Source organism: Morchella importuna (genome assembly GCF_003444635.1).
Source record: "Morchella importuna strain M04M26 chromosome Unknown Morimp01GS019, whole genome shotgun sequence".
NCBI classification, from domain to species: Eukaryota; Fungi; Ascomycota; class Pezizomycetes; order Pezizales; family Morchellaceae; genus Morchella; species Morchella importuna.
Window position 1 is genome coordinate 11,813 of NW_025763416.1, and position 418,008 is coordinate 429,820.

The 418,008-nt window shown below is 47.4% G+C and overlaps 92 protein-coding genes across 92 annotated transcripts; 48 read left to right on the forward strand and 44 right to left on the reverse strand.

The window, feature by feature from the left end:
- Positions 1-17,434: 17,434 nt before the first annotated feature.
- On the forward strand, positions 17,435-18,584 carry LAJ45_06403 (uncharacterized protein; the record flags this gene model as incomplete). Its single annotated transcript, XM_046115967.1, has 2 exons — positions 17,435-17,444; positions 17,737-18,584. The coding sequence occupies 2 exons, from the start codon at positions 17,435-17,437 to the stop codon at positions 18,582-18,584; spliced, it is 858 nt and encodes a 285-aa protein (XP_045970628.1).
- A 1,451-nt stretch (positions 18,585-20,035) lies between these two features.
- On the forward strand, positions 20,036-20,638 carry LAJ45_06404 (uncharacterized protein; the record flags this gene model as incomplete). The annotated part of the gene is made up of 1 exon (XM_046115968.1): positions 20,036-20,638. One exon carries the CDS (start codon positions 20,036-20,038, stop codon positions 20,636-20,638), a length of 603 nt encoding a protein of 200 aa, XP_045970629.1.
- A 57-nt stretch (positions 20,639-20,695) lies between these two features.
- On the forward strand, positions 20,696-21,469 carry LAJ45_06405 (uncharacterized protein; the record flags this gene model as incomplete). Its single annotated transcript, XM_046115969.1, has 1 exon — positions 20,696-21,469. The coding sequence occupies one exon, from the start codon at positions 20,696-20,698 to the stop codon at positions 21,467-21,469; it is 774 nt and encodes a 257-aa protein (XP_045970630.1).
- Positions 21,470-22,408: 939 nt separating this feature from the next.
- On the reverse strand, positions 22,409-22,695 carry LAJ45_06406 (uncharacterized protein; the record flags this gene model as incomplete). Its single annotated transcript, XM_046115970.1, has 2 exons — positions 22,409-22,555; positions 22,621-22,695. 2 exons carry the CDS (start codon positions 22,693-22,695, stop codon positions 22,409-22,411), a joined length of 222 nt encoding a protein of 73 aa, XP_045970631.1.
- A 520-nt stretch (positions 22,696-23,215) lies between these two features.
- On the forward strand, positions 23,216-23,527 carry LAJ45_06407 (uncharacterized protein; the record flags this gene model as incomplete). The annotated part of the gene is made up of 1 exon (XM_046115971.1): positions 23,216-23,527. One exon carries the CDS (start codon positions 23,216-23,218, stop codon positions 23,525-23,527), a length of 312 nt encoding a protein of 103 aa, XP_045970632.1.
- A 15,410-nt stretch (positions 23,528-38,937) lies between these two features.
- LAJ45_06408 (uncharacterized protein) lies at positions 38,938-40,407 on the reverse strand (the record flags this gene model as incomplete). Its single annotated transcript, XM_046115972.1, has 3 exons — positions 38,938-39,437; positions 39,508-40,180; positions 40,237-40,407. The coding sequence occupies 3 exons, from the start codon at positions 40,405-40,407 to the stop codon at positions 38,938-38,940; spliced, it is 1,344 nt and encodes a 447-aa protein (XP_045970633.1).
- A 724-nt stretch (positions 40,408-41,131) lies between these two features.
- On the forward strand, positions 41,132-43,839 carry LAJ45_06409 (uncharacterized protein; the record flags this gene model as incomplete). The annotated part of the gene is made up of 13 exons (XM_046115973.1): positions 41,132-41,212; positions 41,274-41,313; positions 41,389-41,429; positions 41,482-41,532; positions 41,630-41,962; positions 42,031-42,177; positions 42,235-42,279; positions 42,426-42,565; positions 42,621-42,903; positions 42,978-43,099; positions 43,161-43,347; positions 43,414-43,558; positions 43,616-43,839. The coding sequence occupies 13 exons, from the start codon at positions 41,132-41,134 to the stop codon at positions 43,837-43,839; spliced, it is 1,839 nt and encodes a 612-aa protein (XP_045970634.1).
- A 4,996-nt stretch (positions 43,840-48,835) lies between these two features.
- LAJ45_06410 (uncharacterized protein) lies at positions 48,836-50,589 on the forward strand (the record flags this gene model as incomplete). Its single annotated transcript, XM_046115974.1, has 3 exons — positions 48,836-48,857; positions 49,177-49,196; positions 49,258-50,589. 3 exons carry the CDS (start codon positions 48,836-48,838, stop codon positions 50,587-50,589), a joined length of 1,374 nt encoding a protein of 457 aa, XP_045970635.1.
- A 664-nt stretch (positions 50,590-51,253) lies between these two features.
- LAJ45_06411 (uncharacterized protein) lies at positions 51,254-52,702 on the reverse strand (the record flags this gene model as incomplete). The annotated part of the gene is made up of 5 exons (XM_046115975.1): positions 51,254-51,304; positions 51,365-51,395; positions 51,450-52,115; positions 52,223-52,319; positions 52,405-52,702. 5 exons carry the CDS (start codon positions 52,700-52,702, stop codon positions 51,254-51,256), a joined length of 1,143 nt encoding a protein of 380 aa, XP_045970636.1.
- A 343-nt stretch (positions 52,703-53,045) lies between these two features.
- LAJ45_06412 (uncharacterized protein) lies at positions 53,046-55,313 on the reverse strand (the record flags this gene model as incomplete). The annotated part of the gene is made up of 6 exons (XM_046115976.1): positions 53,046-53,466; positions 53,517-54,144; positions 54,199-54,256; positions 54,343-54,500; positions 54,594-54,903; positions 55,014-55,313. The coding sequence occupies 6 exons, from the start codon at positions 55,311-55,313 to the stop codon at positions 53,046-53,048; spliced, it is 1,875 nt and encodes a 624-aa protein (XP_045970637.1).
- Positions 55,314-56,176: 863 nt separating this feature from the next.
- Positions 56,177-59,950, reverse strand: LAJ45_06413 (uncharacterized protein; the record flags this gene model as incomplete). The annotated part of the gene is made up of 12 exons (XM_046115977.1): positions 56,177-57,388; positions 57,456-57,518; positions 57,585-57,641; positions 57,711-58,034; positions 58,092-58,264; positions 58,320-58,334; positions 58,418-58,529; positions 58,589-58,745; positions 58,810-58,871; positions 58,942-58,995; positions 59,066-59,352; positions 59,416-59,950. 12 exons carry the CDS (start codon positions 59,948-59,950, stop codon positions 56,177-56,179), a joined length of 3,051 nt encoding a protein of 1,016 aa, XP_045970638.1.
- Positions 59,951-62,802: 2,852 nt separating this feature from the next.
- Positions 62,803-63,700, reverse strand: LAJ45_06414 (uncharacterized protein; the record flags this gene model as incomplete). Its single annotated transcript, XM_046115978.1, has 3 exons — positions 62,803-62,862; positions 62,919-63,286; positions 63,340-63,700. 3 exons carry the CDS (start codon positions 63,698-63,700, stop codon positions 62,803-62,805), a joined length of 789 nt encoding a protein of 262 aa, XP_045970639.1.
- Positions 63,701-64,786: 1,086 nt separating this feature from the next.
- LAJ45_06415 (uncharacterized protein) lies at positions 64,787-67,162 on the reverse strand (the record flags this gene model as incomplete). The annotated part of the gene is made up of 5 exons (XM_046115979.1): positions 64,787-64,858; positions 64,909-65,252; positions 65,312-66,128; positions 66,180-66,344; positions 66,404-67,162. 5 exons carry the CDS (start codon positions 67,160-67,162, stop codon positions 64,787-64,789), a joined length of 2,157 nt encoding a protein of 718 aa, XP_045970640.1.
- Positions 67,163-69,695: 2,533 nt separating this feature from the next.
- LAJ45_06416 (uncharacterized protein) lies at positions 69,696-71,093 on the forward strand (the record flags this gene model as incomplete). The annotated part of the gene is made up of 7 exons (XM_046115980.1): positions 69,696-69,767; positions 69,827-70,021; positions 70,088-70,218; positions 70,273-70,329; positions 70,378-70,788; positions 70,848-70,976; positions 71,051-71,093. 7 exons carry the CDS (start codon positions 69,696-69,698, stop codon positions 71,091-71,093), a joined length of 1,038 nt encoding a protein of 345 aa, XP_045970641.1.
- A 353-nt stretch (positions 71,094-71,446) lies between these two features.
- LAJ45_06417 (uncharacterized protein) lies at positions 71,447-72,330 on the reverse strand (the record flags this gene model as incomplete). The annotated part of the gene is made up of 4 exons (XM_046115981.1): positions 71,447-71,798; positions 71,855-71,900; positions 71,959-72,117; positions 72,186-72,330. 4 exons carry the CDS (start codon positions 72,328-72,330, stop codon positions 71,447-71,449), a joined length of 702 nt encoding a protein of 233 aa, XP_045970642.1.
- Positions 72,331-72,868: 538 nt separating this feature from the next.
- On the reverse strand, positions 72,869-74,217 carry LAJ45_06418 (uncharacterized protein; the record flags this gene model as incomplete). Its single annotated transcript, XM_046115982.1, has 4 exons — positions 72,869-73,297; positions 73,351-73,437; positions 73,496-73,818; positions 73,875-74,217. 4 exons carry the CDS (start codon positions 74,215-74,217, stop codon positions 72,869-72,871), a joined length of 1,182 nt encoding a protein of 393 aa, XP_045970643.1.
- A 2,787-nt stretch (positions 74,218-77,004) lies between these two features.
- On the reverse strand, positions 77,005-77,748 carry LAJ45_06419 (uncharacterized protein; the record flags this gene model as incomplete). Its single annotated transcript, XM_046115983.1, has 1 exon — positions 77,005-77,748. One exon carries the CDS (start codon positions 77,746-77,748, stop codon positions 77,005-77,007), a length of 744 nt encoding a protein of 247 aa, XP_045970644.1.
- A 376-nt stretch (positions 77,749-78,124) lies between these two features.
- On the reverse strand, positions 78,125-79,445 carry LAJ45_06420 (uncharacterized protein; the record flags this gene model as incomplete). The annotated part of the gene is made up of 3 exons (XM_046115984.1): positions 78,125-78,245; positions 78,355-78,418; positions 78,494-79,445. 3 exons carry the CDS (start codon positions 79,443-79,445, stop codon positions 78,125-78,127), a joined length of 1,137 nt encoding a protein of 378 aa, XP_045970645.1.
- Positions 79,446-80,556: 1,111 nt separating this feature from the next.
- On the reverse strand, positions 80,557-81,589 carry LAJ45_06421 (uncharacterized protein; the record flags this gene model as incomplete). The annotated part of the gene is made up of 3 exons (XM_046115985.1): positions 80,557-81,224; positions 81,278-81,505; positions 81,568-81,589. The coding sequence occupies 3 exons, from the start codon at positions 81,587-81,589 to the stop codon at positions 80,557-80,559; spliced, it is 918 nt and encodes a 305-aa protein (XP_045970646.1).
- A 2,906-nt stretch (positions 81,590-84,495) lies between these two features.
- On the forward strand, positions 84,496-85,697 carry LAJ45_06422 (uncharacterized protein; the record flags this gene model as incomplete). The annotated part of the gene is made up of 8 exons (XM_046115986.1): positions 84,496-84,498; positions 84,544-84,613; positions 84,669-84,699; positions 84,943-84,970; positions 85,064-85,145; positions 85,253-85,489; positions 85,571-85,575; positions 85,638-85,697. The coding sequence occupies 8 exons, from the start codon at positions 84,496-84,498 to the stop codon at positions 85,695-85,697; spliced, it is 516 nt and encodes a 171-aa protein (XP_045970647.1).
- A 9-nt stretch (positions 85,698-85,706) lies between these two features.
- On the forward strand, positions 85,707-86,131 carry LAJ45_06423 (uncharacterized protein; the record flags this gene model as incomplete). The annotated part of the gene is made up of 4 exons (XM_046115987.1): positions 85,707-85,777; positions 85,865-85,939; positions 85,995-86,070; positions 86,126-86,131. 4 exons carry the CDS (start codon positions 85,707-85,709, stop codon positions 86,129-86,131), a joined length of 228 nt encoding a protein of 75 aa, XP_045970648.1.
- Positions 86,132-88,846: 2,715 nt separating this feature from the next.
- LAJ45_06424 (uncharacterized protein) lies at positions 88,847-89,286 on the forward strand (the record flags this gene model as incomplete). Its single annotated transcript, XM_046115988.1, has 2 exons — positions 88,847-88,892; positions 89,018-89,286. The coding sequence occupies 2 exons, from the start codon at positions 88,847-88,849 to the stop codon at positions 89,284-89,286; spliced, it is 315 nt and encodes a 104-aa protein (XP_045970649.1).
- Positions 89,287-92,409: 3,123 nt separating this feature from the next.
- LAJ45_06425 (uncharacterized protein) lies at positions 92,410-92,805 on the forward strand (the record flags this gene model as incomplete). The annotated part of the gene is made up of 2 exons (XM_046115989.1): positions 92,410-92,434; positions 92,567-92,805. The coding sequence occupies 2 exons, from the start codon at positions 92,410-92,412 to the stop codon at positions 92,803-92,805; spliced, it is 264 nt and encodes an 87-aa protein (XP_045970650.1).
- Positions 92,806-94,605: 1,800 nt separating this feature from the next.
- Positions 94,606-95,978, forward strand: LAJ45_06426 (uncharacterized protein; the record flags this gene model as incomplete). The annotated part of the gene is made up of 3 exons (XM_046115990.1): positions 94,606-94,612; positions 94,668-95,118; positions 95,180-95,978. 3 exons carry the CDS (start codon positions 94,606-94,608, stop codon positions 95,976-95,978), a joined length of 1,257 nt encoding a protein of 418 aa, XP_045970651.1.
- A 1,143-nt stretch (positions 95,979-97,121) lies between these two features.
- LAJ45_06427 (uncharacterized protein) lies at positions 97,122-98,724 on the reverse strand (the record flags this gene model as incomplete). Its single annotated transcript, XM_046115991.1, has 2 exons — positions 97,122-97,765; positions 97,824-98,724. 2 exons carry the CDS (start codon positions 98,722-98,724, stop codon positions 97,122-97,124), a joined length of 1,545 nt encoding a protein of 514 aa, XP_045970652.1.
- Positions 98,725-99,960: 1,236 nt separating this feature from the next.
- Positions 99,961-101,440, forward strand: LAJ45_06428 (uncharacterized protein; the record flags this gene model as incomplete). Its single annotated transcript, XM_046115992.1, has 2 exons — positions 99,961-100,041; positions 100,136-101,440. 2 exons carry the CDS (start codon positions 99,961-99,963, stop codon positions 101,438-101,440), a joined length of 1,386 nt encoding a protein of 461 aa, XP_045970653.1.
- A 223-nt stretch (positions 101,441-101,663) lies between these two features.
- On the reverse strand, positions 101,664-102,128 carry LAJ45_06429 (uncharacterized protein; the record flags this gene model as incomplete). The annotated part of the gene is made up of 2 exons (XM_046115993.1): positions 101,664-101,972; positions 102,030-102,128. 2 exons carry the CDS (start codon positions 102,126-102,128, stop codon positions 101,664-101,666), a joined length of 408 nt encoding a protein of 135 aa, XP_045970654.1.
- Positions 102,129-105,233: 3,105 nt separating this feature from the next.
- On the reverse strand, positions 105,234-106,544 carry LAJ45_06430 (uncharacterized protein; the record flags this gene model as incomplete). The annotated part of the gene is made up of 3 exons (XM_046115994.1): positions 105,234-105,482; positions 105,537-106,048; positions 106,106-106,544. 3 exons carry the CDS (start codon positions 106,542-106,544, stop codon positions 105,234-105,236), a joined length of 1,200 nt encoding a protein of 399 aa, XP_045970655.1.
- A 4,605-nt stretch (positions 106,545-111,149) lies between these two features.
- On the forward strand, positions 111,150-113,093 carry LAJ45_06431 (uncharacterized protein; the record flags this gene model as incomplete). The annotated part of the gene is made up of 1 exon (XM_046115995.1): positions 111,150-113,093. One exon carries the CDS (start codon positions 111,150-111,152, stop codon positions 113,091-113,093), a length of 1,944 nt encoding a protein of 647 aa, XP_045970656.1.
- Positions 113,094-114,150: 1,057 nt separating this feature from the next.
- On the reverse strand, positions 114,151-117,129 carry LAJ45_06432 (uncharacterized protein; the record flags this gene model as incomplete). Its single annotated transcript, XM_046115996.1, has 3 exons — positions 114,151-116,566; positions 116,702-116,871; positions 116,941-117,129. 3 exons carry the CDS (start codon positions 117,127-117,129, stop codon positions 114,151-114,153), a joined length of 2,775 nt encoding a protein of 924 aa, XP_045970657.1.
- Positions 117,130-117,443: 314 nt separating this feature from the next.
- On the forward strand, positions 117,444-118,799 carry LAJ45_06433 (uncharacterized protein; the record flags this gene model as incomplete). The annotated part of the gene is made up of 4 exons (XM_046115997.1): positions 117,444-117,564; positions 117,652-117,779; positions 117,843-118,517; positions 118,575-118,799. 4 exons carry the CDS (start codon positions 117,444-117,446, stop codon positions 118,797-118,799), a joined length of 1,149 nt encoding a protein of 382 aa, XP_045970658.1.
- A 1,662-nt stretch (positions 118,800-120,461) lies between these two features.
- LAJ45_06434 (uncharacterized protein) lies at positions 120,462-122,471 on the reverse strand (the record flags this gene model as incomplete). Its single annotated transcript, XM_046115998.1, has 1 exon — positions 120,462-122,471. One exon carries the CDS (start codon positions 122,469-122,471, stop codon positions 120,462-120,464), a length of 2,010 nt encoding a protein of 669 aa, XP_045970659.1.
- Positions 122,472-123,147: 676 nt separating this feature from the next.
- Positions 123,148-124,837, forward strand: LAJ45_06435 (uncharacterized protein; the record flags this gene model as incomplete). The annotated part of the gene is made up of 2 exons (XM_046115999.1): positions 123,148-124,424; positions 124,477-124,837. The coding sequence occupies 2 exons, from the start codon at positions 123,148-123,150 to the stop codon at positions 124,835-124,837; spliced, it is 1,638 nt and encodes a 545-aa protein (XP_045970660.1).
- A 9,900-nt stretch (positions 124,838-134,737) lies between these two features.
- LAJ45_06436 (uncharacterized protein) lies at positions 134,738-136,854 on the forward strand (the record flags this gene model as incomplete). The annotated part of the gene is made up of 2 exons (XM_046116000.1): positions 134,738-135,259; positions 135,568-136,854. 2 exons carry the CDS (start codon positions 134,738-134,740, stop codon positions 136,852-136,854), a joined length of 1,809 nt encoding a protein of 602 aa, XP_045970661.1.
- Positions 136,855-139,300: 2,446 nt separating this feature from the next.
- On the forward strand, positions 139,301-141,276 carry LAJ45_06437 (uncharacterized protein; the record flags this gene model as incomplete). The annotated part of the gene is made up of 8 exons (XM_046116001.1): positions 139,301-139,470; positions 139,525-139,577; positions 139,644-139,741; positions 139,873-139,998; positions 140,055-140,473; positions 140,530-141,007; positions 141,080-141,176; positions 141,227-141,276. 8 exons carry the CDS (start codon positions 139,301-139,303, stop codon positions 141,274-141,276), a joined length of 1,491 nt encoding a protein of 496 aa, XP_045970662.1.
- A 7,030-nt stretch (positions 141,277-148,306) lies between these two features.
- Positions 148,307-149,065, forward strand: LAJ45_06438 (uncharacterized protein; the record flags this gene model as incomplete). Its single annotated transcript, XM_046116002.1, has 2 exons — positions 148,307-148,402; positions 148,523-149,065. The coding sequence occupies 2 exons, from the start codon at positions 148,307-148,309 to the stop codon at positions 149,063-149,065; spliced, it is 639 nt and encodes a 212-aa protein (XP_045970663.1).
- Positions 149,066-153,781: 4,716 nt separating this feature from the next.
- LAJ45_06439 (uncharacterized protein) lies at positions 153,782-157,711 on the forward strand (the record flags this gene model as incomplete). The annotated part of the gene is made up of 8 exons (XM_046116003.1): positions 153,782-153,802; positions 154,307-154,912; positions 155,014-155,367; positions 155,430-155,663; positions 155,720-155,971; positions 156,026-156,209; positions 156,279-156,765; positions 156,826-157,711. 8 exons carry the CDS (start codon positions 153,782-153,784, stop codon positions 157,709-157,711), a joined length of 3,024 nt encoding a protein of 1,007 aa, XP_045970664.1.
- Positions 157,712-159,783: 2,072 nt separating this feature from the next.
- LAJ45_06440 (uncharacterized protein) lies at positions 159,784-161,538 on the forward strand (the record flags this gene model as incomplete). The annotated part of the gene is made up of 8 exons (XM_046116004.1): positions 159,784-159,802; positions 159,868-159,958; positions 160,027-160,626; positions 160,697-160,755; positions 160,804-161,087; positions 161,153-161,176; positions 161,238-161,470; positions 161,520-161,538. 8 exons carry the CDS (start codon positions 159,784-159,786, stop codon positions 161,536-161,538), a joined length of 1,329 nt encoding a protein of 442 aa, XP_045970665.1.
- A 1,524-nt stretch (positions 161,539-163,062) lies between these two features.
- LAJ45_06441 (uncharacterized protein) lies at positions 163,063-164,662 on the forward strand (the record flags this gene model as incomplete). Its single annotated transcript, XM_046116005.1, has 3 exons — positions 163,063-163,183; positions 163,252-163,483; positions 163,546-164,662. 3 exons carry the CDS (start codon positions 163,063-163,065, stop codon positions 164,660-164,662), a joined length of 1,470 nt encoding a protein of 489 aa, XP_045970666.1.
- Positions 164,663-167,029: 2,367 nt separating this feature from the next.
- On the reverse strand, positions 167,030-169,934 carry LAJ45_06442 (uncharacterized protein; the record flags this gene model as incomplete). Its single annotated transcript, XM_046116006.1, has 2 exons — positions 167,030-169,263; positions 169,649-169,934. 2 exons carry the CDS (start codon positions 169,932-169,934, stop codon positions 167,030-167,032), a joined length of 2,520 nt encoding a protein of 839 aa, XP_045970667.1.
- A 1,749-nt stretch (positions 169,935-171,683) lies between these two features.
- On the forward strand, positions 171,684-172,129 carry LAJ45_06443 (uncharacterized protein; the record flags this gene model as incomplete). Its single annotated transcript, XM_046116007.1, has 3 exons — positions 171,684-171,886; positions 171,949-171,962; positions 172,029-172,129. The coding sequence occupies 3 exons, from the start codon at positions 171,684-171,686 to the stop codon at positions 172,127-172,129; spliced, it is 318 nt and encodes a 105-aa protein (XP_045970668.1).
- A 989-nt stretch (positions 172,130-173,118) lies between these two features.
- On the reverse strand, positions 173,119-173,968 carry LAJ45_06444 (uncharacterized protein; the record flags this gene model as incomplete). The annotated part of the gene is made up of 4 exons (XM_046116008.1): positions 173,119-173,292; positions 173,355-173,737; positions 173,790-173,847; positions 173,915-173,968. The coding sequence occupies 4 exons, from the start codon at positions 173,966-173,968 to the stop codon at positions 173,119-173,121; spliced, it is 669 nt and encodes a 222-aa protein (XP_045970669.1).
- A 4,004-nt stretch (positions 173,969-177,972) lies between these two features.
- Positions 177,973-179,058, forward strand: LAJ45_06445 (uncharacterized protein; the record flags this gene model as incomplete). Its single annotated transcript, XM_046116009.1, has 2 exons — positions 177,973-178,963; positions 179,021-179,058. 2 exons carry the CDS (start codon positions 177,973-177,975, stop codon positions 179,056-179,058), a joined length of 1,029 nt encoding a protein of 342 aa, XP_045970670.1.
- Positions 179,059-181,190: 2,132 nt separating this feature from the next.
- LAJ45_06446 (uncharacterized protein) lies at positions 181,191-182,557 on the forward strand (the record flags this gene model as incomplete). Its single annotated transcript, XM_046116010.1, has 2 exons — positions 181,191-181,592; positions 181,649-182,557. The coding sequence occupies 2 exons, from the start codon at positions 181,191-181,193 to the stop codon at positions 182,555-182,557; spliced, it is 1,311 nt and encodes a 436-aa protein (XP_045970671.1).
- Positions 182,558-184,813: 2,256 nt separating this feature from the next.
- On the forward strand, positions 184,814-186,210 carry LAJ45_06447 (uncharacterized protein; the record flags this gene model as incomplete). Its single annotated transcript, XM_046116011.1, has 2 exons — positions 184,814-184,934; positions 184,997-186,210. 2 exons carry the CDS (start codon positions 184,814-184,816, stop codon positions 186,208-186,210), a joined length of 1,335 nt encoding a protein of 444 aa, XP_045970672.1.
- A 919-nt stretch (positions 186,211-187,129) lies between these two features.
- Positions 187,130-188,166, reverse strand: LAJ45_06448 (uncharacterized protein; the record flags this gene model as incomplete). Its single annotated transcript, XM_046116012.1, has 2 exons — positions 187,130-187,698; positions 187,794-188,166. The coding sequence occupies 2 exons, from the start codon at positions 188,164-188,166 to the stop codon at positions 187,130-187,132; spliced, it is 942 nt and encodes a 313-aa protein (XP_045970673.1).
- A 707-nt stretch (positions 188,167-188,873) lies between these two features.
- On the reverse strand, positions 188,874-191,861 carry LAJ45_06449 (uncharacterized protein; the record flags this gene model as incomplete). The annotated part of the gene is made up of 5 exons (XM_046116013.1): positions 188,874-189,752; positions 189,943-190,873; positions 190,945-191,277; positions 191,329-191,775; positions 191,845-191,861. 5 exons carry the CDS (start codon positions 191,859-191,861, stop codon positions 188,874-188,876), a joined length of 2,607 nt encoding a protein of 868 aa, XP_045970674.1.
- A 352-nt stretch (positions 191,862-192,213) lies between these two features.
- Positions 192,214-193,073, reverse strand: LAJ45_06450 (uncharacterized protein; the record flags this gene model as incomplete). Its single annotated transcript, XM_046116014.1, has 3 exons — positions 192,214-192,499; positions 192,560-192,727; positions 192,934-193,073. 3 exons carry the CDS (start codon positions 193,071-193,073, stop codon positions 192,214-192,216), a joined length of 594 nt encoding a protein of 197 aa, XP_045970675.1.
- A 1,935-nt stretch (positions 193,074-195,008) lies between these two features.
- On the forward strand, positions 195,009-196,547 carry LAJ45_06451 (uncharacterized protein; the record flags this gene model as incomplete). The annotated part of the gene is made up of 3 exons (XM_046116015.1): positions 195,009-195,619; positions 195,682-195,785; positions 195,853-196,547. The coding sequence occupies 3 exons, from the start codon at positions 195,009-195,011 to the stop codon at positions 196,545-196,547; spliced, it is 1,410 nt and encodes a 469-aa protein (XP_045970676.1).
- Positions 196,548-201,846: 5,299 nt separating this feature from the next.
- Positions 201,847-204,888, forward strand: LAJ45_06452 (uncharacterized protein; the record flags this gene model as incomplete). The annotated part of the gene is made up of 1 exon (XM_046116016.1): positions 201,847-204,888. One exon carries the CDS (start codon positions 201,847-201,849, stop codon positions 204,886-204,888), a length of 3,042 nt encoding a protein of 1,013 aa, XP_045970677.1.
- Positions 204,889-211,698: 6,810 nt separating this feature from the next.
- Positions 211,699-213,135, forward strand: LAJ45_06453 (uncharacterized protein; the record flags this gene model as incomplete). Its single annotated transcript, XM_046116017.1, has 6 exons — positions 211,699-211,821; positions 211,983-212,248; positions 212,316-212,368; positions 212,455-212,603; positions 212,675-212,961; positions 213,030-213,135. The coding sequence occupies 6 exons, from the start codon at positions 211,699-211,701 to the stop codon at positions 213,133-213,135; spliced, it is 984 nt and encodes a 327-aa protein (XP_045970678.1).
- A 6,172-nt stretch (positions 213,136-219,307) lies between these two features.
- On the reverse strand, positions 219,308-221,414 carry LAJ45_06454 (uncharacterized protein; the record flags this gene model as incomplete). The annotated part of the gene is made up of 5 exons (XM_046116018.1): positions 219,308-220,023; positions 220,083-220,559; positions 220,617-220,997; positions 221,058-221,119; positions 221,206-221,414. The coding sequence occupies 5 exons, from the start codon at positions 221,412-221,414 to the stop codon at positions 219,308-219,310; spliced, it is 1,845 nt and encodes a 614-aa protein (XP_045970679.1).
- A 6,014-nt stretch (positions 221,415-227,428) lies between these two features.
- Positions 227,429-230,406, forward strand: LAJ45_06455 (uncharacterized protein; the record flags this gene model as incomplete). Its single annotated transcript, XM_046116019.1, has 8 exons — positions 227,429-227,572; positions 227,840-227,921; positions 228,036-228,160; positions 228,208-228,616; positions 228,679-228,801; positions 228,859-229,846; positions 229,906-230,136; positions 230,193-230,406. The coding sequence occupies 8 exons, from the start codon at positions 227,429-227,431 to the stop codon at positions 230,404-230,406; spliced, it is 2,316 nt and encodes a 771-aa protein (XP_045970680.1).
- Positions 230,407-231,920: 1,514 nt separating this feature from the next.
- Positions 231,921-236,067, forward strand: LAJ45_06456 (uncharacterized protein; the record flags this gene model as incomplete). Its single annotated transcript, XM_046116020.1, has 6 exons — positions 231,921-233,225; positions 233,423-233,522; positions 233,620-234,173; positions 234,264-234,434; positions 234,491-235,445; positions 235,823-236,067. The coding sequence occupies 6 exons, from the start codon at positions 231,921-231,923 to the stop codon at positions 236,065-236,067; spliced, it is 3,330 nt and encodes a 1,109-aa protein (XP_045970681.1).
- Positions 236,068-239,484: 3,417 nt separating this feature from the next.
- Positions 239,485-242,487, forward strand: LAJ45_06457 (uncharacterized protein; the record flags this gene model as incomplete). Its single annotated transcript, XM_046116021.1, has 3 exons — positions 239,485-239,589; positions 239,716-239,831; positions 239,907-242,487. 3 exons carry the CDS (start codon positions 239,485-239,487, stop codon positions 242,485-242,487), a joined length of 2,802 nt encoding a protein of 933 aa, XP_045970682.1.
- A 2,211-nt stretch (positions 242,488-244,698) lies between these two features.
- Positions 244,699-245,214, forward strand: LAJ45_06458 (uncharacterized protein; the record flags this gene model as incomplete). Its single annotated transcript, XM_046116022.1, has 1 exon — positions 244,699-245,214. One exon carries the CDS (start codon positions 244,699-244,701, stop codon positions 245,212-245,214), a length of 516 nt encoding a protein of 171 aa, XP_045970683.1.
- Positions 245,215-245,625: 411 nt separating this feature from the next.
- LAJ45_06459 (uncharacterized protein) lies at positions 245,626-246,510 on the reverse strand (the record flags this gene model as incomplete). The annotated part of the gene is made up of 1 exon (XM_046116023.1): positions 245,626-246,510. One exon carries the CDS (start codon positions 246,508-246,510, stop codon positions 245,626-245,628), a length of 885 nt encoding a protein of 294 aa, XP_045970684.1.
- Positions 246,511-246,851: 341 nt separating this feature from the next.
- Positions 246,852-248,191, forward strand: LAJ45_06460 (uncharacterized protein; the record flags this gene model as incomplete). The annotated part of the gene is made up of 4 exons (XM_046116024.1): positions 246,852-247,126; positions 247,264-247,288; positions 247,581-247,850; positions 247,955-248,191. 4 exons carry the CDS (start codon positions 246,852-246,854, stop codon positions 248,189-248,191), a joined length of 807 nt encoding a protein of 268 aa, XP_045970685.1.
- A 2,319-nt stretch (positions 248,192-250,510) lies between these two features.
- Positions 250,511-251,476, reverse strand: LAJ45_06461 (uncharacterized protein; the record flags this gene model as incomplete). The annotated part of the gene is made up of 3 exons (XM_046116025.1): positions 250,511-250,730; positions 250,803-250,880; positions 250,968-251,476. 3 exons carry the CDS (start codon positions 251,474-251,476, stop codon positions 250,511-250,513), a joined length of 807 nt encoding a protein of 268 aa, XP_045970686.1.
- A 538-nt stretch (positions 251,477-252,014) lies between these two features.
- Positions 252,015-254,051, reverse strand: LAJ45_06462 (uncharacterized protein; the record flags this gene model as incomplete). The annotated part of the gene is made up of 6 exons (XM_046116026.1): positions 252,015-252,062; positions 252,124-252,260; positions 252,328-252,775; positions 252,832-253,180; positions 253,241-253,580; positions 253,712-254,051. The coding sequence occupies 6 exons, from the start codon at positions 254,049-254,051 to the stop codon at positions 252,015-252,017; spliced, it is 1,662 nt and encodes a 553-aa protein (XP_045970687.1).
- Positions 254,052-256,389: 2,338 nt separating this feature from the next.
- LAJ45_06463 (uncharacterized protein) lies at positions 256,390-257,632 on the reverse strand (the record flags this gene model as incomplete). The annotated part of the gene is made up of 4 exons (XM_046116027.1): positions 256,390-256,720; positions 256,776-257,089; positions 257,154-257,209; positions 257,314-257,632. The coding sequence occupies 4 exons, from the start codon at positions 257,630-257,632 to the stop codon at positions 256,390-256,392; spliced, it is 1,020 nt and encodes a 339-aa protein (XP_045970688.1).
- Positions 257,633-260,171: 2,539 nt separating this feature from the next.
- On the reverse strand, positions 260,172-261,122 carry LAJ45_06464 (uncharacterized protein; the record flags this gene model as incomplete). Its single annotated transcript, XM_046116028.1, has 4 exons — positions 260,172-260,438; positions 260,491-260,754; positions 260,811-260,982; positions 261,046-261,122. The coding sequence occupies 4 exons, from the start codon at positions 261,120-261,122 to the stop codon at positions 260,172-260,174; spliced, it is 780 nt and encodes a 259-aa protein (XP_045970689.1).
- Positions 261,123-265,972: 4,850 nt separating this feature from the next.
- LAJ45_06465 (uncharacterized protein) lies at positions 265,973-269,089 on the reverse strand (the record flags this gene model as incomplete). Its single annotated transcript, XM_046116029.1, has 7 exons — positions 265,973-266,948; positions 267,007-267,134; positions 267,187-267,321; positions 267,379-268,351; positions 268,418-268,519; positions 268,583-268,608; positions 268,670-269,089. The coding sequence occupies 7 exons, from the start codon at positions 269,087-269,089 to the stop codon at positions 265,973-265,975; spliced, it is 2,760 nt and encodes a 919-aa protein (XP_045970690.1).
- A 10,532-nt stretch (positions 269,090-279,621) lies between these two features.
- On the reverse strand, positions 279,622-280,691 carry LAJ45_06466 (uncharacterized protein; the record flags this gene model as incomplete). The annotated part of the gene is made up of 4 exons (XM_046116030.1): positions 279,622-279,707; positions 279,768-279,949; positions 280,100-280,304; positions 280,517-280,691. 4 exons carry the CDS (start codon positions 280,689-280,691, stop codon positions 279,622-279,624), a joined length of 648 nt encoding a protein of 215 aa, XP_045970691.1.
- Positions 280,692-281,418: 727 nt separating this feature from the next.
- On the reverse strand, positions 281,419-282,232 carry LAJ45_06467 (uncharacterized protein; the record flags this gene model as incomplete). Its single annotated transcript, XM_046116031.1, has 2 exons — positions 281,419-281,741; positions 281,794-282,232. 2 exons carry the CDS (start codon positions 282,230-282,232, stop codon positions 281,419-281,421), a joined length of 762 nt encoding a protein of 253 aa, XP_045970692.1.
- Positions 282,233-285,368: 3,136 nt separating this feature from the next.
- Positions 285,369-288,267, forward strand: LAJ45_06468 (uncharacterized protein; the record flags this gene model as incomplete). Its single annotated transcript, XM_046116032.1, has 7 exons — positions 285,369-285,750; positions 285,928-286,005; positions 286,077-286,221; positions 286,302-286,754; positions 286,818-287,006; positions 287,270-287,533; positions 287,745-288,267. 7 exons carry the CDS (start codon positions 285,369-285,371, stop codon positions 288,265-288,267), a joined length of 2,034 nt encoding a protein of 677 aa, XP_045970693.1.
- Positions 288,268-290,816: 2,549 nt separating this feature from the next.
- LAJ45_06469 (uncharacterized protein) lies at positions 290,817-293,107 on the forward strand (the record flags this gene model as incomplete). The annotated part of the gene is made up of 4 exons (XM_046116033.1): positions 290,817-290,842; positions 291,184-291,313; positions 291,610-292,948; positions 293,019-293,107. The coding sequence occupies 4 exons, from the start codon at positions 290,817-290,819 to the stop codon at positions 293,105-293,107; spliced, it is 1,584 nt and encodes a 527-aa protein (XP_045970694.1).
- Positions 293,108-295,122: 2,015 nt separating this feature from the next.
- LAJ45_06470 (uncharacterized protein) lies at positions 295,123-299,439 on the forward strand (the record flags this gene model as incomplete). The annotated part of the gene is made up of 8 exons (XM_046116034.1): positions 295,123-295,785; positions 295,844-295,970; positions 296,044-296,640; positions 296,718-296,863; positions 296,924-297,219; positions 297,281-298,434; positions 298,497-298,579; positions 298,633-299,439. 8 exons carry the CDS (start codon positions 295,123-295,125, stop codon positions 299,437-299,439), a joined length of 3,873 nt encoding a protein of 1,290 aa, XP_045970695.1.
- Positions 299,440-300,378: 939 nt separating this feature from the next.
- On the reverse strand, positions 300,379-301,197 carry LAJ45_06471 (uncharacterized protein; the record flags this gene model as incomplete). The annotated part of the gene is made up of 1 exon (XM_046116035.1): positions 300,379-301,197. The coding sequence occupies one exon, from the start codon at positions 301,195-301,197 to the stop codon at positions 300,379-300,381; it is 819 nt and encodes a 272-aa protein (XP_045970696.1).
- Positions 301,198-301,228: 31 nt separating this feature from the next.
- On the reverse strand, positions 301,229-303,291 carry LAJ45_06472 (uncharacterized protein; the record flags this gene model as incomplete). Its single annotated transcript, XM_046116036.1, has 2 exons — positions 301,229-301,234; positions 301,294-303,291. 2 exons carry the CDS (start codon positions 303,289-303,291, stop codon positions 301,229-301,231), a joined length of 2,004 nt encoding a protein of 667 aa, XP_045970697.1.
- A 602-nt stretch (positions 303,292-303,893) lies between these two features.
- Positions 303,894-306,925, forward strand: LAJ45_06473 (uncharacterized protein; the record flags this gene model as incomplete). Its single annotated transcript, XM_046116037.1, has 6 exons — positions 303,894-303,904; positions 304,317-304,435; positions 304,487-304,671; positions 304,788-305,419; positions 305,476-305,561; positions 305,832-306,925. The coding sequence occupies 6 exons, from the start codon at positions 303,894-303,896 to the stop codon at positions 306,923-306,925; spliced, it is 2,127 nt and encodes a 708-aa protein (XP_045970698.1).
- Positions 306,926-310,445: 3,520 nt separating this feature from the next.
- Positions 310,446-311,874, forward strand: LAJ45_06474 (uncharacterized protein; the record flags this gene model as incomplete). Its single annotated transcript, XM_046116038.1, has 5 exons — positions 310,446-310,679; positions 310,739-310,919; positions 310,980-311,318; positions 311,389-311,649; positions 311,708-311,874. 5 exons carry the CDS (start codon positions 310,446-310,448, stop codon positions 311,872-311,874), a joined length of 1,182 nt encoding a protein of 393 aa, XP_045970699.1.
- A 1,497-nt stretch (positions 311,875-313,371) lies between these two features.
- LAJ45_06475 (uncharacterized protein) lies at positions 313,372-313,884 on the forward strand (the record flags this gene model as incomplete). Its single annotated transcript, XM_046116039.1, has 3 exons — positions 313,372-313,385; positions 313,578-313,662; positions 313,714-313,884. 3 exons carry the CDS (start codon positions 313,372-313,374, stop codon positions 313,882-313,884), a joined length of 270 nt encoding a protein of 89 aa, XP_045970700.1.
- Positions 313,885-320,463: 6,579 nt separating this feature from the next.
- Positions 320,464-322,419, reverse strand: LAJ45_06476 (uncharacterized protein; the record flags this gene model as incomplete). Its single annotated transcript, XM_046116040.1, has 5 exons — positions 320,464-320,668; positions 320,725-321,180; positions 321,247-321,651; positions 321,718-321,978; positions 322,046-322,419. The coding sequence occupies 5 exons, from the start codon at positions 322,417-322,419 to the stop codon at positions 320,464-320,466; spliced, it is 1,701 nt and encodes a 566-aa protein (XP_045970701.1).
- A 2,434-nt stretch (positions 322,420-324,853) lies between these two features.
- Positions 324,854-326,767, reverse strand: LAJ45_06477 (uncharacterized protein; the record flags this gene model as incomplete). Its single annotated transcript, XM_046116041.1, has 5 exons — positions 324,854-325,317; positions 325,377-325,920; positions 325,969-326,371; positions 326,422-326,524; positions 326,584-326,767. 5 exons carry the CDS (start codon positions 326,765-326,767, stop codon positions 324,854-324,856), a joined length of 1,698 nt encoding a protein of 565 aa, XP_045970702.1.
- Positions 326,768-331,115: 4,348 nt separating this feature from the next.
- On the forward strand, positions 331,116-334,823 carry LAJ45_06478 (uncharacterized protein; the record flags this gene model as incomplete). Its single annotated transcript, XM_046116042.1, has 6 exons — positions 331,116-331,475; positions 332,397-332,497; positions 332,672-332,701; positions 332,972-332,982; positions 333,065-333,090; positions 333,162-333,230. The coding sequence occupies 6 exons, from the start codon at positions 331,116-331,118 to the stop codon at positions 333,228-333,230; spliced, it is 597 nt and encodes a 198-aa protein (XP_045970703.1).
- Positions 334,824-335,574: 751 nt separating this feature from the next.
- On the reverse strand, positions 335,575-336,256 carry LAJ45_06479 (uncharacterized protein; the record flags this gene model as incomplete). The annotated part of the gene is made up of 2 exons (XM_046116043.1): positions 335,575-336,161; positions 336,220-336,256. 2 exons carry the CDS (start codon positions 336,254-336,256, stop codon positions 335,575-335,577), a joined length of 624 nt encoding a protein of 207 aa, XP_045970704.1.
- Positions 336,257-338,860: 2,604 nt separating this feature from the next.
- On the reverse strand, positions 338,861-340,205 carry LAJ45_06480 (uncharacterized protein; the record flags this gene model as incomplete). Its single annotated transcript, XM_046116044.1, has 4 exons — positions 338,861-338,921; positions 338,978-339,049; positions 339,252-340,039; positions 340,092-340,205. 4 exons carry the CDS (start codon positions 340,203-340,205, stop codon positions 338,861-338,863), a joined length of 1,035 nt encoding a protein of 344 aa, XP_045970705.1.
- Positions 340,206-347,912: 7,707 nt separating this feature from the next.
- On the forward strand, positions 347,913-348,992 carry LAJ45_06481 (uncharacterized protein; the record flags this gene model as incomplete). Its single annotated transcript, XM_046116045.1, has 1 exon — positions 347,913-348,992. One exon carries the CDS (start codon positions 347,913-347,915, stop codon positions 348,990-348,992), a length of 1,080 nt encoding a protein of 359 aa, XP_045970706.1.
- Positions 348,993-349,766: 774 nt separating this feature from the next.
- Positions 349,767-350,277, reverse strand: LAJ45_06482 (uncharacterized protein; the record flags this gene model as incomplete). The annotated part of the gene is made up of 2 exons (XM_046116046.1): positions 349,767-350,130; positions 350,195-350,277. The coding sequence occupies 2 exons, from the start codon at positions 350,275-350,277 to the stop codon at positions 349,767-349,769; spliced, it is 447 nt and encodes a 148-aa protein (XP_045970707.1).
- A 463-nt stretch (positions 350,278-350,740) lies between these two features.
- Positions 350,741-355,029, forward strand: LAJ45_06483 (uncharacterized protein; the record flags this gene model as incomplete). Its single annotated transcript, XM_046116047.1, has 2 exons — positions 350,741-351,584; positions 351,640-351,713. The coding sequence occupies 2 exons, from the start codon at positions 350,741-350,743 to the stop codon at positions 351,711-351,713; spliced, it is 918 nt and encodes a 305-aa protein (XP_045970708.1).
- A 4,316-nt stretch (positions 355,030-359,345) lies between these two features.
- Positions 359,346-361,112, reverse strand: LAJ45_06484 (uncharacterized protein; the record flags this gene model as incomplete). Its single annotated transcript, XM_046116048.1, has 5 exons — positions 359,346-359,615; positions 359,673-359,760; positions 359,823-360,372; positions 360,431-360,816; positions 360,895-361,112. 5 exons carry the CDS (start codon positions 361,110-361,112, stop codon positions 359,346-359,348), a joined length of 1,512 nt encoding a protein of 503 aa, XP_045970709.1.
- A 1,578-nt stretch (positions 361,113-362,690) lies between these two features.
- On the reverse strand, positions 362,691-365,654 carry LAJ45_06485 (uncharacterized protein; the record flags this gene model as incomplete). Its single annotated transcript, XM_046116049.1, has 10 exons — positions 362,691-362,911; positions 362,967-363,079; positions 363,136-363,443; positions 363,510-364,548; positions 364,631-364,991; positions 365,071-365,106; positions 365,294-365,322; positions 365,389-365,406; positions 365,472-365,520; positions 365,591-365,654. 10 exons carry the CDS (start codon positions 365,652-365,654, stop codon positions 362,691-362,693), a joined length of 2,238 nt encoding a protein of 745 aa, XP_045970710.1.
- Positions 365,655-366,122: 468 nt separating this feature from the next.
- On the forward strand, positions 366,123-366,478 carry LAJ45_06486 (uncharacterized protein; the record flags this gene model as incomplete). Its single annotated transcript, XM_046116050.1, has 2 exons — positions 366,123-366,266; positions 366,320-366,478. The coding sequence occupies 2 exons, from the start codon at positions 366,123-366,125 to the stop codon at positions 366,476-366,478; spliced, it is 303 nt and encodes a 100-aa protein (XP_045970711.1).
- Positions 366,479-367,889: 1,411 nt separating this feature from the next.
- Positions 367,890-368,979, forward strand: LAJ45_06487 (uncharacterized protein; the record flags this gene model as incomplete). The annotated part of the gene is made up of 3 exons (XM_046116051.1): positions 367,890-367,971; positions 368,032-368,116; positions 368,169-368,979. 3 exons carry the CDS (start codon positions 367,890-367,892, stop codon positions 368,977-368,979), a joined length of 978 nt encoding a protein of 325 aa, XP_045970712.1.
- Positions 368,980-369,368: 389 nt separating this feature from the next.
- LAJ45_06488 (uncharacterized protein) lies at positions 369,369-370,219 on the forward strand (the record flags this gene model as incomplete). Its single annotated transcript, XM_046116052.1, has 3 exons — positions 369,369-369,371; positions 369,423-369,618; positions 369,696-370,219. 3 exons carry the CDS (start codon positions 369,369-369,371, stop codon positions 370,217-370,219), a joined length of 723 nt encoding a protein of 240 aa, XP_045970713.1.
- A 1,158-nt stretch (positions 370,220-371,377) lies between these two features.
- On the reverse strand, positions 371,378-372,658 carry LAJ45_06489 (uncharacterized protein; the record flags this gene model as incomplete). The annotated part of the gene is made up of 4 exons (XM_046116053.1): positions 371,378-371,454; positions 371,513-372,121; positions 372,186-372,210; positions 372,650-372,658. 4 exons carry the CDS (start codon positions 372,656-372,658, stop codon positions 371,378-371,380), a joined length of 720 nt encoding a protein of 239 aa, XP_045970714.1.
- A 1,504-nt stretch (positions 372,659-374,162) lies between these two features.
- Positions 374,163-377,333, reverse strand: LAJ45_06490 (uncharacterized protein; the record flags this gene model as incomplete). Its single annotated transcript, XM_046116054.1, has 5 exons — positions 374,163-374,250; positions 374,307-374,418; positions 374,479-375,144; positions 375,205-376,799; positions 377,260-377,333. 5 exons carry the CDS (start codon positions 377,331-377,333, stop codon positions 374,163-374,165), a joined length of 2,535 nt encoding a protein of 844 aa, XP_045970715.1.
- Positions 377,334-400,989: 23,656 nt separating this feature from the next.
- LAJ45_06491 (uncharacterized protein) lies at positions 400,990-403,042 on the forward strand (the record flags this gene model as incomplete). Its single annotated transcript, XM_046116055.1, has 2 exons — positions 400,990-401,216; positions 401,275-403,042. The coding sequence occupies 2 exons, from the start codon at positions 400,990-400,992 to the stop codon at positions 403,040-403,042; spliced, it is 1,995 nt and encodes a 664-aa protein (XP_045970716.1).
- Positions 403,043-404,632: 1,590 nt separating this feature from the next.
- On the forward strand, positions 404,633-406,903 carry LAJ45_06492 (uncharacterized protein; the record flags this gene model as incomplete). The annotated part of the gene is made up of 3 exons (XM_046116056.1): positions 404,633-404,653; positions 404,709-406,334; positions 406,463-406,903. 3 exons carry the CDS (start codon positions 404,633-404,635, stop codon positions 406,901-406,903), a joined length of 2,088 nt encoding a protein of 695 aa, XP_045970717.1.
- A 2,902-nt stretch (positions 406,904-409,805) lies between these two features.
- On the reverse strand, positions 409,806-411,955 carry LAJ45_06493 (uncharacterized protein; the record flags this gene model as incomplete). Its single annotated transcript, XM_046116057.1, has 5 exons — positions 409,806-410,445; positions 410,507-410,987; positions 411,050-411,535; positions 411,596-411,884; positions 411,935-411,955. 5 exons carry the CDS (start codon positions 411,953-411,955, stop codon positions 409,806-409,808), a joined length of 1,917 nt encoding a protein of 638 aa, XP_045970718.1.
- A 2,152-nt stretch (positions 411,956-414,107) lies between these two features.
- On the reverse strand, positions 414,108-415,116 carry LAJ45_06494 (uncharacterized protein; the record flags this gene model as incomplete). Its single annotated transcript, XM_046116058.1, has 4 exons — positions 414,108-414,498; positions 414,576-414,615; positions 414,670-415,017; positions 415,092-415,116. The coding sequence occupies 4 exons, from the start codon at positions 415,114-415,116 to the stop codon at positions 414,108-414,110; spliced, it is 804 nt and encodes a 267-aa protein (XP_045970719.1).
- Between the last annotated feature and the right edge of the window lie 2,892 nt (positions 415,117-418,008).

Here is a 418,008-nt window from a genome sequence, read left to right on the forward strand (position 1 = left end):
GGTGTAAGGAATTCAACACCAACCGAAAACTCCAATTCCAATTCAACCACGAACTGGAACCACCACAACCATACACCTCCGGGCTGCCCCAAGGGTCCCCCCTATCCCCAGTATTATTCATGATATACGCCGGGGTAATAACAGACCCCACCAACTCCCCCAAAGAAATAAACACCACCTACATCGACGACGACGCCTCGTCCAACTAGCAAAGTCCCCTCTCTTTATTACCAAAAGACTCAACGAAAGAATGAACGAAAGAGTCAGGAAACGGCACCCCTTAACATCAAATACGAACCCCAAAAATCCGACTTAGTCTTTTTCAAACCCACAACGTCGAACGCCCAAACCCCAAAACTCGGTAACAATCGCAGAAGAAGAAATCCACCCCAAAGACAGACTCAAATATGTAGGAGTCTGGCTGGACTCCAACCTCTCCTTTCGACCACACATCGAAGAAACTATCGCCAAGGGCCTCAGAGCCCTAGGCAGCATCAGAAACATCGCCTACCTCCCCGGATCAACAGTCAAATCCATTCACCACCTCACCGTCCAAGGCTTCCTCCCCACTATCCTATGGGGATCGGAGGCGTGGTGGACGGGAGCCGACCACATCCTCCGATCACTATCCCCACTCTATAACGAAGCCGCCAGGATAATAACAGGCCTACCCCGCTGGACAAAAACAGAAAGACTACTAAAAGAGGCAGCACTCCCCCCACTTGAACTCCTCCTCAACTATAAATCACGAAAATACGGAACGCGCATCCTCTGCCACCCCGCAGACCACCCACTCAACGAAGAATTATACAGCTCCTCCCTACCAGAATAAAAAATACCAAAGGCACAGGCCTACATCGGATTGCATCACTCATGCTACCCTTCCAGGAACCAGGCAATCGCAGAGAACGATGGATCCAAAACGATACTCTCACCAAACGAATGCTGGAAGAATGGAACTCCATCCCATGCATCAACTACCACGAACCAGGAACCCTCAAAATCCAACCAAGCGAGCAAAACTCCCCCGATCCAAAGCAAACTCATACACCGCATACGATGTCAAGCTACTAGGATAGACAGACACGCAGCATTCACGGAACCCGAACCCTGCCAATGTGGCTCGGAACAATCTTCCAAACACACCATGATCGACTGCCCGCGATGGGCGCAAATACGAAGGCCACTTATGGATAAAATCCCAGGACCGCCCACGTGGGAAAACTGGCTATTTACCAACCTCAACGTAGACATGATTCTACAATTCGCAGCAAAAACCAACCTACTCGACTGGTACGAAATGGACGAGGAGGACCCGGAGGAATGATATTTCTTTCTATCTTTTCTTTTCCTTTTCTGTTCCGCCTTATGATTCTTCACGTTGTCTTTCCTTTCCTTTCCTTTCGCTTTTCCGTTTCTTTTCCTTTTGTCCTTTCTTATGTTTTGGCGGAGGCGTCGGCGTGCGATAAGTCATGTACTTCAAAGCAATATAAAACTATCTATCTATCTTCTGTACTCCTCGCAACACCAAAACTTTCGAACAACAATAACTTTTGGCCTGCATTCCCGATAAAACTTTTACTCGAACACGATCCTGTATGTCAATAGACCGCGTAATCTATTGGTACTTATCGCACATCTGTTCGTACGCGAAGTTATTCACGCTCTAGTCCCTGAGTTGTGATCTCCTCACCCCTCAACCCTCGCTTAAGCCTCGCGACCGTAGCGAAAAACAACAACCTGGCCTCACCAAACCCACCAACCCACCAAACATTGCGGGCAGAAAGAGGACTCTATCAGAAGTCTTTCCTAACCCAATCCGATTCGGAACATCAGTGATGTCCCAGCAAGCCTCGTTGAGCTCCTGGTTCGCAGGGGCCTCCCTCCAGGAACCCCGGCACCCCCCCGCTTCCCGACACCCAATCGACCAACAAACACAATCCACACAGTAGAACAGACCCAATTCGATAACGAACCTTTCTCCATCTTCGCCGAACATACTCAATACAACGAACCATACGCCCCAAAATACGACTACATCCACCCCAGCATTGTTCCCGAAGAAACCCACGCCAGAATGGACTTGAACTACATTCCTGGGTGGTTAGAAACGCACTCACCGTAGCACTCGAACCCCTCAACCAAACGACCGAACAAATTAACAGGGACCTAAAAGCCACCATTGAAGTCCTATCCACCCAAAACGATTCCCTCAAACACACCGTCACGTCCTGGTAAACAAATGTTTGAAATGACAAAAAACCAGGACAAAACATCGGAAAAACTCCACCGACTCCAACAACAGCTCACCAACCTCTCTGTCAACAGGCCAGCACCAAGCAATCATGAAGGAAGAACCTCCGCAATTGCCGCCGTCGCTGCCGCCACCACCACCGCCCCTACCACACCCGCCAACAACGCCAACAACCCCAATCACCCCAACCATGCCCAACAGCCAAAAGGGAAAGCTAAGGAAACGCTGGCTCCAGTGGCACCAAAATCCTACGCGTCCTCTGCGGCAGGAAACACAATCCCCGAATTCACGACTGTCACGAACAAGAGGAAAACCAAACCCAAAGCAGACCCCCTGTTCAAACCGGAAATCACCAAACTCAACCGGGAAATCGTGATCGAAACCAACAAGGAACCCTAGTCACCCCATCGGACATCAGAGCCAAGATCAATGCAAAAATCCAGGACCCCGATTGCCAACTAATCGCCGCCCGGAAAACAACCAAGAATAACATAATCCTGGAATCAAAATTCGCAACCCCAGCAACAAAGGTCCTTGAATACAAAAAGGAAATCGAAACTGCCTTGAACGAACTAAAGGTACCCTTCGTCGACATCCGAATTAACTCCAGATGGTCAAAATTCATCCTCCATGGCATCCCCACCTCCATAGGCGAAGCCTTCGACGCAGGACAATGTCTAGCATCGGAAATTAGAAACAACTACGGCAATACTTTTGAACTGGCACAAATCCCGAGATGGCTATCAAAACCAGAAGCCCGAATCGGAAAGTCACACTCTTCCATGATCATTGCCCTCCCTGGACAATTCACCAAAGAAAACCTCGGCCTCCGATACCTTACCCTCTTCGACAGGAACTGCAAAATCGACAGTTACCTCCCAGCAAACCCAGGACCCAGTGCGCCAAATGCCTTGAATACGGCCATAGACAGGAACGCTGCTCTAACAGCGGAAGATGTGGACACTGTGCCGAGGAACACAAACCAAAGACCACCCATGCACAGAATGCGCCGGAGGTCTCAGATGCTCACACACACCTATCCGATGCTATCACTGCAAGGCCCCCCACAAAGCAACAGACGCCAACTGCCCAGAACGAACCAAAGTCCGAATCACAAACAGACTCGGACCAGACACAAACCCAAGCCCGCTACCAATCCCCGTAGTTATCCCGGCACAAGACCCCCAACAAGAAGATGCAGCCATGGATAACACCCAATGAGTCACATCAAAAGAACTACGGCTATCGCACAGCAACTGAACTGTGCGAAAAACGAGCTCACAACAAAGTCAGTAGTGGAGGAAGCAGAATAGGACCACAACATACTTTTTCTTTTGTTACAGGAACCATGGAACAATAAGGACGGCCACCCACCGGAATCCCCCCTTTTCTATCTATTCACAGCCAGCAACAAGGGCACTAAAGCCGCCACATACATCAGAAAACACGCCAACCTAAAACCAAAACACCACTACACGCTGAACAACTTCATCGTCTCCGTCACGGTGGAAATCCAGAACCAAAAAACACAAATCCTCAACATTTACTCACCAGGGCGAAGCGGACCCTTCACAGAAATCTCCCGCCAGATAATCACCATCCAAAACTGACTCGTCATGGGGACCTTAACAGCCACCATCAACTCTGATACGGACACAGATCCCACGACTACACCAACACAATCAGAGCAGACAAACCCGGATCCAAGAAGCTCAAAAAATGGATCGACAAAAGCTATCCCTACCCAACGAACCGGGCGAATTCACACACTTTCCCAGAAACAACAACAGACCAACCATCATCGACCTGACCCTGATCAAAGGACCTATCCTGGACCATGATGTCCGCTGGAACATCGACCGCCACGGCGCAGGCTCCGATCACGGAAAAACCATAGTTCAACTACGGATAGAAAAACCCCCCCACATACCCAGAAGACTATGGCACCGGACGAACTGGGAAAAACTGGAAGAAAACATCTCAGGCCTCCAACTCCCCCCCAAGGCATGGGAATCCCAGGGTCATACAAAGCAATCAGTCGACTTTATACTTGAACATATAAACAATCTAACAGATCAAGTCACCCCATGGAGCCAAGGACACATCAAATCAAAAAAATGGTGGACCCCGGAGTTGAAGAAGCTCAAAACAACCCTCAACGCAGCGGAAAGGAAAGCCAAGAAAACCCAAAAAAACGAGGACAGAGAAATATTCAGGAAAACGAGCAGGAAATGGACATCACTGATCCGAAAAGCCAAAGCAGAACAAAGGGAGAAGGAACTTTTGGAGGCTAAAGGAAGCACCATCTGGAAACTAGTCAATGCAGGGAAAAGAAGGGATGTTACAATCCCAACCATACAAGGTGAAGAAACGTTTGCGGGGAAGTGCCAAGCTCTAAGAGCTCATCTCTTCCCCACAAATTGTACGTCCCCCAACAACCACCCACTCCAAATTAGACCCCCATTCTTTGATCTTAGTGACACCTTCCAGGAAGTTACATCAGAAGAAATTATATCCGCAATCAAATCATGCCCAACGCACTCGGTCACCGGCCCCGACGGCATCCCATACCCATTCATCCAGGCCACGATCAAAGCAAACATCCAACTATTTCAAGACATGTTCTCAGCCATGCTCCGCCACGGAGTCCAACCAGACCGATGGAAAGTGGCAAAATGTGTACCAATCCCAAAACCAGGCAAACCAGACTATTCATCGGCCAAAGCCTATCGACCGATTTCCCTACTGCAATGCTTCAGCAAGGTATTGGAAAAAATAGTGGCAAAAAGACTATGCACAGCCGGATCTATATTGGAAACACTTACCAAAGACCAATTCGGAGGCAGGCCAACAATCTCAGCGATCGATGCCCTACTCCGCACCCTCACACCCATCCAACAAAACCTCCTAATTAAACGAACCACAGGGACTGCTACCCCAGACAGACCAGCCCTTCTCACAAACGATATACAAGGAGCCTTCAACTGCGTGGACCACCTCCTACTCACAGAAATCATGACCCAGCAAAAATTCCCGACCTACCTAACCAACTGGTGCAAGTAATTCAACACCAACCGAACTCTCCAATTCCAGTTCAATCATGAACTAGAAACCCCCCAACCATACAACTCAGGACTGCCTCAAGGTTCCTCCTTATCCCCGGTCCTATTTGTGATATACGCAGGAGTCATAACAGACCCCAGCAACTCCAACAAAGAACTCAACACCACATACATCGATGACGAGGCGCTCGTTCAGATCGCAAAGACACCCCTCTACGCTACCAAAAGGCTAAACGAAAGGATGGCCGAAAGGGTAAAAAAGGCAACACCCCTCAATATCAAATACGAACCACAGAAATCCGACCTCATCTTCTTCAAACCCACAACATCGAAAATCCCCACACCAAAACTACCAGTCATAATCGCAAACGAGGAAATCTACCCTAAGGACAGTCTCAAATATGTTGGAATATGGCTAGACTCAAACCTCTCCTTCCGACCACACATCGAAGAAACCATTGCCAAAGGCCTCCGAGTACTAGGGCAAATCAGGAACATAGCACACCTCCCTGGATCAACAGTCAAAACCATACACCACCTTGTCGTCCAAGGCCTCCTCCCTACAATCCTATGGGGATCAGAAGCATGGTGGACAGGAGCAGACCACGCCCTAAGATCACTCCACCCACTATACAACCAAGCAGCCAGGGTCATAACAGGCCTCCCCCGATGGACAAAAACTGCAAAACTACTTAAAGAAGCAGCACTCCCACCACTGGAACAACTCCTCACGCATAAAACGCGAAAATATAGTACACGGATCCTTTGCTATCCGGCTGACCACCCCCTCAACGAAGAACTCATCCAACTACTCCCCAGCAAAATAAAGAACACCAAAGGCACGGGACTCCACCGAATCGCAACACTTATGCTTCCCTTCCAGGAACCAGGAAACCGCAGGGAAAGATGGATACAGAACGACCTCATCACCAAGCGCATGTTGGAGGAATGGAATTCCACCCCAATCACCAACTATCATGAACCAGGAGCCCTCAAAGTAAACCCCAGACGAGCAAAACTCCCAATCTCCAAAGCTAAATTGATACACCGCATACGATGTCAGGTCACCAGACTAGACAGACATGCAGCATACTCAGAACCTGAACCCTGCCAATGCGGCTCAGAACAGTCCTCCAAACACACCATAATCGAATGCCCCTGATGGACACAAATCCGGAGGCCATTGATGGATAAGATCCCGGGACCACCCACCTGGGAGAACTGGCTCTTCACGAACCTGAACGTAGACCTTATACTACAATTTGCAGCAAAAACAAACCTACTGGATTGGTACGAGATGGACGAAGAGGAGGAGGACCCGGAGGATTAAAGGCTTTCCTACTTTCCTGAACTCGTTTTTCCGTATCTCCTTACTTGATTTTCCTTTCCTTTGTCTTTCTTTTCTTTCTTTCTTTCTTTTCTTTCTTTGTTTCCTTTGTCCTCGGCGGTGTTTGATGGCGTGCGATAAGTCTTGTACTTCAAAGCAATATAAAAAATATCTATCTATCTTCTGTATCAATCTGCTATACACTTGTTCGTACCTGGCATACCCTACCAGGTAGAATCACTTCTATATCTACGCTGAATACCAATATACACGCTGTTACTTCTCTTCTCCACGAAGACCACTGCACCTCGCTTGACCTCGCTTGACTAACTCGACAGCTTCTACTGTTGCATATCGTACCCTGCGGAATACTCGCTATCAACGCCCCTTGAGATTACGTTGCGTCATCATCCGCACCGTACGCCATGTTCGCCGCCGACCCACCTGCATGGGTCCCTCCCAATAATGTGGAGGAGTTCAAACAGCAGTTCGAACAAGACCCCGCCGCCCTATTCGCCCACCTCGCCGAAAACTCCCAGCTCCGCATCGCTCAGCGAAACGAAGCTCGCCAACAACTCGCCGCCGCCAACGAAGTCATCGATAACCTGGAAGAGCAAATAAACCAGCTCAACCTGAACCTCAACATCGCCCGTGCTGCCGCCGCTGCCCCCGCCCCCATCGCCGTCGCCCCCCAAAATGCCGCCCCACAGTCCAATGCCGCCCCCGCCTTCAGGTCCGAAAAGTTCCCGGACCCTGAGAAATTCGATGGTACCCGTTCCAAGCTCCCTGGGTTTATCACCCAACTCCGGATGAAACTCGAGGTCAACGACGACAGGTTCCGCAACGAAGCAGCAAAGGTCATATATGCTGTTTGCCGAATGGAAGGAAGGGCCCTAGACCAGGTCGTTCCTCTTGTCAACGCCAACCCCGCCGCACCCTTCTCCTCCATCGCCGCCTTCGTCGCCCACCTAGAAGCTTCGTTCGGAGATCCAGACCCCCGGGGAACCGCCCGCCGCCAACTCGTCGCACTCAGACAAGGCAAAGGAGACTTTGCTACGTACTATTCCCAGTTTCTCCGCATCATGGCATACCTAGACTATAACGAGTGGGCAAAAATAGACGCTTTGGCCGAAGGATTATCCGAGGACCTTAAGGACGCTATGAGTTACAGGACGGACAGGCCAAACACCGTGGAAACCTATGCGACGACCCTCATGGCCATCGACAACCAAATCCGGGGCCGGAAGGCCGAACAAAAGGCCATCCGTAACACGATGGGCCAATTTACCGCTCCCTCCGCCGCTGCACATCCGTCCCACACCGCTGGAGGCCTCGCCCCCATGGACCTCTCCGCCCTGCAGGCTCGCCCCACCCAACGACCAGCCCCCGAACAACGCTACACCTTCATCAATGGCCAACGAAAAACCTCCATTGCTGAGAATCAATGGAGGCGAGACAACAATCTTTGCATGTACTGCGCCAACCCCGGTCACGTCTTCGCCAACTGCCACTCCGCCAACCGACCCCATGGCAACCAACCGGCTATGAGGGGTGCCCTCCTCGCACCTGTCCGCACCCCCGATGACCCCGCCCCCCCGCCGATCGCTAGCTCCGCCTCCTCCGAGTCGGGTTTTCACTAGTCCCGGGCTTGATCAATGGCCCCTGCCCGGGACCACCTAATGTTTTTCCTTTGTCTGCGTTCTCTATCTCTGGCTTCTCCGTATCGTCTGTGGTGGATAAATTGGATGGTGATCATTTTGTTGCTTCTTGTAAAATTGTAAACAATAAAACTCCCATTCAAACCTACGCATTGATTGATACTGGTGGCTCCGGGTTCGCATTCATTGATGAGACATTCGCGCGCCATAACAACTTCCCCCTACTCCCACTCAAATCACCTCGCACTCTCGAAGTCATAGACGGCCGACCCATATCTTCTGGTCAAATCACCCACCTATGCTACCTGCCTATGTCCATCGAAGACCACCGTGAAACCGTCCCCTTCTTCGTCACCAAACTCGGCTCCTACCCCCTCGTACTAGGAATCCCCTGGCTCCAGCTGCATGACGCCACTCTGCGGTTTAAGGAAAAAACCATACAGTTTGAGTCAGAATACTGCAAGCGCAAGTGTAACGCCTCCAAGAAAGCCGCGCCCGTCAAAGCAATCGCCCCGCCACCCCGCTTCCACCTCGTCAGCTCCGCCGCCCTCTGCCGCTTCGCCCGAAGGGATAAACTTCAGATCTTTAGCGTAACCATGAAGGAAATCGATCAAGCTATTGACAAAACCCCGAAGGACGACTGGAGAATCAAGATACCAACGAAATACCAAAAGTTCTACTGTATGTTTGACGAAGACCTCGCTAATGAAATGCCACCACGCCGGCCATATGACCACAAAATACCGCTCAAGGAAGGGAAGGAACCACCGTTTGGCCCGCTATATGGCATGTCCCGCGACGAATTGATCGTTCTCAAGAAGTACATACAGGATAACTTAAAAAAGGGTTCCATACGAGCCAGCTCCTCCCCGCCGGTGCCCCTGTTCTATTTGTTAAGAAGGCTGATGGAACTCTGCGTCTTTGCGTGGACTACCGCGGCCTAAACGAGCTAACCATCAAGAACCGGTACCCCCTACCACTCATCCGGGAAACACTCGACCGACTATCCAAAGCAAAATGGTACACCAAGCTAGATCTCCGCCAGGGATACAACCAGATTCGAATGGCCGAAGGCGAAGAATGGAAGACAGCTTTCCGCACCCGATATGGTCACTTTGAATATACGGTCATGCCCTTCGTACTGACCAATGCGCCGGCCACGTTTCAACACTTTATCAATGACTGCGTCCGCGAATACCTCGATATGTTCTGCACAGCCTACCTTGACGACATCCTGATCTATAGTGATACCTTCGAGGAACATCAAGCCCACGTTGAGAAAGTCCTCGAAGCCTTGAAAGCCAATGGGATACTGCTGAAACCGGAGAAATGCGAGTTCCACACACAGAGTACCACCTACCTCGGCCTCATCATCGAACCTAACGGCATCCGGATGGACCCCAAGAAAGTAGATACAGTTCAGAACTGGACAGTCCCTAAGACAGTCAAGGATGTACAAGCATTCCTCGGATTCGCTAACTTCTACCGCCGGTTCATATACGGATTCTCCAAGCTTGCTGCACCGCTAAGTGGACTGACGAGGAAGGACAGAACATGGGCATGGACAAGCGAAGCTCAAGCCGCATTCAACACCCTCAAAGAAGCTTTCACTACCGCCCCTGTTCTCGCCCACTTTGATCCCGAGAAGGAAATCACTGTAGAAACCGACGCTTCGGACTACGTCTCCGCCGGCATACTCTCACAATACGATGACAATAATACCCTCCGACCTGTGGCTTACTTCTCCAAGAAGCACTCCCCTGCCGAGTGTAACTACGAAATTTACGACAAGGAATTACTGGCAATCATACGATCTTTCGAAGAATGGCGCCCGGAACTCGAAGGAGCCGCACACCCAATCGCGGTCATATCGGACCACAAGAACCTCGAGTACTTCATGAGTACCAAACAACTCAATCGGAGACAAGCACGATGGGCAGAATACCTCTCAAGATTCAACTTCGTCATCAAGTACAGGCCGGGGAAACAAGGTGGGAAACCGGACGCATTGACAAGGAGATCAGGAGATCTCCCTGGAGAGGGGGATGAAAGACATTTACATCAGAGTCAGACCGTGTTGAAGAGGGAGAATTTGGAAACTAAGCTAAGTTTGTTAGTGGGCTCTTTATCAAATGAACCCGCTGAAAAGAACGCCTCACTGAACAAATTATTTGACGAAGGATACAAAGCTGACCCATTCCCACAAAGGATACTAGACATGCGAAGCAGAGGCAAACAACAGTCGAAGGAAATATCAATGGCCGAATGCAGTGAGAACGAAGGACGACTACTTTACCGCGGTAACCTCTACGTGCCTGAATACTACCCCCTGAAACTCCAAATTCTCAAGCTTTACCACGACGCTCCCTCTGCTGGACACCCCGGACGCGAAAAGACATTCGAACTCATCAGTAGGGACTACTACTGGCCTCGCATGCGGAAATATATTGGCCGCTATGTCCGGAATTGTCATACCTGTCGACGAAGCAAACCAAGCACCCACGGGAAACTCGGCGTACTCCGACCCCTACCAATACCTGAACAACCCTGGCAGGAAGTATCAATGGATTTCGTTACTGGACTACCAGAGAGTGAGGGTTATGATGCAATCATGGTAATCGTGGACCGACTAACAAAGATGCGACACCTTCTACCCTGCAATACAACCGTTAACGCCGAAGATGTCGCTCAACTATACCTGCGAAACGTCTGGAAACTCCATGGTCTCCCTACACATATCACCTCGGACCGTGGCACACAGTTTACCGCCAAGTTCTGGAAAGAGTTGTGTAAACATCTCGGTATCGAAGCAAGAATGTCCACCGCCTTCCACCCTGAAACCGACGGCGAAACCGAAAGGCTCAACGCTGTAATGGAGCAATATCTACGAGGCTACGTGTCCTATCAACAGGATGATTGGGTCAAATGGCTCGCTATGCCCGAATTCTCTGCTAACAACCAGGTCTCCGCCTCGACAAAGGCCACACCCTTCTTCGCAAACTTCGGCTTCCACCCCCGGTTCACAGTGACGCTCAAACCTTCCGACAAGACGCCACCCAGCCTTGATGCCAAAGACTTCGCTGGAAAGATGATGGAGCTCCATGAATACCTACGCACCAACATCCGAACGGCACAAGACCAGCAAGAGCAGGCCACCAACGCAAAGCGAATCCCCATGCCCCAATACAATGTCGGCGACATGGTCTTTGTATCAGCCAAAAACATCCGTACCACCCGCAACCCGAGGAAGCTCGACTGGAAGAAGCTTGGACCATTCCCCATCAAGGCAGTTATCTCCCCATATGCCTATCGAGTCGACCTCCCCCGGAGTATGAAGATGCACCCTGTCTTCCATGTGTCGCTATTGGACCCCGCCGCATAGGACCCCGTACCGGGTCAGGTACAACCACCCCCGCCGCCTGTTATCGTCGAACAGGAGGAAGAATATGAGGTTGAGGAGATTCTGGACTCGCGGAAAACAAGGAATAATGGCCTGCAGTACTTCGTCAAGTGGACAGGATACACCGACCCCACCTGGGAACCCGCCGCATACCATAACGACACCGCCGCAGTCGACACCTTCCATGCACAATACTCTGGGAAACCGGGGCCACTCGAGATGAAGGTCAGGACTCAGGCTCGCAGGAGCTCGCGCTTGAAGGGGGGGGCTACTTTCATGTATCGGTTGGTGGAGTCGTTAGGTTACGCTGAGTTGGATTAGTCAGGAGGTTTCCATCGCGTTCTATGGATTTCTGTTCGGTTGCGTGGTGTGAGTCATTTTGGATTAGTCATCGTAGGATTTCCTTGTGTATATTAGAGGGCTCTCCCTCGCCTCGTACCTGTTTTCCCTTTCTCTTCTTCCTTCCTTACGCAACGTCTTCTGTACTCCTCGCAACACCAAAACTTTCGAACAACAATAACTTTTAGCCTGCCTTCCCGATAAAACTTTTCCTCGAACACGATCCTGTATATCAACAGACCGCGTAATCTATTGGTATCTTATCGCACATCTGTTCGTACGCGAAGTCATTCACGCTCTAGTCCCTGAGTTGTGATCTCCTCACCCCTCAACCCTCGCTTAAGTCTCGCGACCGTAGCGGAAAACAACAACAACCTGGCCTCACCAAACCCACCTAACCCACCAAACATTGCGGGCCGAAAGAGGACTCTATCAGAAGTCTTTCCTAACCCAATCCGATCCGGAACATCAGTGATGTCCCAGCAAGCCTCGCTGAGCTCCTGGTTCGCAGGGGCCCCCCCTCCAGGAACCCCAGCACCCCCCCGCTTTCCCGACACTCAATCGACCCAACAAATACAATCCACCACGATTGAACAAACCCAACTCGGTAACGAACCTTTCTCCATCTTCGCCGAACATACTCAATACAACGAACCATATGCCCCAAAATACGATTACATCCACCCCAGCATCGTTCCTGAGGAAACCCACGCCAGAATGGACTTGAACTACATCTCTTGGGCGGTTAGAAACGCCCTCACCGTAGCACTCGAACCCCTCAACCAAACGACCGAACAAACCAACAGGGACCTAAAAGCCATCATTGAAGTCCTATCTACCCAAAATGACTCCCTCAAACACACCGTCGACGTCCTGGCCAAACAAATGTTTGAAATGACAAAGAACCAGGACAAAACATCCGAAAAACTCCACCGCCTCCAACAACAGCTCACCAACCTCTCTGTCAACAGGCCCAGCAACCAAGCAATCACTGAAGGAAGAACCTCCGCAATTGCCGCCGTCGCTGCCGCCACCACCACCGCCCCCACCACACCCGCCAACAACCCCAATCACCCCAACCATGCCCAACAGCCAAAAGGAAAAGCTAAAGAAGTACTGGCTCCACCGGCACCAAAATCCTACGCGTCCGCCGCGGCAGGAAACACAAACCCCGAATTCACGACGGTCACGAACAAGAAGAAAACCAAACCCAAAGCAGACCCTCTGTTCAAACCGGAAATACCAAACTTAACCGGGAAATCGTGATCGAAACCAATAAGGAACTCCTAATCACCCCATCAGATATCAGAGCCAAGATCAATGCAAAAATCCAGGACCCCGATTGCCAACTAATCGCCGCCAGGAAAACAACCAAGAATAACATAATCCTGGAATCAAAGTTTGCAACCCCAGCGACAAAGGTCCTTGAATATAAAAAGGAAATCGAAACTGCCTTAAACGAACTAAAGATACCCTTCGTCGACATCCGAATTAACTCCAGATGGTCAAAATTCATCCTCCATGGCATCCCCACCTCCATAGGCGAAGCTTTCGACGCAGGACAATGTCTAGCATCGAAAATTAGAAACAACTACGGCAACACGTTTGAACTGGCACAAATCCCGAGATGGCTATCAAAACCAGAAGCCAGGATCGGAAAGTCACACTCCTCCATGATCATTGCCCTTCCTGGACAATTCACTAAAGAAAACCTCGGCCTCCGATACCTCACCCTCTTCGACAGGAACTGCAAAATCGACAGTTACCTCCCAGCAAACCCAGAGACCCAGTGCGCCAAATGCCTTGAATACGGCCATAGACAGGAACGTTGCTCCAACAGCGGAAGATGCGGACACTGTGCCGAGGAACACCAAACCAAAGACCACCCATGTACAGAATGCGCCGGAGGCCTCAGATGCTCACACACACCTATCCGATGCTATCACTGCAAAGCCCCCCACAAAGCAACAGACGCCAACTGCCCGGAACGAACCAAAGTCCGAATCACAAACAGACTCGGACCAGACACAAACCCAAGCCCGCTACCAATTCCCGTAGTTATCCCGGCCCAAGAACCCCCACAAGAAGACGCAGCCATGGACAACACCCAATGAGTCACATCAAAAGAACCACGGCTATCGCACAGCAACTGAACTGCGCGAAAAACGAGCTAACAACAAAGTCAGTAGTGGAGGAAGTAGAACAGGACCACAACATACTTTTTCTTTTGTTACAGGAACCATGGAACAACAAGGACGGCCACCCACCGGAATCTCCTCTTTTTTATCTATTTACAGCCAGCAACAAGGGCACCAAAGCCGCCACATACATCAGAAAACATGCCAACCTAAAACCAAAACACCATTACACGCACAACAACTTCATCGTCTCCGTCACGGTGGAAATTCAGAACCAAAAAACACAAATACTCAACATATACTCACCAGGGCGAAGCGGACCTTTCGCAGAAATCTCCCACCAAACAATCACCATCCAAAACTGCCTCGTAATGGGAGACTTTAATAGCCACCACCAACTCTGGTATGGACACAGATCCCACGACTACACCAACACGATTAGAGCAGACAAATCGGGATCCAAGAAGCTTAAAAGATGGATAGACCGACAAAAGTTATCCCTACTCAACGAACCAGGCGAATTTACACATTTCCCTAGGAACAACAATAGACCGACCATCATCGATCTGACACTCGTAAAAGGACCAGTACTGGACCATGACGTCCGCTGGAACATCGACCGATATGGAGCAGGTTCTGATCATGGGAAAACGATCCTGCAACTACGAATAGAGAAACCCCCCCATATCCCCAGAAGACTATGGCACCGAACGAACTGGGAGAAACTGGAAGAAAACATCTCAGGCCTCCACCTCCCCCCCGAAGCATGGGAAAGCCAGAACCACACAAAGCAATCGGTCGACTTCATACTCGATCATATAGACAACCTGATAGACCAAGTAACCCCATGGAGCCAAGGACACCTTAAATCCAAAAAATTGTGGACCCCAGAGCTGAAGGAAATTAAAACAACCCTCAACACACTAGAAAGGAAAGCCAGGAACACCCAAAAGGACGAAGATAGGGAATCTTTCAGAAAGACCAGCAGGAAATGGACGGCAGCAATCCGAAAAGCCAAGACAGAACAAAGGGAAAAAGAACTCATGGAAGCCAAGGGAAGCACCATTTGGAAACTAGTCAACACGGGGAAAAGAAGGGACTCTACAATCCCAACTATACAAGGTGAAGAAACGTTTGCGGGGAAGTGCCAAGCTCTAAGAGCCCAACTCTTCCCCACAAATTGGACGTCCCCCAGCAACCCTCCACTCCAAATCAGACCCCCCTCTTTTGACCTTAGTGACGATTTTCAGGAAGTAACCACAGAAGAAATTACATCCGCAATCAGATCATGCCCGACACACTCGGGCACCGGACCCGATAACATCCCATACCCGTTTATACAGGCAACAATCAAGGCAAACACCCAACTCTTCCAAGACATGTTCTCGGCCATGCTCCGACATGGAGTCCAGCCGGATCGATGGAAAGCGGCAAAATGCATACCGATCCCGAAACCAGGAAAATCCGACTACTCGTCAGCCAAAGCCTACCGACCCATCTCCCTATTACAATGCTTCAGCAAAGTACTGGAAAAGATAGTGGCAACAAGACTATGCACCGCCGGATCCATCCTGGAGACCCTCAGCAAAGACCAGTTTGGAGGAAGACCAACAATCTCAGCGATTGATGCCCTACTACGGACTCTTACGCCCATACAACAAAACCTCCTAATCAAACGAACCACAGGAACCACCCCAGACAGACCAGCCCTCCTCACAAATGATATACAGGGAGCCTTCAACTGCGTCAACCACCTCCTACTCGCAGAAATCATGACCCAACAAAAATTCCCAACATACCTAACCAACTGGTGCAAGGAATTCAACACCAACCGAACACTCCAATTCCAATTCAACCACGAACTGGAACCACCTCAACCATATGCCTCAGGACTACCCCAAGGCTCCCCCCTCTCCCCAGTATTATTCATGATATATGCCGGGGTGATAACAGACCCCACCAACTCCCCCAAAGAAACTAACACCACCTATATCGACGATGATGCACTGGTACAACTCGCAAAGTCCCCCCTCTTCATTACCAAAAGACTCAATGAAAGAATGGCAGAGAGGGTCAAGAAAGCAGCACCCCTCAATATAAAATACGAACCTCAGAAATCCGACCTGATCTTCTTCAAACCCACATCATCGAACATTCCAACTCCCAGAAATTCGGTAACAATCGCAAAAGAAGAAATCCAACCTAAAGATAGACTCAAATACGTTGGAGTATGGCTGGACTCAAACCTCTCCTTCCGACCCCACATCGAAGAAATCACCGCCAAAGGCCTGAAAGCCCCAAGCAGAATCAGAAACATCGCACACCTTCCTGGGACAACGGTGAAATCCATCCACCACCTCATCGTCCAAGGCTTCCTCCCCACCATCCTATGGGGATCAGAGGCATGGTGGACGGGAGCCGACCACATCCTCCGATCACTATCCCCACTCTATAACGAAGCTGCCAGAATAATAACAGGCCTACCCCGCTGGACAAAAACCGAAAGACTGCTGAAAGAGGCAGCACTCCCCCCACTCGAACACCTCCTCAACCACAAATCACGAAAATACGGGACGCGTATCCTTTGCCACCCTGCCGACCACCCACTCAACGAAGGACTTATACAGCTCCTCCCCACCAAGATAAAAAACATAAAAGGCACAGGCCTACACCGAATAGCATCACTCATGCTACCCTTCCAAGAACCAGGCAACCGTAGAGAGCGATGGATCCAAAACGACACCCTCACCAAACGCATGCTGGAAGAATGGAACTCCATCCCATGCACCAACTACCATGAGCCAGGAACCCTTAAAATTCACCCCAAACGAGCAAAACTCCCCCGATCCAAAGCAAAACTCATACACCGCATACGATGCCAAGCCACCAGATTAGACAGACACGCAGCATACACGGAACCTGAACCCTGCCAATGTGGCTCGGAACAATCCTCCAAACACACCATGATCGACTGCCCGCGATGGACCCAAATACGAAGGCCACTTATGGATAAAATCCCAGGACCGCACACCTGGGAAAACTGGTTATTTACCAACCTCAATGTAGAACTGATTCTACAATTCGCATCAAAAACCAACCTACTCGACTGGTACGAAATGGACGAGGAGGACCCGGAGGAATGACGATAGGTTTCTTTGATTTCTCTTTCCTTTTCTGTACCTTCTCGTGATCTTCATTGCTTTCCGTTTTTTCTTTTCCTTTGCTTTCTTCGGTTTTCTTTGTTTTTCCTATGTTTATGGCGGAGGGTCCGGCGTGCGATAAGTCCTGTACTTCAAAGCAAGATAAAAATCTATCTATCTATCTTCTGTATCAATCTGCTATACACTTGTTCGTACCTGGCATACCCTACCAGGTAGAATCACTTCTATATCTACGCTGAATACCAATATACACGCTGTTACTTCTCTTCTCCACGAAGACCTCTGCACCTCGCTTGACCTCGCTTGACTAACTCGACAGCTTCTACTGTTGCATATCGTACCCTGCGGAATACTCGCTATCAACGCCCCTTGAGAGTCACCCGTCATGGGGGCACAGCCCACGTCACCAACGCCCCCGGCGCCCACACGGCCACACGACTCTTACGGACGAGAAGGGTAGGAGCCAAACTCAAGATCGGACAACTACACCACCCCGGCGACTGCGAACCCTTTGAAGTACCAATACGGCTATCTCGGAACAAGGACGCGCTCCAGGCGCTGGTGGACACTGGAGCCACCGGATATGGGTTCATTGACGCTTCCTTCGCAAAGGCCCGCGGATATCCCCTCGAAGAACTCGCGACCCCAAGACATTTGCAAGTGATCGATGGACGAGCCATCGCCTCCGGAGCCATCACCCACTGTTGCAAACTCCGCCTCGAGATGGATGATCATGTGGAAGGGGCCTCCTTGTTTGTCACCAAGCTCGGCGACGTGAAAGTGGTCCTCGGACTCCCCTGGCTACAACACCACGCTGCCGAAATACGGTTCGCCGACCGATCCATCTCCTTCCACGCCGAACGCTGCCAACAGCACACTGCAACTCGCTGGACCTCCTCCCTCACCTGTCCCCCCTTGACCGCCTCCGCCGCCACCCTGCCGCCCCCGCCAATACCCCCGAGAGCAAGCACCGCCATCCCCTCGCGCCCGCCGCCGATACCCCCAAGGCCAGCCACCCCCGCCGCACGATTACCTTGTCCGCCGCCCGATTCCGCAGAGAAGCACAACAACCGGACAACCAGCTTTTCCTCCTCGCAGCCCGAGCCCCAAGCCCAAACTCATCGCCGTCCCAATCAACCGATGAACTGGTCCCTGCCGCTTACCACCAATACCTCCACCTGTTCCAGGAATCCGAGGCCCAAGCGCTCCCAACCCACCGGTACATCGATCACGAAATCCCGTTGATGGAAGGCAAGCAACCACCCTTTGGCCCCCTGTACGGCATGTCCTCGGAGTAATTAAAAACCTTGCGGGAATACCTGGATGACCAGCTAGCCCGAGGGTACATCCGTTCATCTTCGTCCACTGCAGGAGCTCCAGTCCTGTTCATCAAAAAGAAGGACGGATCCTCAAGGCTATGTGTGGATTACCGCGCCCTCAACGCAGTCACCATCAAGAACCGCTACCCACTGCCGTTGATCAAAGACACCTTGGACCGATTAAAAGACGCCAAGATATACACCAAGTTGGATCTCCGCCAGGGCTACAACCAAATCCGAATCAAGGAAGGGGAAGAATGGAAAACAGCCTTCCGAACCCGGTACGGGCTGTTCGAATACCTGGTCATGCCATTCGGACTCACCAACGCCCCCGCTACCTTCCAGGCCTTCATGAACGATACCCTCCGAACCCACTTGGACGACTTCTGCACGGCGTACCTCGATGATATCCTGATCTACTCCAACACGCCCGAAGAACACCAGCAGCATGTCCGCATTGTCCTGGACAAACTACAAGCCGCGGGCCTCCACTGCAAGCCAGAGAAGTGTGAGTTCCATGTAGATCGTACCGAGTACCTGGGGTACATCATATCCGGCGAAGGGGTCACCATGGCAACCGACAAAACAAAGGCGATCCAGGAGTGTAAGATACCCACCTCGGTCCACGACGTACAGGTCTTTTTGGGGTTCGCCAACTTCTACCGAAGATTCATCCGCGATTACTCCAACGTAGTATCCCCCATGACGAATCTGTTGAAGAAGGACGCCCCGTTCATATGGACAACCGCGGCGGAACACGCTTTCGCCCAACTAAAGGAAGCTTTCACCACCGCCCCGGTACTAAGGCACTATGACCCCGAACGAGCGTGCATAGTGGAAACAGACGCCTCTGACTTTGTCGCGGCAGCGGTACTCTCCCAGAAGGACGACCAGGGAATCCTACACCCTGTGGCGTTCTACTCCCACAAGATGACGCCAGCCGAGTGCAACTACGACATTTATGACAAAGAACTGCTAGCGATCGTACGCGCGTTTGAAGAATGGCGGAAGTACTTGGAACCCAACAACCAAGAAACCACGGTGTACTGCGATCATAAGAACCTGGAGCACTTCATGTCCACAAAGATCCTTAACCGTCGTCAAGCCCGCTGGTCCTTAACGCTGTCCTCCTTCAACTTTGTAGTCACCTACCGCCCGGGTACGAAGAATGGGAAACCTGATGCCCTCACACGTCGATCTGGAGATCTCCCTAAGGAAGGGGATGAAAGATTGACCCAGCAGCACCAGGTTGTACTAAAACCAAAGAACCTTCGTCTGGCAGCCGCACTACAGACCCCCACACCCTCCAAAGTGGCACCATCCCGCCAAAGGCAACTAGAGGCCGCACTGGCCAAGGACCCTCTATCCAAACAACTCATGAAGGATATCGCGGCCGAGAAGAAACACTCCCGCTTCTTACCCATAGGTGAATGCACAGTTAAGGAAGGATTACTGTACTATCAAGGCCTACTATACATCCCTAACGACGCCGCTATCAAGTTGGAGATCCTCCGCACCCACCATGACGCACCTTCGGCAGGACACCCAGGACGGGCACGCACGCTGGAACTACTATCCCGGAACTTCTACTGGCCCCAAATGCGGAAGTCCGTTGCCCGTTATGTGGACCACTGCGATACCTGCTCCCGAATTAAGCCGGCCCGACATGCCCCGTATGGCCTCCTCAAACCATTGGCTCCCCCAGTCAAACCTTGGTTTTCGTTATCCATGGACCATGTTACAGGCCTACCCGAGTCCCAAGGATCTAACGCCATCTTAGTGGTGGTCGACCGGCTAACCAAAATGGCCCACTACATCCCCACGAGAGACACCGTCGACGCCCCGGAACTGGCCCGACTATTCCTACAACACGTCTGGAAAGCACACGGGCTGCCGAAAGACATAGTATCAGATAGAGGCACAACCTTTACCTCGCAGTTTTGGAAGTCACTCTGCGGCCAACTGGACATCAAACCCTGATTCAGCACAGCCTTCCACCCACAAACAGACGGACAGACCGAAAGGGTAAACGCCATCATGGAGCAATACTTACGGGGCTACGTCAACTACCAACAGGATAACTGGGCAGAGTTCCTTCCCCTGGCAGAATTCGCGCATAACAATGCCTCTACGGAACCGTTGGGAGTCAGCCCGTTCTTTGCCAACTATGGGTATAATCCCCAACTAGACGTCCTCCCTGCTGAAGAAACGCGCAAAGTCACACCGAAGGAGGTACTGGAATTTACGAACTCAATCTCCACCTTACAGGCTGCCCTGCGATCAGAGATCCTGTATGCACAAGCCGCCGCCGCCGATAGTGCAAACACCGCCCGACTTCCAGAGCCCCGACTCGAAGTAGGAGATATGGTATGGCTATCGAGAAAACACATACGCACCACTAGGCCATCGGATAAACTAGATCACAAACGGCTAGGGAAGTTCAAAATACTCGAACGCATCGGATCACATGCCTACCGCTTGGAACTCCCCGCCTCGATGAAGTCCCACCCAGTATTCCACGTTTCATTGCTAGAACCTGCTCGGACCCAACCTTTGCCAGGCCACATACAACCACCACCGCCCCCGGTAATCGTTGAAGGGGAGGAAGAGTTTGGAGTACAGGAAGTACTGGACTCCCGAATACGGCATCGGCAACTACAATACCTAGTCAAATGGACCGGCTACGAACAACCCACCTGGGAACCGGCTCGGAATCTCGATGCGGAATTAGGGGCACTGCAACGCTTCCGCTCCCTATATCCTGACAAACCCGCGGCAATCCTTAAGAGGACCTTGCGTAGGAAAGTATAGTTTGTTACGGTTTCTTTCGCAAATGAAACCGCTCTATGTTACGTTCCCTGATGTTTCGCCTACAACCATTTGCTGACTTGCTATGTACTTACGTTTGCCTCGCCTACCTGCTCGCAGGAGCTCGCTCTTCGAGAGGAGGGGCTAAACTGTTACGAACCACTACCGCGACACGGAGGAAGCCTGAGTCATCGGAAAGCGCCGGAAGTTTCTGCGAAGGATTAGTAATCGGCTTGTTTCTCTTTCTTATATATAGGGGTGTTTGCCCCCTCACTGTCTACTTCTTTCCTTACGCAACATCTTGTATTTTACTTTGAGTTATTACTTTGGGGGATTTACTTCGCTTCAATACACTTCTTTACTCTCAGTCCCCGTTACGTCTGCTGCCCATCATGCTCTCCGCATCCACCGTTATGTTCCTCGTCGTCGCCCTCGTGGCCCTCTGCTCGCTTACCCCGCTGTTCCCCTCGGTCCCCTCGCCGACCGCTGTCTCCTCCGTCCTAGTACGGACCATTGTCCCTGCCCACGGGCACACCGCTGACTCCACCCTCGTCATCGTGCGAGCCTACTTTCTCCTTCCCAAGAGCCCCCTAGTGTTCTTTGACCCCATTACCAAGCCTTTGCACACGGTCCCTTACAAAATTCATACGCTGAGTTGCAGTTTCACGCGCTTCCCTTTCAATAACGGAAGGTAACTTTTGCACTTCAAGGTTGCGCTCCAAATCATTTTCATTCTCAATCCACCAAACACATTGTTAAAACTATTTTCTGAACTGAAATAGGTTAAGGTACCTGATCAATTGCTTGCGTCAATTCAGTCTCCTCCTGAACGGTCCCTGATTCCCTCTCCTGCTTCTTCAAGGTTGCCCTCCTCGCACCCACCAGACCTCTCACTGTTCCTTGTGGATCACGTAACCTCACTGGCAAGCCTCCTCCTTCAAGCTACAGCAGCATCTCGCTAATCATGCTCCAGAACGCAGTCTTCTTTCCTGCCTTGTGCTCCGCTTGATACTCGACACATAACTTCATCAAATTGGTTTTGTCCACATCTGTCAGGTATGCGCGCTTTTGCCTAACACTACCCATATCCTGAAGATCGTTAACTTGAACACCATCCGCAGTATCACATCTTGTTCAAAAACACTTACAATTACCACTGGAGCATCTCCCTGAACCCCGGCAGTCTCGGCGCTTTCTGGAACACGGATACCTGTGTTCTGTTGAGACATTTTGTTGTTGCGCGCGACTTCATTGATAAAGAGAAAACCTGATCGCGCACCCATTAATCAAAGTCTCGGCAGTCTCGGCACAATAGCAATCCCTAGGTTGCAGAAACTCATTTGTCAACTGTCCGCTTGTTGCACTACAGGGAACTTCACTACCCGGGTCACTGATAGCTAACGGAAGTTGCAGAATCCCTCTAATACAGACTTTGCGCTGGATGCATCTATTCTCCCTGTCGCCAAGAAGTCAGGATGGAGATCCGGATGTGGGGCTTCACTTTGCGCTAGATGTCATCAATCGCCGATCACTTCCAATCACGAACTATCAGGTTTCCCCTTCAGTACGCTGTCAAGTAAAGGATGTTACTAACTTCTACTGTCCACTACAGTTCTCATCACTGTCTGCTACAGTTCCTCATCACTGTCCGCTACAGTTCCCCATCATCACCATCAGGCCCGACTACCTAGCTAGTATCAGGCCCCGCTACCTAGTATCAGGGCCTGCCATCACGGCCAACTATCTGCTATGAGGGCCTACGATACCCAGAGTCTCTGTTACCCTCCTAGAGCACCTGCTACGCCCAAGGGGTGCCCGCTACACTCAGGAGGTGCCCGCTACACCGAGGGGGTTTCCACTACGCTCACAAAGGCACCGCTACGCCCAGGAGGTGCCCGCTACGCCCACAAAAGCACCGCTACGCTCACGAGGTGTCCGCTACGCTCACAAAAGCACCGCTATGCTCAGGAGGTGTCTGCTATGCTCACAAAGGCACCGCTACAACCAGGGAGTTCCCGATACGTTCAGGAAGTCTCCACTACACCGCAGAATGATATATGAATGGATTTCAGCAATATTCTGAATAGCGAAGGTGGTTTAGGGAATGCGGAGCGGCCACTGGTTTCATAGTCACAAGAGAGTATTGTGAGAAAAAGAGGAGGATCATGGCTCCCTTGGGAGGACCGACTTTTAGCTAAAGGGGTATTGGCTCGAGACCCGATAACAAACAGGGAAGGCAGAAAGGAGGATAGATGGAAGGAGATAGCGAAGAATCTAGAATGATTGAATATGCAATGGTTTTGGGCTTCTTGTAAAGACCGAATAAGTAAATTGATTGAGTATCATAGAGTGAGTACTATCTATAACCAATGATCTACAGATTCATCTGACGGGTTTCTAGCAGAAACAGACAAAAGCAAGGCAAGCAACAGGTACCAATGAGGAGGTTACGGATTTCATTTCCATTATGGATAATTTTATTCTACTTGCCGACTCTGTTTCAGTTGACCGAGAGATTCGTAAAAAGGCAAAAGCAAAACTGCAACTGAAAAAGGAACAAGGAAATGTAGTAAGAGTAGGATCTCTAGGTGGACTGGTTAAAAAGAGAGATATACAATCAGCTCAGGTAAACGATACTACCTCGGGCTCTCCCAGTCAAACCCAACCTGCAACAAAAAGGACGAAGAACTTTGAATCCGTTGAAATGGAGAATATTTTGAAGGATTTGGATGCGGGTACTGAGAAATTTCAAGAGGAATTGCGAGAAAGGGAGAAAAGGGAAAAGGACACATTAGAGGAAAGAGAAAGAAGAGAAGAAGAGAGACATGAGGGTATCTGCAGTAAGTTGGATGATTTGGTTGAGGCAATTCAGAGGGACAATGAACAGAGGCGGGAACAGAATCAAATTATGCAAAATCTTTTGGGGAATGTAATTCAAAACCGTTACAGGGGAAATCCGGGGAACAGTTCTCAGTCTTGATTCCTATTCAATATATAAAAATATTCTTCCAATGATGGGGGTTGAGCAAGCGCTGGCATATCCTGTTGGGAAAAATCTTCGGGTATATCATCAACAGTAAAGTAATGTTGTATTTGAGGTTGATGCAAGCAAACATGTGAATTGTGTAGAAGTACGGATACAATGTACTGTAAATCAAAGGGAGAGAGTAAATGTAATGGCAATATCGTATTTCGGCTAAGGCGATAGATTGGATTATGAAGAGGAGGTATTGCGCGGTTGAACTATGATTTGTAATGGGGTTTCTGTTATGTTCTTTCGGTTTCCATTACGCGGGGTATTAGTCATCAACGGACTAAGAGTTGGATATATAAGGGGGTGTTGTCTCGTGCCTTTTCATGTTTTCGTTCCTTTCCTCTTCTCTTCACGGAACCTCTTGTATCTACTCACGCCCGACCGCGCGGGTGACAGGACCCCCTCCCGTTTCGACATCCTGATTCTCGAATTGCTTCAGGCCCTGAGCGAGACGTCCCCTTATCTACCGAGTTGAAGCCTTTTACTAGGAGCCGTCCTTCTTCTTACCCCTCCTCAAACCCGTCGGCGCCCCCGATCGCGACACCCAAACGACCAGCCCTTCGAGGCTACCCCTGCCTACGTCGTATTGGCACTCTGTCAATAGTCTGGAGGTCAGCGCAGACCCATTGCCAAAGCCTACGATAGCTCACGGTGTTAGCGACCTTACGGCTGCGAAACACTCGATCCTTACCTTACGCGAGGTCCCTTCGTTGGGCCTTACTTCGCTTTACGGCCCTAGCCAGGCAACCCATTTTAACCGAGTCGGCTTCCCCGCTCACCCAACCCGATCGGCCCGATACTACAACCGAGGCCACCCCATCAAGACACGGTCGGCACCCACGATTGCGACCACCCCATATACTACGGAAATCGAGTTCGAAGGTCACCACTGTAAAGACCACCAACAGGTAGCGGCTCACGCTCACCCCATCTACACTTGGCCTCTGTGCCATTCCTACCTTAACTCCCTGCTGCCTGACGAGCAGACTCTCAGGGACCCCATCGACACCCCCTCCCTATGCTTTCGCACCTGATGCTTCGGCGGTCTCTCGCCTCGCCTTCGTGCAGTACTTCCTATTAGGCATTGGTAATGATCCTGGTTTATGGTGAACGGGTATATAGACGATTGACTTTATGTTGTTTGACGGAGAAGCTTTTGGGATTTCATTTCTACCGTAGTGATGTTACTTTGTTCGTCGCTTAGTCTCTGTTCATCTACACCATGTCGCGCGGTATTTTGTACGTACTTTTCTTTTGTCTTTGGCGGTAGTGTAGGCGTGCGATAAGCCATGTGCTTCTATGCAATATAAAAAATATCTATCTATCTTGTATGTACTCCACAAATACTATTTTGTTCTACGCCTCATCATAGGGTTCAACCAGTTAGTCATACTAAGTAGAGCCACTCCATAGCCCATAGTCTCGAATACCTATTGCTACGTCTTCGCCTCGGTTGTATTCCTTGGCATCATAGTCCCTACGACCATAGACCCCCGTTACACCAAGTTGCGTCCTTTATCGCCAACCAATACAACATTATAGCCTACAATGTCGGAACACGTTCCTATCGATTACCAACAACTAAGCGATACCCTTCAAACCTTCTTCCAAGAACATCCACAGGTCGATAACACTGTCGGGATAGAAGCTTACACACTTCTCCAAAGGGCTCAACATGGTCTCGCTCAGTATGCAACGGACTTACAAGAGGTGGAGAGGGAGGCTGGAAACGCAAGGGAAATGTTCGAACGAGACCATGCTGCTGCTCGAACCCAGCGGGTTGCTGTTGAAGTAGTTGCCCCTGATGAAGAACCGATTGGTGGTGATGATGCTCCACCCGCGCCTCCAATACCGCCCGTTGTGGCTACTACCCAGGGGTTGGAAAAGCTCCCAGATCCTGAGGTGTTTAGGGGAGATCGCGACCGAGAAAGATTACACCTATTCAAACAACAGATGAGGATTAAACTATTGGGAAATGCCGACCGCTTTCCCACACTACAGTCCAAGTTATCCCACGCATTCAGCCTATTGGAGGGTGTTGCCGCTAATCAGTTCTTACAATATGTCGGAGAAGAAGGCATCGCTTTGCCTTCCATGTTGCGGTTTTATGAAATCTTAGATACTGCGTTCGGGGACCCTGATCGAATGCGCACAGCTAGAAGGAATCTCAGGAACATCCGTCAGCGAAATCGAACCTTTGCTGACTATTTCGCCGAATTTCAATGGTACGCTGCCGAATCAGGAATGGATGAAGTTCCTCGGATTGAGGCTTTGATGGAGGGTATTAATGTGGAACTCGATGAATCGATGATACACCATGAAACTCCTGCGACAGTAGACGCCTGCGCGACACTTTTGCAACGGTTAGATAATCGACGATGAGCGGCGGAGGCTAAGCGAGGAAGCAAAAAGCCTTGGAGTGCTACTGCCGCTCCGACCCCTCGCCCCCCACCAGCGAATCCTGCCACTACTCCTCGTGCTGCCGCCCCAGCTGTCAATGCACCTACTCCTGAGAACCACCCCTCGTTCCACCCGGGAGGTGATGTACCCATGGACTTGTCCGGGGGACGTCGTCGCCCCACCCCTACTGAAAGAAATGCCCGCTTAGCTGAGGGCCGATGTTTCTATTGCGGAGGAGTCGGACATATGGTTAGAGATTGCCCCCAAGCAAGGGCAACTGGAAATCAACCAAGAAGACCGGTGATAAGAGGAGCGGCATTGAGGGTAGAGGAAAATGATGGAAGCGATAACGAGTCGGCAAAAGATTTGTCCCTGCACTAAGTGGCTTAGCCCAGGGACCATTTAAGAATTTTTCTAGGATTCATATTTCTGGTTTTTCTGTATCAGAGGAGGAAATGGATGGGAACCAATTTGTAGTAACGTGTTCAATTTCACAGAATAAAAATACTTTCGTACCCTCCTACGCCCTTATTGATACCGGAGCATCAGGATATGCTTTCATCGATGAATCTTTTGCACGCAACAACAATCTCACCATGACCTCACTCAAAACACCCCGACATGTAGACGTTATAGACGGCAGACCTATCAAGTCAGGAAAGATTACCCATATTGTTGATGTCTCGCTAGACATTCATGGCCATCGAGAGACTGCATCATGTTTTGTGACCAAGTTGGGACATTATCCGATCGTGATGGGGATACCTTGGATGCGACGTCATGATGTTACAATTCGACCAAAGCAAAATTTGCTTATTTTCGACTCTCAAAGCTGCTGTCAATATTGTTCGCTCAGTGGAACCGCAATTACAGTGCATGGCATATCGACTCCCTTACCGGAAACTCATACCGTTACCGTTTCACCAGTTGAAAAACCGACTATCGATATTGAACAGTTAATACCAAGGGAGTTCCATCGCTATATCCATATGTTTGAGGAATATGATGCTTCAATATTTCCACCACATCGACCGTTCCATGATATGAAAATAGTACTAGAGGAAGGCACACAACCACCATGGGGACCAATATACGCTCTATCCCAAATTGAGTTGAAAGCACTCTGGGATTATCTTCAGGAAAATCTACCCAAGGGAATTATCCGCCATAGTGAATCACCAGCGGGAGCACCTATACTATTCGTCAAGAAAGCTGATAGAACTCTTCTTTTATGTGTCGACTATCGGGGCCTCAATGCAATTACGATTAAAAATCGTTATCCATTACCGTTATTGAAGGAAACTTTGGCCAAATTGTCAAGAGCAAAATATTACACCAAGTTAGATTTACGTTAGGGGTATAATCAAATCAGAATAGCGGAAGGAGATGAATGGAAAACGGCATTCCGGACTCGATACGGACATTTTGAATATACGGTGATGCCCTTTGGATTAGCGAATGCTCCTGCTACGTTCGAACATTGGATCAATGATATCCTACGTCCTTATCTTGATCAATTTATAACAGCTTATTTGGATGACATCCTTATTTATTCTGAGTCTCTTATAGAACATAAGGATCATATTCGAGAAGTCCTAAAAGTACTTGATGAAAATGATGTTCATCTCAAACCCGAAAAATGCGAATTCATGGTTCAAGAAACAAAATACCTGGGTCTGATCCTCACTCCGAATGGTAATCGAATGGATCCGAAGAAAGTTATTGATGTTTTAGAATGGTCCACACCGACGAATCTCCATGATGTTCAGATATTTTTGGGATTTGCAAACTTTTATCGACGGTTCATTTTAGGATATTCAAAAATTGTTGCCCCACTTACAGCCCTAACAAAGAAAAACGTTAAATTCGAATGGACGGATGAAAGGGAGGAAGCATTTCAAACCTTAAAAAAGATGTTCACAACAGCACCTATACTAGTTCATTTCGACCCGGACCGAAAGATTGTAGTGGAAACCGATGAATCTGATTATGTTTCAGCAGGAATCCTTTCACAACGTGATGATGAAGGAGTTTTACATCCAGTCGTTTTCTTTTACAAGAAACATTCCCCTACGGAATGTAACTATGAAATCTATGATAAACAACTTCTAGCGATTGTTCGATGCTTTGAAGAATGGCGACATCATCTAGAAGGAGCACAATTCCCCATTGAGGTTTTCAGCAATCATCGAAATCTGGAATATTTCATGACGACAAAATTATTAAATCGTCGACAAGCCTGTTGGTCTGAATTTCTTTCACGTTTTGATTTTATTATACAATTTCGACCAGGAAAACAAGGAGCAAAACCCGATGCATTAACTAGAAGGTCAGGTGACCTACCTAAAGAGGGGGATGAAAGGTTGATGCATCAGAGTCAAGTGGTTCTGAAGCGAAAAAATTTGGATACAAAGCTAAGTTTGTTCGCGGGTTCTTTATCAAATGAATCCGCTGAAGGAATGTCTACTGTGGAGGAGTTGTTTTCAAAAGCTTACCAAGTTGATACTTTCCCAAACGAGATTCTTGTTATGCTCCGGAGCGACGTTCGACATTCAAATAAAATTTCACTTGCCAAATGTACGGAGGACAACAACGGTCGGCTACTTTATCGAGGTGCACTCTACGTACCAAATGACAGTGACCTCCGGCTGAGACTCCTAAAAGAACATCAAGATAAACCATCAGTAGGCCATCCGGAAGAGCAAAGACATTGGAACTCTTAAGTCGGGAGTATTATTGGCCTCAAATGCGAAAGTACGTCGATCGATATGTCAGGAATTGTAATGTGTGTGCCCGTAGCAAGGCACCACGCAATGCGCCCTATGGAGTACTTCGCCCAATGCCAATACCCGATGGACCATGGACAGATATCTCGATGGATTTTGTTACCGACCTCCCTGCGAATGATGGTTATAATGCGATCCTAGTTGTTGTTGATAGACTAACCAAAATGCGACAACTAATACCAATAACTAAAGAGGTGGACTCGAAGGAAGTAGCAAGGCTTTATATCGATAACGTTTGGAAGCTACATGGACTGCCGGATATGGTTGTGTCCGATAGAGGAACACAATTTGTTGCGGAATTTTGGAAGTCACTTTGTAAACGCCTGGAAATATCGCCACGATTCTCCACCGCATTTCACCCCCAGACTGATGGACAAACTGAAAGGATCAATGCCATAATGGAACAATATCTCCGAAGTTATGTCTCCTACCAGCAAGATGATTGGGCCCGGCTGCTGGCAATGGCCGAGTTCGCAACAAATAACCATATTTCGGAAACAACAAAAGTCCCTCCTTTCTATGCCAACTCGGGAAGAAATTCTAGGATGACTTTTGGTCCCTTGGAACATGGTAAAACGACAGCGGAAGATCAGGCCAACAGCATTGCCAAAGAAATGAAGGACATGGTGGAGTTCCTGAAGAGCGAAATATTTCGGGCGCAAAGGATACAAGAGGAGTCGGCTAACCTAAATCGTTCTCCTGCCCCTCGTTACCATATAGGAGATAAAGTTTTCTTGTCGACCCGCCAGGTTATAACAAAGCGACCCTCCAAGAAGTTTGATTGGAAACGGATTGGTCCCTATAGCATCAAACGAATCGTCAACCCCTATGCTTATGAGCTAGAACTTCCCCGCTCCATGAAGATCCATCCAGTATTCCACGTTGCATTGTTGTCACCTGAAGCGGGTAACCCATTACCTGTACAACAACAGTCACCACCAACTCCAGTTAAGATCGAGGGAGAAAAAGAATGGGAAGTCGAGGATATTGTGGACTCTAGAAAACGAAGGGGTGGCTTTGAGTACCTGGTACGATATATTGGATATGATGATGCATCTTGGCAACCGCTATCGGACCTTGAGCATTCACCTGATATTGTTCGATGGTTCCATGAACGCTATCCACGGAAACCTAAGCCTACCAGGAGGTAGGCCTTAGAGGGGGGCGTAATCTGTAATCGTATTTCGGCTAAGACGATAGATTGGATTGTGAAGAGGAGGTATTGCGCGGTTGAACTATGATTTGTAATGGGGTTTCTGTTATGTTCTTTCGGTTTCCATTACCCGGAGTATTAGTCATCAACGGACTAGGAGTTGGATATATAAGTGGGTGTTGTCTCGTGCCTTTTCATGTTTTCCTTCCTTTCCTATTCTCTTCACGGAACCTCCTGTATCTACCCCTCGCAAAACCAAAACTTTCGAACAACAATAACTTTTAGCCTGCATTCTCGATAAAACTTTTACTCGAACACGATCCTGTATGTCAATAGACTCCGTAATCTATTGGTATCTCATCGCACATCTGTTTGTACGCGAAGTTATTCACGCTCTAGTCCCTGAGCTGTGAACCTTTTTACCCCTCAGCCCTGGCTTACGCCTCGCGACCGTTGCGAAATCAACAACCTGGCCTCACCAACCCCACCAAACCCACCAAACCTCGCAGGAAGAAAGAAAACTCTATCAGAAGTCTTTCCCAACCCAACCCGAACTGGAACATCAGTGATGTCCCAACAAGCCTCTTTGAGCTCCTGGTTCGCGGGAGCCCCCCCACCAGGAACACCGGCACCCCCTCGCTTCCCCGACACCCAATCAACCCAACAAACTCAGTCCACCACCATCGAACAAACCCAGCTCGGTAACGAACCTTTCTCCATATTCGCTGAACACACCCAATACAACGAGCAATACGCACCAAAGTACGATTATATCCACCCCAGCATCGTTCCCCAAGAAACCCACGCCAGAATGGACCTAAACTACGTCTCATGGGTAATTAGAAATGCCCTCACTGTAGCACTTGAACCCCTCAACCAATCAACCGACGAATCAACAAGGATTTGAAAGCTACCATTGAAGTCCTATCCACCCAAAACGAAACCCTTAAACACACCGTCGACGTCCTGGCCAAACAAATGTTTGAGATGACAAAGAACCAAGACAAAACTTCCGAAAAACTCCACCGCCTCCAACAACAGCTCACCAACCTCTCCGTCAACAGACCTAGCAACCAAGCAATCAACGAAGGAAGAGCATCCGCAACTGCCTCCATCGCCGCTGCCACCATCGCTCCTATCACCACACCCGCCAACAACATGAACCACGCCAACAACCCGAACCATGTCCAACAATCAAAAGGAAAAGGCAAAGTGATTCTAACCCCACCAGCACCAAAATCCTATTCATCCATCGCAGCAGGAAACGCCAACCCCGAATACACCACCGTCACGAACAAGAGGAAACCCAAGCCTAAAGCAGATCCCCTATTCAAACCGGAAGTCACCAAAATCAACAGAGAGATTGTCATCGAAACGAATAAGGAATCACCAGTCACCCCCTCTGACATCAGGACAAGAATCAACTCCAAAATCGAAAACCCGGACTGCCAATTCATCGCCGCCAGGAAAACTTCAAAAAGCAACATAGTCCTAGAAACCAAATTCGCCACACCCGCCTCGAAAGTCTTTGAATACAAACAAGAAATCGAAGCAGCCCTGAAAGAACTCAAGGTCCCCTTTGTTGACATCAGAGTTCATTCCAGATGGTCTAAATTTATCATACACGGAATCCCCACAACAATCGGAGACGGCTATGAAGCAGGACAGGTAATGGCCTCAGAAGTCAGAAGCAACTACGGGAGCACATTTGAAATGGCACAAATCCCCAGATGGCTCAGCAGACCTGAAGCCAGGGCGGGGAAAACACACTCATCAATGATCATCGCACTCCCAGGACAATACACAAAGGATAACCTCGGACTAAGATACCTCACCCTATTCGACCGACAATGCAAAATCGACAACTACCTCCCAGCCAACCCAGAAACACAATGCTCTAAATGCTTAGAATATGGTCACCGACATGAGAGATGCTCCCACCAAACTGGGAGATGTGGACATTGCGCAGAAAACCACCAAACAAAGGAACACCCATGCTCCGAATGCTCAGGAGGCATCAGATGCATCCATACACCCATCCTATGCTACCACTGCAAGGCCCCTCACAAAGCAACAGACGCCAACTGCCCAGAACGCACTAAAATCCGCATTACAAACAAACTGGGACCAGACACAAACCCAAGCCCGCTACCAATACCCATTGTCATCCCGGCCCAAGATCCCACACAAGAAGACGCCGCCATGGATAACACCCAATGAGTTACACCAAAAGGACCACGGCTATCGCACAGCAACTGAACTGCGCGAAAAATGAGCTTACAACAAAGTCAGTAGTGGAGGAAGCAGAACAGGACCACAACATACTCTTTCTTTTGTTACAAGAACCATGGAATAACAAGGACGGCCACCCACCGGAATCCCCCCTCTTCTATCTATTCACGGCCAGCAACAAGGGCACCAAAGCCGCCACATACATCAGAAAACACGCCAACCTAAAACTAAAACACCATTACACACACAATAACTTCATCGTCTCCGTCACGGTGGAAATCCAAAGCCAAAAAACACAAATCCTCAACATATACTCACCGGGGCGAAGCGGACCCTTCGCAGAAATCTCCTGACAAATAACCACCATCCAAAATAGCCTCATCATGGGAGACTTCAACTGCTACCACCAACTCTGGTATGGACATAGATCCCACGACTACACCAACACGATTAGAACAGACAAACCCGGATCCAAGAAACTGAAAAAGTGGATCGATCAACAAAAGTTATCCCTACTTAACGAACCAGGCGAATTCACACATTTCCCCAGGAACAACAACAGACCGACTATTATTGACCTGACATTAGTCAAAGGACCAATACTGGACCACGATACCCGCTGGAACATCGACCGACATGGAGCAGGTTCCGATCATCGGAAAACCATCCTACAACTACGAATAGAGAAACCTCCCCACACACCTATAAGGCTATCGCATCGAACGAAATGGGGAAAACTGGAGGAAAACATCTCAGGACTCCAGTTCCCCCCCGAAGCATGGGAAAGCCAGAATCACACAAAGCAATCAGTCGACTTCATCCTCGAACACATAGATAACCTAATAGACCAAGTCACCCCGTGGAGCCAAGGACATCTCAAATCTAAGAAATGGTGGACCCCAGAACTGAAGAAACTCAAATCAAACCTCAACACACTGGAAAGGAAAGCCAAAAACACCCAAAAAGACGAAGACAGAGAAGCCTTCAGGAAAATCAGCAGGAAATGGACCGCAGAAATCCGCAAAACCAAGGCGGAACAAAGGGAGAAAGAAATCACGGAGGCCAGGGGAAGCACCATCTGGAAACTAGTCAACAAAGGGAAAAGAAGGGACATTACAGTCCCAACTATTCAAGGTGAAGAAACGTTTGCGGGGAAGTGCCAAGCTCTAAGAGCCCAACTCTTCCCCACAAATTGGACGTCCCCCAACAACCCCCCTCTCCAAATAAGACCCCCCACATTTGACCTTAGTGACGATTTGCAGGAAGTAACAACAGAAGAAATTACATCCGCAATCAAATCATGCCCAACACACTCAGCCACTGGCCCTGATAAAATCCCATACCCATTCATACAAGCAACAATCAAGGCAAACACCCAGCTCTTCCAAAATATGTTCTCAGCCATGCTCCGACATGGAGTCCAACCGGATCGATGGAAAGTGGCGAAATGTATACCAATCCCGAAACCAGGAAAATCCGACTACTCATCGGCCAAAGCCTACCGACCCATCTCTCTATTACAATGCTTTAGCAAAGTACTGGAGAAGATAGTGGCAACAAGACTATGCACCGCCGGAACTATCCTGGAAACCCTCAGTAAAGACCAATTCCGAGGCAGACCAACAATTTCAACGATCGATGCTCTACTCCGCACGCTCACGCCCATCCAACAGAACCTCCTGATCAAGCGAACTACAGGAACTACCCCAGACAGACCAGCACTCCTCACAAATGATATACAAGGAGCCTTGAACTGTGTCGACCACTTCCTACTCGCCGAGATCATGACCCAACAAACATTCCCAACATACCTGATGACCTGGTGCAGGGAATTCAACACCAATCGAACACTTCAATTTCAATTCAACCACGAACTGGAACCACCACGACCATATACCTCAGGACTACCCCAAGGATCCCCCCTATCCCCAGTATTATTTATGATATACGCTGGGGTAATAACAGACCCCACCAACTCCCCCAAAGAAATCAACACCACCTACATCGACGACGACGCACTCATCCAACTCGCGAAGTCCCCTCTCTTCATCACCAAAAGACTTAACGAAAGGATGGAGGAAAGAATTAAGAAAGCAGAACCCCTCAACATCAAATACGAACCCCAAAAATCCGACCTAGTCTTCTTCAAACCCACAACATCAAGCACCCTGAACCTCAAAAACTCGGTAACGATCGCAAAAGAAGAAATCCACCCCAAGGATAGACTCAAACACGTAGGAGTCTGGCTGGACTCAACGCTCTCCTTCCGACCACACATCGAAGAAACCATCGCCAAAGGCCTCAAAGCCCTAGGAAGAATCAGAAACATCGCCTACCTACCAGGATCAACAGTAAAATCCATCCACCACCTCATCGTCCAAGGCTTCCTCCCCACCATCCTATGGGGATCAGAGGCATGGTGGACAGGAGCCGACCACATCCTCCAATCACTATCCCCCCTCTACAACGAAGCCGCCAGAATAATAACAGGCCTACCCCGCTGGACAAAAACCGAAAAGCTACTGAAAGAGGCAGCACTCCCCCCACTCGAACACCTCCTCAACCACAAATCACAGAAGTATGGGACGCGCATCCTCTGCCACCCTGCGGACCACCCACTTAACGAAGGACTCATACAGCTCCTCCCCACCAGAACAAAAAATATCAAAGGCACAGGCCTACATCGGATCGCATCACTCATGCTACCCTTTCAGGAACCAGGGAACCACAGAGAGCGATGGATACAGAATGATACACTCACCAAACGCATGCTGGAAGAGTGGAACACTATCCCACTCATCAACTACCACGAACCAGGAAGCCTAAAGATCCAACCAAAGCGAGCAAAACTTCCCCGATCCAAAGCAAAACTCATACACCGCATACGATGTCAAGTCACAAGGATGGACAGACATGCAGCATTCACGGAACCCGAACCCTGCCAATGTGGCTCGGAACAATCCTCCAAACACACCATAACCGACTGCCCACGATGGACACAACTACGAAGACCACTTCTGGATAAAATCCCAGGGCCGCCCACTTGGGAAAACTGGCTATTCACCAATCTCAACATAGACCTGATTCTACAATTTGCGGCAAAAACCAACCTACTCGACTGGTACGAAATGGACGAGGAGGACCCGGAGGAATGATGACCGGTTTCTTTGGTTTACTTTCTCTTTTTCTGTACCTTCTCATGATTGCTTACGTTGCTTTTCCTTTCCTTTTCTGTTTTTCCTATGTTTTGGCGAGGATCCGGCGTGCGATAAGTCCTGTACTTCAAAGCAATATAAAACTATCTATCTATCTTGTATGTACTCCACGAATACTATCTTGTATGTACTCCACGAATACTATTTTGTTCTACGCCTCGTCATAGGGTTCAACCAGTTAGTCATACTAGGTAGAGCCACTCCATAGCCCATAGTCTCGAATACCTATTGCTACGTCTTCGCCTCGGTTGTATTCCTTGGCACAATAGTCCCTACGTCCATAGACCCCCGTTACAGTAAAGTCTTTTGACTCTTGAAATAATCCACAAATGCGAACTGTTGAATTACTTCTTTGAATGCCCATTCCACAACTATTCTCACTCAAGACATAGCTTTATTCCAATCTTTCTCATCCTGTGTCACTCTGGCGCCTTGGAATGGTGATATTAGAAAGCCCTTGATGCCATATGCTGGGTCACCATAAATTTGAACGGGTGTGCCATCTGGTTTGTATCCGTGAGCTTCGAGCATTGGAAGGATTTCACTTTGTACCATAATAGTAGAATCGTGTAACCGTTCTTCTACTGGGCCATAAAGATGAATGATTAGCCCATCGGGAGCCACAATAGCCTGATATTTGAGATAATGACCCCTTTTCCAACCATTATATACCGACTCCTGTCCGTAAATTGGTTTTGCTATTCGACGAATAGTACCGTCTATAAACCCCCAACAGGTTTCCAAAGGTGCGTCTTTTTCCCGAATTGCGATTGTGTAAGATGCCAATCGTTCGTGTGAGAGAAGATGCTCATCGAAAAATAATAAATATTTCCATTTATCGTATATGTACTTGAGGAGTGTGTTGCAAATACGTGAGGTTCTTTCTGGTTTCCATCCAAATTGAAGATGCAAATCGCTTATGCGTGAAGGGTATGCCAACCGGGCCAGCAACATGCAAAGTGCTTGCAATTTTTCTTCTTTTATTCTATTGTCACCGTGGATGTATTCAGGTAGCTGGAGGGCTTCCGATAGGCGTACTACTTCTTCCTGGGTAAATCTGAAGTAGGTTTTCCAGGTATCCGGGTGCAAAGTGTTCAAATCCAACACCCCGTCTTCTCTTTCCTGCCCTCGCCATCTCGTATTGGTCCTTTTCACCTTCGATGATAAAAGACGAACTTTAGCGATATCTCGCTGGCGCTTGTGCAGGATAGCATAGGCTGTGTACATTCTGCGCGAGGATGGCTTTCTAAATCTTCAAGAATTTTCAAGAACGGAGCAAAACTGAAATAGTTGTGAGCATTTGAAGTGGCGGACGTCAAATACGAAGATTTGACCTACAGACTGGATCTAAACTTTCTGCTGGATGCAACGATGCAAGCCAAGCCAATGATCAACACCCGCCGAGCCACTAAAAAAGACTCCGGACCTCCCAGCGCAAAGTCTGTAATAGGCGAGAGGTAATACCGCCAAAACTCGAAAAATTGGCTATCTCCGGCCAGGGATTATCACTCGAGTGATTGTTTGAATGACATCGATCTACATCAGAGGTTTCCCATACAAGTAATTCTAATCTCTGGAAGCTAGCCAATTTTTCGAGTTATGGCGGTATTTCGGACGCGTACTAGTCCTGATATACCCAAAGATTGCAAATCCAAAGTGACTCATACCCTTGCAACAAACAGAACGCCATAGAAACCGATAGAACTCTTCTGACTAATCCAACTCCTTATAACCCAGCGTATTAACCAACCGGTCCATGAAACTTCCTAGCGCTCAGAATGTAGTTACTCTGACAGCTGATAACTAACCACACTGCCGGCACTTGCATGTCACTGTGCAATTCGAACAATAACTCTCGGCATGTAACCGGGCCCTGTGTGTACAGCTTGCGGTAGAAATATGGGAGGAGTCCTATTGGCTTGCCCAGCCACAGAAAGCCTGTTTTTAGACCCCTGTTTCTACAATAATTTTACCTCTCTCTGTACTCATACACCAAACAGTTGGAATGCCAGTGGCTCCATTACAACCATCACCATTACTATCACCATCACTCTCGGTATATCATGATATATGGAGGCAGGTATGGGCGTGGTATAGGTCACCCATGCCGCTTTCGCCAGACTCATGTGCATATTACTCTTTTCTAACTGTTACAGGCCCATCACTAGAGGAGATTATCTGAGGATGCTGGTTGATAGATTTGTGATTAATTCAGTGGGGAGGAGAAACCTCACCATGAAATTCAATATCATGATCTGACTCTATCCATACATAATTTCGAATATAAACAGCATTGAGCTATACCACGTTGGGTCACAAATAACCCTCATATGGCTGTAACTTATCTTTTGCGTCCCAAAGAGGAAATTCGGACTATTTTTTATCCTCCCCAGGAGGGATAGCTTATCCGGTTTACACCAAAACAGTTGTACCATAAGGGCTGAGAGGTTTATATGAATATCTTGCCGGTTTTGCATTTTTTCTGGCTTTTTTTTCTGGCTTTTTTTTCTGGGCAGTGTTTCAAAGCATAGAAAAATTAAGTAATCCCCTGATACATTGAATCAATATCATAAACTTCCCGTCGACCAGTTCAGACACTACATACTTCAACACAAATATATGTAGGATACGGGCCACCTCTCCATGGCCATCTACCTAACCACGTCACCCCGTTTCTGAGAGCTCTTAACCGTTACCATCGCTCTACGAATTGTCACCGGCTCTTTAATAAACGTGCCTGTTTCATCTAGATCCCTTCTCTGTACTGGCGGGAACGATACCGTCTGAACCGTAAAATGGTGAGAATGTTTTCCGGTCGACTCCTCATCCTCATCGACCGTGTCGGACGTGTCTTCCATGATACTAGCCAAGTATACCGAACCTGGCTGGATTTGAGGCAGTAAGAATTCCGACACTTGTCGCGAGGTTTCGAATCCGAGATGGGCCGCCTTCTCCAGGATTGAGAACAACCCCAGTTCGCATTTATCATCGCATCCTGCTTTCAGAAGGCTACTAAATAGCGGGTAAATTTGGCTTGTCCGACGGAGAATTTGGGTGCGTAAAGCCTCCTTGAACTTTGGATTGCTCATGAGCATTTTTATCATCTGAGCTTGTAGCTCTTGTCTTTCCCGGTCTAAGTACGCACCTCGCACTGGCGGTTAGATGTTGCTTTCGCTTTGTTCCTAGACCAATAATGCACCATTGATCGAGCGTTCACATACCAATTCCCCAAAAATCTTCTAGCATGCTAGACGGGCGCCTATTGCCAAGAATTCTAAATGCCAACTGCGGCCAGCAAAAAGCCCAATTAAGAATCAACTCGGTGACCGACGCTTCGATATCTTTTACCACAACTGTTCTATCCGGCACCGGGAAGTAATCACTGATAGTAGCTGCCATTGCCTCCTGCAATTTCGGTGGAAGGCTTCTGTGGTTTACCTCTGGTCCGTTGCGGAAATATCTGAAGGCCCATTGACGAATAGCGCCGGCTAAGCCCGAAAACTCTCCGTCGAAATAGGCATCGTCTCTTGTGACTGTATTGACGCTAGGTATGGATTTTGATATTGCTTCGGTTAGTTCGGCGATGTTCTGCTGCTTTACTGCCAACGTTTCTTCAAGCTTCTTCATCTCATCCACCACCTCCCGGAGGGCGGTGATTTCACGATCCTGCCTGGTGATAAATTTCTTGAGATCATCTACCTCAAACGTCATCTTTTTGTTTTTCTGAGAGAGAGATCCAATCTCAGTCTCCTTGTTTTTGAGTGACCTCCTTGCTGCAGCATGTCTCTTCTCGAGTTCTTCCTTCTTCTCCTTATATCGCTCGGCACGCCTCTTATAATAATCCCGCTCTTTCTGAAGAACCTCTCGCTCTTCTGCATGCTTGCCCTGTGCAGCCTATGTTTTCTTATTAACGGACGTGATGATAGGAATATATTGGAAGAATTACGTACTAGACGCGCAGAGGGCAGAGGTTCCATGATCCCGGCACCAGATTCCACCTCGGTGGGTTGGGTGCGGTCCAAAGAAATGCTGCTTCGGGGGCCACCTTCACGGTTATGGGAAGCCCCGTTCTCTGCTGGGCTTTCAATGTGTTTGGTGGCCGTGATAGCGGCTTTGATCATATTGTAAACTTGCATTGGTTTTAAACGGTATAAGACCTCGAGAATTCGTACGAAGTGCCGTTCTGTAGTGCTTTAAGCTTTTCAATATGGAAATGTTGGACTGATTGGAAGTGCTGGCGGGATCCAGGCGTTACGAGATATGGCTGCCTGATATTAACATGACCTATGCCCTAGATGGCTATGGGTTTCTAAAGTGCCTACATAGATTTGATAGCTTCGGCCAATAAAGGTTGTACCCCGCAAACGGCTATTTTGGGCAGATCATTGGCAGAGCCAGTCTATCCATGTGAAAAGCTGCGATCAAGCCCCCATCTAACAATCAGCACACTGTGTCTATATATTTCAAGTATACATACATACACCTATAAAGTATAGTATCTACACACCACTTTTCCCTTCGCGCATAGCAGGTATACCTATATTGGAAATCAACTTGGTTTCGACTCTACCTTACATTGAATAGACCTCTCCCCTTACGGGAATACAGCTGCAGTAGTTAGCTCCAAAAACGAAGAAACTATTCTTCATACCGCCTGTTAGTCAATCTTAATCAAAAATTTGGGCGAGGGGTTGTTCGAGTGGCTAGGGCTGAAGGCGTCCATTCAGATGTGCTAGACCTTTAGAGTATGAAAACTGTAAAGTAGTAGCACATGTATGGATGTATAAGCTGCCGCGGGCTAGCACAAGGACCGTGTCCAGATATAGATTGCAACCAAGGGTCGCGATGAAAACCTGTTTACCAATAATATTAAGGCATCCAATATATAGGCAATCTTTTGAGATAAGGACGCCGGACAATATATTAGTACTAGTGCTCCTTACCTCCACAGCATTACGAGCAGAATCTTGACTAACTACTCGTTCAGCCCTCTACTCTTCTGGAAGCTCGACGATACACTAGCACCTGTGGAAACATACCTCGCTCTCCAAACTCCCTGCCAGCTGATAATCAATAGAAAATGGCCGCTCATTGCCTCAAAGTGGGGATAGACTTTGGAACGACGTTCTCTGGAGTCGCATATGTAAGCTGCCAAGCAACGCGCAACTTCTTAAACTCGCTAATGATTTCTTTAGATTGATACTGCGAAACCAGACGATGTTATCTCAATAATGAATTGGCCCGGTGTAAATGAACCTCTCATCTGATCATCATCGTTATAACCACATCTATGATCCGGAAATGATCTTGTGCTGAACTGACGGTTCCTGTTTCACACAATAGGAGCCGAGGAATTTTGAGAAAGTACCTAGTGAGATTTCATATAACGCTGCTGGAGAAGTACACAAGTGGGGCTATGAGATCAACGAAAAGGATGAAAAACTGGCTTGGTTCAAGCTTCTTCTGGACCCAACCCAGTATGCCAGCAAAAACTCCTCAACTCTTTCCAGAACGCTTGACCAGTTTCCAGAAGGCCCACAATCGAAAGAACCAGTCCATGTGGTTTCGGATTACCTTTCGTGCCTAAGAAAGCATACGCTTGCAACCTTAGAACGATCCTACGGAAAGGTTTTCATGAACGCAATACCAATAAAATACACATTAACAGTTCCTGCGGTACGCAATATGAACAAAAGAGCCCCCCCTTTATCGTTGTTTTGACATGACTGATATTTTCTTGCCAGATGTGGACCGATACCGCAAAGGCGCTAACTCTGGACGCCGCTGTTGGCGCAGGTTTGGGGAGCAGGGATGAGATTGAGTTGATGTCTGAGCCAGACGCTGCTGCAGCATGGACTCTCTTGAAGGATCTCCAGTCTACGCATCTTAAGGTCAGGCTTCGGCACCCTTCCCATGACATTAATTCCCTATGCTAAGACGTGAAAAAGCGAGGTGACGTCTTTGTTGTGGTTGATTGCGGCGGTGGGACCGTTGTAAGTTATTCTCTACATTGATATTTCCCCGTATATCGTCAAACCCAGTCTGCAATTGTTGTCTCTCATTTTTCACATACCATGCCACGAACTACCATGAGGTGGTAGGATGAGCTCCCTCTGCATTGACTGACATTAACTCATAGGACCTAATATCATACGAGATCCTGTCACTCAGCCCAAATATCTCGGTGAAAGAGTGTGCCGGTGGTAAAGGAGAATTATGCGGCTCTACATTTCTCAACCAAAGATTTGAGGACTTGGTGATATCACGCGCGGGGAAACAGTAACTATTGCTAGCCACCTCATGGTAGAGAGATATCCATGCTAACTCGTATCAGAAACTTTGATAAGATGAAGACTAGGTCACTAAATAGGATGCTTAGGGAGTTTGACCAATCCCTAAAACGAAACTTTACAAATGCAGAAGACGATGATGAATTTGTTTGCGCTGCTGGTGGATTGCCAGATAAGCCCGAAGCAGGGATCGAATGTGGCGAGTTTACTTTTACACGGGAGGACATGCTTGGTATATTTGATCCTATCATTGATCGAATAGTTCCTCTTGTCCAAAACCAAATCGATGTGGTTGACGCTCAGCATGCGGGAGTGTCGCCAGTTTCGGTACGTTTGCTGTTCTGGTCGCGGTGAGGTGTGCGCACCGCCAGATCTTTCCTTCTCTAACCAACAACATATAGGCTGTCCTCTTGGTTGGGGGCTTTGGCTCTTCCCAATATCTATATCAGCGCTTGCAGAACGAATTGAAGAAGGGGAAAGGAATCCACAGATCGTCGCCGGAGATTCTTCAACCTGTACACGCGTAATATACATACCTATCGAAAGATTTAACCTTGGATTAGAAAACTGACATCCAAATATAGTTGGAGTGCTGTTGCGCGCGGTGCTGCGCACGGCATTCACATCAGCAGTCGAAAGGCACGAAGACATTACGGCACCAAAATTCTCGCCGCATTCATCCATGGCAAACACCCAATTGAAAATATGGAAATATGTAGATACTCTGGTAGGCAGAGGTGCGAAAATGTCATGGACTGGTTCATCAACTATGTACGGATATCCGAAATGAGCAAAGGAAAACTAGCGTCGAACATCTACTGATAACAGATGAATTAGGGCGACCAAGTTTCGGAAAACGCCCCAATCTCAATCACCTACTATAGAAATGTAGGACTGAGTGATAGCTTGATATTCTATGATGACCTCTATGAATATGCGGGAACAAGCGCGCCAGAATACTCGAATCGACCTCACAACGGAAGTAAGTTATATATAGTGGTCCCTTGTACTCATCGAAGCAACTGCTTACCGCTATCAGCACTTCGAACGCTCTGCAAAGTCACCTCTGACCTCAGCAATGTCTCAAAAAGTCGTTTTCGGCTCTCGCGAGGCATAAATGGACAGCCCTTCTACGAGGTTTTCTTCAACTTGGTGATCACAATAAAGTCAGCTGCTATTGTTTTCCATTTGGAGCTCGATGGTGTCAAGTATGGAACTGCTAAAGCAACTTACATACACGACTTCAATGCCATGAGAGCCTGAGGCAGACTGGGGCTGGAGGACCACTATCCGAAGCTGAGAAAGGAGGCTTAGAATCACTGTAAAATATGTGTATTTCTTTAAATATTGATGACCTTTTTTTTCGGTTGTGGGTGTCAGAGGCAAGACTAGAGTTGATATCTCGATCTATCAACCTAGTATAAACCGAGCTGGTGTCTCATATTGAATCAGTAATTGCTTTTGAGACTTTGACTTTCAAATTGCGATCTTTGTAAACAAATGGCCATATTGCAACTACTTGAACACATCCGAATCTTCATCCGCTTTCGTTCTGCACGAAATAGCTGTGTGCGCCGCCGGTAGGAGCCTCCGCAGAAGTCTGAGAGTCATCTCCTCCGATTTCTTTCCTTAACCATATATTTTCCTTTGAATCCTGTATTCCCAACCTTCGATCTCGGCCCATATACAGGCTCACTACCAGACATGTAAATGCATCTTTTAATGCATCTTTTTTTCGGTGGGGCAATGCATCTTTTTTTTATATGGGTAAACTCGTCCGAAAGTCGTACTTTAAATGTGTTACTTTTAATATGCGTGGAAATGCATCAATAATGGATCAAACAATGAATCTTTTAATGCATTAAAAGTAGGCATTTACCTATTACCCATAGCGGTAATAAAAACAAAATGTGAGCGCTGGGGGATTTGAACTAGAGCCAATCCTTCAACTACTCAATACCATATCTACTACACCATGGTTGAGGATGGTATCTTAGCATTTGTAGAATTAATGAATGGAGGATGATGAGGAAAGTACATTGTAAAGTCGTTGATTGGTCGTCTGAAATGGATACAAAAGTCGTATGTGATCCAAAAGTGTAAAATAAGAACCCATAAGTCGTCCATTAATCGTTTTAAAATCGTTTCCTGAGCACCTTCCGAGTAAAAGCATCAAACAATGCATCAAATAATGCATCAGGTGATGCATTTACAAATAACGTCCCGAGTTAATGCATCATTTGTGCCCTTTCCTCGTCGATTTCGTATGGGCAATGTGCAAATTGATGCATTAACATGTCTGGTAGAGGCTGGCATGATGCATAGGTTTATTAAACCCAGGTACATGGTGTCAACATGTTGGAATTAGCTCTAACCTCAAACCATGCAATTGGGCAACTAGTTTCAATTATATTACCAGAGCTCCTAGTGACTGAGTCTTGGATCTATCAGGCAGCTCGAATAATCAATTCTGCTTACGGTATCCCCTTTCTCATACAATATAACCCCAACAACGACGCATATTATACGCAGTTTGATAATCCGTAATGACACTAAATCGACCAATATCAGCCCTCACTATAAGGTTTCAACCTCAACTACTAGCACCAGTGAATACGGCCCAACTATCGAACCACCGATCAAATCATATTGCATCACTCGACTCCGTCATAGAATATCACTCAAGGCTCAAGGAATCTTTCTCCGTCACTCGTATATTCCTGCGTCATACCATATTCGGTTAGTGTAGCAAAGGACAGACCCCAGGCAACGAATCCAACGAGGCATTTTACCCCATGAACCAAACCTAATCCCTATCTGTGTGTTTTGAAACGCGTCAGGGCACTCTAGCACGCTTTATGGAAACTGTGTCCCCATCGCACGAGAGGTCTTGAAGCCTTGTTCTCAACAGTTCAATTAAACGTAATATATTTCCTGTTGAGACCGATTCAAATCTCCTAGTCAAGATATACCAATGTCATAAGTGTTAGTAAAATTAATAGCTTTAATTAGGCCTCCCCCGAGCGTCTACCAAATGACTTCCGGGAACCACCGTAAATTTCAAACATTTGCTCGCGTTTATCAAGTATATATCCTTTGAGCAACTAGATCAGGAAGCAGGTAACATGAACAGCAGGATCACGGAAGACACAGATACACTTTAATTTATACAAACCTTTTAAATTTTGTTGGGGTCTTGGCTTACAACTGCTCACCCGGTTTTCGCGTGCCTATCTCGGGAGTACAGGCACAACAAAATACGAGACCAGTACTAGGCCTTATCTCTCATTATATCTCGAGCCATGTGGTGGAGAGCCCTGGGTTTAAACCGAATAAGCCTGTAAAGGCTTTGATTATGACTCATAAAAAGGAGAATGGAAGAATCACGTGTTACATGAGTATGCATATATCTCCACCTGGTACCCAGGAGATTTATATAGATGACAAAGGATCAGCCCTGATATTCGCCAGGTATCATATTGTAGGTTAGAGAGTTGCACGCAACCAAAGAACTAAAAAAAAGGAGAGGAAGAAAAAATATTGTGGGTTAGGGCTAGGGTTATTCTCCAACTAACGTTATCTTCACCTACAAACAAGGGATGCCCCTTCTTCAGAGGCACGTTGACCATTATAATATTGCCCCAGAGCTCCCTTTTGCAGAGGACAAGGTAGCGCAGGCGCAAGTCGGCTGGAGCCTCTAGTATACGTAGAAAACAGCATTTTATACTGAGTCGTGCTCTAGGACTATATGGTGTTGAGTTTCTAAGGTCATGGTAGTTAGCTACATATGTATTTACATTTCAATATCTCCTACGGATAATGTATAAACTACATACTGTACGTTTTCGTTCAATATCCGTCAGTACACATAAGTAATACAATCAGAGCGTGACAGCGAGTACTTTGTATGCCCTCAGTATACCAAACACAAGTTCTAGTATTAATTCCGGGCAGGTTATTTAAAACCGCGCAAAATCGCAATTATTATACCACAACAGAGTCTAACAGGTCCAAGCCACTTCATCCGCAGCTGTGTTCACAACTCCAGCCTTGGCGCCCCTCCACCGGGCCGAAGACAACCCTACCACCACCACAACCCGCGCCGGCCAGGTCAGCGACAACCGACACATCCCAACCCGACCCGTGCCCCACCAACCAAACCCGACCCGGGTCACTGTGACCACATTCCAGCACCCCAGGGCACTGCACGTGCCTTGCCGTTACCGGATGCTTGTGGGTGCGTCCGGCCCAGCTGTAGAGTAGAGTATGTTACGCCGGGCGCACATGGTCGCAGCCGGTGCGTTCTCGGCGTAGGGTAGAGTACCTACACTGGGGTGGGAGTAGCCCTGGGGGCGCATACTTGGGAAGGCTGCAGCGGGGTGGGATGCTGTCGGTGGAGTAGACTACATACATAACTTGGCTGGAGTAATATGTTGGGAATATGTTGAAGCTGGCGTGCTCATGGCGAGATAGACTAGAGTACAGGAAGCTCATGAGCCCTGGGGACAGCTTCAATAGTTGATATCCTACGACGTGATTACAGTGTCGATACCATGGGGTTATCAGAGCTCTACACAGACTAAATATAATCCTCCATCCCCTTCTACAAGAAGCGCCAACATGCGAAAATAGAGTAGAGTCTCAACCCCCCTATATACGTGCTATATACGGCATCTGCTTGATTGTTACCACGAATATCTCTACCCTTATCTCTATCAACGGGAAACAGAGAGTCAGGCACGCCGCGCGCGCTCCTATATATAACATCACTAGACCCGGAATCGGAATATAATACCTACTTGCATCTCGCTACCTACATACCTAGCTAGATGTGACGGCTCGCGATCGATGTTCTGCTGTAAATATCAACACGCGAAATTAAACCCAAGACGATATTGTCCATCTATCCATGCAAGTAAACATCGAAAAAGGGGGTAAAGAACTATATATAGCAAAGCGCAAACCGTAGCAAACCAAAGACCCGGAATACCTACATACCCACCTGCCTCCCTCGCTAAGTAGAGTAGATCATCTCGCGATCAAAGTATCAACAAGTCTCAAATCCCCCTCATCTCCATCGACAGCGCACGAGCACCACGTGTGAGGGATTGTCGGTGCGGGGGGGGGGGGGGGAGGGGTGTCTTCTATTTTTGGTGTGAGTGTGTGTGTGTGTCTCGCATCGACCCGGCTGTCTGGATGGATTCATGTCTCAGTGTCTGGACTCGCAAGGATGGCGCAAGGCGCCAAGACACAGCCATGACGGACATCAAGAACAGAGAAGAGCACTCAATCAATATGCAATTTTTGTGAATCCTTATCTTTACCCGAGCGGGCGAGCACGTTATTGTCTGCGGGGAAAAAGACGTGATGGATGGGAAGGTGATGGGGATATCTCGCGTGGCTTGAGCCTCTCTTGTATGCTGTGGATTGTTGTCTCTCTCTCTCCTCCCCTCGCGTATCTATTTTTACCACGGGCGCTTGTTCGACCGGGCTCACAAAAGACACGCCGGGTAGGATGATAATAGCAACAGACACTTCTCTCTCTCTCCCTCCCTCTGCTCTACAACCCCCCCCCCCCCCCACATTCCGGTATTCTTAGAAGCGGTGGTGTATCTATAGTAATTAAATCCATTGAGCCACGCCCAGAATATCATTCTTTTGCTGAGATCGCTACCTCTCCTGCCTTGTCTGTAGCTAGGAAAGAAGGAAAAAGAAGATGCTCTTCAAAGCTCTATTTTGCGAGGTATTGTCGCTGTTGCGTTGGCACCACGTAGCTGTCAGTCTTTCCCCTCCCACACTGCACTGCACTGCACCATCACTCACTCTCTATCCGCAAATAACTCTGAGTGAGGACTGCACTTCTTCTTGTCCATCCCTCGAATATCAAGAATAGTAGCTTCCGAGAGTAGACATCTACTAAAGATATTAATATCTGAATCACTACTCGCTAGCTAGCTCCTCTCCTCTCCCCTTCCCCCTAATGTGTAGACCCTGGCGACGATCGCTTTAGCACACCTCTCCCACAGCCCGTGCCCACCCCTGACCTCAAACCCGTGCACAGGCCCCAGGGAAGGTCACAGCCTGCATCATCCCATGCCATAGAGTATGTAGAGTATGTAGAGTACCTGCCTACATGCCACTACCAGTGAGTGCCCTATAGTCCTTGCATCAGACAAACAAACCCACCACAAACAATGGCTGGCCCCCATCACCCTACCCACCATCCCTCCCCCATTCGCCTCTCCGGCCACCCCAACCCATGCACCTGTACCGCATTGCCGGTAAGCCCCAAGTCCGGTACCGTCTGTGGAACATTCTGTGTCCTTTCCGCTTTGGGCGGTGACGATGGCCGAAGGAGACCGAGCACCAAGCATGGGCAAGGCAGGCAGGCAGGCAAGCAGGTAAGGAAGGTGGTGGTGGGAATGCGCGATACATAAAGAGTGCGTCTTGTCTGTCTGTCTGTGCTTCTTGTTCTGGCTATTCAGTGTTGTTGTTTGTTATTATATATATATCTTCATTGCGGTACGTGTTTTTTTTATTTTAAAAGGACTTTAGATATACAGACACGGATATATACAGATCATACACATATACACACAGACAAAGAACAGACTGAAAAGGTATATACACATAACCCCATCCTGTCATATATCTGTCTTTACGACTAACCTCCCATCACAGACTCTCCCTTCTTCTTCTTCTTCTTCTTCTCCATCATCATCTTCATCACCATCCATCATCCGTCCATCTGAGCACCACGACAATATAATATCCCCCCCCCCCACAATGTCGCTCACAACCCTCCCCACTGAGCTTCTCTACATGCTCACCGACTCTCTCCCGCTGGCGGACATCAGCTCCCTTGCCCGCACCTCCGTCCAGCTCTACCTCACCCTCTCCCCCCTCATCCGCACCACCGCCCTGCACCCCCGCCACTCCCTCGGCGCCCTCTTCTGTGCGGCCGCCAACCACAACGCCCCCATGGCGCGCTACCTCCTCGCAAACAGCCCCGAACTCACCGTCGCCGGCTCAACCCCCACAGAAGTGATCCCCACAGACCCCGAGGAGCTCCTAGCCCACGTGCTGTCTAAGGGCGCAAACCTCATCCTGCACAAGAACGACGGCTCCGGCCACGCCATCCCCGCCCTGCATTGGGCCATCCACAACTCGCGCCGCGCTATGATCCGCCTACTGCTCGACATGGGCGCCGACCTCGACGCCCGCTACAGCATGCACATTGTCTCTGGCCCCACCGCGCTGCACGAGGCTGCCCGCCGCCGCGACGGCGACACCATGCGGCTGCTTCTCAAGCGCGGGGTCTCGCCCAACGTCCGCAGCCACCGCAGCCTCACGCCGCTTCACATCGCCGCGACCAAGGACCACGTCGCGGGCGTGCGCCTGCTGCTCCAGTACGGCGGCGAAACCGGCATTGTGGACGCGTACGGCTTCACGCCCATGCTGGAGGCAGAGCGACACGGCGCCAAGAATGTTGCGCGGCTACTGCTGGAGGCCGAGGACCCGCGCTCCTACCAGGACCAGTATGGCCGCAATGTGCTACATCTGGCGGCCATCTATGGGCATGTGGAGCTTGTGCGCTCTCTGCTAGAGCAGGAGGACATTGACGTGAACTCGCGCGATGGGGCGGGAAGGGCTGCCATCCACTATGCGGCGAGAGAGGGGGATGCAAAGATTGTGGATATGCTGGTCAAGAGGGGGGCGAGCGTCAGTGTGAGGGACTACTCGAGATCCACGGCGCTGCACTATGCCGCCAGGAGGGACATGATCGCCGTTACGCAGCTGCTGCTCGAGGCCGGCGCCGACGTCGAGGCAAAGGACAAGTACGGGAAGACTCCGCTGCATCTGGCGGCCAGTCAGGGTGCGAGAGTCGTGTCAAACTTCCTGCTCAAGCAGGGCGCAAAGATCATGGAGCAGGATGCCTCTGGCAAGTCTGCCCTCCACATGGTGGGGCAGTACTACCTCAAGCTTGTCTCGGAGAAGACTGCCTGCCGATAAATGGCCAAACACCATGGCATTCGTCGTATATCTTTATCCAAAGGCCCTCTAGGACCTCCTTCCTGGACCATATCATCATCATCAATCACTACAACATATAGCTGGCAGAGAATAGCATAATAACTCCCATCAGTATATATCAATCTTGCCATTCCCGGGAAAACACCCCCACCAAAGGTGGCTTTAGGATCTGACGGTCGCCATCTAGCGGCCAGACCAGCTGCCGGTCAAGCAGACAGACCCCGACGTACTACCAGCTGGACGAAGTGCTCGACAGCGAATCAAAGTAGTCGTTTAGGAGACTCTGGCTTTGTACCAAAAACATTTGTGGAGGCTGCGTCTTACAGCCTCAGTAGAGGAACAACACACCTTTTTTTCTTTTCTCTGTGAATAACTTTTTTTTGCACATTTTTCTTTCATTTGTTGACATTGCATTACATTTGGAGTCTGGTTTGGGCTTTTGGCGTGGGGGTGGGGTATCAAAAAGGGATAGATTTGCTTGCAGCTTTGTAACGAAGAAACGTACGGGAAAAAAGATTCTTAGAATAGCTTAGATAGGGAAAAAAAATAACATTTTACCCATTCTACCAAACAAGGAAACAAAATAAGACCTCTCTTGCTCCTGCAGCTAACCGCTTAATGATGTATCTCGCTATTCTCTAGATTATGGCGCCCTCACAGGTTGATGGGCCTGGATTTCATATTCCGGTGGTGCCTTGTATTTAGAATCCCGTGAGTTAGCTTCGAAACCCGCCATGTCTGCATCTTCACTTACCTCCGCTTCATCGCTCTCAACAACCGGCGATCTATCTATTCAGTTTCCATTGCCTAATTTGCAGTTTGGAACTCTCGATACTCACATCAACATCCACGTCTTATGCCTATTCCCCCTCGTAAACTTCCTATCCCTACACAGCACCTCCACCCCACCACTCACCACCGCCACTCCCTTCTCCAGCAGACACCCCGTCTTATGGTGTATCAGCTTCCAATTCATCGTGCAGCCCGGATCAATCTCCAGCTTCCACGTATGGGCCGCGATATCGTCCTCCGTCAGGTCCCAGTCATTCGCCGACACACTACACTGCCCGCCAATGAACGGATACCTGTCGGCATACACGCACCCCAGATACCCGCCGGTGAGGCGGTTACGCACGCACCACGTGTTGGCCCCCGTGGTGATCTTGAAGTCCGGGAACAGGTAGCTCGTGTGCGCAAGGACCCACTGGTCTGTCCAGCTCTCGCGGGACTGCGGCTGCGGTGGCGGGATGGCGGCCGAGGGTTTGAGCAGCACGGGCGGGCCCGAGAGATACGACTGGCTGAGGAGGTCGAGGGTCTCGCAGTTCTGAATGCGGCACCAGCCGGGCGGGAAGGCGACGATGGGCACGATGAGTTCCCAGGTCTTGATGGGCGTGGCTTCGGCCTTGCCGATGTTGCAGCGGGGCCCGGATTCGCCGGCTTCGGCGCCTGAGCGGGCGATGGAGAGGAGCTCGTTGTTCCAGACGTTGACGATGCGGTAGTAGGGCCTAGGCAGCACAGGTTAGCAGTGGTGCTTGGCGTGGATATGTTCCTGTATAGTGGCTAGCTAGGTAGCTGGTTGGCTGCCTGGTGGGATAGATAGATAGAAACCTACTCGTCCTTATCATCCGACACATTCTCAATCCTCCATTTCTGCCATGGCGCTCCGCTGTTCTGGTAGGCCACAAGCCGCCATTCACCCTTCGTAACTTCTATTATACGTACACAATTAGCAACAGTTACCCATATGATCTCTATAGCTCATAAGCTCCCCCGGGGTGCACTTCTCAAACGCACCATGTCTCGGCATGAAATAAGCATTCGCACCCCCCAGATTCGCATCCAGGCACCTCCCCGTCGCGCAGTTCGTGATGGAATATGTCACAGCCTCTCCATCATCGTCACCGCTGGTTGGGATGGGCTCGATCCACCAGACCTGCTGCTCGGGATACCTGGACTCGTTCTGCTCGCAGGCTACAACGCTCCATTTCTTGTTCAGCGAGGCATTGGTGGTGTTGGGGTTGTCGACGTGGATGACTGTGGAGGTTTGCCTGTTGCGGATGACATATGAGCCTGTTGGGATTTGGTCCTTCATGGTTGATATTATGATGTCTACTCTCTGCTCTATTGTAGACCTAGCTAGAGCTTCATGGTTGCTAATTCAAGGAAAGTTGTGGGGCGGCAGTGCCAAGACCTGTGTCCTGTGTAACGCTGCGGCCTGAAGTACTCACACAAAGGTTAACTACTACTACTATTGGCAAGTGAATGGTCTCCTAGAATTCTTATAAACACGGTAAACACAGGATGGTATTCATATATACAGTTAAGGTCGGCAAACTAAAGCTCTGAAAGAAATAAAAGAAAAGAAGAAAAAACACTCTCTCTAATTGACGCACTATCTATGGGTGCTCCAGTGAACATGATGGCTGTATCTCAGCTTACATCCTCTCAACCGGCGACAACCCCAGCAGCTTCATGCCGTTATTGAGTACTTGTCTGGCACTCTCGTAGAGGGCAAGCCTGGCCGCAGCCTTCTTCGGGTCCTCTCCGATAACCCTGAGAACATCATAGCTGGAACTCAAAAGATGAGTCATCTTGAATAACCAGGTGACAACTGTGGTGGGCTCCAAGGTCCTGAGGGTGTTCTGCAATACATCTGGGTATTGTGCGAGGCAACGGAGAAGGTTGGTGGCGTGAGTCTCGGTCAGCAGGGATAGGTCGGCGTTCAGGATATCTTCCTCGGGAATCGCAGCCTTGCGGGAGATCGAGCAGAGACGGGAGTGGGCGTATTGTAGGTATGGGCCAGTGTCACCCTCGAAAGAGGTCATACGGTCCAGATCAAAGTTGTAATTGTTGATCCTAATAATGTCAATTATAAGAACGGCGACTTATTTGGACACCCTACGAACCTCTTTCCGGACATATCTTGAATCATGACACCGGTTCTACCGACAGTATCGGCGATAGCATCAGGGTTCTCAACCTGCTTGTACTTCTCCTCGTTCTTCTTCATCACCTCATGCATTCGATCCTTCGCCTCGGCGAGAATGTCGTCCAAAAACACTACTGTTCCCTTCCTGGTGCTCATTCCCAAGACCATCCCAAAGTTGATGTGCTGAACCCTGTCCGCCCAATCAAATTCCAATAAGCTCAAGATTTTGAATAGCTGCTGCAGATGCAAGTCCTGCTGTGAAGCAACAACATAGATCATCTTGTCAAACTTGTACTGTTCATAACGCTCCATGGCCGCACCGATATCCCTAGTAAGATATAGAGTCGTGCCATCTTTCTTCTGGACAATGGCCTTTCCGAGCTTCTTGCTGTGTTTTGTGAGATCTACAATAACAGCTCCCTCGGACTCCTCGGAGATGTTCTTCTCCTTGAGCATTTGAGAGACCTTTTGCATGGTTTCTTTCGAAACTTGGGATTCGCCAGAGTAGACGTCGTATTGGATGTTGAGACGGGCATATGTGGCGATGTATTTCTCGATGCTGAGCTCCCTGAACCTCTTCCATAGAGCAACAGCCTCCTCGTCACCTGTAGGTTATCAGTCCCAAGACTCTAAATTGTATCAAAGCTCCCGGGAAATACCGTTCTCCATCCTGACGAAAAAGTTCTTGGCTTCCTCATCGGTAGGCCCATTGTGTGTCTATGAAGTCGGAAAATCAGCACCTCCACCGGACGGGGCATCTCCGAATCCCTAGGTATTCTGGTTGTGGGGAATCAAAGACTTACCTGCTTCACCCCAGCGGCCTCGGCAGCCTTTTTCTCGACCTCCTTCTCCTCCTCAATTATTCTGTTGATCTGGACATAGACCTCAAACAAGTGGTGAATTGGATCAGCCAAGAGCTTCTCCTCTGATCCAAAGCGCTTGAATCCAACACCAAGAATACCTGAAGGAAAGCATAGTCAGATAGAGACCACCTAAAAGGTACATAAATCGCCCCTCCAAGTGATAGTTGCGGCGGAACTAGAAGGGGACATACCGAATTGTTTTCCCCAATCTCCCAGATAGTTCATTCTAACAACGTCCCATCCGCAGCTCTCGTGGAGGTTAGACAAGAAACCACCGATGATGGTACTTCTGAGATGGCCAGCATGGAAAGGCTTCGCAATATTAGGACTCGAAAATTCCACAATGACACGCTTGCCCTTGCCGGTGTTGACGGGGCCATATGCCGACTTCCTCTTGAGGATTGTTGGAATAACGAGCTGTTTCAAGATCTCGGTCTTGAAGAAAAACTGGAGAAATGTTCCAGCGGCCTTGATAGGTTCTGTGTACGGGTTCTCCGGAAACTGTAGAGGACCAAAAGTTATTACTGCGCGCTAGAAAGAAACCTTTCTGATGTTCCGGCTACTCCGGGAAGAATCGGTTTTTTTTCTTTCAAGAAAGGTAAGGTGCCCACCTTCTCAGCCCACTCTTTTGCAATGACGTCTGGCTTTTGCCCCTTGAGCCTCAGCCTTGGGATTGCAAGAATTAGGTCTCCTTTCTCAAAGCTTTGAGTCCATTCCAGCGCATCGTAAATCAATTTCGAGTCAACGCCGGAAATGCCTGCCAGAGTCTCGGAAATGTAGCATCTGAAGATATCGACGGGGTTTGTGGTAGGGTTGGAATATGGGAACACTGGGAGGGAATCAGAGACTCCTAGCGAGCTTAGCTGCTCCTGGAGCGACTCGATGGACGGGGGGGTAGGGAAACCGTTCATTTTTTCGAAAGTGTTTGCAGCTGGTATCGATTCTCCGGCTTTTGTAGTTGCTTGCTGGTGGTTGTAGCGGGGTAGAAGGTGGGACTGGAGCGGGGCAACTTTGAGATCACGGATGGGTTGGAAACGGTTGGGGAGGAATGAAGGGTTTTGACGGTAGATGTGAGTCACTGGTCCAGTAGCTGAAACAGAAGTTAAAGGAAGTCGACACACTCGCTTAAACATCCAACAGTCTGTCGCTATTTAAGATACTTTTGATGAGTCGATGAGCTGTTCTATCAGGCACAATTACAATAGAGATGAATATCTTTTCGAATTTCTTCCATGGTGGGGGAGTCGAGATGTGGGGACGGAATTTTCCGCGTGGGGCAAGCCGGGTAATAGCAGCATGTCTTATCACTCGATAGCTGCACGGAACACCTAGCTCCATGTAGCCAAGCTATTCCACCCAGGCCCATCTTAAAACAAGGCTGCCAGCACCCTACGACACAAACAACTTACTATAAACCTGGTTTTTAATTCGATTGCGGCCATTACGCAGTAACATCAGGCGCGAACATCCTAAGCTGGCGCTTTCGGCGTTGTAATTAATGAAACAAATATGGTATGCTCGAACTTGCGAACGTACTTAGATAAACTTCACCATGGTACTCATAAAACTAACTGCATGATGCCACACTTGGAGTTATTTGTATATATTACAGGTATAAATTTTTTTTACCGGCTCTCTCCAACTCTTTTGCTCCTGAGACCCAGCAAATATCGTATGTGAAGTACCTACGGTTTATAAATATGAAAGCACGAATCCTAACTGTTTCCAATTATCGCTTCCTTACTACAACAAGCTAAGGAAGAAAAAGCGGGCATCACTCGGGGATAATAAGAGTTTGTCTCTCCCCTCTCTCAGGATCAACCTCTTGCCCTCGGTTCCTACTCATTGTGCGACCAAGATTTCCCAAGTGCGGCAATTCCCATGAGTTATTCGATGTTAAGGCGGACATCATTGGTAAAGTTGGTGATGTGGCTGATTCTGGTGATACAGGTGGAAGAGTGTATGAACCTTGCTCTGGATCTGATGTTGATTGTGGTGGTCGCTCTGACAGCGCCGGACTGATAAGACCCGATCGAATACTCATGTTGTCAGACACATCTCCACTCGAAAACACTATTTCAACAGGCCCTGATCTTTTTATACCGCCAAAGGTGGTTCCTGATCCACTAAAAACGCTTGTTCTTAGACCAATATCCTTCTCATGCTTCACAATATCTTTGAGGAGTAGGTCCATTGAGCTATGCGCATATTCTCCATTCCCCGAATAATCCACGGGTATCGACTTGTTTTGTATTTGATTCTCAGGTTGTCGATATTTACCAATGCCACGGGTTGGTATTTCTTTCAAAATGGCGATGGGATCCCACAACCGTTGCTTCCATTGCGGTCTGATATTTTCGTCTAAATCGATATCCCCTTTAATCGTGCCCTGTCTCGGACTCATCGGTTTTGCGGGGGTGGGCATGAAACCTCTAGATGAGCAATCCCACCCAACAAGTGTTTTGGAAAAAATCAGCAACAGGAAATAATCGGCAATGATAGTTAGAAAGTGTAGTGGTAGCAATGCAATCCTTAATGGGATTATTGCGATAGCCCAAAGCGGCTCGGAACGGTTTTGGGGATTAGACTGAGAGTTGGCTGTCATTTTGACATATCCAGTGTTCACGAGGCACCTCAAGCCACCAATCTTATAGAGTTCGGTCGCGGGGAGGAGGAATAAAATCCACACCATGCAATACCATGTGTACCAAAGCTCAGCGGGAACACGTTTTCCTCTCCTTACAAGATTCTCCGCCTCATCCGTATCTTGTAAAAGCTTTCCTTTTTCTGCCCAGGAGTCTCCGACCACGAGCATTGACGACTGTAGGTACGTGCCGAATCTCTGCGATTTATTCGCAAATATCAAGATGATACTTCCGAGGTTGAGTCCCAGGATCAAAGTAGTCATGATGACTAGCCCCATCGTTACTCCAAAGGCGCTGAGAGTCTGATATGTTTCGGGCATAAACGGCATGCTATATAATGCCTAGAACGAGCATCATACATGCGTTAGATTAGGATCCCGCAGACAGTCGTTGAGCATAGATACATACGATCACGACAGTAAGCGGAAGAAATATAATCATCAATACTGTGAGCGTGTGCATGCTTTCAGCCTGAAATGTGTGGATTAGTCAAGTGGTTACTATACAACTAGCGGCCAAACCTAGATATATATATACCTGAGAAACCGCTGCCCGTGATTCTAGCACACCAGAAGCGCTGACCAATGCGTCTCTCTGAAGGTATAAAGGTTAGTTCTTTTGATCTTTAGTTTTCTTCTTGTATGTTTCAACCTTGTTACTCACCATGTCTTTGATCTCGGAATATTTTGCCTCGATCTTTGCCCTAAGCTTCCTTGCCCTCTCAACCTTCCTTTCGAACACCTTTTCAGAACTGAGTTCAGCTTTCGCCATTCTCACTCTGGACCGTATTCTATGTGCTTGCGCGTTTCTGCGTAGATTGGGGAGAGATATCTTCTCGAACTCTTCAATGGCCGTAACAAATTCATTGATACCGTCGGACATCTTCTTAAGCCATTGTAGAGCCCAGTGGTACCTCTTTGTCCTCGAAAATTGGTGATCGTCAAAGAGAAGTTTCTCGTTCTCCTCTGTAAAAAATAGTGCGTCGGCCTATACAAGATAAAAGGTTGTAAGTCTAATGTTCATGTTCAGAATAGATATAGTTACCCGATCTCCTAGTTCCCTCTCAAGTTGGTCCAAGACCTTCCACATCCCATCATCAACAGCCCAATCAATCACTCTCGCCAACTTATCCAGAAACACTTCCTCCGGTGCTGTGTATTTCTCCACATCCTTCACATTACGAGGCTTTTCGAAGGCCTTGTCATCAGAATACTCGCCTATCGATGTCACTGTCCAGTTCGTCCCGGTTTCCGTGGCCATGGAATCAAATACAAGGGAAAGCGTTGTCTGGCGGATATTCTTAGGCTTGGAATGCCGATTTATGTTTTTGGGCGCAAAGACGCCCTCCCATTTAGATCCAAACTTCTTACCTCCGTACGAGTTAGGAGCGAAAACCGTGGCTTTGCGTTGATTAGGGTTTGCTTCGTCGAAAAGTTCGAAAAATACGGCGTTGAATGCGAAGGTATCATGGTTCATATATCCCTGAAACTCATCTTAGTAAATTGCTCCTTAGCCACGAGGGACCACTTGGGGCGTCATACCACAAAGTCTTGAAGCGAATGTGGCTCTGGAGAAAGGGCAATTGTCATTGCAGTTAGAAGAGAATCCAGAGGCTCTACATACTCCAACCTCAAACCACTATAGGCGCAGGAAATTAATAGAGCAATTGCGACGTTCGGAGTGAGCTGTCGGACTACTCTACACGACCAAAGGTTAATAAGTGAACCAGTTCAGATATATATATCTTCAGGGAGATACAAACATTTCACGTCCATATGTGAGATTATTCTCTCCATCTTCATTTATTGCCTCATAAGCAGAAATCTTTGTCATGGTTAGCGTATGTCTATACTGATAGGTTAATGCAGATCTAAAGAGAAGTACATATACGTACTTTATCCCAGCCATGACGTATCCTGGTATTTTTGATCTTCATCCCCAGTTTTCTCTGCCGGCAAAGTAGTACTTGGATAAGCATTTGGACTAATCCCGGATATAGAAACCAGGACATGTCTTACTGGTCTGGCAAGAGCCTGCCATAAACCTTCAAATTCCGTGGCTTCATAGTACAACACTTTCTCACAGGACCTATCCGTAAAATCCCGTAAGTGTACACCGACCGGTTGATGGCCGCCGCCAACAAGACTCAGGAATTCGGGGAGCCGTAAGTCATCCGGTTTCTCCTCCTCTTCATACCCTTCCTTTGGAACCCAAGAGAAATTGAATCCTGCCCGTCTTAGTTCGTCACTGGCAGCTTTAGGATCGGGAATCGGTGTATTGGTGAATCTCTCCTCGAGCATTTTCACTAATTGAGGTTAGTTGAACTTAAATTTCTGGTCAGTAGTCAAGGATGTTGATTACTACATACTATTTGATTTCAAGGCATCTTCATCAATCCCGCTTAATTCTGCCCATATACTGATATCTTGGTCAAAGGTTTGTAGAGTACTGCTAACATTTCCTAAGTAAGGCGCTGCTTTACTGACCGTTTTGCCGCGAGCAAGAGTCTGAGAATTTTGCGGTTGCTGTGCAGATTTAAGTGCTTTCCTCTGAACTTGGAGATACTGTGAGCTTGCTGAGCTTTTCCGGCCCATAATGGCCCCTGTATTAGGGCCGATATTCGTATTGAACATTGTACTGGCAGGCGAGCCGGTATCTTTGTTGGGACCGGTATCAGTGCTGGTATTGGCTTTGACATTAGTGCTGATATTGGTGTCAATATTCGCAGCAGAGGTATTGATTTTTTTATCACCAACATGCGATGCGAAAGCTGCAAGTGCTTGGGTTTGTTCTAACTGGCTCTTCTGAAAGGCCTGGAGTAGCTGTTCAAATCCTAAAACCTTTTCTTGGAGTCTTTTGACCTCCTCTACTTCGGGGCCGGCGTTTAGCTTTTGTTCGCTCATCGTATTCTGCGTTTGAGTTGTATTGGAGATATATATTTTCTAGTTAAGGGCACAAGGGGATTACCCACTATATCACCAACGTCGACTCTATGCCTAGGCAACCTACCTAACCCGGGAATACACGCTTTGGTACATCCCAAATCATATCTGCTTCAATAACAATCACTGTATGCCGATCATATACTATTCGGGTTAGTAATACAGTGAATACCTATCCCTGTTCAAGCTATCGGGCATTGGCAGCGTGGGCAGCAGATTGGCTAATTCTTGATATCGCGGTTAATTCACGAATGGGGAATAGCCTGTGGATATTTTCAGTTTCTTTGAAAATGTTTCATGATGCACCTCTCACCGGAGGTGACTCAGGAGGTTGAAGATCGAGAATTAAAATTGCCCATGCCTATAAGGAACTCGCCCGCCTTTTGATAATTACACGCACATATGATTAAAGTCTTTCAGATCGATTCGAATTGCGCAGGAATCGAGCATCCAGTGCCAACAATGGAACCGAACCCTTCGAGACAACATCACGAAGACAGATATGTGCTAGTGGATAGCTAGTCATGGTTCTATATTTAACTATTTTTAAGAAGAGCTGAGATGCGAGGACTTTAGCCAACGGTGTCTTTGTTTGATTGCCGAGTACCGATTGTGTGACTCCGGGCCTAGAAGCGCGAGTTCAAAAGAAAAAGCAATTTGTTAGGTAACTAGTCTACATAAAAAAGTGCTCACGTATGTACTTCCAACTCAAACCCCACTTGCAAGCCGAAGTTCTTAATCTTCTACTCGAGGATCATATGGTCAACGATTCACAACGCGCGCAGCTTAAGTAGCTAATCGATCTCAAAAAGACCAGGCAATAAGTTAAGTTTATTACCTCATTCCTAGATTTCATTTACCATATACAGATTCGCCCACTGCATGCATACTCACTAGTGTTAGATATCCGCAGATAAACTTAAGCTTGATCGAGATATTTCTCACCAGGGTCTATGCTACCGACGGCTACCATGCATAGCGTAATCTATTACATCGTCAGCTTACTCTGCGTTAACGAAGAAAGCTTAAATCAACTTTATGTCGTGCAAGGTTCATATCCTCAACGTGGGAGTTACCTGGACTTGTTTGGTCCTAATCATAAAAACCAAGGGAATACAGTCGCACCTCGCTATTCCGGATGACTAAGATTCACCAAATCCTGTACGGGAGGGTAAATATTCCCAAGAAATCTGGGATAGGAAATTGATTTTGCGGTAGAAAAATTTAATTCTCAAGGAATTTTATACGGGACAGCAAGGGATCCGGCATATTGAGTTCCGCCATAGCGAGGTGCAACTGTAGCTACACGGGGTGAGCCATCATCACCTCCGCAATATCTCTATGATAGACTTAATTTACAGAGTGTTTCGAAAACGAATGAGATATCAAAACTCCGGTGCCACAGGCCCAACAGGTAAATACTTAATATAGGTTGAATTCAATAAGTAACCACGTATAACGACCTCTTCGAGCTTCGGGGTGTTCTCGGGCTCGTCTCGTGGGAATTCTTAAGGACCGGAGACCCCGGCATGATCTACAGCCACTCGTCAAAAGTGTTCGTGATACAGTTTTAATGTCAGTGCGCAGTGTGGCGCACCCGTAATACTGATGTTATTAAAGTTGAGATTTAAAACAACGAAAAGTATATAATATAGTTCGTGACTATATATAAAAAGAAGATAGGTCATTGGTCTTATTCTTCATTAATTTGGGTGCCATTGGTCACTGGGAAAGTCTTCTCTTGGGGTGTTCTTGATGGTCCGCCGCGGTTACATATGGAGAAATGTCTCACTCTGAAATCGGAATCACGAACACTTTTGCAGAGTGGCTGTACATAGCAAGGCGTATTGTACTAGTATATGTAGATAATGCCTTTAAGCCTTGGCACTTTGTCTATAATTAGAAGCGGGGGTTCGGGCCATGGGTTGTATGTTGCAGAACGTATACTCTATATACTTTAGAGTAGCATAGCGTACATGCTGAGCATGAGATTTGTAAAGAAAGGTCCCCTTGGATTTCCGCAGAGTTTTTATCACATCTCATACTAAGGCAAAGACTTGGGAAATACTAATCTATAGCTTATTCTCTATTCATGTATCACTTCTACATCGGTTTACCCCTATTCCTCCTTCACCGGGCCCAACCTCCACCAGTTTACGTTCACAATGAAGGAGGCGAAAACTTACCAAATAAAGCGTGCAATATCATCCATAAATACTTTTAAAGAACATGAGGGCTCATATATTTACAGAGAGTACGAGACACGTCATGTCATCAATCCCACCGCATCGTCAATGATTGGTGTGCTGCCTAATGAGACTTGGCACCTACATGTCTTGGTCTACTACCGTCTAAATGTGGTTACGTAATATTACAATCCTACAGTTACTTTAGACTCAAATCTGTACCGTTCAATTAGTTACGGCGCGCTCAAAAGGAAGCAATCTTTGTTTCCCGATCAGCGAAATTTTGAAACGCTGCCGCACAGCCGGCTTGAGAAGTATGATAGGTAAATTTGTATACTAACTGATATCTGTTTTTGCTACTCGATTTCACCAAATTCCTAATCAACAAATTTACGGGACTATATATTGGTACTACCGTAGGAAGGTAATTAATTTGGAAGATTCTGGCCCACAATCATCGCTCAATTTACATTCCTACATACTGAAACCTAAAGTTTTCACTTCAAGCCAGGAATGCACGAAAAATCTAAAATTATTCAACCTAGCTTCTAACCAGAACGAGGGGTGAAAAGGGCACACCGAACAAATTATCTTCAATATTGACTACTAACAATAAATACACGTTGTCTAAACAACGTAATAAATGTCCATCTCCATCTTCTGTACATGATTCGCCCAACCCGGATACTAACACAATCAGCACTTTGGAGCAAGATTCTAGAATCTGGTTGATGAATACCTACCATAGCTCTCGCCACAACCGATACTCTGTCTCCCGCCTTCATGCTCCTGACGAAATCACCTCCATATCCCGAACCACCCGCAAGCTGTGACCCGGGGCGATCATTCCAACTCCACACAACTTTATGCATCTTCGTTTCGGAGCTAGCCCGAACGTTACATTGAATATGGCATCTCTCGCATGTTTCTTCTGTATTTCCCTTAGATATAGGAACAGTTTTCCACCCAAGTTCGGATTGACGCGCGGACAATACGTCCCTGTCCTTGATGTTGATGGAGTTTGTCAGTGGCGTTGCTCCCCTAGCTGCTGAAATAGTGACTGGACGCTCCACAAACGCCTCGAACCAGGTAAAGGATGCTTCGTAGATGTCTAAAATACTATCAGCAGATAACCGGAAGACTGAGCTACCGATAAAACCCTACCCCTAGAATTATTGGGACTCGAGCTCCATCCTTGATCATGGCTCAAAATCCTGAAAACCACCTTCCTCGCCGGTGTGAGAGTCCTCACACAAACACCACCAATATCTACCCCTTCTGTCTCGCCCTCTGGAATAAATCTTCCCGGCAGTGGCTGGCTCTGTAAACACAGTTCCTCCCCGTTATTTCGGGCTATAATCCCCTCCGCAAGCTCGATGGTATTGTGGGGCCAATACTCGGCATAACTGATGATCTGGTCGACTAGTTCAATTGGGACCACTTTGAGAAAACATTTTTTGACTGATAGGACATCTTGCGGGGTGGGTTGGTAATTATTAGCGCTATTGCTAGTATTTGAGGCCATTTTATTTCTGGATTTGATGACTGGGTTGAGGAAACGAGCGATGGAGGCCAACATAAAGCTAAACAGCGGTTGAAGATATGTATGAAGTAGGATGGGGGGGGATAAGTCAGTATTATGGCTTCAGTCCTACTTAACATGCAGCCACGTTTACCAACCACATGCTGGCTGAGCTGCTTATATAATGGTATGGTTCGACAATCTTCAGCCGCATCCATGCAGTATAGAGGCTTGGCGCTCTAGAGATCTATGTACCAAATTCCCTTAAATTGATACAAAGACTTTCTCGGGAAAAGAAGTTATTCCGTATATAATAATTCTAGTACCTACGAGTATGCACCAGGTATCACTCGGGCTTGGCGCACCTATGCGCTAACAGACTGTTCACAGCCTCTCACTCGCGCATTGGTACATGCTGGTTTAGGCCTATCACTGTTCTCCGTGTTGAAAGTTGGTCATAAATTATAATAGAAATTTCTAACATTCTGATACGATACCAACAGTTATACGGGTATATAATAACCCCCTATTGTGTTCTAGTCAAGCAAATAGCCAAGCCTCGTAGACTCTGTACCTACACATAGCCACGTGCACATGTACAAGTAAAACATGTTTTATATTATTGATCTTATGTATACAAGCTGACGGCTATGGAGCACACACAAAATGAAATAAATCATATAAATCAACAAATCATTCAAAGAAAGTATACTATAATTATTGCACGCCGTGAAACCTCTTTCACGACGTTAAACGAGGGAAATCTTCTCATCATAGTATTAAGTTATCTTAGGCCTGACGGGAATTGGCGGCTGCTGAAAATTCCTCAGACTCAACAATAAATACCGAAGCCCTCATATTAATTGGGGAGGGCTAGGATTGCGTTGGAGAGGAAGGAAAAACGGGTGCCCTGACCTTCATTTTGCTTATTCGACCATGACCTCAAGAGGCGCTAATCCGACTTAATATCGTAGAATCTTCAAAAACCGAGTAGCGAATTATTGCAAGGATCACACTACTTCTCTCACGCGGAGAGACACTGGTTCTCCTCAACTAATAGGGCCAGAGCGGTATTTCTACTATAGCGTCTCATCTCGCACTTTTGACCCGATGCAGAGTGAAATGAGTGACATCTTGAATTGGCACCGGTGTAATAGGATCCTATAGTCACATTAGCCAGTTGCTTCAGTATTCTGATCGGTGTATATTACCATTCCATATGCCACCGCATTCAAATATACTCTATCAGCTTCACCTATACTTGAGCCAATGAAAAATCCGTCCAAATAGCTCTCATCTATAGTACGCCAAGCTAATCTGTTTCCCTGCCACACAAAGTCTCCGCTAGGATTTTTATTAGGAGTGGTCTCCCATGTCAATTCCAGTGCTCCAGTCAAAAGAGGGCTATCTCTTTCAACTATATGAAGATATAACCTACTGTCATCGGAGACAGTGACAGCTAGGTGCCTTCTTGCGATATCACTGTTGGTTGTTTGACAAATTTGAAATTCGCCACAAGAGCTTTCTGGTCCCAGCTGGAGGAATCCGTTCGGAACTATATTTCCCGTTCGTAAGCAGATTGCAGTGAAAAACAGAAGTGCAAAATATACATACCTGGCGCCTGAATAAATTCCCTGTATGGCCTTCGTGGCTCCTCCATAGAGGCTCTCAGTTTGAAAAACATCAATTTATCACCCATAAGTGGTAGACTTGACAGATTATGGATGTACTGAGAGCATTTCTGCCTAATATTTGTCTGGTACCACCACGCATAAAGGCACAGTAATACCAGCACGCCCAAACTGCACCCGCCAGTTAACATCCACACGCTACGTGCCATCTTCCGGTCCAGTTCTGTATCGGTCGCTAACTGGACTGTGTAGTTTCCATTGGGATTTATAAAGCTTCTCACTCCAGCTTTGCATATACAGTTCCGGAAAACTCCGGTAAGCTGCATGACCGTTCCACCAACACCGGAAAGAAAAGCTAACATGAATGCGAAACCTCGAAGAATATTTATCAATTTTTTCGCCCACTTGGGCCAGCCGGGCCTTTTTCCTATTGTCTGCCTAATAACGAAAATCCCAATCAACTCAACTTGGGAGACCCAATATAAAAAGAACATAAAACTCCTGCAACCAAGGCCAATTTCTGGAGTCTCGAATGAAACCAGAAATGCAAGCCAGCAAGGAGCCGACATAAGGATTGCTGCAGAGAGACCTGTAAGATATATCGATGTGTTGGTCCCTAAGTATCCCTCCAACCCATTGGCTTTGGCCCATTTGTAGGTACTTACACCACGATCCCAGATGGATACGGGCTTGTACCTCGAAAGAAACACTTCGCTTGCACTATCCCCACGGTTTTTTGGCGGAGCGATTTTTGAGACTATGCCTTCGAGGGCAGCGGGATTATTGCAACCTAGTAGGCACTTTATATAAAGTTAGCCGATGGTGAAAATGGGAGCTGGGACTTGGCTTACTCCACAAACAATTGCTACTATCACAAAAACTGAGTACCAAATACCGAGTGCAATGGCGTGGGAGGTATCATTGTCTCCAAGATTCTTCAGCGCATCGATTAGCGCATAAATGAATGATCCCACATAAAAAATTACCGGCGATCCAACAATAGCTCCGAAGGATCCCTAGAGATAATTGCACTTAGCATAGTCATTTCTCCAAGGGACAAGGTGAGACTTCATACCTGGGATTCAAGTAACGAGTGTAACCTTGCCTTTGCCTGTATCTCTGATGCGTTCACAATAAATTGCTCCGCACCCTCCTTTGGTTTTCCTTCTTTGATATTCAAATTTCCCAACAACAAAGCCACCAGTATCCTCCTCCTCCGAAGCTCCCTATCCACCCTGGTACTAGCACCTTCGGGCTCTTGTAATAGTGCCAATTCCCGTAAGAGTCTATGGTCTAAAAGCATTTCATAAAGCCCTCCCACTAGTATTGGTCCTGCACAGACAAAGACAACCGTAATCCATCTGAGTGTCTCCACCATCACAATAACCATTGCGAGAATAAGATTCATGGATCCCCGCGCTGTAAACCAATCCTCTTTGAAAAGCCTCTCGGGAATTCTTAGCTGCCAGCCCCTGGGAATAGAAATACTAAACACCAAGGCCGGGATAAGGAATCCGACCAGTGGGCTCAATATTTCATTCAAATGGTTCTTCGACACACGAGACGGTTGGAATCCTCCGCATTCTGCACGACACCAGGTCAGGCTGACATATATGGGTAGGGCGGCGTCTTTCCCATCATCGAAGCTGGCACCACAGGTGTACGTGTTATTATTTTGGGAGTTGCCAGTGTCATAGAACTGATCTCGGGCCTTTTTACAGCACTTATGAAAGTCTGCGTATTGAATATCTGCACTCGCAAGTGGAAGGTAGACGAGGAGGACGAATAATAAAAGAGGCCAGATATACGCAGAGTTTGAGAATGTACGCGTCATGGTGTCGAGCGGGCTTAATTGCTCTCTTCTAGAGTTCTCTGTATATGTATTTAGCCTAGATTGCCAAAGTAACAAGCTGGTAAGGAGTAACAAGCTTGGGATAGAGTCTAGAAATATGTGTAGTCTTTCTTGCTCATTATATATATTGTTATATAGAGTGAGGCTCCATTTTATCCGATCCTCAAGAATATCTGATATGGGTCATACTGATAAGTGGCATTTCAACATTGGTATGTATAGATATATTAGGACAACCAATTTATCAAAATTCCAGTCATCTAGTCACAAAACAAACACACAGGTATCATTTGATCAACTGAAATAAAGCCAGTGTACGCGTACAATCGTCTCCCCGGACACTCTCCCTAAGGTCCTGGTGGGACAATATGTATATCAGGAGTCAACTCCACCAAGTATCAGGTCGCACATAGTAGGCTATGGTAGTACATTACCTATACCAAGTAGCAGCCTCTTATCATCTGAGTCGGAATGTTACACCAGTTCTCGTCCTATGTCATACAGTAACACAAAGCACCTGGGTTCGCTGAAGCAGATAACTAATCAAACAAGGCTGTGAATGGACTCAAATAAAGCATGATGTTTTGAAGCCTTCACTAGGAAGTAAGGGATGCTTGCCCTATATTCATAAAGTATAAAATGAGGCGAAGTTAGGGCTGTGGCCAATCAACACCGGCGACTAGAGCTATAGGGTCATGAACGGTCACAAGTGCACATGGTGTATACTTCGTGATTTTGGTGAGAATAAGCGAGAAGTAGGCACAACATGTAGACCAAACCTTGCTTGGTCTGGGCGTTTGGTTGATTTATTGCCTTGAGTTGCATAATAGCAGATGGCATATGTGTTTATAACCTACTTAGTCTCTCGAGGACGGGGTATGAACGTGTTATACATACATATTATGCCCCGGGCCCTAGGAAATATCTATCATGTGAAACTCCCGGCCCCAGGTCCTGATTTTAGTAATACAGATAAATATATAGTGAACAAGAGTTATTTGGTCACTGCCACGAATCTGCCTTGAAGAATGTGGCGTTTCCGAGTTCTTGCGTTCTTTAGCTTCAGCTGAGTACTCGAGTGACTAGTGAGTCTAGCTATGTGCAGATGATCAGAGGGAGTGCTTATCCTCAGCTTTGATAGTCATATAAGAATTAACAGTAGGCAAAATTAACCTTAATTCGCTTAGGCAGCACTCCATGTGCATACATCTATTTCGCACGCACATTGATTTCAAACTGCGGATATAATTCATCCGAACCATGGTTGGTATGAGTAAAGGGTTATTCCTCCAGGCTCAATGTCAATCAGTGGGGGCCAGGAGTGCTGGCACGATCCTCTAAGGAGGAAATCGCTCCATATATACATAAATCTACAGTTGAGTGTGTTCGGGGATAAGATCATTGACTCCATGGCTTTAAGCTTAACCGCGCGCGCATCGATGATACATGTATTCTCAGAAGTTCTGTCACTGACGTCACGCACTTTGTATACTTGTATGCATCCAAGCAATTAAGGATGTGGCCGTCTCATATGATATATGAGATGCAAGTCACTACCTAAAACAGCTAGAATTTTTGTCCAACCTGTCCTACTTTCTATTAAACTAGCGCAGCTCTAAAACTAATAAGAATTTAAGTACTCCCTTGTACCTCTCTTTACGTGTTTTCTGCCCTTTCACAAATACAGACTTGCACCAGTGGTAACATGTTATTGGTCGTTGACTGAGCGGGTAAGCGTGGTGCAGCCGCCTTGCAGTAACAATAATCAACTTCTGGACAAGCGTGTCGAGAATGTAACGTAATGATACTCCCATCAAAGCGGTGCTTACTATATGTAACCCAATTATATACATATATTGTGGTCACCCATAACCGAGTGAGGGCCTATGAGTCCACGATCTGTCACCTCCAAACAGTACATCTACATATATGTAGCTGCGATCAGGGATCAACTGGTTGTCTAGATTCGGGGTAAAGAATTTCCGTGCTACGAAGATTGCCAAAGACATGCATGTAGCCCGGATACCATCAAAAAGGGATAAACAATGATATGGAAGTCCTTTGCTCGCGCTCGTAGATTTAACATGGCGCGCATGGAATCCCGAAATCCTTCAATATCGATATTCATTTATAAACTCCACAGTATGCAATGTGTACATCAACTTCGGTCGCCAAGGTTTAATCGATTATTTACATACATTTCGCACGGGCCGTGCGTACGGAATTCCGAAACTCTTCGACACCGCATGTATCCGTAAAACACAGCTAAACTCCAGCATTCTAGCCCCGTTAACTCCGCGACAACGACTATCCCATATTAGATGACGTCATCAGCGGAAATCGAATTGCATCTTCTAGAGTAGTTTCTACGGATTGGTTGTACAACCCCCAAATCTCCGAAGCTCGACCCTTATATATATCGACATGAACTCATGTCAGTTCTCAGTTCCAATCGTAATAGCAATCAAATCAACACTTCGGATTGAACAATATACCAGCTGAATTTACAAAAATCATGACATTACTACCCACTCGCCCACTTGGAAGAAATGGTCCGCAGGTCACTGCCCTCGGCCTTGGTCTCATGGTACGTACACAACACCACTTTTTTCGTTCGCTCTGCAATATTGTGCTGACATTTACTAGGGATTGAGTGCCTTCTACGGAAAGGTGGACTCGGATGAGGAGCGCTTTAAATTTCTCGACCGCGCTCATGAGCTTGGCGAGAGATTCTGGGATACTTCTGACTTTTATGGAGATAACGAGGAGCTTATTGGAAAATGGTTTAAGAAGACTGGAAAAAGAAAGGATATCTTTATCGCCAGCAAATTTGCGGCAACGGTAAACTAATTCCTGCTTGCTTATTTGTTGTGTGAAAGAGTGTTGCTGACGCAGGGGGGTGTTAAGACGGATACAAGAGGGGAAAGTGAGGGCGCGAGGTACGGCGTGAGGGGCGACAAAGAATATGTGCATGAGGCATATCAAAATTCAAGCGCCAAGCTAGGAGTAGACTATATCGACCTTTACTATATTCATAGGTACGGTTCCTTAACAATGCTGGCATGAGTGGCACTGACAACGTGGGTGAACAGAATAGACAGAAATGTTCCCATCGAAGAAACAATGGAAGCCCTGGCCGAGCTCGTAAAGTAAGCTCTTCATTCGTCCCTCCACTGCTATCTGCTAATAATCTTTAGAGCTGGCAAGATTGGACACATTGGTATCTCAGAATGTAGCGCTGCAACTCTTCGCCGTGCACACGCTGTCCATCCTATTGCTGCCTTACAAGTCGAATATTCCCCCTTCACCCTCGAAATTGAGGGTCCTCCCATCAACCTCCTAAGCACCGCCCGCGAGCTTGGTATCACAACAGTTGCGTACAGCCCGCTTGGTCGTGGAATGTTGACAGGAGCTTACAAGAGTCCCGACGATTTCGAAGAAGGTGACCTCAGAAAGTATCTGCCGAGATACTCTAAGGAGAACTTCCCAAAGAACTTGGAGTTGGTGGAAAAGTTCAGACAGATAGCCGACAGAAAGAAGTGCACTCCCGGACAATTGGCATTGGCATGGTTGATGGCCCAAGGGGAAGATATTATTCCGATTCCGGGGTATGTATTCTTAGTCTCTGGAGTAAAGAAATGATTCTAACATTTTTGTTAATGTTTAGAACTAAAAAAACCAAATACCTGGAAGAGAATGTTGGCGCATTGAATGTTGAGTTGACTACGGAGGAAGTTAAGGAAATTCGTGAAGCCACCGAAGCTGCCGAGCCAGCTGGCGAGCGAGTTCCAGCCGGGTCAGTGCCCGCCCACTCTCTAGCACCACATATAATATAGTGATTTTAGAATGCTGACAGTTAATGAATAACAGGTTTGCCCACGGTTTATACGGAGATACCCCGGAGAGGAGGTAGAGAGGGATTTTTTTATCGCGTACAGTGCGTACTATCACTGAAATCGAAACGGACATAAGTCCTCTAAGACCCATATCTGGCAACCATATTGTATGTAGATATTTGAAGAATCGGAGGAATATATAGTTGAATACATAAAATGCACGGCTCAGTATCTCCGTATTTCACTCTGAGAAATTCAAATAATACTAGCCTGTGCCATGTTCTACTGAGACATGATATCGATAAATCTACTGAGTAGACTCCAGGACCAAGGACTGGGGTTTCGGAATGGTATGAGTCAATAAATTTGTCTCTAATAGCGTCTCTAAAAACTCTACCCCGTTCTATTACTCTACGAACCTCTATAAGATCTATTTCTTCTCTAGCACCGTCTGTTCCCTAACCAGGTTCATGATCTCGTCCATAATCCCCGGCATAGGAACTTTAGCTGGACTCCCCCTCTGGTCGACGAAGAAATCCCTATACATCTTCTTATCCTCAAACGGCGGCTTCCACTCCCAATTCGAACATCCCAACCTCTTGGGCTTATACCTCAGCTCGCTTAAGATCACTTTACTGAGTTGCGGGCGACCTAGAGTACGGATGGTGCCGAGCGAGATCTCGGCACTAGGTGGAAGCTTCTTGACGTAACGGGCGACCATCTCGCGAGAAACTCGGGCCCATGGAGGGAGGTGGAGGTAAGCGTGCGTCACATATGGGGGACTACACATGAGGAGTGAGTTGAAGGCTCCATGGGAAGATGAGAGGAGAGTATGTACCTGGTGTATTGCATGAATGCTATGGGAATGATGCCAGCAATTATAACTACAATTACAATGGTTATTCTCGTTACTCAAGCCTCTAAATCATAAAGACCACTTACTTCCCACAGGAGCCCAGTAGCCATACTCAGTCTCGATACCTACCGACGGGGCAGCAATGAAGGTGCAGAACCCCGCGACAAAGAGTGTCGCCAACTTCAGTGTCGCCACAAATACAATCCTCTGGCCGGCATAGTATATCAAAATCTTGTCGCCCAGACCTGAGATCACAATCAGCCTTCCATATTTCCCTCAATACCTCGGGGGATCCGGAGGATGTCCTAATTACCTTTCGCGGTAATTACAGCGTCATTCTCTTTCATCCCCTTACGGCCCCAAAAGTTCAAATTGCGGCATTGGATTCGGCTGGTGAGTGAGGTGGGCTTTGCTTGGAGCCGGATTGCCCGTAGCAATGGTGTAGGTCTGAAAATCATGTTTCGGAGATGTATGAGCTCATCCTGGAAATTAGTGGGGGTTTCAGGGTTGTTGGGCGGAAGAATGCCTTTGTTTAAGGGAGTGAGTGATTTCCGATGAATGCAGAGATGCTGATATTGCCGATCCGGCCAATTGAAGTTTGAAACCCGTACCCATCCAATTGAATAGTAGAGGGACTGGTAAACCATGATTTACGGATTTTTGTAATAAATAACCCTAACCCTTGTGTGAATATGAGCATGCTACTCGACTCCCTGCTGATTGATTGATTGGTGTTTATTGTAGGCAGCCCATAGGCTATGACATTTGTCCCTCCCTAGCAGCAGTAAAATATGGTCTGAAAATACCAAGAACATACAAATAAAGCCAATCCCGGATGACCTCAACTATAGTAAAGGAGCACAAGACACTTTATATAGGTATTTGAACTTGCTGAAAAATCCAGAAGGTACTCTCTATCAATATCATTCGCATTTAAATACAATTAAACTCGGGCATGCTCTATTATTTTCGATGACATACATGTATCCACAAAGATCAGCTCTTTAGAGTAAACCCACATGCGCCCGCTACCGCCCTTGCCACCGAGAAAGGGATCGTGGACGCGTCCATCATTCCCGACGCAAACATATCGTCCAAAAAGAACGGCAAGCTCCAATACAGCCACATTGTCGTCCACAGAAACCCTACGACCTTGTGCCACACCCGCACCTCTGCAAGACCTCCCGTAGCGCGAACATACCATGAAACCACTGCTTCCTCAAATAAAATTGCGATAGACTGAGAAGCAAAGAAGAATATGGTACCAAGAGGGAGGCCATGATGGTCTGGACCTAGCATCACTCGCAATGGGAGTGCATGGAAGATTCCGGAGAGGGTGAAAGTGAGGATAAGGTGTACAATTGCACCGGTTTCGTCGGTGAGCCGAAGTGTTCGGACCGCAAATTTGGCATAGGAGCTGAGAGTCTGGGTTGTGTCAGTCCTTGAGACTCCTAATACAAAGTCCAGAGGAACCCTACCCTACGGATGAGTTTGTGCCAGAAGCAACCCCATACACGTCTCACAGTGAAAGCGTCCCAAATATTCCCATACAATGGTGGCCAGTCCTGTGATAAAGACTTGTCAGTGACACGAAAATAATAAGCTGATATGGATTCAACTCACCTCCGGGCGACTTAGACCCAGACCCACAAATGTGATGGAGGTCAATAAGTGATTCAACTGAATTCCACAGAACATGACATATGCCGCTGCCGCTGTAGTCGCGAAACTCCAGATGAAAGGGTGATCACTGAGGGGGGTATAATCCCCACCAATCGAGCCAACATGTCGGTGTTGGGAAACCAGGAAACTATGAAGGATATCATATCCTAGACAGAGTTGAACGAACTGGATAACGTGGCTCTTGACAAAGGCTTTCTTTGAGCGGTATTCTCGCTTTCCCTCGGTGCGTGCGATGCCTTTCACTTGGTAGTTCCAATGTATCCCTTTAATTCACCCATTAGAGACATTCCAAGAGAAAGAGAGTGCAGGTCTCACTTACCACGTGGATTAAAGATTTGGGCAGCACCCCACTTCAACTTCTTCCACCCAAACATCCCATATTCCAATGCCTCCCCCGGCTTCTCACCAACCCTCCAGAACGCCGCCTCCGGAACACTAAACAACAACCGATCTATAGTGGCCAAATACGATGACCACGCCATCCCCAGACCATAGGTAATCTGCGGGTCATCGCTGACCTTTTCGGAGTGAAGAATCACCGCACAAGCGACGATGGCAGAGACAAACACAATGGAGCGCCCTGGGAACGGAGGCGACCATAATGAGAGTATTTGGAGGCCGGGGAGGATTAGGAAGGCGGTGATAGGAGATATTAACGTCATCTTTCCGGGCGGCGGGCGCGTGGTGTTTGGAAGGGGCGTCACGTCTGTCAGGGGTTAACGCGATTCCTCGTGGGTCTGGGGGACCATCACGCCAGAATGCCTGTGTTGATTAGAATTAGAGTAGGTAGAGTGTGTATGTTGTACTTTGTGTGAGTTTTGATTCTCGGCACGGTGCGTCATTGGTCCCTGCATTTTATGGCCAGCTATGTTCCTTCGGGCTCCAGAACTGACATCCCTGCCAGCGGGATCCCGAACATTGGCTTCAACCGCCGAAGTGCCGGTATCCCGTCGTTCAACATACTCCTAAATCATGTATAGCAATCGCTCAAAACCATCGTAAAAGTTTAACCAAAAGCCATAAACTAATCTCTTATATCCTTCTAGTTCACAGACAGCAGAACAAATCTGCCGTTCACCTTTTATAGGGTGATTAGTTGGAATCGGACGCCAACACGGCCTAAGTTCTTTCTTTCAGCACTTTTATGGCCTTGGGTTTACCTCCACAGATTCTTTGTAACATAACAAGGCTGGCAAAAAAAAAAGAAAAGAAAGAAAAAGAGGTTTGAGCATCACATGCCTTTCAGGGCACATGCTTTTCAGGGCACATGCTTTGCTCTCATGAACGAATGGTTCCAGAGGGGGTCGAACCCTCGACCTTGGCGTTAACATTCAATCCTTGTGAGGTATGATATTAGCACCACGCGCTAACCAACTGAGCCATGGAACCGTGACATTTGTACAAATTTTGTGTTTTCTCAATCATTGACATACTACTCAACTACATGTATCGTTGATAGGCGATACTTGAGTGTGTCGAGTGTTTTACCCTGTAGCTTTCTACCACTTGAGCTGCACGTTGAAACACTCATCACCCACTGTCGAGAATCCAGGGGTATATATGCTGGATAGCCGCATAAATGCCCAGAGTGAATCACTTTATCCGTGCTGGCGCTGGTTGTACCTACACCTGTCGAGATCTTGTTAGATGTCAAAGGAAATTTCTGAGTTCGCATAGAGTAGTAAAGAATAATTGGCGTTGCTGGGGTATCTCTTGTAAAATCCCACTCATATAAATCAACAGGTCTTAACTATCCTCTCCGCAATATATCAAGAGATAATTAATTTTTATCATCGCCAGGCCTGTATGTTTCTACGAGGGTATATTTCTACACGCCCCGCACCCTAAAATATGACACTCCGAGATGCATTGGTTCCCGTCCTCAAAGCTAAATAGAACAATCAACTACTTTTCAATATTAGGCCGGATTCACCGCCTACAACATACGAATAGAATTTAGCTTACTCAGCTATGGGGATCACTGCTACCATCAAATCGTTCATTCATCAACCCGTACACTTTTCACACCTCCAGCTCAAACTGGCGAGTTGAGATGGCTTCAATCGGCTTGGTGGTTTATACCTAATATCAATTCCTATTACACCCAAGTTAGAACCTGTACTCATTGCGTTTAGAGGAGAGACCCGTAATTGGAGACAACCAATTTTTCCATAGGTACTAGCTGAGTAGTCCCCTTTGGTTGAGTAATCCTTAAGCTTTGCTTTCGTAGCGACTGCAAGAGTTCGTCAAAGATCAACCTCTCTTGCATCCAACGGCAGCCGGGAACTTTTGTAGATATTGTAGATATCAAAGACGTGTTGAGCAATGAAGCAGCAAGGGCTGTTCATAGATGGATTTCTTTATGCTGAGGATAGGGTAAGGCTGGCGAAGGCGCAAGGCTTTCGACGCCGATTGGTGAAAGCTATAGGGTTATATGTAAATATCAAGTATACACGACGTTAATTTAACGCGACAGAAAGTCTCCAAACCGCTGTGAGCCAAGGCAACTACGCGCAGAGCTTGGTGTATGATGTAGGCACAGGTATATTAGAGTGTTCTGTTCTAAGTCCAATCCACTGAGTGTAGGGCCTGTTGTGTCTACAACATGCGAGCAACTTATGCAGGCCCGCGTACGTGGCTTTTACAAACGTTCGGTTCGTTCACCCTCCAGCTTCATGAGCCCATTCTTATCATCGGTCTCTTTTTTGGCATCTCTGCCGAATAGTGAATTAAACACCGAAAGGAATCACTAAATCTCACTCGGCATATAATAGGAGAAGGAATTCAATCTTTCTCACTCCGAACCCCACCTCGCGGATACTACAATCTAAGGACTACCGTCGTCTCTGCACATATCACCTCGGCTTGCTGTAGATCGTGTTGACCTTTACATTAATCCTTATCCTCGGGGGGTGAGGTGTTTTGGTCCGATGGCAGGCTGGGCTCGCAATAGTAATTACATGTAACAGGCCTTACAAGCTCGGTAATCACGACTTCATCTTGGCCGCTGTATATAGGGGCCACCACGTACTAGTGATCTCTTGATCCTATATAAATCCTAACCCTTAGTCCTTCTGGGCTTTGATTCATTTATAATGGTTCGCCGCAGTTGAGAGACAGCGGTCGAGTGATTACTTATGACTCAATTAATTGGTTGGGTGATGCTATCGATATACCTTCAGCTTTCTTACACCTCCGGCTCCGCTTATTCAATTTATAGTTCCATTGTATTCTTCATACAAGAACACGATGCCCCTTTGATAGGAGTACAACTTAATAACTAACCTTTTGCTCTTACTCTTAAATATATCGCGATCGTACATAGACAATGTCGGCTAACTAACATTATTCCCCAACACCATCTATTACCATTTTAAACACTTCATACAAATTTTAGATTTTATAAACCAACCCATGAAACAAGCCAACATGAAAGCACTGCTTGTTTTCTATTTCCCTTTCTTCTCCTTGGCCGCCATCTCCCTCCCCACCCTCGCCGCCTCCTCTTCAAACCTCTTCGCGCATCTCCACCCCTCAAAGGCACACGTTATCAGCCACTTCATCCATGGCCCGGTGTACTTCCACCCAGGCAGCTTATCAACCTGGTGTTTCCTGAGCTTATCATTCATGTTCATGACATCTCTACTCTTCTTGACTAGTATCGCGGCATGCACCAACACCGCGGCATTGAACTTCCACTCGGGCTCAAACAGTATCTTCAGCACCTCTGGCGCATACTTGATTTGCATAAATATCAGCACAGTCAATGCTACAAACTGTAATATCGACAGCCATCCCATGTAATGATCTGGTAGGAGGTAGCGAGTGACAACAATATCGCTGCGTCCTTCATTGCGACGGGTGGCCTCTTCCTCCATCTCGCGGATGCGCGCGGCGCAGATGGTCTCCCATTCGTATTGCGCCTCCTCGGAGGCAGAGTCTGAGGGAATCGGGGGCAACGGAGGGGTGAAGGCAATGGTGGCGGTACGTGGGAGGGGATTAGCCCAAGGTTCGCGGAGGGGCTGCGAGTAGGTGACGGTCATAGACTTGGGAGTGATTCTTGTCACGATAGCATTGAGAGGTTGAAAGGCGCCATCGTGGAATGTGAGGAGGGAAGAGAGATAGGCTTGAGGCAGCTGGAGAACGATGTTGCGTACGGGGATGGGGTGCTGGATGAGCGTTGTGGGGTCCATCGTTGCGATATGTATGACCGTAGTACTAGCTGCAGTTGATGCAAGGGACGGATATTTATGCAAAGAACTGACAGAGCAGTGGTAGGAGAGCAGGGGAGCAGGAGAGCAGGAGAGCAGGAGAGCAGGAGAGCAGGAGAGCAGGAGAGCAGAAGAACAGAAGAACAGAAGAACAGAACAGATCTCAAGAAGGAAAAAAATATATATCTTCGCTAACTCTTGGTAACAGCTTTATCGCCAAGTCTTTTCCAAGACCACACGTGGGGCCTGGCGGAGACAGCGATTGGCAACCCCTAACTACAACTTAATTCCTGTACTACTGTCACCGGTAGTTAAATTTCTACTGTGATACAAGCATACAACAACAATTTTTTTCTTTTTACAGTAGTGGACCAGTCTCCCACGCTTCTCGCTCAAGCTTCATAAGCGCCGCTTGCTTGTGCGGGAAGGCAAATTCTTTTTCTTTGTAGAAACCCGCTTCGGTTAGGTATTTGATGAACCTGTGGTTGATGTTTAGCCCTGCAGCTTGAAACAGAGTGGTCGCGCGACCCATTTCCCTCATGGGATAATAGTAATCAACAATTCGTAGAGATAAGGGAAGAGACTCACTTTTCATTATCAACCCTTGGTTCCAGCATCACAGTCTGCGTCCTTGGATCATCCAGAAACATATCTACCACCAGAATCAATTAGTATCAACCCTCACCACCACCATGCATGCCAATCATCACAGCCAAACGTCACTCACAATGCACCAAGCTCGAAATCCAGACGCCCACCCTATGGGGCCCCCTAAATTTCTGCTCCCCCACCAAACAATGTACACCCCTCTCCCAGGGCCCACAGCCTGTCGCAAATTTGCCCAAGTTATCTTCCTTCACCCAATACACCTCAAAATACCCAAACGGCTCGTCATTCCAGCACCCAATCACGGGGTAACAATGACTACTTTCCAGTCCCTTCTTGAGGAATTCCCGTGTCTTTTCAACATCCCCACCGTCCTCGCCCCAGAACTCGGCGACCCGCGGATCGTTCATCCACCGGTGAACCAGTTCCGCATCAGTCTCTGCAGAGGCCAGGCGAAAGCTAATGAATTCCTTCAAGGAAGGAACCCACCGCTTGTAGAGTGTGCCTTGTTGCGGACGTGGGCGAAGAGGATGGCGGATTCCGTTGGTGATGATGTATTCGAGAGGCTTAGGATAGTAGAGGCGTTCGTGAACAGCCTCCCAAGGAATTTGCCAGAACGACGAACGGGCAGCATATACATGGACCTCCGCAGTCGGGGATGGGGAAGTGTATGAGAGTAGTCCTATTGCAGCTCCAAGTCCCACGTTTACTGGATCAGAGAAGAGCCCGGTGGTGGTATTGATATTGACAACCCAGGGCTTTCTCGGGTCCTTTTTTGCGGCAGGTTTAGGCGCGGGGTGGCAGAAATACCAGTAGAGGGCTAACCACAGTCTGTAGACCGCTGGAGACGACTCAGGGTCGTGGCAGAAGAGGGTAATTTTGTCAGAGGTGGCAGATGGGAAGTCGGTTGGCGAGCCGTGGGTTACTTCTATGGAGCCTGCTGGCCATGGGTACTCGATTGATGAGCCGGTTGCCTCGACGGAGAAGTTTAGATGTGAAGACGCGTCTTTAAGGATAACGAGTGTTTGGCCATTGGGGAGGCGGAGGTTTGAACCTGCGGTTGGGGAGGACATTGCGTTTGTTTTCGACATTGCAGTCGTGCGTGGCTCACTGGATGACAGGCATATGGTAAGTAAGTAAGTCTATAATATATAAACATTATTAAGTCATTCATTCTCGTAGCACAGGAAACTTACAGGCACTGGCAGTGACAGTATCTCGTCCTTCCTCAGTTTAAAAACTCAATTGCAAGCTTCCAATGTCCACACTCCCCATATTAATACCCCGCCCTTCTACCATTATCCGATCGCGTAATAGCGCCAGGGATTCCCTACCAACTAACCGGGTTGGAAAAGAAAGAAGGGGGGAAACAAAGGGCCTCTTTCTCAGGAACCGGCGATGGTATCATTACCACTAACTAGTTTTATCAGATCGTACGATAATCAATAAAATGCCTCATTCAAAGGAAGAAAATTTGATCTGATAATGATAACTAGGTTTCGTCTTGAGAAGTGTCTCACCCCCACGTTAGTCTAACTGATAAGAGGCGAACGCCACTTTTGTGGGTAAACCATTTGTCATTGGTAACAGGGCTTGGGCAGGATAGGAATGGTGGCACTGGTTGCCTGCAACGTGCAGACTCAAACTACGAGTAAGGGGGCAAAGGTCATAAGGTGCGATTCATAATCCAATCGTTCGTACACAGGACCCTACCGAGCACATATCGATAAGAACAGATCACAAAATAATCTTGGGTGCGCTCTCAATGTCACATCTAGCATCCACAAAGAATTTGCTACAAAGTTCATATTCGAAAAATTTTGAGTGCTCTTCTTGAAGCTCTTTAATCCGCTATAAACATCTACGAAAAAAAGAAAGAAACAGCCCAAACACCAAGCCAAAAGAAAGATACTACTATTTATGAAACATGAAAAAACTTTGCCATCATCAAACCCATTCAACACACTTATCTCATTACAACCCCAAGTGTAGAGTCGATTCTTTCTGAATGTTGTAGCCGCTCAAAGTACGCCCATCCTCGAGCTGCTTACCAGCAAAGATAAGGTGCTGCTGGTCTGGAGGAATTCCTTCGTTGTCCTGAATTTTGCTCTTCACGTTGTCGATTGTGTCTGAACTCTCAACTTCCAAGGTAACGGCCTTTCCAGTCAATATCTTGACAAAGATCTACATACCACCACGGAGACGGAGGACCAAATGAAGGGTAGATTCCTTTTGAATGTTGTAATCGGAGAGGGTTCGTCCATCTTCAAGCTGCTTACCGGCAAAGATCAAGCGCTGCTGGTCTGGCGGAATTCCCTCTTTGTCCTGGATCTTCGACTTCACATTATCGATGGTATCAGAGGACTCGACCTCTAATGTGATAGTCTTGCCAGTAAGTGTTTTAACAAAAATCTGCATACCACCACGAAGGCGAAGGACGAGATGTAAGGTGGATTCTTTCTGGATGTTGTAATCGGAGAGGGTTCGTCCATCTTCAAGCTGCTTACCAGCGAAAATGAGACGCTGTTGGTCCGGTGGGATGCCCTCTTTATCTTGGATCTTGCTCTTGACATTATCGATCGTGTCCGATGATTCGACTTCCAAGGTAATGGTCTTCCCAGTGAGAGTCTTGACAAAGATCTGCATACCACCACGGAGGCGGAGAACAAGGTGGAGGGTTGATTCTTTCTGAATATTGTAATCCGAAAGAGTGCGGCCGTCCTCAAGCTGCTTACCGGCAAAGATAAGACGTTGTTGATCTGGGGGAATGCCCTCTTTGTCTTGGATTTTGCTCTTGACGTTATCGATCGTATCCGAAGACTCAACCTCAAGAGTAATAGTCTTTCCGGTCACTGTGAACTGTTAGTGATGGCAAGTTAGAAGCAGGAATTTCATGGGAACCTACAAGTTTTGACAAAAATCTGCATTCCTCCACGCAGGCGAAGAACCAAGTGAAGGGTGGACTCCTTCTGGATATTGTAATCGGATAATGTCCGACCATCTTCGAGTTGTTTGCCTGCAAAGATGAGACGCTGCTGGTCTGGGGGAATTCCCTCCTTGTCCTGGATCTTGCTCTTAACGTTGTCGATAGTGTCTGATGACTCGACTTCAAGGGTAATGGTCTTGCCGGTGACTACAAGTCGTCAGTATTCAATATTCGCCACCAGCCCTTTGGCACGAAGGGGAGAAACTCACGGGTTTTAACAAAGATCTGCATGGTAGTGGTTGTAGAAGGAACTTTTCGAAATGAGGAGCTGATGATGGTTGTAATGAGATAGATCTTTGAGGAGGGGGTGGAGAGGTTGATGTATGAGGGATGTAGGGATGTAGGAAGGAAAGAAGAAAGAGAGGGAATGGGACGGTTTTAAGAGTTGGGTGGCTGGCTATGGGCTCAGACCCATTCTACGATAGACTCCCAGGTTTTTGGCTGAATAAGCTACACATGAATCATAGAATAATCGCGAACGATCGAGAGGCAACTCATTCCGCCCCTGCACTGCCACCTTTAGGCGGCAAACCCAACAATTAAACTTATTTTCTAATCTACTATTGAACCCGCCCATTGACAAATTATACAACTGGCTGATTGCGCCCTCTCAAAATGCTGAAATGTAGCTTCTCCGAGCTTCCCCAAGCTTCCCCAGTAGCCAGGGCAGCGTGATGAGTGCCCAAGGTTAAAGAAACAAGACACTATTGCGATAGCTACATGTATGTGTCATACGCACTAGGACTGCAGGGGCGGTACAATATGTAAACTTGTTCGCCGCTCACTATGGTTGACCGCCTTATCTTCCCCGCCTCAGCCACACCATTAACCTTATATGCGGTGGAGCCTTGGAGGTTCCACCTTCCCAATCTGCGGCTAACACCCTCAAGCCTTTCTTCCTGCACAGAGACGTCATTTCTATGCCCATGGCCTTGGAACCTTCCCCCCAGAAAACACTGAGGGTTTCGGGTATCAGATGACGCTTAAAATTATCGATATGCTTGACCTCGCACTTTTGTTTCTGTTATCGACAAACAAGCAAATATTGACGCAGATCCAAAGAGCGGGGCCCCCGAATCAAACTAAGTATCAGAGAGGTTGATATCCCGGATTCTCGGCCCGTACTAGATGCAGAAGGGGAAGAAAAAAGGTACAGAAAACTATCGTGGAATATGCCTTTGTGGGAACCCGAAAACCAATGACCTTAAAGAAGGTGCACCGTCATAGATACAGTAGTACATCCCACTTGTACACGACAAGCCTTCGAACACTTGGTCAATACCAACATGAACAAATCATCTGAAGCCAAATCATGGTTGACCGCGTATAGAGACCTCATTCGCCTTTAATTCCTATGGGTGACATCGGTCGGGCGACGACCTACCAAATATTGATCAAAGTATCTGCGTTCTGAAAATTCTATATGCCCCAAGAAATTCCCCACAATCTTACTCTATCAATGTCAGGATAAAAATTTCATCTCTCCAGCTGAGATCAAAGGTGAAAATGTGACTTTTTTTTCCATGCCTCCACGTGCACCTCTTTTATCTTTTTTTATTTTTTTTTAGATCAAGTGTTGAAACTAATACCAGCAGAGACACTTCAGGATCACCAAAAATTCGGCAGATAAAGATACACATTTCAGGCCAAACCTACAAGTTAAGTCAATAGGTAAAGCGAAATACTATATGTGGTTAAACACCTTTGAACCGGCGAAAGATCGTCGATTTGGGGCAGATATGAAGAGGAAACTTTCAAGCGGGGTAGCTGGACACCACGGCTCTTAAAACGGCTCCTGACTACCCTAGATTTACGACGACTCGAAAAGTACAGTGATGTCTGCTTTTTTGTTGTCGGGAGAATTTTTTTTTTTTATCTTTTGAGAGGTCTGCGTAGGTCCTTTGACTCGATGGCAAGACATTTGTTTCCGAGCTCTTTAGATATCTCAAACCTTGATCATTCGGCATGGGTCCAACATTTTCATATTTCTGTGGATAACATATGCATGAGGCCTATTTTCACTCAGGTAAGTTTTGTACCATGGCCCGGTTCTTCATATCTCACATTTGGTGGTAACTACTGAGAACTTATCACGAATATGCAAAACATAGGGATCTACGTTTGAACCAGGGACGATTTGATGACATCCATAACAGACAGAAAACATTGAGTTATATACACCAAATATTTGATAGGTAACAGCCCACTTCTTCCCGAAATTATCGCCCTCACTGATGTATGGTACTGTAGCTAGTAGTGAAAAAAGAAGAACGCTTTTAGAAGTTGGGACAATGATTTATTGCATCCCCGATCCTCACAATCCAAGGACTAAATCGATCGATGAGCCAATTTACAACTTCTGCCGTTCAACTTTCTATCTCGAAACCCAGTCACTGGTTATACATTGTCTCGGCATACTTGGTCTCGGTATGGATTCTGCATGTTTCCTTTTCATGTGCCGAGCGTCAAAAATTCCTTTTTTTGTACGAGGAAAAATTGTCCACTCGTACGGGGAACGGCGTTGATCCCGGTTGGCTGGCGGCTCGTTATTCAACCAATTTTAGACGCATTCGATCTTTTGATTCGTCCTGATGCCTTTTATCAAGCGCTTGTTGAACTGTGTTGGAAAATTATACGAGATAAACGCCGGCACGTGACTTAGTTTCATGCGGGGTGCTGTGCTGATCATGCCGGCAACTGGTCCGAGAAATAGGTGAGAGCGCTGATAGGATTTACAACAGTTTTTATATGCTTGTGTGTCCACGGCATAACCACCTCCGTTTCCCGCACTTGAAGCCAAAATATACAGACCCCGACTCAACAAAGAATTATCCAGCAAAAGCCAAGGGTCCTACTTTTCGGCATGAAAAGGTCCTCTTATCGAAAACCTGAAGGAATAGCACCCAAGATTCTCTACAAGGATCGCGTACAGAGCACTTGTATCACCGAAAAGAAATATATTAACCTGATCTCGACAAAGACCAGATACTACAATTTCTATATATGATATCTATCGGGACTACGATCCCTATGGGGCACGGCATGCGGCCATTCATGGCAATTCGATAAAATACAGGCTTGGAAGAGCTACGGGAGCTAGTATTTACTAGGTCGCCACAAGCCATATGGAGTACAACATGGTTTTCAATGCTATGGGATTCTAAAAGGATCTCTATGATCTTTAGGCCACTCTTTTAGCCATTCTCCACATTCCTTTGTCTCCTACTCCCTGGAACCTTCTTCAGTGCACGAACGGTACTTCCAAGATCTCCACTGTTCGATTTCATGGTCTAAATTATTATCTTGGCAGTGTTGTATTTAGAGATGTCCGAGGAATACACGTTTGTGGGACACCCCCTTCCGTAAAGGTCGGCGACGTATATTTTCGCTCCAGAAAGATAAGGTTATTTTATTTTATTATCTTTGGGTTTATTCCATCCCTATTAGGTTGCGCTGGAAATGTGGCCTGTCACAACAATACTTACTAGTGTTTGTTGGGCACCACAGCATAAATCATCTGCGCTCTCCGGTCTAGAGTATCGATCCAATTAGCTTGAAAGGGCTAATGGTGAAAGTTGGTACAGATTTTGTGGGCCTTGTCCCGAGGCAAAGGTGCCGCTTTCACTCTGTTATATGTGCCATGGAGGACCTGTGAGGAATATAAGGGAGAGGACAAGACCACTGACTGCAGAGCTTCTAATCCAGGGTATAAATCAGAAGATTTCGGGACGACTTTTTTCTGGGATATCATTTAGGAGTTCGTTCAGGACTAAGGCGAGTACGGCTAGTATACACCTCTGAAAAATGAGGGAGTTCAACAGAGACGTCTACCCGTGGTCGTTTTCGAGATTCGTCGACGCTGCTGTTGGATGATTAACTTAAAGTATAATTTAGGATCATCTAGCCATAGCTACGGAGACATTAAGTCCTCAACATGTGCTCGTCACGCCATTCAATGTTTCGTGACGCTTGAGAAGACTAGCAAAGGTAAAGCCTGGAGAATTGCCCTCTTCTCCCCGCGAGAAAGTACCAAGGTGTCGCGGTTGATAATTTCTCAAGATACATGCTCGTTTTACCAGCCTTCAAAGATTAATTTCAGCTTTGAGCATGACTCAGAAAGATCGTCACTAGGTAATGTTTGTAAAAAAAAACCCCAATTTTTTGTACCGGTGATATAAGTACTGTAGAACTTCTTGTACATCAGCTGAGAAGGAAATGTAGGTGTTGTATATGCATATAACCCCCCCTGTTATTGCAATTAATCATTTTAAGTGCCTAGGGAATCGAACTTACCACGCACAGTCGAGCCGAATGGAACTGTCTGGATATGGCAACATAGGTATGAAAAATGGTAGAGGGCAGTGACTCAAGAGTCAAAACGGTGACAAAAGAATGGGCCGAGAAGACAGCAAATGTTATGTCTGGACTCCATCGCACATGCTTCTGCCACTATATATCCAGTGCTACATATGACCAAAATGCTGATATCAGAGTAATATAGTAAAGTATCATTCCTAGCTGCAACTATGATATCCTTTCTACAGCCGGTGATATTTCTTTCGCGACTCGGCGCACGATACGGTCCACATTATTAAGAGAAAAATGGTCATTCCAGACGATTGGAACTTAAATTTAGACCTAATATTGTATCTGGGTTTCAAAAAGTGAATTATCCGACTCTCAGTCTTTCTCCAGCGCGGTACATTATACTGGTAAGTTTTAGTATACCGGTACTATCTAAACAAGGTTAATAATCGAACCTCATAGAGCTAGAGTACCTATCGATCAATACCCGAAGAACATGTTCGTTCATACACATCTGTTTCTGATAACCAACAACTCTCCTCCCATATACGGCTTCCATTACGATACTAAACCACCCGCACGTATCGGTCATTTTCAAAATGATCACTTTCAGAATGATTTATGGATTGCAAATCATACGCCCTACACAAAAGTTTTGTCATATCAGCCATAGCCAACCGCTTCTACCGACAAATAACCGATATGCTGGAGACAATACCTTTGAAAGGAATGGGCGAACGGTACCGCAGAGCCTTTCCGAAAACTAAGATTGCATATGCTTCTAGCTAGTCGATGTTGTGCAGCAGAACAGGCCCATCAATTTCAATCCATCCCGATGTCTTGGAAGAGGGTTTTCGGAGGTTGCTAATTATTCCGACAGCACCACATCACGGTATCCCAGCCGAGATTCCACTGCTGTCGCCCATTGATTGGTTCACCGCTTATTGTGCATATTTTGAACAATTCCGACATCCTCTACATCGGAACTCGCGGAAAACCACAGCGACTAAATATACTTGGCCAAGAAAATCGTTGAAGTCCTATCAATGACAATCAACAAGTACCCAATTATCAAAACTTTGTGGATTTACTTTATCTTTACCAACAATATTCTCGTCATGGCAGTCGGCCGGTCCCGTCGGTTGCGCGATTCATAAGAGCATATACATGTATTTTCCGATATATTTATTTGATGCTACAAGAGCATTGGATCGGACCGAAAACCTACAAATGTATATCCCTGTCACATATTCTACGATAATCTACATCAACCTTTACCTCTCTCTCACGCACCGCGCTCAATCACTGCATTCTTTTACGTCACTGGTTGCATTAACGGCTACTTGCATGTGTTGGTCTAATGCTATAATCAGATTGCGTCACTATCGTGTTAACTCATATTCTTTGGAAAATGAGAAGACCACGAGATCACATACATACATGATTGAATTCTGTCTCCGATAATATCATTACCAGGTCCATTGAGGGAGGTCGATCCTTCCAGTTTCTATCATAGACCACTACAGATTTCCTGGAGGAAAACATCTCTATCAACTCTCAAAAATCTATCTGCAGCTAGCCATCCTTACCTCTGGCTAAGATAGTACGCATGCAAAGAATCACGAGTGAGACCGAATATACCGACAGATATACGTCTCACGTGCATATTCAATAACCCCACTCACTTTCACTAGTAAACGATGAATGGTGTTTGTCTATACAGATATCATCTTAAATCACTGATCCGATTAATTAATTCAGATTCACCACGACCAATCCCACTCGGATTTCGGATGTCGAATATAATGTTTGTTTTTTGTTTTTTTCATCCGCGGTGTTTATGGAACATTTCGACGCCGCATACAACCCTGAAGGCAGTGGTACGCAATGCTAGCATGTACCTAAGTAATTAATACCCTACCCGCAGGAATTAAGTGCGATATCGTGGCACAAAATAGCCATGATGGGTAATTAAGACGAGAGCATGCCGGCAACATTCATATTCGACAGCTTCCGGAACGTGTGCGCTTGGATATGCTTTTCTTTAATTTATTCTTATGCAGTTTGTATGTTGCACCAACCATTGGAGGAATACTAAGAAACGTGCATGGTGATAGAGTGCACATACTGAAGTAACTGATAGCCAGGGGATCAGACTTCCATCCGTTGCGATTTCAATCATAAAAAAACGGTGCTGTTAATAGATTGTAATCAAGCCTGAACTAATCTTGCATGCGTTTACATGGAAATATAGGCTAACCAAATTCAAATTCCGAATAGTAGAAATAATAGTACCTATTAACACAAATAACATAAGCTTCGGGGTCTTGAGCACCTACACAGTTTCCCAATCTTTAATAATTCTCACACGGCAGATCGCCCATTGAGTGCATCCAAGACAGGGGATCCAGGACACGTTTCGCCCTTCGATAAGCCCCCAGGCCTAGATATCATGAGAGCTCTGGTGCCAACATGTCCCTGACTCTGTTCATTTATACTGCATGATTGGTTATGTTTGAATGTGTGGTATCACTGAATATCAAGGCTTCTGCAGTTGCCTAGCGAAGAGCGGGGCGAGCCAAACTCAGACTTCGCCGCATGATTGCGGACCAGTTTCCTGGATATCTTGCCGACCTCTATTTGTTTATCGGAGTATTCACTGTCTAAATGCGTACCATTGTCTATTGGGGCGTCATACAGAACATAAGTTGGGGTTCTAGTTGTTGGACTCTGGACGTTTGACAAAGTAGATCATGTGAGGTACTGTCTGATACATTCCAGTCTTTGGTGATTTAAGGTTGGGAAGCTGTGTCCGAGCTTCTTCTCGATTTTGATAATTCAAGATTGATCTGTCTTGAGCCAAATATCAACAGTACAGCTAATCGTCGAGTAAAAGCCGAACTCAGACCTGCTTTGATCGCCGATCCATCTCGCTCCCTTCTCCCCCTCGCTCTCCCCGACACTAGTTCAACAGGCTTTTCTTGCGGGCGCAACTGCTGTAATTGTGAACGGCACAGAAGCAGAGGCATTTTCTTTCCAGTAGCCAGAAACAAGTGAAAGCCAAAAAGACTTTGAATCTCCCACATAAAAAAAGTCGTTCAACTAGTTTTTTTGCTTGTATTGCGGATATCAGAGCGGCAAGCCCACATAAACCTGGTGATATTTAGCAACATCAAGTACAGGATGGCGGTTTCACACACGAGAACATACTGGCAGTCACATCTGCAAGGTGGGTTCATCCTCAACGTACTAACTATTATCCGGGCGTTCTACCACATCCCCAAAGACACTTTTGTTTGATCTCCAGAATTTTCGTATTCTTTGAACTATGCTCACATGCTTGCGGTGCCACAGAGCTATGCACAACCAAATCCCTCCCGAATCCTACTTACGAAGTCTTTGAGCATAGCGGCGGGAGTATACCCATGGGCCGCAGCCCTAGTAGTGCAGATGCAGGAGGAAACGCGTCACCATCAGCAACGCACTTTGGTCAATCATGGTATTCTTGCGTTGTTAGCGTAGGAGAGACAGACTACGAGACCAGCTATGTGTACAAGGCCGAAGAGAACGCCAAAGAAAGGGCTGCGAAAAAAGCCTTCGAGGCCTTGAACAACAACACCTGAAGGTCGAACAGGAACTAGAGTCTCGTTTCCAACGTCCATCCATTCCGCTGACAGGGCTGAATTGTGGGGTAGGAGGGACAATCATGGCAACTTGCATGCGAGGGGTCTCTTCGCCGTGCATAACACGGGATATTGGAACGGATCTTAATGTGCGAGACCTGGTTTTCTTTTTCTATTACCTTTTTCCCTTGGGTTAATCGGCAGCATGCGTCTCGTGCCTGTTGCGAATATTTATACACTTCACTTACTGTTTCTCATTCCTTTTTTCTATCTCGTTTCCTTTTAGTGACGATTTTTATTTTACTCTTTCTTTAAATGCTTACTTAGTCGCCCCTTTTTCTTTCTTTGCGTACGTATACTCCAGTGTTTTTTTTGTTTTTTTTGGCGCTTCCAGAGTTAAAGAGAGGAGGGGGATAGGGAAGTAATTTACTTAGCAGCTTGTCATATTTCATTTTATCTTAAGACTTCGTGCATATATGAGATAGATCAGGAGGGCGACAAGAAAATTTAGGGCCAATTATTACAGTACTTAAACCAATTCCCCCAAGATGCATGATGTAATATCAGTTATTTTCTAGATACGCTCTCTATAGCTATCGTAGTACTAGCTCTGTAACTACATACTTTACACTCTATGTATTTCCTCCCGACTTCACCGATGCCCTTTGATAGAATAGGTAGATCGCTACTTATCTTCCGGCGCTATCCCAATAGCAGAAAACCATCCTCTCCCCGTCCTGCACTGCGCGTACTGGCACAGGTACGCGATCCAAAAGTACTTGCGACTATTTCTCCCACTTGCTACATACTCGACTATTCCATGGTAGATTATACGAGCCAATCCTGTATTTTTATTTTTTATTTTACACGTTTATAATCGACTTTCCTTAACAGGATATTCTTAGAAATATCGCAAAGATCACTTGTTGCCCCTAAAGGCACCACACACCGCACTATCATGCATCTATTCGTCAATTCTAGAGTGAGTGTGGACGAATTGCATTAGTACTCATACCCCTCCATGGATCCAGACGTCTAGCTTGCAGCACATCTTCCGTGCAGACGACGAATCATATGTACCCCAGGAACCCCCGGATTCCTCCAGACTTCAACGTTAGCTCCTGCTCTCCAGTATCCGTCGACAAGACACCCAAGATATCACAATCTCTCTTAGACCCAGTCCAGTTTGCAAACGAACACCTGTTCATCAGCCCTCCTGCATGCTCCAAGCGCAACGAATCTGGTACGTTCACGTATGCGAGTGATTCTGACATAGTCTCTGGACAGAATTTAGTGAAATGCCCCCATCTGGCCTCCGTTGTCGTTTCCGGACGGAAAAATGGCAAGGGTGGCGTTTGGCGTTCGACCCCTGGCTCTTTTCATCAGGTCAATGATGTGAAAAGCAATCTGGGTAAGACTCGATTTGCAAATCCCCGTTGTGCAAGCATTTTTCTAGGTTCTAGTGCAATGTTGACGACTTCGTCGATCATCTACACTGCCTGCGCGCTTCTTCCCCACGTAGAGTAGAGCCTTGTTGTACATCTCCTTTTCGTGCAGGCAACTAAGTATGGGAAGGAAAAAAAAACGAACGGTCATCCATCATGCCAGCGCATCAGTGCATCCATCATCATCGTCTATTAATTTGTTTCTGCCTATATTGTCAATTGGAAGCTTCCATCTCAGATTCGATAATCATCTTTCTTAGCTCTGCCACATGGAACACAGAAGGGCTTCGGTAAGGCAACCGGTGGGTCCAATATGTAAAACATTCAATTTCGTTTCCGAAAGCTTATGGATACGCTGGCTATCCTCTGTTCCTGTCAACCCTTTGGGGTCCTCAAGCCTCGTTCTCTAGAACAGAGACTTATCGAAATAACAACACGAACTACATCTACTCTAGGAAACCTTCGGCTATCCATGGGCCGTGGCATAGAGCACATGCAATATGCTTGGTTCAAGGCGAAGGTGAAGGTTGTTGTTGATGCTGATGCGGTTCATACGTGCAATGCGGCAAGCATCAATCGAACGAATCGATCACCACGCCAGTATATTTGAGTTTCCCGCTTCAACACATATCTCTCTGGGGTATCAATTGCGACACGTCCAACGGCTGGGCAAGAAGATAGTGATTTGTTAAGTCTACATCTGCAGTATAGACATGGGGGGAAGATGGATGCTCTTCTCTTCCTATCAGTTTCAGTTCTTCAGAATGTTTTTTTCGGAACAGCAAATTGCATATTGAGGTACTAGGAGCGACCTTGAGTAGCCGGCATGGCATGAGAAGGTTAGTAAGTCTCAATATCGCTATCTCACCCGAGCAGTTTCTGCGGTTTTCGTTTTGGTTTTGGTTACATACATACAAAAAAAAAAAAAAAAAAGATCCTAGAACCTCACCTTTTCTGAGACCTCCTCTCCCGCTTCCGCTGACGTAGAAAAGCAAAGCGAACGGGAAAGAAGCGTCACGAGAGAGATTTGCATGCTATCGATGATAGGAAATCACAGGCCAGGGTGGAATGGGGGGGTTTGTTGACACGATGGTGGCACACTTAGGTATCATTCGATCAGAGATACCTTACACGTTCAACGCATCAACATACTCGGCTCATCTCGCACTCCCATTCGTCTTTGAATTATTAATTTTTTTGCCTTCCCTTTTCCCATCATCCAGCTCCCCACTATGACTGAGCTGGATACGAGAGACTCTCCCCCGCACATACGAACAGTATAATACCGCTGCCGTATTCTCCCTGGATGAGGTAGAATGACCACCCATCCCCGTCATACTCTGCCCGGTCCCTCTAGAATCGATAAGAGTTATCTTTTCTAAGATCCCGCCTCTTTCAATACCCCGCCAGCTCTGTGCAGAATCGTTCCGGAGCCGAAAGGATCAATTCTCACACATCAAGCCCCCAAAGCATCGATTGGCAGAAAGAGGTCAAGAGGTTTCAGCCTTACCATCAATTGAGTTCATAAATCAATTTGAAGGGAGTGTCTGTGATTTGCAGTCTGCATCTCTTCTATTCAGGCACCTTCGATTCGATTCACTCCGAGCTCTACCACACATTGAGTCGGTTCAGAGAATCTCGCAAACAGCGCCGTTAAGCCCTTAGTTCTACAGCCGCAATGTACTACATCCTATATCTCTCAAGTAGGTTTATTGTATTCCTTAGAATTCGTCTTTCAAGGTCATCGGTGTCAAGCATGTTAGCTGCATAAAGCTTATTTATCCCCACCAATCTCCAGCCCCAAAGCCTTATATTGACGTTGTTTTCTCTCATAGGTCTTTGCCGACGTCGTCGCTGGTCGGACCCGCACTACGAGTCCTACCAGTACCCCACCGGGTTCACATGCACTGTGCGTGTCAATGGGCGAGAATACCAGTCGCAATCAGTCCTTGACACCGAGGTCCTTGCACGCGAAGCTGCCGCGATGCGCGCTTATTTGTTTTGTCGGAACTTTTCCCTCAATGAGGGCAAGCAGCCCGGTCCCAACAGGATGGCTGCCGGAACGCCAGCATGATCGACGGGAGCGAATCGTCAGTAATGGGAAACAGACACTGGACGGCCAAGGCTGAGCTCATCGGGAAATCCTTTTCCCAAAGACTGTTGCTGCGTGATTATATGTAACTTGATCTAAGCCATGGGGGCAGCCACTCACAGGCTGGGGTGCATGTTTCGTTGGGGGTGCTTTTTCCGTTTTTTCTTTCTTTTCTTTTTTTTCTTTTCATGACACTTATTACTTTGCTGCTTTTACGGTGTTGTGTACTTTTTCGGATGATTCTTTACCATGGGTTATGTATGCATGGTTTTGGGTTTGGTTTCTTTTCCTCTTTCTTGCAAATCAATTATTTTGTTTATGGCTCCGTGGTTGGTTGACGCATCATCTGTTGCCTTAACATCCTCATCTTATCGTCTTCTCCGTGCATCGTTCACTGAGTGATAAGATCCGAACAATTACCACGAAAAGGCCCCTTACAGCCTGTGATTGGAACAAGTGTACAAGGGGTTCACAACGTTTGTATCTGGTCACCCCTAACCCTACGATAGGAATGCAACCAACCCAAAAGAAAAATGAATGCGTCTTGGTGGTATTATCAGGCGGTCTGCAGGGATAGGAACACCTTAATTGAACGACGTCAAACGCACGGCCCAGGTGCTGTATTTAGAACATATTTAGTCACATGTTCCGAAACTACATGACCGATGTGTTGTAGGAAGAACTCGAGTGATGTTTAGTGATCCTAGACGGCAAGAGAGCATCATCTGCTACCACTGGCCAGAGAGCTCGTTTTCATCGTTTCAGCTTCTTACTTTTCGGCTTAAAATCATGAGTTGTATACCATATATATATAATGGACGCGCCAAATAACACACAGATACACACAACCAACGTCCCACTCATTCACGGATCGCGAGGATACGTATATTGAACACACTTGTTTATACACGTAGTACTGGTATGACTATGCAAAATTCAAGATACTATATGCGTGCATTATCGCGTTACAATTTCAATATGCGTGTGCGGTGATGCTACATGCACACAGTTCGGTATATAAACCAATTGCAAGCATGTTTTCCCTGTCAATTCGTACTTGTGAGGTTCCCGACCTAAATGTAAATGGGTAACTTCCACACACAAAACTGACCCAAAAGACCAGAGGTCCGCACAGCGAGCAGCGAGCTACCCGCAGGAATAGACAACATTTGCCTAGATTGAATGGGATTTCAGTCCTCTGATAAAAAATACTGGGTCCGGCTGGTGTTATTTCTAGTGCAGATCCAAGATAATTTTGTTATTGGTTACCTAGGTTCTAGTCAGATCTGGAATAATAAACGATTTTCAAACCGCTATTGTCGATTTCTTTTTTTGTCTCTCAATCCGAGTGATAGCTAATGAATAAACCAATACCCAGCCCTAACCTTGGAACTACAACATAGGGCAATGATCCACAACCAGGAAACACGCGCTGGAATCCAGTATCCTGATTATCGGCTTACTCCGTTTCGAGGCCTCGGCCACCGGTTTGGGCCTCGGCTCACACGTCCATGATCACGGGATCACGAGAGTTAAACATCTTCACATGCGTACAAGGACCTTGGCGAGCTGGCTTCAGCCCGTTGGCATCACATGCAAAATGACACTCCCAGACCAGCACTCGTTCTTATTTCAACTCACTCCTCCCCTCTTTCGGCCTTTCTCCTCCACTCTATCTCACATCCCTCTCCTGCTCAAAGATACACATACAAAGACCCCCCCCCCCCCGAAAGAACCTCCCGTAACAGCTCTCTCACGAAACCTTAGATTTATAATCCAACCATGTCAGGTATGTATCACATGTGCTTCTACCCAAGGTGCACTCCATAGCTAATACCAAGAAGCCACAGCTCGTCTAACCCAGATCACCAATCAGATTCTCCCAAGCACCGCCTCTCCCCGCGACCGCCTGGCAGAGAAGCACGCCGATGACGTTGTAATAACATGTGCGCTACGAACTGCCCTGTGCAAAGGAGGGAAAGGATCCTTCAAAGATACGCCAGCTCAAGACCTCCTTGCAGGAGTCCTCAAGGGCTTGATTGAACGCTCAGGAATCGATCCGAGCCTCGTCGAGGACATCCATGTTGGATCTGTTCTCGCACCTGGTGGTGGTGCGACTGAGTTTCGTGCTGCCAGCTTGGTGGCAGGGTTTCCCGTACAAACCGCAGTGTATGGATTAAACAGACAGTGTGCGAGTGGACTACAGGCGGTCGTGAATGTGGTTAACGCGATCAAGTCGGGGATGATTGAAGTTGGAGTTGGTGCAGGTGTTGAGTCTATGAGCACCCAATATGGGTATTTTCTCCCTGCTCTCTCATGTAGCTTTGTGGAACATTAACTGACAACCCTTTAATAGCCCTGGTGCTGTGACTGAGTTCTCGGAGCTCCTCGAATCCCACCCAGAAGCCAAGAACTGCAAGGTTCCTATGGGAGTTCTTTCTGAACAAATGGCTAAGGACCGTAAAATCCCACGCACAGCACAAGACGCATTTGCCGCCCAGTCTTTCCAGAAAGCCGAAGCTGCCCAAAAGGCCGGTCTCTTCGACGAGGAGATCTACCCTCTCGAAGTCAACTTCGAGGACCCCAAGACCAACGAAGTGAAGCGCATCACCGTCTCCCGCGATGACGGAATCCGCCCTGGTATGACCGCTGAAGGTCTTTCCAAGATCCGCCCCGCGTTCGCTAAGGATGGGTCCATCCATGCCGGGAACGCGTCGCAAATCACTGATGGCGCTGCTGCAGTCCTTCTGATGCGTAGGTCGACTGCCGAGAAGCTTGGACAGAAGATTATCGGAAAATTCGTTGCTGCTTCTATTGCTGGTGTTGAGCCACTGTTGATGGGAATTGGGCCATGGGCCGCCATCCCGAAGGTGTTTGCGAAAACAGGGATCACGAAGGAAGATGTCGATATCTTCGAGATTAACGAGGCGTTCGCGAGTCAGTGTTTGTGGTGCGCGAACGAGCTCGGTTTGGACCCGAAGAAGATTAACCCTAAGGGAGGTGCTATCGCTTTCGGACATCCGCTTGGGTGTACAGGTGCGAGACAGGTTAGCACCCTGTTAACGGAGTTAAAGAGAACAGGTGGAAAGATCGGAGTTACTAGTATGTGTATTGGGACAGGAATGGGAATGGCGAGTGTTATCGTCGCTGAATAGGTTTAAAGAAGCTGTCGTCTTTGTTTAACTGTATATAATATTATTGTAACTCTGGTCTGGTATAAGCTAGCGCGTGGATGCTCTTTTGTTTCGAATTCTTCTAGATCTACCGTAAACTTCATGTGAAATGCTGCTCATAATCTCACTTAGATTCGGTAATCAAACCTGATCGACCCTGTCCCCTAAGACGTCCCAATATTTTGCCATTCGAAAACAAATCTATTGAAAGTTGACGTGTAAACCTTCGAGACTGATACTCAGAAGTTTTTAAATTTGCTGTGAAAGGAATTCGGTAGTAAGTAGGAGATCTAGCTAAGCTTAGGTAAATTGTAGTTTTGTACATAGCTCTTCGCCTAAGCTAGTATGTCAAAAATCCCGGGCTGTCTGGACTAGTGCTGCAACCTTCGTCCCCGAATATAGATCCAGAGTGGTGAGGTCTGTTCAATCAGGTCAATAATTTAAGTATCCAGTGTATACTCTTAACATTAACACATGCTCATGGTATTTTCAGTTGAATCATGGATAATCACTCGGTTGGTCTTATCCTTGATTAGAATCGCGTTTCCCCCCCCCCACCTTCCTTTGTTTAATTCGGATTAGAATCGTATGACAAGCGAAGAATTCCCATTCAAAGTCAGGAAAGTGAAAATGAAACATTATGCGATTGCAGGCGGTTGTTCCGGTGTTGTGGTATAGGAGTCTATCTGGTTATAGCTGTTGCTGCGTGCGGCAACCTTGTAATCAAGGTAATATGCCCATATGTTTCGGTGTGTTCGTTTAGAGCCACCTTTTACTCCATCGAACAAGCCGGGAACATGAAATCGTATTCACATCTTGCCTCGAAGCTTCTACATCAGCCCATTCTATCAAGATCCATCACTCACGCAAAGCAAAAAAAACCGCATATCATCAAGGTAGAGTATCTATCTTCTTAGATCTCACACAGCTATGCAGCTAACACTAGTCTAGCAGAAAATTGAAAAGCTACAACATCCCTAAAGAAATCCCAATCCCCTGAAACATGTCGACTACTAAATGGCAGTATAGACAGAAAAGAAAAGAAAAAGAACAGAAAGAGCAGTAACTAAATGGACAAATGGCAGCACATAAGAAGAAAGTTTCCGTTACCGCCATCACCCAAATCTATTCCTCCATTTTTACATCCTCACCCTCATCCACAATTTCATGCTCGGCGTCAATCTCATACCCAGCATCAACCTCAACCTCATGCTCGGCACCCACCTCATTGCCGGAATCAACCTCGTTGCCGGTATTAATCTCATCCGCGGCATCAGTCTCGGTTTTGACCGCACGAACTCTAGGCTTGCGAACACGGTTGAGCAAATTCTCCAAGACACAAGATTCAAGCTCTTGGTCCTCGCCGCCCTCTTCACCCTCAAGACCGGTAATAGGGACCTCGACGATGACCTCCTTCATCATTCCAGTCCCAATCCAAACTTTCTTAGTGCGCATCTTAGGCTTGGTGACTTCAATCTCAGTGCTCTCAGTATCGGCGTTAATAACTTCAGGCTTGTTCTTTTTGGTACGCTTAACGGTGGGGTTGGCAGGGGTTTTGGCGGGGGCCTTCTCAGGGCCAGCCTTGCAGTGAGCACACATGCGGCCGTGGCGAATGAGAAGGTTATGCAGTGAGTATTTGAGGTTGTCTGGGATACGAGCATCGAGGTGATAGTAGGCCTCTTCGCGGCCAGCGCTATTGGGGATCCACCCAAGAAACTTGGAGATGCGCCAGACATGGGTATCGACGGGGAACTTTGATCTGCGTAAGCCTATACAAGGCATGTTAGAAATTGTTTTTTGGGGGCTACGAGGAAGGTGGACACATACAGAACAAACAAACGCAAGCCGCAGTCTTTACTCCAACTCCGTTGAAAGCCATGAGTGTATTCATGGCTTCATCATCACTACAGTCCTTCAAATGCTCGAGCGAGATGTTACCCTCGAGCTTTTCGTCTTCGCCGACTTCGATACCTTGAGCTTTGAGGTCAGCTCGGATCTTAACCAGACTAGCCGCATAGACATCGTCTAGAACATCCTTGATGTGCTTAGCCTTAATGTTTGCAAGACCTCCTTGCTTAATTGAATCCCTAAGATCCTCGAAGCTTGCCAGGCGGACTTTGTCCCAATCGACACTACCAACACCGATTTTCTTAGCCTTTGCAATTATCTGCTGGCCGGCTTCATGCTCGGATATTTGGGCATCTTCAGAAATCACGACGGGATCATCGGTCACCAACCCAAATCTATCAATGAGGCCCTTGAAAGCCCTCGAGGAATTGAGATTAGTGGTGTTGGCAGACAACAAAGTCCTGATGAGAGCGTCAAGAACGGACGGAACCTCGCCGCATCCCGAAACCTCGTTATCAGGCTCTGGGACCTCCTCTGGCTGGTTAGCCGGGCCATGAGCGGCAGTCAACAGAGCGGCCACATCGTAACATTCTTGGGGGGTAGGATTGATGAGATCGGGATAAGGAGTCTCGCCGGAGACAAACTTAAGAGACTTCGGCTTCCTTTGCAATTTCTTTGGAGATTTTTGTTTCAGAGTACTACCCTCAGTGCCATCGTGGTCATCATCTTTGACCTTTTTGGCTCTCTTTGTGGGCGTCTTCTTTTCCTTTGCCAGTTTAGCCTTTTTAGGAGGGGGAGCCTCTTTTCCGGAAGACGCGAGATCCTCAGTCTCGGAGGCTCCGGAGAGCTCAGGAGATATAAAATCATCAATGGATGCCATCGTGCGGTCCGGAGCAGTGGGAGAAGTGAGTTTATCGTCTCTCTATAATAACGAGCGGCGTTAGTGGTTATCATTGCGTACTGCTATAGTAAGATTTTTAATAGAAAATCCCTCATTGAGGAGGAGGAGGAGAGCTAGGAGAAAGAACTCCTCCGGTACTGAATCAGGAAGTGGGGTGGTTCCTCAATGAAAGGGATCCACAAGTAAAGGGATCCTATAAGGAAGGGACTCGGGAGGGGATTGATGGAGAAGATGTACTCCTAGAGATGAAACGATAGAGAAGTAGACTTGAACCATCAGGGGCAATTTCATCGGGGAAAAGCTCGTCAAGCGAAAGGCTTCATGGGGCAACAGAATTCATCGATAAAATAAAACTGGAGGGGCGAAAACCTACGGAGGAGAGCTGAACACTCCTTATTTGAGCAGCCAACAGACTTGAATTTCTCTGAAAAGCAGGGGGATATTTATAGGAGATGGGCGCCACTCTGGGGCGGAGTAGGCGAGAAGACATGTTCTATCAAATCAAGTCAGTCGGCATTCTTCTTTGACAAGCCGGAGAATCATTAGACAGAACTCACGATTGAACTTTGATTGAGCACGATAATTTTCCCGGTGAGAGGCAGCGGAATTGCGATGAGGGGGGGGGATTGAGAAGTGAGAGAACGTGGCAAAGTGGGGCAGAAGGGGAGAACGATTTCGGGACTGTTTAAATGGTAAGTTGTGCGCTCATATACGCTCTGCCGTCACACATATTGCAGCATGGTAGACCGGGGAACGTGGTCAAGCGGTACCCATCTGCATACGATTTTGCTAGAGCTGCTGAGGGTCAATGGTATTTAAGTGTACGCCTGTCTGCACACAAGGGTCAGTGCTCGGGTATCGTAGTATAATGTCTATTGTGCAATGAGGGCAGGTGTCTATAGAGATTGGTTTTTGTCATTCAAGCGGGCGTTGTAGGATCGAGTTGATACGGACAGAACACTCTCAGGAATTGTCACTCTAACGGTTTGAGAACGATGACGATGGCGTACGTATCTCACGACCGAGTGAGACACCGTGCCTGATTGAAGGCAAGGGTTAGGTTTTCTGATAAGATAAGCCCTGTCAGCCAGCCTAGTCCCTGTTTGTGCAAGCGCTGTCGGCGTGCATATTGGAAGAAAAAAGATTCCAGAGCCTCAAAACATCGACACCTCCCCACCACAGCTCTCCCCACCAAACCCACCACAATCTACAACAATGGCCGACAAATCCCGCTTCTACCTGGAGCAGTCCATCCCAGAACTGCAAGAGCTCGAAAAGAAGAAGATCTTCACAAAAGTACCTTCCTCTCTCCCTTCCCTCTTCTTCCCCCAATTGCACTCTTACCCTCACCAGCACAGACAGTCTCTAACTCCAACTCACCCACCACCAGGAAGAAATCTCCGCAATCACCAAAAAGCGCTCCGAGTTCGAGCACCGCATCAACTCGCCCGCCCCCAAGCCCACCGACTTCACCCGCTACGCCGAATACGAAATGAACCTCGACTCCCTCCGCCGCAAGCGGCAAACCCGCCTCGGCGTCAATTCGCGCTCCCACGCCGGGCAGCGCCGCATCTTCTTCCTGCTCGACCGCGCAACCCGGCGCTTCCCGGGCGACCTGGGGCTGTGGATGCAGTACATTGCGTACGCGCGCAAGGAGCGCAGCAGCAAGGTGCTGGCCAAGGTGTTTGCGAGCGTGCTGAAGCTGCATCCGGCGAAGCCGGAGCTGTGGATCTTTGCGGCGAGGCATGCCGTCGAGGTGAATGCGGACGTGACGGAGGCGAGGGGGCATATGCAGCGCGGGCTGAGGTTTTGTAAGGGCAGTCGCGAGCTGTGGTGGGAGTATGCGAAGCTGGAGTTGGTGTTTGTGGCGAAGGTGCTTGCGAGGCGGAGGATGCTGGGGATTGATGGTGCGCCGGCGCCATCTGACGAGGAGCAGAAGCAGGCGGAGGCAGAGGCAGAGGCGGCGATGGACTTGGACGACGACGAGATCAAGCTGCCGACTGTGAGCGCGGACGAGCTGAGCGGGAAGCCGCGGAAGGACCATCTTGTTGATGCGGCGGCGCTGGAGGACATTGCAACGAACCCGGCGCTCAATGGCGCGGTTGTCGGCGCGATCTTTGATGCTGCGGTGAAGGAGTTTCCCGGGGACATGGCGTTCGTGAGGGGCTTTTGGGACCTGGTGATGGGCTTCGAGACGCTGCATTGTCGTGGGGCGCTGCTGGAGCGCGTGGTGGTGCATGTGCTTGATGTTGCGCCGACAGATGCTGAGATGTTGATGCTGGGGGTGCAGCTACCGGTTGTGGGCGTGTCGGTTGCGAACCCGATCTTTCCGGCGCGACTAGGGACGGTGCTGGATAATATGCGGGAGGCGGCGGAGAAGGCCGTGCCCAGGGGGGTGCTGTATGAGAGGTTTGCGACGTTCATGGTGGGGCTGCTGAAGAGTGCGATGGAGGAGGAGGGCGCGGATGAGGGTGTGAAGACGGTCATGTTTGGGACGCTTGTGAAGTACTTTAAGGCGGCGGAGGCGGCGGATGAGGCCTCGGTGGAGCTGTATATGCGCTGGGTGGAGACTATGAAGATGAGGGGGAAGGCGGCGGCGGCGGTCGAGGTTGCGGAGAGGGCGCTGCTGAAGTACAAGGGGCACAAGGGGCTGCAGAAGGCGATCAAGAGGATACAGGCTCAGGAGGAACTGTAAGATATGCATAGTTAGAGAAGGCGTTAATTGTTCAAAAAAGTTCTTTCTTTCTCTATAGTCTTATTCGATAAAAATAAATCTACTCTTCCCCCCCCCCCTTTTTCTAATTCTTGTAATTACTACGCTTGGTTCAAGCGGGGAGGTCAATGATTAGCCCCCACTTTCTAAACACTATCTACTACTACTGCGGGCGGTGTCAATGACCGTATCTTCCCGCACCCATCTACTCCGCACCCTTCCCCCACTCCGTCCTCCCCAACACGCCCTCAACCCACTCGCCCAGGCCCTCCGGCGCATCCCCGAACGTGCTGATGTAGTCATTAATCACCCCGCCGTCAAATCGAAGCCCCACCAAGCCCTGCATGCACTCCAAGTCCGACTCCACCTTCTCCACCACACCTTTGTTCGCCGTGATGCTGAACCACACGCCCTCCGGCGGCTGCGGGGCGCCTTCGGGCACCTCTGAGGCCCCCTCTGGTGCCGGCACAGAGAACGTGAGCTGCGGGGTCTGGCCGTATGTCCATTGCGCTGACTATTATACAGTTAGCACAGCCTCGACCCACAGAACGAACAGAAGCTGCAAACAAACCTTCAGCTCCTCCGCGCCCTTCCTGATCTCGCTCACCGCCAGCGCCTCTTCCTCACTCACATAACACACGCCCACCTCCCCCGCCAGCTCCCCCTCCATTGCCCTCCTCACCAACCCCACCCCCCGCTCCCCAAAATACTCCCTCCCCATCTCCTCCACCACACCACGCACAAACGCCTCCCTCCCCACGCCCACATTCGCCACCGCACTCCTTACACTCCCCACCCCCTCCCACTCACCCACGCCCCCGCAACACCCCGCAACCACACACCCACCTCCCCCAGCGCCGCGCTCAGCAGCATCGTCCCGTGATGGTAGCTCCGCGCCCGCGTCAGCTTGTACGCACTACCACTCACCTTCCGCGTCCCCTCCGGCGCATCCCCGGCCAGCTTCTCACCCTCAACCCCGGCGCCAGCAGGAAGCAGCACAATGTCATGCCGCTTGTTGACAGCAGCCTCTGCGGCGCCCAGGCGCCGCAGCGCGCGCACTACCACAAGCGCGTGCCGGTCGCGGTCGAACACGGCTGTCGGCATGGTGACGGAGTAGTTTACGTTTCCGAGGTCATGGAAGACTGTTCCGCCGCCGGAGCGGCGTCGGAGTAGGGTTGGTGTTGTGGTGGAGGTGCCAAGGAGGGACAGGTTTGCTTCGAGCCATGGGTTCTGGTTGCGGCCGAGGATGATGGAGGGGGTGTTTGTGTAGAGGAGGAGGAGGGTTGTGGACGGGTGGGAGGCGGTGAGGAGGTGGTGTTCTAGGGAGAGGTTGGTGGCGGGGGTGGTGGAGGTGGAGAGGTAGATTTGGAGGCGGGTGGTGGTGGGGAGGAGGGTGCGGAGGGTGCTGAGCGGGCGGGAGTGGTGGGGGGTGCGGAGGTGGAGGTGGCGGTGGCGGAGGAGGGGGCCTCGTGAGGGGGACATTGCTGCTGGTTGGAATTGGGTGGAGGTAGAGGTTTGTGGGATCGGCACCTGTTGAGTATCGGGGGAGAGGACGGTAAGTATTATATCCCAGAATGAAGTCTCAGGCCTAATTAATATGACAGGCACAATATTACTCGGTGTCCCACCCCCCCAGCGTACTGAACTCCAGGTCAAACACCGACAGCGACACCAATTGAAACCAATTGAAACACCAACAACACCACAAATTATAAACCATCCAGCACCCAGTCTGCGCGCAGATCTGTCGTCCGCGCCTAAAACAGCCGCCATTTCCGGGTAACTATTGGCACCGAGTGATTGGGCATGATCTCACGGAATTGCAATTAATGGTGTGGTTGGTTGAAAGCATTAAAAAAAAAACTAGGTACGTTCCTGAAATTTGAGTAAATAACCGAGCTTTGATGTTTGTATTACTGGCTATACTGGTTTTGTGGGCCGGGACGGATGTCCGTATGGACTCAGATCTTGAGGTACTGTGATGCTGGAGATTCAGGGAGGGTCGGGCGCTGGCAATTTAGGAGTGGGTTGCATTATATACCAATCGGTCAACCAAACAAAAACAACGACGTTATAGTCGTAAGAGGAAAGGTAGATATCTAATGGAAATCATATCTTTCCTACACAGCAATACAGAAGTTTTAATTCGATAACCCCGACTCTAGTTACACCCCGCGCCCTCACTACTGCAGTCTGCCTACGAGACATATGAAATGTACACGGTGTGTCAGGGAGCCTACACAAACGCTCTAAAAGGTAGAGTGGTAATAAGTCGTGACCTACATACATAAAACGTAAAATATCTACATACTTGATTTTTGTCCATTTTGCTCCAACCGTGGGCCAACCTGATATCCACTCTGTAGCACCCGTCTTTACCAACACTGACCACCGGGGTATCCTCTGTATAATAGGCACTGAAAAATACAGTTTTCCTGTATCAGCTATAAATAAAAAAAGGCAAAAAAAAAAGAACAAAAAGTACTGCAGATTTCGCCGGACCGAAATCTACTACTCCCACCCCTGGATTGAACCGTGGACCTTCTATAGACGTTCAAAGGCCAGGCACAACCACACGGTGTTCCGGGGGGCGAGTGATAGCCATTAGACCACCCGCCCATGTGTGTTTTTGTCTGGCAATGTTACTTGGCACGACGCCAAGACCACCGCAGGTGCCAAGGATAACTGCTGGGGTCTAACCCGATTAGAGATTTGGTAATAACCAGAGCCAGGAATAAATCGCCTGGGTACTTAGTACTAAGTTCAAATGAGGATGTCTTTACGGGGGGTTGGTTTTAACAATTTTAGGATAAATATCTAGATCTCGGGAGTGGTGCCTGGCCGGTAAAAATCCCCATTCGTACCGTACTATTGGTCTGACACTGTGTCCGGTCAAAATTCATTTTGGAAAATGATATCTAATCCCGTTTAAAGCTAGCAAGTACAGTATTCGTTAGCTAGCTCCGGATTGACCAAATTTATGTTCCCATATGTCATTCACGGCATTCGCACCCCCCACAGGTCTGTAATGGAAGCTAAATATACGATCAATTACTTCACGTATCTCTCTAGGTTATGAGCCCGAGGTCGACCGGACCAAGTACATCACAAAGAAAGTTTATTACTCTAAACCACACACAACTATAGCTACCAAGTACACTTTATCACTTTTAAGCTTCCATTAAACATGTTTGTGTGGTTGTTAATCTACGTGCTCATATAAGAATTTGTAGTAGTTGATCGTGTTGGCTACATAAAGCTAAGGGGGATTTGACTCCGCATTTATACCAAAGAAAGGTGTGCAACAGATGTATAAACTAAATAGACATATGATAAATGCTATTACCGAGAAATAATGACCCATAGAACCCTTGATTCGATAATGATATCCTCTGCTACTAATGACAGATTAATTAGACCTTCAAGTTATACAGTATAGAGCCACCGGGAAGTGAACATTGTTCATATTCATATATTTTCTTATAATCACATGAACAAAGACCGGAATCCTCATATCACGTAAAGATCCAAACGAAAATAACCCAAGACCAAGGAAATACCCCGTGAGCCCAATGATTCATCCAACACGCATCCGATTTCCAAACGAAAAATGCAAATGAAAGCCCTTGCACCGCTACAAACACCGTAAAGCAAAGCAAACATATGTACGCCCCATCCTTACCAGCCAGAATTTTAATAAAGTCGTGTCCTCTCTTTTCGTCTCCCACAGCGCCTATACTCCCTGCCATACACGCATCACATAACCGATCTCCCATCAGCTCATGATTAAATCCCTCTTTTCGTCCCATTTTTCGCCGTACTGCTCTGCAATGTCTAATACCTCTTTACTCAGAATCCTACCCGCATCCACGAGCCTGGCCCATTGTTCTTGATTGAATCCGCGGCTTTCATATAACTTCCTTTGCCGGTTCTCGCTTGTGGTCGGTCCGAACATTCCAAAATATAGCCATGAAGCTACCGTCGTCCAAAGAGTAGCGAATATCACATTCGGAGCCACACTCCACTGTCCTGGCGTTAGCAATATCCCATAACCACACTTGAAACCAGGAAAACACACCAAGAAGCCACTGTTAAGCATAAGGGAATAAACGCCCACCAACCACCCCACCATCCCAACTATCGCCATATTCACTCTGTTTCTCAAAGCCTTATCGCACTGCTCTCGTAGCCTTCCCATAATCTCAATCTCCTTAGTCGTTTTTCTCAACTGATCCCGAGTGGTCTGACTGCGTTCCAGAAAAGAAGGGACAGAAATGACTATATCCTCCGCGTCTTCAATTTCTATTATAAACTCTTTCTCCCTCACTGCATCTTTTACGAAATTTCCAACCTCAATCGATGAGCCCCATCGGGTAGATCTATGCCTAACAGAACCAATACGACTGTATTCGGGTGCTTTGAATGTAACTCTTGGTGCCTTAGATGGGTCGGATGCGAGGGGTGGTAGCTCGGCTTGGATGAGTCTCGAAAGAGCCGATAAGGTATTCTTGGGGTTGACGAGTAGGACAACGTATTCATTATTGTGAACGGGGAGCTTCAGCGTGATGAGGGGTGCGGCAAGGAGTTCTCCTAAGATGACAGTTAGCAGAGAGCTGGGCGTGAGTAAGGACTCGAGGGTGAAAGTACCTTTGACATCCACACTTAGGGTCTTTTGAGGATATAGCGGCAACTGCTCTTTTTCAGGAGTTTCCACTAATATTGATGCTGATTTCTCTTCTTTCTTTTCATCTATTTTCACCACCTTCCCACTACCACCATCCACCCCATCTTTATCTTTAATCCTACATTCAACATCGTTCTTTTCTCCAGCTCTTTGTTTCGGTGCGCTTGGGTGATTTATTTTTCGTCTCGCCTTTGGTCCAGCAGCACTTGCAAATAAAAACGAGTTCTGAAACTGTACACTCGGACTAGTCCCTCCACGGCCGCCAGATCCACTTTGTAGTAATCGATGCACTAATGACTGCGATACTGAAGACCGGAATATTTGTCGAGCTGGCTGGGATGGATGAGCTCCAGTTGCTGATGAAGGATGCTGCGAAGAGCGGAGAAGTACTCGCGGGTTCATATTAACTGTTTATTTGGGCGTATGGATGAAGTTTTTTATCGTATGGATAGATGGCACTTTTTGAAGTGTGGGGAGTTTGGAACAGTGAATGATTCGAAACGAAAGACGATTTTGTTGGGGACGCCTTTTTTCTAGTTGGGTTTCAAACTCATACCGTGCAAAGCAAAAAGAACCAAGATTCCGCGGATAGATGGAGGAGGGGTTCTGTAGAAAAATAGTTCACTGGTCCTATCGAGTGGGAAAGTGGGGAAGTTTATCGAAATCACCTATCAGATCATATCGTACCGAAAAAGTTTGGTCCCAAACTGCCCTTGCCTTATCCCATCCCATCCCGGCACGTAGCTGCATGCAAAGAATGGACTTTCATGATCAACGGCCGGTGTAAAAAGGACGGAACGGAACGACGCTAGCTACATAGCAAGTTCAGAAAATTGGACGTGTCCGTCCCTCCATGGTGGTACGTGCAGTTGTAGTGGGGTGGTTGTTGCGGCTGGGCTGTCAGCATATCATTGGTCGAAGGGTGTGGGGTAGCTGGGCGGAATTAGCAACACCAAGTGTATGTAGAATAATAGTTTATCGCGAGCTTCAACACGCGTAAAAGAAAAATAAGAAGTCCCCGAATTAATAAAACATTCAGGAATGTTTTATCCGCCCACATTTGATAAACGCTCCAAAACGGTCAGCCGTTTTAAGAATCCGCCCAAGCACATGTAGGATCGACTGAAAAAGGAAATCTGATCAAGCATAGGATCGTCCGATAGGTAGCTCCAAGATGTTTTGCATATGGACTAAAAGAACTTCCAATGAGCTATGCTCGTTAAAAAGGGCGAAACAGCAGAAAGATCTTCGTACCGTACTTTATGTACCGTATCTCACTCAGTTTCACTAAGGGTCCTTCTTGTAGATTATGCACGAGTACATGTACTCTAAATATGTACGGTAGATCCTTCCAATGAGCGACCTCGAATGAGGTTTCGGTGAAGTACAAGAACACAACCTCGAATAGGGAGGCGGTGCTCTTTAACCGAAACAAATCCAAATTCTTTGCTCCAATTCGGCTGTTGAAAAATATGACGGTGCAAGACGGCACGCGGGGCCATAAGTTACGTACTAGTTGAAAGGAATACTTGCCAACTCAATATTTAATTAAGTGACTAGTTCAGATGATCCTCATGTTGTTTCAAAGCTTCTTATATTTTATGTTTCTAACCAGCTCATTCGAAAAGCCCTGGTTTTCGAGGATCTGGTCAACTGATCAGTCTTAAACAATCTTCGGAGACTTTTATCGATAACCTGATCAGCGGGAGTATATTGCGAGGTTGCTTAGACTATCAACCCAAATGATTCCGTTACAATATTATTCAAGGTATAATAAATCCACGTACCGGTAGGAGAGGAACATGGTAGGACCGGGTTTTCAAATAGTCGGGAACTTTCTGATTGACTAATGATGCTGAATATCATTATTTGCGCAAGTTGTGAGAGGTCTGTGTTTGCGGCAATTTGGACAAATCAGAGAAAAGGTATCCAAGCGAGTGACCAATATAGTTATCAGAAGTCCATCAGACAAAGAACCCAGAAATATCCATTCTACTCTTTATTAGAAACTTTAGGCCAAGCATCAATTTTGGTCAAAATTGATGGTTGCAGGGATTATTTGGCTGGGTGGCGAATAGCATTTTTCAAAATTGATCGTTGGCCTAAAGTTTCTATTATGAATCATGTCAGTACGTGGATCATGAAGCTATGATCAACTACCTCGCCTCTGCACATCATAATCTCATACCAGGCGTTGGTAATAAGAGATTTCTCGGGATCAGTGTACGTACCAACAGAGTAAAACATCTCCTCGTTCTCGAAGGATAGGGGCCAGTAGATGGATCCACGGGTGGAAAGGCAAGGGATCAAGTATTGAGATTCTCCCAACTCTCTATCACAATTGAAGCGAAGGAGCGGTCCTCGGACTCTCAACGAATTATTTTCAACGAGAATCAGTGTAGATCCTGATAGTTGTTTCAAGCTCTAGTGTATATGAGACTTTCATCAGCTAGTCAGCATTTCCTCCAAAGTTATCTCTTATCTATTAGAGGTTGCTCGACGTACCGAGACGATAATACCGTGTAGAGCGCTCTGTTCGGCTGTAGTTGATATGCATGCAGTTCTGCACATGCGTTTTTACCTCCTCTCGGGGAACGGTAGAGTAGTCCCGAAGAATGGTGAACCATGCAAGGGAGAAAGTACGGTGAATTTAAAGACAGTACACTGTCTTTAGCCGCCGCACGTGTTTTGCGGGATCTAAAGTTGAAACATACGCTGAGTAGGTGGTTCAAAGTTTAAGACACCTCATCCCTTGAGATGGTAACTTCGACGCCAGTGTAACGAATTTCTGGAAAAGGTTATTCCTGCTTGTGCATCCTAAAGATAGGGGATGTTTATGGTTTAGGGCTCTACAGTAAGCCAGGCTAGTGGCGTGTTAAAACTTTAAGGATATGCCGGATTTTACTACCAACAATTAACGAGTTATTTCTCATGATGCAACCCAAACAACAACATGCATCGACTCCTCAACTTCAACCTCTACGCCCACAGCCAAACCTCCATCTTAACATATATCAGCTTTGTATTCCAGAGCTTTCAACTCCATGCCTTGGTATCGCAGATCAACTAAAGTCTCCGCCTTTCTCACACTACTCGTAGAGTAGGTACTCTATTTTAACTTTTTGTTGATTAGTATTCAGCGGTCTTTCCCAGTTGATCATGATGTCGATCCTACACTTCATCTTCTATGACCAATCTCAGCTACTGCTACAGCGAGTACCTTGGTAATTCACAGGACACCACACTTCACCATCGCTTTCGCCAAAACTCTACTAGTAGAGTCTTAGTCCCGGGGATTTCACCGAATCCTGCTGGAGATGTTTCTCGCCTAAGCCCGAGATTTGTGAATATATCACGACAGGTTTACATACACTGCCTAATGGATCATCCCCGTGGTCATCCAGGAAAGAAGCTGAGCTTTAAGTTTACTTATTATTTTACCCAAAAGAGCAACATCCCCGGCCCAGTGGGATATGGATCCGGTTTCCAGAGAGTAGTATTTATTGAATCAGTGGATATCTTCGAGAGAAGTAAGACACATTCAAAGAGTTCAGTTCGTTGTTGTCAAGTAATATCAGTGCCCGCACCTCGAATTCTCGTTGTAACAGTCGTTAAAGATGTAGTACTAGCGTCAAGCACACTCGCAGTCTTCATTTTTGCCTTCTGCCGCTGGGAGATTAGAGGGTTCATGTATGCGGCTGCATACATACCCAGGATACCCCAATTCCCATGTCCCACATGCTGCTGCTGATGACCACGACGTCAATGGAGATGGCGGTAGTGGTGAGACGTCAACTTAGAGCTCGGCCTGCGGCTGGCAATTGCGGAGGGATGATGTAAGTGGCGCTATTGAACCAAACAATCGATGCTTAGCTCGAGAGCTTGTTTGTCACATCAACAACACAAAGAAATTTAGACAGCTTAAGCTTCATCTTGAGCTCTCGCATGCTGTAAGGACTCAAAATGCGAAAAGCGCTGCTAATCTATGCCGAACCTTTCCGGCACCGGGAATAGCGGGCCTATCTCTGCATCTATTCAGTGTGACACAGAGGCGATAATATTAAGAAGACTGCGGTTTAATTATGTCGAGTAATCATCACCGCAATAAAAGAAGTGCACACTTGAGACAAGACGAAGAAGGGCTTCTTCCTTCACTTTCTTTCTTCCACCTGCGCATCTATAATCAATAGAAACAGCCGTTCCCAAATACCCACCCCCAGTAGAAATTTAAAGTAGACCTTCCCTGCGCATCCGCCAGCATATATCCATCTATCGATAAGAAAAACAGAACTTTGCCGCATGTCCCTACCACAACCGGCACACCCGTCCTGCAGGCACCGCGCTTCTCCTCGAATTCTTCCAACTTCACCCGACAGAGAAGAAACAGCACCCACAACACCCACCTGAAGTAGAGCGTACCAGGCTGAGGTTCCAGTGGTCAGGGTGGTCCCCCGGGAACAGCAGCAATACGGACCACGAGGGCCAAAACGATGAGCTGGTAGGATGGAGTGAGTCCCAGCGAATAGCATTAGCCAGCGAGGCCTGAAAAGAAAAGAAAAAAACACAGAGAAAAGAAGGGTAAAGAATTGATCAGAAGGCGTCAATAAAAAGGAAAACCACACACCGACTACTCTCTCCCTCCTCGATCTAGAGTAGCAGCAGCAGCACCAGCACCAGCACCACTACCACTACGTATCGCCTCCTTCTTTCCCCTCCCCCCCCACTCTCGTTCCGCTGGGTAATTTTAATAGCAAATTGCCATTACCATTACAACTACCACCACTACCTACTTCACATACACACACATTTCCCCACAAGTCGGCATCCGCTCGGCAAGCAAGCAGGCAGGCAGGAAGAAAATCTCTTCTTTCGCACATTCTAAACACTTCTTACCCCGTCGTCATCACGCACTCTCTGTCTCTACTGGCACAGCTAGCTAGTTAGTTATCGCAGGATCGAAACAATAGTGATATAATAGCAACAACCCCCAACCACCAACGGCAGCCTATGTATTGGGTCAGTTCCGAATCCCAGCCGCCGCCGCCCCCGCCGCAGCCAACATACGTCGAGGAGCGCATCCCGATTCTCGCGCGTAGGCGCAGTAGCGGGGAGATTGAAGTCCTACGATGGTGCTCGCGGGCTAGACCTCGCATCAATACGAATACTACCTCGGATTCGAGGCCAGTGAATGCAAGCCCACTGAGCGCGGTAGCGAGCGACAGTAACAGCGAGAGCGGGAGCGTCATTACCACAAGTACCACCGCTGCGCGGAGGAATCTATCGCTCCCATGGACGAATCGACGCTTGTTACCCGAGTATACGGCGCCTGTGTCGCCGGCATGGAGCACAACGTCTAGTAGCGACGACGAGAGCTCTGATGGAGAAGAGGACGACGGTGGTAGCTATGGGACGTTTGGTCCTAATTACAATACCTTCAGCAGTAGCAGCACCTACTGCAATGATACTCCAGGTAGCAGCACTGGAGGCGACGAGGGGAACGACAGCATCTTTCTTGATAGCAACAATATGATGCATCCCTCCGATAATCAAATTCCCTGGCTGTCTCTGCCGCATAGGTCGCAGCTCCTAATATTGGCACTCTGTCAACTCTCAGAACAATTAGTACAGAGTTCTGTAATCTCATATCTCTACTACTACCTCTCCTCTATTTACACGCCGGACCGTCTCCCTCCCACCCCGGGAATGATCGCGGCGCAGGCTGGTATGCTCGCCTCAAATTTCTTGCTTTTCCAGGTCCCTGCTAGTACCTTCTGGAACCGCATGTCAGATCGTATCGGCCGCAAGCCATGTGTCCTCTTCGGCCTCGCCGGGATCACGATATCAACTCTCGGGTTCGGCTTTAGTGAGAGTATGGGGGCAGCGGTATTCTGGAGCATTCTCGCAGGCGCACTGAGTGGTAATGTGGGTGTGCTGAGGACTATGGTTACGGAGACTTTTGACGAGGACAGGTATCAGAGCCGCGCATTATTGATGTTTCCAATGTCCCAAAATGTGGGGATCGTTGCTGGAGCACTTATGGGCGGACTGTTTGCGGATCCGGCGGGGACGTGGCCAGGTGTTTGGGGTGGCATTGGATGGGCAACGAGGTGGAAGTTTGCCCTACCGAACATGATTAGTGCTGGGATTTTAGTAGTTAGTTGGATCCTAGTGTTTCTGTTCCTCAAGGAAACACAAAAGAAGAGGAATTCGAGAAAGGACTGGGGCATTGAGGTTAGAAGAACGGTCCAGAGACGGATCAGAAAGGTGTACGGGAGCTTCAAAGGTAAAGGAAAGCACCTTGCAACGTCCAATGACGATCTCAAGAGCGACTACACAACCCTCACCACCCCCATCCCGGACGACGAAGAGTCCGCCCTCCCCTCATCTTCCGCCTCCTCTTCGTCATTTACAAAACCTACCACTTCACCACCTTTCCACGCTACTCTTACCCTCATTGCCTTGACACTCCACACCTCAGCCTTCCCTCTCCTGCTCGTCGTGTTCCTCTCCACCCCGCGCCCAATAGGCCTTGACCTTCCCGCCTCCACTGTTGGCCTTGCAATAGCATACATGGGCCTCATCGCATTCGCCACTCAGATACTTCAGTACCCGCGCCTTAGTCCCCACTATACGTTCTGTCTTGTCCCGCTTGCGTACCTCCTCATGCCGGTACTACCGTACCTGTCCGCCAGTGGAGCTGTGGTGGCACTAGGGCTTCAGGCTGCTGGAGTCATGTTGGCAAGAAACGTAGAGGTTAGTGAGGCACTCTTATGTGCTCGTGGGGTTTCTGTGGCAAGGGTAGCCGGTCCAGTGTTTGGTGCCTGTGTCTATGCGCTGTGTGGTGGCGGGGTGTGGTGGGTGATGGCTGTGTTGACTGGAGCTGGAGCATGGAGTGCAATGTTTTCGAAGGAGTCTGGAGAGACGGGAGATGAAGAGGAAAATAGAAAGTAGAGAAAGATTAATAGGCTAAATATCATTTGGAAAACCTGGAGTTTTGGGGGGGCCATGGCTGGTAGGTGGAAAACGGAGGGAAAAGTTGATTTTGGGTGTTATTGTTTTTGTTTTTTGTGTGTGGAGTTGATTTCTTTCCCCCCTCTTGGTTTCTTATTTTTTACTGTTCTCTTTATTCATTTATTTACATTAATACCCCCCTCTCTTTTATCTTATCTTAAATCAGTGTTATCACTATCCCGTGTGGAGGACCATATTTCTATGAGGTGATCATGGTGTATCACTCGAGTTCCTGTTTGTTAGTAGGTGGTGTCCGTGAGCTTGTCGTTGAGATCGGCGATGGGTTAGTTTTTTAGTTAGCTAGATTGGCGGTGATGGATTCAAATTATCAGGTTTTACATTGCTATTTATTTTACTAGGAGTGCAAATATAGTGGAGGTCGTAATCATGATTTATCACTCGATCAAGAAAGTACTCGTATTTGGTAATCTCAGAGATCACGGCGTGGGGGGGTAGTATTGCGCTGAAATAGCCAGTGAAAACACTTCACCCCTTGGTCCACTATTGGGCTTCGAGAAGGCCGGGGAAGAAAGGGGGCCCAAGCAGTTATAGAAAGGAAAGCTGGTTCCACGAAAATTTCTAGCCCCATGTGGCTGGACGAGCACTGTGCATGAAAGTTGAGATCATGGAGAGTGCTGATGTAGCGTTGGAACAATGGGGGGGAATACTAGGCGCAGGCCTGCCCTGTATGCACAAGTGGTAGGCCTTAGGATTAAAAGCCCAAACACCACAGTGACTGATGGCCATGATAGTAAACGTTACGTAGGGCGGATATTTACCTCCTTGATCTTGGGTTGAACCGTTGAAGAGCAAGATCTTTACATTGTCCTTCTATATTACAGCAGATATCATACACACAGCTTTTAAACAATCAACAGCCTACAGAACGTAGTCTGAGGGAAATAAAAAACGCACATCTCAATTTGAAACATAGAATATCACTCGATATCCTCGCCACGCTAGCTAACTATCGTACAAAGCCCCCGCCCCCCGCCACCTACTCCAACTCCTTCACCACTGCCTCTAAGATCTCCTCCGAGTTCCTCCATCTCCTCCTCGGGTCTTTCGCCACCTTCTGCCACACCTCACCATGCCTTGGTTCGGTGATACTCAGCTTCGCTAACACATCGCCCTTCTTGTCATCCTCGCCATGCATGCTGAGGAACTTCCAGTACCACGCCCAGGTATCACCTCTATCGGGGTCAACCAGAATCGCCTTCTCAAACCAACTACCCGCCTTTGAGAGCTTCCGCTCCGCCCAGAAATTACGTGCTACAGCTACATACAGTGTTGCGTCATTCCCCACCTTCTCGATGGCCTCGACGAGACGCGGCCGCCTGTGTGTACGTGCCTCGAGGTGCCAGATGGACTCAGCCCAGAGGAGTCCGGAGTGTGCGCATTCTTGCAGCGCTTGCGACATGAGCTTCTTGGCCTGTGTGATGTTTCCGGCGCGGCGCTCGACACGGACAGACTCGCACCAGAGCTCGGGACACTTGGGTACCGCGAGGCGTGCCCTGTCGAGGACAGATCTAGCGCGGACCAGCACTCCCGCTTTTTCCTCGAGGCGGGAGAGAAGCAGCCATAGTGGTATTGACTTTGGACATGCCTTTGTACCGGCGTTGTAGGCCTCGCGCGCAGGGGGGATCTTGTTGAGCTCGTATTCGTAGATTTGGCCCTTCATCATCCAGAGTTTGTCCGCCTTGGGGTATAATTGGAGGGCTTCGCCTACTAGGGAGAGGGCGGCGTCCGTGTCGCCTTGTTGCCGCTCGAATGCTACTGATTTGATCCAGACTCGGTCTGTACCGGCCTCACGGCGGGCCGTGGCAAGGAGGTCACGTGCAGCGGCATTCTGCTCGTTCTCCGCTTCGAGTTTGACTGCAGCAAGCCAAATGTCTTCGTTGTTGGGGTTCTGCTTGAAGGCTTTTCCGAGCACGATACGTGCGCCGTCGATATCACCAGATTGCCATTTTTCCTTCGCTAGCATCATCCAGAGAACCTCACTCTTAGGACAGGCTTCGACGGCCTTCTCGAGGAGGCCCCAGAGCGCTTCTTTTGTGCCGTGGTTCTTCTCAAGATCGGCAGCAGACCGCCAGATTGATTTTTTGGTGTAGAAGACGCGGAGAGCATATGCGTAGATTGCGCGGGCAGTTTCGTACTTTCCGCGTGAGATGGAAGCGTCGGCGTCGTCCATCCAGATCTTTTTGCGGTCGTCGTCTTCCTCAAGTTGCCACCCGAGCGTTTCCCGGATAATGGCCTGGCAAGTTTCGACGGCGCCTTCTTCCTCACAACGTTCTGCCTCCTTAATCCAGTCCTCGCGGGAGGGCATCGCTTCTGCACGGGCGAGGGCTTGCACGGCACGCTTCATGACATTAATCTTTGCGGCATTACCTTGTTGCTCTTGAAGACGTGCTGCGGCAAGCCAAATCTCGTGGGATGTCGGGATGGCTTTACGGGCTTTGTTAAGTACAGCTTGCGCATTCTCAAAAGTCTCGAGACGGGCGAGGGCTAGCCAGAGCTCGACAGATAGGGGGACAAGCTCAACAGCTCGGGCGAGAAGAATCTTGGCGTCGTTGGGGTCCTCCTCTAGTTTAACGGCCTCTTTCCAGAGAACTACAGACTGTGGGATGATGTCGAGGGCTTTACGGACTACTCGTTTTTTGGCACGGAGATCTACTTCAAGCTCCATTGCTTCGACCCATAGTTTGACAGATTTTGGGTTATGGCGGACTGCTTCGGCGACGATTACCTTGGCATTCGGCGCGTCATTTAGTCGCATTGATTCTAGCCATACGTCTTCATTCTTGGGACAATGTTCACAGCCTCTGGCGATGAGATTACGGGCTTGGACAATCTTTCCAGCGACCTCCTCTAGACGGGCTGCAGCGATCCAACCGGGGCCATGCTTAGGGTTGGTCTTGATGACGGATTGGAGGAGCTCGCGAACTCGCTTGATGTCACCGACCTGTTCGGCGGTCTGAGTAGTGCTGCGATTGAGGGATGTCAGGTAGCCCTTGGGGTCAATGTTTGTCGCGCCGGTTGCAGAGTCGCCTCCGGAGCGATCAAGACGGGCTTCAAGGACCTTTGTCTTTGCGCGACCAATGTCGATGAAGTTCGTCATCGTGCCGTCGGCAGTGTCGGAAGAAGCGTTCGCACTACCATCATCCTGGACTGAAGTCTCAAATTGTCCGCTTCCGGCGGCGTTGGCGAGAACCGAGTCGGGGGTTGGGTAGAACTTCTGGCGCATCGCTTGTCGTGCTCGTCGGTTTCTTCCTGTTAGATCTCCGACTTCGGGGAGGTTCGCCCAGTCGTCATCTGTGAGTGTTTCGAGTCCTCGTTTTAGGTCCGCAAATTGGTGTTGGATCTTCGGGTTCTTGCGTTCGTATTCCTCACGCTCGGCCTTTTCGCGGGCTTCCCTATATGATGACGGAGAGGTCGGCAAAACTATCTCATATAAACCATGACGATAAACCATGTGTCCTAGAAATAAAGAAAGAAGAGAATATGATGGGCATAGTTTCAAGGAATAAGAAGACGGGGGGGTTATATACCTTCGTGTTTTTCGCCGCCTTTCCATCTTTTCGTCTACAGCTTGGTATATCCTATCTGCCTCATCATCGTCCTCATCATAGGCCCCGCCGGCAAACAGTCCAACTTCGTTCTCGGGGTCTTGATACCGGTCATCGTCGTCATCATCGTCGTCTTTCTTTTTATCTGCACCCTGTAGTATCGCGGTATTGTTAACCAGCTGATGGTGAGTAGCTAGGGGGGAGCAGAGGGAATAACTAACATAAGCTGTAGGAGCAGGCTGTCCTAGGGCCTCTGCTCTCCTGGCAAGGGCAGCCTTGATGGCCTCTTCTGAGGGACCTTCACGCGCTGGACCGATATCAGACCGTGTTGTGAACCCTGTAGCACCACGCCCAAGACCAGCGACGTAGTTCGCCGGGGCAGGCTCGTCCAAGAAATTTCGTTTGAGCATTGGCAGACAATCGTATGAGTGATGATCGGAGGGCTTCGAGGCGTGTAGTTATATATAATCTGTTGGACTGTTTAGTAAATATTAAAGGGCTGTCTGTGACTGTCCACCTCCCAGGCGAGGAGGACTCACCGTCGTATTTCCCTGACTGCGAGCTCCCCTGTTGCATTGGGTTACCCGGCATCTTGTATCGCGATAACGACATACGATTGACGCACTGCAATGCTTCCAACCTCTCCCGCCCCCACTTCACAACTGTCCATATAACTCGTCAGTCGTCAGTGGACTTATAAATACTCTTACAATAATCTTACAAGATGGAATCCATAGAGAAGGAGTATGAGAGGCTCCGCAAGAAATCCAACCTCTCAAAGAGCATTTCAGATGTCGACAAGTGCATCCAGCTCCTCCAGAACGCTAGACAAGCTATAGCTAATGGTAGGGCTTTTAACTTTCTTTCGGCTACTTTAGTTTTTTGAACAATCGCCGGAAAAACAATAATAAGCTCCATACTGATGCTCCTAGACCCATCCTCTGCAAGAGTGAGCATTGCGAAGCTCCAGCAAACTGTCCCCGCAGCTCTTGAAAAGATCAAAGATGACGAGAAGGAGATCTATTCTGGCCTCAGCCGCTACGGCCGTGCTCTCGACAAGGTTACTTCTTTATTCTCCCCCCCCCCCCCTCCCTTCTGTAGATACTTGTTAACCCCCCCACAGACCTTCAAAGCAACTACTACCTACTCCACCAACGACTATGACGCACTCTCCTCCCAGTCCGACCTCATCAAGCGCGCCATCGCCATGCACCTAATCCGCGAGGGCCAATTCGCCGCGGCTTCAACATTCCGTGAGGAAGCTGGCCCAATCGACATCCCCCCGCACCTCACCACCGAGTTTGTCGAAATGTACGAAATCCTCAATGCCATGCGCATCCACCGCAATCTCGGCCCCGCCATCGCCTGGGCGCGCTCCAAATCTACGGAACTAGACCACCGCGGCAGCAACCTTGAGTTTGATCTCTGTCGCTTGCAGTTCGTATGGCTCTTCTTGGAGCAAGACGGGCAAATGCGGGCGTTTCACTATGCGCGAAAGGAGCTTAAGCAGTTTCAGGAAAAGCACCTAGATGAGATCGAGAAGCTCCTGGGCGCGTTCGCGTTCCAGACGAGACTGAAAAGCAGTCCGTATGCGCCCCTGTTTGCAGACCCGGAGAAGTGCTTTAATGATGTAGCAAATGCATTTACGAAGGAGTTTTGCAGCCTGCTGGGCTTAAGCGCGGAGAGTCCCTTGTATATTGCGGCGACGGCTGGAGCGATTGCGCTTCCAACGTTAATGAAGATGGCGGCGATTATGAAGGATAAGAAGACGGGGTGGAGTACGGTTAATGAGCTTCCTGTACGTCTCCTATTCTTCCCTCCCGCTGTATGCTCCCCGCATTACTGACAAAGATAGGCCGAAATTGCACTGCCCCCCGGCTACCAATTCCATAGCATTTTTGTGTGTCCAGTATCAAAGGACCAGACAACAGAGTCAAACCCTCCCATGATGCTACCGTGTGGCCACGTCATTGCGCAGGAGAGCTTGCAGAGGTTGGCGAAGGGTAGCGCTGTGACAATAAAGTGTCCGTATTGTCCGAAAGAGAGCAGTTTGGCGCAGGCGATCAGGGTTGTTATTTAGGGTTACTGGGGGGGCATTGGTGTACTGGTTTGGGTTTTTATTTCTGTGTTTTTGTTTTTTCTCCTTACTTTCGCGCGAGGTTTGTTCTCTCGAGATTCCCTTCTTTGATACTGGATTTGTGTGACTTTCTCTTCTTCTTGGGGTGTAACTTGGAGTGATTACTTGTTTTCTTTTTTTTTTCTTTTTCTTTCCTTTTCCAACCGTTTTCTTTTTTTTTTTTTTTTTTTTTTGTATTTCACTCTCCCCCCTCCCTCTCAATCTTTTGGCAAGAAATTATCTCTCCGCTGAATATGAACATGATCAGGGATCGTGTAATCATGCGTTTTGATTTCGATTTTGTTTTGTTTTGTTTGTTTTGTCTGCTTTGGGTAAAGCGAACCCAAGCGTCCACATATCCAAGCGAGTGATAGCTCATGACGCAAGCGCCGAGATTGAAGGCAGCAGTTTTTTCTATATGATATGATATCCGCTCTACCTGCCCGTTGAAGTATACTAGCACATGAGCTTCTAGTGGGGGCGCGTGTGTGTAGCGTAAGTAACTTGGTGCTTTTTATCCCCTTCGGCGGTCAGTCCAAATCGAAATCGTGTGCTCAGTTGAGCGCAATTGCTATTCATTCTCCTCCCTGTCTCTAGTGGAACAGGTGGGGCTGTTTAGCATGTGGGGAGAAACTCATAAACAGGAGCTGAGTTTATCAGAGCATAACTACCATATCTGGTTCGGCCACGATTTCGATTTGGACCGACCGCTTAAGACCCCCCCCCCTGCTCACGAGGGGATATTCAACAGGCTAGCTATTAGCGGGGCCGCAACGCTGCCAAAAGAAGTAGAATCAGAAAGAACCCAGAGTAGGGGGGCAACAGACGTGACTTTCGCCACAAATAGTCTAGGGCTAGGGATAATACATTGAATCCAGGATTTGCAAGAAAATATATCTGCTAGACCGAGCCAAGTCCTCCACCTAGAGTACCAAGTGTCCGGCCCTGAGAATGTGCCAAGGGGTGCTCATGCTACATGTAGCGCCCACTTATCACCCTCCGTCTGCAGCACCCCGGCGTCGTGCCAAGTATCGTTTCCACGCAACAACACCCACGCCCATAGCTATAGGCAAGCGCGAGTATACTGAATCAATACCTCAACCTGGATATAGATAACGCTAGCAGCTCTCATTGATCCGAGCTACGTCAAGTCTCCGATGGATTCTCGATCGCATTAAATCTCTAGGCGCTGTTTCAGGGGCCTTTGAATGAGGCCTGCATGTTGTTTATACCCGTCCAGGACAGTTATATAGCGAGCGAGTGATAAGCTATGATGTGTCTGATCATGGGGTATCACTCGTGTGTTTCTTTCTGCTGGAGTGGATGGGTTGCTTTGCCGGGCTTTGTACATGCGGTGGATGCGACAAGGGCTTTCGAATACTTTTAATTGGCTTTGGGTGTGTGTTCTAGCTATACCATTGCTCGGGGCGGGGATTATCTCCAGGATCAGTAGGCCCTACATACAAGAAGAGCATTTAACTCATTAACAGCATGGGGCTAGCTATAAGAAAGTGAAGTAACTATTAAAAGATAACCATAAGATTAGGCGCTTAAAACACTTTCACAGCAATTAACAGAGCACCCCCCCAAACTCATAACAACTAGATATCAAACCCCTCCACCCCATCAACGCGTCTCCTCAAACTTCCTCGTCAACTCCCACCCAAACTTACTCGGCCGCCCCGGATTATCCAGCATAAACAGCCGATACAGCCCCTCCCACCCCACCGTCGCCTCCCCACCTCCAAACACCACATCCACCAAATGCAACGTGATACACCCCCTCGCCTTTGCCTCAAAGAACTCCCTCATCCCGCCCCTCCCCTCCCACCGCAGCGTCACATTAATCAGCCCCAGCCTCTTCAGCCTCGGAAACCCCAACGGACCCCCACCTCCATCCCCCGGCGCCCCCGCCGCGCTGCAAAAGTCGAGATCACCGCAAAAATAGACGAGCGGGCACTCGGGACTCACGCGCTGGCCGCGGAAGGAGGGGTCTGCGTCGGCCCTTTTGCGCGCGTCCTTGGGGTGGGGCGGGTGGAACTTTATGCAGAGCGTTTCGAGCCACGGGGCGAACTCGGCGATGAGGGTGTGGTAGGAGCGTTTTACGAAGCCGCGCTGCGCCCGCGTCGAGCCGGGTGTGGGGGAGGGGAGCATGATGTGCAGGTTGGTGATTGTGGAGCTCCAGTTTCCGATGCTGCCGTCGCGGCGGGGGGTGGAGCGGATGTACCAGAGTGCGAGTGGGGTGGAGAGGTCTAGCTGGAAGGAGAAGAGGCATGGGGGCTCTGAGAGGCGGCGGAGCTCGTCGAGGTCGACTGGTGGTGGTGGGGGGCCTTCTGGAAGTGGGACGTCAAGGTGGCTTAGGATCTGTTCCCGCTTTGAGGGTGACTCGGCGAGATCTATGAGAAACTCGAGTCTTTTTAAGATCTTCCTGCGTGGCTCCTGCCTTTTTAGCTTGTTAATTTGGTCTATTGACCTCTGCCATGCGGGCGTGAAGGGGTCGATATTCGCTACGCCTGTGGAAAGACGGATGATGTCCTCCTTGAGGATAGATTCAGAGATCTCCAGACATGATATTAATTGCTCCTTGGTGGATCTAGTTAATGCAGAAAGTTGCCTCTGAAATTCAGGCAATACACGTGGGAGGGACATGAGCCACTTCTGGAGCTGTGGCCGGCATACTCGTTGTTCCGCAGCAATCGAAACATCCCTAAACAATTGTGAGAACTCTTCAAGTTTGAGAGCATGCGCGAGGAATGCAATCTCCTCCAAATGAGCCTGCGGAAACTTGACAATCTCCGCATAGGGGCGATTTATAATGGTATCATGAATGAGCAGGTCCTCTTCAAGCTTGATACGCCGCTGAATGCGGTTCGTATGCGCCTCTTCAATCTGTGCCCGCAGGAAGATGAGCGCCTGACACACCAGCGTGAGACCCCAGTTGTCCTCGGGATCCGAGTCTTTAGCGGAGATTCCCTGGTCCCGGATCCACAGGCACGTCAGGTTAGGCATGCTCTCCAAGATCCTCCTGAAGAGACCGCTTTCGAAATGTTTGAACACTCCTGGTAGCATTGGAGTGCCATCTTGCGCTGATGTGTATCCTCCTGCGCGAATCTCCCCGGTCTTCCTGTCCCTAAACACGATTTTCTGCCCCAGCCTACATGGGATGATGAATGTGATTATCAACCGGTTAGTGATACTTTTGCCTAGCCGTCCAAGCGCGGCGAGCCTCCCGGGCGCAAAGAGACGATAGTCGTCGGTAAGGCGAATCCTAAAATTAATCTCGCGGAAGAAGCGGTACTCCTGAGTCTTAGTCCATGCACGAAAGATACGAGAGACGAGCCGCAGCGTGAGGAGTGTCCTGCTGTCTGCAAAACGAAGAATCAAGAGACGGGGGAGACGGTGTGCGGCTCTGGCCGTGGTGCGGGGATTGTAGGGACTAAACGTCATGAGGCGTTCGAAAGAATCCATTGCCATCTTGGCGGGCGAGTGATCTTTGGTGAACCAGTGTTGTGCTCGAGATGGGAGGGCTGACCAGATGTGATGTGTGGTGATGACTGTTGAGAGGTCAAGAGGATGGAGGTTACCGCGGGGATACTTGCGATGGTGAGCTCTCTGCCCGAGGGAGCACGCGCACATAGTTGCAATACGGGCACAACGGCCATACAATATGATATCAGCGGCAGATAACGGCGTGTGAGATACGTGTATGCAGCCATACCAGCACCCAGTACTCCATACCGTCAAGTTGAGAACAGATTACGAGCCCTTACAACTTCGACATGGTTAATTCGGGCTAGTGTGGTCAGCAGAGTCAAGTGCCTCTACTTGGTATGGTCGAGATAAGAACAGGCACCAACAGGCACTCGACCTTCCTACGCCCATCAGTGTGAACTATATCCACTCTCCTCAACGCAAACCCCAGCACAGCAGCATCATCCATCGCCCCTCCCCTCACCCTCCCCTCACCCTCCCCTCACCCCGCCCTCTCCAATCACCACCCTTCACCCAATCACCACCTCTCACTCACTCCTCCCGTGTAACGCTGTGACCTCACCTCGCCTCACCCCACAACCCTAACCCCACGCCCGCTACCCCGCCACCTCAACCACAATCTCAACCCACACACCAACACAAAGAAAGAGAAAAAAACACCACCACCACCACCACCAACAAACATCTACATAAGCCAGCCCAGGACACCGATACTCAATTGATGCCCCCGCCTCACATCCGCCGTCGCCCAAAAAAGGTCCTCTTCCCACGCTCCTCAACATCAACCACAAGAAGACGAACCACCCCCTCCACAACCACCATGGCCTCCTCCTCCTCCTCCCCCTCCTCCTCCACCAACCCCCCCACCCCCGTGGAGAACCTCAACACCATCCTCGACAACCTCCGCGTGCAGGAACTCTCCTCCTCCGACACCTCAGAGCCAGCATCATCCCCCGCCGCCGCAGAGAGCTACTACCCCTACAACCCCTCCAACCCCTACATCCCCCCCGCGCCGCCCGCGCCAGCGCTGTTCACGACCCTGCCGCTGCTGCGCGACGCCCTCACGACCCGCTCGTCGGTGGACCAGGATGCGACCGTCAACTCGTGCATCCGCTACCTCGGCTACCCCGAGGACCCGTTCCCGATCCTGGACCGCGAGAACCACATCGCGTTCCTCGAGAGCGGGCTCACGAGTAAGCTGCCGGACTACATGGTCGCCTACGACGCCTCGCGCGCCTGGCTGGTCTACTGGTGTCTCTCGGGGCTTGCGTCGCTCGGCGTCGACCTGGCAAAGTACCGCGCCCGCGTCATGGACACGCTGCGCCCGCTGCAGAACGCGGAGGGCGGCTTCGGCGGCGGGAATGGCCAGATGAGCCATATCACGGCCACGTACGCCGCCGTTCTCGCGCTGTGCCTTGTCTCTCCGCGCCCCACTGCCGCCACCACCCCCAACGACAACGACAGGGAGGAGGAAGAGGACAAGGAAGCAGAGGAAACCCCGCTGGACCTCATCGACCGCCGCGCAATGCTGAAATACCTCCACAGCGTCAAGGTCCCCGAAACCGGCGGCTTCCGCGTCGCCATCAACGGCGAGTCCGACGTGCGCGGCTGCTACTGCGCCCTCGTCATCATCACGCTCCTCGGCCTGCCCACCTCCAACGGCCTCGTGCGCGGGACCCGCGGCTACCTCTCGCGCTGCCAGACGTTCGAGGGCGGCTTCGGCGCCACGCCCGACGGAAACGAGGCCCACGGCGGATACGCCTTCTGTGCGCTGGCCGCGCTGTGCATGCTCGGTGAGCCGCGCGAGGTCATGACCTCCTCGCTGGACATGGGCCGGCTGATTGCGTGGCTGAGCGCGCGGCAGTATGCGCCCGAGGGGGGGCTGTCCGGGAGGACGAATAAGCTGGTGGATGGGTGCTATAGCACGTGGGTGGGCGGGTGCTGGCCGCTGGTCGAGGCGGCGTGTAATGGCCCGCAGAAGCCGGGGGAGCTGGTGGGCGGCGTGGTGGGGAGCTTGTGGAGTCGTGAGGGGCTCGCGAGGTATATCCTTGCGTGCTGCCAGAATATGAAGGGCGGGATGAGGGATAAGCCGAATAAGTAAGTATATACATTACATCCCCCGGGATCATCTTTCCCCTAACAGAAACAGAGCACCGGACTTTTACCACACCTGCTACGTCCTGCTCGGCCTCAGCAGTGCCCAGCACTACTCCTACTACACCCCCTCCCCCGAGACGCTCCCCGCCTCCGCGCCCCTCGCGGGCGAAGAGGGGGAGAACGAGGACCTCCCCCTCAGATCGGCCTTCACCTGGCGCGTCAGCGAGAAGATCCCGTCCGTCGTGAAGGGCGTGTATGAGCCCGTCGTCGAGGACATCCCGACGTGGCCCGACGACGTCGCGGAGGAGGGCGCGGTGGGCGATAGGTTGAAGCCGCATCATCCGATCTTTAATATCCCGTTGGAGTGTGTGGAGGCGGCGGAGAGGTGGGTTGCGGGGAGGGTCGGGTTTTGAGGTGGTGGTTTTGGGGGGAAGGTGGGGGGCAGGTAGCGGGAGGGGGGGGGGGGGGGAAGGGGGGAGGTTGTGCTGTATAATTATATCCCAATTTCTCCATTTTTTTTTCGTTTTTTTTTAATTATTTTTATCGGTTTGTGACAGGGTTGGTGGGTTGTAGGGTGACGGCGTTCTTTGTATTTTTTTGCCCCGCTTGGGCGGGTGGATGGGTGGATGCTGTGTTTGTTCTGCGGTGTAGGTGCAGTTGGCATATCCTTACCTTAAAGGCACTCACCTCACCTCACCCCACCTCGCCTGACTGAGCATGAGGGTGGTGGATGGTGGGTGGGCGGTGTTTCATCTGTGCTGCTGTACTTTTATGTAGTATTTACGCTATCAAGTACTTAGCCATGCTATGCATTCCCACCTGGCCTGGCGTCGGTCGGTCATGGTCTATCACTCGTGGCTCTTGGTGCATTGGTACTTGAGGCCTAGGTCAATAAGGACTTGGTGCACTGTGGGGGGGGGGGGGGGGGGGGGAGGTGTAATAGCGTGACATGCATGTAGCGAAAGCTTGCTATAACGGTACGCTCGGGACCGGAATTTATAGAGAGATTACCGTTATATAAGATGTGCTGGTGCTGAAATTTCAAGCCAGGCAAAAGGGACCGAGATCTAGAGGTGCTATCGTTATAGGGGGGATTACCCTTATAGAAGGTATGTACCGTTATAGCAAGCTTTCGCTGTATGTATGTATGTATGTATGTGGCTGCATGTTACTGTGCTGGGTGGGTGGGTGCATAGGATATTGATCATGAGTGCTTGGCTTAATGGATCTGTACGCCTACCTGTCTGTAGGCACCACACGTCTGCCTTCCTGGGTCGCGGGCTGGGGTGTATACTTATGTCTTTGAAGCCTGCTGTGGGGTGTGGGAGTGCAACTGGAGCTAGCGGCGGCGATATATACAGCAGTCTCGGATCTCGCTGTAAGGGTGCTTTTTTATTTATAAGGATATATATAGGCCCTATATATAAGCTTAAGGATATGGGTCGCCAGTCCCCGCCCCGTGCATTTTGTATGTAGTATCCTTACCAAAAGTGCAAGGTTTTGTATATATGCGTAGACCTTATAGAAAGTAGTATGTAGTTTTGACATCAAAATCTTCTTCAAATGCTAGATCAAATTAATCAGGGACAGCAAAATAGAAAAACACCGATGTTTACTAAAGGGTTGCAATTGGGAACCCTCAACGTACGGAAATCAACTGTATAGTGATAATTCGTTATAAGGATACACATTTCCGGTCCCAATCATATCCTTATAGCGACGGATCGCTGTACAACTTAGCGCCTCTCCTTATATGTCCCCCGGATATCAACACCCCCCACCACCCCCGGCCCAAAGCCGTGCGGGAGCCAGAGGGCCGGATTTTCTGACAATGTAATACATTGATAACAGAAGCGGAAACCCGGGAATGGAAACTAGTGAACTGAGACACATCCATCAACTCTAAACCGGCCGCCGCGGAGAGCTAGGGCTGGCCATTGCGCTGTTTCGCCCCCTCCCCGGGCCCGGGTAGGAGCGAGTGATTTCCTGTGATCCCGATATCGTTGCTACTGTAAATTTGCGCCGCAACTAAAACCTGTATTGGAATGCAACTTGAATATCGTCTTACACCACAAACATAGTAGGAATAAGACAGCAAACCTCGTTTCTGTAATCCTCTATAGGTGTATTGTCTACGATTTTGATACGGTCTCGAGGGTAGTGCTTTCAAAACTCGGTTATAGTTATAGACAATTTGCTTGGTTTCAAAGCTAATTCGGGTTATTTTTAACAACCCATAATATTACCTACATATATGTAGGCTACTGCCATTGATAGCAGTGTAGGCCCTCGGGATTGGGAAGAGGTGGGGAGGAGGCGAGTGGGTGAGTGGGTGGTTGAGGAGGTGTTTGAGTGTGTCAGTTCCACACAACTATCCGAGGAACCGGGAGATATATTATGTTGCATGTATAATAAGTGACCATAGCAGTGCCTGGGCCCCTGTGGCTTCGATTAAAAGGAAGAGTTGTTCCCTGGAGTCTCTTTGGATAGTAGGGTGTGGTTTATATTTAGTGACCGAAGATCCGGATGAATTCCTTTGCTGGCTACTGGAATGGCTGCCGGCCGCAGGAAGCCCGGGCTGCAAACAATTGATAATCGTCAGCCACCATATGAAGTACCCGTGGTATCTGCTTATCTCGCCGGCTCACGGATATGACCGAGTTAGTATTATAATTACACATGAAACGTGTTCTGGCGGGACCTCTCTAGAGCAAAGTGTATATCGCCTTGTGGGCTGAGACATGCTCAGAATCTGGTGCTTTGCATATTATACAAACCTGGTGCTTGCCTTGCCAGATAGGGGAATGATATAGTTAAGATTTAAACAAGAAACTCCCACAAGCAGTAAATTTTGGTCTAAATTTGCCAAGGCTGCAGAGCACCAGATTCTGAGCATGTTTCGGCCCACCAGGCAATAGTCACGCTGGTTTGGTTGCAATAGATATCACCGCTTTTGGAGACCTTCTTACCGTAATATCTGTTGCTTAAAAGCTCAATAGCTACATGTATTCAACAGAACCTAGCGGTATCTATGCAAATGTAGCCATAAAGTAAGCTGGGCAATCGTTAACCATCGAAAAGTTAGATTCTTGCGGACTGCAGACACTAGGCTCGTCTTGCGCGAAATCCTAACCTCATCTCATTGTTCTGAGTGGTGGGTAGAAGAACTTGGACATTTGAGGTATTTCAAAGTTTTAATTAGTTGTTGTGAGGCTATCATTCGGGGAAGACCTCCAAAAGTCTATAGCTTTGGGCCTCATTTATTCTAATATGTGTCAGCTGTGGTCTCGCGGTAAAGGCTCAAGATCGTTTACCTTAATTTTGCCAATATGTATGTGCGTGCTTGATACCGAAGCCCATGAGTTATCGCAGCTTGATGCCCCACTAGTTTGAGGTTGGCAATTCAAGGTACGGAGGCCTATAAGGTAATGACTTTGAAGAGTGCCTTCCTGATTAGTTCTACCTCGGGCTGCTCCAGAAGTATGACCTACAAGCATTAGGCGTCTTGAATTGAGTTATATGCGTCAAGGCGGTCTATGTTATACCCCCCCCCCCCCGGGGGGGCCCCCTTAAACTTACGAGGCTGGTACATCTCGAATCAACCGCGGCCGGAGGTTTTTCAGCGGTAAGGAAGTTACATGTGGTTATCGGCCCTTGGATGTTCAAGACATTTGCGAAATCTCTCTCCTGCATTAGCGTGGTCTATCCAGGAAGTGATTGACCCCAAATAAAGCAGTGTCGTGAGAAGTTTATGGCATATCAGCGTACTCTCAAGACTTGCAAGATCATATGATATTTATGCATGAGAGATTTCGCAAATGTCTTGAACATCCCAGATAAGCATACATGTATATTACCTCTTTTTGAACAGGGAGTTATCGGGCCATGTATAATAGGGATATATATAGAGATATTACTCCAAATTATTCCTAATATATGAAATATTCGGCCTGGCACCTTATGCTAGACACATAACTTAAGACACTCTGGGCTTGACCCTCCCCGCCTCTCGAGGAAGATACCATGCAGTCGATATGTTCTTCCCACCTAGTTGCCCCGAGCTGCCTCGCGAACCACACTAGAGCCTACCTGAGCAGCAGCTCAAGGTCTATACGTTCTTTTAATTAAATTGCCGTGGCGACACAAGTTATTTGGGCATTAGTACGAATCGAGAAGGAAGCGACTACACATGTTCTATGGTCAAAATATAGCATCTGTGCAAACTGATATATATTTAGAGTTCTGCTTAGAGAAAAAGTTCTTATGGTAAAGATATATACCTAGTTAAAATTGAAATTACTCTGTACGTACCGAGAACCCCAAGATATCACTCAATTTTGATCGAGTAGGGAAAGTTATACCCGCCATAAGAAGAAAGTGCCTGAAGGTCGCGGCCCCTGTTTGACTCAATTGATCAACAGGCCTTGTAGGCCACACCAAATTTAATTTTTATCACCACCACCACTAGTAGCGAAATTAATAATGAGCTTATGATCTTCGAGAATCAGATAGGAATATGATTATACAGAGGCCTAACATTTTATTCGGACGCAGTGGCCTATTCCGACCTATGTGATTGCGGTATTTTTTCGAAAACGATATAACTCCCGATAAGAGTGCTTCAAGTAGTTTACGGTTAGGACAGTTACGTTTAGGACCGTTGTCCTCCAAACTATAAGGTGGCTAGATTTAAAGTTTTGAGAGAACACATGTACTAGGGTGTAGCGAAAAGTGATCAGAATCTGATAAGACAAATACACCTATTCACCGTAACATTCACTTATCAGATTCTGATCACTTACCCTCAACACCCGGTACGTGGTACGTCGCAAGCGGGACACATTGGCAACAGAGGTGTGGCCACACATAGGTAAAGTCATGTTAGCTACACCAAAACTGGCAATTGAATACAGTATCCTTCTTTTCACCACCCCCCTCCTTGGTAGACATCGAGGCCCAATAGAGAAAGGAACCCTTATAACTGCAATATACGCACCGGTCGAATTGATGGATATTTAAAGAATCATCTGATTCACATTGACTCCTGTGGTCCAGTTCTCGAGTGATGGCTTGTGATTATTCGGTCGATCTGTCAGAAGACACAATGCATCGGTGCCACGGACAGAGGAGCATTCCGTCCCTCTCTGCAGTATGAAGCTAACTGCAGCGGCATCATACCTTAGAGCACTGCCGTCAGACAACTCCGTGAGCGTAAAATATATTTGTGCGAATTTCATGATCGGCATTCCGTCATAGTTACAGCCGGGCCTCTCTACTGGTGTAGCACCAGTTTCAATCAAAACCGTTACCTAAATCAATGGCTTACGGGGTGGGCTCCGCTGTAGGCGCCGGTCAACCCACGTGCTGTGCGTCGCACATGTGTTGGGAATGTTCCGCCTGAGGGTACAGCGACGTTTCAAAGAGCCTGGGTTAATCGATAGGTCATTGAGAATCACTAGCTCTGATTGGTATTCAATGATTGAGGTTTGAAATAAAGGCAGCTCGTTACGAGTGGAACTGCAGGACATACTGAGGCCCAAAATTAAGGCTTTCAAGTGCGATCAATAGTAGTGGTCTGAGAAGACAGACACCTCTATTCTATGGATGACAGAAACGCGGGAAACATAACCTTGAATAGGCATTTTTGAGTCAAAAAAACCCTGTGGAGAACACGTGCACATGGAGGGATACCTATGCGATACCAAACTTTTGTTTCAAAAGAAGAAACTTGAGTCTACGGGAAAAAAATTTTCTCGCTTCTATAAGTAAACGAAGCTTCTAAGAGTATAGAGATAGATACATATATTATAGTAAGTAAATTCCCAACATGTTGAGCTTCAGTACGCGAGTGATTGATCATGATTCTACTACTCATCACCCAAAATATAGAAACATACGACTCTATCCAGATGAAAAGAGACAAAGAAATCCAGGTAATACATATATCTTCTCCCCTCGGGTGGTAGATAGTTTCCTCGAGGCAGAAATGCCCATTGGGCTGTGTTTATACATGTATCTTATTACCACTATAAACTGTACCTACATGCATCTAGTTATAGACCTATATCAATCTATATGTGCCTCTTGGACACTTTCCGCCACCGCCACGCGGTAGTTTGATAGTGATGAAACTGAAGGTTTATAAAGTTTCTATCTAGGTTTATTTGAGACTAATATTTCATCCCGGATGTGCTAGGTTCCGTTGGTATTGCCCTGCCGCCTGTTTACTTTGAGTTACAGACCCTGTTTCCTGGGTTGCTAATATCTAGGTAGTTGTTTGACAGCTCTCACTCTCGGAGCAAATTGTCATACTTGGAAGTGGTGATATTGTTACACCTCCAGATGAAAGAAAGAAAAAAAAAAGAAAAAAAAAAAAAAAAAAGCTCAGGCCATCATCATCATATCATATCATATCATAGTAGATAGAGAAACTACCCCGTTAGTGCGTGCCTAAGCGAAGAATGATGGCTAATCTTCCCACCTTCTGACAGAGTCAAAAAGCACACGTATGTGGGTGCACCCATCGAAGACGCATACATACCATAATACATTCCCATCCCATCTCTATCCCCAAAACCACCCTGCATTAAGAATATCGATTTAGTAGTGGAAAGGGGGTAGTTATCTTTCTCCCTCCCCACCACAGTACCCCACCTACAATCCTTGCCCCACAAATCTTGTGTAGCCTGTATTATGCACCCCAGGTTGTATGCGAGAGATCATTTGACACCCATCTCGCATGTGAGGAGTGGCTTCGGGTAAACTAGACGAGCTTGTCCGTGGCAACGGGGGGCGGAAAAGGGTTTTCTGGTATCGCAAATTTGTGTACTAGGTATCTCATATCTGTCCCGTTTTTATTTCATTATGTGAGGTTGATCAAGCTTAGAAATATCTACAGTATGATTCCAATGATCTCAAGAAAAAAAAATGCGGCAATCTAGGTGTGGTCAAAGGGCGTGCTCTATGTAGTAGGTGCACGGTGAGGTAAGGTTTGGTGGCTGCTGAGACAGTGCATATGCTGTTTCGCTTTACGAAGTGAGTCCAAATACGGTGGAGAGTTTGATCTACCGCAGATCCTTAAGACGTTCTTTTACCTTTAGCACGGCCAGGCACTTCGCCGCTTTGTGCACTAGACACTTGCCTGGATAAAGGAGAAAATTGCGTGGTGAAGCCGGAAATATGAGAATTCTAGATCCCGGAGAACTTGCAGTTTTTGGATTAATAGGTGAATAATTCATATCTCCTATCTTCGCCGCTGAAAGTAACAGGAACACGAGGCACTCGATTCGTTCGCTATGTGGATGGGTATGTGCTCTGCATCATTACCCAATGATGGTTTCACAGAAGCCGAAGAATTTTTCTTTTCGCCATTCTTCAGCTGGTGGACAGACATACAATAAATTGCTTCGAGTCGAAGTTCATCCGATCTTTTGCTCAGGGGAAAGAGCTTTCGAGAGAGTAGAAGGGAACTACGTATATACTGTCCCCTACATGGTTAGAGCCTGCTAGTACGGGGGGGGGGGGGGGGGAGATCCCTCCTTCGGCAAATTAGGTTGTGGACTTGACCAATTGGAACAAAGGATAGTTCCTGGAATTTGGGAATACATGTATGTTGTACCTTCCGGGAAATACATGATATATGTTTTGGCACATATCATGATTATGATGATGATAGCCCATGATGATAACATTTGTGGGCTTGAATTCTTCTCTACGAAAAAAAGTGATTGGTAGAGAAGTGAAACATTTCTCACCAAATTTTAGCTCACCACAACCCCTCTTGTAGAGTAGGTACTCAGTGGGACCGGTCTGTTTGTGATTCGGATAAAACATAGGACGCGAGTTCTCCCGCCGATACATGTGTGCTACCAGATCGAAGTCCTGCATGCACCTTGTATAGGAACCTTCCTGCTCATGATAGAAAAGCAAATTCGAAATCCCAGATCTGAAAAGAATCTAATATCAAGAATTAATAAACAATAGGGCCTCGGCATCCTGCAATTAGAAAAACCAAGCCGGCAATCGAGCCGGCAAGACAGGCAATTATTCTGATTCCCCAGACACACTTGCTAGTTTAGTTACAATCGACGTCAAGGATCACGTCTGATGTGCTCAAAAACATAGAGTATCATACAGCCCGCTAGACACCCTTGTGGACGTTTTTGCGCCTTCCCCACACTAGGCAACAAACGAGAAGAAAGGAAAGGAGGGGAGTGGTGGGGCGTGGTCACTGGAGTCTCTGGCATGGTGCCAAGATACCTACCTATTTGCTCGCTCGGCGTATACAGCGTTGCATGGCAGGGGGAACGGATGGGAGAATAATTTTGATCAGGCCTGGAGTGCATTAATTGGAGTAACTCGACAACCGTCATAGACTAAGAACAAGAAGAAAAGAACGGACGATAGAGTATTCTAGTTAGTACTCAGGATCACGAAAATTGATTCGGTAAGAATTTAACCGCTCAGGAAGAAAACCAGAAAGACAGATCTAGAAAGAAAAGAAAAAGAAACACCACATGTCATAGATCGATGATATGGTGTTCCGACACTGTGGATACGAACCCATGACAGCTATCTGCCTGGCCAGTGTTCAATAAAGCCTTGAGGAACAGAAATCAAAGCAACGTGGGGGTCTGAAATGAGCCATGAGCCATGTTCGCCTGCTGTCAAGATTAAGAAGCAGAGTTTATGACACCGACTTGTCTAGGTAGAATAGAGACAAGATAGGGACGATCGAGAGAGTCCATGTGCAAGCAACTCAACTTCCCGCAAAAAACAAAATGTCGCGATGGATGCACCCAACCAAAGTTGCTCTCACCTGCACGCACGAACTCGGACGCGTTTTCTCGGGCTGTTTTTTCTTATGGCTTTGCTGACCTTGCGACACACACATGGAGTCTAAGGAAGAGAATCCTCGCTTGCCTGTTTGCTGCCTGTTTTTGCTTGGATCCTTGAATTCCTTCCCTTCCCCTGCAGGACGCGAACCCTTAGCTAAACCACTTTCTTTACACCGTCCACCCACACACACCCTGAATTGCGACACTCGTCCTCCCTTTATCAAGAGAACAACCCACGCAACACACAGGGGTCGCTTATGTGGGGTTTGTGGAGAAGTGCACACTGCAAGCTCAGAGAATAAGACCCACTCGCTGTACATACCGAAAAAGCTAATAAATAATTTGGTTGGGGAAAGAAGAGCATCGGCAATTCCTGTCCTCAGTGAGCTCACCAATAAATGGATTTCCCAACGTATGTCTGCCTGCTGCACAGAAGTAGGTGTGGGGATCAGAGAATGAATAAAACATTAACATAGGTAGTAGACTCCGAACTGCATAGTGTACCCAGAGAGCGGGCAAGAATCATTTCCATCCGTTCACCCATCTGTCCAGACCATGCAAAAAAAAGCAAAGAAAAAGTCTGGGGGGAAGGATCCAAGGAAAATAAAATAGAAGCGCTGGGGCAGCAAGCAACCCTTCCCTCCTGTATGTCACTACCGCTTCGCCGCACATCACTTGCATAAGTGTCGTTACATACCTATCGCTCCGTCAGCAAGCACCGATAAACGTTCTATCGATCTTATTACTCCCTTTTCCCTCTCCCTGCTTCCCTACATACCTTTGAAGAATTGTATTTCATTTTGTGCCTACTGTAGGGTTCTGGCAGCTAGTGGTCAGTTCTCTTCCTCGACAGGCCCTCATTCCCTCCCTTCTGGTTCGTTCGTCAAGTCACCACAACTACCACAAATCAATCCACCCTTAGTCCAGTCTGTTCCTAGCCTGGCCCGGGGCGATCAAACATTACAGCCCAGCCCCGTCGGTGACCACGTTCTCTTTCTCAGACCTATTTTCTTTTCTTTCTTTTCCTCCTCCCCCTTCCTTCCTTCTTGCATTGTCTCTCGTTGGCATTTACTTCCGTCCAATAAATTGCATTGGCATTAATTGGCCTGGCTTGTTTATTCACTTTATTAATAATCTACTCTACCAACTACTTTTTTTTCCCTTTTACTTAGTTTCTTTTTATTTTCTTCAATAGTGGTGGTGATGTTATTAGACTCGTAGTATCAGCCATCTCGATTGACTCGAGTGAGAAAAGGAAGCTTTTTCTGCTCTATTCTGATACAACTCAACCTAACCCTTGGGAGAACAGCATAAGGCTTCGAGGAAGGTCGAAGGTCGAGGAGGAAAGCCGAGTCGAGGTTATAAAGTTTTAGAATTGGGGCTAGGATAATATTTAAGTTACAACAATATCCTCAGAGAGGGGCTTATTTTCAACCACTATCTATATTTACAGCAAAAACACTACAAATCATCCATATGAAGCCCTCAACGCACCGGTATATCCTCGCTCCGACCCTTATTGGCATTCACGCCATCCTTCTCCTCCCGTTAATCTTCCCACCCAAAGTCCTCCGGCCACCACACTTCCCCGATGCCAGCGGCGACCCATGGCCGGCTTACGGAACAACACCACAGCAGCAGAGGTTTAGGCGGTTACATTTGAGGTATTCAGTACCGTTTGGTTTTGCGGGCATAGCTGGGGTCTGGATATCGAAGCAGCTGGCGGGGAATATACCACTGCCAAAAGACCCGCGGAGGAAGCTGCTGGCAATGTGGCTGGAAAGCAGTGTGCTGTTTGGGATTGGGGTACTGGAGGAAATATGGAGATATGGGTTAGTGAGGTTGTTGGTGGGGTATATGGGCGGCCATGGGGGGTATAGGGGGAGCACCGTAATGAGTAGAGATGAAGGGGATTTTGAAGGAGATTTTGAAGGGCCTCCGACGTTGTGGGAAGGGTTATATGTTATGGCGTGGGTGTGGAGTATTTTCGAATGTTTGGTATGTAGGAATTCTCATTTTGATTTTGGTCTTGATTTTGGTATACCACGATTGCTGTCCCCATTACTTCCACTTTACCTTTGCTAGCAGTTTCTCCCTCTCTCTCTCCCTCTCTCCCTCTCTCTCTCCTAGCTTTGATCTTTGCTATATCTCTACTAGTCGGAAGTATACTTCAATTCACCATCAATACTGCCTCCTTTTGAACCACTTAGTTCCTTATTATAATCATTTCTGGGTTTTCTATCCCCCCATCTTCTCTGACCTTCCATCTCTTCTGGACCTCATGATCATCTCTAACACTACCATAGTACTCATGGTACGGAGTACGCCCCAATCCCCACGATTGCGGAAAGCATCATACCCAGTCTTCCCCAATATCAGCATCAAAGAGAATTCAAGCCCATTTCCGCCGAAACTCTGAAGGCCTCACCCATGCATCACACTACCAGCGTCCTCCTCTCGGAAAAAGGACAATAAGTGACTCCATTATGGGAGGCGCCAGTGACGAAACAAGAGCAGTTTTCAACCCTTTCGGCCGCAAAAAACGGGATACGACCGCCGTGAAACCAAGAGAAATAGAAGACAGGTCCATTCACTGTGTGGATAACAATACAACGGCAGCTGAGAGCGAGAGCTCGCGTACAGCTTACGATGAGTCCATCAGGCCGACGAACAGCTCACTCTTGGTCAAAGGCAAGAATACTATGGATGGGGATTTAGAGACTGGGCTCTTATCACGCCTGAGGGAGATTAGGCGTGAACAGGCGGAAGAACAGGCCGATTCGGACAATGGCTACGGGGATGACGAGGAGTCTGTTTCATCGGGCTCCGAAGACAACGACTCTGCTCGGAGCTCTATCGATAGTGCGAGGTTTGAGTCTGTTACACCTCTGTTGAGCTCCTCGCTCCCATACGACCCCAGCCAACAGCATCCGCATCATGAGAGCCAGGCATTGTTGCAGAACCAACGACAACAGATCACCTATAACACCATGGCCACTGCTAACTCACTGCCTCTGGAACCAACAGATGACAACAACGAAGACGAAGTCGTCACCGTGCATGACTGCGACAACCACAACAGCAGCAATGAAAACCGATTTAGTGATCACGGCAGAGATTCAACCCCAAAGACGCAGAGAAGCCCTATTGATAGGGTCTACCCTTCGTACCCTCCATACTCTGCAGCCTGCAATCACGCCCATTTTTCAGCCACCACTTCCGCACCAGGTCCTTCTGCGGGCTATGGTACTGCCGCGGTGATCAACCGTTCTGTTCCACCGAAACGGAAATCGATAAACAACCCCCCCAAGGAACCGCGATGTAGCAGCAAGACAGTCTACGGAGCAAACGTCAATACACTCCCATTGCACCTCCCCGTACTTTGGAGGACTGCCGCCTTGCTACGGCATATTTCCCACGCCTTGATCTATGCATGGGCACCAGCATTGGTTTTCAATGGCCACTTTCAGTGGGCCTCGTTCCTTGTGTTGTTTCTACTGGCTGTAAAGAAAGGGTGGTCGACTATGGAATGGTTTGGCGGCGGAGCATCAAGGTTTGTGCACCAGCTCCTGATCCCCAAGCGAAATATTTGATTCGTTACATGCAAAAAAAAGACAAAAAAGATCCCGTAAAAAGAAAATGAACTAACAACCCGTTTTTTCTCCTTGCAGAACCGGGTTAACCAAGGCTTCAATAATTTCTTTTATTATAGCCGTTGTTCTATATTTCATAAGTTTGGTCCTTTGGGGGGTCGTACCTTAGATCGACTTTTTCTCCTTTCATCTTCCTTTTCCTTGACAAAAGCTTCGTCATTTTATTATACGAATAATCCTACTACCTCTACTACCACCACGTTACAGAGGCAACATAAAAAAAAAAAAAACAGACGAAAGATACGTGGCGACGATCGAAACGCACAACCCCAAAAGTTTTCCCCCTAACTCCCCATACAAAAATTCCGTTTTACTTTCTTCATTCTTTGGTTTTATTCTTTTGTCACCGTCGAATTGCTTTTTTACATCTCGTTCCTTTACCCGCGGCTTCCTACCTACATCCATAGTCATACCGACTGACCGGATCCCCAACCAAAAACTTGCATCTCTTTTGTCTCTTTCCTTTCCGGTTTTAAAAGTTATCGTGTATTTTCAGATGCCCTCCAGTTTCCCCTGCTACCTCACTTACCAGCAACAACACATGCCTGCTTGCTAGCTTGCTTCATTGCTTTTTTTTTTGCTTTTTGAAGCTTATTTTGTATGCACGGTTTTTTTTATTTTTATTTTTTGCTGCTGCTGCTGCTGCTTCCTTTTTTTAGAGGCCAGTGAGCACGGACACGTTTGGTACTTGAGGCTGCTGAATGGTGGGTTTTCTTCTCTTGAATAATTCGGCGTTTTTTGCTTCCTTTTGTCATCTGCAAAATACCTATCTGCTGTACTTGATCTACTCTACTTTAGCTTACCGGGTCCACATTTTCGGACGACGTATGTAGGGAATTTCTTTGTTGTATATTTTTAATTCCTTGGGTTTTCTTATTCTCTAATCCTTTTTCCTCTCTGCGACACCCCCGATGTTAATTTTCTATCCACCTCTACAATCTCACCTCCGCCTCTGCTTTCTGTTTTCTGCTTTTTCTCTCTTTTTCTGAATCATTCCAGGCGGGGGATCCAGCGAAGGAGACGAGAGAATGTATGTATGTACAGCTGGTACCTACATAGCTAGGTAGGCCTTGTATCGAGATACCTGCCGTATCCCCGTTACCAGAGAAGAAGGAAAGAAAGAACGAAAAAGTCAGGCAAGCACGTGAATTCGTGGCGGTCCATCCAGAGTCGCGAACCCACGTGTTCCCGCTTGCATGACATGAGGCACAAATCAGGTAGCGGGGGATGCATCGATGATGATGATGGGCGGACTGGAGTTCCGTGCTACGTGAGGCTAGCCAGGTAGAAGGAGTTTCAAGGGTGGGGGATGATGATGGGCTCAACGTCTTCGACAGCTGTGTTCAAGAGGCAGCATCTGGATGGATGAGGAATCAGTATGCATACATACATAGACAGACTCTATTGCTATAAACTCAGGTAAAACCCCATATCATAGAGTAGACTATGATATGGTCTCTCTCATGTTGAAGCGTAGGTATGTAGAGTACCGCCAAATCTCGAGTTATTCGGAGGGTTGCCAAGGCCACCTGCTAAACCACATTTAGTTTAGATCCTGCAGAAGAGGGCTGTTTTCCTGAAGATCGCTTCTCTTTAAGGTGAAGATCCTCAGCTTTTTCCCTTGGCAACCCTCCGAATAACTCGAGATTTGGCGGTATGTGCTTTGCGCCTAGTTACATGCCTCGTGCCCCGTCACTTTTCCAAAGTCGCTTGCCGTTTCATATGAAGTTCGTGTGATCCAATTGGCCTCCAATTTCTCTACCAATTATATCATTTTATCTGGCACATGTAGGTCGGCCGGAGGCACCCGAAGAGCCTTGGCAGGGGAGGGGCCGCTGCACGACTAATGCGCCACAGTTATCAATAGGTGTTGTTGAGATAGAGTCCTTGGCAGTTGAACCCTTGGATATCATCAGTTGGAGTTTAGTTAACGGAAAGCTAGCACTTCAATGTTTACTAAAGAGCTTTGAAGATGGTTAGTGTTTTCTCTGTTGGCCAATTAGCTAACTGTTTGAGCTGGGTTGAAAAGAACCATAAAACAACAACCTATATAGGAAGGAATCATCATTAACACACCTACCCAATTGGTGCTTTACGGAACACGAGCATCGTCTTTACCTATCTACTGGGCGGCGGCGAGGAGATCAACAGGGACAATCGCCTATCAATTCGCCTGATTCTTCCAGATACCGACAAAACCTATCTTCGCTTGTGAAAGGGTCTAATTGCGGTGGTTAGTTGAGTTGGTGGTATACGAGCGGTACATACAAATAGATAAAAAGCTGTTCCACCCTTTTAATTTTTTGTTTTTCTCTCTCCACCACCACTTGTCGTGTGCCTGAAGTTTTCTTCTTCGTTTTTTTTTAATCCCCACCACAAGCTTGCCATGAGATCACATATCATCTCTGGAGCACTGGCTCTCGCCGCCGGTCTCCAAGTCGTTAGTGGCGCGGGGGTGCACGTTGACACCCTCATCTCGAGACGATTGCAGAAGAGGTTTGTAGATGGTGACGGGAATTATAATATCTCACTCTATCATATCAATGATGTGCACGCGTAAGTTTTTCAAGATCCCGCTCATATACGGGTGTTGATTTGAGATGTTCCTAGCCATCTTGATCAGTTCCGATCTAGCGGAACGGACTGCACAGACCCTACTAAAGGTTAGAAATTGGAACTCTGTGATTTCCGTTGGATTTTGTTTCTAATTGTTTCGATTTGATTTGAAGGATGCTATGGAGGGTATGCACGAGTGAAAGAGGTTGTCGACAAAACAAGGCCGTCGCACAATGATTCCCTGTTTTTGAACGCGGGTGATGAGTTTCAGGTTCGTACCCATTATGCATTTCTACCGTTTATCTCATATCCGCGGGAGGGGGGTTATATGTTATTGTATTCAAATTGGGCATGGGCCGCATACCGCATACCTCTATAGCCAGAAGTTAATCTTCCACTTAGGGAACTCTGTTCTATAGCTTCTATGGCGGCGAAAAAATCGCGGATACGCTCAATCAGCTCGGCTTTGATGCCATGACAGTTGGGAACCATGAGTTCGACGCTGGAGACGATGTTCTGGCCGCATTTGTAAATTCTGCCGACTCAAATTAATCTCCGCTCCGGCATTTCTAACAGATTTCCAGGTCAAAAACTTAACCTTCCCTGTCACATCGTGCAACATCCAGACCGATAACAAGGCCCTCAATGAGACTCTGGTCCCCTATGTTCTCTTTCCTAAGCACAATCTCGCTGTCGTCTCTGTCACGACTGTCACCACACCGCATATCTCGAACCCCGGCGATGGGACAAAATTCGAGGACCCAGTGACAGCGATTCAAAGGACCGTCGATCTTGTCAAAGCTACTCAAAACGTTACAAGGATTGTGGCATTGACTCATATTGGCTATGAGGCCGATATTGAGATGGCCAAGAAAACGAAGGGGATTCATTTAATCATCGGCGCTCATTCGCACACGCTATTGGGTGATATGGAGGGTGCAGAGGGGAAGTATCCTACTATCGAAACCAACGAGGACGGAGACGAAGTCTTTATTGTTACCGCGTATGTACATTTTTAACCTATATACTAGAAGTCATCCTAATAGTATCGTGGAATAGATACCGATGGGGTGAATACCTGGGATATATCGATGTCGCCTATGACTCTGATGGCAAGATCGTTGCTTACACTGGTGCCCCCATTCATCTTACCAACGCCACTGCACAGGATGCCCAACTTCAAGCTCAGATCGAGGAATGGCGTGTCCCATTCGAAGCCTTTGCTGCTGAAGAAATTGGTGACAGCAAAGTCGTCCTTGAACAGGGCACTTGCCAGAAGGGTGAATGTACACTTGGTGACTTCATGGCCGATGCAATGGTTGATTACCGTATTGAGGGCAACCCTGATGTTGCGGGCGCTATCATCAATGCCGGCGGCATTAGAGCTACTATTGATGAAGGCCCAATCACCCGCGGCGAGGTCCTTACTTCTTTCCCATTCGGAAATGCCATTGTTGAAGTGTCCTTTACCGGAGAAGAGCTGTGGAAGGTGTTCGAGGGGATTGTTGGAGGTGTTAGCTTGTTTGATAACGAGAAGGTAACGAGCTTCGTCCAGGTCTCGAAAGAGATTAGGCTTACTTACAATCCGGCGAACAACAACGGGAGCAAGTTGATCTCGTTGGAGATTGGGGAGAGTCCCGTGGAGATGGACAAAGAGTACACCATTGTGACTTTGGACTTTTTGGCTGGAGGGGTGATAACTTTTGGTATGTTCATTTACTATTAGGCCCTAATAGCACGCTAATTTGATGTAAAGGCCTATCAAAACCGACTTTGCTACCCTCGACACCCAAGACGAGGTTCTGAGACAGTACATCACCAAGGAATCTCCCGTCGATATCAAGCTCGATGGACGTATCTCCACTACCAACGAAACCTCTGCAACGCCAACAAATAGCTCAACCTCCCCATCAGCGACTGGTATTGAAAGTGATACTAGCGCGGCGGTGATGGTCTCTGGTTCGTGGGGTGTGTTAGCTATTGCGGTCGTTGGTACTATGATGTGCCTTTTATAAGTGTTAAATAACCTGTACGATTATGTAGTGTATGTTTAGCAATGGGGGGTTGACTGCGTATTGTATTATGATGTGATGTAAACGATGTAATCTAAAGGGATTTAGTCAAAGCAGTTGAAATATCTGACTTTGAAAATCAATCCTACGCACATAATATTCATGAGTCATCACTCGAAAAGCTCAGTCATCCTTATCCACCCTATTTTTTTTTTTTTTTTTTTTGTTTAATTCATTAATTTTATCCACCCTATTGTGATCATACCCAGTCAAGTACTTGTAGTTGATTAATTGATTAGTTGTTTGATGCATCAAGTACCGGTCAGGTGGTTGCGTAAGAAGAAGGAGTTCCCAGATATTTGGTAGTAGATGAGGCTTAGTGCGCTTTGACTGAATATCTCCTATAATATAAAATGTCAGGACGAGTAAAATTTCGCAAATGCGGGTTGCTGATTGGTTTGGCTAGCTGGGTAGGAACAATGCTGAGTAGGAACAATGGTTAATTCGGCTTGGTGAGAACATATTGGATTGTTCGTATGGGTTTGTGACTATGGCCGACAATTGTGAACAAAGGCACTTCTGAAAGACGTAGTGCTAGCTGCAAAATTACTATCTTATATAGGGGGGGTGGTTCCGGTCCTATTTTGAAGTACCCGGTCATACCTCGAATATTATAATAAAAAAAACCCGCTCGACATCAATAATTTACAAAACAAAACAAAAAAGTTCACAACACTGCCTAGGCCTCGGTTGCTACGTCTTTTCTACGTCCGGAGGGGGGGTTGAACGCTCACAAGTTCGGTACAGAGTGTGAGCTCTATACCGCTGGGCCACGTCCAACCCCATGTTCACCTTCTTTCCTTTGCTGCTGTTACCTCCATGGGGGGCTCGTACTACATGATATGTCTATATAATGTAGCTAGCATGGCCTCTTACTCTAGTACACCCACTCTTATCCGGCCGTTGAGATGAGATGAGGTTCATCACTCATATCTTCACCGCCTTTACTATTACAGATAGTGTTTACGAAGCCGTCGGGACGATCGTAGGAGGCCGCTCAGCCTCATTCACCCCCCCCCCCCCCAAACCCCCCACGGACCCCGAAGTGCTGATATCTTAAGAAGAACGGCGGGTGCTTCTATTCAAATCAATAAACCGTTAAATAGCCGAGTTTATAGTCATAACGGATTAAAAAGAAACGCAATGTTTGTTGGCACCAAACAACCCCGAGATAGGGCCAACTAGTGGCCTCGATGAAGCAAAACCACAAACCCGCTCGCCCTCGTGGGCCACAGCACCTCCGCGGAACTTCGAGCAATTGTGAACAAATCTTTAGATGATTTTACATTTTGTGGGTTAGTGGGAGCGGTTCTTGCTATACCTATGTATCGCAATTATCTTCCATCACACGCATTTTGCGTCTTTGTATATGTGCTAATGATTAAAAGTAGTCTTCTTACGTTTGTCCATCTCTCACAGATCAAATACCTTCCCTCCACCGCGCCTCCTCTAATGCCTCGGCCAAAACATCCCCACAGCTTTTAGCCCAGAACATATTCTGGTATAAGTGCGGGGCAGTGAATTCACTCATCATCCGTCAAGGCATTGTGAAATGATATCTTTAAGTTGAACTTAATATACTCGTATAACAAAGATCTCCTCGAACCATCCTGGTACATATAGATCCTTTTACCAGTCAGTCTCGGGCTCCTGAGTCTGACGTAAATTTTGGTGTTCATAAAGATAACCACGATATTCTATATAATGATTCGTTCATTTATCTAATATTCTTTTATGGTACAATCAAAATACTAGACAGAGCCTTAAACACCCGAAAGCTCGGTATCTTGCTGGCCTGCAATGTAAGTATTATATGGATCCGGGCTCCACAACGAATCCCCCGGTCGGTGGTGAGAGATAATATGTTTTATAAACTCTTTACCTCTGTCAACATATGAGACGCTTTGGGGGTAGAATCCTGATAGGAGTCCTATATTATTATGCTACAATTATATAATATTTTTCCTCTACGACCAATGGGTTAAACAAAAACAGAAAACATTTTTACTTCGAAATAACTGCCAGATGAAGGCACGAGAGAGACGGATATAGCGATGGTGCGGAAGAGGAAAGAAGAGAGCTAGGATACGGGTGGGGGACTTTAAAAGATGCGAGGGACGAGGAGTAGTTCGGGCTGTCATATGATTTCCTATTTTCTTTTCATTTGTCTGGTTCTATGTGAGTGGCGAGAACGGGTAGTTTAGGGGACATTGCCATAACTGTAAGGTTGCATGCAATTAATGAATTAAACAAAAAAAAAAATTACTTCGAAATCACCAAATATCACTCGCTCTCATCACTGGAATAAGAATTGATTGGTTGATAACTCATTGATTACTCGAATAGAAAAACGTGCCGCTAGACTAGATGGTAATACGGAAGAAGGTGTGGTATCTATGCCAGTCCCGTTCATTGCGGATCACCCAAAATCACTCGTCTCGGTATCTTGGTTGGCTCGAAGGCAGGGCACATGAAATGATAGACAAGATGAGCTCATAGTTCTTTTTGATTCCCCTAGGGCAGTTCTCTCATAAGTAAATGCATCGTTGGTAATAATGGATGGTATGGAATATAATAAAAGTAGAGAGGACGCCTAACCTCGTTTTTCTTGGATCCATAGGACATAGGAAACCGAGTTGTAGTGAGAATTACATTCGGTAAAGGAATCAGTTGAGTTTTTCCAATCGCGATAGCTATAGCACATGTATTCGTGTAGCTATGGCGTAGATACCTTCGATGGAGAAGATTTTCAACACGAGATGCCGGATGTTACTTTAAGATTAGCTTTATTGCCTTATTGATATTAGACATTAGAGACCCGATACTAAACCGAGTACAGTTATTTGTGGTCAATCATTGACCGTTGTGGACAACTACATGTAACTTTAAGTTGTGTTGTTAGTTGCCAGCTTCCTACGTGTATACATAAGTTGTGGTTCTAGTTGTACTCTGCTGTCGTAGCTTCTGCTTTACACTATAAGATTAACTTGATTATTACTTCCCTCTTTCTTTAATCCAATTATTCAATGCAAAATACGTACATATCGGTTCTCTAGCTTCTTTTGAGATCATTCAGATCAACTGCAACACACATCAGATATTCATTACATGTTTCACCCAAATCTTAAACGATACTTTCCGAAATTTAACATAAGCTTCAGACCCCTCATCTGGCCTCCCCCTAAGCACAAGAAAGGGTACCGACACGAATCATCCTACCCCCATACTTTTATTTTCTTTTCCTATACATGAGCGTGGGGGCTGAGGCAGGAGTACGAATCCTACTAACCCGTTCGTTAGTCACGAGTGATACCTCATGATCATACCTAACACCACCACCCACTGCATAACCTCCCGGGTCTGGCCCTCTCTCTCACTACATACCATGCATCAACAGAGTTACCAGCTCACATACACACACTCCCGCTGATGCAGAGGTCCGCCGACACGACCATCTTGTTGCCTCAGGAGCACGTGGGCACGCACGCTGGAGACAATCCTCTGCCCTGGCCCACCGAGACCTAGCTGCCCTACCATCATTACGTTCCAAGAACGAAAAAATAACTTTATTTATTTTCTCTGCTCATGCATGAACTTGCGCGTGCATACATATACATATGTGTATCCCGGTAACCAAAGCAGATCAACAGCTGGCTGGCTAGCTTCGGTTGCAATTGGGCTGTGCTGGAGCACCGGCAAACCGAGAACCAACCGGTCAAACCTAAAGAAAATTTGGTTGGCCGGCGCAGAACCCCCGAAATAATTATGCAACGCGTGCAGACGCAGAGCCATCTCTCTGTGATGTCAAGTCCCTCGGTGGAACAAAGGCTGGGGAAGACCGGCGACTCGACGGAATTAACCCTAAAGCTCCTTATAATTTCCTTCGGGATGCATGATGCGATGCAATAGTAACGGCGGTTCGGAGGAGTAGGGGCACCTCCTCCTGGTAGTGGTGGCGGTGGGCGGATCCAGGTGGGATATATAGGTGCCTACATCTAGATAACTTACTAACCCGCGAATCAACCTGCATGTTCCCCGGTGGGAATAAGGCACCCTTCCATACACCACTCTACTTCATACTAATATTCACCTTTTGTCACCGGGTGATCCCGCACACCGCATGGCCGCTCGTATACCGTCGGAAGTATATACATATGGGATGAGTACAGCATATCCACGCAACCACTTGCATGCTAATTACTCTAGACTGGTTAGATTACTGGACATCAATGATCATTGGGTTAGTTTCACCCGCTGGTCCATGCGTGCGTTCTCCGTCGTGGTGTGCGCCGGGTGGTAGGTATTCCCCCTGAATCAAAAGATCACTCGCCGTGCATCTCCGGATGATCTCCGGGAGAGACGAACGTGTAGAGATATTATTATTTCCTTCTCAACTCAGTGCGCCTTCCGGCCGGCCGGTCGAAAAAATAACAGCAAAACCGTAGTTTGCAGGAATCAGAAATCAATTAATCATTCTCTCTGGTTTGGTTTCATGAGTGCGGGGGCATGTGCGGGGGTTTGTTTTCTTCTTTGGGGTATCGAAACTTTTGTAATTGTGTTTCGTCACGCTGGGTTTAAGGGATTTAAGATTCCCGAGTGCCGAATACTGTGTAAGTAAGTGATATGGCTGTCTACCGTGGCCGTGGCTTGTCGGCTTTGACTAATTGCAGAATCTCCGGTTTAGATAAAGTTATCAGTTCTATCACTTACCCCGAGTCAGAACTAACTAGAACGATACATAAATGATAAATCAAACCTCACAAACCCCCCACAATGGCCGGAGCACTTATGTGTGCCAGTTTGAAACCAATATATAGGTTTCAGTAAATATGGTCTGATCCCCCACATAAAGTATCCAGACATTCAGAGTCAACCCATATTACAATACTTACATAAGTACTGTCACTCCTAGTTACTAGTACATCATATGCAGTACCTCCTGGGCCCCCACGCCCAAATACTAAAGCCAGATCCATAATGTACACGGCAGTTCCCGCCAGTATCAGCCGGTCTTTTAGACAATAGGATCAACACTTGATGCCTGTTCGTGTTCGCTCATTTCATCGTAACCTTCCAATTCGCGAAGGCAGAAATAAACGCCTTAGCACTGTCGGCAGTTCATATAGGCCATCCTCCTTGCGATCCAGACAATATCTGTGGCTGCGTGCACTGCTCTATAGTGCACTCTTTCCATATCAAATCAAAGGATATATATGTACTGTCAATTTTCCCGCTTTTATATCATTTCCATTGTGGGCGCTGTTAATATTCTGATAAGACGTAGTTAGCCATGTTCTAGCCCATTAATCTACATATGTACTTTAGAGGAAATCTATGGACCAAACAAGTAATACAATCCTGTGTTGATCTACTACTGGTTAGACCTCATGTTATGCAGGTCCAGTCCAGTCCAGTCCGATCCCATAGATCTAGATGTACGCAGAACAAACCAAGTCCTGTACCGCATTACCCACCCTGCCTGCCCATTACATATGCACACCATCCCGTACATCCCGCGTGTGTTATGCAAACGAAGCCAGAAGCCATAGAGTGCTTAGGATGCAGGCTCTCCCGACCATATATCCTTGGGCGGTGGTACATGCGCAACCCCCCACCCTACCCGGCCCGGGCATGTGCATACATATATGCGCAGACAAGGGAATAACAATTAGTAGGGTAGGCATAGGCCTGCTTATAGGTCAAACAGGTAAAGTAGGCAGGAATAGTAGGAAACTCCCGTCTGCTGGCTGGCCCATGCACGCAACGAGAATTATATGCGCGGCCGGATGGGATGTTACGTTGGCAGTTTGGTATATATATAAATGTATATATGTGTGAAGATTGGGCTACTATTAGTAGATCATAAAGGTACATGCGGGACGTTCTTTTATGTATATGAGTATTGTGATTGCGGGACTGGGGTGGTGCTCTTATTATCGTAGTAGGTTGAATTTTGAATTTAAAAAGTATATGTATGTACGAGGAGTATTTGTAGGAAGGCCATTAATAATTATGCAGCAGAGATTTGCTAATATTTAGCCATATATGTAGCTATACGCATACGCTGGAGTACACGCTCTAAGATATTGTACGCACTTTATTGCAATAACTGACTGCAGTGTAGTAGGGCCAGTAGCAGCTGAATATAGAACACCCCGGAAGAACAGTGCGTCCTAGCTAGATCAAAATAGTAGATCAGCCTTCCTAACATAATTAATAACCACCCACATCAACTCTCACTGATTGGCCTTGTTCCAGCCCTTATTAGAACACGCGCAGGCCTACCTCCAATAATAACAATAACATGCAGCCACTGACTGAGCTTAAGCTTAGCTTGACAACCATAGCTAAAGCCGTGGTCATGGAGCTAGATGTGGATGTAGGTAGTAGGTACCGCCACATGCAATTAACAATCAATTAGGCAGATCTGCAGAGTACCACCAACAGTTACCAAAGCTCTTAGTACCACGGTTCACCCTTCTACCCCACCTGCAGCTGCCCGTACATAATGGCCGGCCAGGAAGGTATGTTGGTTAGGTTAGGTATGTGTGTAGAGTTAGACGCCAATGTAGGTAGGTAGGTTAGGTATGTAGTAGTAGAGCAGCAGGTGGGACATAGACATCCAAGCAAACGTCGCGCCTAAGTAATGAGGGGTAATAACCCATCTCTGTTATAAAGTGAGCGTGAGTAACCATTAACCATCAATATGCGGGGACCTCCAGGAGTTTAGACATATATCGGACATCACGGAAAATTTAAACACCATGGCGGAACCAGCTGCAGACGTGAAGAAGAATGCCGGGGGAGCTTTTATAAGGCCCTATAACGCGGAGACTGACTACGATGCGGTCGTGGAAATCGTATGCTACCCACCTACCTCTCTCCCTACCTACCTACCTGCCTTTTGAACTTTCCCTTAGCTATACCTATATGTGCTGCAATTAAAGTCACGCATATTCACAATAGCTAACCGTACCCAGTGCAAAGCCACAGCCGACCCCTCCTACGCCTCCGCCCTCGAACTTGTCCCCTACCTCTACGCCATCCCCTACCTCCTCCTCTCCCCCACTTATACCCACGTCCTCGACTCTGGCTCCGGCACCGTCGTCGGCTACATCATCGGCACGCCCAACACGCGCGCCTTTGTGCGCCGCTACCGCGACACCTACCTACCGCACACCACGTTGCCGCCGCCCACCACCAACCCGCCGAGCAAGCTGCGGCGCTCACTGGAAGAGAGCTATGCGCGGCCTGAGGGCATGATTCGCGAGGATGTGGTCGACGAGTTTCCCGCGCACCTGCATATTGATATTTTGGAGTCGCACCAGAGTCAGGGGTGGGGGACGGTGCTGATGGAGCGCTTTCTGGGGGGGTTGAGGAGCGCGGAGGAGGGGGTGAAGGGCGTGCATCTGGCGATGGGGAAGGATAATGTGAGGGCGGGGAGGTTCTATGGGAGGTGTGGGTTTGTTGCGAGGGGGGACTTGGGGGATGGGGCGACGTGGATGGTGAGGGGGATGGATTAGAGTTGTTTCAGGTGTGTGTGTGCGTGGTTTGGTAGTTAAATTAGAGTAGCTTGGTAGACTGAGGTAGGGTAGAGTACCTAGTGGATATAGCTTAGTAGAGGTGCAGTTATTAGTAGGAGCCGCCGAATGGGGGCTTGGGTATCAAAGATATCGATATCAAGAGATGTGAGGATATCAATTAATTACTTGAACGAAATCCATCCCATCTCTTCACCAAACCAACCACCCAATTGACTGACTGACCGACTGACCGACTGACCGACAGCCTGACCAGCCAGAAGGCGAATTCCCATTCCACGTCTTCTACTGGCTGGCCGCAGAGATAAAGTAGGCACAATCAAAGAAAGGAAAAAGTGTGCACAAGAAAAAAAACCATCCCATCTCTGCACCGTCTCATCTGATGAGATGACCAACACAAACCCTTCTACCACTAGGAACCCTTCTTATCGCAACCTCTGCCTCTACTCTGCCTAGCTACATAACCTCTAGCCCCCACTAGCGAAGGTAATTAATGGGGACCCTATCAAAATCATTCCACCAACATCATCAACCCGCCATGTGAAACACCTACTGCGAGCCAGAAACCCTCGCTTACCGTCGAGGGATGGGGGCGGCGGGCTGCGTGACATACTTGCCGCGCTCCCTAGCTAGCTAGCTGGTGCCCTACTACGTGACTGACTGATAATCCCTCGAGTCTATATTTTATTTTTTTTATCTTTTTTATTTTTTGACCATGAGCGAGGATGCACGTGCAGAGACCGGATAGGTATTCCAAGGGGCCGTTTCGAGATGTCAAAATCTCGGAGACGGAGAACCGTGTTCTTGGGTTAGGTTAGGTTTTTCCTACATGTTTTATTTTTGCTTCTCTTACCTATGACCTATGCAAGTACCTACATGTAGGTAGGGCCACTACTCACTCTACGGGTAGAGTGAATAGACATTGGCGCCTGTTGGGGAGGGGGATCGATGTCACTTTTTTTTCGAACACGGGAATCGAAAACACAACAAACGCAAACGCCCACGGGCCATATCTCAGCTGAAGATAGAGAGCTAGCTAGAGAAAAGACCCATGGGCCCTTAATTGCAGGCTGCAATTATACCTATGGAGATAGAGAGATAGGCCGGGCATGTAGGTACCCTACTGTACCCCGCAATTGCAACAACAACAAACGGGGGAGGATGAGGGCATCGTGATCAGACGTCATAGGGGGATTGGACAGTGTCGGCGCGGTAGAGACGGATGGATGATACAGTCGCTCACCTACTGACGGCGGATCCTGTCTGATGGTTCTGTTTGCAGTAATTTGCCCTTGGCGTCCAAAACCTAACTCTTTTATTGGCCTCAAATCCCTGACAGGATCCGCCTTCACCCCGTGAGTGACTGTACCTTCATTCCTGTCCTCCCTTTTTGCAACCGCGTACCAAGATGGTGGTACTGGACTGAGACCTTCTCCTTAAATAATGATAATCATGTCACAACAACTAACCACCTCCGCAAAAGAGACTACATATTATGAGGTCATCAGAAAAAAGAGAATTGCATCGGAAGCAAAAGGAAGAGGCGATTGGTGGCGCTGCAAGTGAGTGCGTGCGTGCGTAAAATTCCCGAGCCTACATTGCAGCAGCAGCAGAGAGGTTGGGTTGGTAGGTGGGCCATGGGCAAAAGTAAAGTTGGGATGTAGGTAATTGTCACCACCACGAAAGGGCTTAAGGAATGGAGAGAGATAAGCTAGTTACTCTACTTTAGATGATGGGCAAAAGAAATTATTTTGTTGTGGTTTTGTTTTTTGTTTTTTGCGCGAAACTATGGTTTATGATATGACAGACAACTTTACGCGGTTTGTAGAGAAGCTTATTGCCATATCTACACATGATTCCCGCTGCTGTATCAAGTGACCGGGACGTTCCAACCCGTGGCCGTGGGGTGGCATGAGTGGGCATGGGTGCAAAAGAAAAGAAAAAAACTATTTTCAACCAGGCAGAAAAAAGATAAATTCAAATAGAAACTTCCATAGGGAAGTTTGCTGGTCTTGTCACGGTAAATACCCGCGATGGTACCAGTGTTGTAGTAGTACCACCCGGTAGACTCGTTTGGGTGGTAAGAATATACCGATATGGGAATCCCTATTATTATAATGCCCTATTTGAGCCTCCTATCGCTCCACCCAATCACTAATACTGAATGGCTTACCCCATGCATGCCTCACTCAGTCAAATGTAGGGTCCCCTACCCTACAGCATGAGCCGCAGAAGCGCCGAAGCACTGTACCTACACCATTCTCTACTCTACAGTACCGTACCTACTAGACTTCCGAAATAGGTGGATGATGATGATGACCGACCGCCGGCCCTGCGTATGTGCGGCGGGTAGCTCAATCCCAGTAGCCGTCTGTTCGCCGATATATTGTTCTCTTCGGTGCATGGGAATAATTATAATATGCAACTAAGGCGGGCATATTATCGATGGTGGGAATTGCCTCTCACTCACGACGCTTTTGCATTGCATAATAACACGCACGGCGTTTCTTCTGCGTGTGGACTGTGGAGAAACGTTTCACTCTCCCATCCCACGCAGTTGACACCTACCTAGTCAAGTACCTAGCTAGGTGAGTAGAGTAGGTGCTGTGGAGTGGTTCCGTACCTAGATATGAACCCTACTTTAATTTTCCTCTGGATATGTGTAACCTATATCTCTGCGTAGTATTTGTCCAAATGAAGGGGGGCAGAGTTTTTCGCAAGTGAGGGGAGACAATACGGATAGATATTTAAAAAAAGAGGTTGGCAACGTCTTGCTCATGTAGGGACCAAGGAGACGAGTCGTTGCGATGGGCTAATGTGGGGCAGAGCTTATTCCCTCAAAAGCTGCCCGGAGAGCCGACTTTCGCGACCGTTTTTATGCGGAGGTTTTTTTATTTTGTTTCCATGCGGTGTTTACACACCAGATCGGGCGAGAGAGGACTTCCAGAAATGGGAATAAGGATGCCCCATCAAGGGACGACCCTTCGTAGATCTTCCCTTTCAAAGGGCAGCCTGCAGTTTTGCGTAGCCAAGCCATCATAACCATGCATCGCATAAATCGTGGTTGTGTGGAGCACAGAGCACAGGCCTTCGAGCTTGCTGCTCTGTCTTTTCCTTTTCCCTTAGAAAATAATAATAATAATAATAATAATAATAATAATAATAATAATAATAATAATAATAATAATAATAATAATTTTGGCGCAAGCTGTAGGATTCCTTTCACCCCGCTTTTGAATTTGATTGATTGACTGTAGCAGCTCACGATAACTCTGTAGCTTCTTTTTTGTTTGTTTTGTGGAGCTGTTCTTATAAAAACTTCATATTTTATATTTGCACGATCAGTGAGTGGTTGACTGGCGGAGACATCACCCTGAAGCCGTCGTTGTCACACTCGGCAACAGCTCGGCATTTCTCGACTTTTGCAAAAAAGGCGAAAGAAAACTACTTCCTTGCGGGCAGTGAGGGGAAGAGAATTCGAGCAGCAAGAGGCGAAACTCAAACAGTCTTTTTTTTCTTCTTTCTTTTCCTTCTTGTTCTCTATCTCGTCAAGTTGTCGTCCCCTGGCCGCGCTCAGACTGAGGGAAACATTAATCACTCACCGCACTGGCGAACCCAGCGTTCATCATCTGTTGATTCCAGCCCGTCGTTCTGTTCCAACCAAGCACAGCAGCAACGCGAGGCAGGGTTGCCGCCGGTCTGAAACCACAAGAAGGACCACAAAGCAACAGTGGGATCTTCCAAAGGGGCCAGGAGGGAAGCAACGAGCATCGTAGGATCGAGTACAGTACGTACGAGTCTAGGTAGCTAGCTACATATACATACATTGCATACATAGGACAGTCAGAGAAACACAGAAGTCAGAGGATTGTACAGACATACAGACAGACAGACAGCTTTGACCTTTTTGGGATCTCGGGGAGTGTACTCCTCGAAAACAGCCTGAGAGAAGGAAGGAAGGGTTGAATACAGTACAGGCAAGGAAGAGAAGGAAGGAAGGAGGTGCAACGAAGGGAAACAGCGACCACCAAAAAAAGAAGAGGAGATACATCATACATAAGATAGTAGGGACAGGCCAGGCCAACCATACAGACAACTAGACACCACCTTTCATTACCTACTACTACTACTGCTCCTGCTGCTGCTTCCAACCCATCCTATTTCTCGCCATCATCCCTCACACTCATCTCTCCACCCGCTCCCAGAAGAGGCACAATAAGAAGCTTAAGAGGAATAGGAAGAATTATACGAATAGAGCTACCAATACACCCCTACGGCAGCAGTCTTCTTTATTTTTTCCAGATTCATATTGTTGAAGTCACATCACCTGCTGCTGCAGCGCATCATTTACGATTATTTGCCCTGTAACTACATTCTATTCTTGACCAAACAGCACCATAGCTACTTAGATATCTTGGGAGGAGAAAAAAGAACCAGAAGAAGAAGAGGAGCAAATAGTTCGATTTATTGTCCACACAACTATCCAAGCGCCCGGACTCGACCAACTTCGCCTGTTCTTCCCCGCGCAACGGGCAACTTTGGATTACCCAGATTCCTCTCGTCAAATCAGATAATTCCCACCGACGCAGCCCAATTTAAGTCAGTGGCTTCGTCATATCCCCTCATCCATCAAACCATCAGCATCATCATATAACTTTGACCGAGTGTTAGGGCAGAAAGCTCACGTAAACTGAAAATATGTACGCCGATGCGGCGGTGGTGAGTTTCTCCTTGTTCTCTTTCTGGTTGGACCCCGTTCGTTGCAGGAGTCAAGCCCCCTACAGCACAAACCCCCCCAGACAACCACGCTGCTGCTGCTACCACCACGCATCCCCCCCACCTTCCCTCTCCCTCTAATATCGCACCTACTCTATCCCTAACACGGTTTCTTCTCGAACCTCTTCTTATCTCCTTTTTCTTCATCCCCCCATTTCCCTTACTCACCTACGTATCCATCCATCCATTATACATACAACCACACGCGCGCATACGCACACATATACCTACATTCCCGCGTCGCCTTGAAATCGATGCAAAAATAGCAAAACGCAAAGTGTACCCTCTGTACGGAATCAACAAGAATACCTACCCTACCCTACCCTACCCCCTCACCTATACCTCCCGCGCTGGAAACCCCCCTCCTCCTCCTCCCAAGAATCAAATTTCCACATAGCGTCCTACTAGCTTCAAATCGTCAAACTGACTTCTACTTCCACTCTCCAGTTCCCTTCTGCGAGGCTCAAGCCTGCCAGGACACGGTTAATGACCGTGGAAATCGACCAGAGTTCACTCCTCAGAGCTCAGACTGCCCCGGCCACAATGAACGGTGCTGTTCATGTTCCTATGGGAACACCATCAATTGTTTCGTCCTCTTCACTGTCGATTGCGAGCGCAGGTGGAGCTGGCACAACGTCTCCAACTATTAGCCTTTCCACACCAATCGGCAACGACTCGTTAATCAACAGGAAAGCGGACCCTTCTCAGGGGCTCTATCAAACATGTGTAGCTCTCCGGGAAAGATTGCTTCTAGTACCAGACTTTGAACGTTTCTTAGAGCCCGTTCCCGGGGCGGATACAAGGGAAGATCCAGTTAGCCAGCTGTGGAGGTGCTTCCGTATGGGTTCGAGTCTTTGCGTATTGTTCAATGCAGTCAGGCCGGTTCAATTCATCGATGAAGAACATTGCAGGCCCGACCTTGGGGCCGTATCTAAAATGAAGGCTGCAACTTACCATTTTATTCAAGGAATCAAGAAGGAGCTCGAGATTGGTGGAGATGACTCCTTTATGATTCACAACCTGTACACCGACGATACGAATGGTTTTGTCAAGGTGAGTCGATTTTTCCGTGGAGACACAGTAATCTGGGGGAATACTCTTTAGGTTCCGCGGTCAAATTTATTCGAACGAGGCTAAATATTCTTCGCGATAAGGTGACCAGAACTGTCAGCAAAATCCTGGATGTCTTAGCACAAAAAAATCTTCTTCTCCACAAGGGCCCCAGCGACAACCGGAGTTCGTCAGAACGAAAGCCGCTGGACAATCGCGCGCGTGTTGTCCAGGAGCTGGTGGACACGGAGCGCAAGTATGTGCAAGATTTGGAAACGCTACAAGAGTACATGAAGGAACTGGAAGCGGATGAGGTTCTTGGCAAGGATCAGATCCACATTTTGTTTGCGAACTTGAACGGGCTAGTGGATTTCCAGCGGAGATTTTTGATCAGAGTAGAAACGCAAAACGACCAGCCTTTTGAGAAGCAGCAATGGGGAATGCTTTTTGTGGAATACGTAAGTTTTCTAAGCCCTTCTTCAGGTATGAACTAGTCTCTGAAACATCTGTCAACCATTAGTGCCGCGAGCCTGAAGAGCGAGTCCAACGAAGCGGAGACCCAATCGGAGGACCGGCATACCAGGAAACGTTTGCGATTTATCAGCCTTATGCTTCAAACTTCAAGAATGCTCAGGACTTAGCTATGGAAGAAAAGGCTAAGCTCGAGAGGAAGGCGCATCCTGTATACCAGCAACTCAATGCATTCCTTATCAAGCCTATTCAAAGAGTAACGAAGTATCCGCTTCTTCTGAGAGTATGTTGACCAATCGGAGAGCGTTCGGGGGAGACAAATCTGACAATTCACCACAGGACTTGATCAAGCACACCGATCCAGCTGAAGCCGAGGACCAAAAACTCCAACTAGGTCTAGAAGCCATTGAGGAAATCAATCGTAAGATTAACGAGGCCATTAGAAAGGCCGAGAATATCGAGAGCGTAAAGGATCTCGAGGGTCGAGTTGAGGACTGGAAAGGGCATAAACTTGAGCATTTTGGCGAATTATTACTACATGGGCAATTTTCGGTGATCAAAGGCGACCAGAAGGGCGATGTAGAGAGAGAGGTTTGCTATCCAAATTCCTGTGGAATGAGAATCTGTTTTTGACTAATGTTGTAGTATTATATCTATCTTTTTGAGCGTATACTGTTGTGCTGTAAAGAAGTGGGGACAGGTAAGAAGCAAAAACAAGCCATGATGGCAAGGCCGAAACCAGGAAAGAAGAAGTCCATGTTGCAACTGAAGGGTCGAATATTTATGCAGAACGTGACTGATGTCATCTCCCTTTCGCGGGGTGGTACGTGTTTGTATACCTTTTTATTACACTATTCATTTTTATTGTTATCGGAATCAATGCTGAATTTATCCGTAGGGTCGTATACATTGCAGATTTTTTGGAAAGGCGATCCGGGGGTGGAGAACTTTATCATCAAACATACAAATGAGGAAAGGTTAGATCAGTGGTGTAAGGCTCTCGAGAAGCAACGAGAAGCTTTCGCCAGAGCTGGAACACCAAGCAGTCGAGGAACCAGGACGAGTGGAGGAGCACGATCAACAGCAGCTGTAGATTTCGCTTGGATGCTTAATGTTGATACTGGAGACCAAGGACAAACTGCAGAGCTTTCAGAGGATGACGACGATGAGTTGGAAGACCCTGCAGAACCGCAGATACAGGGTTTCAACCTGCCTCGAAATACCTCTAGCGCAAGCATTCGATCTAGGTCTGCCACAAATGAGAGTGTTCAACAGCAAGCAATGCAGCAGCAGATGCAGCATCAACTGCATCAACATCAACTGCATCAACAAACACCATCAGGTGCGCTTCCTGGCACATATGCAGCGCGGCCAAATCAACAAAGGTACCCGAGTTCAGCCACAATCCCAGGTCAACCGCCACTTACTTTGGTTACCGGTGTTAGTCCTATGCTTCCAGCTTCTCATGATGCTTCGTATTTCTCGCCCGTATCAGAAACACCAATGAGCACTCGTATAAGCTCCTCGTCCAACCAATTCCCATTCCCGAGAACCTCGACGCCAGGATATGCCGAAGATAACCGACGATACACGCCGCCGAGCGGATTCACTCCTCCGAATATGTCAAGATCGACGTCAAGGGAGGGCGCTGCGATTGCTGCCAGTCAAGCTCAGTTTGCACATCATCACCAGGTACAGCAAGCGAGTAGCCGCCTACAACGACCTTCACTGCCAGGGATGGCCCCTCCGCCAGCCGGCTCGCTCCAACAGAATAGGATGCGGTCTGCGAGTAGCCCTAACATTCACCATCTTCCCAGTCAAGCACAGCTTGCCCGATCGCCAGGCGCCGCAATCCCTCCCATACCATCAGTACCTTCAAACTATGTTGCGTATAGCGGTGGTCCTGCAGTGATAAACCGTAGCCAGAATAATTCACCCACATCACCCAACTTACCTATGCAAGGAGGGCCAGGAAGAAACTCGCCGGCGATCCAAGAGAACGGCCTGAAAACTAACGGTATAAATGGAATACAACCACAAGTCAAGCTGAAGGTCAACTATGGCGATGACAAGTTTATCATCATCGTACCATCCACCATTGCATACAACCAGCTGCTGGACCGAATCGAACATAAAGTCAAGATGTGCGGTGCTACTGGTGTAGAAGTACCTATAAACCCCATCAGGATAAGATATCAGGATGAAGATGGTGACTTCATCTCGATGAACTCGGACGACGACGTGCAGATGGCGTTTGATGTGTCGGGCGATCCTGGGAAGGATGGCAGCGCAGGGATAACCGGTGTTGTCACTCTTTACGTGTCGGCTTAAACCGATACGAAAATTTTCTTTTTTTACATATTCGGAAAGAATTTTTTTGCGGGGTTTTGCTTGTGCATTCTTGGCGATTGATGGGTGGGTGTGGCGTTACGAATCTTTCTTTTTTTTTCAAACCATTTTCCTTTGTTGTTATTCCCCATGTGCTCGAGTTTTCACTCACCTCTTTCTTTTAAATGTTTACATCTTTGGAAAAATATTGGGGGTTCAATTGTGAGTGTTGTATCATCTTTCGTTATTTGGCAAGATTTTGTCAACAACCAATATCAATGGGTTAGGATGATAGTGCAAAAAGTGATAGTTTTAAGGGGAAGCAGGAAGACGACAACATAACGAATTGACTCAGCGTGGATCTTGGTACAGTTGCATTTCTTCTGGTTTCTTCTCCCATACCTTCCTTTTTCTTTTCTTTTTTTTCTTCTCTCTCTCTTTTTTCTTTTTTTCTCAGCCAGGTTGAATTCAAAGGATTATTTTTCTCGATTCAGCGGAAGCAAGTTTGTTTAATTGAAAATTCTTTATTTTTTCTTTTTTTATCTGCGACTTTTACAGCTTTCTTTTGTTTTCTGTTTTCTTTTCTTATCTTTTACCTCTTTGTGTTAGAGTTGGGGTGGGGTCCGCGAGGACTTGTTTCGTGATTTTTGTAGGATTGATTTAAGTGCCAGAAGCGCCATGTCAGAGATCAAAAAATAGGAGTACATATCCCAGGATTCCCGAAGTAAAAAGTTCCCTATGAAGGGCTAGTATGTAGTGACTAAATTTTCGCCTGTCCAGTAGCCGTTTATATGAAAGCCACGTGCGCAAGAACGCTGAACCCTAAACAAATCCAAGCCTACGGAATATACCAGTACTCCTATAGAATGTCGTGAAGTTGAACAGCTCACAAACCTACTCTAATGTTTGCCTTAGTTTTTATATGTACTTCCCCTGAGATTTGCTTTTTGCTTACTTTTTTCTAGCGTGTAGGATTCTCAATGGATGGTGATCACGAAATGCAGGGGTTTGCTTTTGCTCTTTATTAGCATTAGGGCCTTTTTGTAGGTACTCTACATACTCTACTTTAGCCCGCAGCCATGTAATGCAGCCCAACCCGCTGACTGCAGATGTGGGGCGTTGTGGTTAATTGGTTGGTTAGTGGGGGCAAAGTACCTGGTGAAGATGAAAGGATTGAGGTGTAAGGGAGTAGGGAACAGGTTGATAATCATCCATTATCATTCACTCACATCCACCCATTCAACCACTCGTGACAATGTGTACCTGAAAATCAGGCCGGTGCTTCTTTGGTATGATAGGGCCAGTGTCAACCAATTGAGTACGGTACCGTCAAAGCATATTTCCAGGTATCATGCCCCTCCAATAAAGTACTTGCGGGCTGTACGCTCTGTTGGTTGATTGCGGGTGATTGACTTCTGCAGTTGGGTTTGGTATGTGTGTATGAGGGGATCCGCGGTGCTCAGGCATTATCAGTGCCATTGGGGTTTTGATCATGGGTGTTGGTGGTATGATGAGCGATTATGCACTCTCCTTGAATACTGTTTCTTGACATTCGCGTGGAATGAGAGGTGAAGCAAAGGCGTTTTCGCGCGTTATCCTATCAGATAAGGGTCTTCATGTCGGAGGATTCGCGATCTATCTTTGTCTATCATGTGAGTTGAAGAGTGTATTGTCCTCGAGTAGTTAAAAGTTCTTTCCTTATTGTGAGAGTGGGGATATATTCAGGGGGATTAATTAATTCGCGTCTTTGGTGGAGGCGTCAACAGTGGTTCCTCACATTTGTTTTTTGTGTGACGGGACAAGTTAGGTCAATGATTGAGTGGATGCCTGTCACTCTAAAAGAGGGGTTGGTGTGTTGTGCAGATATGCATTGCGTCATGATTCCCGTAATCCTCAAAACCAAGCTTTTGAGGCTCCCCATCGTAATAATGTGGGGTGCATAGTGTAGCAGACACATAAGAAACCGATTTCCCACTGGAAGCTTGGCCCCAAGAACTTACTTTCCTATCATTAGTAGTTACTTTGTCAATCACTCAAATATCGAATACTACTCCTGCATATATCTCTAACCTAAAATGTCTGCAATTGAAACTGGTATGGACGCATGCATACAAAGCCTACCTCTGACCAGAAGGAAATACACTCTAACCAAGAAACAGAGCGGCAGTCTACACCTCATCAGAGGTTCAGAGAGAGCCAAAAGGGCGCAGGACACAAGCATCCTGGATTAGACCCGAGTCGATCTTCTACGTAAGTTGCAGATCTCATGAGCTTAACCGACCCTGCTTAACCTATAAAAACGATTGACCAATTGATAGTGGTGTTGTTTGGACTACGGAGCGAGCTTACGAACACGGCTTCCTCGAAAATCCTCAGGAATGGAGTAACCTCGGCCAGGGAGCTCCCGAAGTTGAAGATGATATTCCACATGCGTTTCACAAGCCCACAAACATTGATATTTCAGTCTCTTCTCGTGAATATGGTCCCACCGCCGGGATTACTCCTCTCCGGGAGGCGGTAGCAAACCTTTACAACGCTCAATTCAGAGCTAATAAGCCTTCAAAGTATACATGGGAGAACGTGTGTATCGTTCCGGGAGGGCGTGCAGGACTACTGCGCATTTCTGCGGTATTGGGAAACGCTTATCTAAGCTTCTTCATCCCGGATTATACGGCGTATAATGAGATGCTTGGTCTATTCAAGAACTTTGCGGCTATTCCGTCGCCGCTAGATGAATCGGATGGGTATAGAATCCATCCGGAAAAAATTAGGGAAGAGGTGAAGCGAGGTGTTAGCGTGATTCTTACTAGTAATCCGAGGAACCCTACAGGCCATATGCTCAAGGGAGAAGAGTTGAAGGAAGTGTTGGATATTTGTAGAGAGAGATGCACATTGATCATGGACGAGTTTTATAGCGGGTATCTCTCCTTTCGAAATAGACATGAATTCATCTCTAGGTTATGAGGCTTACTAGATTTGATTCTGCAGATACAATTATGCCGATAATTGTGATGGTACCACTATCAGTTCTGCGTCCTATGTTGAAGGTCTGAACCACATCCGCTTTATGGCAACTTTTTTATTGATTATCATAGATGTGGATGATGATAACGTCCTCATTATCGACGGCATGACCAAGCGCTTTCGTCTTCCCGGATGGCGCATTGCTTGGGTCGTCGGTCCCAAGGAATTCATCAAAGCAGTTGGTTCCTGTGGTTCTTACCTTGATGGCGGTGCCAACGTGCCATTTCAACTTGCATCAATACCGATGTTAGAGCCGAACTTTGTTGTTAAGGAGATGGCAGCATTACAACAGCATTTCAAAGGTAAATTGGATTTTGTTATCCAGAGATTGACGTCGATGGGTTTCAAGTTCCCAGTAAGTGAACAATTAATACAACTGGAAAGATGAGGAACTTTTCTAATATCACTGTGGACAAGTAGAATTTACCAGACTCAACGTTCTATGCAAGCAAACCGCTCCTATAGATTAAATCGATAGATACTAATTTTCTTGTCGCAATCACAGATCTGGCTCGATCTCACTCATCTCCCAGAGAAAATCCGTACTGGCCTTGGCTTTTTTGAAGAATGTTTGAAAGAAAGGGTAATTGTGGTACCGGGCATTTTCTTTGACCTTAATCCAAGCAGCCGGAGGGATTTGTTTGACAGCCCATGCCATCACTTTGTCAGACTAAGTTATGGGCCAAAATGGGATCGTTTAATAATGGGTTTAGATGGGATCGAAAGAGTTCTAAGGAAGTAAGTTTCCCTTGGGCATCGGATCCGTTACTTCTCTAACAAAGTACAGACATGGCGCAATTGAATGATATATCTCCGAGCGGTTATGAAATCTTTATAGCAGAGCGCGGTCTGTATTCGTTCAATGGACCGATCTATATAAATCTAAGAGTCATTGACGCGAAACTCACCGTCTCTCACTCGAATGCTTACTGTGCCTGTGGTGTTACTGCAGAATACATAATTTGGCACACGATCTAATGTTCAAACAGTTAGACCCGGTATATACATGTATCTTCCCAAAACTCATTCGGTAGGATATGTCTAACAAAAAAAAATTGCTTCAACGCCTGATTGATCCAAGTAACGTGAAGATATGCTTTTCACTGGATCTTTCACAATACATGTATTCTGTATAAAGATTATTCATCGCATTTAATCCATCAGCATAGGCTTCAACAATAAGCAACAACCATATACTAAATGTAGTGATAATATCCCCAGCGCTCATGATAGTGGTTGATTGCCAGACATTAGATACCGCTGACCAGTCCACAGCTCTACATGTAAAGTAGATACTATCATATATATGCATAGCGACTGTGATTTCTTTACCGGAGGTGTAGAACTTAGATTACAAAGATTCCGTAGAATTGGAAGAAAGCACATTTCCACTGGGGATACAATCAACATCCCCAGGTTTTACGGTAAATAAAACTGCATGTATCCTCAGTGACCCTAATAGTGTGCCGAGCCTCGGAGGCTGTTGAATCAAGACAGTTTTTTTTTTTTTTTTTTTTTTTTTTTTGCACCTGGCACTAGGCACGCTAGCACGCGAGTCGCCGGCACATCACGCGTGAACCACTTAACGCGTCTAAACGCGTCTTCCTGATATCAGTAGTTTGGGGGGCTCACTTTTTCCCGAACATAAAACCCCACCATAACCCTCAAACATCCATCAAACATCCCCCGCTCATCAACAACATTAACCATCTGACGGCTTCATCAACTGAACTCTGAAACCCCTCAATCTGTAATTATGGCACCGAGTAGTTCAAATACAAAGGCCACGGCGCCCAGAAAATCCACCAAGATGAAGGACACTTTACCAACGTCTGTAAGAGTTACTAAGGTTTCAAAGATCCCAAAAAACAAAGCGAAGTCAACGGCAAGTGGACTTCCTCCGAGCATTACCCGAAAAACGACTCAAAAAGTGGTGAAATCATCAAAACTACTTCATGATGTAATCAACGGGAACGACCCCATTGATCGACTAACTGATGATTGTCTGGATGCTTTCTTCTCACTCACCCCAGTAGTAGACCTGATTAAGATGAGAAGTGTGAGTAGACTGTGGAGGGATTCCATAGACTGGCGTTTGGGCAATTTTTACTTTCAGAGGAAATATTTTCCTGAGTTTGCTGCAACTGAACCTGCTCGAAGAGCCACTATCCCTACTCTGTCTAATAGAGATGAATTATCAAGAATGTTTAGGAGAAATGGTTTGTCCACCAATCCATTACCTGCGTTTTTCTTTTTCTTTTTCTCTTTTTTTTTTTGTAGCGAGAAAAAATACTTACGACTGAAAACGTTCTCTAGTCTATCTCGACACGATGAGAACTAAGTCTATTGCAACTTCCGTCAGAAGGTTTACAAAGATTTTCTACCATAATATGTGGTATTATCGATCCTGGGCGATTTGCGGTGACTATTTTGTTTGGATGGGAGAAGACCGTATTGCTCCCCACTTCTTGTGTTTTCAAGCGTCGTCTTTCGGGAGTATCTTAGCTGAAAGTCAGTAGATCTTAATATCCAACGTATCTTCAATGTGGGGGACGATGATATACAACCTATACGAAGCTATCGATTACGAGAGAAATACTTCACTTCTTCGACTTCTTCGACTTCTTCGAATACACAAGAGGCAATACGGCCTGAAAGCTGCGGTATTGGGAGTGAAGGAGAGCCTCTTCTTGCATTAATGGTGTATCAAAGGTCCACTGATAATTACCCCGCATGGAAGCTAGGTGGAAAGTACGTACACATCCATGAAGAAGAATTAATGATCCTCCGCCCCTCTCTAACTATAACAACAGGGTAGTTGTCGTCAATGTGGTTACTGGGAAACGCTTGTGGTCTCACGAAACACCACGAGATGCATCACAGATTTATACTATTCCCACCCTGCGGCAGTACGTCTTGAATGCTAATATCTTCGTATGGTCATACAAAACACTGCACCCCGAGGTCTCATCGCTTGAGATAAGGGATATTCGGACTGGAGAAATATTACTGCAAGTTGATGGGCTTGCGCCAATAGTGCATAGAGGAGGCCCGGAAAACCGCACCTGCAATTCCCATGCTGGTATTTGGGCCCATCCGCGTCGAAATTTAATATTCTGCATACTTGGACAACAAACCCCAAAGCGTATGGGAATTATCTGTGCAGACACAGGCAATTGGGTAGCCATAGCTGAGCTGCCCGTGACACAATTGAGAGAATGCCCCACTTGTCATAGCCCCGCCAGCAGATTCAACACTAATATCCTTCCTCATGGGCCATTTCGAGTCAACTCATTATTCGGATGCGTGATGTTTGAGGAATCGGCTCCAAAAGATCCCGATGCTCTTGAAAACTTTTACATCCGCGAATATAATTTTGTGCCGTTTTGTAGCCGGTACCCTTGCCCAATACCGGAACATGCGCCAATTTATACTTTCAAACTTCCGTCTCAAGAAGAGCTTCAGACGAAGGATATTAAAGACATCTTGGGAGCCCCAAGTCTTTTACTTGAAAAAATTGAGGTTTTCAATATTGATCACTTCTTCCAAATCGAGCACGAAACAGAAATGAACGAGCTTATGCCATTTGGTTTCGGAAGAAGGCCTTATGTAACTATCAACCCAACAACCAAAGCGGTATGCAGAATAGCATTTGATCATGATAACGAAGTAAATCTTCTCCACGTTAACCTGAAGCTGGAGCCCGGAATGGACGTTTTGACTGAGCATAAATCAACGTTTTACTCGCCACAATCAACTACTATGAAAAAGCTTGTAACGAGGCCTCAAAGATATCTCCAATACGTGAAAGGGGAGAAATGGGTCAAGTGTAGGTTTGCGAATATGAAGGTCGAAGCATTGAACAACAAATACCACGTTTATTCAAGCAAAAAAGCTATTATCCTATTGATGTATGAGCCCAAATGGTAGTGGAACTCTATCCACCGCTCAATCTCAGTATTGGTCTTCTCATCACCCTCACCCACCACGTGTTTTTTTTTATAAATCACGTGTTTCACTCCTTTGTTACCTAAGAAACCCTCCCAGGCTCTGTATCAATTCTATACATATATCTATTATTCTCTCCTGCTCTCTTCCTTCCCTCTATTTTAATACCTCACGATCCCTAATCCCTCTTCTACCAATTTTCCAACCTCAACACCACATTTACTTACCACCGCCGTTGCCGTCATGAGCACACTAAAACCGATCACTCCGTCAGCCAGATTTGAAGAGTGGGCACTCATAGACCTCGAGGCCCAGAAATACTTCTCGAGAGGACCCATCAAACCAAAGTTTAAGGCGGAACAAGACGACGAAAAAATACTCAAGCCTCAAAGCCTCTTCATGTTGGTGCTAGAATATCTCAAGAAGGCGCTGCGCACAGTTTGAATGCTATCAGCTAGTAGTAGGGTTTGAAGGGAAGCACCTGCAAGACAAGCCCTTCTGTATTCTCACATATTCACGACAGAATACAGGGTGCGGATTTCAGACGCCGTTTATTTCCTATCTCATATTAGTTCTCCGTTGTGTAGTTTCATTTGCGCCTGTGTCGTTAACAATCTATTTTTCGCAATGCCTTTTTCTTCTTTTACTTTTTACTTTTTCCCTTTCTCACTTTAGATCGAAGGTGGTTGTGGAATGGGAAAAATAAAACTTTGCAAACTTGGGGAGTCGCTGGTACCATGGTGTTCTGTTGCAAGCTAGAAGTTACAGCGGGAGGTCAATAACTAGTGGCCTTGGCAAAATGTGCACCCGACCACCCCCGTGCGACGATATTCTAGATTCTCTTTATTCAGTTGTTTTTACAAAAGCCTCTAAATACTAAGCTCCTAGCTAAGTATGTATTGTGTAGTTTAACCACTAAAACTGGCCTAAGGATAAGAAATGCCCAGGCTTTTGGTTCCGTGGAATACTCGTTCTTTGTTCATCGTATTGGCTGACAGAACTACATATCGCATGTCTCACTTGTCAATAGAGTGCCTAATAGGAAAAAAAAGGCTTCAATGAGGCGGTTCGATCGGTCGATCGGGTATGGATACTATTCTTTGAGCGGTATGTAGTATGTTCATAGATTATCACTCAGATGGTATAGTATCTCCTATTGAGCATTCGGGGCATGGGTTTAAAGTAAAAGATACTAGATTCAATATAGAATATGGTGTCGTCTTACACAAGCTCATGTTAGTGTCATTAGCTAGCTACATAGCTGGAGTAGAGCTAAGGTAATGTGGGCTAGGTGTCGTGATGCCAAGAACTGCGGAAATGATTGACGTAGAAGACATCTGGCGCTAGAACCACATTTTTGCAAGAAGAGATTCGGGCCCTGTCATTGCATTGACTAGCTGCTGGACCTTGGGATAGTTAGGTCACCTGGCCGATGTTCACAGGATATCACTCGCCCCCTACTACGGTTTATGTAACCTCCCCGCCGCAATCACGCGTCACGAAAGACCTGCTTTAAAATAAACGCCAGGAAAGCGGTTCAAGAGAAGTAAATGTAGAGATGTAAACCGGATATATACATAGTGATACCGACCCGAAGCCGAAGGGAATTATATGAAAACAGCAAAAAACAGCAAATACAGCAAAACCGTAACCACAAACTGCAAACCGCAAACCGCGAGATATAAGGAAAATGAAAAAAAAAAAATTGAAAAAAACGCATGGTGATTTTCCATCACAAAGTATTACTATTCTTTCTTTCTTTCTTTCTTTCGCTCTTTTCTTTCTCTTTTTCTTTCTTTCCTCACCGTAGTACAACACAAGAAGAAGTCCGTAGCGTGATCTTCTGAATAATATAAACATCACAGCTCACACAGAAACAGCAACAACAGCCCTGGAAGCTCGTAATCAATGCATAGAAAGAAAAAACGGAACTGAAGAATAATAAAGGCAAGAGCTCCCCCTCCAATCCGTCCCCTTAAGCAAGGCAATTGATATCAAGCGACTGAACTGAACTGCACTGCGACTACCGCTATGAATATAAAAAATATGATATATAAAAAATAAAGAATAATTTTTAAGAAAAAACGACAGAAACGGAAACAGAAATAGAAGAGGAAAAGGAAAAAGAAAAAAGGACTCCATCACTCCACAACAAAATGACACCCACACGCACCATGCCCTGACTGACTACCCTACTACACAAGAAGTAGAAAGCAAAGAAAATAAAATCTGCCTCCCTCCCCCTCCCAATCCCCTACGCCATACCCGCCCAATTTGTATGTGTCCGGAGTTCTCTTGTTTATGGTATAATTCAAACACGAATATAACCATAACGCATGGCACAGCCGATTAACCGCCCTTGAAGAAGCGACTGGCCTCCATGACACTCTCTTCATCTGCTGCATAGTCCCAACCTATGATCTTGCTGTCCTGGCTACAGCAAATGATCCACCTAGCGTCAAACTGGAGTTTGAAGACCCTGTGGGTTCCCGAGTTCCCGCCATGACCCTGCGGAAGAGCAGCTTGCGGGGGCTGTATCGGCCGCGCCACCATAGTGTGGTGGTGGTGCGTCGGCAGCAGCTGTGAGGCGGCGACAGCACCGGCAAGACCTGCCTGGTCCCCAACCTGCTGGATCTGATGCATATGGACCACGGCGGGCTGTTGTTGCTGGTAGAGCGTGGCGATCTGAGCGGGCACGTTTGCGGGTGTTCCGGCGCCTGCGGCGGCAGCGGAGCGGAGAGCGGCGGGGCACTGGCTCTGGTGCAGGGTGGCACCGATAAACCAGCGGTCTTCTTGGTCTTTGTGCCAGATGCGGACGGTCTCGTCGTAGGAGCCGGAAACAATCCTGTTTCTTGTGGCTTGCACGGTGCGGACGAGGGCGCCGTGGCCATGGAGAGTGGCCATTTCGACTTGGGTGTCGCAGTCGAAGACGCGGATGGTTTGGTCGGATGAGCCGGAGACGATGGTGCGGCCGTCGAATTGGATGCATGCAATACCTTTGGTGTGACCAACAAAGGTCTTTTCACAGGCTCCAGTGCGGAGATTCCATAACTTGATAAGACGGTCTCCAGACGCTGATGCGATTTGGTCGCCATGTAGTTGGATCGCATTTACGGCGGCTGCGTGGCCCGAGAGATTTTGGATCACAGTGTATGGGTGGAGAGTTCTGGGGCCGCCTTTAGATGGCGCACGAGTGCTAGCGCCAAATGCGCGGTTGGGATCACTGCTGCTGTACGGGTTTTGGAGATTGAGCCCAGAACCCATGGAGGGCTCCTGGACAGTCCAAGTCGCCCAGGCTGCTTGCTGATTGTTGCCGATATTATCGGGGTGGTGCGGATGGCTCCGAACATCGACAGCGTTGCTGGTACCGGTGGCCCATAGGGCCTTTGATACCCATGGATAGTCCTTGTTTGTGGTTTCTAGCTGCTCTCGATTCCAGACCTTAACTAACTTGTCCTTGGAACATGTCACAAGCCATTTCTTTGAAAACTTCAAGTTAAGAACAGATTCCTGATGAGCTTTCTCAATAACTTTCAGTCTTTCGCCAGTGGGGAATTTCCAAATGATAACACTAGAATCTGACGATCCAGTGACCAAAACTTGCTCTTCTTCGTCAAACTGGAGACACAGTACACTCCCGGTATGACCCTTCAATGGCTCCCCCACTAACCTCCGGGTACGCATGTTCCAAATTCTAACTGTTCGGTCACGCGACCCAGATACGAGGAAATTGGGCGAGTATTGAATGGTGTAGATACATTCGGCATGACCTTCATGAGGGTAATTTGGATGGGGGATTTGGAATGTTGTGAATCGGTTGTGCAACCAATTGTCCTCAAGTCTTTTACGATTCTTGTAGAGAAACGCCCAATTCAGCCGGGGGTGGTTATAACCAGGCATTGTCAATGTGGGGTGGATCGGAAGTGATGGCTCCTCATATGCCTGTGATGTTATAGGCCGACTCATTCCGGTTGGATACATGTCATCATCATCCGACATTGCCGCACTCGGGCCACCAAAAACTCCCGCCATCGATGACTGGCGGATAGTTCTTAAAGAATCGGCCATATAAGGAAAGTATCCCGCATCCTGGTTCGGAGTGCCGTATGCACCAGAGCTTCCTTGGGTGGAACTATCCCCACTGATATCCATAGGGCCACCGGACGAGTCCGATGTAGAGCTCTCACCTTGGCTTCCGGGACCCGACCTAAATCGGTCTATGTTCCGCCTTGCTAGATCCCTAAGTTTCTTTTCCTCGTCTCTTTGCTCTTCGGCCTTCCGTTTGGCCGCTACCTGCTGCTGCATTTCGGTCTCGAACAGTCGCACTTCGGCGCTGTTTTCCTCCCATCCGGCGCCGTGATACAGGTCTCTCCAGAGCCTTGGCTCCATAGCGAATCGCCGCCATGTGCGCGAAGCCAGTGATGCATTGAGAAGCGAACGCACGGGTAGGTACGATAGGATCTGAAGCGATAGCTCGGAAGGAAGCAGTTGGATAAAGTCGAGATGGAGAATTGGGACCAATCTATCGACCAGCGATGCGATGTTGGATGTCGGTAGGGTGCGGACGAGTTTATAAGCGTATTCTAAAAGACCGATATTAGCGATCACGAACAGCTAATAGGTGATTCGAATCTAAAGAAGCATCGCTGAGTAAACCAAGTTCGTGAAAGATGATTATGAGCTGTCATTGCAGATGTGTGCCACAAGAGGGGAGGGGGACATGTCAGGCGACAGGCGACAGGCCGTCAAAGAGCCTTCTCTTTCCCCCCACTGAAACCACAACAACAAACCGTTACACACAGTGGTAACAACCCTTCAACCGGCGATAAGAGCCATCAAACCAAGATGGGAATTCATCGAGTATGTTGACGGATTGGAGGATAGTCTCGGTGGTATTGTAGGAAATAGTGCATGTAGTCTGTAGAAGAAGAAGAGAAAAGCATCGAGCAAGGAAGTGTTTTTACAAACCTTCTCTTAACGCATCATCAAGTCCTGTCACCCAAGCCGGAATCTTCAGCTCTGCACTCTCTCTAATCGATCGCAAGTCCTCTCTCTGGTTCGGATCCTCGTACACACTGGGCGTCTCCTCACCGCTATAACCTTCATCCACCCGGAAGCTCTGCGACGTTCTCAGGGGCTGTTGCGTCGCCGTCGCCGCCGTCTCTCCTGTCTGTGGTTGGCGCTGCGAAGCCACTCCCGCTGCTGCATTTTCGAGATCCTCCACGTTGAATATTGGTGGACTCGTGGAAGCCATGATTGGTGATGTTCACTTCCCTCTTTAGTTGTTGGGTATTGGAGCAAGATGGGTGATGGGGGGTGTGCGAAGTTGAGGTTGATCGTAAGGCTGGGTTTACCAAGAAGTGATATGGAGTTGTGCTGTCCCAGAAAAAGGAAGCAGATAGGGGATATCTACTTGCGGATACCCCGTGGGATGCTGTTGCAAAAAGTCGTGTCAATAAGGATATAAGATGGGGGCGATAAGGCGAAGGTTGTTATGGAGGGGGGGTGGGTGAGTGGGTTATGGAAGGAAAGAGAAAGTAGCTGAGACGATGTCGTGTGTGTTGTAGGAGTGGAAAGAAAGGTGGGAGGACCGGGGGGGGGGGGGGGGGGGGGGAGGGCGTTAAACACACTACTGCAAGTCTGCAACCCTCCCTCCTTCCTCCAAACTACCCGCCCACTCCACTAAACTACTTGTGCCGTCGCGCTATGTATTACCAGTGCGTCGCTGCTTTCCTGACAAACCATCCAAGCCCCAGGGTGAAAGGGAAAAAAAACCTCTGCACCTGTCAACTGGTAAAACAACAGACCTCTTTGAGATTCTGCTAGACTATCTGCTGCTACTGCACGCACCGGATTGTTGCCCCTAACCCCCGATGATGATCAGATAGCTTCTCCGATCGGCATTGTTCTATTCGTCTTCATCCACTCAGAACGAGGACGTGTGGCCCTGTGTTGAATCCTAGTGGCCAATCTAAGTTCTTTCTCTCTCTGTCTCCGACGAGTTCATAGTTAGTTTACTCCGCTCCCACTCCCCCTAAACTCCTATATTTCTGCATGGTATTAATTTGAGAGCTTCCCATAGTGTAGGTATACACCGGCTTCTAATACCTCTATTGTCCACTCTACATGCTCTCTACATCCAGCATATCAGAAAAGCAAATGCACAGACAGGCACACAGTTCAATGTGCCGACTGTCATCTACCTCTATGTATGACAAATCTACCGTCTCGTTCATTCCTTCACCATCCCCGCAGTCCCTCCCTCCCTCCCTCCCTCTTACCTAGCCCTATCTGCGCCGTGACATCTGACGTCTATGCGAACACAATACCTGCCCCTTGGCGCCCCAAAGAGGAAAACACTCGGCTCCTTTGAGTGCTAGCGCCACGCTCCTGCCACCCTCGACGGCGGGTGAAGTGGGGCTCTGAAGCTTCGTTGTCGGTCTTCTGTACTGTACCTGAGCCTCCTGAGCTCCTTCCTGAATACTACGCGACCTTCTTGCCCCACGATACGATACGATACGATACGATGGCGATACGATACGATGCGATTTCGCGACCGCGCGATCGCCAGCTAACTATATACATACCTAAGTACCAACTCTAACTGCCTAGCTACCAAGCCGCAACCGCGAGAGAAGGATTCTGTACCTACATGGAACCTGCTATAAACTCCGTGATATCAAATATCAAACTCTGGGCAGTAAGCACATAGAACGATGGGTAAACCCAGTAGCGCAGCACCTAGTAGTACAAACAGGAGCTGCAAAACACAAGGAGGCCCAAGACACAACCACCACCCCCCTCCCTCTCAATCCCTCCCTCCCGAGTGAAAATTTAAACAAAAATTTGCCCCCTACTAGAGTGTAAACGTAGCAGGAACCTCCCGCCGCAATCTATCGAGCCCAGCATACCGGTTCACCACCAGATCTAGAAATTTCCACTCTCTCTTTTCCGCCCTTCACTCCCTCACTCTTCCCCCCCTCTCTCTCTGCTCCTATTGTCAATGGAAAGCTATGACCGCTCTACTGGCCGAGGCCCGATACACCCGTCAAGCCGCACGTTTTCATTTCTTTCCTGCGCAACGGGGGAAGGTGATCGTATTTTTCGCAAATTGGCCCTATGTTGTGAACCCAACCCGATTTCCCACCCGCGGCGATCACCCACGCCCGTCTCGTCTCGTCTCGTCTCGCTTCTAAACAAAACCGGGTTTGGGGGGGCAAACACACGCAGCAGCAGTGACAGCCAGCAACCCCTAACCCTGCAGGTAGGCTAGGTATAGTAGGTATGTATTCATCCGGAGTGTAATCGTGACAGCGGCTGACGTAGCGGCTGGTCGCGATGCGAATAGATATCAGGAAGAAAACGAAGTTTCTGGTCGTCTCAGAGCGCGATCGGCGCGTGTGGGAGTTGGTTTGGTTTTGGGTGCCCCCCCCTGGCGTGCGTAGGTAGAGTAGAGTGCATAGGGGTACTTACCGGTCGGTCGGTGGTGGGGTGATGTGATGTGACGGGTGATGGGTGGTGATGGGTGCAGGTGGGCTCATGGGTGGTCACTCGGTTTGGAGTAGCGCGCGGTTGAAGCGCTTTACTTTTTAATTGATAGATCCAAAACTATCATACAGAAAATCGTAATACAAGACTTAGAGAGGCCTGAAATAGGCCAAGTACATACATAAACAACTTTGTTTTTCCATCTGAATACATCTAAGTAACTACAAGACATGTAGACATTGCAATCTTACGCGGATGGAATGTAAGTGGAGGCTGTATTTGTAAAACGTAACAGTTAAAAAAGAGTTGGACTAAGATCAATTCTTAAATTTCTCTGTCACCAGATCCTGTACCTACAATGGCCGGTAGAATTATTGCGAAAGTGGGTTCCCCGTGACCCGATAGTCCTATTGGCCCTTAAAGGAATTTTTGCAGCAAGCACGGACCAAGAAACCCACTTCTGACTTCCGTACTTCACAGCCCGGTCTCTGATAGATCTGAGGGTCAACAGAAATAAAACAATCCTTACCCTGAAGGATTAGCACCACCGGCCAAAAGAACCGACACCCGCAAAGCAAAAGAAAAGAATCTCGGATGAGATGGGTACTTTGTTCAAGCACGTCACCATCATCTTCAACATCTGATGGTTCCAGAGGGGGTCGAACCCTCGACCTTGGCGTTAACATTTAGACACTGTGAAGTGTCGAGATATTAGCACCACGCGCTAACCAACTGAGCCATGGAACCGTGATGGAGGAGGGCGGCCGCTAGATTTTGAGGGCTACAGCGGGCTTCAATAGTCGTAGTTTCAGTCCTTTTTTTTTTTTTTTTTAGGATTTGTCATCTGGTCGGGCTCAGCGAAGGAGTGAGTGATAACTCGTGATTCAATTTATTTTTAGTCTCACATGAAGTGGAAATCGGATTGGTATAAAACTAAGTTCTACCTCTGTCTACCCCCCGCGGTGCTTCTTGAACGCATCATAAATCTTCTTACCGCTGCGGACATCCTCCATGGCCTTTGCGTCTGCGGCTACCATCTTCGGGAGCATCCCTACTACTTGTACGAGGTGTGCGGCGGGGATGATGACTACCCCGTTCTTACTATCGGCGAAGACGATGTCACCCTACACGAGCATAATAAGAAATTAGTAAAGACCTCCGGACTGGGTCTATGGAGGGGACATACACTAGCAACATCCACCCCCTGCACCGTAATCACATCATCCACCGCAACCACCCTCGCCTCCGCCCCCGCCCCAACCGTACTAACCCCCTTCGAAAAGACCATCAGGTCATCCCGCTTCCCCAGCTCCTCCAGATCGCGCACCCGCCCGTCCACAATGATTGCGCGCGCCCCGAGCTGGTACATGCGTTCTGCGACGATGCCGCCGACGACGGCGCACCGCTGGTCGGGGGGCTGGGAGACGACTACCGTGCAGGAGGGAGTGATGAAGTCGGCAAAGTGGGTGTCAGCGGGGAGGGAGCACTTGGGCTCGGTGGTGTCTTTGGGCGCGAAGAGGACGGTGGTTGCGACGGAGATGTTGATGCCGGGGGTGGAGGTGCGGGGTACTAGCGGGTGTTAGTGGGGCAGTGTGGAGGGGCCGGGGGGGGGGGGGTTTACGGATGTCGACGAGGAAGCCGGCGTAGGGGACTTTGAGCTTGAGGAGGGCGTCGGATATCTGGTGGGTGTTAGGACTTCGGGTGTGTGTGTGTGTGTGTGGATGAGTGGAGAGCTAGCTAACGCACATCACAAGCGTTGTATTGCTTGAGAGCATCCATCAGAGCTTCCTTATCGCCCATTTTGTGGTAATTCCTGTGGTGGTGGTGGTCAGGTGTGAATATTGTCTCTGTATAAGGTAAGGTTCAATAGTAAGGTATATAATGTTGTGGATTCGACTGTAAGGTTATGAATTCAACTGTAAGGTTGAGGTTGTGGATTCGATGCCTGCCTGAGCTCTCACATGCTAAAGTACTGTAGCTACATCTGCTGTGAGGTGAATCCGGGGTTGCGGCTTAATGGCACATTTAGCCGAGCTTAACGGGCTGGGGCCGGCTATGTAGCTAGCGTGGTGCGTCACACGGAATCACTCAGGGCGCGAGCGAGTGAGCGAGAGGCAGGTGGTGATCCCTGTTGACAGCAACTGTGTTATAGATATCTGTAAACAAGCATGCATGTCAACTGGCCAATCATTTAGAACGCATCTAAACAGAAGCTTCATGCACGGCCATTGCCCTTTCTGGACACTTTGGCTTCTTTACCTCTCCGTTGATGTATTGTGATCTGATTCCATTATAAATGGGCAACTCACCCCCCCCCCCCCGATTCCCCACAAGTCCTCATATCGATCTTTCTTGATCGGAGCATCGTTTATACTAGTACCGAAAATGTCTCTCGGCCGCACCGTGCTTCCATCTTCCGATTAGGAACGGTAAATTGGGATATGGCCCTGGGTTCGTGATCGATTAAAGTGTCCTCATACTTGCTTCAAAAATCCATTGTATTTGGCGGTCGATAATGCTATAATCGGATCGGTAGGCTTGTATCGCTGTCCGTTAGGAGCCGGGCCATCGCTTGTTTGTTGCATTCCCCCTTCTCCCCATGAGTGTGTGAACGTTATCGGAACGATGTCGGTTTAGTTTCCTCAAGGAAAATATCTTCCTGCTTCCGGTAGGACGTTGGATTCTAATAATCTGACTAAGCTCTTCACGTAAGTCACTCAATTCTGGCCGACGATGTTTATCGTTGTTGACTGATGTTTTATTATAAAGGGAAAGGAACATGTAATTGCGCGGTTTGCAACCCGCTCGAGGACTAGAAAGACCTATATAACCTCTTCATCCTTGACAGTTATTGGTGCCACTTCCTTGGATGTGTCTGGCTGGAGCCAAACCAACCCCCAGAAATCTTGTGGAATAGTCCTGGGCTGCGCATGAGTCTCTGTAGTCTCCTCAGTTGGTATAGGGACACAGTCTGTTGATAGGGAGCATTCAACGGAGGGGTTGAAAGAGCAAACTGATTTTTAAAGAAGGAAACTGTTTCTAGACTCATTCTAGATGAATGAATTAAACCGTTTTCTTGTTTATTGCGATTGATTGAATTGACCTGGCCGCTATTTCACCCGGTGGATATAGCTAGCAGCTTAGAGTTTCGCTTGAGTGAACTCGTAGTGTTCGAATTAGTTAATCTCGGGAAATGGATATCTCTTCGACATATATCGGATCCGGCAATTATCACCTCATATCATGAGATGGGTCAAATCCAGGTTTCTCAGAAGATCTTATAGTAGATTGAAAGACCCTTCATGGCTATCGTGACCACATGACATACACTGTTTAAAGCATCCAAGCCTATGTGTTTCTTAAAATTATGGATAGAAAAGTCAACTCCGAGAAAATGTCCAACCCTCCTAATTAATGTTGAAAAAGGCCAATAACCCGCCAAATTTGCCACAGACAGCCTCTTTGGGTTAGATAATTGTCTATCAATCTTCCCAAAGTTTTATCTTACTCAAAACGGCCACAGGGAGACAATCTGGAATCGTCTGAATCAGGTATTAACGGTGTTGCAATACAAAACAAATTCTTATTACCGGACTTTGCATCTTTATAGATCCTTCTAGTTGCTGTTCACTAACTAAGTACATGTAGTAGTCGGGATCAAAGGAGTCGTCGACATCAAGAGCGGCAACCAAATTCAAATGATAGCCAAGATTCCCATGTCTCAATCGGCTTCCCCTATTTGGGCGATCAAACTCCATTTCGACGTTGACAAGTTTCCATTGGCCAACAGCAACCAGAATCAGTCGCCAATCTAGTCAGTGGTAGCCGGTGTCAGTACGCTTTCGTCCGACGGTTTATTCCGTACTGCGTGCCTGCATGCATGGGGAGGACAAGACGTCTCACCCAGCCCGTAGATGCTGCTCTAGAGATGGATGACAACTGACAACTCAAGCCCCAACACTCCAGGACTCGCGTTACCCTGGAAACGTCCAATGATAATAGTGTAATTAGCCATTGATAGGCCCGGGTGGGCTAGCCCGCAAGGCACCAAAGCTTCTTTTGACGTCGCTTGGTGGAGGGTTGTTGGTATAATACTGCGGAGTTATGCATATGTGGGGGGGGGGGGGGTAGGGGTTCATTGAGATCTCAGGGAGACAACACCGGATCTGGTATGTATTCTTTCCTCTTTTCTTGATTGCCCGGTCCGCCCCTGAGTGATAGTCATGGAATCCAATGAGAAAGAGAAAAAGAAGATGAAGGGGAGAGCGACGGATTGGAATCGGTAACGTTGGAGCCTCAGCACGGTATGTCGACGTCATAAGGAAGTGTTCATTGCTGTTATGCGTTCTTTTCTAATTCAATGGTACTCAACGGAACGGTCTGTGAAATTTCGATGTGCGCTCATGAAGATTGAGTGATATCATTATATCAAGCCTACTAAGGTTCTAGAGAGTACTCGTATTTCTCTGACGTTTGTGGACGCGACTGATGTTGCATGCCATACAAAAATACGCCAAGCTCATGATTTTGGGTGTATGCAATAATGGCCCAGTTCAAAAACGTCAGCGAAATACTTGTACCTAGAGTACGTATGATGTTGCAATAAAGACGGAGGTTGCGTTACCAGTTGGGCATGGCGGGTTGTGTGTGTGTGACAAACAGCTGCACGAGAGCAGGGATGAGATACTCACAGTGTAGTTGTCCTAATTGGGCGGGGGGACGGGTCGGGGGGACGATCTTATAGCTCTCTTATAGCTGCTTTCGTACAGAGACCAGTACTACAACGTCAACTGCATCCAGAGTAGACTCTGTCTAAGGTACAGTAGCTATCTGGAATTGTTTACACTCCATCTACTCTACGACGTAGAAACATTGCCCTGGGACCGGACAGCGCCCAAGAGCCTGGGCCAGGGCTCAGGTTTCGTCAATATCAAACAAACTAAACAATTCACCGAGAGACGAGACGGACGCCTCCTCTTGCCCTCGTCACCACCACAACCCCCCCCGCATTTGTTCGGGGTGAGATGTCTTGGTGGCTCGGACGGTCGGTCGGGAGATCTTCAGGAGGCCCGTATTCTTCTCTGGGCAATTGGTGTGAATTGTGAGGATAGATGTTGGGGGGGATTGGGGAGGTGAGTGTTATTTGCTAGGTGAATTGAATTGAGGATTGGAGCTTTACGTGGGCTACTAGTAACTGCAAAATAGGAATCATCTCAGGACTCGTGGAGTACTGTACGTATTCTTCTGCCCGTATGTCTCTACTCCCGGAACATAGAATACTTCTAGGCACATAGAGTACGTACTCTGAGATGTCCTACATATTCTGAGATGTTCTACATATTCGTTGGTTTTGCGCTACTTTTCCTACTTTGCTTGGCATCCGGCCACCCAGGCAAGGCAGTGAGTGAATGAGAAGCACCACGACTACCACCTCCAATCGCCGTCTGTAGCGCACAGAAGAATTTCATTGCGATGTGCAATACACACAACTTTATTTTCTTCTTCCACCACCACCACCACCTCCTCCTCCATCTCTCTCGGGGCCAATAGCTCAGTTTGGAAAAGTAGAACTGCACCCACACATCAGGCTAGAGGCGGGCCCCCAATTGCAAGTCCGGGCAAGCAAGAGACTTCACTGGGTGTATAAAGAAGCCCCCCAATCCCACCTCTTCTTCTAGCATCATCAGCAGCAGCATCACCATAGTCTTTCGACATTACCTCTCTTGCCCTACACAACATATTTACTTGTTTACGGGTTAATACTTTTTTTTTATTTTATAAAATACCTTAATACCTAATCCACAATGCATACCTCAGGCATGAAGCTCACCACCCTCTTCCTCTCCCTTATGCTCGCCAGCAGCGCCCTTGGTGCCCCCGTGCCTCCTGCCAGTAGTATTCCTGGCGTCGGCAACACGCCTACACTCGGTAGTCCTCCTGTTGACAAACTCGCACCTGGTACCACGGACAAGCTCAATGCCGGCTTGCAGGGGGATGTAGGGCAGCCAGAGGCAAAACCTGACCACCTTGCTGACGCAACCGATGCCGCAGCGGTGGGCGATGCTGGCCCGGCGAAGAAACTTCATCCCCGCCAAGGAGGTGGTCACACCTCTCCCTTAGGCGGCAGCGACCCCACCGGCGGCATCACTGGCAGCGACCCCACTGGCGGCATCACTGGCAGCGATCCCACTGGTCTCACTGGCAGTCTCACTGGCAGTCTCACCGGCAAGCGCTCCGCTGGTCCTCCGTCGCTTGATCACGCAGGCATAACTCATGAGATCAACCGTGCCGCTACACACTCTAGCGGAAATTCCAAGCGCTCGCCTGTGGAGCCTATTCCTGGCATCAATGTTGGGGAAAACGCCAACGTCCCTTCCGTGGATGGTGTCAAGAAGACTTTGGAGGGTGTTAATACGCCCACAAAACGCGAGGAGAAGAAGTGTGTGAAGGGCCTTGACGTGACGCACAACGCCGCCGGGTGCACCGACGAGATTACTGGAAAGGTCGACCTCAACAAGGTCAACGATGTTAACGGTGTCGCGAAGGGCGCCACTTCCGGCGAGACGGAGGCACCCAAGACGGAGGCACCCAAGGCTGGCACTGAAACGGTCACTGGCAGTGATTTGGGCTCTGAGTTTGTGCCTTCTGCGGATAGCGTGACTGCTTCTCCTACAGATGTCAAGTCTCCCGCAAAGGATGCGAAGGCCCCCACGACGGGCGATGTTACCGGCGCGGATGCTGTTTCTGGCTTGGCATCGGGTTTTGTCCCCCGTGATGAGACAGTTAAGAAACTTGGTGGGGCTGCCGCTGATCTCAAGAAAACCGCTGGTACTAGCGCTGATGTAGCCTCAGTTGACACCCCCCTCGGTGCCACGACGGTTCCCGTTTAGAGCTGCGGTTGTGGAATGGACGAGGATGTAATTGTTTATGATGGATGTATGATCATGTAGTATTTGGAAACTTGTGAACTGGGCAACAACGGGACGGACAACGGGACTGAGAGGGGGAGGGAGTGTACTTGTATGGAGTGGAAAAATAGTAATAGTAATAATAGTTATTGTTTTTCGCTGTAAAGAATTGGCTGATGAGTGCTAAACTGTGATTCGAATTCCTGGGGCCGGACTTCTAGGCTCTCTTTGACTGGTGAATGTGCTACAATAAGGTTTATCTTCCATTGGTCGAACGGTCACTGTCAAACTTGCAGTATTCTCACATCTGAATGTCTCCCATCGCAGTTCCGATCGCAGTTGTCGTAGTTTTCGCAGTTGTCACAGACATGTCGTCGCAGGACAAGGTTTACTAGCGTGCCACAACCCTAACTTGATGCGTCACAGCTAAAGTGTTTAGCCGTTAAATACTAATAAAACAGTGAATGTCATATGGCCCGGTTGGTCTAGTGGTATGATTGTCGCTTCGGGTTGCCCCCCGGGAATTCTATTTCTCAATTGTGACAGGTCTCCGGTTCGATCCCGGAATCGGGCCCTTTATTTTTGATTTTTTCCCCCCACTTTGTAGGGTATGGATTGGTATGAGGGATACGGGCGGGGATGAGGTGCAGGGGTGCAGTGGTGACTGGAGCGGGCGTTTTGGGAGAATTTGGGGGCGGGGAGCGGCGGACGCGGGAGGGGAGGAGTAGGAGTGAGGATGAGGAGCTCGGCTTACTAAGTGGATTGTTTGAGTTACTTTGGACCGGCTTTCGATAACGTTTTCGGGGCGGATTGTTACGATAAGTTTGGGCCCTATGACTGCAAGAGGGTTTACACAGACAGACGGCTCTTGGCCGCGTATATGAAAATGAAAATTACACTTCCCCTTAATTGCCGGATGGAGGAGGATAATAAAGTTTAAATACGTCTTCGTGGTCATTGATCACCAGCTGCGATCTGATAAGATAGTGGAATCCCGGAATGGTCCTTGGTGGAATAGACCATTCGGGCGCCGTATTGAGCGATACTTTACCCCAACCCCAATCACGATCTGATAAGATCATGGAACACGAATGGTCTCCGGTGGAATAGACCATTCGGGCGCCGTATTGGGCGATACTTTATTCCAACCCTAATCATATGAGCTTGAAATTGGGACATACCTACATGAAGGTCATCTAATCACCATGAGTACTTTAGGTATAAGTATACGTGTCTACTAAATCAATTGTTTAGAGTATGTAGGTACAATATTGTCCTCATCTAATCAGATAACACTGCCATTTAGATAAGCTTCCCCTATCTGAAACCTCCCTCCCCCACCACCCACCACCCCCCCGATATTACTCCACAGTAGCTACATAGCTAGGAGATTACAAACGGAGATAAGTAGCACGTCGACATTAATCTCCATGCCCTTATTTCCCTCTCTCTCTACTGCGCTGCCAAGCCGGATACGGCAAGCATCGATCAGATAAGACACAAGACACGCATGCATTGATTGGGGCCGGTCTTCGTTCGTCTGGTATTCGGCCGATACTTGCCTTGCGTGTGCGTATACGTATAGAGGAGATGTAGGCGGTGGATGTAGAGGGGGTGTAGTGTAGTATTATAAGGGGATTGTGAATGCTACATATGATGCTCAAGTAATACTGTGTGTACATGTAGGCTGTAGCAAGTCATAATACCTACATGTACATGTACTCTAGCCGCGTAAGCATCACTAATTGCGTTTTGGGGAGGTTGCCAAGGCGCTCAGGGGGGAAAGAGAGAGGAGGGAAAGGGGACTGGCCAGAGTGTACTTCTACTGAATGTACTTCTACTGAATGATAAACTCTGAACAGCCCGAGTCAGTCAGTCAGTCGGTCAGTCGTCAGTCACTCAGGCACCCCCAAGCACTCAACCTCCCAAGCATCAGACAAATAGAACCCACAACCGGGTAACGATCCCCCCCCCCCCCCCCCAGCCAAAAAGAAACACTCAAAAAGCTTGTCACCTCTCTTCGATATTCCCTCGTCATCCCCTAATCTTCAATCAGATAAAGCGATCCCCACGATCAGATAACGAAACAACCAACCCACACAGCAACAACCAAGATGCCCTTCGCCGGCCTTCTTCGCCGCGGAACCTCCTTCTTCAGCGCGGCCGCCACAAAGGTCGACACCAGCGCCGACGCCGGCAAGGTGACCAAGGACACGCTGTTCCCGCTCGTCACCTGCGAGCACGACAAGACCGACGCCGCAGAGGAGTGCGACCACGACTGCGCGGCGTGTCCACAGGTGGCGCCCGACGGGACAAGCGGCTATGGGAAGGCGTTTGACAAGATCGGCGTTGACCACGATGAGGAGCTGTGGGGGGGTGTCAAAAAGTACTCGAGGCATGTCATTGTGGCGACGGGAGAGACGGACTGGATCAGGGATGTGGACGAGATTCGGGGGAGCGTGATGGAGGCGCTGAAGGAGAGGGTGGAGAAGGGGGCGGTGGAGGATAGGGATGGGGTAAATTCTTCTATAATTTATTATTCTAGACGGATCAATGCTAATCAAATGAATAGAGGCTCATGGTCTCTGCATCCAACATGCCGCCCTCCGATCACCACCACCACACCGACGCCACAAAGCCCCAACCCACATCCGTGATCCTCCTCCCCTCCTGGACACTCATCGAGAACGTCACACCCGCCACCACCCCCGAGCTTGTCTCCCGCTTCATCAACCCCTCCCCCACCAACCTAGACCCCCTCGTCCCCACTCCCTCCACCCCCACGCCCCCCTCCCCCGCCGCGTCCACCCTCTCCCCACCCCTCGACGAACCCACCCGCCCCCGCTCCCCCCTAACCCTCCAGATCCCCACCACCACCAACCCCTCCCTCCCCGCCGGCTCCCCCACCCGCGCCCCCGGCAGCCCGCTCATGTCCCCGTCCACCCCCATCGACACGTCCACGCTGCAGAACCTCTCCCTCTCCGACGTGCCCTACTCGTGCGACAGCACCGTCACGGCGTCCCACTACCCGCACGACACGCTCATCCTCCTCTGCTCGCACAAGCGCCGCGACGCCCGCTGCGGCATCAGCGCGCCCATCCTGCGAAAGGAGTTTGAGCGCCACCTGCGCCCGCTGGGGCTCTGGCGCGATATGGCCGATATGAGGCCGGGCGGCGTGAAGGTGCTGTTTATTAACCATGTGGGCGGGCACAAGTTTTCCGCGAACGTGATTGTGTATCGGAAGGGCGGGGTGGAGATGGAGGGGTCTGGTGTTGGGGCGGGGATGGGGATGGGGGAGAAGGGGGTGGACGGGGAGGGCGGGAAGGGGAAGGGGGAGGTGGTGCAGGGGGTGTGGCTGGCGAAGGTGACGCCGAGGCATGTGGAGGGGATTGTGAGGTATACGGTGCTGGAGGGGAAGGTGTGTGATAGTGGGCTGATTCGGGCGGGCTTTGATAGGAGGACGGGGTTGAGTAGTTGGTAGTTTGTGGTTGGTAGTGGGGGTTGGCTCTCTTTCTTTTCTTGTTTCTTTTTTTGCAGTTTTTTTTTGTTGCGGGTCGTAGAGTTACAGACGTAGTGGGTAGATATGACTAGACGATACTAAGTAGTGGCAATATAACGAGCTGAATACCAAGTAGTACTATTGTATACATGTGGATTTGTGTGGTTTGTAGAATGGCTGCGAGGAGAAGTTTGTGGCCTTGAGAAATGGCGGTGGGGATTTGTGGCTATGATGAGTACAGTATGTAGATACATAAATTATTTGAGCACATAAACTACTCTTTTCATAGTTCAGTCGGGATAATTCAGCAGGAATTAATCTCTAAATATTCCTGTCTTTATTCGGTGTTTTGCGCCAGAAATGTTTTAACAGCCAGCACCCGCTCTCTGCTGGTACACGACCACACAACGCAACCCGGAACGGAACCGAGTGACACCCCATGTCAAGTAATTCGATGACTCAACCAGGTCAACGCCACAAGCACAAATCCTTGAAGTAAGACAAAAACGCACCGCATAACAATCCGTTGTGGTGTAATGGTTAGCATCAGTCGCTCTCACCGACTAGATCGGGGTTCAATTCCCCGCAACGGAAACAGGGTTGTTTCTTTTTTGCTTTTTTGCTTTTGAAGGTTGTTGATTTTGTGTTTGGCTTTATGCGCCCCTGTCGCAGCTTTGAGAGGGTTTCTTCACATGGAAATGGTCTTTTTTGCTTGAGAATTCTTTTCTCAGCAAGTTCTTGCCATCATTCAGCGTTCAGCAATCACACCTTAACTTTTAAATTTCAACAAACATAAACTCAGACCCTGCGCATAATCCGTTGTGGTGTAATGGTTAGCATCAGTCGCTCTCATCAAGAACCGACTAGATCGGGGTTCAATTCCCCGCAACGGAAGACTTCATTTTTTTTTTTTGAGTTGCTTGCCTTGTGGGGGTGGTGGGGCAAGGCGTGGGGGTGGACTTGGCTGTGATAGTGTTGTGGTATGGGTTAGGGTTGGATTTTGGGATGGGTTAGGGTTTAGGTTAATACTGTGGTTGAAGGGAGGGGGATAAGGCGGCTTGCTGTAGAAAGGAGTTATGAGTACCGGGTTACGAGTCGCTTTAGGTTGTTTGTCTGTTTGACTTGGGTAGCGGCGCTCTGCTGTGCACGTCTGTTGCTTCTGGCTTCCTCGAGCCCTGGATGCCTTAATCTTTGAGGAGAGCTCGTCGAGAAGGATTGTCCCGTGGGTATAGAGGCCGTCCGACACAGATACAACACCGGTTGATGCAGAATATACAAAGTCTGGTCCCATGACCTATACGACTGCACTATCAGAGATTGATTGTCAGATTGATCGATTGGATTGCACTCTTAGGGACCAGAAATATGCCAAGAAGGTAAGTAGCCTCGGCACACGTGAGTGGGCAAGTACTAATCTACTACAAAACCCAGTCATCAGCGCTCACTCGACACACGTGAAATATTCATTGGACAACATTACCACCGGTCTTATTAATCTATTAGTAGCCTTACGTGTGCATCTACTAACTTGGCCCCCCTGCTATTGATACTGCTTAGTTATTTAATATATATATATAGTGTATAGTTCGATCCGGATCTGCACAGTTAATATATATAGTATCAACTGCATGGATTAGGATGTCTCGGCCTTGCAAACACCAACCGTTGGGGTCCGTGATACCTGACGAGCTACACTCTTTCCATGAATCTAGCGGCTCCAGCAGAAACCAACTAATCGGCCGGGCCTGCCTGTGAACGTGTCTTCCCCTGGATCCGACTAATAATATACAATTTCCAAACCAGGACATTAGCAGTTACTTTCCTGTGGAGATAGACAATTCCACCTCGGACGATATTAGAGCGACTCGATACTATGTACGTAGGCATCGTCATCGCTCTCTCGCACATGTAGACGCACCACCGGAAAGGTACCGAATTAAGCATATCACCGTTGGTTTTGACCCTGGCCACCTTCTGTTTCCGGGTCTCCTGCCAGGGGTGGGGCAATATAATATAAAATGCTGATATAGTAATATTCTAGCCTTATATCAACACCAACACTTTACCCCCAATGCCCAATGATTGTATGCCTGTGCCATACAGATCTCAAGTCTTCGGGGTTCGGAGCGGTGCCGGAGGAAGGAGGTGGAGGTGCATCTAGGATCTTCAGGAACTGATATAAACCGCATGAGAAGCCCATGGACACAGCTCATCCCAACTAACTGCAAGCCAAGCAAGATGTTCCAGTCTCGATACCAATTCCTAGGCTCCAGCCTACTGCTGCTGAACTCGATCCTCGGTGCCAGCGCTACCACTGGCTCATTGAAGGTTCTTACCTACAATGTCGCTGGCCTACCCTGTAAGTCTCCACCACGCCCTTACTCACGAGAAAAAGGCCGCAATACTGATCATTACCCCTAGCCGCGCTCTCCTCCTCCGACCCCGAGGAAAACACGCCGTACATCTCCGCCCGCCTCTCCCCATATGCCATAATCAACGTGCAGGAAGACTTCAACTCCCACGCCGCGCTCTACGCCTCCGATAGCCACGCCTACCGCACGCCCACCTCCGGCGGCGTCCCCTTCGGCGACGGCCTCAACACCCTCTCCGACTTCCCCTACATCGACTTCACCCGCACCGCCTGGGACGACTGCAACCTCAACTCGGGCGACTGCCTCACGCCCAAAGGCTTCAGCGCCATGCGCGTCGAGATCGCCGGCGGCATCTGGATCGACGTCTACAACCTACACACCGACGCCGGCGGCGAAAGCGGCGACCTCTCCGCGCGCGCCGGAAACGTGGCCCAGGTAGTCGACTACATCAACACCTTCTCCGCGGGCATGCCCGTGGTGCTCATGGGCGACACAAACATGCGCTACACCACGACCGGCGACAACATCCGCGCTCTCATCTCTGGCGGCGGCTTCACGGACGCATGGGTGGCTGGTGTGCGCGGCGGGACCCCGCCGACGCTGGGCACGGATGCGTTGACGTGCGCGTTCCCGTTTGCGGACACGGTCACGGACCAGGCGACGATGCTGAGCTGCGAGGTCGTGGATAAGATTCTGTTCCGCAGCTCGCCGGTGCTGACGTTGGCGCTGGGGAGCATCACGAATGAGCATCGGAACTTCCTACATCCCACGGATGGCGGCCCGCTGAGTGATCACTACCCGCTCTCGGCGACGCTCTCGTATTCAACTACTGGCCTGCGGCTGTCAGAGGTTGTGGGGGGCCCGCATGGGGACTACTTTAACGACGCCACGGGGCTCACCAGTGCTGCGCCGACTATTACGACGCTGAAGCTGGCCGGCGGCGAGAGGGTCGATAGTGTCAGCACTACGTGGTCCACGGGGACGGTGCTGGCGCATGGAGGCAGCGGCGGGACGGCGAGTAGCATTACGCTGGCGAGCGGGGAGACGCTGGTGGAGGTCGAGGCGTGCCAGGGCGAGAAGGACGGGAACACGAGGGTGTTTTACCTTCGTGTTAAGACGAGCGCGGGGAGGGAGCTGTCGGTGGGCAAGACGACGAGCGCGTGTACGGTTATGAGCCCGCCCGAGACGGGGATGAGGGTTGTGGGCTTCTGGGGGAGGTCGGGCGATGAGGTTGATAGGCTCGGTGTGGTGTGGGGGAAGTAGAGTAGAGGGCAAGTAGAGTAGTTGGCAGGTGTATATACTTTTGGCATGGGCGGATGTGTATGTAGTTGTTGAGACCTTTTGTATATTTGATCCCTGTTTCCTGTGTTTGGCAGATGGAGTGGCCATGGTTGTGTTGTAGTTGATGGTTGAGAAGTTGAGCCAGAAATGAGGTTGAGTTGTGTCGAGTGAGCCCTCATGACGGAGAACGCAAATAACCGGTCGAGTTATCTCTCATGATGGAAGAGAATAATCCCTATTTTGAAACACCAAGGTTCCTCGAATACAACTGGTTAGAACTTCATAAAACACCCGAACTCAAGTGAACTATGGGTGGTGGTAGCTGATTGCAAAGCAAGCACTATTCTACGCCCACACCGATAGCCAACGACAGGCATCCGATCCGGGGTTTAGGATGATCATTGGCTGGCGAGACTCTGTTCTCGGTGTCGGTGCTGGTGGGTGGTTGGTAGGGTGTTGTAGGTTGGCTGTTTTGGTTAATTGATTGATGAGCGTCCACCTCTACGGGTAAGGAAGGTATTGGTTGGGCTTGTGGTAGGGGAAGAGTGGTTGGGATTGTATTGTGTTACCCAATGAGATTAGTACTCGTTGAGGGCATGCCCTTCATGGTGGGGCTATATGGACATAGTTTTTGGAGGGTTTATGGAGGTAAAATCATTACTTCCTACATGATGGATTGCTACAGAACCGTTTTTCTGATCCGTTTTCGAGTGTAGTGTTAGCAAAGCGGCCTCTTAAACTTAGCAATACCAGTGTTTTTTTTTCTTCGAATACTGATAGGCCAGGCCGGGCGGGAATCAGGTTAAGGAATCACGATCATTGGCACCAACGACATCTATCTACGAAACCTCCCCCCCCCCCCCCCCTTTTCCCTCAAAGCCCAACTACTCCATCCCCTCCCTCACCCACCTCTCACAGATCCTCCTCGCCCGCCCCTCCACCCACCTACTATTCCCCAGCACCCCCAGCCCGCCATAAACCTCATCCAATCCACCAGCGCCCACTCCCACTGCCCCACCAACACCTCCCACGTATACCCCCCCACCTCCACCCCTCTCCTCCCCAGCGCCGCCACCAACTCGTCATAATACCCCCTCAGCAGCGCATCCTCCCCGCCCCCCTCCAGCAACCGCACATCCACCGATGTCCCCAAGAAATACGCTAGATCCTGCACACCCAGGCCGACACCCACGTACTGGAAGTCGTACAGCGCACATCTCACCTCCCCATCACCCCCCGGGGGTGCAAAAACGATATTGGCACCCTTGCAGTCCCCGTGCATCAGCGTCGCGCCGAGATCACCGGGGCGCACCCTTAGCCGCTCCGCAACAGCCTGTACATGCGGCAGCAGGAACGCATAGCCGCCGTCGCCGTCATCGTCGAGGAGACACTGCATCTCCTCGGCGCGGGTATCCAAGTACCAGTACCCACCCCGCTGCCACACGCCCCTCGCCTCATCTGGCGCTGCAGCTTGGAGCGGCGGGGGGATCAGTTCCAGTTCCGCCGCCTCGCCCCAGCCCCAGTATGCAGCGTGGAAGTTTGCCAGCCAGCGGATGACGGCGGACGTGTGGGCGGGGGAGTAGCGGTGCGAGGGGGAGAGCGGGAATGTCTTCGTGAGGTCGTCGATGAGGAGGGCGGCGTCGGTGTAGGCTGCGGAGATGGGGTGCGGGGTTGCGATGGGGAGTGCGGGGTGAGGTGGTGGGAGAGGTGGGTGTAGAAGTGGCGCTCGGCGCGGTAGGAGAGGAGCTTGCGGATGTGGGATTCGGAGGCGGTGCGAGGGGTTGGTGGCGGTTGGATGAGCTTGAGGATGAGAGGGGGGTGAGAGGGGAAGGTGAGGCGGTAGATGTGGCCGTAGTTGGACCAGAGGGAGGTGATGTGCGTGTGTGAGGAGGGCTTGAGGGAGGATGGGAGAATCTCGGTGAAGTTGGGGGTGGGCATGGCGGTTGTGGGGTGGGGGTGTGGGTGTGGTTGTGGTGGAGAGAGATATTGTGTGGTTGCGGGGAAGGTTGGAACCTGCAGCTGGTCCCGTATCTCGCGTGGGGTGCAGGGGGGGTAGACCTCACAAAGTAATATAAGTCTTCAGTCTAATACCGCAAAATCTCAGGAATAACGAATCGAACTGGACTGGAATATTGTGCTTCGGATTGGTCAAATGCTTGTTGAGCCTCAATCCGACAGACCTAAAGCGTAACTTTTGGTCGTCTTGACTAATGGGTAAGTGGTATTCTAGCCCAGTTCGATTCGTTATCCCTGAGATTCTGCGGTAACCTGGTAAGAAGCAAACTACCGCAAAGGACAGAGTCTTCGTAGCCATTTAACTGATCGATATAAAGACAGATACCAATATCGTCTCACTACCGGGTGCCAAGTACCTGCTCCTTCAACTGACCGACTGCCATGTAGACACTGTTCACTTCAGGAATGCGCTCCAATTAATTCCGATCCAAATTTGTATTCTCTACGAACAGAGTGTAATGTAGCTACTTCATACAACCAATGAGTTATCAACCAAATCAATCATATGTAGCTACTTAGTACACCCAACCATCCGACGAGTGATGGACCGTGACCCCAATCCACTGACACCTTTTTTCTCCTCGACCTCTCTTGTCAGCACTTAGACACAGCTAGCTGGCTACTCGGCCCTAAAGCCTTTTCCAGCCAATGTTCTTGCCCTTCTTGCCCTTCTTGCCCTTGTTCTTGCCCTTGCCCTTATTCGCGTTGGCTCCTTGCTTTGGCGCCTCTGGCTGCTCCTGTTCCTGAACCACCGTCGCCGCCGCAGTGGCCACAGCAGCTTTCGCCTTCTCCTTCCCCACCTTGACATCCGGCTTCTTGCCCATTTCCTCCCCAAACTCAGAGTCGGATTCGGTCTGTTGGTCGTTCGGATGCTCGGGTTTCTCCATGATGAACTCGACTCCGTCCTCGATCACGGTGAATCGCCTGGCTCCTAAAGCTGTGTTCATACGGTTATCTATAGCATGTCCAGGTCTTGTATCTGACTGGGGTACGGCGAGGAAGTTGGCCTTAGGTATGGCGGGATAGTTTGACTTAGGTGCGGCGAGCTGATTGTTTGCCTTCGGCACGGCCAGATTGTTGGCCTTAGAGACAGTAAGATTGTTTTCCTTAGGTAGGGCGACGGTTGTCTTAGGTAGGGCGACGTTTGTCTTAGGTAGAGCAACGTTTGTCTTAGGCAGGGCGACGTTGTTTATCTTAGGTACGGCGACGGGTACGGCAACATTGTTTATCTTAGGTATGGCGACGGGTACGGCGACGTTCTTTATTTTAGGTACGGCGACACTGGTATCCTTAGGTACGGCGACATTGCTCTCCTTGGGCACAGCGAGATTGCTTGCCTTAGACTTTGCGACATTTCCCGCCTCAGTCTTCTTGATCATGACCGCCATTTTGCCCAGTGTGGCCTCACACCCACGATGGATGCCTCTTGCGGCAGCGAGGTCTTTTTTGACCCTCCTGGAGCACGCCCCGGACAGTTTCCATGGTTTCTGCATCTTCTTGAGTAGCTCCTACGTCAGATTAGCGATATGGAACGTCTCATTTACGTGCTGATAGGCTATCATAGTTATGCTGGTTCGGAGTGTTTCTGCTTCTGAAGAGTAGAAACCCGTCTTTGTGTCATAAATAACGGCCGATTTAAATCCGAATCTACGCACGCGCAGGAGCACATTAATTGAGTGGGGTAATGATTTTTCTTACCTCTACTGCACGGTCGTCACTAGACAGGGATGGGACTACGCCCTTAAGATTCTCAATATACGTAGACTTAGACATGTAAACCCTTTCGGCAGTACCTGTAAAGGCCTCCTCCACACAATTTTCGGCCAGTATTGACTCCTCATACCTACTTCTAGCCTTGACGAACTTTGTCCACTCAACATCACCGTCCGCTTTGATAGGCTCTACCTTTGGGTGGAGAGAAGCTTCTTGCATAGCGAAAATTTCCTGCTCGGCCAGTGAGTTTTCACAATACAACTCGATTAAGATATCGTCTGGTGGGGCTTGTCCCTGGGAGAGATTCATTCTCCGAATCTTTGAGTTGACCTTTTCCAAGACTGTTTCGCACTCGGAGTCTATGCATCCATAAAACAGCCCGCATGATGTCATGATCATTGATTCGGTGCTTAGCAATGTCTTCCATACCATCGCGTCTTGCAGCGGTCCGCGTTCCTTTAGTTGGTATTCGGCGATTCTGAAGAGTTGCTTGTCTTTGAACCCAAGATCTCCAAACATCCATACATCGACATGCGATACCCTGTCAATGCAGCTGACAGCCAGAATAATTCGCAGTGATTCCTTCTCATAGTAATCCAAGATTGTAAAACTATTACCAATGGGGAGAATCCTGTTTATACTGACAAGGCTGAGCGATGGCTGCTCGATGAACCAGATCAGAATATTTTTCATGAGATCATGGGCTTTGAGTTCAAACAGCTCAAGGGATGACTGATGAGAGTATAGCTCAGCGATGATGGAGACAAATCTTTGGTATCGCGCAGGATTAACAGAGGATTTAATTTGCTCCATGAGTAGAGTGCATCCTTCCCTCTCAGATATTTTTATCATCCTGTTGGTCTTCGGTTCTATCGGTCCACCCTTGGACTTGTTTTTGATATTGTCGGGTTTCTCACTAATAATGCCAGGCATTGTTAGTAAAGACATTACATCAATTAAGGTTAGGATTCGGTAGCTAAAACTCACCTAGCTGTGGATTCTCCTTTCTTCTCCCCGTCTTTCCCAAGACAATCATTTTCTTTTTCGTTTGTACGCTGAATTTCCTCAGGAAGAGGCTGAGATTCTTTATTAGAAGGTTGCAATTCTTTACTAGAAGACTGGGTTTGATCGGCAGAGGGCTGGGGTTTTGCAGCAGCGGAAAGCCGATCCTTCTCAAACTGAATCTTTTCAGCTAGTAACTGAGCCTTTTTATGGAACGGCGTGAGGTTCACAGCAGCAAGACGGGCTACATTTTCCGCAGAAAAGGCTGGGGGCGGATTGTCTTGATGATATATAGACCTAGTCTTAGCTTTAGGGATACTAGAAAGAAATATCAGCAGGCTGCATGCGGAAACATATCTAAGTTCTCACCTTGTCACTTTCGGAGCCATGGCAGGGATAGGTTCTTTAGAAGAGCTCGAGGCCGTCTGACTGGAAATATGTTGAGGTGGTTTGGAGTCTATAGGACCTGCCTTAGGACGTGTATCTGACATAAATTGAGTTTTTTGTTGAATAGTCCTCAAGTCCGCCGGAGAAAACAGCGGAGCCACGACAGGTAGATCGAAGATAAGAGCAGTAGGAGCCGAATCTGCACGAGGTGGAGGGGGAGAATGAGGAGGAGGAGATGAGTGAATGTCAATATGATCGCGATGGGGGCTGATAACACGCGGAGATGAACTAAATGAAAATGGCGAATTGAAGTTGAATATAGGTGCCGCTACTGATCGTATTGGCGATGATGTAGGAGGCCGTTGGGAGCCTTCGGCCAAGAGGCCTTGACGTGGGCTATCTGTAATACTAGAACTCGGTGACCTCGCACTATAGTCAACTTGTGTTAGTACTTGATTGAGGGAGGTGTAGTTCTCGATAAGTTTAGGGTTGTCTTACGGGAAAGCCCCTGGCATTTTTGTAGTTGTAGGAAGATCTAAATCAGGATACTTGATCTCTCGCTCTTTCACAATACCTCGATTTTTGGATCCAAAGAACGGAGAGCCCTTCCCTGAGAGAATACTGCCGGTCGTAACAGGAAACAAAGGGAATTGAATCTTGTAGCACTGGTAGGCTGAGCGGAGAAATGGAAAGTGTTCTCCATAGGACTATCAAGACTCGATTTCGAGCTGTTATCATGAGAGATAGGACTTTTAGATGGAGTAAGGTTAGGAACTGCTTTTGGAAAATTAGAAACCGTAGTTTGGCGATTACTGGTGCTAATATAAATGTTAGCATTGATAAATAAAAAACAAAACGCTCAATTAATTAGGGTCTCGAATACTTTGGGGTTTTGGGACGAAAAAAGCCATTTTGGTCTTTCTTTTCCACCGGGACCCAACTTTTATTTTGAGCAGGTATAAAGGGTGAAATTTTAGGTTTGAAGAATGGCTTGGATGGTTTTGGGATCGGATTTTGCTGAGCTTGTTGATTGTCTATTAGACTATGGCTGCCAGATTCTGAAGACGAAATAGAAGCATCTTCGTCGTCTTCGTCGTCTTCGTCGTCTTCGTCGTCTCCGTCATCTTTGTCGTCTTCGTCTTGGTAATTGGTACTAGCATGAGGTCAGAGTTTATTCTTGGAGGAGGATGCAAATGAATGAAGGTTTTCTCACTTAGACGGTGGAGAAAACCATTTGATGGGAGCTAGACTCTTTTGCGTAATCATTTCTGTCGGGCTCTTCTGAGTGCTGCTCTCCGTCGCCGGCCCATAATTTCCAAGTTGAGCAAATACAGTGGATGACTTGGCCTGATCAGGTATGTCTGCTTCGCTGTGGTGTTTACTAACAGAGGTCAGTACATCCACGGATTCCAATCATTGTGTTGGTCTCTTGGAGCTTTAGTTACGTTGAAACTGCTGGGAACCAGTTGCGAGAATTACGACCCCCATCGGACTTTATTTGTTCAACATTGATCACTGTCAGTAAAGGAGTATTATTAAGTAGGCGTAGACCTTGGAGGACAAATATGATGCGAAAAGATTACGTACACGGATGTTGAATCTAAACGGCCCTTCGAAGACGACTGATCGGTAGGTTGAGGAGGGGGACTCTCTGAAGCTTTCTTCTCCTCATCACTCCGCTTGCCCTTTTTTTTCGAATAGTACGCTGATTTAAGTGCTGAGAACATGGTAGGTTAGAAACCTTATATCCAGTTGCTGGAGACGGATTTGGGATATCTGTGCTGCGCAGTATTTGTTGTTATGTAGTTGTGGTTGCAGTTACGGTATAATGTAGTGATGGCGGCGGCGGTGGTGCGTAGGTACGAAATGGAGGCGGGTTCTCACAGTAACCCGGCGAACTATGTGAAAGCTAGTTTAATAGGTACCCATCCCCCACGGTTAATGTGATAAAGGTGGGATCTTTGCCTACATTTCAATGATCATTTATCAGTCTACTCAGGTACTAGGCTGATAAATTAGTTTAATCGGAAAGCATTCTCAAAGTTCTCTGTCAAACGCACAGAAACATCTCTATCTTGTTTCTCTCTGTCTATATTTCTTACAGACATTAAGCGGTGTAGGAATATCTTTATCCTGTCTTCTCTACGTCTGTATTTCTTACAGATCTTCCTACTTTCAGGCCCAACACCCGCCTACCTGACTTCCCCTCCTCGAGATAGATTACAGAGAAAAAGAATAAAAAAAACCATCTTCCTAAAGCCCGACCCCTACCTGAACTTTAACGGGCGTGGACTATGCATATATGATTCTGTCTGCCAACACTCTCTAAAATTTATTGATAACGAAGATAAGATTCTTCAATAGTATGATATGCAATGAGAAATATAAAAGATGGGAATTAGTAAGCGTATGTACTTCCTATCTTAGGGTTATATCGATAGAGGGCTCAAGATTTATTCACGAACAAAGTGCTTCAATATATATCATATACATCATGTATGATAGGCTAGACGCGCGCATTAATTACATGATGTAATAGTTTCATGACGTTCAATACATTGGGATAATGGGCATTGCATCCTATTGTGAGGGGCCAATCGGTCCTAACGCACATGTAGTAAGAGCAAAGGGTGCTGCCATTCTGTAGACTCTCGACAAAAAAGACACATTTAATGTAGCTGGTCTGATGTACGTACGTGTATGTCATGGGTGCCGATTCGATAGACGCCAAGCCTTTGACACAATGTGAGTGATATCCTGTGAAGATGAATGAATGATCCTTGATTCTCGGTGTAATATACATGTATCAACTATAATAATGAAGAATTTAAATATAAGAAAGGTTCCTAAACGACGGTTGCCTACATAACATTTAGTGTTGGTAGAGATATTGAAACAAGGCCGAGAACCTGCATGCGCGATCGATCTTGGTCTCTCCGGCTCTGGCATACAGCAGAACGGGCAGCGGCCAAACAAGAAGCCCTATAACGGTGAAGTTAATTTGTAGAGAGGTCGTGCTCGTTTACAAGGAAAAGTTTATCCCGTTAAAAATGTAGATCTCTGGGAAGAAGTTCCATATATGGGATAAAGCTAAGAAATAAAGAAATCTGTGAAAACAACGTCAACAAACGCGTGGACTTTCTACACATTGTGTACGTACGGGATCATGGAGAGGTTGTTGTATTTAGGTCTTGATGGAAACGGTTATAAAAGAAGGAGGAGAAGCTGGGTTGTTAGTTTTGTCTGTCATATATACGATATGGACTGTGTTCTTCATGGTCACCCAACGACGAAATGCCTCCCAAAAATATTGACAGTATTATGCATGACTACAAGCACTTCATGTATCTGTCTCGTGATGGCAATACCAGGTCCGATAATCATTATAGTAGATGATATACATATATCTAAGTGTTCGTGCCTTTTAATCAGAGTATATGTAACTTGGGGTAGTCTGCTAAGGTTGTTGTGGTTTGGGCTTCAGTCTTAAACCCCCCACCGCAATTCCTATCTCGTCTCCATCCCTTCAACTTCTCCTAACCATCATCTCTGTTACTCTTTCATCCCTATACGACTAAGCGCGACTTATCACATCCAACGCACCCCAAATCCGGATCTTTTCTCTCGGCTTTAGTCAAATTCGCAGGAAAGTTGTAACAAAGATGCCCACCATTAAAGGTATTCTCGACGTTAGCATAGAGACCTTAAACGGGCAAGTTCTCAAAGAGTATGGGATTACTCGCTCGAATAAGGGTCCACTTTCTACCTCCTTCGTCCTCTCTCAAACCGGTGCTTCGTTCCAAATTTGCTTTAGACCGATCCAATCTCTCTTCTCCCACTTGGATGACTACAGGACTGTTGGATATCACGACCCCTACTGGAATTTAGCGGCACATATTTATATCGACAAAAGCGAGAATACAGAAAGGGAAGTAATTATTAAGCTCCCGCAGAAAGGAGTCCGCCCCGCGAATACCATAGCACAAGGTCGCCCAGCCGTAGGTGAAGATGGTACCCCAATGGAACAGCCATGGATGTTTAGTGAAATACCGGTGGAATACCTAATGGCTGGCCTCTCAACCGGCGAGAAGCTAGAAAAAGCCTATGGAGGAGAATCTGTTGAAGGTCCTAATCACCAAACCGAAATGGGCCAAATCAAAATTATCCTACACCGTATTCTCCAACGCAGAGTCACAGACCAACAGACAGACAGCTATATGTCGAACACAGAAGACCCTGGATGCGTAGGCCATGATGTCTCGCACGTTGTAGGGTAAGCTAGATAAAAAATAAATGAGCTTCATTGAACTTTCAAAAAACTAATAATAAGTGTAGAGTCGGAGAGGCAAAGCCCTCAGAAGATATATACTGGGAGGTAGATTATCTTGATAGAATCGAAAATCCGTGGGCCTCCATGATTTTTATGTATCGTGGAAAGAGTAAGCTTAGAAGATGATCCTAAGACTCTGTTTCTTCAGTGGCCAAATACTAATATAACAATCATAGAGTCGCTCCAGAAAATAGGGTTAATTTCTCAGGACGATCCCGTTCTAGGAGTTTCGAGTCTCTCCAGTTTGAATCGACAATTGGGAAAAAGGGGCTATCAGAATGTAAATTTTATCGACACCCTGACGGCTAGAACCCCGGCTATGGAGCCCGTTTCCAAGAAGTTGAAACAAGATATCAGTGGCGGCGGTGGTCGTGCGGCGCCTGTGGGTTCTTTTCCCAAGATCGCATCCGCTACTGGAAACAAAGTATTCCGTGCAGGTTCGCTCCCAAAGCTTGATGGAAGGACCATTGCTTCTTTTAGGACCGCCTCCAGTCTCCGTACAAAGAATTCGAAGCAAAATGATAGTAGCGGAGGGGACGCCGAACTTCTACACTCCTTCTCCAAGGTTGCTATTCGAGCTAAGAAGAACCTCATCCGAAAGGGCATAAAGGATCATTCTAAGCAGCCAAATGACACTCAGTCTGGCAATAATACACGTGTTGATAGTAGCGCTAGCAATCCGATGTGGGTCAGGCAATACAGCACCAGGTCCAGCACCAGACTCCAACAGGCAAGTGAGTGGGCATTCCTTGAAGAGTTTGAAAAGGATGCACCGGTGGGCGATGTTCCCATGAACTCTGAAGAATTAAAGAACGGGGAAGAAGGAAAGGACGGTGTACTCGAGTTCGGAGCCGGGGGTACATCAGCATAATTCGGAGTAGCAAACCAGCCCGGAATACAGCTGGAACAGAAAAACGGCTAAGAATAGGTGGAAGCATTTTCAGAGAAGAGTACTTAGTTACACTGGTGGATCATGCGGTGATGGTTTGGAACAAAAAAATTAATAAATAAAAAAGAAAGGAAATAGACGAAATCAGGCATCTCACAAAATAGGTCCTGTACTCACGTCACGCAATGTTGTACGTTATATTTGTTTTGGAATGTGCAGAGAATAAAAGGATTTATCCATAATCTAATTCACTTAACCAAACGGCGCCTAGAGAATGTAAAAATACGAAATGTCAAAACCGACAAAACACCTCGAAAGCCCCATCAATTTGCTTGAACATGTGTTTTTGGGACTTGTAGAAAGCGGGCTTGGCGAGTGTTGGTAGTATTTCTATTCTTGAAAACTATCAGTAATTAGACTTTAATATTCCGAGCCCCTAATCTTCACTCATATTACTTGAAAGCAACTTCGACGTCTTATGTGGCCTATCGTCTACTTAAACTACAAAGATGGTTCATTTCTTTCTTTTTTCAGCCAGTTCAATAGGTAAAATACGGCTATAGGTTTCGATTCAGTCTCTGAACATTAGTATTGATTTTAATGATATACTTTCTATCATAAATGTCGATCTATTAGTAGGAAACCAAGTTTTATATTGAGCAATGGACGACATTGTGACCTCATAGCCCATCCGAACAAACTCACTCCACCAGACACAATAGATAAATCCTTTCAATCCCTCTATATTCGTTTTGTACAAACAGTGTATCTGAAACGTACCTACTTGGTCTCTTCTTTTTGAGGATATCATGATGGTAAGACTCAACACAACTTTCTAAATTCTAAGTTCACAGAAAGCCTGGCTCTGAGTGTCCTACTAGGATAGATACTCAGTAGTACGTATACGAACATGTATTATAGGCTTGTAATCAGAGTCAGCTACAGCGCCTATATAATCCTTGTGGTGCGGAGTGGTTGAATTTTATATAAAGGATCCTGGTAGCCTCGCAGAACCCTAAGAGAAGATCGTGGAACTGAATTAGCCATGCAAATAGATAATCTGGTATGTGCCAGTACCAGCCAATAAACAAATTAAGGTCATATGGGGTGAAGGAAAAATCAGCACAATTTGATGACCAGAAATACAGATTATTGCGAATATATCAGACTGGTACATGATATACGCAGCTGTGCTTGTACGATCATGGTTGGGGCTTAGGACTGTGAACGTAAAATCTGAGGGGTTGGATCAAGGCGTGTGTGCTCTCAAAATTCTTAGGTCTTCTTTGATCGACGGTCACTAGAATAAAACATTCCTAGATGAACCTGTCTGGTTTACTTTAGAAAAGAGCTTGGGATCACGAAAATTCGACTCAGAAATTCAACTCAGAAATTCAAGTTGATTTTAGAAGTTTCGTCTCTTCATGACTACATGCATGCTGCAATTGTAATTAGCGGGTTTTATTAGAAATTTCGGGTACTAAGTACATACGTACTCGTATTTTTTATTGAAGCAAGACATCAACAATCACCAGCCACCAATCGCAATCAGCTTTCATTATAATTATTGTTGCATACAGCGGCACTGCCCAGCCACTTTGATAGATGATAGGATGCCGAGTTTTTTTCATCAGTTTTTTTGCTCATGCACCACTTTATCCATCCAAGAACACGGCGCGCCGGCGTCCACGGAAGATAACTGCGGAAAAATCCTGGTAGTGCGTATGCCCGACCGAAGATCTGTTGACAAGCCAAGATAGTAATCTTTGTCAGGCAGAGTTTTACATGCATGTAGAACTCATTACAAGGTTATTCGGAGGTATGGCACTGGCAGATAGAGGTGCTCTGATGAATGCTGCTCATGCCGGCGTATCAGTTTACTGTGTGCTTTATCTAGTAGAGGACGTTTTCCCTCCTAGCGAGATATAAAGATAAGACTCTGTTGATTAATTTGTACTGTTAAGAGCGCTGAGGGCGTGCAGCTTTATCCTGGCTGCACACAGCTCCGGTTCTGCTTAAACTGCCTCATAAAAAAGACATCCACACAATCTATATGTATGTATATCTACATACTTATCTGCGTAATGGCTCAAACTCAGCCCCAGCACATTAAGCTACGACATCAAGCGCAGAATATGTCACGGTACCGTAATATCTACTGACAAATATCGTCAACAGCCTAATAAAAAACAGCCTGACAACAGCACTCACAAAACAAAGACTCTCATCGGTTTGCCTAGGTATCCCCGCAAATGGCCATTATCTTCACGCATGTGCTTCCCCTCGCCTGAGAAAGGTAATGATCAACACGACTGGATTCGTTCGTTGTGCTGGCTCTCCCGCCGCACAGCTGCAGCTCGGATGAAGGTCATGCGGTTGCATCGCATTCAATGTGCGTTTGTCGCTGGCATGTCGTACAAAATCGGAGAGCCTCAAAAGGCGGAGAGAGTACTCAAGTGGCATGTGTAATCCGCACCGTAAGGTACCCATGCCCAGGAGCCTCACCCTGAATCCGTTCATGCGGATCAGCTGGCTTTTTTTTTCTTTGCTTCTAGCCGAATTATCGGATAGCCGCGAGTAAGGACGGCTTCTCGCTTCAAAAAATTCACTGTTAATGTCAACTGTTATTTTCATTACACAGTCTACCGGGTATTTCCGTGTAAGCAGGCAATCCGCAGCCCAGGTTACAGGGTCGATGCGCCGTGCAGATCTTGAACCTTCACTTTCGACTGATTGGTCAGTGGATCTTTAGAGTGGTAAGTTTTATCGAGAATCAGCGATGGAGACGTTTCTTGGTCATCAAAATCGATCTCCACGCTCAATAATCTAGAATTGTGTAACCAGTCTGCATGTGTTCAGAATCGACAACACACTTTAAAGTTTGCCATTAAGGTTAGGTATCTGCTTGGGGATTCATGCATGCATGTGCCCACCAAGTCAATATCACTGAATAAATCTAAATTAATATAAGGGTTCAATTCGCTTGATTAACATAACCCACGGTATCCCTCGTTACTGGAACAAGGGGCGTAAACAATGATATTGAAGCCATGAACTGTGGACGAATCTGAAGACATGAAGTAGGTAGTGCAAAAGATGTGTATATATCCAGTGTTTTCTATATCATGGAGTAATATTCTACAAAGTACATATGTAATTAGCGATTTTTCAATGCTTCTACTAGAGAAATAAGAGACATGAGTGATACCTCGGCTGTAGGACTAGATGGTTTGTTGAATAAGCGTGAAATGTGTGATTCAGTGGCAGTTCTTCAATCTCGCTGAAATGATTTAACTTATCACGCATGCCGGCGTGATTGAGCCCGATAAAAGCCGCCAGTCCCACTGTCGTTGAGAGGTCAGGCTGAGATTGCAGTCAGTGTATAGTACGAGGCGGACGGGGGTGTTAGAAGGAAAGAAGGAAGAAGCGGTCATATCCGCTGAGCTAGTGTATATTGCAGTACCCTAGGCATACTTATAGGCTAGTGAGAACTCTAAATCGACTACATGTACCTACAGATGAGCGGCTACGTACCAAACAGAATTAACAGATTTAAATTCAATTCGATTAAACAACTACATGTATGTACATGGATTCCCAAGACCATGTCTGAGCAAGTAAACCTACATATATGGATGATATAGGGAAATTTTAGGGACAGACCATAACATTTGACGCATATACTGGATACCCTTGGGATAAACAATCCCAAAACATGTGAAACATATCAAACCAAACACACGCTGTTCAACCCCGTGTCTTTGAACTCCTCGCTGGCGCAATCTCTGAAAGTTGACCAGGTAAACACAGATAACTCGCCGCTCAGCTGCGTTTAATACCGGTGCCGGTAGTTAAACAAGATGTATGTATGCATGTCGCCATTGGCATGCCGCCTCTGGAATTTAAGCTACTGCGCAGTGCTCGTAGAGTGTTCTTCAGGGCCTGCTGTCATTAACCCAGCCAGTACCTTGCAGTCGATCTTCCAGACTAGTCGCTAAGAGGAATATATTCGGAAGCTATTGGAACGGAGTCGGAAGATATAACACCCGGCGGTCAATTTTTCTGTTTTCCCGAATTCTTCCCTCGGCAGCGATCCCCTGAACGTTCCCTGTTCTTTTGCTAGCTAGTATCCTCCAGCCCGAGCATGGTCTTTATTGACTAATAATTTAGGTAATAAATTTTTGGTACTAGGGCTCCATTTGCTGATAAGCTTTTGTGAATAACTACAAGTGGAATGGTACCCTCTCGGTTATTATAGGCTGCAGCTGTCGTCGGTCCGTAACCTCTAAGGTGCATGCCGTACCTATTTTGTTTATCCCCTTTTTCTTCTTGGCAAAATTGTTTCAGAGATTTCTTTTCATCTTTACATTCCTCCTACACCCATCGACGTTAGAGGTCACAAAATGTTTCGAAAAGGATCAGGGAAGAGATATTCGTGACTTATATATACTCCTAAACGCCCATACCTCCTCCGAGTGATACTCGATGACACGAGCCCCTCTGTGATTGGAGGCCCAAGCTTTGTAATAACCCTCATAACATTGATCTGTGTTAAATTAGTATCAGGTTATTTTTGTGGAGATGATCGGATCCCAAGGCGGTAGAAGCGAGCTAAGACATCGCCGAAGGAATCTCTATGGCGGGGATGTTGGTGTGCATTTGGGGGCGATGCTGGGAACGAATGTGATACAAAATACCGCGTATCATCATAGGCGCTCTCATGCTCATGAAGCAGGATTTTTTTTTCTTCTTCTCACATTCTTCAGAACTGCCGTTATCCATAGCCACCCCCCCAGCAGTTACCCATCAAGGGACCAAGTTTTTTCGTTGCATACCTAGATATCCGCGTTGTCGCCTGTAATTGTGAGAGTTTTACGTTCCTGAAGCTGCACTTAATCATAACTGGTTGCGATGATATGTGCCTCTTCCCCCATCGAGATAGTCGGCTTAAATGGCCTTGGGCGGGGACACAGATGACTTGTTTCCCGTGCACCTTGGCGATCACCGAAACAAATCAAACGGAAATAGCCAAAGACATTGGCCCACGTTGATGCACGGTCGCCCTAACCCTGGAGCCACGTCTTGTATGGTTTGGTGTCGTTGACGGGCAGCGTAAGGGCTGCCGTAAGGGCTGCAGCCAACAGCTTTCAGCTGCAGATGTCTGTGGCGCCGGGTCCGAGATACATATTGCTTTGGCTCCCCTCCTTCTCCCCTTTTTTCTTCCCTGGATTCGATCTGAGGAAGAGAAAGGGTGGGTGTGTGCCATACTTTTCTATTCAAGATGAATTCCCGCGATGAGTCTCTACCTATGTCACCCACGAAGACAAAGCAGTTCGTGACCATCTTTGGAGCAACAACACCTACTTCCCAGAACGACATGGTTCGATCTGATGATTTCCGAGATGATGGTGATTTGAGTGGAGATGAAGATGAAGATTATGAGGAAGGGGAAGAGGAGGAAGAGGAAGAAACGGATGAGGAAGAAGAAGAGGAAGGAGCTGTTTCTTGGCAGAAGAATAGCAATCCCGTAGGATCAACCTTGGGGGTTTTGGCAGCTATCAAAGAGGAGGATTCCAGCGACGAGAGATCACCGAAACCCAAACGTACAGAACGAGTTAATCTGGTCGAGAACGCTCCAGCGGAGAAGTTGACATATGGCTATTTCGATTACACGGCGTCGAAGAAACAAGCAGGAGCAGTAGCAACCCCTATTGAGGAAACGGCGGGCTCTGCCAGCACTGCTGCCGACATCACCGCCGAACCCTTAGGAAGACCACTGACTACACAGAGGGTAAAGACCCCCTTGCCCGAAAGGCAGGAGCAGAAACAGGATGAACCCTTTGTGAGGTCAACTTCGCCAGTTTGTATGGATTGCATCGTGAATGGAAAGGATCATCATCATGGAAGGGCTCCTGTCCAGTCTCCACCACCAGCAAGGGCTACCTTTCCTCAGCCTTCTTTAGAAGCTTCCCTGAAGAGGACTTCAAGCGAGTCGATAGGATCCAGTGATTCCGCCGCACCCTCGATAGATCCTAAGCCAGAAAATGCCATCTCAGGAACACCGAATAAATCGCTCGGTCATCCGAGTTTCTCGACACCCCAGAAACAGCCATTTGACGGTCAGGCTCCCCCGACTCCAGCTGCAACTCCGAATACTACTCCGGCGTTGAGGAGGAAAGGAAGTCTCCCCGTTAGAGAGCTTACGCCTTCACGGGATTTGCATTCACAGGGGAGTTTTTCGGACGTTACACCTCCACGGGATCAAGCGAGCTTGAAGCTAGCAATACCAACACCGCCAAAAGAATCACAGTCAACTCCTTCCCACGACCGGTCATCACCAACGAAAAAACTATTTAATCCAGGTACCCCTGCTAGACAACGGCTGCCAGCTATCCCACCGACTCCTCCAACTACACCAGCAAGGAGAAAAAGTTTACCCCACGAGTTTTCAAAATCGTATCTGAGCCTTCCAACTCCAGTGGAAGAGGAACCATCCTCAGCCATAGAACCCGCCCAAGCCCAAGATCAAGAGCAGGCCCAGACTCAAACCAAAACCCAGACTCAAACCCAACCCCAACCCCAGACCCAAGTCCAAACAGCGAGTGAGATTAGAAAGGGACGTGGTCATAGCCGAAGCCATAGTGAAAGTCATAGCCACAGTCACAGTCACAGTCACAGTCATAGCCATGGGGATGGAGATGACGATAACTGTCCATTTGTTAGCAGAGCCCGCATCTTCAGAGATATGCACCAAACCAAATCATATTCAAACAAACCTAATGTACCGGAATCATCACGGCGTTTGTCACACTCATACAGCGCATCAGACATCCATAGTCAACGACGTTCATCTAGTCTCCCCAGAAACCCCGACCCTTCGTATTTGGGGATGCCATATGGCTATAGCCGTTCCACGTCACCGGAGCTCTCGCGTCTATCACAGAGTTACATCCAGCGCCCTGGTTCTTCTGATGGTTATAGGCGGCCGGGTTCTTCAGATGGGTTTAGGCGTCCTGGCTCGTCTGACGGCTTCAGACGTCTCGGTTCATCTGATGAATTCCGACGCCCTGGTTCTTCAGATGGGTCCAGGCTGAACTACAGTTATTTGCAGAGTCGACCTACAACTCCAGACGTTGGCTATGGGGGTAACAGAGTCCCTTTTGTGGAAGGCTCCGAGTCGGGTTCATGGATGCCCCACCCGCCTCCACCGAGTATAGCATCTTCTGTTGGGACATCGGCCAATTCCTCTATGCTGCTAAACCCTCTAGCGCCAGCAATAAATTTCAGAAAAGAGATTCCTCAGCGACCTGTATCCCGGAGCATTTCCGAGAACGATCTGCATAACATAGGGCGGTTTTTCGACTCTGTGCTTACGAGACGGGCGGGCGAACCAATCGAACCAATCGAAGAACCCGATTCACCAATAGAGGAACTAACTTCAGAATCAAGGGTGGGGACAGTCGTACCAGATATCCCAAAAATAGAGATCACCGAGCAGAAAACTGGAGATCCAAAAACGAGCGAATTGGATACAAATATTCTTACAGTTATCAACAAGTATTACCTTCGAGGCCAAAACTACTACAACTTTGCTTTCTCCCTCTTAATCTTCTTTTTTGGGCTTGGATGCTGCATTGGGGTGGCTACAGGTTTTACATACTTCTTTGGAGATCGTGGTCTTGCGGCTGCTCTTTTTGGTCCAGGGAAGATTTTGGAAGATCTCAGTCCCTATATTGCGCTTTCGGTGTGGTTAGGACTTTTCATATGGATCACCGTCTTCTCCAACCGAGCATTCCATCCAGATGCGGAGAAGCTCAGGAAACAAGGCCTCCTCGCTGAAATCATTGGATCCCGACGGGCAACAACATTCAAGAGAAGACTCAACCATAAATGGATGAAGATGGTTATATTACTTTGTCTCATTTCCGCTGGGACGCGCGGTTTATACCTTGGTGGACAGATCGTCGTGCCCCCTTTAGTGGTGGGAATAAACAAGGGAGTTTCAGTAGGAATGGATTATTTCAACACCCTGCGTACCCCCACCATAGAGGTCGCGACTGGGACAGAGACCGAGGTGGACGCAGCGGCTCAGGATCCCTGGGCAGATATGGATTTCATGTACTTCCAATCTACTGAGGATATGGGAGCCAAGGAGGCTAGTAGCATGAAAGGGAGCCAAGGGTACTCACCGAGCGCGGATGGGGGTTACTTTGGAGATGAGAAGGAGATCAGTTGGGGAGAAGTACTGAAGATGGGGTTGGCTGTGTTTGCACCGCCTATGGGTGTGGGCGCGTTGGCCTGGAGAAGGGGGAGAAGCCAGTGAAGCGGACATTTCTTTTGTTTTTATGATGATTATAAATCGGCATGACATCGTTTGGAAGGTTTACAAAAACAACCTTTCAGTCATATGGAAGAGAGAAAGACTTTGGGAACATATTTTTATAAAATTGCTTTTGGGTTGTATTTTAGCGGTCGGATTCGGTTTCATTATCAATGTGCCTTTTGGGAGACGGTCGGCATCCGGAGTTTTTTATTTTTTATTTTTTATACCATTTTTTTTTATTATATCTCCTTTTTTATCCACAGGCTTTCAGTCGGTATCTGTTTATATGGATGGGCTGTCTAAATTGTTTTTATTTTCGGTTTGGCCTGTTTTTCCTTCTCTTTTTTCTCTTCTATTTCACGTTTCTCTCCTCCTTATGATTACGACCTGTCATGACGATTTTCTTTATCATCTTTTTACGACAATAACGATATGGCCTTTGTTTGGCTTTCATTATATATTATTAGAAAATATTAGGGGGTGTTAATAATACGGTGTACCGGAGTTGTGAAGGGAAGGCGGGGATGCGGGGAGACGTTGGGATTGGGTGTTCTGGGGTGGGGGGAAGGGGTCAATGGGGACGTTTTTAGATAGTAATGAGATACTATGTGTTGCAGAGCAGTTTTGCATTTCTGATTTGATATTTTTGTTTCAACATGTTTGTTTCTTTCTTGTTTCTACTGGTCTTGGATCTTTTTTCTTTTTTCCTTTCGGATGTCATGGAACCTCTCTTTTCTGTACCTACGCGTCTTCTGCTGACCGCACACATATCTAGGCCCTTCCCGCTCCCCATTCGTACGGTGTCGCCCGCGCGGCGCTGCTCACTACCTACTTATTTATCTCCGGGTGTACGGCGCGGCGGCTTGGCTTTCCTGCTCTATCCTGTCAATACCTACTCTCTTTTTTTCCCTACGACTCTGCGTACTCACGAACGAACTGCAAGGATATTGTTGGCAGCTCATCAAGATCCCATCGCTGTGGGTTATTGTTGTGGGGGTGATGCTATGGCTATGGTTCATTTGCCTGCCTGCCTGTGCTGCAGACATCGTGCAGTCTGGTTTAGGGCGGTTGTGTTGGGCATCGCGAGAGCTAATCAACCTTCATTCACATGCAAGTCTGGCTGTCTGCCGGTACCTCGAGAGTACTAGCTACTCTAGCCAGACCAGAACTCAACAAAATGCAGCTAATAGCTGGGACCCCCGGATAACAACAAACATCCTCTTTCATCAATATATTTCGTGGGTAAAACATAGGACGCCGCACCCCCGGCGGGCCCGCCAATCAGGCGTGCCGAGAAGATGCAATTATCGGTACCTGACTGTGTGACCAGGAGCGTAGGTAGCGTAGGTAGAGTAAGTATGGAGATAGAGTAGGTACACTAGAGTAGGTAGAGCAGGGCAGAGTAGGGTACAGACTATCTTGTTCGGAGCTGCAGTTGCAGAGTGCAGTAGAGACAGAGGAGGTGCCTTGCCCGACGTATGGGTATGGAAATACTTACTACGTGGGAGACGGGTTCGCGAGGCCCAACTATGGATGGCTTTTGACATGCAGCAGTGTCTACACAGCGATGTTCCCTCACCAACTACATGCAACCAACTAAAGTACCCATAGTAATCCCCCCCATTCTTACCTCAAACATCCTCCACGCCGCGGGGTTTGGCTGTCGTTGTTGTTGCAAACTAACTACCCAGCTCTAGTCAGGCAGAGCAGAACGCCTAGCTGACACGTAGAGTATGACACCCCACGACGACGACGTAGGTACAGTAGAGTAGAGTAGAATACCCCAGAATCCGGGCGGCAGACAAGACAACCCTGCATTGGACATGGGCTGGTTTTAGTTTCTCTCTTTGCTGCTCGCTCTCGCTCGCTCGCTCTAGAGCAGAGCGGTGTTAGAAAAAGCCACATGGATACGCGCCTTTTCTGGGGAAGGTGCCGGCGATATATATCAAGGCCGGTCGGTTGGTGCATCAGGTACAGGTACAGGTACAGACACCACCACGGCCTGCACAGTGACATGCGTGCGGTGTGTGTGTATGTGTGAGTGTGTGCGTAACTCAACTCAGGAACGGGGAGCTAGAGGGAGCAAGTGCCTACTCTACTCTAAGTGTCACTCTAGTGACGTCCCACCCGGCCATGGCCACGGGCCCCCATACTAAGCAAGTCATGTACATATGTACATATTCTGGTTCTCTGAGTCTCGCCCTATGAGAGCCCGCCTGAGTTGTGTGCCCGCTCCGCTCGGGTACCCATCATGTCAGGGGGCTATTTTGGGTACTTTTCGCCTCTGATCCCTAAGAATAGGGTAACTAGAAGTAGAGACATTTTTACGTCTCTTGAGATCTTACTCTACGTCTCTAGCTCTGGCTGGCCCTATGTGGACGTATGGTGATTTGCGGTTCCCGCCCCCGTATTTCTTACCTTTGAATCGGGTCTGTAGGGCAGGGCAGACAGCTACATATGTATCGCGGGCGAATTGGAATTTAGAGTATATATGGATTGTCCATAGTGGTCCGTGCACTGAACTGCGCTCTACCATCATCGCTGTGTTCTAAATATACCTGAGGGGGAAAAAAAAAAACATGTTTATCGTGCAAAAAGCTCAGGTGAAAGAATGAGTTATCGGGTGCATTGAAAAGGCCAACCAGTGAGCCAGTGAGAAAGAAGTAGTGGCTTGGCGCACGGAATGTCACTCGGGGGCTGGTCCTCATGTTCTGATCACCGAACGAGCGCTGATGATGAGGAGTCGAGAGAGCCTAAGGGCCAAATTCGGGTTAGATTCAATTTATCCGCGTTGATATATGTCAATTGGGGATATGTAGGATGTAGTTAGTGTCACACTGGATATGTATATTCATATTCTTAGAGAAGCCCCGTGATATTACAGCGCTGTATTACATGCATATAAAGCAACGATTTTCAGGTTAGGGAGGGAACCATAACTATGTGCGTGTATGTGACCTAACTATTACATAATTACATGTAATAACAGTTAGCTATGTGTTACCTAAATATAAACGTCGGGCCGTCACTTAATGTGTGTTAGTACCACCTGGAGTCGGTATTGACAATATGAATTAAAAACATATGAGGGTGTGGGTAGATAAATGTCAATTCAGACATGACAAAACTCCGCATGATATGCGTCGCGATGCGGATAATCATCCCGGAGCATCTGTGTTTTAATTTTGGATTTAGTTCCCATTGGACGTTTAATTGGTTTGGTAGGTATTGTCAACTTTGGAAAATCAATGATATTTTAGTCTATAGTACATGTACATGACCTACTATATATATCTCCGAAAATGAACATTGCAATCTATGGCTTCACTAGGATAATTACAGTACTGAAGTAGTCCATACTTAGTGAAACCATAGTACTAGTGAATCAGATCACGTTCCACAAAGTGAAATCATGTAGGCCATAAGGGAAAAATAATAATAAAGAAATGAAATAAAGAGTTTCTCTAAACGAATAAAGAATTTCCTGAAAGAAATAAGTTCTCACTTATGGGAATATTAGACTGATAAGTTAGCTTTTCGTTTTCCTGGAACCTTGTTATAGTAGCAGTTATTACACCCACCCTATAGTAGACCGGCTCGTTCCCAGCTAGCTCTCCTCTGCGCTGCTTACATCCTTCCAGCAGCTTAATTTCTGCCAAGTATATAGCGGATGGGGTATATACTGTGGAGAGGGGGGTGGAACTATGTGACAAGACTCTTGTATATTTTATGGTGGACGACCCTTACTCTACCCTCTACTTTGGCCTTCTATTTAATTTATAGTAGTGAAACTTTTCCTTCAGACTACTAGAGAGAGTTCCCCAAAGTGAAATTATGCTCATGCCCTTTAGTGAAATAAACGGAAAAGAAAAAGGAAAATAATTTTGATAAAGAAATAAAAAATTTCCTGAACGGGATAAAGAATGACTAAAAGAAATAAAGAATTTCCTAAACAATGGAATTTTTCATTTGTCGGGAAAACAGACTTGTTAGTCAGCTTCTTATCTTCCCGAACCCTGTTCCAGCAATATATATATGATATATGTGGGTCGACGTGGAGAGGCCGTAGTGGAGCTGCGGGCTGCGAGTACGGGGTCCGCGGCGGGCGTGCGGGGTGGGATCGGTGGAACCTCGAAAGAGGTTTGTGAGACACATGCACAATGCACCCATATCTGTTTCTTAGCCTTCCAGATCGCTCGCTTCTGAAGGTGCGGATTAATCCTATCATTCTCATCGGCAGAGAGGAACATGGGCGGTGGGGCGGCAGTCTGGTAGCTGACATTGCGGAACCTCGGGGTGGGTCGCGGTCGGCTCTAGAAGGTGGAGACACTGTGGTCTAGTATATATATATATAGTGTGGAAATGATAGTGATCGTGATAGTAGGTAGCGTATGTAGTGTAGTAATGGAAAGTGTTAATGGTAGTAATATAAGAAGTGGTATATAGTTAATGTTTACAGTAATAGTATGTGGTCAATCGGCCCGCAAATTATATGGTCGACATATGGGGCGAGGGTGAGGCCCTTTATATTAACCAGCCGTGATTGATCAGCCGTACCTCCTCAACTCTATCTCTGCCTCCATCTATCGTGGAATTCAGGCAGCAGCAGCAGAGATTTTAAGCAAACACACGGGCCGGGACGGGGAAGATGCAAAACCTCATGCCGGTATCCGCATCCCTGGCCCTTGTACAGATCCCGCAAAAAGCACTCCTCTCGAGTCTCGAGTAATCAGCGGAACGCAATGTGGACGTGGTGACTGGTCAAACTGGACGCTCGAGGCCACGCCTGTCGCGCTGAAGATATCCTCTGTAAATACTGTGGCGCATATACCCGCCGGGCATAGGTGTTCTCCGCCAGGTGCTAGTTGGCAGTAGGACGCGCACCGGCCACCTATGCCCGGTAAGGCATTATAAATGCATGTAGCCCCCACAATGCCCCTAAACGTATCGACTTCAGCTTCGTATAATAGTTACTGCGTATACGCATCTACGTAGCAATCCCCGTGGACCACACTAGGGCTTGAATAGCATCGATCTGCGTCAGAGGTCTCCTTCCCATCGATGAAATTTTGGCCCCACAGGAGCTACATAGGTAATTTCTCGAGTTTAGGCCTCTCGTTATAGTGATACTGCATATAGTGATATTCTCGTTATAAGGATGACACCCGCCGGTCCCAGCTTTTTAGTATGGGGTTTAGTGATTTTTTTATATAAGGATATCACTAGGTATTTAGTGAAGATTTGTATGGGTATCCTTATAACAAGAGTAAATTTGGGTGTGGCGAGCGACCCAGAAAGGGGGGAGGGCCAGCATTTTCAAGCATTTTACGTGACAAAAGCCTGGAAACAAGACTAAAATACGAACGAGACTGTGCATGTACTTAAACAGTCACACGTCTATACCCTAAGAATCACTGTCAATTTAGATTATTTTTCTTTCCAGCCTCGATCAAAAAAAAAACCTAACCCTCATTCTGTATAGTGATAACCTCGATATAAGGATACCATTTTTCGGTCCCGACCCTATCACTATAACGAGAGGCGGCTGTATACCTAATCTCCTAATCTAGCGTTTATACCCTCGGTGTCGGGTTCTCGCGTAAGTATCAGAAGCTCCCCCGGATTTATAATCACACTACATCACTCGACGTGGTGAGCCCTAACCCTTACATTCTTGGCATATTTATAAGTCGATAGGAGCCGACCCAGGAATATCGGATAAACCTCCACAAGGCCTATGTATCTTTCAAATCTCCAACTCCGTTTCCATCCGATCTAGGGGGAGGCGTTGTACCGGTAACAGTTGTGCATGGATACGGCTACTTTTTTTTCCTGCTGGGAAAAAAAAAAGGGTATATTCATGATATGATAAGAGCCCGGCGGAAGGGGTAAATTTATAAACTTATAGAACAGTATATATCTCTCCAGAAGAAAGGCGGCGTGTGTGGATATAACGTTGTCTTCAGCTGCACGGCGCTGTACCGCTGACTAGTATATTGCTAACCCTGCATCCTGAGAATTACGCAGGGAATCCCCGAAAATTACACGCAGGGCACCGCGGCAAGGCGGCACCGGTATCCATCTTATCGGATTACTAGGGCTACATTTGGATTTAATCTATTGATCTATGCAGCCCCGCAGCTTGGGGTGTGTGTATTATTAGTTGGGCTTTAGTGCTGGGGTGTTTGGTCGGTAAGTGTATCCTCTAGTATTGATGGTATTGATATTTAAAGGGAGATCTAGCTAAGCTAGCTAACGTGAAGTTTATCGCAGCCCTCCATTGCCTGATTGTCATCTCGAGAGCATTCTTCATAAGAAATCGGCTATCTAGTTATACGTCACGTCATCTCTATTAGCATTAAATTAAAATGTCAAAGTCTGTTTATCCCTGCTATTGGCTAATGATGTGATGAGCCCCAAAATATTTCGGTGAGATAGACCAAACACTTGACTAGTTAGCTAGCTAGCTAGCCCAACAGTGACCGTGCAGTACCCCTCCATGTTGAAGATCAAGATAGCGGATGGACGGCACGCGCTGCATGTCTCAACTCTACCGAGAAGCTCAGACGGCGTGCTATAAGACTCTGAAGTTTTGTTTTGTACTTTCTGTTCCCTTTTCGAGTAGCATCGTAGATCGAACCAGTATAATCTTTTCTTGTTTCCTTTTTGTTAGTTTTTTTGCCCCGGCGGCGTATCGTTCCTTTCTTCTGTCTTTACATTTTTTTATTCACACTCATTTGGCCTGATTTCTTTATTCACATTCATTTTATTGTATTTCTTTGTTTTATTCACCCTTTTTAGTTGTAGATCATGAAGATCCTCACGTTATCCCCACTCTCATTACTCCTCCTCCCGCATCTCGCGCACGCAGCATACGTCCTTCAAGACGACTACAATGCCCAAAACTTCCTCAGCAAATTCACCTACTTCACCGTAAGCACCCCTAAAACTCCGATACAACACTCGCGCATTAACCAAGTCTTGAGATCCCCCCGTTGCGGCCAAGAACTCTCAAGACTTAACCAACGCACGAGTAACCAAAAACCGAGAAAAAGATCATTGACCCAACTAACCTCTTTTTCCCCACCATCTAGGGCTCCGACCCGACCCACGGCTTCGTCAAATACGTCGACGAGCAGACCGCCAAGTCTAAACAATACGTGCGCCCCAACGGCGCCCAGATCCACGTCGGTGTCGACCATAAATCCAAAATCCCCTTCAACCCCGCCGATAAGACCGGCACGGGCACCGGCGGTCGCGAGAGCGTCCGCCTCGAGAGCAAGACCCTCTATACAAAGGGCCTCTTCATCCTCGATATCGAGCACATGCCTGGCGGGCCGTGCGGAACGTGGCCTGCTTTGTAAGTTTAAGCCCGCCCTCCTGCCCTTCCCATAGTCAAATAAATTGTTATTAATAAGCCAATGTAGCTGGACCGTCGGTGGAGGCTGGCCAAACAAGGGGGAAATCGATATCATCGAAGGTATGTAACCCAAACCCAACCCTAACCCTCCCCTTCTCATTTACACCAAAAACCCACAAACTGATCATTACCCCCCAACACACCAGGCGTGCACAGAAACTCGGTAAACATGATGGCGCTGCACACAGGCCCGCAGTGCTCCGTAAAAGGGCTAAAGCAAAAGGCGCTCGTCGAGGCGCCCAACTGCGACGTCAAGGCCCCCGGGCAGGCATCGAATCAGGGGTGCAGCATGAAAGTATGCCTCCTCCCTCTATCCCCGCTCCCCCTTGCCCAACCCCCCGGGCACGTGAACTAACACCACGGTAGGACAAAGGCACCGCCTCCTACGGCGACGCCTTCAACGCGGCCAAAGGCGGCGTCTTCGCCATGGAGTGGACCTCCACGCACATCAAGGTCTGGTTCTTCCCGCGCGGGTCCATCCCAAAGGACATCAACACGCCCAACCCGGCTAGCTGGGGCACGCCAAACGCAAACTTCGAGGGCGGCTGCGAGTTCGACAAGAAGTTCAAGGACCACAAGATCATCTTCAATACCACTTTCTGCGGCGACTGGGCGGGCGGCGTGTGGGGAACTGCGGCGGTGGATGGCGGGTGGTATGTATTGTCCTTGAGGGAAGGGGGCGGTAGCGTTGTGTTGTATAAGGTGGCTAACGATGTGATAGTGGGTCGAGAGCAAAGACGTGTGTAGAGTTTGTGGCCAACAATCCGCAGGAGTTTGAGAAGGCGTACTGGACCATCAACTACCTGAAGGTGTTTAAGCAGCAATAGTCACATCACTTGATATATAAACCGGAGTCTAGGTGGAGTTGAGGGGGGTCTTTTGTATTTTTTTGGGGGTGGGGGTGCTGGGTGGAGTTTGTGGCTGGGGGGTTATTTTGTTTATATTTTTTTGTTTATATTTTTTTTATATGCATATGGGGACGTTGCATATGGGATTGGGGATTGGATAAATTTAGAGGCGAGCTTGGATGTGGCCTAGACGGTGTTGGCCGGCTGTTGTGTTCACTCTCTGTTTCAATCGACAATTCGAGACGAAAATACGTAGAATGAATAAACTTCGATTAAGACAAAACGAGAGCAACAAGATGTGTGTATAATAGACAGGGAGATAGCGAGCTAGTTATACACCTTTCTTCCCGCTATTGTACCGAGTTTTTGAAATCTCCTCCAAGTTTTACGTTGCAACCACGTTACACAGGCAGAAAAGTCTTTAACTATTAGGCTTCACAGCCCAGAATACCCCCCCGCAGCCATGAGCACCAACCCTCCCCCCCCTTTGGCAGGCCACCCCCTCCCAGAATACCTCCAAGCAAAGGCAGCCTTCGCCGCCCCCCTGCTTCACCTAGTGGACAAGCATAAACTCCTCAGCAAAATGGGCCTAGAGGATAAGTCCTCTGCCACAGATGACCTCCTTCAACACATCGCTTCCGCCTTCCACGCTCTCAAGGGGCGACGATAGCGAGTATTCCGCAGGGTACGATATGCGACAGTAGAAGCTGTCGAATTAGTCAAGCGAGGTCAAGCGAGATGCAGAGGTCTTCGTGGAGAAGAGAAGTAACAGCGTGTATATTGCTAACCAGCATAGATATAGAAGTGGTCCTACCTGGTATGGTATGCCAGGTACGAACAAGTGTATAGTAGATTGATACAGAAGATAGATAGATAGTTTTATATTGCTTTGAAGTACAGGACTTATCGCACGCCGGATCCACCGCCATAGACATAGGAAAACAAAGGAGACAAAAGGAAAGAAGACGGAAAGCAACGAAGATCAAAGGAAGGTACAGAAAAGGAAAGAGAGTAAGCCAAAGAAACCTTTCGTCATTCCTCCGGGTCCTCCTCGTCCATTTCGTACCAGTCGAGTAGGTTGGTTTTTGATGCGAATTGTAGAATCAGGTCTACGTTGAGGTTGGTGAATAACCAGTTTTCCCAGGTGTGCGGTCCTGGGATTTTGTCCATAAGTGGCCTTCGTATTTGAGCCCATCGCGGGCAGTCGATCATAATATGTTTGGAGGATTGTTCCGAGCCACATTGGCAGGGTTCAGGTTCCGTGAATGCTGCGTGTCTGTCTATTCTGGTGACTTGGGATCGTATGCGGTGTATGAGTTTCGCTTTGGATCGGGGGAGTTTTGCTAGTTTGGGGTGAATTTTAAGGGTTCCTATCTCGTGGTAATTGGTGCATGGGATGGAATTCCATTCTTCCAGCATGCGTTTGGTGAGGGTGTCGTTTTGGATCCATCGCTCTCTGCGGTTGCCTGGTTCTTGGAAGGGTAGCATGAGTGATGCTATCCAGTGTAGGCCTGTGCCTTTTATGTTTTTTATTCTGGTGGGAAGGAGCTGGATAAGTCCTTCGTTGAGTGGGTGGTTGGCGGGGTGGCAAAGGATGCGCGTCCCGTATTTTCGTGATTTGTGGTTGAGGAGATGTTCAAGTGGGGGGAGTGCTGCCTCTTTCAGCAGTCTTTCGGTTTTTGTCCAGCGGGGTAGGCCTGTTACTATTCTGGCAGCTTCGTTATAAAGTGGGGATAGTGATCGGAGGATGTGGTCGGCTCCCGTCCACCATGCCTCTGAACCCCATAGAATGGTGGGGAGGAAGCCTTGGACGATGAGGTGGTGGATGGATTTTACTGTTGTCCCGGGGAGGTGTGCGATATTTCTGATTCTGCTTAGGGCTTTAAGGCCTTTGGCAATGGTTTCTTCGATGTGGGGTCGGAAGGAGAGGTTTGAGTCCAGCCAGACTCCGACGTATTTGAGTCTATCTTTGGGTTGGATTTCTTCTTTTGCGATTGTTACTGAGTTTCTGGGGGTTGGAGTGTTCGACGATGTGGGTTTGAAGAAGACCAGGTCGGATTTCTGAGGTTCGAATTTGATATTGAGGGGTGTTGCTTTCTTGACCCTTTCTGCCATTCTTTCGTTGAGTCTTTTAGTGATGAAGAGGGGGGACTTTGCGAGTTGTACGAGTGCATCATCGTCGATGTAGGTGGTATTGGTTTCTTTGGGGGAGTTGGTGGGGTCTGTTATCACCCCGGCGTATATCATAAATAATACTGGGGAGAGGGGGGAGCCTTGGGGTAGTCCTGAGGCATATGGTTGTGGCGGTTCCAGTTTGTGGTTGAATTGGAATTGGAGTTTTCGGTTGGTGTTGAATTCCTTACACCATGTCGTTAGGTATGTTGGGAATCTTTGTTGGGTCATGATCTCGGCGAGTAGGAGGTGGTCGACGCAGTTGAAGGCTCCTTGTATGTCGTTTGTGAGGAGCGCTGGTCTGTCTGGGATGGTGGTTCCTGTGGTCCGTTTGATCAGGAGGTTCTGTTGGATGGGCGTGAGGGTACGGAGTAAGGCATCGATTGCCGAGATTGTTGGTCTGCCTCCGAATTGGTCTTTGCTAAGGGTTTCCAGGATGGTTCCGGCGGTGCATAGTCTTGTTGCCACTATCTTTTCCAGTACTTTGCTAAAGCATTGCAACAGGGAGATGGGTCGGTAGGCTTTGGCCGAGGAGTAGTCGGGTTTTCCTCGTTTCGGGATTGGTATGCATTTCGCCACTTTCCATCGGTCCGGTTGGACTCCATGTCGGAGCATGGCCGAGAACATATCTTGGAAGAGTTGGGTGTTTGCCTTGATTGTTGCCTGTATGAATGGATATGGGATGCCGTCTGGTCCGGTGGCCGAGTGTGTTGGGCATGATCTGATTGCGGATGTAATTTCTTCTGTTGTTACTTCCTGAAAATCGTCACTAAGGTCAAAAGAGGGGGGTCTGATTTGGAGTGGAGGGTTGTCGGGGGACGTCCAATTTGTGGGGAAGAGTTGGGCTCTTAGAGCTTGGCACTTCCCCGCAAACGTTTCTTCACCTTGTATAGTTGGGATTGTAATATCCCTCTTTTCCCTTTTATTAACTAGTTTCCAGATGGCGCTTCCCTTAGCCTCTGTGAGTTCTTTCTCCCTTTGTTCTGCCTTGGCTTTGCGGATCGCTGCGGTCCATTTCCTGCTTGTTTTCCTGAAGTTTTCTCTGTCTTCGTTCTTTTGGGTGTTTCTGGCTTTCCTTTCTAGTGTGTTGAGGGAGGATTTGAGTTTTTTGAGCTCTGGGGTCCACTACTTCTTGGACTTGGGGTGTCCTTGGCTCCATTGGGGTGACTGATTCTATTAGGCCTAATTCTGCTACTAGTCGCCATACTAAAGATGGGATTCATGACAGTCGACCGAACTTGTTTTGTAGCTGTTTAGCAGGGCAGTTCGGCTTTCCCATGCTGTCGGAGCAGCCAACGTGGCGCCTGTCATGGGAAGCGCGTGCAGGCAAGTAAGGAGAAGCGCCTGTACCGATCGTCTCTCTCACTATTTGCACAATCTCACTGCACCATCTCCTCGTCTTCAGCGTGCCTCTCACAGAAATTAAAGACTTTCATAAAATTGGCCTGCTGCCATTGACTCCTGGGTGGTAGATGATGTGGTGGAACGAGGTTTACTCTTTATAATCTGCGTTAGCTCTGCACAGGAATTGGTTTCGCACGTCAATGACTAATTTTCATACTACTCCAGCGTAGGCCTGCTGAAACAGAGTGTTCGGCAATCCTACAGATTCTCTCCATTGTTCCAGGCTGGACACATTCGATCAGGTTCTCCGTAAACACTTCGGTCTGCTTCTTATAAGTGTCAGATTCGATGATGGTAGCGGGGCGTCCGAATCTGTTTGTTCGTCTCCTTCCTCGGGGAGAAATGATAGTGATATCTCGCTGCCTCGGACTTTTCGTTGAGTAGGGATAACTTTTGTCGGTCTATCCATCTTCTCTCACACAAGGCTTATATTTGGTATGCCACCAGTTTTGTGCTGACTCTAGCCCTACGGATTCGCTGTCTGTGCGCCGTTCGTAGCAGTTGTGTAGTGGGAGTCTGGTCCATGACCAAAAGATAAGGATCTGGGAGTTGACGCTGTTGAGTCTCCCATGACGAGTGACAATTTTGGATGGTAGTGAGATATTGTTCGAGTCGGTAATTGTATGTCGTGTCTGAAGTGTGTCTTAACAAGCCTGTTCGTCCTGGGCTCGGCTGAGATATAAATGTTCGCACGTTCGCAGTAATGTAATGTGTTTTTTGGTCATCTGGATTTCCACATATCAAGTCGCCTTGTCCTAGCAATAGAATACTTCTTTCAAGAGCAGGGAAGATGATGCTAAGACGGAGACGATGAAGTTGTTGTGATCAGTGTAATATTGTAGAGTTTTTTGTGAGTTTTTATGAGGTTTGGCTTTGGTGAGTTTTCTGGCAATGTATGAAGTTCATTAATTCTTGGCGGCTTTTAGTGCCCCTTGCCCATAGTTGCTGGTGGTTTTTGTAGGCCTCAGTCGATGCTCGAGTTGTGAATAGATAGAAAAGGGGTCTGAAAGGGACGGTTCCAGTGGGCTGGGGCCGTCCTTAGTTGTTCCAGGCAGTATCTGGTTCCTGTTAACAGACAAATGTAAACAATGAATAGGTTGTTAGGCGTACTTGTTAGAGGCTGTCTTGCCTACCAAATTTTGCTAACGTAGGACTTTGTTGTCGTACACATCACTACTTTTCCCAGCAGCAGTTTCAGTTGCTGTGGGCGCGATAGGCCGTTGTCTTCTTTTGTTGTAAACTGCATTGGGAGTTATCCCCATGCTGCATCTTCCTGTGGGTGGGTCTTGGGCCCGGGATTAACTATGGGTATTGGTAGCGGGCTTGGGTTTGTGTCTGGGTCCGAGTCTGTTTGTGATTCGGATCTTTGTTCGTTATGGGCAGTTGCTATTCTGTTGCTTTGTGGGTCTGCGTGCGCTAGGGACCTTGGCAACTAGTAGCATGCGGATGGGTGTGGGCTGTAGTAGACACGAATAGTAAAGAAAGACCTCCAGCGCAAATTTGATGTGCGCATGATTTTCCGATGTAGGAATAACCTTTTTGGCGAGGGGTGGTCCTTTGGTTGACTTTGGCTGTGATGTTTCATATTGTTGGTACACGCTTGCGCACAGTTGTACGTGTCAACAATCTTCCGTTGGTATAGGTGTACTTGGATCGCAGCTCCGCTTCTTTCTCATCACGGAAAGGCCCCGCACGCTTAACTTATGGTGCATAGTCGGCGTTTTTTCCCCCATGCCCAATCCAAGTGCAGCCATTTGGCGCATTGGGTTTCTGGGTTTGCGGGGAGGGTAGCGATGTTGAGATTTTGCAGTTCTGTCAAAGAGGCGTCGAGGGGTAACCGTTTTGTTTGCGAAAGTAAGACCGAAAAGAACTCCAGGTTGTTTCATTATGTGGTGAATTGAACCCGGGAGGAGGGGCGCATGATCATGGGAGGTAAAGTTCGTGTCGCGTACTCTTTCCATTTGGCTTTATGCTAAGTTTTTGAGTAACCCATAGTGTCGGCTATCGGAATATTTCGATGCTCAGTTTGAAGGTTTGGCAGAAAGGACGAGTAACGTGGTGACGTCAATATAGATTTATGATTTCTGTTCGAAGCTCAAAAGAATTATAGTTGAGTCACTGCTTTCAAATGCTCCCCTATGGAGAGTAAGGAAAGGGTCACGCATGATGTTGGCATGTCGGAGATATGAATTTTCGACACTCTGGAGTTAACGCACCGGATGATATCGGATGTGGAAGGGATAACTTGGTTTAGGTTCTATTAGGAAGCGGTATTCAATTTAGTTTGTCCCTCTGTTTGTATTCGATCGTTTTTATCTAACACTCTTTGTAATGCTGAGGGTGGATTGACGAATTATTTTGATTTCACAAAGGATTAACGCTGTTGTTTTCTAAAGAGTTTCTGTTTTCCTCGGGCGGCAAATGTAGTTGATCAGTCGGCGGCAACAGTCGGAGGGTTTGGTGACATTCGGATTTACTCTTGTCATTTTTCCTGGTCTTCTGGTAATGTCGAAACGGGGTAAGTGCAAGTGAAAGTTCGCTTGGTTTGTTTCGCATTACATTCAATTAAACTACTCTAGTCTACCCGGATTAGGAGGTCTGGCTGCGCTGTATTTGTAAATTGTGCATTGGACCCACGGATCGCGTGCTCCAGTTGTGCAGTAAGATTGTGACGGTAGAGAGCGTTTGCAGGTCTTTCTAAACTCCCTGATAATCCTTCCATGAGTAATGCAATAAAGTCCCCTTGTCCTAGCAATAAGAACTTCTTAAGAGCACGAAGATGATCAAATAATTTAAATTTAGTTGACATGAGTTCAATTAATCTGGCCATGGTGGTTTTGTAGGCCTCGTCGATGCTCATCTCTAAGCGGGCAGTATCTCCATACGTAAGCTCTTTAGAGGTAGATTTTGAGTAGCTCATCACCCACTCTGCGTCGCTACAGCCATGACGAATAAAGTTGAGTGATTTTCCGATGAGGAATACCTTTTTTGCGAAGGACTCTGTGATTATTGTTGGAACTTGCGATGAGTGTATAGTGTACTTATCCTCCCATACGGAAGAGGCACCAACTTTGGCACCGCCCATATCAGGGATACTCGGGTTTTGTTCAATAACAAAGAACTCCAGGTAAGGATCGGTAAGTTCGCCATCATAGATCCAGTGTCGGAGCATATCATAGAAAGGACGAGTAACGTGGCTCAACAAACGTTCAGCAAATGAATGCACAAAAGGGTCACCATGTGATGATGCAAATGTGTGAATGGTGGAAATAAGTTGTCCGCCCTTTTTATCTAATTAAAGTGACAATTCAATACCAAATTCTCCCAACAGCGAGGGTTTTGACACGTACCTTTCGTTTGTTCAACAATCAAGCTCATCAATCTCAGCCCCATAGTCGCCTCTCTTGTCCAGACAACACATCTTTTCAGAGTGACTCCGGCCGCTCTCACTCCTTTGTTGGTATCGGATGTTGCAACTGCCCTCCGGATCTCACTTTCTAGCCCGCCAATAAGGTTAATATATCCCCTAAGCTCTAAACCCATGGCAGACTTGAGAGATTGCCCAACTAGCCCTCCATGGACTTCACCCTCGAATGACGACTCCACAAACTCATTGAGTGACCTATATAATAGTGACGGTTCTGCTAATGTGTGTAGCAAGGATACTAGAGGTAACGGCAAGCTTGGCGGGATAGATATCACAAACTTCTGCATTGTGGTATCTTTCGCATTCGGTGGGATAGTTGCAGGGTTAAATGGCAGTGAGGTTGATGAAAGACCAAGAAGTGTAAACGGCAAGCATGAAAGAAGAGTCTGCTCACTCGGTTCTTCTAGACCTTAGATTTGACTCTCGCCCAAAAATCGCCAAGATTCAAGAAACTCACCAATTCCATCATCCCTCTCCGCTAATAGCTCCGCTTTGGTCCTCATTGCCCCCTCGTCAGCTCCAGTTCCTAAACTTCCCCATTGTCCTCCAAGATCCCCGCCCACTAAACCACCACCCCCAGGCCCTCGAGCCTTTTCACGTCCTGGTAATCTGTGTAACCCCATATAGCTGAAGGCTTCTGAAAACACTGCGTTCCCTGCGCTAGGAGCCATGACAAAGGTTTGATCACCTACGGGGGCGGCATATTGTGGCGAATCGGCAAGCTCATGGAGTAAGTAGAGAACAGCCCATTTTTGTGAGAGGACTCGTTGGTTTAGAAGTTTGGCGCACAGATGTGAAAATCGTAATGCTGGATCGGGCGATTTATGATCTCTAACGACTATACTCTTGTTCAGCTTTGGATTAATCCAATCGAAAGGTTGAGATGAGAGATCATTACGTTTATTTTTGATACAATCAACAATATGTTGTACATCCATCACGACACTCGGTTTTCCCTGGCTAGAGTCACTATCAGCCCTCCCATTTTATTCACGGGGCATCGCCAGCAAAACTCAATATATTCTTCGGTCTTAAGAGAGCTCAACCTATCGATAATCTGCTGTGCTCTGTCCAACGCAGCATCATGTCTCTCGTGGTAGGCCTCCTGGCCCTCATCTGGTCCAGCGCGCAAAAATGTTTCGATAAGCGAAGAGAGCGCGTGGTCGATGCGATGATTTCGTCCTTCGGCCATTGAATATCTTGGGGTCTGTTTGATGGCGCGGGGATGAAGTGCTTGGGTCTCATGTTTATCCATTGCACGCGTGAAGTGGGATACGCCAAGTCTTTCGTGGGTTAGGGTTTAATAGCAACCGGACAATCTTCATTTCTTTGATGCTTATATGTACGTACATAAATGTATCAACTATTGCTCAAAGCGCCTCTAAATCGTATCTCGCCTAATCTCTCCGCCGACTACATTCTAATGAACCTGAGCGACCGAGTGATATTTGGTGATACATCCCCGACGGTTCTTATTACAGCCTTCCAGAAGTGGTTATCTTAGGTGGCGATGCAAATCTCCTGTCGTCACGGATAATTTATCAGAAACAAGCACTCATGTCGACATCGAGGGTCTCTATAGCTCTCCCGCGGGATTAGAATATATCTTGAAGGCCCAGAATCTCGATCGTATGCATAGAGAGATTTGATCATGGCCTCAATTGCCTGTACAGTCTTGACGAATACTGCCAATTGACGAACAGGGGACTTTGGGCCAATAGAAATTAAAAGGACCGGAGATCTCGTTGCTTGACTGTTTCTTTCCATACTTGGAATCCCTGTTCGTCAAGTGGCAGTATTCGTAAAAGACTGTATGTAGTTGATGACCGGACTCAGAGTAGTATTATTCCTGCCTACATCTTAAATGAATCTCGTGGTACTCAATTAGAAAATTGTATCCGATTACATGGGGTTGGTATCTATTTTCCTGACGCTGATCGTCTTGGCACGTGAAATCCTTGCTCAAATTTCTTGATTGGCGTCACGTCAAAACGGTATAACGGTACATACATAGACTTACAGGATTGACAGCTAGATACCGCTCATCGAGGTATTGACGCCATTGGAAGCCAGTACAAACCTGGTGTGCGAGTACTAGTAAGAGTGTTCATATGCTATCACTCGCCCTCTTGCAAGCTTTATTAGTCGAATGGAGTGTATGTACTTTGGGTACACCCGTGTCTAGAAAATTCCCGGATCCCACTCCATAGCAACCAAACCGCGACCCATCGAATATCTAGACAACTACAGATTGAATAGACATGAAATTGAAATTGTGGCATAATTAGATAGTAAAGAAATGAAATATAAAAAAGCTACTATTTTGTGTGGCCCCCATTTGCCTGATTCGCCCTTGGCATACTATGAGCTCAAGGCGCATCAAAGGTCTCTTGGGGGGAAATATCCCCACTCCTCAATGGAAGCTCTCCATAACTCATCTATACTATGAGGCCTTCTCTACCTCTTATGCTACCTTTTCCACAACTTAGATTTAAGCAAACCCCATGGGTTTCGTGGTGGTGTTTGGTCGTGGTCTGGTTGCTTTGGTGCGGGATCCGGGAATTTTCTAGACACGGGTGTACACAGTCTGGTAGAATTATTGCGCAAAAATTCCTTTAAGGGCCAATAGGATTATCGGGTTATGGGGAACTCACTTTCGCAATGATTCTACTGGTCATTGTACTACTGAAAAGACACCTTCGCGCAGACTCCTGAGACAGGTGTCTTCTCACTTGTCTCCACCCCCGAAGTACGTATTATAGGCTTTTCTCTTTAGCAATCAGCTTAGCCCTCGAGGTTCCGCAAACATCTAGTTGAAGTTTCCTGCTGTGAACACATACCTGCCAGTAAAAGAACCAAGAAACACAAGTTCCCAAAGAGTCACTACTCCATTTAAATAAAGCTTTGCCTTAGCTGAGAGTTGTCGCTAAATGTGTACGGCAGTAGTTTATCAGCGCTGGAAAACGAAATAAATCTTTTTATCCTGTTATTCGATGTTTTTTTTTTAAATTATTTAGGCCGGATGCGTATGCGTGTTAACTACATAATACCCCGTTCGGCAAAACTGCGATATGAATATGGCGAGGTTGCAACCAAATATGTGATTTTTGGGATCTAGCATATTTGTGGTTACAATTGGTGTGTTCGGCTACAACACAAGTTTGGGTATACTTGGTGGGGTGAGCCGCTAGTTCTGGTGGTGCTATCTCAAATATTTAGGTTGGAGCAGAATATTTTTATCGTGATATTGGGTAGCTGATAGTAGGTTGAGAAAATTGACATTATGTGGTTGCCAGAACACTACCGCTAGAAAAAATATTGCATATTTTCTCAATATCACGATATTGGGCTGAATATCATGATACTGAGGTGTTGCCGAACGGAGTGTTATATATATCGACGCCAGGATATATACCTCGAATTGTAACTATGTAGCAATCCCAAGTCAAAAATATGTAGGGCCGTGTGTACCTACATGCATATGCATAACATTAAAGCGAAGGAGGGCGGGGGTCAAATGCGGACATGTACGATATCGTTTCATACCCTAATTGCTCGAGAGATTTGTAGTAAGAGAATCCTATTGCATGGGAGATATCGACTCTGCCAGGCGGCGAGCCTATATAACAAGACCCCAGCGGCGTGATTCTGTCGTATGGTATTTTATGTTATATCAGGTTTAAGGGATAACAATCTAATGCTGCTTTAAAATTTAATATTTATGCTGAGAATTAAATAGAATTGATGAGCCTACTTACAGTGCCTGTAGCTGTGTTACACTAGAACAAAGTTGTTTGAAGCTTATCATATATTGATATATATATCGGTAAAGAATGAAATGTTGAATTGGACTAACCGGCTAGACCATGTTCAAGCAGATCCACAATGACCTTGACATGTAGGGGGGTACCTATCCAAAGAGCAACCGGAGGTATTCCTTAGCTTGAGAAGAGCGGATGGTATATATTTACCTGACCTTTTCTTTTTCGTCCCTCACATCCCCACGTTAATGAGCAGGGATATGGTGGGGTTTGGCAGGGTTGATAAATATCGTGACCAGTGTTGTGGGTGTTTTTTGTTATTGCTTGTGTTGCTGAAATGACACATGAAGTTCCAACCATCAAACCGACACCGCTGCGGGGTAAGAATCCATCATGTAAGATGCATATGCTGTGGCCCCCGTACGTATTTTTTCTTTTTCTTATTGTAGTTATGTAGAGTACACACCTTGTGTTTATCATTTTAGACGGAGCAAAGCTACTAGCATTTACCACCAATAATTGAATAGGCGAATTTCTTTCCTGACGGGTGCCAAAGGTCGGTCAAGCCAACGAACAGAACGGCGAGTACCGATATTTCTGGGATATATGGCTCGAGAAGCTATGGTGGGTAGGTGTGTAAACTTCGGCGTTTGCAGCCAATCAATCTATAGGAATTGGGAGATCTACCCCCATAATGGTACTAGCGCCTAGCCTGACGGTGGAATTTTCTCTAATTCCCATACAAAAAAAGTTCCTCTGAAGTTGACACACCCACCCCCTATGCCTTCTCGCGCCATACGCCCATGGGCTTAAAGCAAAGTGGTGGGAGGAAAACTGGTGGTGTATGCATATTCCCGTGACTTAAGCCAATCAGCAAGCACTTTTCTACCAGTACTTTGCTTTAAGCCCATGGGCGTATATCCCAGAAATATCGGTACTCACTATGGAAATAATCTAAGGAGAAGTGACTTGTGATAAACTCATAGGTAGAGCTAGAGTACTTCCCTTAAAACTAGTACGTCTCATAGAAGCATTTCACTGGCACTCCTTTCCAGTGAACCTTTGCCTACAATCCATCCATAGAGAAGAGTGCTCCATATCAACGATGGGTGGAACTAGAGCTCTAAGCAGTTCTGGTTCGTGGGGATAGTTACTCTACATTCGCCGAAACTACCGGCATAATTAGGAGCACGAACCATGACTATGTCAGGTACGCTGTGGCGTACTGCACCATCAGACCTCCAATTGGTGTTTGTTGATTCCAATAACCCAATGAGTGCACAAGCCTTCAGATATTATCAACATACTCTAGTACAATAGTACACATAGCATAGAACCACGTCTAGCTTTACAATCATGATACGTTTAACAATAGAATTGTTAACACGAAGGGATAGTTGATGAGCTATCCCATAGTCAGTAAAATGCTGACCCCTCAGAAAAAGTAAATTTGGTGTGGCTTTACTCGTAGCTTTATAGCGTTTCCGAACACGACCAATATTGCATGACATACAAAAAGGTAGATTTGGCGCTTTTTCGTATGTCATGCAATATTGGTCGTGTTCGGAAACGCTATAAAGCTACGAGTACTAACAGATCTACTCACGCGTTTATTAAATAGTCAGAATTCTTAGTAAGGATTTAGTTGCAACGATATCCGACCATTTAATGAACGCCCGAGTACTCAAGGTACATTCGCCTTGAATAACAGTGTGTAGGTATTTATATACAGCCACTCAGCAAAAGTGTTCGTGATATGGTTTTAATGTCAGTGCGCAGTGTGGCGCACCCGTTATACTGATCTTATTAAAGTTGAGGTTCAAAACAACGAAAAATATATAATATAGTTTGTGACTATATATAAATAGAAGATAGGTCATTGATCTTATTCTTCATTAATTTGGGCGCCATTGGTCACTGGGAAAGTCTTCTCTTGGGGGGTTCTTGATGGTCCGCCGCGGTTACATATGGAGAAATGTCTCACTCCGAAATCGGAATCACGAACACTTTTGTAGAGTGGCTGTACATACATTTACCAAGTGAAAGCACCGCACAAATCGCCCTTCCCCGGCCCCGTAAAGACAAAGCAACTCAGAACAGCTAAGACCGAAATACGCCCAAAGGATATCAGCACCGGGTGATCACACAAAAGTACACGGGTCCTAGCCAGAGCAGGTGGAGAATCGCTAAACAAATCCAAAAGCGGGGTTTCGCCGGTACCCTCTGGGTTGTTTGGGAGATTCAGGTCGAATAGCGACAAACCACGTGACTGTCGGTCCCTCTCACGATCCAAACCTCCCGGCAGAAACAATCACGAGATCCTTGGAACAAGCCAGTCTATTCATGGGTCCTAGACTTCATATTGCGCGAACAAACATTCCCAAGGGGCTTGACCGTCCATCCCAGACAGTGGGTGATCTAACTGAAGGCAGGGTTTCAAATGAATTCCCCACAATATGTTAAACCGCATTGAGCCTTCGAGCGCCATCCAGATCCCAAGTTGCGAAGCATCGTGGGGGCGATCAATTTTAGGGGTGAAAGGCGATGAACGGGATGAGTATATCGGGGTGCTCACAGACACTGCTGGTCTTTGTGGAAACCATTGATAAAGATTGGAGGGAGGAAATGATCCATCGAAACTAAGTGTGCGTGGTTACGTTCCAAATGTTTGGTCAAGTAAAGCACAAGTATGTGGATATCGCGTGGGGAGAGGATGAAACTAAAATCTTGAGTGGGATGGATCCGATGATGTTGTGATCATGTTGCGGCTCCAAAATGTGGGGTGGAATGTGCCGTATCAAACTCTGTTCGTTTCTTTAAGTCGGAAAATTACCCGTTTCCCAGATTCAAGACAGGGGTTTGTGTAACGAAACTTTCGAGGACTGGTCTGCGCTTTGGAATAGAGTAGATGGGCAATTGTATTGAAAGGAGCTGGAAACGTCATGTAGACCCTGGGTAATCATTCCTTTTTAGCTTTCAATGTATCATGATAGCCGGTTCTTACAACGTCCAAAAACCTTATCGTGACATGCATGGCACCACCGGTTCTTCCGGATTGAAGCCTTTTTATTTTTTCCATGCATTTTATTTTTCATTTTTTCATATCCATATCATGCAGACAGTGGGTGCGTTGCGCAGGTTGCATTGCAGGTCTGCAGCCATCCCTGTTTTAGCCCTTCGTCATAGCTGTGCCGGGTTTCTTAGCTCCCTCCATCCCTCCCGAGTCCATATCACACCTGCCTTTGTTCCTTCTTGCCCACTCCGTAATCGTAACAGCAGAACTGAGGGGACCAGCATTAATTCTCCCCCTCCCCCTCCTTCTTCCTTTGCCGCTGAATTGTAAACCATTACAATCTTCCCAAAATCCATCTCTAAAATACACTATCTTCCAAATCTACCCAGTTAATCCTCCATCCCAATAACTGTCATAGCTATATTGTTCAAAGAATCCTAAGCAAACATCTTCTCAAAAACACACTCAGATTCGCGGAAACAACATCTACTCACCATGTCCACTGTATCCGGCAGCGGCACTGGGAAAGACTGGCCCAAGCATCATGATGATAATCATGACCCTTTCTCTGCCCCTCATATCTACTATGGGGAGCAGAACCTCAACGCCATAGGTGGTAGGCCAAGAACCTTGTCTGCGGTAAGTTGAAATGTTTTCCGTTTTCATTTATCAACCCATCAATTAAAAATGGGGGCAAGAAAGAGGCTTTGGCGGGAGAGGAAGAGAGGAGGAGAGGAAGACAAGAAGACCTTTCTGGAAAACTGTGGATTTCCGCATCTAGATCCCATCTAGCTTAGAGGTATCCTACTTGATGTTTTCTAGGAGTGATTCTGTAGCCTCGTGTTTTCGTCCCCTGAACTTCTATAACTCCATTTGCCTCATCAAGCGACTGACCTTCGGAAACAGACTTATGACAAGCACACACTAGCTCCTACATCTGGAGGTCTGGCACTACCACTATCAAAGCCAGTCCGGAGATCTTCAGCAGGTAGGTTTTGTGTCCTCCTTGATTTCACAACCCCTTTAGCTACCTCAGCAGGCTTTGGCATGCTACCGTGGGACCAACTGTCATGAGCCCGAGCTAACGGATGGAATTAACTAGATGATTATAACGCACATAATCCTAGAAAATTTTTAATCAATGTCGAATCTACTTACAGGAGCTTGCTTGCATCTGAAGACACGGACGGCAACTTTCAAATTACAATTGAGGATGGTGGGCCGAAGGTAAAGCTCTTCTTTCACCGAGTCGCGATTAAATCTAATGAAATCAGGTACTCTCATTAGGAACCGCAAACTCCAATGGCTATAATCACAGTCAAGTTCGTGGGACTTACATGCTATCAAACCTTCTACAAGAGCTTACATTGGCAATTGACTACGGACGCAAACACATCGTCCTTGACGAGGCCCGCTTAAATGAGAACCCAGTTGCTCGCCTCCGTCGGTTGATAAAACATAGCTTCTGGGACGGTCTGACTCGGAGAATTGATGCAAGTGTTATTGATATCGTTGCTAAAGACCCAAAGGCCGAGAGGATGAAGGATCCTAGGCCAAGAATTTACGTTCCTAGAGGGGCACCGGACCAGTTGAAATATTACCAACGGATAGCCAAGGAGCAACCTGAATTAGATCTCGACGTTGTGGAGCTTCCAGAGCAGATCACGGCAGAATACACAAAGAGTAAATAACTTCCAGCGGTTATCGGTCTTTATGAATTACGAGTTTTGACATTTTTTATTTAGGCATCAACGACAAGCCAGGACTACTCGCATTGGCCATGGAAAAGTATGTCGACGATGATGGCAAAGAGCAAATGAGAGGCTGGCCATTTGTGGTCCCCGGTGGTAGATTCAATGAGCTATACGGTATTTTTTCCCCGGCATTACCTTTTGAGTGTTAGATCTCTAATTATATCCAAACAGGCTGGGATAGTTACATGATCGCCTTGGGCCTTCTGATTGATGATCGTACCGACCTTGCTAAAGCTATGGTCGTCAACTTTTGCTTCGAAATTGAGCATTACGGCAAAATTTTGAACGCGAATCGCTCATATTATCTTTCGCGTTCGCAGCCACCATTCCTAACCGACATGACGCTCCGTGTATTCAAGAAGATCCAACACCTCGAAGGATCCACCGAGTTTCTTAAAACCTCAACCCTTGCAGCTATAAAGGAGTATTTTACTGTATGGGTTTCAGAACCTCGACTAGATCCGATTTCTGGATTGAGCAGGTATCGCCCTGATGGTCTTGGCGTTCCTCCTGAGACTGAACCTAGCCACTTTGACTCTCATCTGGGACCATATGCCAAGAAACACGGAATGTCAATCGAGGATTTTATCGTCGCCTACAATGATGGCGTCATCAAAGAGCCAGCTTTGGATGAATATTTCCTTCATGATCGTGCTGTTCGTGAATCTGGGCATGATACGAGCTATCGCCTGGAGGGTGTTTGCGCTAATTTGGCAACGATTGACCTTAATTCATTGCTTTATAAGTACGAGACAGACATCGCTAAGGTGATTGAAACATACTTCGGTGGACGCTTGGTTATTCCGCAGGAGTTTTCAGCCAAGGGGCACCCAGATCTTCAAACAGGGTCTGTCCATACATCTGGTGCTTGGGAACGTAGGGCCAAGAGGCGCAAGATGTTGATCGATAGGTACTTGTGGAACGAAGAAAAATGCATGTACTTTGATTACGATACGGTAGCGAAGAAACAGATCAAGTATGAATCTGCCACTACATTTTGGGCCATGTGGGCAGGAGTCAGCTCTCCAAAGCAAGCTACCAAAATGGTAGAAACTGCCATGAAACTGTTTGAGGAGCACGGAGGTTTAGTAAGTGGTACAGAGAAGAGTAGGGGTAGAATTGGTTTAGACAGGCCCAACCGGCAATGGGATTATCCTTAGTAAGTCCTATTATTTCTCCTGAGGGTGTTTTCTGAGCGGCTATTAATGTATATTGTAGCGGATGGGCTCCTCAGCAGATTCTTGCTTGGGTTGGTCTTGAGCGTTATGGCTACAAGGAAGAAGCAGAGCGTCTTGCTTACCGTTGGCTCTACATGATTACAAAAGCCTTCGTAGATTACAATGGTGTAGTCGTGGAGAAATATGACGTGACCCGCCCTATCGACCCGCACCGTGTTGACGCAGAGTATGGAAACCAAGGGCTGGATTTTAGAGGTGTTGCAAGAGAAGGGTATGTAGTCATTCGAAACCACGCTTATCGGCACTACTAACACCGTGTGTTTACAGGTTTGGTTGGGTGAATGCCTCCTACCAACTTGGACTTACCATTATCAACTCCCATATGAGGCGTGCCCTTGGCGCCTGTGTCGCTCCATCCGATTTCTTTTCCGCTACAGACTCCGAAAGGGAACTCCTACTCCTCAAATGGGGTGCTAGTCCTCCAGATACCCCCGAAGAGAGCCCCGCAGAACCCTTGTTCTTTGGTTCCCCTCCTAAATAAAATTGTTACCATGCTGAAAGGTTCTATACTTGATGGAAGTTGCGGGCTACAGACTTACCCATGATCACCCTTATCCATCGCTTTTCTTTTTTACTTTAAGGAGGCAAGGTTATATCTTGCTGAAAGTTTATGTCTCCATCGATTCAACTACTTCAACTGCTCTTGTTCCTTTTCGTTTCATTTGATGGCGTATACCTCATCTCTCATTTTAGTCACTTTCTGTTAAACTCCTGGGGTCTAGATATCTGTTTCGTGTAAGTAGAAGTATTCAATCAACGCTGAACTCGCATATCATTTTGTCGGCCTATATGCAGATTGTAGACCTTATTTTTGGAGTCGCAAGTTTAGGCGATAGGGTGGTCAATTTTAGCTCCTGGCGCCCTCTATATGTAATGTAATTGCGGATATAATACGAGCGAAACCACTACTACATCTGGGAGAGTGATATCAGATTACAGCTGTGGTATTCTACGTTTTTCTGGCCAGGATGTCTCTTATTTCTAGATGTACTTAGTACTACGATGTACTACATCCTTACTAGGTGTACTGCTCCTTGAGCTTGTAATAAATAATATTCATTTATATACATATATACAAACACCTATTCAAACATTCAAAAGGCCTTTCCAAACCACTTTATACTCATGTCGATATAATATGACTCGAATTGGAGGATTTGTTAGCTGTTGAAATTGTTGCAAAAATGGTCATTTCCCCTGCCAGTTCCGAAACCTGGTCCCAATAAGATGTTTATATAGGCAGAATTTTCGAATGATCCCTGAGTTCCTCCCAAGAAGAAAAAAAAGGAACCTCACGATTCTTTGTTAAGCCTTGTGCGACTATGGAATCTTGGTGTTCTCGTTCGAAGCTCCCGATCAGACCAAGAGCAAATACAAAAAGCTCGCTTACCCGGCGGTCAAAGTCAGGAGACAAGCTTTTAAGCTCCCATACCCCACAAACTGAAGCTCGGGGGGTTATTGATTTGACGCACTTGCTCGCCGGTCCGAGTACCGTATAACTCTCACCAATAATTGATAATCCTGACTTCTCTATCTTTAGAAGTGGGATCACGCTGATGAACAAGTTTGCGGTGACCCGGGCCTCTTCTGTCGACCCGTCAGGTCAGCGCGGCTAGGCCAGTCCAGTTTTGAGCTCTAGTTTTGAGCTCCAGTGTCTCGCCCGCACACGCGCAAAGGACTCGTAGCCAACTGTTCGGGCAAAGTTCGTTGAAGGTTTTGGTAAAACGTTAGTCCACTGACCACAAATAGACGGCGACGGGGACGCAAGCTTCATTCATTCGCTGCTATTATTGTTGCTCGCCCGCCTTAATTTCTTTTCCTTGGTCTTCCCCTCATCTCGTTTTTTCTCTTTCTGTTTTCTCTATCAACGTGAAAGTGGGTGGGACAGAGAGGGGAGCGAGTAAGTGAGATATAAACATATCTTCTAGAAAGAAAGAAGAATACATCACCATATCCCGTCCTTCATCGATAGAAGAAGCTTCCTTCAAAAAAAAAATGGTACTTCCTCGCCATACTCTTCCTCCGCCCCCACCGCCGCCGCCGCTCCCCCCACCAGTTTCCCAGAGCTCATTCCCACCCCTCTCACCCTCTCCTCCTACTCATAACAATTCTCCTCCTCCTCCTCCTCCTCCTCATCCTCAACTCTTATCAACACCAATGTCGTATGCTGCAACTCTCAAGGCAGCGCCCCCGGCCTTTCCCGCTACGGTGCAGCAGCAGCAACAGCAACAGCAACCACAAAAGCAACAGCAACTGCAGCAGCAGCAGCTACCTCCGCCCCCGCCGCAACATCCTGCTCATCAATCCCCAATTTTATTCCATCCTGGCCAACCATTTCGCCCAAACCCTTCACAGCCATCGTTCACTCCTGGAGGCCAGCAAGCCCCGAACCTTTCAACCCCAAAGCCATGGTATCCGGATGTTTATACTCTCCCGTTCATACCGCAGTACTTGCAAGTAATCAATACACTTCCTGCTGCAACAGTGACATCTCTTCCCCCGCCTTCGATTCAATTCCATGCTTTTATATCTTCTTTTTGTGGATCATCGTTTCTTCGATTACTCCCTCCTCCTCCAGCTATTCCACCAACACCAGCAAAACCAGCTCCCACTCCATCAACAGATCTCAACCCTTCCACCTACTTCGACTATTTCTTCAATCTTCTCTCCCATGAAGTATCGTCTCAGCACGAAAGGTTCCGGAAGTACGATATGTACAATGAACCACTTTACGTTCAAGACCTGTCACAGAGCTTGTATAGATTGATTGTTCCTGGGATCCGGGAAAACACGCCTTTGGTGCAACTTGGAGATGTTGTGAGGCTTAGACAGGTCCGAATCCACCCAGCTAGCTACATGGCGATGGGGGGAGGGTCCTTTAACGGATTCCAATACGATGCCTGTGTTTATGGCATGGACAAGACAGTTGGGTACATTGTTCTCAGGGTGGATCATTTGATGATGGAAAGTGGACGTTTTAACGTCTGCTTCTGCGTTCAAGAAAAGCGGTGGGCCGGTCCTGCCAGGGCTGTCGAAGACCTTGGAGGGGAGCTGAAGAATGTCGACGCGAAGGAGAGGCTCGTTATAACCAACGGAATAAATGGTTTAAATATAAATGGAATAAATGGAGTTAACAGCAACGGTATTAATGGATCTGTAAACCAAGATATACCTAGGGGAGGAGGGTTCGTGAGGAGAATGCTGTTTCCAGAAAAAGCAGACGGTGTTTTGCAAAGGAATTTGGGCAAAGGAGCTTTTAATCGAGGGTGGTTTGACGGAGAGCTGAACTATGAACAACAGGTAAGGCTAGCTCTTTTGGTGTGCTTGAGATATTCGTCATCCTGTATCATAACAAGGCGGCCTTTTGCTATTAAAAAACTGTTCCCTATTGGGCTTTGTGTCGGAAAGGTTTCTTTCGCGTCTTTGGGCATCAATTTCTTCTTTATCTCTATCTGGCGGGGTTTGGGTAATGGATGGTAAGCTAAGTGAACATACAGAAAGCAGTCGACGCAATTGTCCAGCAAAATTACGGGAATATCCCGTATCTCATCTCTGGGCCCCCAGGAACCGGCAAAACAAAAACGATAGTAGAAGCAGGTATGTAAGGAGGAAAATTTACCCCAGCCCCTTCAATCATTTCTATTGGACGAATGATAGATAACTAATTGGGGTTGTGTGGTTTTCTTCTATCCAGTATTACAACTGATCTTCACGCCGTCTAGTCCGAAACATCATATCCTTCTCTGTGCACCATCGCATGAAGCAGCAGATACATTGGCCAAACGTCTCATCCCGTACCTGAATCCGAAAGTACTATTCCGCTTACAGTCGAGCGCTCGAACATTTCCTGAAGTTCCAGGGGAATTATTGCCGTATTCTTACATAGCCAATGACATGTTTTCTCTTCCGGAATGGAAAACACTTATGGGCTTCAGAGTAATTGTCTGCTCCACTCGAGATGCCGAGATTCTGGTGGAAGCCAGGTGCACAAACAGGGATTTAGCTAGGTGGGAGAAAGGCGTCGTTGATTCGTTGAGAGGAATTGGGGACGAGAAGGATGACAACGGTAGGCATGGAGTGGTCGAGAAGGGCCAGAGTGTCAATGTTCATTGGACAGCTCTCCTCTTGGATGAAGCGGCACAAGGCATCGAACCAGAAGTTGCAGTTGCGCTTTCTGTTGTGGCACCACCGGAGGAGGCCAGTCTTGATAGGCCAATCTTTGTAATGGCAGGAGATCAAAAGCAATTGGTGGGTCTTCCACTTGACAGTTTCTTTTTGTTTTTTTCTTTTTCGTTTTTTTTTCTTTCTTTCCTTTTAAGTTGCTGACGGAAATCCTAGGGCCCGAGAACAACCAGTAAAATACCCCAACTGGATATGAGTCTTTTTGAAAGACTCTTTCTGAGGGAGATATATAGTCAGCATCCTCTGGCTAGGCACAGCTTTGGTGTCGAGCAAAACCCCACGGGCTGGAGTGCTGAGAGGATTCTCGAAAGGAAGAAGGCTTTACTGGTGGGATTATCATGTCCTCAAAAAAACGGGTTTATCATCTGCTGACTTGGATGTAGCCATATCTCCGACCACCGTTCACAAACTTGATTAGAAATTACCGTTCACATCCGGCGATTCTAGCGGTGCCAAGTGCACTTTTCTATAATGACACTTTGGTACCAGAAGCGAGAGGTACAGAGGGCATGGAATGCTGGGCTGGATGGAAAGGTCGCAAAGGAATACCAATTAAGTTTTGTTTGAATGGTGGGCAGGATGAATGGCATGAAGAGGGAGTGTCCTTCTACAACCTTCGAGAAATTCAGATTGCTTGCAATATTGCCAAAGACCTTGTGGCATCTGGGCTTATTGAGCCTTATGAAATAGCCATCATGGCCCAATTCAGAGAACAGATTAAACGTCTCAGAAAGGCCTTGCGTTCACCGTCTTATGGCCTTAGAAATGTCAATGTGGGGCCCATTGAGATCTACCAGGGAAGTGAACATAAGCTCGTTATCATCTGCACCACTAGATCCCGAGAGCGATTCCTTGAAGGTGATCTAGAGAGAGGATTAGGCGTGGTTTTTGAGAACAGGAGGGCATGCGTAGCATTGACCAGGGCAAAGCAGGGTTTGATTGTCATTGGAAACCCTTGGATTTTAGGGAAGGATCCAACCTGGAGAGCTTGGATGGGATTTGCCTGGCGCCACGATGCAGTCGAAAAGGATCCTTTTGAAGAAGCTGAAGAACCGAGAGCCCAAAAAACCGATGGGTCCCAGGCTCCCACAGCTAGCGGTAATGGAAAATTGCCTTCGACGGAGTTGAGAGTTAACTTTTGGCAACCACCGGAGGATGAGAGGGAAACACCACAATATATCAGTCGACTAGAGACCGCTCTGGTATATAAAACCAGGGCAATGAGTGGGGATATGTTGGGCGGAATCGGCGGTGGATTTGATGGAGATGATCCTATGTGGACTGCGGGAATCGTAGCAGAAGAAGCGGTGCGAGAGAATGAGAACAAAGTAAACGAGGGTATGTAGCAAAAATAATTCCCACGCACCTATTAGCATGATTATAATCACTTCCCTACATCTTCCTTAACAGAAGCAGCAACCTCATTGCTATTTTGAGACATATATTCCCCCTTTCATATTGGCGGCTTGAAATGAGGGGTACATGCATGTACGCTAGCTTGATTCAGCCCCTATATATTTTTCTCTGTTACCTCTGGTTAGCATTTAGACCACGTCACAGTTAACTATGAAACACCTAGTCCCTTGCCATCTGGTATTGGATGTTTTTGTTCTTTATCTAGTTCGCTTGAACTTCCCTTCCCTCGTTCGGGAATGTTGTTACATGAGAAACCTTATTTAAACTCTTCGCTAACCAAAGTTTTATCTGAAACATAGGCTTTTCACCAAATTATTGGGCACAGAAACATTTTCTTGATAACACGATCGCCGGTGATGGGAGCATCCCCCGCCTCATGGCCCTAGATGATCAAACGGAAATGTTCATGGACATGTCGAATACCGTCAATACTAGCCCTATGAGAAGTCCGCCAGAGATTGAGAGGAACAGGGGATTTGTTGAGGTCAAGAAGTCTGATACTAGTCAGACGGCACTTTTCCCGCCGGGGCCTTGGTGGCGCTAAGTTGAGGATTTCCTTTTGGCTTTTACTCTTACCCCCCTTTCCGTTTGTTCCCTGGTATAACATAACTCATTTCTATCTATTTGATCTTGTTCCTGATTTATGTTTCTCTATGGGAGGCCCATTTTATTCACCGCAGGGCAAGAAACTGCATTTTTCTCTATCACATTTGTGTCTTCTCTCCTTTTTCTCTCTTTACTCATAGTATCCATCTGAAATGTTCTTTTTACTGGTCTATGTGTCATTCAGCGTTTCTCTACTTATCTCGTACTTTTTTCTCCTTCTCTTGGCGTTTTTAGCCTAGATAATGACTGTAATGATTGGCTGATGGCAGCTTTGGCCATTTACATGGAAATTTTGCTAGATGAAGGCTTACCGATAAAATGAATGAATTGATCCTAAGACTCGATACAAGCCTTTCCTGTAACGGGTGTAACCGAACACGTATCCGTCTTTATAGTAATATATAAATACGCCAAATGGACTATGGATTAGAAAGACTAGATGATTGCTTGTTTTAGGTTGCTAAAATCAGAAAGTCAAATTTCTATTCACAACCCATCACTCGGTAAAACTAAGTGTTGGAAATGATCACAGGGGTCGAAAAGCGTGAGGTTGGACAAACCCCGCCCGCCCAAAACAACATTTACACAAAATAGACTCTCCCACAGCATCTGCAGAAACACACTGTAAACAATAGCACTAGTCTAGGTAATCTAACCAGGTATCACTTTACAGATTATTATCTCCTAACCACGCCCGCAGTACTCTAATCCTGTAGGTACATACCCAGAGCACAACCATGTCTAACACATCCTCCCGGCCCCGAAAGTAAAGAATTTCCGGGACTATCATTACCCCCGCCCCCTCACTCCGTGCGATGGGATTGGAAGACATGTATGTATGACATCATGGGAGGAAGGTAAGAGAGGACGGAGAAGCACACATCCTTGCAACAAAAAAAAAATCAGCACCCCGGAATCCTGGTGATTCCCTGCATCTCGGAACTTTTTTTACATGCCGTGATATATGTACGGCCTACTGTGTGAGCCTCATGTAGAGGATACGTAGGTACTCTGGAGTGGAGTATAGTAGGGCGCGTGTATCAAACCCTTAGATCTTGGACTGTGGTAGTCAGAGGAGGAGGCGGTGCGCGAGATGATCTGTGCCCCCAGCCCCTTCCTGGATTACGAAGCACGGTTCGACGCGTTTGAACCGCGTGTACAGCGATAGGAATGATCTATGGAAAAAACAGTTATATGGTGCACATATATTTCGCCATACAATTTCACCCCCCCCTGTTTTTCCATAGATCATTCCGGTCGCTGTACCCAGCGAGCGATATTAAATTTATTTTTTATTTTTTATTTTCTCTTTTGTTTGGAATGATGGTTTGTCAAGGCGGAATTAGAACTGCTGCATGATGATAACCCCCCCCCCCCCCTCAATATATATAGGGTCGGGTTGAAGATCCGGCATTGATCCGTAGTGGTTTCTTTTCCACCCCCTTGTGACAGTCAAGCGCGTGGGGAAAAAAGAAAGAAAGAAAGAAAGCAGGAAAATAAACAAATTTCCCAGCCTTTCTATTTATTTTTTCTCTCGTCTTCTTTCTTTTCCTTCGCGCGTTGAGGACCGCAATTGATCCATGGCCGTGGGAGACGTTAAATTATGGGTCCCATGTCTATCCATGTAGCACGAGTATCAGCAGCAGCACAAACCTGTCAATCAGTCAGTTGCAGGTTGCGCGGTGGCATTGTGCCACGAGCATGCCTTGGAAGGATCGCAGTTTGGCGCGTGTGTTCAAATAAATCATTTTTTTCCCTTCTTTTTTTGTTTTGTTCCCCCTTTTAAAAGAAAAGGTTCGTCTCATCAATCCAAACAGCTGCTGCATCCATTCATACAGCATGATGATACTCTGTCATGGAGATTTTTACCGGGTTCGAGCTGCAAAAATAGTAACACACCGCGCGGTGCGCCGCTAAAGTAATTTCCGAGATCAACATTGATTGATTGACGGGCTTGTATCGGATTGCGTGTTTTCCAGTCCAGTGTGGCGTTACACTTGCTTGCCACAGCGAGGGAGGGAGTGTTTGTTTGGTTTGATGTCTATGCCATGTCCAGCTGCAGTCGTTGTCGTTGTCGTCGTCGTCGAGGGCCGAGGTGTTGTTGTTTGTATTGTAGAGTACGTCGGTACTCGCAATGGTGGGCAGTGGGCTATGTTATTATATGTACCCTACATACTTTCTTATTGGAGTCTAATTTGATGGTGGAATTCACCATCTCCACTCGTTCAATTACTCCCTCGAATCACGAGGCTGAGTGGTTTGGGGGGGGGGGTGAGGAATGGACGAGACACCAAGAAGATGATGATGATGGGGGGTGGGGGAGTTGCGATAAGCGTAATTAATTGTGAGGGCATCTCCTCAGTAGATAGCAGTTGTTTACATTTCACCGTTTCGGGTTCCGTCCAGGGGTACCTACGTTTGCAGCCTCGCAGCGCCAGGCACATTTGCGGGGATGCAGTGGAGGGGTTCTTCCCTGCTGTTGGCCCTGGTTGTGGTTGGCTACGCGGGGTGGGTTCTGTTACCTCTAACTGCTACGGAGCCAAAGTAGAATTCGAACACTCACCCTCACTCCATCCCTCCCCCTAGCAATGATCGGTTGCCCGAGACAACATAACCCCAGCCTCCCTTGAATTCACAATAGAGTAATGTAGGTAAAGTAGCGCGCCACACTATTTCCCTCTCCCAACCGCTGTTCTGCTTGCTCTCTCTTTCCTCTGTAGTCTCTCTTTCTGTCTGCCTGTCTGTCTATGTAATGCTTCCGTTGCTACTGCTCCCTCTAGCAGCCAATTGTCGACGTCAACACTAGACAACCACCCACTCACTACATATCCTTCCTCTAACTATCGCACATACCCCCCCCCCCACACCTACCCTTTACATACATCCTTCTCGAGTCTTGCTCGATTCTACTCTTACCGCATTGATTGCCTTTCCCTTCTTTTTTCCCCTTCTTTACCACCTTCCTGCAGGAAGTCATCCGTCCAGACAGATCTTGCAGTAGAGACTAGGTATTACAACACTCTGCTGGTTGCTGCACGCCGTTTGTACTTGCTCTACGCTCCTAGTATACCCTTCTCGCTTTACTCTTTACTGCATCATTCCTCCGACCTTTTTTCTTTTATTTTTACCTTTTACATCTCGAGCCTTTTTTCAAGAAAAACTGGGATTCACTTAAATACGTCTTTTTACCCTCGCAACCCTCTTTTCCTCTACCTCCAACTTTGAACACACCCTTTCGAAGCTGTGTGTGGTTTTGAGTTTGGAAAAGAGACTTGCTGCCCGTGTTTGAGCAGCTTACCAAAGAAAGAAAGAAAACAAGAAAAGAAAAGAAAAAACAGAAGTATAGAAAACAAAGATGGTTCGGGCCGGGATAAAAGAAGCGCATCCCGCCGGAATTTGGTCTGATCTCTCAATAGATGGGCCGGTAATTGGTACACTCATTGTGGTTTTAGACAAAGCCGTAAGTACCCGGACCGTTATTCCAACCGCTGCCGTCGTCGTCGTGCTCCACCCCGTTTTTTGTCATTGGTTGGTGCCGCCTTGGGCCTTGGGTAACTCTGCTGACCTCGAGATTTTTTTGCGATAGAAAAACTTGCCAAACCGGAAGAAAATTGGGAAGCAGGATCCGTACGCTGTCGCACGTCTGGGGAAGGAGGGAAAGCGCACGGATACAGATGTTCGTGGCGGTCAAACACCGCGGTGGTGAGTTTTTGTGTCTCGCAACAGGACTTCACTCGGGCCCGTGTTTGTTTCTAACGGGTTTATCTGTGTTTGTAGGGATAAGGAACTCCGGTTCCCTGTGCGCAACTCACCGGATTATAGGAAGCTCAAGATCACCGTGTTTAACGACGATAAGAAGACCGACCTAATTGGCGAGTGCAGCATACGTCTCGACAAGATTCTAGTGACCGGCGGTGGAACCGACGATGGCTGGAGGGGGCTGAAGTGCAAGGACAAATACGCAGGAGAAATCTTGGTTGAATTGACGTTCTGGGACATGAGGCCAACGCCGGAAATGCAGAAGAGGAGTGACGAGACGTCGGTCGTGAAGCAGAGGGAAGTTGAAGAGAGGAGAAGGGATCCGATGCGGAAGCTTGGTGGTGCGCGAGACATGGGATCAAAGGAGAGGATACCGAAAAGGAGACCGCTACCGTCAGACCCAAGTCTCTCGAGAGAGGACTTGAGTTTGCCATCTCAACAGTCTCAAGAGCCTGCGCGTGTGACGAGGAGGTCAAGGCATCCCCACCACCCGCAGGTTCACCAAAGCCACCATTCGGACCCGCGAGCTCATCATAGAGAGATGAGGGGTTCAAGACCAATTAGTTTCCCGAACAACAGAGGAGGAATCGCCATGACTCCTGCTGCTGTGAACCCTGGGAATGAAATTTATGACCCATATGGTCAACATGATAGCTATATTCCGGGTATGGATATGTTGGGCCAATACGACGAACCAGATGTCCGAAACGGCCATCAGACACCCCCTCCTCCCCCACCGTTACACTCGAGAAGTTACCAGGGAGATGGCCGCCATCATTCGGCGACAAACATTGCTACTCAGCTTGTTCTTCCATCTCAGCAGCAAAGCCAGCAGGGAAATGCTTCGGGTCATCGAAGACAGAAGTCTCTTCTAAGACATTATCAAAGTGTGCCAGATTGGCAGTTCTACCAGCAGAATAACCCAATCGACTCGCCGGAAATGCAATTCGACCAATATGGCGGTTCTTACCCCGGGCCCCAGAACGAGTTCCCTCCCCAGCAAGGGTTTGAGGAGTACGACGATCGTCCCGCTCCTTCTCCAAACACGCACCATAATAGGCGCTCAAGACACCAAGAATACAACGGGATACGCCCCGAGGACGAGATTCCTGGTCTTTCGTTTGGATCTACATCTACCAGCTCACAGGCCAGTCTTAGGAATAATGATGACCCACCACCGCCGCCGCCGCCGCCACATGCCCGTAAGCCCGCCCCGACGCGTATGGAAGAGCCTGATTGGCAGGTCAAGCCACTACGTTCTTTCGCGGAGCAAAATATTGCTGCTTACGACGATGCACACGCGCAAATGGCTGCTTTTGGTCTTGAAGAAAGAGCACCGTCTCGGGGCAGGGATATCCCGCCTAGTAGGAACGGTGTGCCAATTCCGCCCAGTCTCGTCCCTGGATTTGTTCCGGAGGAAGAGACAGAGAGAGTTACGAGGGGGAGGGGATTGAGCTTCAATGAAGCCGCTTCTGCTGAGGTTGCTGCTCTGCTCCATCTCAATGCATCTACGCCACAAATGGGGGGGCAAATGCAGCACGTGCCCAGCAAGAACTACCATCGGCCTCAGGTAGAGGAAGTCCAGGATGTTGCGCTTTATCAGCCACAGCTCTTACCAGAGGACCAGGTTATTGAACGAACGAAGAAACAACGGCCAGCACCAATGGTCAAGCCGATGCCAATTCATGGCGAAAGAAATGTGGGGGCCATGGCTGAAGCGACTACTAGTATCAATAAGAGGAATTCGATGATGGTTGCCCCCGAGAGGAAGCCGGTACCACCTCCTTCGCCAAAGCCCTTAGAGGGACTTCCATTTTCACCTGACTCTTTCAATATTATCAACCCTGGCCCAGCTGTTGAAGCAGAGTCCAAGAAGCCCAAGAAGATGATTAGTCCTGGGACAAACCGTGTGCTTGATGGAACTGATATTCTCCCACCCGAGAGCTTTGCACCAGAACCAGAGCTCAAGAAGCGTAGCCCGCGTCCTCCTCCGCAAGTTCCTGCTAATCACAGGAAGGAGAGAGTTCTCCGTAGCTTGAGTCCTCTCCCGCCAAAGAAGGCTGAGAGATTGGCTCTACCTCCTCCACCTCCTTCTGTACCAAAAAGAGAATTTGTAAACCCCAACGACAGCGCAGTCGAGGCCCCCAGAGACAGGGAGCGGGAGAGAAAGAAGAAGCACAGGAACTCGCTGAGCATGGCGCTTGTGCCAAGTAACAGCTCGGGCTCGAGACAGGAGGGTACCAGCAGGAACCGTCATTCCATGGTTCCTGGAGCCATGGTAATGTACAACCCTCAGGGCGAGAGGGAACAGCGTCGTCAGGATAGGGACAGGAACAGAGACTCTCGGGCTCTTGTCCCTTCAAAGGGTTATGAAAATTACGGGTACGAAGAGCCAAGATATACTGGAATGGAGGTTGCCTCATATGCACCCACCTCCAGGGCATCGCGTGCCCCCACCTCAGGACCCCCAATCCCGGCGAAGATCCCAATCCCGGGCGGAAATGGCCAGCTGAGTAGGGAGGATTACTTGTTGAGCCAGGAGATGAGTATGATCAACATCGGGTCTACGAATCTGGGTAGAACCCGTAGGAGGTATTAATGCTGCGACGTTGCTATGGGTTTTTACTTTTGTTCTGAGTAATGATGGAAAATACGGGATGGGTCGGTGACCATGAATGCCGTGATAATTGAAGGGGGTCTTTTCTTACAATTTTTTCTTTTCTTTTTCGGGGACGGGTGATTTACTATCTCCATTTTCTTTCTCTTCTTCTTTTTCTTATTATTCTCTTCTCGGTTTTTGAATTTATTTTTTTAGCAAGAGTAGCGGGAATGTCGGTGCATGGGTCATACATGCATGGATACTAGCATGAAGGAGTTGTCTTTTCTGTTTCGAGTTGTTTCGGCCATTTTTTTTGGGGGGGGAGGGAGCAGAGGGGGTACTTTTGCATTGTACCAATATCCCATATCATTCATCATTCATCATTCATCATCATATTGTTACTGTTACTGTTCTGTTTTTCACTGTGGCGGGCATATATGGCAAGATACCTATCCGTTAAGTTACGTTAGTCCTTTTTTTTTTTTGTCGGCTGAGTCGATTCGATATATCTGTATCCTCTTTTTTTTTGTTCTTCGTTTCGATCTCCATTCTCCTCTTCCGTGCATGTCTGCTTGATCTTTTTTGCGTGTGCGAATTGAGTCCCTTCCCAATCCTTCCTTACGTTGTATATTATTATGTAACCCCCCCCCTCTTCTGGATATGAGGTATCATACAGGCAAGGAAAGAAAGCTTCAATTAAATCGCCAGAGATCTGTCGTAACAAAAAATCCAATAAAAAATCTTGTTTTTGGATCAAAATCGCCCTTGTCGTTGTGAAAAAAAAAATTCTTTCTTGGCAACCAAGCAAGCAGACAGGGGGAAAAGGAAAAAAAAAATTGATGCTTCCCCGGACAGGCTTGAACTGTCAACCTCTCGATTGCAGAAGAAACTGGTCCCCCTTGGTTGGAAGGGGGGGGGGGGCCCTCTGTAACAGTCGAACGCGCTAGCCAATTGCGCCACGGAGAACTGCGGGATTTGGGGGGGGGGGGGGGTCCTTGGCTGCCTCGTAAGCGCGAGCGCAGGCACTATCGGGAAAGGAGGGCGGGGGAGGGAGGGCGAGTGATGGGTGGTGAGAGCGATAAAATCAAGTGCGTTATAGGGGAATCTAGTGCACTCGCATCTTGGAATGGATATCAACAGAGACCCAACCAAGGCGTTGTTACCGTTCTGGTCTTCACCCCCCACCTTTCCCCCCCCTCTACCACACCATATTCACTACTACCCCGGCTCCCAGTCTACCACCTTCGTAGATGCTGTCTAGTTACTGAGGGTGCTTGAGATAGTGTGTAGATATCTCATCTAGGCTCCCCATGGCTCAAGTGGAAGAGGGATAAACCATACCGCTAGGATAGTCCATGATTGAGTTTTTTTCTTTTCCTCCTACAGGTACCAGGTGACTCTTCTTTGGCTATCGAGACTTCTTTTGAAGGCGAGATGCAAGTGCGGGGGGGGGGTAGTGAATTAGGTTCCTTGTTATGTTTTTCCCTGGGGGGTTGTGAAGAACAAGCTGGGAGGAAGTGGGCGGGGGAAGCACCTGGCGCGCAACTTTACTGGACCAAGCGAGTGATAGATCATGAGCACAGCAACCTTGCCACCTAGCCAAACACTGAACCCGAAGACCCCCCTACTCGTCGCCTCGCTAATACAACCAGGCACACCCATGTCAAGTCCAGGCCCTACCTGCAAAGATCAAAAAGAAATGCACAAGTATCGACATCGGCAGGATTTGAACCTACGCTCGCGAACGAAACAGATTTCTAATCTGTCGCCTTAACCACTCGGCCACGATGTCATGATTACTGACCACCGAGTCAGACGTTATGTTGCAGATGCCCGATTGGCTCTGAGCCGTGGCGCCGGAGGTGCTGCATCGGGAGTCACTCGATGACGTAGTGATGGCCGGTGCCGATAAGAGTCGGCTTCGGTAGCCGCCGAGACGCGGCGGGGGAAGAGAATTGGGCGGTGGCTTTAAATGGGGCTGTCTGGAACGATGATGCAGTCGGTCAGTGAATGAATTGGGTGGATTGGGGAGGGGGGGGGGGGAGAGAGAGAGAGTGTGTGTGAGAGAGTCTGTGTGTGGGAGTATCTATCACTATGCAGCCAGGCGGGTAGATTGTAGATTCCACCAGCACACCATCAAACACGGCCTGGGGGAGAGCAAGCATATAAACCCCTCCCCCCACCCCCACTGCATCTCCTCCGCCCCTCACCATGCCCCACTCCCCCGAACCCACAAACACGCCCCCTCCCGCACAACCCACCACCACCACCCCCTCACCCGCACAAACCACAGCATCGTCACGCCTCGCCTCCATCACCACACACATCATGAGCACCCCCACCCCCGCGCCCAAACCCGCCGTAACCTGCCACGTCCTCAACACCGCCACGGGCAAGCCCGCACCAGGCATCCCCTGCACGCTCTCACGCTTCCTGAAGCTCGACGACGGCACGCCCTCGTCGTCGTCGTTCGAGGTTGCGCGCGCGCTCACAAACGACGACGGCCGTGTGGCGCAGTGGGAGACGCGGCAGAAGGGCGCCGCGGGGAGACTAGTCGTTGAGGAGGGGTTTACGTACAAGATACGTTTTGAGACGTGGGAGTATTTTGGCGGCGAGACGTTTTTCCCGTATGTGGAGGTGGTGTTTACGGTGAAGGATGCGGCGCAGCATTATCATATTCCGTTGCTGCTGGCGCCGTATAGTTATACGACTTATCGGGGGTCGTAGGAGGGGATTGGATGGAGGGGAGTGGATGGAGAGAGGTAGATGGGAGAGGGTAGATGGAGGATGGGAGGATGGGAGAGGGGATTTCCTAGGCGGAGTTGAGGAGCTTTTGTAGCGTGGAGGTGTCAATGATTTTTTTTAAATTGTGTTTGCTTGTGGGATAATGTGCGGTCAATGATTAAATTGCGTTTGCTTGCCGGATATGTGCTGCCAATGATCGGTTGATTTTTGTTTTTATTTGTGAAATCAATCATCCGATATCAATGATCAACTCCATTCCTCTATTAAATACAAAGTACATAGTTCTAGTGATCTTTTATCCCATTACTATCTATCTATCTAAGCTCACCCAGTAGCATATCTATATACCCACCCACCCCTCATCCCCCCAACCACCCACAGCCTAGCCCAGCCCTAACTCCCGCCCTCCTTATTCTTCCTGAGCGAATTATAATGCTCCCCGAGCCCAAAACTATGCCTATAATACCCCAACCACACCTCGCCGCCCTCGGCCCCCTCATTCATCCTCTCCACGCCCCTCCCCTCCGCCTGCACCACATTCACCTGCACCCCATACGCCCTCGCCAGCGCCAACACCTCCGCCTGCCCCCCCCACTCAGCCGTCTCCCCCACCCGCCGCACATGCTCGCCGAAATCCCCCTCAATGAACGGCGCAAAGTCGTCCGGATGCCCCCCCATGAACTCTGCGCAGCGCCGCCGCGCGGTGCGGTAGTCACGCGCGGCATCCACCTGCTCGGCGAACGCGCTGTAGAGGCAGTGGCCGTCGGGCGCGATCTCGACCTCGGTGAGTGACAGTGACTGCAGCTGCGACGCCATCTGGGAGAGCTCGAGGCTGCGGAGGTCTGGCTGTGTGCTGGCGGAGGACGCGGCTTCGGAGGCGGCGGTGGCGAGGGCCGCGGCGCGGCGGGCGAGGGCGGCTTTGCGGCGGTGGGGCTTCTTGGTGGGTTGTGTGGATGGGGTCGGGGTGGGGTCTGTGGGGGTGGTGGGTTGTGGGTCTGACGCTTGCTCTGCAGCAGCTGGGGCTGCTACCTCGTCTTCTACCGTCGCAGGTGCCTCTACGTCTTCTTCTTCTTCGTCGTCGAGGTCCCCGGCACCACCACCGGGGTTCTCGAGCTCTGCCACCTCGCGCGCGTGGCGCTCCTTCAGCTCCCGCTCGAGGGCCTCGCACTCGGCGTTGACGCCCTTGCGCGTCTTTTTCGTCGCGGCCTTCTTCTTCTGCGTGGTGCGCGAAGTCAGGTCGCGGAGCTCCTTGCGGTGGCGGGCGAGTAGGTCGTCCATTGGTATCGGTATCGGCATCTCTCTCTCCTAATTGGCCGGTGTTTTGGGGTATTGTGGAGATGATATATCGCAGATGGACGGAAAGCTGTGGGTGGAGGTGTTGGATATCGAGATTCAGGAAACCCCCGCTGCACCCCACCGGACACAACCCTAACCCTGCTGCAACGCTCCGCGCACATGCAAGGGAACAAGCAAGCTCTCTCTGGGCCTCCGCTGCTCCGCTGCTCCATTGATATTCCTGCTGTATATGGAACAAATATAGCACTGCTATTCCACATTCCATACTGATATTCAGCCACTATAGCTAAAGAAACCCCCGTCATAGTACTACCCCAATTGCAATGGTGCTGTTCTACGACCTCTCCGCCAACCACAGCCACTCCACCGCAGCTCAGATCCTGCACGGCACCAGCAGCACTACCACCACCAATGCAATGACCCAGGAAAGGCTCAACAGGGAGCACCCGCTGTCGCGGCTGCTGGCGGCGTACCCGATTCTGGCGGGGATGGCCCAGTGGCTGGACCACACGGATCTCGAGAGCCTGAGCGGGGCGTGCTGGCAGTTCCGCGAGAACATGGGGCAGCACCGCAGTGGGCTGCTGCGGATGAGCTTGAGGTGCTCTAATTATAAGGACGGGGCGAGTGCGGTTGGGGACGGGGAGGAGGGTCGGGAGGGGCGATGCGGGGGCGGGGGCCGGAGTGGAGGGCGTTTAGGAGGAGTAGGTGTGTGAGGGATATGGTGGCCGGGTGTAGGAGGTGTGGGACGCCGTATTGTAGGGTGGGTTGCTTTTCTGATATCTTTATGCTGCTTTCTTTTGAGATTGCTCTCTGGCTATATACACACTCATCTGAGTATATATAATATCCATATATATACCACTCTCACCCCGCCCCCACCTCTCTATCTATACTTATTACCTGAGTATATATAAAACTCACAACCTCCCACAACCCTTCTCTCCCCCCTCCTCCCCCTCCTCCCCCTCCCCCCTCCCTCCCCCCGTTCCTCCTCACTCCACTCACCCATTCACAAACCACCCAATACCCACTAACCAACAACACCGATCCAGAACTGCATCCACAAGCCCTCAACGACAACACTAAACTGCCGCTCCGTGCCCCTCTGCGGCCCCTGCGGCTCCCTCCCGCCGCACCCCACCACCCCCGCGCGCTGCACCTGCGACAGCACAACATGGATCTGCAAGGACTGCATCACCTACACGTACGCCGGCGGCGGCAGCAGCCGCATCCCCTTCGACGTCAACTGGTACTTTGGCGGCCCCCTCTGCCTGCTGTGCCACGAGAAGCCCACGGAGAAGCTGTATCGGTTGCACCCGGTTGTGAGTTTCTTCTTCTTCTTCTTTTTTTTCTTTTCGTTTCGACCCTCACCTTTTTTTTTGGCGGGAGGTGTTAATGTAGAGTGTGTACTGTGTTTTTTTTATAGGAGAAATGGGTAAGGACGATATGTACGTGGTGCAACGGGATGGTGTGGAGCAAAAAGGACATCAAGGACATGGAAGACATGCCGACGGCGGCGGCGGCGCTGGGGGCCTCCTCCTCCTCCTCCTCTACGGCCGCCAGTACTGCTGTAGTGGCGACGCCGCCACCGCCGCCGCCCACGGGCGAAGAAGAAGAGGAGGATGGCAGATATACTTTTCACTCGTCCTCGTGTATGGGATAGTAGTAGGCAATATATTTTTTTCTTCTTTCTCAGTGACAGCGGGTGGGGAAGAGGGAAAAGGGTTATGAGGAAGGGCGAATAACAGGACATCGTGGCCGAGTGGTTAAGGCGACAGATTAGAAATCTGTTTCGTTCGCGAGCGTAGGTTCAAATCCTGCCGATGTCGTAGACAATTCAGGTCTCTCTTACTAGTACAGTCTATTGCGGGCTTGTGAGCGGGGGTCTGCTGTTGACTTTTGTTGAGTTTTGGTGGTAAATTTTAAATTTACGGCGCTGTAACGGGATTTGAGATTTGAGAGTCTTTTATTCATTCATTTTGAGTTAAATCTTATTGCTATTAAGATACATGCTTGAATCTTTATGGGGGCATTTGAGTGCGGGTTCGTGATGGTGGGTGGTTATACTAACGTCGGGGCTAGCACTAGCTCCCGCAGAACAAGACCAGGATAAAAACTCTTTAAGCTTTGTGTCCTTTTCAACGGCTGTGCTACGTGAATAACTTAGCTTCACACCCAATCTAAGAGGGAAAGCCCTTCGCAAAATAATAAAAAAAATAAAGCTATTCATGGGTGCTCACTCGGCAGCCGCATCATTTTCTATGATGCGGCGTGGGGGCTGGGAGATCAGATCGACTTACTCGGGGGGTGTGTTATTTCTCGTGATGCGATGATGTGGGGAGTGTTGGGGCGTGTGTTACTTTAGTAATTTCCGTGCAGGAATGAGAGATAGGCGGGAGGGACAGGAGGGAGGTTTTGGGGAGGGTGGGGGGGGAAGGTGTTTTGTGGGGATGGTTTGGGCCGTTCATGGGCGCTCACTCGGTGGTCGGGTCAGTTCCTGCGATGGGGCGTGGGGCGTGGGGGATACTTGGGTTAGTGGGTTTAGTTTCGGTTTTCAATCCGGTGGTGTGGGGCCCCCGGGGGGTTGGTTGGTTGGCTGGTGGCGGCCGGCCTTGTTTGATTGATTGATAAGAGTAGACTCGTTCATAGGCGCTCACTCGATACATACGTAACCGCATCACTTCCTATGATGCTTGATTGATTGATAGTTCATACTTCCTATAATGCGGCCCGAGTCTGTTTTATTGGAGAGCAGAGAGGCCTTCGTCGTGGAGATGGGCCTGCATGCTCATGGGCGCTCACTAGCTCGGCGGCCCGTGGCCGGTGTGTGTGGTTGATTAGTCTCAATCTAGGATTGATTGATTGATTTGATTGGTAATTCATTGATTGTATTTCAATCTAGGAGGTTATTGGGCTTGAATGGGCCATGGGCCCCATTCATGAGAACTCACTCGTCGGAAACCGTACCAATTAATCCCCCCCCCCCCCCCCATGACACTGTTTCTAGTAATAGCCCCTATAAGGTAATAGCCACAGAGTAGAGTGCGGAATCTCGTCGAGCCACAGAACGAATAGAGACTTCAAAAACTGCGGAATATATACCACCATTGGTTATACCAATCCCCCGAGTGCTGCTTGCGCCGGTTGCTCCTGGCCATAACCTCCTGGCCATCTCCTTTGTGCCAAGAGGTGTCAATGATGGCGAGGGAACAAATTACAAATAACTGGGAGGCCCCAAGCCCTTCTTGTGAGCAAGAAGACAGTGGGAATGGTATTATCGGCTAGCCCCCGGGTGGGGGAGGGGTTGCAAAGAACCCTGCCAGTGGCTGCGGTATGATATAGAAACTATCACTGGACCGGTCTACCAATTATTTCTCCAACGGGCTTCCCCCCTCGCAACCTACGATTCCCGGAGGAGGATCCCGCGCCTCTCCCGCGCTCGCCACGCACAATCAGCGAGCGAGCTGACAACAGCAACAACCGCACCCATCACCCGCCCACACCGCCCCACAACAAAAAACCACAACTCAATCATTACCACCCTCTCCACTGGGGAAAAAAGAAAAGTTTCAAATTATACAATCCAGCTACAAATCTCCAAGACATCGTGGCCGAGTGGTTAAGGCGACAGATTAGAAATCTGTTTCGTTCGCGAGCGTAGGTTCAAATCCTGCCGATGTCGTTATTATCATATCTAAATTTTTTCCTTCCTCCATCTTCTTCATACGATCCGATCCCGGTTGAGTCTTCAAGCTGTAGCGGACGGGACGGGACGGCTCGAGACAGTCAGTCCGCGGGAGGGAAATGATTTTTTGGTTGATAATTCTTTTGGATTTAAGGTTTGCACTAGTCTACTTTGGGTCATATATTGTCGATTTCAATTGTCCCTGCCCGCATGCGGCCGGGTGGCTACTGCTACTAATTGCTACAGAATAAAAAAAAACTACATGATATCATACACTCCTTCCCCCTCCCCTTCCAACTACAATTTCGGACTCACAACCCCACCACCATCAACCGTAATCGTCGCACCATTGACATATGCTCCCGCGCGACTGGCAAGGAAGAGGCAGCAGCCGGCCACGTCCTCGGGGGTGCCGATGCGGCCGAGCGGGATCGAGGCCTCGATGTGGCTGCGCATCTTTTTTAGGGTCGCCGCCATCATTTTGCTTTCGAAGGGGCCGCAGGCGAGGGTGTTGACGCTGGGAGAGGGGAGTTAGTTAGCGGGTTGGAATTGGAGGGAGGGGAAGGGAGGAGGGGGGGGGGGGGGGTACGTGATGTTTCGTTTTCCGAGGTGGTGTGCGAGGACCTCGGAGAGGTGGTGGAGGCCCGCTTTGCTGGCGGAGTATGCACTGTCCCTCACGTATTAGCACATTTCCTGCACTTCCTCCACCGCACACCGCACACCGGCACCCCCGGCCAACAAGCAGGAAACTCACAAAGTCTCCAACGCCGGCACCGCAATCCCATCCACACTCCCAATATTAATAATCCTCGCCGGATCCCCCACTCCCTCCCCCACCCCCTTCACCGCCCCGCGCTCCAGCAGCGGCGTACACATCTGCGTGACCGTAAACACCCTCTTCAGATTCAGCGTGAGCACGCGGTCCCACGCGGACTCGGGGTAGCTGTCATACCCCTCGCCCCAGTTGCTCCCCGAGTTGTTCACCAGCACGTGCAGGCGCTCCTCGCGCTTCTCCAGCTCCTTGACGAGCGCTTCGCAGTCGGACAGCTTGTACAGGTCTGCCGGGATGGCGTGCGCCGTGCCGGGTCCCATGGCGTTGAGCTCGTCGCAGGCGGTAGAGAGCGCAGTGGCGTCGCGCGAGGTGATGTACACTTTTGCGCCGTTGGCGATGAAGCCGCGCGAGATCATGAGGCCGATGCCTTTGCCGCCGCCGGTGATGAGAACGGTTTTGTTGCGGACGGAGAAGAGGGTGGGGATGTCCATTGTGGGGGAGGTTATCTGGGGATTGTGGGGGAATTGGGGGTTGTGGATAGAATTGAAGCTGTGGGGGGGGGGGGGGGGAATTGGGATTGTGAATGGAGTGAGATTGAATATAGCTGTGATTGGGGGTTGTGGATGTTATCTACTCGAGGTACTTACTCGGGAGCTGTGGTGCAGCCGAGTACCGAGGCTTGCAGGCACACACAGGCACACGCACACACCTAACCCTGGGTGCTGATCACCGGCTCTCACTCTGCAGCAAAGTGCAGGCGGTGTCACAAGAAGAGTCAGAACGACAGGCAGGGTCAGGCGTTAACACTCATCTACACTTCATGACATAGCATGCAATTATCATACAGAAAAGGTATTAAAAATGAAGAATAAATCGCTAACGAGGAGAGAAAAACCACAGAGTCGTAGATAATCATAAAAAGACTTTTTAGGCAACGCTATAACCAAACAATCCTTTCCCTCATGTACTCCCTCCATCTATTAATTAATCGAAAAAGGGAAACTATATATTCAGAACCCTCACTGACAATTAGTTGAGGTTGTACTTGTGTACCTCGGCCCTCCACTTGGGACCAAACTGTAGGAACGTGGTTGGTTAATTTTCTGCAATGGATGCGTGACTGAAATGGGAGACTTACCTTTCGCATGATCCACACAATACTCAGCGAGCACAGCCCCGCCAGCGACAGAATGGTGAACAACCACCCATTCCCAATGGCCGCAATAAGTGGCTCCGCAACCACACCTCCAATACACGCAAAAATGTTCCGAACAACTATGCAAATCATCAATCAGTACCAGCACCAATACACACCACCACCGGCAGAGGAAGTAAAACTCACAGTTATTCACCGCCACCGCCGAGCTCGACCGCCCCGGCACAAACTCCGTCAACATGGTCGTCGCCGACCCAAACACCAGCATGCTGCCGAACCCAAAGAACGTTGTCCCGACCATTGGCGCCAGCCAGTATAATCCCGCGTTTACCATCCACCCATAGTACAGAATTGCACATGGATACAGGATACCCGCGATCAGAACGTTGATGCCCATTCGGTCCTCGGGCCGGTATTCCAGAGGTGCGTCTTCGGGTACGCCGGATTCTAGGCTGGCTGCTGCGCGCCGTTTGTGGGCGGCACGCTTCATGATGGTGTCGGACCAGCGACCACCGATTTGGGAGCCGGCGACGTAGCCGAGTGAGGGGGGGATGTATAGAAGACCGACGATGATGACGTGGAAGTTGTAAGGTGATTTTGAGAAGGTGGTTTGAATGGATATGTTGAGGACGTACTGTTCAAATAACCAATTAGCAAAGTTTCTAACCCAGAAAGGATCGGGAGACATACTAAGACGGTAAAGGTCATACTGGCATAGAAAACAGTCAAAAGAACCGGCGGGAACTTCAGATATCTTAGAGCCTTGAGGGGATCAATGAAAATGTGTCTCGCAGTCACAGTCCACTCCTTGGCCTTCTTGATAGAAACTCTAGAAATGCTTCTTTCCAACGCATTATCGCCCTCCTTCTCCGAAGAAACCTTTGGTACTACTGGCTTCTTTCGGAGTGTCTCCGGGAGACCAAATAGCATCATGAACCATAGCACCACTCCGTAAATGGCTAGGAACCATTGGGTTGATCTCCATCCGAAACGTCCTGTCAAGGCACCACCGATAACGGGTGATAAAAGTGGACCGCATCTTTTAAATTCACAAATATTAGTAACAATTCTTGAAGGAAGTAGAGTAGATATCACACACAGAGGTCCCAGATAAAACCATCCCATAGCCTTCCCCCGCTCTTTCACATCCCAGATGTCGGCAATAGTACCAGCACCAACAGCTTGCACACTACTGGCCGATACCCCAGACATTACTCGGAATGCAATGAGCATCCCAATATTTACCGAAACAGCAGAACAGACTCCAAAAATCGTAAAGAGGGCAAAGGATATTATATAGACAGTCCTACGCCCGCTCCGCTCAGAGAGTGCAGACCACCAGAGAGGGCAAATGGCCATGGCAAGCATATAGAGAGCCACCGAGAGATTGGTGAGGGATTGAGTCGAATGAAGCTTCTCGGAAATTTCCGTCAAGGCAGCTACAATTTAATTGTTAGCTTGACCCAATTCAATTCCATGCAAATCAAAACTAGCTAGAACAAATAGAAATATCTAACTTTTGAGGAATTACAACAATTGGTAAGCTAGAAAAGAGATTATGTAAACTTACGAAACAGGATAGTACTAGCCATTGGGGCGGCGGCCCCTCCGGCAGCAACAAGGATGGTGATAAAGTTCTTAGTTCCTGTGCCATAGTCCTTTGGATTCTCAATCTCCGCCACCAGCCCAAACCTGCCGAGCATTCCTCTCCTTTCGTTCCTGGGAACGACAATCGAGGATTTTCCCGTGACTGTTCGAGCTACAGGAGCTTCTGTTTGCCCTCCCTCCTGCGCATGCGGTGTTGATTCGGAGATTGAGGATGAGGATATCACGGACTCGGTGTAGTCAGAAGCTGGTCTGGAGGTTGGGGGTGGCTTTTCGCCCATATCGTCTGAGTGGACAGGCGCCATTGTTTGGTTTCGCCGGTATAAAATCTGGGGTCGCTCTTGAGAGGGTCGTGAAGTATAATATCAATAAAGTATTATTATCGCTTTTCCATGAGAATAGAATAGTCTCAATTAGGCTGCTTAATGATAGTTGGTGATTAATCACAAAAATAAAAGACCAAGCACCAAGAACCAATTCTCCTTAATGATGGGCCACCCAAAAAAAAGAAGCAAGAGGAGAAGAAAAACAGCTCCATATAAGTAGTTTCCCGTAACCCCTTCATAGTCACATAACTCCTCCGTAACAAATTGGAAATCCTGAGGAAGAGACCGCCCCTAGTTGATAACCTCGAAAAAAATCCTTGGCCTTTCACAGTGCCGTCTTTTCCGAAGACCTCCCCCTAGTAGATAACCTGCGTAAACCGTACATTTCCGGTAATCTACGCCACAGGGTCATGGAGCTTGTGCATGAAGAGTGGATTTTTTTTTTTTTTTTGAGTGCGATTGTCGAGCTTGTGGGGGGTGATATGGAACCAGGTCCCATAGCTCAATCTTAAATGGTCGGTGATCTCGTGCTCAAACCTGTACTTCAGGTAGGTAGCATTGACAGGTACAGTCTCACCTAACTACAACTGTAGTATGCGGGTATGTACCTGATACCTACAGCTCGATGCCCCATTGGTAGTGGTTTGTTATCATTTCATGATAACAGCTCTCGAGATGTAGGATCTGCTTGTCTAACCAAGGTGACGTCGTTCAGATTATTTAACTCGGCTGTTCGGCTGATTTAAAAAAGACCGGTATATCCGAATTGCAAAAAAGGCATTCGGTTGAGAGTTGCCGCGAGGAAGGCGGCAAGCCGATTACCCCCCTTCCTCTTTGTGAGTAATAGCTTTCGTTCATGAAAGCACTTCTTTGTTCGACCAGCTGTGTTTTGTGTCACTCACTGTAAGGAGCACAAGCACAAGTAACATGGAACAAGAGAGTCGAGATGTATGGGCGACTCTGGCCCCAATTGTGTCACGGCACAGAGTAGATACAAATGTATGTACCCTCCAGGTACATGTCCTCCACAAGTTGTCACTCACTCACTTCCTGTCTTAGATCTGGAACGTCGGGAAGAAGCAACCCCAACCCCAAACGTCGATCTACCCGGCTTTACCGAACCGAACCGAGCCCTAAGACGTCTTGTCAACGGCCGCGTGAATTGCCGGAGTTGTCCAAACAACCCTTCAATCTGCTACTCCATTGGCCTAAGCTCTAGAATGGTTAGAATCTCGCGATTGATCAAAAGGAAGAAAAAAGCCGAGTGTTCCCCCCCCCCCCCCCCCCCCCCCCCCCCCGCGGCCGCCTGTCTCAGGCAGTGACCCGAAACTCAATTTCGAGTATCTACCCTCCGTGTGTGGAGGGAGCTTTCACAAACAGATCCGGTCGAATCCTTGGTTGATCGTGCCCAGATTGATCCACGGCCAGGGCGGGTGTTTGTGTGCGGAGGGCCTGGAATTGATGCCTAGGAAGATGATTCTCTGAAAGGGAGGCCGTCCCATGATCTGGACGTACATATGCGTATCAACTGAGCTGGTATGCGCTAGTTGGCTTTAAAGGTCCCATTAATATTAACATAATCATTGACAGTGCCAGTGTGGAATACATGTAGCGTAGATAATACATATAGTACATACATGCATCTACATGCCAGTGAATCCTGGCCCTTTGAAAGAGGGTGTGCATGTCTCAAGCTACTAATCGCTTGAGCAAAGATAACGTTTATTACATATAGACTGCGATCCTAGTATAATAAGCTACAAACCTCTTGATACTCAAGCTGGGCATGAAACTCATATTTTAGAACCCGTTTAATGTAGTTTCAATCATCTTTAAAAAAAAACGACAATTGGGCACTACACAATTTCTCGATCGAATTCAGGCTTTAATCTTTCGGCCAAATTGCTCAGAATGGACCAATCCACCTTCGATCGAAAATTCATTGCTGCCTGTCACGCACGCATCACGCATCACGCATCACGCTCGGAATTTCGGCACAGGCACTGTCATTTTCAAAAACGTGGAGTTTTCATTACCCCTCAAAAGAAAGAAAAAAACTTCCTTGAAGATTAGTCCGATACGGCTAGAATTACTTCCTTTACGAATTATCGAGCTTGCATCCTTCGTTCCCAAATTCCGGGTTATTTACATGGGCTAGGTATGAATGCCGGATGGATGAACTGAACTACAGATGTGCTATATTGGGATTACAGAAGCAAACACATGTATGACTCCTTCTATCTCGTACTGACGCCTTGGCTAGGTAGCACAATAACACAAAAACAGAAAAAATGACCGCCCAGACCCATTATTGCCCTTATTCTTCATCCACATCCTCTTCTGGGGGAATGAATGGCTCGACAAGCATCTTTGAGAAACTCCTCAGCTTGTCACTGCCACGCACTTCCTCAACCAGTAGAGGGCATTTAACAACGTTGAAATCCTCGTATAGCTCCTCGATCTGTTCCAGGTATTTTCTCTGCATCTTCCTTCGAGCATTGCACTGAGGGCAAGTTGAGCCCTTCTGTGGGAAAAGAAGCTGATTGACGACAATGCAGTGTGTGTCGATTTGGTAGTTGTTGAGTTCTTGAATCATGCGCTCGGTTTCGTAAAGTGAAAGGAACTCGGGAATGCACACGCAGATAAAGCTGTTGGTTTATCAGGTTAGTCACAGACAGTAACCCTTGGGAATACAAGACTCACGTTGTAAGATCGGGGTCTTTAAACTGCTTTGAGACCTCGCCGATAACTTCTCTCATACTCTCCATCTTCCCCATCATTTCCTCGACTCCGCCAGCTCCACCTGCCTGGGATCCTAGGATCCCGCTAAGCATTGGCCCGAATCGCCCACTCAGCTGGGAGATCTTTGAGAGAGCCTTCTCGAGAACGGTTGGGAATTGAAGGAAACGTAGTGTGTGACCTGTTGGGGCGGTATCGAAGATGATGGTAGAGTATGAGAGGGATTTGACTTGTTTTAAAACTTCGGCAAAGGACATTGCCTCATCCACACCAGGGATCTAGAAACAATTATATGTTTAGCTCGATTTCTTGCATATAAGTAGAGTTTGAAGAAATACATACACTAAAAGCCAAGTCTTGCATCATGCTCCCCAAAGGATTTGCTGCATTTCCTTCAGCTACACACCCCCGGCTTCGTTAGTAAAGGTCCCGAACCAGCTCTATCTTCATCTGCAGGCTCTGGAGGTTGCAGAAACTTATATGGCACAGCATTATATCGTACCATTCTCTATAAGCTCCTGAATGCTTCCATTGGGATCAATCTCCATCGCACTCAGATTGTCGAATCCATCGACCTTTCTCGCCTCTTTCCCAAACTTCTGGTTGAACGCATCACTCAAGTTGTGCGCGGGATCCGTCGAGATCAGCAGGACGCTTTCGCGCACCTGTGCAAGCTGGATGGCGAGCGAGCATGATGTTGTTGTCTTTCCAACACCTCCCTTGCCTCCAACAAAGATCCACCGTAGTGACTTTTGGTCAAGTATAGACTGGAGAGTGGGTTCGAGGGGGTCAAGATCTGCGTCGATGCTTGCAGCTGCCATGATTATCTATACCGGATATTCGATTGTTTAGGGGAGTTGTGTTTGGTGAAATGTTTTTGGTTTTATGCTAGGGTATATTGTTAGATAATTTAGCGGGAGGGTTGTCGTGGGGCAGCAGACGTGGCAGATCAGCGCGGGCTGTGACGTGACCTATTCAAGACTTGTGGCGGTTTGTGGCTCACCATTCGAGTGCCAGATTTCGGTACAGCTTATTAAGCAAAACTTGGTAGGAAATCGCTAAACTGAGTTAAAATGTTACAGCTAGGCGAGGTGAGTGCCTTGGTCTGCTCATTCGCCACTGACCCAGGTTCGTCACTGACCCCGAAAGTGCTGTATGTTTGACCCAGAGCTAGAATGTATGTGGTTAAGGTTGGGGTTCCTCATTTGTTCCAGTCAAGAAAAATGAGGATTCTCCAGACTCGGGCCAGTATGTTCTTCTCTCTGTTATAATATAGTAGAAAGAGTTATAGACGATACCAATCATGCTAACCTATACTAAACTTATATCACATCACTGTTTTCAATTACCTTCATACTTTATCACTCGCTGGATCTACATACGTACATATAATCTCCGGGAGTTAAGGTTTTTGCCTGGCTATGTAGCTTTGTTTTTGGGGCGAAATAAGGGCTAGTAGTTGCAAATTAAGGATGCCACACGCCCTAGTACCTAATTTTTCATTTCTAAGGTACAGACCCTTCGTGACCGTCACGATCCTACGTGTACTTTTCCTTTAACAGAGTCCACCAACAGGCTAGGAGGTATCAGATACATTTACAAAACTTCATCCTATTCGACACACCCGGGCGCCCTACATCTCATTAATCATAAATTCTCTCTCCTTAGACTATTTATTGGGTGTTGAGGCATGGAAACCAATCATAGAGTCAGCGCTGGATCCCACACCCTGTCAACCATGATTGACAGTCTTAGACCAAACATCGCGGTGATTTATATGTTTGTTCTTGTTCAGCTCTGTCAGTTGGGAAAAGAAATCTTCTGTGTCATCATCGGCATTCTCATAATTCAATCCTATACGTCAGATTACAATATTCTGCATAATATTAACCTCAATCTCGAAGTTTCAAATAACACCGCACCTGGAATTTACGTTGATGATCAAGATGATCATACGACTTTATACGCCTCTCTCGAAGCTATGTCTGGATTTCTTTTTTCCTGGTTATATCATTCGTTATGGAACTTGATTCTTTACTTCCTCTTTGGAATAGTAGCTCTAAGTTTATGGACAATATATAGGATGCATGGCTGCAAGCGTCCCTGCCGCATTATAATTAGGGACTTCGTTTCATTCACAGCATTCACTTTTTTCGCTACATCAATTCTTGCAATGGTTGCATGTGTCGTACCGGATGATAACGCTTTGAAGTTTTATGTTGGAGTACATCATGGTGAATGGCTGATTGAGGGCTTGGAGCAGAATTGGTTGGTGGTTTTTGGGAGATAGTTTTATCGGGTATAATATACGAGACCTTTAGCTCATCTGTTGTAAGGACATACCTACACTTATGCCGTGAATCTATTTCACAGAGATAATGGAGTTGGTACTAGGTTATGTATGTTTAAGTCAAAGGAGGCACTTGTTCTTAAAATGGCCGGTCAAGTTTAGTATAAATATTGTAAAGGAGTTTTGTACGCGTACGTAGTACCGATGAGATAATATTTCTTGTGGTACTCTCATTGCAAGCTGGGAAGGAAATCAAAAACCTATGTCTGTATGAGCAGTAAATTTGTCAGAGTCTGCTGCATTAATTCGAATAGGCGGCCGGTCACACAAAACATTGGGGTTGCCTTTTCAAGCCAGTATGAGGAGGCGTATTTAAGACAAATGACCAAATACGGGAATTTCAACGTCTTGTGTGACCGGCCGTCTATTCGAATTAATGCAGCATGGCACGGAACAACGGCATAGTCTTGTAACTCCGTTGGATTTAACACTATTCAGAATTCCCCAAGGATCTTCTAGTGCAGTGCTTATGGAAAGTTTAATACCGAGGAGCGTATAGAACATTAAAATCTACATACGTTGATTAGTATAAATGATTGACTCTGCAAGTTCGAACATAGTCTTTCTACATGTAACTATAGGTGTTCCCGTGTACCCAGGGGTGCCGGAAAGTGATGCAACGACTCAATTTACTACTCACGATTTCAACCACATGCAACCAAACTTTGACTTTAACGAAGCAGCGATATATAGTATATAAAGTAAAGAGAGTATGAAGAATTCATCAATCACATCAAAATGAAAGAAATTACATGTAAGGTGGTTGCGAATTCACTAAGACCTCACCCTATATTTCCAAGCCGTTGCATCACTTTTGGGTACCCCTGGGTACATGTAGCTATACTTCATATCTAAAATGTTTGGTATGTTTAAATAATCCTGATTGACCTGATTGTGATTTAAAAGTATTTAAACCACATCAACGAGCTCTTTGTACACACTAGGCTAAGCCAAAGATACACATAAGTAGCACCAAGTATTTACGGGGTATTAACCTTCAACCTCTAGAATTATTTTCTCCTCCAAACACTCACGTAGTCTGAACCTTGTCCAATCTTGTGAGTCCTCTCAGGCTTATAAAATAGGACTTTCTTGAAATTATCTCCCAAGAGTTCATCATAAATTTTGCTCGTTAGGCCCCATGGTGGGCCCCCAGTCTCTAGAGGCTTGTAGAGCGGGAACTCAAGACATATAAGCAATCCATGTTGCGGCGCGATGAGTTCTGCCATCCGCGCAGCCCACTTGGCACGAAGTGTTGGATGTAGAGCGCAAAGGAACTACACTGTAATCAGTAAACAAGCGTGCTACCAATCGCTAACATAGACTCACTGTATAATCATAGACAAGATCAAATCCTCCCTTTAGGTCAAAGTGCAATTTCTCGGCCCAATCATTTTTGAAAAAGTCACCCAAAACTATATGAGATTGTCCCCACATCTCGAATGAATGTTTCGACTGTGTGTTTTTCTCTTCCTCACTCTGCGAGGACACCCACTCACTGGCTGCCTTTACGGCGGTTTCGGAGATGTCGAGACCGAAGGCGTCGTAACCATATGTTGAGAGCAAGCTTGTATCATAACCACGACCACACCCCTAATTGACAAATGAACAGTCAGAAAAATAGTAGATCATGACCTGGTCAAACTTACGGGAACCAACGCCCTCCTTCTTGTCTTCAATGCATCTCGCGATCTAAAGAAATCGTGCTCCTCCCATTGTACGAGTAAATCGACTAGTGCCGGATTCGCTGCTCCCTTATCCCAGGGCAATTCGCCGTTATTCCAAAGCTCAGACCATTTGTCTCCGTGCTGTTCCAGCGGGCTAAGAGTCGAGGATAATCAGCAACATTGCGGGGTAAGATGGGCTCGGTAAGGGCTTAGATACATTGAAAAATGTTCTTTCAAACGCTGGCGCTCGTCTGTGGGTCTGTCTTGAACCGGGTCCTCTTGAATGGATGCCATTTCAGTGTCGGAGTGGTATTGTAACTCAAGATAGAGAAAGCTGTGATGTCACCTAGTACCTACTGGTGGTGCATGTAGGTACTGTGGCCCGAGTTCTTCAAAGTGAACCAAAGTGGAGGATGATTTTGTATCGAAAGGAGGATGATGATTATATTCAAGTGATCGCCCAATCTATCACTATATATACTAATGCCCTTCTGCCATGTTGTTCTCTATAGTTACATGTCTTCTTGTGTGTCCTCTGACCACGTGACTGACAGTACAGGCTCAGGAGATTTAGTAGCACCCTAACCCCGGGCGGCCTAGTGACATTCAGAAGTGAGACAGCATACAAGTCAGGCACGAAATAACTTGATCCCATGGGATTCCCCCTCTTCCTCGTTTCAGAATCTTCGAAACCATTGGACGACAGAGGTGGCATATGCAAAGTAACTATTTTGGGAAGGATGCACTACACTTCTTTCGGAGAACTTAGTAGATGGCGTACTTTGCACCTGTGAAAGTCTTCGACGTCTGTAAAGGCCTGGTTTGTAAGACATCTTTTGACAAGATCCTTTGGACTATGCGCGTCACTAATTAGTATTCCTCTTGTGTCAGAAGATGCCCCCAGACAGAACCTCTACTACAATGAGGTCAAAAAATAATATTAATTGTTTCAAAAGACATTCTGGTTTGAATTCGCTGAGGGCCTTGCGAAGTTTACGGCCGTCCGTACAAGGTTACCTATTGGAGGGCTTTGATGTTGCCCAGTATCCACTTCATGGATGATATGCAAGCTGAGTTTCAGCTCAGATGCCGCGAGTATTTTTTCTTTTTCCTTTTCATTTTAGAAAATCGTGGGGTTTCCAGATACTTTGACAAGAAAGTTCTTTATTTTTCCGATAGCATTTATCCAAACGTTTCGAGAAGAAGCCAGCAGTAATAATTTTGGCGTCAGTCCAGAGGAGGTGTGGTGAGGTCAAGCCCGAAGATCAGCAGTAGGGATGCTTTTGCGCGGATGAAGAAATATCTCCGATCAATTATATGAATACAATTTGTAGATCAGGTCTCCTTGGGCTGAATGTCTACCGGGCTTGTCTTTTCCCGAGCGGGTCGATGTCCGCGTTGTTCACATTCTTGGAATGCTGCCGGGTCTATTGCTCGAACAAAGAAGCCTGCCGAAAAACACCCTCGAGGTTATCTAGTCAAGAATGTGCACTCTACGTTGAGATTGTTACGCGGTTTGTCCAGCTGATCAATACGCCAAACATTGGAAAAACGTGGGGTCCATGAATCAACAGCTGTGTCTCCAACTTGGTTCTTAACTGAGACCAGGCCAAGTTTAAATAGCAAGGTCGGCGAAAAGACGGGCCGGAGTTAGCTAGGCGTGCAGTAAGGTACATGTCTATCCATAATTGATTTTTTTTTCCGGCCTGGAAGCGATGTACTTGATTGGTAAACCTCAGGATAAGAGATGTGAAATAATATTTATTTGTGCCGCAATTCTCAGGTCCCGCAAAATCTGCAGCTCGGGATCCGGGATCCATCCCTTCACAAAGCACAGCAGCACACACACAACGTCCTGGCAATGGATATATCAGATCAGCTACGAAAAATAACCCCAGTTAGGAGTCAAGAGGAGGCGAGAACTTAAGATCACTCGAATTATTTGTCTTCATCACGAGGCGCCCCCCCCCCCCCCCCCCAACCCCCCCCCCCAAAAAAAAAAAAAACATTAAATAAGTGCGGTGATAAGTATATTTGGGTTTGATATTTGTGCCAGAACACACGCAATGTCTTGCATGCCAGCCTTGCAATGCTGCACTAAACTGATCTGCAAATCTTGATTCTCGGGGCGGGTGCTCAATACTTTAAATTAGCGAACCTAAATACGGCAATGGTAACCATTGAGGTCCCCAACGGAACTCACCGTAAAACAAGTGGGGCTTGTTTCCCACACATATGTGTACATGTGAGTACACGCGTTAGCCCGCTCCACTCCTCCTCTTCGGCAACTTGCTTCCTCAAATCGGGACGTCAAACAGCAGTGCTTTTATATGCACCCCCTGGATCCTGCCGCTGGAGACATTCCGGATCCTTAACATTCCTGAGTGGGGGCACAACCTTCAAGCTACTTCAGGATAGATTGCCCTCTGTTTCTCTCTCGCTTAATTAAGGTGTTGCATCACCACATTGCATGCAGAAGAGTCCTGCAGATTGCGCAGTTGTTCATCAAAGTGGGGTGAAAGGAACAGTAGCCCTAGCCGCGGGTACGTGCGCATGTAGTCTTCCCAAATTGACTTATGATGAGTGGAGACACTACACAAGTATCTATGGTTGCCACCATACCCGAAGGAAGGGGTCAATAAAAGGAGGAGGTTGCCCCCCCTTCCGCCGAATTTTGACTTAATCCACCTTTGACGTCTGATCCTTTCACATACCGCAGCCAGCAACGTCCACCAAACTCCTAGCCGCACCCAGGCTGACATCGTGGATATCATTCTATATTGAAAGATATCTGGATTTCAGCATCGAGGATATGTGAAATCATGAACCTCGAATACAGCAGAACCTCCAAGAACGGATTCTCATTGTCGAGAGCAAAAACTAAAGGAGACTCGAATATTATAGGAGCGTACCAACTATTATCTGCCTTTCGAGAGCTCTCTTGAGGTCACATAAGAGGGATGTTTGAAACCCTATCATAATCCGTCAGCAACATTGTCTACTCGGCCTTTTATATCATAATAAATGGAAAGGTTTAGATAGCGGCCTTGGAACTTTGGGGATCTTTAGTATTGCGACACAATGCTCGATAATATCAGGAGTCTGATTCATTCCATAAAAAAACATCTGCGTTCTCTGATCACAACAATGAATGGTAGAGGCGATTGGTGCTTAGCGTCAGGTTTGAGAGATGTGGTTATTATCTTGCACCCTAACCCTATGGGTACATCATGACGTCTGAAGACCGCTCTGACCGCAGAATTATCTAATACTCAACTACATCAGTACACTTTCATGATGAAACACGAGAAACCTACCCTTACCGCAATTTTTCGAATCCATCTCCAGGCTGCCGACGGTAAATCTTCTTGTGCCTAAATTTTTTTGTGCCGACAAAAGTTACAGAGACGGAGCGATGAGGAAAGAAGCGGGGTCAGTTCCAAATATACGAGTGTTTAAAATTCGAGCATTAACAACACACCCGTTTATTAGGCCTATTATTGGATCCTCCTTTTAAGGACATACGTTGAATTTCATGTGGGTCAAATAACCACGCGGCAAATAACCTGGGGTTCATGCTGCTTAATATGCATCACAGCTCGTTAATCTTCGATAGAAATGAAGGCAAATGTATGCTCTCATTTTACGCATCATATTACACCGAGTTGTATATCAAGGCTTATTGCAGACTATCCCAAGGTCAAGGAATCCCAGCACTTCTTGATGCTTCTGTTGATCATGTAGCTGTGTTAGGCCGGCCTCAGATCCAGTTTGTATCTTAAGGAGGCGCATGGATTTCAATCAACCTTCGTTAATAGAGACAAGTCTCGGGGCAGGCCCTTATTACACTCCAGTACTTGGGTCTTTCGCTTACCAGGGACTCATTTCAGCAAGGAAACCACCCGGAGCAAGTTGGGCGTAATAGTCCATCTTTGGCGAAAAAAGGTTATCTTTACCACAATAAACATCGTCTTGTGCCGCGTGCAGTATGCATCACATCTGCTCCAATCAGGGACTACTACCAAGACCACCAGATCTTCACATCCATGTATGATCAAAAGATTTTTGACTGATTTCTTACCGCTGGAATCAGATAATTTTCGCTGAATGGTGGTTTTTCTCGCCCCATCGGAGCTTAGGCACTACCAAAAAGAATCATGGGAGAAATACACACTAGAGAGTAACCATCCAATACGCTAAATGAACGGGCCTAAGACATGAAATTCAAGCTGCCAAATCACTCTGGCATAGGACGACGGGTGCCAACACTTATATTATGATGTAAAACATTCTATTTACAAAGATGTGCCATCACACCACTTCATCAGCGCACGCCTCTAAACTAAGCGGTTGTAACTGGGAATCGAGTGGTGCTGCTGCATTGTCCGCCAGTTTTGAATAAGCTTCTGAGGCTGTAAGCTCTACACTGCATCGAAGAGATGAATCACATCCGGAGCCGCTGTTCCATTCCCTTGAAAATGCACAAACACTCGAGCTTACGTCCTTCATTCAAAACTAAACTTCGAGTTCCATTCTGCATTGTGCATAATGCATAATCCACACTTATGCGTCCGCTTTACCAAACTAACTCCCATGGCACTGGGGCGCAGGGAGCAGCATGGATCACAGAAGCTTGTAACCGCCTCCCCGCATGTATGCCTCTCAATAAATCCAATTTATCCAGCCAAGACTATGGTAGGATTGGATTTTAGGATGGATGCCGCTTTAAGGTTTAATCTCAAAAAATTTCATTTCTGAGAGCCGCCGGGGTACAATCTATTCCCGGCTTCCAATACATGCCTGGAAACTTCTCATTACTACTGAAAGTGAGAGAGTGAGTCAAAGGAAATGATCAATACCAACTTGGACAATTTAAAAAATATTGGCCAAGAAAAATAAACCAAAAAGATTAATTTCAATCTGTCAGATTTACTAGACTTCCAAAGAAAGCAAAATTTACAAAGCTAAACGAGAATAAACAACGACACTTCGCAAAAATGCACAAGTACCACCGGGGCCAAAAAGGCTAATAAACCAGCTACAAATAAACCCTCCCCAAATGCCGGAACACCAGGAGCCGCCGCCATTTTTACATAGGAAATATGTTATTACGGAGATTTGATTTGAATATCCCCAAATTCATATCACACACTCTTTCTTGGGGCATTTAGCCTCTTCAGCACTTCAACGCTCTCCTGTATCAGTCCCCACCTGATGCCCTCCATGCTGCCCTGGACAACCGTCAACAGGCCTGCCGTGCGCGTCTGCCCCCTCACGTGCACCAAATCTTCCCAATTATCGGTGTTCATCTGTCGCAGGTAATGGCTAATGTCTTGATGTGCATCCCAGATAACTTCATCTTCTGACGCTTGAACGCCCGGGCCAATAGCTGAGGACGAAAATTGGCCATATGCCCAACAAACCAATGTTGCGACATACATCGACCAGGGAACATGGAAATGTTCAAGATATAATTGAGGTCGACCAAGGGACCTTACTAGGATCTTAACTGCGTGCCATGTCGCAAGTTTGGCAGCAGCAGTATTTGCCCACTGCTGAATCTCAAACTTGGCCCCTTGATGTTCATCTCTCTCGGAAGTCCGTTTGAAGATTCTGCTGTCACCGGCGGTGGTGATGAGGTTGTGTATATTTGTGTGGAGGGAAATGTAGGCCGAGTGATACATGACCATATTTTGATCGCTGGTAATCTGGGAAAGATGTGGACTCACGTTAATGTTGTAGTAAGTCGCCCACTTCTCGTACGCCCGCAACAGTTGCGATTGCTTAGCTGCAGTTTCCTCTGGGCTTGGTCCTATAGGAGATGATCGTCTATGGAGGTCAAACCCGACAGATATCAACCCGTGCAATATAAACATGGAACTTAAGGGTGATAGAACGGGAAGCTGGCGCTTAGGGTCCAGGAAGATACGAAGAGTTTCCAGAAAGCTCAGAGTTTCCATTTGACCATCCAAATATCCCACCCACTCTTGAGATGTGTTGGCATTCCAAAGGAATTCTTCGCAAGGAAGATACACGCGGTGATCAAATGCGGTCTGGCACATCTCACGACCAAAAATCGTAGCTTGTTGTACATCCCAGTAAAAGAACAGCAGAGCAACCCTAGGACAGTTAAAAACAAGCACCATTACAACCAACGACAATATTTATCACGGCTTACCTTTTCCGCGACTCAAGATCTATCCAGTTTTGCCATTCATTGTCATAATTTAACTCCAGTCCTGATCTGTGATAACGCTTAATCTGCTCTAGAGGATCTGTTGTTGGAATTTCACTACGTCGTAGAAGCTATGATATAATCAGGAGAGATCGCAAATAATAAGAAGATAGGGGGCTCTACTTTCATCAGGATAACATCAAGCGGTGCACCATCAAATTGTGGCCTTGTGCACTTCATTTTTCCGAAAATATCGGTCAATAAAATAGTTTGCTGCAAGTAGGTACTGTTCGAATTGTGCGTTGAAAACTCATCAGACTGATACCTTGTCAGCTTGTAAACATTGCAAGTTATTAAATATGAGAACAACCATACATTGAGGATCAGCCCTTTTACTTTATCATACAACATCATCCCAAACTGGTGGTCTTCGTCGGATGCAAATGAGGCTCCTAGTGCAATTACAATCGCAACCAACATAACCAATTGCAGGCTTGGTACAAATGTGGGCCTGTGGAGTACCGGAAACAAAGGATGGAACTTCGTCCAATAGTTTCGGAGGTATTGTTGCATTGAAGACGCACTGGTACAATCGCTAGTATGCAAATTTGGTATGTTACCTAACAACATCAATACCTGAGACCGCACTCTGTCATCTATTTGATGGAAGCTGGGGTCGCAGTTCATGGCCACATTTTGATAGTGAGTCGTTTCTAATGGATTCAGGAATGGTAAACCCGTGTTCTGGGCGGAATTCATCTCAATAATTGATTGCTCTTGAGATGTACTGTCCTCAAATAACCAGGCATAATTCTCCCATGTTGGCATTGGCTTTGCGTACAAATGGTGATCCATAGATAAGGCTGGAGGCCGCTGCATTATTTCTGGGTGTGAAGTCTCAATAAAGTGCTCTGACTGTCTTTGTGGCTCGCTATGTTGCAGATGAAATGGAAGGTGAGCTCTTCGAAGTCCGGATGGAGAGTTTGCATCTGTAGTGGAATAATCTAATTGGGAGTCTCCAGAATTGGATATTGACATATTCGGCGAGAAGCCAGATGCATAATTTGTCATGGAATTCGAAGAATGGGGCGTCACCAAAGAGGATGCAGAAGGAGTAGATTGATGGGGCGAATGAGAAGTAAGAATCTGTGGAAGAGCGTTCATATCCGTATGGACTCGAGGCGTTGCATGAGGATTAGAGTCAAATACATGCGCATTTCCTCCATAATCACTTGTTGGTGCCGGACGAGTAGGCATGCCCGAAATTCCGTTTATACCGTATCGAGCGGCAAACCCAGTATTTCTAGCCAGTGCCAGTGTCTGAACTGCTTTCATGGCTTGCGTGGCGCTGAAGGAGGAAATAGGTTAGTTAACCTCCACCCTAACTGGCCTTGATCAAGTCTGCAATACTCACTGTCGTTCTGTATGGCGAGACAGGAGATCCTGCCGGACAAACGTCCGTTCGCACATTTCACATTTGTAAAGAACATCTGTATTATGGTTTAACTGATGGCGACTAAGTTCAAATTTTATTAGTACCACAAAATATACAAGACCTAGCTTTCCCGGAAGTCAATACCGTAAGTGTTCCGCCCTCGTGAATACCTATCGACGAAATATCAGTCCCGCAAACGACATTCAAATATAAATATTAACAATGGCAGACCTTATCGCAACTAGGATGATTGCATGCGTGTACCCGTTTACCTTTCTTTGCTCGACTTATTCTCTGAGTTGGCGTCGTCCCTTCTTTGATAGAGGGAGGTGATATGGTAGCCATGGCGGTCGAGGTATCTTTTGTGGAGGTGGCGGTATGTTTCTTCTTAGTTGTGGATCGCGCTGTTTTAGTGGTGGCCCCCAATGTTACCGGGGAAGAAACAGACGTCGCAGCAGGGACGGTGCCAGTAGAAGTAAAGGACGGACTTCTTGATGATGACAATACTTCCGATGCGGGCGATGACGATACAGATGGCCTGGGTTGATATAAATGAGGCGGGGGAGATTGCTTTACATGAATAGCGTCGTGAGTTCTCCCGTCACTCGAACCGGTAATTTGGCGGGACGGAGCGCTTTTGATATCTGCCATGACTTGACTGAGAGATGTGATATTATTATAGTTTGCAGTGGCCCTGCCTCTTTTTCTTCCTCATTCACTACCCCGTCGGCTCCTGGTTAGCTCAGCCCTGTGAGCCGGACTCTATTCTTCCCGTCGGCGGTTGTCTAACGGGGTGTAATGTCGAATACAAAGACTTAGTGGTGGGTGTAGGAGGGGAGGAGGGGAAAGCCGGGTGAGGTTGGAAGAGAAGATATTAGACCCTACCAAAAGACGTTGTTGATATTGTTGATATCACAGAAGGATGATCTCGAGCTTCCTGTGAAGTACAGTGGAGGGAAATCTAAATCTAGGTAGTAGGTACCTACAGTAGCTGTAGGTACTGTACGTACTGGGGCGAATAGCAACTAAAACGCCTCAGCAGCCACTACTGATCGATTGGTTTCCGGTAAGGTACTCTCTTTATTCCTCTTGTTCCTTTTTTTTCTGTCGAACTCCGATTTCGATTTCTGACCTCTCCCAGATCCGTTATCCTCCGTCACTCTCACTTCCACTCACACACTCTCTTTGGTCGATGCGTGAAATAGCGAATCTTAGAGAGCAGCGCGGCGATGGTCACGGAATGTAAGTGAGTACGCCGTCAGACTCGTCATGGGTATTTCGAACATCCAGAAAAGAGGTGCAGCATCAGCGCTGCGTGTTTCTGGTCGAAAATTCCCCGTCTTGATGTCCCACACATCTGTAATGCGGCTGAGCTATGGATCTTCTCTCGAACCTACTCGTGGGAAAGAACTGAACAGCCTCAACCTGCTTATCCCTACTAGCCCTCCCCTACTCCCTTACTTCCCCAACTCAACTCCCTCCAGGTGCACTCCCTTTCTTCCTCCCCCCCAGAAAATCGGCCATTTTGGAACATGGTTGAGGGGCAGGGGTCAATAGTGTGCAGGCGGTTTGCTGAACCTCGTTGGTACGGTGTGTGGCCAAGTCCTTTCCCCAACCCTGCGCAGTCGGTCGCGGGAGACACAAACGTACCGTCGGTCAGCTGGATACAGAAAATGGCCTAGATGCCAAGAAACTACACAGCTGCTTATCGGACAGACGATTGGCTTGCTAACCGGAGGTGAGCCTATGCATCGGTAAAACGGTTAAGACCAACGGCGGGAAATATTCCTTGGGAAGACATCTGGTAACCCATATGGTTGAATGGGGTACTGTAGAGTCAATAATCGTTGATACTGGGTTTTCCTACTTGGTAAACCTAAGACTTATTACCCTAGAAGTCTACTATTTTGCGGTGGTATTGCCTGAACGAGTAAGGACCAGAAATTCCCGTGGTAACAATGCTTCCATTTTGCTTCTGCAGCATTCTTTCGGGGAGATGGCTTTCCAACGAAGTAAAGTACGTATGTACAGTACTTGTGGTTTTGGTTGCACTGGATGCAGCTTGCCATAAGTGTAATACCTTTGTTGAACACGCCTTGATATCAATATCCCTGCTTATGGTGCTTGAATCACCAACCAAATACCAGACCAGTCACCCAAGAGTTCCAACAGAGAGGAATTGACGCCATGCAACTAGATAAAGCTACTTGAGGATATGTTCCCTCTGCATACTAGATCTACATCTGAATTTACCACTTATAATTTTGATTCCAGGGGAATTAACACCTTCAGCGGCCATACTATTCCCTTTATTTTGGAACCTGGTGCTTTCTAAAGATGTCGTGAGCGCAATATCAACCACTTGCCTTTTGATTGGAAAATACGCTACATACATCCTGGTTCCAGCCAGGAAAGGGAAGGCGGGACTAGAAAAAAGAAAAATAGCACATATCTTCAAAGCGCTTACACATTTACCCACGGAGCGGTCTTTGGAAAAGTGTACGATTCTCCTTACTCTATTATGCATATTTCTCGGGTCATGTATTGCCGCCTGTACAGCTGTTAGATGCAGTTTTGGGTTGATGCCCACAATAATAGCTTTACATTTGCCACAAAATCCATAATGGATTGAGTGCCCGTCTGCCTTTAGATGAGTTACTGATATTCAGGTCCCCCGGAAAGTTCGGAGAAAATGAGAGACAGCATGCAATCTTGATACACGACAAACCACGAAAATGATCCCACCACCAATCCGTACTCAGATATACCAATTTGCAAAAAAAAAAGCCATGGTTCATCGTACGATTGTTGATGATTTGCGGCATCAGCAAACCCTGTTAGACCCGCAGGGAATAGGGTTAGCCAACGAACCGGAGTCTCGGTAAGTGTTAGGTTTATGGGACAGGATCTCCCAGAGCGAAAACGTGTTATTGCGCCGCAAAAAAATTACAGGAACACTACGGAATTCGAGAGTATCCTGGCGAAACCTTTAATCTCGTATCCATCTAGTACCATTACACCGAAGCACTGGTATGAAGTACTGAAGGTATGTATTTACAATGAAATTCCTGGCCGATAGGCGTCGCTAACAAGAATCCGGTCTATCTGCTTTGGGGTAAGACAGCTGCGACCAATTGATTACTCGGCAGTTATTGTTTTGGCTAGATCCAATCTAAACAGACCACTAGGAATCCCCTTTTCGGCGGAGCTGCAATCTATGCTTGAGCACAACTTCCGGTCGACTACTTATTCGTATTTCACAAATGGGAATGGGAGTTCCCAAAAAAGAAAAGAGAAACAATTGGACCCTAGAAAATAGTCTCAAATCAAGATCTTTCGGGTAATTTAAATATTACGCGGTGGCTCAATGCCTACATCAAAAAGAGGATGGTTAGAATTTTTATTTGTCAAGTACATGCAGTACTTAGACCACTCAAGCTTTGATATCGTGGGAACCAGCAAGAAATTAGAGAACTCGCGTCAAATCAACGTGGTTTTCACTACCAATGCTTATCCGCTAGTTAGGTTTGTGCAGCACGGGCAAAGCTACTCTACTCTACTCTACTCTACACTGCCTCACCACGACCTGCCATATCGAAGGATTTCGGTCTCATGATTAGAGATTTATTACAAAAATACATTTGCAGCTATTAAGTTCCATGCTAACACCCTATCCCTTCTCAAGATATTTCTCATAAGGAAGTTCAATAAAGCCCTCAATATCCTAATCACATACATAAGTACCTGCTGATAGAACACATTAGTCCTTGCCAAGCATGCACAGCCTTAATAGATACATGTATTTGTGTTCAAGAATACTGATCATGATCATCAGTTAAGACGTCAATTTCGTTTAGAAATGTGGTGCTACACCGTTCCACAAAGACTTGCTCGATCTTAGGGGATGCAAAGATCGCATGTGGAACAGCGAATCTTGCTGGCTCTGCGGACGAACTTTAATTAAGGCAGTTTTCTCCAAATACTTCAGCAAAGATATCACCCCTGGTTTTTTTCTTTCTTCAATTATATGTGAGGGAGGTCACATTTCGATAGCTCTAATAGCTAATGAACTTCGGAGATGATGATTCTAGCACCTTGAACGTCCATCTTCCAGGGATAAAAAAATCAAACTAGATATCAAATTTTCAACAATGATAAATTCCAGCATATATTTCTAATACTCTGGAGATTCGATGGACTCGGGAGATATATCAAGCTACATGTAACTAACGTTATTTACCCCTACATAGACTATATAGCTGGCGCTGTATACATCCATTTCCCCCGCAGAAGATGCCGGGGTAATTAATATTCGTCAACTACCCGAGCCGTTTATGAGGTCGTAATGTGCCTACTCCCGAGATCAATACTCAGTATGCAGGGGCAAAGTTGAACATCACAATTGACCGGTTTCCTGCATGGTGGACGCATAAAATAACGTTAGCGGAAACAAGCCTAGATCTAAAGTTGTGGGGTGATGCAGCAGGTAAATACATGTAGAGTAAGTACTCTACTCTACCGTCGGCAAGATCTGCTGAAGAAAGAAAAAAAAAAAAGAAAAAAAAAATCCCCACTGGCAAAATGGTGATACAATAGAGCCGTTGATACAAACCAACCCATATGGACCTCAGCATCGGGTTGCCATGATATTTCGGCAGAGCACCCGGAGTGGCTGAAACAGAAAGCAACAGCATATGGTCTGTTTTAGATTTGGAGGGAATCCCCATGTGTTCACCGAGATCGATCCTGACGAAGTGCTGATGCTGTCTCTAATATTATATCCATTCGTTTATGGGAACCCACGGCTTACTTCTACAGTGAGACCTAGCGTTGGCGCGACTCTCAATTAAGGGCGGGTAAATCGCGAAGTCATGTGATCATGGAGCAGGGTAACACCTCAGATCCCAACTAACAACCATGTCACTCCCCACGATGCAGCTAGCCATAGTAGGTACCGGTGCAAAACGCCATCCCGGGACTAACACCACAAAACATTTCTGGGCATTTCTACTAAGCTGAAATCTCCAAGCAAAAATAAGCATTTTTTAGGAGGCAACCTACAGTATTGTATTTGTCACGAGCAGGTCCTAATAGGTTGAAATCCTCCCGATAATCGATCAACATCCATGGGATCGGACAAACAGCACTCACATGCCAGTAATATATATATATATATATATATATGCGTTTTGTAATCATGAGACTGAGTATTTACTTGTGTATGTATCTACAAACCAAAACCTGCGTGGTTTTAATATATCCGGATGAATGCTCATATATGGGGATCTTTCTTTTGTATGTGAGATGATGATTGATTCGTCAAAAGGTTTGAAACGTTACCAGAAAGCTCTACATAAAGCGGGGTAAACACCCGGACTCCAGATGGATGGATAGATAGATAGATTTGTGTGCGACCATAGCGGCTGGTCAATCATGAAGGAGATCCCTATGACCGTATCATATCACCAAACAAGATTTACCGGAACAGCATTTTACCAGGAGAAATCTCGGCGACCTAAAGGCAATGATCCTATTGGATCTAACGTACTCGTTACACAAGCTCCACAACGCCTTGGTTTTTTAAGCCAAAGAAACAAAGCTCAACCTTAGTTACGGGACAGGTACTTTTTTTTTTTTTGGTTTAATTCATTGATCGCATGCAGCCTTAAAGCTATGGCGATACGGGATAAGTACTACTAGCTAGAGCTAGGACTAAATTAGCAACAGGCATTCAGTTAGGCGTTTTCTCGGCCGAGTGTTGGGTTCTCTGCAAGTCCTGTATGAATATGTTAAAATGGTTCAGAGCTTTCTGTAGTATGGTTCGTTTCTTGACCGTGAGTTCCGCCCGAAATATCAAGTTCCTTATTCCTCATGCCAAAAATATCATTGGCCTTATATCACCATCACACAATCCCATCGCACAATCGGACACTCCCCGAGTATCGCGTCAAGCTCACTTAGTTCCGGATATCTCCATGAGTATAAAATGTGCAAATCCGCAGATATGCCGGCTAACCAAACGCCCAGGCATGACTCACGACGCGCGTCCAGAAGAATCATTAGAAAATGTGAGTTGAAATGTGGTTCTGACGGTGTCAAAACTATTCATCCCCGCCCCCTATAGCCCTACCTAGGGACGGCATGTACATATATACACGAGTGTACTCTAGAGAAGTACTCGTATTTCCCTGACGTTTGTGGACGCGACTGATATTGCATGCCATACAAAAATACGCCAAGCTCATGATTTTGGGTGTATGCAATAATGGCCCAGTTCAAAAACGTCAGAGTGTGTGAACAGGCACACACCAAATGCACGCATGCGCAACACAGACCGGGAGTGAGGGATCCTAGATGAAACTTGGCGTTCCAGAAGTTTTTGCATGCGCATTTGTTGATTAAATAACTCTTTGTACCTACATCTCTAGCCCGTGTTTGTCCCTATATTAGTATTTCTCACGTTTTAGATACATAGATATGCATAACACTGCACGCGGAGTAATCTCTTACTAACCACGAGTTTAAACCACTTCCAAATACTTAAGTGTCCTCTCTGAACGATGTACAAGCAAGCCACCTTGATGAAGCTAAACATATTAATGTGCAGGGCCAGGATCAGGGCGTGCTACCTACCAAGCTGAGTCGAAATCCCTACCAAAGGTATAGAGAACAGTAGACTATAAGCGAAGCACGTGGCAGACAAGGTGTGCCGTCATGTCGGGCCATATTCCCTACTCCATGTATGTACTAAGTATTGTAGGGGTACAACCTCTTCACCATTTACTTAGACAGGACGACTGTAAATTGACTTCCTAGCTGTGATTAATACAATTAATTAGTGGGACTGATCATGAATGAATTCAACTAGTTGGGTGTATAAATAGATCTTAGTGGTGATATGTAGGTGCAGGACCGGTGTTGTGGTGTGAATACATACATACAAGTATAGGTGTGAGTGACTTATCCGACTACCCCATGCCCTCCCCCCCGCCTATGCGGCCATGTCAGAGTGTCTCCGAAAACCCGGACCGGCCATGTCGGCTGCGCAGCTGCTGTCAAGTGCACGGTCATATGTATGGGCATTAACGAACTCTACCAATAATAATTTTGTGACCTGACTTCTTCACCTACTCTACTACCTACCTACTCCGCAGTAGCTCTCCATCTTTCACTCCAAAATACCTATCTGGGTGAACCTCTTCGGAATTCTCTATCCCATGATCCAGTCCCGACGTTCAATTTATTCTCTTGGCGACCGTCAACAGCAACTCGAGGCTCAACTCGAGGCTCAAAAGTGAAACAATAGTGCCTGGACGTTCGCTTACGGCTGGATGATCTGTGTAACGTGACCCGAGTTGGCTGTCCGTAAGCTGCCGACGTGAGTGACGATCAAAAAGAAATTTTAAACAAAGTGGGACGTGTTGCCCGGCCAAATGGAGGGAGGTACATGTAGGTTTGGTTGAAGATGATCATGTCAGTAGCTAGGCAGCTGGCACCTAACTAAGGCTCAACCAATGCACAAGGCTCAAATGCGGCGCGGAACCTCCCCAAATGAATACACCTACATACAGTCACAGTCAGCAGCTATACATTCTTTGAACTAAGCCCGAAATAATCCGCAAGATGAAATAATCAGTAGTTTGATACGTATGAGCATGCTCTCGGAAGTCTTGAACGACGCCTGTACAATCGTTGCATTGATCTTGTGACCGTATTCATGACAAAGTTTAATGATACCACCTTGGAATAACATTTCTCGGGGTTATATCAGTGACCGTTACATAGTTTGGTTGATTCCAATTAATCGATCTGGCCAAGCGGGCCGGAAGCTAGCTTCTGGAACTGGTGAGCCTGATCAAAGAGCTAAAGATAGTGTTTATAGGCTTAAATCCCCAAGCCATCTAATGGTGTAGTGATAACTTAGGCCCTTTAGAGTTGTCAGTTCTTAGGAAGTAAGAATCGTTCTCTAGGGTTTTGCTTCATAGGAGCTTAGGCCTTCGTTCATATTGCAAGTACACATAATACAGACTCTCAATCCCGAGCTTGGTGAAGTTTCTGTATCCCTTGCGATAATATATTGATGAATATATCAAATTCGAGTATAGATAATATGTGTGAGTAATAAAGGATGAAGCTCATAATGTCATAACGCCGACGCCGCGTACGTGGCCTGGGTACGATGCAGAACGTTCACTCTCTCCAGAAGTGCAATGCAATACGTCATTCCTCGCTCCAAAAGATACCCCGACCCCCAAAGACTCGTAAAATACACTTCGAGCTCCAAGATGTATTTTATTAGGCATCTCTTAAACTTCCATGCCAAGGAAAAAACAGTGCCGTAGACACACACCATACCTCTGTTTTGGCCTACTAAGAAGTTGCTCTCTACCTCTAGTAAACACGCACGAATGTTTGAGGGGGTAGTCTCAAAACTGTTTACTAACCCTAATCCATGAGTCAGATCGCAGTTTTATTCATGATTTATCACTCGATATATAATATTCGGCGGAGTCACGGGATTTATTTCCTTTAAGGTGTATCGTATACGAATGAGGTCTAGAGATCTACAAATGATTAGGTGGTTTGGATCGATACTAGATATGAGAGGGAACTACTGCCGCCACTGTACTTTAAAGATTACAGCTCTAAAGTCATGCACCTACACCTAAATCATCTAACTAGACGCAGATTTAAAATCTTTTACGTGCTGATTGCTAGTCATGAGTTATCACTCGGTCCAAGATCTATCAAGGTGGGTGCTAACTCATTAGTTACAAGTGGAATGCGGCCTACGGCCGCAAATTTATATATAGTTGGCGAATAGAAGCTTTCAGCGTCGTCATCTAGTCTGAGTACTTATTAAGAGCGACTGGGCGAAAAAATGTGTTTGTCTTTAGGTCTTTAGGGCATGCAGCGGCACGCCCAGTCCATGATCCACTCCTAGGTGAATAACAGAATCGAATCGGTCGGGTCCAGTCTAATCGTGTAAGCATTGTATTATGTGGGTAATTCTACAGTTATACCAATTCTTCCTTCTCAATGAGCTGGCTCGCGAACCCTCCTCGCTCGCACGAGCTCTACCTGCCAGTGTTTGCCCTTTCGATGCCAGCTCCCTTCCCAGTATCCCCGGGTCCTATTTCGGGAACAGTTCTTTGTCTGTACATATATATGTGCTTCTATATGTGGTATGCAGACCATACATTCTAACCAATAGAAATGCTTCGCGATGACAATGATGAAGCTTATACTGTTTAGATATGTACTAGAGATCTACGGTACTGTATTAAGTTGACGAAATAGGTACCAAGTTAGGAGTGAAACCCAATCCAACAAAACTTTAATCAATATACAATGTGGTTATAAGTAATGAATGAATTATCAACCAACTAACCAATCAATCAACGTGATGAGTTGATTTACCGGCGATTGTGCATCAAATACAATTTTTCGAGCTCGGGCCTCCCCGAAAGATTACGAAGGGGATAAGAAAAACAACGTAACAAGAGTGAACGTCTCACCTAGCTAGGCAAGTTTGGTGGCCTTTACCTCCGCAAGACCAATAGCTATCGTTACCATCCATCGATAAATTATTCAATCCGCAAAAGCAATGTCTCCTATCTACTCAAAAGCAAGTATAAATATACGAATTATTTCTATGGGACCGGTACAATTTTCTGATTTTGCTTTTCAAGTGCAGTTCTCTCATCGTTACACCCTTAAGCTTTGCAATGTTTCAGATGGTCATTCCCCCGCGGACAGCTACATATCCTTAAGATTGTATCAGTCATGACTGGTGGTGATAGATCTAACTAGAGGAATGGTTATTGAAGGAGAGTTGTTATATAAGCTAGTGATAGCCCGCATTATTCCGCGATAACTAGCTGTAGCACATACGAAAGTTAACAAGCCTTATTTACACGGAAGGCGACACAAACATCATTCATTGATAACGCAAATAAACGAAAAAACGAAAGAAAACTCACCCATCCATCAATCGCCAAGCTAAGCTCAAAAAGCAACTGCATTCAAGTACAGTTGCACCTCGCTATGGCGGAACTCAATATGCCGGATCCCTTGCTGTCCCGTATGAAATTTCTTGAGAATTCTATTTTTCTACTGCAAAATCAATTTGCTATCCCGAATTTCTTGGGAATATTTGCTATCCCGTACAAGATTTGGTGAATCTTGGCCATCCGGCATAGCGAGGTGCGACTGTAATGATTCCCACTCGTCCATTCCCCACTTCAGCCACAAAACTAACTCCAAAAATAATCCGCGGTAACGGCAAGGTATGTGGCAGGGTCTTCCGGGAGTAGAAGTTGTTAGGAAATTTATGCCGACAGTTAAGGATTTGTAAGTGAGGCTCATAAATCATGCTCAGACGATCGGCACTAACAATCCAGACCACAGTCAATGACAATGACTTCCGGCTTATCCCACATCAATTATCTTATCAGGGTGGGGTTTTGTTCTATCCCCGAACGGAGGGGGTAGTGAGGTATGCGCGAATATTAAAAAGAAGTAAATATAAATCCGGTAAGGCCCATTCCCTCCTTCTTGGCCCCTATTTATTACAAGTTCGATAGGACGAGCACCTTGCTAGCTGTGTTATGGTATCCGCTCCTCTTTATGCGCCTACAGCAGATCATCACGTTTCTCAAATTCGGATTTATTTAAAAAAAAAAAAAGAAAAGAAAAGAAAAAAACACAAGATAAAAATCATTTATTTCCTTCCTTGATGTGGGAACAATTTATCCTAGAAAATTTGTATCTTATCGACTTGAGGCGTCGGAATCGAAGAAAATGAAAGGATGGGGAAAAGAAGAGGGAGAAAGTTTACGAAATAAGACCAAAACCATAGATGCGCACTCCACTAGCTCCAGTAGAAGAGAAGGAAAAAAATAGATACCAAGCGACAAAAGGCCAACCACTCATTAACAAACAAGAACAACAAAAGGAAATAAAAAAGCAAATAGAAAGATAAACCGTGATGAACCGAGGGAAGAAGCAAGTAGAGGACAGGCTTCTCTTCCTCTGCGTCTTCGTCCCCTCATCATGATCAGGAGGAGTCTACGCCAATATCAATCGCCAGTGCCCACCACCTATAAGAAAAACATTGAAAGCACGTTCTAATCACTAATACCATATAGTCTGGTCACCATGGCCCGAGTCTTGACATGCATTTAGGATGCAATTGCCATCTCAGCCCGTAGTTTCCGCAGCTCTTCCTCGTCGTCCTCTTCTTCATGGATTGGTACTTTCCCTTTGACTAGTTTTAAGTTAGTTCTCCCCCAAAAGACATCTCGAAGATAAAGTACAGGGACCTTACCAGCACTGATATGGGGTGTTGATGTGATTGGTGCAGATGGGGCGCCAAGCATCTTGTCGTCCAGCACCTCTTGCTCCAATTCGGCGAGTTGTTCGTTGAGATCATCATCTTCAGCTGGATTCATGTTGATAATGGCATTGCCGATCTCGTCGGCAATTTGTTGTTGTTCTCGGATTTCTTCCCTACATGTATGATATTATATTAGTAATCTATTTCTTAAGGTGGAGAAGAAAAAAACGAATGAGGTCATAGCAGTAAGCAGAAACCAAACTAAACCCATGCTCTCTGCCAAAGCTAAGTTCCCCAAATATAAAAAGAGTTGTTTCACATACATTGTCTCGTCGACCTTATCCACATTCATACCACCATGTATGACTTTCATTGCATTGCTAGCACTCTTCATGACCTTGAGTGTCTCAACGTTCAGGTTTGCCGTCTCGACTGCGTGCATTTGCTGTTCCAAGGTTGCTATTTGTGATTGAGTAGAAGTCAAATGGTTCATGTGCATCTTTTTGCGTTTGAGCGCGGTCATCGCAGCTATCTCACTGTTAGCCCCATACCCGGAATCTCGAGATATGCACACCAAACTACCACCCCCGAACCTATATGCCCTGCATAGCCCCAGCGCAACGGTAGATAACATCTATATTAAAACACCCCAGCCCTTTCGTAAAGGCATCGGACACAAGGACCTCAGGCATGGTTCGGGAGGCTATGATGGTATAAGAGGGGGAGGGGAAATCGCGAACCTGTCTTATTGGTTTGCACATTTTTCCTCGCGATATTGTCCTGTTCTTCTATTTGCTGCTCAAGATGCTTCTCCTTCTTCTGGAGCATCTCCAGCTGTTGCCTGACATCGAGGATAGCCTTCTTCGGAATATCCTTCTTCTTTGCCGCCGAGGGACCAAATAGCATGTTCCACATTGTGGGTGACGTAACGAGTTGAAGGGACCTGAGCTGGCTTTTTTGTGGATATATACTGAGAGAGAGAGAGAGAGAAAGCGAATGATGGAGGTAGTCTAAGTCGTACTGCGAATGAAGACGAAGGTGGAGATGCTATGGGGTCGGGAGACGAGGTTGAAGTTACGGACCTGGGCTGACGAAGCTTGGTGTAGTCACAAGCCTGATGATAGAATGACTCAGCAGTTTCTGTACCACACGCCACAATCTTTATCTACAAGTCACAATCTTTATCTAGCAGCCACAATCGGATCTTAATAAGAGGAATAGAAAACAGATCAACGCAAAAGATCAACTTCCAAACTGGTAGTCGTGAGGCTCTTAGTAGTAGTTAGTACTAGTGATCAATTATACAGCGGTATCAACAGCAAAAACTACCAGTCCCGCGTTAGTTTCTCCTTTGACCCTAGACCGCTGATCTTTTTTGTTATTGCCAAAAACTCGGATAGCTTAAACTCTAATTACCGCATAGAAAATTTTTTTTATCAAGGGGGAAGAAAAAAAACATCCACATCTCGTTGAATCCAGAGATATCCACGAGGACATCTACAAGTTCCTTATCAAGCAGGCATCATGATAACGGCCAATAATTTCAAAGTGGCTGACTCATCACACTATGTAGCTTGATGTGATAACACGGTCTTAGTTCGAAAGCTGAAGCTCAAATAGAGATAACAAATCTGTGACCCTATTATTTTGCTCTTCGAACTACCAAATCGCTCCTCAGCACCCATTTCCCAACTCCACCATCCTCACTTACCAACCTACCCTCATGCAGCATACAATCCCTCCCATGCCTGTGTAATAGTGCCAGTCCCTTTTCTGGCTCCACAACAATCTCCTCACTTTTTAGCTTCTTCGTAGCTTCTGTGTAGAAAACTGTTTCCCCGCCGACTATACCATCAGCAGGGCCTGTGAGGTATATTAGTAGTGTCCATGTTGTCTCGCAGGGTAATCTCGAAGACCCAGAAGCGTTGGATGTGGGGAATGAGGGAAGGAGGTTGGAATCGTCATCTATGCTAGTAGTTAGAACCAAAAAGAAAAGAGATTATGCATGGATACAGACAATGTTTGTCAAAAAACTGCCCCTTCATATATCTATAGATCCTGATATTCGGATTTAACCCCACCACTTCTCCGCCCCACAGCCCCACCTGATCTTCCTCTCTTTCAACAATCTCCTTGAGTCCACTCTGCTCCCATAAAGTCTTCGCAAACACTTCGTCCATGGTTTGGAACCGATCATTAACGCGTACTGCTTCACCTTTCTTTGGCTTGCCGGGGGTTGTTGTAAGCGATACATTTTTCTGGAGGAATGAGAGGTATGTGTTGCATAGAGTTGATGTGAAGAAGTTTGGGACCGTAACGATTTGCTCTGGGAGGATTGACTGCAAGGAGAGTGAAGAGGCAGGGAGGAGAGGATGGAGACGTGGCCAAGAAAGAGTGGGTGAAGATACTGGCGATTCTTTCGGCGGGAGGTTTTTGGCAGATTTTTTGGGTGCCATTTTGCACGTTGATGATGGGTAACTTACTGGTACTGGTTGAGTCCGTGATGAGATGATGCTAGGATTCGTCGATAAGCAAGGCGCCAAGTACTCTGTTAACGTTGCATGATTCACTAAAAATTAGATAAGTACATGTGAATGATAGTACCGACAGGTTATTCATTCCCGGATTGAACAAGTTGGTCTCTTTTTTTTTTTTTTTTTTTAAATCATGTAGTTCTATTGTTTCTAGGTACAAAACTCTGCATGCAGTCATAGACTATGGCATAATTGAACAAGTTGGTCCTCTACTAGCATAATATAGCAGGCGTAACTACACGTATCATGATTCCGCCCGAGCACTGTATGCCGGTATAGCAGTAAAAACAACTCGACTCTGCGGATCGGTGTAGGTCGTTACGGTGGTGCTTATACTACACAGTGCACTACATTACATATTGTTAGTCAAGATATATGTGCACTCTAGTTCACCTAGGCTCGAAACGTCAAATGGTCTCTATTATTCCCGATCCCACCGGCCCACTGTCTCCACAATATAAAGTCGCAGCGACGTCTAAAGGCCAGTCCCATATCCTCTTCCTCCTTCGTCTCCAGGGTTCATATCTGTATACTTATGTACCTAGGTCTACTGTTATACAGTAGAGATCTTACATCTCGTGCATGGCTAATATCGATATCTGTAAATGTATGCTATGTAGTTAGTTATAAGTGCGTACGTATAAGTCGGCCTGGGATGGACAAGAGCTTAGAAGGGCCGGCCCGGCCCTAGGCCTGATATTAAGAGAGCAAAGACGATAACCACATATTTTTTGAAGAGTGAGAAGGGTAATTATTTTTGGTTAATCGAGGTCTTTTTTATATATGTACTACCAGTTCGACTAACTGAGACTATCGCTATTTCACTAGAATTGCTTGAGAACTGTTTTCATGCTCCGGTTCCTCTTAGCTTTAACCTATGAGGTTTATACGTATACGTATATGTATTTGAGCTATGTAGGCCGGCGCCGCCCATAGTTATATAGTTAAACTACACTGCGCTCCGTACGTTAAAGTTATCAACATAAACTCTACTCTACATCAGCCTCTAGTTATGAAGTGGATAGCCATCAAATGCTTCCTCTTTGATAAAGTGACGCTTACTTATATAGTAATATATAGAAACTTCCATTTATAGCCCATCAGGACAATTGGGTCCGATTAGATTTCAACACGTGCTTGGCAGACCAACCAGGTTATGTACATAGTCTATGTAGCTACACCTACTCTAGAGTTTTAATAAAACACACCAATGTTGTAGAGTACAAGCGCGGGTATCGAAACACCGCTATTCTCATCGCAGACTTGGCTACCCGGTGGGGGCAGAATCCTATTGGTCCCGGTCTCGTTTTAAACAAGCTGGGTGGTTTTGTTTTTTTGTGAAATGTGATGCGGTTGAATGTATGGGAGATGCTCATCAACTGGAGCAAGTAGGTACGTTGTTTACTACAGGTATGTTTGAGATGAGGCGATTTAGCCATCCATTGGATCTTGCGACCATCTAGAAGGCAGTCCAAAGGCTTATTTTGTATTGATGGATGGGTGGTGAATTGCGTCACACACACGATAAGGAAAAGGAATTATAGTGTGTACTATGCAGTGTTGCGTGACACTCGTTACTTAGTTGACGTCTCTTGTTTGCGATCTCGGTCATTGCATAGCTATATATAGCTGGCAGTTTCTGACAAGTATAATATACTGCTAGTGCGCCTCGAAAGGATCAATGGCAATTTCAAGGCTTTTAATATTTTGGTCAATGAATCAACGCAGCACAGTTTGCGGGTTCACATCTCCTCGGTGTTAACTATGTAGAATATATATCATATTATCTTGATCGCCGGGACAGACGAAAACTTATCACGACCCGACCACCCGTATACTTATTCCCTCGGATCATTTATATTTAGGTTTTCACCTCTGCACCCGCGTACGTGTGCAGATAACCAAATGCAGTTTCAATCACGACTTATTGTAATTAATAGTTTCAATTTTGCTAATTAATAGCACGGCAGAACGAGCACCGAGATGAAATTTGAAACTCGTGACATCTTGTACTCACTGCATGTACCGGTACATTTTTTTTTATTTTTTTATTCATGTAGTTTTATTGATTCTAGGTACAAAACTCTGCATGCAGTCTTAGGCATAAAAGCGCATGTACCGGTACATGATGGTGTGTTTAATACATCTATGCTGCTATGTACCTATATCAGCATTAGCTATATAATACTGTAGCATGCTTCTCCCACATTTAGACTAGGCTATGAGTAGAGTACGAAAATGGAACAGACGGGAGTAATTCCATGGACTTCGTCTTTACAGCTAGCTATGGGTATAATTATGGCCATGGTTACAATTATGGCCATGGTTACAATTATGGCCATGGTTACATGCAGCTATTGATGATAAGGTAAATAATAAAGTGCCTTATGTATGTACCTCTAGATTAACCCACCTCAGGATTTTTCCCAGGCAACTCCCGAACCCTGCTTACCATCACTCACCGACAATCCATCACCTTCTTTTTCTGCCCAACCCTCTTTTGTTTGTGTCACACCCTAGGCCAATGATCGACCAAGATCCCTGGGTCTTGGCAATAAACCCTACCTTTCTCGGTTCTATTGCCTTCCGTCATTGCGCATCACGACCTCCTCTTGCACATGTCTAGCTTTTGGAGGATCTTATTGCAATTTTTATCAATACAATACTGGCAATATACATTACAGCAGAAAAGTGCGTAGCTAGCCTATTATTCAATATTCTATTTGATATTGTGGGGTAATCCGGCAGAAAGGTAAACTCTGGGGGTAGGTGAGACTTTATTTGATCGATTGTTTCGTTTACTTTTAAATTTGTTTACATCTACTTGTTGAAACTTCTAACAACATCAGAGCTTCAGGTTGAATTGACTTCTACCTGTGATTGGTCTTAACTTATTCTTATAGGCGAGTACCACCAAATATTAAGCTTCACCATACGTTTCCTTCTAAATGCGCACGTGTTCTTACACATCTTGAGTAGCATCTAGTGTTGAAACCAAACATATTCTACCATCCCGAGGACGTCAATACCTACCTATAATAGCTAGGTGTGCTCCAAGATGCATCTCATACATCACATCCTACCCCTGATATGCCTCCTATTCCTCCAAGTACTCTCCCAAGATGAAGCTGTAGGAGACAAATACCTGCTCGGCGTTGGTCGCGCCGATGTCACTGGGCCCGTCGTTGAGATCGGAATGATGGGGTACGCCGACCTTGCACAGAAAGGATCAGGCCTTCGACAGCGAATACATTCTCGAGCGTTTATAGTTGCAGATGTGAACAGTCCGGGGGACAGGTTCGTGTATGTGAGTGTGGATGTGCAAAGTGGTGATACAGCGATAAGGGATGGTGTTCTAAAGGGGCTGGAAGCGGCGTTTCCTGGCGTTTATGGGCAGAACAATGTGGCTGTGGTGGGGACGCACAGTCATGCTGGGCCTGGTAAGTACCGATATCTCATCTTTGACACTCTGGAGTGATAGTTCATTTCTTGTTGTGGAACCTAAATTAGAATTAGAGGCTGTTGTTGGGTTGTTGGGAATCTGAAGTGGAATTGAGTTGCAGGAGGGGGTCAAAGTTTATTTTACTGTACCTGAGAGCTTATTCGGATCACTTTAGGTGCATGGCTCAATTATCTACTCCCCCAGATAACGACGCAGGGGTTTGATTCGCAGTCGTACACCGCTATCGTGGAGGGTATCGTTCTCTCTATTAAGCGGGCTCATTCATCGCTCACGCCGGGCTATCTATCCTTGCTAAGGGACTAGTAAGTGATGCAAACGTCAATCGTAGCCCTTATGCATATGAGGCAAACCCGGCGGAAGAGAGAGCAGAGTATGGAGATGTGGGTGGAGATGTAGATAAGGAGATGACGGTTCTTTCTTTTAAGAAAGAAGATGGCACGCCTCTTGGGTCTGTGTTCCCTGAGCATATCTTCCATTATAATGATCTATTACACAAGGACTTATCATTGACTCTAAAAAGCATTACAGGCTCCTCAATTGGTTCCCCGTTCATGGGACATCTCTCTATGGGAATAATACACTCATCGCTGGGGACAACAAAGGCTACGCCGCTCTTCAACTCGAAAAAGATCTCGGAAATGGCTTTGTAGCTGGATTTTCTCAAGCTAACGTCGGCGATACATCTCCAAACACTCTCGGACCAGTCTGCCAGGATACCGGACTAGAATGTAGATACGAGGACTCAACATGCAATGGGGTCTCTCAGCAATGTCGAGGTCGCGGTCCGGCGTTCCAAATCTCCGACACGGAATCGTGCCGCATTATCGGGCAGACACAGTACCTGGGAGCGAAGCGGATCTACAACAGCGGTAGTAGCGGCAGCGGTAGTGGTAGTAGCGATAGTAGCGCAGCGCAGACACCCGTGTCCGGCGACGGTGGGATCGTGCGCAGTCTACATACGTTTGTCGACTTTGGAGCAGGGTACGAGTTTAAGCTCTCTAATGGATCCATGTGGAAAACATGCAAAGCTGCGTTAGGGTTCAGCTTCGCAGCTGGAACCACGGATTGGCCGGGTTTCGCGGATTTCACACAGAACGATCCAGGCGCGCCTAGTAACCCGTTTTGGCTACTTGTTAGGGATTTGTTGAAGACTCCGACTAAGGAGCAAAAGGATTGTCATGCTCCGAAACCAATTCTGCTGAACGTAGGTGAAATGGATCAGCCCTATGCTTGGTATGTCATAGCTTTCTTTTTGGTTTCTTTCTTTTGTTTCTTTCCTTTTTTTGTCCACTTTCTCGATGAGTATCGGTGCCCCTGGAGGTTTGAGATTCTCATCGTGTCTATCGTGCTTCCTCTTCTCGATCACTACAAGATCAAATGACATAAAATCTTGGTGAGAAGGGAGTAAGAAGATATGATAAAATTCTATTATTCTTCCTCGCCCGAGCTTCCATGCAGAAGATCGGAAGCTAATGCTCTGGTAATGAATCCGTTAGGACACCGAATATCGTCGATATTCAAATGTTCCGCGTAGGGCAGCTCGCCATTATCGTAGCACCTGGAGAAGCCACGACGATGGCAGGACGTCGCTGGAAAGCAGCCGTAGCTGATGAACTCGACAAGTTGGGAATAATTAGTAAAGAATCCGGATGGACGGTTATCGGGGGGCCAGCCAATTCGTACACGCACTACATCGCGACTCCTGAAGAATATGCCATACAGAGATACGAAGGTGCCAGCACACTTTATGGGCAATTTACGTACGTGTCTGAAAATAATTCTCTTTTTTTCCCGGTACCTTTATTTTCACCTTTGAAACCCCCCCTACGAACTCAATTCGAAACTCGCCCGACTGTGTGGGTTGTATGTCTTGAATCTTTTTAGGATTCTTCGTCTTCTTCAATCTGTTCTTCTTGGCGCTTCCGGTTGCTAACTTTGGAGGGAGCATTTCTGCTTCGTTGAATGGAATAGCTTGGATGCATACATATCTCTTTACAAGACCTACGCACCGTACCTCGCCGCAAAAGTTCCGTCAACTCCCCTGCCCACGGGCACTAAACCGCCGATCAACACCAATAATTCGATCTCGCTTATCACTGGCGTGGTGCAAGATAGCCCGCCACTAGGAAAGAGCTTCGGGAGTGTCCTGACAGACGTTATGGGTCCGTACCAGATCGGCGCCATGGTAAAGGTCGTCTTTGTCGGGGCGAACCCGAGAAATAACCTGAGACTGGAAGGAACATTTGCGGCGGTTGAAAAAAATGAGTCGGGGACGTGGGCTAGGGTTAGAGATGATACCGATTGGAACTTGGTCTACGAGTGGAAGCGGACAGAGGAATTGACCGGACAGAGCAAGGTTACCATTACGTGGACGGTTGAATCGGGTACACCGGCTGGGCAATATAGAATTAGGTACTATGGCGACTCAAAGGCGCTTTTTGGAGGGAAAATCACGGCGTTTGAAGGCGTTTCGGGGGTGTTTAATGTAGTTTGAGGGCAGAGAGCATGGGGATACCGAATTTGGACCGGTCCATGTGTGTAAGTATAATTTTGGACGGGGAAGCAAGCCGATTGTTTTGATCCTGTCCATAGACAAATTTATTTGGGTTTGTGTACTATTATTTTTTTGGAAACCCATTCGAATTTCACATGTGGAAGGATAGACATGTATGTGGTAGGTTTTTAGTGGGTGTGTGGTGTAGAGGTGCGTGGGCGTAGAGATAAGGAGCGATTGGGTGGATGTGTGTGCTTTGCATATTGTTGAGCGCGCGTTTTGGATTGATAACGGCCTGAGTAAAAATGGATGATCTTTCGTAAGATGTTGATAGGTAAGTGAGAAACCATGGCACTCGGAAGCGTGCAAGAACAGGAGTTTCTGCAAGAGTATCGCAATATGGACCGTGAGCAGCAGCAGATAATATGTGGTAAGCTGTACATACATTGAGCAGGTAGCTGTGCACCTCTAGAGCTGTATTCTACATATCCTGTACTCGTACTTTCCTAACGTTTGTAAAAGGGACCACTATTGCATACCATACTAAAATTTGGACTTGGCGCGTATTTGTATGGTATGCAATAGCGGTTCCTTTTACAAACGTCAGGAAAATACGAGTACTTCTATGTACATATGTACATACTTACTCGGATGTAGTCTAGATAGCATTAGGGGTGGGGTCGGACAAGAGGACAGACGAGGAAGTGGGAGGAACGAACCGGGGCAGGTTTGGGGAAGGGGTGGTGGTGGGTGTGTGGAGGAAGGAGGTCTAGGGATACTACTCTATTCCCACCGCCGCAGCAGTGTCATCCATTCACACTCTCTTGCCTCACTTGCCTTCCTGCTTGCAACTTGTCTTCGGGCTATCTATGGCAATATTATTCCGTATGCAGCAGGCCTGGGCAGCGTAGGTTGGGTGCACAAATTGCTGAAAGCAATGACGTTTTATGCGACCTGTAGGTCCTTTTGGTGCGGTGCGCCTCATGCATGGCCCATGAGGGAGAGGTTTTTTTTTTTTAACAGACATTATCTTGGCAATTTGGCATTTTCAATTAAACTTGGCAGCAAGGTCTGGTGTGGACAAGGGTTGAGAGGTTGGCGTTACCGCAACGGGGAAACGTTCACGAAGTTTTCTGTGGCTGGGGTTTTTCTGGGAACGGAAAACGGAGAGGCAAGCCCGTTGGAAACATTTTTTTTTTCGTAATGCAGATAGAGCACTGCAGAGGATGCATATGTCTGTTGTTTATGGGGCCGCATTCTGTTTCTCTGACCGTTCTGAGAAGTTGCTCACGAACCGTGGCAAACAGATTGAGCGAATGAACGAATAATGTCGGGGTGACTGGGTACCTATCTCATCTCTCGCTAGCCATCTGGCCTGTGCCTGCCTTGCCTCTGCTGCTGGATGGACGGTGAATATGGATATGGATGTGAAATGTGGATGTGGATGTACCTCTCATGTATGGTGTTTGGATGATGCTGGATGCTTGCTGCTGCATCTGATTTAGAGTAGTTTATCCTGCGGTACGCCCTGTGCCTCACAAGCGACTCCAATAATCTCGTCACCTAAGCAACACCGTTCACGGCTGGCTGGTGCCAGGCAACATGAGTAGATACGGTCTACGGCATACGGTTACAGACTACGGCGGTCTACCGGCTTAGTTGCCTGCTTCTGCTTTTGCTTCTGCCTCACACAAGGGGAAGGACACTTATCGTTCGCCCGCCCAACTTTTTCCCTCTTAATTTCTTTTTTTTCCTATGCCCAGCCAAAGAGAAAGTACCTAGTAGCCCACCGCCGCCGACAGCCAACTTTTCTTCTTCCGCCTACTGCACATTTCTTTTTGCTGCATACTTCTTCGTCTTCCACCATTGAATTGAACTGAACTGATTTGATCCACCCAATTCAAATCACCTACCTACCCACTCCTGCTTCAAGTTACTTACTGCTTGCTCTATTGCTTGCACCATACCACCTACTGCACCATACATATCACCTACTGCGCACTACTATTGCCTACTGGATTAACTGACTTCCACTCTCCTGCTTTTGCTTTTGCCTCTCATACCTCTAAACCACTACTGCAATCAGTCCGCGACTACATACCACCTACCGTTCTGCACTGCACTGACCTGCACATCTTCCGCGGTATTTTTCTAAAAGAATTTTATCCTTTGTGAAAAGATTGGGTTGCATACGGAGGCAATTGAAGATTGGAATCGAATTTATTCACAGGTACGACCACCTTGATCCGCTGCTTTCTGCTCGTCCTCGTCCTCCTCTTGATACATTATCTATTCCTCTATCTATATCGCCCCTCTCCCACATCTTCCCTATCTATCTCACCACCTATCTATCTCTATCAACCACCTCTATATTCCTCTCCCTTCATCCTCCTTCTCCTCCTCATCACACCTCTCTATCTCTCTTAATACCACATATACTATCTTGAAGGGAATTACTCACAGTGCGCTTTTTTCTATAGATTCTACAAAACACTTTAATAAGTGACCCGAACACAGTCTTATCAAGCGGCCTATAATTACAAGCCAAAATGACTGGATACTTTACTTTCAAATGGTTTGTTCCTCATTCCTTGATTTTTCGAACATTCGTCTGGTTACTACCTCATCACCTACCTCATCACCGGTGGACGAATGTGGTGGTGGTGGTGGTGGTGGTGGTGGTGGTGGTGGTGTTTATTCCTTTTCGGTCGTTGCACTGTCATGCTCGCAGGCAACCACTAGGAACCAGTCATTTGTCGTCGTCGTCGCCTTTCCTTCCCGGGATCTCGGTGTTACGGCTCGATACTTGGTTGTTGCCTGCCTGCCTGCTTGCCTGCCTGCTTGGTTGCCTTGCTCGGCCCCCCGCAAAAAGTTTAGTAGGGAATATCGACTGATTGGTTACTGTTTGTAAAACAGGGCCTACCCAGCTGGTGAGGTTTACGTCACCGGTACTTTCGATGACTGGAAAAAGAGTACAAAGCTGGAGAAGGAGGGAGAAGCCTTTGTTGCGAAGGTAGAACTACCAGTTGAGAAGACATTATACAAGGTACGTTTTGTTTTATCGATTCTCTCTTTTTTTTGTTTACGATCTCTGTTGTTTCTGGCTCTTTGTGGTTGGGTTACTTCTGGGATACCCGTTTTCGTTCATTTTAAGCTCCGCATCTGGAATGCTGGCGTGATGTCGCGCGGATTTCGGATCCCGAGTGGGGTTTGATTAGACTCATCTATGCCTACCTCTTCTTGAGTGGGGCGGGGTTGGTCTTTTCAGCTCTTCAGTAGCATGATCATTTCCTAGCCACATATAACTAATGCAGTCTTGCTGATTCTTGTTACTCGCCATAGTTTGTTGTAGACGGCGACTGGGTCGTTGATCAAGCAGCACGCAGAGAATTCGAAAACGGAATCGAAAACAACCTTTTGATCCCCGAAGATATCGTCCCTGAGCAGTCAGAAGAGAGCAACATGTCAGCCGCTACTATCAACTCTGCTGCCCCCGAATCATCTACAGCTGCACTCGCAGCTGGAGTTCCTCTAGAGAACACCCCCGCTGTTTCTACTCCCGGCCCCACCGATGTCCCGGGCGGCTTCATCGAGACCCCAGCTGTTGAGAAGGAGGCACAGGAATTCTCTGTTAAGCCTCTTCCAGCTTCCGATACTGCAACAAACCCCTTTAACCTCGCTCCTGGTGAACCAATCCCAGCGAATGATGTCACCACTAAAGATATCAACAAGCACGTTAAGCTTGATGAGGAGTCATACGAGAAGGCAGACGCCTCGAACCTCGGTTTCGGTCTAAATGGAGCTCCTGTTCTCCCTGACGTTGTTACCCCTGCTGCCCAGCGGGAAGCTGAGGGCCGTGGTGTCCTTGATATTCCGGTTGTCACCGGCAACACCATCCCCGAAAGTTCTCTTCCGATCACCAGTACCGTTGCAGCTATGGCAGCTCCTGAAGTTCCTGAGATCGTGAAGGAGAGTCAGGAGAAGGCTGAGGTCGAACCCGAGGCTTCTGCTATCCCTGAAGTCGTTGAACAGAAGAAGGAAGTCGAGGAGGAGCTCAAGACCGAGACCTCCAAGGTCGATTCAAACACCACTGTCGGCGGAATAATGGCTGCTGCCGGTATTGCCAGTGCTTCTGGTGAATCCAACGAAGAGACTACCCCGGCTTTTGTTCCAGAAATTGTTCGGGACTCCCAGAAAGTGGCACAGGTCGCACCTGAAGCTAGCGCTGTCGAGGCTGCCGTTGAGGCAAAGAAGGAGGTTGAACAGGAGCTTCTCCATGATGCCCCTTCAGTTACCCTCAACGCCGTACCCACTCAGCACGCTGTTCCTGAAGCCGCCGGTGTTCCTGAAACCGTTGAGCTGAAGAAGGAATTCGAGCAGGAACTCAAGACTGAGGACCTGTCTAGCGAGCCGGTGATTGTCCATAAGCCTGAAACCGAATCCTCGATCCCAGTGGCCGTCCCTTCTAAGACTGAGAATGGGTTCGTGTCTAACGGAAACGCAACCGAGGTGAAGAGTGAGAAGGAGACTGAGGCCAATGGGAACGGCCTCAGGTCACCCAAGAAGAGCCTTGAGAATGGTGATAACCGAGAGTTGAAGACGAAGAGGAAGAGCTTCCTCGGAAGCTTAAAGGAGTTCCTTCATTTGGGCAGTGCAACCAAAGAAAAGGGCAAGGCGAAGGGTGAGACCAGTCCGTAAACGGGTAGTCTTCCTCAAGTAACGTACGTAGTTGATAAAGTTCGGAGTCGTAGGTGAAAATCACGAAGGGGGGTTAATGTTACGAAACGCGATGGTTTTCCTTGCCGTTACTGTTTCAGCTTTTTGGTACGTTCAAGGGTAATTATCATTAGTGAGGCGGTTGTTCGTGAAATGCGTGAGGCAAAAAGATATTAAGAACGGGCGGCTTATTGTTTGTGTCTGTCACCAGGTTGTTTCTAGCGCTACTAAATTCGATGGGGTGGGGGGTTGCCAGTACTGTTACTGTTTGAGTTTTCGGGCTTTCTGTTAATCTTTTCTTCCTTTTGCGATTACTTATGGTTACGGCTTTTTGTTTTTCTCTTCTTTTCGGTTTTCTCTTCGTTTTTGTTTTTACGTACTTTTAGTGGTCCTTTTCATTGACTCGTTTCTTACTGTTCTCTCTTTTTTTTTCATACGGGTCGATGGACGGTCGGACTTTTTCTTGCTTTGCATTTCTATTCTTGCTGGGCCGGATCTGGGTTCTTGTTTGTCGGTGAAACGGGGCAGTTTGGGGGGGGTTCCTTTTGTTTTTCTTCTTTAGGTACAAAAAATGGAGATTGGTTCATGACTTCTAATGGCAATATATATCCGTTATTATTACATTATGTCTATAAGGGCCTATCACTACTACATGTATTTTGTTACCTTTCGTCTCCTCTAGGGTCTTGTTTTTGTACTGGTTAGGTTTGGGGGGGGGGTGGATACAGGGTCGAAAGATATAGAACAAGGAGGGAATTCTGTTGACTTTTTATATTGCTGGTGGCTTATTTGTGTATTGTGATTAAGAATGATACTTCAGCCTGGTTAAAGGTTGTGATTGAGTTCTCTGGCGTAGGCAACCAATCATGGTACATCACTCGCTATCATTACTGGTACAGGAGTGATTGATTGATATACTGATTCACGTCGAGGGAAAGGCGCCGATTATTACGTTATTATGTACGGTGCAGGTGCTCTAATACCCAGAGCCGCCATTTTTAGTGAGATGACGATGAACATTCCGATGGATTTACTTAATATTACTCTGACTTAAATCTTACGGTAGCCTGGTATCTTTCTGGTCACTATCGGCAGGACTTTCGTATAGTGAACAACGGTGTCGTTTGTGTGAGTAGTACTTTATCTGTACTTCTGAAAATGGCAATGCAAGGATTCCTGTGTACAATATCCAGGGAGGTAACCCTGGATATCAGCAGTATGACTACAGTAGAGTAGGCTGTGAATTGGAGTATATTGTAGATTCATGATCATCAATGATTAGGGCTGAGGCTATTGTATTTATACTTTCGCGATAAATCTCTAAAATAACATAGCAATAGTATAGATAAAATGGTGTTTTTTTTAGTAGGATGGTCTGCGATCTCAAGGCATCAGTTAAGCGCGGGCGTCTTGTACCATGTTAACGAGCCCGCATGGCGGCTGCGGAAGTAACCATACTAACCAATATATGCGCATTGTTAGTAACGCTTGCATCTTCACAGCGGCATGGTGGCTTGTGGTTGGCGCTAGTGAGTCAGTTGCTGGAGATGAGGTTGGATGAGGCATGCGCTATATAGTTTTGGGATTAGTATGGAATTGACCAACAATAGATCAGGTGCGGAGAGCTGCAGTGGAGATGGCTTAAGTACGGTGCGCTGCCTGCTCAACAGGTGTTTTTGGCCTTTTGCACTAATATTTTGCTTTTTATATCTTTCTCCACTACTGCCTCTCGTATTTCTATCACGCCGGTACTTTGAGTGTTCTAGGTATTAATAATACTGTAGAGCTGCGCTAGCACTTCAGGTGACACTTAACTGCTTCTGCTGTTTTCTAATATCACTTGCTATTGCTTTCATATCTTAAATGGCGCCCCCACAGTTCACAAGCAATTTTTTCAGCAACCGCTTCAATCAACCATCCTCTCCGGAACCTCTCACGAATGACGAATTAATATTCGAACATATGAAAGATGGCGACTCTTTGCAAGCCAAACTTCACCAGCATGCTTCGACATTTCCACAATTGCAATCGAATCCCATAGCTAGAAAACCCAAGGAAATATTAAACAGCATTGTTGATATAAGTAGTGAAGAACCACCCCCAGGCTTTATCCATGGCGGTGATATAAATCTCTTCGGCATGGAGCTCCCTGGCAAAATCTACACGTTTGTAGGCGAGCTCGCTAAGGCTGGTAGCATTCGAGAGTTTGTCACTATCGGCGAAAAGGTACTTCTGAAAGACTTGTTAAAAGGTCTGAGTGGGACTGTATTCGGTGATGTGCCCTTGATGAAGCCAGAATTTATATATAAAGATGCAGACCCTAGCACCGGCAAGTTGGCGGGTATGCATTTTCAGGCCGAGATCCTATTCGAAGGCGCATTAGAGGGTGTACATGACACGCTCCAGAGAGTGTTTGGCGTGGAAAAGAAGGAGAAGGTGCCATTGAGTATTGGCGGATTCGTGAGCGCGACCCGGGAATGGACCAAACCATTATCACCAGAAGAAATGGAGCTGAAGGGCGTTTTAGCGGGAGTACAGGCAAAGCTGGGGGAACTTATAAAATTTACGAGTATTGGTGTGGAACTAACGGCGCTGAAGGGTACCGAGAAACTTGATGATTATTCGAGATATAGGTGTAGGTACGGCTTTTTTGGAATTGTTGATTTAGAGATTCCGGGTTCAGTTGTGCCATTAGGGATGGAGTATTCATTGCGGGAAGAGGTGGAAGGAGTTCACGTGTTGAGGCTGACGAGGAAGGAGGGGAGTGGGTGGATCAACGTGGGAGGCTTTAAGGGTCTAAACGTGGGTCATTCTTTTTATGTTGATGGATACTGTGCTGATTTTGGAGCCTGTGCTCTAGCTTTCCTCTGTACAATTAATAGCAAAATTTCCTGTAAAAGAGACTCTTAAAGAGTTATCTTTTGAGACGGAAGCAGTATTGCAATTTCCAGGAGCTGACTTGAAGTTGAAGGGGATATACTCACCTGGTAAGTTCCTCAGGACAGATATGAGCAGTCACGCCATAATACCAACGGATTATCAACTAACACATATATCCAGGCCAATTCTATCTTGAAGCCTCAGTCCCCAATATCTCCCTCACTACTATTCGTCAATTTTATTCAGATCTAACCGGCCGCACCCTTGAGCCTTTCAACCACGATGTTCAATTCAATGACCTCATATTCCGCATCTCCCCTGCCGCGATCGCTTTTACCGGGAAAACCACAATAGATGGACACACGTCCCTCTCTGCAGCTCTTACAATCCACCGTGATGGCATTTCAATTACCGGCAGTGTTCTTGATATAAATCTTGGCGAGATCACCATCGAGCAGGCAAACCTTGATATCTTTATCGGTCGCACTGAACTAAATACCACGAGTCGCGAGAGCGGTTTTGAAATTAACGGAAAGGTGAAAGTGAGAGATATCACTGTGTCTGTGGGCCTTTATACAGAGTTTGAGGAGGAACAGGAGGTGGTATGGAGCGTTTATGGAGAACTCGAGACAGAAAAGGATTTTAGCTTGGCGAGGCTGGCGCCAGAGGTGAAGGGATCATTTTTAGATCTGGGGTTAAAGAGAGTGGCGTTGGTTGCGTCGAATAGAGATGCTGTGAATGGGGAGTTTAATCTCTCGGGGTATCCGATCAGAAGAGGTTTGTCGAGAGTATTCAAATGTGATCTTAGTAAGTAATTTCTCTGGAGAATACTAATAGTGCTATGCCGTCTTCAGGTGTCCAGTTTTGTGCGGTTATTGACCGTCATATCGAGCAACTCAATAACGTCTCTGGAGGAAGAGTTGAGGGCTTGATACTGAGAGCAACTTATTCTTCAAACAGTGGTTTTAGTTTTGGGATTCTTATGCCGGCCCCAGTAACTGTAGGCACCTTACTATCAGTAATCTCTGTTAGAAATCAGCACTAATAGAAATATCACCAGTTCTCACTCGGACCAAGTGTAACATCCGGTCCGATATCGCTCGAGATCGTGGCATCAAAACTTCCACAGTTAATGTTTACTGCACCGTTGAATATTAAAGTGGCAGGACAGAAGCAGCCTTTAGTTTTTACCTTTGGGCTCAAGGCCGATGTGCTTTCTGCTTCAGGGTTTGGACAAATGTCAAATTATTGGATAAATCCCTTTGGGCTCTTCAATGAGAGAATAAAGATTGGCCCGGATCTTGCCCTCGAAATCGGAATAATATATGCCACTCTGGCTGCCACCGGAGCACCAAGGTAATTCCCATAATATTAATGTATTTTCAGGAATACATACTAATATGGATCTTTTTAATAGTAAAATAATGTTTTCTGGCGGTCTCGCAATCGGTACCACAGACCTCCAGCTCGCTATGGCAATAAACCAAAACCCGGCGGAGCAGCTGCTCAAAGCAACCCTCAGTACTTTCAGCCTTACTGATCTAGTCACATTTGCCTCCAAAATATCCCGTCAAGATATTCCACTTCCATCCCCAGACCTCCTTGCATTCCGTGATTTGTCATTTTATATATCGACAGGTATGAGCATTGGTAAAACACATTACCCCGCTGGCGCATCGATTACTGGTGAAATGGAAATATTCAGTAAGGTTACGACTGTTGAGTGTACCATCGGTACAACAACCAAGATCAGTGCCTTGTTCGATGAAGTGAAATTAGGGCCGCTACTCCTAGGTGGTGTAGGAGACGAAAGACCACAAATGACGATTGAGATTGGACTCGCGAAGCAACATATCTTGGTTGATGGGCGGTTGAAGATACTCGGCCTGAACACAAGTGTTCAGTCGGTGTTTGATATTTTGCCCAATCCTGATATGAGATTTGACATTACTTTTGCGTTTGCAGAGGCATTGAATGTAGAGATTAGTGCCAGAGTGCTAGGGGCCAGAGATATTGGTGGGTTGGCGGAGGCAGACTTTGTGGTGGATGTGGTTTTAGAGCAGGATGTGTTGAGATATGTCAATACTCATGCGAAAGCCCACTTCAGAGCGATTCACAAGGTATTGGAGGAGGGAACCGAGGCTGCTAGGAAGTTTTTCGAGGAAGAGAAGAAGAAGTTGGATATACAACTAGTCAGAGCCAAACAAACCCTCGAAGCAGCCAAAATAGCTTGGAAGGTAAAGGAGAAGCAAATTGAGGACGCATTGGAAGAAATTCTTGCCGAACTAGAGGAGGGGAGACTCGAGCTCCAAAAAGACCTGGAAAACGCACGTAAGGAGTTTGAGGCAGCTCTTTATGATGCATATCAGCAACTTGAACAGGCGAGGATTGATAGGGCCGCCTTTGTAGCTGGTGCAGCAATCGATTTAATGCACGCGAGAAAGGAGTTTAGAGATGCGATTAGAAGTATGTTGTTTGATGTTAGAGCTACGAAAGAGGAGACGAAGTCCAGATTTGGGGTTTTGTTGGATGATGTAGAGAATGCAGAGACAGAGGTAAAAAAAGCACAAGGTGAAACTCAGTAGCACCGAAAGTAATGAGTGATTCGAGCTAACAAAGTGTTTGAACTCCAGAGACGCTAGATGCAGCAGAGGTGGAACTTAAGGAGTCAATAAAAGAACTCGATGAGAGTCCGTTCTACAGCAGGATCAGACTTGTAAGTTGTTCATCCTTTCACTCATGCAAAGTTTCATTGTTGATATCTTGCAGAGTCTCGAGGTTGGCCACCGGAAAGCACACTTCTCAGACGCGCAAGAAACCCTTTTATACGCTACTCAAAAGTTAGAGAGAGCCCAGAAGGCCTTACAAGGCTCAGATTACCAATCTGCGATAGCTGTCAAGACTGAAAAGGTCAAGGAACTACAATCCGCGAAACAAGCCGAAGAAGTGACCCTTAAGAAGATTGAGACCAAAGCAGAGGCCAAGAGGAATGTTTATGACCAAAAGGTGGAGGTATCTGAGAAAGCTATCGCCGATAAAACAGTGGCCAAACAGCAAAAGGAAGTTATACGGAAAGCCGAAATGAAGCTGAAGAATTTTGAGGCAACAGCTCAAGCCAAGATTGAAGCTCTCAAGAGCAAACAGGAGGCACTACCAGAATCACCCGAACACAAGAGGTTTCAGTCAGCAGCAGAGAAGTTGAAGGTAGTTAAGAGTGTATCAGAAAAGCTGGAAGTTTCAAAACAAGCGATAATATTGATTGAGGAAGAGGACCACCAGAGCCTTGCGAGAACTATTGTGGGAAAACTCGACGAAATAATTAACATACGCCGAATTGAGCTTCATGGATCTTTGAAGGACCTGGTGGAAAAAGGGCAGCCATTGAAGGCACGTGTACAGGGAATTATTGCAGGACGGGAGGTGGATTTCACCATTGGTTATGGTATTGGGCAGACTTTAGAGTTCTTGAGGGCTTTGCTGAAAAAGTTGTGGGAAGAGATTAAGGAGGACCTTGCAAATGGATTCGGTTTTGGCGCCGGGATGGTGATTCAAGTGAGTGGAACGGATACGGTATAGTTATGGGGCTCTTAAGGGTTTTAAAGGTGGATCACAGGTGCTCGCTTTTGAATGGAGAGGCACTTAGTATGGATATAGGAGCTTAAGTAGGAAATAATTGTAATAGATCAACTAAAATGATGCCAAGCCGTCTTCAAATTTTATGTCGTTGAATCTGATGAACGTTCTGGGAATTAACACATACTTGCGCAAATCGTAATTGGCCGCGGAGGGAGTTCAAAACACGATGAAGTTAACGCCTGAAGAGAGTTATAGTCTTTATAAACATGTGATAAGCTGCAGTAGAATTCATGTTTCGCGCGCCTCTTCTATGTAATAATCACCATAAAGGGTACTCAAGTTCCTTGTCGCATAGTACTAGATGTAGATCTAGAGCACATCCTAAGCTACTGACTGTTGTGGTTGATGGCCAACCAAAGCTGCGCCAAGTCTAGCTAACAACTTAGGCAATAAACGTTTACCCTGTAGGCACATACATAGGCTGTTAAATACTAATAACCTACAGTCTTGGCATCAAGTAATAGGACTAGACTAGTAATACAGTTATTGGAGTCTAGAGCTCTTGGCACTAAGGTTTCAAGTTTTATCGCACTCCTGAAATTCCCTTGATAGTAGTTGCAGGCTTCTCGCCGAAAGAATTTCTCTAGTTAGTTGACTGTGTGGACTGAATTGAGATGCCCTATTTTCCCGAAGTTGAATAAATTATGGCCGTACCCCGGAGTTTAGAGATTCAACCATAGATTATCACTCGTACTCATGAATTATCACTCGATTAATCGCCACACAAGTTCAAAGGATAATTTTTAGATTACTAAAGCGAAACAATCCATATTCCAAGAGTACATAGGCACCGAAGATATCAAATAAGAAATAAACAAGAGATAAAGTTAAACAATTTTCCAATTTTCCCAGTTTTAAACACAAACATTGTTATGTTAGCTAGTCGAAGACCCTGGTACTTCCCTCCGCGACCTTTTCAGCTTCAGCTTCCATCTTTTTGACCTCCTCTGCGTCTAACTCACTCATAGCGCAGTTCCACGCCTTATCTGCCATCATTTCCCATTCCTCGCTATATTTCGCCAATAGTTTCCGTAACCAAACAACTACAACAACTGACACCCAGATCGTCTCTTTCCCATTTTTAGTCCAGTCACCCACTTCTTTAATCACATTTTCTGATACCCCGATGACGTCAAGTAAAGCTTGTGAAGATTCAAAGTGACCTGAAAATAGCTGCAAGCGTGATAGCCTCGTGATGATGCCGCTGGGTGTGTCGTCCGTGCTAGTAGATTCGATCGTGCTAGTATATGATGGGTTGCTACTTTTTCTTTTCTTCTTTAATGATGGGCTGCTACTGGCTGACACGGCTACCTCATTCGGTGATGTCCCAGTGAGTTTAGCAATTTGATAGGCAGAATACCGGCGAGATGCTCGTCGCTGTATCGGATATTCTCTCTGCAGGCATGCAAGAGCATCTTGGTGAGAAGGTGGGGGTGGAGGTGGGGGCGGGGGCGGGGGCGCGTAACTAGCATACGGCCCCGTATCACCAGAGAGCGACTGAAACGTTCGCCCCGCTGGGGGCTGTTGCTGCTGCTGCTGTTGCTGCTGTTGCTGCTGTTGCTGCTGCTGCTGTTGCTGCTGTTGCTGCTGTTGCTGCTGGAGACGTACCGATTCAAATGGAGGAGGGGGTTGAGGGGTTGCCCGGAGCATGTGGGTTGTCTGCTGCATCCCTGCAGACGATCCGCCTGCCCTTGCCATTGAGGCCCCAGCATGTATTGCCATAGGGCTATTATAGCTATGGAAATGTATTTTTAATTCAATGTCCTCATCATCTGAGCCCTGGGGTGTTAATACATTAGGTTCAATATCCATTTCGTCGTCCCCATCATCAGTCGCAACAGCCACAAAACTCGTCCATTTTGACGCCAGCCCAAACGTAACCCCCAGATCTGTGCCCTCGGCGTCTTTGTGCGGAGAGTGGGCAGGTAGATATCCGCAGCGGTCTTCTTCGAGATCCTGTAAAAGTTTGCGCCCCAGGAGCGAGTAAAGACCGAGGGCTGATGAGGATGAGGTAATAGTGGCAACAGGGATGTTGAGTGCGAGGGGGTGAATAGAGTTTGTATTGGGATCATGTGCTGTGCCGAGGAGGCGAATAACCTTCGGGGCCGTGCACTCTGTCAAGAGGAAGTAGACACTTGTTCGCGTGAAGGAATAAAGAGATGGGATGATTGATGGTGCTTGAAGAATTGGTGGGCGTGCAGGGAGAGAGGATTCTGTCGGTTTTGCCTCATCGGGATTGCTGGAAGTGTCATAAAGGGATATTGGGGCATGGGTGGTGGGCTCTGCTGTGTTTTCCTGTGAGAAGGAGGACATGATGGCTTCTTTTCCCTCCCAGTCGATTCTCCAATCATTGACGTGTGGAGTGAGCGCAGATTTGAGCATACGCATGATTTTCTTCTGCATATTATCCCCTGCACCGACAATTTGCGAATATCCTTTTCCAGCCCTGCCAATTCCTTCGACGAGTAGGTGACTTACGCTTCTACCAATACCCAGTGAAAAAAACCTCGCGTCGCCAGTAGAAGTGCTTTTATTGATAAAGTCGAACAACACTTCTGCCCCCCATATATCTCCATCAGTTAATACAAGGACCTCTAGATTCATGCCTTTCAGTCGACTTGACACAGCTTGACTACAAGGGGCAAGCATTTCTGTCCCGCCCATGTTCGCATCCATGCCATCGACATGCCTCTTAGCAGCTTCGAAAGATTCAGCGCTATAGAGTTTGGATTTGGGCCAGAGGCTTGAGTGTCTAGATCCAAAGGAAATGATATTAAAATGCACGCCTACTGGCAAAGAGGCCAGGAACAGGTGGAGCGCAGAGCGGACAGTAGCTATCTTATCGGTCATGCTACCCGAACGATCAACTACAAAGACAACCTCTGGCCGCTGCTGAGGGAGCTCGAAACGGGGAACCAATGTGACCAGGAGGGTTGACTTTGAAGGTATATCAGGGTGAGGTGCGATGAAAGCTCGGGGCATGGAAATGTCAGTAGAGCTAATGATGAGAGTGAAATCCTTCTCGAGACCCGTGGTTGATGCAGTTGGAATTGCTAGCACTGCCCGAGCCATCTGCGGGTTGAATTCTCCCTGGCCAGACGCATCGTGAGAACCGATGTTGATAGCAATAGGGTGACTTGGACTCTGGACACCCCGAATCGAACCATTCATGGTCGCCATGACTTCAATCGCAAGGCCTTTAGTCTCGAGTCTTCCCTCAGCAATTTTTTCAAGTTTGGTGCTCATGTTATTCCACCCGTTATCCCAGCCCACTCCAAAATTCGTAAAATCCGCATGTCCGTATTTTGGCGAAATAATAGTAGGAACCACCAACCTCACACCCTCGACCTCGATATCCTGTTTCAACTCATGGACATACTTGATCACCACGGACACAAATTCCCCCGGGCGTATATTCCCTACACTGGTGGTAAAAACCTCGCCGGTATTCTGCTCTAATAAGGCCGCCTGCTTCCCTGCAGCTTTGGCAGCATTATATTCGGCTTTGGCCTCCTGCTTTGGCTTGATGACCCCGTTTATGAATTTTGAACCTATTTCGGCTGAAAAGAACCGAATAGCAGATGATTCATAAAGAGGAAAGGTATATTTGGCCTCCTTGGCATTGGCGGGAGCTTCGTTGGTAGAGTTTGGTGGGTAAGGATTATAAAAGATTTGAGTGAGTGTGTGGTTGGCAGTGAGGTCGACGACTTCGGTACGCAGGCGGGAAGCAAGAATTGGGAGAGGCGTATCAGGATAGCCGGGCGTAATAAAATAGATTCCACAGACACGCATTGTAATAAGTGATAATGGGATGTTTATTAGGCTGTAATGATTGCGCTGTTCTGTAAATGGTGGACTTAGAGGGTTGAAATGGCATAAAGCTAGCTATCAGGATCACAATGGAATATATAGATATAGATATTGTGGGCCGCAATGGATCCTCAAGTGAGGTGATCATGAGCATGAGTCACATCTGGAGCTGTGCGCTGGCGAACACAACTAACCCCGCAAACAAAGAAAGATGGTAGGGCTGAAAGCCTGTTTTTCTGCCTTGTTGAAATAAAAGTTGAGGCTCAGATGTTGGTTGGCGTGTGGATAAGAGGTACATATATGCGCCCTAGGGCTAGGCGGCAAGGTAAGTACATGTATGTACTTCTAGACTCACGCATGTCCCAACTACATGTAATATGTAGGCTCAGTACTACCTTACCTACTCAAAGTAAGAAAATACAAGTATCAACACCAAATTCCGCCTCGCCTCGTCCATGCAATGCCGTCAATGTGACTCTAACAGTGTTTGAAAAACAGTCATATATATCATGGAAAGCGGGACCAACAGTATTGCGGCCTAAGTGTTCCTCCATAGACCCGTATATGTGTGTATAATTATTACCATGAAAGGCTGGTAATGTGTTCAGAATGGCCTGACTGGGTAAAACGAACTGAACTCAACACTGGTAAGCTGGTTCGATTGCCGGGACGCGTATGAGGATCAAGTTTCTTATTTTACTTCGGCCACAACATTCCTCCAAGATAGTGATTTATAACACATGATATGTGTGATTGTGATGAATTCAAGCGACCATGCGCTATTGTGACAGGTCCAGTTTCCGTGTGATTTGTGCCTGTAGAACAGTAGAACTACATGCGCTCTAGATAATTGGCCGCACTACGTTCATCCCCCGCCTTTCTTCTTCTACACATATACGGCGTGATACAAAGATGTAGGTACTTACGTTCTCGCGGGCTAGTCCTATGGTGCCAAGAGTTGTTTATTGAGGCTGCCCAGCCCTAAGCTTTAACCCTCACAATATTAGCGAGCCTTTCGTGAACAAGAAAATAAGGCTCCAGGCTCCAGCGATTCCCCAACCGAGAGGTCAATTTGACTTTCGCAAAAGAATAGATCGAGTGATAGTAGATGTCTACTTTCTGCGGGGTAAGAGACCCCGTGCACGGGAATGACCTCATCTTGCTTACAATCGATAAGAACAGCTCAACGGCCCTCCACCCAGAGCCTTCGACGACCTAAGTGTTATCGGCATGCCTTTCGGAGAAAAGATATCTCAATACAAAATCGAAGAATTGCCTGCTCCAGGCGGACCAACACCTTCTAGTAATAGAAGGAAGGGGAGCGGGACGAGGTTCTTTTCAAGAAAGAAGTTTACGATGCCGGTATGATTCTCAATCTTATCACGCGTCCAACCCATTTTTGGGATAGGATGAGGTGTAAACATGCTTCACAAGTTATCACTCCCCATAGTATCATTTGAGCTTACAGATCCTTTTAGTCACTCTTTGAAAGCCTGCCTATAGAGATCGTCAACAACATGACTAGGTACCTTCCTGACGGGCTCGAAATCATCAACCTCCGCAAAGTGTCGAGAACATTTTATAATATATTTTCCTGCCACGATTTGGTTTCGAGAGCCCTCGTTCAACACTATCCTTATTCACGTGAATCACAGCTACCGCATCTTCAACGTACAAAAGCCGTTTACGACAGGGTCGCCCGCCGTTCTTACACACAACCACGCCGTAAATGCCCTTCTAGGAAGGAGTATGTAGACTGTTCCCCTATTTTCTGTGATGATGAGGAAGAGGTGCTGGTTTATCGTACCGCAGAGCAGATTTCAACCAAGGGGTGGGCGGGTTGGCTATGGGATATGAGGGATGACATAAAGGTAGAGGTGAAGCTTGTTGATGGAGATGCGAAAGTCGGCGGCTGTTACAATGAGAATGGAGAGTTGTATGAGAGTGCAGTTGTACGAAACGTGTCATGTTGGAGTGGGAGAGGGGTTATGGTGCTACATGGGCATCATATACACCACAAGTTCGCAAATGATCACGATGCACAGAGGGGGGAGTACACGGGGGTTGAACTGGCGCTGGGAAATTTTGGGATCCAAATAGCTCCAAGAAGGTATGTTAGATTGCTAGCTCCCCCGATTTTTTTTCATTCACTAAACAAATTCTTAGAATGAAACACGCCCACACATTCATTCAAATCTATTCGCTCCAACGCTCCAATTTTGGCCAGCTCATCTCCTCATTCAGCTTCTACGGTAATACCGTTCTCGCACATGCAACCTGCAATAAACATTTCTTCGTTGCTTATCACGCCCACTCTCTGTTTCTCTTCAACTATTTAAAAGACAGTGACGGCATTCCCCTTGCACCACACCAACGCCTTCAAAGCTTGATACCAAATATATCTTCTGCCTTACCTGCTATATACACAGAGTCAAGATTTTGGTCCTGCTACCAGTGCAGACGTGCAATCAACGTTGACAGCCGGGGGGAATATTTTTTTCTTTATACCAATACGACACCAGGAGGCGGCAACAACTCAACGGTGTATGTCCTCTCGTCGGTCGATGCACAAGTAGTTAAAATGGTTGAACTCAGCCAAACCCCTAACTCACTTAGATGGCGGTTTAAACAGGATGACTTGCGCATACTAGAATGGCGATTTGAAAGCGATATCAAGCCAATATGTCGAGACACTGAAGAGGGAGAGGAAGTAAGATTGACATGGGTGGGAAGCTATGGGCTGAACGGCACTCGAGAGTATAGGGTTGGCCTTGATGAGTTGGATGAAGCTGGAATTTTCAAAGGGGATGAATCTCCAGTCATGGTGGAGTGGAAGATCAATACGTTGAATACACACCTACGGCCGGACGGCGCATTCGAGAGCTCAAAGCCGACTCTTTTCTACGCCCCAACCGAGTTTAATAAGGGGGGTATTTTGGGACTGCCAGAACAGACCATAGGGTGGGATGAGTTGCGAACCAAAAACGACGCTGTAAAGTGGCCAGTGGCAGTAAGTCCATATAGGTTCTTTAGCCAATCGGAACCTAAGATGAGTGTTCTGAGGTGGGGTGCGCGTAGTGGTGTAAATGGATACTACACCACCGATCCTAGCGAGATGGTAATCGATTACCGTAAGACCGTCACTTTATGGTATGATAGAAGCTGGAACCCGAAGTTAGAAGGGCACATAGTCACCCGCGGAACGCTCTTATCTCCGAGGTGGCGGTCAGTGTTGGACAATATGTGTGAAAGCACAGGAGTGGGATTCAAAGCTGAGAACGCAGACGAAACCGCCGCGAAGTTATTGATGTCACGTAAAGAAATAGCTCGAGCGACACAACGAAGAAGAGAAAGAGAGAGGCAAAAGCGAGGACCGGTGGATAACGCATTTTTCCATGAAGGGAGTGGATGGATTCTCTACCTACTAAGAGCGGAGCGAGAGGATTGGAGGAAAGAAGAGGAACGGAAGAAAAGGATGCAAGAAAACCGTGCGCAGTGTGGGCTTGAAACGAATTTGAGAGAGCTTTTGGTCAGCGATGGCAGCGAGGAGGAGGAGGCATATTTTACAGGGCCACTATCAGAGAGTACAAGTGTGTTGGTGTACTTAAGATTCTAGAATCTTGCGTGTAGAAAAGTTTCCTATGTACAACATATCTGTTTGTAACCTCCGAGGCTGGGGCGCTCTGTGCCTTGTCTCTAGGAAACTAGAAGTACACTACTGCCCAAGAGGCGATGGACCTGGATGTACAGCGGTGGGTAATAAGTGATCAGACAGAACGCCACCAAAATACGCGTTTGCAGGCAAAATTGTGGCTAGGCCGTCCGATGACTTAATACCCACCGCTGTACTGGACCCTTCTCGGCGCACGTTTCCTAGGGAGTTTTCGGACAAAGACGAATGGAGATATCTGGAGGAGGGGCTTCGATCTTAACTGCCAAGTCTGGCAAATCGTACGCAGTGTTTTAGGAGCAAATACTATAGTATTTTCTTCTTATTAATTGCACACTTTTGAATGATGAAATCTCTTAAATCTTATAACGTGTTTCACCGGGAAAGCAACCGAAGCTCACAGAAGGGCATTATAGCACCAAAACAATACCTATGAAGCCATACATGTATAGGAGAGTTCTTTTGGTGTTTTTGACTATTTCTTATGATCATAGCGAGTATATAGCTGTGGGAGGGTCATCAGCGGTCATCAAGCCTTGATGACCCTCCCACAGCTATATACTCGCTACCTATTAGTAACAATCATCAGAAATATTCGAAAGATATCTCAAAATGACTTTAGTGTATTTAGTTCTGTAATTCTGGGTGATTTTGAATTTTCACAGCAATTCGCGATCCCGTTCATGTCATGTTTGATTGCTTTCCCAGTGACGATTGCGTTCCCAGTGAAACACGTTAACTACGTGTACTATTATGACTGGCTGTTTAATAAAACCTGCTGCGGACAGTTTTAAAAATTCTAAGATCTGGACTCTAGAATACGTACTGGGACACATCTCTCCTCGTATTTCGTAGACATTTATTGCAATATTAAGTATTGGCTAATCATATTTGGACTAGAGTATTAGTTGAAAGCGGTAACAATGTATATAACTACACTAAGCTCTATATGGTAAATAGATAACTACAATTAATACGCATGATTAGCTGAGGGTCCGTGGTTTAAGTCAACATAAAAATATCGCCGCTGAAAATCTCACCCTTTAATTCGACTTGTAGTGTTGGATTTGGGCATGGATATCGGCTATCGTAACTAAGGAAAGTCAGGGAGACATACAGGAAGAGTCACGCTTTGCAGGGGACGAGTGCCGTAGCAGGCATCTTTGAAGTGCCGGCAAGCCGTTCAACCATCAGCTCAGACTTATTTGAATAAGTTTGTTGACTATTCAAACCAGATTATATGTACCTGGTTGCGAGAATTAAACAGGCCATCCGCCGGAGAAAATCCGGATATCCGGATCCTATCATATGATCATCTAAGTGGCAAATCACAAGAAATCCTAGGCCTGGTCTTAAGATATAACTTTTGAATGTAGAGTACATATGAGGAATGCGGTAACTACATACACCTCCAAATTATTTAGACTTATTTTTAGGTTACGTTAAAGGCTTATCTTTTCAGGGATAGATCAAGCTTTCTCATTTATTTTATCGGGAATAGTGTATTTGATTCTGGGAACCTTAATATGGCTCATGCTCAATACGTATACCATGGGGGTTGTTCAACCTCACATGGGGGAATATCCCTGAAACCGGCCGGCAGCCCGGATTACAGTAGTCTAATAGACATGCTAGCATGCTAGCATTTTTATCAAATACTGGAAGTTCATTGCTAAAAAAAAACCCCCCCGGGCTGAGCTCCGTGATCAACGTTCACGATATCCTGATTGCTGGACGGGTCTAAAAGTCGGTACTTTAACCTGGCCTGATGACTTGAGATATGATTATATACCCCATATGCATACATGTTAGCATTCCGTGGTTGGAACTAAATGTATTCAAGGATCTGAAGATGCCTAGGTGATACACACAAGTAGGCGAGATTTGGAACCATAGAGCTATTTTGGATGGATCGGATCACATATTATCACTCGTATGAATTTTTAGCTTGTTTAACATCTCACCACGCGCCATATATATCACTCATTTGAACATCTGGGATAATGCGGTATATGTTGCTATAGGTATATACGGCCTATTATATAAGGCATATCGCTCTACGTTTAAATTATACTATCGGCTTGGCGTTCCCAAGCCTATCGCTATATGTCTATGCCCTCTCTGCCGCTTTGGACTAAAAATATTAGATAGACTCATGTGTAACTTCTTTTTATCAATCACTTGTACGTACACGAGAGAAAGTGGGAGTAAGTCTTGGGGGAGGGGTAGGCACAGGAAAAACCAAATCTTAAGTGTTTTCAATCATGAAGAATCACCCAGCTTTCCAAATCATACAGGATCACTCAGTGTTCGGTAAAGTCCGCCGAGTACTTCCACAAGGTCTACTCTATTGCGGGAGTAAGTATGAGAAGATTAGCTAGCCGAGGATTACGTAGATCTCGCATGTATTCAGCAGCTAAGTAACGCTCTTGCTCCCCACTAAGATTTGCATAGATCTGTTTACATCTCCTCCGCGGTTGCTTTTTCTGCCCACCTTTATCACTAGATGTGTACTTTACATACGTTGCAGTCTCCCAATTCTTATGCTTTCATATCGGCCTCTGCACCACTCGACCACATATATACCCAAAACGCTCGCAATACCGGGCCTGTATTTCCAGTTTCTGGAACTCCTAAACACATCCACTAGTAAAGTGGCAAAAACTAAGTACATTCTCAATGCGCCGAGTAATCCTCCAAGAAGTCAAGAGTCAAGGCGTATGATAAACGGTTATATGACATCAAAATATATATTAAACGGCAAGTACTACCCGTAGAGAAGATTTATTATCATTAAAGTTACACACAATGATTACTCTATATGATAACATTGAAGGCAGATAGTTGATTTTCACCCAGTCATCGTTTATACAAGTACATGTATCAATGTAGATACATGTAGCTTACATGGGTAGGATGCGGGTGCAAGGCCCGGGGTACCGAGCAGCGAAGTTTTGTGAATTTGGCAGGTGGATGGATTTATGGTGTGACTACCGACGCTGAAGAAAAACGACCAAGTGAAGCTCACTCTGGGCATGGAAGTCTAATGTTTCGAATATAAATCTTCATTATAGTTAGATACTAGAAACAAGGACAAGCGAAGTGATTTATCCGGAATTATCTCGCGAGGACGTGCCGAGGCGGTAGGTTTCCCTCAACCTCCGAATAAATCCTTGTTGCTTACATGCAGGTACACAGGCACCGGGATGATCGACTTTTAAATCCGGGGAAATGGTGTTAATGTTCTGGCATCTGTTGTGGGACAACATATGCATACTGCGGGGCTAGCCATGAGGGAAATAAAGTAATCATGAATCAAAGAATGAATAGCTTCATATCAACGAAGGACCTCAGCAGATATTGGCACTGGTATGGGGGGTATATAATCCGTCTCATCTGCCCATAATTGTCTCACTATCCTTTCCACTCTCTCCAGAAGCCATTCGATCATTACCGAAACGTCAAGATGTTGTTTTCATCGCTCCTTTCCCTTGCGCTTGTCCCAAGCACCCTCGCTATCGTAATTCCCACAACTGGAAACCCATTTTTGGGCAGACAGCTCTACGCAAATTCCAAGTATGCCGCAAAGCTTGAAGCGACTATCAGCTCTTTCTATCAACAGGGTGATTCCATAAATGCTGCGAGGACAAAGAGAGTCCAGAGGACTGGAACTTTTGCTTGGATCAGTTCCAATGCTGATGTATGATCCTTCCATGGCTCTCTGCGGTGTATAGATAGTAGTGCTCACAATAAGAGTAGGTGCCGAGCATTTCGACCTACATCGACGAAGCTCTCACTATCCAAAAGAACTCCCAGAGAGCTCAAATCGTCGAGTTTGTAGTCTACAACCTCCCAGACCGTGACTGCTCCGCAAAGGCCTCTGACGGAGAGCTTAAGATTGCCGATGACGGCCTCAACAAATATAAGCTTTTTATCGATGGTATGCATGCCCGAATATTCCGATTCAAGCTTAAATAAATGATGCTAATAATCTTTCTAGATGTTGCCGCAGCCATCTCTGTTGCAAAGGCTGACGAGCTATCTTTCGTTGTGATTCTCGAACCCGATTCACTGGCTAATTTGGTTACAAACTTGGCAGTTGAGAAGTGTGCGGGTGCTGAGCAGGCATATAAGGCCGGTGTTGCATACGCGATCAAGAAGCTCCAGTTTTCGAATGTACATTTGTATCTGGATGCTGCACACGGTGGATGGCTCGGTTGGGATGGTAACTTGGAGCCATCAGCGAAATTGTTCGCTGAGGTTTTGGGGATGGCGAACTCTAACTCCACTACTGAGGCAAAGGTTAGAGGATTGGCCACCAATGTGTCCAACTACAATGGTAAGTTGATGTTCCCAGAGAAATCGTGGATAGCTTTGAAAATACCTCGGGTCACTGATACGAACCGCAGCGTACATTGCGGTTCCGCGTGAGAACTTCACTGAGTGGTCCAACTCATGGGATGAGTCTCACTACGTTAACTCCCTCGCACCATACCTTGAAGCCGAGGGTTTCCCAGCACATTTCATCATCGATCAGGGCCGTGCTGGAAAGCTCGGAATCAGGCAAGAATGGGGCCAGTGGTGCAACGTCAAAGGCGCTGGATTCGGAGCCCTTCCTACTACAGAGACCAATGATACTTTGGTCGACGCTTTGGTTTGGGTCAAGCCAGGTAAGTAAAAACCCGAGCACTTGTATAAATTGGTGCTGATTATGCAAATCTGTGATAGGTGGTGAGAGCGACGGAACGAGTAATTCTACTTCGCCAAGGTTTGATGAGATGTGCGTTTCGGCGGTTGCGGATGTGCCAGCACCAGAGGCTGGAGCTTGGTTTAATGAGTTTACTAGAACTTTGGTTAAGAATGCGAATCCCCCACTTGAGCCTATGTGGATCTAAGGCGTTTGATGCATGATAGAATAGACTTAGATACATGTATACAATAGGAACTAAGTAACCACTTTATGTATTTAATCAGACCCGTATCTCTCCTTAAGAACTACAGGATGATTTAGAGCAATATATAGAGTATCTACTTACTGGGTGTTCTTAGACCTGCATGCAGCTGCCAGATGTGAGGGCGCCTGCACATATAGATTAAAGTGTGACCTCCCATTGATCAACTGGATAAATGTTCATAGATCATACTAAAGGGCGATAAACATAGATAGATAAAATCTGGCGTCCGTTCCTTTGACGCTGATATTAGAGCCGAGCTCTCTGAACAAATTCGTACAATAGACACTTATCTTTTTTGAGTTTAGTTGACCGAAAGATCGACGCGGCTAGTTTGAGGGCACGTGCACAGTCTACACACTGCGGAGCCCGGATCATCACCTTCCCTGCCATTAGCATGATCCAGGCGGAGGACTCTCACTCCAGTAAAGAAGCTAGAAGCACCCTCGCGCTGTCATAACCTAAAATTACTCAAGACAACACCGCCCTAAAATAACGTCCAGATTTATCCCCAAAATATAATTGACTGCACACTCAGTCATCTAGTTCTGCAAGGCTGATACATCCGAAGATGTCAATTTTATTGTTTTTGTATCTTTTCAGATATAAGACAAGATAAAACTTATAGCAGACCTTATAATGCCCGATTAACCCTGCAGTTTTCTTAAACTACATCATGTAGTGTTCTTGGTTGGGCATCCTGGTTGGTGCTGTGCAGTCTTCCATGTCAAGTGTTGGACTTTATTTATAATTCGGTGCTGAACCTAGTTCTCAACAAATCTGTCTCGTATAAACTCTTCGTCATCTAATCTCTATGAGATTTTATATAAGACTCCCATATATTCTATCCTAAAAAGGACTTCCATGCAGTTCGCCCCCCTATTCTCCACTCGGCGAGAGAAGCTCTATTCTCGTTGACATTTAAGGGGAATCACCCCATTTTTTCCTTTATAATGTAGAACAGTTGTTAATCTGGCTGATATTCCACGTGTTTCTCTGTGGCTTTCACACGTACCAGTTTCAATATATGATGTGGTAGTTTGGCCGAACGAGTGGGCAAAGTTCCCTCTACCTAAATATGTAGTCTCGTTCCTAGACCTTTGTCGCGGTCTTCGCAGGCAATGCGCTGCACGGTCTAGGTACGAACACCCCCACTAAAATTCATATCCACACGTGTGTGTGTGTCCTGATTTCGCCAAACCAAGGAAGGCTAGAGGCCAAGCCTAGAGCTTATGCGATCACTAGTGATCACTCGTATCTCCGTGAAGCGAAAATTCAAAGGTTTTTGTCCCAAGCTTTTCACTGCAGAATAGCACCCTCAAAGGCGAGATAACTGGCCGTTCCAAGTGGACATATGGCTAGAATAGGCTCGATAACCACCACCACCACCACCACCACGAGGCAGGTAATCAGCCCCGCAGTTCATGTATAGTGAGGTCAATGCCTCTTAGAATGTGCGTCTGTTCAGCCTTACTGCGGCAGCAGCGGTGAAGGATCAATATCCTATTTTGTCCGCTTAGTCCTTTTCTATGTAAGGTGATAGGCATTCTAGCTGCCAGGCACTCGTATCTGAATATTAGCTGTGGGAAGTTACACAATGCCTCGTTGATTCGACCTCTTGTAATTTTAAACTGACTCCCTAATAGTAGATCATTAGCAATTGCTTTCGTCTTGACCCAGGTGCACTATGCAGTATTCAAGCCCTTAGCTGTACTTCCTTACGATTCCCAGGTATGGACCACACACACACGCGCACACACTCTTTCTCAACATACGCAGCAGACACATAAAGCAGCTGCAAATGCTGTTGCCCCGGTCCGAACTGTTGTTCTAGCCGGTCAGCAGAATCAGCTTGGGAAAACTCCACTGGCCGATCGGAAGATTGCTTCTAGCTATTGCACTTTCCTTTCGGTAGATCTAACCGCACGCGAAGTCCGAGAGCAGATACTGTAGCCGCTGTGTAGGTGCTTTGTTTGATGGTGATGATGGGGGATGATTGTGGGATGGTGATGATGATAGCGAAGAAGCTGTGACGATGACCACGCGTGTCATGTCAAAATGTTGGTTTGTAGCATAAATACATGTATCTACATGTATGTATCTCCCCGGCGCCGCTAAAGTTTTCCCGCGTTAAGAAGAAACAGTATTTTTTGTCGGGAAGAAAAGGGTCGATACTCAAAGAGATAAATATTTGGTTTTTGCAACATTCAGGAGGTGGCAACATCCTTATTATTGGTTCAAAGAGCTGTACGTTTTGTCATACCTGCGCTGCTGCATTTGCTGCGTTGTAGAAAATCGGAGGCGCTGGCGCCTAGCTCCGAGCCCACAAGAATGCAATCTAGACCCCGAACCCGTATTGTAAGTCTACACACAGTAAACTGTCTTCACATCACAGTACAGTAACAGCCTGGTTAATTCCAAGCAGAATAATGGGATTTAATTACTTGGGATCCAGCGTTCTGGTTAGAACAGTGAGAATTGCAGGTAAAGAGTTAATTCATCGCCTTTTTAAAATCCGGGCAATGTACATGTAGACAGTCAATCTACTATAAATTAAAGGTAGACTCCCATATCACCCCATTTCTAATTTCTATAGATTTAAAGTCCTCTCACTTAAATCGATATCTGTTGTGGAACTCCTATTTTTAGTGATAAAAATGCCTTGTGTAATGGATGCATTCAGAGGTTATGCCAACAACCTTAAAGATGTATGTATTAATGTTATCCCTTCCTGCAATAATAATTATACGAATCGGTCATACAAGCATTCATTTTATTAACAAAAGGAGAAACAGAGTACTTGGGAGAGTCTTATGACACATACTCCAGTTGTGGCCCACTTTATTCTCGTCATCATAACAACCCCATGGGAATTTTTAAAGAGGCCAGTCGTTCATATTCTCCGGATAGATCACACCGAGGATCAACGAAATATTATGATTGAGTTATGGTGTAAAAACAAAAGATCAGAGTATCGTTATGTCGCTATGTCAGTAAGTAAAAGATTCTAGTCCCAATCTTGAAGGTTGCTTGCAAACTCATTGCAAATAAAATAGGGAACAGTAGTAGCCTCAGCTGTAACTGCATCATTATCTTGGGAAAGTATAAGGGACAAAACGACTTGGTTTACTCGCGGTGCTTGGTACGGCAGCATTGTTCTTGGCCTGCTATCTGTTACGATCTCTTTTCATCTCATCCTCTTATTTGCACACCTCGATGTTAAAGGACCACAGGCAATTCAGAAGGTTCTCTCAAGGGGTAATATAGACTCAGGTCGCGCAGATTGGGCATTTCTATACGTTCTACAAGTGCCAGGAATGTTATTGGGCTTCTCATCCGTGTCTTACTTTTTGGGGCTTACTTTTTTGGTGACTTCTCCACTATGGGATCAAGAGTGGGGCACTGAAACAAAGGTAAGGTCTTTTTCTACATATATTAGTATGATCCAATACCTCTAACATGAGTTTTCTTGACAGTGTGCTATAATTTATCTGGGGTATCTATTATTCGGTGGGTTCAACTATTTTTTTGTTTGTTCAGTTGTATACTCAAGATGTCTCTATTGAAATGTTAGAGGTAAAACTAGATCTAGAAGCGGAGGAAAGAAGATTCATGTATATTCTGTCATTGCAATCGAAGTTTTATTATGTTACGCTTAGTAATGATAAATCATGATTCGTTGATCATTGACAAGAGCGAAAAGAGAGTTATAATCCTCGTCCTCAAGAGAGCTCACCCTAGCAGGTATATTACTATATCGATCTACTTCTCTTTCTTATCCTTCCTACTTCCAACAAATCACCCACCCACTCGTTCCAAAAGGACGTAATGCATACTTCACATAGAATGAAACACCAGAGGTTACACATACATGAGATTGAGCTTAATGATACACACACTGCAGGAATCTGATACCACGGGATGTACCTACAGTACGAAAAAGGGGATGTAAGTACTGTACCAATACGGAATCGTGCAAAACTTCCGAATTAAATCGGAATCCTAAATATTATACCGTATTAATACTGTAACAATACCGTAACAATACGGTATTTTGCCAAAGATAGTACTGGATCCACCCGCTTTTTTGGTACTGTACTTGCGTTATATGGGTATGTACTCTAGAGTACTAATACTCGATTACGCATATGTACGTTCGCTCAGCCTTGATGAGATAAATACCAAGAATCAAACATCAAATACATGTAGGCATATCTAAACAGTATAAGCTTCTTCAAGCATTTCTATTGGTTAGGATGTATGGTCTGCATACCACATATATATAGAAGCACATATATATGTACAGACAAAGAATTGTTCCCGAAATAGGACCCGGGAATACTGGGAAGGGAGCTGGCATCGAAAGGGCAAACACTGGCAGGTAGAATAAATTGCGGATATAGTCTTATACCAAGCTTGATACATGTTAATATTAAGAACTCGTGCGAGCGAAGAGGGTTCGCGAGCCAGCTCATCGAGAAGGAAGAACTGATATAACTGTAGAATTACCCACATAATACAATGCTTACACGATCAGACTGGACCCGACCGATTCTGTTATTCACCTAGGAATAGACCATGGACTGGGCATGTCACTACATGTCCTAAAGACCTAAAGGCAAACACACTTTCTTTCTCACCCATGGCCAGTCGCTCTTGGGAAGTACTCGGACTAGATGACGACGCTGAAAGCTTCTATTCGCCCACTACATATAGATTTGCGGCCGCAGGCCGCATTCCACTTGTATATGTATACACTCGCTTATAGGGTGATGACGGTCAGACCTTTGCGAGTGTTGGCGCTAGAGTTTAAAGGTTTGTCTACCCTATAGATGTAATACATTTATACTAGATCAATTATATGTCGGTACATACGTGCAGGGATTTGTATGTGAACCATTTAGGTTTGTACTTTACGGAAGCAGTCAAATTTGCAAAACTAAGACTACATGCAGTTTCAGCTCTGATCTACTCACTGCACTAAATCTTTCCTAGTACATGTATTTACGTCTGTATGGAACGAAAAAAGTAGTATACAACGTAAAGTCACTGACGTGGCTTTGACTATTACCCCCATGACCATCATCTCTAGATCTACAAGTACTTATTTGGCTTCAGATATTGTGTATGTTATGTCCACTACCATCGAAAAGTACACTTGCAATGATTACTTGTACATCTACATGCTCACATTTATATTTACATAGCTTAAATCTTCATCTTCCTTTTTCGACGACACCTTCTACTAGTAGTGATCGATCAAGAATCATATTAATCAACCATTTAATTAAGAATTTAGAGATCAGTTGAAATTAATTAAAGTCAATCGAGATTTAATAAGCACGCAAATAATTGTACGCTTCACTTGGATATAGAAGGCTCTACACTGACATAGCAGCGTCGATAATATAATATTATCAATGTTGTCGGGGAAGTTCTTTGGCCACATGCACATACTTTAAGCGCCAGGCCACTAGCTACAGGGCCCGATTATAGATCTAGAGCCAAAAGCGCAAATTTTATGCAGGGTTAGTTTAACGTTACACGATAAATATATAGTTATCAGGCGTACTTATATAATTAGTCTAGCCTTGCAATTGCTGTGTTGTGTTCTAGCTAGTGAGGCTCTTCCATTTCGCATAGACTTGATCAGAGATCGAGATGAAGCACACGAACCATGACGTTGGAGGCCTAAGCTCAAAGCCCGCGTGAAAGCCAGGCAGCGAATTAGCTAACAGATGATTCGCGATCGGTTAATTATGGTGTTGCTTACCGTAACCAAGAATTTTTATAATCATCATTTATCACTCGAGTTGCATACGGCCTAAAAAGTATGTGGTATTATTTAATTAAATAATAGATTTATGCATTGATGATTCTAACAACTTGTACACAATTTCGTATATAGTCTTAGCTAATTTCATACGAGAGATTATGGGTGAGAACGATATTATGTGGTTGATATTACACGCTAATATTTAATTGGTTCAATCATAGCTTCCGCTAGCGGTGATATGATTTGACCTATATACGGCGGCCGGCCGCGGGACGCCGATCCCGACCGAGTCTTCTCCTTCATGATATAAAGTACCATACTGCGATTCTCTAACGCGTATGACTTGATATCTTAATTCTTATGAGGCTGGAATCACCAAGGCTTGCTGGCTAAATTTGATTAAAACCTAAAACTCCAATTTTTCGCTGGTTCTAAAAAAGACTGCGTATGCACTCAACACGTGGGAGTTTAGGTGCCTGAAACTAGCCGTATCAGCCGCCACAAAGTGCGAACCAGACACTCAGGCACTAGTTTTAAGTGATATCATACACCCGCCACTGCTATTTAATTAATTGCAGAATAAGAAAGGTTCTGCAGATGATGATCTGCATAGCAACCAAAAAGCAGCCAATGAATTTTTGTCTTGGCCCTGAAATTTGTATGGGGGAAAAAAGTACGAAGACACTTCATATATACTCACTCAAAAATATAAATATTTCCCTAAAAATACAAAAAAATAACCAAATGATAGCCCTTGCTCTAGCCATCACCTTAATAGCAATCCTAAACTTTCAAACATGTTTTTCGTGGAGTTCGGAAAGAGCATCAGTGGAAAAGAGGGGATGGAGGTTGCATTGCAAAAGCTGTAACACACAATTCAAATAACCTCTTGGCCGCCAAGTGTCCTTTTTTTTGAATCGACCAATAGCAGACGCCCGCTGGCCCTTACGGCCCAAAATGGGGTTCTCAGTACTTACCCTTAAGCCCCGGTACATACATACTCAATTATCAAAGTCTAGATCTGCTATGGACCGTATGATATCGTTCTCTGCGCGAATACCCTTAAAGTTAGATAAGTTGTCTGACATATCCTGCCCCACTAGATAAAGCCCTACTTTATTGCAGTAAATACATGTATCTATCTAGAATGGCCCAGAATGGAGAATACAAGGCTAGAAGAGTCCAGACCTCAAACTTGAGCTGCCTTTTGGGAAAATAATTCATCATATAATCATGTAAACCTTCTTTAGAAGATATATTTAAAAGCGCCACTATCCAACGCAAATAAAATATGGTCACCGGCCGCCAATGCGGAGAAGTTCCGGTCCGAACCCAGAAAAATACAGACGAATATTTATATAGGAAATTTAGCTATTATTACTATAGTACGTAACCCCTCGATTTAAGCATTATTGATATAATATATTATAAAGGCGTCATGTCATGAAATGCATCTTGGAAATACATCAAGTTATCATTTAATATTTTACAGGGGTTCGAAGGTAGCTTAATGAAGTACATAATTAAGGAAAGAATGAGGCAATATCGGAAAGATATCAACCATAGCTTTTCGATCTATATCACATTGTAGATACATGTATGCATCTCCTACATGGTTTTTAATAGTAGGCTGCATGCTGGTCATACATCATTCAGGTTCTAAAATCGTGGTAGACATGATTCGTAAGGCTGCCTAATTGATACATACATACATATGTGAGTGAACAAACGTACCACCGTTCATGAACGCCATGTCTCATCAGCGGGCGCAGAAATCACTGTAACAGTCTCTTCACGAGTGGGGTATGCGAGCTCATGATTATGTCAGAACACTTACACCTGGAGAATCTATATAGATCGGTAGTAGTGGTTGGGTCATGCACTCATGAGATATCACTCGGCGCCAGAAATTCCGATTAGTAAACTTAAAATCCTCTGTGCTACAAATCCATATCGCTATACATTCGTATCACCTAGGTCTTGAGGGGATTCTTCTCAGCAGTGGCGCCTACGAGTTTCGCCGAGGAGCAAACATGTGGAGTACCCAGAAGCTGTGTTTGGGGGAGAATATATATATACCCGGCCTGCGCGACTGATCTCAACTTCGAATTGGGCCATATATCACCTAAATATTGTCAGAATACATGTAGCTTAGAAATTAAAAACTACTTAGCCAAGGCCACCAAAAGCCCACTATAAGTACTATAAAGCAAGAGTTTGAAGTGGTCAATAATTAATTTTGCTAACATTTGACACATGCGATCCAGCATAATTGCAATCTTGGAGAAAAACAAAAGCTAAAAGTTATAACGTGTGTACTCACAAAAGCTACCGAAGCAATAAATAAATAAACCCAAAGTGCTCCTCGAAGGCGAGATTAACGAGTGATATATCATGATTCATCACCTTAATCTTTTTTTATTTTTTATATTATTTTTTATTTATTCATTAATTGCATGCAACCCTACGGTTATGGCGATACCTTGCATTGTTCGAGCATAAGCCTATATCTAAATTCACTCGTGTCAACGTGGACTTTAATTTATGAAGCGATTGACTGCTCACGATAGTAAGATTAAAGAGTTTAACACACAATTACGTTTATAGTATAGAATTTTATTGACCTATTTTAAATAACCCTTTTCAACGCAAAACATTATCTACTTTTAGACATTATGACATTACATATACATCGAACTAGCTTAGACTCCGTAGATAACCGGGATTAGCCCGTATCCCCAGAGAAACCAATAGAATTACTCTTCGCCCCTTTCTTGTCTTTCCTTCTGCAATCGCTGCAACATTGGCGACCGAATTCTTACTTGCTTGCCCCATTTATAAAATCCCCATGGGATTGGAATGAGCGCCATTGAGATAAACCCAACTGTAGTCGCCGCCCAATTCGGACCTAGTTTTGAGTATAGCTGAGGGCCAAATAGAGGCAAGATTCCGCCAAGAATGCTATTACTTAGTGTTAGTCTGTATATCAAATTTTTAGATACAACAGGATGTGTTACCTTCTCGTTACAGTGTTCCCCGCCAAAGCAGAGGCAGCATAAACATCATAACTCGTGATTAGGTAACTATTCCCGTGCAAAAATATCCAAGTGTTTCCCAACCCAAAAGGAATTCCACTCAGAATAGGCCAGATCCAGTGAATACTGGTTGGCACACAGGTCCAAGCAAACCAAAACATTGCGGCAGGACTCAGGACTGCGGCAAGACATGTGCACGCAATACGGGCCTCTGGTGGTCTCTTGCCTGTATCTGGGTCTACTTTATGCATCTCATAGATCTTCTGGTTGACTGGATCTAGTATAGCCGACAATATCGTGCCAACACCAATGCCACAGAATGCAAGGCCAGCAGTTGATGGGCCCCAGCCACGAATCTGAGCAAAAACAATTGGATATGCTGTGAAGCAAAGGTAGAGAATACCGTAGATAACCGCAATGTAAAGTGCCCAAAATATACTATCACAATCTCCCTATCAGTCAAGTTATTCTAGATGTGTCCCGAAAGAAATCGCCTCAACTTACCAGAGTGGTTCAGTAAACAACATGATGATTGGTCGTTGTAGACTGGTCTTGATTAATACCCAAAAGTCACCTTCACCATCTTTGTAACAGAACCTTGATATATATCTATCGTCTCCAGTCTCTTTGCGAAGCCTTGCCGCCTTCTTTCGCATAAGAACAGGGGCGTATGTTTCCGGAATGAAAAATGCTAAAACACCTAGTACTCCAGCAATGATGAAAACTAGCCAGCTGGTCCATCTCCACCCAAGGTGTCCATAAACCAAACCGCCAATAATCGGTCCAAGCACAGGTCCGTTCATTGGAGCTAGTGAGAAAATAGTAATTGCCATAGTTCGACCATGCTCATCGAAGATATCCCCAATAGTTCCAGGTGCGTTTGATATTGTGACTGATCCAGCGAAAGCCCTATATTTAAATATTCTAGTGAGTTGGATCCATATATGTAAATAATATTAAGGGGGTTTAATATACCCTAAAAAGCGAACTATAAGGATAGTCGCAAAGTTCTGAGCTAGACATGCTGGGAGCACGAGGATGAAAAATAATGACAGGGAAATCAGGTAGACTGGTCTTCGCCCGTAAAGCTCGCTCATTGGTGCCAAAACCAACGGTCCGGCTGCCAGCCCAAGCATATATGTTGTCATACCTAACGTGGCGATGGTCTTAGATGTTATACCAAACTCTTTCATGATCCCGGGAGAGCCGGAGACATAAGAGGTAGAGTAAAAAACGCTATGTATATAAACAGTCAACAATCGGCCCACCATGTAATCAAACCAACGGTTGAGTTATAACATACACCATCCAAGTCTGTAAGGATACCAATGCAAGAATTAAAGCCTTCGTCTTAGTCGTCCAATTTAAAGCGTTCTGTGGATCATCTGGACCTTCCCACTTGACCTCAAACTCTGTCCCGAGAACTGATTCAAGATCTTTTGCCGTTCTCCCAGACTTTCCAGAAGCTCGAGAAGCTTTGGTAGCTATCCTGGTAATATCAGGGTCCACTAATGTCGCAATTCGTGTGACGCCTTCAGCATAATCGTCAGAGCTGGAGCTTGTGGTTGATGACGCAGAATCGATATCATTTCCATAATCACTCTTTCCCGCTCCAACGCCTGATTCAATATCTTTTTCATCCAGAGAAGACGAGATAGCATCATCGTTTTTTGCCATTGCGATACGTCTCAGATAAAATTTGCGTGTATGTATTTCTTCAGCCTAGGGTCGAAATCTTGGCTTTGTTGTGTGTAGAAGCTATGAATATGTTTGTGGGTTTAGATAACCCTGCTCGCGTTAGTTTGTTTCCCATCAAGCCAAGAATAAAACTCCTGTTAAATGGTGACCCTACTTGTAAATAATAAAATACCATGAGAACATATCAAAAGAGAAAGGAAGGATTTATGGAGTTTTGAAAAAAAGTTGGCACTCTATTTATTTCCTTTCAGGGGCGGGGAAGTAAGCAACAGGTATTTATAAAGCAGGGTGTTCAACCTCCGACAAAACGCCATGTTAACCGTCCAATTGAGTAATTGAACTCCCTGTAAAATGTCTTCCTATGCGTAACAATATCCAACCTCCTGCTGGATTCCGCCGATGTTAGCTAGTGAAAGTCAATTTTCTGTCCCTCGGTATATTATGGCCTGCCCCTCAGTGCCGAATATCCGAGATTTTAATGCGGCGTTCGTTCCACGCCAAGTTGGCCCCGCCCATCAGCAGGAAGGTTCACGGTCCATCATTGATAAGTGACAGGTGGGCATCGTGTCGTGATGCCCTAAAAAGAAAGCAAAGGATCTTCCCGTTAGCTTGTAAGAAGAAATTTTTTTTTTTTTTAATTCTTGCCCCTGAAGATTGCTCAGTACTGTGCGTTGATGACCGAGCATTATTATAGCGAGACATATCGGGACCCGATCTCCTGGTTCGGCACCGTCCGCTCTACCAAGTGTCCGGGATAGGTAGAGGGAGAACAAAACACTCGGCGTTTTATTTACTTAGAAGCCCGCATGTCTCTAGTTACCGGTTATCGTAGGCTTTAGGGCTTCGGCATCACATCCTAAAGAGCCAAGGGAAAAATATATGAAGCGAGGATAAACCCTGTCCTTCAAGGTAGAGCCTCTAGCCTTAGCCGCTGACAAGTGATATGATTTGAACGTCGAAAAACTTTTTAAAACCCGGTCCTTGAGCAGCGGATAAACGTACCCCCCCCCCCCCCCCCGGGGCTTCATCTTGATGGGCGTCTAGGGTTGAATTACGATATAAAAAGGAAAAACACGGCCTGTTGACTGTTGATGGACCTAACCTATCGGTACATGTCATAAATTCCCGTGCCCTCAGAACTTAAAGCTATGAAGGTGCCTACATAACTGGATCGATCTCAGCTGACATTCTTATGCAACGTATAGATGTAGAAGTTACATGATATAGACCCACAATTATTGGGGCCAATCGGCTGGGAACCTTCACGGTAGAGTAGGTACATACAGTTGAGGCGATGATTTCCAGTAGGTACATATCAGGCCGTTCTTTTCCTCAAATTTTTGAAACCTTGCCTGGAAGATACGCAGAATAGCCGCCGATTTGCCAGAGGGCATGCACCAGAGATGGTACATACAAGAATCCTTTTTCGACCCCGTTCGATGTGAGTGATGCAGACTTATTGAAAATCCAAGGTTGAACCACAAACGCTTCAACTTTACAAAAAGCAGTGATTTAAGCACTAAACATAATAACCCAGTCCTTGAATACCTATGATATCAGATATTTCATCAACAAGTTGAGTTTGGGCCCGCAAAGAAGGGGTGGATTGATGCAGACGTTGTGCAAGCGTGTTTTGCGCTCAACTTAGATGTAGATGATGTTGAGGGACTAGCACTCTAGTGTGTTCTACCTCTGCAATTAGAAACACGTCTGGGAGGAGGATGCAACCAATCGGTACATAGACGCCGTCTCTCACAATAATCATCATTAGGGAAAGATAAAGTAAGCCCATTCCCAAGAGCGATTCACCCGTCATTAACAGACAGGGGTAGAACTAAGAACCCTATTCGTCGACTGGGTACGTTTGGACTTTTGGTATATGTTGTACCGCATATAACAGTGGTGATGGAGGTGGTGCATGTGTTTAACTCGACGATATGTATATAGTTACGACATAAGCTTGTACGATTATGTCCCCCTAATGTGTACTTGGTTCGCCATTCTTTGAAATACAATATCTCCAATGTCAATCATGTAGGTTTGGCTCAATTTAAACTAAAAAAAAAAAATTTTTTTTTCTTGGCTCACTTTACTTCACGATATATCACTCGTAGGTTCGTCCATTGGCCTCACAATTAACCACAAATCGCATAAACATATAGGTATATATTATTCCATTACATTAATTTACCACATTATGTTCATATTCTGTTTTATATCGGAACGCAACATTAATATACTAAATAAAGCAAAGAAAATAATTGCGATCCAGGGCTATGCGTTTCTAGACCTCGTAACCAACAATAACCAGAAAACTCCACAAACCATTATACAATCACCAGACTCATAAAACAAGCGCCATGGAGCCGTAAGCATATTGCTTAACAGCAAATAAAAGAGAACACAATTATAATCAATGATTAACAACCCTTAAACTTCTCCTGGGGCTCAGCAACACTCCCCAAAACGTTGGCTCCTCACCCAATAGCTCATTTGCGCTCTCACTTCTTTCCAACTCTCCTCCTAGCCCTTCTCTACCCATTCCTCCGCTATATTCCATGTTTGAGGCTAGCTTCTCACTCGCTTCCCTCAGCTCCTTGATCTTTTTGCGATACCACATATAAGCTGCCCCTAACAGCAACAGCACTAGTAAAACAATTCCAGCCAAACTAGCACCAATTATAAGACCAACATTAGGTGATTTTCCAGGATCGTTGGGATCGCCCAAGATTGTACTGTTGGCATACGTGGTGGTCGTAGACACAGAGCCATCGGAATTCGTGATAGTCGCGACAGTCGGCGCAGCAGCTGTGTGTGAAGTGATTGTAGTATACTTATAATCTCCCGGCTTCCCAGTTGCAACAGGTGAGTCAGGGTCTGCAGTCATCCCGGGTTTTGTAACTGTTGCCCCACCAGTTGCATCCCCCCAATAACACTAATCACCACATCTGGTACGCGGTAAAACCCCGCGACCTCTTTCTCTGCACTGTTGCTCGAACTGCTGGTGGGCGATTTATATTCCGTTTTCCATTGTGTCGTATACGCATCAAACACGTAGATTCCGGGACTATCACAGCTCAGTTCTTGTCCCACATAGCCACCGATAACCACCATATCGCTGCCATGGAGCTCGCAAGTATGGCCTGCTCGAGCAGAAGGGACTGTTTGACCGTCTGTATCAACCTTGATCCAGGAGAATGACGGGATTGAGAGAATCCACATGTCGTTATACTGGACTTGTTCTCCATAAGGTACCAGATTTTGCCCACCAAAGAAGTAGATATTATGGGAGGAGCCATCAGATGCTGAGCCGACAACTGCGCAAGGATTAACACGGTATTTAGGAGTAGTGCCATCAGTGGCTTGCTTTGTCCATTTACGGCTGGAGACGTCATAAATATCGATTATATTTAGCTGGGAAAAAGTGTCGTTCAGGCCGCCACCAATGCCGACGAGGATACCTTCAGAACCCCACGGAACCTGAGAAGGTTAGTGTGTGTAAAAAGTCTTAATAATGTGCTGACTTACAAATAGTAAAACACTATCTGCTCTTTCCGGGACTCCAGCATCCTCTAGCCCATTTTCGGTGACGTTAAGAAACTGGTTCTTGTTCATATCAAATTGTAGTAAACTCTTTAAATATATACGTGGTGTTTGTTTACTCCACCCTTCGGTTGTGTAAGAGTCCAAATGACCACCAAAATAATAACCAAGCCCTCTGTCAGGAATGCTAACGCCTGCACCTTCTGCAGCTCTTTGTATACTCTTACCCCCAGAGTCACTATCAATGGAAGTCTTTGAGGTGATATCTGACCATTCTGCTGATTTGATGTTATATTGCCAGAGCGAGAATGCAGTTGGTGCCGCATCTGGTTTATCAGAGAAGAGGCCGCCGTAAAGGTAGATATTCTCACTGTTATGCCAGAGATAGCTGCCTCTTGTATTAGTGTGCTTCATGAATACATTGAAAGGGGTGCAGACCCATTCGCTACTGCAGGTGGGCCATCTGGTTGTGGAAGGCCTTGAAAGTATGGAGCAGCAATGCTCCAATCTTTGCCCAAATCTAAAGTCAGGAAATTATTGTCTAACTATATATATTAGTATTCGACTCTTCTGCAAAAAAAGGGGAGAGCTCATACGTACTCCATGTATTTAAAGACTGGTCGGGGCTTGTTTTTGCTTGTCCTCCATAGATATAGACTGTATCTCCTACCAACACGCTCTGGTGGCTCCATCTCAAACAAACGTCTGTCCTACTCTCTGCCCTCTTGGCCCTATTATTCCAGCCCCATCTCTCCCGACCAGGCTCAATTCCTGGAGCTATCATCCAGTCCTCAGAATCGACTGGGTTTGCGTCCGCCTCTGATCGATAACCGTGGTGATATGGGGAAGAGCTGAATAGAAGGACAAATATAGAAAAATAGAAAGTTGCCCGCGGTAACAAGTACAAGCGTGGCAGAGGAAGTATGGAGGTTGAATAGCTAGCGCGGAATAGTCGATACATGTATATCCCAACTAGGTATTGATTCAATAAAATAACTATATTTTAAAAAAGTAATAGTTGATCAGATGTTCAATTCGCACCCAGAAATGGATGAAAATTTGGGATAAAAAATTCGGACCTAGAGGGAGGTAAACCGAGACTACATGTACCAAAATGTGGGTAGGACTTAAGCCACACAGCAGTAGATATTAAGCAGATACCTATGGGAATTTAAGAAAACATGACTTCACAACATGACGAGAACCTGCTTTACCGCCATAGATATCTGTTCGCCCCTAATTCAAAAATCTGGTTAAATACCATAGATCAGCAAAGCGGCCGTTCCTCAACTAGATAATGATTGTCATTATCAGCTGCAGATAGAGTTGGTAGCCGCAACTAAACAAGACCCTGACACCACGCTAACGTCATACGTCACAGTCTTGGCAGTCGACTCCAACAGTCAGAAGGCATGCATGACGGTGATGTTCCATCTCTCTCTGCACACATAAGCTTTAGTTGAATAAGACCTTTACGAGGAATTGAACCTTATTAAACTCCACAACCCCATTCTCTCCTCCACTATTGCAGTTCTATGCAGTGTCGGTGACACTGAATGCCGATCACCTCTACTCAATATAGAGCTTTATCTCTTTAAGATATACTTATATACATGTATTTAGAATAAGCTTCTCAAAAGACTACCGCCTCATGCGGGCTATGCATACTCATTCCAGGGGCGAATTAAGACTATTAGTTAACTACTCACACTTTAATTAAGCCATAAAAATTCTTGGTAGCGACCTCACAAAATTTCAAAGGACTTAATTAACGCGCGAGTAGGGGTTGGGAACAAGAGTCTCCCATCGGCCCTTGTTTGCCGATGAATGGCCATCTCCCATCGAACAAATTTCTCCTTAATTCAATAAATGACTTCACCTAGGCTCGTCCCCGACGTACCCGTCTGCTTCCATGCTGGGCAGCTTGCTGCAAGTAATGGGCTGGGTACGAGACTAGGCTACACCTACTCATAAGTCATGTCTCTCCAATTTCCTATACATCAAATTAATGTCGGGATATTTACTCTAGACGTCGACTAAAGTACATAATGGTCAATAGCAATATTTATATCATGGGCGTCCATAAAAAGTTACTTTAGATGGCTTTGTTGACTCTATAAGACCCTTGAACTTACAATAACAAGATAGACTACATGAACCATATCGCGCGAGTTGGAGTAAATGTTTCGAAATGAGCCACGGGTTTTAAAGAACCTGTCTTGGCAACCGAGTGATCGGTTTTGAAGCAAAGTTCTTGAGTGTATCTCAACCAGGGAAACACAAACAAGTGATGCTACTCATAGCTTTGGTGAGGCATTGCCAGAGGACCTATTGGCTCTCCTCGAGTACCGCTGTTTTTCAGGGATATAGGTTGTTAGCTAAACCAGATTAATTCAAGATTTATATATGCAAAACCAAAATAACTTCACACATCCAGCAAATTTGCTTAGTCTTTTGAGAAGAGCGAGAATCAGGCCCTCTGTACTATAACTCTATTTTGGGTATGTGCTAGTGGTTGTTGGTTTCATTGTCATAGGTTATGAAATAAATGCACTATAAACCGTGGCTAGTAACGTCCGAAATTAGTCGGGTGACGGAACATGATATGAAGATCGGTACGAGAGAACTCTTGGCGATAGTTCTTAAACTCGAGCTCGCAGTGTCTGGTTAATCGTGCGTAGTTGCACTGAGCGTCGACGTTCCCATCGAGTGACCAGTCATGAGCGAACGTATGTATCTAACTTAGCAGAAGCCCATGGCCGGAGTAATTAAATTAATGACAAGTGTATACCAAGATTGGAGACTATGTTCCACGGAGTTGTCGTTCCATCTCTTGAACCAGTCCATGTAGCACGTGCATAGCAACTGCGCGAGCTCCGGGAGGGTCGATATGGAATAGGGCACATTGAGTGCTTAGAATTGTGCGTGTTCAGAGCTTTATAAGACCAACCGGCGAAAATCTGTACCTGTAGATCAAAGACACAAAATAGATCGTATTTGGAAATCGCCCCAATCAGGTGTGAGACTAATTTACCCAATAATATAAGGGACCGTTTAGGGACGCACAAATCCTCTGTGTTCACACATTGAACAGATGAATCGACATTATATGATTCGTCGATGTATAACCAGATGTTGGAAATGTTCTGCAGTCGGCGCTCAAATCGACAGATGTTTGTTTCTAAAAGAAGCATCGTCCAATATCTTTGTTTTCTGCACTTGAGTGACATTACGATTTTGTGTTTTGGCAAACAATACTCCAGCCCAGATGGTACCTGTCTCTGGGCAACGTTGTTGTATGTAGTCTTCTCTGTGACATCGGGTTTAAGTGTTGAAATATCACCTGGTACCACTGCATTGCTGCACATACGTAGTGTATGTCCTCGCGGATATATGTTGACTATGTGTTTGTCGATTGTCGGTAAGCTACACGAGGCCTTTATTTTTGTGGTTTCAACATCTGCTAATTTCGGGTTAAGTAGGTATCTTTTGTGCGTTCAATTGAGCGTTGTCAGGCCACCTGTCCCAAAGGGTTTGCATCATACGTGGAGTAGAGTACATGTACCTATATTCTATATTTTCTCTCCTAAGTGAATCCACATCAATACCTAGAGATAATTAAGCCTCTCCTTACCTCCCAACCACTGTATTGGTCAATATAACCGAAATCATCCACGTGTAGCTAACGCCTGTTTTACGATCAATAATCAAGGAACTTGTGTGTGCATTTGAGACAAGACTACCACGCGCTTCTGGCGGCAGTAGCGGAGGGTACAGAGTGGTGAATGGTTAAATTTTATGGCTTCGTTTGATTCGTCCCGCAGACAGCCTTGATTCGACGTTCACTACAGTATCATTTTGCCGGAGGCGTTCTCTTGGGTAAGTAGGTCCTTTGCCGAGTCAGACAATGATATGTAATTGGGCTCTACGCGTTCCATCCGCATAACCCCGTGCCAGATGCTCTTAAGCGAATCCGTTTCACATGTTTTCATAATGCTGGGTCTCCAATCTTAGATCTCAAGAATCGGGATTCACATTCTCATCTTAGTGGTAGTGTGATCGTTTGTGTAAAACGTGGAAAGTTTTTTTTTGACGAGATAGTACCTCATCGTCTTAACTGGGGCACGTGTCATGGTGTCTTTGGTTCATTAATGACCGCCACTGATTGATTGGAAGTTATGACGCATGGGTTAACCCGCCGGCTGATAGGAAATAGATAGCCCGAGTGATAGAGTATGAGTCTAGGTTAGGATAATATGGACAGAAGGCGGAGACCTTGCTGATATTCCAACCCATTTAGAGTTCAAATTAAGGAGCTCGGTAGTCGTATTTTGTAGATGACTGCATAGATTCCCTGAAGCACCTTGGCCCTGACGCGTTGATGTTTCATTGTGTTGATCGAGTGATAATGTGTGCGATCTCACGTAATCTGACATATGTTTGCCCTTCAATGTAGTGGGTGTTAGGGCTGTCAAGTAAGACTAAGTATTCTAGGGCTTGTGGATAAATTATTCGAACGTGGCAGTGAGAATAGAGTACCTAGCTAGGTACATCGAAGCAAGCTCAACTGTTGGTTCTTCTGATGTTCCATTACCCCGGAACCCTTTTTATCTAGTCTTCGGCGCTGAGGCGAATCATAGAGTGGATCGCGGCTCTCGGCCTTTAATCGTACCCTAATAATCAGTCGTTGGCACCTCTCGGGGGTTTTGTATTTAAGCCATGGCCATCTTCGCAGTTTATTTCGAAAGAACGTCCGTGAGTAACTGGGACGCATGAGCATATCAATTGTCGGTCCAGCACAGTAAGTCATCTCATCTGAAACCCTCATAAGAGCTAGTTAGAGATTATCCTCTGATCATCAAGGGGTGGCTTTGCTTCTCGGTGATGGTGATGACCTCGACCCGATTACCAGTAGTGTGTCCCATCGTTTCGGGGGACACGGACCTAGATCGAGAGTGGGCACCGATGGGGTGTCTAACAGATTGCTTTTTTACTTTTCTAGTGGTTTTCCAATGGTCGAGAGCGTTTCATGTCATGTATGTCGTAAATAGAAAAAAAAAACACTAAGTAGAGTATCGTCTGTTACACCCACAAAGTGCAAATTCGCAAGCAACAACTTTTTCCGAGGCACCATGCGCGATGAAGCCATATCTTGCGCTGCTCCTCCCCCTTTGAGCGATTTTGGCGAAGGACTTCTGGAATTGTTCGCTGCTGTTCTCTGCACGAAAACCTGCAGGTTTGGTTATGCAGATTACCCTCATTGCTGCGTTGTCTCAGTGTTTGTTTCCGCAGGAACCCCACCCCACATCTCTAGTAAAAATGCCGAAAACCGGATTGCTTTCGGTGCGTGCTCGGTTGGTCTGTTCACACCGTCAGTCAGTCAGCCATCCGATGCTTGTGCAGACAAGACAGGCAAGGCCCCATGGATGGGCGGCGCTTCCAGGAACGGCTGTGGTGGATGGATGGAACGTGCCCTGCCTAGGCCACCTCCAGTATGTACCACCAACCACCACCTTTCACAAACCAGCAGCGGGTCTTTCTTCGTATCGATATCGGGAGGGGTCAACCTTAGATACAGTTTAAAGTTATCGGTTGTACTCTACCTGATGCGTACTCTAGAGTAGAGTACATGTAGGTATGATGGATACATGTATGTACCTGTTGGTTGGAGACTGGAATTTAAGACAGGGCAGAAGCAGATGTAAAATGTTTGTGGAACGTTTCAGAGCAAGTTATTCCGTTTTCCGATGTTCCATTTTCATTTCTAGATGCGATGGAAGATTTGATTTCTTCCTCGCCTTCGGCTTCGAAGTCCTCGTCTCCGTCTGTCTTGCCCTGGCTTGCTGTGGTGCTGCTGCTGCTTTGCGTTCATTGCAGCACTCCTTGTCTTAGCCCGTGCCCTCGCCAATCGCCCTTGACGCCCGCTCGAGCCCTCCCTCGTCATTTCCCAATCCCCACCACCGGCAGCTACCATACAGAGTAGGGTAGGATCGTGCTTCTGGTCGGTCTCGTCCCTCCCCCGCCATTCATCTCTCCGCTCAGGTCTCCACTCAGTTATCCACGCCTGCTACTACTGCTTCTACTGCTAGTGCTGCCCTGGTTCTTTTTCCCCACGCCTGTTCCTCCTTCCCCCTCCCTTACATTCATACATTCATTCATACATTCACACAATTCACCTATCCGTCTCAACGTCTATCGTCCCATCTTCCACACACACACACGTCCCTCCCCACCCCCAGCTGCCTTTCCTCATCGATTTATTCGTTGCTCTCCCATACCCCCCCCCCCCGCATCATTCTGTATCATCACCATCGTCACTTTCCTCTGAGATAGATCAAGCAGAAAATTAGAAGGAAAGAGGAGATTTAACAAAACGTGCGTTTGTTTGCTCTTTTATCGCGTGCGGTCGGCAGTTCAGGCAGGTTGCTCGGAAACACGTCTTTCGGTTTACTCGTTCTACACGGAGCTGGCTTGGATTGCTTTATTGTAAAATTAGCATCCATAATCGCTTTCTGTAGGTTTCTCTTAGATGTTCTGCTGCTACTGCTACCGCTGCTCCTCCTCATCCCACTACCTATCATCCCATTATTATTACCACCTGCTAGAAGGGTTGCGTAACATTGCTTCTTCTTGCTATGAACGAATCATGATCATGACTGGAGGAAGTAAGCTGATGACTGTTAAAAAGAACCCGGCTGTTTTCCAAGCCCCAAAGCGAGTCCGTGTTTATCATCAGCTCTAGAAACAATAGAAAAAGTTCCTGTTGGCATTTCTCTGGTTTCAGGCGGCTTCCTGCAGGCACCGTCATTTGGTTGAGTTGAGAACAAAGGGAGTGGACAGACCAGGGTCAGCCATTGCGAGGCAACAGCACCACAGTCAAGAAGAGCCAGTCAGCCATCCAACAGCCTCATTTTAGTGATCGACCATCGAAGGCAAATAGAATTTTTATTTATCGTTTCTATCACCTTGACTTGTCAAATCTTTTTAGCTGTGAATCTGGTGAGTTGCCGTTCGCTTGATTGTCTTCCGGTAGGCTTGTTTGTGTTAAGTTTGACTGACCATGTGAGACACTCTCTAGCAGATTCTCTCCCATATAACTACCTGTGTGTATGATGACTCTTTGCTCTAGCTGAAATAGTTATTAGAAGAACAACGTCTGATTTCCCTTCATTCTGTAGTTTACTCGCTGCGACCCAACAAGCACTTCTCAACTTCACCCTCCGGAGAAATCCAATACAGTTCGTTAACACCCTACACTCCCACCGTCTCCTTCAAGAAAAGTAGGAGGCATGTCCCTCCCAGCCGCATACACCGACGCACTCGACGCCCTCAACCGCGAAATTAGCAGAGAAAACCCTACAGATGTTCTCCAGTTCTGCGCTAACTTTTTCAATCGCCGCCTTGAAGCTCAGCGGGCCGAGTTTCTAATTTCTTCTCGTCAGGGTTTTTCCTCTTCAAATCCATTTGGTGGGATGTCAACCACAACAACATACACTGGAGGAGAAAGCCTTTTCCCAGGACCCGGACTAGGTCTTGCTGTAGACGGCGGCCGCGAGAGCCCATTCTCTCACAACCCTTTTTCAACCACCATTACGGAGGAGGATGAAGATGTAGGCCAAAGCCCGACCACGCCAAGCTTCCGACCAAATCCCTTAGTAAATCCCGACCCATCGAACCTTGGAATGCTGTCGTCATCCCCGGGTCAGGGACAGTCGCTATTTTCGCCACGCGCGAGGTTTGGTTTTGGTAACGACCAACCCCCACATGGTCCCCCAGCCAACAACCACCTACACCCCAATTCAAGCTTCATAAACTCTTCCACGGGTGGTGATTTTCCATCAAATTACAACATGGGTCGACGGACTTCTGTCTCTGCCGAATCTCTCATCCCATCTTCTTCAACGGAAGAGTGGACGCCCCCGGTATACCCGAAAACCGCTGAGCAACTTGAGCGTCTCAAAGTGGCTGTCTCAGGGAACTTCCTGTTCATGCATCTCGACGACGACCAAAGCTCCCAAGTGCTGTCAGCTCTCATGGAGAAACCGATCCCTGGAAAGGGTACTAGAGTCATTACCCAAGGCGATGTCGGTGACTACTTTTATGTGGTTGAGCGCGGCTCGTTTGATATCTATGTAAACCCTGCCGGCAGCATGCTACCAGGCACAGATGGAATGGGCCAGAAAGTCAACGAGATCGGCCCTGGAGGCTCGTTTGGTGAACTAGCCCTGATGTACAATGCCCCTCGTGCGGCTACTATTATATCAACAACCAGTCAAGCTGTCCTATGGGCTCTCGACCGTGTCACCTTCCGTCGTATCTTGATGGAGAATACGTTCAAGAAACGGAGAATGTATGAAGCATTCCTCGAGGAGGTCGCTCTTCTGTCTTCTCTCCTCCCCTATGAACGATCGAAGATTGCGGATGCATTGGAGAGTGTAACCTTCCAAGCCGGGGAGACCATCATCAGACAGGGTGATCCCGGTGACAACTTCTACCTCATCGAATCAGGAGAGGCAGAAGTGGTCAAGAATGGTCTTCAAGAGGCTGTCAAAAAGCTTGGGAAAGGCGACTATTTCGGCGAGTTGGCGTTGTTGAACGATGCGCCACGTGCAGCCAGCGTGAGGGCGATCACAAAGATGAAGTTGGCGACGTTGGGTAAGGATGGTTTCCAGCGATTGTTGGGGCCTGTGACGGAAATCATGCGGAGGAACGACCCCAGGCTGGCCGAAGGCGTGGATCCGCTAGCTGAAGCTGGCAGCCCCGGATCCCCGGGAGGCTTCGATGGTGGATTGGATGTTTTTGGGGAGTCGGCTGGTAGAGGCAGAGCAGTAGAGGTGTAGTGTAGGGAGGATGGATGCCAAATTTCCTTACTACTGCTCGGGTCGTTACGGTGTTTACAGGGCGGGTTGCTTCAATGCGCGGGTGTTGGTCATGAGCTACTGCATGAGTAGCTAGAGGTTGTTTGGTGTTCCTGTTTTCTGTTCTTGTTTCGGTGTAACTGCCTTTTTGCTCATTCACCCCCTTACTTTTCTCCCCTAACCTTGAAATGGATATCCGCGCACGTATCAATGGGCAGGTGAGTTGCACGAGACACAAAAGTTCCTATTGAAGGGAAGGGAACAAAGTGGTGGGGGCTTCATTTCTTCTAGTATCTTTATTTCCTTTTCTTTCCTGGTCAGTCTTTAAGATAGAGGTGGAATGAATGGGATAGTGTGAATGAGGCATTGGGCGAGTTTATCATGTCCCGCTCTACAAGCAAGTAGTTTGGGGGGGAGGGGCTGACGCTCGCTTTCAACAAGGGAGTTTATTCTTATTTTGAGTGCACAATTGAGCCGTCTGCCCATTGATTCTATTTTTTTCTTTCTCTCTCGTTTTCAGTCATGTTTTCTGTTTTGTCTGGAAGTTGAGACCGAATGTCTAAAGCCTCACGGAAATGATCGTAGTACATAAATTGCAGAAAACCAACTATGCAGTGTAGTAATACAATGAGAAAAGAGGGGAAAAAAGGTATTCCAGCCCGGAGCTCTAAAAGAAAGAAAAAAAAGAGAAAAAAAGAAAAAAACCAACTTACACCCTCAATCCACCCCCACTCTACACCGCCGTCCCCTGCCTCCTCTTCTCCAATATCTCCATCCTCACCTTCTCCGCCGCCACCTCTACCTCCAGCACCCTCCCAATCCCCTTGCGCCACCGCTCCTCAAGCGTCTTCAACTCAACCTCCACATCCTTCTGCAGCCCCTTGCGCTCCTTATTGACAACCTCGCACTCCGTCTTCAGCACCATCAGCTCCTCCTCCAGCCCCGTCAGGATCTGCTCGAGCTGCGAATTGTGTACAAGCCACGCGTTCTTGCCAAACTCGTTGAGCAGCGTCAGGTTCGTAAGGCGTGTCTTGAGGTGCGCGCCAGACGCGTACGCAGACGCGAGCGCGCTCTCGTATTCAGCCGCCGGAGCACCATCGACAGGGGCGGTGGGCTCGTACCGGGTAAGGTCGATGCCGCCTGTTAGTGGCTCGCCGGCGGCGACGCGGGCGAGCTCTTGTGTGATGGCGGGGCTGAAGGTGGCGTCGTCGAGCGGCGGAAGGAGGGGGTGTGGGGCGGTGAGGTAGGTGCTGGGGAGCTCGCGCGTTATTAGGGTGGTGATTTGGGAGAGTTCGGAGTCTGTGGGGGTGGGTTCGATATCTGTGGGTGACGTTAGTTAGTGGGTCTGAAGGGATTGGGGTGGAAAGTGGGGCCTTACAGGGGAGGGAGTCGTGGGAGGCGGAGATTAGTGACATTGTGGGTTGTGGATTGTGAGTATAAGGTTGTGAGGTTGTGAGCTTTGGTGGGTTGGGATTTGAGGTTTGGGGATTTGGAGGAGAGTTGGGATATCGCGTTGTGGGAAGCTGTGTAACGGTTGAGTATGGAGAAATTAGAGGTCTTGGCGGTAACGATATTGATACCGCAGCAATAATCGTTATCGACTTTGACCACTTCTTGACACCCAGAGATGGCAAAATCTAGTGGTGAAATAACCGCAGATATAAGTATATTATAAAAACAGAGTTACTCAACAAGAAACGGTAAACCCCAAGTAATTTTATTAGCGGTATGTACTTAAGTCAAATTATTTCGGCATAAAGCACTGAAATTCAGCTTTAATTGTTCTCTTGAGATTTTTTATGATTGCATTATAGTTATATTCAGGGAGCCCAAGTGGAGTATACATCGCAATCCATGCAGACCGTCTTCGGGAAGACATCGGTCCATAATAAGCTTCCAGAACATAGATCGTAATCATCTTGGCCGATTTACTACTCCATAGCAGTGTAGCCACTACAGCACAAAACAGAACCAAGAATGACATACTGCTCTCATATCGCACTACTGCACGCTATGGGTATGGATCTATTATGCCACCGAATTTCACATACTCCGAAAGTCATGATCTCTGAAGAATTGAATACCAAGTGGTGGATAGTTATCTATAGACTCTCAGCATCTAGGGAGCCTAAGTATGAACGGACGAGTACAGTCGGGGTTCAGTATTCAATTCATTTTGCCGAGTCTTTCAGAGTTGACTTTCCTTAGCTAAGCCAATCATCTTATTGGGCCTTAATTTCCTAGTAGTAGCTAACCAGCAATCATTTCCCTGCCAAGACGGGAGATCGATAGACTGTGCCCAGGGTGTTGGAAAGTGATGCACATTTTGGTTTGACAAAGGCCAATTACCCCAAATACCTATATTTTGGCGCAACGCAACACACTCCCTAAATTCAAATTTCGAGTGTAGGGCGTCTCTACAATGGCTAAGAATTCATCCGGTGCTAATTGAATACAAAATAGCCATTCTTCAAGCAAGTCACTATCCAGTAGCGAAAATCAGTGTTAAAAAAAAAAAAAACCGAAAAGTATCGATGGCAGACCTTTTTTATTTATTTATTCTTATGAAAGGAATCTACACATTTAAATTAACCTCAAGATAGACTTGTGTACAGATTAATTCTCTCATGGTTGAGATATCACCCAATGTGCATCATTTTCCGACACCCTGGGTACATATGCTAAGATGATCATTGCAGGCAACAAGGATAGATGTATGCGCTCTGAGAGCCCGTAGAATTCAAGCTATTTAGGTAGTATCGTGCGTTAGTAGGACCTTTCTAATTGAGACCTGGTTGCACGTTGAGAAAGTTGCAGCCCGTATCATAGTTAGAAGCTTAAGCAAGTACCGCATGCTCGACGCTCTTAATTACGGGGTATTAGACTGCAGGGTGCAGCAGCGAGTGACGGTTTGTGAATCGGCATATCATGGTTATCGATCTTCTGTGGAAGGGGAATCGTTTTCCTTGCGGCTCTTTCCTTTGTTTTCAAAAGCTAGATCTAGATGGCAGAATCCACCCGCGGGAGCTTCTATCCATGAAGACCGGCGGGTGGATCAGAGTGCAACTTACCCCGCTAAGTGTGTCTTAGAGGAAACTTTATTTGTGAGCGGCCCGCAGGTTTAGGCAGGCTACATGGCGGAAGCTAAGAGAAGCCAAGCACCGAGGGCACAGCTTGGTCTTGCAGTCTCCAGGCCCTGCCGTCCTTCCTTCCTCCCTTCCTTCTTTTTCCTCTTCCTTCTTTCTGTTCTTCTCTCGCTTTCTCACTCTCCATCCGCATCACTGCGCTGCTTTTTTCTGCTTTTTTTCTACTCTCATCCATCACACACACGGTAGCTCCGCTAGCAAGGTTATCTCATTCACAAATGGTGCTATGCTAAGCGCGATATTCTTAGCACACAGCACGGCATACAACGTCCACTACATGTAAATACCTGTCGCCAGTCCTATCTCCCAGCAACAAGGCCGCTCCTAACGCACTCCACTAACCAACCACACCTCAGCCTTGCATCGACTGGACCTTCCCAACGGAGAATGGGAACGAACTCACCATCTATCTAGGACACAAAACAAACAGCGGACGCAAGTTCACAAGGTGTCACTCGCATTGGCCGGTAGGGCAATAATTCAGAACTATGATGTGACATCTGACTGGCAGCAGCTTCAAGAATCAAAGGGTATACAAGAACCCAATAGACCCTAGATGTACGGCCTATAGGGTCTTGATGAGACAGAATTGCTGCGGATGCTTGGTTGTCTAACTAAACGGCGGGCGAAGAGACCGAGCCTCCCCCCCTCCGGGGTGAAGGGAAGCCGTCTACTGCAATTGCACTAGATGGCATTAGGGTTTACAAGGCTAGCCGAACGAGAAAGAAAAAGTGTGATGGGCGGCGGCCCATATAGTCAGAGATTAGGGTCGTCTCTGCCATACGCGTATCAAGAGACTTTCTTATCACTAATTGGCAAACAGGTTCGGTCATGGCTTCTCACTCGAATGTAAACTTATTTTGTAACCCAAGTCTAAAGCTTGTACGGATATCCAAAGCTCCGAGAGTGTCTAGCAGATTGGTTATCGTTGACGCTTCGAAGGGTATGTCAGTTTGGAATTGGTTTGTTGCTAGATCGACTTTAACATACCCTTTGGAGTGTGAACGCGAAATTGAAACAATAGAGTTCGAAGACGGAACCTTGATTCGGATGATCCTGATACTGAAAATCCGGGGCACAAGCATTTTTCTCAGTTCAAACCAGCACTTATTTACAATGTCTTATCCTGTTTTATGCCATAGCATCCTGCGCCAAATGAGAAGCTATCTCGGCGGCAGGCTAACTTCTCTTAAAGATATGAGTGGAGTAATCTGTTATCAAAAACTAAGTCCACTCCAGTTTCTCGCGCACATATACCTAAAACCCCAAGTGCCTCTTCAAAAAGTCCAACGACAGCTCAAAGGTCTTCACCAGCGCGTCACCTTGCACCACAGCAAAGTGCGCCCCGGGGATAACCGCCCACTCTTTCGGTCCCGTCGATATATCCCACACCGACCGATACGTCTCCCCCGACTGTTCATCCACAAGCATCAACCACGGCGTCGGCGCCAGCGCCGGTAAAGCCGACTCCATCTGGTACCCCCGTACCCAGAAAACACTCTGCAAGGTCAGCTTGTTCTCCCACTGCGGCGTCACCTCTCTCCGCATCCGCGAGTAGAACTCGGCCCCATCCGGCGTCGGCATAAATGAACTCTTCTCCGCCTCTTGCATATCCTCCCCCACCTCTGGCGCAACACGGATATATTCGGGCTCGCTGCCGCTCACCCGCGCTATCCGGTCCGCAAAGATGCGGGGGTCCCAGGCGTCGCGGTTAGGGTGCGTCCAGTTGAGAATCCACTCGCCGTTCGTGAATGTGGCGAGCGACACAACGGCCTTGACCCGACGGTCGAGGGTACCGGTGTGGACGCAGTGCGCGGAGCCGTAGCTGTATCCGAGGACGGCGAGCTTGGCGGGGTCCACTTGCTCGGGGAGACTGAGGAGATAGGTGACGGCATCGTGGACGTCAGATTGCTGCAGGTTCGGGTTGATCTCGTGGCGTGGGGTGCCGTCAGAGGCGCCGAAGTTGCGGTGGTCGTAGAGCAGGACTGAGACGCCGCGGGATTGGAAGTATTCGGCGAGGGTGTCGAAGTACCATTCTTTCAGGCAGGCAAGCTTACCAGTGTTAGCTGCGAGTGTGTTCTGTCAAGGGAGGGAGGATACTAACGCCATGGACTAGAATGATTGAGGGTGCGTTTTGACCGGTGGGGTAGAACCACCCGCGGAGGGTGGTGCCGTCGAGGGTTGGGAATTCGATGTCGCGGCGGTTTGGGGGTGCCATTTTTATTATTTGCTGGAGCTGGAGCTAGAGGTGTGGGATCTCTGTGTGTAGGTTGGTTGGAGAGGCATTGTGGGGGTTTATATACTCAGATGCTCTCATGGATGTGGCCTGGTTGATGTGCACTGATAGTACCCGATTCGGAAGTGCAGCTGTGGGTGATCATTGGCTCCCGGAGCTACCGTCGCACAAGAGAGGAATGATGACCGGAATGTTCGGAGCCCTGCAATAGCTTCAGGGATATAGTAGAGGCCGTATCCGTATAACCCCCGCAGACTGAGGGTTTGATTACTTGATTACTTGATTAGATATTATATAGATGGGGCATATGCAATATGCAGCTCTGAGCTTACAATTGACACTGGGGTTGTTGCATCATTCCCAATCAATGTTGTAGAACCATAAAGTCACGCAGATGTGGCCTTTGGGGATCTCTGTGGTGTATGGTATCCTATTGCGATACGGATACAGATTATTCCGTAAAAAGTAAATATTACTTTGTACCTTTTGGGGGGAGGAGATTAGTAACTCGATACAGTGTAATAAAGTGTTTCACCGGGAAAGCGATCGTCACCGGGAAAGCAATCAAGGGTGACAACGGGATGATCCAAAGTTGGTGAAGAAAGCCGAATTTATATACAATTACAGAACCAAGTAGCCAGAGGTGTTATTTAGATGTCTCCCAAATATTTTTGACATGATTTACCTCTATCTAGCAAGAGTATTGTTTCAGAGAGGTCGTTGACTGGGTTAGGGAGTGTAAGCTTTATTGACTTTACCAAATTTTGGTTTATATTCATTATCAAGTAACTCCATGATTCGGAAAGGGCACACTGAACCCTCTTATATGTGCCTGCCTTCATATATTGTGTTTTGGTGCCCACAACCTCATTTTGTGAGGTTCGGTTGCTTTCCCGGTGATGATCACTTTTCCCGTGAAACACGTTACTGCACTGATGGTGAAAATCTCTAGGTCAGATGTGTTAGGTTCTGGGAACTATAGCATCCTTAATTATCCAGATTGTGCATGGAATATCACTCGGTGGATAGCCATTGCAGCGATAAGCGACCTTGACCTCTCAGTACTTGATTTGAGAAGTTTCTAGAGCTTAGGGGCCCGAACTGGAGCTGTGGCTTATCATTCCCTCTTAGGTTTTATGCTGTATATATGCTACGCCTTGCCAGACCCCCGTTTATCGCTGCACCGGAAGATTTGTGTAGACCAATAGACGGACCTGGGAAGTCGTAGTTACCAATCACGCGTATGTTAATGTATAGACCCCACGCAGGGCCTATGTTGCTCCGTCGCCGGATTTAGTGTTGGGCGACTCGGGGAGGAGAGGAAGTGAGAACGGGGCTAGGAAAGAGCGTAGTTAAGAGCTAGGAGGGACATCAACTAATTTCAAAAGCTTTCTCTCGGCTCATCCTGCAACCGTTTATGTAAAAGAGTGCTGGAAAGAAAGATATTTGGTGGGAAAGGGTGTTTCGACAAATTGGAGGGCACCGCTGCCAAGACAGGGGTCGGCTGTGCTGTATGGAGTCACCGGTCGAGTGATGGTCTGTGACTCGGGCACGGAGGCATTCGGAGTGAGAGGTAAGCTACATGTAGAAAATACAATGTAGTTGGAGAATACATTGCATAGGCGGGCGAGGCGTAATTAATGTTGGTACATGCGCACCTATTACTACACAAGAGGATGCCCAGTGGGTTCGTGGTAGATTATGATTGCAGGGCTAGGTGTCCCCTAGCCTGCTCTGCCTCACTCCCTTAACCATTACTTCCCACCCTCCGACAATTGTGTGGGCGAGGTAGTCTAGTAGTAGACGCCTCGTCTTGCTACACCGCGTGGGTTGAGCCACCATGACCGCCCGGAGGTCACGGGTTTAACCCCGGGGGTGGGAGCTACCCCCCGGGGTGCACGGCATGTAACGGGGAGCAGCTAGAGTTCAATATCGCGAATTAGAGCCTGTAGCCCGTGAAGGGCGCATGGTCACAGCATCACTTTTTGTAATTTTTATTTTTCAAAATTTATTGCCAGCTTAATTATCTTAGCAGCTCGCTCATAACCTGGGTCTCTCCTCTTTCCCCCATGGTCAGTCAGGGTCGTATCTACGTACTAGGATTGGGCTGGTTTAGCGGAACCATACCCTTTTATAGTATAGTAGATAGATGTAGTCTCTGATATGGGTTTTGTGGTCTTAGAGCCCCCTTAGTGTTAAGGTGGTTTTCGTAAGCGGTCTTTTCTTTTACTTCTGCCTTTCTCTTCCTTCATTTCCCATGAAACATAAACAGGTGGTACAAAACGCAGCGTCATTTCTTTCCCTAGCCTATGGTAGGGTTGTCAGAGTGCTCCTATTCCCCCACACTCTCCTTCCATCTCTTCCAGCAGGATGAAGGAAAGATCGTTAGATGTCAGTTTCTGGAGTCTAGTGTCCGAGGAGCTTGGGGAGTGATCTCTTTCCTTCTTTGCTTTGCTCCTATCAAGGCTCCCCACTCTACTTTGGTTATCACAGCCTGTTTCTGAGTATCTGATCAACGCATATTAACCATTTAAGGACAATAATCGACTAGGCGCACCGGGCAACACAAGGCAAAGTAGCTATTGCTTTACTTTTTACTCTCTCTCACTAGGGAAATGATCATTCAACCTTTGAAACGCTATATATGCAAGACAGCGAGAACACACCACATACATGCATTTACCCCCCGAACATCAAGGGCTAGCTGTGGTTACAGCGCGTTCTAGAGTTTGAAGATCTGTCGAAAAAGCAACCATGCTTCGCTTGTTGTACGGAAACAGTTGCCCCCCCCCCCCCCCCCCAAAGTCAAATCTTTAATTCAAGGGGTTTGCCGGCCTGGGGGTGGGCACTGTGTTTTAAGAGAAAAAATGAAAGGAAACTCAATTGTCTAAAGACCCCTGAGGTAACTGTACGCAATCTCTCGGAATATGTGTAAACACTACTGCTGTGCTCGGTCCAAAGAATGGAACTACTAGCTAAACCTTCCCTCGACTCCCGCTCGCACCTGGCTAAGGGATAACAGAAAATATAACAGCTATATATATCAACTAGAGTTATTGAAATATTAATTACATACATGTAATGATGAGCCTCGTCGTCAGAATCAGTTCCAAGCCCATAAACGGAGGAAAAACCAAAAAATTACATCTGGTAAGAAAGAGACCTCCTATATTTAGGGATATTTCTTTACAGCTGGATACATGTATCTAAGGCTGGGCTGATGTTGCGTTTGTGTAAACGAGTGAGATTGTGTGATTAAGCCGCAGCCGAGCGGCGAATGACACATTCGAGCAAGACAGAAGTAGACAAAATGATAGGCACACATTAACGACAAGACTACAGGGATTCTCTCCCCGGTCTATCAACTCACTAACTCACCGTCCTACTAACTATTATTCCCTTAAACCTACTAACTGCTCTAAACCTTCAGCCTTGGGCTTTATAAACATTGGAACGATAATGTTCAGCCATAACCGTCTCCTTTTATAAATTTAATGACTCAACTTAGTCGATAGTTTATGTCTCTAGGTTGGGCTGACCCACTTAAACGATATCGATAAAACCTAAAACGAGTTTCATGCTGGCGCATAAGGGCTTATGAATACTGTTCAAGGGTTTAGGCCGGAGAGAATGTAGTAGAAGAACGCAGGTTTGGGGGCTTAGAAAACTGATAAGTTGGTAGGCTCTTATGTATATGTGGTTATTTCTTTGCTCCCCGTTGTTGATAATCTGTTCTTTTTGAGTTCTGTGATATCTGTCTCTACGTAGTTTCCTTGTACGATTTGTGGGTACATACATGTTGTCATCCCCGTCCCTCTCGCTGATGACACCGTGTAGCCACCGACGAAGCTCTATATTTCCTTTACTCGAAAAAACATGGTTCGAAGGCCTACCAATCAAAGCAACGAGCGATAATAACATCATTATTTTTTTGCATTCTTGGCTTACTTCCCTTTTTAAATTTACGCTCGCAGCTTTATTATGGCGGACTTTATATACGACTACGTCTAGCTAGTATCGGTCACGCAAGCACCACAGCAGTGATTTAAGCCTCAAACATTGATGAGTGGTTTTGTGTATTGACAAGGTTTATCGACTGAGGGCTACATAGAATAGGCCCCTGAATAATAACCCTATATCTTGGGTCTGCCTCACCGCCCCTCGATTCGCAAGCAAACACTATATTGTTGAGAGGTTAAATTTAAACCTTGTGCCAGTTACCAGGCGCCCAAAAGCTCCTTCTCCAACACTATGAAACGGCAGGGATGATCTATACATCTGAAATCTGGCATCTTCATCTCTCTGGAAGTCATTCATAGCATCGTTCCCTTGGATTGGACTTTGGGTGCATTTAGGCAGTCACGATGAACATCCATATGCCCATGTAACATCGAAATCTCAGATCATCCAGATCAATTTATCCAATAGCTCTTCTATGTATGCTTAGAGCCAGAGTCAAGTATATGTACTCCGTATCTAATCCAGCTTAGGTGCGATCCAGGTTTCTAATCAATTGGAAAAGACATTGAGTCACGATATCGATCTCTATGTATCTGCAACTATACTCTAAAGTAGAGTAGAGCGCCTATCATAGAATGGGCCTCACGTTTGGAGAATATCATGCATGCCAGAGCACGGGACTACCGCGCGCAGCGCACAGACTATTGAAATATTGCAACCACCGATCACAACCCCTCACTCGCCCCCCACACCACCCACGACAGGCAGAATCGCAATCACGATACCCTCTCCACTCCAGCTTGCCATCTCCTCTCTTCCCCCAACGCCAATTCAAAACAAAAAAGCGGGGGAATACGGTACTTAATTACACATGATCCGATCTGCGGCGACCACGTGCTGCCGATCGCGAACCGTGTCTTTTTAATTTCTTCTTCCTCTTGCTTTTGAAACAACCTCTTTCTGCTTCCTTTTTTTTTCCACCTTTTATTTTTTTTTCAATTTTTTTTTCCCAGGTTTTTGGCAATTGGGGTTTGAACCATCGGGCGTGGGTTTTCTTGCACTTGTGGTGATGGGCGGATGGCGTTGCTGGGGGTGGCTTTTAGCGGTGGTTTTCTATGGATGGGAGTGAGTAAATACTTGCGCACCGCAGCGAGAAGATGCTCGGGCAGAGTGCGCAAGTGAGTGGATGAGAAGTCAATTCAGGCAACCTGCCCTCTGCTGCCAAGTGGTGGATCCTTCACTGCTGATCTTCCAATATATCCTCGGGGAAGGAGGAAGGGCAAACGAATATTAAACTTATCCTACCGCTTCGCCGCGCGTGGCTGTGTCGAGGTTATGCAACAATGAATTTATTGACGTTCGGGCCCCGGTTATTAGGTACTCTGCAGGTGTCATGTGTGGGTGTGTGGAGGTGAGAGGAGGGTGGTGGTGGTTCCCCATTGGCGAATCAACGCGCAGAAACACACCCACGGGGAGATCTACAGTCGTGGATGTGGAGGCCTGTGGGGAGAGGAAAGAGTTCTGTTGGGTTGGGTTGTGTGTGGAGAGCGGAGGGATAGAAGGTATGGGGATTTGTATGTTTGTATGTGGTGGTTATGGGGGGGGAAGAAGAATTGAAGACGAGGTAGATGGAATTAGCCGGCGTAGGTACATGATGTATGTAGATGTTAGTTTGTACCTACCCTAGGCGCACGGACATTGAGGCTCAAATTGGGTTGGCTGGGCGGTCAGCACTTATCGGAGTTATGTGCTCTATCATCTTCAATGTAACGTGCTGTAAGATGTGTACATGTATTTTTATATTCTATCTCTGGCGCACTCCACAATATCTCTCTATCTCTATCCCGTCGCGCAACTCTACCTCTTGCCTGCACAGCCCGAGTGAGAGTGATAGATGATAGAGTGGGAGAGAGAGAGAGTGAGAAAGCAAAGATAGCCACATAATCTCTATCTACCTCCCTAACCTATCTCGAGGCCCGCAAGACAAGAGATTGAGGATTAATAGATTGCAGATTACGGCTTCCTTTCGAACCTGCAGTAGTGTGCGTGAAGGGGAAATGGAAATTATCACAAACACAACCGATACCCGCCTTGCTCGTCGTCATGTTCATGTTCGTCCGGCCGTCAGTCCGTAACTCCCTATAACATATGCCATCCATCCATCCATCCATCCATCCATACCTTACCTGTAGCTCCCTTACCTACATGTCACTCACTCTACACTTTACTTTACTTTACACTTCCCCCCCCCCCCCCCCACATCCCTGTCGCTTATCTATTGTATCGTATTATCTCCGGAAAATCCCTCTACTACTACCGCAGTAGAGCACTCTGGTGCGCGTGCGGTGGGTTTGAAGGGGGGAAAAAAGAAAAAGTGTAGTTTACCGAGTCGTGAAAAAAAAAAAAAAAAAAAAAAAAAACGTCCCTGTTTCAACCGGCAATAGCCAGATAAGACCCGGTGATTCCGTTTCGTCCGGGATTATTATTGTAGAGTAATTGACGGCCAGCAGTGCAGGTGGGTTTCTTAGTCTCGGGGTTTTTTGTTATTTTGCTTGGTTGGGGGGGGGGGAATCTTTTTTATATTATTGTTTAGTTTTGCTTTTCGGGCTCGGGGAAGAGCAGGTTTTGGCTTTTTGTTTAGTAGTGGGATAATTGATGATGGGGATGGGGATGGGGATCCGTGGGGAGTAACGGTTCTTCACCATGGACCATGGACGCTCGGGAGTTGTGGTGAGTGAACCTTTGGGGATGGACGGACGGGGGATGGGATGTGAGGATCGACATACGAGGTCACACAGAGCAGAGAGCTCTTCTTTTCTTTTCCATTACTCTTCACGGAGAGACAGAAACAGAGACCGTGGATGTGTGGGGGAAGTGTTGAAACACTGTGCGTGGTTGGCTGGCACACACAGCTATGTAGCTAACCTAATGTCGTTGGTGTGCATGGATGGCATGCTTTCCTCTCTTTCCTGAGCAGCACTGCACACTACTCTGCACGCTCTGCGCGAGTCGCTCTTTCTCCACTCACTTGTGGGGATGGGGAAGGTTGTTGTTGGGTGGGTCGGGCATGGCACTCACTCATTTTCTTCTTCACAACCTAACCAACTTAACTGCCTGCCTGCCTGCCTGCCTGCCTGCCTGCCTGCCTGCCTGCCTGCCTGCCTGCCTGCCTGGACTGCCTGACATATATATCATCCTTTCTGCCTGGCCCGCTACACACTTCTCTTGGGACTACTTACTTGCTACCCCAGCTGGAAGAAAAGCAAAGCCACTCAGGCATCCAGGCGGGCAGTTCTAATTGTCCCTTCTCCGAATTCGATTCGTGGACCGTTTGAGTACTTTTTACTCACGATACTGCTTCTGCAACGACAAGACATATATATACCTGTCCCGCTCACATACCTCTCCAATCTACATTCTATAATCAAATCTATTCTATACTTGGTCTGGCTGTTACCTGTCTGTGTTCGGGACGGACATAAATAGTATCGAGTCGACATCGGCCTTTGCCTAGCTTTATATCACACGCACTGCTGCCGTCACTACTATTCGTTGCTTGCGCCGAGCACTTAAACTCCGCGCCGCCCATTCTCCGTCCTCCTCTACCTCCTCAAGACTCGAATACACTCAACCAATTTCACAACCAATTATTCGACACCACACATACTTCACAGCTCGAGCCAGCCTACCTCCCACCAATTAATTGAAACTCCACAACCACCACCACCAATGTCTCCCATACCCAAGCTCCCCACCCCAATCACCATCCCCCCCACCACCTCCTACACCCACCCCACCCCCCCGCTCACCCCTCTCACCCCACATCCCCTCACCGCTACCCCCGCACCCCCCGCACACCTCCTCTCAACACCCTACACCGCCAAACTCGGCTCCGGCGCATGGTCAACCGTCTACTCACTCACCCCCCACCTCGCCGTCAAAACACCCTCCAACCCCTCCGCGCTCCCCATCCTCCACGCAGAGGCAGAAATCCTATCCCACCTCACAGCAGCACTCACAACCTCCTCCCCGCCGTGCGTGGCGCGCATACACTACTACGACCCCAAGACCGCACACCTGTACCTCGACCTCCTCGCCGCCGGCACCCTCGAGTCCCTCGCCCGCGCGCCAAACATAAAGACAAAGACACAGCGCGGCGAACCGGTGGTGGGGTTCGCGCAGTGGCTGTTCCTGGCGGAGCGGCTGGTGGCGGCCGTGGCGGCCGTGCATGCGGCTGGCGTGGTGCACGGGGATATCAAGTGGGGCAATGTCCTTCTGCGGGCGTACACCCCCGGCGCGGATGGGGATGGGGATGGTGATGAGGTGTGGGATGCGTATTGTCGTGAGAACCCCGGTGCGGTGTTGTTTGAGCCGGTGCTGTGCGATTTCTCGAGCGCGCAGAGGGGCGGCGAGGTGGTGGGGGAGGGGGTGAGTGCTGTGACGACGGGGTTTGCGGCGCCGGAGGTGTTGCGTGGGTTTTTGGGCGGGGGGAAGGCGCCGTTGGAGGTGGGGGCCGATGTGTATAGTGTTGGTATGACGTTGTTGGCGGCGGCGCTGGGGAGTGAGGTGTATGAGGGCGTGAGGCATGTCGGGATTTATGCGAGGGAGGGGGATCCGGTGGGGTGGGTGAGGGGCGGGGAGAGGGCGGTGAAGGTGGGCAGGGGGGGTGTGGTGGAGGGGGTGCTGAGGGGGTGTTTTGGGAGGGGGGCGGAGGGGAGGGTGGGGTTGGAGGAGGTGGCGGAGAGGGTGAAGGTGTGGAAGGGGCGGTGGTGGGAGGAGGGACGGGGGGGTGGAAGGTGGGGGTGGTAGTGGGGGTGTTTTTGTAGTGTTTGATTGCTGGGGAGGGGTGTTTTGTGTTTGGTCGTTTGTTCGTTTTTTTTCTTTTCTTTTCTTTTGTGGGTTTATGGGCATGCGGCGTGCGGGTTTGGTTTGGGTAGTCTGTTTGTGGGCTGGGTTGGGATAGAAGGGTATGCGTAGTTTAGACTTTGGGTTTTTCTTTTCTTCCTTCTTTTTACCTCCTTTCCTTTGTCGACTGTCATCTTATCTTCATTGGGGTCGGTTGGTGTTTTAGACCGAGTGGATCATCATATCATTAGACGGGGGGTTTTGTTTTGCATCTAGAGCATAGGGGTTGATTGGCATCTGCATCTCGAGGTACGGGGGGTTAGGTGCATCAATATTATTATTGTTATTACTGTTATTGTTATTGGTAATTGGTGTTGGTAGCTGGTAGTTGGTAGTAGCTGGGAGCAGGTGTTGGCCGTTGGTGGTGGTTTGTAGTGGTGGGCCGTTCATTGGCGATGGTATTGGTACGTACGTGGTGATGGCAGCGCAGGTGTTGGTTGGTAGCTATTTAGCAGTGACAGCCGGGAGCTATCATATCTGTAGTAGTAGTAGTAGTAGCTACTAGCAATGGCAGCGAAGAACTATGAGTGTCCAGCATCAGTAAAGAACGGCTGTTAGTAGTAGTAGTCAGTGTTGGTAGTTGCATAGCCAGTAGCTAGCTAGTCCGCAAGCTTGAAGTCCGAATACGAAAAAGGCCAATGATTATAATTACGGTTTTACTTGACACCTTACTGCCAATTACCCAAAGACCCCGATTACCCCCAATAACCCCAATTCCCTCCCCTCCCTCCCCTCCCTCCCCCTTTTCTCCCCCTCCCCCTCCCCCCTACACCCCCCACCCCCAACCAACCCGCCCACAACCCTCGCATACTCCCCCACCCCCACCGCCCCCGCGCCCCACAGCACAATCGCCGTCACCACCATCTCCTCGCCCGCCGCCGGCGCCGCAGACGTGTATCCGACAACATTGACCCACTCGCCGTCGCGCAGCGACCCCAGTGCCAGCGTGGCCGCGACGAGGCTGATGTCGACGTGGATGGCGAGGCGCGAGGGGGGGTGCGTTAGTGTTAGCAGGGGGGAGGTGGGGTCGTGGGTTGTTATGCTGTGGTGGTGGTGTTAGTTGTGGTTTGTGGGGTAGAAGGGGAAGGGGAAGGGGGGGGGGGTACCAGCCGAGGAAGCGCACTTTGGTGTTGGGGTGGGAGGGCACTTGGTGCAGGAGGAGGAGGCGGGAGGCGGGGGTTGCGGCCATTGCTGTGCTGGTCTTGGTGGTGAGGCTGGAGTGCAGAGTGTTGGATGTATTGTAGATGTGTAGCTGAGAGCTGAGGGAGCTGAGACGTAGAGACGATGATATCCAGAGAACCCCAAGTCGAGTGTATATTCAAACACAATTCCACTGTAAATACACACGTTCCCCTGCGCATGCATAACTGTAGACTACTATGTATGTCCAACCCTAACCCAGTGCCAAGCCCCCCCCCAAATCCACCTCGCTCGCTGCCATTTCATCCGTCCGTCACTTTCTTTCCACGAGACGAGATCGACGACGGGAGACAACCTTCTCTTTCTCTCTCCACAACCACACACATCTACAATCTACAACCTACAATCTATAGCTACTATCACTATCACTATCACTACGACGACAGGAAAACACACACGCTGGACACGCAGCCGTGAGACACCGCCAGCAGCAGCAGCAACAACCGGCCCCGATGGAGAACAACCCGCCGGCGTCGGTTAGCGATGACGCGGTGATGCGGGAGGAGGGGGACACGCTGCGGAAGGAGGAGGGGCAGGAATCGGCGGTGGAGAAGAAGGAGGTGGTGGTGGGGAAGGAGGTGGAAGGAGCAGATGTGGATATGGGAAAAGACGGTGGTGGTGATGGTGTCGTTGATGCGCCCCCACCCCCGGTGGCTGGGGAGATGCTCCCCGTGGCGGCACCTCCACCGCCTCCACCACCGCAGCAATCGCCAGCGCCAGCGCCAGCGCCAGCGAGCGAGGGCGAGAGCGAGAGCGAGGACAAGGGCAAGGACACAGACACGCCGATGCAGGTGCAGGTGCCGGAGAAAGCGGGCAGCCCATTACCGTTGCCATTGCCGGAAGTGCAGAACGCGGGGGAATCGATTGTGCAGATACAGACACAGACTCAGACACAGACACAGACACAGACACAGACGGAGGACCATCCAATGTCTGGAACCGACGATGCTCACCCACCACCCTCACCGCCCCCACCGTCCCCACCGCCTATACCAGAAGCAGTAGAAGAAGGCGCACAATTGCTCCCCGCTGAAGCCACACCCGCGGCGGTAGAGCCCTCCCTCGACGCCCTCGACGCATTCGGCCTCTCGCCCGCCCTCCCCCTCCCCATCGCCGCCGACCCACACCCTCACCCCCCACCCCCACAACAACCTCAACAACCACACCCGCCCTCCCCCCACTCCCAATCCCCACCGCCCCACAGCAGCCCCAATCGCAAATCACGCCCTCCCCCGTCGTCCACCCCGGCGAACTCCACGAGTTCCTCGCCGACCCCGACCCACGCGCGCGCCGCCGGTCCTCCCTCAACGCCGGCATCGCCGGCCTCGAGGAGCTGCGGCACCGCGAGCAGCAGCAGCAGCAGCAGCAGCAACAGCAGCAGGCCTCGCTGCAGGACCTGGTCGAGTGCGCGGCGCACGTCATTAATGCGTTTGTGCGCCTGGATTTCGACGACGGGCAGGTGTTCTACGTGCAGAACTCGTCGGTGGTGTTTGGGCGCGCCGAGGGCGCGACGAGCAGCTCGTTCCAGCTGCAGCAGCAGCAGCAGCAGTGTGGGCCGGACGGGAGCACGGTTGTTGGTGGCGGCATGGGCATGGGGGTCGGGGTCGGGGTGGGGTTTGGTGGGTTTGATCCAAAGACGGCGCCGGGGGCGATGAGTATGAAGAGGGAGAAGAAGAAGCGGAGGAAGAAGAAGGATGAGAGTGGCGGTGATGATGATGGCGGTGGAGGTGGTGGGGATGGTGGGATGAGGCCGCAGATGCAGATGCTCCGTGGAGGAGGAGGGGGTGCCGAGGGGGAGGAGGAGGACGACATACCCGTTATCCACCTACCGCTCAATGGCGCGGCCGACACGCTGCCGCTGCCCCCGCGCAAGAACATCTCCCGCAGGCACGCGCTGCTGACGTACAACTTTATCAAGCGCCGGTTCGAGTTCAAGGTCACGGGCAAGAACGGCGCGTTCGTGGACGAGGAGTTTGTGGGGTCGGGCACCACGTGGGTTGTTCCCGAGGCGGGGATGAGGGTGCAGATTGGCGGTATTGGCTTCAAGATTGTGGTGCCGGTCGAGCAAGGCGGCGGTGGTCAGTTTGAGGAGGAGCAGGAGCAGAAGCAGTCGGCGAGGCCGCCGCCGGGGAGAGGGAAGGGGAAGATGAGCCTGGCGTTTACGGACGAGCATGGGAATGAGGTCAAGACGGACGACTACAGCGAGGACGAGGACGAGGACGAGGACGAGGAGATGGCGCGGATGGATGAAGAGGGTGACGGCGAGGTTGATAGTGACGGGAGCATGGAGGGCTCTGACGACGAGGAGGACGACGAGGACGACGATGATGACGACGAGGGCGACGAGGACGAGGACGAGGATGAGGAGGAAGAAGAAGACGGGGTCGAGGCCGCAGACGACGAGGCCGAGCAGGGCGACGCCGAGAACAAGAGCGACTCCTCGAGCGAGCTCTCGTCCTCCTCCGACGAGGAAGAAGAGGCCCCGCCGCCGCCTGCGCCCATCACAGTCGAGAAGAAGCGCGGCCGCGGCCGCCCCCGCAAAGACGAGACCGCGCACTCGCGGCTCGAAGCCGAGAAGGCGCGCGCAAAGGAGCTCGCCCGCCAGAAGGAGGAGCGCAGGAAGAAGGAGAAGCTGGAGGCGGCACGGCGGCAGAAGGAGGCGGAGCGGGAGCGTGCAGCGGAGAGGAAGAGGCTCGAGAGGGAGGAGCGGCAGCGGCAGAAGGATAGGCTTGCGAGGGAGCGGGAGCGCGAGAAGGAGCGCGAGAGGAGGGAGAGGGAGGTGAGGAAGGAGCAGCAGAGGAAGTTGCAGCTGCCGCAGAGGGGGGCGGGCGGTGCAGGGGAGGAGCCGAAGAAGGCGAAGTTGTATTTGCCGACGCCGGCGAAGAAGGAGGGGGAGAAGGCGGCGGCGGCGGCGGCGGCGGCGGGCGTGAAGAAGGGGCCCGGGAGACCGCCGAAGCAGCAGCAGGCACAGGCACAGGCACCCGAACAGATAAAGCAGGACTTGGAGGAGCAGCACGAGAATCTCCATACATACGCTGACCCAATGGCCGCACTTGCATCGGCGACAGAGTCTCTTTCTCCTCCGCAGCAGCAGACGATCCCCGAGCCCGAGCAGGCCTTCTCGCCGTCCAACCCGCTCATGGCCGTCGCCGCATTCAACGCCTCCGCCCCCCCGATCGACCCGCAGCTCTACAGCTCCGTCCCCAGCTACACGCCCCCGCTCGCCATGCACCCGCACGCCAACAACAACAACAACAACACCTCCACCACCGCCCACCAATCGCCCTCCTCGCCCCCCCGCGGCCGCGACCGCGACCGCGACCGCAAAGAGCCAAAACCCAAGAAAGAAAAACCGCAGCCCAAGAAGCGCACGCCCTCGCCCGAGATCAACGAAGCCGACTACCCGCCGGAGGCACTGCTCAAGCCCTCGGCATCATACGTGATCCTCATCCACGAGGCCATCTCAAACAGCGGGCAGCAGGCGCTCACACTCCCGCAGATCTACAAGGCCATCGAGCGGAAGTACCCCTACTTCAAGCTGCGCGTCACAACGACGGGGTGGCAGAGCAGCGTGCGGCATAACCTGGGCGCGCATAAGGCGTTCACGAAGGTGACGAGGAGCGGCAAGGGCTGGCTGTGGGGGATCAATGAGGGCGTGTCGATCGAGAAGGAGAAGAATAAAGCCAACATTGCCGCTCAGCGCCCCGCTGCGTATCAGCACCACCAGCACCAGCACCATCAGCAGCAGCAGATGCAGCAGGGTGTGTCGCCGTATTATCAGCAGCAGCAGCAGCAGCAGCAGCAGCAGCATCATGCGCTGCAGGCGAATGGTCACCACTTTCATCCCCAGATGCCGATGTATGTACAGGCGGACCCGGCACACGTCCCGCAGCGCCCGCAGTACGCACACCCTCCCGCGCCCCCGCTGCAGCAGCAGGTATACCCACAACAGCAGCAGCAGAGAATGCCGCCGATGCCACTCGCATACCAGCCTCCTCCTCCTCCGCCACCGCCTGCGCCCTCACAACCTACACAACACACCCCCACCACCGCCACCACCCACAGGCCCCAGCCGCCCCAACAGCAACAACAATTCCCGCACGCCCCCATCCCCATCCCGCCACCGTCAAAACTTGCAGCCTCCCCGGAGATCATCGCGGCGATCGAGGTGCTCAAGAACCAGCTCTCGCGCGTCTCTGCGGACCGGGACGCGGCGGGGCTGGACCCGAGGCTGGTCGTGCAGGCGCAGTCGGTCGTGCATGGGCTCATCAGTGGGAAGTTGAAGAATGTGGGCGTGGAGGTGGTGAAGCAGTTGAGTAGGTTGTTGGAGGCGAGGGGGGTGGGGGGGTTGAAGGCGAAGGGGGGGACGGCGGCGACGGCGCCGGTTGCGCAACAGGTACAGGTACAGGCGGCACAGCAGACACAGACACAGACACAGACTCCTCAGCAGACACAGGCGCAGGCTCCACAGCAGACGCAGAAGACGACGCCGACGACGCCGCTGGCGACGACGAATTATAAGAACCTATCGATCGAGAAGAAGCAGGCGCTGTACCGTGCACTGCTAGTGGCGAAGGAGAAGAAGGAGCGGGAAGCCAAAGAGGCTGCTGCAGCAGCAGCCACTGGTGGTGGAAGTACTGGTGGAAGTGGCGGTGGTGGGGTGAAGAGGCCGTTGGAGGAGGGGGCCGGCGGAGAGCCTGTGGCGAAAAAAGTGGATTTGGGGACGACGAGTGCGGCGTAGTAGTAATGCTTGGTGTGTTGGGTTGGTGGGACATTTTGTATATTGGACTGGACTCTCTCTATCTTTTTACCCCCCCCTGGTGCCATATTGAGTGAGGAAGATTGAGAGCTTTTTTTCGTTTTTGCTGCTTCTTGTTTCTTTTTGTTAATGAGTGATTGGTACCATATTATTTTTTGCTTGCTTTCTGTGGGGGTTCTTTTTTTTTGTATGTGTGCTTTGTCTTTTGTTTGGGTTTGTTTAGGGGATCATAACGGAGTTTGCTTTTGTGTTAATTGGGCGTTTTATCCTTAAGTTCCTTCTTTCTTCTTCTTCTTCTTTCTTGTGTTGTGATTTTCTCCTTTTACCCACTCCCCCCCACCGGCCCCCCTGGGAGTCCTGGCATAGCGGTAGTATAGTCTTATCTGCATGTAGCTTGTGAGTTTGTGAGTTTGTGGGATCCACGAGGTGATGGGAGACGATGGGGATGGGGAGTGGGAACGGGGGGGATGGCCGTGGGAATGGGAATTGAAAATATTGCATCTGCGTTTTTGTATGCATGTGTTTGTGTTTGGCTACTTTGCTGGTTGTTTCGTTTTTGTTTTCATTGGCGGCTTGTTTTTGTTTTTTTTTGGTTCTTTTTCTTGGCCACCTGGCTCCCTTTTTTTTTTCCTTTTACCTTTTCTTCTTTTCTTTTCTCTACTCTTCTCTTCTCTTCTCTTCTGTTTTCTGCTCTTTATTGGGTGGTAATCATAGTGACGCTTAGGTTGGTTTCTATATTGTGGCTGAATGGTCCTAAGTTCGAGGGGTCGGGGAGGAGGGAATGAGGGGAGGCCGGTGTGTGGTGTTGTGGGGGTAGAGATTTAGAATATACTTGTAGCTGCTTAGAGTATTTTTTGCTGCGGTTGTGGGTATCATATTGGTGCGTTCTGTTTGTGATGTGATGTGATGTGATGTGATGTTCTGTGATGTTTTGTGATGTTCTGTTCCGCTCTATATACTCCTCTCTACTTTACCAGAAGATCTAGAAGAAAGGGGAGAGAGTATCATACATGGTACATATAGCTATCTATCTAGCTAGCTATCTAGCTTGTGGAAAATAATTTATGCATCGATCCTCGAGATATAGCTGGCTGGCTGTGAGGAAAGAGTGCCCCCCGTAATGCATTGTTGATGCGGAATATATAGTAGAGATTTGGGGGGGCTGTGGGGTGTTGTTGGAGGGTCATGGGATGTCACTCGGCCGTGATCTACGTAGCTCGTTTGTCAAGATTTAATCTTTGGCGGGCTACATGTGCTAGTCTGGCTAGTTCCGCGTGCGGCTAGGCCCCTCCGGACACTGCACTTAAGATCGGCCAGCCCACCATCCGTTTACAGTGTTGACCTGAAGGATAGTCCCTCATGATGAGAGCAGAAATTAAACGTTGCAACCTATGAAACCCTATCCGCACAGCTAGTGGAGGTAGGCATGATCAACCAAGCCCACACTACAGACAGGTCTCGGCGGTTGGTTCGTTGCTGTGGCTCTTGCCTGTTGCGTCTGCGGTTGCCATGCATGATGAGCTCGTCAGATATGCGCGAGCTGAGCTGCTGTTGCTCGTGGGAGTTTGAGACTGGTTAGCTAGTAGATCGACTGCGAGTGATAGACTGTGAAGGTAAGTCCTGCAAACTGAAAGACCACCATGGTACATACATTGATATCAGAGTGTGCGGGGTGTAATACATCTAGACCTCGGATTTTTTTTTTTTATCTGCGGCACGGATCACGGCCGCTGTCGTGGGACTGGGCTACGTGTGCAAACAGTACTAGTCCAGCCAGACCTGATGGTTGAACCAACTCTTACAACTATGGATATCTTTGCAAGAAGGGCCCACCATTCTTGTCCCATTATCGTGCTAACTCCAAGAATGTAATGGTCAGGGATGGGGTTCTTGGCAAAGGCTGTGGGGGCGAAGGCCCGAGTGAGAGGATGTGATTGGACCAGGTCGTGGATCACCAGTACGTACCGCGTACCGGGGAAGAGATCTACTTCCCTGTTCCCAGTAATCAGGCCGTCAGGATATTCAAAACACATGAAGCTGGGGCGTACACTTTCGAAGCCACTACATGATATTTCGGGTCACAAACTTTATGTGACCAACAAATTTCTACGGGCCTGGCAAAGTTAAAACGAGAAAACTAGAAGTTCTGTTCCCAAACTTTACTGGACTCCTCATACACTAGCTTCTCTATGCCTTACGCCTCAAGTTGGTTGCTACCTATCTTTGTTTGAACGTAGTTCCAGGCACACATACAGCGCTCAGGATTCTATCTGATTTTGACTTTTTGAATGTTGGGTCCATTTTCCAACTCCACAGCCTCAAAGTGCATATGCCTCGTCGACCTGAAGTGCAGTAACCATATCCACACGGAGTGAGACCAACTATCAATCTTAAGTGGGGGCGTGCAGCGGAACATTTTCTAATAGGCAGTAAAGGTATATTGACTGGGTCACAGCTAGTAAGTATGCCGGCAGTGTAAAGAAGTGCAACAATCAGAACCCCCCCACAAGCACAGATACCTTTGAGACGTCTAGATTGGTCAATAGCAACATGCCAGTACGTCATCAACGGATAGATGTGGAGTATCCACTGATCAGGGCCGTTGCCTAAACCTTTTCCGCGAAGATCCCGGAGAAGGTCAACCCTGCCGCAGGGCTGAGATGTGTCCACCCGGGTTTCAGGTTCAATAATAAGGCACTGGGCCGAGAAACCCTAACTAAACTCCTGGTCGATTATCGGAGATATACTTTATGTATGCCTGTAGATGTGCCAGGATTTGTGTTTATATATGCGCGCTTATGACTGTTAACTAGATCGATCGAGTACAACATGGAATGTCGAGGATCGTACCAAGGAAATCTCGGTCTTGTAAGATCGGCCGGTGCGTATTTCGATGGGCTAGACGTCGGTACCAAGGTTTATCCTTCCTGTCTCACATAAGTACTCTAAGGTTATTCGGGTTGTTCTTGAGGCGTCCAATCCGCGGGAACAACGATGATCATTTCCAGTTGAACGACAAACAACGTGTAAGGCGAGAAAAGCGAGGCTGACGAAAAGTAATAGGACGACAGATTGTGCTAAAAATGCACAGTATAGAAGTAGTTGTCAAAAGCCTTTTAAGAAAGAGATAATATTTCGGTTAGTTATGTGGCTTTCGAGCGGACAGCAGCTCTCGTTAGTTAAACCTACCTTATTATCGTTTCTTCGAAAGTTTGCACTTATACAAATCTTGGAACCATGAGCCAAAACTTCACGTCCTTTCACCCTGTAAGACCAAATATGATCACTTACCCTATACCAGCGGAAGGAATAGAGTTGGAGGTTCTGCAGGAGAACATTTGTTCCTTTCTTGGCCCAGAAGCATATGCTCGTATAAATCTCAACCAAGTATCTCTTCTGAATTCCTCAACTTGAACTTCTGAAATGCTTATATTTTTAATCAGAGGGGTGTCAAAGAATATATGATCACGGCATTAAAACCCTTTACAAACGTATGTCCTAAATCACAGATTGATTACCATATCGACTCCCATAAAGCTGACTATTTCACCTAGAGTCAATTGAATGACCTTCGGGCTTTCTCGGCAGAGTTGATTGAATATATCTCTGAGAACTTTAAGCCCCAAACCTATCATCATGTAAGACCAACATGCATGCATCAAACCTCATACTACACTAGCTATAGTGGGGAAATAAACGGCCCTGGCCAGAGGGGCCGCAGAATGGCAAACTTACAGGCAAAAGGGGCATTGATTGTAATTTTGAAACCCCCCTTATTCGCAATTGTCTGACGGTTTCAAAGCTAATTTTTCCTCGCTAGAATTTGCAAATCTCATATCCAACGATACACAATACATATATCACTTCAAATACTAGTACTGATCATGGACCGTGTAGTCATTCAGTAAGCCTTTAGTATTGCGCAGAGTCTTTGTAAATCGATAAGCTAACGGTGATAGTGTGCCGGACTGTGGTCTTCGGGGAGTAGTTAAGAAATATCGCGCGAGCGGCGTGGTCGGTCAGAGAGTCACGAGAGTCTAGCTATACTTTAGAGGTATTTAGTTGAATCCAACAGATAGTTAACATCCTTTCAATAGTGACTTTCAGCACGTATGCAGTATACACTCTAAGATATGTATAGTAAGAATAAGAGATACAGAACTATAGATTCCATTTCTTTGATTAATTATATACCTCTAGAAACTCTATGTGCGGGCCAATCATACCAGTCTAAATAATCTAAGATATAAGGAATAACCAAAAAACACTAGCTACTCCTAAGCTTTCTCATGGATTCGTCACCTAGTAATATTCTGACCAGTGGGATAAGAGCTCCTCTGCCTGATTTTATCGCCCCACCTGAACAATACCCAAGGAATTGGCAGCAACAAAAGACTGAAGAATCCTAATAGACTTCCCGCCCATGGAATCCCAAGTCCTCTATACATTTGTACAGTGAACAGAGGAAACACCGCGCCAAATGTATACCTCAGAAGCCCATTGGCAGCCATTGCAGACGCACCGTTGAGGGCGTGGTACACATCCACAAGGTAAGTTGTTGTTCCAAGCTGTAGCATTGTTAATTATACTGGCCATAAAAAAAGATGATGATCAATGGATCTTACAAAAAGACAAAGATTTCCCCAGCCAAACGGGATTCCAGCAAGTATTGGTACAATCCAATGCACATCTCTCTTTGCAGACCAGGCAAACCTATCCAACTCGTTAGTTCAACCAACATCTCGGGGGAAGAACTCTCCAGCTGGACAACTTACCAAAAGAGTGAAATTGGGATCCCTAAAGACCCGGCCATACTCGCATATAATCTATGTTCTGGTTCCGTCGCCTTTCCTTCCAACTTGGCCTTCTCCCTCGCCGCTGCATACCACGTCCTATCAAACACAGCAAACGTCCCCACTGCCAAAAACAGCCCAAACAACAGCCCTAGAAATGCAAGGCCTACAGAACCGCTATCAAAGCCATACACGGCCCCAAAGACGTATGGGAAAGACGCAAAGAATGCGAATAGGACGCCGAACGAAAAGGCAGCGTAGAGCGAGATGAACCCAACAATGGGCTCGGTAACTAGCATGTGAAGCGGCCGGATGAGTGTAATTGTGAGCAGCACCTTAGCAGCTTGAACACCTGTTGGTCCCGGTGGGACCGGAATACCACGAGACTTGGCCCGCCGGGCGAGAATGACCTTTTTATACGTCTCGGAGGTGAGGAAGGTTAAGAGGTAAATCGGAAGCCCGACGATAAGGAGCGCCCACATCAACCATTCCCACGAACGGTGAAGCACCGTATAACCGCCAATAAGAGGGCCTACATATTGTTCAAACCATCAGCCCCGATCATAAGATATCAACAAGACACAACATACCCAAGGCCGGTCCCATAAACGGTGCCAGAATAACCAGCACAGTCGCCAACCCACCGCCCTCTTCAAGCACCCATATATCCGCAATTGTGCCAGCGCCAACCGCCAAAGCCGGGCTTCCAAATGCCCCAGACAAGAACCTACACACCAGTAATGTCTCGAAATTCTGTGCCAGCCCGGCGCCGAGGGTGAAAAGTAGTGACAACGGGAGCGTCAACACATACACCGCCTTCCGGCCTTGCGTCTCTGATATCGGAGCACCAATGATCGGGCCGAGGCCAAGACCAAGTGAGTACACAGAAAGACCCAGCAGGGCTACTGTGGGCGTCACGTGGAAATCTTTGCTAATTTGGGGGACGCCCGGAGTGTATATTGAGGTTCCGAGAGATCTAGGGTGTAGGCATGGGTGTGTTAGGGTTGAGCTTTTGTAGCTACACAGATTCACGGGAGGGACCAATTTGTCTTACACAACAAAATTAAAGAGACCGGGAATGACACTGTGGAAGATACGCTTTTTGAGACTCCATGTCTTTGGGTTGTCGGTGTCTTCGGGGCCATCCCAGTCTAAGGAATTGGCCTGGGAATGGGGTTCTTTGGTGTTTAGTTCTTCTTTGTGGGCTGTGGAGACCTTTTCGAGATCTAAACTTTCGTCTTGACTGCTCAATACGTGAGGTAATTGCGACATTTTGAAGTAAATAAACCGTCGAAAAGGTAAATTTAAACACCAAAACCTAGCTAGCTGTAACTCGAAATCACTGCTGATGAAGTCTGGGAAAATTGGGTCTTTCAAACGGAGCACCGCTCATAATCTATATAAATATTTGATCTCATATCATACGCCCTCCTCCCCTATGACTACTTGATACTCAAATTCTAATCAAGTATTGTAGCTGTTGATATCAAACGGTTGTTTAGTGATCATTTCTCGCCAAGACCCTAACTTAAGCTTATTTCTGTATTACTGATTCCTCGGCAAAACACTCAACGGCATGCCGAGGTAAGTAATCAACTCTAATTCATATACACTTACGATCGCGAACCAATTAAGAGATCTATAAGTCGCATTTATCCCCCAACAAAGAAACTCAAACTAATCCTTAGTTGTGCTTTTATACCTACGCAAAGATTCAAATCATCCAAAAGCCCAATGACGACGATAGCCTAATTCCCTAAACCGTTTCTGGATGTTTTTTTTTGTTTTGTTTTGTTTTGTTTAATTTTCTGGACGATTCCACGTAGCCTTTCAGGCACACTTGTTCCTGGCTGTACGCGGAAGACTGGTTTCGATTTGAATGTTTGTGCGACTAGAGATAGATGCTTACCAACCCAGGACAGATATGGCTTTCAACCTTGTAGTACAAGCCAGCTCTCACTCCTGAGTCTCCTTGATCCAGTACGTACTCTACTTCTGATAACGTACGTATATTATCCAAGCTAGCCAGCCCCCGATAGCGAATATATGGGATACAATGCCTTCCTCTCCAGATGTACGAGCTAGAAGACTATATACTGGATTTTCTTTTCATGAATTTGAGAACAGCCTTTCACTCCTACAGCGAAGTCCATGGCAAGAACTACTAAAGATATTCATAGTTTCGGCGAGAGCAACGAACGTGTCTATAAGAAATTGTTCTAGGGAATTAAGGAACTACCTCTCTCCATTCTCAGGCAGGGGAATCAACATGTTAATCCTACCGTCCAAAAGATAGACGACAATATAGACAACGCAGTTAGTTCTCTGAAGAATCGAGATAATACTACTTCCAATATCACTCTCAGTAGAACGACTATTATAGGGGGTCACCACGCGGAGAGTCACCATGCGGTATGTATCCTCGAAGAAAACTTTTCAAGACTGATAGCCCCACTAGGGAACCAGAATATATCTCAAATCCATGCTCGGGCAGCATGTGAACAGACGACGTCAAAGTTGACCATTAGCGTGTTTTCAGGACGGAAGTATGATTCGGATCACATGTCAAAAGGTGAAGATTACGGTCAATTATGTTGATGGAATAGTGCGCTTGGCCTGATAGATAGAATGGGCGCGGGTTGAGGTGCTCCAGGGCCTCATTCAGGGTAGATTCGACTATGTCTTCTACTAGCCTCTTCACCCCTATTATTCAAGATTTTCTTCAAAGTTCCCCACAACATCTTCCCCACGCGTCGTTCTGTTAACTGCCCTAGCCCCGATGGTAATACCGAACGCAAATCCCTTAGCAAGATAGATCTCTGAATATATATAACGTAACAAGCTGGGGATTCAGCTTGGCAATACGGAATAGCGTGTTAGCCACGTGGGTACAGAAAGATAAGATTCGGTTATCATTTCCAGATTCCATTCGCTTTCACTAGCTCCACGAGTGATAGGTCGTGAAGCGGTAACTAGAGTGGTTACGTGCATAAGCATGAGAAGATCCCATAAAATGACCGCCCGGCCTAGGCCTAACATATTTCTAATACTAGGGGCTGGTTTGAACATGACTAGAAAATCTTTACCTTTCTATCCCAAGAAAAATATTACGTGTACGGTACATACCGGTATGGTCAGATACAGCACAGACAAGCACGACAACAACATACGCATGAGTACATAGCCACATGTAGATAACCAAAAATAATTGCTTATTTCCCCCCTCAACCTTTCCCTTCCTAGAAAATCACTGCACCCCAACAAAAAAAAGGGCTGGCCGGAATTCCATAATCACCATCCTGAGTCGAAGAATTCGTCAAAAAACTCCTCATTCACATCTTCGACACTTATCAGTTCCTCGATACCTTCCACGACATCGTGATCGAGTCTCTGGATTGTGACTTTGACCGCCTGTTGATTTAGGGATTCAAAGAATACCACGGTCTCAAGTTTTGGTACCGCGGAGAAGGATCGCGCTATGTCGTTGATGAGACCTTGTCTGTAGCTCGCCGGTTCGTGAACAGATATGGTAGGTAGGAACGACGTTTTGATGGCAAAGTGTCGAAGGGAGTTGTGGAAAGAAAGTGCCTGTGCCCATTCCGACTATTACCCGGTGTCATGTTAATACTGCACATGCAAATAATATCCGGGAAGGAGAGATGCGCGTACTGCTTCCATATCAAACCGCCCAATCTGACTGATTCCAAACTTCTCAACTGCCGGGACGCTTCGCGCGAATACTATGCCAAACTGTGTTAGTGAAGATCTTGCCAGTGCCCGCTTCGCGTCTGTTAGCGTCCAGCCCGATATGTGTGTTGGCATTGGCAGTGTCAAGTTCTTTATTCCCTGCTTGTGGTGTTGCAGCTCGGGCAGCAATTCAAGAATCTCTCTGTGTGAGATTGATCCTACTATCATATGGTGCTCGAGTCTGAATGTCTCTAGCTGTTGGAATTGTCTGATAAAACCGAGATAATCTGATGGAATCTCCTCGATGCAGGATATGAACTCCCGGATATTGAGGGCTGATTCCTTCGGGAGGATAAAGGGATGTGAAGAGCCATCAGGCAATCTATTGACTGCCAACCGTGTGATGGTTGGATGGCGTTCAAGGAATGAATTCAGGCAGATTACCGCAAAGTCGACCTGATGACTGAAAACTTGGCCAATTTCAAGGGTTTTCAGCGATGGAAAATGGGCTGATTGAAGTAATGTGTGAAGCTCTTTCGTTCCGGTTATTTTCAAAACTTGGAGCGATGGGCATCGAGACAAAAAACCGTTGACTCGGTCATGCATTTTGTCTTCCATCATTTTCCACTCTTGGTTAAGTGCTAGTTGCTCACTGGAAAACAGAAAACCTCCCCCCCGTCGAGAGATGTCCTGAGTAAACTGGAAATCTAACTCCTGGAGGTTGCTGATCACTGTTGGCTCCTCGGACTCAAAATACAAGTATTTAAAGACTGGTGAGACGACTTGCAAGCTGTGTATTTGCGGCAACAGTCCTTTCAGAAGGATATGGGCGATTTGCACATCAGGGTACAAAAGTGACAGTTTTCTGACCCGAGGAAGCCCGTTGCGGTCAATGACTTCTTTCAAAAGTGACCGAACTTGTGCTAATGAAGGTTCCCATTCCTGCTGTTGTGTCGTGTTGGTTTGGGGCTGGTGGAAGTACAATAGAAGTGATTGGACCACTGAACTGGTATAAGGGTTCCTTGAAGAGCAATTGAGGAAAAATTCAGCTTCTGCAAGCTACATGTAGTTGACTATAGAGGGTACACAAGAGAGCAACATACTTTGCCAGTGCCAAACAAACATTGTACATCCCCCGGTGCTCCATATCCTCATAGTTAGAATTTCGGGGCATGAACTCCATGCCGATATGGCGGTACAGCATTGAGGTTGCAGCGTAATTCCAGGCCTTATTGACCAACGCCGCCCTCACATAGCTGACCTGGTCGGGGAGGTACGATACTATCTGATCGATGATTTCTTGAGGGATGTTCATGACGATATTGTGGTCGATTTTTTTTTTCTTTTTGATTACCGGAGAAGAGATGGTTGAGATGGGGATGAAGGGGTAGTTTTTATAAACGGTGGCCTTTAAAAAGTGCAGATCCTTTTCTTTTTTTCCGTTCCCTTTTTCTCCAAGGGCAGCTATTTATGGGTAGGATGCACCTTGTTTTCAGCCTTATCGAATCACCCACCAGGCACGAAGAATCTTGGGGTGACTTACCGAATGAATTCACACCTATATACGTATGTAGGTACTCTATGACCAGTTTCCGGGGTACGTATTTAATGTATGCAGACTTCGTACTTCTGGAATCCGAGTGAGCCAGCCAGCAGCCAGCGACCGGGTCGAACTCGCGAGGAATGGGGATGATTGCAGGTATGTATGTAGGTGATAGCCAGTACAGTATTTACCGGAGGAAGGGAGGGGTTGAGGATTCGGATACCTAGGCATGTGGGTGTAGCTAAGTAATCTCTGTAGAGCAGGTACATGTAGGTATAGTATGTCATTTATGTACGTAGAGCATAGTAGAGTACATACTGGGGAGGCTTTTTCTTTCTGCAGGGCCTTGCCGGTTCAGCGCCCACGTATGTGTACTCGCGTCTTCCGTACAATCAACTCACGGTTCCCCTAGCTGCTTGATCTTTGCATGGTGGATGTTGCGTGGGGAGTCTAGGCAACGAAGTCTACTGGCTGGTTGGATGGACTGTCCGGAATTATGATTCCAAGGATGGGTATGTACCCATAGCTACTTGGTAGTATAAGGGTAAAGCCGGGGTTTGTTTCCTTGGGAGCATGAGGCTCATTGTTCGTGTTCCTGTCAAATACCAGACGATACACATACGCACATGTAACTCTCCATACTTATTCGACGTCTAGGAATTCCTCATGCAGCCCTTCCTTTGCCATGTGTTGTTCTTCGGTATGGATTACAATATCATTAGTTAGGCGGCTACCTGAAAAAATTTGTTACTGGTAACTGTAAGGCGCCATGCGTTGTGCATCGCATGTTGTCGCCATGTTTCTGCCAAGGCTCGCTTATGTTAAACCGGGTGGGTTTGGCTTTTTTGGTTAGGGAGGGAATTAAACACCCATCACTCGGTCACTGGGGCTCACTCGGGTCGGCCCGGTTTATGCATAAATGAAATGACACAAGCGAGAGAGAGGCAGAGAGAAACCCTTTAGAGGCAATGAACAATTCTATTTACCTAACAGAGTAGCCAATTGCATGCTTTCCTGGCAAAACGTCCTTTATATAACGGTGCCAAATATCCATGCCTCGGCATTCTTGGGGCGGCACGGGCCGATCTGCCCAGATTATTGAGATGTTGTTCCGGCGGATAGAACACCGTTGTTGCTCCGAGGTTTCCAAATTGTCTAAAGCCACTTATCCCCGTCACCAGATCACTCCACCAAAGGCAAATCCCGAATGCTATCCGTCCATTTACCAATGAGCTGACTTGGTCTCCAGGAATTCACCCGATTCGTGCGAGCTTCTATCCCTCTCCACTGCCTTTTCAGAAAACCCCCTCTCGTTAATGCCTCGCCATCGCCACCAAAGGCATTCGCTTATGGCTCAGCCCCTCACCGACATCAAACCGAAGAACGACGGGCTGAAGAGCGGTCATAATTTGGTGCCTGAGATAGGTTGGACTAAACCATCTGAGAGATGTTTTCGCCCTTCGCTTGGATAACCCCTCACTTAAACCGCTAAGGTGGATGGATATAAACTATATGCATATGGCCCTTTTTTATACCGCCTCTTTGTTGGTCATAGTGAAATCATTGAGTGAGGGGTGAACTCGAGTGGAGGTGTAAACATCTATGTACCATTCACTCGTTATCTACCCAAGCCATCACAATCCCCCAGGAAGGAAAAACGAAAAGAGGTGTTTGCGGTGATAGAGATCGATATCAGCCGTCACTGATTCCTACAGGCTGCTTAAGTCTACATTGGAACCTTCACTGGATAATCCTCAGCTATATATAAATACATACATTGAAGCAACATGTTTTGCTTATCTACGGCAGAAGCACAGGTGCATCGCCGGTCTCCCAAAAACGGCACCTTCTGAGAAGCAAATATGATATGTATGAGCTCATTGAATATGCCGGCCCATAATTCCAAAGTGGCCTACATTCTGGGAGCGCTGGGAACCTTGTCATTCGCGGGGTACAGTGTTGGCAACGGCTGTCAACTTCGATTTGGAACAGTGTCCTAAATCTTAAGACACGAGATACTACATACACATGGTTACAAATTCCCGTTATGGCCCTACTATTATCTTGGAGACACAGCACGCAGGCATCGACCCATGGTCCTCAGGTCCCATGATGAATTCGGAAAAACGGGCTAGCTAAAAAAAAAAAAACCCCCCATTACCACAGCCTTGGGCATTATAGGTACATGCAGGTACATAGCTTGGCCTTTACGGCATATTGATATTGATTCTTCAGATAATAAAAAGAATGTGACTTGACCCTGGTTCATGTATTATCACTCGGGAATGAGCAAACGACCAAGGCTTGGCACCAGCAACCACATGTATTGGTTTTTGGGCTAACATGTTCGAGTCATGATATCACGATCATTCTTCAAATAAACATTTGTTGAGGAGGGGTATAGAAGCCAATTATAAGGTTGATCTTCTTGTTGTTATGGCAACTGTTCTGGTAGGGGTGAGTCTATGTCAAATAATGTGTCTCATCTATCCGCCTGGATATGAGCATAAAAATGCATACGTCATATCTTACTCTCCCACTCAGACATGGAAGATGCTGTCTCGGTTCGAATCACATCCCATGGAGGAATCATTCATCCGTGCCAAGACCTGCCTGTAGAAGACCGAGCAGCTCAAGCTTCTGTACGGTTGGGGCTTCTGTTACACAAGGATGCGGGCGGAATTAAACGTGGTCTGACTGTGTGCTAAAATCCGGGACCAGGATATATACCTTCATTGTTGCGTTCAACCTCTGGAAGAAGTACAAGCTAAATTATCGGTCAGACTTTTACAATTATACAGATCAACAAAGAAAGAAATATGGTCGGAATAGCTTCGATAAGGTCTACGAATGCTGCTTTTTCAAGCACGCCGGGTGCGAAGGGCTTAGTGGCTGTGTTTGGTAAGTTTCTACACCCGATAGCTAGCTAGCTATATCGTACTGATAGCCTTTTCAATGTAGTTGGCGCAACAGCCGGAATTGGTGAAACTGCCATGAAGACATTTGTGTCATCAACGGTAGCACCTACGGTCTACTTCGTAGGACGGTTAGTACATTATATCCACTCACCAATCTAGAATCCCGACTAATGTCCCCAGATCCGAATCTGCTGGAGAAAAAATCACCACCGAGCTCCAAAAGCTCAACCCCGACTCCAAAATCCAGTTTTTTCAGGCCGACACAACTCTGCTCTCAAATGTTGACAATATCAGCTCCCAAATCGCTGCAAAAGAGAAGAAATTAAATCTCCTCTTTATGTCACCCGGCTACATGAGCATGGCCGGCCGCGAAGAAACTCCTGAAGGCCTCGACCGCAAAATGACCGTTTCTTACTACTGCCGTCTAAAGTTCGCCACGAACCTCCTCCCACTCCTCAAGACTGCCTCCGAAGCTTCGGAATCTGCTCGTATCATCAGTGTTCTCGGAACCAGCCGCGAAGGCCCTCTTATCATGGACGATCTTGGTCTTGCAAAACCCGGCAATTTCACACTCTCAAACTGTGAGCTCCACACAGTGACCATGACCTCTCTCGCGTTCGAGCATCTCTCCAAGCAGAATCCCGGAATCGGATTTATCCACGCGATCCCGGGCATTGTAATGACTGGAATAGCCCGGGAGCTGCCAACACCGTTGAGGGTACTGACTACTGTCGCGTCACCCCTCATGAAGTGTTTCTCGGTCCCAATTGACGATTGTGGACAAGGGTTTGCGTGGTTGGGGACGGATGAGAAGTTTAGAAAGGGCTTGTGGTTGGTGGATTGGAAAGGTGAAAGTGCAGACACAAGAACGGGATCAAAGGGATGGATGAGTAGGTCCGGGGACTGGTTCTCAGAGGAGAAGATGAGTGCGGTGTGGGAGCATACCATGGGAGCTTTCAGGAATGCAAAGGCAGCCGGAGGGAGTGCTTAGCAGGTTGATTAAATTGAAATGTGTAATGTTAATATATACTAGTTTCAAATCTCTGCTATGTAAAACAACAAATCTCCTTGCATGTCTTTGTCTCTGTCCGCAATTAGTATTATACTCTGTAGATAGTACCTAGACCCTGGAGTAGACGCCCGAAAAAGCAGCTATTCCCAAAAAGAAGAAGAAACAGTAGAAGTGTTTCCAGGTTCCACAGCAGGCAGGGGTCCCCATCTACATTACGCCCCAAGCGAGCCACAAGAGCCTCACCACCACAAAGCGTAGACCAACAACACCTCACCTCACCTCACGTCTATCTCCCACCCACCACCACAATTTATCACCACCTCAAATACCCGCTCTAAGCCCCTCCTAAACCCCTCAAAACTTCAAAAATGGTAGGTAGCCCCCCCCCCAGCTGCCCAATTCACGGCTAACATGTCTCCCAGGCGCGCAACAGTGAAAAAGCGCAGTCCATGCTCTTCCGCTTCCGCGAGCAACAAGCCGCCGATCTCGGAATCATCGACGCGGGGCGAACCCGCCGGCCCAAAGTGATCACAGAAGTGAACTCGATCCCCTCCTGCGAGAAATGGCGTGGCCAAGTTGTGAAGGACATTTCACGAAAAGTGACCAAAATCCAAGATCGTACGTTTTTTTTTTATCCTCGCCCCTTCCTGCGTAAATTAGCCTCGCGCGCCTAACAATAACCGTGAGCCATATAGCCAGTCTCTCCGACTACCAGATCCGCGACCTCAATGACGAGATCAACAAGCTCATGCGCGAGAAACACATGTGGGAGGTGCAGCTCCGCAACCTCGGCGGGCCAAACTACATGCGCTTCGGGCCTAAGGCCTACGACGAGGACGGGCGCGCCGTGCCCGGCTCCCGGGGGTACAAGTACTTTGGGCGGGCGCGGGAGCTGCCGGGCGTCAAGGAGCTGTTTGAGGAGCTGCAGCCCAAGAAGACGGGGAAGAAGGACGACGAGAAGCGCGCGCGGGGCGAGATGCGGAGGAATGTCGATGCCGAGTACTATGGCTTCAACCGCGACGAGGAGGACGGCGTGCTGCTGGCGTATGAGCGTAGGAAGGAGGCCGAGGCGATGGAGAAGACGATGAGGGGTGCGGGAGGGGAGCCGCCGGCGGGGTGGGATGCGGTGCCCGGTGGGTGGAGGGTGCCGAGCTTGGATGATGTGACGGAGTTTTTGGTGGAGAGGAGGAAGGCGAGGTTGTTGGAGCGGCTTGGGTGAGGGAGGGGGTGCTTCCTGGCGGTTTGTGGGTTTTTGTGGGAAAAATTGTGGCATGATAATGACTCCTTCTCCTTCCTTCCTCTCTTTCTTGTTTTTTTCTTTCTCTCTCTCTCTGATGTGTATAGTAGATATCTCTTCTTTCTTTCTTTTAATGCAGGCACGAAAAAAAAAGTATGAATACATATGTCACTTATAAATATACCTGATCCACCTCATAAAAACAAAGAATCCATTTCGTGAGTGACATTTCAAAATAATAAGGTCTAGCTTCCCACACCTCGACTCCAAAGCCACTGGGATGAAACAGTACAACCAATGGCAATTACGTTTTCTCTTGGACTTCGAGAACATAGCTTTGCGATTGCAATTGCTGATTGAGCTCCCTTCACCTCACGTCAACTCCAATTCATAAGAGTATTCAACTGTGGACTTATGGCGGGGAAGAGGTGGCGTGAAAACCTGTCCTCAATTATGCCGTATAAAGCTAGAAGCTCTAGTAGTCCTGTTAATTATCATTGTCTCTTCTATCGTCCAATAGTTTGGGCTTGCTATGGCTAATGCATTGGAACACGCACTTCTTTACAGCAGTACCTAAGCTGGACGAGAGATATCAAACAATTGATAACGACGATAAGATAAGGGAGCCAATCAATGCTAACCATTCTTTTTAGACCTTAAAGGGCCAGTCTACGGCTACATATCTACCCAAATAGCTTGGAGGAGAAAGGATTGCACTCTTCATGTAACTACATGTATGCATACTTTACGGACCGTATACAATTTCTTTGCCAAGTTATGGGATCTAACATTTTAGTTGAGGTGAGAGTTTCTATCACTCTAAATCACACCTACCCAGGCCCACCCTCTAATGGAGCTTGAGAGAGAAAGAAAAAAACATCTAGAAGAAATCCGGGAGGGGGAGGAAATCAACCACGACCACTAATATCCTCGTGATTCACTTCACATTTAGTTTATAGAGGGAATGGAAAAGAGAGAAGAGAAAACTGTAAATATGCACGAAGGGGTTAAAAAAAAAAGGGATAATAATGTAAAGAGAAAAAGCACCCAGCCAGCCACACACCGTCTATCAAAAGAAACCACACCAAAAGAAGCTATTCACAAGAAACAAATAAACAGAAAAATCATTAAAAATGATACTTATGACCGTCCTCCGGCGGCAGCAGCAGCAGCTTCCTTGCGCGCGCGCAACCTCCTCTCTTCACCCTCAACCATATCTATCACTTTCTGTCAGCACAAGTCCACAAACCCTCAAGAGTACTAAACCAAACTCACCTTTCCACAAATCCTCTCCCGCATAGCTCTCATGGTGGATCTTCTTCTCGATCAAGTGCTTGTGCAACGGGTCATCCGGATCCAAGATCTTGACAGTCTCATAGTTGCCCTTCCCTTTCTTCGCATCTGACACCTCAAACCCAGCACTCGCAACCAACACCAACAAGGTCAACCCCTGGGCGTACATTCTTGCCTGTACCAACTTCTGCGGCCCCGTCAAGTACTTGTTCCTACTGACCAGCCCCAAACTGAGCGCCATGGACGCAACCCAACTCGCTGTCACAATGGTGTATCTATTCTCTCTCCCCCAATCCATCGCCCTCTGCGTAGGGGTCCTGTTGCGCCGGGCCTCCTCGAGAGCTTTCGCTGTCGCATCCTTGTACTGGAGGAGCTCCGAATGGCGGTCCGCCTCGAAGCCACGCGAGTAGCGGTCGGCCTGGATGATTGCAGCGAAGGTGCCGGCGGAGGAGACGAAGAAGGCCTTGAATGGTAGGGTGAGCTGCTTGAAGAACGGCCAGCGCTTGGTGAGGACCATGGCAGTTCCGAGACCGACAGCGGTACCGACGACTCCTCCGGTAATACCACCACGAAGGACGGCATTGTAGTGGGCTGTATGGCGGGGAATGTTAGTTTTTGGTGGGGCTCCATTGGTGGGGTGGGAGAGTATATATACCGGCTTCTTCTTCCTTGGTAAGAATCTTCATGTTGAATTCAGTGATTCAGTGGTGAATTCTTTTTGCAAAAGTTGTGTTCAAAGTACCGTATTTCTCACGACGCGAGAAAAAAAAAGGGAAGGGGAAAAAAAAAAGACGGGTAGGAATATAAGTGGTGTTCTTATGGTTGACCCTGGCAGCAGGCACGCTAAAGATTTCGTCTGAATGACGCCAACAGCCCTCGCTCGCCAAGAAACCTTGAATTTGAAAACACACAAAAAAAAAACTCGAAATCAGAAAACCACGAAAAGCAGAGTCGTCAATAAACGGTCAGTGAACTGATAACAAAGCTGGATATGATGACAGCTCCAAATACGAGGCCTCAATCGTTTTTAAAGATGGAGAAATCCCAAAAATACACGCTGGCGGGGAAATATCGGCTTACCCAAAACCTTCAATCATGACTAAAAGTGGCATGACGTACCGGAAGCATTCGGGTAAAAAACATACGACTGCACACCTCTCTCCGTCCCTCCGACCGCGGTGCTCCGGAGATCCAGGAGAAAGCAAAGAGCTCTTGAAAAAAACCTCTGCGGTGAAGTTTGAAAGGAAGAGGGAGTGGGAGAGACTCACTTCCGCATTCCAAATCAAGAGCACATATCCTCCATGCAAAACACTTCCCGATGCATGCAACCAATGAGGCCTCCGTATTTCCAATAACCCGGGGAACTGTTATCCTCTTTTGCTAGAGCACCTCAAACCTCAAACCCTGTACGATCGTGATTTGAATTTTTGAAGTGGTGAGATTCTGACACTCAGGAGGCTCTGCGGGGATTATCCGCCGTTCGCCGTTGCTTCCTTTCTAGAACGCCCGCTCTGTTGTACGTTGTTGGCCGGGTCTCTCCGAATGATCGAGGATATCCCCTCCACTGGATCCTAGATACCCCCCTCCCCCCCCCCCCTTCTGCAGCTGGGATTTTTTTGTTCTAGAACACTGGGATTACATATCTAGTAAGACTTTTTTGGCATGTGGGCAAGTTTGTTTTTGTGGCTTTTGAATTACTCAGCTCGAGCTTGCCGCCGCCGCCCTCACGTGCCCACAAAACACAAAAGAAAAAACTTGCTGCCCATATCATTTCCAAATTATCATTGATTGTCTTAACTGAACAGCTAAGGGAAAAAAAACACACAAACACATAAGCAAAACTTTCCCCCCCGCCTTCTATATGAGCAAAAAGAACTCCAGAGTAAAACATTCAATCAATAGATAGAGTAAGGTATTGAACTCTGTCGAAGAAAAAAAGGAAGAATTTGTCTAAACAAACGAAAGCAAAAAATAAACAACATATCCATCACTCATTAAAAGGAAAAAGAAGGCTCATGATACAGAACGAAGAAAAACATACGCGTACAAGATAAACAAAAACGATGAAGGTAAAGAAAAACATAGGAATGAATGAAAGCTATAAAATTGGTTTTGCGCCCCCCATCAAGAAAATAAAAAAATATTCAAAACACCCCACAACAAGAAGAATAAATAAACAAGCCAAGCCCAAAAGCCCACGCACGCCCCACCAAAGGTATCATTGCCACCTCTTCCCACATTCACATTCCTTTTAGGTATTTCCTCCCACCTCATCATTGGCCTATAGAATTACTCCTGTCTGCCTGTCGTTCAAGTTTCGCCGTCCCAGAAAACAACTCCCCTTGTCCTCAATCCGTCGGAACATAAAAAGAAAGAAAGATATATAAAAGGAAAAGAAGAATATAAAAAAAAGCAAAGCATCAAAATAAAAAGAAAGAGAAAAGAGACGCTCACTCCATCGTCCAACCCCAAGAAAGCTCCAGGCAGCTCGTGACAGGACATTAAGAATCGAAATCAAATAAAATCAAAAAAATCAAAAAACATGTTAACCACCCCAATATACTGTACCACGGTTTAAATCGTAATAATATATGCTAATTTCCAGAGTTATTCGTAAGCCCCATAACCTCGATCATACCTCGATGGAAAAGTGCGAGATTTGCGAGTAATAACTGCTAACGGCAAGCTCGAGGATATAAGTGTCATTGAACACATCATGTCTAATGAATCCGGTTAATACAATGTTCCACTCAAACAGAAAAGATGCAGCACAAACCCATCAAAACCACCAATCACGAATAGTCTTGAATCGTTCAAAACTGTGCCATGGTAGCCTCTACCAGTTGGCGGCTGTCCATAGACCTTTCTCTTATCCCACTGCATAGTCACTTTCGGTCGCCACACATCAGTCCCATGGATCGGCTTCTTAGAGTAAAGATCAAACTCACCAAGATTAAGCAGCAGAACCTCGCTCGAGTACTCGACACCGTCATGTCCGCCGACAACAAACAGATAACTGCCAACAATCGTGGCGGTATGGCTCAGCCTGGGGAAGCTGAGTGGAATACCAACATTGCGCCATATGCTTGTTTCTACATCGAATACCCAGACATCACTGAAGCATTCGTCTCCATCGCTCCCGCCATAGACGATGAGCTTTGAGCCAACCATGTTGGCGGTGTGATAACCTCGGGCCGTTGGCCTTGCCTGGCGATCCGGATGGTCTACCAATGATGTCGATGATGACCCAACGCGCGATAGCGGCTGGGATGGTGAGATGCTTCGCCATGATGGCTTGCTGAGATCCGATACATCAAGCCTCCATACATCATTCAATGCCTTGACACCATCCCCACCGCCGAATACGTAAATTCCATATCGGTACAAACAAGCCGTGTGGGCCCTTCTCATTGAGGGTACTGCTGTTCCCTCACGAAGTTTTGGACGTGTGTATTTGTTTGTAATAGTATCAAAAACATATATATCGTTGTAATACGTTGGCCCGTCACCACCTCCGAATATCACGAGCTTTCTTCCGACAGCAGTGCACGTCATTGCCCGGAGAGGCGGTGGAATATCCCCAGAAACAATTGGTTTGGACCATGACATTGAATCTACACCCCAAATTCATGTTATTATCACCAACTTTAAACTGGCCGTAATATAACCCTTACCTGCGTCAAAGACGTGCAAATCGTTGAAACATGTTCCGACATCACAGCCCCCAAAAACATAAATATTATTATTCACAAGTGTGCAAGTGTGAGCTCTAACGGGTACATTCTCTCGCCCGTGAGTCACGGCCTTGTACCAATACATACCACTGGCGGGTGCTGGCGCCACTGATGGTGCATTTTTTGGATCTGGTAATGGGGGTTCGAGTATTGGTTGCCCCTTAGCCTTGCTCTTGGCTGCCTGCGCTGCATAGGAGGACAATGAAACCTTTGACGATCCCTGTCGGTCTCTTTGGGTAAGATACTTTTGAGTCCGGCCTGCGGGTGTTGTAGATGTGGCAGGATTCAGCCTTGCTGTGTGGGGTGTTGTGGCAGTTGAAGAGCTACTATCAGAGCGTGAGATTAAGTTTAAGGCCGTTGCAGATATTGATCGAGATTTAGGCCCCTGAGTGGCAGCAGAACTAGCCAATGATGACAATCGTGATCCTGGTGATCCAGGACTTGTGATTATTCCAGGTACCTCAAGCCCACCACTCTGCTTATGTCTGATCGACGCGTTGATCGACTTTGACGGAGAAGCGGTGGCTGACCGAGCAGGTGGGGCAGTCGGTGGCCTTGAAGTGGGCCGTCTGCTGTCAAGCATGAATACCGCAGACGTACTCGAACCCGATGCCCGATCGTCGGTTTGCGCCTCTAGATTTAATGGTGGGGGCGCATTGTGTGATTTAGACCCTCGCTTTTTCGAATGAGTAAATGACATGTTCTGGGGCAGGCCAGCTTTGGATGACGCCCCAGATGTTGAACTACGGGATCTGGATCCTATAGACCTGTGAGATCTGACTGAGGATGCAGCCGATTCCTCATCAGAGGAGGATGTGTATCCCTGTATTGTTGAAGCAGAAGCTGATGTTGTAAATTCCCGCTTATCGCTCCCCACAGATCCTGGGGGGATCACTAGTTGGTCCCTCTGTTTCCCTAGCGAACCCTTATCATCAAAAGCTTCGGCTAACGAGTTACTTCCTCCAACTTCCTCTTCGGCATCACTAGGTGATGGTGGCCGAATTCTTTTCGAGTCTGATATCTTCCGCGTGATGCCTGTAGTCATCCTCCTCATTCCAACGTCTGCAGCAGCTTTTTGTGCAGCAAGATTCCCATCCTCGAAGCTAGAGGTATCCCAATCTTCCATGTCAAATCCACCGTGATACTCGTCATCCTCTCTCAATTGTTCTGTCGACATTATCTTTCTGCTGGCCATTGTTTTGATGGGTTCTGGTGAAGCTGTCGGCGAGTCTCCAATAGGATTTTCCCTCGTCACACCCACTCCCGTTGGTGGCTGCGGGAAGATCCGAGCCACGTCTGTAACTGAGTCCCGCCTCGACAATCCCCCTCTATAGCTGCTGCTCGTAGAACTTGTCGACGCTATCGTGGCCATCGAAGGTGATGAGTTGAGTGTCGGAGTTGTTGTGTTGCGTAGGTAGCTCGTTCCAGCTGCAGTAGCAGAGGAAGACCGATTTCTGGACTTCGAGCTGCTTCCTGCATTGTTGGTGGTTCTAGTTGGGGGTATCGTAGGGCCCTGTTGTAATGAAGGTCGACGTCTGTGCAGCGAAAGAGCAAACATGTCAGTAATCGAATCCGAGAACCTTTTTTTCATAGTCTTGCTGCCATTATGTGAGGAGGAGAACGATGAGGAATTGGCAATGCTGGTAGGTGTCGAAGGAGGTGTGTCGACTGGTGAAATGGGGCTCATGGTGCTACTGCTGAATCCGCCGCTGCTGAATCCACCATCTTCGAATACGTAGGTGCAGGAGGTTGACGGGATAGTCGCCAGTGTTGGGCGAAAGACGTCCGGGTCCCGAGCCATGTTCACGATTCAGAATCACAGCGGTGTTTGTATAGTGGTTGTAGTGATGTTTCTTTGATGACCTCCGCACCTCTCCTCTCACTTTGATCCTCCCCATGCAGCAGCAGCAAGCAAGCAGAGCCCCTCACGGTAAGGCACGAATGAACGGTCGAATCAAGACAACAAATAAATAGAGAAATAAATCTTCCACACACCTTCCAGACTCCGCCGCCAGCGCTGCGGCAGTAGGAGATCCCACCCCCAGGAGAGCCGCATATGAATCAGCCATTTCCATTTCCCCCCCCTTCTTCCCTCCCTGGTAGCTTTCCAGAATCTCGCCCAACTGGGTACGGGAACGGTCTATACGGAACGTAGTAAGGGCGACCTCGCCGCCGCCGCTGGAAAACTGCTGTCGGGACCCGACTGAGTGAGTTAACAGGACCAATTACACGATCGGGTAGCAGGCCTCGTCGGTGCCGGTTCGCCAGAAATTGGGTTAACCCGCTGGGTGGTGGGCTGCAGGTCTGTGCTCGCACACAGGGCGGCCTGTGATGACAGCAGGTGGGTGTCTGGGAACTCCGGAAATCTTCCGCAGTTTGGATCTTGGTATGGTAAACGTCGCGCGGGTTTCTAATTCAACCAGAGTAGGAGTAGACTGTTATTTTTCTCTCTCTCTCTCTCTCTTTATTTCTGCTGCCTTTGAAGGGGGAAAAAAGGAAAATTGTCAGATGGATTATTCTGGGGGATTTTCTTTTTTTTAAAAAAAATCTCCCTCCTATTTCCCCCCTCTTCTTTTCAGTTTTTATTCCTGCTGAGTGAACCTGAAGTGTAACAGACTGCACTGCAAAAGAAGGTGTATTTTCCACTATTATCCCTTCCACTCTCAACCAGACAACCCCTTGCTAGAATGATCTATTCACAGAGAATGATTTGACCTACTTCTTTTCGCGGCTACTCCCGGGAGTAGTGGATGAGATAGGATATTGGGGGAGATATGGATGGAGGGGGATAGATGGATAATAGATGAGATAACTAACCTACTATGTACGGTATCTCTCTTCTTGATATAGAGAATAGTATTATACGTTATTCTTCACGAGAAAGCCCGTGTCCTTTCCTCTCTCCCGTAAGCTGTAAGATAGATGTACTAAGCTGTATTATACACAGGCGAGTGAGAATGCGAAATGGATCTTCAGTCTTGCAAGTTGTAACTGAGCAAAGAACGGTCTGAGCGTGAGAGGGGGGGGGGGGGGGCACTAACACCGGCAGAAGCGTTTTTTTGTTTCTCGGTTGTTCTGATTTGTTTCCCGCACCTGAAAACTTGAGGAAGCGTACCTCCACTCCCGTGTACGTCCCCTCTCTCCCTCTCTGTCTCCTTCCCTCTGACGATTTCCTACTTTATCCACCAGCCCCCCCTAGATGTTGATCGGCCTCGAATATCGTGCGGATGTGCGTGTTCCTGAAAGTGCGTAGCCTCTTTGCTTCCTTGTGGTTCCTTGCTTCCCTCCTTCACTCGGCCAGACGCGTCCCTTGATACTCCTTCAGTGGTGATTTCTGGAAATAAAAAAAAAAAAAAAAAAAGTCAATCGCCCAGATGTCAGTGCAGAGCTACAAACTTGGCCCTTGCTCCCGTTTCGGGTTGATTGGCCCGGCCAAACCACGAAAATTAACGGTTTTCTTATGGGGCTTAGGGTACGATAACGCCGCTCTCTACTGCTATCTGCAGGATTTCCAACTCCTCCGAGGCAGCCAAGATCCATTCAATGCCTCAAAAAATTTACCCGAGAAGCAGAAAGAAAAAAACCTCGGAATTTTGGTTTGACTAGATTTCATAACTACAACTACATAGGTCGGCCCTTGACGTTACAGAAGATAAACTGGCCACCTTGCTCGGAGTCAGGGTCAAATGGGCTAACAAGTAAAATGGTCAAGGGTTTCTCTTGTTGCAATCTCTACCAATATAGTTAGGGGTATATTATAGTAACCCTATACCAGTGGTAAAGAATGTTACGGACAATAACCTCGTACCCGTGGTCGTGGCCGCGGGTCAAAAAGCACGATATCTGGCGCTCACCGCTCGTTACCCCGATTCAATTAATGTTGTGATATATATTATCACGCACGGCTTTAAATCTCCGCTCGTCCTTGCGGCAGCGAGAATTATTACTTATCATCGTCACCCCGTTACATACAATAACCTGGAAACGTCCGAAATGAAAGGATATCTGGGATACAATCCGAGTTCTGAATCCTGGTGGCATGCTATTCTTCATTCAAACGTAACGCTTTTTACACAGGCAATTGATAGAAGAAGGGGTACTAGCAGAGCCGCCAATGTCTAATATGCAAGGGCAAGAGTCTAAATCCAGGGACCATGACCTTGTTTGCCACCTGCAACAAACTGCTCGTTCGGGCAATTAAAAATTGAACATGGAAAAGCCTTCAACCGCTGGTAGTGTGACCTCTCTAGAGAAGCCATGAACTTGATATTCATTAGGAAGGAAATTCAAGTTCAATTGCTGCCAAGCAAAATACCACAGACGCCTCTCGATGCCATTAAATTCACTCGGGAATAATTTTTTAAGGAGTTCTCGCCTTTAGTTGTTCCCTCTTATCCACGTCACGGCTGGCGGCGAGTACATAGACAACAGTACCTCCCCAGCTTAGACTAGAAGTCGTACGTCCAAGAGTTCGAGTACAGACCGACGGTACTTACCAAAGCACGGCCGTGCCGGCACCTCTTCCAAGAAAGAAAGAAAAACACATACGACCGCCTGCAGCCACCTGTGATGGGCCGTTGCACATTTGTAGGTACTCTACCTACTCTAGGTACAAGGATATGCAACGTTAAAAAATAATGGAGTTGTACAAAACGACGGCAGTTAGTCCTGGCATAAAATCTCATAACTGAACAAGTTGGAAGTGGACAAATATTTACTGAGTTACAGAGATCCAACTCCCAAGGCCTCCCAGGTGATCATGTCACGTTATTCACAATCAACGGGTGAGGCTGAAACCTGTGATGTGTATGTTCCATGGAAAGTCCCGGTTCTGGAGTGTGTGCTTTACCAAACGGCAGTTTTACATAAAGTGCGGTTTGCCTAAATATCGATAACCTCAAATTAGGCCTGTACATACGCGTTTCTGCCAATATTTTAGGTCTTTGCACAAGCTTAACTCCTTTTTCATTGTGGATGTCTCTGAATATAAATCTGCATGACACGCATGCATCAATAAAGTAGAGAAATACGTCCGCACATACGTACATACATGTATGTGCACAGTAATCTACAATGAGTACCTACTCTACCAGAGTAGACAAGTATTTTTGAGCGCCACCGGTGCATATGCCTCCGAGGAACAGAATAAAGAGTCCTAAAGGAAAGGAACTCTTCCACCTTCCGGTGCTCTGGGAATATTAGCGCCCTTCCTCTCAATGAACCTTGCTCTTGCTACCTACTGTTTGCAGGCCCTTGATAGGGGGCTATATCACATCTCTATCACTTGAACTGAGTTCGTGCAAATATAATAATAAATGTGTTACCATTGCCTATATTGATTGGTGGCTTTAACAGAGAGCATATGTAGTTCTTGCCTCCTAGCCTACTGTTGTTCTTAGCAGCTTATTTGGTATCTAAATTCGACAGGAAAGAAAAATGAGTGAGAGCTCACATCTAACACTTTCCAATGTTAAGACGACGCTATCTAACAACCCACAGATTAAGCACATCCCACATTTTAATTTGGCCTAGACCGGGGAGGGATTGAGCCCCGAAACAAAAAAAAAAGCGAAGAGTCCACGAAGAGTCCACGAAGCTTCCTGACCTTCATCTCTCCCCTCCAACTGTTACCATGGATAGAGTAGTAATCCTTACAGCGATGCCATTAGAGAGCATATCACAACGATCACGAAAGAAGTAGCTTCCATCATCCAGCATCTTCCTTGTTCCTGATTTTCCCACCCTATGGCACCACCACCAAACCTCCGGGACATGTCTCACATTCGTCAGAAGCAGAAGAAGGAAAGAAAAGAATGATGGCCACGTCTTGACAAAGTGCGGCGCTGCATAATAGAGCTGGTTTCTGTCAAACTCCGGCCAATAGCAGACGTTTATTCAGGCTAATTTTTTCAAATTTTTTTTTCCAGGTCCTTTAGAGTAAGGGGATGAATAGAGTACTATCCTCAAAGATGGGGCGAGCTACGGGCGCTGGGGGCGAGGTGGGGAAACTAATTCTTCCGCTGCAGGGTCACGGTCAATGTACGAAAAAGGACTGATCACGTTACTCTAAATACTCTTCATACTGATGATTGACTGCGCTGGGCGGTCCTTTTTAAACTTTATACCCCTCCTCCGCTTAATTCCTCGCCTATCATGAACTCCTGAGGTGTGTGCGGCGAATGATAAGAGGGGGCTTTAGACCGTGCATTTGCCGGTGATTACATGTACACAATTGATGCGGGCCCATGGCCAGATATGTAGCTGGACATTGTTCGCCGAAAGATGTTGATATCGACGCTATCCTGGCGTAATCGGAGTACAGAAGATCAAGCACTGGCGCTTTTTCCGCAATAAGCTTTGTTTCCAGCATCACTAGGATTCACCACGGCCATTATCACGACTATCTCGCTTTCCGACACTTGGGCCGAGATTTATAACTGATATCTAATGGACTAGACTGTCCTGCTGCACATGGACTATCAGCACTACATACTGGGGTATACTAATTATGGGAAACCCCAGTTTCTACGTAACAGATCCCCCAGCTTTTCACACTGTTCCTTTTTTTTGTTAGCCTTACATCCTAGACTTGCCAGCAAACATCCTGGGCGCGCGAACTAATACCTCTACTGGTCCACGTTTCCCCCCGGAATTCTAGCTCAAGCCTAAAGCTTCTTTGTGGGTACCATCCATAGCTGGGGAGCTCAAGAGATGTCATCGCATCGAGTTCTAGAAAGAAGAAAAACACACCAGGATGCATATGACGTTGTGCGTTGTCCCTGGCTAAGGCTCACTCCTCAAAGATGGGGTAGAATACAACTTATGGCGAAACTCGTAACTGTCAGCCAGTTTGTGTTGCTTTTTCAAGCTTCATACCTGCGGCGGCCCAGAGTACTCCGCAATCTATAACTCACATTATGCGTAGCTATCTATTCACTTAAAATACGCTCTACGAGAGCTAAAGCTGATAGCTAGCTGATTATGCAAGTCATATCATTCACCCACTGGCAGGGGCAGAAATACATGATCGGAGTGTTTCAAGATTACATAGATATATATATCCTCGTGATAACTATAGACTTAAGCTAGAAAACTACAGGTACTTTTTCCAAGCTTCTTCGGCTCCGACGATCTTATGTTTCAATTCACACACAGCACTTTACCAGAGTCACAAAACATTTCGAGCTTGGAATTGCGGGGAAAGACTTGGGGGCTGACCTATCCGATATGTGGAGGCATGCAAGGCTGGTTGGCCCAGCGGATTAGCTCAATGAACCTGCAAGGGATGGCGTTTTGTGACCCGAGGCATTGCCCTCTTGACGTTAAAGACATGGAATATCACTCGCACACAAAAAACTTCAATATGATGGTTTTTTTTTGTATGGCCGTGAGTCGATTTGCAAAATACCGTCCACAGATATTGCTATATAGGGCGCGATATATGTGAACGCATTCATATCTTGGAATGCTCGTCTGGCGGGCCGGATGAACCGCCCACGGACATTTACTGTATGCACGGTCTCGATATTCTAACCTAACGGCTCAATATATTAACTTACATACATTGTCTAAGGGTACTAGTACTGCTATCCGCTGCTAGGGTCTCGGTTTCCGGAAAATCATCTGAGTGGTCAGCTGCGGGAAAGGCTGCTACTCGCATAGCAATTACGTAAATTATAAAGTGATGAGCCTGGAAGACCGTTAATTAATCCGGGACATTTTGGGTCTATCGATACGCTCTTTGGATTCATCGATTAGCTAGCTAGCTCCTCTTGGTTGCTTATAATATTCCTCTTTAGACAGATTTTCCTCGGTCACTGACTGGATCCCATGTCAAAATTTCTCAAGTCGTGTTTTAACAGACACGAGTCATAACATACCTACAACAAATATCTATATACTGCACATGATCCAATATGAGTATCTTGGCGCAAGAAAGCAGGATCCAGTAATCAGCGGGGGCCTAATCGTGATTAGTAGAGAGAATGGACTGTAAGTTTCAAAGAAAAGCTCCGGCTCTGTCGTATCACTGTTGCAGCCTAGCTGACCGTTATCGATATATCATCCCCAGTTTTTTTCACACCACCACCCCACTACATATTTTGATCATCTACCACACCTATATGGGGAAGCTGACCTCGTGGGGATTGTTGTCAAAAGAAGGAGGTGGTTAAAGAGAGGCATAGGCTGCCTAGCTATCCCTCCCTACCCCGAATTAGATGGTCTTTTCGATCAATCCCGTGCTCAAAAAGTTAAAAACCTTGACCGTTAAATGAAGAGATGATCTGAAACAATGTAGATTCAATATTGTCTATTATTTTAGACTATACAGAACTCCAAAATCCATTCTTTCCTAGTTGAGATATAGTTACCAACGAACGTTCTATGACGACAAACCATAGCCCATAAGAAAACAGAACCATTCCACTCCTTTGAGGCCACTGTAAAGAGTACCCAAACGTTAAGAGATAGACGGCAATGATATCCAGACGTAGATTCTCAGCAAAGAACTGCATTAACTCATAAACAACAACGTCAAATGCCTGTCTTAGGAACACCACCACAACCAGCGACAGCAGCAGCCACGTACATAAAACCACATATAAGCGAGCTATGTAAATATTTGTAGTATAACTTTCGGTTCTTAACTTGGGAAATATATACGTTTGAGGTATATATCCGTGGGCTAGGGTTCACGTGAGGGTAGAATATGATAATGCCCGACCTGCTAGAACCGAGGGACAAGACATAAGCCTACCAGGAGAAGAGAAAATTTCCCTATCGCCCAGAGGACCAGGGTCGTTGTAGGTCTCGGAGATCCTGCATCAGGCCCAAGCAATATCTTAAATGTTAGGGTATATTTATGCTATAATTGAGAAGTCACGGGAGACATCAAGACCTAGACAAGAAATCCCTTAATTTGAACCTCAAATTTCATAGTTAAATACAAGTACAGAGAGATCTTACGGCGTATATATATATGTGTGGATATGATAGCTGTAGTAGATCTAGAGCCACGATCTTGACCATGGTATAGTTACTAGTATGCTCTGAATTAATTTCAATGACTGGTTTAATATTCGACGTCTACGCCACTAGAATACAGTAGCTATATTTCTGATCTAGTATGAGTCCGCAATATTGACCCAAGAGTAAACAAAAACTCACAGAATAAGGTGTGCGTTTTTCATAGAACCCTAACCCACACCTAGTTTCTCAATCTCCTATCAACAATATATATATCAGGAGCCAACTCCGTATTAGCCGAATATAGTTGCGAGAAGAGTCAATATCTGATATATGGCCATCGTCTACGATTCTCACGCCATTTCCCATGCACTCCGCAGGATCAATCAATGATATGTGATAGATATAGAATATAATATGCAGATCGGAAACAATCCCCCAATTTAATTTCAAGCCTTTAAACGGCTCACCTGCATATTTGTGTAGAGACTTCAAAGACATAGACGCCCTCGGACTTCAATGTTCGAAATGTAAAAAATTTGTATGGGTTAGGGTTTCACATAGGGGAATGGCTGGGTCGGAATTGCCACCCGCGGGCGTTTGAGGGTACTCCTTGTTCTAGTTGCTTTGACTTATTGTCGTGATCTCGATACTTATTATATTATCAGTCTAATTGGGTTCAGGGTACTATTCAGTGGTGGTCCATAGTATGATGAGTGCTGGTGAATTCGGACTTAAGATATATATGTGTATTAGATGTAGCCTATAATTCCCGTGAGCGTTTATGTATCTTTTAGGAGCAGTGTTTTTTTATTTTTATTTTCTCTTACTGGATTTCATGTGGAAATCCAACGCTGCGTGTGCTGCACGTACATGCGCACGCCTCTAGGCTTATTGAATTCGAAATAGGACGAGATCGCGAAGGCAGAAGGTGCGTCCTAAATTCATGAAGTGACTTGATAGAGTAGTATATATATAGTTAACTACCTACATGCAGTCATCTTTACGAACAAGGTATCGATATGATGCTCAGGCGCTTTTTCACTATTGTTTGAAAGCCAGATATCCAACGGAAATCAACAACGTCCAATAACGAGTGACTTATCATGAACCTAGCGCCAAAGTAGTTATCAACCCAATGTGGGGGCCCTATTATATTTTAATATTTTAACAAGACCTTGACATACAGATAATAAGGAGGGCATTACGAACGGGTTATTCGTATATTATATTACTGCTGTTAATTTCAACAAAGGACTAGGTATATCCGCCAAGTATCTACTTAATTAAGTGAAGTTTTAGCTCACTATCAGATTAAAATTAGGGACATCATTAGAGTTAGCAAAAAAGATATTCACAGTATTTTTATCTTAATTTTAAAGGCAGGTACGTTAGAATCCTTACCATAATGTTCAATCATGTCAAGGTCAATCTTATGTCGATCATAATTTGCTACTAAACGTCATCTGGCTAGATACACCATATTGAATGCCACAAATGTAAAATTTCCATGAAGAGAACTATATTGTATTTAAGGTTAGTTAGGGTTATATGAACTCGTGACGCCCACGTATGGAGTCCGTTTCTCGAACATGGATTCGCATCCTGGTATTTACTTTTGAAACTAAACCCAATATACTCCGTACTATAGCTAGCTAGACTACTCAAATTTAAATCCAGTTGAGCCTTGATGGTATAGGGAAGGGTTATCTAGCTAGGGTTATTGCAAGAACGTATTGTAGGATAGCTCGCGTGTAACCCTAAAGAAGCCTAACCAACCTTAACCAACCCTATATAATATCTAGATAACCCTAGAGATAGCCCTAGATAACCCCCTAACTGACCCATGTAGGTATACTTACGAACTCACGATCGTAAACTTAGAACCAATAGAGATATACATACTCCAACTATTAATCGAAGGGGGTTAAATGCTTGTGTAAGTATTCTGTGATCTATAATATATCTACGATACAGGATTTCCTATCCCCGGCCTCGAATCGATCATTGCATTTCAGATATATCCGCACGGTCGAGTGTGATAATTCTTGGGCCATAACGACCCCCACCCAGCCCCGTGTCATTAGCCACCAGTAAACAGTGCAGTCCCCACCATTATCTAGATTAGCGACTCCCTGCCAGCTCCCCCCAAATCGGATTCAGTTCCTGAAAAATAATGGCACGATATATACAAAGTACTCACAAAGCAGATTACGGTGTCCCAAAAACGTCAGCTAGTAGCGTCTCTTGTGCCGTCCCCCCATGCAGTACGTTCGCAATTGCAACTACAATGCACCACAGTGGAGAAAAAAGACATAGAAGAGGAGGTCGGGGAAGTATTGGTCACATGTTTCGGGTACCCGCATAGTATTGCTTTTCAGTGAATTGAGGTGGTTCCATATCCTAGAGTCATTATCATTAATTATAGCTGGGCAATATGCTTGATCAAAATATCAAGGACTCTATATATCTGGTCAAAGAAAGATATACCGCAATTTCCCATCCTTCTCCCATTCATCCGCGGATCAGGAGGCTCTTACATCGATATCGATCTCCACGCCTCAAGCGTGGGAATCATCCCGTACGTACGCACCAAAAGAATTATCCCCTCAAGCTCTACATCCCGTCCATCTCCCCGCATCATCATATCATGCATGTCACAGGTTCAGATTAACTACCATTGGGTACCCTTCGAACCAGTATTTTCTTCTTCCTTTTTTTTTTTTTTTTTTTTTTTACGCCGCGGTTAATATTTCCGTTACTACATATCTGCTTCTACTAGTTATACATTAGCTATATGTAGGGTGTGGGTAGTTTTCTGTAGAGCCCCGGTATCATGATCAGTATGATCCCGCTTTTCTTACGTATATAGAGTGTATACATATAGTACCTACATAGACACACACACACACACATACGTACGTAGATCTACCATGTACCATGTACCACGTCTGCCATTAAGTAGTGAGGCTTTACTTAACCGTAGCATGCACGAAAGAGAAAGGCCTGGCATATATCCCCCCCCCCCCCCTTCCCCCCTCTCCCAAATTGTAATTAAACAACAACGCTCATTAATCGCAATGCATGTATGTACACTACCTACCTATATAAACAAATTGGGATTTTTTTTCTTCCTTGCGCCTTCGTTGGATACTCCATCCAGCTTCTGACCATATATAACTCAGCAAGCTAACTTGAGGGTTTAACTCCGGACCTCTTCAGCATCTGAAAGTATGAATACTCATATACACGTGCCTGAATCTTTTTTTTGTTTAACTCATTAATTGCATGCAACCTTACAGTTATGGCAATAACCCCTGAACTGCCCGCTCCCTTCCACCTCCTCTCACGTATATCTGACATAGAAGATAAAACACTAAAAATCCTTTTTGTCCTATTCCTCGTCTCCAGCGCTTTTCAGCGTTCCCCATCCGTACCACGTGCCTGAATCAATTTCATGAATCTACCGCACATACCTATCAGTAGGATAGAAAAATTTGCCATCATACCTATCTCCACACCGCCTCAAAAGAAAGAAAGAAAGAAGAAGAAGAAACTACATGTAACCCCCTATCCCGAACACCGCCCTATCTACATATTGCAGAAGCAACCTGTCTCGGGGTTCGAGTATCCATACTAAACCATTACATCAGGGAATATCCAGAAGCCACGAGCCAAAGCTAAAGCCAGATATTACCCTCAAACGTGTGTATCCTTCAATCCTTCAATCCTTTCGAACCCTCCCAATAACCATTACAGCAACTCCCAAAGAACCCGCCACGTGTTTGCTCCTGGTAATCATATTCACCGCCCAGCCCCATGAATTAATGAATTATCCGTGACAATATAAGTGTACCCCTTCCTACTTCTAGCTACATACCTAGCTACGCGGCATTTGTAGATGTGATGCTGCTGCTGTGATGAGACAGAAAACCTTGGTGTGGGAACAATGAACATGTTTATCATGCGAACTTTCCAGATAGCATGCAGTTTCTGTTTCATACGACGTGGTTGTCTTTACCAACAGAGGGAGCAGGAGGGGATGGGAGATGACTTTGATATGTAGATGCATACAAGTCCTTACTTCCTTAGCTATGTAGCTGAATCAGAGATACATGTAGTAGTAGTAGCAGTAGAGTATATATATATATACGCAGAATTATACTCCTCGATATACTTACCCCCAACGCCGGGGGTCTGCATTATACGTACGTGACATCTAGTACCCGATCCCTAACGAACTAGCTTTCCTCAAAACATAAACAAAAAAAGCAGTATACTAGTACGTAGTACCAGTGCTAGTACCACCCTTCCCCCACACCCAGATAGGGAGTACCTACCTACAGTCCGAATATTCCTGTTGTTGATATATCTGAAGCTGGGCTGCCTACAACCCAACCACCACGCAGCGCAGCAGCGCACAGTGTAGTAGAGAAGTACAGTACTGGACCATCCGTGAAACATTGCCACGCTGCCATGCAGGAAAAGGGTACATTCAAGCGTAAAAATAATATATTGCGACATCACATAATTGTGCCATACAACCAGAAAAAGATAGATGCATGACGTGCATGCGCGCTGCGACGGACGGCTGGGCGCCGCGCGCAGTGTAGCTCGTTATGCTAGGGCGTGAGCAGTGGCTACATGTATAGAGCTAGTTAGATTGGTATATATAGTACGAGCCCGAGTTATCTCTGTGTCCCGCTGATCATTGATAGATAAATCAGTAGTACTGATGGGTTATCTTATCCATATCTGAGGCCTATGAGGATAAGAGGTTGAGAAAATGATGAGTCACAGGCAATCACTCATAATTCCGTTATCATTATGTCCCGGGAACAAAACAATTAATCAAGGTCGAACCAGATCGACTCGTTTCTCCGTGTCCAATATAAAACCCCACAAATTCATCTTCTGTTTGGCTCACATATACACTAGCATACTGAAATTTAGCTTTTTTTCTGCTCTCCCACTTCCCCGTGCTCGCTCTGCTCGTTTCATCATTAGATATCGAAAAGCTCCCCTGTACGTAGCCGGAACAACTATAGTGCCCCCAGTCTTAAAGGTAACATGAGAAAAACGCCAAGTCTCGAATAACTTTTCAACCACGATTGATATTAAAAATCTGGAAAGACAAACTCTTCTTCATCATGGTATCCAGCTTTTCTCTTTCCAGATTTTTAATATCAATCGTGGTTGAAAAGTTATTCGAGACTTGGCGTTTTTCTCATGTTACCTTTAAGACTGGGGGAACCATACCATAAATATTTCCCTCTTAAACTAATACAAACCCGCTAAGTTAGTTACTCACCCATAGGCACATAGCCACAACAAAGTAAACAACAGCTTGGATCTATTAATTAAAACTAGTACTTAATTAAGTCTGCCCCCTTAGGCGCGCACCAATTAAGCTTCAATTAAGCTGAAAAACCTAGACCTAAACTATCAGCTGTCAAACCGAAAACCTGGTTAAACTCCCCTTTTGGTTAACTTTCTGCAACTGCATAATATGCACAAAGCAAGGGGCGGCAGATTTGAATTCCCAGCCGGTCGGATCGGTGAATTCAAGGATAATAATGTATGTATGTATGTATGTACGTAGGTATACATAAAGTATCCAGAATACCCAGTCTCATGACCTTCCTCATCCCATCTGGTACAGCCACTATTCGAAGGAAGAAAGAGCCGGCATATATCTAATAAGTATATAATTATAACCTGCATATGCAATGTACTTTTATAGACTTCTGATTGGTTCATTAAGAGAGGTTTTGTTTCACTTGAAACATGTTGTGTTGGATATTAACATAGGGTATTAGTTGTACTGAGTTGTGTTAGATTGTTAACAGGTTTTCTATATACTGGTTCTGGGAGTCGATTAGTAGCCCGATTTTAGCGGCTTGGTGGCTATTAAAGGGATATACTTGCAGCTTGAACTGCAGAAATTGTCTAACCCATCCACTGATATATGGGGGATATCAGAAAAGGCAAATATCGACCAGAGCAGATCTAGATATAGTGATGGACTTTGCCTGCCAGGCAAATAGAGAAAATAAGCCGCAAAGCGGCTTGCCTGTATATTGGACTGATTAATACACATATAGTACCGGCTGAAGACCGGAAACTACTTATATATATATATAAATTCCCCCTGGGTCGATCCCGCCCATGTGATGGAGTACTACTGCCGGCCGGCTTGGTCTCGGATACAAAAGTATAACGGTTTATGCCCAGAAAAAATCCCCTGATATTCGAATCGAAGTTATGAATCTTGTGGGGGTCTATCTTAAATTTTAAACCTGAGATCGAGAGTTTAGCACACACTAGTACACCAGGACATATATAGAGTTTTAATTATCCCATCGATCGACTGCAACCCCAACCCTATAGCTATACTTTTCTCGCAGGCTTAGAGATATTACTTACTCAGATCGTATACTTATGGTCTTTCTAATAAAGTTGTTCTGATGTCCAGAACTTCCCAATTTTGTGCTTTAATGGATGAATACCTTCATAAAATATCACTCGGTGTTGTCGTCTGTGTGCTGATACCCTAACCCTCCGATGCCAATTTCCGGATTCCTTTTTGCTGCTCATTACCTCCTCGATAATTATAATATATAAAAAACATAATGATTTAGGGTGCCCCGCATATATGTGCACTTCGATCATAGACCAATTGTAGAGATGACCTTGCGACATTTTTGAGATCATGCGCGCGGACTTGCACAGTTATATGAGTTATAAAACCGACTATACGCACATTGACACCCCTAAACATATCAATCCGACCAATGCAGAGAGATAGTGATATGATAGAGAACCACCTCACAGCCCGGAATGCCGGGAGCACCCCGACATTTACATAATGGTTCGTGCATGTCAAGTATACATGTAGGTACAATGTCGACTTCATCACCGCGTACAATACCTACGCGCGGGCGGGCAGGTCAGTAATACATATCTGAGGCCAATGACCGCCCCGTCTTTCCATGACCCTGCGATGCGGTGGATTGACTTGCCTACACATATGGCGCGAGTGATCTCACATGAACCCGACCCGGCGAAATCCGTAACAGCGATATATATTACCATATGATATCACTCGTATTAAATGATGCTGACGATCGTATCAATTGCAATCCCGACAACCACAACACCGCCAGCACTGTGACCGTCATCATCATGATCATCATCCACGGCCGCGGTGAATGTACACCCTCCCCACATCTAACAACAGCCTTGTCCACCATCTCGCGCCACGTTTCCTACCAGCTGTCTGCTGCTCCGAGACCCGCTGGGAAAAGCTTACCTGCCTACCAGCAGGCTATCTTCCAATTGAGCGAGCGAGGCTGCCGGATAGTCAGATAGAAGAGGAGGCGATAGACATTATCCCACCAAACAGGTAAGCCTACGTATGGCGGAACATGAGTTCCTGTTTATTAAGAGAAAATAAACCGGGCCCCGTTCCGGCGGTAAACCAGCAGCTCCTGCTGCTGCGAGCTCTCCTCCACCGACCCACTCCCCCCCCAATCGCCTTGTGGGCCGAAATGCACCAGTCGGGGAAGGGAGAGAGCGGGTAAATTTCTGCTATTGGAACTGACCTACCGCACAGTACAGTTGCGCTGCAGGTAAGGCCCAAATAAACTCAGGGTTACGTATTTACTTACCAATTATATCGTTCTCTCTGCTCTGCCCGAGGCGCGGAATATTTATTTTTAAATTGAAAAAATAGATTTACACCTGCAGTGGCGTTCCCATAGGTACCAAGATGGCCCATGGGGGCGCGGCAAGGGCTCGGGGAGATGTATACGCACGGGTCATGCGAAATTTGCGCGCGTGCGTTAACATGAAGCTCTTAAGGATCCAAATCCACACCCCTTTTCTGTGTGGTTTAGGATTCCAGCGAGTTTATTTGCAGGCGAGCTTCGTTTGTGAAAAGTGCCGGCTATGTGCGAGCAAATAAGTGCTCCAGCAGCCAAAAAGGAAATACAAGGATCCGGTAGATTGTATGTATGTGTATGCTTGCAATTGTCTAGGGTCACGGTATATATGATCCGCATTTAATTCGGCAGAAACTATCGGCGTACAGTTGTGGAACTCGAGCTCCACTCTATTTCCTCTCCCTCCCAATAGTGTAGTAGTAAGTTGCGGTAGATAAAGTGGAGTGAAGTGTAAACAAGTGTAAGGGTATGTAGAAGAGCTTTTCTCTATCAATCAGAGATTCGATATCCTCAACATCAACTCGGCCTCTGAAACATCTTTAGTCGGAAGATGCTGCCGTGCCTGAACTTGAAAAGTCATACGATAATTATTCAGATATCGCAGTGTATCCCGATCATTCGCTAAGGGTATATCGCAGTTTCTTGTATCATACCATCCCAGCGCCAATAGTAATCCTTATGCGGATCTCATCGTTCCTAATAACTAATAGAAAATCGATCATCCCTAAAGCTGATCTCTCATCGGACCTCCCCCAAAAATAAAATAAAAAGTCCGCTGATTGAGCACATGAACCTTCCCCATCTAGGGCGGAAAGGGGGAGAGGGGGTTGGCGCTCGATTCTCAACACAGAATATCAGTAAAAACCCCCACGGTTAAAAGCTCAAGGTCCATCCATGAATTCATCGGAAAAGGGTTTCCCTCAATTTTTCCCATGCCAGGCTTCGCAGATCCCCAGTTTAGCAAGCTGCTAGCTATCTGCACGTCTACTGCAAAGCCGTTGGTCCCCAACCGAGCATGAGTAAAATACGGTTACCCGAGCAAGCAGTCAGTACATACATAGGTACCAGCGGACCGGCAATTATTGCTTGCTAGCCTGAATGTGGTGGGTGGTGGTCCTCAAGGATCACTGATCTAGGTATCTCGAGTCCTGTCCTGGGCGGATCCCGGCCCCGGGTTACCTGGAGAACTCTGAGTTTATTGCTCTGAGACTGGGAGGAAGCTCTTTTATGACAGATGTGGTATTACGGCGCGCGGGTAGATCCTGAAAATGGTCCTCTGCACTGGCAACTACACAGGTAGGCACGAAAAAATCCTCAGCAGTGTATGATACTGTACTAGTATGTAGTGATAGGGACTCATACAGCCTGAACCTCAGTGGGCAGCGGAAAGAAAAAGAAAAAGAATTATCACAGTCAACAGTTATTTTGAAAGGGAATGCAAATGTACTATACTGCGCGAATCAAGGTGCCCCGACCACACATCGGGGCAAAACTGCGTACAGAGTAACATCCCCTTCCCCGAAACGTGGAGGAGTCAGAATTCAAACTCCACATTTTAGAGTACAACTCACAGTCCCAAACCATGGCCGGACGGGTAAGGACATGCTGTCAGATTGATTGCTTAATCGCAAAGTTAATCAAGACAAAGCCGGAACCCTAAATCCCGTCACTTTAATATCGGGAAACACGAGGGTGGAAACACGTACGAAGCATGAATATACCTCCCTCCCTCGGGAAACAAATTTAAAAAGCTTATTGCTGATTGGTTGACCTGATCCCAAAACCGCAGCGAGAGATTTATTTCCCCAGCGTGGGGGGAAAGGATTGGATGGAGTCACAAATATTTGTACCTACGCCAGTAGATGAGATTGGCGACCGTATGGTAGCCATTTAAGGGCATTTAATTGGTACATAGACTAGGTTTCCTACTAGAGTAGTTCTGAATATCATTACCACACGCTGGTACAAACCCCACGACCGACCGAACCATAGTCTATGATCAATGATCAATGATCGACAAGGATTTAACCTATGATCTTGCTACTCGGTATCGAACTTAATGATAACCACGAAAATTACTGCGAAGAACTAATTGCCCTCACCTGCAGAAGCAAGGGAAGCTAGATATCCAACAACTCCCACGTGGTCTAGACCGTGAGCGGCTATCCGACTAAGAAAAAGTAAAAAAAAAAAAACTGCCTCTCGTCCACATATAAGTTGTACACTTTTGTTGGTATTATTAGGTGGAAATCTAAGGAAAGTTATGAGTCCCGGAGCCGCATGTAAGGGAGGGGAAAGCTCTAGAACCTCTCCGCCGCCGCTGTCGCCGCCGCCCCGTTTTCAGAGTTACTGTAGCTTCTGTGGGAAATGTAAACCCCAGAGCTGCAGAATATCAGTGCACTCTAAAATTTACGCGCCGTGCGCATCGACCACAATGCGCTCAAAAATCTGGATTTGACGAAGGCCCTGTCAAGATGCCCATGTGTAAACCCAAAATCTCTGATTAGCAGCCTGCAGTAAATACATGTATGCAGTACTCTCGTATCTTTAGACACTCGAGTGCAAGTTGAATTCGCAGATAGCGCCGTAGGCACTATAGCGCGCCTTCACAAGTAGTAATACCCAATATAAATTTAGACTTACTTGAGTTATTGCACTCAAACAGAAGGATTAGCTGTGCAAGTCGCACAGGAAATCACAGACCCTTTCGACCAAGCGCCTTGCCTTTCTATCAGACCTTGCGCGCGTCTCCGAGGCTCCTAAATTGGTCTACAAACTGATCATTGACAGTACAAAATCACATGACTGCGTCAGCTGCAGTGCAAATAATAATTCAAGGTCACCAATGTACCTAGGTATCTAGGTACATACTCTTTTGGACTTTAGAGTATCCAGGCACTTTTTGATTGGATGATGGTAAGGTATGGTGGTGTATGGTAGAATACCGCCGTCCTACCTTTCTTCCCACCGACAGAAGACATCCTGCGACGCTCGATGTCTTGCATGAAGTCTTTCTGTCCTGCAAATCGCATCAATCGACGTCCCACGGGCGGTCTTGGCCGACCTAGTCCCTGGTTGGACATGGATGCCTCAGCTAGCTCTGACTTTAGTCCCAAGACGGCAAGGTGCCTGCCAAAGAGGTGCTAGGGCTCGCTTAAAGATCTGGCGCGGGAATCCCTGAGTGTGACAGGGACAAGGTGGGGTTGGGGTTAGCCCGGAAATCCACACCCGTGCAGCGGGAACTTCCCCCTTAAGTGGGTCTCATGCCCCGCGTCTTACCCGTAAATGGGATGGTTAGGGCAAGAGGTCCGAATTGCACCCGCCTTCCCCCTCATGAACCCTCATCTACTCTCTCTGTAACTCGAGGAGGAGCAGGAGAAGAGCTTTTTTTATATCAGCATTCATAGGGTAGAATGTATGTACCTGGTCTAAATGCTGTTGATTTCATGTCGTTTGATGTTTGATGTTGGTGTTTGGTTGATTTGACCGGCAGAATTCCCACGATAACTGCTCTACTCTGGACGGTCCCAACAGTATGTGTGCATCTCAAAACTGCCGTACCACAGCAGTATAAAATTGGAATGGGTAAAAAAAAAGTTTCAAGGATCAAAGTATCCTTTTATATGTACTCTAAAATGCCTAAAGAGAAATGATTGTGGAACCGGTTCCCGGAAATGCGATCAACGTCGTTATTAACAACAGTGGACGTCGTAGCATCTAACATCTGTGCGCCATTCCCGTGTGCACATCGATCTTGTATCGTCAACTACCTACTTGTAGATCAGGTCTCATCTGACCAGGGATTTCTGCATCTCCTAGCAGTGAAATCTGATCTGATAAAAGTGCCTACGGTATGGGTAGTGCTATATTGAAACGGGGGAAACGGAGACTTGCCTTGGATATGTAGAGGCCCTGAGGAAGTTGGCCAGAAAAAGGCTATAGTCCATCTACTCATGTACTCTCTCGAGGTAGAGTACATGTCGTCGGCCACTGGCAAAAACGGCGTGGATAGTGCATGATGGCATGAACGGGGGAAGCAGAAAGAAAGAAAAGCTTAAAGCTCCAGAAACCGGGAAATGCACCGAAATGCCGTTGCGTATGTATCATGTATGGATGGTTAGCCGTCCGTCCAAAGTCATCTGCTGGCATATATACCTACATGATACATCAATATTACCGGTACATGGAGAGGAGACCTTTCACGTCATGCCAGGGAAGAGCATGAGAGAAAAAACACCAACACATCGGTAACTCCTGCTTGAGAAAATTCTTTTGATCCTTTTTTTTTTTTTTTTTTTTTTCTGTTCTGGAAAACCACTTGCTCCTAGGTTATACCTGGCACGATAATTGGTTACAGATGCAGCCACTCATGAGGCTCATTCTCGTAGCTTAGCCTCCTGAATTCCAAGTACCGGCGCACACGCAGATGTGTATGCACGCTAGATAACTCTGCTCTAGAAATCCCGACATACATGGGAGTGAAACCGCGTCAGCGACCCCAACAGCTGCGGAGCTAAAAAGCCTGCAGCACACATGTGATGATTTAAAAGTGCAGGAGGAAAATCCAAGATCTTTTTTCCCTCTTTAGAATAGAAAAATAGAAAATAAAATACGTGGGCTCCAGTCCCTTGCAGTGCTTCGGTTTACCGGCCGATCTTGTACGTCACGTCAAGATTTAGATATAGTCGCTCTTTTAATGGTAAAGTAAAGAATGAGTGTGGGGGCTCGAGTCATACCTGGTGACTGGCGGCGATTCCTGAGAGAAAGTAAAGAAAAATCCCGAGTTTTAGAGCCGGGAAAGGGACCGCGAATCCGAAACACTGACCGAGAGATGTCTGGGCGATATGTCCTCATTTGTGATACCGAGATACCCATTACCAAATTCTAGAAGGAGCTCCCGTCTTGCCCAGCTTCAGCTCTCAAGTCACGGTCCACAACCAGCCTATTAACACTGCCACATCTTGATTAATTGATGAACCGACAAAGCCCTAAAGAACGGAACAAATATCTCGTACCACGTCCCCAGAACTGTTGCGGGGACGGCCGTGACCTGTCACCTGGTACGCTTCCATACCAATTATTCGACTGTAGTAGCACTGGCCAATCGCTGACGCTGAGAGCGAGAAACGGTGGCGAAAGAGGTTCCAACAAGGCAATGCTACCCAGCGTACCGGAATAAGAAACTCCGCATGCCTAAACGAGAGATTCTAAGACAAGGTGTGAGGTGAAGATAGACAAGAATAACCCCAGGAATAGGAACAGACAAAAATAAATAAACAAATAACGTTACCAGCTGCAGCACTGTTAAATCCTGTGAAACACTTGTCTCATCACTTTTGGGCCTGAATCTCTCAGGCCGAGACCCCGTTATGGCACATGAGGATTGAGACTGGGGTAGATTGCTGTCATTGATTGAGTGCTTTTGAGCGAAGATTAATGATTGATAACAGCATCCAACTCGATTTTCTTCCAGATGTTTGTCCTAGTAGCGAGATGCAGTAGGTAATTTTGCTTCCATCTAATACGGGGCTCGAGCGGTCAATCTATATCATATGGTTCGATATGTAAAAGAGCACGTAAAGTTAGATATCTGCCCGTTTGCTAACTAGCCTAGCAAGGCATGAAAATCATAACGCTCGGATACAGACATAGCCGAATATGAGACCTCTTGACCGTTGGGTTTGGTGTCGATGTCTGTTCACGCGAGACCTGCCCGGCGGGCACGTACTCTATGGCTATTTTGATTCTTGAGCAGATAGTAAGCTTTCAGCAGTATAGTAAGGGATCTGGAGAGTCCTGTCAGTAGGTTTTTTATTATACCTACCACCAATGATATGTTGTTACAGCTTCTGGGTCAGAGAAACATGTCTAAGGGCATTTCTTGGTATCCCCACTACATCGTTGACGTCCCTGAACAGATATCTGACCAGAAGCGATCTACCAGAAACGAGCCGAACGTGTTTCCTGAAGACCCCGCTCCATGGACTTGCCTTGCGATTATCGCAAGATACATTTTAGAGATCTTATCAGAAAACGATATGTAGCCACTTCCCACCGACCAGGCCATATGAAGCACCGGCCCATCACAAATCAATTTTGTTTTCTGTAATAAATGAATTATCCTATTAATTCGGACTGTGGATATTGAGCGCATCTTGGTGGAAGCGAAGGGAGAGTCAGCGCCTCCTTGTCGCGCCGTCTTTAATCTATTTTATCATGGTGGTAAATACATAATCCCCTCACCCAGCGCGCAGGGAGTCCCCGAAACGACCTTTAAGTCACAACTTTGGTTGCGGGTCTGTTGCCAAGACCATGCGGGGTGGTTGGAAGCTGAGTGGGTCTTCCCTGGGAAGGCCCGGTTGTTTTAACGGGGAATGGTGTTCCCGCATTAAGTCTGGAAAGATGGTGATGAGGAAATAAGGTCTCGGGCGAAAACTGCCGGTGTGGTAGGCGGTGTTCCTGACGTGTTTTTTGCTCGTCTCACTTGTTCACCGCACATTTTTTATTTTTTATTTATTATTTATTTTTATTGGTGTCCAATTCTTTATTTTATTCCAGCAATTGTCTCACCTGGAAAAGTCGACCTCTAAAGCGAGCGATGCCGGCTGCGGGCTTTAATGCAGATATCGTTGCTTCGAATCGTGGTTAACCAAACAGGCAGGAGGAAAATTCCCAGTACAAAGGTTAAAGGGAACCCGCCAGCTGCTGGTAACGCTTCCTTCGTTTTGACAGAACCGAGAGCAGCGCGAACCAGAACCGAGGACCACTGTGTGTTTCTATGATTGGAAGGAAAATCTTTGCTTCTTTTGTCCTAGCGGAGGGAGGGGGCGAAGAAACGAAAGCCGGGCTTGCCTGATTATCACCCATCCTGTATGGATTTGTGCTTCCTTTCCAGCCCGACCCAAGCACACGGCCACACGTCCGTTACAAGTATGCATTGCAGCAAAGCTTGAGAGCAAAAAGGGTCGAAGGCACATATTCTACATGGTACGTGCTGATACAATATGTACCCATAGAGTTCTCTCCTGTTGAGGGAGATGTTGAAAGTATCCAGACAGGTACATGGTCTACTTTACCTAGCACACGTGGGTAGGGAGTAAGTATCATGAAGTAATGTAGACAGAAGGAGAGATAAGATGGGGGTTAGGACATACGAGCTCTTTTGAAGACGTAACAGACTCCAAAATAGGTTTCACTTTGGATATTGATGCCAAGGCCCTCTCTGTTTCTCGACATACTCTATGTCAATCAAGGGTCTGGACTCAAAAACACAACAGGGACAGCAGCAAATGAAATTACGCCTTCGCTCAGCCGGGCAACGAGTGCAGGGAAAACGGGTCAGAGCTGACAGGGAAGGAATGACGGATAGAGCAAGCCAACCCCCCCTTCCCTCCGAGAAGCATACAGCTAAAAAACACCCGGGCCGCCAAGAACCAATGGTATTCAGGTGTCGGTTCCCATCCCACGCTCCGGGACCAGGATCTTGGTGTGGGAACCTGTGTTGGATGGCATCCTCGCTAGCGGTGTGGTGCGAGGCAGTCTGGGAGGGTAGTTGGGTTCTTGTGGACAAGCAGCGAGGACAAGCACTTGTGTGTGTGTGCTGCTTGTGAAAGGGTGTGTGTCTAAAATGTGGTACTTTTCGATATGGAGATGTAGACGGTAGAGGTGCGCCGGAATTGTGTGTGTGACAAGATTGGTTCATTACCAACAGTAGACCTTCGCAGCAGAAGAAGACAGTAGTGAGTAGCAACAGCAAGAACAGAACAGACAGTATCCTGAGCATCATAACTTCCGCGGTAGGTTACTGAGTACCTAGAGCAGACTCCAAGTAGATGTAGGTAGGTAGGTACCTTACAACAATTCAAAGCTCGTGGGCCGTAGAAGTAGGTACACACAGAAATCCAAACTGTTCTATGACCAAAGTAGGTACTCTAAATTCTCAAAAAGTAAATCAGCAAGCAGGTGAAAGGAATGAATCCATTTTCTTCCCTATCTAATATCCAGACCCGCCCCAACACAAATTCTGGCGCAGTAAGTCGGTCAGATTTCACAGATCTGAACCGCCTACTGGTTGCACATAACCATACAGCCCTCCCAATCCATATGCCTCCATACCACTTTGGTAGTTCCAACTTCCCTCCACACCTCCGCGCACCCTACATACACCCATACATGCCTGCTCCACTCTCATCATATTCCGTTACCGTGTTGTGCACCAGACCTCCTGGTCCATACTAGCTCGGTCCCAACCGCCTTGATCTACTCCCCTTTCCCCCTTCTAAATCTACTTACACCTACCGTCCGTCCGTCTTTGCCGGCGAGCCCTCACTTCACTTCACTTCCTCCCTCCTCCCTCCTCCTCCTCCCTTTTACTTTCCCCCCATCCCCCCCCCCCCCTCCTCTCCAATATTCCTTTCTCTATTCCTACGGAATATGCGACGAGGGTTAAGTTCGTGAATATCAACACCACACCACATACGAACAGGTTCACCCCACCCTTCGAGGGCCCATTGACGCCAGCAAAACAGCTCGCTTTACCACTGGCGCCGTTTAACACTTATTCAAATAAAGGCTTTTGTCGACTCGGTCGTGAAAAAGTCAATCCAGAATTATCAACCGAACACCAGGTGACCGATCGTCCAGCAAGGGTTACTAAAAAGGGTGTGCAGCTCTCGATAGAAACAAAAGAAAATTAAATCACAATAACAACTGGGTTGTTTTTGTGTGGCAAAGATAACTGATACAAGGTGTGTGTTGCATATATATGTGCTTGCGTGCTTCCTCATCTCCTTGAAAAGTCATGGCGTCTCTCAGGTCCAATCTCTTGAACTGCCCATTTATATAAAATCATATACCCCAGGATTCACTTATATTTAATCCATTCGTTCTAAGCTTGTCGGATTCGCCTCCACAGCCTTTAATCCTTTGCTCTTTTTAAGCGTCTATATACTTACTATTGTGCTCAAAATCAGCTTAGTTTGACTCGTAATTAGTACATTCGTTTTAAGATTTCCAAACATCCTTTTTTTTCAACATGAGCGCCAAACCTCTCAGCCTCCTGGAGGTCCCAGAGACCGTTGCCGTCTTCCACAGGACGCTACAAGATGGTAGTAGATTGGAGTATCGCATGCAGGTGCTCCAACAGCCCGAGAGAGCAAGGGCTTGTGGAATGGGAGCAAAGTCTCATGCGGATCGTCGACCAGTCGATCCACCACCAGTTGTTGAGCTTAGATTATTCCAGGGCGCAGAGAAGACTGATGTGTAAGTTGTGACCGAGAGCTTTTAAAATATTATAATATTTTGTCTGACAGAAATTTAGGACGTTTTCGCATAACTCCAACTTCTTCCTTTTCGCAACTCTTGAACAGGCCAGACCGATTGCCCAAGGAAGAGGGATGCCGGCACCGGCACCTGCTCCGGTTCTCACTGGTGTCCCAGTTTCTGGAATGGCCTATCTGGATCGTCCCAACCCAGCGGGGTATTTCATCTTCCCAGATTTGTCTGTTCGCCATGAAGGAAAGTACAGGCTTAGATTTGCTCTTTACGAAGAAACTAAAGACGAAATTTTCCCAATCCCATCAGATTCATTGGAGCCAAGGGAATGGGCCACACACAGACTGGATGTTAAATCTAAGGCCTTCACTGTTTTCTCTGCCAAAAAGTTCCCTGGTTTGGCGGAAAGTACTGCTTTGTCCAGGATTGTAGCCGAACAGGGTTGCCGTGTTCGCATTCGCCGTGATGTGAGGATGAGACGGAGAAGTGATAGACAGGGCAGAGATAGTGAGGACCGCATGGATGAGACTGCAATGATAAGGGCTGCTAGAAGAGGAGCGACACCTGAGCAGTACAATATGAATGAATCAATCAGGCCTCAACATGATCCACAGTACCACCAGCCAACGCCACACCCAATGCAAAGGACAAACTCCATTGGAGGAAGGGGAAGAAGTGGCTCTGACGCCTCGGTCTCTTCAGTGGTGTCAGAACAGATTGCTCAGCCACAGAGATACGATAACGGATATGTGGCTCCCAGCCAGAACCGTTCACAATTTGGACCTCCTTCTGGACCTCCACAACAGAGTGCCAACCACCACTTGTCGTTCGGCGCCCATTCTCATCCACCGCCTGCACCGCCACAGCATCCTTCACAAGAGATCTATGGGCAAATTGGACGTCCGTACTCGCAGCCTCATGCGCCTGTTGCCCAGCATCACCCATCTCCTCACTTGGCGCCATCTCCTCGCCCGCAACAGAGTGCATATGGTCCACCACCTTCTGCATACCAATCTAGGGAGAACTCTATTTCCATGCAAGGTCAGCAGATGCAGCAGCCCAACGGTCACAATGTAAGACGCGAATCTGTAGATTACCGCAACAGCAGAAGAGATTCAGACCCCGTCTACCACCAACAACAGTACAGGCCCAACACACCTTCCGTTGGACCTTCATACATGGAGAATGGATACGGCCACCACCAGCAACAACAGCAACAACAACAACCGTACCAAGCACCACCTCCTCAGCACTACCAGCCTCAATCACAGGCCCCACCATCTTCAGTATCAAACAACCTACCACCTCTCCGTCTTCCTGCTTTGGAACCCAAGTGGAGGAGCAACCAACCCACAACACCAAACTCGTCAGCTCCATCTGCTTTGCAATCTCCGGGCATTTACCCATCCCAAAACGGAGCAATACAGCAACAGAGGGCACCACCACCACCACACATGGCTCAGCCCCCAGCACCGCCCAATCCGAACCAGTTCCCAACATACTACCCAGAACAGAAGTATCCTTCTCCACCCACACCTTCAAGCGATTCATGGCAAAACTCGTCCAGCACCAAGCCGGACGACAGGGGTACCAAGAGACCATGGGGACGGGTCTTCAACAACCAACACGTCGAAGGATCCATGCAGAATCATGCACGGCCTTCCACCAACTCTGCGGTGTATGGAAGCGAGCCATCTTACGCTCAAATTCCTACCGAAGCTGATGACGATGCTTATGACCTTGGTAAGCTGAAGATGAGCTACCGTCGTGCGGATGGTGTTGAGATTGTGCGAAGACTCCCTGGCGAAGATTAAATTATACGATCATGGTAATTACTTGTGTGCGAACTGTATTTTTGTTTATTTCCCGGAATTTAACGGTTACGTTTGTGGTGGAAATTCGTATATCATCGATAATATCGAAATTTATTGCATTTTTGATTTATATCGATTTCTTTTGGGCTGTCTTCTTTGGGTGTTTGCTTATCTTTCCTTTGTTTGATATCCCGTTGTTTTTCTGGTTTGTTATATCTGGTCTGGTTATTTCCTACAAAGTTTTTCCTTTTCTTTTCAGGCAAGAGTTTTGGTTATTGTACAGACGGAAAACGACAAAAGTCAATTTTTTTTCTCCTCTCTTAGTTGGGCGGAGGAATCCGACATCCACAGTGGGACATCATCCCTCCCAAAAGAAACAATCTTTGATGCCCTTATTGGGTTGTCTCAACAAAAATCATCCCATTCTTTATATTTCATTTGTTCTGTCACATTGGCGGCTGGCTCTTTTACAAATCACCTTTTTTTTCAATTTTGCTTCTGGGAGCGGGTATTTTGAGAGAATAGTTTTCTTTTTTTCAGCGTACCTCATATTTGCCTCGCAACTTATATGTTTTAGTATTTACATATGTTATTCTGTTTATTGAAAAAATTGAATAACGGCGGACCCAACGGAGGAGTTTTGATTTTTGTTTCTATGCCAATTTTCTGATGACTTTTTCAATCCTAAGAACGGATCTTTTTTTTTATTTTTATATCTGTTATCGATGATACTATATCGCCACATGTACATGTAGTACTACAAGTGTATGTAGTGACAACTTGTTCCCTTTGACTCGGTACATGATGCTCGTTTTGTGAATTTCCTAGTTACTCTTTCGGATTGCCTTTTTATGTATATCGATTTTGGAAATTGCAAATTGCATATTACATGTAATTACATACCTAGTTTCTGGTTCTCACAAGGTTTAATATATTCAACTAGTAAACGTTTTGTTTGTTTGCAGCCTCTTCTGGATTGTGGTGTTGTTTGTGAGGTTTGATTGGTTGCTGTGGTTACGTGTGCTTCCCTTAAGGTAGCCACAAATAGAAGGTTATTTTGCTCTATATCTTCCGGTGAAAACCTTCAAGTGATTTCTGTTCCCTTCTCTCCCCGTGCTGAAGTAGGTTGTAGGACTCCTCTATTTGTGTTATTCGATTAGTTAGTAGCGCGTGCCTGGGGAGAGTTCCGGATAACATCGATCCTCCTCCCCCTTCTTTCCCCCATATCCTCGCGTACTCATCTCTGCTCATCGATTCATCAGACGTGCCCCCTAAAGCATCCTTGCCGCTGCTTCTCGCTACCTGCTGCTACATCCATCTGAACAGGAAAAGGAAGTCAAGCCTCTTTAAACTAACTCTACTCTGTCCCCCCGCGTTGACTCATCTCCCCCCCCCCCCCCCCCAATCTGCACGTCAACGAATTATCAGCGAGATTCTCCGATAGGTGCCTGGCTGTGACGTGAGTAAGCTAAGGTACAGCAACTCCCCAAGGGAACGCTGCAGACGCGGGTTTCGACTACAAGCGCAACAATCCTTACCTCTACCTCAGCCCGGCATCCCTTTTGCCACTTTACAACGCTGGTGGAAACGATGCTGTCGACACCACAGAAGGTATTTCTCTTCCCGGATCAAGGAAGACGAAGGAGAAGGGGTGCTAACAACACAGGTCCTTCGTGATACGCTAAGAGAGAGGGTCGACTCTTCTAGCAGCAAAGACGCTAGCTCCCATCCAGACATCGACGACAACAACAACAATAACAACATCAACAACAACCACGTCGACGAATCATCAACAGACGAAGACGACGATCGCGGAATGGAGATGCGAAGGGAGGCACTGAGACAACGGGGGAGGGAGAGCTATGCGAAGCGGAAAGAATCGTCGACCGTTGGCACAAACACAGCGCCGGTTATCACCCGTGGCAGCCGGAGGACTGGGGCAAGCGAAAGTTTCATGGATCGTATCAATGCCATTAGCAACGAGGACGATGACGATGATAACGATGACGATGACGGTGAAGATATATTTTTCAACGAATCTAGGTCAAAGTTACGGCCCGATAACGAAAAGAAGCCCCCCCAACCGAGAAAGAAGCGGAAACCCGATACTGGCAACGGGGACTCGGCGTATATTCCTCCCCACGATGATGAGGCTTCAGAAACGGAGGAGGATGAGCCCTACCTTGAGCCGGAACCAGGTTCTGGGAAGAGGAAGGCTTCATCAAGCCAGCGTCCCCCAATGGATTCGTCCCCCCAATTGCCAATGCGGCAGACGTCTCCATCGAGGACAAAGGCAACACGCGTAAATTCAACATCAACGACAGGCACGGTTGTCAGCAGATTCAAGGAAGGGAGCATGAGGAATCGCGCTAGTGTCGTCCCGCCAGTAGAGATTATCGGGAAGCTCCCGTCCTCATCACCACCACCACGGACTGATGATATGCCAAACGGCATAGGAGGGGAATCGAATGTCTTTAGTTTTGGTAGTGGTACAGAGAAACCTGGGGCCGAGGCTATGGCGGCGGCGGCGGCGGCGGGCAATCATAATAATGATGGGTCATTTACGCTTGGTGGAATGGCTTCATTGATCCCCTTCAACCCCTTCAAGTTTGTTAAAGGTATCAAGGAGTCATGGGATCGACAGAAACGTTTCCAGGCGGAAAGAGAGCAGCAGAAGAAGGAGCTAAGAGAACGGAGAATCAAGGGATTGCTGGCCTACGAAGAATTTAAAAGAATGGGTGCATTACAAGGATACGCCGGGAACGCTGCAGCAGTCATGGGAGCTCAAAGCAAGGCTAAAAACAGTGCTTCATCATTGGGGCCGATCAGAGTAGAACGCGACCAAATTGGAAGGGCCTTCAACACTGATCAGCAGAGTAGTCCATTAGCCAGAAACAATTCAAAGGTTAGAAGGAAGAAAAAATCAACCAGGACACCGTCAGTTGGGGTCGACGCCAGCATGACAGGAATGGCACAGAGCTTTTGCGAGGGTCGTGAGTCCTACGTTGATGAACATGGTACCCTGCACAGATACAGCGTAGATTCCAAATACATGAGTCCTCAAGGAAGCTTCAACAGAAGAATGAGCACGTCCAAGCCCATCACACCGAAAACCGGTGCAATGGGACCACCTCCCCCAATTCCATCATCATCCAGAGCTAATGGTGGTGACTTTGAGGATGCGAGAATCCTCCCTAAAAAGAAGAGCAGTGTTTTCTCCGTGTTCGGGGGCCGCAGCGAGGATAGTAAAGAACTACAGAAGCTGAAGCGCCAGGAACATCTCCAGAAGAAGGTTAGCAACCTTGAAGACCAACTCGAAAGAGCTCGCCGAGAACTCGAAATTACAATTGAGGCAGCCAACCAACAGTCTGCATCACACCGAAAACGGATACCGCCTGTCAACGGCACGGCCGTCTCCAGGGTCAGTGTCATGTCAGCACGCGAATCGGCAATGTCCCTTCGATGATGTCCGACGAGACCGACGAAGGGGACAAAACCGAAGTAGATGATGACCACGCCGCTCCTCTCTCGCCCCTCGCCAATGCAGGTAGCATCGGTGGTAGTTTTATGGCAAAAACAGCAGGAATGACTATTGTGGAGAATTCGGATGAGCAAGCACAGCAGCAGCAGGCTGGAGAACCGGTCTTGCCTGACATCCCACTTCCTAAAAAGGCCCCGAAATCAAGTCTAAGCGGAAGGAGAAGGGTTATATCTAGCTCGGCGGCTGGTTCTAGCAGCGCTTCTGCCACTGCCGCTGCTTTGAAGCATCAGGGGTCGATGCCTGCGATATCGAGAGTGAGGAAGGGATCATCAAAGGTGGAGGCCATACCTCCAGTGCACAAGTTTACGAATGGTGGATAAGGCAAGATTGCGGTTTTGTCGTGAAAAAAGAAAAAAAAAATCGGAGTTCCGATATGTACACTGCACTTTTATTCTCCTAATTTCTTTGTTATTTCCCACTTCTTGTTAACTACTTACGATTTTTTTTTTTTTTTTGCTTTCTCAAGCGGCGCCCCCTTCTCTTACTGAGGTACCTGTCTGTTTGTCTGTCTTGTCTGTCAATCTGGAGCAGGATGAGTAGCGTGGTCTGGCGATGAATGATGAACTGGATTCCCCCCCTTTTTTCTGTCCCTCTTTCTAGTTTCTTCCATCCTTTTTATTGTCTTTTTTTTTTCTTGGGGCGCTTCATTGGATATCGGCCGAGCTGTAGTCGTCTATAAGTTATCAAACCTAGCGGTCTAGTGGTAGTAGGTGTGTGGTAGATGTGGGGGACGGGGTGGGGGGTGTCGTAGTGGTGGTGTGTATTATAATAGTGGTGGTTGCATAGATACACAAGAGAGTGAGTGAGTGGGAATAAGGAGGAGGATGGAGAACAAAGAGGAGGGAGTTTTATTTCTATGTTAAAATTACCTTGGCGCCCTGTGTCGATACATTATATATTACTTTTATACACCCTCTCTTTTATTTGCTTCCGAGTTCTTCATGCTTTGGTGGGAGTGGCGAGGCGAGTGATTTTGCGTGATCCTGGTGCAGCGTCGATCGAGGGTAATGATCATCTAGTCGGTAGCGAACGCACGCTATCCACGAAGGTTCATTTATAGCGCCGGTGACTTGCGAGTAGGTTCTTATATCGGACACGAGGGGCCCATCATTTCTAGGTAGTTAATTAGAGAATCTAGGGTATCTAGCCGTTAGTTTTTGGAAAATATCTACTGGTTATTTGTTACTTGGCCCAGAAAAAAAAAAAGGAATCGCAGCCAGCACTCTTCTTCTCCGCCCGTTTTTTGTGGTGACCACCAATTTCACAAATACCTGTAAACCCAGGACACCCATCCACCCCAAAAACGGATCCGGAACTATAATACTTTCTGACGCTCGGTTCAAGTTGGTGAACAATATTACGCCCGTCCTTTTTTCAAAAGATAAAAGCCACAAATCAATCATTACAAATGTGTTCGGTCATAGAATGATGAAAGCTAGGCATCCCGTCCGCTCTGCCATATATAATCATCATATCGCCTAGTTAGTACTGCAGTGGGTGACCATGTGGGAATCCTGGGTACCGAACTCATTCGTATCTTTTTTTGATTTCTGAATGTGGTGGTGGAGTGGTAATTTTGGTAGTGGTGGCACCCGGGGATGAAAGCTTTGCTAGTACCATGACAGGGGTCAACTAGTGCCAGTGCTAGCACTAGCCAGGCTAGATGGCACCAAAGGAACACTCGGCGATGCCTTATAGTTTAAAAAGTGTGTTCAGGAATGTAGAGTACGTTATACGGATACAAAGCTTAATTAAGCTCTAACCAGCTAGATCCGTCTATGAAGTGCCCATTGACGTATTCTCTATAGCGGATGGCCAGGGCACGCTGCGCCATTCGCCGGCGAACACATGCTAAAGTAATATTTTTAATTACTACAGCTTAAGCTTATAGGTATAGGCTCTTTATATATGGCAGCGCGGCGATCGAGGGTTAATTTGTGGACTCCGTCAAGTGTCTGGGTCTGGGGTGATGAAGTTTCTCTGCACATGCGCTGGGGGCGTGTTTGTGGCAGCTCTGCCATTATCATATCTTGTACGAGCAATGCAATGTAGTGTAGTCGAGAGGCTATACGCCAAACTTAAAACCCTGGAACTTAACCGTCGGTATGTGGTTTCTATCTACAGATGGCATTGGTTGGTTGGAGCAGACAGACAAGCCTTGGCGTATTCCTGCTAGGTGTTTGGCTAGGCGTCCATGATGATGATTCGACAAACCACGACAAGACATCACCAACGTCATTACTACTAACAACGAGACCCAACAACCTCTTCTCTTCTTACGCCCGCTAAATGCCCACTGCCTATACCAACGCCAGCCGTCTATACATACATAGATATATAGGCCAGAGGTCGATACCAGATCAGGTCAAGCCCACCCGCCAGACCAGCCAGACTAGAAAAGGGGGCATAGACTGACAAAACCACAGCATCTCGTCAATCAAATACAGCGCACCTATGGAATACTATCTAGTTTTTCTGCCTGGTAATCCCTTAGATGGACCGGGGGCTGCGGGTGGTTCCCCACGGTACGGAATACCCTACACTACTAGTACACCGCTCTCCGTCCCTGGCCTCTAGAATAGAGCTAATACTAGGTTCCAGGGTATTATACCGACTGTCCCTACTTATAGAATCTGCATCTAAAGACTCAATCTGATTAAATATAATAGGACCGCATACAGCAAACGAACCAACAAAAACAAACAAATACAACACAATCACAAAATATCACTCGTAGAACACTGTCCACGCCGACACGCCGACACGCCGACACGCCTGCAAATCACATATCTGGGCCTAAATACGATCAAAATAAGGGATCGCAGATAAGGGATACCCTGGGCCCTAGCTAATCGCGTAGTCTCTAGGTCTGTATTTACGTCGCCATATGACCGAGTGATCGTTCGTGAATATGTATAAAGTATCGGTACCTGCATGTTGCTGGTTACAACCGCGAGAGATTTAGGGACGCAAACTGAAGGGCATTTATGAGGTAGGCATATCTTTGCATAAACGGATATCAGGCAGTTATAGATACAAGCCGCACCTGCATGAAAGGCGGTCTCGCAGGCGGGCTGACCTAGCTAGGTGAAAACCCGGACCTCAAGCGCTGGCTACAGGTTGGATGATGAATTACTACAAGTATTTTCCATTCATGCATCTCATCCAAACTCGGGTTCTACTCCCGATGGAAAACACAAAAAAATACCCATATACTACTACTCAAGACAAAAAGACAAAAGACAAAAGACATATGGATATAACTACTTTGATTCCCCCAACCAAAACCCTACTTCTTCCCCCCGTCGTATCCTTCACCCACACAAACCTCGCACCCACCCCCCTCTTTGCCAAATACTCCTCCACCGCCTTCTTCTGCGGCCCCTGCACCGTCACCTCCATCACCGGGTTCCGCGGGCTACACCCATTCAGCAGCGCCACGCTCGCGCTCCCCGCACACGTCTTCTGCAGCTCCTCCGCCATGGCGCGCGGGTCAATGCCAAACGGCTCAACGCCCGACACGCGCGTCACCGTCTTCTTCCCCTGCCGCTTCTCTAGCAGTATCTGGATCTTGGGCGCCGCGCCGGCCTTGGGCTTGGCGTCGGGGTCGGTGGTGGTGCCGGGCTTGTGCACGATGTAGTAGGGGGAGCAGGCCTTGATGAGTTTTTCGCCGAGCGTGTCACGCTTGATTTGGCCGGTGCGGAGGGGCTCGGCGTCGGCGGCGTTGCGGTCGTCGAGGAGGGCGCTGAGGGTTGGGTCGAGGCGGACGAGGCGCTTATTTTGTGGGTTGGTGAGGGACTCTTGTTCCAGGTATTTGGTGATGATTGCTTTTACTTCAGCGGGGGTATAGTAGTCTTTGGTTCTATGGAGGGCGTTAGCGACCTTTTTTTATGAGTGGGTTAGTGGATGGAGGAGAGCCCTACCCAGCGCCCACAGCGGAAAATATATGTACTGCCTTGCCATTGGGCCTGTAAAGCTCTACGACCTTTACCAGGCCCCCACCCCCGGCAGCAGAAGCATCGGGGCCTTTCTTGTCGTCTTTTGGCGCTTCGGGGAGCTTGTAGGACTTGAATGTCTTTGCCTCCGGGTGGTCCCAGTTGATATCTATGACCACGACTTCTCCACCATTCCGTGTCTTGGTCTTGATGAGCTGGTCCTTCTCCAGCTGCTTGAAGAACTTTGCCGCGTTCTTGTGGCTGGTCTTTTTGATGTTTAGTGAGGGGTGTACAGAGGTCTGTAGCAGGTTGTGGGGCGGGAAGTGGGATGCGGGGGGCAGGAAGGGGAGAACGAGGGTTGAGATGAACTGTGAGGAGCTTATCGGAAGCTCGACGTTTGTAAACTCGCCGGTTTCAAAGTACTGGTGGAGGCCGTAGAGGGTTGCGGAGCGGAAGGCATCATCGATCTCTATTGGTGGAAAGCCGTTAGCCTTTTGCTCCTGGAGAAGGAGGGTCAATGATACAACGAACCTTTCGTGTTCAACTCTCTGATCTCCTCCCCACCCTCTTCCATCTTTCCCTTCCCCTTTTCTTTCTCTTTCTCCTCCCCATCATACCCCTCTAGCGATACCCCGCCCAGCTCCTCCGCAGCCTCCTCGACGTCAACATCCCCGACGGCCACAGGCATCTCAACACTCTCCGGCACGAACCCCGGATGCCCGCCGTAGTTGAAGATCTCATCGCCGACCCAATGCACGATTCTCACCGCGCGGCCCCTCTCGCCAACAACCTTGCTCAGCCCACACACATCTACATCACATACACCCACCGCCATTGCCACCGTCGGGCTCTCGCTTGTCGCGATACCAACCAATTTCCCCTTCTTTGCGCCCGCCGGGAACGGAGGGCCAATAAGCCCCGGGACCATCAAGTCCGCGCCCGTCTGTAGCTTCTCGAAAACCGGGGAGTGGGTGTGCAGCAGCGGCAGCAGTGTCGGGTTCTTCCAGAGCGTGTAAACTAGTCACCAGCCCGCGTTAGCAAGAATGAACACCGCGCCGACATATATGCAGGGCATACCGGTAGGAAACATCTCCTCGTCACCAGCCCTAACCCAGAGCGGCCTCTGCTCGCCCTTCCCCCCACTCTCCTCCGGGTGCACGCCTACATAGACCGTTCCCGCGACCGTGGCCAGGTCAGGGCCAGCCGTAGTCGTGAATTTGGCGCTCAGGCAGTTCTCGGGGAGGAGGCGATTGCGCAGTGCTGTGACCTCAGCGCTACCGCCGTCGGAGGTGAGGTTGAAATCTTGGATGAGCTGGTTTGCGATCTTGCGGCGGTCGGAGGAGCGCAGGGGCGCAGACGGTTTGATCTGTGGGTGTTAGTTAGGCATATGTAGTTAGGATTGGTATTAGGATGTACATTGGGCTTCTTCTTGAACATTGTGAAGTTATCTGTGTATGACTATGCGTGGGGTGAGCGATGACGTAGAGAAGACTCGAGGGTTTTGGCAGGGTGTTGCCAGGGAAAGGTCTTAGTAATCGTGTGCCTGTATGTACTAGGCTGTCACCTGTGTATCTAATATCGCCTCTCTCTCTCTCTCTCACTCTCTCTATCGCAGCAATTAAAAGTGAGATATTCTTGGTCTCTGTCTAGCAGTCAAGTAATTATTAGATGCAGATAATGTCTCTACTCGAGCGCTGTGCAGGTCCAGATTGGTGGTGCTGTGATCATTGACACCTCTACTAATACTTGGCGCCAAGATGGCTCCTTGCTGGCTGGCTCTAGCTCTATCCTCGCTAGCCCCGCGACTGCAAATATTAGCTTCTGGTTACTACGGCTTTAGCAATTGGACCAATTGATAGGGAGCGTTAGATATCGGGGTGCATGCGGGCATCCAGTGCTGGGTGTAGATGTCTATACATTACTGAGTAGTGGTACCTATAAACCAAGTAGAAGTACGGCCAAGCCTACGTTCTCTAGAACTAGTTCTATCAGGATATTAACGGTTCCAATCCGATTAATTAATGGGTGATATAGCTTGCAAGGACCAGACTATTGGACGATAACAGAACTGATTTCAGGATTATCGAAGAAGAGACGTTTTTTTATACCTATCGCTTAGATAGATAAGGCCAGCCTGTCACGCCACCTAAGCTCCTCTCCACCCACAGGCTCACCGTTACGTACGTATACGTACCAAGTACTGCCAGAGATACCACGGTACCCAGAGTAACATAAGTCAAAACCTTATTCATACCTCCCCCCCCCCCCAGCGCTGACTTACAGTTGACTAAGCACCTCATCCGCTGCAGCTGTGTTGTGCGTGCACGAGGATCCAGGGACTGGAGCAGCAACGTAAGCTTTCCTCACAGCCGTAATTGCACGTGCGGGTCTCAAACTTAGGAAAACCACATGGAGACAGACCAAAGCTCGTCAGTTCCCACGAGTATACATGCAATAGCCCATCCTAGTTAATGTTGACATGATGTGATTACCACCCCAATGACGAGCTAGATCTACAGCACAACGTTAGATGGATACATAGACCTCTCTCTCTCCCTCGTTATCTTTAGCCCTCATCCCACATCTTGGTTTTTCTAAACCCTTCAGCACATGCCTCAACATCGAGCTCGAGGTCCGTATATTCCCGAATGTCGAGAGACTCATACCACCCATGATATATGAGCATGAGTCACTACCACAAAAGACCACAGCGTTCCTCTACATAGCTATAATATATCGATCATGGATTATACTCACCGCTACCTACACTCACTACTATAGCTCCACAGCCTCAAGCTCAGCCCGAAAAACAGTCATATTTACAAGAAACCCGGAAGTTGGGGGGACTTAATATCGAGCTGTGGCGCGCGGTGGGGGGCACTATTACTACAACCTAGTATTTATTACTACAACCTAGTATTTATTACTACAACCTAATATCATGATCCAAATTACAATAGATGTCACCGTTTCACCACTCTGAACGTACACAGCTATCTCAGCGCGCTATCAGTTATCAGCAGTCCGATACCATGATTACCGGAACACTTCGACACCCGGATCCGCAACATACTCTAAGCTTAGCTTACGTACGGGTCGTTCGTGTCGCCTACGATATATCCAGCGGAATTGAAGACAATGAATATTGCCATATATTACAAGATATGCTAAAGATGTCTCGGATCAGAAAAAAAGAAGAAACACCTAGAATACCAAATGAAACCTACAACCAAAGAAAAGACAAGACACAAAAAGAGAGGGAAAAAAAATTCCCGAGATGCAGTGCTAATAAGCGGACCAATTCCCCCCCCGCGCAGATCACATACAAGTTAAAATCCTAGAGTACCATTCCCTTCACCCAAACAAACGCCATGAAAAAAAAACCCAATCAATCCTCCATACAAAATAAAAATAAATGAATATTCCTAACAATCAAACAGTTAATATGCCTCCAAAGGAAAAACTATCCCTATAAATGAAATAACGCTAGTAATAATCTACCATCAGTTCTATCCAGTCAAACTTCGACGTCGACTTCACCAAACCAAACCAACCCAACCCAACTCTACTCTAACCTCTAGCTCTAGATCTATGATGAAGACTCTAATGACCCATACCCAGCCTCTCTCGCCGTCAACAATCCCTCCCTCTCCTCCTCCTCAATCTGCGACTTCTCGCTCCCCGGCCCCCACAGCTTAAACTGCAGTCCCACAGCCGCATCCATAGTCAACACGCCAAAAGCGCCAAAAAAGAACGGTAGCGTGCGACTCCACCACTCCATCGCATTGCTTCCCTCCGGTCCAGCGACTCCACCACCGCCATAAGGCTCGTAATCGCGCCATCCCAGTGGGTTCAAGAGAAGACTTCCCGAATAAAACAAATTTCCGGAAAACGCGGCCATGAAGAGCGCGATTGAGAGCCCTTCGGTCGACTTTCGCTTGGCGTTCAAGATGAGCTGGGGGAGGCGGGAGCAGAGATATCTATTTGGGGGGGCAATAAGATTAGCGAATATGCGCATATATTATGCAGGGAATAAAAAGATGAGAGGCAGGCTTACAGTAGAGTACTAATCCAACCTACAGTCATTCCAATCGCCTCTATCAACTCATCGCTCAGCCACCCTTCGCTCACGTCTCCCAGGGCCGGCACACCCCCACTAACCGGGAGCGCCCCCGCAAGCGTGCCCAGCATTGAAACAGTAACAAAGGTTGTATGCGCAACGCTCGGCATCTTACTCCTCGCCACGGCCGCGCCCTCATCTGCACGTTTCTGCTTCAGGTCTGCGTTGCTGTCTGAGGTGATACTGTCGTCTTCGTCGTCCGAGTTGCTGTTTCCGCCCATAGTAACGCCTTCTAATCGCTTCTCCAGCTCCTTGACCCGGTGGACGACCCCGTACCAGAGGAACTGTGTTACGAGAACTGTGTCGACGAATACATAGTATGCGGCGATAATTTGTTGGAACCACATCTGGTCGAGCATTACCGCTCCTGTTAGGTTGCCTGCATGCAAGATAACGGTTAACTAAAATGGTTCTTCTGCTTGAAGAAGAAAAGAAGATATCAAGGGCTCCTACAAATATCACCCAGCAACCACAGCATTAGGAAGCCCCATGATAAGCCATCTACAGATTGGCGTTTGGTGTTCTTAATAATTTGTGGTACCTGCGCAAACAGCCATGAGCCGATAGAGATGAGGCCTAGGATTGTTGATGCCAGGCTCTGGTTGTTGGGAATGCAGGTATGAAATACTCTCGAGGCCGTCACTAGAAGATCTGATTCTGGGATGCAATGAGGCTCTAATGGGGGGAATAACATTGTAGTCATGACTAGAACAGATGTTCGAGATGGCCAGGTGTAGATAAAAGGAGTAAAGAAGGGGGTGGGTCCGGAGGGGGGGGGGGGGCAGGTAGATATATATGTATATAGATAGATGGTCTCCCAAGATGGGTGAGGAGGGAAGCTATTCAAATAGATAGCTTGGGGAGGAAGGGCTGGGGAAGGTTTTGGTTTTATTCTATGTAAATGTAGCTGCGGTATGCCCGGGCCACTTATCTAAACAAAAATCAGAGCGTGTCAGACATAGGCAACTGTATCATCTCCGATCACTATTCGCGGGAACATATCAGCTCATGTAGTAAAATAACAAGGCATGTGGGTAACTAACTCACACATATCTAATGAGCGGTCTGGTATCTCCCCCCTTTCACCGCCCTCCCTCACTCAGTCCCTCCCTCCCTTTTCCTCAGGCCAGTCTTCGTTCATGAGTGCGTGACCTATTTTATTTTTGCCTTGTTAACCAACTACTGTAGCTAGCTCCAAGCATAGGTTTCCCCACATTTTACTTTTGTTTCTCTTGGACATTTACGTAAATAGCCCCAGCACGCGACTACATTCAACCAAACCACCCCCCCCCCCCCCCCCCCCCATCATCACCACCACCTGCACGGGGTCGAAACACCCATTTACCCCAGAACTGATGTAATGAAAGGGAGTAGGAGTATCTCCACGGGACCATCCATGATATTAAACTCCGAGTCTGAGTCCGTGGCTCTTCCATCCATCCATCCTCCCCCTAATGCTCATCCTCCTCCTCCTCCTCCTCCTCCTACTCCTCGCGAGTTAACTTGTGTTATGCTGAGCCCCGGGGAATCGGCGTGCCTTGCTGGTGGAGATAAGCTGATCTGGTCTCACATCGGAGGATCGCAGCCCAGTGGAATCCGAAACCAGGCATGAGCCTCTCACTAGGTTGGATAGATAGCGGCGAGCTGTGTCTCTTTTTTTTCTCTCGCTGATGCCAGAGATAAGAGGATGGACTGGCACGGTAACCGACGTAACCTCGCCCTCACCTAAACTGCACATCTAGGAACCCTGCATATGCGGAATCTTGGCTGGCTGCTTGCTGCAGTGATAAGAAAGATAGCTTGATCCTTGCACACAGCCGCCTCCTTTCCAATAACTTGGTTCGATCGTGGCATTCGATAGAGTTGAGTTGCTTCATAAGGGTAAAGATATCCTACCTACATATATCTTGCCATGTACCCGCCCATATATGCTGAGCGGGTGCTCTACCTTTTACTCTACGTTCGTTCCGTGTCCAGCGGGGTCGCGGAATTATTATTTTGATTGCTGCTTTTGGGTAGCCACTTCTACAATCTACAAGTAGGACCCGTCGTTTGATCTCTCACATGCTTTGGGAAAGGAAAAAAAAATGCACTACTGACACATGAATATATATTGCTTTGATCTGGGCCCTTGATGGAAGAGCTAAGGTAATTAAAAGAATAATTCTTATCATTTATCAGTCTTTTTTTTTCCCCTCCGGAGAAAATGTGAAATGCATTTTCTTCTACCCCACTTACATCGGACTATTTGATCCCTGGCTAGAGTGGGATTATGCCCTCCTGATTTCAAAGAAGAGGGGTCGTTCTTTTTCTCACTTACGTGCCTATAATTATGTTCACCACGTGACCGCCGGTGTTACAGAGGACGTGCAATGCACAAACATCCAATGAGGAGGGGGAGGACATCAGGGTAAGTAGAGGTAAGTAAGGATTACCTACCTATATCTAGACAAAAGACCGGATGGATTGAAATTCCAAGCTGAAGGGGGTCCTTGACAACCGTACCAGTTGGAATCAAGCACCTACTTCTACCGGTAGAACCCCCCCCCGGGCCCCTCACCCCTGGTGAATCTTGTCGATCCACGATTTCCCGCCCCCACCGGCGGGCGGGCGGAATCGGAGCCACGGTCAAGGTGCTATGGACACCACCACCACACCTCCCTCCGCGCCCGGCGCCGTTCTTACCCCAGGAAACAGAAATATTTTGTTTTGAACCAGCCCACCCGGGGGGTCAGATCTACCAAGGGAAGCTGTGGTGGACTCTTCCTACCCTCCCTCGAGAAGAGCTCATGCCATGCAACTTTAAAAAAACGAAGTTCATGAGCACTCTCCTCGACACTGCTCCCGGGATGAAGCTGGTTGCTTTTGAACGAGGCGCTCGGCAATCTGCTCGGCGACAAGGTGGCTACGCTAGAGTACCACAGTAGGTACATAACTGAAACACTGCGGCCGATCAGGGAATGCCTTGCCCGGAACGACAAATTGGCAAATGTTCTCAGCTGCTCTCTCTCTCTCTCTCTCTCTACCTACTCTAGCAGGCAAGGCAATTGTAGACAAGACATACATACTCGACATGTATGTACGCCATAACTTTACCTAAATACCCGAAACTAGCTCAGTCCCTCTAGCTTCTAGAGGAGGGAGAGACGTCAAGGATCTACTACATTTTAAAATAATGAGCGGCCTATGACGACAATTGCGAAATGATGGGTTTTGGCTTGGAATACCCTCCATGCTTAGTGGACACCTTGGTGTTTACACCACATTACAGGTTCTTGGCCAAGGTCGAGTGATGGCGCGTGATTCAGCTGTCAGATCTTTTGATTATCTCACAACTGCATACATACATGTAGTTCTAGCTAGGAGGTGT